Source organism: Oncorhynchus clarkii, chromosome 16 (assembly GCF_045791955.1).
Source record: "Oncorhynchus clarkii lewisi isolate Uvic-CL-2024 chromosome 16, UVic_Ocla_1.0, whole genome shotgun sequence".
NCBI lineage: Eukaryota > Metazoa > Chordata > Actinopteri > Salmoniformes > Salmonidae > Oncorhynchus > Oncorhynchus clarkii.
In genome coordinates, this window is record NC_092162.1 from 11747716 (window position 1) to 12324431 (window position 576716).

Genomic DNA, 576716 nt, shown 5'->3' on the forward strand with positions numbered 1-576716 from the left:
AGAGGGGCTATATGAGTCCTGGGTGGCAGTACCTTAGGGCTTATTCTGACTGATGAGTCTGTGGAGAGATGTCGTAAAGATATTTCTACTTTTCAGTTTAAAGTACAGCTTGGCAACTCAGCATTCTTGCTCGGCAGCAATATTTACAGTAAATATCACAGTAGCCATTAGCATCCTTTAACAAACTATTAATCAACTATGTGAGCAATTTCTCATCTAAACCAAGTTACACTCCTGAATAATGCAACTATTCACAAGTATGTGCAGACAATTGAGGGTTTATTTTCTCAAGACAATAGCACATAAAGCATTGCTGGGCTGGCTAACAACATATGCTTCATCAAGTAGCCTCTCAAAAATGAATGAATACCGCTCATACAAATATAGAAGTTGTTTATTATACAGTGCTAGGTAGAAAGCTAAACAAAGTCATGTATCTTCATCATATCATAAATCATTGGCTACTAGTTAATGATGAGCTACTTTAGTGTATTAAAGTTACCTTAGGACAAACCTGGCATCCGTTGATCAATATCATGCAAATCATTACATGAGCTTAACGTTGTTAGTTCACTGGGGAGTTCCTGATTGCTGTTCCAGCTTTCTGTTTCTGCTTGCTGTTGAATGAGATTCCCATAAAGCTTCGGGCAACAATTTCAGAGTAACCGCCTATTAGATAATCATTAGTGTTGACTTGGCATTAGTAACCATTAAGACTGTAACGGTAGGGAAAGGGCAGAATGTGAGGTTGTTTCTATATGAAGGGTTGTTTAGTTCACTTCTGATTTCCACTGTGTTCATTATATTAATAGTTTATTTCTGTCAAGGTTGAAAAATTAAGTTTAAAGAAAAACTGAGAGCTTTTGCCAGAGCTCAACTCCATTGACACTAAACAAACATATGAACGCAACATGTAAATTGTTGGTCCCATGTTTCATGAGCTGAAATAAAAGATCCCAGAAATGGATGGATTCAAAAAGCTTATTTCGCTCAAATTCTGTACACAAATGTGTTTACGTCCCTGTTATTGAGCATTTCTCCTTTGCCAAGAGAATCCATCCACCTGACAGATGTGGCATATTAAGAAGCTGATTAAACAGCAGGTGCAGCTGGGGATGATAAAAGGCCATTCTAAAATGTGCAGTTTTTTTTGTCATACAACACAATGCACAGTGTGCAATTGGCATGTTGACTGCAGGAATGTTAACCCGAGCTGTTTCCAGAGGAATTGAATGTTAGTTTCTCTACCATAAGCCACCTCTAACGTCATTTTAGAGAATTGGGCAGTGCGTCCAACCGGCCTCACAGACCACGTGTATGGTGTCGTGTGGGCGAGCGGTTTGCTGATGTCAACGTTGTGAACATCGTGCCACATGGTGGCGGTGGGGTTATGGTATGGGTAGGCATAAGCTTAACAAACACAATTGCATTTTATCAATGGCAATTTGAATACACAGAGATACCGTGACGAGATCCTGAGGCCCATTGTTGTGCCAGTCATCTGCCGCCATCGCCTCATGTTTCAGCATGATAATGCACTGCCCCATGTCACAAGGATCTGTACACAATTCATGGAAGCTGAAATTGTCCCAGATTTTCCATGGCCTGCATACTCACCAGAATTGTTGCATTTATACTTTTGTTCAGAGTAGTTGCAAAACCAGTTAAATTAGTATTGAACAATTTAGTTTTTTATTTTATTTTAACCAGGTAGGCCAGTTGAGAACAAGTTCTCATTTACAACTGTGACCTGGTCAAGATAAAGCAAAGCAGTGTGACAAAAAAACATCAGAGTTACACATAAACAGTACAATCAATAACACAGTAGAACAATCTATGTAGTGTGTGCAAATGTAGAAGATTATGGCGGTAAGGCAATATAGAGGTGAAATCATTACAATTTAGCAGTAACACTGGAGTGATAGATGTGCAGATGATGATGTGCAAGTAGAGATACTGGGGTGCAAAAGAGCAAGAGGATAAGTAACAATATGGGGATGAGGTAGTTGGGTGTGCTATTTACAGATGGGCTGTGTACAGGTACAGTGATCGGTAAGCTGCTCTGACAGCTGATGCTTAAAGTTAGAGAGGGAGATATGTCAGACGAGTTGTTTTCCCGTTAATATGGTAATCGCAGGAACACAATGACAATCTCTCCAAGGGTGTTTACCAGGTGTTGACACACCTGCCTGGGCAGCCGAACCAGAGTGGCAGGATTAGAGACTGGAAGGATCATTTAGGTGCATTTGTTATTGCTATTTTATTAGGATCACAATTATCTGTTTCAAAAACAGCAGCTACTCTTCCTGGGGTCCACACAACACATAATATAATAGAGAACCTTTTAATAGACAAAAAACATCTAATCGACAGAACTACCTACTTTTAAAATACTGACAAAATACAGACTATGGGTCTATAGTCAGTCACATCTATCAATTTCATGCTTGCATACATACAGTGCCAGTCACCTACTCTTCAAGGGATTTGCTTTAGTTTGACTATTTTCTACAAGGTAGAATAAAGGTGAATACATCAACTATAAAATAATGCATATGGAATCATGTAGTAACCAAGAAAGTGTTAAACAAATCTAAATATTTGTGAGATTCTTCAATGTAGCCAACCTTTGCCTTGATGACAGCTTTGCACACTCTTGGCATTCTCTCAACCAGCTTCATGAGGTCGTCTCCTGGAATGAATTAATTAAAAGGTGTGCCTTGTTAAAAGTTAATTTCTGGAATTTTCTAAATGTGTTTGAGTCAATCAGTTGTGATGTGATAAGGTAGGGGTAGTATACAGAAGACCAAGTCCATATTATGGCATGAACAGCTCAAATAAGCAAAGAGAAATGACAGTCCATCATTACTTTAAGACATGAAGGTCAGTCAATCCGGAAATTGTCAAGAACTTTGAAAGTTTCTTCAAGTGCATTCTCAAAAACCATCAAGCGCTATGATAAACTGGCTCTTATGAGGATCGCCACAGGAAAGGAAGACCCAGAGTTACCTCTGCTGCAGAGGATAAGTTCATTAGTTACCAGCCTCAGAAATTGCAGCCCAAATAAGTAAGACACATCTCAACATCAACTGTTCAAAGGAGACTGCGTGAATCAGGCCTTCATGGTCGAATTCAAGACAGTTGGAAAAACATTCCAGGTGAAGCTGGTTGTGAGAATGACAAGTGTGCAAAGCTGTCATCAAGGCAAAGGGTGATTTGATGAATCTCAAATATATAAAATATATTTTGATTTAACACTTTTTGGTTATGGCATGATTCCATATGTGTTCATAGTTTTGACATCTTCACTATTATTCTACAATGTAGAAAAGAGTAAAAAATAAAGAAAAACCCTTGAATGAGTAGATGTGTCAACTTTTGACTGGTACTGTACAAGTTATTTAGGTCAGGCGTAGGTTTTAGCTAATTTTGCTGTTTGCCTGGGTATTTGGAGATGGAATGGCATTTTGTCTCATTAGTCTGCCGTGACATTCCAATTCTCCAGTTCCTGTCAGACTGGCTCCACACCTCACAAGGTTAATGTTTATGTGAAGAGTTCAATACCTCATTCAGGTCCATTCTGACGTCTCTCTGTTTGGTCATCACTGACAAATCAATCACACAGGGACAATACCAACACAACGCTATTCTACCATTCCATAATGACTTACAGAAGAGCAAAGACGTCATCTCCAACCCAAGGACCAAAGCATGTCTATAACATTGTAACATACAGGTAACTGCCAAAATAAAGGAAATGCGTATACAGGCCATCAGACTGTTAAATAGTCACCATTAGCGGGACTCCGCCAGTACCCTGAACATAGTCACTTTTACTAGCCGGCTACCACCCAGTATTCTACCCTGCACCTTAGACTCCTTCCCTATGTACATAGTCATTGATCACTGGTCACTTTAACAATGTTTTACCCACTTCATATGTGTGCACTTTATATGCGTACTGTATTCTAGTCCTGCATCATCTTGCTTTCAGAAAGTATTCACACCCCTCGACTTTTTCCTCATTTTTTAATTTTATTTTTACAAATTGGGATTAAAATGGATTTAATTGTCATTGTTTGTCAAAGATATACACAATACTCATGTCAAAGTGGGAGAAAAATCTAACGTTTGTAAAAGAAAAGAAAGTACCCTAAAACAACCCCTGAGTCAATACATGCTAGGTTCACCTTTGGCAGTGATTACAGCTCTGACTCTTTCTGGGTAAGTTTCTAAGAGCTTTCCACACCTGGATTGTGCAACATTTGCCCATTTTTATTATTTAAAAAATGATTCAAGCTCTGTGAAATTAGTTGTTGATCATTGCTAGACAACATTTAAGTCTTGTCATAGATTTTCAAGCAGATTTAAGTCAAAACAGTAATTAATATTCACCCTTCTTGTTAAGCCACTCCAGTGTAGATTTGGCCTTGTGTTTTAGGTTATTGTCCATCTGAAAGGTGAATTAATCTCCCAGTGTCTGGTGGAAAGCAAACTGAACCAGGTTTACCTCTAGTATTTTGCCTGTGTTTAGCTCAATCCACTTTCTTTTTTTTATTCTGAAAAACTCCCCAGTCCTTAACGATCACAAGCATACAGTGGCTTGCGAAAGTATTCACCCCTCATGGCATTTTTCCTATTTTTTTGCCTTACAACCTGGAATTAAAAAAAAAATATATATATATATATATACTCTTTTTTTTTTGGGGGGGGGGGGGGGGCGGGGTTATATCATTGCATTTACACATCATGCCTACCACTGAAGATGCAAAATATTATTTTATTGTCAAACAAACAAGAAATAAGACATGTCTCTATAAGCTTGGCACATCTCTGCTGGTGTACAGAAATCTATAAGTCATTCCTCAGATTCTCAATTGGATTGATGTCTGGGTTTGACTAGGCCATTCCAAGACATTTAAATGTTTCCCCTTAAACCACTAGTGTTGCTTTATAAGTATGCTTAGGTTCATTGTCCTGCTGGAAGGTGAACCTCTGTCCTAGTCTCAAATCTCTGGAAGACTGAAACCGGTTTCCCTCAAGAATTTCCCAGTATTTAGCTCAATCCGTCATTCCTTCTATTCTGACCATTTTCCCAGTCCTTGCTGATGAAAACATCCCCACAGCATGATGCTGCCAGCCTCAGAAACCTTCAATGTGGGGATGGTGTTCTCGGGGTGATGAGAGGTGTTGGGTTTGCACCAGACATAGCCGTTTCCTTGATTTCCAAAAAGCTCAATTTTAGTCTCATCTGATCAGAGTATCTTCTTCTGTATGTTTGGGGAGTCTCCCAAATGCCTTTTGGCAAACACCAAACGTATTTGCTTTTAAAATTTTTTTTAAGCAATGGCTTTTTTCTGGCCACTCTTCCGTAATGCCCAGCTCTGTGGAGTGTATGTCTTAAAGTGGTCCTATGGACAGATACTCCAATCTCTGCTGTGGAGCTTTGCAGCTCCTTCAGGGTTATCTTTGGTCTCTTTGTTGCCTCTGATTAATGCCCTCCTTGCCTGGTCTGTGAGTTTTGGTGGTTGGCCCTCTCTTGGCAGGCTTGTTGTGGTGCCATATTCTTGGGATGGGATGTTCAATGTTTCTGATATTTTTTATAGAACCCAATCCTGGTCTGTACTTCTCCACAACTTTGTCCCTGACCTGTCTGGAGAGCTCCTTGGTCTTCATGGTGCCGCTTGCTTAGTAGTGTTGCAGACTCTGGGGCCTTTCAGAACAGGTGTGTGTGTGTGTGTGTGTGTGTGTGTGTGTATAGATTTTCTTTACTGAGATCATGTGACACTTAGATTGCACACAGGTGGACTTTATTTAACAAATGATGTGACTCCTGAAGGTAATTGTTTGCACCAGATCTTATTTAGGGGCTTCGTAGCAAAGGGGGTGAAAACATACAGTGGGGCAAAAAAGTATTTAGTCAGCCACCAATTGTGCAAGTTCTCCCACTTAAAAAGATGAGAGGCCTGTAATTTTCATCATAGGTACACTTAAACTATGACATACAAAATGAGAAAAAAAATCCAGACAATCACATTGTAGGATTTTTAATGAATTTATTTGCAAATTATGGTGGAAAATAAGTATTTGGTCACCTACAAACAAGCAAGATTTCTGGCTCTCACAGACCTGTAACTTCTTCTTGGAATATAATGTAATCTTGGAATGCTCTGCCACCAGAGGTTACTCAGAGCATTCCAAGACTCAGAGGTTACTCAGGCAAAAAACAAGTTGCTATAAAAAAACAAAAACATTTAAACATCTTGTACCTCTTTGTAAAGATCCAATTTAACTGTATATAAGAATATGTATCAGTCTGTAAAGTATTGTTGTCGTCTGTCTTTCCAATATATGACTCTTATGACCTTTTTTTCATGTTAAAATTATAAATTATAATTTATTGTCCTTGTCTATGACTGTTCTGTACTTTGTCATATGTTTGTATGTTTTATGTGGACCCCAGGAAGAGTAGCTGCTGCATGTGCAGTAGCTAATGGGGATCCTAATGAACTAAACTAGTAAGTGAATAATATCCATTATAAACTGGGTGGTTTGAGCCCTGAATGCTGATTTAGCTGAAAGCCATGGTATCTCAGACCGTATACCATGGGTATGACAAAACATGTATTGTTACTGCTCTAACTATGTTGGTAACCAGTACATAATGGCAATAAGGCACCTCGGGGGCTTGTGGTATATGGCCAATATACCACGGCTAAGGGCTGTATCCAGGCACTCTGTTGTCGTCCTTAAGAACAACCCTTAGCCATGGTATATTGGCCATATACCACACCCCCTCAGGCCTTATTGCTTAATTATAACCTAGGCTTTGTAAGAATGCATCCCTCCTGCAGTACGAGTCATTCACTGACATACTCTGTAGTCAAGGAGCATCTGAGGAGCAGGGTTTGTAGTTTTCCCAGGGGGGGGGGGGGGGGGGGCAAAGGCTTTTTGGCTCGGAGCATGGAAAAATCTGCTTGTCTGCAGTGTGTGACCACAGGGTGATGAGACTCATTACTGATAATGATGTTCCTGATTGCAGTGATAGAGGCAGGAATCCCTCTGGTAAATAGTTCTGCTCCTCTCAGCATGGACATGGAATTAATGTTCCACTCGCGTTGCTATTAATATCACAGAAACAAGTACTGTACATTATGTCACATTACAGTGGGGTCTGGAATTATAGGATCCCTTGATAAAGATGAGCAAAAAGACTAAATACAAATACTGAGCTATATAATATGCTCAAAAACATTTACAATTATTTTATGCTAATACAATTGCTCAGAATAAGAGATTTTATTTCACAAGTAATGCAAAATATATATATACAGTGCCTTGCGAAAGTATTCGGCCCCCTTGAACTTTGCGACCTTTTGCCACATTTCAGGCTTCAAACATAAAGATATAAAACTGTATTTTTTTGTGAAGAATCAACAACAAGTGGGACACAATCATGAAGTGGAACGACATTTATTGGATATTTCAAACTTTTTTAACAAATCAAAAACTGAAAAATTGGGTGTGAAATTATTCAGCCCCTTTACTTTCAGTGCAGTAAACTCTCTCCAGAAGTTCAGTGAGGATCTCTGAATGATCCAATATTGACCTAAACGACTAATGATGATAAATACAATCCACCCGTGTGTAATCAAGTCTCAGTATAAATGCACCTGCACTGTGATAGTCTCAGAGGTCCGTTAAAAGCGCAGAGAGCATCATGAAGAACAAGGAACACACCAGGCAGGTCCGAGATACTGTTGTGAAGAAGTTTAAAGCCGGATTTGGATACAAAAATATTTCCCAAGCTTTAAACATCCCAAGGAGCACTGTGCAAGCGATAATATTGAAATGGAAGGAGTATCAGACCACTGCAAATCTACCAAGACCTGGCCGTCCCTCTAAACTTTCAGCTCATACAAGGAGAAGACTGATCAGAGATGCAGCCAAGAGGCCCATGATCACTCTGGATGAACTGCAGAGATCTACAGCTGAGGTGGGAGACTCTGTCCATAGGACAACAATCAGTCGTATATTGCACAAATCTGGCCTTTATGGAAGAGTGGCAAGAAGAAAGCCATTTCTTAAAGATATCCATAAAAAGTGTCGTTTAAAGTTTGCCACAAGCCACCTGGGAGACACACCAAACATGTGGAAGAAGGTGCTCTGGTCAGATGAAACCAAAATTGAACTTTTTGGCAACAATGCAAAACGTTATGTTTGGCGTAAAAGCAACACAGCTGAACACACCATCCCCACTGTCAAACATGGTGGTGGCAGCATCATGGTTTGGGCCTGCTTTTCTTCAGCAGGGACAGGGAAGATGGTTAAAATTGATGGGAAGATGGATGGAGCCAAATACAGGACCATTCTGGAAGAAAACCTGATGGAGTCTGCAAAAGACCTGAGACTGGGACGGAGATTTGTCTTCCAACAAGACAATGATCCAAAACATAAAGCAAAATCTACAATGGAATGGTTCAAAAATAAACATATCCAGGTGTTAGAATGGCCAAGTCAAAGTCCAGACCTGAATCCAATCGAGAATCTGTGGAAAGAACTGAAAACTGCTGTTCACAAATGCTCTCCATCCAACCTCACTGAGCTCGAGCTGTTTTGCAAGGAGGAATGGGAAAAAATGTCAGTCTCTCGATGTGCAAAACTGATAGAGACATACCCCAAGCGACTTACAGCTGTAATCGCAGCAAAAGGTGGCGCTACAAAGTATTAACTTAAGGGGGCTGAATAATTTTTCACGCCCAATTTTTCAGTTTTTGATTTGTTAAAAAAGTTTGAAATATCCAATAAATGTCGTTCCACTTCATGATTGTGTCCTACTTGTTGTTGATTCTTCACAAAAAAATACAGTTTTATATCTTTATGTTTGAAGCCTGAAATGTGGCAAAAGGTCGCAAAGTTCAAGGGGGCCGAATACCTTCGCAAGGCACTGTATATATATATATATATTTTTTTTTAAATATAGATATATGCAAATGTAGCAAATCCATCAATGATTTTGTTTTTGTAAAAAATATATTTTTTGGCTCATCTTTTTTTTAAGAGATCCAATAATTCCTGCCCCCCTGTATGTGTGTTGTTTTGAGCAGTTTGTGTTTATACATAATTTCTCCAGCAGAGGGCATATTCCACCCGTGATTCTATCATGGAGAGGTCACATTGAGTTGAACGTTTATATAGAGACTCATCTCCTTTCGAAGTTGTGCAGCTTTGCTTTTTAGTGAAAACAGGCCTATGTACTGCATCTGTTTTTTCCCGTTAATGTTAATTCTTCTGTCTTTCTAACCCTCCAGGTGTACAAGGTCAACTCTGACGAATATCACTCGTATGATCAACATTACGGGCGAGGCCTTCTCAAGGACACCATCAAAGATGGTGAGCTCGTAAAACAATAAGACTCCTGTCACAAAATACACATTATATCCTTCTGTCTATATCAATAGGCGGCCCCGCGGGGCAAATTCGGGCACGTGTGTGATTTTGATTTGGGCACTAAGTAAAAATAAAATAAGTATGTATGTGTGTATATTTATATTTTATATATATACACACACAGTACCAGTCAAAAGTTTGGACACACCTACTCAGTCAAGGGGTTTTCTTTATTTTTACTCTTTTCTACATTTTAGAATAAACTATGAAATAACACATATGGAGTCATGTAGTAACCAAAAAAGTTCTAAACAAATCAATATATATTTTAGTAGCCACCCTTTGCCTTGATGACAGCTTGGCATTCTCTCAGCCAGCTTCATGAGGAATGCTTTTCCAACAGAGTTCCCACATGCTGAGCACTTGTCGGCTGCTTTTCCTTCACTCTGCGGTCCAACTCATCCCAAATCATTTGGGTTGAGGTCAGGTGATTTGTGGATGCCAGGTCATCTGACGCAGCACTCAATCACTCTCTCTCTCTTGATTAAATAGCCCTTACACAGCCTGGAGGTATGTTGGGTCATTGTCCTGTTGAAAAACAAATTATAGTCCCACTAAGTGCAAATCAGATGGAATGGTGTGTCACTGCAAAATGCTGTTTTAGCCATGCTGGTTAAGTGTGCCTTGAATTCTAAGTAAATCACTGACAGTGTCACCAGCAAAGCACCATCACACCTCCATCATGCTTCACGGTGGGAACCATACATGTGGCGACCATCCGTTCACCTACTCCGCGTCTCACAAAGACACAGCGGTTGGAACTACAAACTATCAGACCAAAGGACAGATTTCCACCGGTCTAATGTCCATTGGTTGCGTTTCTTGGCACAAGCAAGTCTCTTCTTCTTATTGGTGTCCTGTTGTTGTGGTTTCTTTGCAGCAGTTCGACCATGACGGCCTGATTCATGCATTCTCCTCTGAACAGGGGATGTGTCTGTTACTTGAACTTTGTGAAGCATTTATTTGGGCTGCAATTTCTGAGGCTGGTAACTATAATGAGCTTATCCTCTGCAGCAGAGGTAACTCTGGGTCTTCCTTTCCTGTGGCGATCCTCATGAGAGCCAGTTTATCATAGCGCTTGATGGTTTTTGCGACTGCACTTGAAGAAACTTTCAAAGTTCTTGACAATTTCCAGATTGACTGACCTTCATTTCTTAAAGTAATGATGGACTGTTGTTTCTCTTTGCTTATTTGAGCTGTTCTTGCCATAATATGGACTTGGCCTTTTACCAAATAGGGCTATCTTCTGTATACCACTCCTACCATGTCACAACACAACTGATTGGCTCAAACGCATTAAGAAGGAAAGAAATTCCACAAATTAACTTTTAACAAGGCACACCTGTTAATTGAATTGCATTCCAGGTGACTACTTCATGAAGCTGGTTGAGAGAATGCCAAGTGTGCAAAGCTGTCATCAAGGCAAAGGGTGGTTTGAAGAATATCAAATATATCAAATATATTTTGATTTAACAGTTTTTTTTGTTACTACATGATTCCATATGTCAAAGCTTCTATGTATTCTACAATGTAGAAAATAGTTAAAATAAAGAAAAACCGTTGAATGAGCAGGTGTGTCCAAAGGTTTGACTGGTACTGCATATCATTTTTGTTGTCAGACATAAGACTGTAAAATCACCAGGAAATCAGCTCAGTGATTTTAATTGAGGAAATCTGTTCAAGTATTCCCACACTTAGTTGGAGGCATATGTGATCGTATCCCAGTGTAATCAAGGTTTGTAATGTTTTGTCGAATACTATATCTGTTTGGGATTCTTGCGGTCAATGTGCAGTGTACGATTTATTTTAAAACCATGCTCTGGCCCCCCGATCATCCGCTCAAAAATTGTCCAACAGTTAAATGTAATTGGAGACACCTGGTGTAGGTTGTAGTCACTAGCTAAACTTGCTCTCAATTAAGAAAAAGCTTCAGGCATCGTCTATTTCTTATCAGTAAACATTGGATTCCTCAACAACAACAATTTCCTTTCCCTTTCCTCTCCCAGGTTTATCCAAATTCTTCTCTAATGGGAGGAGTCTGAGAAAAGATGCCATTGCTGCCAGTATCCTGAAGGTCCAGAACATCCTGCGATGGTTCGAGGGCCAGAGCCAGTTAACCTTCTACGCCAGCTCTCTGTTGTTTGTATACGAGGGCCTGCCCCCTCCCAGCCCTGAGGGCCATGTCTTCAGGGCCCCCCCAGAGAAGACTATGTCTGCCGCTGATGCCTGCTGCGAGCCCAACGAAGAAGTGTTGGAATACAACAACAACATCCAGGTTGCCATGCCGCTTGACTACAGCCTGTCCACCATGTATGCCATGTACAAGAAGGGCTGCACCCGGGGTCACCATGGCAATGCCACCGGAGCCATCACGACAGGCCCCAACCCCCAGGAGGACAACAGCACGTGGAAGTGCTCAGGTCTGGTGTCAGCAGAACAACCCAACGGCAACGGTATCAAAGCCCAACTGGAAGAGGCTGGGGAGGGGGAGGGAGGCCGGGGGGAACCGCATCCAGAGCAGAGGGCCAGCGAAGTGGAGGTGAGGATGATTGACTTTGCCCACGTCTTCCCCAGTGAGAGCCAGGACCAAGGCTACATCTATGGCCTGAAACAATTGCTGGAGGTGCTGCAGCAGATCCTCCACCAATAACCTTCCCTCTTCAGTGGTGTCTCTGCCTGTTCATTGGTTAAGTGTACCCATCTGTGTTTTACTGTGTGAATGGAGGAGTTGTAGCGCCCCCAGTCTCTCTTCCCCTCGCCCTGTGATTCTCTGCACTATATGCACTATATCGATGAAGTCATTTCTCCATAACTCTTTGTCCGATGTATGTGCTTCTTGATTTTTAACCACTGTTAACAGGTATCTAACTCAGGTAAATGACTGTAACCTTTACTCACAGGATCATCTCTAAAGAGTACCCTTGATTTGTTGGCTTGCTGATCATGTTTTATATCATTTTGCTCCAGTCTTCTTTTCAGATCTCAGATTTCACATCCTTTTGTCTTAAATTTTCCCAGAACTTTGACAGAATGATGAACATTTTACAGTACAGATTAAGTACTTTTAGCATTGCTGTTCTCTATATATTTTGCTGACAAATTGCCTGTTCTTCTTAAAACCAGTGTCCTTGCAGTGCTACTTTTTAAATTATGTTACCCAGAACAAACAATACAAAACAGAACAAAAATCTTGCATAATTGCATCAGATGGTCATTTAGGTTCTGGGAGGAGATGTTAAGAGAAAGATGATAATGTGACTTGCGAGGTCTCTCTCCCCCCACACACACAAAAAAAAATGGAAACTCTGCAAGTTTCAGGCAAGTCTCAGGCAAGTCTATGGGCCACATGTCCCTTTCCCTTCTGCAATTTGAAAGATGCGAGCACCTGCGAAATGGTGATTTGTCCAAGTGAGAAATCAGTGTACCAGAACAAAGCTCCTCGTTAGTCGCCACATCCCACATCTGTCCACGACAGATTAAGATGACATGGATTGTCCTCCCTCTGCCCACTTGACACTGTGTCGTGGTCTGTTTTAATTGTAAAGAAATGCAATACGCTACTCTGATAATGAACTAACAAACTGACCAGAGAGAGATTAAGTTTGTTGATCTAGTGATTCATGTTAGAATGCCAAAGTAATGGTGGTTTTCGGAGAGAGGGCAAGGTGTGGCTATTGTTCTAAACTTGAAGGCCTGGAAGTGAATTAGATCCTTGTGGTGTTGTCAGTGCCCTGACAGTGTGATCTCCACAGTGTGATCTCCCTATCAAGATGGTGTCTTTTTTTTTTTTTTTTGGTGAAGAGAAATATTTTCCATTTGCTTCTTCTTAACCATGATAGCTATAGAATGTCTATGATTTTATTTTTTTAACAAAGATATGCATATATTTTCAAAGATATGCAGACAATGTTCCATTTCTGTGTTTGATTTGAAACTAATACCAAAAGACACAAAATAATTTGGAATGATACTCTAAACTTGACAATTTAGTACATATTTGAAATGGTAAGGAGGAAGAACCTTTATGAGAAATGTTTACAATCTTTTGAAGATATTTCACAGTTGTTATCACTGACTTGTTTCTTTTTACTCCATGTTAATTTCAGACATTTATCATTCTGGCAGCTTTTACATTGTTACATGTACTCATAATGTCTTTGTTATGGTTCCAACTCCTTAGCAAGCGACCAGCTTCAGCATTTTGCACCCGGGCATTGTTTGTTTTAGCAAAATTCTCTAAATTGTAGATACTGATTCACATTACAGTAACTCTCATCTTCATGAAGTACTCATAAACAACCTATAAGCACTTTAAATTCAACATTTCATAACATATAGGCTTATGCTAATTTCGTGTTTATAGATGTGCTATGAGTGGTCTGTGTATATGGAAGTACAGGAGTGGAAATTGTTCCAGAATAAGGTACCTCTGAGATGGTTGTTTACAGTTGACATCCTCTGCAGCTCCTTTAGACGTTGTGGTTGTGATGCATTTTACTCTGTACAAGGACTGTACATTACATCTTGGTACAGTCAATTATGAGTTCTACAATGATCTGTGATCTTGTTTACATACCAGTTCTATTTTAAGGGTAAACCTGTGTCTTTTGAATAGTTAATGGACAGGAAGTTAACAAATGTTTGTTTTGTATTTGCTTAAGTCTGCTGTTCTTTCTTTTTTTGTTGTTCAATAATGCACTGAAAAACAAATGAATATAGCCAATGTATAAAATCTGTTCCTTTGCTGTGAACTAACCAATGACTTTCCCTGTGTGGAAAAGTTGTGTAAGTTGTTTTCTATAATACCTGATAGAAATGTGGCAAGACTGGATTTTGTCTTTAGACTTCAGCCAATCAGAAGTGAGAATGTTGTTGTCAATTTCTCTGTTTTGCAAACAATTAAACCTTCTTTTTTTTGTTGCAAACTGTAGCTAAGTAATCAAATATTTGATTAGTGGAATCAGATTATTTTCCAGCTTGTAATTATTGTTCTGGACCCTTATTTACAAAGAGTCTCAGTGTGCTGATATTGGATCAGTTTTGCCTAAGATTTGCATAATGAATAACATATGGACGGGGCTGGTCCTAGATCAGCACTCCTACTGAGACACTTTGTAAATACGAGCCCTGGGTTTCATGCTTCTTCCTGTGGTCTGGAATAATATGCATTAGTGTCAGTGCTGTCATAATGTTCTCTATGGAAATACCCCATGTATCCTCTCCTCCTCATTGACTCTGCTGTCTGTCCGTCCTGAGGGAAAGCCGATCAGTTCTGACGTATACAGTAACATGAAATGCAGGGGAAATGATGATGTATCTGCTGTTTCTCTCATATCGGATTGAAATGGATGACTAATTACTACTTTTGTAAATGACCTATATTAATATGTATTATATGTAGATGGATTCAATAATGGCTGTATATTTGGCAGATGAATATTATTACTAATAAAATGTAATCCCAACGAACATCTGGTTGTTTTACCTTGTAGTCTTTGAATCAATGCATTTTCTCCTCACTCCCATTTTCATTTACGTGCAGATGAAATAAAGACATGACTGAAAAAAGTTGTTGACAAGAGCCTCAGGTTTTGTCGCGTCACTAGCTCATCTAGCCCATTTTGATTTACTGATCTCACCTTGTCCTCTCTATAGCTACCATATCATCTCAATGTAGTTACATGAATGAGCCAGTATACAATAGGGCCGTGAATGTGACAGAGGTAGCCTACCGCCTGAGGAGTTGGTGCTACTGAAGGCTTAGTAGTATTGCAGCATGTTGGGGGCCCAGAGGTGTGCCATGTTTCCTTTCAACGGCCTGGTGTCTTTCCACTGGGGGTTAAGGAGAACGACGGGAGGATAGAAGGAGAGACCTTCAACAGCATCTGGCTCTTAGCCCTGGGAGGACAGGAGTGACACACGGCCTGCTTGATGTCACCACAGCCCTGCCACACGGCACGCAACCCCAGAGCAATGACAAGATCTCTCTCTCTCTCTGTTCACTGAGCAGAGATGTACCAGTCCAAGACACATTATGCTTGGAAGTCAGGCGCTGCCAGAACAGACAGCACAGACGTAAGACTGTTTGAGGTAGAATAGTTGAACCCAATGGTTGTAACAGGCAATACTGTGGCTCATAGTCATCAAGACATGATTTGAAATGGATTCTCACAGATGAGTTGGTCTGAAATGCATCAGGAAACACCGGAGAGCTGTGGAGGAGCGGTGTGGTGAGATGACTTGTGTGAACCGAGCCTGTGGCTGCTGCTGCTGCTGCCCATATGGTCACCGTCTGCAGGTTCTGCCTGCCTGCTGAGATTTAGCTATTTATGAGGAGCAGAGATTAAGATTAATATTTCACCTTACCACAGTTTCATTTGGCCTTCGATGCTCCTGGGCACGTCACATTGTATCATGTGTCAAAAACGGACAACGTTGACATATTGAAAACGGATAAGAGTCACATAAGAGTAAGCTAAAATACAGTTGCTATGTAATATTTTTGAATCTGTTTATTGTTCATTCTTGCTGTGTGTACCTTTTGGTGGCGCTGCAATCTACATTTTCCACATGAAGTCAGCTATTGTTCTTTAATTCCCCCGCAAGGTGTTTGATCATTAGATTTACGCATCAAAACATTTCATCAGTTTATGTTGCTGTAGGCGGCCTTGAATGGCATTGCATCATAGGTCTTGTCTTCAAGTTGTTTCCCAGCCCAGACCAGGACGATTACAGTTAGGTACTCGCATTCAGTCAGAAGAAACAACCCTCTGGGCTTCAACACTGGTTGAATCAACATTTTTTACACGTCATTTCAATGAAATGACGTTGATTAGATAGATGTTGATTTGACATCTGTGCCCAGCTTTTAGGGAGAAAACACCATAGTTATACTTAAGCCAATCAACATTCAGGGCGCCAACCACCCAGGTTATACAGACAGTTAACTGCTTCCGCCATTCAGACGAGATGCTATGGCAATGTTAATTGTAGCTTAGTGCAGGAATCATCAATTAGATTCAGCCGTGGACGATTATTTCTTGAGTGGTTGGTCAGGAGGCCGGAACATAATTACAAATAATTTGTAGATGGCAAATTGACCGCAAGAAGTCCAAACAGATTAAAGATAATCATTTCAAACATTGCTTACATTTGTATACGAACACACCTCTCTATTATGCGTGGCATGGGAATACATGGGAACAGATTTCTAAAATGTAAATCACTTGGAGCTGATTTCCTGGGGGGTTTCACAGTCTTTTTCATGTCCAACAATGAAAATTGCAAGCCGCCAGTTGGAGAACCCTTGGCCTCGTGCATTTCCGTTAGACACATTTGTGTATACAAAGTATACACATTGTAAGAGCTCAACAGCTGAATAACACATCTATTCCCACAGGAATATATATATTTCAGTAATTCTAAGTTATGTCTGTATTCAGAGTCCAGACTGGACACATTTTGTTCTTCTGTAAAACAGTTATGATAACGACTGGGTACACGTAGAATGTTTATATGCTGTCTGGAAATGATAAAAATATTCAGATTCGGATAGATATAGTGTCCTGGGGACCCCGTACAGTAGTCCATACCTGCTGTCCATATCTTGAGGCAGGAGTTAGTTGCTCTGTAGAGTGTATTCACTTGATGGCGCCAAAACACCTGAAACCAGAGCAAACATACAGTTACAGAATCAATCACCCCTAAAGTAGTGTATTAGTTTAGTTAGTGCCAGTGGAAGATGTTAATACCCACAATACGTTTTTTAAATGCAGTTGGATGGTGGTGTGCAGTCTCAATGGCCTATTCACAACCTAACTGATAGCACAGACAGGCTTGAAGAATGCACATGTTAGAATCCTAATGCTGTCTCTCTGTAAATAAGATCTGTACTGTTGGGGAATGACTCCATCTACTGCAAGCCTCTGGCTAAAAGGAGAGCAAGGAATGCATATGATATGGGTTAGAATTCCACTGTGGGGGGAATAGACTTTTTTTCCTCTGCTCCTAGTAGGCAAGCCTTTTAATTTACTCAGTGTGCCCTCTGAGCCCCCAAGAATGACATTTGACAAATACGTCTCGCACCGAGCTGACAGCTCTCACGTAGGAATGATTCTGTCAGATTGAATTGAAAGATTCAGAATTATGGAGGCCGTCTGCTACCTGCATCCCTCTCAGACGCGGGTCTCCAGGGGACCATTACTGCCAGTGACTTTGTACAATATCCCGACTCCCTTCCTTCGCCTTCAAAATGTGTTTATAAACAGGCTCAGGAATTGAATTTCTTAAATGTGTATTATGTTGTTTGTGTTTTGTGCGAGACCTTGAATATTCATGGAGGAACAAACGCAGCAGTCCAATTACTGGCTCTGTGTCTGTCTGTGTCTGGAAAGGTAGTGGGGGAGATCTGACAATGTGAACTGAACTGCTGGAGGGGACAGTAGTGTTGTGTTAGCCTAGCTCCATTAAAATTGAAATCCCTAAAACACCCCAACAAAATAATAATAGTGAGTGAATACACATGTTCAATGAGTCTGGGTAGATTAGCATTAAGTAATGGTGTAAAATGTGTAATTAAAGTCATACTTAACATAAAGTCAGTGTTTGGACAGATTGTCCATCCCCATCTACGCGGCTCGTCATTAGTTACAATAACCACAAAGTCATAACCCCCTGCCGATTTCTACAATTTATCTTCTTAAAATGTGATTTTAAACTTAGCCATAACCTTAACCACACTGCTAACCTTATTCATAACCTTAAATTAAGCAAACATTTGTTTTCATTTTCTACAATACAGACAATTTTGACTTTGTGGCTGTGCTTTCTTGTGGAAACCATCTTACCTGCCGATGTTTTGGGAAGGCAACCTCTTGATTTTTACGTGTTTATGATGAAAACCAACATGAAAATCCAGAAGAATCAGTGCTATCAGCCTGGTCTCATAGACAAGACGTAACATAGTAAACTAAATCCGGACACCAAAATTAGTATGATATGTTACACTTGGTATGGTTACATAAGACATTTGGTAACGTAAGGAAAAAACAAAAATATGGTGGTTGGTTGGGCATATAACGCGAACGTCTAGCAACCCAAAGGTTGCGAGTTTGAATCTCATATTTAGCATTTTAGCTAATTAGCAACTTTTCAACTACTTACTACTTTTGAGCTAATTTGCAACTACTTAGCATGTTAGTTAACCCTTCCCCTAACCTCAACCCTTTTAGCTAACCTTCCCCTAATCCTAACCTTAAGCATAACCCATACAAATATGTTGTTCTACCCCTGAGCAAGGCAGTTAACCCACTGTTCCCCAGGCGCCGATGTCCACTCAAGGCGGCCCCCTTGATCGGACAGCGCCCAGCGCACAGACATGACACTGGAACAGAAACAATAACACCTGGGGAAGGAACAAAGGGAGTGACATATACAGGGCAGGTAATCAGGGTGGACGCACAGGTGTGTGTAACGATGGTGACAGGTGTGCGCCATAATGAGCAGCCTGAGAGGGAGCACACGGGATCACTTTAGAAAATAAGGGATTTACATACCTCAGCATTCAAATTTGATCTAATTTGCAGCTCATCATTAATGTGAATTTCATTGCAAAATAGGAAAACAGTAAAAACAAACATCTCAGTAGATGGTCTCCGCTTCATTTACTCTTTATGGGAGAGTTTCGGTTATTAAAATGAATGTCCTGCTCCGTAGTAATTCCCTGTTTTCAATGCTTCCTCTTCCTGCCCCAACTTCATTCTTTAAGGTGAGAAATGTCATTTGGAATGGGAAATGTCCTAGAATTAGCATCTCTATCTTACCACAGCCAAAAAAAGTTTGGAGGGCTCTCTGTACCCAAAATTAAACTCTATTATGGGGCACTTCAGCTGAGGTCACCATTTGGCTTGACTCTTCATCTGATGTGCCTTGGTGGAAAATAGAGGGGACCAAGTCTCACCCAATTAGAATTCAGGACCTTCTGGGATAAAGAAAAAAACGGCCTCATCTTTTATGGGCTTTATTATTTAAAAAAATGCGTTGACTGTTTGGTACCAAATCAATCATTATCTGGGCACAACTGGCCCAGATCCCCCTTTTGGATTAATTATTTTATTTTATTCCCTTTACATTCTCTCCTTGGTCTAAGGAAGGTATTAACATTTTGAGGGATATGTTCAACCTGAAAGGGCTTCGTTCCTTTCGATATCTGAAAGAGTCATATTCTCTCCCTGTTTCTCCCTGTTTCTTTATTTTTAATCTCAGACTCCTTTCAACATGGAGAACCTACAGTGTACAATAGGACACCAAACCAAGCTCCCACTGAAACGACTTTCATGTCCAGTGACTCATAACGGAAATCTGGGAAAAGGACCTACAACGTGCAGGGTTTGAATGGTATTGGACCACGATATGCAACTTGCAATTCTTGCCCATCAAACTATTAATTTCAAAGGTTTTCTTTAACCCCAGAGTGAAGGTTCAAAACGGAGCTTGTGGATAGTGATTTTTGTAATGAATATACCCAATCTGAAGTGGGTAATTATATGCATACTGTATGTTTTGGAGCTGTGTACCACTAAAGCCTCGTTCATGTTGTTAGTCTTTTAAATGATATTCTTGGCAGAAGCCTACCAATTTACCCATCCCTCCTCCTGCTGGGTTGTAGCCCTGTTATCTTATCAAGAGAGGTGGATTGTTATGACTGCATTAACAGCAGGCAACAGAAAAACTATTCTCAGGAGTTGCTTTGAACCGGGTATTGCCCTTTGAAGGTGTTGATTGCGTATGTACTTGGACATTGCGCAGCTGGAAAGATCCACTGCCAGACTTCGTGGGGCCAAGCCCAAAACTCTGGTCAATTGGTCAGATGCTATCTCCCACTTGCAAGAGCTAATTAACAACAATGTGAGATAACAATGCCCACGCTCCATCTTTTTCTCTGTTTCCCTCTGGGATGGTAGCCTTTGAGAAGGAAATTTGAATAGAGGGTTTTAATTTGGAAATACTGAAAACTATTAGTCTTTAATCTGTTTTGTTTAGTCCTTTCTTTATCTCTATTTGTACGGTGTTATTTTATTTGTGTGTTTGGACATTTTGTTTGTTTGTTCTCCCTCTTCTTGGCTCTACGTTTCAAATGATACTGAAGACACATTATCATTGACACATATTTGAGATAAATTGCTTTTCACTGACACCTGTGTCTCAAAAATCAGCTAGGCCCATTGCCACACACACTGCACAAATGGATGGGAAACAGTCCACAGCTTTAAAAGAAGCGTATGATGCTCTGTGGCTTGTTCTCAGGTTGAGCATTTTGAATTCCATTATTGATGTCGAGACAGGAGTCAAATGTATAATTTTGGCAAATTTATTTAAATTGACTTTAGGCTGCAGTGACTACTATTACCGACTCTTGTCCTATGTTTAGGCTACTGATCACATTAGAAATTGTATACACACACAATCAGCCCCCGCCTACTCAAAACATCTTCCCGCAGCTATGCCTGCTTTTGACAACAGATGTATCTAAACAGCCATTCCAGGCCATCCTTTCACTACAAATAACCCTAAAGAGGAAATGTACAGGAAGATCCACCTCCGTGTGGAATATTAGGTGACTGTGTAAACAAGTATCTCTGTTCCTAATGACATAAACAAGTATGTGGCCCCAGTCACCATTCAAATGATTTCTCAAACATACTTGTGGTCACAATTTGCATATAAAAAATATGAAGATTATTTAAGCTTAACGCTTGCTTCCTTTAAGGGTTAAGGTTAGCCTTCAGTTGTACAGCAGGTTAGAGAAACATACAGTGATGTTTTTCAAGTCCTTTCCCAGCAGATCCACTTTTGACACATACACAGGAGACTTTTGAGACATATATTTTCACAAACCAAGCTATATCTTATCAAATAATCATGACAAATGTCGAACCCTGGAGTACTCAAACTCGATTTACTCCTAGAGATTGTTCACAAAAACATAACAAATACATACATTCCCCTGGTTCAGTTATCCCTTATCTCAATAACAGGCGTGATATGACATGGTCTACTGTGTGCCATAAACTGTCCTAGAAGGTTGTGGTGTTATTAAGGTGTTGAAGACCTGGAGGGAGCATGATGCTGTGATAGAGGTCAGAGAGGCAATAGAGGTCAAAGATCAGCCTAGATAAAGCCACGTTGGAGTTCTGGTATGCCTCTTTCTTATAAATCAACGGATGGTGTAGGACAGTGTTCTCCAACTGGCAGACAGCGGACTGAATTCGGCCTTGGTTGATTTCTCAGCTCACTGGTCACCATAGCAGCACCCACTCGTAGCACGCGCTCCAGCCGGTATATCTCACTGGTCAACCCCAAAGCCAATTCCTACTTTGGTTGTCTTTCCTTCCAGTTCTCTGCTGCCAATGACTGAAACGAATTGCAAAAATCTCTGAAGCTGGAGACTCACATCTCCCTCACTAGCTTTAAGCACCAGCTGTCAGAGCAGCTTACAGATCACTGCACCTGTACATAGCCCATCTGTAAACAGCCCATCTACCTACCTCATCCCCATACTGGTATTTATTTATTTATTTATTTTGCTCCTTTGCACCCCAGTATTTCTACCTGCACACTCATCTTCTGCCGATCTACCATTCCAGTGTTTAATTGCTATATTGTAATTACTTCGCCACCATGGCCTATTTATTTCCTTATCTTACCTTATTTGCACTCACTGTATATAGACTTTTTGTTTTCTTTTGTTCTACTGTATTATTGACTGTATGTTTTGTTTATTCCATGTGTAACTCTGTGTTGTTGTATGGGTTGAATTGCTACGCTTTATCTTGGCCAGGTCGCAGTTGCCAATGAGAACTTGTTCTCAACTAGCCTACCTGGTTAAATAAAGGTGAAATAATTGTTTTATTATTTTTAAATCAGCAAAAATAACATTTAACTTTGTTTTTTATAGTTGGACATAAAAACGGTAAAAACCCCAGCAAATCAGATCCATGTGATCTTAATTACCACGCATAATAGAGAGATTTACACTATGTGATCACATAGAAATGTAAGCAAGGTTTTAAATGACTGTGTTAGTGAAATATTATTTGTTTGGGCTTCTTGCGGTCAATTTGCAGACTACAAATGATTTGTAATTGCCTTCCAGCCCCCTGTCCGTCCGCTCGTGATTTTCTTCCTGTGGCTGAATCTAGTTGATGATCCCTGATGTAGGTGATAGACTCTTAGTGACAACACATTATGAGTGTGTTCCTTGCTTGGAAAATCGCAGTCTTCTCTGCTTGAATGAATCTGATTGGTGAGGAAGCCGGCCATATAGTTATGTGTTGCTGATGTGTTGCCCAGCTCGACTGTTGAGCATCATAAGGAGCATCCATGTGTAGCAGCCATCAGCCCTCCTCCTCCTCCTCCCCCTGGCAGTAGGCAGGATGGCAGGGGTGTTGTGGGACTGTCCTGCCAGCTCAGACCTAATCGTGGTGTGGCTTGGTGGCTCTAGTTGTCAAATGCCTCAGCCTCCCTCCACCAGGAAGGAACAATGTGATGAGACAGCAGTGGCGGAGCAATCCTGTGTAATGCGTATCAAGCAAACAAGAGAACTGTCCCTTATTGCCAAGAGGATCAGACCAGGAACAGAATAGAACAGTCATGTGTTTACTAGGTTAGAAAACAATGTTTTAGACATCAATGTGTTTACTGTTGACATATAATGTAAATGTGCTTGAATGTGTTTGATATGATATGATGAAACTGACCTGTGCTGTGGATCAGGTGTGCTTGGCCCTCTGCCAGTGGGGTAAATCCATATGAATTCATTCCCTTTTTGACAGCTTCCCTTTTGACTTAAACGAAACAGACATGTTTGCCCATGAAAGAAGTGGTCATTAAGGGACTTGTTGGACCTGAATGCAAAAACATTCAGGAGACAGAGGTTCTTAAAGTTTACCCATGCTGCATACCCCACCCTACCATGAAACATCCACATCTTTCTCACTGGAATCTACGTTTGAGAATTATATCATTAAAAGCTTAAACAAAACACAGGGTTGTCAAACAATTGTATAATTTCTAGATTTGTGTGTGTGCGCGTGTGTGTGGGGTGGGGTGGGGGTTAGGGTTATGGCGTTTACATTTAACATAAATTATCTAAAAAAACACTTCAACTCCAATTTCTTTTCAGATTCGCACGTGTTGTAGCTTAAACCCTACTTGACATCATGTGAGGTTTTGTGTTGCGCCCACCATTGGTTGAGACACAACCTGCTCTTGAATATGGGGGGGGGGGGGGGGGGGGGGGTCATTTCAATCATAGTAATAGAATCCATAGAATGGACCTGTCTCTTCAGAGGACTGCAATTTAACTGGGACATCATTGACATTTAAATGTCATTTACATTTTTACCTATAATTACCACCACAAAGAGCTACCACCCACCATCGAATGCCAACTTAAATGGTCTCCTATGGATGATTGTGGTACCATTTGAAAGTGGAAATAAATATTTTATTCCCATTTTTGTACATTTATCAAAACCTAATATTATGTAAAATAGGGTCTTAACAGGGGTGGCAGGTTGCCTAGTGGTTAGAGCGTTGGGTCAGTAACTGATAGGTCACCGGATCAAATCCCCGAGCTGAGAAGGTAAAAATCTGTCATTCTACCCCTGAACAAGGTAGTTAACCCACTGTTCTTCGGTTGGTTGTCATTGTAAATAAGACATTGTTCTTAACTAACTCGCCGAGTTAAATATTAAAAAATAACCACCAACCTATGCAAACATGTTTTTCTTTTAGTTTTTACGCATTTTTAAGAATTTATTGACATTAAAGGTTAAATAATGTCATCATTTTTATTATATTTAAAAATATATATTATTAGCAAATACTGTAGTTTGACAACTGTTTGTTTTAAGCTGTAAATTGATATCAAATGCAAACGTTGATCTTTTCCAGTGATAGTCACGGATGTCTCATGGTATGCTGGGATATGCAAAATGGGTCAACTTTGAGTTCCTCTGTCTCCTGAATGTTTTGGGGTTCAGGTCCAAAAAGTCCCTTTCTTACCACTTCTACCCTGGGTAAACAAACATGTACTGTATGGAAGGTTTCGTACAAATCATAAGGAGTGCTGCCAGAAAGTGATTGAATTCAAATGGATTGACCCAGTGACGTGCTCCAGAACTGTCCATTGTATTCCCATAGGCGGTTCTGTTTCTGCTCTACTGTACTGTACTGTAACAATCACAGGAGCCATGAAAAATGCACGTAAGCCAGCTCTCATTCAGTGTGGTGCTGATTTTTTTTAAAACAAGATGTCTTGTTAGGTGGACCCAGGCACACCCCTTGCCTTTCGTCCATAATGACGACTGTCATTCATTCAATGCCGAATTAGGTTGTGTCCTCTAGACAGAGAACCATTTTAACACTGTGAGATGGAATCATAGACTTTCCTATTGTACAGGACTTGGCCTGAGGAAAAACAAGCCATCAACTTTAATATTTATCGATCCTGCCTACTTTCTCTGACATCTCCAATCCATCAAAGCGGTGGTCGTCAATTAGAGAGGTGAGACTGATACACCCGTGCTACGCCTTCCCTCTCCTTTCATCACTTTAATGTCCCCGCTATGGGACCAAAGTGATTCATTATGTCAGAACTTAGTGAATCAGCAAATTCAAACTGTCAGGCTGCCATTTGAATTCAATGTGTCTGCAATATCTCCACCTGCTATTAGGCATCTGACATGTGTTTGTGTTTAGTCTGACTTTGAACACTACTCATATCGCTTTTAGAAGCCAATGCAAACACTGTATTTGACACGTCCAACACATCATGGCTATCGGAACGTTTCTCGTTGTTTCAAGGTTTTTTTGTGTTGCACCACTAGAGCTGAAAAGAGACATATTATCTTTAGACTTTACCTCACATGAAATGGTAGTAGGCCTACATGTTGTCTGACTCCAGGGACAAAGCACAATGAATATACCTTAAACTGACCCATTCATGTAGCTCCAGCCACCTGTCTATAACTCAGCGCCATTATAACAGATGTAAGTTATTATGTGAAATGTAGTTATTCAATTCTGCATTTCACAATATTACATTCAAGCTCTTGTAAATGGCTGCTACACTGAGCCCGTGTCTCTCCCCAAATCTAGATGAAAGTGATAGATGGAGAGAGCTTAAGGTGATGGCTGCTTCCTTCAGGCTGTTCTGTTGAGCCGGGATGAAACGCAAGGTCCTCACCTCATTGATGAGGTGATATGTGATGAGAAATACGGACAACGTTCTAATTCTGTCAGGGGTTTTCATGTTGAACTTCAAATCCCCAGTGAAGTGTCAGAGAGAGAGAGAGAGAGAGAGAGAGAGAGAGAGAGAGAGAGAGAGAGAGAGAGAGAGAGAGAGAGAGAGAGAGAGAGAGAGAGAGAGAGAGAGAGAGAGAGAGAGAGAGAGAGAGAGAGAGAGAGAGAGAGAGAGAGAGAGAGAGAGAGAGAGAGAGAGAGAGAGAGAGAGAGAGAGAGAGAGAGAGAGAGAGAGAGAGAGAGAGAGAGAGAGAGAGAGAGAGAGAGAGAGAGAGAGAGAGAGAGAGAGAGAGAGAGAGAGAGAGAGAGAGAGAGAGAGAGAGAGAGAGAGAGAGAGAGAGAGAGAGAGAGAGAGAGAGAGAGAGAGAGAGAGAGAGAGAGAGAGAGAGAGAGAGAGAGAGAGAGAGAGAGAGAGAGAGAGAGAGAGAGAGAGAGAGAGAGAGAGAGAGAGAGAGAGAGAGAGAGAGAGAGAGAGAGAGAGAGAGAGAGAGAGAGAAGAGAGAGAGAGAGAGAGAGAGAGAGAGAGAGAGAGAGAGAGAGAGAGAGAGAGAGAGAGAGAGAGAGAGAGAGAGAGAGAGAGAGAGAGAGAGAGAGAGAGAGAGAGAGAGAGAGAGAGAGAGAGAGAGAGAGAGAGAGAGAGAGAGAGAGAGAGAGAGAGAGAGAGAGAGACAGAGAGAGAGAGAGAGAGAGAGAGAGAGAGAGAGAGAGAGAGAGAGAGAGAGAGAGAGAGAGAGAGAGAGAGAGAGAGAGAGAGAGAGAGAGAGAGAGAGAGAGAGAGAGAGAGAGAGAGAGAGAGAGAGAGAGAGAGAGAGAGAGAGAGAGAGAGAGAGAGAGAGAGAGAGAGAGAGAGAGAGAGAGAGAGAGAGAGAGAGAGAGAGAGAGAGACAGAGAGAGAAGAGAGAGAGAGAGAGAGAGAGAGGCCTTATTGGGAAACCACAGTCTTTGCTTCCAGGACAAATGTGACAGAAAGTGTGGCAGAGACGTTTACCAGTTTCCCCCCAAGACAGACTGTTGGCTCATGTTCGCATCTGAGATGCTTGTGTGTGTGTGTGTGTGTGTGTGTGTGTGTGTGTGTGTGTGTGTGAACGTCCCTATATGTTTGTTTGTTGTGTGTAAGTGATTTCAATATGTTGTGTCATTTTGTTTTGTTACAGTACATTCATTGGGTGATGAATCGGTTGCGTGACAATGGGGGAATGGCACAGGATTAGTCATCATGGTGATCAAATAAGTGTGTGCCATCACTTTTCAACACATTGAATGGGAATAGAGAGGCGATGAATGAATTTTAATTATTTCTGAAGACGATTGGAATGTAAACACCCATAGGTACAGTAGTATATTCAGCCACAAATAGAAGACAGTAAGCAAGTGTGTGTCCACTGTGGCCTCCCCCCTCATCCAGAGATCCCAGTGAAACTGGGGTCCTACAATGAGAGGTTAATAACATCATTCAGAGAAGGAGTTTCTGAGCAGACAGCTATTCATGCCTCTGGAAATTCTCAACATTCTTCTATTCCCTGGTGGGAAAAGGAACTGATCATGACATTTTGAAATAATGGCACTTGGAATTTCCCCAGATACTTATGGAGCTGATTGTCATTATAAGGATGATGAAAAAATCAATAGGCCATTCTTACATCTGGCATTTTCTATTAAAAAAAATGTGCTGCGTCCTGCAGGGAGTGACAGATGAGGTTCAAGTTTCGCCTCATAGAACATAATCATTACCAAGGCCAGAGACAACTGTGGAAATGACTAAACCCACCAGTCTGGAAACATTCACATCTGTATTTGCACAAGGACAACCGTATGGCCAAATTAAGAAAAAGATAGTTCCAAAAGTGTTCTTCCGCTGTCTTAATAGGAGAACCCTTTTTGGTTCCACGTAAAACTCTCTGTAGAAAGGGTTCCACCTGCAACCAAAAAGGGTTCTTCAAAGATTCTAGATAGCACCTTTTTTTTCTAAGTGTAGCCTCAAACACAAAAGTATTGCCTTAACCGTAGGGGACGAATGCAGTTATGCAAAACCTTACCTTTGTCTGAATAACATGACCTCCTTATCAATGAGTTAAACTCAAAAGGTGCCACAGTTTCAACACTGTGAGGCTTAATAATAAATGGTGATTTACAGCACAAATGATCTAGAGCCCAGATGTCTTCCCACCAGAGAGAAATGCCGGCAAGAGAATTCAAAAACATCTCCCCTGCTCTGCTCCCATGCAGAAGCAGTATTTAGTGTGTCTCAGAAGAGTTTTGAAAGGCGAATAGATTGACAGTTATTGTGCATCCTTTCTTCCTGTCGTTTTCATTGCCGCTCATCCACAAGGGTACTGATAAAACAGTGCAACCAAAACCAGCAACTAAAACAGAAGCTGCAACGCCGCGACACTAATGGCCATAAGTTATATATTGACAGGAACACTCTCCTTTGGCCAGCTTCACATTACGATACAATAGTCAAGCGGGTGATGTGGTGTTTACCAAAGTGAAGAGCGAGACTTTGAGAATAGCTTTTTGAAAGGTACCGATCATGAGAGAAGCAGGCAATGAGAAAAAATATATATAAAAAGACAGAGACAAAGAAAGAGGGAGGGAGTTCTTTTATTGGTGCCTCTCTTTGGACATACTGTCTTGATCTGATGGCTCTCTCGCAGTGCGGTATTTCTTAGCTGCACAGAGGGTTCCGTCATTACCCTCTGCGGGGGCGACTCAGTCGGGTGAGGAGAACAGGGTTAAGGGCACCATCCTGACTGTCACAATCCTGGCAGACAAACTCCTCTCCACCCACCACCAGAGCTAGATCATCTCTGTCACATTGTAAACTCCCATCCAAAATACCCTAACAATGCCCCCAAACTGGCAGGTCTAAAAATCGACATATGAGCTATCTGAGGTACAGTATCGTCAGGTTCTAAATCATCTGACACTGGGGGTGTGTGTGGGTTGTGTTGTGTGGGGTATTGCATTTTCATGGTATAATTTGGGGTTCCTTTAATAGCTGATTGGGATGATGGATTTCGGTCTGTTAGGCTCTGCTGCTTGTCACTGGAGGTCTTGTGAAGTCTGTAGACTCTCTCAGAGAATGATGGATCTCTTTAAATAGGCTCCCCGGAGCCTAGCAAAACATACTCACTGCTATGACTCAAAATATGATTAGGAAGAACACAGGTAAACTCCCTTCGCAGCTCCCCATATTCTGACAGCCAAACCTTTTCAGCAGCTTATCCAATAAGAGCCCAGATAAAAGCTTTTATCACCCGTTTATGCTACTGAGGTTTTAATGGTGAACTTGTAGATGTAGACTTTGCTATTAATTTGGGAGCCACTACTTGGATGACGATGTAATGGACCCGAAATAATGAAGTAAAAACCATAACTTTAAAGTTGAATGATTTAAAAGATTGTAAAGTGACAATGCGAAATTGATAGGCCGCTACCCGCTCCCGCAACGCGGCGAACACGAGTGCAGCACTATGAGCGACTTCATCGAGGCCGCATTCAGCCCCAAAAAGGAAAATGCGATAATTTGCGTTGTATGTGCAACATGGGCCCCGTTCCTCGGCTGTCGCAGACACAATGGATTGGCTTGATGAAGAGTAGTGCGTTTCAGGCCAAAAGACCCGGACACCCGGCAATACGACAGGCTGTTCGGGGTTTACAAATCATAAACCCCGAAGAATATTGCTGTCTTCCTAAAAGACAATATCGGTATAGCTTATTCGTGATTCGATCATGGAGCCTTTTTCCTGTCCCTCCTTCTGTTTACAGGGAGAGGGTATTATTTCACCTGTCCGGCCTTCTGTTTACAGGGAGAGGGCATTATTTCACCTGGCCCTCCTTCTGTTTACAGGGAGAGGGCATTATTTCACCTGTCCCTCCTTCTGTTTACAGGGAGAGGGCATTATTTCACCTGTCCGGCCTTCTGTTTACAGGGAGAGGGCATTATTTCACCTGTCCGGCCTTCTGTTTACAGGGAGAGGGCATTATTTCACCTGTCCCTCCTTCTGTTTACAGGGAGAGGGCATTATTTCACATATCCCTCCTTCTGTTTACAGGGAGAGGGCATTATTTCACCTGTCCGGCCTTCTGTTTACAGGGAGAGGGCATTATTTCACCTATCCCTCCTTCTGTTTACAGGGAGAGGGCATTATTTCCCCTGTCCCTCCTTCTGTTTACAGGGAGAGGGCATTATTTCACCTATCCCTCCTTCTGTTTACAGGGAGAGGGCATTATTTCACCTGTCCCTCCTTCTGTTTACAGGGAGAGGGCATTATTTCACCTATCCCTCCTTCTGTTTACAGGGAGAGGGCATTATTTCACCTGTCCGGCCTTCTGTTTACAGGGAGAGGGCATTATTTCACCTGTCCCTCCTTCTGTTTACAGGGAGAGGGCATTATTTCAACTGTCCTGCCTTCTGTTTACAGGGAGAGGGCATTATTTCACCTGGCCCTCCTTCTGTTTACAGGGAGAGGGCATTATTTCACCTGTCCCTCCTTCTGTTTACAGGGAGAGGGCATTATTTCACCTGTCCGGCCTTCTGTTTACAGGGAGAGGGCATTATTTCACCTATCCCTCCTTCTGTTTACAGGGAGAGGGCATTATTTCACCTATCCCTCCTTCTGTTTCCAGGGAGAGGACATTATTTCACCTGTCCCTCCTTCTGTTTACAGGGAGAGGGCATTATTTCACCTGTCCGTCCTTCAGTTTACAGGGAGAGGGCATTATTTCACCTGTCCCTCCTTCTGTTTACAGGGAGAGGGCATTATTTCACCTGTCCCTCCTTCTGTTTACAGGGAGAGGGCATTATTTCACCTATCCCTCCTTCTGTTTACAGGGAGAGGGCATTATTTCACCTGTCCTTCCTTCTGTTTACAGGGAGAGGGCATTATTTCACCTATCCCTCCTTCTGTTTACAGGGAGAGGGCATTATTTCACCTCTCCTTCCTTCTGTTTACAGGGAGAGGGCATTATTTCACCTGTCCTTCCTTCTGTTTACAGGGAGAGGGCATTATTTTCACCTGTCCCTCCTTATGATTACAGGGAGAGGGCATTATTTCACCTGTCCTTCCTTCTGTTTACAGGGAGAGGGCATTATTTCACCTATCCCTCCTTCTGTTTACAGGGAGAGGGCATTATTTCACCTATCCCTCCTTCTGTTTACAGGGAGAGGGCATTATTTCACCTGTCCGGCCTTCTGTTTACAGGGAGAGGGCATTATTTCCCCTGTCCCTCCTTCTGTTTACAGGGAGAGGGCATTATTTCCCCTGTCCGGCCTTCTGTTTACAGGGAGAGGGCATTATTTCACCTGTCCGGCCTTCTGTTTACAGGGAGAGGGCATTATTTCACCTGTCCGGCCTTCTGTTTACAGGGAGAGGGCATTATTTCACCTGTCCGGCCTTCTGTTTACAGGGAGAGGGCATTATTTCACCTGTCCGGCCTTCTGTTTACAGGGAGAGGGCATTATTTCACCTGTCCGGCCTTCTGTTTACAGGGAGAGGGCATTATTTCACCTGTCCGGCCTTCTGTTTACAGGGAGAGGGCATTATTTCACCTGTCCCTCCTTCTGTTTACAGGGAGAGGGCATTATTTCACCTGTCCGGCCTTCTGTTTACAGGGAGAGGGCATTATTTCACCTGTCCGGCCTTCTGTTTACAGGGAGAGGGCATTATTTCACCTGTCCCTCCTTCTGTTTACAGGGAGAGGGCATTATTTCACCTGTCCCTCCTTCTGTTTACAGGGAGAGGGCATTATTTCACCTGTCCCTCCTGCTGTTTACAGGGAGAGGGCATTATTTCACCTGTCCGGCCTTCTGTTTACAGGGAGAGGGCATTATTTCACCTGTCCGGCCTTCTGTTTACAGGGAGAGGGCATTATTTCACCTGTCCGGCCTTCTGTTTACAGGGAGAGGGCATTATTTCACCTGTCCCTCCTTCTGTTTACAGGGAGAGGGCATTATTTCACCTATCCCTCCTTCTGTTTACAGGGAGAGGGCATTATTTCACCTATCCCTCCTTCTGTTTACAGGGAGAGGGCATTATTTCACCTGTCCCTCCTGCTGTTTACAGGGAGAGGACATTATTTCACCTGTCCGGCCTTCTGTTTACAGGGAGAGGGCATTATTTCACCTGTCCGGCCTTCTGTTTACAGGGAGAGGGCATTATTTCACCTGTCCCTCCTTCTGTTTACAGGGAGAGGGCATTATTTCCCCTGTCCCTCCTTCTGTTTACAGGGAGAGGGCATTATTTCCCCTGTCCGGCCTTCTGTTTACAGGGAGAGGGCATTATTTCACCTGTCCGGCCTTCTGTTTACAGGGAGAGGGCATTATTTCACCTGTCCGGCCTTCTGTTTACAGGGAGAGGGCATTATTTCACCTGTCCGGCCTTCTGTTTACAGGGAGAGGGCATTATTTCACCTGTCCGGCCTTCTGTTAACAGGGAGAGGGCATTATGTCACCTGTCCGGCCTTCTGTTTACAGGGAGAGGGCATTATTTCACCTGTCCGGCCTTCTGTTTACAGGGAGAGGGCATTATTTCACCTGTCCGGCCTTCTGTTTACAGGGAGAGGGCATTATTTCACCTGTCCCTCCTTCTGTTTACAGGGAGAGGGCATTATTTCACCTGTCCGGCCTTCTGTTTACAGGGAGAGGGCATTATTTCACCTGTCCGGCCTTCTGTTTACAGGGAGAGGGCATTATTTCACCTGTCCCTCCTTCTGTTTACAGGGAGAGGGCATTATTTCCCCTGTCCCTCCTTCTGTTTACAGGGAGAGGGCATTATTTCCCCTGTCCGGCCTTCTGTTTACAGGGAGAGGGCATTATTTCACCTGTCCGGCCTTCTGTTTACAGGGAGAGGGCATTATTTCACCTGTCCGGCCTTCTGTTTACAGGGAGAGGGCATTATTTCACCTGTCCGGCCTTCTGTTTACAGGGAGAGGGCATTATTTCACCTGTCCGGCCTTCTGTTAACAGGGAGAGGGCATTATGTCACCTGTCCGGCCTTCTGTTTACAGGGAGAGGGCATTATTTCACCTGTCCGGCCTTCTGTTTACAGGGAGAGGGCATTATTTCACCTGTCCGGCCTTCTGTTTACAGGGAGAGGGCATTATTTCACCTGTCCCTCCTTCTGTTTACAGGGAGAGGGCATTATTTCACCTGTCCGGCCTTCTGTTTACAGGGAGAGGGCATTATTTCACCTGTCCGGCCTTCTGTTTACAGGGAGAGGGCATTATTTCACCTGTCCTTCCTTCTGTTTACAGGGAGAGGGCATTATTTCACCTATCCCTCCTTCTGTTTACAGGGAGAGGGCATTATTTCACCTGTCCGGCCTTCTGTTTACAGGGAGAGGGCATTATTTCACCTGTCCGGCCTTCTGTTTACAGGGAGAGGGCGTTATTTCACCTGTCCTTCCTTCTGTTTACAGGGAGAGGGCATTATTTCACCTATCCCTCCTTCTGTTTACAGGGAGAGGGCATTATTTCACCTGTCCGGCCTTCTGTTTACAGGGAGAGGGCATTATTTCACCTGTCCGGCCTTCTGTTTACAGGGAGAGGGCATTATTTCACCTGTCCCTCCTTCTGTTTACAGGGAGAGGGCATTATTTCACCTGTCCCTCCTTCTGTTTACAGGGAGAGGGCATTATTTCCCCTGTCCCTCCTTCTGTTTACAGGGAGAGGGCATTATTTCACCTGTCCGGCCTTCTGTTTACAGGGAGAGGGCATTATTTCACCTGTCCGGCCTTCTGTTTACAGGGAGAGGGCATTATTTCACCTGTCCGGCCTTCTGTTTACAGGGAGAGGGCATTATTTCACCTGTCCCTCCTTCTGTTTACAGGGAGAGGGCATTATTTCACCTGTCCCTCCTTCTGTTTACAGGGAGAGGGCATTATTTCCCCTGTCCCTCCTTCTGTTTACAGGGAGAGGGCATTATTTTACCTGTCCGGCCTTCTGTTTACAGGGAGAGGGCTTTATTTCACCTGTCCGGCCTTCTGTTTACAGGGAGAGGGCGTTATTTCACCTGTCCGGCCTTCTGTTTACAGGGAGAGGGCATTATTTCACCTGTCCGGCCTTCTGTTTACAGGGAGAGGGCATTATTTCACCTGTCCGGCCTTCTGTTTACAGGGAGAGGGCATTATTTCACCTGTCCGGCCTTCTGTTTACAGGGAGAGGGCATTATTTCAACTGTCCGGCCTTCTGTTTACAGGGAGAGGGCATTATTTCACCTGTCCGGCCTTCTGTTTACAGGGAGAGGGCATTATTTCACCTGTCCGGCCTTCTGTTTACAGGGAGAGGGCATTATTTCACCTGTCCGGCCTTCTGTTTACAGGGAGAGGGCATTATTTCACCTGTCTGGCCTTCTGTTTACAGGGAGAGGGCATTATTTCACCTGTCCCTCCTTCTGTTTACAGGGAGAGGGCATTATTTCACCTGTCCCTCCTTCTGTTTACAGGGAGAGGGCATTATTTCCCCTGTCCCTCCTTCTGTTTACAGGGAGAGGGCATTATTTTACCTGTCCGGCCTTCTGTTTACAGGGAGAGGGCTTTATTTCACCTGTCCGGCCTTCTGTTTACAGGGAGAGGGCATTATTTCCCCTGTCCCTCCTTCTGTTTACAGGGAGAGGGCATTATTTCACCTGTCCGGCCTTCTGTTTACAGGGAGAGGGCATTATTTCCCCTGTCCTGCCTTCTGTTTACAGGGAGAGGGCATTATTTCACCTGTCCCTCCTTCTGTCTACAGGGAGAGGGCATTATTTCACCTGTCCGGCCTTCTGTTTACAGGGAGAGGGCATCATTTCACCTGTCCGGCCTTCTGTTTACAGGGAGAGGGCATTATTTCACCTGGCCCTCCTTCTGTTTACAGGGAGAGGGCATTATTTCACCTGTCCCTCTTTCTGTTTACAGTTAGAGGGCATTATTTCACCTGTCCCTCCTTCTGTTTACAGGGAGAGGGCATTATTTGATTTGATGATAGGCATTGTTGACATCTGGTGATGGGATTGGTATGGAGATGAGTATCAGAGACGGCTGTACGCCTAATATAATTTGCCTCAGATAAACAGATTATGTGGGTGGTCTCCCAGAGCTCATTCAAGAATTCAACGAGTGCTGTTACACGCACACAACAATGGGATTGTTGTGGATAGTTTGATTAAAACGTTTACATGCTTTGCAAGAAAAACGATTTCCTTAATTATCATGTTTACATGGACACATCTGAAATCATGCTACCTGATTGCACTCTGATAAATGTAGAAAAATCACAAATCAAAATAAACGTTCTACCACAAGGACAATGTTATTTTTGTGAAGCATATTTGATTCTGTGTTCCGACATATAAAGTTTGTATGTGAAAACTACTTCTAAAGCCGAAACCACACAGAGAGACGCCAGCGTCAACATTTGCGTGCGAGATTAGAGAGCATCAATTCACAAATTCACATACACTACATAGCGTATGCCAATTTAATTGAAAGGAGAATCCATAATAAACAGTTGCAATTGTTATGTTCGCTATGTAGCCTTGTAAATTATTATTGTGTGTTCCTTTTGACTCCCCTTATACACTACAAAAGTATGTGGACACCAATTCAAATGAGTGGATTCTGCTATTTCAGCCACAACCAGTTGCTGACAGGTGTATAAAATAGAGCACACAGCCGTGCAATCTCCATAAAAAAATACTGGCAGTAGAATGGCCTTACTGAAGGAACTCAGTGACTTTCAACGTGGCACCGTCATAGGATGCCACCTTTCCAACAAATCTAGTTTGTCAAATTTCTGCCCTGCTTGAGCTGCCCCAGTCAACTGTATGTGCTGTTATTGTGAAATGGAAACATCTAGGAACAATGGCTCAGCCGCGAAGTGGTAGGCCACACAAGCTCACAGAATGGGATCACTGAGTACTGAAGCACCTACCACGTAAAAACACTCACTAGCGAGTTCCAAACTGCCTCTAGAAGCAACATCATCACAAAAACGTTTCGTCGGAAGCTTCATGAAATGGGTTTCCGTGGCCGAGCAGCTGCACACAAGCCTAAGATCACCATGCGCAATGCCAAGTGTCGGCTGGAATGGTGTAAAGCTCACTGCCATTGGACATGAATCACATTTCACCATCTGGTAGTCCGACAGACTAATCTGGGATTGGCGGATGCCAGGAGAACACTACCTGCATAGTGCCAACTCTTAAGTTTGGTAGAAGAGAAATAATGGTCTGGGTCTGTTTTTCATGGTTCAGGCTAGGTCCCTTAGTTCCAGTGAAGGGAAATGTTAACACCACAACATACAATGACATTCTGTGCTTCCAACTTTGTGGTAACAGTTTGGGGAAGGCCCTTTCCTGTTTCAGCATGACAATGCCCCATGCACAAAGCGAGGTCCGTACATAAATGGTTTGTCGAGATCGGTGTGGAAGAACTTGACTGGCCTGCACAGAGCCCTGACCTCAACCCCATCGAACACCTTTGGGATGAATTGGAACGCCAACTGCAAGCCAGGTCTAATTGATCAACATCAGTGCCCGACCTCACTAATGCTCTTGTGGCTGAATGGAAGCAAGTCCCCACAGCAATGTTCCAACATCTAGTGGAAAGCCTTCCCAGGACAGTGGAGGCTGTTATAGCAGCAACAGGGGACGAACGTGACTAGAGTTGTAGGCAATAAACCCTAGCAGTTTATAAAGAACTTAGCTAGTCTCATTGTTTCTACATAACAGTATTCTCTCTTTAATGGAGTTCCTGGAGTTTCCCAGCCATAGCCTGCCTTGGCTATATGCCTGTGCTCGAAATCAACAAAGGTAGGCATAAAGTTATTGTTTTCAAACATGTATTATTGGCACTGACAGCTCAACTTATCAACACTAAAGAGACCATTTTTACATATACATGTCACAACTCCCGACGTAAAAATGCACAGTCTATTTTCTGGCAATTTATCAGCTCACTTTATCAGCATTGCTTCACGCAGACTCTATAAAAATAGACTTGCTTTCTAATTTGAAGCGTGTGACGCGTTGACAGTCCATCTGTTTTTTCTCATTCCCTACTGTGCATTCTAATTCCAGCGTGTTGTCACGAACCGGCTCAAAGCCCGTAACAAAAGGGAGACAACGTGGAGATAAGGAGTAACAAAATATATATTTATTAAATAAGTAACTAAGTATAATATACAATGGTGTGTGTAATCAGTAATCAGTAGCGTAAGTGAGTGTTTTGCATGCATGAATGTGATAATGCAGGGTGTTGAAAGATGCTAAAGCAAACAACCAAAAAAACACCAAGAAACACAACAAAATCTATGGGGAAGTGGTGTATTTATCCTGGGAGACACCGGGCCCAGGTGTTTCCCATGTAGCTGACGACCCTCCCAACTCCGCCCACCAGCATCCTAATAAGGAAACAACAAAGAGAGAATACGGCAGACAGAGTGGGAGGGTCGTCACAGTGTACATGATCGTTCACGTGCGTACATTTTTTTTTTGCAGACTAAGACGCTTACATCAGTGGAGGCTGCTGAGGAGAGCAAATGGAATGGCATCAAACACCTGGAAACCATGTGGACACTTGGAAACCATGTGGACACCTGGAAACCATGTGGACACCTGGAAACCATGTGGACACCTGGAAACCATGGGTTTGATGTTCCACTGATTACGCTTCAGTCATTATAATGAGCCCGTTCTTCCTCAACTAAATCTTGTAATGAATATTGTGGTAATTGAGCAAGTTGAGGAGACTAAACTGCTTGGAGTAACCCTGGATTGTAAACGTAAATGGTCCAAAAATATTGATATAACAGTAGCTAGGATGGGGTGAAGTCTGTACACATTAACAGCGCTATCAACAAGGCTGGTCCTACAGGCCCTAGTTTTGTCGCACCTGGACTACTGTTCAGTCATGTGGTCAGGTGCCACAAAGAGGGACTCTTTGGAAAATTGCAATTGGCTCAGAACAGGGCTGCACGACTGGCCCTTGGATGTATACAGAGAGCTAATTAATAATATGCATGTCAATCTCTCCGGTCTCAAAGTGGAGGAGAGATTGACTTCATCACTGCTTTTATTATGAGAGGTATTGACATGTTGAATGCACCGAGCTGTCTGTTTAAACACTATCACACAGCTCAGACAACCATGCATACCCCACAAGACATGCCACCAGAGGTCTCTTCACAGTCCCCAAGTCCAGAACAGACTATGGGAGGTGCACAGTACTACATTGAACTCTATTCCACATCAAGTAACTCATGCAAGCAGTTCAATTAGATTTAAAACACAGATACAAATAAATATACCTTATGGAACAGCAGGGACTGTGAAGCAACACAAACATAGGCACAGACACATGAATACAACACAGGATAACATACGCACTATTTTGTATTGTAGATGATATGTGGTTGTAGAGTAGTGGCCTGAGGGCACTCAATGTGTTGTGAAATCTATTCTGAATGTATTGTAATGTTTTAAAAAATGTATAACTGCCTTTATTTTGCTGGACCCCAGGAAGAGTAGCTGCTGCCTTGGCAAGAACTAATGGGGATCCATAATAAACCCCAGGAAGAGTAGCTGCTGCCTTGGCAAGAGCTAATGGGGATCCATAATAAACCCCAGGAAGAGTAGCTGCTGCCTTGGCAAGAACTAATGGGGATCCATAATAAACCCCAGGAAGAGTAGCTGCTGCCTTGGCAAGAGCTAATGGGGATCCATAATAAACCCCAGGAAGAGTAACTGCTGCCATGGCAAGAGCTAATGGGGATCCATAATAAACCCCAGGAAGAGTAGCTGCTGCCTTGGCAAGAGCTAATGGGGATCCATAATAAACCCCAGGAAGAGTAGCTGCTGCCTTGGCAAGAACTAATGGGGATCCATAATAAACCTCAGGAAGAGTAGCTGCTGCCTTGGCAAGAACTAATGGGGATCCATAATAAACCCCAGGAAGAGTAGCTGCTGCCTTGGCAAGAGCTAATGGGGATCCATAATAAACCCCAGGAAGAGTAGCTGCTGCCTTGGCAAGAACTAATGGGGATCCATAGTAAACCCCAGGAAGAGTAGCTGCTGCCTTGGCAAGAGCTAATGGGGATCCATAATAAACCCCAGGAAGAGTAGCTGCTGCCTTGGCAAGAACTAATGGGGATCCATAATAAACCCCAGGAAGAGTAGCTGCTGCCTTGGCAATAACTAATGGGGATCCATAATAAACCCCAGGAAGAGTAGCTGCTGCCTTGGCAAGAGCTAATGGGGATCCATAATAAACCCCAGGAAGAGTAGCTGCTGCCTTGGCAAGAACTAATGGGGATCCATAATAAACCCCAAGAAGAGTAGCTGCTGCCTTGGCAAGAGCTAATGGGGATCCATAATAAACCCCAGGAAGAGTAGCTGCTGCCTTGGCAAGAACTAATGGGGATCCATAATAAACCCCATGAAGAGTAGCTGCTGCCTTGGCAAGAGCTAATGGGGATCCATAATAAACCCCAGGAAGAGTAGCTGCTGCCTTGGCAAGAGCTAATGGGGATCCATAATAAACCCCAGGAAGAGTAGCTGCTGCCTTGGCAAGAACTAATGGGCATCCATAATAAACCCCAGGAAGAGTAGCTGCTGCCTTGGCAAGAGCTAATGGGGATCCATAATAAACCCCAGGAAGAGTAGCTGCTGCCTTGGCAAGAGCTAATGGGGATCCATAATAAACCACAGGAAGAGTAGCTGCTGCCTTGGCAAGAGCTAATGGGGATCCATAATAAACCCCAGGAAGAGTAGCTGCTGCCTTGGCAAGAGCTAATGGGGATCCATAATAAACGTATGCTTACTTCAATTTTGTCCTTACGCCAATTAAGATAAACACCTTACTCTGCTTACATGACTATTGCATAATCTGCCTACTGCCATAATCAGTTTAAATATCAATGTATTACTGTGCATGTAAACATACTCAATGAGTTAATAAGTCAAACCGACAGGGGCTAGACTGGTTTCCGATTGCAATCAATTTGACCCTTTGACAGATTTTCTAAATTCAACCACCTCCTCATTAGATTGAGGGCCAAATGGATATGTCTCACATATTGTTCAGATTTATATCTCCAGTCTTTAGCTGCAGGCCAACAAAGAAGAAATGTTATTAGGTAAATCAGCTCACTTCATATCCAGAGACTCAAGACCTTTTCATCAAAACACTTCTCTTCTTTTCCATCCACAGGTGTCTCTGTCATTTTAACTCGTTTTGTTATGAGGTGTGACAAATGGAACACGGATGATCATTTGAAATTCCGCCTGTGAGACGGTGACAGTCACCTTTTCATATCATATTATTCTTTCCAACTAACAACTAGTTTCATTGACACTCTGGGAGCAGATTTCCCCTTCAGGGAAAGACTGAGTCAGGGCTCAGGTAATGTAGTTTACTAAATCAGAAAGGCTGATCTGAATGGCTTGTCAGTTTTAATCCATCTAGTAAAAACAATATAATTCACATCACTTCCTGTCTTACCCCATCAGCATAGCAGGTACAGTGCCTTGCAGAATTATTCACTCCCCTTGGTGTTTTTCCTATTTTGTTGCATTACAACCTGTAACTTAAATTGATTTATATTTGGATTTCATGTAATGGACATACAGAAAATAGTCCAAATTGGTGAAGGGAAATTGAAAAAATAAAATACGGAAAAGTGGTGCATGTATATGTATTCACCTCCTTGGCTAAGTGTCACATGATCTGTCACATGATCTGTCACATGATCTCAGTATATACAGTAATTGGCGGTGTCAGAGTAAAGCCCATAATATTGTCAGAGACTCCAGGCACCCACACTTACTCGGTACCGGTACCCCTTGTATATAGCCTCGTTAATGTTATTTTATTGTGTTACTTTTAATTATTTTTTACTTTAGTATATTTGGTAAAGATTTTCTTAACTCTTATTGAACTGCACTGTTGGTTAAGGGCTCATAAGTAATTATTTCTCAGTAAGGTCTACACTTGTTGTATTCGGCGCATGTGACAAATACATTTAGATTTGATTTGATACCTTCTAGTGCCCTGGGATGAGTAATACTGTTTTACAGCAAGGTCATCCTTTTTCCCATCCGCTCCATCTCAGACGTAAAGGAAGTCCGATGAACTTAGAAGAAAAATTAGTTGAAACCATGAGGTCTGACGAGGGAAATCCCACCAGAGGCTTGATCTCCAGTCTTCATTACAGCCATGACAGTGTGTCAAGGCTCAGAGAGCGTCCTGGAAGCAACATCTGGAGCCAAGAGCCCCACGGTGTGCATGAAAGTGTTTAAATATCAGAGTCAGCGATCACTTTAGTACTTTGAGTAATTCTGAACATCTGTTCAGGATGAGCGTAAGGAGGGGTCAATTGATGAGTAATCACTGGCTTCAGGGGAAGGCTGATATTAAACTTAGCTTAACTAAGTACGACTTAGCAAATTGGCTGCTGTGCAAGTCTACATTAAAAAAGCACCAGACGGAAGAAAGATTTGATGGACATCTACAGGTTCAGATGCAATATCAGGAATAAATGACTCAATAAGACAAACAAATACTAAATGACTCAACACCTTTATTCATAACTTTATTGAGTTGCACCCCCTTTTCCCCTCAGAACAGCCTCAATTCATCAAGTTGGCTGGTAGTGGATCTCTACTCCGAATAGCTCGTTCCATCTCATCCCACAGATGCTCAATTGGATTGATATCTGGTGACTAGGCAGGCCACTGCAGTAAGCTGAATTCACTGTCATGTTCGTGGAACCATTCCTGGACAATCCTAGCCTTGTGGCATGGGGCATTATCCTGCTGAAAAAAATAAATTTGCAGATGGATACACTGCTGCCATGAAGGGGTGCACCTGATTGGCAATGATGTTCAGATATCCTGTGGCATTCAGACATTGCTCCACTTTAATCAAGGGGCCCAGTGTGTGCCATGAAAACACACCCCACACTATCACACCACCACCAGCCAGGGCCTTGAATTCAAACAAACAATAGACGAGGCCATTGAAGCGAAACACAGATTGTACAATACTAGAAGGCAATATACACTGAGTAAACAAAACATTAAGGACACCTGCATGACATAAACTGACCAGGTGAATCCAGGTGAAAGCTGTGATCCCTTGCTGATGTGACTTGTTAAATCCATTTCAATTCATGTAAAAGAAGGGATGAGACAGGTTAAATAAAGATGTGCAATCCTTGAGACAATTGAGACATGCATTGTATATGTGTGCCATTCAAAGGGTCAATGGACAAGACAAACTATTTTACTTCTTTTGAATGGGGTATGGTACCAGGCACCCAGGTTTGTGTCAAGAACTGCAACGCTGCTGGGTTTTTCACAGTCAACAATTTCATTGTGTATCAAGAATGGTCCACCACCAAAAGGACATCCAGCCAACATAACAAAACTGTGGGAAGCCTTGGAGTCAACATCGACCAGCTTTTGGATCGCTTTCGACACCTTGTATAGTCCATGCCCTGAAGAACTGAGGATGTTCTGAGGGCAAACAGGGGGGGTCCTTAATGTTTATTTTTTTTGAATTTTACCCCTTTTTCGTAGTATCCAATTGTTGTAGTAGCTACTATCTTGTCTCATCGCTACAACTCCCGTACGGGCTCGGGAGAGACGAAGGTTGAAAGTCATGCGTCCTCCGATACACAACCAACCAAGCCGCTGCTTCTTTAACACAGCGCACATCCAACCCGGAAGCCAGCCGCACCAATGCGCCAGAGGAAACACCGTGCACCTGGCCACCTTGGCTAGCGTACACTGCGCCCAGCCCGCCACAGGAGTCGCTGGTGCGCGATGAGACAAGGACACCCCTACCGACCAAGCCCTCCCTAACCCGGTCGACGCTAGGCCAATTGTGCGTCGCCCCACGGACCTCCCGGTCGCGGCCGGTTACGACAGAGCCTGGGCGCGAACCCAGGACTCTGATGGCACAGCTGGCGCTGCAGTACAGCGCCCTTAACCACTGCGCCACCCGGGAGGCCGGTCCTTAATGTTTTATACACTCATTCGTGAATGATTCGTGAATAATGATGAGTGAGAAAGTTACAGGCGCACATATCTCATGCCCCCCCAAAAATGCTAACCTCCGCCGTTATTGTAATGGTGAGAGGTCAGCATGTCTTGGGGGTATAATATTTGTGTGTCTGTAACTTCCTCACTCATCGTTATTCATGATTCCTTTAGGATGATCTGTAATCATGGCAGCCTCCACATTCATGTAGAAGTGTTTAGAAACGTTAGATTATTTACAATAAAAGTGACTTTTATTTACCATTTATTTCTATTGGGAACAAAATCATCTGAAACACAACCAAAACAAACAGCAAATGCAGTCACAAGCTTGATGTAGTCATTGTGTGTTATTAATATGGGACCAAATACTTAACTTTTAACTTTTTTAATATGTATATAAGTGAATTTGTCCCAATACTTTTGGTTCCATAAAATGGAGGGACTATGTACAAAATATTCAGTCATTTCAAAAATGTCACTCACAATGGATGAAACCCTTCCACTTAAAGCAGACAATCTGCACTTTAAATTCATAGTAATTGTATAATTTCAAATACAAAGTTCTGGAGAACAGAGACAAAACTACAAACAATTTGTCACTGTCCCAATACGTTTGTGGAGCTCACTGTATAAAAACGCAGCAAAAAAAGAAACTTCCCTTTTTCAGGACCCTGTCTTTCAAAGATCATTTGTAAAAATCCAAATAACTTCACAGATCTTCATTGTAAAGTGTTTAAACACTGTTTCCCATGCTTGTTCAATGAACCATAAACAATTAATCAACATGCACCTGTGGAACGGTCGTTAAGACACTAACAGCTTACAGACGGTAGGCAATTAAGGTCACAGTTATGAAAACCTAGGACACTAAAGAGGCCTTTCTATTGACTCTGAAAAACACACAAAAAAACACAGTGCTCATCTGGCATGTGCTCAGTGCTCAGTTGGCATGAGAACTGCAGATGTGGCCAGGGCAATAAATTGCCATGTCCGTACTGTGAGACGCCTACGACAGCGCAACAGGGAGACAGGATGGACAGCTGATCGTCCTCTCAGTGGCAGACCACGTGTAGCAACACCTGCACAGAATCGTTACATCCGAACATCACACCTGCGGGACAGGTACAGGATGGCAACAACAACTGCCCTGGTTACACCAGGAACGCACAATCCCTCCATCAGTGATCAGACTGTCCGCAATAGGCTGAGAGATGCTGGACTGGGGGCTTGTAGGCCTGTTGTAAGGCGGGTCATCACCAGACATCACCGGCAACAACGTCACCTATGGGCACAAACCCACCGTTGCTGGACCAGACAGGACTGGCAAAAAGTGCTCTTCACTGACAAGTCGTGGTTTTGTCTCACCACGGGTGATGGTTGGATTTGTGTTTATCGTCAAAGGAATGAGCGTTACACCAAGGCCTGTACTCTGGAGAGGGATCGATTTGGAGGTGGAGGTTCCATCATGGTCTGGGGGCGATGTGTCACAGCATCATCGGACTGAGCTTGTTGTCATTGCAGGCAATCTCAACGCTGTGCGTTACAGGGAAGACAACCTCCTCCCTCATGTGGTACCCTTCCTGCAGGCTCATCCTGACATAACCCTCCAGCATGACAATGCCACCAGTCATACTGCTCATTCTGTGTGTGATTTCCTGCAAGACAGGAATGTCAGTATTCTGCCATGGCCAGCGAAGAGCCCGGATCTCAATCCCATTGAGCAGGTCTGGGACCTGTTGGATCGGAGGGTGAGGGCTAGGGCCATTCCCCCCAGAAATGTCCGGGAACTTGCAAGTGCCTTGGTGAAAGAATGGGGTAACATCTCACAGCAAGAACTGGCAAATCTGGTGCAGTCCATGAGGAGGAGATGCACTGCAGTAATTAATTCAGCTGGTGGCCACACCAGATACGCACTGTTACTTTTGACCCCCGCATTGTTCAGGGACACATTTTTCAATTTCTGTTAGTCACATGGAATGGTCTGTGGAACTTGTTCAGTTTATGTCTCAGTTGTTGAATCTTGTTATGTTCATAGAAATATTTACACATGTTAAGTTTGCTGAAAATAAACGCAGTTGACAGTGAGAGGATGTTTCTTTTTTTGCTGAGTTTATATTATAGGCCACTAAATAAAATATCCAGTGGCACACTGACTCATCTAATGACGAAGATGACGTCATTGGCTATTACTCACGGTGTAGGCCGTGCATCAAAATGAGCTACTTTTAAAAACAGTGCTGCTGTTCCCAAACAATTGGGAGTTGTTGAAAAAATGTTTTCTATTGGTTCTTCAGACAGATTAGTCTTCTCGTTTAGGCCGTTGGCATTTGCTTTCCAAACTGTATGTTTTTCCAACGATTGTATTTAGAAATTGTATTGCATGAGGCAAACAGACAGCCGCAACCAACCATAAAAATATAATCACTAGATGGCAGTTCCCATTCAATTCAGGACAGGCGGCCATTGCTAGTGTACCTGTAAGGACAGACGCTGGGAGACGAGAAGCGATTCAGGACAGGCGGCCATTGCTAGTGTACCTGTAAGGACAGACGCTGGGAGACGAGAAGCAAGTACATGTAGTGAACATTTTTTTGTTCGTTTTTTGTTTTGTTTTTTCTCCCCAATTTTGTGGTATCCAATTGTTAGTAGCTACTATCTTGTCTCATCGCTACAACTCCCGTACGGGCTCGGGAGAGACGAAGGTTGAAAGTCATGCGTCCTCCGATACACAACCCAACCAAGCCGCACTGCTTCTTAACACAGCGCGCATCCAACCCGGAAGCCAGCCGCACCAATGTGTCGGCGAAACACTGTGCACCTGGCAACCTTGGTTAGCGCGCACTGCACCCGGCCCACCACAGGAGTCGCTGGTGCGCGATGAGACAAGGATATCCCTACCGGCCAAGCCCTCCCTAACCCGGACGACACTAGGCCAATTGTGCATCGCCCCACAGACCTCCCGGTCGCGGCCGGTTACGACAGAGCCTGGGCGCGAACCCAGAATCTGTGGTGGCACAGCTGGCACTGCAGTACAGTGCCCTTAACCACTGCGCCACCCGGGTGGAGGAGTGAACATTTGAAAATAATGGACATGAAACGAAACAAGGACAGTGTCTGGACAAGGGAAACATAACGACAACAATGCAGACATGGTGAAGAAACTGAGGAAGTTACAGGTATAGAGGAGGCAATCAATGAGGTAATAGTCCAGGTTAGTCCCATGAAGCGCGTGACAGGTGTGCGTAATGATGGGCAGCCTGGTACCCTTGAGTGCCAGAGAGTGGGAGCGGGAGAAGTCGTGACAGTACCCCCCTCCTCTAGAGGCACCACCCGGCATCCCACCTGGGCAAGCCTGACGGTACGGCCTGAGGCAGGGGAGCCAGACGAACCGGCCGAGGCGTGGGGGCCCGACGAGCCAGCTGAGGCATGACGTGCGATGGGAGCCTGATTAGCCGACTGAGGTGTGGGAGCCCGACGAGCCGGCTGAGCCATGACATGGGATAGGAGCCTGCCAAGCCAACCGAGGCAAGAAAACCTTTCGAGCCAGCTAAGGCATGGAAACCCGACGAGCCAGCTGAGGCACCCCTGGTTCCTTCAGCAGCGGCACCCGGAACCAACGTCACCAACGCCAACAAAAAACTAAAACAACTCCCTGATGCTTCCAATATTGGTGTCTGCATTATGTGAGAACAGACGCTGGGAGACGAGAAGCAAGTACAGGGAGTGAATATTTAATAAATAACGGACATGAAACAAAACACGTACAGCTTCTGGACACGGGGAAGAAAACAATATTAATGCAGAGATGGGGAATAAACTGAGGAAGAGACAGATATAGGGTAGGCAATCAAAAAGGTAATAGTCCAGGTGAGTCCCATGAAGCGCTGATGCACGTAACAAAGGCGACAGGTGTGCGTAATGATGGGCTGCCTGGCACCCACGAGCACCAGAGAGGGGGAGCGGGAGCAGGCGTGACAGTATCCATGAGTTTAATTGTCAAAATGGCAGCGTAAGAGGTTCCAAAACCTTTCTATGTATTATATGTCTATGGCCACAACACAACAAGCTGTATATTTGATGTGCATGCTGGTCAAATTGTCGCCTTTCCAACTCTAGGCAACCGGTAACTGCCAAAATATAGGAAACACTTGAGTAAATGAGGTATACAAATAGTATGTTATGGTGTGGGGAGCATTTTCCTGACATGGTTTAGGTCCACTTGTAGAATCTATGCCAAGGCGCATTGAAGCTGTTCTGGCAGCTCATGGTAGCCCAACACTGTTTTTAAGACACTATGTTGGTGTTTCCTTTATTTTGGCAGTTACCTGTATGTGCTTGTAATAAAACTTAATCCACAGTTATTTTTTGTTGTTGAAACTATTGATCTTCTGTGGCAAAATGATGCTCTCTAGTGTACTTGGAACATTGAGTGAGGGCTCCTGTGGTTGGATAAAATAATACTAATTTTAAAAAATTAATAATTTAAGTAAAAGTAAGTAATTTAAGTAATTTACATTTTTATTGCGTCTTGGGCCTATCCCCTGACTCACACAATTGACCAGTCACATTTATTTATTATGCAGTTTATTATTATTATTATTATTTTTATAGTCAGTTACCCAATCAAGGCAGGGTCCTCCAGTTACCCAAGTGTGCCCCCTATCGATGATTAGCACAGTGGCAGCAGACAAGACTGTCTGTCTATACTCATTAAGAGCGGGCTCCTGAACCCTCCTGTGATAGGCAGTAATATATATGTGAAGGACCTCGGCGTTACTCTGGACCCTGATCTCTCTTTTGAAGAACATATCAAGACCATTTCAAGAACAGCTTTTTTCCATCTACGTAACATTGCAAAAATCAGAAAGTTTCTGTCCAAAAATGATGCAGAAAAATGTATCCATGCTTTTGTCACTTCTTGGTTAGACTACTGCAATGCTCTACTTTCCGGCTACCTGGATAAAGCACTAAATAAACTTCAGTTAGTGCTAAATACGGCTGCTAGAATCCTGACTAGAACCAAAAAAAATTATCATATTACTCCAGTGCTAGCCTCCCTACACTGGCTTCCTGTCAAAGCAAGGGCTGATTTCAAGGTTTTACTGCTAACCTACAAAGCATTACATGGGCTTGCTCCTACCTATCTCTCTGATTTGGTCCTGCCGTACATACCTACACGTACGCTACGGTCACAAGACGCAGGCCTCCTAATTGTCCCTAGAATTTCTAAGCAAACAGCTGGAGGCAGGGCTTTCTCCTATAGAGCACCATTTTTATGGAACGGTCTGCCTACCCATGTCAGAGACGCAAACTCGGTCTCAACCTTTAAGTCTTTACTGAAGACTCATCTCTTCAGTGGGTCATATGATTGAGTGTAGTCTGGCCCAGGAGTGGGAAGGTGAACGGAAAGGCTCTGGAGCAACGAACCGCCCTTGCTGTATCTCTGTATGGCCGGTTCCCCTAATTCCACTGGGATTCTCTGCCTCAAACCCTATTACAGGGGCTGTCACTGGCTTACTGGGGCTCTCTCATGCCGTCCCTGGAAGGGGTGCGTCACCTGAGTGGGTTGATTCACTGATGTGGTCATCCTGTCTGGGTTGGCGCCCCCCCTTGGGTTGTGCCATGGCGGAGATCTTTGTGGGCTATACTCAGCCTTGTCTCAGGATGGTAAGTTGGTGGTTGAAGATATCCCTCTAGTGGTGTGGGGGCTGTGCTTTGGCAAAGTGGGTGGGGTTATATCCTTCCTGTTTGGCCCTGTCCGGGGGTGTCCTCGGATGGGGCCACAGTGTCTCCTGACCCCTCCTGTCTCAGCCTCCAGTATTTATGCTGCAGTAGTTTATGTGTTGGGGGGCTAGGGTCAGTTTGTTATATCTGGAGTACTTCTCCTGTCCTATTCGGTGTCCTGTGTGAATCTAAGTGTGCGTTCTCTAATTCTCTCCTTCTCTCTTTCTTTCTCTCTCTCGGAGGACCTGAGCCCTAGGACCATGCCCCAGGACTACCTGACATGGTGACTCCTTGCTGTCCCCAGTCCACCTGGCCGTGCTGCTGCTCCAGTTTAAACTGTTCTGCCTTATTATTATTCGACCATGCTGGTCATTTGTGAACATTTGAACATCTTGGCCATGTTCTGTTTTAATCTCCACCCAGCACAGCCAGAAGAGGACTGGCCACCCCACATAGCCTGGTTCCTCTCTAGGTTTCTTCCTAGGTTTTGGCCTTTCTAGGGAGTTTTTCCTAGCCACCGTGCTTCTACACCTGCATTGCCTGCTGTTTGGAGTTTTAGGCTGGGTTTCTGTACAGCACTTTGAGATATCAGCTGATGTACGAAGGGCTATATAAATACATTTGATTTGATTTGATTTGATATATATATATACTGTACAATATATACTGTATATATTTCCTTTATTAATTTATTTACATTTCTGCCCCGGTAAGCCCCTGTATTAAGCCGGCCCTGCCACCAGCCTGCAATGTAGACACAAGGCATGATGGATGCATGTACTCATGGTTTTCTCCATACCCTAGTCCTCCCATCAGAGTGAAGCAGCAGGAACTGGGATTCATCAGACCAGGCTATTTTTACAATTCTCCAGTGTCCAGTGTTTTCGTTTTTTAGCCCACTGCAACCTTAGTTTCTTGTTTTTTGCTGAAAGAAGTGGAACTCTGTAAGGTCCGTCGGCTGCAATACCCCATTCATGCCAAGGTACGACAAGTCGTGCATTCTGTTATGGGTCTTTGGGCACCAATGTTGTAATGTCTGTTGCTCTGCACAATTCATGTCTGCCTCCTTTGTCCTCTTTCATCAATTACCCATTTTCAACCACTGTCCGGCCATTGGCTCGATGTCCTTTGGGTGGTGAACCATTGCTGATAAACACAGGAAACTCTTGAGCGTGAAAAACCCACCAGCGTTGTAGTTCTTGTCACACTTAAACCTTTTGACATAACAAATGGATTCTTCTTGATTTGTACAAAAATATGGTCAATAAAAGCGAATGGGAATTTAATTCTATACAGTGATTATGGATGTAGTTTGTGTTATTTGCCCACCCAATTTGCCAGAGGGTCTCAGTTTGATGCATGTCATAGGCTGCAATCATACTTTTTTAGGTAAAGGTCAAAATGATTGCTTTGTATGCCAACTATCGATTTTCAGCTTAAAAAAGACCCATTTAATTTTTTTAGGGCACTTGAATGGAATAACCATATATTTCTACTTGCCATTGGCCATGATTATTTTACTGTTCATCTTCTTTCTCTGTTTTTGAGTTATCCTTTTACTGCCGTGGGCTTAATCAGGGTCACAATGTTTCTTGATAGTCTTAAACAAATCTACTTTGAAACAAAAGTATACACCTCACACACATGGTTATGGGTTTAAAGAAAGAAGACTCCTGTACCATGTCAGATATGGAGTTGACATGTATTACATTTGGAGTTCACATCGTAATATTACACTTTATATACATCACAGAAGACAGAAATATAACAAAACCGTTTGACATATATAAACATTGGATTTTTGGCAGGTTTGTAAAATAATGTTAATAATGATTAACAATAATTAATCAAGAAAAATATGATTAACATTCCTCCCATGAGGCCACTAAGTAATTTGACTGCAGGAAAGCATTTATGGTAAAATTTATCTAATTTGACTTATTGTAAGACGTCTTGGTAATATGTCTCTAATTTGAGATATAGTAAAATGATTAAGACGTCTCTAATTTGAGTTAAAGTAAGATGTCACTCATTTAAATTATCATCAGATGTCTTGGAAAGATGTCTCTAATTTGAGATATAGTAAGATGTCTTAGTAAATTGTCTCTAATTTAAATTATAGAAAGATGTTTTGGTAAGATGTCTCTAATTTGAGTTATTGTAAGATAGCTGTAATTGGAGTTATAGTAAGATGTCTCTAATTTAAACAATAGTTAGATTTCTTGGTAAGAAGTCTCTAATTTCAGTTACAGTAAGTTGTCTCTATTTTGAGTTATAGTAAAATGTCTGTAATTTGAGTTATAGTAAGATGTCTTAGTAACATGTCTCTACTTTGTGATAGAGTCATTTGTGTTATAGCAAGATGTCTCTATTTTTAGTTATAGTAAGATGTCTCTATTTTGAGTTAAATTAAGATGTATGTAATTTGAGTTATGGTAAAATGTCCGTAATTTGATTTACAATGTAGTAAAATGTCTGTGATTTGAGTTATATTATGATGTCTGTCATTTGAGTTATAGTAAGATGTCTCTATTTTTAGTTATAGTGAGATGTCTCTAATTTGACTTATAGTAAGATCTCTATTTTGAGTTATAGTAAAATGTCTCTATTTTGAGTTATAGTAAAATGTCTCTATTTTGAGTTGCAGTAAAATGTCTCTATTTTGAGCTATAGTAAGATTTCTCTATTTTGAGTTATAGTAAGATGTCTCTATTTTTGAGCTATAGTAAGATGTCTCTATTTTGAGTTTTAGTAAGATGTCTCTATTTTGAGTTTTAGTAATGTGTCTATATTTTGAGTTATAGTAAGATGTCTCTATTTTCAGCTATAGTAAGATGTCTCTATTTTCAGCTATAGTAAGATGTCTTTAATTTAAATTATAGTAAGATGTCTCTAAATTTAGTTCTATTAAGTTGTCAGTAATTTAAGTTATTGTAAATTGTCTGTAAATTGAGATCTAGTAAGATATCTGTAATTTGAGTTATACTAAGATGTCTCTATTTTAAAGTATAGTAAGATGTCTCTATTTTGAGTTTTAGCAAGATGTCTCTATTTTGAGCTATAGTAAGATGTCTCTATTTTGAGTTGTAGTAAAATGTCAGCTTTTTGAGTTATAGTAAGATGTCTCTATTTTGAGTTTTAGCAAGATGTCTCTATTTTGAGCTATAGTAAGATGTCTCTATTTTGAGCTATAGTAAGATGTCTCTATTTTGAGTTGTAGTAAAATGTCAGCTTTTTGAGTTATAGGAAGATGCCTCTATTTTGAGCTATAGTAAGATGTCTCTATTTTGAGTTGTAGTAAAATGTCAGCTTTTTGAGTTATAGTAAGATGTCTCTATTTTGAGTTATAGTAAGATGTCTCTATTTTGAGTTATAGTAAGATGTCTCTATTTTGAGCTATAGTAAGATGTCTCTATTTTGAGTTTTAGTAAGATGTCTCTATTTTGAGCTATAGTAAGATGTCTCTATTTTGAGTTATAGTAAGATGTCTCTATTTTAAAGTATAGTAAGATGTCTCTATTTTGAGTTTTAGCAAGATGTCTCTATTTTGAGTTATAGTAAGATGTCTCTATTTTGAGTTGTAGTAAAATGTCAGCTTTTTGAGTTATAGAAAGATGTCTGTAATTTTATTTATAGTGAGACGTCTCTATTTTGAGTTATAGTAAGATGTCTGTAATTTGAGTTATAGTAATATTTCTTTAATGTGAGATATAGTAAGACTTCTTTATTTTGAGTTATAGTAAGAGTTTTCTAATATGAGTTATAGTAGAATGTCTGTAATTTGAGTTATAGTAAAATGTCTGTAATTTGAGTTATACTAAGATGTCTCTATTTTAAAGTATAGTAAGAGGTATCTAATTTCAATAATAGTAAAATGTCTCTATTTTGAGTTATAGTAAGATCTCTATTTTGAAATATAGTAAGATGTCTTTAATTTAAATTATAGTAAGATGTCTCTAATTTGAGTTAAAGTAAGATGTCACTCATTTAAATTATCATCAGATGTCTTGGAAAGATGTCTCTAATTTGAGATATAGTAAGATGTCTTAGTAAATTGTCTATAATGTAAATTATAGTAAGATGTTTTGGTAAGATGTCTCTAATTTGAGTTATTGTAAGATAGCTGTAATTGGAGTAATAGTAAGATGTCTTAGTAACATGTAACAAACTCTACTTTGAGATAGAGTCATTTGTGTTATAGCAAGATGTATGTAATTTGAGTTATAGTAAGATGTCTCTATTTTTGAGTTATAGTAAGATGTCTCTATTTTGAGTTACAGTAAGATGTCTATTTTTGAGTTATAGTAAGATGTCTCTATTTTTGAGCTACAGTAAGATGTCTCTATTTTGAGTTGTCGTAAAATGTTAGCTTTTTGAGTTATAGAAAGATGTCTGTAAATTTAGTTATAGTAAGACGTCTCTATTTTGAGTTATAGTAAGATTACCGTTTTTGAGTTATAGTAAGATGTCTCTATTTTAAGTTGTGGTAAGGTGTATGTAATTTGAGTTATAGTAAGATGTTTGTATTTTGAGTTATAGTAAGATGTCTCTATTTTAAGTTGTGGTAAGGTGTATGTAATTTGAGTTATAGTAAGATGTTTGTAATTTGAGTTATAGTAAGATGTCTGTAATTGAAGTTATAGTAAATCAAATCAAATTTTATTTGTCACATACACATGGTTAGCAGAAGTGAATGTGAGTGTAGCGAAATGCTTGTGCAATGCAGTAATAACCAACGAGTAATCTAACCTAGCAATTTCACAACAACTACCTTATACACACAAGTGTAAAGGGATGAAGAATATGTACATAAAAATATATGAATGAGTGATGGTACAGAACGGCATAGGAAAGGTGCAGTAGATGGTATAGAGTAATGTATGAGATGAGTCATGTAGGGTATGTAAACATTATATTAAGTGGCTTTGTTTAAAGTGGCTAGTGATACATTTTTACATACATTTTTCCATTATTAAAGTAGCTGGAGTTGAGTCAGTATGTTGGCAGCAGTCACTCAATGTTAGTGGTGGCTGTTTAACAGTCTGATGGCCTTGAGATATAAGCTGTTTTTCAGTCTCTCGGTCCCTGCTTTGATTCACCTGTACTGACTTCGCCTTCTGGATGATAGCAGGGTGAACAGGCAGTGGCTGGGGTGGTTGTTGTCCTTGATGATCTTTATGGCCTTCGTGTGACATCGGGTGGTGTAGGTGTCCTGGAGGGCAGGTAGTTTGCCCCCGGTGATGTGTTGTGCAGACCTCACTACCCTCTGGAGAGCCTTACGGTTGTGGGCGGAGCAGTGGCCGTACCAGGCGGTGATACAGCCCGACAGGATGCTCTCGATTGTGCATCCGTAAAAGTTTGTGAGTGCTTTTGGTGACAAGACAAATTTCTCAGCCTCCTGAGGTTGAAGAGGCGCTGCTGCGCCTTCTTCACCACGCTGTCTGTGTGGGTGGACCAATTCAGTTTGTCCATGATGTGTACGCCGAGGAACTTAAAACTTACTACCCTCTCCACTACTGTCCCGTCGATGTGGATAGGGGGGTGCTCCCTCTGCTGTTTCCTGAAGTCCACGATCATCTACTTTGTTTTGTTGATGTTGAGTGTGAGGTTATTTTCCTGACACCACACTCCGAGGGCCCTCACCTCCTCCCTGTAGGCCGTCTCGTCATTGTTGCAGAGCCTACCACTGTAATGTCGTCTGCAAACTTGATGACTGAGTTGGAGGCGTGCATGGCCATGCAGTCGTGGGTGAACAGGGAGTACAGGAGAGGGCTCAGAACGCACCCTTGTGGGGCCCCAGTGTTGAGGATCAGCGGGGTGGAGATGTTGTTACCTACCCTCACCACCCGGGGATGGCCCGTCAGGAAGTCCAGTACCCAGTTGCACAGGGCAGGGTCGAGACCCTGGGTCTCGAGTTTGATGACGAGTTTGAAGGGGACTATGGTGTTAAATGCTGAGCTGTATTCAATGAACAGCATTCTCACATAGGTATTCCTCTTGCCCAGATGGGTTAGGGCAGTGTGCAGTGTGGTTGCGATTGCGTCGTCTGTGGACCTATTGGGGCGGTAAGCAAATTGAAGTGGGTCTAGGGTGTAAGGTAGGGTGGAGGTGATATTTTTTATTTTTTATTTCACCTTTATTTAACTAGTTGAGAACAAGTTCTCATTTGCAACTGTGACCTGGCCAAGATAAAGCATAGCAGTGTGACACAGACAACAATAGAAAGTTACACATGGAGCAAACAATAAACAAGCCAATAACACAATAAACAAGTCAATGACACAGTACAAAAAAGAAAGTCTATATACAGTGTGTGCAAAAGGCATGAGGAGGTAGGCAATAAATAGGCCATAGGAGCGAATGATTACAATTTAGCAGATTAACACTGGAGTGATAAATGAGCAGATGATGATGTGCAAGTAGAGATACTGGTGTGCAAAATAGCAGAAAAGTAAATAAAATAAAATCAGTATGGTGATGAGGTAGGTAGATTGGGTGGGCTATTTACAGATGGACTATGTACAGCTGCAGCGATCGGTTAGCTGTTCAGATAGTTGATGTATAAAGTTGGTGAGGGAAATAAAAGTCTCCAACTTTAGCAATTTTTGCTATTCATTCCAGTCACTGGCAGCAGAGAACTGGAAGGAAAGGCGGCCAAATGAGGTGTTGGGGATCATCCGTGAGATATACCTGCTGGAACGTGTGCTAAGGGTGGGTGTTGTTATCGTGACCAGTGAACTGAGATAAGGCGGAGCTTTACCTAGCATAGACTTATAGATGACCCGGAGCCAGTGGGTCTGGCGACGAATATGTAGCGAGTGCCAGCTGATTAGAGCATACAGGTCGCAGTGGTGGGTGGTATACGGTGAATTGGTAACAAAACGGATTGCACTGTGATAGACTGCATCCAGTTTGCCGAGTAGAGTATTGGAAGCTATTTTGTAGATGACATCGCCGAAGTCGAGGATCGGTAGGATAGTCAGTTTTACTAGGGTAAGTTTGGCGGCGTGAGTGAAGGAGGCTTTGTTGAGAAATAGAAAGCCAAATCTAGATTTGATTTGAGTAACGCCTGTTGGTGGAAGAAGGTGAGGACCAAAGCGCAGCGTGGTACGTGTTCATGTTATTTATTAAACTGAACACTAAATACAAAAATAACAAAGGGAATAACCGAAACAGTTCTGTCTGGTGCAGACACAAAAACAGAAAACAACTACCCACAAAAACCATGTGGGGAAAAGCTACCTAAGTATGGTTCTCAATCAGAGACAACGATGGACAGCTGCCTGTGATTGAGAACCATACCCGGCCAAACAAAGAAATACAAAACATTGTGGCAAAGAAGGGGGTCGAGTGATAAATGGCAGATATGTGAGAGCAGAACTAATAATTGGGCTCTGCCCGATCACTAAAATGGCCACCCCGATCAGAACTACAGGTCACAAAATGGCCGACCGCCAAAACTACAAGTCCCAGAAGCAAGGGGAACCCTCAGAAGGTGGAGCCGACCCAGAGATAAAGGGTCAAGAAAAACCAGGAAGAGGAAGAGAGAGGGCTGGAAGGATCTATGAATCGTAGAGAAAGAGACAATAGATATTGGCTGGATTTACCGTGTATGGACTGTTCTGTTTTGGACTTACCTGTTGGTGTTTGGACCTGGACCTATCGAGAACCCGATTCGTGTACCGAACCCTGCTATCCTTGACCTTGTCTACGGCCTGGGTGGACCAGGACGGAGAAACAAACACACAGGTACTGTCCTGTTCGAAAGAACGCTCATTCTGGGGTGATTTGGTGACAGTTTCCCACTTAATTTGTGACAAACGCTCATAACTTTGAAGAGGTTTGCCACAACATAGAAAATGAACATAGAATGTCCACCCTAGTCACACAATTTGGGATTGGAGATGTTTAATATGAGTCTGGAAGGAGGGTTTACAGTCTAACCAGACACCTAGGTATTTATAGTTGTCCACATATTCTAGGTCGGAACCATCCAAGGTGGTGATGCTAGTTGGGTGGGTGCGGGCAGCGAACGGTTGAAAAGCATGCATTTGATTTTACTAGCGTTTAAGAGCAGTTGGAGGCCACGGAAGGAGTGTTGTATGGCTTTGAAGCTTATTTGGAGGATAATTAGCACAATGTCCAAGGAAAGGCCAGAAGTATACAGAATGGTGTCGTCTGCGTAGAGGTGGATCAGGGAATCGCCCGCAGCAAGAGCGACATCATTGATATAAACAGAGAAAAGAGTTGGACCGAGAATTGAACTCTGTGGTACCCCCATAGAGACTGCCAGAGGTCCGGACAACATGCCCTCCGATTTGACACACTGAACTCTGTCTGCAAAGTAGTTGGTGAACCATGCGAAGCAGTCATTAGAGAAACCAAGGCTACTGAGTCTGCCGATAAGAATACGGTGATTGACAGAGTCGAAAGCCTTGGCCAGGTTGATGAAGACGGCTGCACAGTAATGTCACTTATTGATGGCGGTTATGATATAATTTAGTACCTTAAGCGTGGCTGGGGTGCACTTGTGACCGGCTCGGAAACCGGACTGCACAGCGAAGAAGGAACGGTGGGATTCGAAATGGTCAGTGATCTGTTTATTAACTTGGCATTCGAAGACTTTAGATAGGCAGGATGGATATAGGTCTGTAGTTTGATCGCGGCAGCTTTCCAATCTTTAAGGATCTCGAACGATAAGAAAGAGAGGTTGAACAGGCTGGTAACAATGGTGGCGGAAAGTTTTAGAAAGAGAGGGTCCAGATTGTCTAGCCCAGCTGATTTGTACGGGTCCAGGTTTTGCAGCTCTTTCAGAACATCTGCTGTCTGGATTTGGGTGAAGGAGAAGCTGGGTAGGCTTGGGCGAGTAGCTGTGGGTGGGGGGTGGAGCTGTTGGCTGGGGTCCTTGACTAGTCTCTCAAAGAACTTCATGATGACGGAAGTGAGTGCTACGGGGCGGTAGTCGTTTAGCTCAGTTACCTTAGCTTTCTTGGGAACAGGAACAATGGTGGCCCTCTTGAAGCATGTGGGAACAGCAGACTGGGATAAGGATTGATTGAATATGTCCGTAAACACACCAGCCAGCTGGTCTGCGCATGCTCTGAGGATGCGACTGGGGATGCTGTCTGGGCCTGCAGCCTTGCGAGGGTTAACACGTTTAAATGTTTTACTCATGTCGGCTGCAGTGAAGGAGAGTCCATAGGTTTTGGTAGCGGGCCGTGTCAGTGGCACTGTATTGTCCTCAAAGCGAGCAAAGAAGTTGTTTAGTCTGTCTGGGAGCAAGACATCCTGGTTCGCGACGGGGCTGGTTTTCTTTTTGTAATCCGTGATTGACTGTAGACCCTGCCACATACCTCGTGCCTGAGCCATTGAGTTGCGACTCTACTTTGTCTCTATACTGACACTTAGCTTGTTTGATTGCCTTGCGGAGGGATTAGCTACACTGTTTGTATTAGGTCATGTTTCTGGTCACCTTGCCCTGGTTAAAAGCAGTGGTTCGCGCTTTCAGTTTTGTGCGAATGCTGCCATCAATCCACGGTTTCTGGTTTGGGATTGTTTTAATAGTTGCTGTGGGTGTGACATCGCCGATGCACTTGCTAATAAACTCGCTCACCGAATCAGCATATTCGTTAATGTTGTTGTTTGACGCAATGCGGAACATATCCCAATCCACGTGATCGAAGCAATCTTGAAGCATGGAATCAGATTGGTCGGACCAGCGTTGAACAGACCTGAGCGCGGGAGCTTCCTGTTTTATTATCTGTCTATAGGCTGGGAGCAACAAAATGGAATCGTGGTCAGCTTTTCCAAAAGGAGGGCGGGGGAGGGCCTTATATGCGTCACAGAAGTTAGAATAACAATGATCCAGGGTTTTACCAGCCCTGGTTGCACAATCGATATGCTGATAGAATTTAGGGAGTCTTGTTTTCAGATTAGCCTTGTTAAAATCCCCAGCTACAATGAATGCTGCCTCAGGATATGTGGTTTCCAGTTTACATAGAGTCAAATAAAGTTAGTTCAGGGCCATCGATGTGTCTGCTTGGGGGGGAATATTTGCGGCTGTGATTATAATCTAAGAGAATTCTCTTGGTAGATAATGCGGTCGAATTTTAAGTGTGAGGAATTGTCAGGTGAACAGAATAACTTGAGTTCCTGTATGTTTTTATGATCACACCACGTCTCGTTAATCATAAGGCATACCCCCCCGCCCCTCTTCTTACCAGAAAGATGCTTGTTTCTGTTGGCGTAATGCGTGAAGAAACCAGCTGGTTGTACCGACTCCGATGGCGTGTCTCGAGTGAGCCATGTTTCCGTGATGCAAAGAACGTTACAGTCTCTTATGTCTCTCTGGAATGCTACCCTTGCTCGGATTTCATCAACCTTGTTGTCAAGAAACTGGACATTGGCGAGTAGTATGCTCAGGAGCGGTGCGCGATGTGCCCGTCTCCGTAGCCTGACCAGAAGACCGCTTTGTCTGCCCCTTTTTACAGGGACGTTGTTTTGGTTCGCCGGCTGGGATCTGTTCCATTGCCCTGGGTGGTGGGCAAAACACAGGATCCGCTTCGGGAAAGTCGTATTCCTGGTCATAATGATGGTGAGTTGATGTTGCTCTTATATCCAGTAGTGCCTCCCGACTGTATGTAATAAAATAAGACGTCTGTAATTTGAGTTATAGTAAGATGTCTTTGATTTAAATTATAGTAAGATGACTTAGTAAGATGTCTCTATTTTGAGTTATAGTAAGATGTTTTTACTCTAATGCATTTGCTTAGCAAAATAACATACTTACGTTGGCATTTCCTTTCAAATAACTTTTTTAGCACTAATATGCACACGTCAATGGAAATCCACAAATCAATGCTAGTCATTAGAAATAAAGCCCTAAAAAGTCCCAATGAAGTTCTAATATACAGGTGCCTTTCATGGTTTGACCACCTGTCAACAATAACAACAGGCTTTCTCCTCAGCATTTGGAAACACAGTGAATCATTGCAGCGTTCTTGACACATCAATAACAAACCCAACTTTGTTTTTATCCAACCCAGCTTAGACAGTAAATCTCTATGAAAAGCTCTGTATCTGAAATCCCACCTGCAGGACAATATTGTGTGTGTGTGTGTGTGTGTGTGTGTGTGTAATGTTGTTTCCCCTGAGCAAGTCTTTCAAAGGAAAGCAGTGGGGTGATCAATAAATAGCATGCTGAACAGCGGGGCACAACAGATATTTTCTACAAAACAATTATATTTGACATTTTATGCTGAAGTACACACTTTACTGTAGCGTTGTTTGCTGAATTCAATAGCAATCTGTCATCAATAGTAAACAACCTTGGTTGAATGTAAGTGTATCAGCAGCAGCACGTGGAAAATAACAGTGTGGGTGAAACAAGAAACAATCTCAGGTTAACAACCCTGAAATTAAGAGGTATGTAGCTCTGCAGTGAACCACAGTGAGACGTGGTTCCTAAAAGCATTACTGCAGCACAGGAGAAGAGCGGAGGACCAACGGTAACATCTGAGGAATGATTCATTGTGCAGCTGTTGGGGAAATGTGTTAAGCTTTTAAATCCCTCCAATCTGTTGAACCTGCTTGCTATTGAGTTTGCCACCCTCCCAGAGAGGGATATAAAATGTCTGTGATTGATCAGGCTCCAGGATTTAATCATTAATGCAGCACCCTCCATGATAATGCAAACTAACCACCTATGCACAATTAATAATTAATTGGTGGTATTGATAGAACATAAAAATACTCGCACTGGGAAACATTTGTCAGTGGGTGACGGGTCAGAATCAAGGCAAAGCACAGTATTTTTTTGTTGTTACAAGAACAGCACTGGCATTTTCCGAATGTTTGGTCACACTATTTGGATAGTTCATCTGTAGATGCTCTGCAGTTGGATCCTCTACAGATGGACTACCCAAATAGTGTGACCAACCATCCATTGTGTCTAAATGGTTGAGGATCAAGCCACTAGTCATATCAGCTACTGTCAGAATGAGACAGCAAACTATGAGTGGCACACCGAGTCTTAGCAGTCTGGAGAGCTCCGTGGCTGGCAGATGGACCTCCTGTACCTGACATGTCAACCTCCATTACGTCTTCCAACATGACCTAATAACTTAATTATGCCCTCATAGCCAACTGGCCATGCATCAGGCATCAGTTCAACCCAGTCTGGAACCAACAACGTAACTTCCAAAAAGAGTGTTATCTCCCAACCCGCAAAATCAATGTAATTGAATGTAATCCTTTTGTGTGGTCTGAAAAAAAAGATTCAACCATAGACTGATTGAGATAGTTTAGCATCAAACCAATAGTCATGTCAGCTAGTGTACCATCTGACAGCAAGTTGTGAGCCTCACAGTGTCTCAGTGGACAGAGGTCCATCTGACAGCAAGTTGTGAGCCCCACAGTGTCTCAGTGAACAGAGGTCCATCTCCTTAGCTGGCAGATTAACCTCCTGCATCCTACATGTAATCCTCCAATTCATTACCTAATACAGGCTTTCTCAATCTCCGTCCTCTGGACCCCAAGGGGTGCCCGTTTTAGTTTTTGGCCTCGCACTACACAGCTGATTTCTAATAACCAACTCATCATCAAGCTTTGATGATTTGAATCAACTGTGTAGTGCTAGGGCAAAAACCAAAACGTGCACCCAGGACCGAGTTTGGGAAACAACATGAAGCCAACTAGCCATGCATCAGGTATCAGCCCAACCTCGTTGGCAACCAGTCCCATCACTCCACCAAAGAATCACTCCAAATGGCGCAAGGTCTTGTGACTATGTCTTTAGACTGTGAATGAGCTAGCATCTAATTCACGTTCTCTTTTTAAAAGAGTATCCTGGATGACCTGTTCTGCTACTAATGAAGGCCTGATTACATACACAGCGGGTTGAATTATTGAATCATCGCTGCTGCCTCTTGGAAAGTACACGTGTTTAGGGGATTCCAGTTCCTCTGCATTGACTTTTCTCTGGCTCTGTTATTAACAAAACCGCATAAAATAGATTGGGTGTCGCAGCCAGGCTGAAATTAAACAACTATCACTTTAATCTGAGGGCTGTTGGCTCCAAGCAGAGGTGATTGCATGAACTGATGTACACATTTCATTACGCAGCTGAGCATCCAAGTGGACCATGACTCTTATTTACTTTATGAGGTTGTTTTAATTCCCCTACTTATAAATATATTTGCGTCAGCTTACTGTTTTTGAATGGGTTGTTTGCTTGGTGGGTCATTGTTAGCTTACTGTTTTTGAATGGGTTGTTTGCTTGGTGGGTCATTGTTAGCTTACTGTTTTTGAATGGGTTGTTTGCTTGGTGGGTCATTGTTAGCTTACTGTTTTTGAATGGGTTGTTTGCTTGGTGGGTCATTGTTAGCTTACTGTTTTTGAATGGGTTGTTTGCTTGGTGGGTCATTGTTAGCTTACTGTTTTTGAATGGGTTGTTTGCTTGGTGGGTCATCGTTAGATTCTGCCTTCTTCTTTTTCCTTCCTGTTTGATATTGCCGTCTGTCATTGTGAGAGTGAAGGGAGTGAGCGAATCTGCTGAGATGAACGTTGCCTTGGATACACCACTTTACCCCATCAACTTGAAGTGTTCCAATTGGTTTGCTCTTTCATGTCTCATACTCTTTGTTTCATGTGTATGCTTTGAAATCCTAAAATTAAAATGTGCTCTTTCTTTCATTGCTTGCGGTAGGCTGTTAGAAAATGTAACGACAGTCTCCAGTATGGGTTGTTGTCTGGCTGGTTCTTTGTGGAACAGTAGCTCTACAGTATGGGTTGTTGTCTGGCTGGTTCTTTATGGAACAGTAGGTCTACAGTATGGGTTGTTGCCTGGCTGGTTCTTTGTGGAACAGTAGATCTACAGTGGGTTGTTTTCTGGCTGTTTTTTTGTGGAACAGTAGGTGAACAGTATGGGTTGTTGCCTGGCTGGTTCTTTGTGGAACAGTAGATCTACAGTGGGTTGTTTTCTGGCTGTTTTTTTTGTGGAACAGTAGGTGAACAGTATGGGTTGTTGCCTGGCTGTTTTTTTGTGGAACAGTAGGTGAACAGTATGGGTTGTTGCCTGGCTGGTTCTTTGTGGAACAGTAGGTGAACAGTATGGGTTGTTGCCTGGCTGGTTCTTTGTGGAACAGAAGGTGAACAGTATGGGTTGTTGCCTGGCTGGTTCTTTGTGGAACAGTAGGTGAACAGTATGGGTTGTTGCCTGGCTGGTTCTTTGTGGAACAGTAGGTGAACAGTAAGGGTTGTTGCCTGGCTGGTTCTTTGTGGAACAGTAGGTGAACAGTATGGGTTGTTGCCTGGCTGGTTCTTTGTGGAACAGTAGGTGAACAGTATGGGTTGTTGCCTGGCTGGTTCTTTGTGGAACAGTAGGTGAACAGTATGGGTTGTTGCCTGGCTGGTTCTTTGTGGAACAGTAGGTGAACAGTATGGGTTGTTGCCTGGCTGGTTCTTTGTGGAACAGTAGGTGAACAGTATGGGTTGTTGCCTGGCTGGTTCTTTGTGGAACAGTAGGTGAACAGTATGGGTTGTTGACTGGCTGGTTCTTTATGGAACAGTAGCTCTACAGTATGGGTTGTTGCCTGGCTGGTTCTTTATGGAACAGTAGCTCTACAGTATGGGTTGTTGCCTGGCTGGTCCCTGAGAAGAAGAAAAAAGGAAATAAAAGTTAATCTGCCAAAATGAAGACTAAATCCTCTACTGACAAACATTATCATTATTTTGATGTAGAACAATTGACATGCAGTTGTTGTCAGCAGCAGCCGAAAGAGAGATCCTCTGCCTTTGATAGTTGGGTTACTGCCACACTGAGCAAAACATAGAGTGTTAAAAGTAATGTAATGATTAACTGGGCTATTGAACCACCAAGACTTACTATACATAACTGATTATAAATCATTTAGATAGGCTACATACCTTCTCACAGTCAGCCCAATCACAATCATTCAACAGAGGTCAGCAACAGTCGTCCAATGGTTTTATGACTCCTCACTGAAATAAAATAAACAATTAGAAAATTGTCAATGTCAGGCTCGGCCTGTAGCTGTATTTGGCATATTTCATGATAAAGTAGGATGTGCTTTTATTAAACACACAATTTCCTCTTGCTTCTAGCTAACATTTAGTTTGAAACATCACAGGTTTGTATGAACCCCAAAGAACCCATTTGTCCCCTACACAGTTTAGCCTACACATTTAAATTGACCTAAAGGTCAGTAATCTAATCTAATAATAATTCTACACTATCTAGTCAGTTGAGGACTTCCAGAGTGAACAAACCATAGTACAAAATTCAAAGTAAGTTCTCATGCCCAAGCCTGTCTCCTGTTTCTGTAGTGTGAGGCAGCTTGATGTACAAGCACATCCCCTGCTAGTCTATCGCCGGGCCCCAATCTATCTCCTTAATAGTGAGTGCCAAGCAGAGACGCATCAGGTCCCATTTTTACAGTCTTTGGTATGACTCAGCTGGGTATTGAACAACCTTTCAATCTAAGCGCAGACACTCTAACCACAAAGTTGGTCAAAACCATAATACAAGTTGTACCATTATTTGATTATCCGATTTTCTGGCGTAGTCATATATATTTTTTATTATTATGGGTTGTAGTTGAACTAAGGAGGAGGAATCTTTCAAGAGATGTATTGTTGGTACAGTCCTGGTAATAACATCATTAATATAATTGACATTCTGAACATTTGAATGAGTGTAGCAGGAAAGAAATAAAGCACCCTATTACCCTGCACAAATACTGTGTGAGGCAGGCACGCCCTGGTTCTGACCTCTCTGGTGCTATTGCTCATTCATATGTCACTACAGTAAGACAAAAGAACGCCTCCTACTAGGAAGAGGGGGTGTGCCGGTCAACACAGACAGATTTAAAGGCCTCTCACATCTCCGGTGGGTAAGAGAAAGCTTTTATCATGCTCTGCGTTGTGTGTTGTGGTCAGATATATCCCACAAAGACGCCTCATTTAAATATATTCAGCCATCCAAACAGGTTATAACAGTTAAAAGGGAGATATTGAATGCCCAGTACATGGTCTGGCCTCACACCAATTAAAGGTGTTCAAGAGGAAGCATTTGGAGGGCAAATGTTTTTTTGTGTGTTCTGATGTTGATGTTGCTCTTGAGGCAATGCGGGTGGATACTTTTGCGTAAGATCCCAGGTTAATGATTAGCAGTTTTATAATATTGCACTACAATCCTCGTCAGTTGCAGATATTATTCCCATCTTAAAAACATAACCAGGCAACCAGTCAGTCCATGTTATCTAATCGAAATCTTAACTGAACGCTTTAGCTGGGGATTACTGATGCCCACAATCCACGCAGTGGAGAATTTAACCTAGAGCTGGGCGATATGGACAAAAATCCATACAGCGATAAATTGCCTGAATTAATGCGATAACGATACGCTTATAACATTAATGTGAACCAATTTTTTTTTTTAAATGATTGTCCTTTAAAGGCCCAGTGCAGTCATAAATGGGATTTTCCTGTGTTTATATATATATATATTTCCACACTATGTGGTTGGAATAATAGGGTGACATTTTTTTTTAATGATGATAATTGCCTTTTAGTGTAAGAGCTGTTTAAAAAGACTCCTGAAATTTCAGTCTATTTTCGTGGGATGGAGTTTTGGCCTGTCTGGTGACATCACCAGGTGGTTAATTGTTATTATTATTATTATTTGATTTTTTAAAGGGGTAGATCAGCTTTAATTGTGCAGATAGATTGTGCCTTCCATCAATGTAATTGTCTGCAACATTTCCAATCTTCCATATATATTTTTTGTGAATATAATATATATATATATATATATATATATATATATATATATATATATATATATATATATATATATATATATATATATATATATATCTAATAGATTCAATATTTTCCTATATTATTTCCCCTAACCCTAGCAACAGGCGGTTAATTAATTAATAGGCCAGTAAGAAAGAGTTCCAAACCTCTCGCCAATAACAGTTTTCAGTTTTCTCCTCCCTACTCAGTGTCACACCCTGGTCTGTTTCACCTGTCCTTGTGCTTTTCTCCACCCCCTCCAAGTGTCACCCATTTCCCCCACTTATCCTCTGGGTACTTATAGCTGTGTTTTCTGTCTGTCTGTGACAGTTTGTCTTGTTTGTCAAGTTTACCAGCGTTTGTCCTGTCAGCGCCTGTCTGTTCCCAGCCTCTCTTTTTCTCGTCCTCCTGGTTTTTGACCCTTGCCTGTCCTGACCCTGTACCCGCCCGCCTGACCACTCTGCCCATCCCTGACCCTGCCTGCCGTCCTGTACCTTCCTGCCGTCCTGTACCTTCCTGCCGTCCTGTACCTTCCTGCCGTCCTGTACCTTCCTGCCGTCCAGTACCTTCCTGCCGTCCAGTACCTTCCTGCCGTCCAGTACCTTCCTGCCGTCCTGTACCTTCCTGCCGTCCTGTACCTTCCTGCCGTCCTGTACCTTCCTGCCGTCCAGTACCTTCCTGCCGTCCTGTACCTTCCTGCCGTCCTGTACCTTCCTGCCGTCCTGTACCTTCCTGCCGTCCTGTACCTTCCTGCCGTCCTGTACCTGCCTGTCGTCCTGTACCTTTGCTCTACCTCTGGATTACTAAACTCTGCCTAACCCTGAGCCTGCCTGCCGTCCTGTACCTTTGCTCCTACTCTAGATTATCGACCCCTGCCTGCCTTGACCTGTCGTTTGCCTGCCCCTGTTGTTACAATAAACATGGTTACTTCACAGTCTGCGCTTGGGTCTTACCTTGATGATTAGCTGATACTCAGACCACTCCCAGACAGTCCTAGCAACAATTTGGCTTGAGAAATTTCTCTTTGCTAAGAAGCTTTTTGTTAATTTGACAATTTTAATTGAAGATAATCACAGTAAGGTACTTAGTTGTTACCCAGAAATTATTTGATATTGAGATAAAAACAGCTGCTGTCACGCATAGAGAGCCTAGAGAACCTTCTTATTAGAGAGCCTTCTTATTCTCTATTTTGGTTAGGTCGGGGTGTGACTAGGGTGGGTAATCTAGGTTAGCCTGGTATGTTTGCCTGTGAGCACTCCATTGTCTTCACATTTCGTAACTTCTTTATTGCTTTGGTGCGTTTTCAGTTAATAAACATGTGGAAACCATATCACGCTGCACCTTGGTTCAATAATTCCTACGACGATCGTGACAGCTGCATTGGGCCTTTTAACTACTAGTAGTTTGATGTTTGTAGCCATCAATTGTCTAATTAAAAAGAAACCATATTAGCAAAATGTATATTTTAAACTTCACATTTCTCTAGTATAGGCTACTTATCATAATGAATGATATCAGCAAAATGCCTGTGATAAGTGATTGGTATGGTCAGTGTAGCTCAATTTAGATTTATCGTCCCAGCTCTAATTGAACCGGCAACCCAGGAACAGATTCATACACATTGTTGAGCTTTGAGGAGTTCAAGTAAAACCCGCCCTTGGGATAGTCAACCATTGGGATTTTGTTCTAGTCCCCCTGTTGCTGTTCAGAATATTTAGAGCTAGTTGAAGTTAAAATCCATACGATATGAAGATTGTAGGTGCAGTGGAGGCACAGTCAGGGTTCTATAGATCTTCATCAGAAACATCTATACGGGACAAAAAAATACACGTTTTGTTTTAAGTCTGTTATTCGAATAGATATTAGAGTTTTTTTAGGGCCTTAATCCACCACTCACTAAATATACAGTAGTGTCTGGTGGAGGAGGGTATTTTTCACTAAATATACAGTAGTGTCTGGTGGAGGAGTGTATTTCTCACTAAATATACAGTAGTGTCTGGTGGAGGAGTGTATTTCTCACTAAATATACAGTAGTGTCTGGTGGAGTGTTTTTCTCACTAAATATACAGTAGTGTCTGGTGGAGGTGGGTATTTTTCACTAAATATACAGTAGTGTCTGGTGGAGGAGTGTTTTTCTCACTAAATATACAGTAGTGTCTGGTGGAGGAGTGTATTTCTCACTAAATATACAGTAGTGTCTGGTGGAGTGTTTTTCTCACTAAATATACAGTAGTGTCTGGTGGAGGAGTGTATTTCTCACTAAATATACAGTAGTGTCTGGTGGAGTGTTTTTCTCACTAAATATACAGTAGTGTCTGGAGTGTTTTTCTCACTAAATATACAGTAGTGTCTGGTGGAGGAGGGTATTTTTCACTAAATATACAGTAGTGTCTGGTGGAGGAGTGTATTTCTCACTAAATATACAGTAGTGTCTGGTGGAGTGTTTTTCTCACTAAATATACAGTAGTGTCTGGTGGAGGAGTGTATTTCTCACTAAATATACAGTAGTGTCTGGTGGAGTGTTTTTCTCACTAAATATACAGTAGTGTCTGGTGGAGTGTTTTTCTCACTAAATATACAGTAGTGTCTGGAGTGTTTTTCTCACTAAATATACAGTAGTGTCTGGTGGAGGAGGGTATTTTCCACTAAATATACAGTAGTGTCTGGTGGAGGAGTGTATTTCTCACTAAATATACAGTAGTGTCTGGTGGAGGAGTGTATTTCTCACTAAATATACAGTAGTGTCTGGTGGAGGAGGGTATTTTTCACTAAATATACAGTAGTGTCTGGTGGAGTGTATTTCTCACTAAATATACAGTAGTGTCTGGTGGAGGAGGGTATTATTCACTAAATATACAGTAGTGTCTGGTGGAGGAGGGTATTTTTCACTAAATATACAGTAGTGTCTGGTGGAGGAGGGTATTTTTCACTAAATATACAGTAGGGTCTGGTGGAGGTGGGTATTTTTCACTAAATATACAGTAGTGTCTGGTGGAGGAGGGTATTTTTCACTAAATATACAGTAGTGTCTGGTGGAGGAGGGTATTTTTCACTAAATATACAGTAGTGTCTGGTGGAGGAGGGTATTTTTCACTAAATATACAGTAGTGTCTGGTGGAGGAGAGTGTGTTCGCCTTTATACACTCCCCTGTCTTTTCAAGCACTGACTTCTTCCCTTTTCTTTCATTGCAAACAACAATTCACGTTTGTAGGTTAAGTATTAAGCTTTTGTTTTTTTTAAAGGATAAAGCAAAGCCAATCTGAAATGAGTCCTAAAGCTTTTTTTTTTTTTTTTAAGGATAAAGCAAAGCCAATCTGAAATGAGTCCTAAAGCTTTTGTTGGTTAGTGCTGAGCAGGGAATGGATTTCTATAGAACTCAGCTGGCACAGCGGGGTCCTCTGAATCCGTAGTTGCAACACTCTCACAACCATTTAATAAGTTACCCAGGATGCAATGTTGGTATCACACTGAGAAGGGGATAGCTCAGGGAAATGTTGAAAAGACATATAAATGTTCGAGTCAATCATTGTTACAGGGCGTTTCATTTTACCCTGCCAAAAAAAGAAAGATCCCGTCCCCTTTCCCCCTCTCCCTCAAAGACCAGAGCAATGAGGTACTTGGTATTAGTGGGACACCTGTTGTGTGTCTGCACAGTGAACATGTTCTGGAGATGCATGTGTAGTGCTGAGCAGAAGAGAGGGAGATCCCCCATCCCACATACCATCTCCCCAATGTATCACTTGCTACTTATTTTCTCAGTACTATTTTTAGCAAATTGTCATCTCAGGACACTGAGGATTTCCCTTGACGCAATTCCTGTGTCAATCACTTCACTTACAACTAATCAACTCCACTTTTGCCATTGCCATTTACCTGGCATTCTCCAGGCACATATGGCTTCCCAGAATCCCAATACTGTGCAGAGAGACAGTGGCCTGACCTGCCTCTCAGTCAACCCACTCTGACCTTTCTCAGTCTGCTGAGGGTTACACACATTTTATTTATCAGATCACTGAGGATTACGTTTCTTTATCAGCTCCAAACGGCCAATACATTTGACCCGTGTCCATGTTGCTTGCCTTTGGATTTGATATTTGTTGCCCCTCAAACTCCTAGCAGAGTTACTGGCCCATTTACACTGAGTTTGGATAGCGCTGATATTCAAATCATAGTCTGTATTCAGTGCATAAAGTCACATGTCAGGCAGCAGGGCATAGCCAAGTTCTGACATGTTGAGGGATGCACTCTGGTGGAATTGCTGTAGCATTTTATGCTAATCTAATCCATAAAATATTATTTGACAAGGCGACCACATTTTCTGCTCTTTGTTTACTTTTAAGTAAAGCATACTGAGTAGGGGTGAAACACAGATCAACTCAGATCAGCTGATATGCCAGTGTGAAAGCTATTTTCACGTATAAACTGGGTGGTTCGAACCCTGAATGCTGATTGGCTGACAGCCGTGGTATATCAGACCATATACCACAGGTATGACAAAACATTTATTTTTACTGCTCTAATTACGTTGGTAACCAGTTTATAATAGCAATAAGGCACCTCCGGGGTTTGTGGTATATGGCCAATATATCACGGCTAAGGGCTGTATCCAGCCAGTCTACATTGGCCATATACCATACCCCCTCGGGCCTTATTGCTTAAAAATATCATCACGTAATGGTGCATAGAAGGTAGCACCTCAAGTATACAGGCAGAATACACCCACACACATTTTGAAATAGCAATGAAGGGGGATTTTAGAGTGAAACAGAATCTATTGAAAAATCTATGAAACAATTGTGTACATTTTCTCTTAGCTCTTTTTTTCATTACTCCACTGTCACTCCAAATGGCTGGGCTAGCACTGCCCTCAGAGAACGGAATATGTAGTGGTTACTAGGGGAGACAAGTAAATAACTCAAATTAGAAACCACTTCGAAAGCTTTTATTCAATGTGCCAATGTTTGGTAAGTGTCTCTACTAGCTTAAGAAGTTTTGTCATCCATTAAAAAAATGTTTTTACAGAAAAGTTTTTTTTAGGCCCTAAAGTAAATACACTGTTGGATTCTGGGTTAAACTTGGAACATTGCTATCCTAGAGACATGATACATCAGAAGTTAGACTATAGTATCTGAGGGGTGATAGAGACTGGTTTTTACATCAGAAGTTAATGGTTATCTGTAGGAGCCAGATGGCTTTGGAATGTGTTGGGTGGACGGGAGGAAGTCACAGGATTGCTATAGGGGATATGAGTGGAGATCTTTGGATTAGGCATCAAGGGGGTTGAGGTTCGGGTCAGATCCCCTTAAGAGAGAAACAATGGTTTATTACCCTATCACTTCGCCTTCCTGTCAAACCATAAAAGAGAGAAGGAGGAGGAGTGCCTAAATGGGAGTATATATACTTGTGGTGGTGGATTTGTTGTTGTCTAATGCAGCTGTATTGATCCTCTGGGCAGAATAAAACTTGGTTTGAGCTTTCATAATGTCTGAGTTTTTTACACTGAGAATTAGAACCTAACACTGTATATCATAATACAGTATCTCATCAAATATACTATGCTATGATCAGCCAAGCAGTCATTTTATACAATTTCATAGGTCAATCTTTTTTTTTTAAAGAGAGTTGGCAAGTGTATTTACTAAGTAATTGACGGATGACGAAACGTCTTAGGCTTGTAGAGACACTAACCGAACATTAGCACATTAAATTTATTTAATTTCTAGTTTGAGTTATTTACTTGTTACAACTGACCCTGTGTTACTTTTGATCTGCTATCTTTATAATCAACTCAATGTTGCCAAATATGATATATTCTGTCATTCGTTAAATGTTGTTTAGCAACTTTGGGCATTTGACTTTTGTTTGACTGCCGTTACGAAATGTAACGCCATAGCCTACTCTGTGAGGTTTGTGTGTCCTGGGTGTGCTCTGTGTAAAGATAGCCTAGGCCAACTGCTGAAATGCATTGAATTAATAGAGGAACATGATAACGTTTGGAATTAATGAATGGCCTGTTTCGCAATTCACAACAATGTCATTTGCGATCAAAGATACTGTCACACCTGCTCCCGCTTTTCCTCCACCTCTCCCAGCCTGCTTGCTCAGCGCCCATGTCTCGGCCGGCTCGCCCGTGGCGCCCCTTGAGGGGGGGGGGGGGGATACTGTCACGCATGTTCTCGCTCTTCCTCCCCCTGGTGCTTGAGGGCACCAGGTTCCCTAGGATTACGCAATCGAGCCAACATCAGAACGCACACCTGCCTTTCCCCGTCACTCGCATCTGCGCTGATTGGACTGAATTCTATTACTTGTGTTATTGCCTTCCTTATATCTGTTTGTTCCCTGGCTCTGTTCCCTGCTTCAGGATTCATGTTTGTCATATGTCCTTGTTTACCCATGTTCTGACACTGTTCCTGTCGTGTTCCATGTCCGTTCCCTATTAAACGTTTGAATCCACGTACCTGCTTCTCCTGTCCAGCGTCGTTTCCTTACGGTTACTAAATATCAGTTTCAACTTGCTGTGAAATCGTTACATACATAGTGGCGCAGCGACAATCTTATTTTGGCATACTGTCCATATCTTGGTTTCAAACGCTTTAAATTGGCACTTACGATTTTATGTAGTATTTCCTAGAACTCTCAGGATAAATATGGATTATTCCTGGTATTGAAACCTGGTAGATTTTCAGGAAAATATGAATCCCTACTACTCGGTATGCTTTACTGAAAAGGAAACAAAGTACAGAAAATGTGGTCCCCGTGTCAAATAATATATAGAGTGCATCTCTCAACATGTCAGAACTTGGTAATGCCCTGCTGTCTGATGTATGAGCCTGTACTCAGTGCATATGCTATGATTCGAATATCAAATCCAAAGGCAAGCAACATGGACACGGGTCAAATGTATTGGCCGTTTGGAGCTGATAAAGAAACGTAATCCTCAGTGATCTGATAAATAAAATGTGTGTAACCCTCAGCAGACTGAGAAAGGTCAGAGTGGGTTGACTGAGAGGCAGGTCAGGCCACTGTCTCTCTGCACAGTATTGAGAAGAGACACACACAAAGGTACAGACACACGCATACGCACACAAACACTAGCACACTCTCTCTACACACAGGTACATTGTAATATTGTTGTATGGTGGTATTATACATGTTTTGTATTATAGATATGTAGTGGCGTAATACTGTAATATGATGTACTGTTTTATCTTTTGTTTTATATGTGATGTAAGTGCCTTAATGTGTTTGGACCCCAGGAAGAGTAGCTGCTGCCTTGGCAACAGCTAATGGGAATCCCTAATAAATACAAACACAAATGTGCAGGGCAAAATGGCAATGGCAAAAGTAGAGTTGATGAGTTGTAAGTGATTGACACAGAATTGCGTAATACATCTACAGTGCCCTGAGATGGACCATTTAGAGAATAGTACTAAGAAAATAAGTAGCATGTGATACATTGGGGAGATGGTATGCCCATGAGAGATCAAAAGAGAATGGCAGAACGTGCAAGCGAACAGGCGGGCCACAAACAGGCAAATAATGGTGAAGTACAACAGTGGTGTGCAGAACACCATCTCGTCGGTCCTTGTCAGACGACTACTCCCTATCAGCTAAAAACAAGAAGAAGCGACTCCAGTGGGCATGCGATCAACAACACTAGAAAATTGAAGAGTGGAAAAACAGCCTGGTCTGACTAATCACGGTTCCTGTTGCATCATGCTGATGGCAGAGTCAGGATTTGGTATAAGCAGCATGAGTCAATGGCTCCATCCTGCCTGGTGTCAACGGTACAGGCTGGTGGCGGTGGCGTAATGTTGTGGGAAATGTATTCCTAGCACACGTTAGGTCACTTGATACCAATTGAGCAATGTTTCCATGCCTCAAAGAATTCAGCCTGTTCTGGAGGCAAAGAGGGATCCGACCCGTTACTAGATGGGTGTACCTAATAAACTGAGTGTAACGGTAGTGTTTATAATGCTACCTCATCAGCTTAGCAGGTATTTATTTACATGGTACTGTTTATAATGTCACCATGTCAGCATAAAAGTACTGTAGTTATATGGTAGTATTATTAATGTGACCTCATTAATGTAGAGTCACAGCTCTCCTTCTTTACTATTAGCAAGCGTGTAGAATGTCATTCACTAATTAACTTCAGCCTATGAGCATGGAACACTTAGGCAATTCCACCACACGTCCTGAATAACCTATGGGCTCACTCGTCCAATAATCACTTTCCATTCTTTCAACCAATGGGCATAAATCTAGGGGCGTATTTATATGCCAACTCGCCACTTGTGTCTTTCATTTGCTCGTCTTCCAACGACGTTATGCTTCCCACGTTGTTTAAGTCATGTCAGACGGCATACCTCCCTGGAGATTGTTCCAGTGATCGATCTACAAACACTCTCAAGTGATTTGGTGATTCCTCCTTGCTTTCCCAGGTGATTTGGTGATTCCTCCTTGCTTTCCAAGGTGATTTGGTGATTCCTCCTTGCTTTCCCAGGCGATTTGGTGATTCCTCCTTGGTTTCCCAGGTGATTGATTTGGTGATTCCTCCTTGGTTTCCCAGGTGATTGATTTGGTGATTCCTCCTTGGTTTCCCAGGTGATTGATTTGGTGATTCCTCCTTGGTTTCCCAGGCGATTTGCATTCCTTTCTCAGGAGAAGAGGTCGGGTTTCCCAGGTGATTTGGTGATTCCTCCTTGGTTTCCCAGGTGATTTGGTGGTTCCTCCTTGGTTTCCCAGGTGATTTGGTGATTCCTCCTTGGTTTCCCAGGTGATTTGGTGGTTCCTCCTTGGTTTCCCAGGTTATTTTGCATTCCTTTCTCAGGAGAAGAGGTCGGGTTTCCCAGAGGGAAATATTCCAGAATCGGCTTTACCTGCGGGGGGATGGGTATTCCAAGACGTGAGGCGATGAGCCAGGCTGCTCCTTCTTCCTCCGCTCCCTAAGACGCGGGCGGCCTCCTCCACCCAGACCTGGTGCTGGCAGCTTTCCACCCGTCTTTTAAACCTCTTATACCTTTTCATCCCAGAGTGGTAGTAGCATCTAGCATTTGCTGTGATGTTTTAACTCCATGTTTTCCCCCAGGAGAAGAGAGTTGATTAATTAGCCGTCATTCTACTTGGATCTATTACGTTATCATTCATTTCAGATCTGGTCAGATTTCTCGAAGCTATTCATGTGGTAAACACTTCCATATGGGTTTCTGTATTCACTGTGCATTCAAATGGCCATCGATAAAATGTAATTGTGGTCATTGTCCATAGCTAATGCCTGCCCATACTATAACCCAACCACCACCATGGGGCACTCTGTTCACAACATTGACATCAGCAAACTGCTCACTCACACGACGCCATATACACTGTCTGCCATCTGCCCGGTACAGTTAAAACCGGGATTCATCTGTGAAGAGCACACTTCTCCAGCATGCTAGTGACCATCAAAGGTGTGCATTTGCTCAAAACGCTGAACTGCAGTCAGGTCAAGCCACTGGTGAGGACTACCAGCGTACAGATGAGCTTCCCTGAGACGGTTTCTGACAGTTTGTGCAGAAATTCTTCGGTTGTGTAAACCCACAGTTTCATCAGCTGTTCGGGTGGATAGTCTCAGATGATCCCACGGGTGAAGAAGCCGGATGTGGAGATTCTGGGTTGGCGTGGTTACAGGTGGTCTGCGTTTGTGAGGCCTCTTAGATATTATCTTAGATATCTTAGATGAGGCAGCTTATGATAGAGAAATTAACATTAAATTATCTGGCAACGGCTCTGGGTGACATTCCTGCAGTCAGCCAGGATTCCAATTGCACACTCAAAACTGCACATTGTCCCCAGCAGAAGGTGCACCTGTGAAATGATCATGCTTCTTATTATGCCACATCTGTCAGGTGGATGGATTATCTCGGCAAAGAAAAAATGCTCACTAACAGGGGCGTAAACAAATTTGTGCACAGAATTTGAGAGAAATAAACTTTGTACAGAATTCCTGGGATCTTTTATTGCAGCTCATGAAACATGGGACCAGCACTTTACATGTTGCGTTTATATTTTTGTTCAGTGTAGAAGCAACAGTCTTTATACTTTGATCTGGTTTCATCCAAATATCATCCAATTTCATTAACAACATGCTTTTGACTGTTCATGACCTTTAAGGCTGTCATTGGAACATATGTCCCCCAGTGGGGGTGGGGTTGTCTTTGTAGTTCATTCTCTTAAGCCTGTACTTGATTGAACTAACATTATTATTTAAATATTATCACAAAGTGGTAACTCTCCCAACATTGGGATATGCGTAGGCACTTGAGGAACTCATACTCTTACTGTGTAAGCCTCATGAAAGCTACAAAAGTGCTCAACCTTAACATGTGCTGACAATACAACAGAACATGAACCGGAATGGCATTTCCTCTCACATGTTGCCAAAAATAACTATTTGAAAGCCTCACCCCTGCTAAGCCACACCCTCCAGTCTTCTGCTCGGACCCAGTGGGCCATAGCTCAATAACCTAGCGTCAATAACCCAACAACTAAGTGGTCCAACTGGCTGGGTCAAAATAACCCAATGTGTTCCAGAGCGGGGATAACTATAGTTTTAACTATGCTTTGTGGAAAGTAACTGTAACGGAGACACTGAGAAGCAGGTGAAACATTTAATAAAACAACAAACATGGACCGAGATGATAACATAACAGTAGCTTCTACACAAACACAGCGTGCCAGATATAGGGAGGGTATTAAGTGAGATAATGAAGTCCAGGTGTGCCTCCTGATGACGTGCAGAAGCGCGTAATGATTGATGCTAGGTGTGCTAATGATGAGTATACCGACCAGGTAGAACGCCGGAGGAGAGGAGTGGGAGTCGACGGGACAGTAACTATTTTTCTGGAGGAACAAATAATTACATTGGAAGTAACAACAACTATTTGAATACAGATCCCCAAAAATGACTACATTTTAAAACTATTTGAATACAAATCTGAAAGCAACTACTTTTTATAAACTACACAATGTGTAATGGCGGATGGTTGCAAATCTGAGTCCATAGAGCTGTGCTCAGGTGTTCCGCAAGGTTCTATTTTGGGCCCACTGTTGTTAAATTTTGTATATCAACAACATTGGGGATCTTATTGAAACAGCAGATGTTCATTTTAATGCAGATGATACTGTTCTTTATTCAAGTGGTAGTAGTTTAGCTTTTGAAAAGCCCAAAGAGCATTAACATCATACAACATAATCTATATGATTTAAAGCTGGTTCTTTATTCAGGTAAAACAAAATGCATGGTATTTTCAAATGCCAGGCATGTTAATAATCATGTCATTGCTACATTGGCTGGACATACTATAGAGCAATTTAAAGTGTACATATATTTGGGTGTGTGGGTTGATAAGCTGAGCTTCACTGTGCATGTAGAGAACTTGATAACGAAGCTCAAACTGAAAATAGATTTTATTACCGGCAAAAGGCTTGTTTTTCTTTTGAAGCCAGGAAAGAGCTGGTACGATGTATATTACTGGCGGTTTTAGATTTTAGTGATGTTATATATATATATATATATATATGCAGGCCTCAACCACTACCATGAGAGCAATTGATTCTGTGTATCATGCAGCCCTCAGGTTCATTACAAATCAAAAACGTCTAACACATCATTGTGATCTCTACAGCACTGTTGGCTGGTCTATATTGACCTTGCGTAGGCTTAAACACTGGCATACACTATTTATAAGGCCATATTGGGTAAAATGTTCTTTTTTAGTCAGATCGGTAAATAAATATAAATTACGGTCCCATTATCATTTGCTTCTAACAGTACCACAAATTAGAACAGGTCATGGTAGAAAGAGTTTTAGTTACTTAGCTCCATGGTCCTGGAATTCTCTCCTGAACATTTAAAAATTTGATGATCTAGTTTCATTGGTAGAATTTAAACACTTGATCGATGTATATATGTACCAGTATAGCTTCCGTCCCTCTCCTCGCCCCGACCTGGGCTCGAACCAGGTACCCTCTGCACACATCTACAACTGCCTTCCACTGTCACGTTCGTCGTATAGAGGAGACCAAGGCGCAGCGTGATGAGAATACATTCTTCCTTTTAATAAACAAAGAACACTTAACAAACCTAACGTGACGCTATGAACAACAACTGCTGACACAGGCAACTACACATAGACAATAGCCCACACACTATCCAAGGCACATGCCTACCTAAATATGGTCCCCAATCAGAGACAACGATAAAAAGATTGGTTCTCAATCAGAGAACCAATCTAGGCAATCATAGACATAAAAACACCTAGACTGGAAAAACCCCATAAACATACAAAAACCCTAGACAGGACAAAAACACATATCACCCTCGTCACACCCTGACCTAACCAAAATAATAAAGAAAACAAAGATAACTAAGGTCAGGGCGTGACACCCATGAAGCATCAATACCCATCGCTCCACAAAAGCTGCGGCCCTTGCAGAGCAATTGGAACAACTACTTCAAGGTCTCAGAGCGAGTGACATCACCAATTGAAATGCTATTAGTGCGCACCCCGCTAGCTAGCTAGGCATTTCACATCAGTTACACTCACCCCCCTTTTGACCTTCTCCGCAGCAACCAGTGATCCGGGTCAACAGCGTCAATGTAACAGTATAGCTTCCATCCCCCTCCTCGCCCCGACCTGAGCTCGAACCAGGGACCCTCTGCACACATCTACAACTGCCTCCCACGAAGCATCAATACTCATCACTCCACAAAAGCCACGGCCCTTGCAGAGCAAGGGGAACAACTACTTCAAGGTCTCAGAGCGAGTGACGTCACCAATTGAAACGCTATTAGCGCGCACCCTGCTAGCTAGCTAGATAGCCATTTCACATCGGTTACATATATCATAGAAGAGTGTAATTGTTTTTAAGGCTGTTTTTAGTCAAGACATTCATGTTTTTAACGTAAAATGTTTTTGTTGTACTGTATGTGTGTTTATAGTTTTGTTTAATGTTGTGTAAGTGTATGCAAGTTGTTTTGTCTGAAACATTGTTCCCCCTGCTGCTATTGGACCAGGTCTCTCTTGGAAAAGAGATATTATCTCAATGAGGAAAAACCTGTATAAATAAAGGTTTAAAAAAATAAAAAAATAATAAGTATTTGAATACAGATCTCAGGAAGTGACAATTTCCTTTTTTACTATCAGATTGGCTTCCTTCAACTAATGGCAGGGCTGTATCTGGAACTGCATGTTGAAGATAGGAGATTGTGTACTCTATTCATTCTATTTCAATTTCTGACAGTCATATTCACCCTTCTATATTGCACACCCTTAAGTTTGTCCCTTTTCATCTCAAACTATTTTTTTTATTTTTTTAAACTTCAATAGCTCCTTGGTCATGTGACCTACTGACTTCAAAAAAGGCTCTGAACGTACTCTGTGGGCCAACATATTGCACACCCTTTAGTTTGTCCATTTTCATCTCACACAATTTTACATAAATTTTTCAAATGTTCACATTTCAATAGTATGTTTATTGTTGTTGAACACAAACTGAAAGCTGTTGAATGCTGAAACCTGAACTAAAGACCTTGGTTTAAAAGCAGACAGTGTTTTTATATACTTTTATTTCGTTTTGAATCCTGCGGCTCTGTTCCTGCTAAATTGCTGTGAGCACTGCTATCTGTCCGGGGATCCTCAAATGGAGGCCGCTATTGAACATTTCCAGCGTTGCAGGAGCTGCGTTTACTTTGCTTTGTTCCGGGACAATGTGGACCGTGCTGACTTTCAATGTAGCAACTGCTAGCAAACCTACATAAGCTACTGGGGAACCCACACCCACCTACTTTTATTTTTCTTCCACTCCAGAAGCCGGACTCCGCTCTGCTCTGGTCTGGCGGAAGTTTCGCCATCGTGTCGGCTCTCCACAGCTGACTGGCCGGTGCTAGGCAGGGTTCCATCCCCAAAGAGGTCGCCCCCTTCCCTGGAGAACGGAGCTGATCTCGACCAAACCAACCAGCCATGGCGGTACGTCACTCGCCGTGGAAGTCAAAGAAGGCATCCTCTGGCAACGGGGGTCTCCATGGAGATGTTGAGCCCGGAACTGACACAGACCAGAAACAGCTGTGCCGCCCTGGATCCAGAGGTTCCGGCGCCTTCATCCTTGGTGGCTTCCCAATCAACATCGGATCCGGTGGTACCTGTGTCTTCGTCCTCGGCTCTGTCTCCCTCTTCGGTGGCTTCTACCTCGGGTTCAGATCCTCTGAGCTCCCAGCCTCAACAGACTGTGAGGCTGCCTGAGAGACCGGCCCAGTAAACATCACCAGCTGTCATTATAGCCAGCTCTATGGTGAGAAAGATCTCGGTCTCCAAGGCAAAAATCCTGTGCTACCTAGAAGTACGAGTAAAGGACATAACCAGGCTGCTTCCGACTGTTCTACCACAGATGCCGCGAGCTGACACTGTCGTAGTCCATGTGGGGTGAAACGACATCAGGAGGGCTAGCTCAGAACATTTGAAAATTAATTTTAAAGAACTGATTTTAGCATTAAAAGACTCCAAAAACGGCCAATAATTTCAGGTCCAGTACCATCGTTGGGCCGCGGGTGTGAGAGATTCATCAGACTGCTGGCTTTACACATCTGGCTAAAAGACTACTGCAGCTCTGCTGGAGTCACTTTTATTGATAACTTTGACACCATCGGGAAACAGACGATACTCTACAGGAATGATGGAGTCCATCCAAGTCATCCTGGCTCCTGGACTCTGTCCACGCATTTCAAGGCTGAGTTGAAACAATGACTGGTAAATGATCCAGGACCAGCTCAGTTAATCCCTACCATTGTGACAATGAGTTGTCATAATGCTGCATCAAATGTACATGATCCTAGGTGCATTGGCAAACACAATGTATGTAATTTGATTTATGTACCCCTAATTGCACCTAATACATCTGTTTATCCTACAGCTATTGTAAGCAGTAATCATGAGCCTATAAACCAGAGTTACACTGTTAGCACTGAGGCGATGTGCAATAGTAGGAAGACCACTTTATGCAGCTCACCCTGCACTATCAGCTCCAATGTAAATAACATGAGTAAGTCTACGTCTGATAAGCTTCCCAGTAAATAATTAAAAACAATCAAGCAACCCAGAAATGTGCTAAAATAGCCCACATTAACATATGTAGGCTAAAAAACAAGATCCATCAAGTCAATAACTGCCTGAACAGGCCTGAACAGGCAGTTAACCCACTGTTCCTAGGCCGTCATTGAAAATAAGAATTTGTTCTTAACTGAGATGCCTAGTTAAATAAAGGTTAAAGTATATATATATAATAATAAAAAAAATAACTTGCTTGTAACAGATTAAATTAATATTCGGACTATCTCTGAAACACACTTACAGTTGAAGTCGGAAGTTTACAGTACATACACTAAGGTTGGAGTCATTATTAAAAGTCATTTTTCAACCACTCCACAAATTTCTTGTTATTTCTTATAATTTTGGAAAGTCGGTTAGGACATCTACTTTGTGCATGACACAAGTAATTTTTCCAACAATCGATTACAGACAGATTATTTCACTTATAATTCATTGTATTCCAGTGGGTCAGAAGTTTACATACACTAAATTGACTGTGCCTTTAAACAGGTTGGAAAATTCCAGAAAATAATGTCATGGCTTTAGAAGCTTCTGATAGGCTAATTGACATAATTTGAGTCAATTGGAGGTCTACCTGTGGATGTATTTCAAGGCCTACCTTCAAACTCAGTGCCTCTTTGCTTGACATCATGGGAAAATCAAAAGAAATCAGCCAAGACCTCAGAAAATAAATTGTAGACCTCCACACATCTAGTTCATCCTTGGGAGCAATTTCCAAATGCCTGAAGGTACCGTTGAGTACAAACAATAGTACGCAGGTATAAACACCATGGGACCACGCAGCTGCCATACCGCTCAGGAAGGAGATGCGTTCTGTCTCCTAGAGATGAACGTACTTTGGTGTGAAAAGTGCAAATCAATCCCAGAACAACAGCAACAGACCTTGTGAAGATGCTGGAGGAAACAGGTACAAAGTATCTATATCCACAGTAAAACGAGTCCTATATCGATATAACCTGAAAGACCTCTCAGCAAAGAAGAAGCCATTGCTCCAAAACCGCCATTAAAAAAAAGCCAGACTACGGTTTGTAACTGCACATGGGGACAAAGATCATACTTTTTGGAGAAATGTCCTCTGGTCTGATGAAACAAAAATAGAACTGTTTGGCCATAATTACCATCTTATGTTTGGAGGGAAAAGGGGGATGCTTGCAAGCTGAAGAACACCATCCCAACCGACCTAGGAAAGGGAATTTCTACTAGGATTAAATGTCAGGAACTGTGAAAAACTGAGTTTAAATGTATTTGGCCAAGGTGTATGTAAACTTCCGACTTCAACTGTATGTATGTACTGTATTCTATACCATCTATTGCATCTTGCCTATGCCGCACGGCCATCGCTCATCCCTTTACATTTGTTACTATAAGGTAGTGCTGTGAATTTGTTAGACTGCTTGTTAGATATTACTACACTGTCGGAACTAGAAGCACAATTATTTTGCTACACTCGCATCAACATCTGCTAACCAGGTGTATGTGACTAATAACATTTGATTAGAATTGAATGCATGTTGCAGGTGAATAAAACTCCATTGGCTGGATATCAACTGATTGGCTCAAATGTATTAATGAAAGAAATTCCACAAATTAACTTTTAACAAGGCACACCTGTTAATTGAAATGCTTTGCAGGTGACTGACTACCTGATGAAGCCGATTGAGAGAATTCCAAGCGTGTGCAAAGCTGTCATCAAGGCAAAGGGTGGCTACTTTGAAGAATATAAAATATATTTAGATGTGTTGAACATTTTATCGCTTCCTACATGATTCCATATGTGTTATTTCATGGTTTGGATGTCTTCACTATTATTCTACAATGTAGAAAATGGTACAAATTAAGAAACCCTTGAATGAGTAGGTGTGTCCACATTTTTGACTGGTACTGCAAGTATTCACACCCCTTTGCTATGACAGTCCAAGTCGAATTAGGTGCATCCAATTTCCTTTGATCATCCTTGAGTTGTCACTACAACTTGTTAAGAGTCCACATGTGGCCAATTCAATTGTTTGGAAAGAAACATACCTTTCTACATAAGGTCCCACAGTTGACAGTGCATGTCAGAGCAGAAACTATATCATCAAGTTCAAGGACCTGGCTGTAAATCTCTGAGATATAATTGTAATGAGGCATATGTCTGGGGAAGGGTGTAAAACCATTTCTAGAGTGTTTAAAGTTTCCAAGACCATAGTGGTCTCCATCATTGGGAAACTGAAAAAATATGGAACTACCCAGACTCTGACTAGAGCTGGCCAGCAGACCAAAGTGAGCAACCGGGCAAGAAGGACCTTGATCAGGGGGGTGACCGAGAACCCAATGGCCACGCCAGAGTTCCTTGGCTGAGATGGGAGAACCTGCCAGATTGACAACAGTCTCTACCGCACGTCCTATCAAGAACCTAATTAAACAGCATGATCATTACACAGGTGCACCTTGTGCTGGGAACAATAAAAGGTCACTCTAAAATGTGCAGTTTTGTCACACAACACAATGCCACAGTTTTGAAGGAGCGTGCAATTGACATGCTGACTGCAAGAATGTCCTCCAAAGCTGTTGCCAGATAAATGTATGTTAAAATCTCTACCATAGGCTGCCTCCAAATTCGTTTTAGAAAATTGGGCAGTACTGTACGTCCAACCGGCCTCACAACCGCAGACCCTTTGTAACTACGCCAGCCCAGGACGTCCACATCCGGCTTTTTTACCTGTAGGATTGGCTGAGACCAACCACCCGGATAGCTGATGAAACTGAGGAGTACTTCTGTCTGTAATAAAACCCTTCTGTTGGGAAAAACTCATTCTGATTGGCTGGGCCTGGCTCCCCAGTTGGTTGGTCTATGTCCTCCCAGGCCCACCCATGACTGCGCCCCTGCCCAATCGTGAAATCCATAGATTAGGGCCCAATGAATTTATTTGAATTGACTGATTTCCTTATATGAACTGTATTTTCATATAAGGAAATTATGTTTTTTCATGTTGCATTTATATTTTTGTTCAGTATATCTTAAAAGAGCTTGAGAAAATATTCAAGGAAGAATGGGAGAAAATCCCCAAATCCAGATGTGAAAAGCTGATACAGATATACCCCAAGATGACTCAAAGCTGTTATCGCTGCCAAAGTTGCTTCTACAAAGTATTAAGTCGAGGGGTATAAATACTTTCTGAAGGCACTGTATATAAAGGATGATCTTACAGGGTGCCACTACAGGGGCAAGTGTTTGTATCCCTTTATGAACAAACCTAAACCTTTAGGTCACATCAGGCCTGTATTTCACATTATGCTATCGTGCAAGAGGATGTGTAAATCAAATTAGAATCCAGCATGTGGGGATATCCAACTTTTAGAGTTTTTTTATCACCCAGTTTTGGGAAGACTAAGCTGCTTCTTTTATTTTGGGGGATTGTGATGTCGGATCGTGTCCAATTTAAGATGAATACACCACCACCTACTCTGGTTGAGTGTGAGACTATTCACGGCCTACCTACATTTAAATTGTTTGATACAATACTATAAAATTGGGGAAAAGGAAAAATTACCCTGCCAACTATTAGCTCTCTCAAAAATAATAAGAAAACACCCCATTACACTATTAACCCTATCTAATCCTACACCCGACAAACGTTCTGGGAGGACAGAACACCACCACTCAACACTTTCCTGCATCTGCTCTGCAGTAAAACCTCACAATCCCAAGTATTTCTCTACCTTTCTCTACCTCTGCCACCACAACCTCTATTTTCTGGGACTTTCCATCCATTTCTGCAGAACAACTGATAACCATAGCTACAAATGCCAAGAAACCTACCTTACTGAAGCACATATTCTTCCCATCACTCTCTATTAGTCTCTGCCTACTCACGGGAATCCTCTCAGGATCCCTCACCCTGTACCCATCTTTCTCTACCACTCTCTTCACTGCTTCAGCATACAACACTTTCTGTACAACTCTGACACCTCCTAGCTCCAGCCCCATGGGCACCCCCACAACTAAACACAGACAACGTTCTCAACCGAAACTACACATTCCTTCGTCTCATGCCCTCCTGTACACTTCTCACATCTAGGACTCTTCCTCCTACATACTGCAGCAACATGCCCATGAATTTGACGCCTAAAACACTTAATTATTTTAAGAATACACACTCTCACAGGATAACTTACTTCCTACCTTAAACTTATCTGGCAAACACTCTACATCAAAACACAACAGACAAAGTATTTTCTATTTGCCCACTAAGTCACACCATAAAGCAAGCATCACTGGTAATCTTCACTTTCAACTGATCTTCCTCAACATGTTATAACACCCCTGTTATTTCTCATTCAACACTGTATTGCTTTAGAGAGCTAAGCACGTGCAAAATTATTAATTGAGACAAGCTAAACAATAACAAATGGAACAAGCATTTCAGTAACGGGTGTAATAAATCCAAGTAATTTATCAGATTAGTAACTTTTTCTTACATTTATATGAGTAGCATAAGATTAATTAATGAATCAATCAATCAACTTGCATGCACAAATGTAGATATTTAAACAAACTATTATAAAAATGTATCCTGTAATAGAGCATGCTGGGAAATATGATAACGATGGGTGTGGTTTTGGTGGTTTTGGTATCTCAATGAGGAAAAACCTGTATAAATAAAGGTTTAAAAAAATAAAAAAATAATAAGTATTTGAATACAGATCTCAGGAAGTGACAATTTCCTTTTTTACTATCAGATTGGCTTCCTTCAACTAATGGCAGGGCTGTATCTGGAACTGCATGTTGAAGATAGGAGATTGTGTACTCTATTCATTCTATTTCAATTTCTGACAGTCATATTCACCCTTCTATATTGCACACCCTTAAGTTTGTCCCTTTTCATCTCAAACTATTTTTTTTATTTTTTTAAACTTCAATAGCTCCTTGGTCATGTGACCTACTGACTTCAAAAAAGGCTCTGAACGTACTCTGTGGGCCAACATATTGCACACCCTTTAGTTTGTCCATTTTCATCTCACACAATTTTACATAAATTTTTCAAATGTTCACATTTCAATAGTATGTTTATTGTTGTTGAACACAAACTGAAAGCTGTTGAATGCTGAAACCTGAACTAAAGACCTTGGTTTAAAAGCAGACAGTGTTTTTATATACTTTTATTTCGTTTTGAATCCTGCGGCTCTGTTCCTGCTAAATTGCTGTGAGCACTGCTATCTGTCCGGGGATCCTCAAATGGAGGCCGCTATTGAACATTTCCAGCGTTGCAGGAGCTGCGTTTACTTTGCTTTGTTCCGGGACAATGTGGACCGTGCTGACTTTCAATGTAGCAACTGCTAGCAAACCTACATAAGCTACTGGGGAACCCACACCCACCTACTTTTATTTTTCTTCCACTCCAGAAGCCGGACTCCGCTCTGCTCTGGTCTGGCGGAAGTTTCGCCATCGTGTCGGCTCTCCACAGCTGACTGGCCGGTGCTAGGCAGGGTTCCATCCCCAAAGAGGTCGCCCCCTTCCCTGGAGAACGGAGCTGATCTCGACCAAACCAACCAGCCATGGCGGTACGTCACTCGCCGTGGAAGTCAAAGAAGGCATCCTCTGGCAACGGGGGTCTCCATGGAGATGTTGAGCCCGGAACTGACACAGACCAGAAACAGCTGTGCCGCCCTGGATCCAGAGGTTCCGGCGCCTTCATCCTTGGTGGCTTCCCAATCAACATCGGATCCGGTGGTACCTGTGTCTTCGTCCTCGGCTCTGTCTCCCTCTTCGGTGGCTTCTACCTCGGGTTCAGATCCTCTGAGCTCCCAGCCTCAACAGACTGTGAGGCTGCCTGAGAGACCGGCCCAGTAAACATCACCAGCTGTCATTATAGCCAGCTCTATGGTGAGAAAGATCTCGGTCTCCAAGGCAAAAATCCTGTGCTACCTAGAAGTACGAGTAAAGGACATAACCAGGCTGCTTCCGACTGTTCTACCACAGATGCCGCGAGCTGACACTGTCGTAGTCCATGTGGGGTGAAACGACATCAGGAGGGCTAGCTCAGAACATTTGAAAATTAATTTTAAAGAACTGATTTTAGCATTAAAAGACTCCAAAAACGGCCAATAATTTCAGGTCCAGTACCATCGTTGGGCCGCGGGTGTGAGAGATTCATCAGACTGCTGGCTTTACACATCTGGCTAAAAGACTACTGCAGCTCTGCTGGAGTCACTTTTATTGATAACTTTGACACCATCGGGAAACAGACGATACTCTACAGGAATGATGGAGTCCATCCAAGTCATCCTGGCTCCTGGACTCTGTCCACGCATTTCAAGGCTGAGTTGAAACAATGACTGGTAAATGATCCAGGACCAGCTCAGTTAATCCCTACCATTGTGACAATGAGTTGTCATAATGCTGCATCAAATGTACATGATCCTAGGTGCATTGGCAAACACAATGTATGTAATTTGATTTATGTACCCCTAATTGCACCTAATACATCTGTTTATCCTACAGCTATTGTAAGCAGTAATCATGAGCCTATAAACCAGAGTTACACTGTTAGCACTGAGGCGATGTGCAATAGTAGGAAGACCACTTTATGCAGCTCACCCTGCACTATCAGCTCCAATGTAAATAACATGAGTAAGTCTACGTCTGATAAGCTTCCCAGTAAATAATTAAAAACAATCAAGCAACCCAGAAATGTGCTAAAATAGCCCACATTAACATATGTAGGCTAAAAAACAAGATCCATCAAGTCAATAACTGCCTGAACAGGCCTGAACAGGCAGTTAACCCACTGTTCCTAGGCCGTCATTGAAAATAAGAATTTGTTCTTAACTGAGATGCCTAGTTAAATAAAGGTTAAAGTATATATATATAATAATAAAAAAAATAACTTGCTTGTAACAGATTAAATTAATATTCGGACTATCTCTGAAACACACTTACAGTTGAAGTCGGAAGTTTACAGTACATACACTAAGGTTGGAGTCATTATTAAAAGTCATTTTTCAACCACTCCACAAATTTCTTGTTATTTCTTATAATTTTGGAAAGTCGGTTAGGACATCTACTTTGTGCATGACACAAGTAATTTTTCCAACAATCGATTACAGACAGATTATTTCACTTATAATTCATTGTATTCCAGTGGGTCAGAAGTTTACATACACTAAATTGACTGTGCCTTTAAACAGCTTGGAAAATTCCAGAAAATAATGTCATGGCTTTAGAAGCTTCTGATAGGCTAATTGACATAATTTGAGTCAATTGGAGGTCTACCTGTGGATGTATTTCAAGGCCTACCTTCAAACTCAGTGCCTCTTTGCTTGACATCATGGGAAAATCAAAAGAAATCAGCCAAGACCTCAGAAAATAAATTGTAGACCTCCACACATCTAGTTCATCCTTGGGAGCAATTTCCAAATGCCTGAAGGTACCGTTGAGTACAAACAATAGTACGCAGGTATAAACACCATGGGACCACGCAGCTGCCATACCGCTCAGGAAGGAGATGCGTTCTGTCTCCTAGAGATGAACGTACTTTGGTGTGAAAAGTGCAAATCAATCCCAGAACAACAGCAACAGACCTTGTGAAGATGCTGGAGGAAACAGGTACAAAGTATCTATATCCACAGTAAAACGAGTCCTATATCGATATAACCTGAAAGACCTCTCAGCAAAGAAGAAGCCATTGCTCCAAAACCGCCATTAAAAAAAAGCCAGACTACGGTTTGTAACTGCACATGGGGACAAAGATCATACTTTTTGGAGAAATGTCCTCTGGTCTGATGAAACAAAAATAGAACTGTTTGGCCATAATTACCATCTTATGTTTGGAGGGAAAAGGGGGATGCTTGCAAGCTGAAGAACACCATCCCAACCGACCTAGGAAAGGGAATTTCTACTAGGATTAAATGTCAGGAACTGTGAAAAACTGAGTTTAAATGTATTTGGCCAAGGTGTATGTAAACTTCCGACTTCAACTGTATGTATGTACTGTATTCTATACCATCTATTGCATCTTGCCTATGCCGCACGGCCATCGCTCATCCCTTTACATTTGTTACTATAAGGTAGTGCTGTGAATTTGTTAGACTGCTTGTTAGATATTACTACACTGTCGGAACTAGAAGCACAATTATTTTGCTACACTCGCATCAACATCTGCTAACCAGGTGTATGTGACTAATAACATTTGATTAGAATTGAATGCATGTTGCAGGTGAATAAAACTCCATTGGCTGGATATCAACTGATTGGCTCAAATGTATTAATGAAAGAAATTCCACAAATTAACTTTTAACAAGGCACACCTGTTAATTGAAATGCTTTGCAGGTGACTGACTACCTGATGAAGCCGATTGAGAGAATTCCAAGCGTGTGCAAAGCTGTCATCAAGGCAAAGGGTGGCTACTTTGAAGAATATAAAATATATTTAGATGTGTTGAACATTTTATCGCTTCCTACATGATTCCATATGTGTTATTTCATGGTTTGGATGTCTTCACTATTATTCTACAATGTAGAAAATGGTACAAATTAAGAAACCCTTGAATGAGTAGGTGTGTCCACATTTTTGACTGGTACTGCAAGTATTCACACCCCTTTGCTATGACAGTCCAAGTCGAATTAGGTGCATCCAATTTCCTTTGATCATCCTTGAGTTGTCACTACAACTTGTTAAGAGTCCACATGTGGCCAATTCAATTGTTTGGAAAGAAACATACCTTTCTACATAAGGTCCCACAGTTGACAGTGCATGTCAGAGCAGAAACTATATCATCAAGTTCAAGGACCTGGCTGTAAATCTCTGAGATATAATTGTAATGAGGCATATGTCTGGGGAAGGGTGTAAAACCATTTCTAGAGTGTTTAAAGTTTCCAAGACCATAGTGGTCTCCATCATTGGGAAACTGAAAAAATATGGAACTACCCAGACTCTGACTAGAGCTGGCCAGCAGACCAAAGTGAGCAACCGGGCAAGAAGGACCTTGATCAGGGGGGTGACCGAGAACCCAATGGCCACGCCAGAGTTCCTTGGCTGAGATGGGAGAACCTGCCAGATTGACAACAGTCTCTACCGCACGTCCTATCAAGAACCTAATTAAACAGCATGATCATTACACAGGTGCACCTTGTGCTGGGAACAATAAAAGGTCACTCTAAAATGTGCAGTTTTGTCACACAACACAATGCCACAGTTTTGAAGGAGCGTGCAATTGACATGCTGACTGCAAGAATGTCCTCCAAAGCTGTTGCCAGATAAATGTATGTTAAAATCTCTACCATAGGCTGCCTCCAAATTCGTTTTAGAAAATTGGGCAGTACTGTACGTCCAACCGGCCTCACAACCGCAGACCCTTTGTAACTACGCCAGCCCAGGACGTCCACATCCGGCTTTTTTACCTGTAGGATTGGCTGAGACCAACCACCCGGATAGCTGATGAAACTGAGGAGTACTTCTGTCTGTAATAAAACCCTTCTGTTGGGAAAAACTCATTCTGATTGGCTGGGCCTGGCTCCCCAGTTGGTTGGTCTATGTCCTCCCAGGCCCACCCATGACTGCGCCCCTGCCCAATCGTGAAATCCATAGATTAGGGCCCAATGAATTTATTTGAATTGACTGATTTCCTTATATGAACTGTATTTTCATATAAGGAAATTATGTTTTTTCATGTTGCATTTATATTTTTGTTCAGTATATCTTAAAAGAGCTTGAGAAAATATTCAAGGAAGAATGGGAGAAAATCCCCAAATCCAGATGTGAAAAGCTGATACAGATATACCCCAAGATGACTCAAAGCTGTTATCGCTGCCAAAGTTGCTTCTACAAAGTATTAAGTCGAGGGGTATAAATACTTTCTGAAGGCACTGTATATAAAGGATGATCTTACAGGGTGCCACTACAGGGGCAAGTGTTTGTATCCCTTTATGAACAAACCTAAACCTTTAGGTCACATCAGGCCTGTATTTCACATTATGCTATCGTGCAAGAGGATGTGTAAATCAAATTAGAATCCAGCATGTGGGGATATCCAACTTTTAGAGTTTTTTTATCACCCAGTTTTGGGAAGACTAAGCTGCTTCTTTTATTTTGGGGGATTGTGATGTCGGATCGTGTACAATTTAAGATGAATACACCACCACCTACTCTGGTTGAGTGTGAGACTATTCACGGCCTACCTACATTTAAATTGTTTGATACAATACTATAAAATTGGGGAAAAGGAAAAATTACCCTGCCAACTATTAGCTCTCTCAAAAATAATAAGAAAACACCCCATTACACGATTAACCCTATCTAATCCTACACCCGACAAACGTTCTGGGAGGACAGAACACCACCACTCAACACTTTCCTGCATCTGCTCTGCAGTAAAACCTCACAATCCCAAGTATTTCTCTACCTTTCTCTACCTCTGCCACCACAACCTCTATTTTCTGGGACTTTCCATCCATTTCTGCAGAACAACTGATAACCATAGCTACAAATGCCAAGAAACCTACCTTACTGAAGCACATATTCTTCCCATCACTCTCTATTAGTCTCTGCCTACTCACGGGAATCCTCTCAGGATCCCTCACCCTGTACCCATCTTTCTCTACCACTCTCTTCACTGCTTCAGCATACAACACTTTCTGTACAACTCTGACACCTCCTAGCTCCAGCCCCATGGGCACCCCCACAACTAAACACAGACAACGTTCTCAACCGAAACTACACATTCCTTCGTCTCATGCCCTCCTGTACACTTCTCACATCTAGGACTCTTCCTCCTACATACTGCAGCAACATGCCCATGAATTTGACGCCTAAAACACTTAATTATTTTAGGAATACACACTCTCACAGGATAACTTACTTCCTACCTTAAACTTATCTGGCAAACACTCTACATCAAAACACAACAGACAAAGTATTTTCTATTTGCCCACTAAGTCACACCATAAAGCAAGCATCACTGGTAATCTTCACTTTCAACTGATCTTCCTCAACATGTTATAACACCCCTGTTATTTCTCATTCAACACTGTATTGCTTTAGAGAGCTAAGCACGTGCAAAATTATTAATTGAGACAAGCTAAACAATAACAAATGGAACAAGCATTTCAGTAACGGGTGTAATAAATCCAAGTAATTTATCAGATTAGTAACTTTTTCTTACATTTATATGAGTAGCATAAGATTAATTAATGAATCAATCAATCAACTTGCATGCACAAATGTAGATACAGTTTTTTATGAATACTTAAACAAACAGTGATTCTAGAGGCACTATCTCTGAAACCATTAACACTTGTAGCCAATGTATTTACCAACAGCGCCAAACTGAATGCACGTTCTCTCATTTACACTCACTTTGTAATTTTATAACTCACTTTTTGCAAAACTGTAAACACAACTCACTGCTTTACACTCAGTTTGCAAGTTAATAACACACTTCTAGCAAAACTGTAAACATTTGTCTCTACATTGCTACACTATTTCGCCAATTGCCTTTCCACATTGACACATGTGAAAACACTTTTAGATAATGAGTTCACTTACAAATCAGAGCTTGAGCACGATAAATAGGTCACAGGTAAACATTTGTTTTGGACAACAATGGAGGCCAATTTTGGACAGAGTAAGAGGTGTGAGAACTAGACGAGGACGAGGACCATGACCTGCTATACTGTTGCAGGTATCATCTGGATATTTTGAAATGAGAACCGGTAAGTAACTGTAAGGGCTGTAGTCTTACTGGTACAGTAATATGTACTGTACTTTCATAATGAGAAGGATCTATCACTAAAACCATTAAAATGCTTTTACAGAACTGCAAATAAAACTGCAGGACCACATCATGGCAGATAACACCATATTCCTAAACGTCAACGAGTGAGTCTCTCTGCACTGTCTCGTCTACTGAAACAGAGTGAGTCTCTCTGCACTGTCTCGTCTACTGAAACAGAGTGAGTCTCTCTGCACTGTCTCGTCTACTGAAACAGAGTGAGTCTCTCTGCACTTTCTCGTCTACTGAAACAGAGTGAGTCTCTCTGCACTGCCTCGTCTACTGAAACGCAATAGAATTAGGATGAAGCAGCTGTACAGAGTCCCTTTCGAAAGTAACTCAGACCATGTAAAACAACTGAGATATGAATATGTGCAGGTAAGCTATACTATCATTGGTACTGGATCTAGAAGTGTATGGTGCTACATCATATTGACTGATCCCTGTCTTTTCATACTGTGCTACATTGTCTTGTCTTGACTCTTTCAGAGAGTCATGGAGCTAGAAGCAGATGCAGTGCATCATGAGCTAATGTATGTAGACGAGGCAGGTTTCAACCTTGCAAAAACAAGGGGCCGCGGCAGAAATATCATCGGACACCGTGCCATCATCAACGTCCCGGGACAACGTGGTGGCAACAATACAATGTGTGCGGCTATTAGTCAAAAAGGCTTCCTTCACCATCATGCAATCCTAGGCCCATACAACACTGCACACATGATCACATTTCTTGACACCCTCCATAACAGACTAATCCCTAATGACCAGGGGCCAGAGCAGCCCAGGTACGTTATCATCTGGGACAATGTTAGTTTCCACCGGGCTGCTGTGGTCCGCAATTGGTTCACAGGTCACCCACTTTTCATCTCACTCAATCTCCCCCATACTCTCCGTTCTTGAATCCTATTGGAGAATTCTTCTCTGCATGTTGGAAGGTGTATGATCACCAGCCCCACCAACACATACCCCTTCTACAGGCAATAGAGGAGGCTTGTGGAGACATGGATCAGGGGTCATGCCAGGTCTGAATACGGCACTCCAGGCGATACTTTCCATGCTGCCCAGCTGAAGACAACATGTGATGTGGATGAAGTCTTATGACCAGACCCACAAAGAAGGTGAGATGGAGCCACATTTGTTTCTGTTCTTTTTTTTCTAGAATAAATGTTTTAGTTTTCTTCTACTGGGCTTTGGTTGTTTGAGGAGAGTTAGAACATATTCCCCTCATTTGTATTGATAGTGTGTTATGTTCGGAAACCTTTGGTTGTTTGAGGAGAGTTAGAACATATTCCCCTCATTTGTATTGATAGTGTGTTATGTTCGGAAACCTTTGGTTGTTTGAGGAGAGTTAGAACATATTCCCCTCATTTGTATTGATAGTGTGTTATGTTCGGAAACCTTTGGTTGTTTGAGGAGAGTTAGAACATATTCCCCTCATTTGTATTGATAGTGTGTTATGTTCGGAAACCTTTGGTTGTTTGAGGAGAGTTAGAACATATTCCCCTCATTTGTATTGATAGTGTGTTATGTTCGGAAACCTTTGGTTGTTTGAGGAGAGTTAGAACATGTTCCCCTCATTTGTATTGATAGTGTGTTATGTTCGGAAACCTTTGGTTGTTTGAGGAGAGTTAGAACATATTCCCCTCATTTGTATTGATAGTGTGTTATGTTCGGAAACCTTTGGTTGTTTGAGGAGAGTTAGAACATATTCCCCTCATTTGTATTGATAGTGTGTTATGTTCGGAAACCTTTGGTTGTTTGAGGAGAGTTAGAACATATTCCCCTCATTTGTATTGATAGTGTGTTATGTTCGGAAACCTTTTGTTGTTTGAGGAGAGTTAGAACATATTCCCCTCATTTGTATTGATAGTGTGTTATGTTCGGAAACCTTTGGTTGTTTGAGGAGAGTTAGAACATATTCCCCTCATTTGTATTGATAGTGTGTTATGTTCGGAAACCTTTGGTTGTTTGAGGAGAGTTAGAACATATTCCCCTCATTTGTATTGATAGTGTGTTATGTTCGGAAACCTTTGGTTGTTTGAGGAGAGTTAGAACATATTCCCCTCATTTGTATTGATAGTGTGTTATGTTCGGAAACCTTTGGTTGTTTGAGGAGAGTTAGAACATATTCCCCTCATTTGTATTGATAGTGTGTTATGTTCGGAAACCTTTGGTTGTTTGAGGAGAGTTAGAACATATTCCCCTCATTTGTATTGATAGTGTGTTATGTTCGGGAATACACATCCATACTTTACACATTTGGATACCTGTGTGTATGTGTGTTTAATACATGTATGACAAAACGTTATTGCAAACTGCCGTGCCCTGCACACAGGAAAAGAAAAAGCCACAAGTGTTTTTCGTTTACACCATCAGTGCCTAGTTGGTGCTTTGTGTGCTTATTCAAATGATAGTTTGTGTGTATGTATTGACGCAAAAACACAATTTTTTAAATAGAGTTTAAGGAGTTTTGCAAGAATTGTTTGCTTTTGCAAGATATGTAAAATATTTAGCTTAGTTTGGTTTAAGGTTTTGTGGTTAGTGTGTATTTTTGCCTAAGCAATCATAAAAAACTCAGGCGTATGCATGCTTCCCATCTCAAACAGTTCGGAGCAGTTCATGTATATATTATGAAGACATTTTGTGATGTTTTGGCCTTTGGGAAGGTTCTGAAGATCTCCTCGGCAAAAACGTAAAAATATATTCTGACTATTTTGAGGAAGTGGCTACAGTGTCTCAAGATGGACAAACAGTACTATTGGTGGGGGGGGTTCTTGTTTTTCAAGCTAAGGTCTTTTCAAGCTAATGTATGCTAGCAATCTCATACGGTTCGCCTCGCCGAGTTCTGCTCCAACCGGACCGAAGCATGCGGAAGCCTCTTGGGTAGGGTTTCTCAAACTCGGTCCTCGGAACCCCAAGGGGTGCACGTTTTAGTTTTTGCCCTAACAATATACAGCTGATTCAAATGATTAAATCTTGATCATTAGTTGATGATTTGAATCAGCTGCTAGGGCAAAAACCAAAATGTGCACCCCTTGGGGGCCCTGAGTTTGGGAAACCCTGCTTTAGGGTAAAACTAGGCCCTCAAAATAAGGCCTTATGCAATACGTATGGTATATTGTTAACACTGTCAGTGTTATTTAAAAAATGTACACTTAAGAATTTTCTCTGTATGTAACAACAATCTTGCTATTATAAAAACCACGGTTACTTCACATGTATAGGAACTTGATATCAAGTTCTACTGCATTACCTTATGTCTCACTCATTATGTATTAGTTCATTTTTAAGCTGCAAAAGTGGTCTACTGTCTAATGTTGAGATGATTCCATGTCCGTCATGTGTTTACAGTTTTTTACAATCGCTTACCCACTAAAGGTGGTACTTGAGGCACACTCAGTGAAACCATTAACTCATGTACCTGATCTTCAGACCAAGTCTGCAAAATGTCAAGGACATTATCTGCTTTACACTCAGTTTGCAAAACACTAAACACAGTTATCTACATTAGACACATCATCCAAAACTAACACGTCTTGTGTTTAATTTGGAAAACACTGGCATTCCAAATGCCACACTCATTTACCGATTACCTACACCCAGTGTTCCATGTGAAAACGCTAATTTCTTCACTTAGAAGACTTAGGTTGGCTTTCTTGGTTTGGACAACAATGGAGGCCAATTTTGGAGAGAGTTAGAAGTGTGAGAGTAAGACGGGGACGAGGAGGAGGACAAGCCTATTTGTTTATCTTCTACTGTGTTTGTTTTGTCTGTTACTGTTCATCCTGAAATCTGGATGAAAATACAATGTTTTGAGAAATAAATACATTTTATTTTTCCCCTCTTGCATTTCTGTTTATAGGGTAAATATATATTGACTATGCATACATACTGTATATATTTGTGCACATACATGTACATGTGAGTGCTATGACAAACTGCCGTGGACTCCACTGAACATGCAAAAGACACAAGATGGTAGTGTTTTACGTTTGTCACATCCGTGTGTAGTTGGCGTGTATAAGAGCTAATCATTTGATGGTTTGTGTAGAGTTTTGATGCAAAAACACAATTTTGAGAAAAGTTCAAATGGTTTTGAATTAAGGGTTTGGTTTTGCAAGATATGTGTGACGTTTTGCATAGAGTCTAGAGAAAAGGAACCATAGTTTCAGAAATCTTGTGTAAGCAATTGTCAAACTAATACTAGCTATAGGCTATACTAAGATTCATATCTGAGAGCCCTCCAATCTTGTGTTAATGATATTTAAATTAGTGTAAATATACTAACTGTTTTAGTTTATTGGTTCTTCAACTATTTGGCAGCCGTTAAATAAATATTTTTGTTTTCAAATAAACTTGCCTATAGTCAAATAACTTAAAGTATTTGGTTTTCTGAGGCGTATTCAGAATACTTTCAAAATGATGTCTTTTTCTGAGACTTTATATAAACTATATTTGACCAGCTTGAGTATTTGAAAAGTTGGTATTTACAAAATACAACTATTTCTGCCCAGATCTGGTTATCCAAATTGGGTTGTAGCCTCTGGATAATATTTCCAATATGTGTGAAATTTTACCCCCTTTTTTGTGGTATCCAATTGTTTTAGTAGCTACTTGAGTAGCTACTATCTTGTCTCATCGCTACATGCGGGCTTGGGAGAGACGAGGTGGTCGTGGCCAGTTATGACAGAGCCTGGGTGTGAACCCAGATTTTAAGTCCTATAATGAACATATATGAGTGTCATACTATATTCCTTGAACATGGTTCAACTTAGCTTTATAATAAGCTAGAATAAACACAAAACATCTGGTCACCCGATAATCATCATTGGTTGTGTCACCTAGGGCTGGGAATTGCCAGGATCTCACGATATGATATAGTCACAGTACTTAGGTGGCGATACAATATCTATTGCGATTCTCATGATTATATATGTATTGCGATTCTCATGATTATATATGTATTGCGATTCTCATGATTATATATGTATTGCGATTCTCATGATTATATATGTATTGCGATTCTCATGATTATATATGTATTGCGATTCTCATGATTATATATGTATTGCGATTCGATACTGTGCTTTTATTTTTGATTCAATGTTCCAAACATATCGCTCACCGTATGTCTGCTGCAGAGGAATGAGAGAGCCATGAGAAAATGAGTTTGATCCGTCATGGAAATAAAAGTGCTGAAAACAAATTGGCTCCCTATTTAAAAAGAAGATGGAGAACAAACTATGAAGGAAGAATACTGGAGTTTTGGTCCAGGTACAGCCGACTAGCGCAAAAATAATAATGCGATTATTGTCAAAATGATACGATATTATATATTGTCAAAAATAATATCCCAATATGTAACAATCAATATTTTTAAAATATTTTTTTTTTGTCACATACACATGGTTAGCGCATATTATTGTGAGTCACCTCTCTCCCCCATCACTAACTTGTGTCAACTCTCTCTCATGGCAGCTGCTTTTCCACATGCCAGCATATTTGCTGATGAGAAAAGGGAAATGGCATACTTAATTAAATAAATCTGTTATGGCATAATATATGCAGGCCATTTCAAAGGTGGAGAAATAATTGGGAGCAGTGGAATTCAAACACATTAGTCACCCCAGTGCATTTACCCATCTCCCTCTGAGCTCGGAGTGAGAGACCAGCTATAATTCAGAGTTGGGGCTGTAATTCAGACCGGCTCCAATTCAGAGTTGGGGCTGTAATTCAGACCGGCTCCAATTCAGAGTTGGGGCTGTAATTCAGACCGGCTCCAATTCAGAGTTGGGGCTGTAATTCAGACTGGCAATTCAGGCCGGCTCTAATTCAGAGTTGGGGCTGTAATTCACACCGGCTCTAATTCAGAGTTGGGGCTGTAATTCACACCGGCTCTAATTCAGAGTTGGGGCTGTAATTCACACCGGCTCTAATTCAGAGTTGGGGCTGTAATTCAGACCGGCTCTAATTCAGAGTTGGGGCTGTAATTCACACCGGCTCTAATTCAGAGTTGGGGCTGTAATTCAGACCGGCTCTAATTCAGAGTTGGGGCTGTAATTCAGACCGGCTCTAAATCAGAGTTGGGGCTGTAATTCAGACCGGCTCTAATTCAGAGTTGGGGCTGTAATTCACACCGGCTCTAAATCAGAGTTGGGGCTGTAATTCACACCGGCTCTAATTCAGAGTTGGGGCTGTAATTCAGACCGGCTCTAATTCAGAGTTGGGGCTGTAATTCAGACCGGCTCTAAATCAGAGTTGGGGCTGTAATTCAGACCGGCTCTAATTCAGAGTTGGGGCTGTAATTCAGACCGGCTCTAAATCAGAGTTGGGGCTGTAATTCAGACCGGCTCTAATTCAGAGTTGGGGCTGTAATTCAGACCGGCTCTAATTCAGAGTTGGGGCTGTAATTCAGACCGGCTCTAAATCAGAGTTGGGGCTGTAATTCAGACTGGCAATTCAGGCCGGCTCTAATTCAGAGTTGGGGCTGTAATTCACACCGGCTCTAATTCAGAGTTGGGGCTGTAATTCACACCGGCTCTAATTCAGAGTTGGGGCTGTAATTCACACCGGCTCTAATTCAGAGTTGGGGCTGTAATTCACACCGGCTCTAATTCAGAGTTGGGGCTGTAATTCAGATGAAACAGAATCAAAAGTATTGTTTCCATACAGGTTCTTCCAGCATTCGATGCATAACCCATAGTAATTAAATCTTCTTCAATGAATCTGCTCCCCCTGTTTGTTATTGTCACCATTGTTGCCTTGAGTCTGTTTTAATCCAAAACATGAATCAGAATCAAGCAAAACATTCAGCATCTGTGCTGCAGCAGGAAAAATTACACCAATGGGTGGAAGAGGACAAATTATGAAATTGCAGAAAACATCTTCAGCAAGTCTCCCTCCTTCTTTTTATTCTGTATTAATTTAAGGTTTTACTCCATTTTCTCCCATTGCTAGTTACATCTTTGTTAATCGCTGCAACTCCTCAATGGACTCAGGAGAGGCGAAGATCGAGACACGCCTGGACGCCTACTTCTTAACACACTGCTCGCTTAACCCGGAAGTCAGCCGCACCAATGTGTCGGTGGAAACACTGTTCAACTGAGAGCCATTGTCAGACCTGCGATGCAGTGCCTTGGACTGCTGCACCACTCGAATCTCCCTCCTTTCAAGTGTAACCTTCTGACATTGCTCAATTAAATTAATTTGCATTTTAAATATTGAAAATGAACTATATTACATATACCTTAATTGATGCTAAATCAGATAATGGATAAGCTTCAGTCCAGGTGGTTCAGTTATATGCTAGGATGAAGGGAAGTTGACTAGTAGCTGGGCCTCAAAATCTCAGCCTAGGTTTGAGGTTTAGAGGTTCAGTAGTGTATCTAGTGGGGGTTTAGAGGCCCTGTAGTGGGTTCATGTGGACCTGTATCTAGTGGGGGTTTAGAGGCCCTGTAGTGGCTTCATGTGGACCTGTATCTAGTGGGGGCTTAGAGGCCCTGTAGTGGCTTAATGTGGACCTGTATCTAGTGGGGGTTTAGAGGCCCAGTAGTGGCTTCATGTGGACCTGTATCTAGTGGGTGTTTAGAGGCCCAGTAGTGGCTTCATGTGGACCTGTATCTAGTGGGGGTTTAGAGGCCCAGTAGTGGCTTCATGTGGACCTGTATCTAGTGGGGGTTTAGAGGCCCAGTAGTGGCTTCATGTGGACCTGTATCTAGTGGGGGTTTAGAGGCCCAGTAGTGGCTTCATGTGGACCTGTATCTAGTGGGGGTTTAGAGGTTCAGTAATGGCTTCATGTGGACCTGTATCTAGTGGGTGTGTCTGGCGCTCCAACTGTTGAATAATAAAGGTGAGGAGGACTCTGTGTCGCCAGCAGACTCTCACAGTGATATTTTCTGCAGGTCTACTCTCATCACTATCATCTACGATTAAGACTGTCCCTCTCAATAGAACAGAACAGGGCCACAGGTGGTCGTCCACATACAGAGATTGACCACTCAGAGGCTATACCAGTCGCTCGATTAATTACTTTCTCACTGCCTCTCCTTGTTCGGGCGGTGCTCGGCGGTCGACGTCACAGGTCTTCTAGCCATCATTGATCCATTTTTCATGTTCCATTGGTTTTGTCTTGTCTTTCTACACACTTGGTTTTAATCCCATTCATTACCTGTTGTGTATTTAACCCTCTGTTTCCCCTCATGTCCTTGTCAGAGATTGTTTGTTGTTCAGTATTCGTGTTTGTATTGGTGCGCTACAGGTCCTCGTACCCACTTTGTTTTATTTTTTTAATGGTTTTAGGAGTTATGTTTGTTTTCAAGTTATTAGACAACTCCATTCCACTAAGTTTGATTCTCCTGCGTCTGACTTCCCTGCCACCTATACACACGACTCTGATACTCTCAGATAGAAACAGTCACACTTTGCCTTCATTGTGTGAAATGAATGACTAAAGAACAATGTCACTAATGACATGATAGGAAAATATTGAAATTACAATACAACTGTAGGCTTATTTATGTACATTGAAAATATTTGCTTTGAAAACTAATTAACAAAAGCTGCATTTCTGTCACAATAAATCATCTCTAGTCAGTCAGTCTTTTCAGTTGTCACTTTTTACAATGCACTGAACTGCCAAAACTTCCCCTACTTCTGGTCAGCTATTCCCTGGACACAACCATAGCAGCAAAGATGGATTTTAATCGGGCTTAGAAAGACACCCAAGATGAAGCCATTAAGGTTAAATTATTCAGATCAGCAAAGGCATGGCCGAGTTCCGGAAGGGCCACAGGGGGGGGCCTGGTGGTCGGCTGCCGGTTTCAATAGCGACACACAGACACACGTGCCGACACACACAAATATTGAGCATGTTCATTCAGACAGGAGGTGTGCTGCTCACTGCGGTCCACCTTCTGTACCTCTTGTAACCATCACCTTCTATAGGTGAACACCTTGTCCTGTCAAAACGTAAGCCAACAAAAAGAGAAACTTGTTAATTGTCTCCTTTGAACATAGTTCTGAATCTTGGTTAAATAAATCTATTCTGGACTCTGTGTCTCTGACTGGTTAGAATGTTTTTAGATTTGACAGAGTTGGCAGAGGAGGTGGTGTTTCTATTTACATAAAGAGCAACTTGAAAGTTTTTGTATCCATCACAACCTTTGTCCCTAAGCAACTTGGATGTCTAGTCCTAAATGTGGGCCTTGGTAATAATGCCCATCTGACGCTACTGGGAATTTATCGGTCTCTCTCTCTGTCTCCATGCGTGCTCTTAGCAAATTGCCTGACCTGCTGTCTAACTATGCTAAATTTGAATTATTAATAGTGGATAATCTTACTTTAGATTGGTTGATTCCAGTTCCTGATGGGCTGAAAGATATTTGTACTGAGCCAAATCTAATTTAGCTGATAACTAAACCAACTCTCCCCAACTTTAAACACCATGAAAATTCTACTCTTTTAGATAAATTATACCAACAAACTCCTCATAAGTTTACAGCCAATGGGATATTTTCTTATGAGTTCAGTGACCATTGACCCTTTGCCTGCACAAGAGATGGTAAACTACCTAAATCTCGCTCTCGCATGATGACAAAGAACATTTGGGGAATTTAATTAGCAATATTTGTTTCTGAGCTAGGGTTGAGTGACTGGTGGGCTGTGTCAACTATCACTGACTCGGATCAGGCCCTTACATTTATTTATTTCCCTGTTTATCTTGAAGGGGAAAGGCAGATCTTATCCTTGGTTCACGCATGAATTGTCAGATAAATTACAGGAAAGAAATGTAGCTTGGGCTAAGGCTAGACTGACTGATTCTGTCTGACTGGCAGTGCTTCAGACATTTTAGAAATAGATGTCTATCCCTGTTTAAAAAAAAAAAGCAAAATCAACATATTTCTTGAATTGTGTATCGGAGAATGGTGATAATCCAGCCAATTTCTTGAAAGTGGTCAAATCTTTGAAACACAACTCCATCCCCTCGTTGCCCCAGCAGGGTCTGAGAGCCTCTGGTCCCATTACAGACAAAATGCACAATTGTGGTGCTTTTAATAACCATTTTGATCAGATGGCCACCTGTTTTAAAAGGATTGTCTCTGAAAATGGTATTCATTACACTAGAGGGAGTCCTTTGGTCACCTCAGAACAGATTGTAGAAAATAGACTAACAGACTTTACTTTCATTTCAACCCTTTGATGTCTATGATTTACTAAGTGCTAAAGATTGATGTAAAAAAATCCATAGCGGCTGATTCACTTGATCCATTCTTACTCTAGCTCAATGCTTCACTAATTGCAGAACCATTTACTATAACGACACAAGGCGAGACCCAGATGCAGACACAGGAGACAGGTGAAACAGATCAGGGTGTGACATTTTACATCTATTTTTTACTTCACAATTGTTTCAGGTGTTATCCCTACGATCTGGAAAGAGGCACACGTCCTCCTCCCACATAAAGTAGGAGATACTTCTGACTTAGATAACTATCATCCATTTTCCAAATGATCTTTCCAATGTTTTATAATCCCTGGCCAACTCTCACTCTATTCTTAATGTGTGCCAGTCCGGTTTTAGACCAGGACATAGTACCGTTTCAGCTGATGTGTTAAATTGCTCAGACCACAAAAATCATTGTGCTGCCTTATTTATAGACCTTTCCAAAGCCTTCGATACTGTTGACCATCACATTCACATTCAAAGGTTGACTGAAATAGACCTGGATCAGGCTTCTTGTAAGTGGTTTGAGAATTTTCTGTCAGACAGGTTTCCTGGATATTACCAAAGGTGTAGTGCAGGGGACGTTATTGGGACATGTTCTCTTTACTATTTATATAAATAATATTGGTCTATCTGTTAAAACTTGTAATATTCATCTGTATGTAGACGACACTGTGATGTATGCCATTGTCCAAACTGTTGGCCAGGCTTTCTTAGAGCTGCAATCTGACCTTGTTACCTTATTGAATGCCCTGGTTGGTTTAAAATGTGTACTTAATTAATGCGGGCAGGCTAAATACACATTCTCTAATTCTCACAAAAATCATTCAGATAGACTACACATTCATCCATTGGATGTTTCTCCCATCGAAGGTGTTACTCCCCCCTTAAATATCTGGGCATTTGGATTGACAAAGATTTAATGTTTCAAAAACATACAGATGAGCTTGTTAAAAAGCTAAGATTTAATGTGTGATAATTTTTTTTATTGATCTTGCTTCTCCCTAAATAGCAGGCAGCAGATTGTACAGTCAGCTTTCCTGCCAGTGCTTGACTATGATGACACCATTTACCAGATTTAAAAAGCCACTACTCTTGAACCTTTGGATGCCGTCTACCATGGCGCCATTCGTTTTATCACAAGTGACATTTTATTTCTTGTATTTTACCCCCCTTTTCTCCCGTATTTGTCTCATCGCTGAAACTCCCCAACGGGCTCGGGAGGTGAAGGTCGAGTCATTCGTCCTCCCGGCCAAACCCTCTAACCCGGACAACGCTGGGCCAATTGTGCACAGTCCTATGGGACTCCTGATCACGGCCGGTTGTGATACAGCCCGGGATCGAACCCGGGTCTGTAGTGATTCCTCTGGCACTGCGATGTTGTGCTTTAGACTGCTGTGGCACTCTGGAGGCGCCACAGGCGACTGTTTTATTACTCACCACTGTATCCTGTATCAAAAGGTTGGCTGGTCCTCATTAAAGTAAACGCAGATCACTTCATTACACCATTTTTGTTTACAAAGCTCTACTATACAAGCTTCTGACTTACCTAACTTTGTTGTTAAAGTATAAAAACATGAGATACCAAACCCGTTCACAGGGTTAGTTAACGTTTGAGGTTCGTCGTGTCTCCACCGGACGAGGTAAATACACTGTTTTAATTCACCACATTGGAACAAACTACAAAATACATTACAATTGGATGTTCTGGTTCTGTTTGGCATTTAAAAATATTGATTGGGGAGATTCGTACTGAGGAATGTAACTGTTTTTCTTGAATATTTATGTTGTGATGTATTTTAGTTTGTTTTACAATAACAGAGATTGTGTCTTATGAATTGCAGGGCTCCCCTGTGAGAGACCCTGGTCTCAATGGTTGTTTAAATAAAGGTACAAAAAAAATATATATATATATATATATATAATATAGAGTTATGGTCAACAAATTGGGTCTATAATTCCATTTTCATATATTTTTAGATTACCAAAAGTTTAACTGTAATTCAATTGACACCTTCTGTCCTTTGGAGATCTCTTAACATGGTGCTCTACACTGTAAAAGTGAGCTACTTGTTTGTCCCCAAAAATCACAGGGCCAGGCCAAAATCTGGTACTCTTAGAGTAGTGTTGAAAAGAATGAGATTGGACAGTCAGAAAATTGTCTCCACAGATTGTGTCCCAGAGAAGGGATGGGTTCCGTGGCTGAACGAAGTTTCCGTTACTTTCTCTGTGTAGCATGAAAGTTGTGCACAGAACAACTGCATCGACTTACTAGACACTTGGAAGCAAGCATTCAGGTGCCATTCAAGTAAGTTCGATTAGGATTATAGAATGACATCCAGAAAAAAAAACATAAATAACCAGGTATGTAGGCCTGTATTGACCTTGGAACTTATATTAAAGGGTTGCTTTGGTGAAAAAGATTTATTCATCACAATCGAATAGAATGATTGTCAACAAACTATGAAAATGGACAGTTGTTAGACTTGTGAGTCATGAAATGCCTTATGAAAGGTTTCAGTAATCATCAACAGCTATCACAGTTATCATCTCGGAAAAGTGTGAAAATGTTCCATCTCGGAATCCAAAGAAAGAAACTACAGAGAAAAAGACAAACATGTTCTCTTTGACTCTGTCAAGAAAGATCACTTGACAATAACCGCAAGATGAGCTTTAAGGCATTTCCAGTGTAAAGAGTGGTTCAATAACAGAGGCCATGGGAACACAAAGCCTGTCTTCTGAAATAGCCTTCCCATCGCTTCCTCCGTCTCAGGGGGCTTGGCCGGAGAACCAGCCTAGCTGTAGTGCCTCTCTGACATGCAGCATCTGATGATCAATTCCCTGTTTCTGGAGCCTGTCCACTACCATACACGCAGGAAGTCACATTGTCCAATGGCAATCACACAGAGGCCAATAAGCCCAATCATGAAGTGACACATTTAGTCATGCCTATATACCCACTTGGATGATGATGGGGCAGTGATGAATTCATCACTGAACTCACACCTGTTGTTGTGTGTAACTTGATATCATTTCATGGCCTATATAAATTCCCATATAAATTCTAATGGAAAAACCACATTAATTTAATGTGATCTTTTGTGATCTAATGTGATCACATGTGATTTAATGTGAAGTAAAAAAAAACATAGCTTTTTGTATTTCACCTTTATTTAACCAGGTAGGCTAGTTGAGAACAAGTTCTCATTTGCAACTGCGACCTGGCCAAGATAAAGCGTAGCAATTCGACCCATACAACACACATGGAATAAACAAAACATACAGTCAATAATACAGTAGAACAAAAGAAAACAAAAAGTCTATAGACAGTGAGTGCAAATGAGGTAAGATAAGGAAATAAATAGGCCATAGTGGCGAAGTAATTACAATATAGCAATTAAACACTGGAATGGTAGATCGGCAGAAGATGAGTGTGCAGGTAGAGATATTGGGGTGCAAAGGAGCAAAATAAATAAATAAATACCAGTATGGGGATGAGGTAGGTAGATGTGAGTACATTGGAGGTAAACCTAGGTATTGAGTAAAGAAGAGAGAGATATAGTCTCTAGAGATGTTTAAACAAGGTGATGTCATCGCATATGTAGGAGGTGGAACAACATGGTTCGTTAAGGCATATTGAGCAGGGCTAGAGGCTCTACAGTAATGGACAAGGCATATTGATATTAGAGAAAGTCATGCGTAGCCAAGTGAACATATGGGTCCAGTGAGTGGTTGGGCTGGCTGGGGACACGGCGATTCAGACAGTTAGCAGGCCGATGCTAACAAGCTAACAGTTAGTAGGCCGGGGCTAAACAAGCTAGGAGCTAGGAGACTGGGGCAAGCTAGCAGTTAGCAGGCCAGGTTAGCAAGCAAGCAGTTAGCATGGGCTAGCAGTTACAGACCGGACAGGTAAGCTAGCAGTTAGCAGGCCGCGGCCGGCAGCTAGCAGTTAGTAGACCGGGGCAAGCTAGCAGTTAGCAGGCCGGGTTAGCAAGCAGTTAGCAAGGGCTAGCAGTTAGCAGACCGGGCAGGCAAGCTAGCAGTTAGCAGACCGGGCCTGGGAAGCTAGCAGTTAGCAGACCGGGTTAGCAAGCAATCAGATAGCAGGGGCTAGAACGTTAGCCTTTGGGGGATGTCGCGATGGGTGTAAGTCTGTTTTTGCCTCTTCGTGCGGTGACGTCGATAGACCAGTCGTGGAATTAGTAGGGTTCCAAGTAGCTCTAGGTAGCTAGCAAGCCTAGCTGGTTAGCATAATGGGCCTTCAGCGGGCATCGCGCCTGAGAGGCCTGTTGGAGTCCTCGGGCAAATTATGTCGGTATTCCATAGGGGATCGGTATTCCATAGGGGATCTGCGGGGTTCCATGCCCCGTAACAGCTGTAGAAGGGGTCCGGATATTGTAGCCCAGGAGTATACTTCGGTGGTAGCACAAGAGCCCTGGCCGGGCTAGCTTCAAGCTAATTGGTGCTTGCTCTGGGATGGAAACGCTAGCCAGGAGTAGTCATCCAGGATTGCGGTTAGCTAGTTGTGAAGATCCAGATGAAAATGTTCAGTTTGCGGTAGGAATCCGGGGATAAAAATAACAGATCCATTATGCTCTGGTTAGAGTCACGTTGTTCGAACTGATGAGAGCTTTCCGAGCTGAATGTTAGCTGATGACCGCTGGCAATGGTTTGCTGACTGATAGCTGGTAGTTAGCTGGCTAGCTTCAGTTGAGGGATTCCAGATCTGAAGTAAATATAAATACTTTAGGAAAAAAAAGCAGATCCACGCCACATTGGGTGAGGCGGGTTGCAGGAGAGTATTTAGATGTTGAGGTTTAGCTAAATATTTTAAAGGATATGCAACGAAAAAGATGTAAAACAATATATACAAGGGACACGACAGGACAAAGACGTCTGACTGCTTCGCCATCTTGGATAATGTGATAACATGTGAAGCAACATGTGATAACATACAACTACACGTGACAACATATGAGTACATGTAAAAACATGATATTGTGAAGAAAAAAAATAGATTAAAAAAATGTAGATTAACATACCATGAAATGACATGTCACAACATTTGAGGACATGTGAAAGCCGAGATGTCAGATGTTACTTAGAATACTTTCCTTTAAAATGGTCACGCCCTGAGCCTTTAAGTGTCTCTATTTGGTTTGGTCAGGGTGTGATTTGGGGTGGGCATTCTATGTTTTGTTATCTATGATTTTTGTATTTATATGTTTTGGCCGGGTATGGTTCTCAATCAGGGACAGATGGCTATTGTTGTCTCTGATTGGGAAGCATACTTAGGTAGCCCTTTTTCCCTCCTTTGTTTGTGGGAAGTTGACTTTGTTTAGGGCACATAGTCTTTAGCTTCATGGTTTGTTTGTAGTGTTTATTGTTTTTGTCGGCGTCATCTTAAATAAAGAATATGTACGCTCACCACGCTGCACCTTGGTCCTCCTCCTTCAACAGCCGTGACAAAAATACATAATTGACATTTGTCATGACTTGTCCTTTTGGGTGATGATCATAGGCACCAGACCCCCCCTCTCTTCCACTGTTTTATGACGGTCGTAAAATACCTGCAGGAACTCTCTCTCTCCCACACAATGAAAGGGAAGTGAAAAATCCCTTTGTTACAGCAGAGAGGAGTTCTGTAGTACTGTGACATCAAAAGGTTGAATAATTAAACAATATTTCTGTAATCCAAACAGTTGGAATGGACCGTGGGTAGTTAAAGAACTATCCTGTCGGATTTGTTACTAATTTGTGATGTGACTAAGGACAGTATAACAACATAGCTGTATCTCTGAATGTGTATATTTCCCAGTTGTCAGGTTCACATCCAGATATTGGGTAACTTATATGACTACATATTAAACTATTTGTGAGAAGATGAAATGTGAACTTAGCCTTCTAAATGAGAAAATGCTTTTCATATGAAGTTTATCCAATCAGTAACCACATCCATGTGAGCACAGACATTATGTCAAACGTCATGGAGCGCCCCTTTTTCCAGACTGCATAAAGCCCCTCGTGAAGAATTAACATATCAGTCCAGAAAACAGATGGATGGGAATCCCCACGTTGAAATGGCTACCACTCTATAGACCAACGAGACCAATAGCGTGAGCTGGAAGGTACAGTATGAAATGGTTAGACACTGAAACTTTCTCGAGTGAAGAAGATGAAGACTACACAAGAACATTCAGTCGGCAGCTGTTTCTGTACTTTAGTCCAGTAAACACGACTGAGAAACACTGGGTGGTACTCTGAAAGATCCATTCTAAAGAACATTTCCTTATCAAACGGCCATTGGTACGTCTGACGTATCCATATTTACAGAGCTACGACTACGAAAGACTTTGATACAAGCCTAAATATGCACATTGCAATTATTTTAGAATGAGTGGCCGTTCATGTGCAAAGTATTAGCATTTCCTTGAGCATAGTTATCAACTGTATGTAGGGGGTCCATTCTGTCTTTCCCACTCTTCTACCAAGCCGTCACATCGGGTTTAGTCCACTAGGGACTTTTCATTGCATTATGTAGTAATCAATGTGTAAGCTATTCTGTTTGTGTGTTTATGTAATTATGTGTGATTATTTAGTTAGTTGGTAAATAAATAAGCCAATTTGTATATCAAATCAAATGTATTTATATAGCCATTCGTACATCAGCTGATATCTCAAAGTGCTGTACAGAAACCCAGCCTTAAACCCCAAACAGCAAGCAATGCAGGTGTAGAAGCATGGTGGCTAGGAAAAACTCCCTAGAAAGGCCGAAACCTAGGAAGAAACCTAGAGAGGAACCAGGCTATGAGGGGTGGCCAGTCCTCTTCTGGCTGTGCAGGGTGGAGATTATAACAGAACATGGCCAAGATGTTCAAATGTTCATAAATGACCAGCATGGTCAAATAATAATAATCACAGTAGTTGTCGAGGGTGCAACAGGTCAGCACCTCAGGAGTAAATGTCAGTTGGCTTTTCATAGCCGATTATTAAGAGTATCTCTACCATCCTGCTGTCCCTAGAGAGTTGAAAACAGCAGGTCTGGGACAGGTAGCACGTCCGGTGAACAGGTCAGGATTCCATAGCCGCAGGCAGAACAGTTGAAACTGGAGCAGCAGCAGGCCAGGTGGACTTAATAAAATAACAATCACATTAATGATAGTCACGACACAACATATTGGAGCCCGTGTGAGGAATCTAAAATAGAAATGAGGCCTTAATGTTGCATTCAGCCTATATGAAATTAAAAAGCAAATTAAATGATACACCCAGATTATGTTATACACCATGGGAGTTGTAGACAGGAATTGGTTGGTTGTGTGTGTTGCCATTTGAACAATACATAGTTTCCTCCGTGTTGTTTCTCTGACATAGTCAGTGTAGGGTCGATTACCGAATTCTACGAGCCAGGCCATACATTTGGGCCTGCGAATCAGGTATTCGGAGAAATAGGGCGTTGGGCCACACATGCTTTTTCTGTCACTCGCGCCTCAGGAGCGAGTAGACTCATTCAGTGTACATTTTTTGAGCCAGACATAATGGGCTGGCAATTAGAGAAATTGAAGTAGATATATTAGCTTAACAAGCGAGTAAGTATCTCTCATCTCTTGCCTTCTAAGGAGCATGAGTAGACAACGGTGTATTACATGTTTCCGCGTGTCCCGATAAAACGAAACATATCGCCGAAAGGGTTTGAACGTAAGATGTTATTAGTAAAACCGTTCCCTTGTTTAAGATCCTATGTTGTGCTTGAAAGTGGACAAATAGGATTAGCCTGCACAAGATGCTAAAGCTAACAAAGAGAGTGCAGCCATTTTTTTCTCTCCCTTCGTTCACATGGCAACACTGTGTGCCTTAGAAAATGGAAGTTGGACACCCGTTTGATTTCAACATTCTGCGATCAGTGACCCCTTGGGTATGAAGAATCGCCAGTATTTCTTACATTTTTACAATTATTTCTATGTAACACCCAACGTTGTCTCACGTTTATAACAAGTGGTTACTTGTATCATATTCAACCAATTCCAACCTGACTGGATATCGTTATCTCATTCAATTTAACTCGGAGGTAAAATTGCCAGACTTACCTTTTTCAAGTGGATCTTTTGAATAAGATCCAAATTGATTGGTTTCTACAAATGAGACAATTTAAACTTTCTACGTTAATCTTGATACGCTTTCAGGTTAATTACAGTTTCACTCCCAAGTAGCCTATACAGGTTTGATTTATCATTAAAATTGATTAATCAATTAAATTTGCTTTTGCAAGCTCATTGAGCCCAACTCCCCAGTACTGATACAGTATTGATGGAAGTCCCGCCTTCGGGGGAATCCCATGTGGTTTCAGCCCTCAGGGATACGCGACCACTGGTGGTAAATAATTGCATTTTTAAATAAAAATTCATTTGAGACCCAACGTTGTCTCACATTTATAACAAGTGGTTACTCTTCTGATATCCAGACGATTTCAATTTGATTGGATATCGATGTCTCGTTCAATTGAACTAAGGGGTAAAATTGCCAGACTTACCTTTTTCAAATGGATCTTTTAAATAATATCCAAATTGATTGGTTTCTACAAATGAGACAATTTTCCACATTAACCTTGATACAGCTACGCTTTCAGGTTAATTAAAGTTTAATTCTCAAATAGCCTTTACAGGTTTGATTTATCATTAACATTGATTAATCATTTAAATGTGCTTTTCCAAATTCATTCACATCCAACTCCCACATTACTGATTCAGTATTGATGGTTCATTAACATCTTTAAATAGATTAAAATCGTTTTTGCAGCTCCACATTTTTAAAGAATGTGCAAGCTATCAGAGGTGGTGGTTCCCAGTCCCCTACTAATTAGTGAACCCTCACCGATAAAATGATTGATCACTGACCTCAGCAGCAATACAAACCCTAACTATGCCATTAGCGGAAAAACATAAATTGCGAAAAATGCTCTCCAAAATCAACCATCGGGCGCATGCATTGTAAAGGTTCTCACCACTTTAGTCCTTATTTATCGCCATCAGAGATTGGCATCGGTCCAGTACCGCAGTGCTCAGCAGAAGCACTTGCAAACCATGGCTGATAAAGGACAGGTGGAGAGAACCAAACAACTAATGATAAAAGCAGCAAATGTAAACATTTTGCTAGCCGAGGACCTGCGTTTGAAAACGGAACAATTAAAATCGAAATAGGACAAATTAGCTAGCAAGTGCAAGCTAACTAGCTAAATTGCCATAAATGTTTAATGATTTTCGACCTGTCCCCAAATTAATGTAATTGGTTCAGAGTTTGTTTTGATATTTTAACCTGTGTGTCATGATCGTGTTTGGTGTAGGGGGATAAAATACATTTATGCACGATGGTGCACAATGGCGCACGCGCGCAGCCAATTTGGGTTCCGTGTAAGTTGATGACAAATCAGCAGAACTCATTGAAGTCGTTGACCAAATGAATGATGAAAGAAATCAGGAGATGAAGTTGATATCTAAGCAAGTGGAGGAAATCTCATCACTGACTCTCTCGCTCCATACTGAAGACCTCTATCTGCAAACCATGACAGATAAGTTTGAGACCGAAAGGAGCAAGTGTGACACCCAAGTGTCCAAAATCAGAACTCTAAGCGCTCAAGTGGGCTCTGCAATGCAGCAGAATACCACCCTTAGGTACCATCTGGAGGAAGTCCAGCGTGACTACCAATCCAAGCAACCGGAGCCCTGTACTCACAGGAGTAAAGACGATAGATTTCAGACTTTGACTCCCTCATGTGTCCCTCAGTCTTCTCCTCTTGGCCTCCTCTTCTCCTCTCGGCACTGAGTAATATGGCGCCTCTTGGCCAACAAAGCTGAAGCTTGGCTCCTCCTCTTGGCCTTTCGGCCCCAATTTCCCCACAGGAGGAAGCCAACCCTCTCCGCCCGCTTGGTGCGGAATACCTTGACAAACTCGTCAAGAATTTACCCACCTTTGACCCCGTTCCAGGTCAGCCAAACGATACTGAGACGTTTCTAGCTGACATAGAGGACGCGTTGGATGGCTACCCGAACGCTACGGGTTCTGACAGGGTTTACCTGTTGAAGCGAACGTCGAATAGACACGTGACGAGGTTAATTTGTCTACAACAGCAACACGTGCTAAATGACTACGCTAAACTTGCCATGGCTTCGAAATTAGAATTCAGTGGTTCTGCGACTCGCAAACACGATAGCTCACTGGCTAACACCGTCAAACAAGCTCGGAACGAACACCCACAAGCTTACTATCATAGGCTTTGTTCAGTTTACTTTGGCCTACTCACTGAAACAGGAATGGAAGAGCTGTTACCATTCAAACAACTGTTTCTGTTGAACATGTATCCCCCTTCATTACCTACTTGGGCCCTGCAGTCCACGTTGGCTTGCCTATCTTACAACTCACAACGCTAAGAGCCCTGACCACACGGTTTTGAAATTTGACCAGGAGCACTCACTCCAGTTAGAGGGTGCATTATCAGGTATTGGAGCGTTGAGAGATGACGTACAACAATGGTTTCTACAACGAAACTATGATTCCAATAACCTCCGCGGTCTAAATAACTGTAAAGTACGTCGCCATCAAAACGACTACCGCTACAATCGACCTATTCGCTACGTTCCTGCACCCAACCCACAAAAAGTGTCAGATTACAAGGGTAACAAAGGGTTGAAGGACGATCAAAATGTAGACCAATGTTCTCCAGAAGTTCCTCTACGGGATGAACTAAAGTGAGAACAATTTGAGAAAAGGGTGAAAGATAAGTCACAAGGACTAGACGGGGAATTACCGGACACCAGGTCCGCAGGAATTAACACCCATAGCAAGGACGTTAAAGTTCAAATTTCTCCCGCTCTCATTCGAGACCATATCCAGGGCCCGCTTGATCAAGAAACAAGCCCCCGGGCTTTGTCTATAGACTCTGATAAAAAGGTTGCGAAGAAAATGTCAAACGCTTCATTAAAGCCAAGCGTACTCAAAATCTGAAAAGTCGATCTGCTTCCACCTTGAACAGAAATGGCACATCACGTCGTTGCGAGCGAACACTCCACTTTGTGGGGAATATGTCCACTAAACACAAATCTAAACGCCCATACCTGGGAACAGTCCTGGAGGGCTGCTTAACTTGTCATGCGCTAATCGATTCGGGCACGACAATATCACTCATCTCTCAAACATTGTTTGATGATCTCAAAAGGGCTTTGAAGCCAACTAAATGTTGGTTAAAAGTGGAACGATGCGACACTACACTTCGAGGGGTCACTCAGACTACCTCGCCTCTCACTTTGAGAGTCATGCTGAAACTACACTTCCAGGACGTATAGCTCGTTCACCCTGTGTATGTTACCAGCCTCGAAACTGTACCCCTGCTACTTGGAGCAGACTTGATGGATTGGTTAATCCCACTGTCTTCCCCTAATGCTAGCTGCAACGCAGTCATTCACAAGGGGTATCTGTCGAAAGCACCAATTGGGAAAGACGTTTAGAAACCTCTTGGTGCAGAATCCGATCCAAGGAGATATTACGATATCTCGACACATTCCATCAGCCAACCTGGTTGACTATTCTTTTCATGATTTCGAGTCAGCTGTCTCTGTGAATAAGCAACTTCCCTCCTCCTTGCAGTCGTGCAATACGGTAGTTGAGATGAACTTCTCTTGCCCTTCGGACACTTCCGCAACACTGCGACTGTCTCAGCAAGAAAAGCATCGATGCGCAGAGTATACTCTGCTTCCGATGCCACACCTTCCGCTTTGTGGGGGGACTGTCACCCCTTACAATGACACTAATGGCGTCAGTCCAGAAACTGACCCGATGACTCCCACTGGTGAAAAACTTTGCGATATCACAGACCGATATCCTCATCTCAGTTCGCAGGTACTGAAGAGGTTTCCACACGCGGGACGCGGTGGTAACTGACAGGCCTCAACAGCCACTGAGCGTTTTGAAGCACAAACACCAGGAGATTTGGTTGAAAGGTTACAACCATTCTCATAACAACGCGGCCGCTGACAACTCGTACATAGGGTCCGACCTTTTCGTTTGCGCCTCGGACACCAACACCACCCGCTGGTGGGGGGGTCCCAAGTCACAAAGGGGGAATAGTAGCCCAGACCCATGATGAGCCTCATCGAGGCCGGTGGGGTGGGGTGGGGTGGGGGGGGTCAAGACTACGGACAACACCGCACGAGGCCGCCAGAGCATAAATCAAATCTAGTTGTAAACTCCCCTATGAGAACAGTGAGGAGCAGACAGGCCCCTAGACGGGGATTATCTTAGAACACATCTAAGATAGTACAGAGTTTTACCACACTGGTCGTAAAGGGAGTCCAGTGGACTTGTCCACCTCCAAAACAAATGGCAACAATAATCAGTCCTTGCCATGTGTAGGTTAAACTACAATGCAACGAGGAAAATGCTCCAATCATGTGTTCCGGTAGTATAATATTTCAGAATAAATCGGTCCCCCTCTGAATAAACCAAAAACGTTAAGTTTTACGGCATACAATACCTCTGCAGGACCGGCTACAAAATACTTTACAACAACTTTATCAGACCAACAACCAACACAGGACATACAAAGAAGCTCTCTTCTGTAACAAAGGAACACTGTCTTTTCAAGCTACAGAAGGAATCTGTAATTATAGACAGCTATATCCAGTAACGAGAGGACGGGGCCAGAGTGCCAATCTGCAATGGGGCCGACTAAATCAGCTGCTTGGAATCCAGGAAGCCATCCTGAAACACACACATACAAACCCACAACAACACAGAAACTGGGGAAAGTAACACTGGGGGTGCATATGAACAGATTTGAATAAGATTTCATGTTGCTAAAATGCTGTCAGTTCCACTTTAAATGCAACAACAGCAAACTCGCTGCAGTAAAAAACACAGAAAAAAACTCACCAGATGATAATTTGAAACTTAATTAACTTCTTGTTGAAAGTAATTATTGAAAAGGGAGAAGCTAACAAATTAGCAACAACATCCTCTTTGATAACACCTGCTGCAGCCGCTGCAAACTCGCCAACAATGAAAGCTAGCTAGACCATGGGAAAACTACTGCTCGCTATTACGCAGTAACCTGTTGGCCTTCAAGAAGGCAGAACTTTCCATATGTTTTTGTCAAAACGGACCCACTCATTAAGACAAAATCTGATTTCTTGACTCCACTGTCACTCAAAAATGTTGCCCTAATACAGTTGAATGGCAAATGCATTTATCCAGCTTTTGATGGCCTAGCTTGATAGATTTATGTCCCCAGAAACCAGCAAAGAAAAACTCTAAATGAAAAAAATGTTCTCTTAACCTTTTCCTTTCCAACAAAAACTGAAGTGATTAATTCTGAATATTGTTGAAATAATAATATAATGATCATTGTTATTATAATAATTATTTAATAAATCCTTAGCCCTTGTAGAGTGTCTCGATTTTCCCTCAGCATGCATTTTTGTCTAAAGAAATATGAACACAAAAATACTGGACATTTAAAACTCTTATTATGGTGGTGATTTGACAAAATTACACACATGGCCTTGAATTGGACTCTCATTTTTCTGGTCTGGGTCTGACCCCCTGTCCCCCTCTCGGTCTCAGTCTTGACTCGGTCATGCCCCCCCCGGAAGGTCTTGGTCTTGACTCGGCCTCGAGTTGCTCCAGTCTTGGTCTAGAATCGGTATCGCTTTAGGTGGTCTCGAACACAACACTGGCATGGTGACATGTCCTTTCCTTTTGCCTCAAAGCTATCAAACTGATCCCGAAGCCCTGCCACAAAATCTCTCAAGGCCACCAGACAAACATCATTAGACAGGTCTAGTTGGACTGCCTGAAGTGCAATGCCTGTATTCTGACAACGCTGGAGTATTGTTTTCCACAAGTTACAAAGAAAAGCAATCTCAAGTTAATTAATTTGGGTATAGAGCGTTAGAGCCTCATTACGCATGGCCAGAGATTGATTTTCATCAACAGATACAGTGACGTCAGAAGTTTACATATACCTTTAAACTCAGTTTTCACAATTCCTGATGTTTAATCCTGGTAAAAATTCCCTGTTTTAGGTCAATTAGGATCACCACTTTATTTTAAAAATGTGAAATGACAGAATAATGGTAGAGAGAATCATTTATTTCAGCTTTAATTTTCATCACATTCCCAGTGGGTCAGAAGTTTACATACACTCAATTAGTATTTGGTAGCATTGCCTTTAAATTGTTTAACTTGGGTAGCCTTCCACAAGCTTCCCACAATAAGTTGGGTGAATTTTGTCCCATTCCTCCTCACAGAGCTGGTGTAACTGAGTCAGGTTGTAGGCCTCCTTGCTCGCACACGCTTTTTCAGTTCTGCCCACAAATTTCTATGGGATTGAGGTCAGGGCTTTGTGGCCACTCCAATACCTTGACTTTGTTGTCCTTAAGCCATTTTGCTACAACTTTGGAAGTATGCTTGGGTCATTGTCCATTTGGAAGACCAATTTGCTAACAAGCTTTAACATTAAGACTGATGTCTTGAGATGTTTCTTCAATATATCAACATCATTTTTCTCCCTCATGATGCCATCAATTTTGTGAAGTGCACCAATCACTCCTGCAGCAAAGCACCCCCACAACATGATGCTGCCACCCCCAAACCGTAGTCTGGCTTCTTTATGGTGGTTTTGGAGCAGTGGCTTCTTCCTTGCAGAGCGGCCTGTCAGGCTATGTCGACATAGGACTTGTTTTACTGTGGATATAGATATCCGCGGCATGGCGGCTGCGTGGTCCCATGGTGTTTATACTTGGGTGCTATTGTTTGTACAGATGAACGTGGTACCTTCAGGTGTTTGGAATTGCTCTCAAGGATGAACCAGACTTGTGGCAGTCTACAATTTTTTTTCTGAGGTCTGATTTCTTTTGATTTTCCCATGTCAAGCAAAGAGGCACTGTGTTTGAAGGTAGGTCTTGAAATACATCCACAAGTACACCTCCAATTGACTCAAATGATGTCAATTAGCCCATCAGAAGCTTCTAAAGCCATGACATCATTTTCTGGAATTTTCCAAGCTGTTTATCTTCTTATGGTATAGGGGACAGATGCGTCCCACTTGGGCAAAAACCAGGGAAAATGCAGCGCGGCAAATAAAATAAAAATATATACAAATCTAACTTTCATTAAATCACACATGTAAGATACTCAATTAAAGCTACACTCGTTGTGAATCCATCCAACATGTCAGATTTTAAAAAGGCTTTTCGGCGAAGCATAAGAAGCTATTTTCTGATGATAGCACAGTAAACAAAAAGCGTAGCATATTTCAACCCTGCAGGCGCTACACAAAACGGAGAAATAAAATATAAAACATGCATTACCTTTGACGAGCTTCTTTTGCTGGCACTCCAATATATCCCATAAACATCACAAATGGTCCTTTTGTTCGATTAATTCCGTCCATATATCCAAATGTCCATTTATTTGACACGTTTGATCCAGAAAAAAACAGCTTCCAAAAAACGCAACGTCACTACAAAATATTTCAAAAGTTGCCTATAAACTTTGCAAAAATATTTTAAACTACTTTTGTAATACAACTTAAGTTTTTTAAAATGTTAATAATCGATCAAATTGTTGGTCGGGTCTATCTGTGTTCAATACAGGAAGACAACAAACCAACGCTACTTTTCACATCTTGCGCACTCTCAACAGTGTTACCCAGTTCCTAGATGGCCTACCTACTACTTGCACAAATTAATAACCTAAACCAAATTCCAAAGACTGGTGACATCCAGTGAAGCGGTAAGACCTGAAAACAGATCCCTTAGGAATATAATTTGCCAATGAGAACTCAGTGATCAGACAGATACCAAAAAAGAAAATTCTGAATGGTTAGTCCTCGGGGTTTTGCCTGCTACATAAGTTCTGTTATACTCACAGACATGATTCAAACAGTTTTAGAAACTTCAGAGTGTTTTCTATCCAAATCTAATAATATGCATATCATGAGTAAAAGGAAGTTGAAATTGGGCACGCTATTTATCCAAAAGTGAAAATGCGGCCCCCTATACCTTAAGAAGTAAAAGGCACAGTCAACTTAGTGTATGTGAACTTCTGACCCACTGGAATTGAGATACAGTTCATTATAAGTGAAATAATCTGTCTGTTAGCAATTGTTGGAAAAATTACTTGTGTCAAGCACAAACTAGATGTCCTAACCGATGTCATGACGTTGGCCTCGGGGTAGGTTTATGACAGTCATAAATACCTCTTCCCCCTTTTTCCTCTCTCTCTACCCTACTGATGTCACATTTGCAAAACCCTTGGTTAACATAGAGATTCTGGGAACATCAGAACGTGGGGGGAAATGAACAATATTCTGGTAATCTGACGAATTGACCATATGCGGTGGTACTTAATGAATATGATGTCAGTTCAGTTGTCATCTGAGACATTCTCATCAATGATAAGATGACATAAACTCTACAGTGGAAAGTCTACACATCAGAGTTATCGGATTCACATGGAATTGTTGTTCAATTTAAATGTTTGAATATTAAATGATTTGTGATGGGATGAAATGTGATTTTAGCTTCTAAAATGTAAGATTTGGGTTTTCATAAGGTAGGGCTCTGCTCAATTAGTGGCCCGCCCCTGTGAAGGGACATGGGCTATGAAACCTTTCAAACACGCCCTTCCCCCCTTCCTATATAAAGCCTTGACAACAATATAACCTCCTGTTCCGAGGACGTGAGGACGACGGTCCGATGTCAGAATGGTTCAGATAATAACTACAGAATGAAGCCAACATCAGCGTGAGCTTTGGTTGCGAATGGTATGAACTTTGAACTCCTATTCACTACAGAAGTGATACCTCCTAGCCGTTGAGTTAGCAACAGCTGCTGCAAACGAGGGTTAGGAAGGAGCAGACAGAGTTTCCCGTCTACCACAAAACGACATTACTACAACATACTCAATTTATCAGCAGAGACATTCTTCAAAGGACAAAGGACTCGGTTGGGCAACACGGTCTTCCATCTACCACCAACCTTCCGAAGCGCACCTCAGAGTAAATATTTATTGCATTTTCTGTTTCCAAATGGGCGGTAATTTAGAATGCATAAGATACTGTATTTACGATAGCACAGCTTCGCCCTTTGTTCCTCAGTCTTCCCGCTCTTTCACTCTAACCCAGACCCATTTCTTTTGTGTAACCAGCTGTCATATCTGTTCCGCCCGTTCGGGACGTTTTCCTTTATGACGTAATTTGTAATCAAGTTATGATTTAATTATGTGTATTTGTAATTCTGTGTGATTAGTTGGGTATTTAGTAAATAAATAATTAAACTCAATTTTGTATTGCTGATTCAAATTGTTAGCCAGGGTTTGTGCAGATAACCAAGAATTTACAACTTTCAGATGAGACTGAATTAAGATGACGATTAATATTGACTGCTATTGATGTAAAATATTACTAGGTCTTTAAGAGTTTAAGAGCTCTTTAAGAGTCTTTAAGAGCTCAATCAGGGAATATTAATATTATTTTATAGAATAGCATGTCATATCACTTAATCCGGCATAGCCAAAGACACGACACCGACTTGCCAAAACTATAGTTTGTTAACAAGAAATTTGTGGAGTGGTTGAAGACCACTTCGTACCGGAAAGAGATTTTAGGGCTTTCAATTAGACTGTTTAGACTGTTTTGACTTGGTTGTACCTGAACCTGATACTGTATAACAATCTGCCATCACCAAGTGGACTTGGAGCAAAAGTGAAAAAACAAATCTGTATAAAGGTAGCAGTTCACACTATTTAACCCAACCAAATGCAGAGTATGTGCAGCGCAAGGCACCCACTCTGCCAATGGGTTGATCTCTCGATTGCAGGCCTCTGGTTGTTGTTGTCCTTTGTGTCTTTGTGTTGCGCAGAAAAATAACCAATCAGTTTGGGTATTATTTGTTTAAGTTCTTGTTCCGGTTTACAGTTTTTTACAATCGCTTACACACCAAAAGTGGTACTTGAGGCACACTCAGTGAAACCATTATCTCATGTACCTAATCCTCAGACCAAGTCTGCAAAACGTCAAGGACATTATCTGCTTTACACTCAGTTTGCAATTGTAAAGCACACTTTCTGCAAAACACTAAACACAGTTCTCTACGTTAGACACATCATTCAAAACTAACACGTCTTGTGTTTCGTTTGGAAAACACTGCTGTTCCAAATGCCACACTCATTTACCCATTACCTACACCCAGTGCATACATTACCTACACCCATTACCTACACCCAGTGCCTACATTACCTACACCCATTACCTACACCCAGTGCTCACGTGTGAAAACATAGCTAATTTCTTCACTTAGAAATCAGAGCTTGAGCACTATAAATAGGCTTCAGGTTGGCTTTCTTGGTTTGGACAACAATGGAGGCCTATTTTGGAGAGAGCGCTAGAGGAAGAGGAGTGAGAGTAAGAGGGGGACGAGGGGGACGAGGAGGACTACTAGGAGGCGGAGGAGGAGGACAGGGATGAAAATGAGGAGGGAGACAAGAAGAGGAGGAAGGAGAACAATCACAGATGATATCAGGGCCACTTTGGTTGACCATTGTTTGAGTTTCAGGGAGGCTGGGCAGAGGATCCAGGCTAACTTGAGCCGCTATACTGCAGCAAGTGTCATCTGGACATTTCGAAATGAGAACAGGTAAGTAAACCTACCCTCTATACCATGTTACTGTACTTACCACACTGCAGCACTTACAGCACTACAGTAACATTTCATTTCATACTGAAATAATTATTGCACTTACCATTCACATCATGTTTTTGCAGAATTGCTAGACGACCCTTCAATGGAGGAAGAAACCGACTGTTCGCAGCAGAGCAGGAACAACACAGTGAATATGGTCATTTCATACAACAGCATACGTTTACGACAACTGCAACACCACATCATCACTGACACCACAGCATTCAGTAACATAAATAGGGTGAGTTTTGACGCACTTGGCCGTCTCCTGAAACGCCATCAGATTTGTATGAAGCAGCTCTAGAGTACCATTTGAGCAAAATTCTGACTGTGAAACAACTGCGCTTTGAATACGTACAAGTAAGCTATACTATCCTGTCATTGGTACTGTATTCCAGTGTATTGCGCTGCATATTGACGGCTGTGTCTATTCATACTGTCATACAATAACGTTTTTTCTTGTCTGTGTCAGAGAGTTCTGGAACTAGATGCTGCTGCAGAGCATCATGATTTCATCTACGTTGATGAGGTCGTCTTTAACCTAGCCAAAACCAGACGCAGGGGAAGAAACCTCATAGGACACCGCGTTAATGACCCTGGACAGCGTGGTGGCAACATCACAATGTGTGCAGCCATTAGTCAGAACGGTGTCTGTCATCATGCCACTCTTGGTCCTTACAATACTGCCCACATTATCCCCTTCCTTGACACCCTGCATAATATCCTCATTTCCAATGGTCAGAGGAATGGGCCAGAGCCGTCCAGGTTTGTTGTCATCTGGGACAATCTTAGTTTCCACCGGGTTGCTCTTGTTCGCAATTGGTTCATTGACCATCCGCATGTTTCGATGTTCAACCTGCCACCATATTCTCCATTTCTAAACCCAATAGAAGAGTATATATTTTTTTGGAAGGTATACGATCGCCAACCCCACCAATGCATACCTCTTCTCCAGGCGATGGAGGAGGCCTGTGGTGACGTAGACGAGGGGGCGTGCCACGGCTGGATACGCCACTCCAGACGCTACTTCCCCTGCTGTTTTACCAGAGAGAACATCGCTTGTGACCCAAATTGGAGACAGGATACACTCTATTTAAAAAATATATATAATAACAAGCCTATTTGTTTATCTTCTACTGTATTTGTTTTGTCTGTTACTGTTCATCCCGAAATCTGGATGAAAATACAATGTTTTGAGAAAGAAGTACATTTTATAATATATACTGAATATGCATACATACTGTATATTTGTGCACGTACGCGTACACTGAACATGCAAAAGACACAAGATGGTAGTGTTTTACATTTGTCACATCCTTGTGTAATTGGTGTGTATAAGAGCTAATCATTTGATGGTTTGTGTAGAGTTTTGATGCAAAAACACAATTTTGAGGAGTTGAAATAGTTTTGAATCAAGTGTTTTGCAAGAGATGTGTGACGTTTTGTGTGTGTGTTTTGGGGTGTGTAGAGTCTAGAGAAAAGGAGCCATAGTTTCAGAAATCATGTGTAAGCAATTGTCAACTGTATTTTCTGTCGTTCTATTTTCTAGGCCCCACTCAGGCCTCTCCCACTCAGGCTACACCTTCTTTTTCTCACAATTTTCAGTAGGTAGGCTAGCTAGCAAGCAACCACTTTACACCACATTAATGTTATATGCCATATTTGGTAAGAGCTTTATGATTTGATTATGAATGACACAAGACTCACACAATTGACCAGTTCCATTTATTATGCATTTTACTTTACTTTTGTATTAATAATCAATTACCCAATCAAGGCAGGGCCCCCCAGTTACCCACGTGGCCCCCAACATCTCCTCACCCATCTGATTAGCAGAGTGACAGCAGAAGGCTGTCTACACTAATTGAGAACAAGCTCCTGAGTCCTCCTGTGGTTGAAGGTTGCCATAAAAAATACTAATATACAGGTAAATATAGCGTATATGCATATATTTCCTATTTCTTTAAACATTTTATTTGTAAAGCAAAAAATTGCTGCCTCTTGTGCCCTCCATGGGCCTGGGCCCAGGGGCTTCAGCCCCGATAAGCCCCTGCATTAATCTGTCCCTGGACCCTACGTTTATTACAGTCAACGCTTATGAACTGTACAGTATATAAGTTAATTTCCATATATCAATGACACTAACAAATAAGTTGAATTGTTCAGCAACATGTGCAATAAACGCTAACACGTCTTTGGCGATGAAAGGTACATAATGCATTTATTGTCATCTCCCTATCAGGCCACCGCATACTGTGACATGGGCCTGAATGGTGACACATCTTCAAGCTGCCTGACTGAATACTGGGGACTTCAGTGGTACCGGAAGCAAGGGACTAAACTGGGAGCACAGCCACAGTCTCTCTCACACAGCCATTCGGTCAACATGTATTGTATGTAACCATTCAAATTCATACAAAGTACCACAGGCAAAAGCACTGACTTATATTCACTTTGTCCATTTGACCCATTCTTCAGTCTTGACTGGGATATACCGTATATTTTAATTGACATGGACATGAGACTTGCTCTGATTTTAGATCTTTTGAATCATAAGCTCTAAGCACTGTCATGATATTGAAGTTACCACAAAAGTAAAAAACTGAAGAACAACGTGCCAAACATGCTGTGAAAAAGTTATTGTTTTGTAATCTAACAATTGAAAATTAAAATGAGTAATTTATACACAACTTTATTGAATTTGGTCATTCCCAAAATGTGTCCATTGAAGTAGTTAGTTAGTTGCATCGTTCCTCAGGGGACTGTCTGCTGACAACAGGGTGGTAGGTTTTTTCATATGCTGACAAGGCTCAACTTGGCATAGGGGAATGGACACATGTTAGTTTTTATAAAAGTCTGGGAGACTTTTACAGGGAGGCGAAAGCATGCGTTTGAGTGAGTACATTAAAACCAATCCAACCAGTGGCCCTGGATAATGTGCTATGCGATCACACAGGCAGAATGCCATAGTGAAGGAGATTTATAGAGTGCATCAAGTATGCTATGATGAGTGGAGCCTAGTCTCTGTGGCACCTGAAGAGAGACAGAGGTAGTGAGTGTGCTTGAAATAGAGCCCTCACCCCTGACCTCCCACTGGCCCAGGGCCTCTTGCCTAACCCTCTAAATTGCAGTCTCTCTGACAGGGAGTTACTACAGGAGTAGACATGTGTATGGCGAATAGGGCTTCTCCACTCATATGAGTGGTGTAATAGTACCCTCGATGCTTTTGCAATAGTATCATGCAATATACAGGAAACAATAATATCATGACTTGCTGCCACGGAGTGCTCCATGGGAGTGCTCCATGTTCCTGCTGTTAGCAAGCCTCGACTTGGATGCAGATAAATGTCCTGCCTTGTAGAATGGCGAAATCTATCTCTACCAGGCTCTAAGAAATCAGATGACAAACCTACAGAGATGAACACAATAAAATGATACCTGTATTTAGGATTCATGTATCAGTTTCCCTATTTCATGTCTGTAAATCATGTCTGTAAATGACAACAATAGCGCTGATAATAAATATAAGTGAATTATATCATGGCACCACGTCTCATCTCACTAACAATTGCTACCTCGATTTTTTCATCACGACAGCATCATGCTCCTCCTTATTTTACTGATGTTAGCTAGCTGTTTACTTAGATGCCTGCGATTGTTGAGTCCTAATTTTGCAGCCAAACTATATCAAAGATGGTGATCTTGTGAAAATGTGTCTGGGTAGCTAGCTAGCTAAGTGACAACCCTGTTAAATATCGACTTTATTCCTTAAGTAGGCTACACCTCCAAGTTACATCTGTAGACTATAGCTAGCTAGCTAATGGGATCTAGTTAACGTGAGAAAGCTACACTTAGAAAAAAGGGTTCCAAAAGGATTCTTTGCAGAGAGATAGGGTTCTACTAAGAACCGTTTTGATCAGAAGAACTCTTTCTGGATAACAAGGGCTCTATCCAGCACCAAAAAGCATTCCCCTATGGTGACAAATCAAAGAACCCTGTATGGTTCTACTTCTACTTCCACCTTTTTTATTAGTGTAGTCAGCATGTATTATTTTTGACACATGCCACGATCCTTCTTGTTTTACTGACATACATAGCTACATAGGTGGCTACATAATGGTTTACAATAATTGCAGTTTAGTTAATTATCTAGCTAGCTACGTGTAAAACTGACAGGCTGTGAAATGTTACTAGTTAGCTAGCTAGTTAATCAATAAGCTAGCTAGCTACTACCAATATTATTAATACAGATTTCTGAGACACATGTCAAAGAGAATAACAACACACTGTTAAAATCATTTTTGCAAATCGACTCCCCCTTCATCATGGCGATCTCAATGCAAAGTTACAGGGTCAGGGAGTTAGAGGGCTAATCCTTTGGGAGAAATCCCGACCGACCAACTCCGCCGTGCTTCACGGTTGGGATGGTGTTCTTCGGCTTGCAAGCATCCCCCGTTTTCCTCTAAACATAATGATGGTCAATATGGCCAAACAGTTCTATTTTTGTTTCATCAGACCAGAGGACATTTCTCCAAAAAGTACGATCTTTGTCCCCATGTGCAGTTGCAAACTGTAGTCTGGATGTTTTTATGGTGGCTTTGGAGCAGTGGCTTCTTCCTTGCCGAGCGGCCTTTCAGGTTATGTCGATTTAGGACTCATTTTACTGTGGATGTAGATACTTTTGTACCTGTTTCCTCCAGCATCCTCACAAGGTCCTTTGCTGTTGTTCTGGGATTGATTTGCACTTTTCGCACCAAAGTACGTTCATCTCTAGGAGACAGAATGCGTCTCCTTCCTGAGCGATATGATGGCTGCGTGGTCCCATGGTGTTTATACTTGCGTGCTATTGTTTGTACAGATGAACGTGGTACCTTCAGGTGTTTGGATTGCTCCCAAGGATGAACCAGACTTGTGGAGGTCTACAAAAGGTCTTGGCTGATTTCTTTTGATTTTCCCAAGATGTCAAACAAAGAGGCACTGAGTTTGAAGGTAGTCCTTGAAATACATCCACAGGTACACCTCCAATTGCCTATCAGAAGCTTCAAAAGCCATGACATCATTTTCTGGAATTTTCCAAGTTGTTTTAAGACACAGTCAACTTAGTGTATGTAAACTTCTGACCCACTGGAATTGTGATACGGTGAATTATATATGAAATAATCTGTCTGTAAACAATTACTTGTGTCATGCACAAAGTAGATGTCCTAACCGACTCGCCAAAACTATAGTTTGTTAACAAGAAATTTGTGGAGTGGCTGAAAAATGACGTTTAATGACTCCAACCTAAGTGTATGTAAACTTCCGACTTCAACTGTACTGTATTTGGACGAGGCAAGTTTCAACCTTGCAAAAACAAGGGGCCGCGGCAGAAACATATTTGGACACCGTGCCATCATCAGCGTCCCGGGACTACCTTCCATGCTGCCTAGCTCAAGACAACAATGTGATGTGGATGAAGTCTTATGACCAGACCCACAAAGAAGACACATTCTTTTCTGTTCTTTTTTTTTCTAGAACAAACGTTTTTTTCTTCTACTGCGCTTTTGTTGTTTGAGGAGTGTTAGAACATATTGAGAAAAAAAAAACCTTGTTCAACTTTTTGTATTGATAGTGTGTTATGTTCGGGAATACACATCCGTACTTTACACATTTGGATACCTGTGTGTATGTGTGTTTACTACATGTATGACAAAACGTTATTGCAAACTGCCGTGCCCTGCACACAGGAAAAGAAAACGCCACAAGTGTTTTTCATTTATACCATCAGTGCGTAGTTGGTGCTTCATGTGTTTACTCAAATGATGGTGTATGATTTTGTGGTTAGTGTGTAGAGTTTTGCAAAAATTGCCTAGAGTTTCAAAGATAGTGCCTATATAAAATACTCAAAAATAATGGTATGGTTAGGGTACAGTGTTCTTCCCTGGGGTACAAAAAGATCAAAGGTGCACTTCACAGATACACATATAAACTCATATTGTACAGTTCGGCACCTTGCTAGTCTGTGAGATTTCTCCACCCAACATTTTGAATATAAGGTACGATCATCACTGTGCTTTAAAATATCAAGAGCTGTGGGGGCAATGTACTGGTTGAGGCTCATTCGCATATTTGGGGCGTGGTTAAATATATGTGTATTTCTGCCAACCGTTAGAGGACGTTTTCATTTCTTAACTGGAAACTACTTGTCAGTAAGTTATTGTGAAAGTCAATAACATCACTGGCAAACAATACCAGTAACCTATTGTGCCTCCACTGATGTTTCTGTTGATAACATTCACATCACTTGCTGATTGGCTGCATATCGTAGCAACGGCATCCTATCAGAAGACTGCCAGATTGTTTTTTTATTTTATTTTTAGGTGTGGCTTTAAGCTACTCATTTTGGTCTCCCATGATAGTGAATGTCATCTCAGTTAAACTTGTCTGTTGTATTAAGGTGAAAACATTGTGCTAATGCAGTGTCAGTTCTGCAGCCTTGTCAAAGGCTTATATAAGAGTGATACTCTATTTCTTTCATTGCTAGTCACCATGCTATTGTAATACTTACCTACTATAGTGTCAGATCACTGTGAATGTGACAGATTAGCTACAGGGAATTTTACATTAGCCAATTTACAAGTAGTTAATGGCAAGTTATTGAAGATTCAATATTAACTTCCTCTGAACCAGCTGCTGTTAAGCTTTTGAAAGAAGCACAGCTCTTGATTTTCACAAGTTCGTACAGAAATTGTAGAACTGTGTCAAAAGAGGTGCTCAACCTTTATCAAAATAACAATAAAACCACTTAAATTGCTACAATGTTTCCACAATATGCTAATGAGCCCCTGCCAGCACATTGCCCCTCACCTACATTTCAAAGTGCAGTAATGATTGTACCTAATCCTGTATTACTAACCAAGTGGGAAGTGTAAATTTCCCACATAAAATCCACTTGAACGGCCCTCCAACTGGTAATTGCCAGTGGGAAATGCATCTATCATCCCTGAGCTCTCCCACATGCTGACCTCTGACATCACCTACTAAGGAAATGACCTCGATAACCGCATATTCAGCAGTTAAATGTAACAACAAAACATTATTTATGAAAAGCAATCTATTAATATGATTTTTGAATTCATGATAGCTGTACTTTCAGTTTATGGTCGATGCAGCTTGTTGGCCATTTAGTCAACTGACGTTTCTCAACTGGTATTTATGACTCCACAACTTGTAAATTCTCACCTCCCACATGGTTACGTCCGCAGCATTATATTGAATATTTTGAGTAGAAAAATGTACCATTATACTAGATTATCAGCACATGTAACCTAAAAGATACCGACCAGTACCATGTGAGATCCTATGTGTAACTCTGAAGGTTCCTTATGTGTACCTTTGACCTTTTTGTACATCAGGGAACAACACTGTAAGTAAGCGTACTTTTATTATTGAGAGTGTGTGGATATATGGTCTTGGTAACAAATAACCATCTGGTAGTACTGCTAAGACATTATTGCACTACAAACTAAAAGGTGGGAAGTTCAAGATCCCAAGGCCATTTATGGAAACTTAGGGCTAGATTCTATCAGATCTGCACCAGCTATGCGGGTGTTGGCAGTTGTGTGTTTACCTGAGCATAGCTACTTTTTAGTTGGTGTTGTCAGTTAACTGCATGATGATTGACTTGATTCCGGGCAACTTTTAGCAAAGTGCAGAAATGTATTATTGTCAATAAATCTGTGGCCGATCTCTGTCATGGCCACAGACCTGGTGGTGATGCAGAACATGCAGGTTACTGGCATTCAAGAGCTTGTGACTTCAAACCCTAGGTGTGGGTGCATCCTAAGTGTGCTAACCAACGTTGAGGTCAGTTCCAGTCAATTTAGAACCCAATTCCAAATGTTACTTAATTGGAATAAGAATTTCTGTGAACTTCCTGATTACAGTTAATGGCCGTGCAGTATATTTACAGTAAAAATACAGTTCAGCTGTAGAAATATGTTAAAAGTTGTTTCCACTATTTTCACTGAATCTTGGTAGCCGGTAATTTATTATAAAATTACAGATGAAAAAAAGACTTTGTGCTATAAGTGCATCTGTCACGAATTACTAAGGTGGGTGGAATCAGGCGCAGAGAGCAGGTTTCAGTTACTTGTCAGTTTATTCTCCGGCGCACAAACGAGGGTCACGCCAACACACAGGGCGAATAAAATACCCAGCCTTAACACAGGACCAAAATAGTCCGGAGAATAAAACACACAAAAAAACACCATATAACAGGATAACAAAAACAATCCCGCACAAAACAGAGGCGGGACAACCTACTATATATAAGGACGCTAATTAAACTAAAATACACACAGGTGAAACTAATAAGACAAAACCAACAGACAAACGAAAAAGGGATCGGTAGTGGCTAGTAGGACGGTGACGACGACCGCCGAGCACTGCCCAAACAGGCAGGGGAGCCAACCTCGGCAGAAGTCGTGACAGCATCTGAACTTGTATCCTATTATTTTAAAACAATTGCAAGTGAGTCGTGCCAAATCCATTTGCAGGATGGGCCAAAACGTACCGAAGTGCATTGCGATACCAAAACACTTCCTGTAGAAATTTACCGTAAAAGGACAAAAATGTACTGCAAAATTAACAGCAATGGCTAACAGTGAAGAGTCATGTAACCACATCATTTCACATATGGAAAATCCCATGATTTCATGTGATATTGTTTTTGGAACACTTCACATGACATTTCACTTCTAAAAATGTGTTTCTGGAACACTTCACATGTGAAAATATGTGTTTTTGAAACTTCACATGTTATCACTTTAGCAATTGCATGTGTTATCACTGTTCAGCTGGGATTTGAACTCACAACCTCTAGTATTTGAGGTGCACTGACCTTTCTGCTCGGCCACAAAAATCCCATTCCTTACCTATACTCTTTTGCACTTAGCAAAGGAGTGGCATCTTCACTGCTATTTTAGTTATCAGTCATTCTGACATTTGAATTGACTTATTTCAGCAATTTAAGGGGTTTCTGTATAGTAGTCTAATGATCGTGGGGCATGTTATTCTGTTTTAATGCTACTCCTGAATCACTGTGATAAATATAGTTGTTTTTCTTCAGTATATTTGTAACAAAGCTGAGTTCTACTTTGAAGTCCAAAGGGTAATAATACAAGTGAAATCGGTTATTGATACAGAAGTGGGAGTGTAGCATCAATATTAGAATGCAGTGAACCAATATGTTGTGAGTTCAAATCTCAGGTAATGCCATGTTGAAATAATAACTACTGTATAAACAAGCAATGTATGTCCAAGTGTGCCAGATATTTAAGTTAAAAGCACTGTCTGTGTTCTGAAGATACATTTTTGTTTGCAGGGCATCCCCCTATGAAATCACGTGAACATTTTTATCCACACGTGAAAGGTTATGTGATATGAACAAAAACACGTTTTCACATGTGAAAATCCAGATCATGACAGGTGAAGTGTTCCAAAAACACATGGTTGAACATGAGATCACATGTGCAAAACGTTATGTGATTTTCCACATGTGAAATCATGTGTTTTTTTACATAAGGGTAGCCACGTTCAATAATAAACTGCACTCTGGATATCTAAGTATAGTCTTCTTTGCCAAGAAAGGATTTGAAACCCATCTGTGCTTTGCTCAGTGAGTGTTGAGGCTTGGGCAAAAACTTTGGAGTGCTGTTTAAGAGGGCAGAGAGTGGGTAGATCTATTTTGACAGACAGACAGACATGCCCTCCAGGACTGACTCACAGAAACCAGGCATTAGTTAGAGAAACCCTGCCCAATATGAGTCTTTGACAACACTCCTTAGTATGTTGCTCGCATGCTACAGTATGCCTCAGCAACAAACAGAATATGATAAAGATCAAAACAGTCATGCAACCAAAATGTACGTGCTGCTTCAATGACTGAGATCACATCCCAACCAGGAAAAAATATGGAAAAATGACTGTTTGTAGTATGTCTTCAATACCTCTCATTCAGTAAATGTGCATTTTTGTTCCTGCCTTAATAAAATTAATTATTTTCTATGTGAAATCAAAGTTAAAAGCAAGATTTCTGTAGCACTAAAGAATTGCACTGGTGGTGGTGGAAGGCCTAATGTTTGGGGGGAACATAAGTGATATAAATTACTTCTCGCATCCCAAGGCAAGGCAATCCATTCCAGGGGAGCAGGTGTTGGGCCTGTGGATTATTAATCATTACTCTACATCAGCTGGCACATGGGTTCATTCCAGTTTGACTCAAGCCTCTTTCTCAGGCACAGAGTGCTTTTAACTCGGACAAATCCACTGGGCTTCTTCTCTCAAAACACCTCCTCTTATATGTCGACACATCTTTGTCAAATACTTCAAATGAGATGTGGTGGTTTTCCAACAGCTGACTGAAGCGCAACTGCTTTCCAACATTTTCCACAAGATCTGTGAAAACGAACAGAAAAGCACAACAAAAAAAAACAAAAATAAATTGTTCCTAAAAAAATCTATTTTGAGGATAGAAATATGAGAAGACGGCTGACTGCAAACATTAGTTGTAAAATGTCTAATTGAGGCTGAATTCTACCATCTTGATAGTTTAGGGATGTATGTTTCCATCTTTGTGTTCCTGGGAGAGCAAGAGTGTTCAAGGCTTTCTTTTAGCATCCTGCCGAGCCTTAAAGAGCACCAGCGTTTCAACAGTCTGCCTTTATATGAGTTCAAATAAGCTCAATATGTTCCTACGTTTAATTAGAAAATAAAATGATGGAAATCATGGCTGGAGTTTTCATACCCCCAGGGGTTGACATTTCCCCACCGTATCATGAGTAAAACAGAAGTGGCAGACTTCATTTCGTCGGAAGGTTTAATCAATGAGGCACATTCCATCATAATGATATCCCCTCATACATCATTAATTAAACTGAAAGAAGCTAGATTGGATTAGACTTCAATTAAACAGCACCGTCAAGGAATTACACTTAAAATGTGACTAGTTGCTATGAGACTCTGTTATACCTGCAGATTTAGCTTCAGGGATATTTTACTAATTAAGGTATTGCTATAATCTCATCTAAAGAAAGTGTTATGCATCAGATGAACAGTACCACACAGCTACGCACAATATTAATTGAACCACATGTAGCATCATGTCATGTATTGAGCATTTACATAAATATTACATTATCTTAATAAATGCATGTATGAAGAAAATGTAGCTCAAGGGAATGAACTCCATAGCAGATTAATATTATCCGTAACCAAGGTCTCAGCTTCAAGGCTATGTTAGTATCTCTTCTCTGAATTTAGCTAGATAAAATATATTATCAATTTGCATCAACTTGAATAGGCAAATGCCCCAAATTACGGAATTTACAATGACGTATTGAATGAGTGATGTAAGTGAAAGGGAGTGAAGATGGCGGTTTGGGGGCTGAGTGTTTCACTGGTATTTCATCATTGTCGCTGTTTCCTCACCCCATCAGTAGGCTCCTGTTGATGCATTCCATAAGAAGCCTACAAAAATTCACAGGAGTGGAGTCAGTCCAGAAAAACACAACGGAATTCATTCTTTCTTTTCCCCCCTGTTTGACTGCCTTTCATGTGTGTGGAGAATGACAATGAGATAAGAAAAGATGTTAACGGATCGTCTTCATCGTCACACAAGGGAAGCAAGGAAGAGCTCTCAATTACAGACAATACACGATACTGTGCTGAGAAAACATTGGGCTTTGTTTAGTAGGTATCTAATACACAGTGACAAAGTTCCATCTATTATTAGGAAGAATAAAATGTCAAATAAATATTAGGGCAGGAGGAACGAGATCTTAAGATACATTGTAAATAAGACATGAGCTTTACCTTAAGACTAGTTCTTTGTCTTTTATTCACATCAAATAACACTTGTGGGAATTGTGTAACTCAGACCAAAACTTCAGTTAAAAAGTAACCAAGTTCCATACCATTTTCACAACACAAATCCAAAATCCCTTTAGCCCTAAAACAGAAATAGAGGAAGTGAAACTGGAGTAAATTGAAAGTGCACACACCTGTCGCTGTGCTTAGCATGTACTTCTTCACCACTAAAGAAAACGGTTTGGAGCAAAAGGGCGTATGGGCCCTTCAGACAGAAAAACGTAAACTTGTAAAAAGCTACATGAGGCTATTTCCTCCCAAACAGCCTCAAGAGAGGTACAATGTAATGCAGTGTTCTCAGACGAATTTAGAGACCTCAGAGTAAATACGTTTTTAGCACTAACAAATCTCTGCTGGAGGAACTTTGCAGTAGTATCTCAATGGAGTGTAGTTGAGAAAGTACAGTAGGTTCAAGAAAGTTAATTGAAGCTCTACAGTGTCTAGAGACCCATACTTTGTTATTTTGTGCATATACAGTATAGTGAAATGGAGCAGCTGTGAAATTTCCCCTTTAAGTTTCTATACTGAAAATGTCAATTTTTCTTCAATATTTTTGCACATGACATATTTAAACACAAAACATTTTTATATAAAAATGTATTTTAATGTAATACATTATTTAAATATTATAACAATGTGGTAACGATCCCAACATTGGGATATACAAGAGCAACTCGCATGTGTAAAGCTCATTAAGCTACACAAGCGCCAGTGTTTAACACGTGTTGACAATACAACAGAACAGATTAACCAGAATGACACTTGCTCTCACAGCTGCCAAAAATAACTATCTGAAAGCCACTACCCTAAGCCATGCCTCCAGTCTTTGGATCTGACCCTGTGGATCATAGCTCAATAACCCAATTAAGTGACCCAAATGGATGGGTATAAAAATGACCCAATGTGTGTTATGTCTATTTGAATTAGTTTTAATTTTTTTTTGAATTGTTCTTAATATCTTTGTTATTGCCAATAGTTACCTTTAGTTGATTCTCTATATTCGACTTCCTCAAGTATTGAAATAAACAACAAAATACAACTATTTTCTGCCCAGGTCTGCAGGGGTGGTACCATTAGTTACAGGTACATATACTCAACAAAAATATAAATGCAACATGTAAAGTGTCGGTCAAATTTTTCATGAGCTGAAATAAAAGATGCCAGAAATGTACAATATGCACCAAAAAAAAAAATTCTCACAAATTTGTGCCACAGATGTCTCAAGTTCTGAGGGAGTGTGCAATTGGCAGAAAATTTAATGTTCCTTTCTCTACCATTAGCCGCTTCCAATGTTCTTTTAGAGAACTTAGCAGTGCATCCAAGTGGCCTCACAACGGCAGATTACGTGAAAACCACGCCAGCCCATGATCTCCACATCAGGCTTATTCACCTGCGGGATCATCTGAGACCAGCCACCTGGACAGCTGATCATATTGTCGGTTTGCACAAACAAAGAATTTCTGCACAAACTGTCGTAAGTTTCCCTGAGACAGTTATCTGCATGATCGTCGTCCTCACCAGGGTCTTGACCTGACTGCAGTTTGGCGTTATAACCAACTTCAGTGGGCAAACGCTCACCTTCAATGGCCACTGGCATGCTGGAGAAGTGTGCTCTTCGTGGATGAATCCCAGTTGAATGCACAGAGATACCGTGATGAGATCCTGAGGCCCATTGTCTTGCCATTCATCTGCCGCCATCACCTCATGTTTCAGCATGATAATGCACAACCCCATGTTGCAAGGATCTGTACACAATTCCTGGAAGCTGAAAATGTCCCAGTTCTTCTATGGCCTGCATACCCACCAGACATGTCACCCATTGAGCAAGTTTGGGATGCCCTGGAATCGACGTGTACGACAGCGTGTTCCAGTTCACGCCAGTATCCAGCAACTTCAGACAATATTTCACAGGCCACAATCAACAGCCTGATCAATTCAAGGCAGATGCGAATGAGATGTGTTGTGCTGCATGAGACAAATGGTGGTCCCACCAGATACTGACTGGTTTTCTGATCCACGTCCCTACCTTTTTTTAAGGTATCTGTGACCAACAGGACACATATCTGTATTCCCAGTCATGTGAAATCCATAGATTAGGGCTTAATTGATTTATTTCAATTGACTGATTTCCTTATATGAACTGTAACTCAGTAAAATCTGAAATTGTTCCATGTTGCGTTTATATTCTTGTTCAGTGTAGTTGTACTCACCTCCATCGTAACTATTTGTTCCGCCTCAACATTTTTTTACTTTCCACAAAGCTTGTTTTAAACTATAGTTATCCTAAGTCTGCACCCCAGTGGTTGTAACTCTTAGGGAACAAATCTAAACCTTTATTTCTCAGAATGTACTGGATCTCTGTATACATGCAATCTATAATCAGTCATTGTGATTAAATGTACTGTCTTCTTGTGACAAACAATCCCGCCGTGTCGGCGGTGGCATGTGTTCCATCCCTACTCCCTGACTCAGCTGTCAGACAGCATCACGTCTAGCAGGCAGAGATCTGTTGGCTCTGAGGCCACTGTGTCAGATAGCCCTCAGCTAAACTGTGCTGACTGGCTGGAGCCTCCTCAAACTGTGGACCATCCAGGCCACCATATGCTAACAAGCTCTCGTCTGCTGCACTCTGGGCTACGAAACCTGTTGCTCCCATTCAAGATAGTGAACTATCCCTGGCTGTCTGTTTTCAGTAGAGGCTGGTGGCTTCATACTTGATCAAAGAAGACACTTGTCTGGTGGGAGTAAGATAAATGAAGATGACATCCGTCTTGAAAAGGAGCAGGTCCTTCCACAGTCTGGAATTACAACAGATTATTACATATGCTTACACAATTTTTTTACCGTTTTATTTGAATAATTCATCTGTATATGCTCTATAGACTATTTACAGACTATCAGTAACATTTCAACGAACTATCTACTAACCCTAACCCTATCTCTAACCCTAACCTGAAGTGCAGAGTTCTGTATTACTATCCAGGTCTGTACCCAAACAATTCTAGCTTCTACTTTTAAAAATCCATCTTCCAGAAACAAGTCTCTCACCGTTGCCGCTTGCTATAGACCACCCTCTGCCCCCAGCTGTGCCCTGGACACCATATGTGAATTGATTGCCCCCCATCTATCTTCTGAGTTAGGAACCAATATACACAGGCAGATAGGAAAGCTAAGGCTAGCTTTTTCAAGCAGAAATGTTCATCCTGTAGCACAAACTCAAAAAGGTTCTGGGACACTGTAAAGTCCATGGAGAATAAGAGCACCTCCTCCCAGCTGCCCACTGCACTGAGGCTAGGAAACACTGTCACCACCGATTAAATACATTATAATTGGGAATTTCAATAAGCATTTTTCTACGGCTGGCAATGCTTTCCACCTGGCAATGCTTTCCACTACTCCTACCCCGATCAACAGCCCTGCACCCCCACAGCAACTCACCCAAGCCTCCCCCATTTCTCCTTCACCCAAATCCAGATAGCTCGAAAGCCAAGTTAACAAACAGATTACCGACCATTTCGAATTCCACCGTACATTCTCCGCTATGCAATCTGGTTTCAGAGCTGGTCATGGGTGCACCTCAGCCATGCTCAAGGTCCTAAACGATATCATAACCGCCATCGATAAGAGACATTACTGTGCAGTCATATTCAATGACCTGGCCAAGGCTTTTGACTCTGTCAATCACCACATTCTTATCGGCAGACTCAACAGCCTTGGTTTCTCAAATGATTTCCACGCCTGGTTCACCAACTACTTCTTTGATAGAGTTCAGTGTGTCAAATCGGAGGGCCTGTTGTCCAGACCACTGGCAGTCTCTATGGGGGTGCCACAGGGTTCAATTCTCGGGCCGACTCTCTTCTCTGTATACATCAATGATGTCGCTCTTGCTGCTGGTGATTCTCTGATGCACCTCTACGCAGACGACACCATTCTGTATGCCTCTGGCCCTTCTTTGGACACTGTGTTAACTAACCTCCAGACGAGCGTCAATGCCATACCACTCTCCTTCCGTGGCCTCCAACTGCTCTTAAATTCTAGTAAAACTAAATGCATGCTATTCAACCAATCGCTGCCCGCACCTGCCCGCCCGTCCAGCATCACTACTCTGGACGGTTCTGACTTAGAATATGTGGACAACTACAAATACCTACTGTAGGTGTCTGGTTAGACTGTCAACTCTCCTTCCAGACTCACATCAAGCATCTCCAATCCAAAATTAAATCTAGAATCGGATTCCTATTTCACAACAAAGCATCCTTCACTCATGCTGCCAAACATACCCTCGTAAAACTGACTATCCTACCGATCCTCGACTTCGGCGTTGTCATTTACAAAATAGCCTCCAACACTCTACTCAACAAATTGGATGCAATCTATCACAAACCCACTGGCTCCAGGTCACCTACAAGTCTCTGCTAGGAAAAGTCCTGCCTTATCTCAGCTCACTGGTCACCATAGCAGCACCCACTCGTAGCACACGCTCCAGCAGGTATATCTCACTGGTCACCCCCAAAGCCAATTCTTCCTTTGGCTGCCTTTCCTTCTAGTTCTCTGCTGCAAGAATCACTGAAGCTGGAGACTCATATCTCCCTCACTAGCTTTAAGCACCATCTGTAAATAACCCATCCAACTACCTCATCCCCATACTGTATTTATTTATCTTTGCCTTTGCACCCCAATATCTCTACTTGCACATTCATCTTCTGCACATCTACCATCCCAGTGTTTATTTGCTATATTGTAATTACTTCGCCACCATGGCCTATTTATTGCCTTACCTCCCTTATCCTACCTCATTTGCACACACTGTATGTATACTTTTTCTACTGTATTATTGACTGTATGTTTTGTTTATTCCATGTGTAACTCTGTGTTGTTGTATGTGTCGAAATGCTTTGCTTTATCTTGGCCAGGTCGCAGTTGTAAATGAGAACTTATTCTCAACTAGCCTACCTGGTTAAATAAAGGTGAGAAAAAAAACGTAACCCCTATCCTAACCCTAAAGGTAACCCTAGTCCTTATTCTAAACCTAAACCTAACTGTAAACTTAGCAAGCAGTTGCTTCTCAACAGATAGTATGATCTTCAAATGGATTGTGACACAGGCATGCGTTCCCATTTGTTACCTTCAGTGAGTTCTTCTTATCCTCGTACCTTGGCTAGTGTAGAGTCAAACCCACCTCATTCCTGGCGAGCACCAACAGCTTTTCTCTGTGCACCTTACTTCCCAAACACAACATGCACAATACTGATGATGCCACATGGAGGTACCATGCTAACAGTGCCATAAAATAGGATGATTTATTGATTCATTTAGTAACACCAAATGTGCTTTTCTTTCAGCTTTACAGAACCCGGCAAAGTATGCAGAAAGCATTTCAAACACTAGTGGAAATTTCTGCAATTTCTGTTAGCACTGGTATAACACAACCCGGCTATCATTAAACACCACATCGAGTTGAGCTATTAATGAGGCATAAAATGTAATCCAAATAGAGTTTTAAGACTAAGTGGAAAGAAAAACAAGAAGAACAAGACCGTCTGGCATGTGGACTGTATGTCAGGCATCCATCTTTATTATGGCTAACGGATGGATCATTTATTTGGTACATATTGAATAGTTTTGACATGTGAAGTTCACCCATGTTTGACTGCTTGATCATAAATCTAGCCGGCGTATGTTTTTGCTTAAATTTTGAGGTCCATATTTCAACTATCCCTCAGTCAGCATTGCTAACTGTAAAAAGGGGTACACTTCTTCATCTTGCTGTGCCACTCACTCAGTTCCACTCCGGTTGACTCCTCAATGTAGTTCCATCAGTTTTCTCCAGAACCAGCAACAATACCCTCTCCACTATACTGAGACCTTATCTACCATTATACAGTGGTGTAAAGTACTTAAGTAAAAATACTTTAAAGTACTACTTAAGTAGTTTTGTTGTGTATCTGTACTTTACTATTTATATATTTGGGGGGATGGGGGGGGGGGGGGGGGGTGTTCCTCAATGCTGGAAGGGTGGCCTGACTGAAAAAAGTGGGAACCCATGCACTACACCACTGATCAAGCTTAAATTTCCCAAGGCCAGTGCTGACATAACCAGTAATCAGTCACATTGATCACATTCTTAACTGCTATTCAAGGTTCGGCGAGGGGTTAAACCTCACTCTGAGTTACATAATTTATTTTATTTTAAATGTATTCCTATTATAATTGCATAGTGATTCCATGCACACTGTGGGATGAGGGCCTGGTGCGCGCACACAAACACAGTCTTACACACACACACTCAATCAATTGCATCAATCTGAAGCTGAACATTTTGGTTTTGATATTACAGGTACAGCAATTAACATTTTTTGGGGTCAATTTCAAATGGCTGTTGGGCTCAGATAAAGGTAGTGGGTTTTGTGGGTATTTTTCTGCTTCAACACAGTACAGTTTTGATACTTAAGTATCTTTGAGATATCTGATAACAGGAATAGTCTGGAAGGAGACTGACCATGTAAGTCTGAACGGAGTCAATACATTCCAAATCTTTCCCATGTAGGATAGGCCTACAGTGCATTCGTAAAGTATTCAGACCCCTTAACTTTTCCACATTTTGTTAAGTTAAAGCTTTGTTCCTAAACTGATCAAATCTACACACAATACCCCATAAGTCCGGGCTCTGGCTGGGCCGCTCAAGGACATTCAGAGACTTGTCCCAAAGCCACGTGTGCGTTGTCTTGGCTGTGTGCTTAGGGTCGTTGTCTTGTTGGAGGTGAACCTTTGCCCCAGTCTAAGGTCCTGAGCACTCTGGAGCAGGTTTTCATCAAGGATCTCTCTGTACCTTGCTCCAATCATCTGTCCCTCAATCCTGACTAGTCTCCCAGTCCCTGCCGCTGAAAAACATCCCGCAGCATAACGCTGCCAGCACCATGCATCACTGTAGGGACGGTGCCAGGTTTCCTCCAGATGTGACGCTTGGCATTCAGGCCAAAGAGTTCAACCTTGGTTTCATCAGACCAGATAATCTTGTTTCTAATGGCCTGAGTCCTCTAGGTGCCTATTGGCAAACTCCAAGCCGGCTGTCATGTGCCTTTTACTAAGGAGTGGATTCCGTCTGGCCACTCTACCATAAAGGCCTGATTGGTGGAGTGCTGCAGAGATGGTTGTCCTTCTGGAATTCTCCCATCTCCACAGAGGCACTATGGAGCTCTGTAAGAGTGAGCATTGTCACCTCCCTGACAAAGGCCCTTCTCCCCGAATCCCCAGTTTGGCCAGGCAGCCAGTTCTGGAAAGAGTCTTGGTGGTTCCAAACTTCTTCCATTTAAGAATGATGGAGGCCACTGTGATCTTGGGGACCTTCAATGCTGCAGAAATGTTTTGGTACCCTTCCCCAGATCTGTGTCTCGACACAATCCTGTCTCTGCACTCTACGGACAATTCCTTCAACCTCATGGCATGGTTTTTGCTCTGACATGCACTGTCAACTGTGGGACCTTATATAGACAGGTGTGTGTCTTTCCAACTCATATCCAATCAATTGAATTTACCACAGGTGGACTCCAATCAATCTCAAGGATGATCAATGGAAACAGGAGGCACCTGAGGTCAATTTCGAGTCTCATAGCAAAGGGTCTGAATACCTCCACTTCCTTCCATTCTGCTAGCAAATGTGCAATCTTAGGAGAATAAAATGTATGACCTACGCGGAAGATTAAACTACTAACAGGACATTCAAAACTGTAATATCTTGTACTTCACGGAGTCGTGGCTGAACGACGACACTCACAATACAGCTGGTTTTACCCTGTACCGGCAGTATAGAACAGCGGTTTCTGGTAAGACAACAGCTGGTGCACGATATCTAAGGAGGTCTCGAGCTATTGCTCGCCTGAGGTAGAGTATCTCATGATAAGCTGTAGACCACACTATCTACCTAGAGAGTTTTCATCTGTATTTGTCGTAGCTGTTTACATACCACCACAGACTGAGTCTGGCACTAAGACTGCACTCAATGAGCTGTATTCCGCCATAAGCAAACAGGAAAACGCTCATCCAGAGGAGGCACTCCTAGTGGCCGGGGACTTTAATGCAATGAAACTTAAATCTGTTTTATCAAATTTCTATCAGCATGTTAAATGTGCAACCAGAGGGGAAAAAACTCCAGGACCACCTATACTCCACACACAGAGACGCATATAAAGCTCTCCCTCGCCCTCCATTTGGCATATCTGACCATAATTCTATCCTCCTGATTCCTGCTTACAAGCAAAAATTAAAGCAGGAAGCACCAGTGACTAGATCAATAAAAAAGTGGTCAGATAAAGCAGATGCTAAGCTACAGGACGGTTTTGCAAGCACAGACTGGAATATGTTCCGGGATGCTTACGATGGCATTGAAGAGTACACCCACAGTGACCGTATGTACATACCCCAACCAGAAGCCATGGAATTACAGGCAACATCCGCACTGAGCTAAAGGCTAGAGCTGCCGCTTTCAAGGAGTGGTACTCTAACCCAGAAGCTTATAAGAAATCCCTCCATGCCCTCCGATGAACAATCAAACAGGCAAAGCGTCAATACAGGACTGAGATCGAATCGTTCTACACTGGCGGCTCTGATGCTCGTCGGATGTGGCAGGCCTTGCAAACCATTACAGCTTACAAAGGGAAGCACAGCCAAGAGCTGCCCAGTGACACGAGCCTATCAGATGAGCTAAACTCCTTCTATGCTCGCTTCGAGGCAAATAACACTGAAACATGCATGAGAGCACTAGCTATTCCGGAAGACTGTGTGATCACGCTCTCCTCAGCCGATGTGAGTAAGACCTTTAAACAGGTCAACATTCACAAGGCCGCAGGGCCAGATGGACTACCAGGACATGTACTGCGAGCATGCGCTGAACAACTGGCACGTGTCTTTACTGACATTTACAACCTCTCCCTGTGCGAGTCTGTAACACCAACATGTTTTAAGTGCCAAAGAACACTAAGGTAACCTGGCTAAATGACTACCGACCTGTAGCACTCACGTCTGTAGCCATGAAGTACTTTGAAAGGCTGGTCATGGCTCACATCAACACCTTTATCCCAGAAACTCTAGACCCACTCCAATTTGCATACCGCCCCAAAAGATCCACAGATGATGGAATCTCTATTGCACTCCACACTGCCCTGTCCCACCTGGACAAAAGGAAGAGCTATGTGAGAATGCTATTAATTGACTACATCTCAGCTTTCAACACCATAGTGCCCTCAAAGCTCATCAATAAGCTAAGAACACTGGGACTAAACACTGGATCCTGGACTTCCTGACGGGCCACCCCCAGGTGGTAAGGGTAGGTTACAACACATCCACCATGCTGATCCTCAACACAGGGGCCCCTCAGGGGTGCGTGCTCAGTCCCCTCCTGTACTCCCTGTTCACTCGTGACTGCACAGCCAGGCACGACTCCAACACCATCATTAAGTTTGCCGATGACACCGACAATCAACAACGTTGAGACAGCCGACAACGTTGGGACAGCCTATAGGGAGGAGGTCAGAGACCTGGCCATGTGGTACCAGGCCAACAACCGCTCCCACAACATGATCAAGACAAAGGAGATGATTGTGGACAACCGGAAAAAGAGGACCAAGCATGCCATTCTCATCAACGGGGCTTTAGTGGAGCAGGTTGAGAGCGTCAAGTTCCTTGGTGTCCACATCACCAACAAACTAACATGGTCAAGCACACCAAGACAGTCATGAAGAGGGCACGGCAAAACCTATTCCCCCTCAGGAGACTGAAAAGATTTGTCATGGGTCCTCAGATCCTCAAAACGTTCTTCAGCTGCACCATCAAGTCACTGTCACGGATCCCTCTGGAACTTTCATTACGCACACCTGTCCCCTATTCCCACTGATTAGTACTTGTATAAGTGTATATTTGGTTTCCTTAAGGGTATATTTGGTTACCATTGGGCTGTCCATTATTGTTACAACATCTGTTGGTGCGTGTGAGTATCTATTCTGTGTGTTTTGGCTTTCGTGCCATTGTGGATTGCGCAGATGATTCCGGGTCTCATCCCGTGTGTTATTCATTGTGCACGTGTGTTATTTATTCAAGGTACTACTCGCTCATTTGTTTGGGGTTCATCCCTGTGTTTTTTTACGTGTTTGTTTGGTCTTTGTCCCCGTGCACTTACACGGTATGCCGTAATTTGGGCTTAATAAAAAAAAACTATTACGCATTCCTGTGCCTGTCCCCCGAATCATTTATACCAACTTGACACTGACTGGTTGCATCACTGCCTGGTAGGGCAACTGCTCGGCCTTCGACCGCAAGCCACTACAGAGGGTAGTGCGAACAGCCAAGCTTCCTGCCATCCAGAACCTCTATACCAGGCGGTGTCAGAGGAAGTTCATAAAAATTGTCAACAACATCAGCTACCCTAGTCATAGACTCTTCTCTCTGCTACCGCACGGCAAGCGGTACTGGAGCGCTAAATCTAGGTCCAAAAGGCTTCTAAAACAGCTTCAACCCCCAAGCCATAAGACTCCTGAATATCTAATCAAATGGCTACCCAGACTATTTGCATTGCCGCCCTCCCGCCCGTCTTTTATACCGCTGCTACTCTCTGTTGTTATCATCTATACATAGTCACTTTAACAACTCTACCTACATGTACATATTACCTCAACTAACCGGTGCCCCCGCACATTGACTCTGTACCGGTAGCCCCCCTGTATATAGTCTCTCTATTGTTATTTTACTGCTGCACTTTAATTACTTGTAACTTTTACTTCTTATTTTTATCCATAATTTTTTAAACTACAGTGTTGGTTTGGGGCTTGTAAGTAAGCATTTCACTGTAAGGTCTACACCGGTTGTATTCTTTGCATGTGACTAATACAATTTGATTGGATTTTGATTTGATTTGTATGCAAATAAGTATAAATAAGTAAAACCTGTTTTCACTTTGTCATTATGGGGTATTGTGTGTAGATTGATAAGGATTTTTTTTAAATACATTTTCGAATAAGGCTGTAACGTAACCAAATGTGGAACCAGTCAAGGGGTCTGAATACTTTCTGCACTGTACTGTTCAGACAACTGTTCAGACAATGATTTCAATTAAAATCTTGACTAATTATTGTCCATGATTTTCAAACGGTACATTATAACTGGCACATTTTTTTAAATCGTCATTACAATTACAAAATCATTCAAAGTGTATATTCTACTCAATATCAAATACACCATTTCCTCCCCATGTAACTACATTTAAATTACTAAAAATCCTATTACGGTGCGTGATTCCAATGCCAAACCAGGGAAGGAACCAGACAGTATTGGATTTGCCATGATGGGGCACAGTGCTTCTCACGTGGGTAGGACATGCTCCAGGAGCAGGGAAATAGACAGTGAAATGGAGGGAGAGGCGCCCCCATACAGGTGCAGAAGCTTGGGAGGTGGATGACTCAGTAGATAGACTGCCAGTGCTCGGGCCGGTTTGAGCCCACTTCCACCCACAGCTCTGCCCAGTGGAGAGGAAACCTGGCAGGCTGGCACGCTGGGTTGATTGGCAGGTCCATGGTTTAGGAGCAGAGGGGCAGAGGGGATACCTACCTTGGTATCATTACATTGAAAATTACACAGAAACCATTACAAATCTAGTAGTAGTTTGGAGATGGAGTTTTCGCACCAGTTATATGCAGTATAAATTGTAGAGACTTGTATGTGCAGGCCAATCAGAGTTCGTTTTAGTTAGTATTGAGTTTCCATGTACAATGGGAAAAAAACATGAATTAATCAATTATGTTGGGGAATTGTCAACAACATATTTGTGAAATAATATAGCGTGTGTTGGGCTTGGATGAACCATGCTGCATAGTAGACTTATGATTACTTTAATAGGAGAGGAAAAGAGAAAAGGTCAAATCGTTGGTGAAAATTATGTGTTGTGATTTTGTTCTGTATTCAATTACATGCACTTTTGTATGGCTGACAAAACATACAGTAATTACACAGAATTGGTCTCCAAAGTCAAGAAAAAGTCATGCTGTTGTGTTTTCTTGGGGAGAAACAGACAGTACAGTCCATTACAATTCAAGGCATACCAAAGCACTGTAAGCATACACAAACAAGCGGAGGTGCATTTGTTTGCCAAAGAACATATGCCTGGACGAAAACCATAGAAGTCTGCTTATACATTGTCTTGAACCCCAGTGGGAATTTAGTGGTCGACACGTTTGTCCATTGTTCTATTGCACCACTGAAGGTGAGCCCATGTGATTTGTGCCACAAAGATTTCACACATGCTTGACTCTGAGGCTGAGGAATTCTGACCATGTTTTCGCCATGATTACTGAGACTAATGAAGATAGACAAGGTCAACTCTATTGTGTGTGTCCATCTCACTGCATGAAATTTGTGTTGCCTGGTTGGGGATTATATACACTGAACAAAGATACAGTATAAACACAACATGTAAACTGTTGGTCCCATTTTTCATAAGCTAAAATAAAAGGTCAGAGAAATGTTCCATACGCAGAGAAAGCTTAATTCTCTCAAATGTTGTGTACAAATGCATTTACATCCCGGTAAGTGAGAATTTATTACTTGCCAAGATAATCCATCCACCTGACAGGTGTGACAAATTAAGAAGCTGATTAAACGGCATGATCATTATACAGGTGCACCTTGTGCTGGGGACAATAAAAGGCCATTCTAAAATGTGCAGTTTCGTCACACAACACAATGCCACAGATGCCTTAAGTTTTGAGGGAGTGTGCAATTCGCATACCGACTACAGCAATGTCCACCAGAGTTGTTGCCAGATAATTTAATGTTAATTTATCTACCATAAGCCGCCTACAACGTCATTTTAGAGAATTTGGCAGAACGTCCAACTAGCCTCACAACCACGCCAGCCCAGGACTTTGAGATCTGGCTTCTTCACCTGTGAGATTGTCTGAGACCAACCACCTGGACAGCTGATGAAACTGAGTATTTCTGTCTGTAATAAAGCCCCTTTGAGGGGAAAAATTCATTCTGATTGGCTGGACCTGGCTTCCCAGTGGGAGGGCCTGGTTCCAAAGTTGGTCGGCCTATGCCCACCCATGGCTGCTCCCCTGCCCAGTCATGTGAAATCCATAGATTAGGGTCTAAGGAATTTAAATTGACTGATTTCCTTATATGAACTGTAACTCAGTAAAATCGTTGAAACTGTTGCATGTTGTGTTTATATTTTTGTTCAGTATACATTACATAACTGTGTCTGTGAGATAGCACGGTCATAACCAGAGAACCTGAACTATGTTCTGATTGGCTCAAGACTGTAGCTGCCCTCCACAGATAGCTACGCTACAGTAACATCATGTAGGAGGACAGTGCTATAGATGAAACCAGGCACATCACAGCAGCACAGAGAATTCTGAATAGTTTTTAGCTCATTTCTTTTCCATGTAGCCCACATATACTGTATCTAAAACCAGGGAAGGTGTGTCTAGACTCTGGTTTAAGTAAATGCCTTAGACTACAGTCAAAATCATATAATGTAAACACTACAAATAAATGGTTCTATATAGTGCCAAATATGGGTTATTTTGCTTGTAACCATAGCGGAATCTTTTTTTGAAGGTTATATAAAGACCCATGCTCATAAGGTTCTAAATGGAACCTGTATGGTGCTATAAAGCCCCCTACTCTAAGGTTCTATGAAGAACTCGTAAAGGTATTGAACAGTCAATTGAAAAGTACTTTTTCTCTCATGGCTAATTACCAGAAAGTTTGAAAAGACAGGCTGAGTGGGAGAGGAGCTTATACTAATAGGCTCACCTTGACTAACAGCACTTTGAAACACCTATGTCAAGCCTCTTGGATGCAGTGAGCAGTCACAGGAAATTCATTTAAAGCTAATTTGGTGATACAAATAGCATTGAAAATGCATCAATTATATATTTTATTTGGTATGTTTCTTTTGAGGCGGTTCAGAGCAGCACTGGCGAATGTGTTGACATGATAACTGCATCAGAGTTCTAAATGACCCTTTATTCCATGCTGAATGAAGACCTAGCTAGACAGTAACTAGCTAACACCAGGCACAGATGAAGACCTAGGTAGACAGTAACTAGCTAACACCAGGCACAGATGAAGACCTAGGTAGACAGTAACTAGCTAACACCAGGCACAGATGAAGACCTAGCTAACCAGTAACTAGCTAACACCAGACACAGATGAAGACCCAGCTAGACAGTAACTAGCTAACACCAGACACAGATAAAGACCCAGCTAGACAGTAACTAGCTAAAACCAGACATGGATGAAGACCCAGCTAGACAGTAACTAGCTAACACCAGACACAGATGAAGACCTAGCTAGACAGTAACTAGCTAAAACCAGACACAGATGAAGACCCAGCTAGACAGTAACTAGCTAAAACCAGACACAGATGAAGACCCAGCTAGACAGTAACTAGCTAACACCAGACACAGATGAAGACCTAGGTAGACAGTAACTAGCTAACACCAGGCACAGATGAAGACCTAGCTAACCAGTAACTAGCTAACACCAGACACAGATGAAGACCCAGCTAGACAGTAACTAGCTAAAACCAGACATGGATGAAGACCTAGCTAGACAGTAACTAGCTAACACCAGACACAGATGAAGACCCAGCTAGACAGTAACTAGCTAACACCAGGCACAGATGAAGACCTAGCTAGACAGTAACTAGCTAAAACCAGACATGGATGAAGACCTAGCTAGACAGTAACTAGCTAACACCAGGCACAGATGAAGACCTAGCTAGACAGTAACTAGCTAACACCAGACACAGATGAAGACCTAGCTAGACAGTAACTAGCTAACACCAGACACAGATGAAGACCCAGCTAGACAGTAACTAGCTAAAACCAGGCACAGATGAAGACCTAGCTAGACAGTAACTAGCTAACACCAGGCACAGATGAAGACCTAGCTAGACAGTAACTAGCTAAAACCAGACACAGATGAAGACCTAGATAGACAGTAACTAGCTAAAACCAGACACAGTTGAAGACCTAGCTAGACAGTAACTAGCTAACACCAGGCACAGATGAAGACCTAGCTAGACAGTAACTAGCTAACACCAGGCACAGATGAAGACCTAGCTAGACAGTAACTAGCTAACACCAGACACAGATGAAAGGGGAAACATATATTTCATCTATTTGCCATAGATGAATAGGGTATCTAGCTATATAAACCACGCCCCTCTGCAAACACGTCTTCTCCAATGTTAGTTACAGGGCGGTACTTATTTAAAGCAGGTAAGAGAATATCATGTTACCATTAGTGTATTAAAATGAGAGTTAATGAATGTCACCTTGTCCCTTAATAATGAATCCAAGTGTTTGACATGATAGAGGGGACAAGTAATTTTAAGATCAAACTTGATCAATGTAGTAGCAACAGTCATTTTTCATACTTTGGTCATCATACTTTGATCTGGTTTTCTTCAAATATTATCACATTTCATGAAAAACATGATTTTGACTGTTCATGACCTTTAAAAAAAGTTTCTATATAGCACCAAAAAAGAAAACCCCCAAAATGTTTTATTTTTGGGGCTGTATAGAAAGAACCCTTTTTAATGACTCTTCATAGAACCATTATGGAAAATGGTTCTATAAAGAACCTTTTTCAATCTAAAAGCTTATTTTTTAGAACCATACATTATTTTTTATTATTGTTTAATGCTGCAATATGTGACTTTTTGGGCAATCTGACCAAAGTAAAATTCAAGTTGTAGATCTGTCATTATCATTGAAAGCACGTCTAAGAAGCAGTATATATGTTCTATGTGTGCTTTTTCTATGCTTCCCTTACTTAAGTTGAGTTTTTGCCTATTTTACTTTTGGTTTTGTACACCAGCTTCAAACAGCTGAAAATACAATGTTTTTGGTTATGGAAAAGATATTACTGACTTAGTCAGCTGTTCTCTATTCACACAAGACCATAATATGCTTCTACATCTGCATTGCTTAATGTTTGGGGTTTTAGACTGGGTTTCTGTATAGCACTTTGTGACATCAGCTGATGTGAAAAGGGCTTTATAAATACATATGATTAACTGATTGAAGAGTCCTTCACAAGACACAGTCACATATAACATGGAATAGCATAACACAACAGATTATATCAACTGGAATGACACTCTCACTTAAGGTTGCTGTGAGAGCTGTGCACAAACCACACCCCCAAAATATTCCAATGAGCCGCTGGCCCCATGTTTTAATTTTCACTAAAAGAGGGGGAAAAAAGGGTTCTTTGGATCAGTATGGTTCTATATAGAACCATCACCCTTCCCATAGAAACCTTGAGGAACCCTCCTTTTTTTGTGTGTAGGCTAAGCATGAACCAAGCTCTTACCCTAACTTTGACCCAGAGATACTTTGTTGTTTAGTAGTCGTTGAAAATAACAATCCTTGATACACTAGCGATATAATTTAACTTTTAGAGTAGGGTTGGCAGGTAGCCTAGTGGTTAGAGCGTTGGGCCAGTAATACAAAGTAAAAATCTGTTATTCTGCCCTTGAACAAGGCAGTTAACCCACTGTTCCAGACCATCATTGTAAATAAGAATATGTTGTTAACTGACTTGCCTGGTTAAATAAAAAATGGGGATTTCCCAAATGACCAGATCTCAAGTACAAATCTCTCCAGTATCTATAGTTAGGAGTTGCGCCCAGGCAATATGAGGCATGCCTCTCCACGGCTTGTTTCTGATTTCCCTCAAGCCCGCTTTTATTTCTCACAGAGTATGAGGAAAACTGGCAAAAGAGAGAGCGAATACTTATTGGTTCCATTTCAAGGCCTGGATTCATGTTGATCAGCCGACATCTGTGTGTTTCGAATCCTGTAGTTTCATGAGTGACTTTGGTGGTGTGTAAGAGTCTAATACCATCTATAATACTTTAGAGTATAATAAAATCAGAAGTGAACGAACGAGACTTATAAAAACATAATTAAGTTGGTGACTGAAAACGCCATGGCCTTTTTGATATTCAATGGCTATCAATAAAATACTGGTAGTGACCATCTGTAGGCCACAATAAAACAAAAACATGTTGTGTCTCTGAATGAGGGGAGTTGCATGCACAGAGGTCAAACTTAGAGGTCAAACAATCACTCATGTCCTTGGCTGGCTGTGCTTTGCTCAGCATATGATATCTGAATCAATCACAAAAACATTGAATCAATTTGTAGGAATGTTACGACTCAAATTTAAGACATTATTTAAAATGTCAGTGACATGAAGAGGCAGTGAAATTAAAAGGAATTGCTTTTCCATAAACAAGTGTGATGTCCGTACTGTTAGAGTGAAGCATGCCAGGGCTGCTTATCCAATTGACTTCTGCTTTCCATCGCAATTCTTCAGGGCCTACACTGAGAGAGAGAAAGGCATGCCAAACACCAAACCATTAAAAGTTAAATCAAATCAATAATCCACCGTTGGAGTTCACTGTGAGTAAGCTACTGAGAAGTGAGTGAAAGAATGCTTGTCCTTGCACTAACGGTCTGAAAGAGGGGCTTAATAATCATGTGCTTCTGAGGTTGGAGGGGATGAAAAATTCAAGAGCAGACAAATTAAGGGCTTAATCATAGGAACCTCATTCCGAATCTTTTATCAGTGTGATGAGGAAGAAATTACATTTAATTAATAAAGTTGCTGTACATTTATTCTTGGTTACATAGGCTGGACTGAGCTCTTACTACAAGGAGGTTGTAATTGCACTTGAAGTTTAAATCTGTATATTAAAGGTCTGCATATCTATTTCTTTCAACTGTAGAATGGTATAAGGTCAAATACATATATCTCCGGGCTTTTAAACTTTGGATTGGCATAGTCATTATTAGCTTGAAAATCATCTTTGTTGATTTCAGTCTCGGGAGCAACAAGGGCACTTTTTGTCCAACAAACTCGACTTAATCTTTGCACGAATAAAATGTTTTAATTGGAAAGGCTAGCGTGACTATAAAAACCACACAACATTTCATGAGTAAGGGAGAGTTATGCAAGACCATGCATCATTTTTTTCCAAAATACAGCTCACCATAAGGTCTTAAAATACAGTACATTCCAAGGATTATTCAAAAGGTATCACTAAAGTCATGGATTAAGATGTTAAATGACTTTAAGATTATACCCAACAAGTATGTGTTGGATAAACTGTATGGGGCCTGTTTCCTGAACCCAGATTAAGCCTACTTCTGGACAAAAAATATCTCCAATGAAAGAGCTTTTCAGTTCAGGAATAGGCTTTATCTGGGTCACACTTGGACACCTCTTCATGGAATTGATTCTGTGTTTTACTGTGCGTGTTTATGTAATGTCTAATAGAAAAAAGCGTCACCCCTCTCTACATCATCATCAGTTTTTACATTCTCTCCCTGAGCTCTGTTGCATCGGTGTCGGTTCTCAATCCTGACATGTGAGTCAGAGCCACAATAGCATTAGCATGATGCCACCCAGACTCAGGCCCAGTCAGAGAACACACTCATGCGTTCTCTGTGTGTTTGATGTGCCTCATCCAAGCCAAGGGCTCTATGGAGACTATCTTTTAATCCATTAGTGGGGGTTGAAAAACCTACTGTAAACTGCCTATTTGGTTGGAAAAAAATGCAATCATATTGGTAGTTTGAGTGGGGACAAAACTGGAAAACAAACAGCAACAATCAATGTCAGAAATGTTGTTCTGCTTTTTATTTTTTAGGCAGTCTCTTTCCAGCTTCAGCAGGTACAGAGGAGCAAGGAGATCACTGTAAGTATTTGAAGCACACTTCCAATTGGGTATGTGTACGAGGTCCTCTTCATTCTCAAAACCATCTATTTCCAATTGTTTCTTTGTGTTTGTATAGTCAGATGAAACAGATGGATTCTTTTCAAAGGCCCATACAATTTGTCAGTAATGTGATCCATGCATTGATTTCTGTTGTCACAAAATAGCTTATTCTCCTCTAGATTGTCTGAAGGGAACTGATTTTCCTTTACTCATTAGAGACGTAGCCACTTCTGTTTTATATCATAAGGTTTGAGTGTTGGAAATGCTTTACTATCAGCATAGGGATTTAGTAAACAAAGGTAAATAAAATGAGAAACAATTTTCTTGACGATTTGTTGAGGGCACATTTTTAAAAGACCTCTATTCTACAGACGTGTTGCTCAACCAGCAACCTAATCTCATGGGATTCCTTATCAATTTCACATTTTACAAGAGCAAAGAAATAGCCTTTTTTATTTTATTTAGTTGTTCAGAAAAACAGTGGCAACAGCAGAAGAGAGAGAGAGAGAGAGAGAAAGAGAGAGAGAGAGAGAGAGAGAGAGAGAGAGAGAGAGAGAGAGAGAGAGAGAGAGAGAGAGAGAGAGAGAGAGAGAGAGAGAGAGAGACAATTGCTTGCTCTATGTTACTAATTGAATTGCTTTCACACTTTCCCTGTATTCGGGATATGCTTTATTTGGTGCCACATCAGCATGTTCTCCCATGACTGAAACAGAGCGAGGTGCTGCCATAATGGAATGAATTATGTGTTCTGCCAGCCAATATGGAAGCGGATCAGACAATGTTGTCACTCACACATCTGCAGTGCCACACATGTCAAATAACTAATCTGCCTCAAACTTCCACTGTGCTACACGTGCACAATCCAAAGCATTGCATGCACATTGTACATTTGCATATAAATAAACAAAATGTGCCAACCAAAGAGCCCATTTCAAAAGCAGAGCATGCACAAAGTAGTTTATAAAAGCTTTAGTTTTTCTTTACACTAAAAGGAATATAGGGTTGTCAATGTGGAGCAAAACTGCCTAGACAAGTAGCTGCAAATGTAACTGCATCCACCTACATTGTGAAATACAGTATCTTTATTTGCATACGTGAATAAGGAAAACGTTGCTTCCACCATATCATCCTTAACATACTGATGATCAGACGATAATTAGCAGGAAGTATTACCGAGCAGGGTTGTGTCATGTAGTTTGAAATCAATACTTCATCTGTGAGACCTTCAAATAAGGAGTCAGCTCTGTGCTGTTTCCCCAGACTTCCATGTGGATGGGGAGAGAAAGATCTCACAGCTCCGTGGCTCTGGCCTTGTGATATCCAAGATGACTGCGGAAGAGGAATATCCAGGGAATCCGCTCATTTAGAACTAGCCATCCATTGCAAATTGATTTCTATATATTGCGCCTTTCACTGTGATGCTGCTGCCGACGGGAGGTCGGCGCTGGAAGTGGCTAGCAGCAGTGTAGTCTCGCCAAAATAAAGAGTATAGGAAGAAAACAGAAAGGAGTTATTTCTAAAATGTGAAAGTCGAGGAGAAATTGGTGGTCAATTTTCTTTGTCTATGACCACCCAGTTCTGCACATCATGATGAAACACTACCTAAAACAACATTAGATTTATTACAAAGAAATATCTGTTTATCTATAACCCCTTGTCTGAGGTCAATGATGAGTGTCTGATTGTGAAATTGTTGCAGGTTGGCATTTATTGTCATGAATCTTGCCTGGAGGCAGCTCCACAGTGGTCACTAGCTGAACAGCCACAAAGTAAATTAAATCTGATTTTAGACCCAACCCAAACCTTAAACACAATGCTAATCCTAATGCCTAACGCTAAGCCCATTTTGGATTTCTAGAATTTTTCCGATATAGCCAATTTTGACTTTGCAGCTGGCCCATCAAGTGGGAATCGCTCAGTTCTGCCTCCAGGGCAAGATTCATGACAATAAACGTCAACCTGCAAAATTGTCAGTGTCAATTGTTGTTAAAGAGTTCACTGCCACCTAATGAACCTGTCTCAATGTGTCAGAGCACTGAGGACTTCATTCAAGTGTTGTCCAATTATCCCACCCCGTCAGATTATTCCAATTCAGTGGTATCTGTTAAATCTAGACACCGGGAATAGATCGATTAAGTGACAACCAGACAGATATGCCACCAGCTGTGACTGTGCGTAGTGTGTTCACTCAGTGAGTTCTGTGTGTAGCAGTGGAGGCTGCTGAGGGGAGGAGGGCTCATAATAATGGCTGGAATGGAGTAAATGGAATGGTATCAAAAACATGGTTTTCATATATTTGATACCATTCCATTCACTCAATTCTACTCCATTCCAGACATTATTTTGAGCCGTCCTCCACTGGTCTGTAGTGTGTTCTGTGTATAGAGTGTTCTGTGTGTAGTGTGTTCTATGTGTAGTGTGTTCTGTGCGTAGTGTGTTCTGTGTATAGTGTTCATTCAGTGTGTTCTGTGTGTAGTGTGTTCTGTGTGTAGTGTTTTCTGTGTGTAGTGTTTTCTGTGTGTTCTGTGTGTAGTATTTTCTGTGCGTGATGTGTTCTGTGCGTGGCATGTTTTGTGTGTAGTGGGTTCTGTGTGTAGTGTTTTCTGTGTGTAGTATTTTCTGTGCGTGATTTGTTCTGTGCGTGGTGTGTTCTGTGCGTGAAGTGTTCTGTGTGTAGTGTTTTCTGTGTGTAGTATTTTCTGTGCGTGGTGTGTTCTGTGTGTGGTGTGTTCTGTGCGTGGAGTGTTCTGTGCGTGGCGTGTTCTGTGTGTAGTGTTTTCTGTGTGTAGTATTTTCTGTGCGTGATGTGTTCTGTGCGTGATGTGTTCTGTGCGTGATGTGTTCTGTGCGTGGTGTGTTCTGTGCGTGCTGTGTTCTGTGCGTGGAGTGTTCTGTGCGTGATGTGTTCTGTGCGTGATGTGTTCTGTGCATGGTGTGTTCTGTGCGTGGTGTGTTCTGTGCGTGCTGTGTTCTGTGCGTGATGTGTTCTGTGCGTGGAGTGTTCTGTGCGTGATGTGTTCTGTGCACCAACCTCCTCTGTTGAGCGCATGTGAAAGCTGAGATGTCAAATGTAATTCAGAATACTTTACTTTAAAAAGCATAATTGACATTAATTCAATTTAAACAGCCATGGTTCCCTGTAGGTTTATTTCTAGCTCTCGGTTTTGTTCCAGAGACGGACCAAGGAAGTGTTTAGGACGTTCTCAGAACATTGTGTCTTGGTCCTTTGGAAGTTTTTGTCTAGTTGTGTTTGTCAGACCATGAGACATCTGTTCAACCATGTATGAAGCTGTTATTCAATGCGTTTATATGGGCTAATAAGCAGTAAGGCCAAATTCTGCCTTTTGCTGAAAGCGGCCCAGAATCAAGTAAATAATTGTACAATTATCACCATCAATGTAACACCAGCAGTGCTCAAGGACACTTAACGTAAAGTATAGTAGACTTATTTTGCTCGGTTGGGAGTGGATCAATGTTTCTGCAGTGCCACCAGGTTCATACTCATTACTTGTATCACACTGTATATTAACACCCTCTCAGAGAATAAGGGTATGGTTAGGATACCGTGTTGTTCCCTGGGTACACATATAACACAGATGCACATGTAAACTCACATGGTACAGCTCGGTACCTTGTAGGAAATTATGTTTCTACACAATATTTTGAATATGATCATCAATGCAATTTAAAATATATGTGGGGGCAATGTACTGTGTGGGGCTCGTTAGCATATTTGAGGCATGGTTAAATATGTGTATTTGTGCCAAGCATCAATGGAAGTCTTGGAGTAGTTTAAGTGTTTCATGGTTATTCCTATTCAAGTTGAGCAACTTTTTTGACACTGTTCTGCAAACTTTACAACAGAATGCAGCAGTAATGAGCTGCGCTGTAAAGAGGTTATTGTGCATTTCCCAGTCATTTAATGGAAGTGTGTTGCTCTGAATTGCTCTGACGTTTCTGTTGACAAGGTGCAACTAGTTCATTGCCAGTCAATGAAAATGAAACATGAACTTCCTGTAAACTAGCTTCCATTAATTAAGCTTGAACAAGAAGCACAGTAACCTCCTAACAGTGCAGAGTTTGAGTGTCACATGTGCTTACAAAGATTCCAAAACTGACAGCGTCAAAAGATGTGCTCGAGGTGTTTTAACGTACCAATAAAACCACTTAAACTGATACAACATTCCCAAATATGCTAATGAGACCCTGCCAGCATATTTCCCCCACTTAAATTTCAAAGTGCAGTAATGATTGCGCCTAATCCTGCATTCACAACCAAGCGGAAGTGTGAATTTAGCACATACAACTGGTAAAAATCTAATTGAACAGCTCCAACTGGTAATTACTAGTGGGGAATTGGTCTATCATTCCTGAGCTCCGACTTCTCCCTCATGCTGACCTCTGACATCAACTATTAAGGAAATTACCTCGATAACAGCATTTTCGGAAGTTAAATGTAATAACAAAACTATCTATAAAAAGCAACTTATTACAGTTTTTATTTTATTTTTTACAATTGCTAACAAGCGTTTACCTATACTTAAGATACTTTTTCTAAACTCTTAACACAGCAACACACCTACATCACACAATTAGCCAAATAGAACATTTTCTGCTCAAAACCACATTTTGTTCATTAATTACCAATTCTACATTTCAAAACGCAAAAAAACCTTTCTCTACATAAACTAACTATCAAAACATGGAAAACCCGACTCAATATCTAATCATTCTGTCAAAACACCAGCACATGTTTTCTATCCAAGACAAACAGCTAGTCAATCATAGCTCCAACGACTTTCAAAATACTAACAGTTGATGGCTTTACAAAACTGCATTACTTGTCATGTTTCTGTTCTACCTGCATCAATAGACAATATGAAATCCATTGTTTTTTATCATTCAGTTTCAGTTTACTGTAAACCACTCTACATTTTTTGGTTGAGTGTCGAAGGTGTGCATTTTTGGCAACATACTATCTAAAAGTGAATGAGTCATCTGTACTTTATAGAATGTACAGTAGAAGAAAATAGTAAGTGACATAATTGCTGCAGTAAAAGCTTTATTAGCAACATGAAATTGCTGCCAGTGATCAATAAAAAATCCAACATACGTGGCCTTTGGTTCAACAACACATCCAACATACATGATCTTTGGTTCAACAACACATCCAACATACATGATCTTTGGTTCAACAACACATCCAACATACATGACCTTTGGTTCAACAACACATCCAACATACATGACCTTTGGTTCAACAACACATCCAACATACATGACCTTTGGTTCAACAACACATCCAACATACATGATCTTTGGTTCAACAACACATCCAACATACATGACCTTTGGTTCAACAACACATCCAACATACATGACCTTTGGTTCAACAACACATCCAACATACATGACCTTTGGTTCAACAACACATCCAACATACATGACCTTTGGTTCAACAACACATCCAACATACATGGCCTTTGGTTCAACAACACATCCAACATACATGACCTTTGGTTCAACAACACATCCAACATACATGGCCTTTGGTTCAACAACACCTCCAACATACATGACCTTTGGTTCAACAACACATCCAACATACATGACCTTTGGTTCAACAACACATCCAACATACATGACCTTTGGTTCAACAACACATCCAACATACATGACCTTTGGTTCCAAATGTGTAAAAATAAAACACAATTACAGTTTAAAAAAAGCACAGAAGGGAAAAACACTAAAATGCCCAGTCCTGTTCTAATCTACACCATCTTCAGCATTAGGCCACATGTTCTCATCCACATCACACCTTATGTCGTCTCTCTTGGATAGAAATGCTTGGCATGTCTTATCCACCCCTGGCAGTCTTCAGCTGAGATATCTCTGCAGCCGGAATCCATTGCATCTAGGAGGGGCATTTGCATCCAGGAGCGACATTTGGTCATGTGACCGATGATCATACACTTTCCACCTCCAGGCAGAAAATAATTCCTCAATGGGTTTGAGGAAAGGTGAGTAGCGGGGGAGGAAAGGTGAGTAGGGGGGAAAGGTGAGTAGCGGGGGAGGAAAGGTGAGTAGGGGGGGAAAGGTGAGTAGGGGGGGAAAGGTGAGTAAGGGGGAGGAAAGGTGAGTAGGGGGGGAAAGGCGAGTAAGGGGGAGGAAAGGTGAGTAGGGGGGGAAAGGTGAGTAGGGGGGGAAAGGTGAGTAGGGGGGAGGAAAGGTGAGTAGGGGGGGAAAGGCGAGTAGGGGGGAGGAAAGGTGAGTAAGGGGGAGGAAAGGTGAGTAAGGGGGATGAAAAGTGAGTAGGGGGGGAGGAAAGGTGAGTAGGGGGAAAGGTGAGTATGGGGAGAAAGGTGAGTAAGGGGGAGGAAAGGTGAGTAGGGGGGGAAAGGCGAGTAAGGGGGAGGAAAGGTGAGTAGGGGGGAGGAAAGGTGAGTAAGGGGGAGGAAAGGTGAGTAGGGGGGGAGGAAAGGTGAATAGGGGGGGAAAGGTGAGTAGCGGGGGAGGAAAGGCAAGTAGCGGGGGAGGACTCTTTCACCAGCCTCTCTCAGTGATAGACCATGGTATTAGGCTGGACTCTTTAACCAGCCTCTCAGTGATAGATGGTTTATCACATGGTCTATGATGGTGGCTCTTATTTCATCAGTGACAACAGCTCTTACTATCCGTTGAACACCACCACACATTCTTACTCCCCTCCTTCTTGCACATGTTGTCCCATCTGCAATTGCATGCGTTATCGCTGTTCAGCTCTAAAGTATGACCCAACCTGGGATTTGAACTCACAACCTCTGGATTTGATTGACCTTTCTGCTGTGTTTGCAGGGCATCACCTGTGAAATCTCATGAGAAAAGGTTTATCCACACGTTATGCAATCCACACGTTATGCAATCACGTGAAAATCCACATGTGAAACTTCATGTGAAATGTGGAAATGTCACATGTGAAATCATTCGTTTTTTCCATACGGGAGCCCATACAGTGTTCATTGTCAACTAATTGTGTGCCTATTAGTAGTGGTGTTACGTTTTATTCCGAAGCTCCGAGGTATGCATCGAAATCGCTAAGCAGTGTACTTTGAAGCAGTGTGATATCAATTTATCAGAAGCACGTGATCAATGACGTCCGAAGCCTCATTTCGTTGAACAACCACCTGACTGTTTTGGTAGAAGACAAAAAGGCTACGCTGCGCACGCACTAAGGGGTGTGGGACGTCACCTATAATGATTTGGCAGCTCTTTTGACCAGCAGGTGTCACTAGTATACACTGTGTTAATCAAAGCCTCGAATAATGAACATATTTGGCACAATTGGCTGGAAAACCACAATGCCTCAGGAAGCTTCGGTTCTCCATCACTACCTATTAGCGTTGTGGGTTACAACACCCTTGATCTTGAGTACATTTCACACCACTCGCATCTCCCACCAACTCTCTCATTGGGCCAAATACAAAGCTTACTGTTCTGTAAGCCCGGACAATGGTCTAACATGTTGAGCTGAGGCAGTGGGCACTGGTTACCAAACAGCCCATAACACAATGACATGTGAGTGTCTGTTCAGTTTCCAAGACATCAAACTGTCCTTTGTGGCCCACATGAAATCACACCTATTTTAGCTCCAAGATTGGCTTTCAGTCTTGCTGCAGGTGACCACAGCCACAGCCTCTCCCTCAGACAGCCTCTCGTCACTCAGATGCTTACCTCAGGGCACAGACAAAGGTACATAATCGGAGCCTGTTCATATCAATGGAAGTGTGATGAACCAAGGTAGCTTCCACTTTTTAATGCTGGCTGTAGGTCCATCTCCAAGGCTGCTTTAAGACCGTTAGCTCTTTTGACCAATCACATCAGATCTTTTTCAGGGTTGATCTGACTGGCCAATTGACTGCAACTGTAAGTTAACAGCATGTATTTTTCATATTCCATTCCATTTCTGTAACTACAATATGGATCGGTGTCTTTAGAGCAACCCACGTCTTTGTAGACAGTAAATTGTTGATAGGGAAGGAATACAGGGTAGAAGGTCTGACAAAGTGACAAAAATCTTCAGTCCTGAATTTGAATGAATGTCTTTTGAATTTGATGTCTGGTATTTCAGTGGATTTTAGGGAAAGTGACATAAAATGTCAAACCTCTTTCAAGCATCTACTACACACACAGTATATATTTGAGGAAATGGGGCGGCTTTGCTTATTGAATGTACAGTACACCCTTGAGTCTTTATTGGTGCTCAGGCAGGTAAGACTAGGCTCTGGGAGTTGAAATTGAAAGTACTGCATATCCCTTCTTTCCCACTGTAATATGTTCCTGAGATGTGTGTACTGTATGTGCGTGTGTCACATCAGATGGTATAGTGACAGGTATCCCCTCATGTCATTGATGGTGAAGGGCTGTCACATATAGGACAGGCTGGCACAATGACACAGTGTAAATCAGACACTAGGTAAACTGAGAAGGATGAATCGGCACTAAAAAGGCTAAACCATTTAGAAATAGAAAAGTGTGGTTTATTTAGTCCCAGACAGCTGAGAGGACAGTGTCAGGACTTTGTGGGCATGACGGGTCAATGTAGGTCCGACGTGTAGCTGTCATTTTGAAGAAGTGAGAAAGAAATGACTGTTGAAGATGTGATTTGGAATTCAGTGGCTGAGACAGAGGGGCATAAAGGTGCAATGTTTAGGAAATGCAATTTTGCTTCAGCTGATTCGTTTTAAACTATCTTCACCGGAATTTAACATTCAATTTGTAAAAAATGTGAAAGATGAAATATCAGACTCTCCAAATTGTCTAGAGAGCAAGGCCCCTCTGTGAGACGGAGGCTGTGGATAATTGAACAATTCCTCTGGGTCCGTATTATTGATCGAAGCTCTCCTCGGCGTCCTTGGTGGTTATACATACATTACCTCATTACATTACAACTCCTCAGTAAGTAGGTCCTTTACATTAAATATTCCATTCTCTGCTTCGATATACAGATCAAGATAAATGTGTCTTCTATAGACGAGTTGATTTCAAAAGCCCTTGGATTTGTGTGTGAATTGTTAATTACCTGTTTAGAACGTCATTGCATTCTAATTTACAATGACACTGATGGAAAAAGATGACAAGACTTGCCCTATAAGTTGGAGGCCTACTGTTCTTGAAGGCTAGTGCGGAACTTGCAAAGCAATGGAATGGTAATGCAATAGAAAAGCAATGGGGGTTTGTGTGAATTTTAGAAGGTGACTGTCGGTTTGGAATTTCTAATATAAGGCTCTTGTATAGTTGTTGAGTAGTGATGGAGTTAATGAATGTCTCCCACAATAGGTTGAGACTGCAGTCATGGGAAATCAAATCTTTGCGCATTACAAATGCCGGACAGTGCATGGCTGAAACCATTTTTAGAAAGACCATATCTCTCTTGATGTCAATCAGCCAACAGAGAATGGACAAAATAGCTTTCCAACTCAGAGCCATACTAAGCACTTAGCGTCAATCTCCATTTTAGAAAACAACAAGTTAAAACAGAATTGTTTGCAGTGGTCATACTAAATGTGTGGTCTTGGATCTAACCATGAGAAAGTAGAGGTTGTGCTCTCTTCCACATATACATTTGTTTAGTAATTTGTAGGCTCATGATAGCAATGAGCACAGTGTGGAAACAAACACCAGAGATTTGGGCACATTATTGTGCATTACAACCCAACTGTCATTTGCTGGGCACTCCATCCCCCCCCCCCCCCCCCCCCCCCCCCCCCTCAAATGACTTTTTATGAATTGCCAAGTAGACTGTTCCTGTTGAATACAAAACCAGCACAATTCCAGCGAGAGGTCTGGTGGATGTGTGTGCACACAGATAACATAGCTTACAATTCATACCCGTTTACTATGAAGTAGCCCACAGAGAAAAGGTTAAGGTTGAATCATCTAAGGCTAAATTATTCCAGGCCTTTCTAGTTTTCTACAAATCCCTCTTTAATCATTGTGCAGTGATGTAAATGTCAGCTCCTCAGTAAACGACGACACCTCTTTCTCCTGCATTGAAACCAGCCTGTACATTGCACACACCACCGTGCTCTGTAGAGTGCCTTTTGTATTCCAGGAAAGAAACACAGAGCTGCTATTAGAACAGCTTTAAGACGGTTTGCTTTCTAAGAAAAGAAAGGACCACACACAGCTTTTGTCAGTATCACTTCAGTTTATTCAGCTTATGTATCGGTCTGTTGGCCTTCGTCAGAGCTTTTTTAGACTGTATCCTATGCATTTAAAAAAAAAAAAAAGTGAAGTGCCCCTGTAGGTAGGTGATGATGCTTTTCATAGATACAGAATCAAAATAGTGTTGCTGACAGTACATTAAATATTTAGGGGGTACGCAGCTCACCTTATTACCAACTCTGCTTCACAATGTCATTCCTGTCCACTGTCACGACCTATAATTGTACCCCATGGCCACTGACGAGAGAGAAAGGAATGAATGGAGATAACCTAACATTATGGTAATTCACGCACAATTTCCAACACCCTCTCAGAGAAAGTGTCCTCCCTTTGTGTGGTATATTGTTCCATTCCACGCATCCATCATCTGTCGCTAGATGTATCCTTTTCTGGCTGTCACCTCCGATTTGCCTCATTTGAGTGACTTCTGCCCGCCACTGCAGCTAGATGGGGACTGAAATAAGCCCATTTCACACTGCACGTCAGCCTGGTCTCATAGACTAGACGTAATAAAGTAAATATGAATCCGCTAAACTCAAATTTGTATGATATGTTACATTTTGTTCGGTTACATGAGACAGAACAGTGGAGGCTGGTAGGAGGAGCTATGATGGGCTCATTATAATGTCTGTAATGGAATCAATGGAACAGAGTCAAACATGTGGTTTCCATGTTTGATGTGTTTGATACCGTTCCATTTATTCCATTCCAGCCATTACAATGAACCCGTCCTCCTATAGCTCCTCCCATCAGCCTCCACTGAGACAGAAGGTTACTTAAGACAAAAACGAAAGGTGGGTGGATGTATAATGTGAACGTCTAGCAACCCCAAGGTTGTGTGTTTGAATCTCATCACAAACAAATGTAAAAAAAAATTAAATAGCAACGTTGCAACTACTTACTACTTTTAAGCTACCTTAACCCCTAACCCTAATGCCTAGCGTAGCTAACATTATCCACCTAGTTAACATTAGCCACCTACCGAATGCTATTGTTAGCCACATAACCTAGCTAACATTAGCGTTAGCCACCTAGTAACCTGGCTAACATTAGCAACAACATATTAGAATTCTTAACATATCATACGTATTGCAAATTCGTAACATATTGTACAAATTGCAATTCGTAACAGGTCATACGAATTGTAATTCGTAACTAACTAATTAATAGGCTACATACAGATGTTGGATCTTAATTTGACCCCTTTCGTCACATGAGGAATAAAATACGTGAAGTATTGCCGCCAGGGGATAGCTGGAAGCAGTGTTTGTATACAATGCAGTACCGTACCTACATTGTACCTTATGTAGGCTATGTGCAGGCTACAGCGCGTCTCGTGTGAATTCTTATGTGAACTATAATACATTGACATATTTATAGGGGTTGTTTTATTATATGTTGAAGACAAGCAATAGGCAGAATAAATGATTGGTTTCCTCAGTGCCTATGTGGTTCAATGGTTACAGCAACTCACCCTAGCACATGTATGACAGAATTGGCATGGGTTTAAAATGTTGCCCAGTGCCTTTTGATTCATGGGTGGATGTCTATCTTTGATGCATTAATTCCACGTGGCTACATGGTTAGTTTCACATGGTTACAGGGTTAAAACAGAAACAACTCAAAGGTGAACACTTTGGGTATTACTTCAGAGAAGTTCATGTGAGGTTTATGGTTTGGGGAAGGCTTAAAACCAAATAATAAAAAACGACGCACCTTCAGTATCATCAGTATTCATAGCATTCTTAGTGCTTGCTAGAGCATTGGGAACTGCCATAGTGCAGTGGTCTAAGCAGCGCGCTCCAAACTGCATGCGTTTGTTGCCAGTGCTGGGAGATATAGTGACCGGCCTGAGCTTACATTAGGCCCAGAAGTGAATTGCATTTATTTCAATGTTTTCAAGAAGTTAAAACGAATAGTCTGATCATTTACATGTCAAAGAAAAGTGTATGAAAATAGTCTTTGGATAGAAATAAACATTTTGACAGCTTCACGAAATATCAAAGCCACACAATGTAGGCTTTCAATCCACACCAAAGACCAGAGCTGTGTTCAAATATTACTACTACCCACACTAACCGTACTATTTGTGAAGTGAATTGAGTATATAGTATGCTTATTGGTCAAAGTATGGATATAGTTAGTATGCCAAATGTCCTGGAATCACATACTAAATTCGCTAAAATACTCAGTATACACGCAAAGGTCAGAATTCTCAAATCAACCCTACTCCTCGGCCCGAGCGACTTTACAAACGGACAATCTGACAACACTCTGAATTTACGAGCGAACTCTGGCACTCCAGATTGAATTTAAGAACACAACCGAAGTCGTAAAATGTCTAACTAGTATTGTGTTATGCTAACTAGCTAGCAAGAGGTTGAATCAACTTCCGGTAAACCGGCAAAGAGCTAGTACTCTCAACTGAAAGGATACTGTTCGTTTACAGTATACTAAAATGAACTAATAGTATATTCTCATTATGTATGTTTTATTTTTATGATTTTTTTTATTTCACCTTTATTTAACCAGGTAGGCTAGTTGAGAACAAGTTCTCATTTGCAACTGCGACCTGGCCAAGGTAAAGCATAGCAATTCGACACTTACAACAACACAGAGTTACACATGGAATAAACAAACATACAGTCAATAATACAGTAGAAATATATATATATACAGTGAGTGCAAATGAGGTAAGATAAGGGAGTTAAAGCAATAAATAGGCCATGGTGGCGAAGTAATTACAATATAGCAATTAAACACTGGAATGGTTGATGTGCAAAAGATGAATGTGCAAGTAGAGATACTGGGGTGCAAAGAAGGAAGATAAATAAATAAATACAGTATGGGGATGAGGTAGATAGATGGGCTGTTTACAGATGGGCTATGTACAGGTGCAGTGATCTGTGAGCTGCTCTGACAGCTGGTGCTTAAAGCTAGTGAGGGAGATATGAGTCTCCAGCTTCAGTGATTTTTGCAGTTAGTTCCAGTCAATTGGCAGCAGAGAACTGGAAGGAAAGGCGACCAAAGGAGGAATTGGCTTTGGGGGTGACCAGTGAGATATACCTGCTGGAGCATGTGCTACGGGTGGGTGCTGCTATGGTGACCAGTGAGCTGAGATAAGGCGGGGCTTTTCCTAACAGAGTCTTGTAGATAACCTGTAGCCAGTGGGTTTGGCGACGAGTATGAAGCGAGGGCCAACCAACGTGAGCGTACAGGTCGCAGTGGTGGGTAGTGGTGTCTGGTATACAAAAGTGTCTGGTATGGTCACTATTTAACAAGATCGGGGGTAAAATATACTTGAACATATTTGAAATGTTTAACTAAATCAAGTCAATTGGGGTGATTTGAGTTATTTCTATCAGAAAGGCATGGGACAAAACTGAACCTACGCTGACACAGTAAGCCTGTATGTTAACTCTGATGGCAGCAGCCCTAACCACTAGATCACTTCAAGCCACGGTTAAGCTACATTTTTGACCTAGTGGAGACCAATATCTATCTTATGTTATTAAGCTATATAAAACGACAGTTGTTGATGTGTATGGTTGCATTTCAGAGAAATATTTGTACATTTGAACGTTGCAGTAATAGGATTTTGGCGTCGAATTTGAGCGAGCGAGAGAGAACATCATTTTGATAGCAAGCCCTGATCCCAATGACTCGACAGACCCCGCATGAAGAGAAAGACAACTGCTCTTTTTCAGGGAATCAAAATGCTAATTTGAATTTCCTGATGCAACAGGAAAATTATCTGAGACAAAAGAGTGATCAAGTTAAGATCCGACATCTGTACCATACAAAATGTAACATACCATACTTAAATGAAGGGAGATTTACATTTACTATGTTACGTCTATCCTTGAGTCCAGGTTGTGCTCTTATCCCAGGGATAACAGGGATAGTACAGACCCTAGCCTAGGGATAGCTGGCCCTGCTCCGGAGCAGGGTTAGCACTGACTTTTTAGGGTTAGCCCCAGAAACAAGGTGTCAAAATAGCCCGTTTGAAACGAGGTCAAGGACAATGCATACAATTTTCACTGTAAAATGACAAAAGCTGCATTTATAGAGAGCTTTGATAAGATAGGGTTCCGTTGTCAAGCTGCCGTAGACTCTCTTCTGAAACGGTCTCTATGGCAGCTAATGGCACGCTACTGTAGCTGCTGACAAGAGCACTTTAGTATTTGTGAAATTCAGAGTTCATCTGCATTCATCTGTTTTTACCCCCACAACAAGATGTGATGCAAACCCTGATTACATACTCTTTCTCTTAAATGCTCAGCATTATATTTGAAACTGCACCTTACATAACATTCAAAATGCCTTCCTGAAGTGGACAATATCTCGATATCTCTCTATGATATATAAAGGGCTTCAAATCCCTTCATCATACATCAAATCAATGTTATTTGTCACATGCCGAATACAACAGGTGTAGACTTTACCGCAAAATGCATTCTTATGAGCCCTTCCCAACAATGCAGTTAAAAATGATAAAAAATACAAATAATATCACAAGAGGAATAAAATACACAAGAATTAAGCTATATACAAGGAGTAAGAGAGTCATCCTTACAATACCTCTATAAAACTGTAGCCCCACTCAGCCATCAATTGGCATGCAACTCATTGATCAGCTGATGACATCTCAATAGCGGTAAAAGCACAGTGACTCACTCACTACTTATGAGAGGGGGACACCATGTACGATCAGACTTCTGTATACAACCGTTGTTGCATCTTTATCTGTGACTTTGTAAGCTGTTAGTCTGATATTGAAATGGAAAGAGCACGCTTGACGGAGGTGTACTTGTTGCATGAAGGACAATATCATTGGTTCAGCTCTTGACACACAGTTGTGAACTGGAAATGGTGGGCCATCTTGTCACCCCATTTGACATGGAGCTAGACAGGATCATGCGTGAGGCCTTCTGTGCCATCCGTTGTGGGAGACAGCCACAGCCTTACAGGGAGGATTATAACAAACTCTTTCCCAATTGGATTTCGGAGGTTTCATTTTCACTTGTCTTGAGTTTAGCTAACATTTGTGACAAGATTGTGGTCATGAAAAAGGAAACAATGACATGTATTTTATATCACTATCATGCACACGCACCCTCACACATAAGGATGGCTCTGTGGCGGAAAGACTGATTCATGTTTGATAGTAGTAGTAGACACCTTTTACACATAAGGATGGCTCTGTGGCGGAAAGACTGATTCATGTTTGATAGTAGTAGTAGGCACCCTCACACATAAGGATGGCTCTGTGGCGGAAAGACTGATTCATGTTTGATAGTAGTAGTAGACACCCTCACACATAAGGATGGCTCTGTGGCGGAAAGACTGATTCATGTTTGATAGTAGTAGTAGACACCCTCACACATAAGGATGGCTCTGTGGCGGAAAGACTGATTCATGTTTGATAGTAGTAGTAGACACCCTCACACATAAGGATGGCTCTGTGGCGGAAAGACTGATTCATGTTTGATAGTAGTAGTAGACACCCTCACACATAAGGATGGCTCTGTGGCGGAAAGACTGATACATGTTTGATAGTAGTAGTAGGCACCCTCACACATAAGGATGGCTCTGTGGCAGAAAGACTGATTCATGTTTGATAGTAGTAGTAGACACCCTCACACATAAGGATGGCTCTGTTGCGGAAAGACTGATACATGTTTGATAGTAGTAGTAGACACCCTCACACATAAGGATGGCTCTGTGGCGGAAAGACTGATTCATGTTTGATAGTAGTAGTAGACACCCTCACGCATAAGGATGGCTCTGTGGCGGAAAGACTGATTCATGTTTGATAGTAGTAGTAGACACCCTCACACATAAGGATGGCTCTGTGGCGGAAAGACTGATACATGTTTGATAGTAGTAGTAGACACCCTCACACATAAGGATGGCTCTGTGGCGGAAAGACTGATTCATGTTTGATAGTAGTAGTAGACACCCTTACACATAAGGATGGCTCTGTTGCGGAAAGACTGATTCATGTTTGATAGTAGTAGTAGGCACCCTTACACATAAGGATGGCTCTGTGGCGGAAAGACTGATTCATGTTTGATAGTAGTAGTAGACACCCTCACACATAAGGATGGCTCTGTGGCGGAAAGACTGATTCATGTTTGATAGTAGTAGTAGGCACCCTCACACATAAGGATGGCTCTGTGGCGGAAAGACTGATTCATGTTTGATAGTAGTAGTAGGCACCCTCACACATAAGGATGGCTCTGTGGCGGAAAGACTGATTCACGTTTGATAGTAGTAGTAGGCACCCTCACACATAAGGATGGCTCTGTGGCGGAAAGACTGATTCATGTTTGATAGTAGTAGTAGGCACCCTCACACATAAGGATGGCTCTGTGGCGGAAAGACTGATTCATGTTTGATAGTAGTAGTAGGCACCCTCACACATAAGGATGGCTCTGTGGCGGAAAGACTGATTCATGTTTGATAGTAGTAGTAGACACCCTCACACATAAGGATGGCTCTGTGGCGGAAAGACTGATTCATGTTTGATAGTAGTAGTAGACACCCTCACACATAAGGATGGCTCTGTGGCGGAAAGACTGATTCATGTTTGATAGTAGTAGTAGACACCCTCACACATAAGGATGGCTCTGTGGCGGAAAGACTGATACATGTTTGATAGTAGTAGTAGGCACCCTCACACATAAGGATGGCTCTGTGGCAGAAAGACTGATTCATGTTTGATAGTAGTAGTAGACACCCTCACACATAAGGATGGCTCTGTTGCGGAAAGACTGATACATGTTTGATAGTAGTAGTAGACACCCTCACACATAAGGATGGCTCTGTGGCGGAAAGACTGATTCATGTTTGATAGTAGTAGTAGACACCCTCACACATAAGGATGGCTCTGTGGCGGAAAGACTGATTCATGTTTGATAGTAGTAGTAGACACCCTCACACATAAGGATGGCTCTGTGGCGGAAAGACTGATACATGTTTGATAGTAGTAGTAGACACCCTCACACATAAGGATGGCTCTGTGGCGGAAAGACTGATTCATGTTTGATAGTAGTAGTAGGCACCCTTACACATAAGGATGGCTCTGTTGCGGAAAGACTGATTAATGTTTGATAGTAGTAGTAGGCACCCTTACACATAAGGATGGCTCTGTGGCGGAAAGACTGATTCATGTTTGATAGTAGTAGTAGACACCCTCACACATAAGGATGGCTCTGTGGCGGAAAGACTGATTCACGTTTGATAGTAGTAGTAGGCACCCTCACACATAAGGATGGCTCTGTGGCGGAAAGACTGATTCACGTTTGATAGTAGTAGTAGGCACCCTCACACATAAGGATGGCTCTGTGGCGGAAAGACTGATTCACGTTTGATAGTAGTAGTAGGCACCCTCACACATAAGGATGGCTCTGTGGCGGAAAGACTGATTCATGTTTGATAGTAGTAGTAGGCACCCTCACACATAAGGATGGCTCTGTGGCGGAAAGACTGATTCATGTTTGATAGTAGTAGTAGACACCCTCACACACAAGGATGGCTCTGTGGCGGAAAGACTGATTCATGTTTGATAGTAGTAGTAGACACCCTCACACATAAGGATGGCTCTGTGGCGGAAAGACTGATTCATGTTTGATAGTAGTAGTAGACACCCTCACACATAAGGATGGCTCTGTGGCGGAAAGACTGATACATGTTTGATAGTAGTAGTAGGCACCCTCACACATAAGGATGGCTCTGTGGCAGAAAGACTGATTCATGTTTGATAGTAGTAGTAGACACCCTCACACATAAGGATGGCTCTGTTGCGGAAAGACTGATACATGTTTGATAGTAGTAGTAGACACCCTCACACATAAGGATGGCTCTGTGGCGGAAAGACTGATTCATGTTTGATAGTAGTAGTAGACACCCTCACACATAAGGATGGCTCTGTGGCGGAAAGACTGATTCATGTTTGATAGTAGTAGTAGACACCCTCACACATAAGGATGGCTCTGTGGCGGAAAGACTGATTCATGTTTGATAGTAGTAGTAGACACCCTCACACATAAGGATGGCTCTGTGGCGGAAAGACTGATTCATGTTTGATAGTAGTAGTAGACACCCTCACACATAAGGATGGCTCTGTGGTGGAAAGACTGATACATGTTTGATAGTAGTAGTAGACACCCTCACACATAAGGATGGCTCTGTGGCGGAAAGACTGATTCATGTTTGATAGTAGTAGTAGACACCCTTACACATAAGGATGGCTCTGTTGCGGAAAGACTGATTAATGTTTGATAGTAGTAGTAGGCACCCTTACACATAAGGATGGCTCTGTGGCGGAAAGACTGATTCATGTTTGATAGTAGTAGTAGACACCCTCACACATAAGGATGGCTCTGTGGCTCTGTGGCGGAAAGACTGATTCACGTTTGATAGTAGTAGTAGGCACCCTCACACATAAGGATGGCTCTGTGGCGGAAAGACTGATTCACGTTTGATAGTAGTAGTAGGCACCCTCACACATAAGGATGGCTCTGTGGCATGTTTGGTAGTAGTAGCACCCTCACACATAAGGATGGCTCTGTGGCGGAAAGACTGATTCATGTTTGATAGTAGTAGTAGGCACCCTCACACATAAGGATGGCTCTGTAGTAGGCACCCTCACACATAAGGATGGCTCTGTGGCGGAAAGACTGATTCATGTTTGATAGTAGTAGTAGGCACCCTCACACATAAGGATGGCTCTGTGGCGGAAAGACTGATTCATGTTTGATAGTAGTAGTAGACACCCTCACACATAAGGATGGCTCTGTGGGGGAAAGACTGATTCATGTTTGATAGTAGTAGTAGACACCCTCACACATAAGGATGGCTCTGTGGCGGAAAGACTGATACATGTTTGATAGTAGTAGTAGGCACCCTCACACATAAGGATGGCTCTGTGGCGGAAAGACTGATACATGTTTGATAGTAGTAGTAGACACCCTCACACATAAGGATGGCTCTGTGGCGGAAAGACTGATTCATGTTTGATAGTAGAAGTAGACACCCTCACACATAAGGATGGCTCTGTTGCGGAAAGACTGATACATGTTTGATAGTAGTAGTAGACACCCTCACACATAAGGATGGCTCTGTGGCGGAAAGACTGATTCATGTTTGATAGTAGTAGTAGACACCCTCACACATAAGGATGGCTCTGTGGCGGAAAGACTGATTCATGTTTGATAGTAGTAGTAGACACCCTCACACATAAGGATGGCTCTGTGGCGGAAAGACTGATACATGTTTGATAGTAGTAGTAGACACCCTCACACATAAGGATGGCTCTGTGGCGGAAAGACTGATTCATGTTTGATAGTAGTAGTAGACACCCTCACACATAAGGATGGCTCTGTTGCGGAAAGACTGATTCATGTTTGATAGTAGTAGTAGGCACCCTTACACATAAGGATGGCTCTGTGGCGGAAAGACTGATTCATGTTTGATAGTAGTAGTAGACACCCTCACACATAAGGATGGCTCTGTGGCGGAAAGACTGATTCATGTTTGATAGTAGTAGTAGGCACCCTCACACATAAGGATGGCTCTGTGGCGGAAAGACTGATTCATGTTTGATAGTAGTAGTAGACACCCTCACACATAAGGATGGCTCTGTGGCGGAAAGACTGATTCATGTTTGATAGTAGTAGTAGGCACCCTCACACATAAGGATGGCTCTGTGGCGGAAAGACTGATACATGTTTGATCGTGTCTTGATGCTGTATTGTTTGTCCTTCATGTTCTAATACTTTAATGTTACCCCTTCCTTGTGTTTAGTTTATTACCCAGCATTTGTGCATTTATACTAAGACATTTTCACTAAGAAATGCCTTTACAAACTGATGGCTCTCTACGTTTGCTCTTACTTGTCTCCATTGATTAGCCATTTGTCTATTGCGCCTTCTTCACCACACTGTCTGTGTGGGTGGACCATTTCATATTGTCAGTGATGTGTACTCCCAAGGAGCTTGAAGCTTTTCACCTTCTCCACTGCGGTCCTGTCACTGTGGATGGGGGCGTGCTCCCTCTGCTGTCTCCTGAAGTCCACGATCAGCTCCTTTGTTTTGTTGACGATTTTGGGAGAGGTTATTGTCTTGTGAAATTTCAGGGTGTGTTGAACTTGATATTGCCAAAAAGATGTTGCTAGGACATTAGGCCTACTAACTAAGATGGTTCATCGTCCTCAGCAGCATCAAAACAAAATAGATGTAGATTGTGAATTGTAAGATGTTTACCCTTCCTGTCTGAGCCAATTTACAGTCTCGGCATCCCACGCACGCGCCCTTCCCTACCATAGCTCACGTTATTAGAAATGCCACCCGCTAATGTCCGACACAACAGATGGAAGGGCTCAGCACCCTTGACATCTAATTCCTCGAGCAGAAGGTTGTCACTGACCAGAAAAACAAACACACCGTTTTGCATGCCATGACATTCACTCACAAGTACTTTCAAGGCTACTTTCCCTCCCTCGGTTTCCTATTAGTGTTATCACGATACCAGCATTTTGACTTTGGTACCAGGTTTAGTATTACAATACTCGATACCATCACGATACTCGATACCAAAATGATAACACAAAAAAAGGCTTTTTAACCAGTTACAGAATGGCACTTGATCCAGACAGATAAACGTATCTACTGCTCTGTTCAATTAATCATTGGGCATCTTTTGAGTTCAATATCATTACATTTGAACATTTTTCTGTTCATTTTTTAAGAGACAGCCATGTATGCATTCATTTAATTAATTATACAATCAATTTGACTTTGTTTTACCAATCTAACTACAAAACAGCAGAATGGTGAACATTTATTTTAATGGTAAATCTCTACTGGTACACTGGTTAAATCAAGATGTAGCCTAGGTCAATTCACAATACAGGTGAATGCGTATTATTCAATAGGAGTGTGTGCATGCATTGAGTTATTGAACTTGTTGTAGCTGACTTCATGGGGCTACAGATGACAACCAATCCTTTCCATGTAGGACTTATGTTTATTGGCAACTACTAATAGAACATATTTTATTGTACAAATTAACAACATTTGCATAGAAGAAGCAATTTCTTCATTTATAAAAATGTGTCTGTCTCTTTAAGAAATGAATAATGTCATTTGCGAGGCAGTTTTTATTGGCAAAGGAGGAAGTGAATTAATAACGTTTTTGGTGACAATCAGCTATGAAATCAGCATATTTTCACAAACAAAATACTTGGGTAGTGAATTCAGCTGTAAGCTAGCCTACAATTAAAGCTGGAAGCTACAAGTATCATCTTGCATTGTAAAAATGTTCTAGCCTATGGACATTGTTTTGCGAACAGTAATGAACAGTTTCAACATGCTGTGTTGCATTATTCAAGTGTGTTAACTTCTGTGCAGCATAAGTGGGGACTGGGGAGCTAATGCAGCACTTGAGAAATGAATGAGTAATTGGAGCAGACTACACACACTATAATGAGGACTGCGCTGATAGACAGACTTGATCCTCTCAATCAAGGGAGACACATGACAGAAGTAGGTCTCCTGAACATAACAAAAAAATGTAGTACCTTAACCGTTAATTTTTTTTATCGAAAATGTACTGAAGTTTCAGTCTACCTTGCAACATTATTTTAGATAATGAGATTGTGGTGTGCAGGGTGAAGTTAGCCTGTTTGATATCATCCCAGATTGTGATATTGAATTATTATTATTATTAAAGATTTTGAATAACATATTTGAAATAGAGCCGTATTTCACAGAATCGCCCCACCTGTTAGGTGTTTATCGGTTGTTTTAATTTTTACTCCGCTTGACTGGTTAAAATCGTTACCGCTGAGGGTGGCGCTGGAGATCAAGGAAAGCATTGGGTGGTAAGATGTAGGTTCTTATGGTCTCTCTCCCTCGCACTCCGTTTCTCGCTTATACCGGCGCATTTACTACAAGCACCGTTCTAAAAATTCGCTCACCTGACAGGAATAGAGAAAAGCATCTGTTGGCATGATGTATCATTCACCGCCACTCTTCCCTGTCTATATGAGGACTGAAACCTGACGTGTAAAAGCAGAGAAGGCGGCCACTGCTCCCTGGGAGACGCAGAGGGGAAACTTCAGCAAGTGCTCTGGAGGAAGCGAGCTTCGCCGGGTGAGCTGGATGGCGTTGATCCGTTCTCCCGCCATAGCGTTCTAAAATATTCTCGGTTGAGCAGCAAAAGTCAAGGAATATCAATCCATTCATGCTTTCCCTAATTTTGCCTGAGTCTGTCACAGACGCTTCGTGGTTTACGGAGGAAACTTATATTCTATTTTGAAGACACTGTATGAAGGTAGGGTCGTTTCTTTTCCTATTTTTTTTTTTTTTGCAAAAAAGGTGTCCATGCAGCCTGTCCGAAATGTTCATTTGTTATTCAGTAGGCTACACGTCATTTGCTGCAATGCATTTTCTTTGATGCATCCCTCAGCTAATAGATTATTTTGATCTCAGTAGGTGGACAATGAGAACTATGTGCACAGAGAAGGCTAATGAATGAGAGGTTGTCATTCCTGATGACGCCTACATATACCTATTAGACTACTGACGTGATTGGCAGTTGTGCAAAGTCTCTTAGGTAGACTAACATATTTCTGTTCTCCCTCCCTTTTTTTTCTCAGTGACATTGCTCATTTCAAGGTCCACTTAAATCTTCAGGTATCTCTCATGTGTAGTGTGTTGTGAAACTCCTATGTCTGAACCCTCATAGTTCTAGCCTGTTCATAGCATGCTTCGCTCTTTTGATGTGGGATGAGCCTTACATTACATTAATACAACCACTCTACAAGTAGCCTTCGGGACTGAAGGATGTCACAACAACTGCTTCCCTGAAATGGCAAGGCCATACCAGCCCAACTGAGACTCTTCAGTGGGTCATTGATTACATTTTTTTTTTTGGTTGAGGGTTCAGATGATTTAGATTCTGAAACACACACACACCCACACACAAACACATGCACACACTGCACCATGTCTTATTTCCCTACCCCATGGATATGTTTGAAAGATCTTTGTCTCTTGAAGAACCTAATTTGAGTTAAAAAAAAGCAACAACCTACATAATATGGAGGTTTGGATCTATTTCCATAGAAATAGATGGCTGTATGGGGATGCTGTGAAATACAGCAATACTTTATGTTAAAGCTGGGGTTTCTCTGGTTTGACCTGAAATATGAATTGAATTGGCTTGTCTCTGCTTCTTATTACGGTTTGGTGAATGAATGGCGAACACAGCCATCTGCATCACAAATACTACAGTACGTTGAGTCCGACCTGGATGGAGGCAAGGCTGATTACAGAGTTCAAAGGCATGGGAGCAAGGCTGATTACAGAGTTCAAAGGCATGGGAGCAAGGCTGATTACAGAGTTCAAAGGCATGGAAGCAAAAGGCTGATTACAGAGTTCAAAGGCATGGGAGCAAGGCTGTCATTGTTGGACACCTACAGTATTGGCAGAGATTCAAGAAGCTAAGGGGGTCTCTTTCATGTCACATCTAACCTTAATGTGAGCAAGTGACATGCTGCATATTTTCAACATAGTTGCTGTGTGTGCCTATGGTGTTAACTTGTATTATATGTTCAACTAATTAAAAAAGTATACAGTATTTTCATGCAAAAGCGCATGTTAGTTCAAAGATAATCTATAAAGGAAATATGTTTTTTTTTAAAATAATCTCACCCATTTTGGAAATATGCTGTGTGTGTGTGTCACTAATCTACTCCCTCTGTGGTGATGTGGGTTTATGTGACTGATTTGCTCTTCAGCCTTGTCTCAAACTAGACGTAACATAGTAAATGTAAATCCGGGACACTCAAATTAGTATATGTTACGTTTGGTATGGTTACATAAGACGGATGTAAGACAATTTAAGTACAGTGGTTGGTCGGGGTGGGTGGTCGTGTAACATGAATGTTTAGCAACCCAAGGGTTGAGAGTTTGAATCTCATCATGGAGAACTCTAGCATTTTAGCTAATTAGCAACTTTTCAACTACTTACTGCTTTTTAGATACTTTGGCAAATACTTATCATGTTAGCTAACCCTTCCCCTAACCTTAACCCTTTAACCTCTAAATTTTAAGCCTAACCTTAATCCTAACCCCTAAATCTAATCCCTAGCCTAAATAACGTTAGCCAGCTAGCTAAGGTTTTGCAAATTCAAAACATTGTACGTTTTGGTAATTCGTAACATATCATATGAAATGTGTGATGGAAATCCACAAATGAATACATACCATACGAAATGTAACATATCAAACTAAATGGTGCGTCTCGGATATACGTACAGAATAATACCAAATGCTCTGAAACCAGGTTGTGATCTTCCACAGTGTAGCAGGACGCAATGCAGAGTGTGTGAAATTTAACATACTGTATATACAATCTGTATATATAATCTAAAACATCTGAAGACTTGTGCATTCAAGCAAATTAATCTTCAAAACCACTCAAATTGTTGTCGTCACTATATCCAGTAAAACATGTCAAAGCTCAGTTTAGGTGACATTTACAATGCAGTGCTTTCATTTAGGTGACATCATAAAGTAAAAAACTGTCCTTTCAATGAAAGTCTAATTCAAGATACACCGATCTTCATTGATCCAGTATCTATGCCCAAACATGTCTATAGCTTAATTTCTGTGTTTAATTTTGGATTTAGAAATTGCTCTGTATTGTAGAAAGCCCTGGAAAACCCATTGCAATATATCTAAGAGTGTGTCTAAATTACACTAGTACTCATGACACAACAATGTAAATGTTGATTGGCTGTTAGAAAAGGTGACTAATAAGAAGCAGCTTTTTCCCCTGCATTTTGTTATTGTCTTCCAATAGTGTTGGCATGGGAGTAGAGGGCTAGAGTATACACAACTGACCAATAGAAAACAAAGGCCAATTAAATACCCCACATCCATATATTTAACTAGGCAAGTCAGTTAAGAACAAATTCTTATTTTCAATGACACCCTAGGAACACTGACTTGTTCAGGGGAAGAACGACAGATTTGTACCATGTCAGCTCGGGGATTTGAACTTGCAACCTTTCGGTTACTACTCTAACCACTAGGCTCCGCTGCCGCCCCATATGGTAGTTGATATAATATGTTGCCCACAGAGTCAACGTTTGTCAGACGTTTTCCTACCCTAAACTGAGTCTGTGGTCCACCCCATCTGTTGAGTGAATCCTATTATATGCTTTCTGCATCTCAATCCCACATGAATTGGGAAAGACTGGCAACATGTGATTGTATCGAATTAGCTTCTGCCAATCTTTCCTGTTCATCTGGGATTGAGGTTCAAATGTCTCAGTTCAACTTTAGACCCCCTTTGGGGTATACTTGAACAGAAGTCAAGACACTTTGATTTGGGATCGACTATCCCCTTAGAGTATCATGGAATGTGTGTCCGTCTAAGTGGTTGATAGGCAAAGACAGAGTACATACTGCATAGAAAAGTGATTCCCTCTGCAAAGCTGACTGAATGTCTCATTAGTTTGGTGAAGTCTAAAATATGGCCCGTTTCGCTCTTCTCACAAGGTATCATGCTGTGTAATCTCTAGTCAAGTTCTGCAAAATCAAGGAACTGTGTTGCACACATTGGATATTTTGAAGCCTTTCATAGACAGGCCACCAATGTGTTCATTACATATACTCTAGCCTAAACATACTCAGACTGTCTCTCTCTCTCTCTCTCTTGCACGCACGCACGCACACACAATACAATGCCTGTTTGTTCTCGTATCAACATGTTTGAATCTACCGAAGCAACATCTGTTGAGGATTTGTAATTTAGATTTTTGTGGATTTTAAATGTAAATATTTTATGAATTTATCTACAGCCAGTGAAAGTCATGTATCTTCTTATAGCAGGCGATGGTTAATGTGTCCAAGGAAAGAGATGAAAGCTGTGATGTATTTCAAAACAAGTTTCCTGTCTATCTCAAACGGCACTCTGTAAGTCCACATGTTGATTTCTGATGTATGATACAGAGATACAGGATTCATAGGGGTTTTATGGGATTGCGAATCTTGTATAGTTTGATGTCTGCATTAGAATTACAATGAAGCACTTAGTGTAACTTAAAATGTCATTCTTGCTGGTGGTAACTTGCTGACTTAAACAATGCTTTATTAGTCTGTGTTATGATCAGCAGTGTAGTGCTATTCTTGTAAGGGCCAAAGTGCTATTTAAAAAAAAATATATTTAAAAAAATAAATGTATGACATATTCTCTCAATCCAAGTTGTACTGACAGGTAGCCTATCAAGTAATATATTATCTCAAAGAAAATGTTTATATTACACTCAAACACCCAAGTTAGGCCCTCGTTTCAAAGTAGGCCAATATCACTGTCAATCTTGATTGATGATTCATCACGTTTTACAGGGGAAACGTCCAAGCTGAATCCGCCTGCCGACCATTTTGATCTCAATCAGTTTCATGGGAATATGCAGCTAGATCTTCCTGAATGATGTCGGCCTACTACTGTTTTGAGCAAATTTTAGAGCAGATGGTATTCATTAGCTTACAGCCTACCTTTTATTTTGTGTCAATCAAAACACATACTCAAGGTCTATTTAGCCTATTTAGGTGTTGTTGTTGTCTAGCAGTAACGTTACACTATGCCATTATATTCGGTATGTTAGGCCTATGTAGAATAACCATTTAAGTGATCTTGCGAGACATTGATTCAGATTTGATCTCAACTTTATTAAACAAGCAACATTCTGAGAAGTGGCTCCGTTGCGTTCCTGCAGCAATACACACCTGTTGATGCGTTATGTCATTACATTATAATGACTTTGTGACTGCCATTATGAGTCAGGGTTTAAGTAAATTGTCACAGAATGTTCAAAAGCATCCCTTTGACAATGTCAGTTTTTCAAGGCATTTACTCTCGCCTTTTGTCTTCCCTTGTCTTAGTAAACTGCACTCAATCATAGATATAAGGATTTGCTACTGTCGTCCTATCTTATCTTGTAGGGTCATAATGGCCCACACCTAACATAGCAAGTGTAAAATATTTGCCTGAGCTGCGTTTCTTTCTTTCTGATCCTGAAAAGAGAAAATATAACTGTCAGGGGGAGGTTCCCTCTTGCACTGTTGAACCAGCTATGAACAAATTCTTATTTTCAATGGCAGCCTAGGAACAGCAGGTTAACTGCCATGTTCAGGGGCAGAATGACAGATTTGTACCTTGTCAGCTCAGGGATTTGAACTTGCAACCTTTCAGTTATGAGCTCAACGCTCTAACCACTAGGCTACCTGCCACCCCATAGATGGGGAGGAGGAGTTAAGGAGTGTTGCCTTGTTAACATCCAAAAGCGGTGCTACCGACCCCGTAGATGGTGCAATGACCTTCATTATGACCATTTGTTAGACATGCATAGGGTGGACATCCCCCTTGAATAGATTATTCTGTGATTATTAAACTTGGCATTAGCTCTTGTTGCTGACAGATTAGTTTTTTTTAGGAATATTTCATTTGAAATATTTGCAGCGATTGAAAGAGGAAGAGGCCATACCCATGTTGTGTCCCACCCTCTGATAGAAATGCATTGCAGTGAGTGGATTAGCCTATCTCGCCAGGTGATACTGTATTAAAGCCCTGCTTCCACCTGGGCTGGGCGCTCTAACCAATCACATTAGCTGTGTTCTTGAGCTTTTTTTGCTGGTCCTCATAGTTGCTCAGAAGTGTTGAATCTCGCTCTCAAGAGCTGGCAGCATCACTTATAACATTTTAAGAGGTGCCCTGTACTTGTAATTTGTTTTTAGGCTTGAACAGAGTTTAATGTCGTTGCATTTGGACTTGCAATTATTTGGATGATTAGAACTTGATGAATGTAAGATAAATAAGGGTTATTTGGCTTGTAACCATAGCAGAACCCGTTTTTTGTTATTTAGAACCTGTTTTTGAAGGTTTATGAAGAACTTTGCTCATAATGTTGTAAAATTGAACCTGTATGGTGCTATAAAGAACCCTTTCCTACGGTTCAGTAAAGAACCATTAAAAATAGGTTAAATATAGCCCCAAAAAAGGGTTCCGCTATGGTTAAAATCCTTTGTAGAACCATACAGGGTTTTTAATCTGGTTTAATAGCCTTATTATATTGTTAATATTCCATAGATTTTATTATTGTGTTTATTAACAAGTTGAATCAGGTGTGCTAGCTCTGAAATAGCTGCAGGCCCTTGAAGAGAGCATAACCACAAGACTATACATTCGTTTTACTGGCTCTAGTCACTTACAACACAACATATTAGATAAACTGGAATGTCACTCTCACTCATGGTTGCGCAAACCACACCCCCAAATATTCGAATGAGACGCAGGCCCCACATTTTAATTATCACTAAAAGAGCAAAGAACCCTTTTGTGACCTATAAAGAACCGTTGAAGATCTCAAAGGGTTCTTTGGGTCAGTATGTTTCCACATACCATCTCCCTTCCCAAAGAACCATTGAGGAATCAACATTTTTTAGTGTGTAGCCTACAGAATGTCACCTTTTATTTGAGGGTATTTTCACATCTGTTTTACCGTTTAGAAATGAAGGCACTTCAGGTGTAATACGCATTTGGACAAATTCACTTAGTGCATAACATTTAGTCAAAGTTTAATATTTGATCCCATATTCCTAGAACAAAATTACTAAACTCAGCAAAAAAAATAAACGTCCTCCCTCTGTCAACTGCGTTTATTTTCAGAAAACTTAACATGTGCAAATACTTGTATGGACATAACAAGACTCAACAACTGAGACATAAACTGAACAAGTTCCACAGACATGTGATTAACATAAATGGAATAATGTGTCCCTGAACAAAGGGGGGGGGGGGGGGGGGTCAAAATCAAAAGTAACTGCAGTGCATCTCCTCCTCATTATAAATAAGAATGTGTTCTTAACTGACATGCCTAGTTAAATAAAGATTAAATAAAGTTGTAAAAAAAAAAAAAAAAAAGATTTCTGATTGTTATGAAAACTTGAAATCAGCCATTCCGATTAATCGGTCTACCTCTAATATGAATGGTTGTTTTTAGACAAGGGTGCACCGAAAAATAGGCTCAATTATCTTGGCTACTTTATCTAGCTCGCTTCTTTACAACAATACGATGCAGTCAAGAACGGCACTACCAGATGGTATGATATATAACCTCTGGTATCAACTTCTTCTTTTTTTTTCTCGCTCTAAGGGTTTTTTTGGCATGGGAAACACATGTTAATATTTAAATATATATTTTTTACCCTTTATTTAACTAAGCAAGTGACTTAAGAACAAATTCTTATTTACAATGACAGATTTTTACCTTGTCAGCCCGAGATTTAATCCAGCAACCTCTTAGTTCCTGGCCCAATACTCTAACCACTAAACTACCTGCCGCCCTAACATTTCCAAAGCAAGTGAAGTAGATACTTTTTATTGTTTATTTCGCTTTTGTTTATTAACAGTAAACATTACACTCACAAAAGTTCCAACATATTAGACATTTCAAATGTCATTTTTGTGCAACTAGTTAAAGTACAAAAGGGAAAATAAATAAACATAAATATGGGTTGTATTTACAGTGGTGTTTGTTCTTCACTGGTTGCCCTTTTCTTGTGTCAACAGGTCACAAATCTTGCTGCTGTGAATGCACACTGTGGTATTTCACCCAGTAGATATGGGAGTTTATCAAAATTGGGTTTGTTTTCAAATTCTTTGTGGCTCTGTGTAATCTGAGGGAAATATGCCACAACACAACGGCCACTGCTCCGATCTCACCCCCCCCCCCCCCCCCCCCCCCCGCGAACCGCATCACCTTCTCATTTCAATTCAATTTAGGGGCTTTATTGGCATTGAAAACATTTCTCTCTCGCGAGCAAGTCTCCATTGAGGTAAGAGAAAAAAAAACAAAAAATCCAACACATTTATTTCAATTATCCAGAAGAAATGTATTATTTGAATAGTGAAATAATTTCCACCACTAATATGTATGAAAACACCTTCAAATAAGATGATACTGTACTGTCACCACGTGCTGGAGTATGGAGTATAGTTAAACGTTTTTAGCTTCACTGTCTGAATAAATGAAGTAGGGAAGTGTATATGTGCATGGCAGATTTTTTTTTTTTCTTATGCACACCGTATTAGAAAGCATTCAATTTCAGGGGTGGTTGTTATTTCAATGTAGATGATCAAGTTATGTAGATGGTGCGTGGGGAAACCGTGGCGTTGGCACTCCATCTCAGAGTGCTTTGATTTATACATTGTGAAATGAAGAAGTGTGTAGTGGTTGGTGGTGCTGGAATATTCTTAGTGTCATACACTGCATTTGGGAAGTATTCAGACCCCTTTTTCCACATGTTGTTACGTTACAGCCTTATTCTAAAATTTATTAAATAGTTTCCCCCCCTCATTAATCTACACACATTACCCCATAATGACAAAGCAGAAACTAGTTTAGAAAATTGTAGCAAATTTATTCCAAATAAACTGAAATATCACATATTCAAACCCTTTACTCAGTACTTTGTTTAAGCACCTTTAGCAGTGATTACAGCCTCCAGTCTTCTTGGGTATGACTCTACAAGCTTGGCACCCCTGTATTTGGGGAGTTTTTCCCATTCTTCTCTGCAGATCCTCTCAAGCTCTGTCAGGTTGGATGCGGAGTGTCGCTGCACAGGTATTGTCAGGTCTCTCCAGAGATGTTCAAGTCCTGGCTCTGGCTGGGCCACTCAAGGACATTCAGAGACTTTTTCCTGAAGCCACACCTGCGTTGTCTTGGCTGTGTGCTTAGGGTCGTTGTCTTGTTGGAAGGTGAACCTTCGCCCTAGTCTGAGCCTCTGAGCGCTCTGGAGCAGGTTTTCATCAAGGATCTCTCTGTACTTTGCTCCATTCATCTTTCCCTCGATCCTGACTAGTCTCGCCAGTCCTTACCGCTGAAAAACATCCCCACGACATGATGCTGCCACCACCATGTTTCACCGTAGGGATGGTGCCAGTTTTCCTCCAGACGTGTGACACTTGTTATTCACGCAAAAGAGTTCAATCTCGGTTTCATTAGACCAGAGAATCTTGTTTCTTGTTTCTTTAGGTGCCTCTTGGCAAACTCCAAGCGGGCTGTCATGTGCCTTTTACTGAGGAGTGGCTTTTGTCTGGCCACTCTACTTCTGGAATGTTATCCCATCTCTACAGAGGATTCTAGAGCTCTGTCAGAGTGATCATCAGGTTCTTGGTCACCTCCCTGACCAAGGCCCTACTCCCCCGATTGCTCAGTTTGGCCGGGCAGCCAGCTCTAGGAAGAGTCTTGGTGGTTACAAACTTCTTCCATTTAAGAATGATGGAGGCCACTGTGTTCTTGGGTACCTTCAATGCTGCAGAAATGTTTTGGTACCCTTCCCAAGATCTGTGCCTCGACACAATCCTGTCTCGGAGCTCTACGGACAACTCCTTCGACCTCATGGCTTGGCTTTTGCTCTGACATGCACTGTCAACTGTTGGACCTTCATATAGACCGGCGTGTGCCTTTCCAAATCATGTCCAACCAATTGAATTTACCACAGGTGAACTCAAATGAAGTTGAGAAACATCTCAAGGATGTATCAATGGAAATATTGCTCTTTCTGGAAGTGTTTTCCATTAACACAGAGTGTTGAAAACATTTAAGTCAAAGGCCTCCCTAGCTTACTGACTCTAGGTACTTCTACTACTACTACCATGGACGTATGGGACAAGAATTCAGCCCTGATATTTTATCCACACCAACACACATTACTGCGTGTGCTGCCAACTCACCATCTGCCTCCCTATTGTGCTGTCTACCAGTCTCAGCATCTTCTCTGCTGTCACTCTGTGCTACTTCTTATTCTTTGTCTCTTGCTGTCTGTCTGTGTGCTTAAGCTACTACTAATAACTTGTTCTCAACTGGCCTACCTGGTTAAATAAAGGTGAAATAAAAAATCCTTATACATTATAAAAGCCAAGCTACTGACTTAGGCTATATTGCAAATTAGTTCCTGTTTTATGTGTTTTTCTGAATCAGCACCTCCCTTAAGTGTTCATTACATTACAGGGCTCCAGACTAACATGTTCCCCTGGTACCACTGGTCCTGCTAACTTTTACAGGTGGTGGCAGCAGTCCACGATTTGGGGCAGATCCACATCATAAGTAATTATCTTATAAAGTCATTCATAGTGCTTTATTAAGAAGTATAATAAATAGACTACTGAAGTATTCAGGAAATACTTTGTTTCATTTGACACATCCAAGCAGGAATGCATGATTCATTATATTTAGACTATAGGTATATTTTACTATAGAGATACTATAGAGATTTTTATAGAGATGAATTACATAGTGCACATAAAGATATCCAAACTAATATCATAGGCTAATTAATTTTGGGTTTAACATCTGAGGAAGTGGAATCTCAAAACACATTAACTGTTATAATCTCCACCTGGCACAGCCAGAAGAGGACTGGCCACCCCTCATAGCCTGGTTCCTCTCTAGGTTTCTTCCTAGGGTTTGGCCTTTCTAGGGAGGTTTTCCTAGCCACCGTGTTTCTACACCTGCATTGCTTGCTGTTTGGGGTTTTAGGCTGGGTTTCTGTACAGCACTTATCAGCTTATCAGCAGATATCAGCTGATGTAAGAAGGGCTATATAAATACATTTGATTTGAACTAGATTGCCCAATGCCGGTAGCCGTCTATTCATCCAGTAGTAAATGTAATGTCCTAAAGCACTTTGAAGTTGTGAGCTACTACCCACGAGACCAATAGGCCTATGCCCTCGCAATGGCCGGTGCGCATTTCACGCGCTATTGTAAAAAGAGTTGCTATTGAGCTGAATATTTTAAATGTTATACAATCAGAATGCATTTTTCTCTTGAGCACATGGCGGGGGGAGAGGAGAGTGGCTCACTCATCACAGCAGTGAGGCTACAGGGGCCAGGTCAGACACCTTCCATACAGGAATCATGAGGATAATGCACCTTACTGATTGACCAAATCCTGGTTTTAGCCGCCCCCAAAAACAGGAGGTTTTTATGAGAGGTGACCAAGTAGAAAGCGATCTTTCTACATTCATAGGTACCCTTTCTATTTTTTACGATCCATGATGTTGTCTGTCTGGCTGAGAATTGGAGCAGGTCTTTTTGCTGATGCTGCATTTGACTTTGAATGTTTCTGTGCATGACCTCAGCTCATCCTATCAGACAACCGTGCCATCCCCTCTTGGCCAACCGTTGCCGCTGATCAGCCAAAGGCTCATTATAGATAAGTATAACAGAGAAATTGCGCAAAAAACAACAACAAAAATGAATCATGGGCCGCCAGCCATGTCACCCTTTTCGGCATTTTATTTTTATCTACAAAATATATTTTTGTGTGTGTCAATTTCCACCAGCCCAGCCCACCCAATTACACGTTTTCCCCCAGAATTGGCCAATCTGTCCAATCCGGCCCTGACGACGACGACGACAATGACTACTACTACCAGTATTACTACTACCATTGCTAATGTTACTTTCAGTACCACAACAGCTACCAGCACTCTTATTAAAACTGATCAGAGCTCACCCGGATGTAACATTAAAGGCGTCAGTCAGACTATTTTAGCACCAGTTGACGAATTCTAGGATTATATGGATGACTGATGACATTTGCGGCTAGCGGTGATTACCAATAATTGATGTCTTCAACATTTCATTCATGATGATTAAGTATTAATAAGTATGAAATCACTTCACAGAAATATCTATTCAGACTCGTCATATCCGTTCTTCAGCCAAGTAAGAGTAAGATAATGTGTGGTAAAAACATATAGCTAGAGGAGTGGTACTCATTGGGCATCCCGCAGGGCGCATTCTCCCCCCAAGTCCTTCATTTGCGGCTTGCGTTGAGTTTCTTATTTTCCATTCAAAATGCATAACAATGACTCAATTTCAATTCAGGCCTGCAGTAATCTTAGGTTTCATTACATACAGTCGGGAAGAACTACTGAATATAAGAGCAACGTCAACTCACCATCATTACGACCAGGAATATGACTTTTGCGAAGCGGATCCTGTGTTCTGCCTTCCACCCAGGACAACGGAATGGATCCCAGCCGGCGACCCAAAACAACGACGTCGTAAAAGAGGCAAACAAAGTGGTTTTCTGGTCAGGCTCCGGAGACGGGCACAACGCGCACCGCTCCCAAGCATACTACTCGCCAATGTCCAGTCTCTTGACAACAGAGACTGTAACGTTCTTTGCTTCACTCGAGAGACGCTATCGGAGTCGGTACAGCCAGCTGGTTTCTTCACGCATTACGCCGACAGAAACAAACATCTTTCTGGTAAGAAGAGGGGCGGCCTTATGATTAACGAGGTGTGATCATAACAACATACAGGAACTCAAGTCCTTCTGTTCACCTGACTTAGAATTCCTCATAATCAAATGTCAACCACATTATCTACCAAGGGAATTCTCTTCGATTATAATCACAGCCGTATATATTCCCCACCCAAGCAGACACATTGATGGCCCTGAACAAACTTTATTTGACTCTTTGCAAACTGGAAACCACATATCCTGAGGCTGCATTCATTGTAGCTGGGGATTTTAACAAGGCTAATCTGAAAACAAGACTCCCTAAATTGTATCAGCATATCGATTGCGCAACCAGGGCTGGTAAAACCCTGGATCATTGCGATTCTAACTTCCGCGACGCATATAAGGCACTCCCCCGCCCTCCTTTCGGAAAAGCTGACCACGACTCCATTTTGTTGCTCCCTGCCTACAGACAGAAACTAAAACAAGAAGCTCCCACGCTCAGGTCTGTTCAACGCTGGTCCGACCAATCTGATTCCACGCTTCAAGACTGCTTCGATCACGTGGATTGGGATATGTTCTGCATTGCTTCCAACAACAACAATACGCTGATTCGGTGAGCGAGTTCATTAGAAAGTGCATTGACGATGTTGTTCCCATAGCAACGATTAAAACATTCCCAAACCAGATACTGTGGATTGATGGCAGCATTCGTGTGAAACTGAAAGCGCAAACCACTGCTTTTAACCAGGGCAAGGTGACCGGAAACATGACCAAATACAAACAGTGTAGCTATTCCCTCCGCAAGGCAATCAAACAAGCTAAGCGTCAGTATAGAGACAAAGTAGAGTCGCAATTCAACAGCTCAGACACGAGATATGTGGCAGGGTCTACAGTCAATCACGGATGACAAAAACAAAACAGCCCCGTCACGGACCAGGATGTCTTGCTCCCAAACAGACTAAATAACTTTTTTGCCCGCTTTGAGGACAATACAGTGCCACTGACACGGCCCGCAACCAAAACCTGCGGACTCTCCTTCACTGCAGCCGTAAAACATTTAAACGTGTTAACCCTCGCAAGGCTGCAGGTCCAGCCGCGTCCTCAGAGCATGCGCAGACCAGCTGGCTGGTGTGTTTACGGACATATTCAATCAATCCGTATCCCAGTCTGCTGTTCCCACATGCTTCAAGAAGGCCACCATTGTTCCTGTTCACAAGAAAGCTAAGGTAACTGAGCTAAACGACTACCGCCCCGTAGCACTCACTTCCGTCATCATGAAGTGCTTTGAGAGACTAGTCAAGGACCATATCACCTCCACCCTACCTGACACCCTAGACCCACTCCAATTTGCTTACCGCCCAAATAGGTCCACAGACGATGCAATTGCAACCACACTGCACACTGCCCAAACCCATCTGGACAAGAGGAATACCTATGTGAGAATGCTGTTCATCGACTACAGCTCAGCATTTAACACCATAGTACCCTCCAAACTCGTCATCAAGCTCGAGACCCTGGGTCTCGACCCCGCCCTGTACAACTGGGTACTGGACTTCCTGACGGGCCGCCCCTGGGTGGTGAGGGTAGGTAACAACATCTCCACTTCGCTGATCCTCAACACTGGGGCCCCACAAGGGTGCGTTCTGAGCCCTCTCCTGGACTCCCTGTTCACCCACGACTGAATGGCCATGCACGGCTCCAACTCAATCATCAAGTTTGCGGACGACACTACAGTGGTAGGCTTGATTACCAACAACGACGAGACGACCTACAGGGAGGAGGTGAGGGCCCTCGGTGTGTGGTGTCGGGAAAATAACCTCACACTCAACGTCAACAAAACAAAGGAGATGATTGTGGACTTCAGGAAACAGCAGAGGGACCACCCCCCTATCCACATCGATGGGACAGTAGTGGAGAGGGTAGTAGGTTTTAAGTTCCTCGGCGTACACATCACGGACAATCTGAATTGGTCCACCCACACAGACAGCGTCATGAAGAAGGCGCAGCAGCGCCTCTTCAACCTCAGGAGGCTGAAGAAATTCGGCTTGTCACCAAAAGCACTCACAAACTTCTACAGATGCACAATCGAGAGCATCCTGTCGGGCTGTTGCCTGGTACGGCAACTGCTCCGCCTCTCCAGAGGGTAGTGAGGTCTGCACAACGCATTACCGGGGACAAACTACCTGCCCTCCAGGACACCTACACCACCCGATGTCACAGGAAGGCCATAAAGATTATCAAGGACAACAACCACCCGAGCCACTGCCTGTTCACCCCGCTATCATCCAGAAGGCGAGGTCAGTACAGGTGCATCAAAGCAGGGACCGAGAGACTGAAAAACAGCTTCTATCTCAAGGCCATCAGACTGTTTAACAGCCACCGCTAACATTGAGTGGCTACTGCCAACACACTGACTCAACTCCAGCCACTTTAATAATGGGAATTGATGGAAATTGATGTAAAATATATCACTAGCCACTTTAAACAATGCTACTTAATATAATGTTTACATACCCTGCATTACTCATCTCATATGTATATACTGTACTCTATCATCTACTGCATCTTGATGTAATACATGCATCACTAGCCACTTTAAACTATGCCACTTTGTTTAGATACCCTACAATACTCATCTCATATGTATATACTGTACTCGATACCATCTACTGCATCTTGCCTATGCCGTTCTGTACCATCACTCATTCATATATCTTTATGTACATATTCTTTATCCCTTTACACTTGTGTGTATAAGGTAGTAGTTTTGGAATTGTTAGGTTAGATTACTCGTTGGTTATTACTGCATTGTCGGAACTAGAAGAACAAGCATTTCGCTACACTCGCATTAACATCTGCTAACCATGTGTATGTGACAAATAAATGTGATTTGATTTATTGTTCCCTGGATGGCAGATAGATGGCAGTATAGCGCAGCTTTTGAACAGAAAGGCCGAAATAGAACGTTTGCCAAAACGCAACTGCTCAGCTACAGCAACTAACACGTATCAGTTTGCTACTAGATAATTTTGCAGTTTGGTCGACATGGATAGATTTCGTTGTAAAAAAGAAATGTAAATCTATTGACAATGAAAATGAGGGGGAAGAGCTGGAGAACAACATGACAGCTATGAAAGAACAACCACCGGAGAATCAGGAATATGGCTGTGGGAAAATGCAGTTAGCTAATGTAGTTAACGTGGCTAACATGGCTCCGGTGGCTAATTCAAGAAGAACACAAAGTTCCAAGAGAAATGGACAGACAAGTATTTATTTTATACTGCATGATGGGACTAGCTCACTTTGTCTTATTTGCCATTAGACAGTCAATTGTTTTCAACAATAACATTTTGTGCGACATTTCAAGTCACACATTGCCCACTTTGACACAACATATCCGCCACAAAGCAACCTCAGAAACAACAAAATAACACAACTCAAAGGACATCTCAAAGGACAACAACAAATGATGGACAGATCTAGCACTGTTGCAGAGAAGACGACAGAGGTAACATGAGATTGCTTGGCTACTCGCAAGAAACAAGAAGACCTTCACAGACGCGGAGATTGTCAAATAATGTTTTTTTGGCCTCAGCCAAAATATTGTATGCTGATTTCCCAAACAAGGAAGCTATTCTAAAGCAAATTAAGGGACTGCGGCTCTCAGTCTCAACCCTAACTAGACGCATAGAAGAATTCGGCGAGGACGTCGGTAAGCAACTGATTACTGTTGGTGCCGTGTTTCATTATTGTGCTTTGACGAAAGCACTAATGTAAGTGACGTTACTCAATTATGTGTTTGGGTCCGCTTCCCTCAAAACGAGTCGTTCAGAGAGGAACTTTTACGTTTACTGCCCCTTCAGGGAGAGGATATTCAGATTTTTTTTTTTGCAGATTTCATAATATTGACTGGTCAATCTGGTGTCTGTGTGCACTGACGGCACCCCAAACATGCAAGGCAAGGAGAAGGGACTCAGGCCTGATGAGAGAGACGATATTCCCGAATGTGTTACCTTTCATTGTATCATTCATCAGGAAACACTTATGGCTAAACTCAGACTGTGACTTGCAGGATGTGATGCAGCAAGTCGTGCGCGTGGTGAACATTATTATTGTGAGGGCACTGAATCACCGGCAGTTCTGCAACTTGCTGGAGGAATACCAGACAGAATACGGCAACTTGCTATTTCACAATGATGTGAGATGGCTGTCTTGTGGCAGAGTTTTAGAAAGATTTCTCTCTCTCCTCCCTCAAATCCGTGAATTTGTTGCAAGCAAGGGGAGGAGCCAGAGCTGGATGATCCACAGTGGATATTAAAGCTGTTTTAACTTACATCACCTACCACCTGAACACGGTGAATCTCCAGCTCCAAGGGAAAGCTACAACTCTGGGCAAAATGCTGCATGTGGTCACAGCATTTCAAAATAAAATCTCACACTGTTCATTTCCCAAAACTCAGAGCAGTCACCACATCCAACCCAGACATACTGCAACATGTTACCTTTGATGCATTTGTGCGTGTGTTGAAAGAGTTGGAGTTTGAGTCAAGATTCAAGGATATCATCAAGTACAAGGAGTTTTTCAACTTCATTGAGAATCCCTTTCATGTGCCAGTGTCATCTCTGACCCCAGTCATAACAGCCCTCTGTCCTGACCGTGCTGGACTAGAGAGTGAGATAGTGGAGCTGCAGGCAAATGACACATTACAAGGTGAACTAAGAGCAGGTGTTACCTATTTCTGGAGCCTTGTCAGACACAGAGTATCCACTTCTGAAGCAGTGTGTGTAAAAGTTGACATCCATTTCTTTTGTCAGGACTTATTCATGTGAAGCAACATTTTCAACAATGAACATTGTGAAACAAAAACAGAGAAACAGACAAACAAATGCACACCTGTATTGCCTCACAAGGATAGCAACAACAGACAATACATTTCAAATTAATTCCGTCAAGGAGCAGAAGGGACATTTTTCGCTCATCCAACTGGTCAAAATATTTAGAACACCTACTCATTCAAGGGTTTTACTTTATTTTTACTATTTTCTACATTGTAGAATAATAGTGAAGACATCAAAACTATGAAATAACACATGGAATCATGTAGTAAGCAAAAAAGTGATAAACAAATCAAAATATTTTTCATATTTGAGATTCTTCAAATAGCCACCCTTTGCCTTGATGACAGCTTTGGACACTCTTGGCATTCTCTCAATGCTTTTCCAACAGTCTTGAAGGAGTTCCCACATATGCTGAGCACTTGTTGGCTGCTTTTCCTTCACTCTGCGGTCTGACTCATCCCAAACCATCTCAATTTGGTTGAGGTTGGGGGATTGTGGAAGCCAGGTCATCTGATGCTGCACTCCATCACTCTCTTTCTTGGTAAAATAGCCCTTACATAGCCTAGAGTTGTGTTGAGTCATTGTCCTGTTGAGAAACAAATGATAGTCCCACTAAGCCCAAACCAGATGGGATAGTGTATCGCTGTGGTAGCCATGCTTGTTAAATAAATCACAGACAGTGTCACCAGCAAAGCACCTCCACACCATAACACCTCCTCCTCTGTGCTTTATGGTGGGAAATACACATGCAGATATCATCTGTTCACCCACACCGCGTCTCACAAAGACTGAGGTTGGAACCAAAAATCTCAAAGTTGGACTCCAGACCAAAGGACAAATTTACACCGGTCTAATGTCCATTGCTCGTGTTTCTTGGCCCAAGCAAGTCTCTTCTTCTTATTGGTGTCCTTTAGTAGTGGTTTCTTTGCAACAATACAACCATGAAGGCCTGATTCACATAGTCTCCTTTAAACAGTTGATGTTGAGATGTCTCAGTGAAGCATTTATTTGGGCTGCAATTTCTGAGGCTGCTTATCCTCTTCAGCAGAGGTAACTCTGGGTCTTCCATTCCTGTGGCAATCCTCATGAGAGCCAGTTTCATCATAGCGCTTGATGGTTTTTGCAACTGCACTTGAAGAAACGTTCACTGTTCTTGAAATGTTCCGTATTGACTGACCTTCATGTCTTAAAGTAATGATGGACTGTTGTTTCTTTTTGCTTATTTGAGCGGTTCTTGCCATAATATGGACTTGGTCTTTTACCAAATAGGGATATCTTCTGTATACCACCCCTACCTTGTCACAACACAACTGATTGGCTCAAATGCAATAAGAAGGAAATAAATTCCACAAATTAACTTTTGAGAATGCACACCTGTTAATTGAAATGCATTCCAGGTGACTACCTCATGAAGCTGGTTGAGAGAATACCAAGAGTGTGCAAATCTGTTATCAAGCCAAGGGGTGGCTATTTGAAGAATCTCAAAAATGTTTGTTACTTTTTTGGTTACTACATTATTCCATGTGTTATTTCATAGTTTTGATGTCTTCACTATTATTCAACAATGTAGAAAATGGTACAAATAAAGAAACAAACTTGAATGAGTAGATGTTCTAAAACTTTTGACCGATAGTGTACATGTGATGTAGCCTATTTGATATGTGTATGTATATATTTGTGATGTGCTGTACATCAAATCAATTGCATGTACTCTAATGCTCTGAATTTGCTCTCAATTGACAATATTGTAAGGAAAAAGTATGACAAATTAAAGATCTGTGCAGCTCTCTGAATGATTGTCTCACCCAAAATGGCCCCTTACAAAAAAATGGAGTAACACTGAGCTAGAGTATAGACCTCTTTCTGTGTTTACAAAACATTGTCGCACGATGGTGATGCACGCAAGTTGGTGGCAGAACAAGGAGTTAATATAGAACACCAGCAAAAAAAAGCCTATATTTACATGCTGCTTATGAATGCATTTCACACTACTTTTGGATTATAATTGGCTCGTATGATTGTCTTGCTTGGCAGTCCAAACATCCAACTGTCACAGGCAGTCCAAACATCCAACTGTCACAGGCAGTCCAAACATCCAACTGTCACAGGCAGTCCAAACATCCAACTGTCAGAGGCAGTCCAAACATCCAACTGTCACAGGCAGTCCAAACATCCAACTGTCAGAGGCAGTCCAAACATCCAACTGTCAGAGGCAGTCCAAACATCCAACTGTCAGAGGCAGTCCAAACATCCAACTGTCAGAGGCAGTCCAAACATCCAACTGTCAGAGGCAGTCCAAACATCCAACTGTCAGAGGCAGTCCAAACATCCAACTGTCAGAGGCAGTCCAAACATCCAACTGTCAGAGGCAGTCCAAACATCCAACTGTCAGAGGCAGTCCAAACATCCAACTGTCAGAGGCAGTCCAAACATCCAACTGTCAGAGGCAGTCCAAACATCCACCTGTCAGAGGCAGTCCAAACATCCAACTGTCAGAGGCAGTCCAAAAAGGCTAGTCTTTTGGACAGTCAATGTATTGTCTTTTAGAACATTAGGAGAACTCCTACAGGTCCTTCAGTCATTTAAAAAAATAAATTGGCTTTATAAAATCCATATGGTATTGGGATACTTCTCTGTGGGCGTACTGTACACTTGAACATATTGTTTCATGGCTTTGGTTGTAGAGTCAAGCTGGGAAATAGACACAGGATTAGTACAAAAAAATGGCCACTCGAAAAGACAATATATTGGCAGTGTGGTAGCAAAAATGACATTAACAACCATTATACCACACAGATACATATTCTCATGGTTGAGACAGGATCAGAGGTGGAGATACATCATTTGGGTTGATTGTTACCAGCAGTCGTTTTACTTCTACTTAATCTCAAAGCAAGAAACATCCAGGAAGAGATGCGATGGGCACTACTAGGCTACATGAGAAAGAGCAGGATGAGAAGGGAGAGCCTCTAATGAGTACAGAGCGTGGGGATGTGAGTGGGGCTTACGGATCCAGCAAAGTCTTGTCAACGCCACTTTGAAGTTAATGGATGACATGCAATTAAAAAGGCTGGCCGAAAAATTCACGCTATTCATTTGAATAGGGAATCTGTGGATGCTGTATGCTTTTAAAAAAAACTCTCTAATGAGAGCATGCCTTTTCCTAAAACTTCACACATGATGGTAGAGTATTAGTGTATATTATTAGTGTATATTTATAGGGCGAAATGCACTCGTTTGACTGCCTTTTCAGGTTAGGTCGTGGATTCTACTTAATTTGAGGACGGTAGCATTCAAAAACCTTCTTCAGAAGGAATTGGCTGTGTTAAATACCTGTACCTGATCATGGATTTAGGACACTCACAACTGCCTGAGGCTCCACAGTGTTTTTTAAATCATTCTGTGTGAACTTGGGGCTAGCTAGAGATACTACATTTGTGGCTAGCGACTGGCTGCATTTGACTGTTAGTGCTAGCTTGGGGTCTGAACTAGCCATCTGCACACTAAAAAATAATGGTTCTAAATAGTACCAGATAGGGGTTATTTGGCTTGTAACCATAGCAGAACCCTTTTTTGAAGGTTTTATAAAGAACCATGCTCATAAGGTTCTAAATGGAACCTTTATTGTGCTATTAAGAACCCTTTGCTAAGGTTCTATAAAGAACAATTAAAACAGGTTCTATATAGCACCAAAAAATGGTTCTGCTATGGTTACAACCCTTTTTGGGGCTATATGCAACCCTTCTTTATGGTTATTTGAAGAACCTTTATGGAGACCCTTTTGTAGAACCATACAGTGTATTTAATTCTGGTCAGCCATATTATATTATTAAACTTGCATAGGTGTTATTATTGTTCTATTGAACAAGTTGAAACAAGTGAGCTACAGTAACTCTGGAACAGAGGAGAGAATTGATAACCACTTACTGATTTAGTCAACTGTTTTTAATTGACACAAGGCCATATAGAAGTCTTTCACAAGACACCATCACTGGCTATAGTCATATATAACATGCAATAGCTAAACACAACATATATTAGATAAACTGGAAGGACACTCTCACTCACAGTTGCACAAAAAGATCTGTGCACAAACCACACCCCAAAATACCCTTAGATGCTTCCCCTATATTTACATGTTCAATAAAGGAGGAAAGAACCCTTTTTTAAATGCAAAGAACCATCAAGAGCTCAAAGGGTTCTTTGAGTCATTATGGTTCCACATAGAACCATCACTCTTCCCAAAGAACTCTTGAGGAACCCTCATTTTTTTTTGTGTGTGGGAGAGTTTCCAGGTTGGGTCCAGACAACCAGTTTACACGTAGGGTGGTGTGGGTGTAGGGATTAGAGGTCGACCGATTATGATTTTTCACTACCGATACCGATTATTGGAGGACCAAAAAAATCAGATACCGATTAATCGGCCAATTTTATATATATATATTTTTTTATGTATTTTTTTATTTGTAACAATGACAATTACAACAATACTGAATTAACACTTATTTTAACATGAATATAATACATCAATAAATCAATTTAGCCTCAAATAAATAATGAAACATGTTCAATTTGGTTTAAATAATGCAAAAACAGTGTTTTTGCATTACTAAAAAAGTGACATCACTAAAAAAGTGTTGGAGAAGAAAGTAAAAGTGCAATATGTGCCATGTAAGAAAGATAACGTTTAAGTTCCTTGCTCAGAACATGAGAACATATGAAAGCTGGTGGTTCCTTTTAACATGAGTCTTCAATATTCCCAGGTAAGAAATTTTAGGTTGTAGTTATTATAGGAATTATAGGACTATTTCTCTCTATACCATTTGTATTTCATATACCTTTGACTATTGGATGTTCTTATTGGCACTTAGTATTGCCAGTGTAACAGTCACAGTATAGCTTCTGTCCCTCTCTTTGCCCCTACCTGGGCTCGAACCAGGAACACATCAACAACAGCCACCCTCGAAGCAGCGTTACCCATGCAGAGCAAGGGGAACAACCACTCCAAGTCTCAGAGCGAGTGACGTTTGAAACGCTATTAGCGCACACCCCGCCTAATCTCGGGAGTTGATAGGCTTGAAGTCATAAACCGCGCAATGCTTGAAGCATTGCGAAGAGCTGCTGGCAAAAAGCATGTAAGTGCTGTTTGAATGAATGCTTACGAGCCTGCTGGTGCCTACCATCGCTCAGTCAGACTGCTCTACCAAATCATAGACTTAGTTATAACATGATAACACACAGAAATACGAGCCTTAGGTCATTAATATGGCCGAATCCGGAAACTATCGTCTCGAAAACAAGATGTTTATTCTTTCAGTAAAATACGGAACCGTTCCGGGTGGCATCCATAGGTCTAGATATTCCTGTTACATTTTACAACCTTCGATGTTATGTCATAATTACGTAAAATTCTGGCAAATTAGGCGGCCCAAACAGTTGCATATACACTGACTCTGCGTGCAATGAAAGCAAGAGAAGTGACACAATTTCACCTGGTTAATATTGCCTGCAAACCTGGATTTCTTTTAGCTAAATATGCAGGTTTAAAAATATATACTTCTGTGTATTGATTTTAAGTAAGGCATTGATGTTTATGGTTAGGTACACATTGGAGCAACGACAGTCCTTTTTCGCGAATACGCACCGCATCGATTATATGCAACGCAGGACACGCTAGATAAACTAGTAATATCATCAACCATGTGTAGTTAACTAGTGATTATGATTGATTGTTTTTTATAAGATAAGCTTAATGCTAGCTAGCAACTTACCTTGGCTTACTGCATTCGTGTAACAGGCGGGCTCCTCATGAGGCAGCTGGTTAGAGCGTTGGACTAGTTAACTGTAAGGTTGCAAGATTGAATCCCTGAGCTGACAAGGTAAAAATATGTTGTTCTGCAGTTAACCCACCGTTTCTAGGCCGTCATTGAAAATAAGTTCTTAACTGACTTGCCTAGTTAATAAAATATTATTTAATGGTGTCATTTTTTTAATTTTATTTTTAAATCAGCCAAATCGGTGTCCAAAAATACAGATTTCCGATTGTTATGAAAACTTGAAATCGGACCTAATTAATCGGCCATTCCGATTAATCGGTTGACCTCTAGTAGGGATGAATGTCTGTTCACAGAGGCGTAAGCAGACCGGTTAGTTCTTTCAACGTTGCCACCCCCCTGCAACAACCTCCTAACACAGGTTTAGATATGGGGTAGAAGGCACTAGCATCTTCCTTAGGACATCTCCCAAACACTTCTCATTGAGACGTGCCTCTGTCTCTACAGAAGTTGCTCTTGCATTGTTCTTCACCAAAGGACATTGGATCCAAGAATCTGTCAACATCCCACTGGTTTATTTAAGATGTGAACATACGGTTGAATTCATCTATAAAGACGTTAACTCCCGCTATTAAATGTTTCATCAGCCTGTGGTACTCCTGGGGCGTGTGGAGGTTACTATTGAACATTATTCGCTTGGTAATTACCCACCATAAACTACTGGGGCTGTGTCCTCCTTCCTTTGTCCTCATTGCATCCCATTTTTTAAAATAATGCCCTCTTTTTATTGCCCTGGGATTGCTGGGCACCATCATTAGTGTGGAGGGAGAAATTCCACCAGCCTCTCTTTTTTTTTGTGATGCTTGAGGGACACCCTCAGCATGGTAATCACTATCACCCCCGTTTTGGCAATGAACCTTCAGAAGAAAGGGAACATTCATATTTAAATTGGTATTTTAAGATTTAGATTTATTTCAAGGTTTTTCCAATTTATTTTATTTCTGTATTGAACATCAGTTGCTAAGAACAATTCAGTCATATATGACAGTACTTGAAAGTGCAAAGAAACAATTATGAGGACTAATAAGCATAGGTGTCACGTCAGCTCTCCTCCGATCTAGGGTGACGTTTCAGTAAAAAAAAAACTAACAGAAAAGCATTGTCTGTCGGTAGTTGATTGTTGATCATTTTTTGGTACTTTTTCTCCCCAATTTCGTGTTATCCAGTTGGTAGTTACATCGCTGCAACTCCCCTACACATTCGGGAGAGGCAAAGGTCGAGAGCCATGCATCCCCAGAAACACGACCCTGCCAAGCCGCACTGCTTCTTGACACACTGATTCGCTTAACCCGGAAGCCAGCCGCACCAATGTGTTGGAGGAAACACTGTCCAACCCTCCCCTAACCCGGAAGACGCTGGGCCAATTGTGCAATGGAGTGCCTTAGACAGCTGCGCCACTTTGGAGGCAAATGAGGATTTAAGCATAATATGCGAAATAGTGGTATAAAGAGCTTGCGCTGAATGGACTGTGTGCATTAATACATTCCATAGGAAAGGTCACCAGCTGATTTATTAAACCTAAATAGGATTGTACATGCTTGTTCGAACACCACAAATGACTTATGAAATGTGTGACAAAAAAAAGCACAAGTTAAACGAATACCAGATTTGTCATTGGGTGGAAATGATGGTGTCGTTCAGTTCAGTGCTCGGAATCTCGCCTGATCTCACAAATTGCTAGCATTTCTACCTCGACAGAGAAGTTGGCTGCGCTAAGTGAGGTGACAGGCTAGCTTGAGGATGTTAGACTGGCTTTGTTTTATAGTCTACTGTGTGTATAGCACTGCTTCTGCAGATCCACTCCTAATCGTCTGACATGAACACACACGGAATTTGATGTTGTGAATTATTATGCTATTTTGGTAGTTGTACAATGCTGGCCTTAATATTCTATTAAAAAAAATCTCTGCAGTCCAGGGATCCAGTTTGTATTGGTTTAATTGAAATGTTGCAATTGTATGAGGTCCTAATGGAAACCAGAGTACTATAGCAGACAATTACATAAATATACATACAGGGTTGCTTTTGTTACAAATCAACTGGCTTAACATTATGTAGATACAACCCACACAATCCATGCACAACAATGCTGATAATGCCCAGGCGTTTGTAAAAATGTTCAAGGCAGTATGTTCATGTTCACTCTTCTAGATGTAACATAAAAATGTTTAAAATTATGACATAAATCCTTTAACCTGTTGTGAATTTACCTCAAGGTTTTTTGTAATTGTTAGGTCTCAAGTTCACTTTTTAATTATTTTAATAGATACACAATTGAGACAATGTTTAAGTGTCTTTGAACGAGTAGTAGGTGCCGGGCGCACTGGTTTGAGAGTCCATGCCCTGACAAATTGAGGCTGTTCTGAGGGCAAAATGGGGTGCAACTCAATATTAAGAAGGTGGTCCTAATGTTTGGTATACTCAGTGTATATACAGTATACAATGTATGTGTCCATTACTGTCCGCACGCGTCTCGGTGTCGACCACTCATCTCTGCCTTGGCAAAATGTCAGTGATCTCATGGAACCACATCGCATATTGAAGCGTATATACCACCAGTTTTCAAGTCCATTCACTCTTGTTTCATGCCTCTGACATGCGGTAATGATAAAAAGTGTTATAATTAATGTGATAGGCTCATGTTTTATGGTACGGCGTTCCCCCACTATTTATTTTTCTGGGACACCGTACCGGACCACACCGGCATACTGTCACCCCCTGGTTTTATTGTCCCACACTGGATAGGGGCAGTGAAATGTATTGTTTTTTTTAGTGTCAGCCGTAGTAGTATGGCGCCCATGGAGCAAATTAGGGTTAGGTGAACTTGCTCATGTTCACATCGACAGATGCCTCTGCCATTGCAACCTGGAGGGAAAGCTGTTATAACACGAAATACGTTTCCATCCACAGTTTTAATGCGAGTAAAGGCATATAAAAAAAAAAAATCATGACAGCAGTGAAGTTTCGGTTACAAGTATAAATGCTTACAGATAATTTGTTCATTTGACATGGTGGGATCTTTTTTGTGTTGGTAAAATTAATTATGTGAGAAATGCCAGTAGAAACGCCTTTCTGCGCAAAAATGTATATAATATCCATCATATCGAATTAAACTTTAAGTCACGTGATGACAATAGTGTGGTCCTCCTACTACGACTTGGGAAAGCATGCAGTTTATTTGGCTACAGATTAATTAAGTTATGATGAACTTCACAGGGTGGTGAAAGTGCAAGGTTTGATGCTCGTTTCCAATAAATATTGAGGATCTTATTCTGGTGACATTATGATTGACTGCCGTTTGACAAATATAAATATGAATAATCTCATCAAGTAAACTAGTCTACCTGCGAGGTGTTGGCTAGAGCAACACGCCAAGAACAGAGTAGGCACATTTGCTATTTAACGCAAAAGTTTTTGACAAAACTATCGGTAGAGATGAAAATGTGATGGAAACTTAAGATTTTTATTCAGTACATGAAAACTTAAGTCTATTTGGTGGAAATACATCACGTACACAATGTATACAAAAGTATGTGGACAGCCCTTCAAATTAGTAGGTTCGGCTATTTCAGACACACCCGTTGCAGCCAGGCAATCTCCATAGACAAACATTGTCAGTAGAATGGCCTTACTGGAGAGCTCAGTGACTTTCAATGTGGCACCGTCATGGGATGCCACCTTTCCATCAAGTCTGTTCGTCAAATTTCTGCCCTGCTAGTGCTGCCCCGGTCAACTGTAAGTCAAATCAAATTTATTTTTATATAGCCCTTCGTACATCAGCTGATATCTCAAAGTGCTGTACAGAAACCCAGCCTAAAACCCCAAACAGCAAGCAATGCAGGTGTGACCACATCAGTGAATCAACCCACTCAGGTGACGCACCCCCTCCAGGGACGGCATGAGAGACGGTGATGAGAGTAAGTGATGTTGTTGTGAAGGGGAAACTTCTAGGAGCAACAACGACTCCGCTGCAAAGTGGTAGGCCAAATAAGCTCACAGAACGGGACTGCTGATCCTTGTTCTCAGTTGCAACACTCACTACCAAGTTCCAAACTGCCACTGGAAGCAACAACAGCACAAGAACGGTTCGTTGGGAGCTTCATGAAATGGGTTTCCATGGCCGAGCAGCCACACACAAGCCTAACATCACCATGTACAATGCCAAGCATCGGCTGGAGTGGTGTATAGCTCGCCGCCATTGGACTCTGGAGCAGTGGAAACGCATTCTCTGCAGTGATGAATCACGCTTCACCATCTGGCAGTCCAACGGACAAATCTGTGTTTGGCAGATGCCAGGAGAACCTGCTCTATCTAATACATAGTGCCAACTGTAAAGTTTGAAGGTGGAATAATGGTCTGGGGCTGTTTTTCATGTTTCAGGCTTGGCCTCTTAGTTCCTGTGAAGGGAAATCTTAACGCTACAGCATACAATGACATTCACCCAAGTCATAGACTGTTCTCTCTGCTACCGCATGGCAAGCGGTACGGAGTGCAAAGTCTGAGACCAAAAGGCTCCGTAACAGCTTCTCCCTCCAAGCCATAAAACTGCTGAACAATTAATCAAATGGCCAACTGGACTATAACCCCCCCCCCCCCCCCCCCCATTTGTTTTACACTGCTGCTACTCGCTGTTTATTATCTATGCGTAGTCACTTTACCCCTATCAACATGTACAAATGACCTCAACTAACCTATACCCCCGCACATTGACTCGGTACCCCCTGTATATTGCCTCATTATTGTTACTTTTTATTATTATTTTTTTTATTATTATTATTTTATTTGGTAAATATTTTATTGACTCTTTCTTGAACTGCATTGTTGATTAAGGGCTTGTAAGTAAGCATTTCACGCTAAAGTTTGATTTGATTAGAAGATACTGTGCTTCCTACTTTGTGGGAACAGTTTGGGGAAGGCCTTTTCCTGTTTCAGCATGACAATGCCCCTGTGCACAAAGCGAGGTCTATACAGAAATGGTTTGTCGAGATCAGTGTGGAAGAACTTGACTGGCCTGCACAGAGCCCTGATCTCAACTCCATCAAACATCTTTGGAATGAATTGGAATGCCGACTGCGAGCCAGGCCTAATCGCCCAACATTAGTGTCCGAACTCACTAATGCTCTTGTGGCTGAATGGAAGCAACTTCCCGCAGCAACATCTAGTGGAAAGCCTTCCCTGAAGAGTGGAGGTTGTTCTAGCAGCAAACGGAGTACCAAATCCATATGAATGCCCATGATTTTGGTAGGAGATGTTCAACGAGCAGGTGTCCATAAACTTTTGGTCATGTAGTGTGTTTTAGAATATTTGCATGAAAATCTGCCACCAATTGGATGGAAACCAAGTTACTGTCAGAATGGACCTACAGATGTAGGATCTTAATTTGAGGAAGTTTGCTACAGCAGAAAATAATTCTGCAGCAACTGGAAATGCGAATAATTATGTGTATTATAATTAATGTACATTTTGGTACTTTTTTATTTGGGAAAATCAAGTCCGAATTTTCTAAATGGAATTTACAAATATTACCTTTTTAAAAACTCAAATACACTACAAGTTTGCATTTCATGCTGTGCAGGAAAATTCTCGGGCAACAAAAGATTGATCAAATTAAGATCCTACATCTGTAGCCTTCGCTGTATTCTTTCAGTCTCCACAGGGAGACAAGTTGTATCCCACATGAACAATGTTGTGACATACATGTCTGGAAAGGTACAAGCATCGGTTGCTATAGGCCGAAATGGAGTAGGAAATTCGTCCCGAACCTTATGCGTTAGTGCCCTGGCGTAAACTTCCTCACCGGACAGAACATTTCTAGCTAGTTAGATGGAGGACTACTTTCTCACGGACTACTTTCACTGAGTGTATATTGCAAGTGAGTCGCTTGTATGCACCATGTCAGCTAACGTTAGCGTTACACGCTTTCCACCACTGACTGGCTGTGGCTATAATTACCCGACTATCTGCGTCCGCATTGTGTTCGCCGCTGTCATGTTTTTAAAGGGATTATTCCCCCATTTTAAGCCTCGCCTAACCAAACTCGTGATTTATATGTCTGAAATTTTTTTTCACCCCTTTCAAAGTTCCTGAGACAATCCCCCCATGTTCCCAAATCCGAGAGTAGTATCCTTGGCCTCCCTGCTTCCATGGAGGATAATACTGTTCTGCCTGGAGTGAAAGTATTCCAATATTCAGCTAAGAAAGACAGGCAGGCATCCACACAAACACTGTCCTCTACTCAATAAAAACAATGCACTGTCAATCAGAGAGAGACAATAAGAGCTGTGTCGATGTTCCACATCTTGCCAGGCTCAGGACCTTGCAGTGGAAATAAACTACTGCCTCCAACATGAGCAGCTGAGAGTCGATATCAGAACCAAGTAGCAGTCTTGCCCTGTCTGGATATTGTTGGATTTGTAAATGGACTTGTGCATGCTTTACAGCAGGGGTAGGTAACCCTGTTCCTGGAGTGCCGCAGGATTTAATTCCAACTAGGGAACACACCTGACCAGCTGAGCTAATGGGTCAGTTCAGTGATTGCCTAACTTCAACATACCTGGTCTTCCAGGCCTGTTAAATCAAAAACGTGAAGTGCCTGCGGCAGTCCAGGACCAGGGTAGATTACCCATGCTTTACAGAATCACCCCTGATCTCTGCAATACTGGTTTCCACTATTTTAAAGCAGGAGGCTATGCCATTTCTAAGTTACATACACTTTTATGGTAAATAGCGCTGTCTGCCTAATTATAGTCAAGTAGCACAATCACCTTCTCAGCAAGAAGAGAAGTATAATCAACCTTGTTTTATTAATGGTTTTTGTCTTCCAGTGATTCTTTAAAACGCTGTTTTTGTTGAAGCGAGGATTCTCTATGCCCGGTGTCATTGTCAACTTAGCTGACTTTTCACCTCGGCAGTGTGTCTGCAAAGCTCCAGTTCAAACATCATGAATGTGGATCACTTGATGAATCATGACCCCTCTCTCAGAATGAAGACATATCCTATCTCAGTGATGTTGTCTTTGCTCGTTTGAAGGGCAGCTTTTAATCCCCCAGTGTGGTGGTGCTACTGCCTTTTATAGCACCCGGTGTGGTGGTGCTACTGCCTTTTTATAGCACCCGGTGTGGTGGTGCTACTGTCTTTATAGCACCCGGTGTGGTGGTGCTACTGTCTTTATAGCACCCGGTGTGGTGGTGCTACTGCCTTTATAGCACCCGGTGTGGTGGTGCTACTGCCTTTATAGCACCCAGTGTGTTGGTGCTACTGTCTTTATAGCACCCAGTGTGGTGGGGCTACTGTCTTTATAGCACCCAGTGTGGTGGTGCTACTGTCTTTATAGCACCCAGTGTGGTGGTGCTACGGTCTTTATAGCACCCAGTGTGGTGGTCCTACGGTTTTTATAGCACCCAGTGTGGTTGTGCTACTGTCTTTATATCATGCAGTGTGGTGGTGCTACGGTCTTTATATCATGCAGTGTGGTGGTGCTACTGTCTTTATATCATGCAGTGTGGTGGTGCTACGGTCTTTATATCATGCAGTGTGGTGGTGCTATGGTTTTTATAGCTCCCAGTGTGGTGGTGCTACTGTCTTTATATCATGCAGTGTGGTGGTGCTACTGTCTTTATATCATGCAGTGTGGTGGTGCTACTGTCTTTATATCATGCAGTGTGGTGGTGCTACGGTCTTTATATCATGCAGTGTGGTGGTGCTACAGTCTTTATATCATGCAGTGTGGTGGTGCTACGGTCTTTATATCATGCAGTGTGGTGGTGCTACGGTCTTTATATCATGCAGTGTGGTGGTGCTACTGTCTTTATATCATGCAGTGTGGTGGTGCTACGGTCTTTATATCATGCAGTGTGGTGGTGCTACGGTCTTTATATCATGCAGTGTGGTGGTGCTACGGTCTTTATATCATGCAGTGTGGTGGTGCTACGGTCTTTATATCATGCAGTGTGGTGGTGCTACGGTCTTTATATCATGCAGTGTGGTGGTGCTACGGTCTTTATATCATGCAGTGTGGTGGTGCTACGGTCTTTATATCATGCAGTGTGGTGGTGCTACGGTCTTTATATCATGCAGTGTGGTGGTGCATGCAACCAAAGAGGTAGAATATTCTAATAGAATCTCTGTCTGAATGTTAAAATGCTTTCATAATGTTCTCAATCAATACATTGTGTCAGAGTATAAAATAGTCTTAATTAGCATTATGTGGTATTACACTCTCAGTGTTGTTGTGCTGTTGGTAACTGCATATATACTGTACAACATTATTTCAGCAAATGTTAAGAAACATAAGATCGGTGTGTTTGAAAACAAGCGAAAAGGGTATTCTTCTGTGCTAATTTCTCTATTCTGAAATGAACGGGGCATTTTCTTATTCTATTCAGTAGGACTTGAACTCATTAAGTTAAAACACGTTTTTCCATAGGAATGTGCACCCCCTCCATATCAGCTGCTTCTCATATAACAAAGGTTCCTCATTATTGACCCTTCTCTGTTTCCCTGCTTTCAGATTAGACCCACAGACAGGTAGCTGTCAATCAGGCTACGTAGATCAGAGCAGCAGCTATGCTAACACCATGTAATTGGTTTTATTAATCAAATATATCTGAGGTCAAGTACTCAGCCGGATGTGAAGGCTTTTTATTGACAGAGAAAGAATCTCCAACGTCCTCCTCCTTTTGATCTGTGAATTTCTGGCAACGCTCGATTTTCCCCCTCATCACAGTGTCTTCTCCTAGTAGACTGGGTGATGTAACAACACTGTCCTCTCTCATCACAGTGTCTTCTCCTAGTAGACTGGGTGATGTAACAACACTGTCCTCTCTCATCACAGTGTCTTCTCCTAGTAGACTGGGTGATGTAACAACACTGTCCTCTCTCATCACAGTGTCTTCTCCTAGTAGACTGGGTGATGTAACAACACTGTCCTCTCTCTTCTCAGTGTCTTCTCCTAGTAGACTGGGTGATGTAACAACACTGTCCTCTCTCTTCTCAGTGTCTTCTCCTAGTAGACTGGGTGATGTAACAACACTGTCCTCTCTCATCACAGTGTCTTCTCCTAGTAGACTGGGTGATGTAACAACACTGTCCTCTCTCTTCTCAGTGTCTTCTCCTAGTAGACTGGGTGATGTAACAACACTGTCCTCTCTCATCACAGTGTCTTCTCCTAGTACACTGGGTAATGTAACAACACTGTCCTCTCTCATCACAGTGTCTTCTCCTAGTACACTGGGTAATGTAACCACACTGTCCTCTCTCTTCACAGTGTCTTCTCCTAGTACACTGGGTGATGTAACAACACTGTCCTCTCTCTTCTCAGTGTCTTCTCCTAGTAGACTGGGTAATGTAACAACACTGTCCGCTCTCATCACAGTGTCTTCTCCTAGTACACTGGGTAATGTAACAACACTGTCCTCTCTCTTCTCAGTGTCTTCTCCTAGTACACTGGGTAATGTAACAACACTGTCCTCTCTCATCACAGTGTCTTCTCCTAGTACACTGGGTAATGTAACAACACTGTCCTCTCTCATCACAGTGTCTTCTCCTAGTACACTGGGTAATGTAACAACACTGTCCGCTCTCATCACAGTGTCTTCTCCTAGTAGACTGGGTAATGTAACAACACTGTCCGCTCTCATCACAGTGTCTTCTGGGTAGTGTAACAGCATGGTTTCCAACCCTAAGCAACGTAGATAGATATAAGCCACCCTGGAATGGAACCACTCTTTTCCTTCACTTCACATGCGCCAAATTCAACAGATGAGGACCTTACAGTGAAGCGCTTACTTACAAGCCCCTAACCAACAATGCAGTTTAAAAAATACGAATAAAAAAGTAACAAGTAGTTAAAGAGCAGCAGTAAAATAACAACAGCGAGACTATATACAGGGGGTACCGGTACAGCGTCAATGTGCAAGGGCACCGGTTAGTTGAAGTAATTGAGGTAATGTGTATATGTAGGTAGAGTTATTAAAGTGACTGCCTAGATAATAACAGAGAGTAGCAATGCAAATAGTCTGGGCAGCCATTTGATTAGATGTTCAGGAGTCTTATGGCTTGGGGGTAGAAACTGTTTAGAAGGCTCTTGGACATAGACTTGGTGCTCCGATACCGCTTGCAGTGCGGTAGCAGAGAGAACGGTCTCTGACTAGGCTGACTGGAGTCATCTTTTCAGTCTCCTGAGGGGGAATAGGTTTTGTCGTGCCATCTTCATGACTGTCTTGGTGTGCTTGGACCATGTTAGTTTGTTGGTGATGTGGACACCAAGGAACTTGAAGCTCTCAACCTGCTCCACTACAGCCCTGTCAATCAGAATGGGGGAGTGCTCGGTCCTCCTTTTCCTGTAGTCCACAATCATCTACTTTGTCTTGATCACGTTGAGGGAGAGGTTGTTATCCTGGCACGGCATGACCAGGTCTCCGACCTCTTCCCTATAGGCTGTCTCGTTGTTGTCAGTGATCATTGGCAAACTTAATGATGGTGTTGGAGTCGTGCCTGGTTGTGCAGTCATGAATGAACAGGGAGAACAGGAGGGGACTGAGCACGGATCCAGTTGCAGATGGAGGTGTTTAGTCCCAGGGTCCTTAGCTTATTGATGAGCTTTGAGGGCACTATGGTGTTGAACACTGAGCTGTAGTGAATGAATAGCTTTCTCACATAGCTGTTCCTTTTGCCCAGGTGGGAAAGGGCAGTGTGAAGTGCAATAGAGATCGCATTATCTGTGGATCGGTTAGGGCAGTATGCCAATTGGAGTGGATCTAGGGTTTCTGGCATAATGGTGTTGATGTTAGACATGACCAGCCTTTCAAAGCACTTATTGGCTACAGACATGAGTACTAAGGGTTAGTAGTAATTTAGGCAGGTTACCTTAATGTTCTTGGGCACAGGGACTATAGTGGTCTGCTTTTAACAAGTTGGTATTACGGACTCAGACAGGGAGAGGTTGAATATGTCAGTGAAGACACTTTCCAGTTGGGCAAGGCATGCTCGCAGTACACGTCCTGGTAATCCGTCTGGCCCTGCGGCCTTGTGAATGCTGACCTTTTTAAAGGTCGTACTCACATTGGCTGCGGAGAGCGTGATTACACAGTCGTCCAGAACAGCTGGTGCTCTCATGCATGTTTGTGTTATTTGCCTCAAAGCGAGCATAGAAGGAGTTTAGCTCATCTGGTAGGCTCCTGTCACTGGGCAGCTCCTCGTCTGTGCTTCCCTTTGTAGTCTGAAATGGTTTGCAAGGCCTGCCACATCCGACGAGCGCCGTAGCCTGTGTAGTACGATTCAATCTTAGTCCTGCATTGACACTTTGCCTGTTTGATGGTTCGTCGGAGGGCATAGCGGGATTTCTTGTAAGCTTCCGGGTTAGAGTCCCGCTCCTCGAAAGCGGCAGCTCTAGCCTTTAGCTCAGTGTGGATATTGCCTGTAATTCATTGCTCCTGGTTGGGGTATGTACATTAGTTCACTGTGGGGACAACATCATCAATGCACATATTGATGAAGCCAATGACTGATGTGGTGTACTCCTCAATGCCATAGCAAGAGTCCCGGAACATATTCCAGTCTGTGCTAGCAAAACAGTCCTGTATCTTAGCATCTGCTTCATCTGACAACTTTTATTATTGATCTAGTCACTGGTGCTTCCTGCTTTAATTTTTGCTTGTATGCAGGAATCAGGAGGATAGAATTATGGTCAGATTTGCAAAGTAGAGGACAAGGGAGAGCTTTGTGCGCGCCTCTGTGTCTGGAGTTTTTATCCCCTCTGGTTGCATATTTAACATGTTGATAGAAATTTGGTAAAACTTATTTAAGTTTCCCTGCAATAAAGTCCCCGGCCACCAGGAGCGCCGCCTCTGGATGAGCGTTTTCCTGTTTCCTTATGGCGGAATACAGCTCATTGAGTGCTGTCTTAGTGCCAGCATCGGTCTGTGGTGGTATGTAGACAGCTACAAAAAATACAGATGAAAACTCTCTAGGTAGATAGTGTGGTCTATAGCTTATCATGAGATACTCTAATTCAGGTGAGCAAAACCTAGAGACCACCTTAGATATCGTGCACCAGCTGTTTACATATGCATAGTTGGCCACTCCATGTCTTACCAGACGCCGCTGTTCTGTCCTGCCTGTACAGCGAATAACCAGCCAGCTGTATATTGATAATATCGTCAATCAGCCACGACTCCATGAAGCATAAGATATTACAGTTTATAATGTCCCGTTGGTAGTTTAATCTTCCCGTAGGTCGTTGATTATCCCCCCCCCCCCAAAGATTGCACGTTAGCTAGTATAACGGAAGGTGGGTGGGGGGGTATTCGATCACCTATGAATTCTTAGAAGGGAGCCCGACCTCTGTCCTCTTTTTCCCGTCGTCTCTTCACGCAAATGACGGGGATTTGGGCCTGTTCCCGGGAAAGCAGTATGTCGGGCTCGTCTTACTCGTCAAAGGAAAAAAAGGCTTCCGCCAGTTCGTGGTGAGTAATCGCTGTTCTGATGTCCAGAAGTTATTTTCTGTCATAAGAGACGGTAGCAGCAACATTATGTACAAAATAAGTTTAAAAAATATGTTACAAACAATGCAAAAAAACAAACATAAAAACACAATCGGTTAGGAGCAGGTAAAACCTCAGCCATCTTCTCCGGCGCCATTGACACAATTAGTTAATTTTGTAGTAAGTGTGGAAATGCACTTTGGAGTCTAAGAATTCACTTAAACTCAGGGCTGGAAAAAGTTGTTTTTAAAATGAAATATTCAACCAGGGAAGGCCAACTGAAACCAGGGTCTCATTTGTAATGGTGCCCTGAGGACATAAAATATAAAATCTACAAGATAGAATAACATGTACATTACATATAACATCACAAACATCACAGTCAATCAATGAAAACAATTGCAGACCTCAGTGAACTCATTCATCATAAGGGTTTTAAACTTCCCTGGTGGCACCAGGGATTCGAAATGTAAGGAGTTTCACAAGTGAAACTTGTTTAAAAAATGTGGAGCGTTTAAACTAAAAGCAGATTTATATAGTTCGGTGGAGACCTGAGGAATCTCAAGAGTTAACCAATCCTGTGAACGGTTTTGGTATCTCATGTTTTTATTCTTTAACAATCAAGTTAGGTAGATTGGAAGCTTGTGTAGTAGAGCTTTGTAATCAAGAGGTAAGTAATGATATGATCTACGGGACTTTAATGAGGCCCAGACAACCATTTTGATACAGGAGCAGTGATGCATATAAAAAATGTCACCTGGGATATCTTCTGATAAATGGTGTCACGGTAGTCAAGAACTGGCATGAAGGTTGACTGGACAATCTTCTTCCTGCTGTTTAGGGAGAGTCTTGAACTATTTATATAAAAGAAGCCTACTTTAAAGCTCAGCCACTTTACTAGCTTATCCATATGTTTTTTAAACGTCCAATTATTCGCAGTCCAGATATTTATAGGCGGGAACCTGCTCGATGAAAGAACCATCTAATGCCTAAATGCCATCTGAAATAATTCTACAAGAATTCAAAAATAGCATGTATTAAGTTTTTCCCGCATTAAGTACCAATTTTAAATCAAGGACTTTCTGCAAGGCAACAAAATCAGATTACAGCTTCAACATAGCCTGATCAGACATTGGGGCAATAATGTCCAACAGTATAATCTGCATACAGATGAATGTTACAGGTTTTTACAGATAGACCAATATTATTTATTTAAATAGTAATGAGGGCAGGTCCTGAAATTGACCCCTGAGGGACACCATTAGTAATATCAAGGTAACTTGACACTATCAAAAAACACACATTGTGTCCTATCTGACAGGTAGTTCCCAAACCACTTGCAAGACACCTGGCCGATGCCTATTTCAGACAACCTTTGAATTAGTAGGGGATGGTCGAGGGTATCAAAGGCCTTGGATAAGTCTATGAATATGGCAACACAGTGATTACTATTATCTAAGCAATTTAATTTACAATTTAAGAAAAGTGTAGTTACTGAAACAGTGCGAGGTCCAGGTCTAATACCAGACTGGTACACATTAGGAATATCATTTTAAGTTAAAGTTTTGCCAGTGATTCTAATATTTTTGCAAGTCAAGATAGTTTAGAAATTGGGCGGTAGTTATCTAGGTCAGAAGGATCCCCACCCTTTGTAAAGGGGGAGGAAATGCGCCACCTTCCAGATTTTAGGGATAGCATCATTGATATAAAATGGTTCAAATGAAAGAAAAAAAGAGGGAGTGCCTGGCAGTGTTTCATTCTCTGCTAATTGTTTAGAGGTGAATAAAGGACTCCCTCTAGTGGAACTTGCAGTATTTTCAGAGAAAGCCAGCAGTGCCTTTAATGGTTATTAAAAGCACCACAAATGTCATTTTTGTCTGTAATGGGACCAGAGGCTGTCAGAACCTGCTGGGGCAATGAGATCTAACTTATCTGAAATAATTAATGAAAGGAACTTAGCTTGGGCTAAGGCTAGATAGACTTATCCTACCTCTGACTTACACTCTGGCTAGAAAAGCAAAGTCATCCTACTTCTTGAATTGTGTATCTGAGAGTGGTGGAAACCCAGCTAAATTCTGGAAAATGCTCAAATCTAAAAATAAAAACATTTTAAAATCTCCACCCCCTGTCTTTTACCCTTAATCTCTTATATGGGGCATGCTTATCTGAAGTAGAGTTAAACAGAGAGGTTAAACATTTAAGGGCCTGATCTGAATCAGAGATAAGGGACACACCTTCCCGATCATACTGTACAACCCCAGGTCACACAGGAAATGTTGCTCATTGACAGTTCTGATATTTCTCACTTTTCTGAGAAAGCTCATCGTTTTGCCATTACACATTTTATTTTCAGTGATGGTAAAATAGCAGTTGGCCCAGGTACCACAGATGGCAGCTTATTTTTAAGGGTTTAAATCCGTATGTAATCTTTACCACACAAACGATACATTTGTCAAATCGTCAGTTGACCTTTGTTTTCAGAAGCCAGCTACTGCCTCTTTATATTTTCCATCTATAGTAACTGCTCATGAAGAACGATGGATTGGTTGATCTGTACAAACGCATAGTGAAACTGCTATTAATAGCCTCAATCTTTGAATGGTCGCCAGGTGATCTAATCCCACAACAAGACTAATTTTAAAGGTTCAATGCAGCTGTTTTTATCTCGAAATCAAATCATTTTGGGGGAACAAGTAAGTACTTTTATTGTGAATGTTTTCAATTAAAATGGTTGAAAAGAAACAAAATTCATTTCTTATGCTAAGAGCAATTGCTTAATCAATAATTTTGCTAGGACTGTCTGGGAGTGGTCTGCGTGGAAGGGGAAAACTGAAAAATAGCTGTGCAGAGAGGTTTGGAACTCTCTTTTTTTATTGGTCATTACTAATTTGCCACTTGGTGATGTCAGCATGGAAGGGCAATATATATTTTTTGCCCTTCCATGGTGACATCGCCAAGTAGCAAATTTAAATTAAACACAGGTGAATAATGTTTTGGACTGCATTGGGCCTTTTAATATAAAAATAAAATGCAGTGAGCTCATGCCTCAGAAGGCTGAATGGCATTTTTGTAGACTATTGTTGGACAGCTCAGTCTTGTTGAGTCATCGAAGGGAGATGGTAGCAGAGTACATTGAAGGGCCCATGGGGCACACTAGATGAATGCCTGCAGTCTCCAGAGTAAGGGGGAGATTGCTGTTGTCTTTTGAAGGATGAGCAAGCTTTTTGCACGCTCAGTTCAATTTTGTTCACTCTCAGTCTAGAAATAGAAATGATCTTTCTAGAAATGGTGAAATGTGAGTTTTGGTGTACGTCTTATAGCTTTTAATATGTTTTTCCCCCAGAAAAGGTGAATATGATGCAAAATGTACATCAGAAAAGTGTAAACAATTGGCTAATCACGGACAGCAACAAGGTGGCATCTTGGAGGACTTGTATAAGGTGACAGCCCATGCATTATCAAAGTTGTTTGTAGAGAATTAGTTTAGACGATTAAAGCACTTTGACTATAAAAGTATTCTATTGGTCCCTGGCATGCTGTAATTATAGCTTGAACGGTTAAGTCTGTGTTGTCCCCAGACTCTGTCAGGTCTCGGTATTAACAGAGAAACATTGATAGGATTATGCCCCTTCAAGAAAGTTAAGAAGGCTTAACCTTTAAAGTGATCATTGATTCCTTTTCGTTTAAGTCGTTATGAGAATGATGTCCTGTTCACTTTTAAACCATATTGCTCATGTCTGCAAATGTCATAGGGGGAAAAGGGTTCATACAAGGTACTTGTGTACTTGAATTTGGCACTCTGAAATGAAAGTACTGGAATACATTGAAAATCAGACATTTTCTGAAGTTGGTAAATCTATTGGTCTTGCGAATTCATTTCTAGGCAGACTACCGAGTTTTATTTCCTCACGTGTTTGGTGCTCTGGTTGGTACAGACCTGACTGATTAGGTGCCGCCAAACTTCACATCGATAGCTAAAATGGCGGGCAAATGTCGATTCAATCCTGCCTGGCAGGATATTGATGTTTATGAGTAGGTTTTGCCAGAACCAACCAGGAATGTAGTGGAGGGTAAACGCTGTTTACACACCTTTTTATTTTGTTACTTATTGTTTACCAATCTATTATTGCGTTCCCAGTGTTGATCAAGGCTCAGAAGGCTTCTTGATCTGAGTTGTAATCCCTGCTACCTCTGCGAATGAGTGAATCATGAATGATTCATGTATGCTCATTATGTTCACCTGCTGCCTTCAGTTTCAAGTGGCAGAGAGACGCCGCTGACAGTGGGATTTAAAAAAAAATGTATCTCTTGACTCCTGAATTGTGACATCCCTCAAACAAACAAAAAACCTGACTTTCAGAGAATGAGTGTATAACTGATACATCGCTGATATTCCAGTCAGATGTCTAGCTAGGTAGCTCAAGGGCTTTGGCTGTTAGCCAGGTAGCTAGCTATGACTAACTGGCTAGAAGGATGAAGTTAGAAGCTAACGTTGAACAGAGCCTGACCTTAGCAGGAGTAGTTCACAAATATTAAGATAACTATAATCAAAAGATGGGCTCCTATAAGTTCTTATAACAAAATAGCTTTTCTTTACAGAGAGTAGTGAGACAGAAAGTGGCGAGTCAAGCTGCAATGATAGGAGATACACAGAGAGAGGAAGCATTGAAGCGAGCGGGAGAGAGGTTAGTGCTACAGTGGTTCCCAAACTTGGGGGTGGAGACCCATATGGGGTCCCCTAAAATGTAAATAGGGTCCCCTGAGATAATATTTAATCTTATCAAACACATTAATAACTTGTTTCTCTTCCAATGGGTAGAGAATACAACATTATAGAGTCAACTAGGGCCTTTTAAACTGTTCATATTCACTTTCATGTCATTATGTGTTGGGACAGCCTGTGGCACCAATTTAAATTATAAAGACAATGTAATATTATTATCATGTACACTGAACAAAAAATATGAATGCAACATACAACAATTTCAAAGATTTAACTGACTTACAGTTCACATAAGAAAATAAGTCAACATCATCAGTACTGACTTACCTGTCCTGTATGAAGTAAATAAGCAGTGAAATACATATTTTTGAGTAGAACTTGTAAGGTAGTGATGAATAGTAAGTTAGTTGTTTTTATTCATGCGGTTGTGGCGATATACTCCCATCTGGTGGCGACTAGAAAAAATTGTATAAAACAAACTATTACAAATTGATGCTCCTGAAAAATAAATATTAGTGCTTGACAAAGTACTTCATAGTTGTTGAATTTGACTGTCCACTGTCTGAATGAACCCTGGAGGGAGTAGTAAAGAGTATCTAATGCTGGTTGTAGTATCTGGATTCCAGTATTGCTTTTTTGGTCTTGTCCCAGAGGCTTGATAATGTCACGAGTGTGCTGGGAGTTGGGAAATTATGGCATGTTAGTACTTGACAAACTTCTATAGGAACATGTGGATGGTTAGATATGAACTTGAAACCTTGACCCCCAAATAACGGTTTTACCAGCTCCTATAATAAAGCCATTTTCTAATGGTCTCTACCATGGTTGTGGTCAATTCCAAAAATGTAATTCTAAATCAAATTCCTGTCTCTATAAATGTTATTTTACAATTCCAATTCAATTTCAATTAAATTGTTTGAAGATTGTTGCACTTCCAATTCAATTCCAAGTACATTCGCCGCTTCTTTCTTGAATTCTATAATTGAATTTGGAATTTGAAATTAAATTAGAATTGACCTCAACCCTGGTCTCTACACACAAAAAAATGTGGGTTCCTCAAGGGTTCTTTTGGAAGGGTGATGGTTCTATGTGGAACCATAATGACTCAAAGAACCGTTTGAGCTCTTCAATGGTTCTTTTCAGTTCACAAAAAATGTATTTACTCTTTAAGTGATAATTAAAATGTAGGGGAGGTGGCTCATCAAATTATTTTAGGGTGTGCTTTACTTACAGCTCAGTCAGTTGTTCTCAATTATATATTTTTATTTATTTCACCTTTATTTAACCAGGTAGGCTAGTTGAGATCAATTTCTCATTTGCAACTGTGACCTGGCCAAGATTAAGCAAATCAGTTCGACACATACAACAACACAGAGTTACACATGGAATAAACAAAAATACAGGCAATAATACAGTAGAAAAAGTCTATATACAGTGTGTGCAAATGAGGTAGGATAAGGGAGGTAAGGCAATAAATAGGCCATGGTGGCAAAGTAATTACAATATAGCAATTAAACACTGGAATGGTAAATGTGCAGAAATTAATGTGCAAGTAGAGATACTGGGGTGCAAAGGAGCAAGATAAATAAATAAATACAGTATGGGGATGAGGTAGTTGGATGGGCTATGTACAGGTGCAGTGATCTGTGAGCTGCTCTGACAGCTGGTGCTTAAAGCTAGTGAGGGCGATATGAGTCTCCAGCTTCAGTGATTTTTGCAGTTTGTTCCAGTCATTGGCAGCAGAGAACTGGAAGGAAAGGCGGCCAAAGGAAGAATTGGATTTGGGGGTGACCAGTGAGATATACCTGCTAGAGCGTGTGCTACGGGTGGGTGCTGCTATGGTGACCAGTGAGCTGAGATAAGGCGGGGCTTTACCTAGCAGAGACTTGTAGATGACCTGGAGCCAGTGATTTTTGGCAACTAGTATGAAGTGAGGGCCAGCCAACGAGAGCGTACAGGTCGCAGTGGTGGGTAGTATGTGGCTTTGGTGACAAAACGGATGGCACTCTGATAGACTGCATCCAATATGTTGAGTAGAGGGTTGGAGGCTATTTTGTAAATGACATCACTGAAGTCGGGGATCGGTAGGATGGTCAATTTTACGAGGGTATATTTGACAGCATGAGTGAAGGATGCTTTGTTGTGAAATAGGAAGCCGATTCTAGATGTCATTTTGGATTGGAGATTCTTAATGTGACTCTGGAAGGAGAGTTTACAGTTTAACCAGACACCTAGGTAGTTGTCCACATATTTAAGTCAGAACCGTCCAGAGTAGTGATGCTGGACGGGTGGGCAGCGATCTGTTGCAGAGCATGCATTTAGTTTTACTTGCATTTAAGAGTAGTTGGAGGCCACGAAAGGAGAGTTGTATGGCATTGAAGCTCGTCTGGAGGTTAGTTAACACAGTTTCCAAAGAAGGGCCAGAGGTATACAGAATGGTGTCGTCTGCGTAGAGGTGAATCAGAGAATCACCAGAAGCAAGAGCGACATCATTGACGTATACAGAGAAGAGAGTCGGCCCGAGAATTGAACCCTGTGGAACCCCCATAGAGTTTGCCAGGCCATCCAATTTGACACACTGAACTCTATCAGAGAAGTACTACTGAAGGCTTTGGCACTTTCACCAAATTGTTCCCGCAAAACGGTTCATTACTCAGAGCTTCGTTATCTGTCCATAATGCACATTAGAGACATCTGCTGGTCAGCATTAAATATGAGCTTGTTTATCAGATATACTTTTTTTTTTCATCACAACTCCGTGGCGCAGCGTTAAATCTTTGGCTTTAGTAGCCTATAATCAGTTGGAATACCAGGTTCTTGCATCATGCTTCCCTTTTTCTCCTTCATGTTTACTATATAAACAAATGGAATCTATGCCATTATTTCGGATGCTTAAGACAGAAGCTTATGCTATACTAAATAAAACAACTGATTTGAACAGTGTTTCACATAAAACCATTTTTGAAATAGTATGTCTCAACAGGATTTGACCTCATACACTCACATCCCTGAATGTTCCATAATCTACCTGCTAAACTACCGATCAGATGAAACATTTGTACAAAATCCTAGTTATATTTGTAAGTATGGTGTCCAGTAGAGGTCTGCGTTTTGTTAGCAGCTTGGAAGAGAAGAAAGCACCGGAACCACGGCGAAATCAGTGGGATCTCATATTTTGCAACACACAGTTTTAAAAAGCACGAGATCAAACAAAGCTTCGGACGTCATTGATGACATACTTCTGATAGTGATACAAGCATCGGCACACTGCTTCGAAGTTCGCTGCATTGTGATGTTGACGCATACCTCAGAGCTCCGGTATCAAACGTAACATCACTACAGTTATCTCCTCAGGGACCACCAGCTGTTCCAGAGGTTGCTCACTAGTTTCAACTTTTCAATGAATACAATAACACCTATAATAGGGTTGACCAGAATAAAAAACCCTGTATGGTTCTACAAAGAACCTTTCAGATTGAGAAAGGTTCTTTATAGAACCATTCTCCATAAAGATTCTGAAAAGAATCATGAAAAAGGGTTCTATATAGCCCCGAAAAGGGTTGTAACCATAGCAGAACCCTTTTTTGTTCCTACGGTATATAGAACCTTTTTTAATGGTTATTTATAGAACCTTAGAACAGGGTTCTTTTATTTTTAGAGCCTTATGAGAATGTTTTCATAAAACCTTCAAAAAAGGGTGTTATAATGCACCAAAAATGGTTCCGCTATATGCCAAAGATCCCCTATCTGGTACTCTTTAGTATCCTAATTATTTAGTGTGTATCAGCATCTTTTGTTTATTGTACAGTAGGAAAATGAGCTCCCAATGAGATCCCAGTGGATTTCTGTGGCTTTCCAAATGGAGTCAGTCAATAAGATGTCTAGCTTATCCCCTCGCCGACTTAATGCTAGAGGAAAACATGTAATAACAAGTAAATACATCTTGCCATTAATATCTACAGTAGATAACCCAACCAAAATGTCTTCTCCGTTAAATGCTCTGTAGATCATTGACTTTTTTTCCGGCTCCTTCTGCCACATATTGACAGGTAATTAAAACTAAAGCAAACATGGGTTTCAGGCTCATATGGCCTATAATTTTTCATTATCTCCCAAAAGCAGGCATTAACCCTGAAGGGGAGGAGAACTTGTTGCCCAATGCCTGTCATTGTCAGCAAGCTTCCCGCTTATTTAGTCTGACATAAAAATGGAGGTGTGACTTTTACGAAACAAATCCAAATTCCAATTTCTAGTCAATTATTGTTTGGGACTGTTAAGCCGGTTGTCATATATGACATTACACTGTAATGTTCAAAACAGCAATGTGTGTCTTCATCTATGGGACTTTGTCTTCACATTCTAGAAAATCTTGGTTGGTCCTCATGCAGAATTTGCCCACGGGAGATCACATTATAGAGAATGCATAAAGAGCTCTTCATCCTGTCTATTTTGGCCTCCTATATGTTTCATTAACAAACACATTCACCAACACTCAGCAAACAATCCTCTAACCAGCAATCGCTAGCACAGAATTTAGAAATGATTTACGAGTTAAAATCATCCGTGACCGTTGTATTAAAATCGACAGAGAACCTTTTGTAATAAAATATTGCTCCTAACCACAACAAACCTATCTCTTGTCGGTGCTAGCATTGTTGCCAAGAGAAAATGTGTTTTTTGATCACAAAGAAACAGCCTTGATAAGTCTTGATCTTCCTTGTTTCTTGTTTTACCAGCTGAATATAATTATTGATGCCAGCCTTTGCCAGGGGTTATGTTCATACCATTGTTTGAATTCATCCAGATGTCTCATTCAAAGGAGGTTGGTGGCACCTTAATTGGGGAGAAAGGGCTTGTGGTAATGGCTGGAGTGGAATGAGTGGAATGGTATCAAATACCATTCAATTGATGTTTGACACCCCTTTTCTAGAATGTTATATGTATTTTGTACCAGATTTTGTAAATCCTCATGTATCTGACCAATGGTGGAACAAGTCCAGAGCCTGAACTCTCTGAATCTGTCTACTAGCTATATGTTAAGACCTCGATTGTCAGCAACAACGGACATCTAGCACCAAGCTGATGTTATCCCTGTGAGAGAAAATGGAGTGATAGACCCATCCCTCATCACAGAGGACAAGTGGCCTTGAATGGTGAGGGCGGGTAGCCGGGAGGGAGACAAGGAGGGTGACAAGTGGACTGGAAGAGGAGTGTGAAGTCAGAGTAGTGTAATATACCACCTCCACTTCTCACTCTGTGCTGGTTTGGAGTGCTCAGAGGGCATTTGCTTGGTCTGTAATTGAATTCTCAAGTGTCACAGAAGCTCCTATAAACAGGGTGTAGTCGTCAGCCTGAAAACCCATGTTCTGGGAAGAAGTACTGTATATCCTCACATCCAGGTATATTTTGAAGACATTAAAAAAAAACATTGAAATTAGCACAGACCAATCACCATGAACTTTAGCTCACCCTTCACAGACCATGAACTCTATCTCACCCTTCACAGGATCAAAAAGCAATAAAAATGTAGACAATAGCTATAGGATTAGTACTGTGCTCTAAGCTTTGCACAGCACCATGTAACACAATGTGATCTGGGCTGGTACACTACATAAAACGATGTAGATACCCCTGTTTTAACAAGCATCAATATTAATGTTGAATTTATCGTCTCTGACATTTAAATTGACTGGGGCCGTGAAGGTGTCTAAGTAAGCAGGTTGTAAATATATTACTCTTAAAAACCCCACAAAATCTGTCAGCTGCCACCACCACATTTATAGAGGTGCTGCCTTGTGATGGAGGACCTTGAGTGTTCTTCCAGTTCACTTATAATTAGTTCTATTAGTGCAAGTTCACTGGAATGGGCCCTGGCCCTGCCTGCCTGCGTTGGTTCTCTTAGGTACCACTGACCGGCAGCACAGGCAGGTGGTAGTAATCTCCAGTAATCACCCTCTCTCACAATTTTCTGTGAACCTCAGTTGTAATGACTTTAAGCTTTTCAAAACTTCTGACCCTCCTTTTTCAGACACTCGTTCCACCGTGACTAAAGTGACTAGTCGTCTGTTTTTTGATGTAGCAGTGCTCTTATCTGAGGATTTCAGGCTGGTTGCATTTTAAAGACACAGTAAATAACATGGATCTTTCCTAATAATATCTCCTGATGAACGGGTTAAGGATCGGGTTTTAAAGATATGCCCCCAACCCTAAGGAGGACGAAACAGGTTAAAGGTAATGAACAGTCAAAATCATGTTTTTCATGACATTTGATGATATTTGAAGGAACCGAATCCAAGTATGATGACTGTGTGGAAAATGACTGTTGCTTCTACATTGATCAAGTTTGATCATAGTTAAGTGCTTCCCGAGTGGCACAGTAGTCTGCATCACAGTGGTCTGCATCGCAGAGATCCTGGTTCGAGTCCAGGCTCTGCTGCACCCATGTGGCGGTGCACAATTGGGATGTGACTCCTGTGGCAGGCCGGGAGCATGGACGCTGACACAGTCACCAGGTGTATGATATTTTCCTTCCTCTGTCACATTGGTGAGGCTGGCTTTCGGGTCAGTGTGGCAAGGTTGGATTGTGTTTTGGAGAATGCACAGCTCTCGACCTTCGCCTCTTCCGAGTCCGTATGGGAGCTGCAGCGATGGGACAAGACTGCAATTACCAATTGGATACCACGAAAAAGGGGTAAAATAAATGTTTAAAAAAGTTTGATCATAAAGTTACTGGTCCCATGTCAAACACTTGGATTCATTATTAAGGGACATGATGACATCACCATAACTCTCATTTTAAATCACATGATATTCTTGTACCAAATTTAAACAAGGACTGCCTTCTAACCAACATCGGAGAAGGCGTGTTTACAGGGGGGCGTGACTTATATAACTAGATAGCTACTCTCCTGGTGCCAAAATTTCAGCAAATATAATTAAAAGTTGAACCTATTCATCTATGGCAAAGATACTGTACTTATATGTTTCCCCTTTCATCTGTGTCTGGTGTTAGCTAGTTACTGTCTAGCTAGGTCTTCATCTGTGTCTGGTGTTAGCTAGTTACTGTCTAGCTAGGTCTTCATCTGTGTCTGGTGTTAGCTAGTTACTGTCTAGCTAGGTCTTCATCTGTGTCTGGTGTTAACTAGTTACTGTCTAGCCAGGTCTTCATCTGTGTCTGGTGTTAGCTAGTTACTGTCTAGCCAGGTCTTCATCTGTGTCTGGTGTTAGCTAGTTACAGATGAAGACCTAGCTAACCAGTAACTAGCTAACACCAGACACAGATGAAGACCTAGCTAACCAGTGTCTGGTGTTAGCTAGTTACTGTCTAGCTAGGTCTTCATCTGTGTCTGGTGTTAGCTAGTTACTGTCTAGCTAGGTCTTCATCTGTGTCTGGTGTTAGCTAGTTACTGTCTAGCTAGGTCTTCATCTGTGTCTGGTGTTAGCTAGTTACTGTCTAGCTGGGTCTTCATCTGTGTCTGGTGTTAGCTAGTTACTGTCTAGCTAGGTCTTCATCTGTGTCTGGTGTTAGCTAGTTACTGTCTAGCTAGGTCTTCATCTGTGTCTGGTGTTAGCTAGTTACTGTCTAGCTAGGTCTTCATCTGTGTCTGGTGTTAGCTAGTTACTGTCTAGCTAGGTCTTCATCTGTGCCTGGTGTTAGCTAGTTGCTGGCTAGCTTGGTCTTCATCTGTGTCTGGTGTTAGCTAGTTACTGTCTAGCTAGGTATTCAGCCAAAAAGGGATATATATATATATATACACACTAATGTTCAAAAGTTTGGACATTTCAATTTTTTTTTGTCCATTAATATAACATCAAATTGATCAGAAATACAGTGTAGACATTGTTAATGTTGTAAATGACTATTGCAGCTGGAAACAGCAGATTTTGTTTTTTAATGGAATATCTACATAGGCGTATAGAGGCCCATTATCAGCAGAGGAACTAGAAGGCCCATTATTTTGTTCCAATGGCACATTGTGTTAGAAAACCCTTTTGCAATTATGTTAGCACAGCTGAAAACGGAGCTTCTTTAGACTAGTTGAGTATCTGGAGCATCAGCATTTGTGGGTTTGATTACAGGCTCAAAATGGACAGAAACAAATAATTTTCTGCTGAAACTCGTCAATCTATTCTTGTTCTGAGAATTGAAGGCGATTGAATGTGAGAAATTGCCAATAAACTGAAGATCTCGTACAACGCTGTGTACTACTCTCTTCACAGAACAGCGCAAACTGGCTCTGAATAGAAAGAGGAGTGTGAGGCCCCGGTGCACAACTAAGCAAGAGGTCAAGTACATTAGTGTCTAGTTTGAGAAACAGATGCCTCTCAAGTCCTCAACTGGCAGCTTCATTAAATAGTACCCGCAAAACACCAGTCTCAACATCAACAGAGAAGAGGCGATTCCGGCATGCTGGCCTTCTAGTTCCTCTGTCCAGTGTCTGTGTTCTTTTGCCCATTTTTGTTGGCCAGTCTGAGATATGGCTTTTTCTTTGGAACTCTGCCTAGAAGGCCAGCATCCTGGAGTCGCCTCTTCACTGTTGCCGTTGAGACTACCTCATGAAGCTGGCTGAGAGAATGCTAAGAGTCTGCCAAGCTGTCATTAAGGCAAAGGGTGGCTACTTTGAAGAAACTCAAATATAAAGTATATTTTCATTTGTTTAACACTTTTTTGGTTACTACATGATTCCATATGTGTTATTTCATAGTGTTGATGTCTTGACTATTATTCTACAATGTAGAACATAGTAAAAATAAAGAAAACTCTGGAATGAGTAGGTGTGTCCAAACTTTTGACTGGTACTGTATATTTAAAAGATAGTATTAAAAGATGCTACAGTTGTTTCAGTTGATTACATCATTACATTTTCCACACATATTTGTCCACCCTCACCTACCCACAGCTACCCTCCCCTACTCACACACCTACTCTCACCTACCCTCACTTACCCACACCTACCCTCATCTACCCATATCTACCATCACCTAACCTACCCTCACCTACACTGACCTTCATATCCAGTGTGACATTTATTTTGTCCCTTGTAACCACTTTATTTTGCTTGGGATTGGCAGCCTCCACTCAGCCTCTGTCTCCAACACATTGTCAGTGGAGACCAAGGCAAAAGTAGGTCAGAACTTACACACACCCCCACAGTAACTTAGCAGTGACATTTGTAAGCTGTGTGTGTGTGTGTGTGTGTGTGTGTGTGTGTGTGTGTGTGTGTGTGTGTGTGTGTGTGTGTGCGTGTGCGTGCGTGCGTGCGTGCGTGCGTGCGTGCGTGCGTGCGTGCGTGCGTGCGTGCGTGCGTGCGTGCGTGCGTGCGCGCGCGCGTGCGTGCGTGCGTGCGCTGTAGCCAGCTCCTTCTCCTAGGGCACCTCACTGCCACCAGAGAAGGTCCAATTGGCCCTCTTATAATGGACCACAGAGCCTGCCTCACAATCTTCCACATGCATCTCTCTCTCTCAGACCTACCCCATCTAAGACACATGTTGAAGCTCAGCGATTGGACACAAAGTGTTACTTGGAAAGTGAAGAAAGAAATGTAGCTAACAAGCAAATCACTTTTGGTGTGTGGGTGAATAGGGTCAGAGTTTGACAGTGAGAGTTGTGAGAGCAGGAATGTGTAGACAGGTTGCCGGGCGACGAGGGGTCAGACCCTGATACCATGGTGGGATTTTAGTCTCCGATCACCAACACCCTTGATGTCTTCGGACCCCTGTGGAAATTCTTAGTCTTAAGTACGGTACTGTATAAAGGTGTTAACTTCACATATGGAGACAGTAGCTGTGTTTGAATACCCATACTAACATACTGTATGCTATGAGTTCATTTTAATATACTGTAAACAAACAGTATCCTTTCAGTTGAGCGTACTAGGACTTTCACCTGTCTACCAGAAGTTGATGCTGTTGTTATGCAACCTCTTGCTAGCTTGTTAGCAAAACAAATGACTAGCTAAAAATTTTACGACTTCAGGTGTGTTTGTAAATTCAATCTGGAGTGCCAGAGTGCGCTCTGGGAGTTCATAAATTCAGAGTGTTATCAGATTGTCCGTTTGTAAATTCAGAGCGTTTCACTCTCGGCAGGTTCAGAGTGCCACTGGACGCTCTGGCCGAGGAGTAGGGTTGATCCGAGCATTCTGACCTCACAACAGCAGTCAAGCACCCAAGGTAACTGGCTAACATTGGCTAACTTGCTAGCTACTTCCAGACACAAATGAGAAAACACCTCACTCTTACCATTTTACCTGCCCTAGCAGAGCTGGTTAGGCTGTTTTCATGTTATCCAGAGTCTTGTTGACTGTCACTGTGCTGCTGGCAACAATTAAATACGCGTTTTTTGCAGACGTTTACTGACACCAGCCATATTCAACGGGTGTTGAGCGTTTGTAAATTCATCAGTTATTCTGCGCAATGACACACTCATAGGAGAGTGCTCTGAAGGAAGAAATAGCCAGAACAAATTTACGAAAGCACCCAAATGAGAACTCACAACAACTATACCACTTAGCTAGGCTAAGAATGGCTGGAATAATCAAGTCAATAAACGTTGGGTAGTTAGTTAATATACTGGCAAGTTCGATGTATTAGTAGCCAATTAACGTTAGGTAGCTAGCTAACATACCGGTACAAACTGCTGTAATGATATGCTATGCGGTTCGTAAGGACAGCGTAGCATGTGTCGGCACTTAACTTGGCGGCTCTCTTTGAGCCGAAGCAGGCACCGTGGAGAGCTCCAACACAACACTCTTTGTTCCTGCCCTGTGGCAGGTCTCAGCTACCAACTTGAGTTGAAAGGCATGGCAGCAGTCACCTGAATGGTTGTTCTGTACAGTAGATCCACCTCTTGAATTGGATTCTGTGTCCATTAAACTTGAGATGGACTAAATCATGTGTGAAACAAAAGGACATTTGATTGAACGACTGCCGTTTTTTGCTGTGGGTCTTTGAGATGGAGATTTATAGGCCCAAACATATCTATATTTCATTAGCCTCAGGCCGTGATAGATAAATCACCTGTGTGATCATAATGAATTAATTCATGTCAGCATTTTACACCTTTTAAGCATGAATGAATAGGCTCTATAAGGGTGGATTTGTTTCTGTGTCCTTTTCGTTTCAGCGTGTACATATGCATCAGGAATGTGTACATGCATCAATTACTTAGAGGGAGATTTACATATTAATTCCACCTATTGCCTTATTAGACTATAATGTGAGGCAACAATGCATCCAAATACCCTGTGTGTGTGTTGGGAACAAAAGGGAAAGCCGTTACAGAGAGGGGCATTACAGCTGGTGCAAATGACCTTTGCCTTTCTCGCTTTCCAAATAATACATGAAATACTTTTGGAACCGCAAACCCAGGCAGTCCAGTTGAAGAAGTCATTGAGGCCTGTATAATTAAAAAAAAAACATGAGAAAAGAGCACATTTAGTCTCTGAATTGGGCTGCCAGTCTATCAAATCGTTATTGCCTGTTTGTCTCTCTCGCTCTGTGTGTTGCTCATTTTGTTGGCACATTGCCATTGTAATGTGTTAAGTTCCTGTAAATAAGACTGGAAGGTTGTTAATGTTGCTTTACTTGACGTTTTCTTGATCTGGATGTGTATGTTATGGTTTCGTAGGGGCTGATGTGCTGTTTCCCCATGTACAGATGTAGGTTCTTAATTTGAAAATAATTCTGCAGCAACAGGATTTTAACGTGAATTTATGTAAATCACGAAGCTCATCAGCATTTCCTGCAGGAACATTCTAAGCAAGAAAAGAGTTATAACATTAAGATCCTACATCTGTAGTAGAGGCACTTGCATTTTAGATTGGAATTACCCTCACAAAACACCTTTCGTTTTGTTAATACTTAAACATCTGAAGTGGTAAATTAATGTTGTCCTGCGTCAAGAGGTAATTTTTAATAAGGAGGTTGATGTTTTTTGTCATGAATCTTGCCATGGAGGCAGAACTGTGCGATTTCCGCTAGATGGGCCAGCTGCAAAGTCAAAATGTATTTATTATATTGTAAAAATTCGGGAAAACTAAGATAAGCTTTTGGTCTTAATTTATAGTTACGGTTAAGCATTAGGGTTAGCAGTGTTGTTAAGGTTAGGGTAAAAAAAAATCTGATTTAATGAATTAGCGGCTGTGCCAGCTAATGACCACTCGGCAGTAGTGCGGCCTCCAGAACAAGATTCATGACAAAAAATGATAACTTGCAAATTTTTGGTCAGAGAGTTGTAAAAAATAAACAGAGTTTGTGAATATAATGGCCCCAAATGTGTACAGTAAATAATTTATCAGGAATAATTAAACAATTACTGGCTGACACTGTCAGAAACTAACATCTGCTTTGTCTTCAACAAAGCGTGGAGCACACCAAATTACAAAAATTATTGTCATTCCATCTGTAATCCAATGAATGCCAACCATGCTTTTTCCTGTCCATCGCTAGCTATGTTTCCATTAACTCGTACAGTAATTTAACTCGTCCAGTAATTTAAATGCGGAACAGTTTCCATTTAACTATCTTAGCTCAACTTAATGACTTCACTCCAGAAAAAAAGCTGTTCAAGAAAAAGGGGGCTTTTATATAATTCTAAATTAATTAATAATAATAATAATTTTGTTTAAAAAATAATGATATTTTGGAGATTATTTCGTTTTCAAATAACAAAGTGAGCAGTTGGTCAAGTTCTGTTGTCAGAAGAGGAATGGAAATATCAGGGTGAACCGACGACCTGACAAACCTGCCACATATGTTGACTCTGCCTGTCGGAGAGCTCACAGGTGTGCCTGGCATGGATTGTGACTCCATCTTGTTCCTCTCCCTCTTGAACGGGTCATTCTCCGCCTGACTCTCCGCCAATGCCGCCTGACTCTCCGCCAAATGACGAGTGACTCTCTGCCAATACCGCCTGGCTCTGGACCAATGCACCAGTTGTCGCCCGTTTCTCTGCCCTCATTATCTACTGTTTCTCTTTCTGCTGGTCTGCCTTCAATGACCCAATCTCGGTCTTCAAAGTTTGAATCTGATCCATGAGCACCTTAATCAGATGGGCAGAATGGTACCGCCCTGAGCCCTCATCGATTACAGTGGCCTATGATAGAAACAGTAGATCAATTAAGAATGAAGTGACTCCAACACACACAAGCTGCGTACACATGTTAAGAATCTAGCAAAACTAACCGCTTTCTTGGCAACCAATGAGCGTTTTTCAGGTGGAGTTTGGGACGTGGTGAGGAGTACTGGAAAGGTGTGAATTTCAGCTTACAATAGGCCATAAGTATACAGCAGATCGCCGATTTGTCCTCACTTTGATTATGCTGTAACAACATACCAGGATCTCTATTAATTTAAGTGAGCAGATTATGGCTTTCAGGAGGAACTAAGAATCTAGTTCAGCCAATAAAGTTTTTTTTTAAGCAATTAGTATATTTGAGTTTAACCACAATACTTGTTGTATTATTTGTTCTGTCTTTTCTGGTGGAAATTGCAACCAACTTTCTCTGGTTTGTTTAAAAAATAACTATTTTGGAGATTAATTTGTTTTCAAATAACCGAAAGTGAGCGATGAAAAAGGCCATTCTTGAACATAGGGTGAGACATTGTAACTAATTTGTAAATAAAGCCAGTTTGTTATTTATAATGATATATTTCTGTTTTTAGAGGGAGAGAAACCAAAAGCCCACCGTCGCCTCAGATCTCCCGGGCCGCGGCCGGCACGGGTATCGAACCAGCATCTGTAGTAACGCGATGCAGTCTTAGACTGTTTCGTCACTCGGGAGACCCCATCCACAAAGTTTTTAATGCTGATGCTGATCAATTGCCTTGCACAAAGTATCAAACTACAGGGAGGTGTTGGCAAGAGTCTATTGTCCTGCTAATAGTCCATAATGGTCTATTATAATACATGGTGCGTCTATTGTCCTGCTTATAGTCCATAATGGTCTATTATAATACATGGTGAGTCTATTGTCCTGCTAATAGTCCATAATGGTCTATTATAATACATGGTGAGTCTATTGTCCTGCTTATAGTCCATAATGGTCTATTATAATACATGGTGCGTCTATTGTCCTGCTTATAGTCCATAATGGTCTATTATAATACATGGTGAGTCTATTGTCCTGCTAATAGTCCATAATGGTCTATTATAATACATGGTGAGTCTATTGTCCTGCTTATAGTCCATAATGGTCTATTATAATACATGGTGCGTCTATTGTCCTGCTTATAGTCCATAATGGTCTATTATAATACATGGTGAGTCTATTGTCCTGCTTATAGTCCATAATGGTCTATTATAATACATGGTGAGTCTATTGTCCTGCTTATAGTCCATAATGGACTATTATATTACATGGTGTCCAGGTCAGGATAACCAAAACATGTATTTATTAAAGACTATCAGAAAGAATGTTGGTAATTATTTTTTTTAAATCCAAAGTAGTAACAAAAAAAGAAGTGTGTTTTTCCAGGTGTGCGCGTGCAGGACAGGGAAATAGCAATTCTTACACTATTGTTCTAAATTCAATCACCTTCATCCTCATCATTCAGTTCATTGAAATTCAATTCTGAAGTTGTGCACAATTATCAGTTTCTATTAGGTTTATGTTCACCATTCATTGTCAGTTAGAGACACGGTAGGACCCAAAAGCATAATCAGTGCTCTAACTCCCTCTTGCGCTGGTCTGGAGCAATGAAGCAGTGACACTGGGTACCGTACTGAACCACAAATGACCCACAGCATAATCTCAAAGCTTTTAGTTGAGCAACCACTGTGCAGTGTGGAATAAAAAGGTTGTGGTTGAAGAGTCTCCATTACCCATTTAGGCAAATAACGCATTTATAAATTGGCGACACCCTGTATGCCTTCCCACCTATCTGTTTCATGTCTCAGGTAGCCTGCGAGTATAATGCAATAATTGACTAATATTTTCCATATTCTAATCATTCCCATGTGCCTGAATGTATCGCCATGGTCCGTGCCATGGTGAAACTTGCACTCCTGTAGATCGCAAATAAGTGGATGGTGAAGCTTGCCAGCCAACCAGAAAAGCAGGGCGAAGCAATTCGGGCATTATTGAAAGTCAGGACAATCCTTGCCCTGTAAAGAAACAATTTGTATAGTTTACATTTTTATTTAGCAAGCAGTAGGCATTTAGAATTAAAAGTGGAGTAGAGCTTTATACATTGAACAAAAATTCAACATGATTCAACATAAATGATCCCAAAATTGTTCCATATGCACAAAAAGCTTATTTCTCTCAAATTTGCTGCACAAATTTGTTTACATGCCTGTTAGTGAGCATTTCTCCTTTGCAAAGTTATGCCACACCTGGCAGGTGGATGGATTATTTAGAAGCCGATTAAACAGCATGTCCTTACACAGGTGCACCTTGTGCTGGGAAAAATAAAAGGCCACTCTAAAATGTGCAGTTTTGGCACACAACACAATGTCACAGATGCAACTGGCATGCTGACTGCAGGAATGTCCACCAGAGCTGTTGCCAGAGAGTTTAATGTTAATTTATTTACCATAAGCCACCTCCAACGTCATTTTAGAGAATTTAAACCGGCTTCGCAACCGCAGACCACATGTAACCACGCTAGCGCAGGACCTCCACATCTGGCTTCTTCACCTGCGGGACCGTCTGAGAACAACCACCTGGACAGCTGATGAAATTATCGGTTTGCACAACCAAAGAATTTCTGCACGAACTGTAAGAAACCGTTTCAGGGAAACTTATCTGCATGCTCGTTGTCCTCACCAGGGTCTTGACCTGACTGCAGTTTGGCATCGTTACCAACTTCAGTGGGCAAATGCTCACCTTCAATGGCCACTGGCACGCTGGAGACGTGTGAATCCCAATTTCAACTGTACTTGGCAGATGGCAGACAGCGTTTATGGCATCGTGTGGGTGAGCGGTTTTCTGATGTCAAAATCGTGAACAGAGTGCCCCGTGGTGGTGGGGTTATGGTATGGGCAGGCAGGCATAAGCTTCGGACAATGAACACAATTTCATTTTATCGATTGCAATTTGAATGCACAGAAATACCGTGATGAGATCCTGAGGCCCATTACCGTGCCATTCATCCACTGTCATCACCTCATGTTTCAGCATGATAATGCACAGCCCCATGTTGCAAAGATCTGTACACAATTCCTGGAGGCTGAAAATGTCTGTTCTTCCTTGGCCTGCATACTCACCAGACATGTCACCCATTGAGCAAGTTTGGGATGCTGTGGATCGACAGTGTGCCAGTTCTCGCCAATATCCTGCAACTTCGCACAGCCATTGAAGAGGAGTGGGACAACATTCAACAGGCCACAATCAACTCTATATGAAGGAGATGTCGCGCTGCATGAGGAAAATCGTGGTCACACCAGATACTGACACCTCTCTTTTTTTAAGGTATCTGTGACCAACAGAGGCATATCTGAACACGCAGTCATGTGAAATCCATAGATTTAAGGCCAAATTAAATTATTTAAATTGACAGATTTTCTTATATGAACTGTAACTCAGTAAACTCTTACACTTTTATTTAACTAGACAAGTCAGTTAAGAACAAATTCTTATTTACAATGACGGCTTACACCGGCCAACGCTGGGCCAATTGTGCGCCGCCCTATAGGACTCCCAATCACAGCCGGTTGTGATAAAACCTGGATTCGAACCAGTGTGTCTGTAGTGACTCCTCTAGCATTGAGATGCTGTGCATTAGACCGCTGCGCCACTCGGGAATTTGTTGCATGTTGTGTTTACATTTCAGTGTTGAAGAACACCGTTTCCATCATCAAAATGAAAATGCACCCTGTTGAAAGGATCAAAATGTTGTTGATCGTTAGAAAATGTATTTTTTTATCAACCGTTTTCATTACACATGTCGTAATGTATTTTTTATCAACCGTTTATTACACATGTCGTAATGTATTTTTTTAATAAATGGAAACCTGCCTAGTAACTCGTGTTACATCATTCACACAAATGGATTACAAATCCTTTTTTATCATTGCTCGACTCTATCACAGTTGATTTGATGACCACTTACTACTAGTCCTTGGCTTTCTGAATACCCTGGCTCAACAGGATTTGATGTAATCCTACTCACTGAACAGATGGACAGAAGGTAAAGCCACTATGCTATAATTGCTCTGCACTCACAAACCTTTTACTATTAGAGGTGGAAACACAATATAACTGTAGACCCATCCTAGTGTGTAAAATGACTTTGAAAATACACATTTTCCAGACCTTGCTGTTAGGTTAATTTTAGGTTCTGAATGAAAGGTGAAAATATATATTTTCTTGACGTTGAAAATACATATTTTCCTGATGTTGATTACAGCTTTGAGTCTTGGGTATGTCTGTATCAGCTTTGCACATCTGGATTTGGGATTTTCTCTTATTCTTCCTTGGAGATTTTCTCAAGCTCTGTTAAATTAGATGGGGAGCGGCGGTGAACAGCAATCTTCAAGTCTTTCCACAGATTTTCAATGAGATTCAAGTCTGGGCTTTGGCTATGCCACTCAAGGACTTTCACATTCTTGTTCTGAAGCCATTCCAGCATTGCTTTGGCTGTATGCTTGGGGTCATTGTCCTGTTAGACTGGGGTGAAGATATCAGCTCTAAGGTCGTTGGCACTCTGAAGCAGGTTCTCATCAAGGATTTGCCTGTATTTGGTTTTCTTTATTATTACCTCTATCCTTACCAGTCTCCAAGTCCCTGCCTCTGAAAAGCATCCCAATAGCATGATTCTACCACCGCCATGCTTCATGGTAGGGATTGTGTTAGACGGGTGATGATTTGTGCCTGGTTTTCTCCAGACATAGAGCTTTGCATTCAGGCCAAAGAGTTAAATGTATCTGTCATCAAACCACAGAAACATTTGCCTTATTCACTTAGTCTTTCAAGTGCCTTTCTACAAACTCCATGCATGCTGTCATGTGCCTTATTCTCAGCAGTGGCTTCCGGCTACTCTCCCATAAAGCCCAGATTGGTGAAGTGCTTTAGAGACGGGGATGTTCTCTCATCTCAGCCAAGGAACTCTGTAGTTCTATCAGGGTTGATATTGGGTTCTTCGTCACCTCCCTGACCAAGGTCCTTCTTGCATGTTTGCTCAGTTTGGTTGGATGGTCAGCACTAGGCAGAGGCTGAGTAGTTCCATATTTTTTCAATTTCACCAATGATGGCGACCACTAGGCTCTTGAAAACTTTCAACACTCCAGAAATTGTTTTATACCTTTCCCCAGGTATATGCCTCATCACAATTATATCTTGGAGCTCTACAGACAGTTCCTTGTACTTCATACTATAGTTTCTGCCCTGACATGCAGTGTCAAATGTGGGACCTTATATAGACAGGTGTGATTATTTCTAAATCATGTCCAAACAATTCAATTGGCCACAGGTGGACACCAATCAAGTTGTAAGGACATTGGGAAGGAAAATTGGATGCACCTGAGCTCAATTTGGAGTTTCATAGTGAATGGGTGTGAATACTTATGTAAATGAGATTTCTGTATTTCATTTTCAATAAATCACATTGTCATTATTTGGGAATTGTGTGTATATGGGTGAGAGAAAAATATATTTTAATACATTTTCAATTCAGTCTTTCAAAATGTTGAATAAATCAAAAGGTATGAATATAATAATATATGCCATCTAGCAAACACTTTTATCCAAAGCGCCTTAAAGTCCTGCATGCATGCTGAATGACGTAAATGTCATGTAAAAACAAAGACTTGCAAAGCATGTTGGGTATTATTCTAATGAAAATCTGAAGCAAACACAGACGTCTATGACTGGTTCAGATTTGGTCCGTTCCGGAACAGACGTCCGTGGACGTTGAAATAAAGGCCGGTCTGGACCGCGCCAAAAAAGGGACCAAAAATAGAAGATGCTGTCGGTCCATGCTTATGTAACTAGTGTGAAATTGCTAGGTAGTTAGCGGTGCGCGCTAGTAGCGTTTCAATCTGTGATGTCACTCACTCTGAGACCTTGATGTAGTTATTTCCCTTGCTCTGCAGTGGTTGTGGATTTTGTGGAGCAACAGGTAACGATGCTTTAAGTGTAACTGTTGTTCGTGTGTGCAGAGGATTCCTGGTTCAAGCCCAGGTTGAGGCGATTAGAGGGACAGAAGCAATACTGTTACACTTAGTAGGATGTTTGATGATGCAATTTTCACTTTATAATTTAAAAAAATTAACATAAATTAAAAGCAATTTGTCCAGAGTCAGTGTAGGCTACAGTACTTGGCATTCCACCATCATGAAACATGTTGAGGAGTCTTTAGTTATTTGAATAGGTTATACAACATTACCTGTCGCTCCACAAAATCCTGCACCATCAAGAGCATTGATCAAACTGCTCGGCCTCTGACCACAAGGTACTACAGAGGGTAGTGCGACTGGCCCAGTACATCACTGGGGCCAAGCTTCCTGCCATCCAGGACCTCTATCCCAGGCAGTGTCCGAGGAAGGCCCTAACAATTGTCAAAGACTCCAGCCACCCTAGTCATAGACGGTTCTTTCTTCTACCGCACAGCAAGCAGTACCGGAACGGCAAGTCTAGGTCCAAGACGCTTCTAAACAGCTTCTACCCCCAAGCCATAATACTCCTGAACACCGAATCAAATAGCTACCCAGACTATTTGCATTGCTCCCCCCCTATCCCCCTCTTTTACACTGCTGCTTCTCATCTATGCATTGTCACTTTTAATAACTCTACCAACATGTACATATTACCTCAACTAACCTGCACATTGACTCCGTACCGGTACCCCCTGTATATAGTCTTGCTATTGTTAATTTACTGCTGCTCTTTAATTACTTGTTACTTTTATTTCTTATTCTTATCCATATTTTTTTTTAACTGCATTGCTGGTTTGGGGCTCGTAAGTAAGCATTTCACTGTGAGGTCTACCTGTTGTATTAGGCGCAAGTGACCAATGCAATTTGATTTGAACACAGCTCATGCTTGGTTGTAGCCTGGTCTCAGATCCATTTGTATTTTTCTCTTTGTAAATCCATCACACTCTATTTAGTATGATATGTTATTTTTCGTATGGTATGTATTCATTTGTGGATATCTCACACATTTTGTATGACGGTTAGGGTTAAGTTTAGGAATTAGGGTTAGGGGAAGGATTAGCTCAAATGGTTAAGGTTTGGGTTATGTGAAGGGTTAGCTAAAGGGTTAAGGCTACGGAAGGGTTAGCTAGCATGCTAAGTAGTTGAAAAGTAGCTCAAAAGAAGTAAATAGTTGAAAAGTTGCTAACTAACTAAAATGCTAACGTAGTCCATGATGAGATTTGAACTCGCAACCTTTGGGTTGTTAGGCGTTTGCATTATACATTCACCCATCCCGACCAACCGCCTCTGTTTTATGTAACCATACCAAACATAACAGACAGTATCATATTAAAATCAAATCAAAATCAAATGTATTTATATAGCCCTTCGTACATCAGCTGATATCTCAAAGTGCTGTACAGAAACCCAGCCTAAAACCCCAAACAGCAAGCAATGCAGGTGTAGAAGCACGGTGGCTAGGAAAAACTCCCTAGAAAGGCCAAAACCTAGGAAGAAACCTAGAGAGGAACCAGGCTATGTACTAATTCGAGTGTCCTGGATTTACGTTTACTATGTTGCTTCTAGTCGATGAGACCAGGCTGGGTCTGCCCATAGTGAGCTATCCGCAGCGGGCACATGAATCTCCCCAATACATCTGAGTTTTACTGTGTCCTATTTAGATTACGGCGATGTAGTGCTGTTGTGAATTCACGGCTTCAATGGACATTTCCTCTCTGAGCAGCGACGCTCTGGTTAATACGTAGAGTACCCAAGGAGACTACTGTTCAGGCGCCCGAGTAGTAGCAGTCATCAATTCAGACGGAGCCTATTCTGATACAAGCAAGTTCCACACTGGCTACTTTGCCACTTATCGCAGGAGGAGTGCGTGTGATTTCTGTTTCTGAATGCCACTTTAGAACGGGAACGGGAAGGCAAAGCAGACAGAGGGCGATAGAGTTCCTGATGTTCAGGGATTCCTCAGGATGCGTTTTTCTCTAAGAAGCACTATCGGGACAGGATTTACATGGCTTTAGAGTTAATGGTAAGTCTTTTTCTGCCCATTACTTGTATTTTTGAGAAGAAAAGAGTGTTTGAAATGTTTTTATGCTAATGATTTTACAGAATGAAGTGCCAGTCTATTGCAGGGTCCTACTAAAGTCAGTGTATCAGACTGGCTGTCACTATTTGTCCGTTTCATAGTATGGCCATCCTGGTTGAACGACTTTTTTTGGATATAATGGCCAAGTTATTATTTGCCGGGAATACTGTATTTACTTGTTATAGAACGCATACAAACGTGTAACCGTAATTTCTCGACATGACACCACAACGTGAAAATCGTTATCCCATACCTACAAAACTATATGGAATTCGTTAATTCTGACCCTTTGCAATAACACTCATGTGAATTAAAGGTTTACAATACTATATTAATACATTTTAAGTGTACAGTTACATTATCCCGTTGTACTTAATGCTGGCATGATTATGCAAAGGGTCATCCAATTAGCGTGAACATTCTCAACAATCTGTTGCCTTGACTTTGTAGATGTAAGGTGAAAGTAGCCTAACTGCAAACGAAAGTGTCCTTTGTTAGGCTTGGGATGTCCCTTCCCATTGAAGTTAACATTTAAAATGTTTAAGCTTAGGGTTCTGTAAGGTTTAGGGTAGGGATGTCCCAAGGATCCCTGAACCAGAATTTAATCCCCAATGTCCCAAACTGATCTGTGAAAAAGAGGGGTAGCCTACCTCGGTTTAATTATCAAGGGTGTTGCATGCATATGCATCATTTGCATAACACACTACAGCTACTGCATACATAATAGAAGCCTTCCTTTCTCGGACACCTGATGACATAATACAAGCCTTCCTTTGTCTGACACCTGATGACAATACAAGCCTTCCTTTCTCTGACACCTGATGACATAATACAAGCCTTCCTTTGTCTGACACCTGATGACATAATACAAGCCTTCCTTTCTCTGACACCTGATGACATAATACAAGCCTTCCTTCTCTGACACCTGATGACAAGCCTTCCTTTCTCTGACACCTGATGACATAATACAAGCCTTCCTTTCTCTGACACCTGAAGGACATAATACAAGCCTTCCTTTCTCTGACACCTGATGACATAATACAAGCCTTCCTTTCTCTGACACCTGATGACATAATTACAAGCCTTCCTTACTCTGACACCTGATGACATAATTACAAGCCTTCCTTTCTCTGACACCTGATGACATAATGCTGTATGCGGAATGTTAATTCAATATCTAAAAGTGTCTTAAAAACATACTGCAATTTGTCAGCCTCCACACACAAGTCAAATGCAGCCCAGAACTAGATCTCATCAATTGATGTTAAATCAATGGCCCATATGCTAAGCTACAAGAGTTCATCCCGTTGCTTAATAAGCATAACCTCTGGGCTGGACGCAATAGTAACCTTCTCCAAGTGTAAGATGAGGATGCAAACATCAAAGTCAATGCTGATGTTTAGCCAGGTCATCGTGTTTACCATTTCGGCTGGGTACACATTGCCGTGGGCTCATCACTGATCTCACTGAGTCAGAAGTCAGGACCCTTCCTGGTTAGGGTCAACAAGCTGCTTCTAGCATTGAACCTTTACTGGATACTCACTGAATTGCATTTCCACTATGTCTACAAGAGGCGTGTCTTGCTCTCATTCAGTTGTCTTGTCTGTTTGTATCCAGTAGTAGAGAGAGGGAATTGTAGAGCAGTTGAGTACTTGGCTGTGTCCATTTTTACATTTAGACATAATTACTATATTTCTAAATGTCTTTCAATGTTGCTCATCAAAGGAGACCAAAACATTTTTGGATCATGCTCCAAATAATCAGTCTGGGTGCCAATAGCTTGTTAAGCTTTCTCCCTCTCATTAAAGACAATGGGTAATTGGATTCAGCCTGCTTTCAGGCACTGCATTTAATGCTCTTTAAGTCTGGAGCCCCCTTATCGAATTAGATTTCTTTAATTAGCTGTCCAGAAATGTTTGTTCCAACCATCCATCATTGCCACCTAGACCAATCTGTAGCCAGCAGCAGTGAACAGAACAGGGAGAAAATAACGAAAGAGGGATTCATTGAATAAGCTTGTCATTTGAAACAAATGCCGTTTGCTGCGTCTGTCCGGTCCATTCTCCCCAAACCTGCATAGAATCAGTTCACTTCCATCCAGAGGACGGAAAAACGGAACACTGATGGAGAGGTTTGGCTTCTGCTATGCATGTTAGACCTTCAAAAAGAGAATGCGAATCAGGGTCTGTGTTTTGGATTAAAGTGCTTGAAAACTCAGTCAACGCTTTCGCCTTTGTCTCCTCTACATTTGAGAATGATGAGTTTGGCTTTGAGTTTATTATTTAGAGCCCTTGAGGCAGTCAGCTGTGAAAGTTATTTTATACAATTGCTGGCTGAAATAATGTTATTTCTCTGCATTCCTCTGCTCAGATCAGAAAAAGTATGCAAGTTGGACACTTATAAATCAAAATATTTGTTTTTAAAGTGCTCAAGCTACCAAACAGCCTTTGTTTGTCCAGCTGACTCTGCCCATGGTACTGAAAATGTAGTGATGGGTGCTGTCCATGGTGCTGAACAGTACTTGTGCTTTTGTGGCTGCTGTCCATGGTGCTGAATAGGCTGGTGCTATTGGGGCTACTGATATTACTGGATCAACACTGAGTATACAAAACAATAGGAATACCTTCATAATATTGAGTTGTACCCCCTTTGCCCTCAGGACAGCCTCAATTCATTGGGGCATGGACTAAAAGGTGTCGAAAGCGTTCCACAGGGTTGCTGGCCCATGTTGACTCCAATGCTTCCCACAGTTGTGTCAAGTTGGCTGGATGTCCTTTGGGTGGTGGACCATTCTTGATACACACAGGAAACTGTTGAGCATGAAAAACCCAGCAGTGTTGCAGTTCTTCACACAAACCAGTGGGCCTGGCACCTACTACCATAGGTGGTACCACGTTTAAAGGCACTGAAGTCTTTTGTCTTTCCCATTCACCCTCTGAATGGCACATACACATTCCATGTCTCAATTGTCTCAAGGCTTTAAAATCCTTCTTTAATCTGTCACCTCCCCTTCATCTACACCGATTTGAAGTGGATTTAACAGGTGACATCAATAAGAGATCATAGCTTTCACCTGGATTCACCTGGTCAGTCTATGTCATGGAAAGAGCAGGTGTTCCTAATGTTTTGTACACTATTGAGGATGCTAGTGCTGTCCATGGTGCTGAACGGTACTGGCGTTATTGGGGCTGCTGTCCATGGTGCTGAATAGTACTGCGATACCTTTAGGCTTGCAATCTTTCGTGCTGCAGCCCTCTGCAGTGCCACATTATGAAGTATAATGATGTCCATTGACATACTTTAGTTCACTTACCGGTGTTGTATTATAAATAGCTAAAGCACAGCGTCGAGGACATTATGCTCAACATCCATTGTGTCATAGTTTTGTTTCATTACGATTAACACAAAAAACACTCTAGTCAGGAGCATTCATTTGTGGCAATCTGGATGATAAAGCACATAATTATATTAATTTATATTAATTATATAATTATATTAATTTGTTCCCCTGATTTAGGTCATTAATCTCTGAACATGAGTCATTCACAGATTCTTTTTAATGAGCGGAAAAACACTCACAAATATACCAAATCTAACCAATTATTAGTCTTTTGATTCCTCTCGTTATTTGCCTTCATTTTGCATTCTTCAATTCATCTTGTTTATCGTGTAGGCTTCAGTAGCTTTAGTAGAGCTTGTAGGGGGGCAATCTGCAGTTGCTACATCCATTGTTAGACTTTTAAATGAATGATATTTACCCATTGATTCATAAACAATTGAACTTATACTGTAGATGTCTCATGAGTTCAGTTCAACTGTGACATCAAATCGGAACCCCAAATATTTAGTTTGCAAACAATGTAAATGTTAGAACTATCATCTTAATACAGATATTTCTGAGGGTTGTAGATATTTCAGAGATGTTTCAGGGAGGCTCTCTTGCATGAGAAAATCAAGGTGCTCTGGTGTTAGTGTTGATGGGCATCAGTGCCATCATTACTCTCCTCTGGCTCCTGCTCCACTACAACCCAGTCCTGCCTGATTACCTTTCACTGTGGATAATGAGGGCTAAATTTCACCAGCTTAATATATATTAAAGTTCTCTGGGAAAGACCATTACACAATGTCCAATGAAGAATACATTAAAGAGATGTAACTTTTTTTTGGCAAGGTATTTTCTTTTCCAAGACAGTAGAGTATTGTAGAGTATTGGACGGATTAATATGTTGTAAAGGTTTATCAAGTTTCTAGTGAAATGTTGCGTTAAAGTTAAGTAAAGATGGCAGTTTTTTTTTACTGATCTACTAATTACCGGTAAGAGTAATCCTTCCTTCAGTGTTATTGCCAGTTCCGAAAACATCACATTCCCTTTCCGCCTCATTATTCCCAATGAATAGTTTCCCGCTAGATAGCTCGCCTGGCTAATGGTGTTTCTCCTCACAGAGTTAGTGAAACACCGGTGACAGAACTGGATTAACAGTGTTAACAAGTTAAATGTGGTCCATTACCTAGCTGCCCTTTGCCTGCTTCTCAGACAATACACATTTATGGCTTCCAAAGTTCCATGTTACTTTCCAGTCTCCTCCATTTCATAGACATTAGATTACAGGAAGAACCAACAGCCTATTCAAGAAAACCTTTCAGAGAAAACATATCGTAGTTTTTCTCTTCTTATGCCAACTTTTTCCACTTTACAAAATATTGGAAATCATTTCTTTCTCCGAAAATATATTAGCTTTCCCTCTCAAAGAATATTAATAAAAGATAGTTGTTGTCAGAGTAGATGTGGAGCCTTTTTGTGAGATTGTGCTGCTGGGAGGTTGAGCCAATGGCACAGGAAGGCAGGTGTTGTCTCTGTTACTCTAAGGGATTAAAGCTGAAGTGAAGGGCTCTGTCTTGGTCCATTAGCTTATTGAGACCTATATCAATACTGGGGAAGATGTTTACCGTGTGGATGTTCGTGCGTGTGTGTGTGCGTGTGTGGGCATACATGCGTGCATGCGTGTGTGGGCGCACGTGCGTGTGTGTGTGTGTGCTCTTGTTTGGTGTGTGTGGATGTATGTTTTTAAAATGTCTCTACAGTCAATTACCTGGGTGGAATAAATGCTCAAAAGCTCTGCTACATGAGAAAACCAGACATATTTTGGCATTAAAGCTTTGAAACCCCAGTGTTCATTTTGCTTTTGAGTCTTGGTTGTCAGAGGTCTCTCTGGTTTCATCTGGGAACAGAACTACAATTGGGGAAAGATATGCATCTGTTCTGACAATGGAGTGTATGAAATTACATTTTCTCTCCAAAGAAGCTCTTGGTTGAGAGGAGCAAAGACAATAATCATCAGTCTACTTACATGACCAGGGGCTCAACTTTCACTGGGGATGGAGGGGGCATGTCCCCCACATTCTGAAATTGCATTTTCGTGCCCCCCCCAGTTTTATCATTGGATTGTGATACAAAACGAGGAAATTGGTGTGCTTTAGGACCATGCAGACGCCTCCAAGCCGTCGGGCAGACTGTTTGGACTGCTTATCTGACTGGATAATTGTTTTAAATAAAAAATAATCCCCCCCACTACTTAAACCAAAGTTGCGCCCCTGTACATGACTGTGTAGCAATGTGCATTTGTAACAGTATAGACTACATCTGTCCCCTCACCCTGACCTGGGCACGAACCAGGGACACTCTGCACACATCAACGGTCACCCTCGAAGCATCGTTACCCATCGCTCCACGGCCGCGGCCCTTGTGGAGCAAGGGAAACCACTACTTCAAGGTCTCAGAGCAAGTGACGTCACCGATTGAAATGCTATTTAGCGCGCACCACCACTAACTAGCTAGCTAGCCATTTCACATCCGTTACACTCACCCCCCTTTTGACCTCCTCCTTTTCCGCAGCAACCAGTGATCCTGGTCAACAGCATCAATGTAACAGTATAACTTCCGTCCCTCTCCTCGCCCCAACCTGGGCTCGAACCAGGGACCCTCTGCACACATCAACAGTCACCCTCAAAGCATCGTTACCCATCGCTCCACAAAAGCCGCTGCCCTTGCAGAGCAAAGGGAACCACTACTTCAAGGTCTCAAAGCGAGTGACGTCACCAATTGAAACGCTATTAGCGCGCACCACCGCTAACTAGTTAGCCATTTCACATCGGTTACACATTGTTCGGAAAGAGCTCGCAAGTTAAGCATTTCACTGTACTGTTTAAATCTGCTGTATACGTGACAATAACACTTGCAACTTGAATCAGTTCAGAAAGAGAAGGGCTTGATGTTATAAGGAATCGGTTAGCTTGATAGCCTACGTCACGATATGTCTCTGTCTGTGTGGTATTTTTCCTTTGCTCAGGACTAAAGCCTTCTACCAATGTATGTACTATTGAAACATAATTTCAACCCATTGCATTTCTCCATTGGTTTTATATTTTAGCTTGAGCGAAATTGCTTTTATTAATTTAACTAGGCAAGTCAGTTAAGAACAAATTCTTATTTGCAATGACGGCCTACCAGGGAACAGTGGGTTAACTGCCTCATTCAGGGGGAGAACAACAGATTTGACCTTGTCAGCTCGGGGACTCGATCCAGCAACCTTTCGGTTACTGGCCCAATGCTCTAACCACTAAGCTTCCTGCCGCCCCAAGTATGACGCAAAACATTGCATTCTGCACCGTCTGTGAGATCCACACAGTCATGAATTCACAGTACCTGCATATCTTAGCGATTGCATGCATTTTTACCCTAGCACTATCCTCTTACAATCCTCTTTCAATACATTTCCCCAAAACATTTTTGGGGGAATATTATCAGTAGTGAAGGGATACATGGAAGAGACCGATTTTCATATAATTAGTTACCAATGAAGACACGAAGGGAACATCAAAGCTATACTTTATTGTGGAGCGTTACTGTAATATCTCTCAGGTGGAAAACACTATAAACTACACTGTCTACTTCAAAGGGAATAGTTGAATGTAGTTCCTCCCTGGTGGTATTACATGAGAGAACCTGCATTTGATAGAAGACCCCCGTAGCCTTCGAAAAAATACTTTCACTAAGGTAAAATTGGGTAGGATATGTCCTTTGAAATGGACTGACTCAGATTCCTTTCCGAATACCTGCAATTCCCCTGTGAGGGTTAGGTTTTCGGGATTCTGGAGATGGAATAGTGGACAATGTAGAGAAAGAGTTAATATGTTAACAAGATACCATGACAGGGAAGATACCATGTCAAAGATACCATGTCAAAGATACCATGTCAATGATACCATGTCAAAGATACCGTGGCATAGCAGTTTGTTTGTTCTGTGTTGTCGGTGTTCATGTTAACATGTGGATGTAAAGATTTCAGCTATTATGACCTGGCTATGAAACTAATTAGACCTAGTGGATAGGGCCAAGAGGAGTTTTTCCTGTTCAAGTCAGGATGGCAGGACAAAACCTGCACTTATTACGACATACACGACAGAAAAGTAATTTTCCTTATCTTTCTTTCTTTCTTTCTTTCTTTCTCTCTCTCTCTCTCTCTCTCTCGCCCTCCAGGTAGGCACGCAGTAACGATTGACAAAAATGCAGAAGAGGTCATGGCACTTCAAATGGTTAGGGATAGGACTTCTGCTGTTAGCTACTTGTTGCCTGTCTCAAGACACAGATGGTAAGTCCTCTATACCTCCTCCTCAGTACCCATATCCTATGCACACTGTACAACTATGTATGTATGTATATGTGTGTGTGTGTCTATGTGTGTATGTATGCATGTATGTATGTATATGTGTATATATGTATGTATATATATATATATATATATATATATATATACATACATACATACATACATACATACATACATACATACATACATACATACATACATACATACATACATACATACATACATACATACAACGACATATATACACTACCGTTCAAAAGTTTGGGGTCACTAAGACATTTCCTTGTTTTTGAAAGAAAAGCTATTTTTTTTGTCCATTAAAATAACACCAAATTGATCAGACATACAGTGTAGACATTGTTAATGTTGTAAATGACTATTGTAGCTGGAAATGGCTGTTTTTTTAATGGAATGTCTACGTAGGCGTACAGAGGCCCATTACCAGTAACCATCACTCCTGTGTTCCAATGGCATGTTGTGTTAACTAATCCAAGTTTATCATCTTAAACGGCTAATTGATCATTAGAAAACCCTTTTGCAATTATGTTAACACAGCCGAAAACTGTTGTTCTGATTAAAGAAGCAATAAAACTGGCCTTCTTTAGACTAGTTGAGTATCTGGATCCTCAGCATTTGTGGGTTCGATTATAGGCTCAAAATGCCTAGAAACAAATAACTTTCTTCTGAAACTCATCAGTCTGTTCTTGTTCTGAGAAATGAAGGCTATTCCATGTGAGAAATTGCCAAGAAACTGAAGATCTGGTACAACGCCTTGTACTACTCCCTTCACAGAACAGCGCAAACTGTCTCTCACCATAGTGGGAGGCCCTGGTGCACAACTGAGCAAGAGGACAAATACAGTGGTTCCTCCTTTAAAAGTTGCGTCATACAGCGGCACACCTCTCTAACCAGAATAGAAAGAGGAGTGGGAGGCCCCACTGCAGAGCAAGAGGACAAGTATATTAGAGAGTCTAGTTTGAGAAACAGACGCCTCACAAGTCTTTTTTTCTTCTTTTTCCTCATCTTATCCGGCTGTTGCCATGCAACCGCAAAAAAGTTTGCTCAGAAGCGCGAGTGCCTTTTTGAATTTTGAATTTTACTTTACAAACAACAAGTGGGCTTAATTGGAGTCTATTTTCTTTGGAGCCTAGACCTATATAAAATAGCCTACCTCAGCCAGTTAAGTTATGAGGTTTAACAGCCAAATAGAAGTAGGATTTTTTTATTAGGCCTACTTACAATTGCAACTGGTCAAACATGTAGCATTCGACATAAAACAATAATTTAAAGAAAGAAGTCTGCACGTTCAAACGAAAACAATGTAACTAAAAAGAAAGCGCATATTTGTAATTCCCAAACTCTAAAAGTAATTGGAAAGGTAGATACAAATGATGTGTGTCATTGTGGTTATTATAAAGAATGTAGCCCATCATGCAAGTTATTTCAATTAGCAAGACAATAGACTTTTTATATAGCCCGACTACTGTTGTGAAATTCATGCAATGTAAAAAAATTGCAATGTATTCGATGCTTAAGTACTCTAATGATATTTTTTTTTACAAATATATATATATATATATATATAAAACATTTCTTACCGAACCGTGATGCCCGCAGGTTGCCTTTGCCGATCGTACATCATCTTCATTCATCAGTGAGTCAATGGCTTGAATAGTCATTGACTCACTCATGCGTTGAAAGGGGCGAGGGACGAAATGGAGTCACAATCCATGCCAGGCACACCTGTGAGCTCTGGAACTCCACCTCCAACAGGCAGAGTCAGGATTTCGTTTCACCCTGACATTTCCATTCCTTTTCTGACAACAGAACTTGACCAACTGCTCACCAGGCACAGCAAGGGCCAGCTGGACCTTTATGCTGTTCTGCTATTCCAAGGATGTGTAACCGAATAGAGATACCATGAGTGGGCACAGAATACATAGCCTTCCTGCTGTGGCCGTCTATTTCAGCACCGTTTCGCGCGGCTCTGAGACAAGCATGGAGAAACGAATATTGTTCAAATATTCCATGATATTCTTAAGATATGTGTTAACTGAATATAAGCAAGTGATGTCTGCTAAATAATCAAGCTAGGTTTCTCCAGAAGTAAATCATTCTAAATGACTTGCTTTATTTACAAATGAGTGAGAATGTCTCACCCCATGTTCAAGAATGGTCTTTTTCTCGCTCACTCTAGGTTAAATGAAAACGAAATCTCTCCAAAATGTTACTTTTTAAACAAAGCAATTATTAATTAATTTACAATTATATAAAAGCCCCTTAGATGTTAATATAGAGTCCTCCAATCCTCTAAATGTAATTATTGGCGGGAAGTCACATCATTGAAAAAAATATTTTTTAGATATACTGTTAAAAATGGTGTAGGTCTTATTTAATTAAAGAGCATCATGAAGTTAGAAGCAAAAGCCTACATCTATTTTAGCACTGTTTCACTCTACTCTGAGACAAGCACGACACAGGGATTCTTTAGCTAAATAGCCCAGTACTGTACTGCCAGACATCACGTTGTACAGCGCCATATTTTCCGTTCCATCCTAACTGAAACCCAGAGGGTTTTTCATGGAATAGAAACACGATAATATTAATCTAATTTAAGCAAGTACCAGTCAAAAGTTTGGACACACCTACTCATTCAAGGATTTTCTATATTTTTACTATTTTCTACATTGTAGAATAACAGTGACGACGTCACAACTGTAGGAGGTGTAGCCCTTCATGCATATGTTTCCTATTAGCAGGACAATATACTTTTTTATAATCCGGCTACTGTTGTGAAAATCCCTCAATTTGCAATGTATCTGATGCTTAAGTACTCGGATGTGTAACATTTCTAACTCAAAACAACAGTACAGTATTTATTCATCAACATCTTTATGCTTTCGTTAATAAAATAGAATAACGAGAAAAAAGGACATTCAATTGTGGATGTTTATATTTCACTTAATCTCCATTTGGGTAATGGTTAGACAATTTGAAAATTAGGTTGCAGAAATGTTATGCTCTTAGTGTAACCTTTATTTAACTTGGCAAGTCAGTTAAGAAAAAAATATTATTTACAAGGACAGCCTACTCCTTCTTAAAGAGTACTGCAGACTGTCATTTTCCGTTCCAGCAAGTACCAGTCAAAAGTTTGGACCCACCTACTCATTCCAGGATATTTCTATATTTTGTACTATTTTTACATTGTAGAATAATAGTGAAGACATCACAACTATGACATAACACACATGGAATCAGTTAAGAACAAAATCCTATTTACAAGGACAGCCTACTCCTTCCTCCCCAATGGGGATTTGAACCCCGGTCTCCTGCATGCCCCTGTAGTACATACATGGCCTGCTCTCCTTTATGTAAGGAATTAGGCACTTTCCCATGTTTACTACAGTATGTATTGTAGACGGCACAGTAGCCTAATAAACAAATAAACACATTTTGTTAATAAAATAATGATAAAAATACTCTTTCAAAATTCAGATGTTGATTTAGTTATGGATCCATAACGAATTACTATGGGAATAAATAATACTGATTTACAGAAATATTGGAACAAAATTGTCTAATGAAGGCAAATGAATCCTCCAATCCTGTAGATTACTACCAACGGTCCTGTTGTACATCTCCATATTTTCCATTCCATCCTAACAGAAACCCTGAGGGTTTCGTTTTTCTCTGAATAGAAACACCGTAATATTAATCTAATTAATTAAGCCACATTTCTTAATCAATCCCATATGCTATGTTATTGCAAAAAAGGTTTTACATTCTCTGGTAATGCCAGTACGGAATGCTCTCTGGTGGGCAAACTAGCAAAAACTTGCTGAGAGAAAAAATTGCTGAGAATGAAATGACGTGTTGCGGCAGCACGCAAGGTGTGCCGCAGTATGACGCAACTTTTAAATGAGGAACCACTGTATTTGTCCTCTTGCTCAGTTGTGCACCAGGGCCTCCCACTATGGTGAGAGACAGTTTGCACTGTTCTGTGAAGGGAGTAGTACAAGGCTTTGTACCAGATCTTCAGTTTCTTGGCAATTTCTCACATGGAATAGCCTTCATTTCTCAGAACAAGAATAGACTGACAACTTTCAGAAGAAAGTTCTTTGTTTCTAGCCATTTTGAGCCTGTAATCGAACCCACAAATGCTGATGTTCCAGATACTCAACTAGTCCAAAGAAGGCCAGTTTTATTGCTTTTTGAATCAGACAACAGTTTTCAGTTGTGTTAACATAATTGCAAAATGGTTTTCTAATGATCAATTAGCCTATTAAAATGATAAACTTGGATTAGCTAACACAACGTGCCATTGGAACACAGGAGTGATGGTTGCTGATGATGGGCCTCTGTACGCCTATGTAGATATTCCATAAAAAATCTGTCGTTTCCAGCTACAATAAACATTTACAACATTAACAATGTCTACACTGTATTTCTGATCAATTTGATGTTATTTTAATGGACAAAAAATGTGCCTTTCTTTCAAAACCAAGGACATTTTGAAGTGACACCAACCTTTTTGAACCGGTAGTGTATGTACAACTACATTCAAGCTAACTGAAATGTTCAGCTTGCCTCAACCCACAGCTAAACTCTGATTCTATACTCCTGCTCAGTTATAGCCTCATGCTCACTTATTCATATTCTACCTGACAGATTCCTCAGGATTTATGTGCCAATATTTGACTCATTTGACCCGTGCCTTAATGGAGTTGTATATTCTGAAATGTACTATTGATTTATCGAAGCTCCTCCGTGCACCTGCCCCCCCAAAAAACATTTTTTTTACAGAAAAGAAAGGTAGAAATGTCTTTGATCCAACTATTTCAAACTGATTTATCGGGTTGGGCCACAAATGTTGGACACTTTAATGAACTGTTCTCACCTTGGTGCGATGTTAATTTCACCTCTGGTTAAGAAATCGGTCCCACTTTCTGATGTACATTTAGACTTAATTAGGGGTCAAGGCTTTGAAGCTGTAGTTGGTATTGCTCTTATATTGACCTACTACCTAGGGAGATCGTCAAGGTGCTGGAGAATAGTTTCTGGTCTGTCTACTCATGTAAAACATCAGACCACTTGACAACCTAGAGCAATGTGGCATGACATCATCATGGTCAAGTGGAATATTTCCTATTTCAGTCGAAGATATCCATTTGTCACTGAAGTAGGTGGATGTTAGAGAGATGAGATGAGTGTGTTGTAGCAAAGCAACTCCAATGCAAAAATAAATGAATGCATCCTCATCCTGTGGTTGCCATGGAGCTACAGATACCGTCTTAAGCCAGTGATCAGTGTCACCCACAGAGACGGTCTTAATTTGAGTTTGTGCCCTCTTCTCTCTCTCAATTCAGTTCAATTCAATACTCTCTATCTCACTCTCCTGTCCCGCTCTCTTCATAGGAGTGATAGATACCAATCAGTGTCACCATGCAGACTCTCTCTCATTCTGTCTCTCTCTCTCTCTCTCTCTCTCTCTCTCTCTCGCGCTCTTTCTCCCCCCTCTCTCTCTCTCTCTCTCTCTCTTTCTCCCCCCCTCTTTCTCTTTTTCTCTCTCTCCATCTCTCTCTCTCCATCTCTCTCTCCATCTCTCTCCAGCGCTCTCTCTCTCTCTCTCTCTCTCTCTCTCTCTCTCTCCATTTCTCTCTCTCTCCCCCTTTCTCGCTCTCTCACTGTCCACCTCTCTCTCTCACTCTTTCTCCCCCTCTCTCTCTCTCTCGCTCTTTCTCCCCTCTCTCTCTCTCTCTCTCTTCCCCCCCCACTCTCTCTCTCTCTCTCGCTCTCTCTCTCTTTCTCGCTCTCTCACTGTCCACCTCTCTCTCTCTCTCTCCCTCCATTTCTCTCTCTCTCTCCCCATTTCTCGCTCTCACTGTCCACCTCTCTCTCTCTCTCTCTCTCTACCTCTCTCCCTCTCTCTCTCTCTCTCTACCTCTCTCTCCCACTCTCTCTCTCCACCTCTCTTTCTATGATCTTTCTCCTCTGTCCCTCTTTCCATTCTTTCTGCAGTTAGACAGTTGAGTTTCCCCTCGTGAGTAACTTTTATTTATTCAGGGGAGCCTAATTGAGACCAGAGTCTAATTTCCAATGGTGACCTCCGGACATAATATAAAGATAAAAATGACAAGATACAAGATAGAATAACAAGTACATTACATAGAACATAGAAAACGTCACAGCTGTCATCAATCGGCTCCCCTCAGGGGAGACCTGAGGAATCTCAGGAGCTAACCAATCCTGTGAATGGGTTTGGTAACTCTTGTTTTTATGCTTCAACAATCAAGTTAGGTAGATTGGAAGCTTGTGTAGTAGAGCTTTGTAATCAAGAGGTAAGTAAGGATATGATCTACGGGACTTTAATGAGACCCAGACATCCTTTTGATACAGGATGCAGTGATGCATATAAAAAAATGTCACCTGGGATAAAGCGAAGGGCGCTATAGTAGACAGCATCCAAAGGTTTAAGAGTAGTGGCTGATGCATTCTGATAAATGGTGTCACCGTAGTCAAGAACTGTCAGGAAGGTTGACTGGACAATCTGCTTCCAGCTGTTTAGGAAGAGTCATGGAAGAGGAAGAGTCTATTTCTATAAAATAAGCCTACTTTAAATCTCCTCTTTACCTGCTCATCAGTATGTTTTTTAAACGTCCAATTATCCTCAATCCAAAGCCCAGATATTTATAGGCGGGATCCTGCTCGATGAAAGAACCATCTAATGCATAAATGACATCTGAAATATTTCTACGAGAATTACATTTCGTTTTTCCACAAAATCAGCAAGGCAACAAAATCAGACTACAACGCCAACATAGTCTGGTCAGATGTAGGGGCAATAGCTTACATAACAGTGTCATCTGCATACAGATGAATGTTACAGGTTTTTGCAGATAGACCAGTATGATTTATATAAATAGGACAGGTCTCAAAATCGACCCCTTCAGGACACCTTTAGTAACATTGAGGTAACTTGACTTGGCACCCTCAGAAAGCACACATCGCGTCGTGTCTGATAGATAGTTTCCAAACCACTTGCAAGACGCCTGGTCGATGCCCATTTCAGACAACCTTTGAATGGATAGAGGATGGTTGACAGTATCAAATCCATCAATCAAATGTATTTGAAAAGCCCTTTTTATATCAGCCGACATCACAAAGTGCTATACAGAAACCTAGCCTAAAACCCCAAACACCAAACAAATGCCTCGGATAGGTCTATAAATATGGCGACACAGTGATTCCTATTACCTTAGCAATTTAATATATACAATAAGACAAGCGTAGTTACTGAAACGGTGCTATGTCCAGGTCTATAACCAGACTCTGCTGGGGAACCAAGGGCTGTACATTGATAGGACTGTAGCTTGGTTCCCCCTGAGCACTGAGCAGCACCAATCCGGTGCTAAGGCAGGCAAAGTGTCCCACTCACACCTACACACTTATCCAGAGAGTTCTCTCTCTGCTATGCGTCACATGCCCCTCTGGGCTATACATATACATATAAGTGTCTAGCTAGCTATACATAATACATCATGATATAGGCCTATTTTAGCTAGTTACATATTTAAGACACTCACTGTGAAAACAAACTAACTTCACAGGAAACTATATCAAGGACATATAGTGTTTTTTCATCAACCTTTTATATGTCTCCCCTTATTTCTGAGCTTTGTGAGTTTAAAGAAAACACATTTCAATTTCTGTATTTTGGTTTGTTTTGAGTTCCAACCAGATTAACCTACAACCCACTTTAATGGTGGAGATGAGAGTATTGACAGAACCTACAACCCACTTTAATGGTGGAGATGATAGTATTGACAGAACCTACAACCCACTTTAATGGTGGAGATGAGAGTATTGACAGAACCTACAACACACTTTAATGGTGGAGATGAGAGTATTGACAGAACCTACAACACACTTTAATGGTGGAGATGAGAGTATTGACAGAACCTACAACACACTTTAATGGTGGAGATGAGAGTATTGACAGAACCTACAACACACTTTAATGGTGGAGATGAGAGTATTGACAGAACCTACAACACACTTTAATGGTGGAGATGAGAGTATTGACAGAACCTACAACCCACTTTAATGGTGGAGATGAGAGTATTGACAGAACCTACAACCCACTTTAATGGTGGAGATGAGAGTATTGACAGAACCTACAACACACTTTGATGGTGGAGATGAGAGTATTGACAGAACCTACAACACACTTTAATGGTGGAGATGAGAGTATTGACAGAACTTACAGCACTCATTTCATTAGGGGGCAGGCATTGCCAGCCTCAGTTTGGCTCAGACCTGCGTGTTTCTCTCATCCATACACCACACTGACTGTGAGCCAGCCAACCACTAACACTTCAGTGTCCTTCCACTGGGTCTGTGACAGGGAGATAGAGAGAGAGACTGAATCTATCCCTCTACCCCCCAGTCTCCTTATTCAACTATGTGGTCCTTAACCTTGACTCACACCCACTCCGCCCTATTTCCTTAACCCTGACTCACACCCACTCAGCCCTATTTCCTTAACCCTGAGTACACACCCACTCAGGCCTATTTCCTTAACCCTGACTACACACCCACTCAGCCCTATTTCCTTAACCCTGATTCACACCCACTCAGGCCTATTTCCTTAACCCTGATTCACACCCACTCAGCCCTATATCCTTAACCCTGACTCACACCCACTCAGGCCGATTTCCTTAACAATGACTCACACCCACTCAGCCCTATTTCCAGTGATCCAAGATGCAAATAAAGCAGTAGGATACATGATGCAAAGTGAATCCCACGCCATCTCATATCTGATGAAAGAGTAGCCGTGATGTTCAGCCACTTGTTTTGACTGAGACTCATCACATTTCTCCCAGTATACACACACAGCAGATATGTCTATTCAGTCAACAGTAAAGCCTCAATAGCTTTCAGCCGCTTATTCTGTCCTCCTTTTTCTATCCCCTTTTTCTATCCCTTTTTCTTTCCCCCACTCATGCAGTTAACCGAGGCACAATTTTAGAATACAATAGAATAGGATTCGGAGTCCCTAAGTTTAAATCAGCAGGTATTCAAAGCCATTCCCTGTAGGCTCATCCATCCGCCTCAGGAGGAGACGGGATCTTTGACCTTGTAAGAGATTGATGTGTCTGGTGAAAACCACCTCAGCCCTTCCCGGGCATTCAAGGATCAGGTCAGTGCAGCTGCAGCATAGCTCTGTCCAAAATAGCCGCAAACTCCATTCTCAAGACTCCCATAGTGGCAATCATATTATAGTATACACAAGCCATCGCTGGGGTAATAAGTAAATATAATATTTTGAGATATATTTTGGGTGGTCAATTTGGATGTAATAGTATGCTGACATCATTCATGTTCCTCAAATGATCTCCTATATTTGAATGACTCGTTGGGTTAAGATGTGTACGAAGTAGAAGGTTGACTGTGATCTTAATTTGGGTGTTGTAAAGATGTCATGAATCATGTGTTTTGGAGTCTGACTCCTGACATTTCTTCAAGATATTTTTTTGGGCCTATATCTATCTGCCTCATTAGAGATGACCAGAAAGGGGGGGGGGGGGGGGGGGGTGTGTGTGTGTGTGTGTGTGTGTGTGTGTGTGTGTGTGTGTGTGTGTGTGTGTGTGTGTAAGACAGATAATGAATACCCATTGCCTTAGAGTTCTCAGGCACTTGTTGTGCTCACTGTGTCTTTGACTTCATAGGGGGGTTTGAGAAAACCCTGTTTTTATCACCATCCAGTTTAATTCAAAGTATAACTTGAACATTAGTGAAAGATGGACTATAGTGGATTCTAGTAGGTGTGATCTGTTCTTAGAAAATCCAACCTGATAGTGTACTATGCTATCATACTACAAAGCAGTTATTCTTTAGAAAAGTTCCCTCTGAAAAAATCGAGTTATTTGAAAACTGTTAGTGATTCAACGGGTGTTTCTAATATCACAACTTATATGTTAGAATTCTTTATTGATTCCACATTCACCTCACATACCCAAAATCACAACGCATTAGTAACCCACTCCCCTTTACATTGTATTTCTCTTGAATGTGCGAAGGAGACATATTGTGATTTAGAATGGCCTCTCGTCTTGGGAGTAACGCTAGCCTCGCTGGCCTGGAGTTTGTTCCGTTAGCTGCCTTATTGCGCGCTATTGATTTCTGCGATGATGACCCTCGATGGCGTTGGTCCAATCTCCTAGCAGCATCTCTCACACAGGTTATCACAGTTAGAGCAGTGCGTACATGCAGGGATTGTCTCTTGACATCAAACGTCCATGATCATTGTCACACGCCGCCACTCCACTTTGGAATCAGCCAATGCCCTGGTGTCATATTAGGACAAGGGGGAGGCGGCATGGAAATAGAATAACAGAGCATTGAGTTAAATGGGGGATATCTGTTCTAGTAGTTATATTTCTATGGGAGGAACGTTGCCCCAGCTGGGTCAAAGAAGCATTTAACTATTTAACCAATCAAAGGGTCAGATGTTAGCCGATGATCTCATCACCCTCATTATTCTGAAATGTAATACTAATCCTAATTGGCCCGAACACCAACCTCAAGTGAAAGCTGGTGCTGCTTCAAATAATGCAGAATCCATCAAATCGAAGACAGGTATATAACCCACTGTTAGACTTAGGTACACTTATCAGTTAATTGGAGATTGCCTTTCGGCTAGAGCAGGTTTCGTGGGCGGTTCCTTTGCCTTTGACAGTGTTGGCATCCAGACAAACTAGTAGATTTGATGTGGGATGATTAGACAGTCAGATAATGTGCTAACTGAATGTCTGCTTATTGAGGCATGATGATGATGTTGCTAGAGCTATACATAGTAAATATACATGCTTTTGAGGAAACTGATATTTTGGTAGTGGTGGGATAAAGTAGCCAATTGTCATACTTGAGTAAAAGTAAAGATGGCTGAACAGAAAATGACTCAAATAAAAGTGAATGTCACCCAGTGAAATACTACTTGAGTAAAAGTCTAAAAATATTTGGTTTTAAACATACTTAAGTATCGAAAATAAAAGTAATTGCTAAAATGTGCTTAAGTATCAAGAGTAAAAGTATAAATCATTTCAAGTTCCTTATATTAAGCAAACCAGACGGCACGTTGTCAAAAATATAAATAGTAAACTAAAGTACAGATACCAAAATAAAAATACTTTAGCAGTACTTTTCACCACTGTATATAAGTTACATTTTCTTTCAAACAGCCCAAATTGGATGCTGTGTCTGTAGGATCTTGTTTATTATTGAACAGTTCCAAACTAATATTCCATCAATATTTCAGCAGAACAGTATCTGTTTGTTCACCCGTAGAGGCATTGCAGTGGCTGTGCAAATACTGTAGCTAGCGTTGATACAAGGGCTACAGTCGCCGGGGCGTTGTTGGGTTACAGCCTTTCTGATGTCATGTGACTCATAACCCTAGTCAGCTATTGGGTAATTAGTCATTTATGATGGCCCGCCCTATAGAGGGCATAAGGACTCTGAATTTATCTCTCGTCTGTTGCTGCCCCATGCTTGTCCATACATCCATTCTCCAGACACAACAAACCAATGTAATCAAGGCTCAATGTTCCAGAGTAAACTCAAGACCCAGACACATTTAGTGCTGTTTATATGGGAGCTGGAGCGTTTTGATATCTTGTCAGGTAGCAGTGGTTTCCGAGCATTTACATACTGACTGCACTGTGCACTCACCGCCCGTCTGCAAACGGCTATTGTGTTAGGAAGAGAAATCTTTTTTTTTTTTTTTTTGAATAAGAAATAATCTAGCAAGTGCACCATCCCTTGAAAAGCCATTTTCTCCATGACCACTTATCTTTCTTTCAGGGGGAACTCAGCAGCGTGTCGACGCGGTGTTATTCATATCGAGCTGTCTGTCTTCTCATAACTACCCATTAATATTTCGTAAAGGTGTGTGTCGGAAGCAGGGAGGTTGGGAGCGATGGGAAACTGACACCCCTCCCCGGTGAACAAATGCAGTCCCTTGAAGCAGCAGATCTCTCCCAGCCTGCCACCCAGGAACAGTGTTCATCAAATCACTCACTCGTGCACTCTACTCAGATGCCTCGCCACCACCACAGCCTCGCCCCACTGCTTTGCGTTAGACTGTTCTTCTACCATAGTGGGTTGTGGGTAATGATCGGCGCAGACTGATCTGCGAAGGGTGGACATTTTAAGGAAGTGAAATATGACTTTTTGAGGTAATAACTGTAAACCAGCAGAGCTTCCTGTTGTAGGAAGTGGAATTTGAAGCAGCGTTAAGGGTAGGAAGTAGCAGGAGGCAGCAGGATCCGGTGCAAAATACTTGCCAGGTGAATGAATAAATCCAATATTTACACAACCTACAAAGCTATTTACGAGATGAACAGATTCTCAAAATACAGGTTTGAATCTAAATCGAAAACGTAAGCCTCAATCAAGCCTGCACTGCCAAACCAACTATATCAGGTTGGGGTATAACAGGCTATGGACAGCTTCCCCACACAGCTAACATACCAAACCAACTATAGCAGGTTGGGGTATAACACGCTATGGACAGCTTCCCCACACAGCTCACATACCAAACCAACTATAGTAGGTTGGGGTATTACAGACTATGGACAGCCTCCCCACACAGCTAACAGGTTGAGGTATAACAGGCTATGGACAGCCTCCCCACACAGCTAACATACCAAACCAACTATAGTAGGTTGGGGTATAACAGGCTATGGACAGCTTCCCCACACAGCTCACATACCAAACCAACTATAGTAGATTGGGGTATAACAGGCTATGGACAGCCTCCCCACACAGCTAACATACCAAACCAACTATAGCAGATTGGGGTATAACAGGCTATGGACAGCTTCCCCACACAGCTAACATACCAAACCAACTATAGCAGGTTGGGGTATAACAGGCTATGGACAGCTTCCCCACACAGTTAACATACCAAACCAACTATAGTAGGTTGGGGTATTACAGACTATGGACAGCCTCCCCACACAGCTAACAGGTTGAGGTATAACAGGCTATGGACAGCCTCCCCACACAGCTAACATACCAAACCAACTATAGTAGGTTGGGGTATAACAGGCTATGGACAGCTTCCCCACACAGCTCACATACCAAACCAACTATAGTAGATTGGGGTATAACAGGCTATGGACAGCCTCCCCACACAGCTAACATACCAAACCAACTATAGCAGATTGGGGTATAACAGGCTATGGACAGCCTCCCCACACAGCTAACAGGTTGAGGTATAACAGGCTATGGACAGCCTCCCTACACAGCTAACAGGTTGAGGTATAACAGGCTATGGACAGCCTCCCTACACAGCTAACAGGTTGAGGTATAACAGGCTATGGACAGCCTCCCCACACAGCTAACATACCAAACCAACTATAGTAGGTTGGGGTATAACAGGATATGGACAGCCTCCCCACACAGCTAACAGGTTGAGGTATAACAGGCTATGGACAGCCTCCCCACACAGCTAACATACCAAACCAACTATAGCAGGTTGAGGTATTACAGGCTATGTACAGCCTCCCCACACAGCTCACATACCAGAGCTAGAACACAACTCCAGCTCACAAGTGCAACAGGTACCTTTATACCTATGGCCCCTCCCTATGGACCAAACCATTAACCATGGATCTCTTTACCCAAATATGGCATATTAAATCATGTAACAGACATCTTCATTTTACACACATTTGCATATTCGTCTAAATAAACATCTTAGCCATTCCTGGCTTATCCTCAAAGCGGGAATACTTTCCATTAATGAATACACATTTCCTAACAATAGTTCTGCAGGCCTACTGTCAGCAAAACGTATTACTTATGGAGCTGCGCATTGAGCTCCGAGATCCGCAAACTTCAAACACGGGATACATTACAATATGGAAATAAACAAACGTCTTTCTCTTCTGTGTAGCAAGTGTTCATGTGCACCTGAACATCGCATCCATTTGGAGGAATGCAAAATGTATTTAATGCAATTTACTGCATTTAAATATGAAACCGAAATGCGTCACAATGAAACTTGACCAAACATTTCCTTGACACATAATTAGCCTTGCGCAGCGTAAATACTCATGACACTGGTAAAAGAGGTAAAGAACAAAGTTCTATGGGCATATCAAAGTTTCAGAGTAGGAGTGTGACAAGCTGACTCGGTAGCTCTCGTCACGAACATGCATTATTTAATTATACTTAGAAATTGTTTAGCTCGTTTATGTTTCCCCATAAATCTAGTAATTCCTTACTTCTAAATGTGTGTATATATATATATATATATACACATTTAGGAGTAAGGAATCACTAGATTTATGGGGAAACATAAACGAGCTAAACAATTTCTAAGTATAATTAAATAATGCATGTTCGTGACGAGAGCTACCGAGTCAGCTTGTCACACTCCTACTCTGAAACTTTGATATGCCCATAGATTATATTATTGTTCAACAATATATTGAAAGATTTGCCAAATAATTGTTTTTATATTTTCAATATTCATGTTGAAAATTGTCATTGAAATCAAAATGCTACTCATATTACAGAGCAAGAGGTTTTGCTTTGTAGCATCTACAGATGAAACATTTCTGGAGTCTGAAAGGAGGCTTGGGCAAGGCCAAAATGCCAGTTGTGCAACTGACTAGGTATCCCCTTTCCCGTCTCAAAATGCCACAGATGTTCTAACTTTATTTATTATTTTTGAATTACACTTTAAGTTACAATTGTCAAATACATGTCAATAATCCTTCCTCCAAAAAGGACCCTTCTATGGATTATATTTCGTGAAAATCACCAAAATCACAGTCCTGTTTTGTTCTAGTTTCACTAGGAATCACCCTATAATGTGAACTTTCGCACCTCTGTTTCAAAGTTTCAGAACTTTTCTTTTGATATGTTCTCTTCCCTCATTTTTATCCTATTTTCTTTTGTTCTCTTTCAAGTGTCTTAAAGATAACTGACTTCCTGCTTGTCCTTTTTCTTTTCCTCTGTCATTCTGTTCTGCTCTCTGGCTGATGTTACTATATTTGACTCCAGACTGGCAGTATGATGGTAAGACCATAGATCTTTCTCTCTGTGAACAGACTGTAGCCCTCTAACCTCCAGTTACAGCCTCATTCTGCTCATAAAGAAGCCTCATACAGCCTCATCTTTCATCCCCACTCTACACTTTGCCCCCATTCTCCTTCTACCCCCCCCCCCCCCATGGCAGTACATCTATGCATCTTAGATTTATACGTTCTAGATCTATACATTCTAGATCGATATATCCTAGATGATACATCTTGGATCGATACATCTTGGATCGATACATCTTAGATCTGCTGTATACATCCTAGATCTACTGTATACACCCTAGATCTATACATCCTAGATGATCCATCTTGGATCTACACATCCTTGATCTATTCCGTGTGTTCTGTCCAGTGTTGCTTCTAGACATAGTATAGCTGTGAACTCTATTGGTGTGTAACAGGAGATTACAGATTCATGTTTTTTCTTCTCGTGTGTCTGTGAATTCCAGAATGCAAACTCTCCAGAACTGGTCCACCCGCCACCATTGTTGCCATAGATGAAGAGAGCCCCAATGGTATGTATTCTCTCCATGCAGCACTGTTGGAATAATGGACCATGCTGAGAAAATCACAAACTCTGGTTGAGTCAAATGGAGTGAAAAGCACTCCAAGCACAGGCTTCAAGCTTGCAGTTCCAGACACACAGCATTTGTATTTTCCAATGTAATAAAACAAAAAGACTAAAGGATGGTTCACTAAATATTTGTTCAGGAGGAGGATTCTGACCACTTAAACTCCACATTCTCTCTGTCCTAATTGTTTTCCTCGGTTGAGGGCTGAGACATTAACAGTTTATGGGTGCATTTAAACGGGCCCACCAGGGAGGGAGGCAGCCATACATAGCGTCTTTAACGCTAATGAGTGGAGCTGCTAATGCTGTTGGTTGTTGGGGCCATATTTGTCTCCCTCCCTTGACCTTCCCCGGTGGCTCCGCGCGGGGCCGGCCCTGCCAGCCACATTACAAATGGTGTTCAGCGTGCTGCACAGCCAGGGACCCTCGCTGTAGTAGATCTCTCTGTTCTCCCCCCCCTCCCCTCCCATCTTTCCCTTCTTTCTCCACTCTGAGTCACTATTGGGTGTGGCGGCTGGGCCGGGCCGGGCTTCGTTGCGTTCTGAGCTGTAATTGCGTTTGAACATTAGTGATGCATTTGACAGGTGTTAGCAGAGGTCAGTGGCTGGCTGTTGTTTCCCTATCGACTGCCCAATGAGCATCAGAGGTTTTCCACACTGCTGCTCCTTGGCAATGGATGTCAGCAGGCAGAACCCTGCACCTTCTCACTAGGGCTGTCTACTGCTCCTCGAGGTGGTGCCTGAACCAGGGTCAGAGTTGATATGTTGGATGGAGGGCAGGTATTTGTTTGAAAGTCTAATTGGGTTGGAGTATTTTCTCCAAACTGACTGTAACTCTTCTGCAGTTCTTTGGCTTATTGTCTCTGTCACATCTCTCTGTAGTTAATTTGACTTGCAGAATGAAGCTGACCAAAGCTAATATAGTGCTAATTTCTATTTGTAGAGCATGTATTTCTTACAATTTTCATGTCTTCGTGTCCAGTATGAAGGAAGTTATAGGTAGTTTTGCGAGCCAACGCTAAGCTAGTAGGCTAATGGTATCCTCTAGTTCATAAGACTCTGGGGCCTCGTTGCCAAAATCCCAAAGTATCCCTTTAATCCAGTATCAAGGAATTGCATAATTATTTTAGGGAGAGAGGTTGTGTGCAGAAGTCAGAATGTGTTTGCATTGAGAGTAAAGCAAATGAGAGAAAAGCCCTTAGTTTGACTCTCTCTTTGCCAAGCTCAGTGATGCCTTCAGGATTTAAGGTAATCAGTTCCTCATGTAACAGTAATTTACCTGTGATTTTCACCCCATACAGCGTGAGAGCGACTTTAATTCCTCATTTAATGGAGGAAACATGCCTCAGCATCATATGAAATGACTTTTTATATAGTTTAAGCCGTGCACTATACTTATCCGAACCAATTGCAGTCGTGAATATATTTTATATCGGCACCACAAAAATTATATTTCTCATACAGTGATTGTGCACGGATCCACAGCCAATTTATTTATTCAATGTAATGGATTTCATGGGTCCCCATTTTCATTTTAAAGAGTTTGCTTTCTAATGCAGGCATAAAAAACTTGTCTGAGCTTTGGAAAAACAGTTGAGAAATGACAGACCAAAGACCAAGAACCGTGCAGGACACAGATTAACATACTGTAGCTATTTAATCATTCTCCTCAAACATGTTCCAAAATTGAATTAAATCCAAATTTTCCAGCCAGAAACAGAGAGGGAGTGTTGTCAAATCAGTGTTTTGTGAGATGATTATGGAGAATAGACCTCTCTGCAGACACCATAAAGATATCACCCCCCAAAATGAAATAAAATCAGGTCAGCTGTAAATTGTGTACCCATTTCCTGAAAAAAATTGACTTGTCTCAGCAAATTCATGATTTATTTTCAGGTGTACTTTACCTCATTCACTTCCAACAGCTAGAAATAAAAAACGAATAAATGTATAGCCCTGGCGACTTTCTATTATAAAGGGGCAGTTTTATGTGTGATTGCCAAGGAGCGGAAACCTAAAGTAAGTGTCATTTGAAGATAGAACTTTGAAAATTGCTCTGCATTTCTCTGCACCTTCAACTGGGCTAAAACAGTAGACTCTGTGACATGGGGATCATTGCTAGATTACCTTCTCATTTGAGTTTTGCACTCGTACGGTATTTTGCTGTGGCGAGTGTCAGGTGTGGATGATGGAATCTGAGGTGTGGGGCTAGTGTAGGTGATGCAGGGGCAGTGGAGGGTCACTCTGGACTGGCCCAGAGAATAGCTGTCAGATTGCTGGGAGGTAGTGAGGTATCCTCTCTCACTCACTCACACATGGACACACAGACACACAGACACTAGGACACACAGACAAAGCTCTGAGCCAGGAGAGAGGAGGTCAGCTGATCAGCAACAGCTGAGACAATTTCAAGGTCCCTTTGAGTGTCACGATAACACAGGAGACAAAGGTGCTGAGAAGGGGGCGGGGCAGGCAACGAGAGGGATAGGAATCATTTGTGACATCATGAGGAAGGATATTGATCGAATAGGACCGTACTGAGTGTGAAAGGAAGCTTCTGAGAGGGACTGAGTCAGAGAGAGGTTGTGTGCAGGAGTCAGAATGTGTTTGCATTGAGAGTAAAGCAAATGAGAGAAAAGCCCTTAGTTTGACTCTCTTCCGCCCAAGCTCAATGATGACTTTTTCATTTACATTTTTTATTTCACCTTTATTTAACCTGGTAGGCCAGTTGAGAGTAAGTTCTCATATGCAACTGCGCGACCTGGCCAAGATAAAGCAAAGCAGTGCGACAAAAACAACAACACAGAAGTTACACATGGAATAAACAAACGTACAGTCAATAACAATAGAAACATCTGTATACAGTGTTTGCAAATGAAGGCAATAAATAGGCCAATAGTGGCGAAGTAAAAACAAATATGGGGATGAGGTAGGTAGTTGGTTGGATGGGCTATTTACAGATGGACTGTGTACAGCTGCAGCGATCGGTATGCCGCTCTGACAGCTGATACTTAAAGTTAGTGAGGGAGATATAAGTCTCCAACTTCAGTGATTTTTGCAATTCGTTCCAGTCATTGTCAGCAGAGAACTGGATGGAAAGGCAGCCAATGGAGCTGTTGGCTTTGGGGATGACCAGTGAAATATACCTGCTGGAGCGTGTGCTACGGGTGGGTGATGCTATGGTGAACAGTGAGCTGAGATAAGGCGGAGCTTTACCTAGCAAAGACTATAGATGACCTGGAGCCAGTGGGTTTGGCGACAAATATGTAGCGAGGACCAGCCAACGAGAGCATACAGGTCGCAGTGGTGGGTAGTGTATGGGGCTTTGGCGACAAAACGGATGGCACTGTGATAGACTGCATCCAATGTGCTGAGTAGAGTGTTGGAGGCTATTTTGTAGGTGACATGGTCGAGGATCGGTAGGATGGTCAGCTTTACGAGGATATGTTTGGCAGCATGAGTGAAGGAGGCTTTGTTGCGAAATAGGAAGCCGATTCTTGATTTAACTTTGGATTGGAGATGCTTAATGTGAGTCTGGAAGGAGAGTTTACAGTCTAACCAGACACCTAGGTATTTGTAGTCAACATATTCTGGACAGTCAGAACTGTCCAGGATTTAAGGTAATCTGTTCCTCATGTAACAGTAATTTACCTGTGATTTTCACCCCATACAGCGTGAGAGTGACTTTAATTCCTCATTTAATGGATGAAACATGCCTCAGCATCATGTGAAATGACTTTTATGTAGTTTAAGCCGTGCACTATACTTATCCGAACCAATTGCAGTCGTGAATATATTTTATGTCGGCACCACAAAAATGATGATATTTCTCATACAGTGACTGTGCACGGATCCACAGTCAATTTATTTATTCAATATAATGGATTTCATGGGTCCTCATTTTAATTTTAAAGAGTTTGCTTTCATCTGCAGACATAAAAAAAACTTGTCTAAGCTTTGGAAAAACATTTGAGAAATGACGGACCAAAGACCAAGAACCGTGTAGGACACAGATTAACATACTGTAGCTATTTAATCATTCTCCTCAAATATGTTCCAAAATTGAATTGAATCCACACTTTCCAGCTAGAAACAGAGAGGGAGTGTTGTCAAATCAGTGTTTTGTGGGATGATTATGGAGAATAGACCTCTCTGAAGACACCATAAAGATATCACCCCCCAAAATGAAAGCAAACCAGGTCAGCTGTAAATTTTGTATCCATTTCCTTAAAACGTTGACTTGTCTCAATTCATGAGTTTTTTTCAAATCAAATCAAATTTTATTGATAAACTCAGTCACCGTATCAGTGGTTTCATCTATGTTGTTCTTGGAGGCTACCTGGGAACATATCCCAGTCTGCGTGATCAAAAAAAATCTTGAAGTGTGGATTATGATTGGTCAGACCAGCGTTGAATAGTCCTTAGCGCGAGTACTTCCTGTTTGAATTTCTGCCTATAGGAGGGAAGGAGAAAAATGAAGTCGTCATCAGATTTGCCGAAGGGTGGGCCTTGTAGGCATCCCGGAAGTTGGAGTAGCAGTGGTCGAGTATTTTAGCTTAGCAATGTGTTGATTGAATGGGTTGATTCGGTAAGGTTTTTCTCAAATTTTCTTTGTAAAATACGCAACTACAATAAATGCAGCCTCGGGATATGTGGTTTCCAGTTTGCATAAAGTCCAGTGAAGTTCTTTGAGGGTTGTAGTGGTATCGGCTTGAGGGAGAATATACACGGCTCTGACTATAACCTAAGAGATTTATCTTGGGAGGTAATACGGTCTGCATTTGATTGTGATGTATTCTAGGTTGGGTGAATATCACACCATGAGTATTTAATCATTAAACACCCCCGCCCTTCTTCTTCCCGAAGAGATATTTATTCCTGTCTGCGCAATGAACTGAGAACCCAACTGGCTGTCCTGACTCAGACGATATATCCCAAGAGAGCCATGTTTCCATGAAACAAAGTATGTGACAATCCCTGATGTCTCTCTGGAAGGAAATCCTCTCCCTGAGCACGTCAACTTTATAATCCAGTGACTGAACATTAGCGATTTAATATAATTGGAAGCACTGGATTGCCTCCTGATTCATTCCTAGTACCTGTTTTCTGCCAGAAAAGGAACAGCCTTCGGAATCAGTTCAATTGCCCTGGGGGGTACGAACAAAGGATCTGATTGGGGAAAGTTGTATTCCTGTCACGGCCGTCGAAAGAATTGGACCAAAGTGCAGCGTGGTGAGCGTACATTTTCCTTTTATTTAAAATGTCGCCAACAAAACAACAAACGAAGAAACAACCGTGAAGCTTCCAGGGCTACCCACACTGAAAGGAGGGAAAACGGGCTACCTAAGTATGATTCCCAATCAGAGACAATGATAGACAGCTGTCCCTGATTGAGAACCTTACCTGGCCAAAACATAAAAATAAAGAAACATAAACCAAAACTGGGGATCGTCGCTGGAGGCTCCGGACTGGGGATCGTCGCTGGAGGCTCCGGACTGGGGACCGTCGCTGGAGGCTCCGGACTGGGGACCGTCGCTGGGGGATCCGGACTGGGGACCGTCGCTGGGGGATCCGGACTGGGGATCGTCGCTGGGGGATCCGGACTGGGGATCGTCGCTGGAGGCTCCGGACTGGGGACCGTCGCTGGGGGATCCGGACTGGGGATCGTCGCTGGGGGATCCGGACTGGGGATCGTCGCTGGAGGATCCGGACTGGGGATCGTCGCTGGAGGCTCCGGACTGGGGATCGTCGCTGGAGGCTCCGGACTGGGGATCGTCGCTGGAAGCTCCGGACTGGGGATCGTCGCTGGAGGCTCCGGTCTGGAGACCGTCGCTGGAGGCTCCGGACTGGAGACCGCGCTGGAGGCTTTGTGCCATGGATCATCACTGGAGGCTTCTTGCCATGGATCATCACTGGAGGATTCTTGCCATGGATCCTCAATGGAGGTTTCGTGCCATGGATCATCACTGGAGGCTTCTTGCCATGGATCGTCGCTGGAGGCTCCGGACTGGGGACCGTCGCTGGAGGCTCCGGACTGGGGACCGTCGCTGGGGGATCCGGACTGGGGACCGTCGCTGGGGGATCCGGACTGGGGATCGTCGCTGGGGGATCCGGACTGGGGATCGTCGCTGGAGGCTCCGGACTGGGGACCGTCGCTGGGGGATCCGGACTGGGGATCGTCGCTGGGGGATCCGGACTGGGGATCGTCGCTGGAGGATCCGGACTGGGGATCGTCGCTGGAGGCTCCGGACTGGGGATCGTCGCTGGAGGCTCCGGACTGGGGATCGTCGCTGGAAGCTCCGGACTGGGGATCGTCGCTGGAGGCTCCGGTCTGGAGACCGTCGCTGGAGGCTCCGGACTGGAGACCGCGCTGGAGGCTTTGTGCCATGGATCATCACTGGAGGCTTCTTGCCATGGATCATCACTGGAGGATTCTTGCCATGGATCCTCAATGGAGGTTTCGTGCCATGGATCATCACTGGAGGCTTCTTGCCATGGATCATCACAGGAGGCTTCGTGCCATGGATCATCACTGGAGGCTTTGTGCCATGGATCATCACTGGAGGCTTTGTGCCATGGATCATCACTGGAGGCTTTGTGCCATGGATCATCACAGGAGGCTTTGTGCCATGGATCATCACTGGAGGCTTCTTGCCATGGATCATCAATGGAGGCTTCGTGCCATGGATCATCACAGGCTGGGGAGACATACAGGAGGCTTGGTTCTGGGCGCAGGCACAGGACTTACCAGGCTGGGGAGACATACTGACTGGGGGCTTGGTTCTTTGCGGAGGCACCGGATACACAGGGCCGTGGAGGCGCACTGGAGATCTCAAGTGCAGAGCCTGCACAACCCGTCCTGGCTGGATGGTTATCTTTGCTTTGCAAATGCGGGGCGCTGGCACAGGACGCACTGGGCTGTGCAGACGCACCGGAGACACAGCCGGCGCAGGATATCCTGGGCCGAAGAGACACATTGGAGACCAGCCGCTCTGAGCCCGCACCATCCGCCCTGGCTGGATGCTCACCCTAGCCCGGCAGATGCGGGGAGCTGGGATGTAGCGCACCGGGCTGTGAAGGCGCACTGGAGTACCACGCTTCTCCCCACGGTAAGCACGAGGAGTTGGCTCAGGTCTCCAACCTGACTCAGCCAAACTCCTCGTGTGCCCCACCAAAACATTTTTTGGGGGGCTGCCTCTCGTGCCTGCTCTGTTGCCGTGACTCCTGACTCCTACTTCAGCCTGTTTCCATGGCAGGGTCTTGTCCCATAGATTGCCCACCCAAATCACACCCTGACCAACCCAAAATAGAGACATAAAAAGCTCTCTAAGGTCAGGGCGTGACAATTTCTGGTCGTAATGCTGGTGAGTTACCGCTGCTCTGATATCCAGAAGTTCTTCCCGGCTGTATTTAATAACACAAACAAATGATTGGGCTAATAATGTAAGAAATAACACATAAAAAAACAAAATACTGCAAAGTTTCCTAAGAGCTAGAAGCACAGCAGCCATATCCGTCTGCGCCGTTTTCATGGATCATTGCTAGATTACCTTCTCATTTGAGTTTTGCTATCCTATGGTCTTTTACTGTTTAGGCACAGTGGCGAGTGTCAGGTGTGGATGATGGAATCTGATGTGTGGGGCTAGTGTGGATGATGGAATCTGAGGTGTGGGGCTAATGTGGAGGATGCAGGGGCAGTGGAGGGTCACTGGACTGGCCAAGAGATTAGGAGTCAGATTGCCGGGAGGTAGTGAGGTATCCTCACACACAAACACACACCACACCACACTACACTACACTACAACCACAAACACATGGGCACACACACACACACACACACACACACACACACACACACACACACACACACACAGAGACAGACAGACAAAGCTCTGAGCCAGGAGATCGGAGGTCAGCTGATCAACAACACCCCTGGACAATTTCAAGGTCCCTTTGAGTGTCCACAATTACGCAGGAGACAAAGGTGTCAAGGAGGGGGCGGGGCAGGCAACGAGAGGGATAGGAATCCTTTGTGACATCACGAGGAAGGATATTGATTGAATAGGACCGTACTGAGAGTTAAAGGAAGCTTCTAAGAGGGACTGAGTCAGGGAGAGGTTGTGTGCAGGAGTCAGAATGTGTTTGCATTGAGAGTAAAGCAAAAAAAAAAAAAAAAAAAAAGCCCTTAGTTTGACTCTCTCTTTGCCAAGCTCAGTGATGCCTTCAGGATTTAAGGGAATCAGTTCCTCATGTAACAGTAATTTACCTGTGATTTTCACCCCATACAGCGTGAGAGCGACTTTAATTCCTCATTTAATGGAGGAAACATGCCTCAGCATCATGTTAAATTTAATCAAATCAAAATGTATTTGTCACATGCGCCGAATACAACAGGTGTACAGTGAAATGCATACTTAAAATACCTTAACCAACAATGCAGTTTTAAGAAAAAAAAGTGTATTGGTTAGGATCCCGTTATTCTCCTCCGGCGCCATCAAACTCTTTTTATGTAGTTTAAGCCGTGCACTATACTTATCCGAACCAATTGCTGTCGTGAATATATTTTATATCGGCACCACAAAAAGGATGATATTTCTCATACAGTGACTGTGCACGGATCCACAGTCAATTTATTTATTCAATATAATGGATTTCATGGGTCCTCATTTTATTTTGAAAGAGTTTGCTTTCTAATGCAGGCATAAAAAACTTGTCTGAGCTTTGGAAAAACATTTGAGAAATGACGGACCAAAGACCAAGAACCGTGTAGGACACAGATTAACATACTGTAGCTATTTAATCTTTCTCCTCAAATATGTTCCAAAATTGAATTCAAATGTCATTTTCCAGCTAGAAACAGAGAGGGAGTGTTGTCAAATCGGTGTTTTGTGAGATGATTATGGAGAATAGACCTCCCTGCAGACAACATAAAGACATCAGGTGTGTACTGAGTGTGAAGGGGAGCTTCTGAGAGGGAGGGAGTCAGATGGGGCAGAGGATTGGTAGCATGCTAACACATCTGTGTGCTTTTTGAAATATATATATTTTTGATGAACTTTTATTTGTACAGCGTGTTTAACCATTGAGGCAAGGATCTTATTTGCAAGGCCTGTGAACGTGAACATACAATAAATAATATCAATACTATAAATACAACTAAATGTATCAAAGCAAAATTCTCACATAATTGCCTCCCTTAAACTCGATCTAAGCTTTCCAATGGAGACCATCGGGTCTAATTTCAAGGTAGCCTGAAGGCTATTCCATGAGCTGGGGGCATAAAACGCAAAGCATTTTCCCCCAGGTCAATGGAGACCCGCGGGACCTCCAGAAGCAGCCAGTCCAGAGAGCTGGTGTGAAAATGTCTCGATCTCCAGTTAGTATGTGAGCTGAAGTAGCGGGGGAGTCTCTGAAGAACTGCTTTATATGCAATAAGTAGCCAATACTGGGCTCTTCTGCTAGTCTGAGACTCCCAGCCAACAGAACTACACAAAATGCAGTGATGTGTACAAAATGTGGCCCCAGTGATAAAACACAGTGCTGAGCGATAGACTGAAACTAAAGGTTTTATTGCAGAGGCTGCTGCATGCATGTAGATTATATCACCATAATTAACTACTGGGAAAAGCGTTGCTTGAACAATCTTCCTTCTACTTTCCAAAGTGAGGCAGGATTTATTTCTATAAAAGAAACCTTTTTTATTTTTTTTATTAGCCCTCCACCCCTTTTGTAGGACACCAATACATATCGTTTTTGTTTTTACAGCTTTTCTGCTACATATGCATACATTTTGCATATACATTTGAAATAAATTGTACTTTTATATATATCAATCAAATAATAATAACACATTACAGAACATAAACTCTTTAATCACATCCCTCAGCCACTCTCAGCCCATCCCATCTATTCATAGAATATGTCCCATGGAATCGGTACATCGGAAATCTCTTCCCATGTATTTTACATTCTTAATTCTCTACGTTTTTTGTCAGTTTTTCAATGCGTGTTTTAAGAGAGCTTACTCTCAATCTGAATAGCCAATCACTTATAATGGGGAACTTGCTCCATTTGGGCTCCATTCAATGTGCAAATATGCAGGTCCTCAGGGTCAAAATAACGAGACCGAGAGAACAACAGAAATGTGATTTTATTAGCATTTAGCACTAGTTGAAGATCAGTAAGCAATTTGTTTTAATTGAGTCAAAATCATGCCGAGGGTCATGAATGGCCTACTGTACTGAGGGGACACTGAGGAGTACAGGTGTGTGCACACACTTCTCCAACATTGTTGTACGTTGGAAAGGTGCAACTCATCACTTAAGGAGTTTCCAATACTCCTCTTTGTATTTTCAGCTTGAAGGAGGACAACATAGTGGAATCATCCTTGGTGACAGTGGGTATGCACAGACCAACTTCTTGTTCACCCTCCACCTCCATGCAATAGGACCTGAGCAACAATGGGTCAACCAAGTTCATATCCAGAAGTGTAGTGGAGCGCATATTTGGTATATGGAAAAGTCGTTTCCAGTGTCTCAGAAACACATTAGGCTTTCAAACAAGAAAATGCTGCATTGTCATAATTGCAACAGCAGTGCTTCACAAAAACCTCAAACAGCATGGCTGCCCAGATCCTGGCATTGAAGATGAGGATGACCCAGATGTTCCCATGGTTGAAGCAGACAGTGACAGAAATGGACAAACCTGCAGAGATGTTTTTACTATGCTCCACTTCTCACCAAAAAAAAGATAGCTTCAGTGATTGAAGAAAACAATAGCCATGGATTGGTAACGAAAAGGTGGTGCTTGTTTGTGAAGAACATTGGTACTGTTACTGCTTCATGTTTGTCTCCTCCTCCTCCAACTCAACATGAATGATTTGCAGCTTCACATCATGATCTTCTTTTACGTACATTGGTTTGCGCACGCACAAAATTCCATGGTAAGTTTCTCATGCATGCTCAGCCTCTTTGTCTTTGTCCTCCGGCCCGGGTCAGTGACACAACCTTCCTTCCTGTCTGCTGCAGATGTAGCGGGCTGACCTTCCTCCGGTCTTATTCTCTCCGAGCTATGGTGATCATCTCCCTCTAGAAAATGATTACATTGCTGCATTAGATGACAGAATTTCTTTAATAGATGAGTTCATTACGTCATTTGCATAATGGGAGTGCAAGAGATGACTGACAACATTACATCTTCCCTGCAATCCGGGAATGGCCCATGTTGAATGGATGTGTCCTAACAAATGAGGATTGGAACCATCTCCCATCTGAACTGTCCAAATGGTCATCATCAGGGATACAATCCAGGGGTTGCTGGCTATCACTGATCCCGGTCAACAAGTCCCCCAGTTTATCTGTCTCTAATCCTACTTGGGGTCCGCCACCAGTCGTGAAACACTCCCTACGAGCAACATCATTTATCTTCTTTAATTTGAATTACATTTTTTTCCACAGGACCTTAAGAAATACGAAAATATTGAAATGAGATGAGTAATTATGGATGATAGTGTTTGTGTTACATTTCTGTCACAAATAAATGTAGGCCCCACTGTTGTTACACAAGAAAACTACCATTTCAAAGTGACTCTTTGTAAAAGTGGGACAACAGTAAATACAATATCTTACCTGAAGTTGTTGTAGCTTCCTTTTGTTTACATTTTCCTTTGAGTTGAATTCATTACAGATGGTTGTCCAGGGCGTTCTTCTTCTTGTTTTCTGTTGATGAATCAATCTGTGTGTTCTCCATAACTGGGTGGTTTGACATAATTCAGTTGAAGAGGGGTTTTTCAAAGTCACAGAAATTCTTTGAATGTTTTCTTTTACCTCTGTCCATTGTTTGGTTTTGGTGACTTGCTCCAATTCCACACAATGCGTATGTATTAGTGTCCCATCCCTAGTTTTTGAAGCATCTTTGGTCAGCACTAAGTGCACATCGTTAATCTAATTTACCTTAGTCTGGGACTCCGTAATCTAGAACTAATTAATCTGAAGTTAAGCAACGTCTCAGAAAGCCATTTTTTTTTAAATCTGGATTAATTTAAGTAGAATTAGCCTAGTCCTGATTTAAATAAAACTCTGTCCGTGAAACCGCCCCATTGTGTCCTGTCCGTTAGTAGCATGATGACTGATCTAGGCCTATTTCACACAACCTTTGAACAAGTAATAAATGGTCAACCATATCAAACGCTTTTGACAGGTCAAGAAATAAGGCAACACAATGACTTGATGGTCTTAACCACATAGCACATCATCTAAGACAAGTGTAGCTACTGAAACAGTGCTATGTCTCGGTCTAAAACCAGATTTGTGCTCATTAAGAATAAAATGAGATGTTAAAAACTTTCTAAACTGGGAGTTAGCCAGGTAAATTTGGCAAGGGAAGATAGCTTGGAAATTGGACGATAGTTATCCAAGTCAGAAGGCTCTCCACCTTACATACAGTACACAACATGCTAAGAGATGCAGAGAAGATAGCCAGGACTGGACCATTGGAATGGGGAAGGAGGAATGGAGGCCAACCAACCCTGGTTTGTGAGATGACTTACTGTACATGCCACTGTTGTTTTACCTCATTAAAAACATGTGGTTTTTACAATGTTTTGCACTTCCTTCGATCACATGTCCTGGTTAATACCTGACTTCTTTACTCCACTGTTATTATCCCTATAACCTGGCAACCTGAAAACCACAAAAATGTGTATTGGAAATAGTTGGTTATGCAATACCAGTTATGCCATTTCGAGCAATAAACATATTTACAGTAATACATTACATAACATGAAAAAGGACCCTAAAACCCTACGTCCCTGTCACCTGCCACTGAGGATAAGCATCTTTACCCAGGACTGTAGTGTTTATGAGAAGTACTCTCATTCAGTGATTGTGCTGTTGCTGACTGCATCCCCTGTCCTCTGCTCAGCCTGCATGGTCGTGTGCATTAGGACTCAGTGCCAGCCACTGCTCTAAATCATCCTGGACTGGCTGGCCGGCCGGCAGAGTGCTCAGTTCTATGAGACCTGGTCAGAGCCCTTGACTTTGTGTCTTGATTAAACGTCTCCTCTAATGGACCAATATAGTCCCAGGCTCATTGCCTGGTAGTGAGCAGGTCCCGCAGGGACTGTACTACTAGTAATAGCAGCAGAGGGTTAACTATTAGGCCATTTTATGAGGACCTTGTCCAATTGTCCTCAGACCAGGGGTCTTGAATGTGAAAAACGGACACTTTAGGCTTCACGGTGGTGGATGCTGCCCCAGAAAACAACTATGTCACCATTAGGAGTCCTGAGTTAGATCATCACCTCATGTACTCTGTCATGTTTGGTTCCACATCCCACAAAGCACCATTCTCTAGAAGCAGCTGGAGCCAAAGCGTTGGAGATGAAGAAGATGAAGAAATCTGTAATGTGTTGTTCACCAGTGGTCACGTCCACTCGCTCACTGTCTAATGCTTATACCAGTACATCCTGCAGCAAATCTGAACTGCTCCCCCCAACCTTCTCCCACATCCACCCCTGCTATGCTCATTTAATTTTACTCGGATCATTTTAATCATGGGAGTCGCTCACTTGTACAGTAATGTCAGGGAAAAATGGAACATGGCAATTTATTATCATTGTCATCAGCCCAAAAATATGTATTTCCTTGGATTAAATGAAATGCAAAATATGTGAAGCGCATTATCTCTCTTCTACACTAGATCAGATTAGAAGTTGAACAGTCACATGTATATGGTTGCAGGTGTAATTACATGGGACAGTGAGATCTTCAACTCCGAGCTCCAACAATGAGAAATAAAAACAATACAAGTAATAACTAAAAATAGAAATGAAATACATATTAACACTGTAACAATGGGGGGAGGAGGACAGGGGGGAGGCTGGCTAGTGGATATTCAGCAGCCTGATGATCTAGTGGTAGAAGCTCTTGGCCAGTCTTCCAGTTTTTGCCATGATGCTCCTGTAATGCTCGCATCTTAGTGATGCAAACGGGGAGAACAAACCATGGCTGTGGTCCCTGATGATCTTCTTGGCATGCCTGGGACGCCTGGTGTTGTAGGTGTCCTGGAGGGCAGGCAGTGTGCACCCACCCTCTGTAGCGCCTTGAGGTCTGCGGCGGTGGAGTTGCCCTGCCAGGCTGTGATGCAGCCCGGTAGTATGCTCTCGATGGTGCTCCTGTAGAACACTGTGAGGGTCCTTGGGGACAGGGCGGATTTCTTCATTATCCTGAGGTTGAAGAGTCGCTGTCGTGCCTTCTTCACCGCGGTGTCCGTATGGTCAGCTGCTCGGAGATACGCAGAGGAACTTTACGTTTTTGACTGTGTTCACAGCAGCCCTGTTGATGAGGATGGATGCATGCCCATGCCCGTGCCCAGTTCCTCCTGAAGTCCACAATTAGCTCCTTTGTTTTTATGACGTTGGGGGAGATGTTGTCTACCTCCTCCCTGTAGGCTATCTCGTCGTTATTGGTAATCAGGACTTCTACTGTCGTGTCGTCATCGAACGTGGGTATACAGGGAGTACAGGAGGGGACTGTCGACGCACCCTTGTTGGACCCCCGTGTTGAGAGTCCGTGTCGAGGAGGTAATGTTGCCTAACTTCACCACTTGGGGAACGGCCTGACAGGAAGTCCAGGACCCAGTTGCATAGGGAGGAGTTCAGACTCAGGGCCGTGAGCTTTGTGGTGAGCTAAAAGGGCACTATGGTATTGAAGGCCGAGCTGTAGTCGATGAACAACATCCTCACATACTGTATGCATTCCCTTTGTCCTTTTGTACATGAAAAATGTACCCATGTAGAAATGTAATATAGAAATATACTTTGTCAGGAGCAGTGCTCATTTCCGGTGCCGGTACTGTTTATATTTGGTTGCAGGAGCTCCACAATACTGTTGAGCTAATATTCTGTAAGAGGAACAGGAGCTCAAGCAGTAGAACATTTGAGGTGTCGGCACTCTGCTCCGGTGAGCTCTGCCCAAGTCAAGCACTGGTCAGGAGACAATTCACAAACTAGCTGCTCACTCCCATAGTCTTGAGATAGACACTGCGTGAAATAAAATGATTTACGTCTCTCCACAATATGCCCAACACCAGTACGCCTACTAACAAAATATGACTGCCTTTGAGAGTACTCTATCTGGGTAATTCCACAAGAGACAATGGACTAAGATCAGCATGTCTCGCTGCCTGTCCTATTGTAAATGCTTGCTCTGCATGGGGTGAATGGGAACAATGATTCATGAGTAAACAGAGCTAGCTGACCCAGCAGCCTTCTCCTCGTATCCAGGAGGCAGGAGCCCAGTATGATCCGACAGGGAGCCAAGCCTCCACTGTCTACCCATCACCAGTCACAGGTACTCTGCCAGCTTGCAGGACCATGCCAGGATGCCATCCCATGTGCCAGCTGCTGAGGGACCTGCATGACTCCGCTCGCTGCTGGTCAAATGTCAGCCCACAGCTGCCGGGAAACAGAGAGGGAAGTGCTGTCTGTGTCTGTACTGTAACTCAAACAGCACCAGCCACTAATGTGTTCTTTCAACCATCAGTGTAGAATAACAACCATCTGGCTGCTGTACGCAAACACAACTGGAGTAGAGCAGGGGATGAGGTAAGATTAGAGTCATAAGGAACAAATGAATAATGTGTAGATGGTATAACACGTGTAACGAATGGAGATGTTCAGGCACAAAGAACTGAGCTTCCGGAAAGCCGGCCTATTTTTCCAATTGATGAATTGATCAGACGAGAGTGACATGTTGTCCGTCTGTCTAACAGCTGAATCACTGTTGTGAATTACAGATCTTTCTGCTTTTTCTGTCCAGCACCTGAAGAAGTGAAATTATCTTTTATCAAATGTTTAAATGATTCACAAGGAAGAAGTCCCTTAGCACATTAGAGAAAAGATGCAGCCAGTGAACCAAGTCTCACTGCAATTCCTCATAGACATTTGGAATATTCACTTGTGTGCAGTCATCTCTCTTGTTTGTTTAGTGAGTGTAAAAACAAACCTAGCAACCTTTTTAAACTCGGCTCTCTCGTTTTCCCTGTAGATATTGGCTTTGTTCCATGTATTGTTCCCACTTCCCAGAGTCCTCTCTGGTAAACTCTTGCTATTGTCTGTGTATATATAGGTGGAGAAGTACATTGTACGTTGTTGCCTTGACAGCAACATACAGCATCATTACAAGGCACAAGCAAAAGGGTGGTGAGCAAAACCCTAAGAGACACTTCCCAACCAAAGTGTGTGTGTGCGTGCGCGTGTGTGTGTCTGCGTTGTCATCTGTTGATTGAACATGCAGATCTCCTTTGCGGATGTGTGTTTTTAATCAGTGCACTTCTGAGTACAGGGACCCTGATTTTCCAATCAGGCAGAAGAAGCATTGTAGTTGGGAATTCAGCTAGGAACAAACTGCAGTAAACAGAAGAAACAGCCATGTGGAATGTAAATGAAATCATTACTGAAGGTGACAGGGTTTTGTAACATGAACACATAACATACACATACTGGTGCTAATTCAAATGTTACATAGCCAGGCATTCTAATCAGCTGTCAGAAACATGCTTCAAACACAGTAAACTGCTTCAAGCACAAGATGAGGCTTTCACATTTCCATATGCTGTCACCATACAGCAACAGTAATCCTCAACTCAAATGGAACTCTATGTTTGCATTGAACTGCACCTCAGTGTCCAAATGGCAAGTTACTTATCAGTCCTTATAGCCTGATGTACCTTGATAGGAAAACTTCAGACTGTATTTCACTCAATCCAAGTCACAGCTGTTTTTCAAGGGCGCCGAGAACAGTCGAACATTCGCAGATAAGGAGAGTCAAGAGGTTGGATGTGTTGAGTACATTTCATGTGTCTTTCTTGCAAAGGTCTGCTAGCTAAGCAGAGGTATCTAGGTTACTCAGCCAGCACTCCTAGAGACTGGAGCCAGCCTGAGGTTAGGTTACTCAGCCAGCTCTCCTAGAGACTGGAGCCAGCCTGAGGTTAGGTTACTCAGCCACACTGCTAGAGACTGGAGCCAGAATGAGGTTAGGTTACTCAGCCAGTGTTGCTAGAGACTGGAGCCAGCCTGAAGTTAGTTTACTCAGCCTGTGTTGCTAGAGACTGGAGCCAGAATGAGGTTAGGTTGCTCAGCCACACTGCTAGAGACTGGAGCCAGAATGAGGTTAGGTTACTCAGCCAGTGTTGCTAGAGACTGGAGCCAGAATGAGGTTAGGTTACTCAGCCAGCTCTCCTAGAGACTGGAGCCAGCCTGAGGTTAGGTTGCTCAGCCAAACTGCTAGAGACTGGAGCCAGAATGAGGTTAGGTTACTCAGCCAGTGTTGCTAGAGACTGGAGCCAGAATGAGGTTAGGTTACTCAGCCAGTGTTGCTAGACACTGGAGACAGAATGAGGTTAGGTTACTCAGCCACACTGCTAGAGACTGGAGCCAGCCTGAGGTTAGGTTACTCAGCCAGCTCTCCTAGAGACTGGAGCTAGAATGAGGTTAGGTTACTCAGCCAGTGTTGCTAGACACTGGAGCCAGAATGAGGTTAGGTTGCTCAGATAGCTCTCCTAGAGACTGGAGCCAGAATGAGGTTAGGTTACTCAGCCAGCTCTCCTAGAGACTGGAGCCAGAATGAGGTTAGGTTACTCAGCCAGCACTGCTAGAGACTGGAGCCAGAATGAGGTTAGGTTACTCAGCCAGCACTGCTAGAGACTGGAGCCAGAATGAGGCTAGGTTACTCCAACCGTCCATGGGCATTAGTGTGAGATGCATCACAGCAGGTGGCCTGGATGACAAGGGAAAAATATGTACATGGGCCTGTCTGCCCTTCTCTTCCCCACCATCTGGCCTGTCTGCCTTTCTCTTCCTCAGCCTCTGGCCTGGCCTGTCTGCCTTTCTCTTTCCCAGCCTCTGGCCTGTCTGCCCTTCTCTTTCCCAGCTTCTGGCCTGTCTGCCCTTCTCTTCCCCAGCCTCTGGCCTGTCTGCCCTTCTCTTCCCCACCATCTGGCCTGTCTGCCTTTCTCTTCCTCAGCCTCTGGCCTGGCCTGTCTGCCTTTCTCTTCCCCAGCCTCTGGCCTGTCTGCCCTTCCCTTCCCCAGCCTCTGGCCTGTCTGCCCTTCCCTTACCCAGCCTCTGGTCTGTCTGCTCTTCCCTTCCCCAGCCTCTGACCTGGCCTAGCTGACCTTCCCTTCCCAGCCTCTGGCCTGGCCTGTCTGCCCTTCCCTTCCCCAGCATCTGGCCTGGCCTGTCTGCCCTTCTCTTCCCCAGCCTCTGGTCTGGCCTGTCTGCCCTTCTCTTCCCCAGCCTCTGGCCTGTCTGCCCTTCTCTTCCCCAGCCTCTGGTCTGGCCTGTCTGCCCTTCTCTTCCCCAGTCTGGCCTGTCTGCCCTTCTCTTCCCCAGCCTCTGGCCTGTCTGCCCTTCTCTTTCCCAGCCTCTGGCCTGTCTGCCCTTCTCTTCCCCAGCCTCTGGCCTGGCCTGTCTGCCCTTCTCTTCCCCAGTCTGGCCTGTCTGCCCTTCTCTTCCCCAGCCTCTGGCCTGTCTGCCCTTCTCTTTCCCAGCCTCTGGCCTGTCTGCCCTTCTCTTTCCCAGCCTCTGGCCTGTCTGCCCTTCTCTTTCCCAGCCTCTGGCCTGGCCTGTCTGCCCTTCTCTTTCCCAGCCTCTGGCCTGTCTGCCCTTCTCTTTCCCAGCCTCTGGCCTGGCCTGTCTGCCCTTCTCTTCCCCAGTCTGGCCTGTCTGCCCTTCTCTTCCCCAGCCTCTGGCCTGTCTGCCCTTCTCTTTCCCAGCCTCTGGCCTGTCTGCCCTTCTCTTTCCCAGCCTCTGGCCTGTCTGCCCTTCTCTTTCCCAGCCTCTGGCCTGGCCTGTCTGCCCTTCTCTTCCCCAGTCTGGCCTGTCTGCCCTTCTCTTTCCCAGCCTCTGGCCTGGCCTGTCTGCCCTTCTCTTCCCCAGTCTGGCCTGTCTGCCCTTCTCTTCCCCAGTCTGGCCTGTCTGCCCTTCTCTTTCCCAGCCTCTGGCCTGGCCTGTCTGCCCTTCTCTTTCCCAGCCTCTGGCCTGGCCTGTCTGCCCTTCTCTTTCCCAGCCTCTGGCCTGGCCTGTCTGCCCTTCTCTTCCCTAGCCTCTTGCCTGGGCTCATACACTCTAAAAAATGTTCTCTGGGAAGGGTGATGGGTCTATGTTGAACCATAATGGCTCAAATAACCCTTTGAGTTCTTCAATGGTTCTTTACAGCTCACAAAATGTATTTTCGCTCTTTTAGTGATAATTAAAATGTAGAGGAGGTGGCTCTGTCACGTTCACTGTCTTCAAACTCCCTATCATAGATGAGCCAAGGCGCAGCGTGAATGTAATTCCACATCTTTAATAAAGTAAAACTTTCACAAAAACCAGGTAAACAGAAACCAACCGTGATGCAACCGTGGAGCACACCAACACACACAGAAAATAAATAGTTACACACCAACACACACAGAAAATAAATAGTTACACACCAACACACACAGAAAATAAATAGTTACACACCAACACACACAGAAAATAAATAGTTACACACCAACACACACAGAAAATAAATAGTTACACACCAACACACACAGAAAATAAACAATTACCCACAAAGGTGGGGGAAAGGCTGCCTAAGTATGATTCCCAATCAGAGACAACGATAGACAGCTGCCTCTGGTTGGGAACCACACGCGGGCAAAAGCAAAGAAATAGAAAACATAGAATGCCCACCCAAATCACACCCTGACCTAACTAAATAGAGAAATAAAACGTCTCTCTAAGGTCAGGACAGGCTCATTATAATATTGTTGGGCATGGCTTGCTCACAGATCGTTTTGTGCAATCGTGAGTGAGCGTGTCATTCCAGTTTATCTCGTGTTATTATTACATATTAAATATGACTGTGGCTAGTGATTGTGTCTTGTGAAAGACTCATGTATGGCCTTGTGTAATTTGAGAACAGTTAACTAAATCATTCAGTGGTTCTCATTTCTCTCCTCAGGGACCCCCAGCTGTTTCAGAGGTAGTCCACTAGATTCAACTTGTCACTTAACACAATAATAACACCTATGGAATTTAAACAATATAATATGGCTGACCAGAATTAAAAACCCTGTATGGTTTTACAAACTGATCTACAAAGAACCTTTGAGATTGGTTCTGTAAAGAATCTTTCTCAATCTCTATAAAGGTTCTATATAGAACCATATAGGGTTGTAACCATAGTGGCATCCTGTTTTTGTGCTATACAGTATATATACAGTACCAGTCAAACGTTTGGACACACCTACTAATTCAAAAGTTTTTCTTTATTTTTACTATTTTATACATTGTAGAATGATAGTGAAGACATCAAAACTATGAAATAACACATATGGAATCATGTAGTAACCTAAAAAGTGTTAAACAAATCAAAATATATTTTATATTTGAGATTCTTCAAAGTAGCCTCCCTTTGCATTGATGACAGCTTTGCACACTCTTGGCAATTTCTCCACCAGCTTCAAGAGGAATGCTTTTCCAACGTTCTTAAAGGAGTTCCCACATATGCTGAGCACTTGTTGGCTGCTTTTACTTCAATCTGCAGTCCAACCCATCCCAAACCATTTTAATTAGGTTGAGATCGGGTGATTGTGGAGACCAGTTCATCTGATGCAGCACTCCATCACTCTCCTTCTTAATCAAATAGCCTTTACACAGCCTGGAGGTGTGTTGGGTCATTGTCCTGTTGAAAAACAAATGATAGTCCCACTAAGTGCAAACCAGGTGGGATGGCGTATCGCTGCAGAATGTTGTGGTAGCCATGCTGGTTAAGTGTGCCTTGAATTCAAAATAAATCTCAGATAGTGCCACCAGCAAAGCACCCCCACACCATCACACCTCCTCCTCCGTGCTTAATGGTGGAAACCACATATGTGGAGATCATCTGTTCACCTACTCTGTGTCTCACAAAGACACAGCGGTTGGAACCAAAAATGTCAAATTTCAACTCATCAGACCAAAGGACGAATTTCCACCGGTCTAATGTCCATTGCTCATGTTTCTTGGCCCAAGCAAGTCTCTTCTTATTATTGGTGTCCTTTAGTAGTGGTTTCTTTGCAGCAATTCAACCATGAAATCCTAGACCCACTTCAATTTTAATTCCACCCCAACAGATCCACAGATGATGCAATCTCTATTGTACTCCACACTGCCCTTTCACACCTGGACAAAAGGAACACCTATGTGAGAATGCTATTCATTGACTACAGCTCAGCGTTCAACACCATAGTACCCTCAAAGCTCATCACTAAGCTAAGGACCCTGGGACTAAACACCTCCCTCTGCAACTGGATCCTGGACTTCCTGATGGGCCAACCCCAGGTGGTGAGGGTAGGTAACAACACATCCGCCATGCTTATCTTCAACACAGGGGCCCCTCAGGGGTGTGTGCTCAGTACCCTCCCGTACTCCCTGTTCACTCATGACTGCACAGCCAGGCACGACTTCAACACCATCATTAAGTTTGCAGATGACACAACAGTAGTAGGCCTGATCACCGACAACAATGAGACAGCTTAGGGCCTCCCGGGTGGCGCAGTGGTTAAGGGCGCTGTACTGCAGTGCCAGCTGTGCCACCAGAGACTCTGGGTTTGCGCCCAGGCTCTGTCGTAACCGGACACGAACCGTGGGGCAACGCACAATTGGGGCGACGCACAATTGGCCTAGCGTCGTCCGGTTTAGGGAGGGCTTGGCCAGTAGGGATATCCTTGTCTCATCGTACACCAGTGACTCTTGTGGCAGGCCGGGCGCAGTGCACGCTAACCAAGGTTGCCAGGTGCACACGGTGTTTCCTCGGACACATTGGTGCGGCTGGCTTCCGGGTCTGTGTTAAGAAGCAGTGCGGCTTGGTTGGGTTGTGTATCGGAGGACGCACTTTCAACCTTCGTCTCTCCCGAGCCCGTACGGGAGTTGTAGCGATGAGACAAGATAGTAGCTACTAACAATGGGATACCATGAAATTGGGGAGAAAAAGGGGTAAAATAAATAAAAAACATTTTTTTTTTTAAACAATGAGACGGCTTAGTCAGAGACCTGGCCGTGTGGTGCAAGGACAACAACCTCACCCTCAACGTGATCAAGACAAAAGAGATGATTGTGGACTACATTGTGGACTACAGGAAAAGGAGGATCGAGCATGCCCCCATTCTTATCGACAGGGCTTGAGTGAAGCAGGTTGTGAGCTTCAAGTTCCTTGGCGTCCACATAACAAACAAAACATGGTCCAAGCACACCAAGACAGTCGTGAAGAGGACACGACAAAATCTATTCCCCCTCAGGCATGGGTCCTCAGATCCTCAAAAGGTTCTACAGCTGCACCATTGAGAGCATCACTGCTCGGCCTCTGACTGCAAGGCACTACAGAGTAGCCTCTGTATTGTTATTTTACAGCTGCTCTTTAATTATTATTATTATTTTTTTAGGTATTTTTCTTAATTAAAACTGCATTGTTGGTTAAGGGCTAATAAATAAATAAATAAATAACATTTGATTTGATTTGAAGACCTGATTTACGCAGTCTCCTCTGAAGAGTTGATGTTGAGATGTGTCTGTTACTTGAACTCTGTGAAGCATTTCTTTGGGCTGCAATCTGAGGTGCAATTAACTCGAATGAACTTATGCTCTGTAGCAGAGGTAACTCTAGGTCTTCCTTTCCTGTGGTGGTCCTCATGAGAGCCAGTTTCATCATAGTGCTTGATGGTTTTTGCGACTGCATTTGAAGAAACTGTAACGGTTGTCGTCTTCCTCTTCTGAGGAGGAGTAGGAAATATCGGACCAATATGCAGCGTGGTAAGTGTTCGTCATATTTATTACACTGAACACAGAAAACAAACGAACAAGAGAATAAAAGAAAACCGAAACAGTCCCGTATGGTGAAAACACTGAAACGGAAAATAACCACCCACAAACAAAAGTGGGAAAACAGGCTACCTAAATATGGTTCTCAGTCAGAGACAACGATTGACAGCTGCCTCTGATTGGGAACCATACCAGGCCAAACACATAGAAATATAAACACAAGAACAAAACATAGAATGCCCACCCCAACTCACGTCCTGACCAACCTAAAATAGAGACATACAAAAGGAACTAAGGTTAGGACGTGACAGAAACGTTCAAAGTTCTTGACATTTTCCGTATTGACTGACCTTCATGTCTTAAAGTAATGATGGACTGTCATTTCTCTTTGCTTATTTGAGCTGTTCTTTCCATAGTATGGACTGGGTCTTTTACCAAATTGGGCTATCTTCAGTATACCATCCCTACCTTGTCACAGCACAAATGATTGGCTCAGTCATTAATAGGAAGGAATTCAATTCCACAAATTAACAAGTAAGAAGGAACACCTGTTTACTGAAATGCATTCCAGGTGACTACCTCATTGAGCTGGTTGAGATAATGTGTGCAAAGCTGTCATCAAGACAAAGGGTGGCTGCTTTGAAGAATCTCAAATATAACATATGTTTTGATTTGTTTAACACTTTTTTGGTTACTACATGATTCCATATGTGTTATTTCATAGTTTTGATGTCTTTACTATTATTCTACAATGTAGAAAATAGTAAAGATAAAGAAAAACCCTTGAATGAGTAGGTGTGTCCAAACTTTTGACTGGTACTGTATAAAAATTGCATTCGGAAAGTATTCATGCTCCTTTACTTTTTCCACATTTGTTACGTTACTGCCTTCTTCATCAAGGTTCTCTCTGTACTTTTCTTCGTTCATCTTCCCCTCAATCCTGACTAGTCTCCCAGTCCCTGCCGCTGAAAAACAACCCCACAGTATGATGCTGCCACTACCATGCTTCACCTTTGGGATGGTCCCAAGATTCCTCCAGTTGTGACAATTGGCATTCAGGCCAAAGAGTTCAATCTTGGTTTCATCAGACCAGAGATTCTTGTTTCTCATGGTCTGAGAATCTTTTTGGTGCCTTTTGATAAATTCCAAGCGTGCTGTCATGTGCCTTTTACTGAGGAGTGGCTTCCGTCTGGTCACTCTACCATAAAAGCCTGATTGGTGGAGTGCTGCAGAGATGGTTGTCCTTGTGGAAGGTTCTCCCATCTCCACAGAGGAACTATGGATCTCTGTCGGAGTGCCCATCGGGTTCTTGGTCATCTCCCTGACCAAGGCCCTTCTCTCCCAATTGCTTAGTTTGGCCAGGCTGTCAGCTCTAGAAAGATTATTGGTGGTTCTAAACTTCTAACATTTAAGAATGATGGAGGCCACTGTGTTCTTGGGGAACTTCAATGCTGCAGAAATGTTTTGGTACCCTTCCTCAAATCTGTGCCTCGGCAAAAACCTGTCTTGGCTCTCTATGGACAATTCCTTTGACCTCATGGCTTGGTTTTTGCTCTGACATGCACTGTCAACTGTGGGACCTTATATAGACAGGTGTGTGCCTTTCCAAATCATGTCCAATCAATTGAATGTATCACAGGTGGACTCCAGTCAAGTTGTAGAAACATCTCAAGGATAATCAATGGAAACAGGATTCACCTGAGCTCAATTTCGAGCCTCAGAGCAAAGGGTCTGAATACTTATGTAAATAAGGTGTTTTTTGTGTTGATTTTTTAAACATTTGCAAAAGTGTATAAAAAACTGTTTTTGCTTTGTCATTATGGGCTATTATGTGTAGAATTATGAGGGAAAACATGTTTTTTATCCATTTTAGAATAAGGCTGTAACGTAACAAAATGTGGAAAAAGTCAAGGGGTCTGAATACTTTCCGAATGCACTGTACATAACTTTATTGAATGGTTCTTTGTCGTATGCACTGTATATAACCTTATTTAATGGTTCTTTATAGAACCTTAGGAAAGGGTTCTATATAGCACCAAAAAGGGTTCCACTATGGTTACAAGCCAAAGAACCCCCATCTGGTAATATTTAGAACCATTATTTGTTGTGTGTACTGGACCTAGGCTAGGTGTGGGTTTGAAGCTTGACAGCCACTCTAACTGCACAACAATTGATGTCAGAAATGTGTGTCCAGAGGGTAGCACTGTGTAATTAACGGGGGCTGAACTGGCTAGTGCTTGCCATAATTGGAATGAACGTACGTGGACGTTAGTACCTTCAGGCTCAGGCACCATCAAAGCCTGATATCTGGCAGGCTATTAGTCCCTGTCTGGACTGCAGCATCAGAGTGTGTGGAAAGCAGGCATGCTTCAGAGAAGATGGTCAAGATGTCAAATGTAATTTTAGCTTGGCCGGCTCCCTGGTTTTCATGAACGTCAATAGCTGACAATTTTCAGAGGTTATGCATCATTCAAATGCTGCTGGACTCAACTAATTGGTCTCCTCTGATTTGAAAACATTTCAGTCTAGCAGTCGTTGAAGTTTTTTTTTCTCCATCAGAACTTTTCATTCTCAGAAAACAAGTAATATGAGTCAGAAGCTTTTGTTGTCCTGGGCTTATTTCTCTCTCTACTTGTGCTTTTCTGAAAGAAAGTAACAATATCTCATAAAAGAGCACTCGAGAAGAGTGAGTTTTACACCACAAGGGAACGTTTACTGCCCAGAGAACCTGCTTGTAGTTTTATCACATCTCTGTCAATCAACTCCTCACTGCATTTCTAAGGAACTTCTTTTCTTTTCTCGTAAAGGAACACTTTTGGTTGAGAATATGCAAATCCAAGGCCGAGTGGAAGACCCAGGCAGAACCATCTCTCTCTCCCTCCGAGACAACTACAACCACTGGGTCATACTGGACCCGGTCAGACAAAGGCTGTACCTCAACAGCACCGGCAGGGCCCTCGACCGAGACGTAAGTCCTCTGACGCTCACTATGACTATCCATATGTTTGTCTGTGGAGAATAGAACTCAAAAGGGTTTGTGGGTTTGGGTTCCTCTAAAGAAAAAACTGTTCACTGCAGGTTAGCTATACATGTACATTCCCTTAAACTACATCCTGAGGTAAAGCGAAGCTCCACAGGATAATGTAGCTTCTTTCTTTTCAGTGTTTTGTTTGTTGTTCATTCTTCTATTGGACATGTATACATTCATAGTGTACTGCACATGTCCACTTTGTACACAGTACAGTGGGTAAAAGCTTCTGCTAAATGGTATATGCTTATGTACCGGTGTTAGAGTAGTTTGTGATAATCACAGAGATTATAAGGTTGACTCTGAGGCATACCTTCCGCTAGATGTTGTACACATCCATATCAGTCCTGTACTTCAGTGTGAACCAGTTTGAAAGGAGACACATGGCCATAGAATTAGGAAAAATAACTCTCAAATGACTCTGTCTCCTCCTGTCCTCGGTTTGTACTGAAACGATACCTATTTAGTCTCTCTAGGCAGACGTTCCCCTAGGTCTGGGATTTCTGAGACTAAAACTTCTTCCTTCCTTTTAGCCCCCGTCCTACATCCATTCCATCGTTGTCCAGGTCCAGTGCACCAATGAGCTGGTCGGGACCGTCATTTTACACGAGGTGCGCATTGTGGTGAGGGATCGCAATGACAACGCACCCCGATTCCAGCAGCCTCGCTACTATGTCGCCATAAATGAGGTGAGGCCCCCAGGACAGCCTAGTTAAATCTTTTATTACAATCCAAGACGATGTGTGAGCAGTATCTCATTACTTAGCATTAAATATTTCAGTCCGTTCAACCTGAATAGGGCCATGCGATTTGAAAAAAAATGCTGTAAAAGTGTGAAATATTAGCCGTTGCTCAGTGACCGTGGACTGGTAGGGACGGGTAATAACTTCAAATCTAATTACATGTATTCAGATGGAGCTTTTTGACTGTTAAAAAAGGGGCTGAGTCTTTGGTCATTAAAATGACTGTAACGGTAATACATGACTGGGTAATATAATGACATACGTATCATGCGTGGACCATGGCCCATTCTGGAGACTTCCTGATTCTCTGTGTGGTTTAACAGTGGTGGCCCATATCCAATTCTGGAGACTTCCTGTCCTGATTCTCTGTGTGGTTTAACAGTGGTGGCCCATATCCCATTCTGGAGACTTCCTGTCCTGATTCTCTGTGTGGTTTAACAGTGGTGGCCCATATCCCATTCTGGAGACTTCCTGATTCTCTGTGTGGTTTAACAGTGGTGGCCCATATCCCATTCTGGAAACTTCCTGTCCTGATTCTCTGTGTGGTTTAACAGTGGTGGCCCATATCCCATTCTGGAGACTTCCTGTCCTGATTCTCTGTGTGGTTTAACAGTGGTGGTCCATATCCCATTCTGGAGACTTCCTGTCCTGATTCTCTGTGTGGTTTAACAGTGGTGGCCCATATCCCATTCTGGAGACTTCCTGTCCTGATTCTCTGTGTGGTTTAACAGTGGTGGCCCATATCCCATTCTGGAGACTTCCTGTCCTGATTCTCTGTGTGGTTTAACAGTGGTGGCCCATATCCCATTCTGGAGACTTCCTGTCCTGATTCTCTGTGTGGTTTAACAGTGGTGGCCCATATCCCATTCTGGAGACTTCCTGTCCTGATTCTCTGTGTGGTTTAACAGTGGTGGCCCATATCCCATTCTGGAGACTTCCTGTCCTGATTCTCTGTGTGGTTTAACAGTGGTGGCCCATATCCCATTCTGGAGACTTCCTGTCCTGATTCTTTGTGTGGTTTAACAGTGGTGGCCCATATCCCATTCTGGAGACTTCCTGTCCTGATTCTCTGTGTGGTTTAACAGTGGTGGCCCATATCCCATTCTGGAGACTTCCTGTCCTGATTCTCTGTGTGGTTTAACAGTGGTGGCCCATATCCCATTCTGGAGACTTCCTGTCCTGATTCTCTGTGTGGTTTAACAGTGGTGGCCCATATCCCATTCTGGAGACTTCCTGTCCTGATTCTCTGTGTGGTTTAACAGTGGTGGCCCATATCCCATTCTGGAGACTTCCTGTCCTGATTCTCTGTGTGGTTTAACAGTGGTGGCCCATATCCCATTCTGGAGACGTCCTGTCCTGATTCTCTGTGTGGTTTAACAGTGGTGGCCCATATCCCATTCTGGAGACTTCCTGTCCTGATTCTCTGTGTGGTTTAACAGTGGTGTCCCAAATCCCATTCTGGAGACTTCCTGTCCTGATTCTCTGTGTGGTTTAACAGTGGTGTCCCATATCCCATTCTGGAGACTTCCTGTCCTGATTCTCTGGGTGGTTTAACAGTGGTGGCCCATATCCCATTCTGGAGACTTCCTGTCCTGATTCTCTGTGTGGTTTAACAGTGGTGGCCCATATCCCATTCTGGAGACTTCCTGTCCTGATTCTCTGTGTGGTTTAACAGTGGTGGCCCATATCCCATTCTGGAGACTTCCTGTCCTGATTCTCTGTGTGGTTTAACAGTGGTGGCCCATATCCCATTCTGGAGACTTCCTGTCCTGATTCTCTGTGTGGTTTAACAGTGGTGGCCCATAACCCATTCTGGAGACTTCCTGTCCTGATTCTCTGTGTGGTTTAACAGTGGTGGCCCATATCCCATTCTGGAGACTTCCTGTCCTGATTCTCTTTGTGGTTTAACAGTGGTGGCCCATATCTCATTCTGGAGACTTCCTGTCCTGATTATCTGTGTGGTTTAACAGTGGTGGCCCATATCCCATTCTGGAGACTTCCTGTCCTGATTCTCTGTGTGGTTTAACAGTGGTGGCCCATATCCCATTCTGGAGACTTCCTGTCCTGATTCTCTGTGTGGTTTAACAGTGGTGGCCCATATCCCATTCTGGAGACTTCCTGTCCTGATTCTCTGTGTGGTTTAACAGTGGTGGCCCATATCCCATTCTGGAGACTTCCTGTCCTGATTCTCTGTGTGGTTTAACAGTGGTGGCCCATATCCCATTCTGGAGACTTCCTGTCCTGATTCTCTGTGTGGTTTAACAGTGGTGGCCCATATCCCATTCTGGAGACTTCCTGTCCTGATTCTCTGTGTGGTTTAACAGTGGTGGCCCATATCCCATTCTGGAGACTTCCTGTCCTGATTCTCTGTGTGGTTTAACAGTGGTGGCCCATATCCCATTCTGGAGACTTCCTGTCCTGATTCTCTGTGTGGTTTAATAGTGGTGGCCCATATCCCATTCTGGAGACTTCCTGAATTTTGATTAGTGCTTTTTGAGGTCGGTGCGGTTTCGGTTCGATTATTCAAAAATAATCAGGCTTTTTCGATTTAGGTTTCACATTTTTTGAGGAACATTAAATGCACTATGCATTATCTGGGTTGAATGCTGTAACAACACTGAATAAAACAATGAATAAAAGTCCCATGATTCTTGTATCTGCCCATTTCGGCTTATCACTTATTAACCATCATTTACTCACATCGCTTTACTTAAAATAAAGTTATGTGTTTTATTTGATTACTTTATTATTTAATTCCAAGTCATCTCATCTCTATAGAGCTGCTGCCTATGCTGTCTGACAAAATCACTATTTTAGCAGTTCTTCAAAGTAAATAAGGCATACTTGTATGACTGCTGAATACCAACTATTAATCACTTAGATAATGTATTTTCAGGCTCGAGAAGCAACGGCTTTCTAACCCTCTCGTTCACTGTGTTCTCTCTTCTCTCTGTCTCCGTGTCTGCTCCACACTGTTCATATTAAAGCTCAGTGCTCCACCCAGACCGGACAAGTTTAAGCGGGCGCGCATTGGATTATGGTCATTGTAGTTAATTGCCACGTTTTCTGCGCTAAACTATGTAGAATATTGGCTTGTTGGAAATTACAACTCCCTACTACATTGACCTCCACGGGTCTCTATCTGGTTTAACAGTGGGACCTCCACGGGTCTCTATCTGGTTTAACAGTGGGACCTCCACGGGTCTCTATCTGGTTTAACAGTGGGACCTCCACGGGTCTCTATCTGGTTTAACCCTTTACACTCGTACCCGTATATACGGGTTGAAAATGGCAGATTTAGACACTGATAAACACCTAAATTGGAACGTAGTGGCTGTACGGTAACATGCTATACTTAAGCAATAAGGCACGAGGGGATGTGGTATATGGCCAATATACCACGGCTAAGGGCTGTTCTCACACACAATGTAATGCGTAGTGACTGGATACAGTTCTTAGCCGTGGTATATTGGCCCTATACCACAAACCTCTGAGGTACCTTTTTGCTATTATAGACTGGTTACCAATGTAATTAGAGCAGTAAAAATAAATGTTTTGTCATACCCGTGGTATACGGTCTAATATACCACGGCTGTCAGCCAATCAGCATTCAGTGCTCGAACCACCCAGTTTATAAATGCCGTTTAACACCAGGCTCTCCGCTTCACGGCTCTGTATGGGTTTAGTCTGTTAGACGATCTGAACATGAGCACCGCCAGCGACAAGAATTTGCCCCATCCCTCCCGCTAATTCAGCAACTTTTGCAAATGTTTTGTTGTCTAAGTGAGGGAAATGCTGTAAATGAAAGAGGACATATACATAAAGAGGACATTCACATAAATAGTCTTGTCAGGTGAACTGTTGTGTACTCACCTCTGGTCTAATCGTGTTCATATTGTCTCCAAACTGTTCCCTTTCAATTGCTACCATGGTTATGCATTTTAGCCCTTTCCACACACTGTAGGCCAATTCCCACGAGTGTAAAGGGTTAACAGTGGGACCCACCAGTGGGACCTTCATGGGTCTCTATGTGGTTTAACTGTGTAGGATCTTAATTTGACCCAGTTTGCTACAGCAGGAAAATAATCCTGCTGTAACAGGAAATGTGAATTATTATGTGGATTGTAATTAATGGGCATGTTTGTTGGGGTCGATCCATTTTTTTTGTAAGGAAAAATCATTAATGATTTCAAAGTGGAAATTACAAACTTCATAAACCTTTAAAAACTTCAAATACATTACAAGTTTAAAATGTCCTGCATTGCAGGAAAGTTATCCTTCAATAGGGTGATCAAATTAAGATCCTACATCTGTAGGCCACTATATGGCCTTCTGGGCATAGAAGGCCATAGAGTGGCTGGTGTGCCACCGTGGTCCAAAATAGTGACATGGGGATTTTGCAGCTTTTCCCTAATTGAAAGAGGTTCCCCTGAGTGTCATCCTAGTCGATTTAGCTCATTAGCAAGCAGCCTTGCAGAGTAGCTGAAGCTGCTGTTCTCAAACGGTTGGGCATGGTTGCTTTCCGTATTCTGCTCTGCAGTGTTTGAAATGTTAAGCTGACACAGAGATACAGAATGCAGTCCCTTGTCCATCAGTCAACATGGAGCGTCTAGTAGTACCTAAGCCCACATAATGGAGTTCTACAGGGCTGTCGAGGCGGAGAGAAAAATAAAATCTCTGTTGAAGACATGATTATTTGAATGTGTTGCAGCTGTATGCTCTTGTCAGACCTCAACACTGTTTATAAATGACATTTTTTAAATATTTAACTGGGCAAGTCAGTTAAGAACAAATTCTTATTTACAATGACTGCCTACTCCGGCCAAACCCAGACGACGATGGGCAAATTGTGCGCCGCCCTATGGGACTCCCAATCACAGCCGGATGTGATGTAGCCTGGATTCAAACCAGGTACTGTAGTGACGCCTCTTGCACTGAGATGCAGTGTCTTAGACCACAGTGCCACTTGGGTGCCATCAACTACATCTTAAAGAGCTGAATCCCTCACACGTGTTAATCAGGCACGTACTAGTCTTCAGGTGTGCAGGCAGCTTTAGATATGCCTTAACCTCCTTACAAGACCTTGTTTATCTCATATGGGGAGAATTGTTGGCCTCTCCTTGTATATCTCAATAAATGTACTACTATGACATGTAACATTCTGCTCAACCCCCTGTTATTATTCGATATCTCCCGTGTCATTTCTTGGTTATTAAAGGCACTGTACACTATTTGTCCTACATTAAAGAATTGATTACGACAGCCTTCATGCATACAGTCTGCTACGCAACGTTTATCATCGAGGCGCTGAAGTGCAGACGGAGGGACGTGGAGGGTTGATGTGCTCCCAGAGGTGTGTCTGTGGCGGGGTGGCGGCGGGGGGGGAGAGCCTTGCATCCCAATGAGGACAGACACCAGGATTCACCCTTTTAATATAGACTCACACGTCGTTAGCTCCTAAATAATGCATGCTTTACGTTGTTGTTTTTTGGCTAACAACACTGCCGAATGGATGGGGTGTATGGCCTTTCCTATTCTGTCGTCAACGACTTGGGATATTTTCAATTTGCACATGGGAAACATGAAATCCTGCCTCTACTTTCATTACAGCATCTCTTTAGAAATGACCTCTGATACCCCTGCTGTGGGCTTTCTATTAGATTTCTCCTATTCTGAGACTTATTTTTTTTTCATTTCAGTACCAGTCAAACCATAGCTGAGATCAGTAGTGTTTCTCTGAACTGTCTCCTGTCTTCCTCTTGTCTCTGACATATTTTTGTGTTCCTGAAAAGTCTTGTCAGATATAAGAGTAGCAGAGGAGCTAAAATAAACATGTTTCCTCTGTGCTGTCAACCGATGCTAGACTATTATCTCCTCTTCTCACAGCTGATAGAGGTCCACTGTGGGGCTCAGGTATGACAGCTGATAGCGGTCCACTGTGGGGCTCAGGTATGACAGCTGATAGCGGTCCACTGTGGGGCTCAGGTATGACAGCTGATAGCGGTCCACTGTGGGGCTCAGGTATGACAGCTGATAGCGGTCCACTGTGGGGCTCAGGTATGACAGCTGATAGAGGTCCACTGTGGGGCTCAGGTATGACAGCTGATAGCGGTCCACTGTGGGGCTCAGGTATGACAGCTGATAGCGGTCCACTGTGGGGCTCAGGTATGACAGCTGATAGCGGTCCACTGTGGGGCTCAGGTATGACAGCTGATAGCGGTCCACTGTGGGGCTCAGGTATGACAGCTGATAGCGGTCCACTGTGGGGCTCAGGTATGACAGCTGATAGCGGTCCACTGTGGGGCTCAGGTATGACAGCTGATAGCGGTCCACTGTGGGGCTCAGGTATGACAGCTGATAGCGGTCCACTGTGGGGCTCAGGTATGACAGCTGATAGCGGTCCACTGTGGGGCTCAGGTATGACAGCTGATAGCGGTCCACTGTGGGGCTCAGGTATGACAGCTGATAGCGGTCCACTGTGGGGCTCAGGTATGACAGCTGATAGCGGTCCACTGTGGGGCTCAGGTATGACAGCTGATAGCGGTCCACTGTGGGGCTCAGGTATGACAGCTGATAGCACTCGTGCGCCTCGCTCCACATCTCAAAGACACTGTCAGTAGAAGGCACTTTCAGAAATCAAAGAACTTTACTTCAGGTTAACTGGTTTTTTTTGTCGTTTTTTGTAGTTTATTTTTCTCCCCAATTTCGTGATTGAGACCTTGTCTCATCGCTGCAACTCCCCAACAGATCAGGAGAGGCGAAGGTTGAGTCATGCATCCTCCGAAACATGACCCGCCCAACCGCTCTTCTTAACACTGACAACCATAGTCAGCCTGCAGGCACCTGACCAGCTACAAGGAGTTGCTAAAGCACAATGAGACTAGTAAAGCCCCCCCCCCCGACCAAACCCTCCCATAACCCGGATGACACTAGGCCTGTTGTGCGCCACCCTATGGGACTCCCGGTTATGGCCGGTTCTGACACAGCCTGGGATCGAACCCAGGTCTGTAGTGACGCCTCAAGCACTGCCTTAGAACATTGTGCCACTCGGGAGGCCCCTTAATCAGGATTTTAGCCGCCCAAAAAATAAAGACTTCTGAGATTTGAAAGAGATAGGATTTGCAACTCACAAGGATGCGACCAATTACATATCCAATTAGCACTGCCAAGTCAAAGGGTCGCAAAATGTGACTAAATGGTCTCATTCTGGAGCCCTGCAGCTTGTTGGTTTAGCTGTGACTGTGTGTCACATTCAGAATCATTGGTGTTGGATCATTAGTGTAGGATCATTAGTGTTCTGAAGAACGTTGTTGTTGACCGAAGGCTTAGCACATGAAAAACTGACACTTGCATATGATTCAAGTGTGTGGGTAATTATTTTTATAGTTTGAATTGTTAGCACTGTCATTAGGTTGTAATAATGTCTTACAGTTGACCCCAGTTGGCACCACCATCTTCTCCGGCTTCACTGGGAATAATGGAGCCCTGGACATTGATGACGGCCCTAACGGACAGATTGAATACATCATCCAGTACAACCCAACTGACCCGGTACGTCACATCTCAACACTTACTGACACATTCTCTTTAAAGCCTTGACTGATGGCAATCACACTTCACAGCCCAAAAAGATTGATAAAGACATTAGAGCAGTACGGTTTTACTCATGTCACTAAGTAGGAGTCAGAAGGACACACACGTTCTGTTGAGGCAATCTCTACCCCCGAGATCTCTGCACCTGCTCTGGCAGACAATGAATTTCTCATGGGAAAAGCTTTCCTAAGTAGAGTCCACTCTTAACCCAGGGCACTGTATCTCTTTGTGTCGCAGACGGCCAACAGGACGTTTGACATCCCTCTCACCCTCTCCGGCTCGGTGGTCCTTAGGGAGAGGCTCAACTACGAGGAAATCACCCGCTACCTGGTTCTCATCCAGGCCAATGTAAGTCTGTCTGTCGGTCGGTCGGTCGGTTGGTATCTATGGTTTCCCGATAGAGATGAAAGTTAGGCTTAAAGGGTTTTAACGACGCGTCGTTACAATGATGGCTGAAGAGGTAACATGCGTTTCCCAAAACAGAGAGAACGTTCGCTACGTGTGTCATTGGGATGACACTGAAAGGGTTGAAAGTAAGACAGCACTGCTCTCAGATCAGCTTTCCATTTTCAAATCTTACCTTAACATAATAATTATTTCACAATACTCACAATGGATCAGCTCCTAAAGATACACTATACCTACAAAAGTATGTGGACACTACATTAAATTAGTGGATTCAGCTATTTCAGCCACATCCGTTACTGACAGGTGTATAAAATAGAGCACACAGCCATGCAATCTCCGTAGACAAACATTGCCAGTAGAATGGCCTTATGGAAGAGCTCAATGACCTTCAACGTGGCACCGTCATAGGATGCCACCCTTCCAACAAGTCAGTTCGTCAAATTTCTGCCCTGCTAGAGCTGCCCCGATCAACTGTAAGTACTACTATTGTGAAGTGGAAATGTCTAGGAGCAACAACGGCTCAGCCACGAAGTGGTAGGCAACACAAGCTCACAGAACGGGATCGCTTAGTGCTGAAGCACGTAGCGGGTAAAAATTGTCTGTCCTCGATTGCAACACTCACTACCAAGTTCCAACCTGCCTCTGGAAGCAAAGTCAGCACAAGAACTGTTCGTCGGGAGCTTCATGTAATGGGTTTCCATGGCCGAGCAGCCGCACACAAACCCAAAATAACCATGTGCAATACCAAGTGTCGGCTGGAGGGGTGTAAAACCTGCCACCAGTGGACTCTGGAGCAGTGGAAACACATTCTCTGTAGTGATGAATCGCGCTTCACCCTCTGGCAGTCCGACGGACAAATCTGGATTTGGCAAATTCCAGGAGAACGCTATCTGCCCAAATGCATAGTGCCAACTGTAAAATTTGGTGGAGGAGGAATTATGGTCTGGAGCTGTTTTTCATGGTTCAGGCTAGGCCCCTTAGTTCCAGTGAATGGGAATCTTAACGCTACAGCATACGATGACATTCTAGACGATTCTGTGCTTCCAACTTTGTGACAACAGTTTGTGGAAGGCCCTTTCCTGTTTCAGCATGACAATGCCTCCGTGCGCAAAGCAATGTTCCAACACCTGGTGGAAAACCTTCCCAGAAGAGTGGAGGCTGTTATAGCAGCAAAGGGGGGGACCATCTCCATATTAAGGATTTTGATTTTGGAATGAAATGTTCGACGAGCAGGTGCCCACATACTTTTGGTCATGTGGTGTATATTGCAACCTGTGGCTGCAAATATTGAGGTGGCTTATTCTACACTGTAAATACTTAACTTGTTTTTACAGTAACTTTACAGTAACTTAATGGCAGCCATTAAGGTACCGTATGTTACCGTAAATTCAAAATGAACTATGGTTTAACAGTACATTACTGTAAATCAATTAGTCTGTCTGGGGAAACCGATGGTCCAACGAAACACTGGAGCACTTTCCTGAGTACAGTTCTGTACAATATGGTTTTTAAATATGGTAGGCTATAACACTACGAAAACCTTGAAGGAAATCGTTGTACCACTTTGTAAATGCAAAAATACCTTTTTGTTGTGTTCCATTATCGTTGCATGACCTTTTGAAATATAATAAGAAAACAAAATCTGTTGAAAAAAGTTAATTTAATACTAATTTGACATTTCCAAATTTGACATTTCCAAGTCAAGAATGGTAAGTACAGATAGGAATAATGTATTATATGATGTCAAGGTCTTCATCTAGAATGGAACAAACACCAAAAACCTAATTCATTTCATTTTACCAAAATGTTTTACAATGCCTTTTGATATTGGAACACTTGAATGAACAGATACCTGATGTGGCATATAGGTTTTGCTGTTTTCAATGCAAGTGCTTTCCAGCCTCAGATTAATACAATACAGAATGTTTTAGGTAACGTGAATGTTTTTGAAAAGACAGAAAGGAAGTTGCACTTAAGATAGAATAGCTCTAGAAGACGGGTAGACGTTCAAAAATGTACTTCAAATCCTCAGCTTGCCACATCCACCCCTGTCATCTCCCCCTGTAGGATCGCGCCCCGTACCCCAACGAACGGCGCACTGCCACCACCACCCTGACTGTAGACGTGCTGGACGGGGATGACCTGGGGCCTATGTTCCTGCCCTGCTCTCTGGTCGACAACACACGTGACTGCAGCCCCCTCACCTACCGGGTCCACATCCTGGAGCTCACTGACCCAGTAAGTGTTACTGCACACCAGCACCGGCTCCAGAGCTCTGAGCTTCAGACCCCCTGCTGAGAAGAAGCCTTTTACATGTTGCTCCGTTCAAACAGGGCTGCTTGACAAGCAGCACACTACTCCCAGTGCTAGGGAGAGAGGTGGCTGAGACACAGCTTCTCTGGCCTCTGTTTTGCATATCAGTGTAAGGGTTCTCGTCCTCCTCTTCTGAGGAGGAGTAGCGAGAAGGATCGGAGGACCAATGCGCAGCGTGGTAAGTGTCCATAATGTTTTTTAATAAAGGCAATAGAACACTTGAACGAAACAACAAACGATGCCGTGAATATACAAAACCGAAAACAGTACCGTGTGGACCAAACACTCACACGGAAAACAAACACCCACAACCCAAAAGTGAAACCCAGGCTACCTAAGTATGATTCTCAATCAGAGACAACAATTGACAGCTGCCTCTGATTGAGAACCATACTAGGCCGAACTCAAAAACCAACATAGAAAAACAAACATAGACTGCCCACCCAACTCACGCCCTGGCCATACTAAAACAAAGATATAATAACAGAAGGTCAGAACGTGACAATCAGCCTCAGGAGTCATCTTCGGCATATTAGTACTAAACACAAGACTGGTTCAGTGTGATTTCTTTGTGTTTAAGATCATTTCAAAGATTTTGGCTTTAAGTACAAAGGGCTATTAGATTTATGCTAAGGATAGGTTTATGCTATTTATGGGTAGTTATATATTACATTTATTGGTCATGCATAACCAGAATGAAGATGAAAATTCACATAAACTTCAGAGACGTGTGCTGTTTATTTTTGTTGTGACACATGGACAAAGAAACGAGACGAGATGGAATGAGACAAAAATGTCCCTTCCGACTCTCCTCCCACAGGGGCTTCCCCAACCCAGAGTTAGATTAGTGTTCACTGGCCTCCCGAGTGGCACAGTGGTCTAAGACACTGCATCGCAGTGCTAGCTGTGCCAATAGAGATTCTGGGTTTGAGTCCAGGCTCTGTCGCAGCCGGCTGCGACCGGAGACCCATGGGGCGGCACACAACTGGTCCAGCGTTGTCCGGCAGGGATGTCCTTGTCCCATCGCGCATTAGCAACTCCTGTGGTGGGCCTGGCGCAGTTCACACTGACACGGTCGCCAGGTGTCTGGTGTTTCCTGTGACACATTGGTGCTCCTGGCTTCCGTGTTAAGTGGGCATTGTGTCAAGAATCAGTGCGGCTTGGTTGGGTCGTGTTTCGGAGGACACATGGCTCTCGACTTTCACCTGTCCCGAGTCCGTACGGGAGTTGCAGCGATGAGACAAGACTGTAACTACCAAATGAACACCACGAAATTGGGGAGAAAAAGGGAAAACATTTAAAGTACTAAACAAAATGTTTACATGAAAAAAGAAGCAGTGCGGCTTGGTTGGATCGTGTTTCGGAGAACACACGGCTCTCGACCTTCGCCTTGGAGGAAGCATGTTGAACTGTCGAAAGTGTGAGAGGATGTGTATCAGAGGAGGCTGGTTGGAGGGGCTATAGGAGGACAGGCTTATTGTAATGGATGGAATGTTTCATTAATTCCACTCCAGCCATTACAATGAGCCCATCCTCTTCTACCTCCTCCCACCAGCCTCCTCTGATGCGTGTGAAAGTAATTTAGACTAGATTAGAATTAGACTCCCAATAGCGGGACACGTGTTTTGTCATGTAGAATGACAATCAGAATTGATACCTCCTTGTCAGTTCCATTGGTTTTTGTTCACTGATCTAGGCAGGACCCTGTTTACAGTTTCTCTTGATCAGAGTCTAACACAAGCAAATGGCAGAGTCAGGGAAGCATGGAAATGCTAGAATTACAAGACAGATTATTGACAGGTAATTAGTTTTACACGTTGGACTCTCGTACCTTGAGTGGAAGCACCGGTTTATTTAAATTGTTACTAATCCAAATGTAAAGTGGATACTCACGGTCAGGGAACTTAGGAACCCCGCAGACACAAGGAAAATAACATTTTCCAGGCGACCACATTTCATTGTCTTGGCGCTTAAGTTCTAGAAATCTAGAAAAGGATGGTTATTATCACTCCTTGAATGCACCTGACGATTGAATCCCAGACTCCACAAAAACAAGATCTTGAGTAGCCCAGCTATTGGCTAACTCTATTGTAGATCTATTCCAACGTATTGTTACATTGAGAGGCTGCCTGGATATTTCATTTCTCAACGTAGACTTTGATCTGAAGCTATTCTTGTGATTATTGTGATTTTGCTATTCATTGTAAATGTTTGTAGGTCCTATGTAGCCAAATTGTATCTATGATCGTATGCTATCATTCATGCTAGCCAGTGCCTCGCCTAAACAGGTGTTCTACTCCGCTAGCCAGCGCCTCACCTAAACAGGTGTTCTACTCCGCTAGCCAACACCTCTACTCCGCTAGCCAGCGCCTCTCCTAAACAGGTGTTCTACTCTGCTAGCCAGCGCCTCACCTAACACGTGTTCTACTCTGTTAGACAGCGCCTCTCCTAAACAGATGTTCTACTCTGCTAGCCAGCGCCTCACCTAAACAGGTGTTCTACTCTGCTAGCCAGCGCCTCGCCTAAAAAGGTGTTCTACTCCGCTAGCCAGCGCCTCGCCTAAACAGGTGTTCTACTCCGCTAGCCAGCGCCTCGCCTAAACAGGTGTTCTACTCTGTTAGACAGCGCCTCACCTAAACAGGTGTTCTACTCCGCTAGCCAGCGCCTCACCTAAACAGGTGTTCTACTCTGTTAGACAGCGCCTCACCTAAACAGGTGTTCTACTCTGTTAGACAGCGCCTCGCATAAACAGGTGTTCTACTCTGTTAGACAGCGCCTCACCTAAACACGTGTTCTACTCTGTTAGAAAGCACCTCGCCTAAACAGGTGTTCTACTCCACTAGCCCGTGTCTCGCCTAAACACGTGTTCTACTCTGTTAGACAGCGCCTCACCTAAACAGGTGTTCTACTCTTTTAGACAGCGCCTCGCCTAAACAGGTGTTCTACTCTGTTAGACAGCGCCTCACCTAAACACGTGTTCTACTCTGTTAGACAGCGCCTCGCCTAAACAGGTGTTCTACTCTGTTAGACAGCGCCTCGCCTAAACAGGTGTTCTACTCTGCTAGCCATCGCCTCGCCTAAACAGGTGTTCTACTCTGTTTGAAAGCGCCTTGCCTAAACAGGTGTTCTACTCCACTAGCCTGTGTCTCGCCTAAACACGTGTTCTACTCCGCTAGCCAGCGCCTTGCCTAAACAGGTGTTCTACTCTGCTAGCCATCGCCTCACCTAAACAGGTGTTCTACTCCGCTAGCCATCGCCTCTCCTAAACAGGTGTTCTACTCTGTTAGACAGCGCCTCGCCTAAACAGGTGTTCTACTCTGTTAGACAGTGCCTCACCTAAACAGGTGTTCTACTCTGCTAGCCAGCACCTCTCCTAAACAGGTGTTCTACTCTGCTAGCCAGCGCCTCACCTAAACAAGTGTTCTACTCCGCTAGCCAACGCCTCACCTAAACAGGTGTTCTACTCTGCTAGCCAGCACCTCACCTAAACAGGTGTTCTACTCCGCTAGCCAACGCCTCTCCTAAACAGGTGTTCTACTCTGCTAGCCAACGCCTCTCCTAAACAGGTGTTCTACTCCGCTAGCCAACGCCACTCCTAAACAGGTGTTCTACTCCACTAGCCCGTGTCTCGCCTAAACACGTGTTCGACTCCGCTAGCCAGCGCCTCACCTAAACAGGTGTTCTACTCCACTAGCCCGTGTCTCGCCTAAACACGTGTTCTACTCTGTTAGACAGCGCCTCGCCTAAACAGGTGTTCTACTCTGCTAGCCATCGCCTCACCTAAACAGGTGTTCTACTCCACTAGCCCGTGTCTCGCCTAAACACGTGTTCTACTCTGTTAGACAGCGCCTCGCCTAAACAGGTGTTCTACTCTGTTAGACAGCGCCTCGCCTAAACAGGTGTTCTACTCTGCTAGCCATCTCCTCGCCTAAACAGGTGTTCTACTCTGTTAGAAAGCGCCTCGCCTAAACAGGTGTTCTACTCCACTAGCCTGTGTCTCGCCTAAACACGTGTTCTACTCCGCTAGCCAGCGCCTTGCCTAAACAGGTGTTCTACTCTGCTAGCCATCGCCTCACCTAAACAGGTGTTCTACTCCGCTAGCCATCGCCTCTCCTAAACATGTGTTCTACTCTGTTAGACAGCGCCTCGCCTAAACAGGTGTTCTACTCTGTTAGACAGTGCCTCGCCTAAACACGTGTTCTACTCTGTTAGACAGCGCCTCGCCTAAACAGGTGTTCTACTCTGCTAGCCAGCGCCTCACCTAAACAGGTGTTCTACTCTGCTAGCCAGCACCTCTCCTAAACAGGTGTTCTACTCTGCTAGCCAGCGCCTCACCTAAACAAGTGTTCTACTCCGCTAGCCAACGCCTCACCTAAACAGGTGTTCTACTCTGCTAGCCAGCACCTCACCTAAACAGGTGTTCTACTCCGCTAGCCAACGCCTCTCCTAAACAGGTGTTCTACTCTGCTAGCCAACGCCTCTCCTAAACAGGTGTTCTACTCCGCTAGCCAACGCCACTCCTAAACAGGTGTTCTACTCCGCTAGCCAACGCCTCACTTAAACAGGTGTTCTACTCCGCTAGCCAACACCTCTACTCCGCTAGCCAGCGCCTCACCTAAACAGGTGTTCTACTCCGCTAGCCAGCGCCTCTCCTAAACAGGTGTTCTACTCCGCTAGCCAACACCTCTACTCCGCTAGCCAGCGCCTCACCTAAACAGGTGTTCTATTCCGCTAGCCAGCGCCTCTCCTAAACAGGTGTTCTACTCCGCTAGCCAACGCCTCACCTAAACAGGTGTTCTACTCTGCTAGCCAGCACCTCACCTAAACAGGTGTTCTACTCCGCTAGCCAACACCTTTACTCCGCTAGCCAGCGCCTCTCCTAAACAGGTGTTCTACTCCGCTAGCCAGCGCCTTTCCTAAACAGGTGTTCTACTCCGCTAGCCAACACCTCTACTCCGCTAGCCAGCGCCTCTCCTAAACAGGTGTTCTACTCCGCTAGCCAACACCTCTACTCCGCTAGCCAGCGCCTCTCCTAAACAGGTGTTCTACTCCGCTAGCCAACACCTCTACTCCGCTAGCCAGCGCCTCACCTAAACAGGTGTTCTACTCCGCTAGCCAGCACCTCACCTAAACAGGTGTTCTACTCCGCTAGCCAGTGCCTCGCCTAAACATGTGTGCGTTTCTTTCGCCTCCAGATCTATTCCATTGACATGATCAAGCAGCGTTTCTGCTGAAAAGTAATAAATGTCATTTTTTGATGACGTTCCACTACATCCTAAGAGAGAGTTACAGAAGGTCAAACTGTGTCCGTGAGAAGGCAGTGGTGCACTAGAGCCATACCAAACACGGAGGACTAAAACGACATTTGCTTACATTGAGAACCTTCCACACTCCGCAGCCAAGTGACAGAACAAAGGAACAGGAGCCTTAAGTCAAGTTTACACCACTGGTTTGGGTGGCTGGTTCCTGTACTTAATGCGAACGCTAGAACGCACTCAAGGACACCTTTTACGAGTGCTGTGACAGGCGGCATTATGTGATTCTGATTATGTATGCCGTGGCGAAGCCAGCATAACCTCTTATCAGGTCTTCAAAACACCCCCACCTCCTCCTGTCATCCCCATCAATCCCATCACTCAGGGGGCTAGTTCAGTTTCACATGTGTAATGATGTACTGTTATATTCCTCTTGTCTCTCTCAGACATCCTCCCTGTCAGGCAGCTCTCCCCGTTATCTCTTTAATGCGCCTCTCATATCTCCTCCGCCGGTGCTCAACGAAACATTTAAATCATGCTTCAACTTATTTATTGAGGCTCAGTACCGCTCAGGTACCTCGCAGCGTATAAAAAGAGTGCTACCTGTGAAACGAAGCTTGTGATTAGAGGGGAGGAGGAGAGGGGTACAGCAGGTCATAGGTCAGATCCCAAAAACTCCTCTTGGTCACGATGTTATCTCAGTGGGTCTCCTTTCACGGCACACTTGGTTTGAAAGACAATATCTCAGGTCAGGATCCAGGAAATAGTGAGACGTTCTAGGGAACAGGAGCCAGGAGCAAGGAGAATGTTCTTGGGGAGAGTGGAGGTGTATTCCCCAAGACAAACTGATCCCTCCTGGCAGCCTCTTTATATCCTTCCATAGCAAAGAGCTAGAGAGCTTCTCCGGAGCAGGAATAACATAAAAGGTCATCCCAAACAAGGCTGAAGTGGGGCTCCAATGCTTTTTCCTCTGTCAATTCTACTATTTTGCTCCCCACCCCCCCATACGCAGCAGTACTCTGGACGTCCTCTGTGGCTATTGTTAATATAATCTAACATACCATCAGAGCTGAGATATCAGATTGAAAATACATCACTGAGAGAACAGTAGGTAGGCAACTGCTAGTGACTGTTGACAATTAACACAGGAGGCTTTGAAAGTATTGTACCCCAGTGTTGAGTGGAGCATAATTGCTTTGTTGGTGACGGGTGTGTATAAAATTCAATGGAGAGTGTAATACATTAATTCACTGGATAATTCGTTTGCTGGCTGAAATTTAAAGTTGGAATAAGATATAGCTAATAATGAAAATGTGAACAGACAAGTCATTCCAAATCGAAGACGAGTAATTGGCCGTTTTGAAAACAGGTGCTGATCATATCATATGCAAAACCGTCAAATTATACCTGATGGAGAGTCTTTTAATTGAAGTTTCTTGTCAGTGTTCACTATATATCATAGAGGAATCTGGAGATGCTCAGCATTCATTTGGAAGGTTGGGTTCATCTGAGTAGACTAGTGTGGAGTAAAGCAGTCCATTGACTTGTCTTCCTGTGGGTTAGTGAAAATAGAGGAGGGGCCAAAGGGCTGCCGTTTACTCGTTACACCATCACAGATCACACCCCACCAGAGAATCCATCCTCGTTAATTACAGTAATAAAATCCTCCCGTGCTTCAACCGGTCCCGCAAGAGACGATCTTCCTCCAGTTCAGCCGTTAAAACGCCCAGCCGACGCTCAGTCAACCATTGATTATGGGCCACGGATGTGGAACGGAGCGGAGGACCCTGGCTGGTCTGCCCGAGAAGGAGTAGTTATGGTTTCATCCAGATCAAAGGAAATACATTCATTTGGCATCATGCCTAGTTGTGTATTTCAGTCACATGAAATATTCATCTGTATCAGTCAGTCTGAGTAGTATTATTTGTAAAGAAAAGGCAAAATCTGGACTTTAAATACAGGCTTCTAAATAATTGAATGTATCACTAAAAATCTATATTCCCTTGCCTTGAATGAGGCGGATTCATTCTGCAAATCAACTTAACACAGACACGTATTGTGATGAATCATCATCATCATCATCATCACGCTATTTCATATAAATGCATTTCCATGTAATCTGGACACCAGTCTTGTCTGCTGCAGTTCCTCAGGAGATAAGGGCTGACTGAGGGAGTATCATCAGAGCTAATCTGTCCACCGAGGACAGGGCCCCGAAGAGTCATTAGATTTACTGCAGTCATACTGGGGCCATTGTAGTTGCAGTGGCTGAGGATTACAATGGGCCCCACGGAGATAAATCTTTGCCAAATTGTGCTCATGATCTATGATGAGGGAGATGTACAGAGCAGAGAGGAGTGGATGGGTGGCAGGTAGCCTAGTGGTTAAGAGCTTTGGGCCAGTACCTGAAAGGTTGCTGGTTTGACTTGGTGAAAAATCTGCCGATGTGCCCTTGAGCAAGGCACTTAAGCCTAAATGCTCCTGTAAGTCACCCTGGATAACAGTGTCTGATAAAATGTAGGCAAAAATGCCTCCATTTTTTTTGCCTCCACTTAACAACTACTCATAGGGCTGTGTGAAGTATGATGATCAAGTAACATGGGGAGGAATGACAGGAGGAAAAGCCTTTTGTTTCATTCAGAGCTTGATTCCAGGTGGCTTTATTACGGTTCTGACTAATGTCTGACCTCCTTGTAGTCTCTGTACTCTGCAAGGTAAACAAACCGAGATATCTGTAATTTATTCCACGCAAACAGCGTCCGTCTTTGCAGCACCTCAGCTCCTCGAGCTTGTCATCAATGTCTGTCACAAATTGTCATTTCCTGCCAACCAGCCCCCGGAGCATATGGTCCTACCGATGTGTGTGTGTTTGTGTGTGTGTTTACAGCAGCTGCTCGAGACTTCTTCCTGGCACACAGAGATCACAATTATGCTGTGGGGTCCCTGTAGGGGTCATGACACACACACACACACACACACACACACACACACACACACACACACACACACACACACACACACACACACACACACACACACACACACACACACACACACACACAGAGAGAAAGACAAGATTCCCAGAGCCTTATTTCAGAGTCAACCAGGCAGCTAACACTGGTTGAAACTCATCTTCACTTTTAGCAGTGTCACTTGGTTTCTCTGAGGAGAGTTGAGTTCGAAATGAGCTGCTTATTTACTGGGACTGAGACGGGGGCCCGCCTGTTGTTTGTAATTCTGCACATCTTTACTCCTCCCCCAAGGCTGGGGCAACTTGGAATGGAGAACCAGTTACTCACTTTCTGTTCTCTCTCTGTCTTTCTGGAGTCTCTCACTTTCACAAACTCTTTCTCTCTCTTGCAAACTTTATTTTTCAGTCTCTCTCTCCCCCACCGTCTCATTCCCTCTTTTCCTGTCTCTCTTTTCCTTCCCTTTTCTCTCTTTTTCTCCCTCTTTCTCTCTCTATCTCTCGTTTTCCCTCCCTCTGTTCCTCTCCCTCTTTTTCACTCTTTTCTCGCTCTCTTTTCCTCTCTCTCTCTCTCGTTTTCCCTCCCTCTGTTCCTCTCCCTCTTTTTCACTCTTTTCTCTCTCTCTTTTCCTCTCTTTCTCTCTCTTTCTCGCTCTCCATTCCTCTCTCTCCCACGCTCTCTCTTGTGCTTTCCACCTCTTAAATGACATAAAGAGGTGTTGTACGGGGGGGAACAACACAAATGTCTGCAGTTCATTGGTCTTTGTGACAGACGCTGTGATAAAGAGGTCCACAAAGAGGTCACACAGTTTATTCACTGTTTTAAGAATACGCCTTTTACTGCAAAGCAAGTCAGCAGAATCTACATGACTTGTGCTTTGCCCATAATGTTTAAGTTAGAGGTACAACTGAAACACTGCAATTATTTTGCTTTTGCTGCTGTGAAATGCCAAGATAACTAATTGAGGAAGATTGTGTCCAACGCCATACATGAATTCTTCATCATTTATTTTCATCCTTTTAGCACAGCAAGAATGAAAGCTCCCGTATCCCACACTGTAGAAATGGCTCATTTTTTTTAGTATTGACAGCCAGATAGAACTAACCATTACTCTTTCATTTCAGAGCAAAGTGAACCCTGTCAACGTGACTCCCGTCATTCAGGCCGTGGACCAGGACAGGAACATCCAGCCTCCGTCACAGAGGCCAGGCATCCTCTACTCCATCCTCATTGGTAGGTCCCTGTTAACACGGCTGTCATCTACAGTGCATTCGGAATGTATCTACACACAGTAACACATAATGACAAAGCGAAAACAGGTTTTTATAAATGTTTGCACATTTATAAAACAGAAATACCTTATTTGCATAAGTATTCAGACCTTTTGCTATGAGACTCACACATGAAAACAGGTGTATCCTGTTTTCATTGACCATCCTTGAGATGTTTACACAACTGTGGTAAACGCAATTCATTGGACATGATTTGGAAAGGCACACACCTGTCTATATAAGGTCCCACAGTTGACCGTGCATGTCAGAGCAAAAACCAAGACATGAGGTCAAAGGAATTGTCCATAGAGTGCCGAGACAGGATTGTGTCGAGGCACAGATCTGGGGAAGGGTACCAAAACAAATCTGCAGCATTGAAGGTCTCCAAGAACACATTGGCCTCCATCATTCTTAAATGGAAGAAGTTTGGAACACTTCCTAGAGCTGCACTCCACCAATCAGGCCTTTATGATAGAGTGGCCAGATGGTAAAAGGTAAAAGGCACATGACAGCTTGAAGTTTGCACCTAAAGGACCTTTGGCCTTAATGCCAAGCGTCACGCCTGGAGCAAACCTGGCACCATCCCTACGGTGAAGCATGGTGGTGGCAGCATCATGCTGTGGGGATGTTTTTCAGCAGCAGGGACTGGGAGACTAGTCAGGATTGAAGGAAAGATGGACGGAACAAAATACAGAGAGATCCTTGATGAAAGACCTGCTCCAGAGCGCTCAGGACCTCAGACTGGGGTGAAGGTTCACCTTCCAACAGGACAACGACCCTGAGCACACAGCCAAGACAATGCAGGAATGGCTTCGGGACAAGTCTCTGAATGTCCTTGAGTGGCCCAGCCAGAGCCCGGACTTGAACCTGATCGAATATCTTTGGAGAGACCTGAAAATAGCTGTGTAGCGCCATACCCCAAAAGAGTTGTCTGTATTCGTTGCCAAAGGTGCTTCAACAAAGTACTGACTAAAGGGTCTAAAAATACTTATGTAAATGTGATACTTATGTTTTCTTTTTTATAAATTTGCTAAAATTTCTAAAACCTGTTTACTTTTTGTTTTTATGTAGTATTGTGTATAGATTGAGGGCAAAAAAACAATTTAATACATTTTAGAATAAGGCAATAACGTAAAAAAAAATCAAGGGTTCAAGGGTTCTGAATACTTTCCAAATGCACTGCTATATACAGTCACCACTGTACCACACATTGCAGAGGGAATAGCTACAGTATCTCCCGGGGCTTCAGAGGGGATAGCTAGCTCCCGGGCCTTCAGAGGGGATAGCTAGCTCCCGGGCCTTCCGAGGGGATAGCTAGCTCCCGGGCCTTCCGAGGGGATAGCTAGCTCCCGGGCCTTCAGAGGGGATAGCTATCTCCCGGGCCTTCAGAGGGGATAGCTATCTCCCGGGCCTTCAGAGGGGATAGCTAGCTCCCGGGCCTTCAGAGGGGATAGCTAGCTACCGGGCCTTCAGAGGGGATAGCTAGCTCCCAGGCCATCAGAGGGGATAGCTAGCTCGCAGACCTGCAGAGGGGATAGCTAGCTCCCAGGCCATCAGAGAGGAGATAGCTAGCTCCCAGGACTTCAGAGGGGATAGCTAGCTCGCGGACCTGCAGAGGGGATAGCTAGCTCCCAGGCCATCAGAGGGGATAGCTAGCTCCCAGGCCATCAGAGAGGAGATAGCTAGCTCCCAGGCCTTCAGAGGGGATAGCTAGCTCGCGGACCTGCAGAGGGGATAGCTATCTCCCAGGCCTGGCCATGCAGAGGGGTGGTGGTTGTGGGGACTCAGCTCAGGCAGCAATAGCCAAAAGGCTGGTGGTGGGAAGGGAGGGAGGATGCACTGGAGAGATGAGTGGGAGGCGGGGTAGGATGAGATGCATTTCTGCCGGCGGCGAAGGGGAGTGGAGGGCCACCTGTGGTGAGCTGAGATGAGCAACGCAGGGCTATTGCAGGGCTGGAGCAGGCAGCAGCACAGCTGTAGTCCCTGCAGGGAATCATGCTGATGTGGAATGCTCCCCTCCTCGCTCCCCGGCTCTCTGGGAGGCCAATAAAGAGATGTCTGGGCGAGAGAGAGAGAGAGACCTGTCGGTCAGAGACAGCGATGGATCCGTCTGTCTGGAAGCAGTTCAAACCCTTCAATCCCTCCGCCTTCTTTACCCCGATCATTTGAAAGCAACCTGGTATTCTCTGACATACACTGACAATAAGCTTTTAATACTTTTCATTATAATTACAGTCATGTATACGTGTAATGACAGGTGCAGTAAAATGTATTAAAAGTAACGATATATAGAAGACCTACAGTATTTTCCTAAAGACTCCATCTTCTCCCCTGACTTTCAGAGTGACGGTTGCTTATTTCCCTGTCTCCCGTCTTAGGCAAGCCTGAGACGTACGTCGACTTCTTCTCCCTGAACAGAACCACCGCCGAGCTGCAGCTCCTCAAACCGCTCCTCAGGGACCTGTACAATAGATTTGACTTGGTAATCAAGGTAATCAGAATAAAGCTCTGTAGCCCAGGATGCTCTCTTCATGACAGGATCATGGTCTTTTATTCTTATTAAGAGGGGAATGATCCGGTAAATCACACCTGGAAAGAGGCAGAGGCTGGGGATGCACTGGCTGTAGGTGTAGGTGTAGGTGTAGGTGTGTGTGTGTGTGTGTGTGTGTGTGTGTGTGTGTGTGTGTGTGTGTGTGTGTGTGTGTGTGTGTGTGTGTGTGTGTGTGTGTGTGTGTTAAACCCCATCAGAATGAGTCAGGTATCTCACACACCATCGCCCAGGAGGCTTGTTGCTTTAAACTCCAGAGGGCGATGATCCGTTAAGTCTCTGCACGCTACAAGGATCCTCCCACTCAGAGGGGAATATGAACATGAGCTTCTGGAGATAGAGCTCCTTTATCAGGCCAGGGGAAACTCCTGTACTACAGAGGGCTCAAAGTCAGGAGCAAAGAGCCCAGTGCTGTGTGTTAAATTACATTTTTTTGTGATTGCTTAGGCATCAACTTTGAAACTATAGACAATTGTTTTGCAAAACTCTACACACCAACCACAAAACCTTACTCCAAACCAGCACAACATTATACATCTCTTGCAAAAGCAAACAATTCTTGCAAAACTCTTCAAACTCTTTTTTTTTTTCATGTGGTTTTGTGTCTACAGTACACACAAACCATCATTTGAATGAGCACACGAAGCACCAACTAGGCACTGATGGTGTAAATGGAAAACACTTGTGGCCTTTTCTTTTTCTGTTTGCAGGGAAAAGCAGTTTGCAATAAAGTTTTGTCATACATGTATTAAACACACATACAGTCGTGGCCAAAAGTTTTGAGAATGACACAAATATTAATTTCCACCAAGTTTGCTGCTTCAGTGTCTTTAGATATTTTTGTCAGATGTTACTATGGAATACTGAAGTATAATTACAAGCATTTCAGAAGTGTCAAAGGCTTTTATTGACAATTACATGAAGTTGATGCAGACTAAATATTTGCAGTGTTGACCCTTATTTTTCAAGACCTCTGCAATCCGCCCTGGCATGCTGTCAATTAACTTCTGGGCCACATCCTGACTGATGGCAGCCCATTCTTGCATAATCAATGCTTGGAGTTTGTCAGAATTTGCGGCTTTTTGTTTGTCCACCTGCATCTTGAGGATTGACCACAAGTTCTCAATGGGATTAAGGTCTGGGGAGTTTCCTGGCCATTGACCCAAAATATCAATGTTTGTTCCCCGAGCCACTTAGTTATCACTTTTGCCTTATGGCAAGGTGCTCCATCATGCTGGAAAAGGCATTGTTCGTCACCAAACTGTACCTGGTTGGTTGGGAGAAGTTGCTCTCGGGAGGATGTGTTTGGTACCATTCTTTATTCACAGCTCTGTTCTTAGGCAATATTGTGAGTGAGCACACTCACTTGGCTGAGAAGCAACCCCACACATGAATGGTCTCAGGATGCTTTACAGTTGGTATGATACAGGAATGATGGTAGCGCTCACCTTGTCTTCTCCGGACAAGCTTTTTTCCGGATGCCCCAAACAATCGGAAAGGGGATTCATCAGAGAAAATGACTTTACCCCAGTCCTCAGCAGTCCAATCCCTGTATGTTTTGCAGAATATCAGTCTATCCCTGATGTTTTTCCTGGAGAGAAGTAGCTTCTTTGCTGCCCTTCTTGACACCAGGCCATCCATCCTCTCCTTGAAGTTCTTGATGATCCGATAAATGGTTGATCTAGGTGCAATCTTACTGGTAGCAATATCCTTGCCTGTGAAGCCCTTTTTGTGCAAAGCAATGATGACTGCACGTGTTTCCTTGCAGGTAACCATGGTTGACCGAGGAAGAACAATGATTCCAAGCACCACCCTCCTTTTGAAGCTTCCAGTCTGTTATTTGAACTCAATCAGCATTACCGAGTGATCTCTAGCCTTGTCCTCGTCAACACTCACACCTGTGTTAACGAGAGAATCACTGACATGATGTCAGCTGGTCCTTTTGTGGCAGGGCTTTAATGCAGTGGAAATGTTTTTTGGGGGATTCAGTTCATTTGCATGGCAAAGAGGGACTTTTTAATTGCAATTCATCTGATCACTCTTCATAATATTCTGGAGTATATGCAAAATGCCATCATACAAACTGAGGCAGCAGCCTTTGTGAAAATTCATATTTGTGTCATTCTCTAAACCTTTGGCCACGACTGTACACACAGGTATGCAAATGTGCAAAGGTTTCCGAACATAACACACTATCAATACAAATGGTCATTAGGGATTAGTCTGTTATGGAGGGTGTCAAGAAATGTGATCATGTGTGCAGTGTTGTATGGGCCTAGGATTGCATGATGGTGAAGGACGCCTTTTTGACTAATAGCCGCACACATTGTATTGTTGCCACCACATTGTCCCGAGACGTTGATGAAGGCACGGTGTCCGATGATATTTCTGCCGCAGCCCCTTGTTTTTGCAAGGTTGAAACCTGCCTCGTCTACATACATTAGCTCATGATACACTGCATCTGCTTCTAGCTCCATGACTCTCTGAAAGAGTCAAGACAAGACAATGTAGCACAGTATGAAAAGACAGGGATCAGTCAATATGATGTAGCACCATACACTTCCAGATCCAGTACCAATGATAGGATAGTATAGCTCACCTGCACATATTCATATCTCACTTGTTTTACACGGTCTGTTAATTTCGAAAGGGACTCTGTATAGCTGCTTCATCCTAAATCTATTGTGTTTCAGTAGACGAGACAGTGCAGAGAGACTCACTCTGTTTCAGTAGACGAGACAGTGCAGAGAGACTCACTCTGTTGACGTTTTGGAATATGGTGTTATCTCATTATGTGGTCCTGCAGTTCTCGGAGTCTGATGCAGTTATTTGCAATGACCATATTTACAATGTGGGTCTCCTGCTCTGGGGTGAACAGTCGACCTCTTCCACCAGATAGTTGTTTTTGCAGTTCTGTAAAACCATTTGAATGGTTTTAGTGATAGATCCTTCTCATTATGTAAGTACAGTACATATTACTGTACCAGTAAGACTACAGCCCTTACAGTTACTTACCGGTTCTCATTTCGAAATATCCAGATGATACCTGTAACAGTTTAGCAGCTCAGATTTGGTTGAACTCGTTGCCCAGCCTCCCTCATGCTCATCCCATGGTTGACAACATGGTCAACCACAGTCGCTCTGATTTCATCAGTTATTGTGTTCCTGATTCCCTGTGCACCAACAGCCAGTATACAAAAGGGTTCTCCAGCTGTCCCCATAAGAATCCCTTTTGGTTCCAGATAGAACCTTTTTTGATTTCAGGTACAACCATCTGCAGAAAGGGTTCTACTTGAAACCAAAAGGGTTCTTCCTGGAACCCAACAAGGGTTCTTCAAATGGTTCTCCTATGGGGACAGCCGAAGTACCCTTTTAGGTTCTTGATAACACCTTTTTATCTAAGACCAGCAATGTGCTTGGGTGATGTTTTCCTTCAGGATTCAGAGTGCCCTCCTCCTCTCTCTTTCCCCTTCAGCTTTCGTCTTTCCATTCCTCCCTTCTCCCTCCCTCCATCCTTCCCTCTCCCTCCATCCCTCTAGTCTGAGAGTGGGAGAGATCAGCACAGCAGTAAACCCATTTACCAGTCTGCCCTGTCCTCTGTCAGTTATAGAGTTCTAATCCTTTGCCTCTTTTTTTACAAGGCAAAAAAACCAAAACAATTATCTTTCCATAAGCATCTGTTGGTGTTGGAAAGTTTATTCGAGGCTTCATTGAGTTGGAACTTGCCAGGCTGCGAATAAATCAGATACTGCCCTGCGGCTGCGTTTAAATATAGACACACAGTATGAATAAATCAGATACTGCCCTGCAGCTGCGTTAAATATAGACACACAGTATGAATAAATCAGATACTGCCCTGCGGCTGCGTTAAATATAGACACACAGTATGAATAAATCAGATACTGCCCTGCGGCTGCGTTTAAATATAGACACACAGTATGAATAAATCAGATACTGCCCTGCGGCTGCGTTAAATATAGACACACAGTATGAATAAATCAGATACTGCCCTGCAGCTGCGTTAAATATAGACACACAGTATGAATAAATCAGATACTGCCCTGCAGCTGCGTTAAATATAGACACACAGTATGAATAAATCAGATACTGCCCTGCGGCTGCGTTTAAATATAGACACACAGTATGAATAAATCAGATACTGCCCTGCAGCTGCGTTAAATATAGACACACAGTATGAATAAATCAGATACTGCCCTGCAGCTGCCTTTAAATATAGACACACAGTATGAACAAATCAGATACTGCCCTGCGGCTGCGTTTAAATATAGACACACAGTATGAATAAATCAGATACTGCCCTGCGTTAAATATAGACACACAGTATGAATAAATCAGATACTGCCCTGCGTCTGCGTTAAATATAGACACACAGTTTGAATAAATCAGATACTGCCCTGCGTCTGAATAAAGCAGATACTGCCCTGCGGCTGCGTTAAATATAGACACACAGTATGACAGAGAAGCATCTGAGAGGAATAGACTAGAATGGAGGGGAGGGTGCAGCTGGGTGTCTGGTGGACAGAGACATATACGTTCCTGATGACTATCATATTTGAACTGGATTTGACTGATACCTTTATGTGATTGACTATCGGAGTGGTTTGAGAGATGTTGATGACATACTTGTTCATCACCCTTAATTGAGTACATGGAGTCGGTCATCCAATGCTTTCTACCACCAGTGGAATTGAATGGAGCTGCAGAGTATGCATTTGGTTATGGACCACTTCTAAGATTTAATAGTTTCAGTAACTGCTTGTTTAAATTCTGTTTGTTTAAATTTGGTTCTCATTCTGTTTGATATGATCGCTGCTCGCGGGTGTCAGTTATAGAATCTGATCTTAGTTGGGGGGGGGGGGGGGAGGAATCGACTTAATATTCCCCCACCAGGGAGGTGTGAAGTGCTTTTGACACAAGACATTGCTATTCATATATACACAGTTACAAACTGTTCTAGCCAGTAATGGAGACCATGCTGTCACTCACTTAACACTTTGGCTTCCATGTTGAGTTCTCACAAGACATGGCCTCAGAGGCGAGGATGGTGTTTGATGCAGTAACCTTGAGATTTATATTGAAAATATAACTGAAAATAATATTTAGTATTCCACAGAAACACAAGTGTTTTGGTTGATTGTGCGTGGGGCATATTATTCAAAACGGACTGCAAAATGATACAGTTGCAGTGCCTCCATAAAGTGGTCACAACAACCCCGGACTTTTTCCGTATTTTGTTGTGTTACAAAGTGGGATTAAAATGGATTTAATTGTCATTGTTAGTCAACGATCTAAATAAAATACCCTGTAATGTCAAAGTAGAAGAAGCATTCTAAAATGTTTTAAAGATTCCTGAAAAATAAAACCCTAATATATATTCATCAGATAAGTATTCAACCCCCTGAGTCAATACGTGTTAGAATCACCTTTGGCTGTGATTACAACTGTGAGTCTTTCTGGAAATTTCTATTTCTCTAAGAGCTTTCCAAACTTGGATTGTGCAACATTACTCTTTAAGAAAATCCTTCAAATTGGTTGTTGATCATTGATCGACAACTATTTCAGGTCTTTCCATAGGAACATGCACTGTCTTCTTGGGAAGCAACTCCAGTGTAGATTTGGCCTTGTGTTTTAGGTTATTGTCCATCTGAAAGGTGAATTCATCTCCCAGTGTCTGGTGGAAAGCAGACTGAGCCAGGTTTTCCTCTAGGATTTTGATTAGCGCCATTCCATTATTATTTTTATATTGAAAAACTTCCAATTCCTTAATTTTTTACAAGCATACCCATAACATGATGCAGTCACCACTTTGCTTGAAAATATGGAGAGTGGTACTCAGTAATGTGTTTTATTGGATTTGCCCTAAACATAACACTGTATTCAGGACAGAAAGTGAATTGCTTTGCCACATTTTTTGCAGTATTACGTTAGTGCCTGTTGGAAACAGGATGCATGTTTTGAGATATATATGCTTCCTCATTTTCACTCCGTCATTCAGGTTAGTATTGTGAAGTAACTACAATGTTGTTGATCCATCCTCAGTTATCTTCTATCACAGCGATTAAACTCTGTAACTGTTTTAAAATCACCATTAGCCTCATGGTGAAATCCCTGAGTGGATTCCTTCCTCTCTGGCAACTGAGTTAGGAAGGATGCCTGTATCTTTGTAGTGACTGGGTGTATTGATACACCATCTGAAGTGTAATTAATCATTTAACCTTGCTCAAAATTATATGCAATGTCTGCTTTTTAAAAATGTGTACCCATCTACCAATTGGTGTCCTTCTTCGTGAGGCATATGAAAACCTCCCTGGTCTTTGTGGTTGACTGAGGGACCTTATAGATGATTGTATGTGTGGGGTGCAGAGGTAGTCATCCAAAACTCATGTTAAACACTATTATTGCACACACAGTCCATGCAACTTATTATGTGACTTGTTAAGCACATTTTTACTCCTGAACTTATTTAAGCTTCCCATAACAAAGGGGTTTAATTATTTTTGACTCAAGACACGTTCTGACCAAAGTTCTGTTATTTATCTTTGTTTTAGTATGGTCAGGGCGTGAGTTGGGTGGGCAGTCTATGTTTGTTTTTCTATGTTGGTTTGAGTTCGGCCTAGTATGGTTCTCAATCAGAGGTAGGTGTCAATTCTTGTCCCTGATTGAGAATCATACTTAGGTAGCCTGGGTTTCAGTTTTGGGTTGTGGGTGTTTGTCTTCCGTGTCAGTCGCCACACGGGACTGTTTCGGTCATTTCACGTTTATTGTTTTGTATTTCGTAGTGTTCAGTTTATGGACAATTAGAGTTAAGTGCCTTGCTCGAGGGCACAGCAACATATTTTTCACCTTGTCGGGCTCCGGTATTCGAACCAGCAGCCTTCGAACCAAACCTCGAGACTACCTGCCACCCGCTATATAAATCACTTTTATCTCAGTCGAAAACATAAAGTTACTATTGTCAGAATGTCAGATTTAATGTCAGATTGTTGTTACACAAAGCTTACCCTGCACATACATATCAAAGTGCAATTAGAAGGCATATTGTTCACTCATTGAAATGATATAATATTCTAATATAATTGTGAGTGACATAGCCCCACGGTAACGCTAGACACTTTGATGCATGGGATTATGAGCATTTCTTTATTTTTGTGTATTTTGTCTGGTAGACCAGTCAGTGAATGGAACGGAAGACAGTTGATTTTGTGGAGCCTCTGAATACAGACAATCATGGAGGTGGAGGGATATTGGCAACACCTTTTGAAGGCTAGGCCTTTTATGGGACATTCAGCTGGTTGATGAAGACATTCATTTCATCACCAGTCAGTGTTTTTTTTATCTAAGAGCTGCAGAAGTCACCCCTCTCCCTCTTTTGTTGTCATGATCAATAATTGCAAGGCGGTTTCATTACTCTATTGACACAACTGTACTGATTGACTGTAGATTGGATCAAAATTACTGATGGAGAGAATAAAACAAACGGGCCTCTACAATGAATGAGTCTCCAGTCTATTTCCATGTTTGTTAGAAAGGAATATAATTACAAAGCAATAAACATCACCCTTTGGTATTCTCAAATGTCATTCCAATTGGTTCATTTCTGTATCCTTGTTGGATTCAATCACGTTATCATTAGAAAGTTCAGTCCATGAACCAAGCTTGTGCAAAACCTCAGTGCTGAGGTTCTCGGTCATGTTAATTAGGGGGTAAATGTTTTTGAAAAAAAGTGAATCTGGGATAGTTTTGTGTCCAATAAGAACACAAAAAAGTCTACACTGTGCCTTAATGAACGTCACCCTGTTCTATATTTTCCAGGCAGAGCAGGACAACGGCCACCCCCTGCCTGCATTTGCTAACCTCCACATCGAGGTTCTGGATGAGAACAACCAGTCACCATTCTTCCTGGAGGCCACATACCAGGGCTTCATCACTGAGTCAGCACCAGTGGGTACCACAGTGTTCACCGACGCCAGCCTCACCACCCCTCTGGGGATCAATGTTCTGGACAACGACATTGAGGAGGTAAGACCTCATAGCTGACCAGTCTCTTCATCAATTCATTCATTTGTTTATTCATTCATTCACCTGTTCTTTCTTTCATTCATTCCTTCACTTGTTCATTCATTCGTTAATTTATACACAATGTTTCTATGGAAGACTGCTATAGATGTTGATGAGAGCGTTTGTGATCATGTTGAGGTCGAGAGCAGATGTTTTTACAGTGCATACTGTAGATTCAAGTGTTTGTCTAGTCATCAAATCAAATGTATTTATATAGCCCTTCTTACTTCAGCTGATATCTCAAAGTGCTATACAGAAACCCAGCCTAAAACCCCAAACAACAAGCAATGCAGGTGTAGAAGCACCGTGGCTAGGAAAAACTCCCTAGAAAGAAACCTAGAGAGGAACCAGGCTATGAGGGGTGGCCAGTCCTCTTCTGGCTGTGCCGGGTGGAGATTATAACAGAACATGGCCAAGATGTTCAAATGTTCATAAATGACCAGCATGTTCAAATAATAATAATCACAGTAGTTGTCAAGGGTGCAAAAGGTCACCACCTCAGGAGTAAATGTCAGTTGGCTTTTCATAGCCGATCATTGAGAGTATCTCTACCGCTCCTGCTGTCTCTAGAGAGTTGAAAACAGCAGGTCTGGTACAGGTAGCACGTCCGGTGAACAGGTCAGGGTTCCATAGCCGCAGGCAGAAGAGTTTAAACTGGAGCAGCAGCACAGCCAGGTGGACTGGGGACAGCAAGGAGTCATCATGCCAGGTAGTCCTGAGGCATGGTCCTGGGGCTCAGGTCCTCCGAGAGAGAGAAAGAGAGAATTAGAGTGCGCATACTTAAATTCACACAGGACACCGGATAAGACAGGAGAAGTACTCCAGATATAACAGACTGACACTAGCCCCTCGACACATAAACTACTGCAGCATAAATACTGGAGGATGAGACAGGAAGGGTCAGGGGACACTGTGGCCCCATCCGATGATACCCCCAGACAGGGCCAAACAGGCAGGATATAACCCCTAGTCTAGATACAGTTCCATGACCGAAGTATGTCAGCTGCAAATAAGGTGTTTGCTCTTTCAAGATGATACTATAGGAATTAATCAGCATAGAAACATACATGTATTTTTAGTTGTGAAGCCATTTTATCACCATCTCTCAGTTGAGAAGGTTGTTCAATCACATCATTTGTTTTGTTCTATTTTTTTTTAGCTCATCCCTGGTGATCAGCCTGTAGATTTTAGCTGATGCAATTGCTCTGCATGATTACTAGTGTGACGTTCTCTTTCTCTGTTTTTCTACTGATCCGCCTCTTTTTAAACTATCCAATTCTCATGTTTGCATGGTTTCTGCTTCACTCGTTTTTTTTTATTGATTGTTGTTTCCATTTTTTGCCAGCTTGGTTATTAGTTTTTGAAGTGATCTGTTTTTCTCTAACATGAGAAGCTTGTAGTAATGTAGGAAAAGGTTCCCCACAGTACATGGATGTGTTTATTACATTGTAGAGCTGGGCAATATGGACAGAAATCCATATTGTGATAAATTGCATGACTTGATGCGATAATGATGAATAGAACATTAATGTGCACCAGTTTTGTTATGATCCTTTAAACTACTACTTATATTCATCAATTGTCCCATTTAACAATCACCTATATATGCAAACCTATTTCATTTCAAATTGCTGCCGCGGCAACAGCTACTCTTCCTGGGGTCCGGCAAAATTAAGGCAATTCTTTGAAACATTACAATACATTCATAACAGATTTCACAACGCACTAAGTGTGTGCCCTCAGGCCCTTACTCCACTACAACATATACAAAATCCATGTGTACGTGTGAGTATAGTGCGTATGTTATCATGTGTGTGTATGCATGTGTCATGTGCCTATGTTTGTGTTGTTTCACAGTCCCTGCTTTTCCATAAGGTGTATTTTTATCTGTTTTTTAAATCTAATTCTACTGCTTGCATCAGTTACCTGATGTAGAATAGAGTTCCATGTAGTCATGGCTGCCAATAATGAACGATATCAGCAAAATGCCTGCAATAAGTGGTCGGTATGGTCAGTGTCGATAATGTTCGGTTTATCGTCCCAGCTCTAGTACATTGATAACACAGAGAATTGAGGGTAGCTCTGTTGTATAGTTGTTATTAGTGCAATATATACTGTATGTACACTACCAGTCATATGTTTGGACACACCTACTCATGTGTTTTTCTTTATTTTATTATTGTCTACATTGTAGAATAATAGTGAAGACATCACAACTATGAAATAACACACATGGAATCATGTAGTAACCAGAAAAGTGTTAAACAAATCAAAATACATTTTAGATTTTAGATTGTTCAAAGTAGCCACCCTTTGCCTTGATGACAGCTTTGCACACTCTTGGCATTCTCTCAACCAGCTTAATGAGGTAGTCACCTGGAATGCATTGTTAATAAAAGTTAATTTGTTGAATTTCTTCTTAATGCGTTTGAGCCAATCAGTAGTGTTGTGACAAGGTAGGGGTTGGTATACAGAAGGTAGGCCTATATGGTAAAATACCAAGTCTATATTATGACAAGAACAGCTCAAATAAGCAAAGAGAAACAACAGTCCATAATTACTTTCAGACATGAAGGTCAGTCAATCCAGAAAATGTCAAGAACTTTGAAAGTTTCTTCAAGTGCAGTCGCAAAAACCATCAAATGCTATGATGAAACAGGCTCTCATGAGGAACGCCACAGGAAAGGAAGACCCAAAGACCCTCTGCTGCAGAAGATAAGTTCATTAGAGTTAACTGCACCTCAGATTGCAGCCCAAATAAATGCTTCACAGAGGTCAAGTAACACACATCTCAACATCCACTGTTCAGAGGAGACTGCGTGAATCAGGTCTTCATGGTCGAATTGCTGCAAAGAAACCACTACTAGAGGACACCAATAAGAAAAAAATACTTGTTTGGGCCAAGAAACACGAGCAATGGACATTACACCGGAGGGAATCTGTCCTTTGGTCTGATGAGTTCAAATTTGAGATTTTTGGTTCCAACCGCGGTGTCTTTGTGTGACGCAGAGTAGGTGAACGGATGATCTCCGCATGTGTGTTTCCCACCGTGAAGCATGGAGGAGGAGGTGTGATGATGTGGGGGTGCTTTACTGGTGACACTGTCTGATTTATTTATAATTCAAGGCACACTTGAACAGCATGGCTATCACAGATTCTGCAGCCATCCCGTCTGGTTTGCGCTTAGTGGGACTACTATTTGTTTTTCAACAGGACAATAACCCAACACACCTCCAGGCTGTGTAAGGGCTATTTGACCAAAAAGGAGAGGGATGTGAAGCATCTGATTACCTGGCCTCCACAGTCACCCGACCTCAACCCATTTGAGATGGTTTGGGATGAGTTGGACTGCAGAGTGAAGGAAAAGCAGCCAACAAGTGCTCTGCATATGTGGGAACTCCTTCAAGACTGTTGGAAAAGCATTCCAGGGGAAGCTGGTTGAGAGAATGCCAAGAGTGTGCAAAGTTGTCATCAAGGCAAAGGCTGGCTACTTTGAAGAATCCAACATATATTTGTTTAACACTTTTTTGGTTACTACATGATTCCCATATGTGTTATTTCATAGTTTTGATGTCTTCATTCTACAATGTAGAAACCCTTGAATGAGTAGGTGTGCCACACTTTTGACTGGTACTGTATATACTCCAGATTTATGGCTCTGGTTGTGAGCATTCTGGGTTTAGTGGTCCCCACAATCATTGGAGTTGTTTCTCACATGCCCATCTGGAGCAGGCCCGTGTGACTTGGATTATTTTGGGGAAACCCCATGCTGATGGAAGCTGTGTCATCTCCCACTGAGAGGGGGCTCTGTACTAACACAGAGCCGTGTGTTAAGTGTCTGGGGTGATTATTATTCAATCCACTTTTATTTGCAGCAGTTTGATTTATTTATGTCTCGCTCTGTCCGGCGTAACTTCGATATCCACTGAAAGCAGCGTCAACAATATCCACAGTGCTGAGGAATGCATATTAGTAATGAAGGCAGTCAAGTCTGTCTGTCACCAGTCTGGTATTAAAAGGACTGGCTGCTTCTCAAATGGCAAGCTATTCACAGTACAGTGAACTACTTTTGACCAGGGACTATAGGGATTCCCATTGGGCTCTGGGTAAATGTAGTGCACAATATATAGTGCTATTTCAGACATATACATTGTGTTATTGCAGGGGTGGGCGGAGGATGAGGCTGAACTCTTCATTTCTAGTCTGTGTTCGTACATGTACTGTGTTGCTCTGTGTGTGAAGAACACAACCGCCGACACAAGGACTACAAAGCCCTGCAGAACTTCAAGTGGATTAGGTAGAGATATGGGGTTTTACATTGTGAAACGCATTTAGATTGGCTCAACAGTCTCCTCAACACAGCTATACAGATGCTGCGGACAGATGGCGCGTTGAACACAAAACAATCCTTAGTATAGGTTGTTACCGCAAATAATATAAAAATATCAACATCAGTGCCATGGCAACACTATGCTATGTAGATAGAGCTGCATAACCATTGTAGATTTACAGTGTCACTCAACACAACCACGGGCAAACAGTTGATTCATATTTCATGTACTTATTTGATAGTCAAGAGTATTTTTTTCCAATGGTTGTGTGTGTTTATCATGCGTTTCCTTCGTCTCTGAAACCTTGATTTGAAACTGACTGACGAGGTTTCATCACCTTGCTTTTATCAATCCAAATCCAGTCAGTCAGTTGTTTGTGGACTTGTGTCATTTTCTTTTCCTTCCCTTGAAGACGAAAGATCCCATGCTGCAGATATCCTTGGACAACTACAACACAATCTTCACAGTGACACCTTCAGGGATTACCCGCTACCTGACACTGCTGAAGTCCGTGGACCGTGAAGAGCAGCACAGCTACACGTTCACAGTAAGGCTGGCTCTAGTTGACACCACACCCCCTCTCTCATCTCTCCTTTCTCTTTTCTCTCTCTCTTCTTTCCTCGCTCTCCTGAAGGGCTTTATTGGCATGGGCAACATATGTTAACATTGTCAAAGCAAGTGAACTAGATAATAAACAAAAGTGAAATAAACAATAACAATTAACAGTAAACATTACACTCACAAATGCCATATTATGTGCAAATAGTTCATGTACAAAACGGAAAATAAATCAACATAAATATGGTTGTATTTACAATGGTGTTTGTTCTTCACTGGTTGCCCTTTTCTTGTGGCAACAGGTCACAAATCTTGCTGCTTATTGTTTTCTCATGACTTGGTTGCGACTAATTGTGATGTTGTCCTGGGGCTCTGTGGGGTCTGTTTGTGTTTGTGAACAGAGCCCCAGGACCAGCTTGCTTTGGGGACTATTCTCCAGTTTCACTCTCTGAAGGTGATGGCTTTGTTATGGGTTTGGGAATCGCTTCCTTTTAGGTGGTTGTAGAATTTAACGGTTCTTTTCTGGATTTTGATAATTAGCGGGTATCGGCCTAATTCTGCTCTGCATACATTATTTGGTGTTTTACGTTGTACATGGAGGATATTTTTGCAGAATTCTGCGTGCAGAGTCTCAGTTTGGTGTTTGTCCCATTTTGTGAATTCTTGGTTGGTGAGCGGACCCCAGACCTCACAACCATAAAGGGCAATGGGCTCTATAACTGCTTCAAGTATTTTGAGCCTGATCCTAATTGGTATGTCAAATGTTATGTTCCTTTTGATGGAATAGAATGCCCATCTTGCTTTGTCTCTCAGATCGTTCACAGCTTTGTGGAAGTTACCTGTGGTGCTGATGTTTAGGCCAAGTTATGTATAGTTTTTTTGTGTGCTCTAGGGCAACGGTGTCTGGATTGAATTTATATTTGTGGTCCTGGCGACTGGACCTTTTTTGAAACACCATTATTTTGGTCTTACTGAGACTTTCAGGGCCCAGGTCTGACAGAATCTGTGCAGAAGATCTAGGTGCTGCTGTGCCCTCCTTGGTTGGTGACAGAAGCACCAGATCATCAGCAAACAGTAGACATTTGACTTCAGATTCTAGTAGGGTGAGGCCGGGTGCTGCAGAATGTTCTAGTGTCCTCGCCAATTTGATGACATATATGTTGAAGTGGGGCTTAAGCTGCATCCCTGTCTCACCCCCCCGGCCCTGTGGAAAGAAATGTGGTTTTTTGCCAGTTTAAAATGTACACTTGTTGTTTGTGTTCATAGATTTTATGATTTTATGTTTTTCCCCCAACACCACTTTCCATCAATTGGTATAGCAGGCCCTCATGCCAAATTGAGTCGAAAGCTTTTTTTAAATCAACAAAGCATGACAATACTTTGCCATTGTTTGTCAATTAGGGTGTCCATGGTGAATATGTGGTCTGTTGTACAATAATTTGGTAAAAAGACAATTTGACATTTGCTCAGTACATTGTTTTCAATTAGAAAATGTACAAATGTCTGCTGTTAATGCAGAGGATTTTCCCAAGGTTGCTGTTGACGCATATCCCACGGTAATTGAGGTCAAATGTGTCTCGACTTTTGTGGATTGGGGTGATGTTAAGGGATTTTTTTTATCAATGACTAATTATGTATACATTTCAATCAGGACTGACTAATCAGAATACTATTATGTTACTGTATAGATGTATGAATTCTTTTAATTCTAGTACTGAATATAATGTGTGTAAATATAATCAAGAATTAGAACAATGACTGTCTGTTCCTTGGTAGAAATGAATGAACTTATCGTCAGACTGACTAGAATGCTTATCTACACAGGAAGACCTTGGCTCGGTCATGAATTAAATTGGTAGGGAGACGATGTGGGAAGGCTTGAGATACTGCCTTTGTACCAGGGTGGGAGAAGAGACGGGACAGTTTGAAAACTAATGACGTAATTTTCAGTTTATAATCTGTGGTAAACTGTATCGTGTTCAGTACTCTCGAGAATAAATGCTACTGATTGATTTTGAGACTGGTCTCTGTCCATTTTATGCAAATTTTATGCCTTACAAATTCTTAGGTGTGGACAGAGTGTTGAATTGAATTAGTTAATTCCTGTAACAGGTGATCTGTCCTTGGTTCCAAATAGTGGGGAAGATGCCAGAGCTAAGAATGTAACATCAGAGTCTAAGTATAGCCAATTGGAATTTGTTGTCTGTATATTTTATAATTTCATTGAGCATACCATCAACACCACAAGCCTTTTTGGGTTTGTTACGTACGCCTCTTGGAGGAGGGAACGCAACACCCTGCTACAACTCAACGTGAAGTGAAAAAGGTATTTGATCGTAGGTGCTGGGGAAGGACGACAGAGGCAGAGAAATGTACAGTGCACAGGGAATTTATTTCCTTAACACGGTAATGTGGGGAAAAGGGGCTGGACGGAACCAAAGAAAGTCAAAGAGCCCCCTCTCCTACCTTACCTACCCACAACTTACCGAATCTTTTAGCACCTCTTGGCATGCTAACCAAAATAAAGGGGGTGGTCTGCCCAGGTCTTACCTAGTCTGCATAGACATTGTAAATACTACGGGTTATGTATGTCCGCTGGCCTCTTGCCTAAACACTCCCAAGGTGCGTTCCCCCCGCGGGAACAAATTAAACAGAATAATTACTAACTTAAAGGGAACAATTTCAATAATCAAAAACACTAAGTCCTATTGGCATACACATACCTCAGGAGTAGCGGCTACAAAAATGTTCATGGACTAACAACCAACACAGGACATCAAAGACGCTCTCCCCTCCTGACAAAGGAACACTGGCTTTTATCCAGCTGTAGAAGGAGGTGGTAATTGAAGACAGCTGTTTCCCCTGACGAGAAGGAGGGTTCAGAGCTCCAATCATCATGGGGGCCAACCAATCAGCTGCTTGAGGAATCCAGGATTGTATTTCCTAAAATACACACACACAAACCCACAACACAGAAACTGCGGAACATAACACGCCCACCCCAAAACCTGCAAACTCCCAGTTTGCAATAACAAAAACCAACACGCATCTCCAGTTACTAAACCTGTGATAGAGCATCAGATCTCACGTTCGCCGAACCCTTCACATAGTGAATCTGTATACTGTATCCCTGTACAATCAGAGCCCACCACATATGGCGGCGGTTCTGATTGTACATTTGCCTAAGAAACACCAACGGATTATGGTCTGTGAAGACCAGTACAGGCAAGGCACTGGAGCCCACATATACCTCAAAAAACTATAAGGCTAGCAATAAAGCCAGCGTCGCTTGTTCAATGGTGGAGTACCTTGACTGACACGAGTTGAACTTACGGGAGAAGAAACTGACAGGCCGATCCACTCCCTCTTCATCTTCCTGTAAGAGAACTGCACCCACCCCCACTATACTAGCATCTACCTCCAACTTAAAAGGTTTGGCAAAGTTGGGGCGGGCAAGCACTGGGGCACTACAAAGCAGCACTTTGGCAGACTCAAAAGCATAGTACATTCCTGGGACCACTTAAATGGTACTTTGGGACTGAGCAGAGATGTAAAGGGAGCTACTACCATTGACAAATTCTTGCAGAACGTACGATAGTACCCCACCATCCCCAGGAATCTGCACAACTGGCGGCGAGTCGTGGGAGCAGGAAAAGCAACAATTGCTTCCACTTTGCCAGTTATTGGGCGCACTTATTTTGTCCTGTAGTTCATTCAAGGTCATTTGATCATCCAGAGGGTAGTCTTTAATAGTTGATTCTAAGATTTGATAGTCTTTAATAGTTAATTCTAAGATTTGATAGTCTTTAATAGTTGATTCTAAGATTTGAATTATATCCCTCTATCTTTCTCTTTCTGTCTCTCTCCCCCTCTATCTCCCTCTCTTTCCCTTTCTTTCTCTCCCTCTATCCCCCTCTCTTTTCCTTTCTCTCTTTCCCTCTCTCTCTCTCTCTCTTTCTCCTTCTATTTCTCTCTCTCCCTCTCTTTCCCTCTCTCCCCCACCATCATGTTAGCCCCTGTCACACAACACAGCATAACAAAACTTGAATCCACAGTCACACTTGTCCCCTGATACCATATTCTAGAATGGCAGTAGCTCCACTAGTACTGTACCATTAAACATAGACACTATTACAGTATATCAGCAAGGATTTCTAGTGAGTAGTTTTCCAATGTTCTTGAAATCCCTCAAGAGTTTTCCTCAATGTCCTATTGTTTGTCCACCCATCTCTTGAGGATTGACCACAAGTTCTCAATGGGATTAAGGTCTGGGGAGTTTCCTGGCCATGGACCTAAAATATCGATGTTTTGTTCCCCGAGCCACTTAGTTATCACCTTTGCCTTATGGCAAGGTGCTCCATCATGCTGGAAAAGGCATTGTTCGTCACCAAACTGTTCCTGGATGGTTGGGAGAAGTTGCTCTCAAGAGGATGTGTTGGTAACATTCTTTATTCAGGGTTGTGTTCTTAGGCAAAATTTTGAGTGAGCCCACTCGCTTGGCTGAGAAGCAACCCCACACATGAATGGTCTCAGGATGCTTTACTGTTGGCATGACACAGGACTGATGGTAATGCTCACCTTGTCTTCTCCAGACAAGCTTTTTTTCCGGATGCCCCAAACAATCAGAAAGGGGATTCATCAGAGAACATGACTTTACCCCAGTCCTCAGCAGTCCAATCCCTGTACCTTTAGCAGAATATCAGTCTGTCCCTGATGTTTTTCCTGGAGAGAAGTGGCTTCTTTGCTGCCCTTCTTGACACCAGGCCATCCTCCAAAAGTTTTCACCTCACTGTGCGTGCAGAAGCACTCACACCTGCCTGCTGCCATTCCTGAGCAAGCTCTGTACTGGTGGTGCCCCGATCCCGCAGCTGAATCAACTTTAGGAGACGGTCCTGGTGCTTGCTGGACTTTCTTTGGCGCCCTGAAGCCTTCTGCAGAAATGCAGTGGAAATATTTTTGGGGGATTCAGTTCATTTGCATGGCAAATAGGGACTTTGCAATTAATTGCAATTCATCTGATCCCTCTTCATAACATTCTGGAGTATATTCAAATTGCCATCATACAAACTGAGGCAGCAGACTTTGTGAAAATTCATATTTGTGTAATTCTCAAAACTTTTGGCCGCGACTGTACATGACTCACCACGTGTGTATTTATATGTGTTTCTCCGGTGTGTTTGCAGCAATTTGTAAGTAAAAAGTGAGAAGGGTTTGTGGTTTTGATTGTCGAGATTAGACAAAGCAATCAGTGTAAAAGCACTTATTGAAAAATGTAATTGTGGCAAAAGATAGATGGTGAATCCCAAATGTAATGTGATGCAGTAGCCTCTCTCATTAGGTATTTTTGCATTCCCCTGAGCCAGAACCTACAACATTTAAATGATGAATCCATGAATCACCAACTACTGAGCTTTCATTCAACAGTAATACTCTCTGTTGCTGGCTGGTGCACTATGTCCAGCTGTAAGACCATGATAAAGCACAGCATCATTCAGAACAGCAAAGCTCAGAACAGCACAGCTCAGAACAGCCCAGAACAGCCCAGTTCAGAACAGCATACTGCTATCCTCAGTCCTGTTCCTCCATATGTTTGTTGATGTATTCTTTACTCAGCTATAACTGCCACTGGGTTATTCGCTGTTCCCTCTAGATCAAATGCACCGTTTATTTGAAGAAATGTCACCTGGCAGGTGTATCACTCAGTCTAAGAACCGTTGTCTTGTCAGGCTTTGAAATTGCCAAGTGCCATGTCATCTGAAACCAGAATTGGATTTTTTCCAAAAAGAACTTCTTGCAGTTCCATTTATCTTGCCCACCTCACCATATCTTTGTTTTAGAATTCAGAGACCTTATCTTTTAACAGAGTCTGTTAAGGCAATGTCTTATTGATGGACTTTGCCAGTCTGGCTATATTCCGATGTAGTTCTTTCAAATAACTTTTTAGGTTTGGATGTCTGTTTGTGATTCAAGGGCCGTATAGCAGATGGGCTCTGTGAAACTCACTCGTCAGCCTGAAGTATCTCCACTTGCGCTGCCGAATAGCTAGCTTTTCAGTGTGCTGCCTAGGCAAGATGCTTCAGAAGGGCAGTCACCTGTGTTAGCAAGGCAGAGGTCGTTCATTCCAGCCTTGGTATGAGCCAAATCAGTAGGAAGTGGTACTTCTAAGCAAGCAGTGCTACGTTTCCCTCCAAAAAAACATCAGAATGTGAAATAATGCCCGGTGCCAAAAGATCCAGACAACATCAGACTTCGCTGAATGTAAACTTTGGCGTGCGGATCCCTCAAGCCATAACTCTGGGGTGCACAGGGCAGTGGAATTAGCATTCCCGAGCACTCGGCTGCCATGTCCTGGCAGTAACTGATTGATTAAAACACTGAGACCAAGCTCGCTTGTCTGGGAAGGCTTCTGAGAGCCGTTCCACCCATGCTGTTAAATGATGGATCCGTCGTGCATACGAACGATACCCAGTCAGTCAGTGCCTCAATATCTGTTTCCCCTCTCCAGCACTACCATGGAGAAATCCACAAGGATGTGTGTCTCTCAGTGTTTTGTGTTCCAATACATATTCGGTCGGAGTATGTCTATTTGAGTTCATTCAGTTGGCTCTGTGGCCACTGAATGTGTTATGCCACCCACTCTGCAAGACACTCTTCCTGCCAGTCAAATTACATCTACAACAACCGCTACCCACCCAATGATGTCAAATGATCATCTTCTCCTCTACCACTTATGTCTTGCCTAGAGGCTTTGTGCTGTGTTATGAAGTTGTGAGCTAGTAGAGGTTTTTATAATGCTAGCTCCTCTGAGTGGGACAGTGCATCGCACCGGAAACTCAGAGAAGGAAACAACATTTGGACATTTTCTCTCCCCACCACCACATCCTGCTGGAGCAGTGGAGGAGCCCGCAGCGCTATCCTGTCAAGACTTTGAAGTGTGGTGTTGCTAAGTACTATGAACATAAAGAAACACTAAAAGGATGTTTCTCGATTCTGGTTTTCGCTAGCACTCACTGCTGTGTTTACCTGTGGGCTTTTTTAGATGCTTCTGTCGTCGTATTTTGGCTGGGAAAGAAGTACAACTCTAAAAGTTAATGGGGAGAGCTTTGAACACGGATGGTATTTTATTTCCTGCTCAACTGAGGATCAAGGTGCTTTTCTTTCTGTTTGACGCTTGTTGCATGCTCTTTTGTTTTTGAAGTTGCTGTTACTCTCGGTTAATTTGTGTGAGCGGTTGTGTTCTATGTGGAAGTTGACAGTCAGATACAACTTCACACACACACACACACACTGTCACACACGCACACACACACACACACACACACACACACACACACACACACACACACACTGTCACACACGCACACACACACACACACACACACACACACACACACACACACACACACACACACACTGTCACACACACACTGTCACACACGCACGCATGCACACACACACACACACACACACACACACACACACACACACACACACACACACACACACACACACACACACACACACACACACTTTCACGCACGCATGCACACACACACACACACACACACACACACACACACACACACACACACACACACACACACACACACACACACACACACACTTTACCTAATGAGATAAACAATAATGGTATGCAATCACAATTTGAGTTATAAGAGCATTGTAGTCTTTATTACTGTACGTTGTTGTTAAGACAATGGGCTTTGTTTAGTCATTGTGATGAATTAATGTCTGTAAAGCCTGTGTAAACAGCTTTCAATAAGGGTATTGCTCTCAATCTTTCATCTTTTGACCACTGGTCCCTTATCTTCCTTTTCTGTCCTGTGACTGTCAGGGACTGTCCCATTGGTTTCTGCATTGGCAGAACATGTCAGGGATATATTGGTTGTGGAGTTCTCTACTGCATACACGTGTGTCCTGAGATTTTCGATCATTTCTCTCTCTCGCTCTTGCTCTCACTTCCCTTCTCTATAGATGGTGGCTTCTGATGGAGTTCAGGAGAGTACTCCAGTGGCCATTAATATCACAGTGATCGATGCCAATGACAACACACCGACCTTTCCGAACACCTCCTACAGTGTCAATGTTTACACAGATATGCAGCCTGGGGAAACAATATTACAGGTAATCAATATGCTGTACTCACTCACTGTTTTCCCAAACCATCCACTTACTTAGAGTAATAGCATTAGTAAACCTGGAGTTATTGTGGTAGCAGACTGTTTGGTTCAGCTCTCAGCAGGCTGCTGCCATAGGCTGTTCCCCTCTGGGCATTGGGAGGATTGTGGGTCATTTGTTAGAACCCCTGTTTCACAGTCAGAGCATGAGCCCAGTCCAGTCAGTCACTCTGATACTTAAAGGAAGCAAAAGACTGCCAGAAAAGGTCAGATTTCGGCAGTTTAATCTCTGTTTTCCCATCGGAGGACTTTCTCTCATAGCAAGCCCGGTTAGGCTGGTTAGGCTGGTTAGCCCGGTTAGGCTGGTTAGGCTGGTTAGCCCGGTTAGCCCGGTTAGGCTGGTTAGCCCGGTTAGACTGGTTAGGCTGGTTAGGCCGGTTAGGCTGGTTAGCCCGTTAGGCTGGTTAGCCCAGTTAGGCTGATTAGCCCGGTTAGGCTGGTTAGCCCGGTTAGGCTGGTTAGCCCGGTTAGGCTGGTTAGGCTGGTTAGGCTGGTTAGGCCGGTTAGGCTGGTTAGGCTGGTTAGCCCGGTTAGGCCGGTTAGGCTGGTTAGCCCGGTTAGGCCGGTTAGCCCGGTTAGGCTGGTTAGCCCGGTTAGGCCGGTTAGGCCGGTTAGCCCCGTTAGCCCCGTTAGGCTGGTTGGCCCGGTTAGGCTGGTTGGCCCGGTTAGGCTGGTTAGCCCGGTTAGGCTGGTTAGGCTGGTTAGCCCAGTTAGGCTGGTTAGCCCAGTTAGGCTGGTTAGCCCAGTTAGGCCGGTTAGGCTGGTGGTGCCCGGTTAGGCTGGTTAGCCTGGTTAGGCTGGTTAGCCCAGTTAGGCTGGTTAGGCTGGTTAGCCCAGTTAGGCTGGTTAGCCCGGTTAGGCTGGTTAGCCCAGTTAGGCTGGTTAGGCTGGTTAGCCCGGTTAGGCCGGTTAGCCCGGTTAGGCTGGTTAGCCCGGTTAGGCCGGTTTGCCCGGTTAGGCTGGTTAGGCCGGTTAGCCTGGTTAGCCTGGTTAGGCTGGTTAGCCCGGTTAGGCTGGTTAGCCCGGTTAGGCTGGTTAGCCCAGTTAGGCTGGTTAGGCTGGTTAGCCCGGTTAGGTCGGTTAGCCCGGTTAGGCCGTTTAGCCCGGTTAGGCTGGTTAGCCCGGTTAGGCTGGTTAGGCTTCAGGAACACGTTAATAATGGCAGGTATGAGTTTCTTTGTCGGTTGAATGACTGTTGATGAGGTGCTTGTGACTGCATTGTCTCATTAGTCAGTCATCTTTGAGTTACAGTATGTAAAGTCTCAGAATGACGTATGGGGAGAATAACACTATACATCCTCTTAGTCACACACTATAGTGTTCTACTACGTAAACACATGAATGTTTAGAGATTTCTATCAAAGTGTGGCCACTTTTCTACACGTTGAATATGAAGTATGTTATAATTGGATTATGTGAATGTTAAAAGGTATTTCTGCATTTGATTATGATATCAGTTTCTACTTCCTTATTTCAAAATCACTGACTGTATTTGCCATAAATGTTTAATAATCCCCCAACGCAAGATATTTAATTTATGCATTTGATATGTGTAGAATATATCAGCGAGGAATCAAACTTTTCCGTATTCCTTGAAATGTGGGGAAAATATTGGGATAGATGGCCTTCCCCTAGTGAAGTCCCTGAGCTTAGGACACCAGAGGACACTGTCGAGTGAGAGACTTCCTCTCTTGTCTCCCTTTCAGCTGACGGCTCTGGATGCTGACGGGGGTCCCAATGGGCTTGTGACCTACAAGATCCTGGCGGGGGATCAAGGACACTTCATCATCAATAACCGCTCGGGAGTGATCACCGTGGTGCCTGGCGTCTCCCTGGCCGTGGGACGTTCCTACACACTGACCGTGAAGGCTGTGGATAGTGGTCCGGGGTCCCAGAGGAGGTGAGGCTAATAGGGAGCCCCAGGGAGCCCCGAGGGGTGGGAGGCTGGAGGGGAGGATGGGTAGGGCTGGGGGTGGGAAGCCCCGAGGGGTGGGAGGCTGGAAGGGAGGATGGGTAGGGCTGGGGGTGGGAAGCCCCGAGGGGTGGGAGGCTGGAGGGGAGGATGGGTAGGGCTGGGGGTGGGAAGCCCCGAGGGGTGGGAGGCTGGAGGGGAGGATGGGTAGAGCTGGGGGTGGGGAGAACGAGCAGGGGAGCTTGAGGATGGAAAGGTGGAGTAGGGCAGTGGAGGCTGGGAACTGGCGTGGCCAATAAAAAGGCTGAGAGACGCAGAGGACAAGTCACTTTCCATTCCGTCTGCAGCAGTCAGACTCTCTCTCTCACTCTCTCTGTCTCCCTCTGCAGCAGTCACAGACTCGCTTCCTTTCTCTCTCTTTCTGCTCTTTCCCTCCCCCTCTCTCTCCCTCTGTCTGTCTGTTCCTCTCTCTCTCTCTCTCTCTCTATCTCTCTCCCTCTGCAGCAGTCACAGACTCGCTTCCTTTCTCTCTCTTTCTGCTCTTTCCCTCCCCCTCTCTCTCCCTCTGTCTGTCTGTCTCTCTCTCTCTCTCTCTCTCTCTCTCTCTCTCTCTCTCTCTCTCTCTCTCTCTCTCTCTCTGTTAAATCTATAGTGTTCTGCAGGGTAACACAATTGTGCTAGGAAAATATCCCTGGAACAATGTGCCGGTAGATGTTACTGGCCCATCTGGCACCCAAAGCGGAAACTAGAGGCTTTTCATAATGATTTGCAATGCCTACCCTCCAACTCAATTCAATCTGTGTTGCCTTTTTGCCCTCTGTAAAGCTTGGTGGCCACAGGATCAATATAGCTCAACAGGCTGAAATATAAAGAGAAATGTAGTGAATTTGGCAGTGACTATTGGCTCAGTTCTATCTGAAGAGGAAAACGTTAGGGCTTTCATCGAATATGCCAGGTAAAAGTTTTGCCGCACAAAGATCCTTGTAAGCCTTTGTCTTGAGTCAAGGACAAACACGCAAGATAAGACTAGGGGTGTGAATACGTATGTGAATACGTATCCAACGACTGGGAACCATGTAATAATCTGGGGCCTCGTTTATCAATCATGCGTAGGAACAAATCGGTGCGTCAACCATGTGTAGGATCATTTCCACGCAAAGTGTGATATTTATCAACATGAACGTTGGGAGTGTGCCCACATTTACACACAGCCATGACCATGAGTACGCACAGTGCCAAGCGGTGGAATAAGAGAACTGCTTGTCAAGCGTAGAATAGAGAAAATATATGTTGAAATTGTGAGAGTAATAATTCAAGTATTTGTAAGATTTTATTGTATTTCCATTGTGAATTCATGCAACATATCTTGACAGGCATATACTTCTATCACATCAGTAAATATGTTATGAGAATAATCCATACAAAGTACAGTAATCTGTTAAATTAAAGGCATGTATGAAAATGAAACCATTGTTGGAATACTATAAACGACTGAGATAATGGGAAAGGGAATGAGAGATCTTGCTCTGTTGGGAGATCTGTCACACGCTGCATTTCGCAGAGAGCACGTTTCTAAAGACAGGTTGTAACGTTCGTCGTCTTCCTCTGATGAGGAGTAAGAGAGCACGTTTCTAGAGACAGGTTGTAACGTTCGTCGTCTTCCTCTGATGAGGAGTAAGAGAGCACGTTTCTAGAGACAGGTTGTAACGTTCGTCGTCTTCCTCTGATGAGGAGTAAGAGAGCACGTTTCTAGAGACAGGTTGTAACGTTTGTCGTCTTCCTCTGATGAGGAGTAAGAGAGCACGTTTTTAGAGACAGGTGAGATTTTTTTGTTGTTGCATGAATTACAGATTGGCCGTTCAGATATCATTTCCCAAAACCAATTTTATAGAATATTTGCAAGGATTTAAGACATACTTTAAAAAGGCAAACACATGCCATTCCGCTGCACATCCAAGTGCTATCGACCCTTGGGTTTTTGGCAACAGGCACTTTCCAGCAGGAGCCTGCTGATCGGCACCTCACAGCCCTTGATGAGCCAATGTTTCGAATGCAATCATCAGCAAAACAAATTCTAACATATAACATTTTGCTATTTTGCTATTTGCCTCATGACTCCTGCATGCTTTGTTGACTATTCCATTTCTTGTTTACCCAACCGTGGGACAGACTACGTTTGTTCCCACACTCGGGACTCTGACTCTCTATTGGTTACACAGACTCTTGGCCTCCGATTTTATTCTAACCACCTCTCGCCGGCTTTGTATTCATGTTGCTTGATGAAATTGCTGTACAATATGATATTGTTGCCATCTAATGCACATTCAAATGTCATAAATCAACACTGCAGAGCTCTCCCTGTCCTCTGCCGTGCCTTGATTCTATTACTGCTGATGATATCTGGAAATGTGCATGTACACCCTGGCCCATCTACTATTGCTATCGCCAATTCTGACTTGTGCTCTGATATCTGCTTCACTGATATCTGCTCTCGTAAAAGCCTAGGTTTTCTGCACGCTAGAAGCTTATTACCTCAAATGGATCAATTGAAAGTCTGGGTTCACAGCTCCAATCCAGATGTGTTGGTCATTACTGAGATGTGGTTATGGAAGAGTGTTTTGAATACTGATGTTAACCTTTCTGGTTATAACCTTTTTCGGGCGAGACAGAGGTGGAGGAGTGGCAATCTTTACCAAGGACCACCTCGGCACATGCATACTCAGTCTGACTGGCTCTCGTTCAGGCAAATGAGAAAAGTGCACTCAGGCTGTCCGGAAGGCCAAAGTTAGTTACTTTGAGGAGCAGTTCTCTCTCTGTGGGTCTAACCCCAAGTAGTTCTGGAAAACAGTTAAAGACCTGGAGAATAAACCCTCCTCCTCACAGCTGCCCATGTCCCTTAATGTTGATGATGTGGTTGTTACTGACAAGAAGCACATGGCTGAGCTCTTCAATCACTACTTCATTAAGTCAGCATTCCTATTTGACAAAGCCATGCCTCCTTACCCATCCAACATTTCCTCATCTCCCACCCCTTGCGACTAGCCCTGATTCTCCTCCCTCTTTGTCCCCTCCCTTTTACAAAGTTTCTCCCTGCAGACAGTCACTGAGTCCGAAGTGCTAAAGGAGCACCTGGATCAGATGGTTTAGATCCTTTCTTCTTTAATGTTGCAGCCCCTATCATCGCCAAGCCTATCTCTGACCTTTATAACCTGTCTCTCCTTTCTGGGGAGGTTCCCATTGCTTGGAAGGCAGCAACAGTGCATCCTTTATTTAAATGGGGAGATCAAGCTGATCCTAACTGTTATAAGCATATTTCTGTTGGAAAAACTTGTCAATAATCAACTGACTGGCTGTCTTGATTTCTATAGTATTCTCTCTGGTATGCAATCTGGTTTCTGCTCAGGTCACTGCAAACTTTAAGGTCCTCATTGGTGTAACCATTGCCCTTGATTATAAGCAATGTTGTGCTGCTTTTTTTAATTTACTTGGTCAAAGCTTTTGATACAGTAGACCATTCCATTCTTGTGGGCTGGCTAAGGAGTATTGGTGTCTCTGAGAGGTCTTTGGCCTGGTTTGTTAACTACCTCTCTCAGAGTGCAGTGTATAAAGTCAGAATATCTGTTGTCTCAGTCACTGCCTGTCACCAAGGGAGTACCCCAAAGCTCGATCCTCGGCCCCACGCTCTTCTCAATTTACATCAACAACATAGCTCAGGCAGTAGGAACCTCTCTCATACTGTCTTAAACTCAGCTGGCCCCTCCCCAGATTTTGTGTTTAACACGCTACAACAAAGCTTTCTTAGTGTCCAACAAGCTTTCTCTGCCCTTAACCTTGTTCTCAACACCTCCAAAACAAAGGTCATGTGGTTTGGTAAGAAGAATGTCCCTCTCCCCACCGGTGTGATTACTACCTCTGAGGGTTTAGAGCTTGAGGTAGTCACAGCATACAAGTACTTGGGAGTATGGCTAGACGGTATACTGTCCTTCTCTCAGCACATATCAAACCTGCAGGCTAAAGTTAAATCTAGACTTGGTTTCCCCTATCTTAATCGCACCTCCTTCACCCCAGCTGCCAAACTAACCCTGATTCAGATTACCTTCCTACCCATGCTAGAGTACGGAAACATAATTTATAGATCGGCAGGTAAGAGTGCTCTCGAGTGCCTAGATGCTCTTTACCATTTGGCCATCAGATTTGCCACCAATGCTCCTTATAGGACACATCACTGCACTTTATACTCCTCTGTAAACTGGTAATCTCTGTATACACGTCGCAAGACCCACTTGTTGATGCTTATTTATAAAACCCTCTTAGGCCTCACGTCCCCCATCTGAGATATTAACTGCAGCCCTCATCCTCCATATACAACACCCGTTCTGCCAGTCACATTCTGTTAAAGGTCCCAAAAGCACACACATCTCTGGGTCGCTCCTCTTTTCAGTTCGCTGCAGCTAGTTTTAAATTTTTTATTTTACCTTTATTTAAGTAGGCAAGTCAGTTAAGAACAAATTCTTACTTTAAATGACGGCCTAGGAACAGTGGGTTATCTCAATCTATTCATTCAAGGACTCAATTATGGACACTCTTACTGACAGTTGTGGCTGCTTTGTGTGATGTATTGTTGTCTCTACCTTCTTGCCCTTTGTGCTGTTGTCCGTGCCCAATAATGTTTGTACCATGTTTTGTGCTGCTACCGTGTTGTCCTGCTGCCATGTTGAGTTGCTACCATGATGTTGTCATGTTGTGTTGCTACCAGGTTGTGTTGTCATATGTTGCTGCCTTGCTATGTTGTTGTCTTAGGTTTCTCTTTATGTAATGTTGTGTTGTCTCTCTTGTCTTGTCGTGTTTTGTCCTAGATTTTTATTAGATTTTTAATCCCAGGTCCCGGTCCCCGCAGGAAGTCTTTTACCTTTTGGTAGGCCGTCATTGTAAATAAGGATTTGTTCATAACTGACTTGCCTAGTTAAATAAAGGTTCAATCAAATTAAAATACATTTTAAAAATAATGCATAAAATACGCTGCTGAATGTGGTGGTAAGGAGGCCAGTTGGTATACACAACTTGTTCATTCTGCAGAACAGCAATGTTGGCCTACACGCCTACAGGATGGAGCTGTTGAGGATGGATGGCTTATTTTGGAGTGTTGCCTACTCAAGTATATTTGCCAGTGCTAAAGCAGCTTGAATGGTCCTAATGGTCCTCTCTTTGTAGCTATGTTTTATTTTTACTGGTCAAGCCACAACTGAGCAGCCAAATAAAACCTTTTGGTTGTACTCCTTCTCTGACATCATCACCTGTATTTTGGTCTCGGGAAAAGTTGTTTGTTTTTTTGGGATTTTTGGGTTGCGACTTCGTATTTCATGGTATGGCGTTGTGTATTCCTCACAGGCTTTACTGGGTGATTTTGGCCATATATGTTTCGTTGGGGGTGTTTTGAAATGCAAAATAGCCAAAGTCGTGCACGAGCACTGAGGCTGAGAACAATAGGTGTTTATCAACGGTTATCGCCTACCTGTGTGCGTTTGACGCTCGTATGATTGTTTGATAAGTTGCTACTTATATTTACAGGGTTCTGTGTGGAGCATGTCCAGGATCAAAACCGTTTGATTCATGTTTATAGTGGCTTTATGAATAAAGCAGCCAGGATTGCCCCGGTGGGAAAAAAGCCTTCAAATAACCAGTCTTAAAGGTCCCTCATGTCTCTCTAAAATTGACTTGCTGTAATCATTCAATTATGTTTATTCTGTTCAGGCCTGACTCAGACACTTGGAGCTTAGTGTTCTGTACACAACTGTGATTTCACTGACCAGGGATTCAGTCTCTAGTGAAGTACTGTACCTTGCTCAAGGTTAGAGGTTGTTTATTTCGGTTTTGATGTACCATTGGATTGATTCTCTCTCAATGCTGCAGGATACAGATTATACCAGATACTGGGAGAGGTTGTATCTAAAAACTAATTTACAGCTGAAATATGTCAAGGGGGAAATCGCGCCACAGTTCGCCACTGCACCTTGGTTATTTATTTTGTTTGGTGGATGAAACGGAGGAGAAGAGCATCCAGCATTGTGGTGAAAGAAAATAGCAGTGTATATAGTGCTGTTCTATAGGTCAGAGTGGAAAACAAAACGCTGTTTGTTGTTTGAAGTAACTTCTTTATTGTTTATTGTAATGTTATTGTAATATTGCAACGGATGTGGCAATTGCACCGACTACGGATTTCAGCTTTAAGGTGGCTAACCTTAACTCTTGTCCAATCTACGTACAGTACCTCCTAGCTTTTTAATCGACAATCATATAGATTTTCAACCCCCCCAACAAACACTGACAACAGAACCCTACATCCCACACAGAAATTCTCATAATGTAAACAAAACCCGTCTACAGTTTCTGTTTTTCAGAAGCTCTTTGTGGAAAGTTGATAAAAGTGCTTTTTTATTGTTAAGATTAAAACCAACACATTTCAGCCCTCAGCCTTCATCAGGGTTTTTTTCCACCCAGAATGAATTCTCCCCATCCTTATCTCCCGTCGCAGGAGCTCCATCACCACCGTGTACATTGAGGTGCTCCCCCCCAACAACCAGAGCCCCCCGCGCTTTCCCCGCTTTCTCTACAGCCTGGAGGTCAGCGAGGCCATGAGGATCGGAGCCACACTCCTCAGCCTGCAGGTGAGCACCGGGACGAGGCTTCTTCACAATGCCAAACTGTTCTGTAGCACACACTGAGCATACTGTACCCTGATCTGTAGCCTGATCTGTAGCCATAGTTTGGTGGCAGTGGTGGGATCTGCTTCAGAATCTTACCTGACTATCATTGTCAGGCCACAAGGGTAGCCTAGTGGTTAGAGCGTTGGACTAGTAACCGGAAGGTTGCAAGTTCAAACCCCCGAGCTGACAAGGTACAAATCTGTCGTTCTGCCCCTGAACAGGCAGTTAACACACTGTTCCTAGGCCGTCATTGTAAATAAGAATTTGTTCTTAACTGACTTGCCTAGTTAAATAAAGGTAAAATAAATAAATAAATCAATTTAAAAAATACAGCTGAATAGCTCCTAACAATGGCCCCTATTCAGTCTGTATGAGAAAGGACTGAGACAGTTACTAATGTTACAGATTAGTCTGTATGAGAAGGGACTGAGACAGTTACTAATGTTACAGATTAGTCTGTATGAGAAGGGACTGAGACAGTGACTAATGTTACAGATTGGTCTGTTTCAGAAGGGACAGAGACAGTTACTAATGTTACAGATTAGTCTGTATGAGAAGGGACTGAGACAGTGACTAATGTTACAGATTGGTCTGTTTCAGAAGGGACTGAGACAGTGACTAATGTTACAGATTAGTCTGTATGAGAAGGGACTGAGACAGTGACTAATGTTACAGATTGGTCTGTTTCAGAAGGGACAGAGACAGTTACTAATGTTACAGATTAGTCTGTATGAGAAGGGACTGAGACAGTTACTAATGTTACAGATTAGTCTGTATGAGAAGGGACTGAGACAGTTAATAATGTTACAGATTAGTCTGTTTCAGAAGGGACTGAGACAGTTACTAATGTTACAGATTAGTCTGTTTCAGAAGGGACTGAGACAGTGACTAATGTTACAGATTAGTCTGTTTCAGAAGGGACTGAGACAGTTACTAATGTTACAGATTAGTCTGTATGAGAAGGGACTGAGACAGTGACTAATGTTACAGATTGGTCTGTTTCAGAAGGGACAGAGACAGTTACTAATGTTACAGATTAGTCTGTATGAGAAGGGACTGAGACAGTTACTAATGTTACAGATTAGTCTGTATGAGAAGGGACTGAGACAGTTACTAATGTTACAGATTAGTCTGTATGAGAAGGGACTGAGACAGTTACTAATGTTACAGATTAGTCTGTATGAGAAGGGACAGAGACAGTTACTAATGTTACAGATTAGTCTGTTTCAGAAGGGATTGAGACAGTTACTAATGTTACAGATTAGTCTCTATGAGAAGGGACTGAGACAGTTACTAATGTTACAGATTAGTCTGTTTCAGAAGGGACAGAGACAGTTACTAATGTTACAGATTAGTCTGTTTCAGAAGGGACTGAGACAGTTACTAATGTTACAGATTAGTCTCTATGAGAAGGGACTGAGACAGTTACTAATGTTACAGATTAGTCTGTTTCAGAAGGGACAGAGACAGTTACTAATGTTACAGATTAGTCTGTTTCAGAAGGGACTGAGACAGTTAATAATGTTACAGGTTAGTCTGTATGAGAAGGGACTGAGACAGTTACTAATGTTACAGATTAGTCTGTTTCAGAAGGGACTGAGACAGTTACTAATGTTACAGATTAGTCTGTATGAGAAGGGACTGAGACAGTTACTAATGTTACAGATTAGTCTGTATGAGAAGGGACAGAGACAGTTACTAATGTTACAGATTAGTCTGTATGAGAAGGGACAGAGACAGTTACTAATGTTACAGATTAGTCTGTATGAGAAGGGACATAGACAGTTACTAATGTTACAGATTAGTCTGTTTCAGAAGGGACTGAGACAGTTACTAATGTTACAGATTAGCCTGTTTCAGAAGGGACTGAGACAGTTACTAATGTTACAGATTAGTCTGTTTCAGAAGGGACTGAGACAGTTACTAATGTTACAGATTAGTCTGTATGAGAAGGCACTGAGACAATTACTATTGTTACAGATTAGTCTGTATGAGAAGGGACAGAGACAGTTACTAATTTTACAGATTTGTCTGTTTCAGAAGGGACTGAGACAGTTACTAATGTTACAGATTAGTCTCTATGAGAAGGGACTGAGACAGTTACTAATGTTACAGATTAGTCTGTTTCAGAAGGGACAGAGACAGTTACTAATGTTACAGATTAGTCTGTTTCAGAAGGGACTGAGACAGTTACTAATGTTACAGATTAGTCTGTATGAGAAGGGACAGAGACAGTTACTAATGTTACAGATTAGTCTGTTTCAGAAGGGACTGAGACAGTTACTAATGTTACAGATTAGTCTGTATGAGAAGGGACTGAGACAGTTACTAATGTTACAGATTAGTCTGTATGAGAAGAGACTGAGACAGCTACTAATGTTACAGATTAGTCTGTATGAGAAGGGACTGAGACAGTTACTAATGTTACAGATTAGTCTGTTTCAGAAGGGACTGAGACAGTTACTAATGTTACATATTAGTCTGTATGAAAAGGGACTGAGACAGTTACTAATGTTACAGATTAGTCTGTATGAGAAGGGACTGAGACAGTTACTAATGTTACAGATTAGTCTGTATGAGAAGGGACTGAGACAGTTACTAATGTTACAGATTAGTCTGTATGAGAAGGGACAGAGACAGTTACTAATGTTACAGATTAGTCTGTATGAGAAGGGACAGAGACAGTTACTAATGTTACAGATTAGTCTGTATGAGAAGGGACATAGACAGTTACTAATGTTACAGATTAGTCTGTTTCAGAAGGGACTGAGACAGTTACTAATGTTACAGATTAGCCTGTTTCAGAAGGGACTGAGACAGTTACTAATGTTACAGATTAGTCTGTTTCAGAAGGGACTGAGACAGTTACTAATGTTACAGATTAGTCTGTATGAGAAGGCACTGAGACAATTACTATTGTTACAGATTAGTCTGTATGAGAAGGGACAGAGACAGTTACTAATGTTACAGATTTGTCTGTTTCAGAAGGGACTGAGACAGTTACTAATGTTACAGATTAGTCTCTATGAGAAGGGACTGAGACAGTTACTAATGTTACAGATTAGTCTGTTTCAGAAGGGACAGAGACAGTTACTAATGTTACAGATTAGTCTGTTTCAGAAGGGACTGAGACAGTTACTAATGTTACAGATTAGTCTGTATGAGAAGGGACAGAGACAGTTACTAATGTTACAGATTAGTCTGTTTCAGAAGGGACTGAGACAGTTACTAATGTTACAGATTAGTCTGTATGAGAAGGGACTGAGACAGTTACTAATGTTACAGATTAGTCTGTATGAGAAGAGACTGAGACAGCTACTAATGTTACAGATTAGTCTGTATGAGAAGGGACTGAGACAGTTACTAATGTTACAGATTAGTCTGTTTCAGAAGGGACTGAGACAGTTACTAATGTTACATATTAGTCTGTATGAAAAGGGACTGAGACAGTTACTAATGTTACAGATTAGTCTGTATGAGAAGGGACTGAGACAGTTACTAATGTTACAGATTAGTCTGTATGAGAAGGGACTGAGACAGTTACTAATGTTACAGATTAGTCTGTATGAGAAGGGACTGAGACAGTTACTAATGTTACAGATTAGTCTGTATGAGAAGGGACTGAGACAGTGACTAATGTTACAGATTAGTCTGTTTCAGAAGGGACTGAGACAGTTACTAATGTTACAGATTAGTCTGTTTCAGAAGGGACTGAGACAGTTACTAATGTTACAGATTAGTCTGTTTCATAAGGGACTGAGACAGTTACTAATGTTACAGATTAGTCTGTATGAGAAGGGACTGAGACAGTTACTAATGTTACAGATTAGTCTGTATGAGAAGGGATGGTCAAGCTGTTTATGTAGACCTCTTAGACTGTACACACAAAGAAAATGATGCTTCCTCAAGGGTTCTTTGGGAAGGCTGATGGTTCTATGTGGAACCACAATGGCTCAATGAACCCTTTGAGCTCTTCAATGGGTCTGTACAGATCACTGTTTTTTTTGTTGCTCTTTTAGTCATAACTAAAGTGTAGGGGAGGTGGCTCATTAGAATATTTTTGGGCGTTGTTTGCGCACAGCTCTTTTTGTAGAACCGTGAGTGAGAGTGTCATTACAGTTTATGTAATCTGTTGTGTTATGATGTTACATGTTATGTAAAATTATGGCCTTTATTAGTGATTTGTGAAAGATTTATGTCTGGCCATTGAGAATGGTTATTAAATCAGTCAGTGTTTCTCATTTCCCTCCTCTATTACAGACATAGCTCACTAGATTCAACTTGTTAATTAACACAATAATAACACATATGGAAGTTTAACAGTATAATATGGCTGACCAGAATTAAATACACTGGAAAATTGGCTCATTGGAATATTTTGGGCGTTGTTTGCGCACAGCTCTTTTTGTACGACTGTGAGTGAGAAAAAAAACTGTATGGTTCTACAAAAGGATCTCCAAAAAACCTTTCAGATTGTGAAAGATTCTTTATAGAACCATTCTCCATAAAGGTTCCATAAAGAACCATAAAAAGGGTTCTATGTAGCCCCAAAAAGGGTTGCAACCATAGTGGCACCCTTTTTTGGTGCTCTTATAAAGGGTTCTTTATAACACCATACAGGTTCCATTTAGAACCTTATGAGAATGGTTCTTTATAGAACCTTCAAAAAAGGGTTCTATATAGCACCAAATAAAGGTTTTACTTTGGTAAAAAAATGTGTGTACCAAACTATTGTTTGTAATGCGTCAAGTAGAATTGGACTGGACACTGTGTGAAGTAATTTAGTCATTGTGAAATTGGGTTTGATCTCGCCACATTACATTTATGGACTGCGCTATGGGTTTAACTTGATGCCTTTTCATTCTGTTGTTTTATTGGAGTCGTTGTGAAAGTAGTGGAATAACAGCAACATGAAGGGGCCTCTCTGTGTCGATACAGGCAACGGACCGTGAAAGAGACGTCATCACCTACAGCATCCAGAACGGGGATCCCCACCACCTCTTTGAGCTCTCGCAGATGTACGTGAGCTCATTTTAGTCATCAACTACATTACCTATCATAGTAGCGAATTTATCCATGAAACTAATATAAATAATATTTCTCTGTTACAGAGGAGTCAATTTGGGAAAATGATAGTGTTTTGCCTGGATAAGTGTCTGGAGCTTTTTTCAATACAGATAGTAAACCAAACTGTTCTCTCTGAAACTCTCCACGAGACACTAGGGACTGGAAATGTAGATAATATTCTCCCTAGCATCTTAAATACATAATTAATAAGTAATAAATGAATAAAAAGCAAAACAATTCTCTCCCAGTTTGAAAACAGTCCACATATCAGATTAGTAGTCTCGAGGTTACCCCTGTGCCTTGGATTGGAGTAAAAAAGGTTTCTTAATTTCAGAGTTGAAATTGAAGCCTGCAATAAGATTTGGTGTGATTGTTTATGGAGCACTTCTGTATGGCTAGCGGCGAAACAACACAGCAAATTCTCGAATGTTAAATCTAACACTGAAAGTACAGACATTGGTTGGAAGACTTATTTCCCAGAGTGCCTTGCATTTTGAGTGAACTGTGTTTGTTAGTGACAGAGACATCATTGTTGCATTCATCTGTTTTCAGTCCTCTGGATTTCACCAGGTGAGATCTTGAGTGAATATCTTATCATTTAAATTGAATTACCTTAATTGCTGGACTATTAAGCGCACCTGAATATAAACCGCACCCACTGAATTATTAAAAAATATATATTTTGTATATAAATAAGCCGCACATGTCTATAAGCCGCAGGTGCCTACCGGTACACTGAAACAAATGAACTTTACACAGCCTTTAAACAAAACACGGCTTGTAACAAAAATTAAACAGTAGCCTACCAAGAAAGTCATTGGTCACTATCTTCCTCCTCCTGTGCACTGAAATCATCTCCTTCAGTGTCGGAGTTGAATAGCCTCAGAACTGCTTCATCCGATGATGGATCGCTGCCCTCTTCAACATGGAGCAGTCCAGCCTTTCGAAACCCGTTGATGATAGTGGATTTTTTTGACAATGCTCCATGCTGTCATCAGCTCTATTTCCTTTTCCAACAGCCAGATCGATCGCCTTCAACTTGAAAGCTGCATCATATGCGTTTCTCCGTGTCTTTGCCATGATGAAGGTGACAACATGAATACCGTAATCAGAATGGGAAGTTTGAGCGCGCTCGATTTACATCACATGTGACGGTGCTCAGTTTTGGCGGCATGAATCTTGTGAAAGCGGGAAAAATCCATAAATTAGCCGCGTCATTGTATAAACCGCGAGGTTCAAAGCGTGGGAAAAAAGTAACGGCTTATTGTCCGGAAATTACGGTATTTAACACAACCCAAAACATTGAGGTCCTAAACTATAAACTTAACAATTAACTCTGTAAATGTTGAATTACCACTCATTGGTGTAAAATAACCCCCAGTGTTGGTATTAATAACCAGAGTTGAACCATAATAACACCCATTATCATATTTAGAGTTAGAGTTATTTTTGGCCACCCATGACAGTAAATGCCAATCCTGTTGATCATATTATAGGGACTTTCAAGAATGTTCAACTCCACCGCCTCCCCCCCAACATCAATATATGAGAAAATGTTTAAAAAATAACCAACTCATAATATAGGGAGCAGGTGAAGCCAAGTGCAGACTCAGACGAGGAGATATGGATAACGTAGCCATGGTATTTATTGAAAAGCAGGGGGAGATGGGGTGCAGGCCAGGAGGAGCTCGGGTGGGTAGCAGAGAACCAGGAACTGAGGCTACGCCTGGGGCAAGGTGTAACGGTTTTCTTCTGGTGAAAGAGAGGCGGACCAAAATGCAGTGTGGTTAGTTTTGTACATCTTTAATAAAGATGAAAATACAACAATCTACAAAACAAGAAACGTGAAAAAACCTGAAACAGTCCTATCTCGTGCCACAAACACAAAGACAGGAACAATCACCCACAAGAGACCTAAAGAATATGGCTGCCTAAATATGTTTCCCAATCAGAGACAACGATAAACTCCTGCCTCTGATTGAGAACCACTCTAGGCAACCATAGACTTACCTAGAGTACTACTCTAACCACAATCCCATAACTACAAACAACCCCAGACAAAACAAACCACATAAATCCCCATGTCTCACCCTGGCCTCACCAAAATAATAACGAAAACACAGAATACTAAGGCCAGGGCGTGACACAAGGGGAGTAGGGGCAGGGAAAGCAGGTCCAGAGTGGAATCCAAGGAAGCAGTAGAGCGGGGGTCCAAGGCGAGACAGGGACCAGAGTCAGTGCGGACAGAATGAGCAGAGGCTACAAACTGGCAGTGTGGAAGTGGCAGGGCTGAGTATTTGTAGAGGTCTTGATTATGGAACAGGTTGCAGCTGGTGGGGGTCTGCTCTGACTCCAGCACACCTGTCTCCACTCACACAATCGGATACACCCACACAGGGAGAGAGAGGGAGAGAGCACTGGGGAAGTGACCGAATGCCTGCAACCCAGCAGTTGGGTCATCCAAATAACCCAGTATTTTTTTGTGTAAGCCCTCAAAATAAAGCCTTATGAAATAACTATTGTGTTAAGTAATAAAATGTTTGAAAATAAAGGAGAGCTGCACACTCTAGGAGCTCAGATGCAAAAATGTAATGTCCAACGCTTCGACAGGCAAGCTGTCTTCACCAGGGTATAAATGTTAACATATTCACTTAGGCTCTCTTATGATGAACTCCATAGGACTGAAAATTGATAAATGTAACAACCATATCTCTGTCACTAACAAATCCAGTAATGGGTGGTAACGCTACAATTAACTTGAAAGGCAATCTGGAAAACATGCAAATAAAGCGTTACACTAAGCAGTGTGTTAATTCAACACTGTTCAGTGTCTATACAGGTCCACACTTTCAGTGTTCATTTGACACTGGGGAATTTGCTGTGAAGCCTAGAGCTATCCCTGTGCTCTCTCTTTTCTCTTTGCTCTCTCAATCTCTCTCTTCCCCCCTCCCTCCCCCTCTCTCTCTCTCTGTTTTGCTCTGCAATAACCAGTACACTGCCATGCAGACATACATACCTATGTTACCAGAGGCCACTTCAATCATAGCGCCAAATTCACATTGTCATCAAGCCTCTCCTGTTGCAGACTGTCAAGCCCAGGACATTGCATACACCACAACTATAGCATTTTAATAAGCCCCGCGTCTCATCAATAAAGAGGCAAATTAGAACAGTAGGGCACACGACTGGGGACTTGGGGGGGGTGCTAAGGCGATCTGGGCGGAGACTGTCTCTTATGGATAGGAGAGGCCCTAGCTCCCCAGTCCCAGAGCAGAAGAGCTCAAATATATCCCCTTGTAAAGCCCCTAGTAATCGATACATCCTAATAGATTCACTTGCCTGTCATAACACGTTGTATCCTCATCGTCATACTACTGAGGTAAAATGTGCATATTGATCAGGTTCATCAGAAGAAAGCTATTTTCATCCAACTGATATAGTGAAAGGAGTTGATTATTTACAAGACAGTTTTACAAGTGACTCATTGGATTGCTTTGTATTAGACTTAAAACATCAGAATGTCCCGACTATTACGTGAGCTGTAGAGGTGGTTGAGATCAGAGACCTGCTGCATCTTGTCGCCAGCTTAGCACCAACAACGGGCAGGCCTTACAGATCAAAATCTGTTGAATAACCTCTTCTCTGTGCGGTCTCTTAGTGGGCTTGAGATGATATCTTCTTTAATGCTCTCCTAGTCATTCAGCACTTCAAAACAACACCCTCGTGAATGATGTTCTCTCCCATGCTTGGTCTGAGCACGCTTGTGTTTCCAGCTGCTAATAATCATGATCATTCATTTCAGCTTTGGCGTTATCATCATCCTGTGATGTTTTAGAATGGGAGGATGCGTGTGCGCGTGTGTGTGTGTGTCGAAGCAATTCTCTCTATGAATAGCTAATACATATATATGAGAGTTGTGGCGGCAGCAATTGAGATGCCGCTTTGCATTTACTTTCAACAGGGTTATATCAGTCCACAGTGGTCCTCACAGAACCCTTCCACCTCTTAAGATGGGTGTAACTGGCCTCTTAGAAGAGGAAGTGCAGATGTTCTCCTGAATACCGAATCATAAATGACTTCTAATTTCTGACTAATGCGTGTCTAAAATGATTGCTAGCGAGTAACCGTTATAAAAGTAGAAGTAGAGGGAAAATCGAGATGCATGACGGTTCCTCAGGTTGCTGTAAATTCCCCTCGAGTTTGGGCCCCATCTCTGAGAGCCGCAGCAGACAAACAGCCGACAGATGTAAAGCTGACAGCAGAGAATCATCCCATAGATTTAAACACTCAGGGATCAGTGTGTCAGAGGGCTGAAACCACTGCTGTATGCATGCCAAGATTAGCCCACACCAAATTACCTTGAACTGTAAATTCTATACACTCCGTGTTTGTGCTAGGCCAGCTTGCCAAAGTGCCGACGTATAGCTGTCCTCTGAGCTTCCATTTTATTCTATTGAACTGGCTGGTCCACACATAATGCATTTCTGCCCCAGTGTTTTAGACGTGCATGTACTTAAATAGCCAGGCTTCTATACCCCCAAGCAAAAAAAAAATGAATATTTTACAAGTACAAAGAATCTGCTTACACTGACAAGGTTGTGATTTTTGAACAGGTGAACCCATCACAATTGTGATTCAATAATTTCAGGTGAAATGTTCACATTTCCAGTGTCTGAATACAGTCTTTGATGCAATCATTTCTGTCTCCTTTACTTCCATGTTGTTGTATGGGTAATGTTTATCTGTACTCTGACAATCTGAAAACGTTTGGCTCAACGGGAAGCAGAGTGAGTGTGTTGGGGAAAAATAACCCCTGTGTCTCTGTCTCTCCTATCCCCAGGTCAGGGCTGTTGGTCCTGAGGAAACCACTGGACAGGGAGACAGAGGATCGCTACACCCTCGTTGTAACTGCCTCAGATGGCCGTCCAGAAGGGGTAAGCCTGCCTCAATTGTCCTTCCATCCATCTATTCATTAATCTAAACCTTCATAAATCCTTTCCTTCATCCATTCATGTGTGCTGTCTCATCATCAATACATTTATTGTGTTCATTCGTCTATTCGATCCATTCAGTTCAGTCTATGGCAGGTTGAATACCTAGCCCTATTCACTGGCCGAAATCTGTCTTGCCTACTACTTACTAATACTACATACTGTGTACTATTTAGAACGTACTGTTTAGTAAAATGATTGCAGTAAGCAACAAATATCAACATTCTAGTCTCCCCCGTACTGAGAATGTATAATCTAATACTAGACTCCCCCATACTGAGAATGTATAATCTAATACTAGACTCCCCCATACTGAGAATGTATAATCTAATCAAATCAAATCAAATTTATTTATATAGCCCTTCGTACATCAGCTGATATCTCAAAGTGCTGTACAGAAACCCAGCCTAAAACCCCAAACAGCAAGCAATGCAGGTGTAGAAGCACGGTGGCTAGGAAAAACTCCCTAGAAAGGCCAAAACCTAGGAAGAAACCTAGAGAGGAACCAGGCTATGTGGGGTGGCCAGTCCTCTTCTGGCTGTGCCGGGTGGAGATTATAACAGAACATGGTCAAGATGTTCAAATGTTCATAAATGACCAGCATGGTCGAATAATAATAAGGCAGAACAGTTGAAACTGGAGCAGCAGCACAGTCAGGTGGACTGGGGACAGCAAGGAGTCATCATGTCAGGTATTCCTGGGGCATGGTCCTAGGGCTCAGGTCCTCCGAGAGAGAGAAAGAAAGAGAGAATTAGAGAGAGCATATGTGGGATGGCCAGTCCTCTTCTGGCTGTGCCGGGTGGAGATTATAACAGAACATGGCCAAGATGTTCAAATGTTCATAAATGACCAGCATGGTCGAATAATAATAAGGCAGAACAGTTGAAAGAAACTGGAGCAGCAGCACGGCCAGGTGGACTGGTGACAGCAAAGAGTCATCATGTCAGGTAGTCCTGGGGCATGGTCCTAGGGCTCAGGTCCTCCGAGAGAGAGAAAGAGAGAATTAGAGAACGCACACTTAGATTCACACAGGACACCGAATAGGACAGGAGAAGTACTCCAGATATAACAAACTGACCCTAGCCCCCCGACACATAAACTACTGCAGCATAAATACTGGAGGCTGAGACAGGAGGGGTCAGGAGACACTGTGGCCCCATCCGAGGACACCCCCGGACAGGGCCAAACAGGAAGGATATAACCCCACCCACTTTGCCAAAGCACAGCCCCCATACCACTAGAGGGATATCTTCAACCACCAACTTACCATCCTGAGACAAGGCTGAGTATAGCCCACAAAGACCTCCGCCACGGCACAACCCAAGGGGTTGTGACTCAACCCACTCAGGTGACGCACCCCCTCCAGGGACGGCATGAGAGACCCCCAGTAAGCCAGTGACTCAGCCCCTGTAATAGGGTTAGAGGCAGAGAATCCCAGTGGAAAGAGGGGAACCGGCCAGGCAGAGACAGCAAGGGCGGTTCGTTGCTCCAGAGCCTTTCCGTTCACCCTCCCACTCCTGGGCCAGACTACACTCAATCATATGACCCACTGAAGAGATGAGTCTTCAGTAGAGACTTAAAGGTTGAGACCGAGTTTGCGTCTCTGACATGGGTAGGCAGACAGTTCCATAAAAATGGAGCTCTATAGGAGAAAGCCCTGCCTCCAGCTGTTTGCTTAGAAATTCTAGGGACAATTAGGAGGCCTGCGTCTTGTGACCGTAGCGTACGTGTAGGTATGTACGGCAGGACCAAATCAGAGAGATAAGTAGGAGCAAGCCCATGTAATGCTTTGTAGGTTAGCAGTAAAACCTTGAAAGCCCTTGCTTTGACAGGAAGCCAGTGTAGAGAGGCTAGCACTGGAGTAATATGATCAAATTTGTTGGTTCTAGTCAGGATTCTAGCAGCCGTATTTAGCACTAACTGAAGTTTATTTAGTGCTTTATCCGGGTAGCCGGAAAGTAGAGCATTGCAGTAGTCTAACCTAGAAGTGACAAAAGCATGGATTAATTTTTCTGCATCATTTTTGGACAGAAAGTTTCTGATTTTTGCAATGTTACGTAGATGGAAAAAAGCTGTCCTTGAAATGGTCTTGATATGTTCTTCAAAAGAGAGATCAGGGTCCAGAGTAACGCCGAGGTCCTTCACAGTTTTATTTGAGATGACTGTACAACCATTAAGATTAATTGTCAGATTCAACAGAAGATCTCTTTGTTTCTTGGGACCTAGAACAAGCATCTCTGTTTTGTCCGAGTTTAAAAGTAGAAAGTTTGCAGCCATCCACTTCCTTATGTCTGAAACACATTCTTCTAGCAAGGGCAATTTTGGGGCTTCACCATGTTTCATTGAAATGTACAACTGTGTGTCATCCGCATAGCAGTGAAAGTTAACATTATGTTTTCGAATAACATCCCCAAGAGGTAAAATATATAGTGAAAACAATAGTGGTCCTAAAATGGAACCTTGAGGAACACCGAAATTTACAGTTGATTTGTCAGAGGACAAACCATTCACAGAGACAAACTGATATCTTTCCGACAGATAAGATCTAAACCAGGCCAGAACTTGTCCATGTAGACCAATTTGGGTTTCCAATCTCTCCAAAAGAATGTGGTGATCGATGGTATCAAAAGCAGCACTAAGGTCTAGGAGCACGAGGACAGATGCAGAGCCTCGGTCCGATGCCATTAAATGTCATTTACCACCTTCACAAGTGCCGTCTCAGTGCTATGATGGGGTCTAAAACCAGACTGAAGCATTTCGTATACATTGTTTGTCTTCAGGAAGGCAGTGAGTTGTTGCGCAACAGCCTTTTCTAAAATTTTTGAGAGGAATGGAAGATTCGATATATGCCGATAGTTTTTTATATTTTCTGGGTCAAGGTTTGGCTTTTTCAAGAGAGGCTTTATTACTGCCACTTTTAGTGAGTTTGGTACACATCCGGTGGATAGAGAGCCGTTTATTATGTTCAACATAGGAGGGCCAAGCACAGGAAGCAGCTCTTTCAGTAGTTTAGTTGGAATAGGGTCCAGTATGCAGCTTGAAGGTTTAGAGGCCATGATTATTTTAATCATTGTGTCAAGAGATATAGTACTAAAACACTTGAGCGTCTCTCTTGATCCTAGGTCCTGGCAGAGTTGTGCAGACTCAGGACAACTGAGCTTTGAAGGAATACGCAGATTTAAGGAGGAGTCTGAAATTTGCTTTCTAATAATCATAATCTTTTCCTCAAAGAAGTTCATGAATTTATCACTGCTAAAGTGAAAGTCATCCTCTCTTGGGGAATGCTGCTTTTTAGTTAGCTTTGCGACAGTATCAAAAAGGAATTTCGGATTGTTCTTATTTTCCTCAATTAAGTTAGAAAAATAGGATGATCGAGCAGCAGTAAGGGCTCTTCGGTACTGCACGGTACTGTCCTTCCAAGCTAGTCGGAAGACTTCCAGTTTGGTGTGGCGCCATTTCCGTTCCAATTTTCTGGAAGCTTGCTTCAGAGCTCGGGTATTTTCTGTGTACCAGGGAGCTAGTTTCTTATGAGAAATGTTTTTTGTTTTTAGGGGTGCAACTGCATCTAGGGTATTGCGCAAGGTTAAATTGAGTTCCTCAGTTAGGTGGTTAACTGATTTTTGTCCTCTGGCGTCCTTGGGTAGACAGAGGGAATCTGGAAGGACATCAAGGAATCTTTGTGCTGTCTGTGAATTTATAGTACGACTTTTGATGATCCTTGGTTGGGGTCTGAGCAGATTATTTGTTGCAATTGCAAACGTAATAAAATGGTGGTCCGATAGTCCAGGATTATGAGGAAAAACATTAAGATCCACAACATTTATTCCATGGGACAAAACTAGGTCCAGCGTATGACTGTGACAGTGAGTGGGTCCAGAGACATGTTGGACAAAACCCACTGAGTCGATGATGGCTCCGAAAGCCTTTTGGAGTGGGTCTGTGGACTTTTCCATGTGAATATTAAAGTCACCAAAGATTAGAATATTATCCGCTATGACTACAAGGTCCGATAGGAATTCAGGGAACTCAGTGAGGAACGCTGTATATGGCCCAGGAGGCCTGTAAACAGTAGCTATAAAAAGTGATTGAGTAGGCTGCATAGATTTCATGACTAGAAGCTCAAAAGACGAAAACGTCATTTTTTTTTTTGTAAATTGAAATTTGCTATCGTAAATGTTAGCAACACCTCCGCCTTTGCGGGATGCACGGGGGATATGGTCACTAGTGTAGCCAGGAGGTGAGGCCTCATTTAACACAGTAAATTCATCAGGCTTAAGCCATGTTTCAGTCAGGCCAATCACATCAAGATTATGATCAGTGATTAGTTCATTGACTATAATTGCCTTTGAAGTAAGGGATCTAACATTAAGTAGCCCTATTTTGAGATGTGAGGTATCCTGATCTCTTTCAATAATGACAGGAATGGAGGTGGTCTTTATCCTAGTGAGATTGCTAAGGCGAACACCGCCATGTTTAGTTTTGCCCAACCTAGGTCGAGGCACAGACACGGTCTCAATGGTGATAGCTGAGCTGACTACACTGACTGTGCTAGTGGCAGACTCCACTATGCTGGCAGGCTGGCTAACAGCCTGCTGCCTGGCCTGCACCCTATTTCATTGTGGAGCTAGAGGAGTTAGAGCCCTGTCTATGTTGGTAGATAAAATGAGAGCACCCCTCCAGCTAGGATGGAGTCCGTCACTCCTCAGCAGGTCAGGCTTGGTCCTGTTTGTGGGTGAGTCCCAGAAAGAGGGCCAATTATCTACAAATTCTATATTTTGGGAGGGGCAGAAAACAGTTTTCAACCAGCGATTGAGTTGTGAGACTCTGCTGTAGAGCTCATCACTCCCCCTAACTGGGAGGGGGCCAGAGACAATTACTCGATGCCGACACATCTTTCTAGCTGATTTACACGCAGAAGCTATGTTGCGCTTGGTGATCTCTGACTGTTTCATCCTAACATCGTTGGTGCCGACGTGGATAACAATATCTCTATACTCTCTACACTCGCCAGTTTTAGCTTTAGCCAGCACCATCTTCAGATTAGCCTTAACGTCGGTAGCCCTGCCCCCCGGTAAACAGTGTATGATCGCTGGATGATTCATTTTAAGTCTAATACTGCGGGTAATGGAGTCGCCAATGACTAGAGTTTTCAATTTGTCAGAGCTAATGGTGGGAAGCTTCGGCGTCTCAGACCCCGTAACGGGAGGAGTAGAGACCAGAGAAGACTCGGCCTCTGACTCCGACCCGCTGCTTAATGGGGAAAACCGGTTGAAAGTTTCTGTCGGCTGAATGAGCGACACCGGTTGAGCGTTCCTACAGCATTTCCTTCCAGAAACCGTTAGAAAGTTGTCCGGCTGCGGGGACTGTGCCAGGGGATTTATACTACTATCTGTACTTACTGGTGGCACAGACGCTGTTTCATCCTTTCCTAGACTCTAATACTAGACTCCCCCGTACTGAGAATGTATAATCTAATACTAGACTCCCCCATACTGAGAATGTATAATCTAATACTAGACTCCCCCATACTGAGAATGTATAATCTAATACTAGACTCACCCATACTGAGAATGTGTAATCTAATACTAGACTCACCCATACTGAGAATGTGTAATCTAATACTAGACTCCCCCATACTGAAAATGTATAATCTAATACTAGACTCACCCATACTGAGAATGTGTAATCTAATACTAGACTCCCCCATACTGAGAATATATAATCTAATACTAGACTCACCCATACTGAGAATGTGTAATCTAATACTAGACTCACCCATACTGAGAATGTGTAATCTAATACTAGACTCCCCCATACTGAGAATGTGTAATCTAATACTAGACTCCCCCATACTGAGAATGTATAATCTAATACTAGACTCCCCCATACTGAGAATGTATAATCTAATACTAGACTCCCCCATACTGAGAATGTATAATCTAATACTAGACTCCCCCATACTGAGAATGTGTAATCTAATACTAGACTCCCCCGTACTGAGAATGTATAATCTAATACTAGACTCCCCCATACTGAGAATGTATAATCTAATACTAGACTCCCCCGTACTGAGAATGTGTAATCTAATACTAGACACCCCCGTACTGAGAATGTGTAATCTAATACTAGACTCACCCGTACTGAGAATGTATAATCTAATACTAGACTCCCCCGTACTGAGAATGTGTAATCTAATACTAGACTCACCCATACTGAGAATGTATAATCTAATACTAGACTCCCCCATACTGAGAATGTATATTCTAATACTAGACTCCCCCATACTGAGAATGTATAATCTAATACTAGACTCCCCCGTACTGAGAATGTATAATCTAATACTAGACTCCCCCATACTGAGAATGTATAATCTAATACTAGACTCCCCCGTACTGAGAATGTGTAATCTAATACTAGACACCCCCGTACTGAGAATGTGTAATCTAATACTAGACTCACCCGTACTGAGAATGTATAATCTAATACTAGACTCCCCCGTACTGAGAATGTGTAATCTAATACTAGACTCACCCATACTGAGAATGTACAATCTAATACTAGACTCCCCCATACTGAGAATGTATATTCTAATACTAGACTCCCCCATACTGAGAATGTATAATCTAATACTAGACTCCCCCATACTGAGAATGTATAATCTAATACTAGACTCCCCCGTATTGAGAATGTATAATCTAATACTAGAATCCCCCATATTTAGAATGTGTAATCTAATACTAGACTCACCCATACTGAGAATGTGTAATCTAATACTAGACTCACCCATACTGAGAATGTGTAATCTAATACTAGACTCCCCCGTACTGAGAATGTATAATCTAATACTAGACTCCCCCGTACTGAGAATGTATAATCTAATACTAGACTCCCCCATACTGAGAATGTATAATCTAATACTAGACTCCCCCATACTGAGAATGTGTAATCTAATACTAGACTCACCCATACTGAGAATGTATAATCTAATACTAGACTCCCCCGTACTGAGAATGTATAATCTAATACTAGACTCCCCCATACTGAGAATGTGTAATCTAATACTAGACTCACCCATACTGAGAATGTATAATCTAATACTAGACTCCCCCGTACTGAGAATGTATAATCTAATACTAGACTCCCCCATACTGAGAATGTGTAATCTAATACTAGACTCCCCCATACTGAGAATGTATAATCTAATACTAGACTCCCCCGTACTAAGAATGTATAATCTAATACTAGACTCCCCCGTACTGAGAATGTGTAATCTAATACTAGACTCCCCCGTACTGAGAATGTATAATCTAATACTAGACTCCCCCATACTGAGAATGTATAATCTAATACTAGACTCCCCCATACTGAGAATGTTTAATCTAATACTAGACTCCCCCATACTGAGAATGTGTAATCTAATACTAGACTCCCCCGTACTGAGAATGTATAATCTAATACTAGACTCCCTCGTACTGAGAATGTGTAATCTAATACTAGACTCCCCCGTACTGAGAATGTATAATCTAATACTAGACTCCCTCGTACTGAGAATGTATAATCTAATACTAGACTCCCCCGTACTAAGAATGTATAATCTAATACTAGACTCCCCCGTACTGAGAATGTGTAATCTAATACTAGACTCCCCCGTACTGAGAATGTATAATCTAATACTAGACTCCCCCATACTGAGAATGTATAATCTAATACTAGACTCCCCCATACTGAGAATGTGTAATCTAATACTAGACTCCCCCATACTGAGAATGTGTAATCTAATACTAGACTCCCCCGTACTGAGAATGTATAATCTAATACTAGACTCCCCCATACTGAGAATGTATAATCTAATACTAGACTCCCCCGTACTGAGAATGTGTAATCTAATACTAGACACCCCCGTACTGAGAATGTGTAATCTAATACTAGACTCACCCGTACTGAGAATGTATAATCTAATACTAGACTCCCCCGTACTGAGAATGTGTAATCTAATACTAGACTCACCCATACTGAGAATGTATAATCTAATACTAGACTCCCCCATACTGAGAATGTATATTCTAATACTAGACTCCCCCATACTGAGAATGTATAATCTAATACTAGACTCCCCCGTACTGAGAATGTATAATCTAATACTAGACTCCCCCATACTGAGAATGTATAATCTAATACTAGACTCCCCCGTACTGAGAATGTGTAATCTAATACTAGACACCCCCGTACTGAGAATGTGTAATCTAATACTAGACTCACCCGTACTGAGAATGTATAATCTAATACTAGACTCCCCCGTACTGAGAATGTGTAATCTAATACTAGACTCACCCATACTGAGAATGTACAATCTAATACTAGACTCCCCCATACTGAGAATGTATATTCTAATACTAGACTCCCCCATACTGAGAATGTATAATCTAATACTAGACTCCCCCATACTGAGAATGTATAATCTAATACTAGACTCCCCCGTATTGAGAATGTATAATCTAATACTAGAATCCCCCATATTTAGAATGTGTAATCTAATACTAGACTCACCCATACTGAGAATGTGTAATCTAATACTAGACTCACCCATACTGAGAATGTGTAATCTAATACTAGACTCCCCCGTACTGAGAATGTATAATCTAATACTAGACTCCCCCGTACTGAGAATGTATAATCTAATACTAGACTCCCCCATACTGAGAATGTATAATCTAATACTAGACTCCCCCATACTGAGAATGTGTAATCTAATACTAGACTCACCCATACTGAGAATGTATAATCTAATACTAGACTCCCCCGTACTGAGAATGTATAATCTAATACTAGACTCCCCCATACTGAGAATGTGTAATCTAATACTAGACTCACCCATACTGAGAATGTATAATCTAATACTAGACTCCCCCGTACTGAGAATGTATAATCTAATACTAGACTCCCCCATACTGAGAATGTGTAATCTAATACTAGACTCCCCCATACTGAGAATGTATAATCTAATACTAGACTCCCCCGTACTAAGAATGTATAATCTAATACTAGACTCCCCCGTACTGAGAATGTGTAATCTAATACTAGACTCCCCCGTACTGAGAATGTATAATCTAATACTAGACTCCCCCATACTGAGAATGTATAATCTAATACTAGACTCCCCCATACTGAGAATGTTTAATCTAATACTAGACTCCCCCATACTGAGAATGTGTAATCTAATACTAGACTCCCCCGTACTGAGAATGTATAATCTAATACTAGACTCCCTCGTACTGAGAATGTGTAATCTAATACTAGACTCCCCCGTACTGAGAATGTATAATCTAATACTAGACTCCCTCGTACTGAGAATGTATAATCTAATACTAGACTCCCCCGTACTAAGAATGTATAATCTAATACTAGACTCCCCCGTACTGAGAATGTGTAATCTAATACTAGACTCCCCCGTACTGAGAATGTATAATCTAATACTAGACTCCCCCATACTGAGAATGTATAATCTAATACTAGACTCCCCCATACTGAGAATGTGTAATCTAATACTAGACTCCCCCGTACTGAGAATGTATAATCTAATACTAGACTCCCTCGTACTGAGAATGTATAATCTAATACTAGACTCCCCCATACTGAGAATGTATAATCTAATACTAGACTCCCCCGTACTGAGAATGTGTAATCTAATACTAGACTCCCCCGTACTGAGAATGTATAATCTAATACTAGACTCCCCCATACTGAGAATGTATAATCTAATACTAGACTCCCCCGTACTGAGAATGTGTAATCTAATACTAGACTCACCCATACTGAGAATGTACAATCTAATACTAGACTCCCCCATACTGAGAATGTATATTCTAATACTAGACTCCCCCATACTGAGAATGTATAATCTAATACTAGACTCCCCCATACTGAGAATGTATAATCTAATACTAGACTCCCCCGTATTGAGAATGTATAATCTAATACTAGAATCCCCCATATTTAGAATGTGTAATCTAATACTAGACTCACCCATACTGAGAATGTGTAATCTAATACTAGACTCACCCATACTGAGAATGTGTAATCTAATACTAGACTCCCCCGTACTGAGAATGTATAATCTAATACTAGACTCCCCCGTACTGAGAATGTATAATCTAATACTAGACTCCCCCATACTGAGAATGTATAATCTAATACTAGACTCCCCCATACTGAGAATGTGTAATCTAATACTAGACTCACCCATACTGAGAATGTATAATCTAATACTAGACTCCCCCGTACTGAGAATGTATAATCTAATACTAGACTCCCCCATACTGAGAATGTGTAATCTAATACTAGACTCACCCATACTGAGAATGTATAATCTAATACTAGACTCCCCCGTACTGAGAATGTATAATCTAATACTAGACTCCCCCATACTGAGAATGTGTAATCTAATACTAGACTCCCCCATACTGAGAATGTATAATCTAATACTAGACTCCCCCGTACTAAGAATGTATAATCTAATACTAGACTCCCCCGTACTGAGAATGTGTAATCTAATACTAGACTCCCCCGTACTGAGAATGTATAATCTAATACTAGACTCCCCCATACTGAGAATGTATAATCTAATACTAGACTCCCCCATACTGAGAATGTTTAATCTAATACTAGACTCCCCCATACTGAGAATGTGTAATCTAATACTAGACTCCCCCGTACTGAGAATGTATAATCTAATACTAGACTCCCTCGTACTGAGAATGTGTAATCTAATACTAGACTCCCCCGTACTGAGAATGTATAATCTAATACTAGACTCCCTCGTACTGAGAATGTATAATCTAATACTAGACTCCCCCGTACTAAGAATGTATAATCTAATACTAGACTCCCCCGTACTGAGAATGTGTAATCTAATACTAGACTCCCCCGTACTGAGAATGTATAATCTAATACTAGACTCCCCCATACTGAGAATGTATAATCTAATACTAGACTCCCCCATACTGAGAATGTGTAATCTAATACTAGACTCCCCCGTACTGAGAATGTATAATCTAATACTAGACTCCCTCGTACTGAGAATGTATAATCTAATACTAGACTCCCCCATACTGAGAATGTATAATCTAATACTAGACTCCCCCGTACTGAGAATGTGTAATCTAATACTAGACTCCCCCGTACTGAGAATGTATAATCTAATACTAGACTCCCCCATACTGAGAATGTATAATCTAATACTAGACTCCCCCGTACTGAGAATGTGTAATCTAATAAGTTGCTTCCCGCCATTTGTTCATTTTGATACAGCTCATCCCCTCATTTGATTATCAGCTGTTGTCAAACACACGTGGGACTTAAAATGCGACTCTCTTCCTCAATAGCATGCAGTGAATTCTACTATATAAAAAGTCACATTTAATTTGACATCCTGACGTTTAAAACATACTACATTTTAAATATTTCACATACTATAAAACTTTAGATTTTTGCATAGCCAAAATTGGCTTGTATTTTAAACAGTGTTTGAGGTCTCCCAGTCCATTGTTTTGATCAGATCCTGGCCAAACAGGAGTAACAGTGATTTATGTATAACAGTACCGGGGGTTATTAGGTGATAATCAGGGTTGATTAAAATGTGCAATAATGGAATATCCGTATTTTGTCCTCAATAATGGGCATTTTAAAGGTTGCATAAGGTGTTAAGAAAATGTGAATAATCGCCAAAACGTGATGCATTCCCCTACTATTATATTTATCTAAAACCTTTCCCTTGTCGTTGCATATCCCCATGTCAAAAATATCTCTCTCCATCTCACACATGTATCGAGGAAGCCAGCGGACAGATTCCTGTGAAATGATTCTCTTTGATACCAGCAGTGTTATATTTAATAATGCAACTGTGACAGGGTACCGAACTGACCTTTGTGAAAATGAATACAAATGCCTCTGTTCTGACACATTCTGATAACTGAAGCACCTCCCCCTAGATGTAATCACTAGCCACCTTAAAGATGCATTCCGGGTTCTTAAACTCAACAAACTGGATTTGTATCATAACATAAACCACAAAATGGATGACGTAGTACACAATTAGACACGTTTTGGCTTGCGGGCACCACTTTCAAAACTACAGGCTGAAATTCTACAAAAGTTTCAGAGTGCATCTTTAATTGGCCAGTAGTCTCAGAGCTTGTCTCTTTCTCCTCTAGTGGAGAGGAGAACTCTCATCCTCTCCTTAAAAGTGTAGTCCTGTTGGTTGTCTCATGCAAGTCGGATAATGCAGGGAAGAAGTAGAGTACCAGTAAAATCCCTCCCCTCTGTGCTCTCCACAATTCAACTTATTCTATAAAACATTGAGCAAAGTTTAAACTGCAGACTTGAGTGGGTAGGGTAGAAGCAGAGACAGAGGTCTTTAAAATGCATTGACCTTTCCAAATCAGCTGGTCATTAGCGACGCTAATAAACAGTCATGTAGGAACTAGGAAGAGCTTTCTAGTTTAGGAGACACACACACACACACACAGAGGGTGTTCCACAAGCATATGGAGTAGCAAGCCAAATAGAAAAAGAAGCCAGCCAGGTTCCCCCGGGCTGGGGGGGGGTTATGACATTTTTGCAGAACAAGCTGGATGTTGTTAGCCTTTTGTATGTTTTAAAGCTAGATTGTATTTTCAACCAGCAACTATCAGGAAATAACACTGATAAAAAAATGTCACACTTTTACAGTGTTAGTTTTATCAGCTGTTGTACAATAGGATATAAAAAAAACTGAAAAATATAATTTTTACAGTAAAGCTTTAAGCTTCCTTTCGAAGTAGCATTTTCTCTGCTATCAGCAATACAGGTACAATTGAAGAATGAAGCAGGTCTTTGCTACACAGAAACACTTTGATTTGTCAACACTTTGATTTAATCAGTAGACCTATATTAATATATTTAAAATACCATATCATTAGCTTTTAAAACAATTCAATCTGTTTTCTTTTATAATATTTTGGACCAGAGTAAGGATATCTCTCCACTAACCTACCCATCGTTCCTGAAGTCAGGAGGATTCACCATCTTCATCAAATGTTTTCATCATTTATCTGCAGAGAATTGCCAAAAAGTCAAGCAGTATGCAAATTATTTAAAAACTTATTTTGTACATAATGTTGCCGCTACCGTCTCTTATGACCGAAAATAACTTCTGGACATCAGAAGCGATTACTCACCACGGACTGGCAGAATGCTTTTTTTCCTTTAAACGAGTCTGACGAGCCCGACTCAAATGATATACTGCTTTCTCGGGAACAGGCCCAGATCCCCGTGATTTGCGTGAAGAGGAGGCGGAGAAAAAGGGGCCAGAGGGCGGGCTGCCTTCTGAGAATTCCTAGGCGATCTAATAAACCTCCAATTCCTTCCATTCAGCTAGTAAACGTGCAATCTTTGGAGAATAAAATAGATGACCTACGCGGAAGATTAAACTACCAACTGGACATACAAAACTGTAATATCTCATGCTTCACGGAGTCGTGGCTGAACAGCTACACTATCAACATACAGCTGGCTGGTTATACGCTGTACCGGCAGGATAGAACAGTGGCATCTGGTAAGACAAGGGGCGGTGGACTATATATTTTTGTAAATAACAGCTGGTGCACAATATCTAAGGAAGTCTCAAGCTATTGCTTGCCTGAGGTAGTATCTTATGATAAGCTGTAGACAACACTATCTACCTAGAGAGTTTTCATCTGCATTTTTCGTAGCTGTTTACATACCACAACAGACTGAGGCTGGCACTAAGACAGCATTAAATGAGCTGTATTCCACCATAAGCAAATAAGAAAACGCTCACCCAGAGGCGGCGCTCCTAGTAGCCGGGGACTTTAATGCAGGGAAACATAAATCCATTTTACCAAATTTCTATCAGCATGTGTGCAACCAGAGGGAAAGTAACTCTGGACCACCTTAACTCCACACACAGAGACGCAAACAAAGCTCTCCCTCGCCCACCATTTGGCAAATCTGACCATAATTCTGTCCTCCTGATTGCTGCTTACAAGCTAAAATTAAAGCAGGAAGCACCAGTGACTAGATCAATAATAAAGTGGTCAGATGAAGCAGATGCTAAGTTACAGGACTGTTTTGCTATCACAGACTGGAACGTGTTCTGGCATTCTTCCGATGGCATTGAGGAGTATACCACATCAGTCATTGGCTTCATCAATAAGTGCATCAATGATGTCGTCCCCACGGTGACCATACGTACATACCCCAACCAGAAGCCATGGACTACAGGCAACATCCGTACTGAGCTAAAGGCTAGATCTGCCGCTTTCATGGAGCGGGACTCTAACCCGGAAGCTTATAAGAAATCCCGCTATGCCCTTCGATGACCCGTCAAAAAGGCAAAGTGTCAATATAGGACCAAGATCAAATCATACTACACTGGCTCTAACGCTCATTGGATGTGGCAGGCCTTGCAAACCATTACAGACTACAAAGGGCAGCACAGTCGAGAGCTGCGTGACACGAGTCTACCAGATGAGCTAAACTACTTCTATGCTCGCTTCGAGGCAAATAACACTGAAACATGCATGAGAGCACCAGCTGTTCCGGAAGACTGTGTGATCACACTCTCCGCAGCCGATGTGAGTAAGACCTTTAAACAGGTCAACATTCACAAGGATGTGGGGCCAGACGGATTACCAAGACGTGTACTGCGAGCATGCGCTGACCAACTGGCAAGTGTCTTCACTGACATTTTCAACCAACCTTTCCCTGTTCAAGTCTGTAATACCAACATGTTTAAAGATGACCACCATAGTGCTTGTGCCCAAGAACACTAAGGTAACCTGCCTAAATGACTACCGAGTCGTAGCACTCACGTCTGTAGACAAGAAGTGCTTTGAAATGATCGTAATGGTTCACATCAACACATCCCACCACCCACTCCAATTTGCATACCGCCCCAACAGATCCACAGATGATGAAATCTCTATTGCACACCACACTGCCCTTTCCCACATGGAAAAAAGGAACATCTATGTGAGAATGCTATTCATTGACTACAGCTCAGCGTTCAACACCATAGTACCCTCAAAGCTCATCACTAAGCTAAGGACCCTGGGACTAAACACCTCCCTCTGCAACTGGATCTTGAACGTCCTGACGGGCCACCCCCAGGTGGTAAAAGTAGGTAACAACACATCCGCCACGCTGATCCTCAACACAGGGGCCCCTCAGGGGTGCGTGCTCAGTCCCCTCCTGTACTCTGTTCACTCATGACTGCACGGCCAAGCACCACTCCAACACCATCATTAAGTTTGCAGATGACACAACAGTGGTAGGCCTGATCACCGACAACGACGAGACAGCCTATAGGGAGGAGGTCAGACACCTCGCTGTGTGGTGCCAGGACAGCAACCTCTCCCTCAACATGATCAAGACAAAGGATATGATTGTGGACTACAGGAAAAAGAGTACCGAGCATGCCCCCATTCTCATCGACGGGGCTGCAGTGGAGCTGGTTGAGCGCTTCAAGTTCCTTGGTGTCCACATCACCAACAAACAAAACATGGTCCAAGCACACCAAGACAGTCGTGAAGAGGGCAGAACAAAACCTATTCCCCCTCAGGAGACTTAAATGATTTGGCATGGGTCCTCAGATCCTCAAAAGGTTCTACAGCTGCACCATCGAGAGCAGGGCACTACAGAGGGTAGTGCGAACATCCCAGTACATCACTGGGGCCTCTATACCAGGCAGTGTCAAAGACTCCAGCCACCCTAGTCATAGACTGTTATCTCTGCTACCACAAAGCAAGCGGTGCCGGAGCTCCAAGTCTAGGTCCAAGAGGCAGCGAAACAGCTTCTACCCCCAAGCCGTAGACTCCTGAACATCTAATCAAATGGCTACCCAGACTATTTGCATTGCCCACGCCCTCCCACTCTTTTTACACCACTGCTATTCTCTGTTGTTATCATCTATGCATAGTTGCTTTAATAACTCTACCTACTTGTACATATTACTTCAACTAACCTGTGCCCCCGCACATTGACTCTGTATCGTTACCCCCCTGTATATAGTCTCGCTATTGTTATTTTACTGCTGCTCTTTAATGACTTGTTATTACTTGTTGCTTTTATTTCTTATTTTTTTTAACTGCATTGTTGGTAGGGGCTCATAAGTAGGCATTTCACTGTAAGGTCTACAACTGTTGTATTCAGCGCATGTGACTAATACAAGTTGATGTGGTTTGAAATTAGGGAGCCAACTGAACAGCTCTCTTACCGATGTAATTTGGTAGGCTACTGACGAGTCACTCACTTTAACGTCACTGTCTGGCAGGTCCTGATGGACTTCATATCAAAAATACAAAGGAGATCTTTAGTTTACTTGTCCCGATGCGATACCATGGACATATAACTTCGTTGTGTGATTTATGAATGGCAGGGATATATGAGATTGACTTTATTCAGTCACCATTTATAAACTAGTCAAGCTTGCTGTTCGTCAATGAAAGCACAGTATAGAGCCTATGCCCCACCACTCCGCGGCCTATGCTCCACCACTCCGCGGCCTATGCTCCACCACTCCACGGCCTATGCCCCACCACTCCGTGGCCTATGCTCCACCACTCTGCGGCCTATGCCCCACCACTCCGTGGCCTATGCTCCACCACTCCGTGGCCTATGCTCCACCACTCCACGGCCTATGCTCCACCACTCCGTGGCCTATGCTCCACCACTCCACGGCCTATGCCCCACCACTCCATGGCCTATGCCCCACCACTCTGTGGCTGCCTATGAAATACACCAGGGCCCAACGTTAACTTTATTTCTCGGTTGACCAAAAATCTACTGTCCCAAACTGAATTTCTACTGGCCCGGACATAGTGTAGTTCTTAAATGCATTAGGGTAATGCAAGGCCTATAGGTTGGCGTGGCTTCTCTCTATATTCAGCTATAAATAGTTATTGTGATGTGTATTAAAAAGCTGTGTAATATAATTTAGCAATGCAAGTCATTATTTTATTCTTTAGAATTGCGTTGTATTAATTGCGTTCATTTTTGTTTCTAAAGTATGTCATTTTGAGAAGATTTGATAATAGGACGCTGACCCTTTAAGACCAACGTTCCAAAAGAGATATTGTCATGGCTACAGTAGGCTAGCCAAGAGGAATGCTAGGTCTCTTTTTGTACCGTTCTTTTTACAGACTATTAACAGTAGCCAGCATATTGCTAGTATGTTTACTATGGAAGGTTTACATTTGAAAATCACTTTCCTGAGAAAAAATAAATCATTGATGGGTGCTTCTTTTTGCTTTGGACAGCTCGCGTGTGCTTTGTGAAGGCATCGGCTGCATTGCAAAGCCCTCGGATCTAAACTCTCAGCCCTTGAATGACGTTTTTCATCGTCACATCCGAGTGTACCTTAAATGTCCCTTGCCAAAGCGAGGTGGAGTGATGGTCGGAGAGGCAACATCCTTGGTGGAAATCTTGAAGTTGATCTTAAAAACAACCAACCTAAGCTACGAATGTACCGAGTAGGCTAACAAATCTAGCTAGCACTCCTGTCAGGTAGCTAGCTACAGTTACCCATAGCTGGCTAGCTAGTTTTATAGTTTGGTCATTTATTCCAATACATTTCAGAATTCCAAAAATATGTTTATGAATCTAGCAACATTTTATAGGCTCCTCACTATGAGACTAAGCCAATTTACCAATGCTAAAATCTATCTATCTATATCTATATATGCACTACCGTTCAAAAGTTTGGGGTCACTTAAAAAATGTACTTGGTTTTGAAAGAAACAGACGCCTCACAAGTCCTCAACTGGCAGCTTCATTAAATAGTACCCGCAAAACAGCAGTCTCAACGTCAACAGTGAAGAGGCGACTCCGGGATGCTGGCCTTCTAGGCAGAGTTCCTCTGTCCATTGTCTGTGTTCTTTTGCCCATCTTAATCTTTTATTTTTATTGAGCAGTGTGAGATATGTTTTTTTCTTTGCAACTCTGCCTAGAAGACCAGCATCCCGGAGTCGCCTCTTCACTGTTCACTTTGAGACTGGTGTTTTGCTAGTACTATTTAATGAATCTGCCAGTTGGGGACTTGTAAGGCGTCTGTTTCTTTCAAAACCAAGTACATTTTTTAAGTGACCCCAAACTTTTGAACGGTAGTTCTTTTTCTCAAACTAGATTAAGATGGGCAAAAGAACACAGACTTGTCCTCTTGCTCTGCAGTGAGGCCTCCCACTCCTCTTTCTATTCTGGTTAGGGCCAGTTTGTGCTGTTCTGTGAAGGGAGTAGTACACATCATTGTATGAAATCTTCACTTTCTTGGCAATTTCTCGCATGGAATAGCCTTCTATTCTCAGAACAAGAATAGACTGACGAGTTTCAGAAGAAAGTTATTTGTTTCTAGCCATTTTGAGCCTGTATCTAACACAACGTGCCACTGGAACACAGGAGATGGTTGCTGATAATGGGCCTCTGTACGCCTATGTAGATATTCCATAAAAAATCAGCCGTTTCCAGCTACAATAGTCATTTACAACATTAACAATGTCTACACTGTATTTCTGATCAATTTGATGTTATTTTAATGGACACAAAATATGCTTTTCTTTCAAAAACAAGAACATTTCTAAGTGACCACAAACTTTTGAGCGCTAGTATATACTTTTTTTCTGACAAGCCTTGTTGATTTAATGTGACACTTCGTTGCCACCAGAGTTTGACATGTGACTACAGTTTGCATTGAATTGTGGGTCATATCAACCCACAAGTGACCAAAGTTGTTCACTCGCTCCGTTGAGCTACATCGAGGGCCAAGGGGGCAACGTTAGTAAATTGGACCTCCACTTAAGATGGCTATCAAACTGCATCCAGTTTCGACGAGGATTCCCCTGAGGGAAAGTGGCTGGCGCAATGGCTGAGGCGGGAATAATAACGTGTTTGGACTGCAGCCATCGTCTCATGTACTGCTTGACTGCTTGAGAAGTTGTGACTCGCAGGAGCGTGGTGGTGGTGGTGGTGGTGGTGGTGGTGGTGCTTGATTGAACGGCCAATCGTATTGCTCAAATACAAATATCATGACATTTACGTTTGGAATCTTCAATGATAGACTGCGACAGAGTAGTTAAATGTTAAACTGGAATGCAAAAATGCGCTGAAAAGTTAGTGACTGACGAGATCTACTGTTTTTACTGGCCGATGGCCAACGTAAATGTCGGATCCTGCACATGAAAGAAAATTAATTAATTTGCCAGAAAAAAATAGGCTAAGTAGATTTTGATTCATCTTTACCACGTTATATGGGTGGTGCAAATTCACTCACATTAGGCTATATGGGACACCTAAAATCATGCTCTCTCTCTCTGTGTAAAGACATTTTTCTGCAGCCGCAACGCACACCCCCAGGTCCCGAGAGGCGAGACAGAAAGCAGACTGTCAAACCAGTAGTGTTTCCTTGTCATCGCTCACTTTGTGACTGACAGACCCCTGTCCTGTCAATTACATTTGCATTTTACATTTTAGTCATTTAGCACAGTGGTTCCCAAACTTTTTCAGTTAATGTACCACCAAGTACCACCTCATGTGCATTTAACCAGGCAGCCTATGTTCTCATGAGTTCTAAAGTACCCTCTGTGGATAGGCCAAGTACCCCTGGTTGGGAAACACTGATTTAGCTGACGCTCTTAACCAGAGCAACTTACAGGAGAAATTAGGGTTAAGTGCCTTGCTCAAGGGCACATCGACAGATTTTTCACCTAGTTGGCTCGGGGATTCGATCCAGCGTTCATTCAGTTTCTGGCCCAACGCTCTTATCTGCTAGAAGATGCATATTGTTCATTCAAGCGGGAGAGGGCTTGGCAGACTTTTCTCTTACTAGCGAATTTAAAAGTAGTTTAGTTAATTTACTGTAAGTGGAAAAAGTACCCGGCTGAAAATGAGTCTGTAATCGGCTATATAGTCGACAGCTGGCGCTAGTGGAAAACACAACACACACACACACACACACACACCTGTATCTGACGCTCCAGAACTGCATGACCTCCCTCCCTGGTGATGTCACCTCCTGGATGGGGTATGTGTTCCTCCAGGCCCCTGCGGGTGTCCCACAGGGGCCTGGAGGGCCCGGGGCCAGCCAATATTATTTGACGAGGTCCAGGGCCATGCCCCACATGAAAGGGAGGGAGACAGTACCCATTATACAGTCAAACCAGAGGTGTTACATAACACTCTGTTATAGCTAATAAATACTGCTTGTACTATTGGTCTTAAAGAGACACTGCAGTTTTAAAACCTGTGTGTTTCTGTGATGAATGGGTTCGTTCATTTTATTACTTGTGCGTATGTGCTAGAGCATGAGGACAGTTGGGAACATGGCTACTTACTATAGCATTACTCTTTCCCTTTTTGATGGTACATGTGCACAGCAACGTGAAGTTCAACGTGCAGTTCAACGTGCAGTTCAACGTGCACAGCAACGTGCAGTTCAACGTGCAGAGCAACGTGCAGAGTAACGTGCAGAGTAACGTGAAGTTCAACGTGCAGAGTAACGTGCAGAGTAACGTGAAGTTCAACGTGCAGAGTAACGTGAAGTTCAACGTGCAGAGCAACGTGCAGAGCAACGTGCAGAGCAACGTGCAGAGCAACGTGCAGAGTAACGTGAAGTTCAACGTGCAGAGTAACGTGAAGTTCAACGTGCAGAGCAACGTGCAGAGCAACGTGCAGAGCAACGTGCAGTTCAACGTGCAGAGCAACGTGCAGAGCAACGTGAAGTTCAACGTGAAGTTCAACGTGAAGTTCAACGTGCAGTTCAACGTGCAGTTCAACGTGAAGTTCAACGTGCAGAGCAACGTGCAGAGCAACGTGAAGTTCAACGTGCAGTTCAACGTGCAGTTCAACGTGCAGTTCAACGTGCAGTTCAACGTGAAGTTCAACGTGCAGAGTAACGTGCAGAGCAACGTGAAGTTCAACGTGCAGTTCAACGTGAAGTTCAACGTGCAGAGTAACGTGCAGAGCAACGTGCAGTTCAACGTGCAGTTCAACGTGAAGTTCAACGTGCAGAGCAACGTGCAGAGCAACGTGCAGAGCAACGTGCAGAGCAACGTGAAGTTCAACGTGCAGTTCAACGTGAAGTTCAACGTGCAGAGCAACGTGAAGTTCAACGTGAAGTTCAACGTGAAGTTCAACGTGCAGTTCAACGTGCAGTTCAACGTGCAGTTCAACGTGCAGTTCAACGTCGTGAAGAATCCCTGCTCCTTTCAAACGCTCCATCTTTCATGCAATACCATTACAAAACCGACACATCCTCATTTTTATTTTGGTTTGGATTCTTCCAAACATTTGCATTTCTCTGGGTGTGCAATAATGGGAAGGAGTGTCTTTGATCTTTGCTCATAGCTAAACGCAGAGAAGAGAATAAGGAAGAGAGACGTTGAGAAGAGATAATGAAAAGGGAAGTGGCTTCCTGCTGCGAGGGCACACCTGGACACGAGGCCTCCTTTGTTTTCTGCTCCGTTCTCTCTCTGAACAGGGAAGCCCTGTGTGCTGGCTAATGACAGTTCAGTACTCCCCATAGGCTAGTGCTCTGATGACTAGCTATACATCTTTAGGATCTTCAGTTGACCATTAATGTTTAGTCCATAATGTTGCTTGATTGGTTGTTAGGCTATTAGCTGGAAGAAAATAGGCTATGTGAAAATTGCAATACTGTTACTATAACCATGTGTTAGTGAGGGTTTTAAGTGCCTTTATGTAAATCACAAAGCTCATCTGCGTTTTCTGCATAGCAGGAAAATTCTCAGCAACAAAATTGTGATCAATTAAGATCCTATATCTGTAGCTTCATTCATAACCTCAGAATGTGTGTCTTTACAGTACAGTACTATCCCAGCTAGCACATAATGTTCTGAGAACCATATGTTTCTTAGAGCTTGGTGAGAGCGTGGTTATTTTGGTTATTTTGCATTACAACCTTTCTACAACTTTCTGGGAATGGTGCAGGATATTTGCTTGGTTTTGGAACATTCTCAGCACATTTAAGGAACTTGACAAACACATGTTGTTTTCTTGGTATTTCATTATTTTAACAGAACGTTTCCTAAAAGTTCAAACATGGTTTGATTTAATTTCAATTTTGGTAATGTTCTAGGAACCTTCTCCAACTGGTTTGACATTGGGAATGTCAAATAGAATTTCAGTACTTCAGCGTAATGTTTCCTACAGGTTTCCTCATGGTTCTATTTAAAGTCATGTTCCCACATTGTTTAGAAAACGTTAAGAAAATGTTCGATAAATAACAGAGAACGTTCTAAGAATATTATTTAAATATGCATTCTGTTCTCAGCATCAACAAAACACTCAATCCTGCATATGAATCAAATTAATTTATTAAACTTTTCTAGCACTTTTCATTACAGACAGAATCTCAGTGCTTGTTAAGCAAAATAAACAGCAGGAATTAATTTACGTTAAAAGAGATATAGGCTACAACAGTAGCTAGATAAGATAGATCAAGTCTGTTTGAGTGCTTCTAGATCAAGTCTGTTTGAGTGCTTCTAGATCAAGTCTGTTTGAGTGCTTCTAGATCAGTGCTCTTCCATCCTGTTCCTGGAGAGCTACCCTCCTGTAGGTTTTTGTTTCAACCCCAGAATCAGGTGCGCTATATTAGGGTTGGAGCGACAACATACAGGACGGTAGCTCTCCAGTAACAGAGTTGGAGAGGCCTATTCTAGATCAAGTCTGTTTGAGTGCTTCTTGAAGCCTCCAGATGGGGAGCTGCTGTCATGAGAGGATCTGGAAGCTCATAGCTAGATGATCAGCAGAGGTGGCGGCAGCTCTATGTCGTCAGGGTGTCTCCACCCTCTGCAGATTCTCTGTATCAATGAAGTTTGAGCTCCCCATATGGTGCAGCCCACTCCTTACTTCCTGTCCTCCTTGGCCCACGGCCAACTCTTGGATCACCGTTGGTGAAAAAGGTTTACATTTATTAGGTCTAGGTTTAATTCAAAAGAAAACAAAATGGCTAGCTAGCATTAGCTAGCTTGTTGAGAACACTGATTTTCATCAATTTATGTGCAGGAATCCAATTCATGATATTAAAACTTGAGCACTCATTTAGCTATTGACAAATAAAAAGTGGTGAAATATTAAATATGTACAGAATTAACACAAGCTCTCTGCCTTCTTTGGGGAAATAGTGTAGAGTACATCACGTGCATTCCATTTCTTTATCAAATTCACATGGTAAATATGGGTCAGGTGCCAACGTCCCGGCTGTCTGACCTTATAGTTAACTTCACCCACCTTCTCAAAGACTTCGAATGGCCCGTTCCATCGGGCCAAAAACATGCATTATGAGATGGGGACCAGCACCAACACTTTGTCTCCTGTCTGAAAGTCCCTTTGTTGTGCCCCTCTGTTGTACACCCGCACTTAGGCCTCCTGGGCCTCCAGCATGTGTTCCCATACCAGGGGCCACAGGGTTGCCATCTGATCGCTCATGTCTCCCAAGTGCACCACCAAGGTTCGGTGGTGCGACAGTTGCTTTTCCCAGGCTTCTTTAGCCACTTCCAGCGGTCCTCAGGGTCATCTCCTGTACAGGATTTTGAAGGGAGAGAATCCTTTTGAAGCAGCTGGTCCCAATTCTTTCCGTTGGCCTCCATCACCTTCTTTATCATCTGCTTCAGGGTACGATTGAATCTTTGGGTTATTTTCATTAGCTTGTGTAGATCCTTCATGATTCATGACATGAACGTGGTGCCCTGGTCAGTCAATATCTCGTCGGGGATGCCTACTCGGGAGAACAGCATGACCAACTCACTTGCGATTCCCTTGGTGGCCATGGTGAGCAGGGTAATGGCTTCCAGGTACCTGGTGGCATAATCCAGAATCACTAGAATGTATTGGTGCCCTCTGTTGCTCTTGGGTAGAGGTCCCAGCAGGTCCATTGTGATCCTGCTGAAAGGGACTGAAATAATGGGTAGGGGAATTAAGGGACTACGATTCCGACAGTCCAGGTCGCAAGGGTAATCTCATAGATATTGTTCTCTCTTCTCCCACTGTTCATAACTCACATTTCTCTCTCCATTCTCTACCCCTTTGTGCAGGCTGCTTCCTCCTTTATCCCCAAGTACTCCCTGGCTTATTGACCCACAGCCTCACCTCGTTGGGGGAGGAAGTCCATATAAGGCTCGGGGCCAGAGCCAGCGGGCTGCAAGATATCTCCCCTCAATAAACACTCCCCTCACCTCTCCCTGCCGTCTGCCACAATATGTTGAGCTCTTTGGCTCTTAGACAAAATACATAAAACCTTTAAAAAAGAAAACATTATGCAGACGTCTGTCTGGCTCTGACAAATACTGTATTATTGTCTCATTCAAAGGACCGTTTTGAGTGAGAAATGGTCCTGTTAGGATGATCTGATGGGTTATTAGCTCAGGAATTGCTTATTTTTACGTTATTAGCTCAGGAATTGTTTTGTGTCATTACATACAGCCGGAAAGAACTATTGGATATTAGAGTGGCGGTAACTCACCAGAACTTGCAGCATTATGATTACGACTTCCCTGGAGCAGATCCTTTGTTTGTTCTTTCCAGAGCAATTTATTCCAGAGGCTGACCCAAAACAATGCCGGCAGAGGAGAGGTACTCGAGGCAGTCTTCTGGTCCGACTTAGGAAGTGTGCACAACACCCACCCCTCCTGAGTATTTTACTCGCTAATGTCCAATCTCCGGATAATAACATTGATGAGCTCAAGGCCAGAGTTTATTTTCAGAGAGACACCAGGGATTGTAACATACTCTGCTTCACGGAATCATGGCACTCTCGAGATATACTGTCTGACTGTAAAGTCAGTTGGGTTCTCAGTACATCGCGCCGACAGGAACAAAAATCTCTCCAGGAAGCAGAAGGGTGGAGGTATATGTTTTCTGATTAACAACTTATGGTGTAACTGTGATAACATACAGGAACTCAAGTCCTTCTGTTCACCCGACGTAGAATATCTCACAATCAAATGCCGACCGTATTATCTCCCGAGAGAATTTCCGTCAATAATAGCCACAGCGGTCTATATCCCGCCCAAGCGAATACCATGACGGCCCTCAAAGAACTTATGAACTGAACTTCACGCAAACTGGAAACCACATATCCTGAGGCTGCATTTATTGTAGCTGGGGATATTAACAAAGCAAATTTTAGGAAAAGGCTCCTGAAATTCTATTAACATATTGATTGTTGTACTTGAGCTGCTAAAACTCTCGACCATTGTTATACTACCTTCCAGAATGCATATAAGTCCCTCCCGTGTCCTCCATTCAGCAAATTGGACCATGATTCCATCTTACTCCTCTTATAGGCAGAAACTCAAATAGGAAGCACCTGTGATAAGGACTATTCAATGCTGTTCTGACCTATTGGAATCCACGCTTCAAGATTGTTTTGATCACGTGGACTGGGATATGTTCAGAGTAGCTTCAGAAAATATATCGACACCAATACCGATACAGTGAATGAGTTTATCAGGATGTGCATAGGAGATGTTGTACCCACTGTGACTACTAAAATCTACCCCAACCAGAAATCGTGGATAGATGGGAGCATTCCCGCAAAACTGAAAGCGAGAACCACCGCATTTAACCAGGGCAAGAAGACTGGGAATTTGGAAGAATACAAACAGTGTAGTTGTTCCCCCACGCAAAGGAATCAAGCATGCTGAACTTCGGTATAGGGACAAAGCTGAGTCCCAGTTCAACGGCTCAGACACCAGATGTATGTGGCAGGGTCTACGGATAATCACAGATTATAAAAGGAAAACCAGCCACGTCGCGGACACCGATGTCTTTCTTACAGACAGGCTGAACACCTTCTTCGCTCGCTTTTGAGGATAATACTCCATTGCTGATGTTAGTAAGACATTTATGTGTGTTAACCCTCACAAGGCAGCTGGCCCAGATGGTCGTCAGAGCATGTGCTAACCCTCACAAGGCAGCCGCGTCGTCCGAGCATGCACAGACCAGCTGGCTGGTGTGTTTAAAGATATATTCAATTTTTCCCTATCCCAGTCTGTTGTCCCCACATGCTTCAAGATGGCCACCATTGTCCCTGTACCTAAGAAAGCAAAGGTAATTTAACTAATTGACTATCACCCCATGTCGTCATGAAGTGCTTTGAGAGATTAGTCAAGCATCATGTCACCTCCAACTTACCTGCCAACCTAGACCCACTTAAATTTGCTTACCGCCTCAATAGATACACAGACGATGAGATCGCCACCATACTGCACACCTATCCCATCTGGACAAGAGGCATACCTATCTAAGAATGCTGTTCATTGACTATAGCTCAGCATTCAACAACATAGTACCATCCAAGCTCATCATCAAGCTCGAGGCCTGTGGAACTGGGTCCTGGACTTCCTGACGGGTCGCCCCCAGGTGGGTAAGGTATGAAACAACATATCCTCTTCACTGATCCTCAACACTGGGGCCCCACAAGGGTGCGTGCTCAGCCCCCTTCTGTACTCTGTTAACCCATGACTACGTGGCCAAGCACGCCTCCAACTCAATCATCAAGTGTACAGATGACACAACAGTAATAGGCTTGATTGCCAACAACGATGAGACAGCCTACAGGGAAGAGGTGAGGGCTCTGGGAGTGTGGTGCCAGAAAAACATCCTCTCACTCAACGTCAACAAAACTAAGGAGATGATGTGGACTTCAGAAAACAGCAGAGGGAGCACCCCCCGTATCCACACATGGGACCGCAGTGGAGAAGGTGGAAAGCATCAAGTTCTTCGGCGTACTCATCACTGGAAAACTGAAATGGTCCACCCATACAGACAGTGTGGTGAAGAAGGCACAACAGTGCCCCTTCAAAAGCAGGAGGCTGAAGAAATGTGGCTTAAAACCTAAAACCCTCACAAACTTTTACAGATGCACAATTGAGAGCATCCTGTTGGGCTGTATCACCGCCTGGTATGGCAACTGCACCACCCACAACCGCAAAGCTCTCCAGAGGAGGGTGCGGTCTGCCCAACGCATCACCAGGGGCAAATTTCCCGCCCTCCTGGACACCTACAGCACCCGATGCCATAGGAAGGCCAAAAAGATCATCAAGGATATCAACCACCCGAGCCACTGCCTGTTCGCCCCGCTATCATCCGGAAGGCGAGGTCAGTACAGGTGCATCAAAGCTGGGACCGATAGACTGAAAAACAGCTTCTGTCTCAAGGCCATCAGACTGCTAAACAGTCATCACTAGCACATCAGAGGTGGCTGCCTATAGATATAGATTAGAAATCACTGGCCACTTTTAGAAATGGATCACTAGCCACTTTAATAATGTTTCCGTATCAAGCATTACTCATCTCATGTGTATAAACTGCACTCCACACTATTCTACGGTACCTTAGTCACTTTAGTTGTTTGTAGATATTGCCTCACCCATCTCATGTGTATATACTGTACTCTATACTATGCCACTGTATCTTAGTCCAATGCTGCTCTGACATGTATGTATATATATATTCTTAATCCATTAAATGGCCTGCTCTGATACTGCCAGTTTAAAAACGACCTAATTAGCTTTTTAGGTGGAGATTCCATCATATTTGTGAAACAGTGAATCAGGACAAACACACCCAGTCCATCTGTAACATTACAAATTACAGACTAAACCTTTAACGGCTGAGATGTTAGATAACCGGCATTGACCGCCTTCCTTCCTCCCACGGTCTGCCAATGGTTCAGGAGCACATTAAGTTCAAGAGAAATGGTCACAGTGATGGGTCATTTGCAGATGAACTCTCCACACTATGATATTGGCTTTTAAATACCAACCTCTATAGCCAGCAGGCTTAAGTACAGTATGACGGAATTAACTGGTACTTGTTGACCTGCTCGTACTTCCTGGATTCTGCTCTTCATTCTGGTAAGAGTGTAGCTAGAAGTGCAAAGGCATTTATTTGATGATACAGTTTTATAAAAGCCTTATTTTCTGTAAGAGACTGCAAGTTGCGTGATGTATACTGGTTTCTGAAGAGATTCAATGCACTATGTCTGTACTAGAGGTCGACCAATTATCATTTTTCAACGCCGATACCGATTATTGGAGGACCAAAAAAGGCGATACCGATTAATCGGCCGTTTTTGTAATTTTATTTTTTATTTGTGATAATGACAATTACAACAATACTGAATGAACACTTATTTTAACTTAATATAATACATCAATAAAATCAATTTAGCCTCAAGTAAATAATGAAACATGTTCAATTTGGTTTGAATAATGCAAAAACAAAGTGTTGGAGAAGAAAGTAAAAGTGCAATATGCGCTATGTAAGAAAGCTAACGTTTCAGTTCCTTGCTCAGAACATGAGAACATATGAAAGCTGGTGGTTCCTTTTAACATGAGTCTTCAATATTCCCAGGTAAGAAGTTTTAGGTTGTAGTTATTATAGGAATTATAGGACTATTTCACTCTATACCATTTGTATTTCATTAACCTTTGACTATCGGATGTTCTAATAGGCACTTTAGTGTTGCCAGTGTAACAGTATAGCTCTCCTCGCTCCTACCTGGGCTTGAACCAGGAACACATCGACAACAGCCACACTTGAAGCAGCGTTACCCATGCAGAGCAAGGGAAACAACCACAGGCTCAGAGTGAGTGATGTTTGAAACGCTATTAGCGCGCGCTAACTAGCTAGCCATTTCACATCAGTTACACTAGCCTCATCTCGGGAGTTAATAGGCTTGAAGTCATAAACAGCGCAATGCTTGACGTACAACAAAGAGCTGCTGGCAAAACGCACGAAAGTGCTGTTTGAATAAATGTTTACGCGCTTGCTTCTGCCTACCACCGCTCAGTCAGATACTTAGATACTTGTATGTTTGTATGCTCAGTCAGATTATATGCAACGCAGGACAAGCTAGATAATATCTAGTAATATCATCAACCATGTGTAGTTAACCAGTGATTATGATTGATTGTTTTTAATAAGATAAGTTTAATGCTAGCTAGGAACTTACCTTGGCTTACTGCATTCGTGTAACAGGCAGGCTCCTCCTTGTGGAGTGCAACGAGAGAGAGGCAGGTCGTTATTGCGTTGGACTAGTTAACTGTAAGGTTGCAAGATTGGATCCCTCGGGCTGACAAGGTGAAAATCTGTCATTCTGCCCCTGAACGAGGCAGTTATCCCACCGTTTCTAGGCCATCATTGAAAATAAGAATGTGTTCTTAACTGACTTGCCTAGTTAAATAAAGGTATAAATAATAATAATAATAATAATAATCAGCAAATCGGTGCCCAAAAATACCGATTTCCGATTGCTTTGAAAACTTGAAATCGGCCCTAATTAATCGGCCATTCCGATTAATCGGGCGACCTCTAAGCTGTACCGCCCAGTAGTTTTGTTAATCAAGCCAACATTTTGACAAGATGCACAGTCTAAGAGAACCTCAAACTAAATGTGTTCCTGCTTTCATATCAAACACTAAGATGCTAATTCACCTAAAGCTGAGGAGATGAGTTATTCATTACATGATGGTGAATGCAAATACAGTATGTCATCATTATTCCAAGGGCTGTAGCATAAGACCATAACCTGAAAAAAATATGGATTCGTATTTATTCACTCACATTCTGATTGGGTTAAGCATGACATACAGAGAAGTCTGCTGTGCTTTTAACTTACTATTTTAGATAGAGAAAGAGCTTTTCTCAGAACGGAGATCAATAATTGTGTCGTTTTTTATTCTGTGCTTCCAGACCTCCACGGCCACTGTGAATATTGTGGTCACTGATGTCAACGATAATGACCCTGTCTTCGATCCGCTCCTGCCCCAAAACCTAACCGTTACAGAGGAGGAGGCCAACTGTTTTGTGGGCCAAGTAAAGGTAAGTCTGCCCTTATGTCCGCCATTCTGTGCACTCACTGTATAATCCACATTACTGAATCATCCATAGACCCTTGTAGAATGAACTCATGTTAAGACACAGTAGATCTGTCTGATGAGTAAGTCAGTGCACTGTGGCTGGTTAGCCGTGTAGAGTAATATTTCTGTGGTACTGAATCTATGAACATATATTGCAGCTTGCATTGGCATAATGTCCAAGGGGCCTTTGACATTGAAAGTCTGTCCCAATGCGGTTTGACTTACATGTACCTGGCTTGCAGCAGTACACCCTACTGTTCCTCTGTGACTCTGGTGTCTGTCTCCCGCTTACTCTCCCTGTCCCGTTTGGCTAATTGTAGTTAGTGGCCCTCAGGGATGTGAGGGTGCCAAGGCCCAACTCTGCGCTTGGCCTGCCGATACCCCCCCGGTCTCCCAGCATGTGTGCCCAGCTGCCAAGAGCCCCAAAGCAGGGAGGCCTGTATCTTTCGGTTATCACTATGGCAACAGCGTCCAGAAACGATAAAAAACACAATATTTACCTCTTACATTTAAAGGGAGGGCTCCCTGCCCGATCCGCTGTTGATAATTTTCCAATTAAATAAATGAAATTTGAATCATTTGTCACGTTCAGGGACATCCCATAATGAGTAGCTTTGTTGGGTTCTGTTAAGCTGCAAGGAGCTGTAATTAGTGGTGTGGATAATAGGGCTGGGGATTGTTTGTGGAATAAGCGGAGGATAATGTAGGCAGACATCTTTGGTGGGACTCTGTGGTTTTTTTCTACAGTACAGCAGACCACTGTGTTGTGAATAATTAGATTGTTTACGTGTGTGTGTGTGTGTGTGTGTGTGTGTGTGTGTGTGGTGGTGGTGCCTGGAGAAGTGGGTATGCCCCCAAAAATTCCACACCGCCCATTCGGTGAAGGAAAGGCACCCTGTGTAAAGAAATTATATGAGATACAGTGATATCCACACTGAATGACCTAAAATGATGAATCCCATATTCGTCTTTCACAGTCAGGCCAACCCAAGCTGTTCTGTGCAGTAGGCTAATAGTAGGGCTACTATTGAAACAGATAAATGAGGCTGTCAACTGAGTCTGAAATTCAAAGTTTTCCATTTTGTCAGGTTTTTGCTCTCAAAGTCCATAACAATGCTTAAATCACATCAGCAGACAACTTTTGAAGTCTGGCAAAAATCCAATACATTTAGTTTTTTTTGTGTAGTTACCCTTTAATTGAAGTGTGCAGGCACCTAGCACTGTTGTTTGATTAGCATTGTTTCTGTAGCACATGAGATGAGGTTTGCAAAATGAATGGCCACTGGATTTATGCAAATAATGCCAGGTAGGCATAGGCTACTTTGTAGCTAATATTTAATATAGAAGGTTTTTGGGAAAGCCTTTCCATCTACCAGAAGACAGTTAGGCCTATCATTACTATCTATATTTTTCCTGTTCCATAATTGTTTGAAATCTGGATGTTTTACTTCATATTATGAGAAATGTCTTACCTTGCTTCAAAGTAGCCTGTAGCCCAAACCCTACCATAGAAAGGTGGAGGCAATTATTTGTATAAAGACTTCCTCATTATGCATTCTCCTGTTCTATTTGTTCTATTCTTTTTTTCCATTGTCTAGCAGCCAATGGGATTATCCTAGTCATATTAGCAACACATGATAGTTGTTGCATCTTTAGATCTCCCCTCTTTGAGCATTTCTAGCAGATATGTCCATCTCTGTCCGCTCACATATGCGGTGCGCATTCTAAAACAGAGTTTTGCCGTGTGTACATTACTGCGCCTAAAATGGGAAGAAATAATAGTTTATCAAAATGTTAAGCTAAACATTCCCATCTGTTCCATCAGCCCTATTAATTGATATGGCGTATACCTCCACTACACTACTTTGATACGCATCAATGGGGATTAAGAAGTGAGTATAGGCAATGCCCACTAAAATATAAATGGGCAAAGAGCGAATACCTGTGTTTACACTCCACTACACCACTGTGTGTGTGTGCGTGTGCGTGTGTGTGTGCATGTGTGCGTGTGTGTGTACGCGTGTGCGTGCGTGGCTAGACTCCCAAACCTGACCCTTAATTTCCTCCAAACTGACAATCATTCCAACCACATAACATTGCCTCCAGTGGAGAGTTTGGGACACGCTCCCAACTCTAACATTCCATGTTTGTCCCCCCCACAGCTAACCTGGAGCAAAACCATGGACCACAAGCCACATTAAAGCTGGCCAGAGGCCCTGAGGTGTGCTATCAGAATATATCTCAGCCAAACATGACCATCAACACTAACTCTCCCGCCAAACTGAAATATTTGATCAAATAAGCTCTCAGATATGATCAATTACTGTAATAACATCTCGGAATGTGCAATTGATCGGCAAGTCGCTCATACTGGCTCAGCCTATGATAAGACAAGTGGGATTTTTGTAGCTACAGAGGCTACAGTATGCACATCGAAATGAGCAAGCCTTTATGGAACACTAAGCACTCAACCATCTGCCCTTCCTCAATCTGCCAACGCATGGATATTACAGTTTTTTCTGATTGCTTAGGCACTATCTTTGAAACTATAGGCTATTTCTGCAAAGCTCTACACACCGACCACAAATCCTTACACCAAACCAGCAAAACATTATACACCTCTTGCAAAAGCAAACAATTCTTGTAAAAACTCTTCAAACACTTTAAAAAATGTTTAATGTCTACAGTACACACAAACCATCATTTGAATGAGCACACTAAGCACCAACTACCCGTTGATGGTACAAATTAAAAACTTTTGGCTTTTGCTTTTTCTGTTTGCAGGGCATAGCAGTTTGCAATAAAGTTTTGTCATACATATTTCTGCCGCAGCCCCTTGTTTTTGCAACGATGAAACCTGTCTCGTCCACATATATTAGCTCATGATACACTGCATCTGCTTCTAGCTCCATGACTCTCTGAAAGAGTCAAGACAAGACAATGTAGCACAGTATGAAAAGACAGGGATCAGTCAATATGATGTAGCACCATACACTTCCAGATCCAGTACCAATGATAGGATAGTATAGCTCACCTGCACATATTCATATCTCACTTGTTTTACACGGTCTGTTAATTTCGAAAGGGACTCTGTACAGCTGCTTCATCCTAAATCTATTGCGTTTCAGTAGATGAGACAGTGCAGAGAGACTCACTCTGTTTCAGTAGACGAGACAGTGCAGAGAGACTCACTCTGTTGACGTTTTGGAATATGGTGTTATCTCATTATGTGGTCCTGCAGTTCTCGGAGTCTGATACAGTTATTTGCAATGACCATATTTACAATGTGGGTCTCCTGCTCTGGGGTGAACAGTCGACCTCCTCCACCAGATAGTTGTTTTTGCAGTTCTGTAAAAGCATTTGAATGGTTTTAGTGATAGATCCTTCTCATTATGTAAGTACAGTACATATTACTGTACCAGTAAGACTACAGCCCTTACAGTTACTTACCGGTTCTCATTTCGAAATATCCGGATGATACCTGTAACAATTTAGCGGCTCAGATTTGGTTGAACCCGTTGCCCAGCCTCCCTCATGCTCATCCCATGATTGACAACATGGTCAACCACAGTCGCTCTGATTTCATCAATTATTGTGTTCCTGACTACCCTTCCACTTCCTCTTCCCCATCATCTCCTTCTCCCACGTCCTCCTCATCCTCTTCCTCCTCCTGTTCCTCTTCTAGTTCTCACCCCTCTTACTCTCTGTCCAATATTGGCCTCCATTGTTGTCCCAACCAAATGTTTACCTGTAGACTATTTATAGTGCTCAAGCACTGATTTGTGTACTCATTATATAAAAGTGTTCTCACATTTGTCAATGTGGAAAGGCAATTGGCGAAATAGTGTAGCATTGTAGAGACCAATGTTTACAGTTTTTCTAGAAGTGTGTTATTACATTGCAAACTGAGTGTAAAGCAGTGAGTTGTGTTTACAGTTTTTCAAAAAGTGTGTTGTAAAATTACACACTGAGCGTAAAGCAGAGAACGTGCATTCAGTTTGCCACACTTGGTAAATGCATTGGCTACAAGTGTTAATGGTTTCAGAGATAGTGCATCAAGAATCACTGTTAGTGTTTAAGCATTCAGAAAAAACTGTAGTACCGATGGTGGGCAACCTTGTGTGGGGTGGTATTATTTATAAACTGGGTGGTTCGAGCCCTGAATGCTGATTGGCTGACAGCCGTGGTATATCAGGGTATGACAAAACATGTATTTTTACTGCTCTAATAACGTTGGTAACCAGTTTATAATAACAATAAGGCACCTCGGGGGTTTGTGGTATAATGTTGATCGAAGTGATCCAAGGTACTGTCTGCAAGACAAATGAGTTTGAATATGTGTCAGCGACGGGATGAAAATCGTTCCCTGATTGGAATTGATGTCTAAGACTTGTCTAGTTTGCTTCTATTATCTCGTTGATAGCACTATCAGCCCATCTCCAATGTTTTACTTGGCACATTCTGCCTGCTACTGAGCGGCATTTTGCTCTGTTTATCAAGCCAGCAAGACCCATTACTGCATTCACTTTACGAGAGAGAGCAAGCAGCAAGACAAGTGAAGCAGAAATCACTGTTCTCTCTCTGGCTCGGCGTGCAGTCTCTTCCTCACTAGATAATGACACTATTCCCAAATTGTGGTATTTACCGGTTGGGTCTGGGGTGATGCACGGTGTTAGACATATCTCTGCTTCTCTTCCATACAGGTTTTAATGAACTTTTAATTGATTTTCTGAGAAAATGTATGCTGTCAATACCAGGCCCTGGTTCCTTTAGAAGGTAATAAAAAGGTATTGAATTAATTCTATCACTGACTGGATACTGTAGCTATCGTCATGCTTTTGGCCTGGCTGTTGTGCTTTCAGACTACAGTCGAGCCAACATGTTCTTTGTTATTTTTCATGGTAGGATGTTGCATACCAGACATTAACAGCAGGAACATCATTTGGGTATTTGTCATGGTAGGATGTTGCACACCAGACATTAACAGCAGGAACATCATTTGGGTATTTGTCATGGTAGGATGTTGCACACCAGACATTAACAGCAGGAACATCATTTGGGTATTTGTCATGGTAGGATGTTGCACACCAGACATTAACAGCAGGAACATCATTTGGGTATTTTTCATGGTAGGATGTTGCACACCAGACATTAACAGCAGGAACATCATTGGGTATTTTTCATGGTAGGATGTTGCACACCAGACATTAACAGCAGGAACATCATTTGGATATTTTTCATGGTAGGATGTTGCACACCAGACATTAACAGCAGGAACATCATTTGGGTATTTTTCATGGTAGGATGTTGCACACCAGACATTAACAGCAGGAACATAATTTGGGTATTTTTCATGGTAGGATGTTGCACACCAGACATTAACAGCAGGAACATCATTTGAGTATTTTTTTCTACTTTTTGCACCCCATTGCAATATGCTTTGAGTGAAGGCAATTTTCGTTTTTATGTGTATGAAAATGTAAATCCAATTCTGTCTCATTATCTCTGGTCGAAAAGAAATGTTCTCTGAAAATAAACCTTTTCCAAAGTAAATTATCACTCATCTTTTAGTAGAATAAGTTTCATTTTCAAGATCGTGTATCTTTTCATCTATCAATGACTTCTAGCTCCCAATCTCAAGGTGAGATGTTATGTCTTGATCCTCCTTTATTCAATGGGATCGTGGCATCTCATTCCTACAAAGACCTCCCAGTACAGATGTAGGATCTTCATTTCATCACCCTGTTGCAGGAGAATGTTCCTGTACATTGGTGGTTTAAAAGGCTTCTGAGATATGTAATTTCTACTTTGCATGAGCTATATGTTCCGTTACCTCATTAGTGGTTTGGAAAACCTCCTCCACTGTTCTCAACCTCGATCAAATCCTGAAGAGAAATGGAGGGATTAATGCGGAATACAATACAAGCCTTACAGTATACAGACAGCGCTGCTTAACTTGCACAATGTTCTTCATTTGCATTACAGAGGACACAGTTTGGAGAGTGTGTTAAACTGTAACACTGTACCTGTTTAAGGCTGTCAGCTTGGGGCCTGTGTACTGCTCTCTCCCTGCTGTTGAAACAGGTGTCTCGTCGTGTGTGTGTTCCTCCCTATTGGTTTATGCATGATGCTTACCATATGGATGGTCTAACTCCCCCTGTGTCTCCCTCATCATCCATCCCTCCATCTATCTATCCATCCATCCATCCCTCCATCTATCCATCCTTCCATATTTCCATCCCTCCATCTATCCATCCCTCCATCCATCCATCCCTCCATCCATCCATCTATCCATCCATCTATCCATCATCTATCTGTCTATCTACCCATCCATTCATCCATCTACTCATCTATCCATCAATCCCTCCATTTATCCATCCATCCCTCCATTTATCCATCTATCTATCCATCCCTCCATCTATCCCTCCATTTATCCATCTATCCATCCCTCCATCTATCCATCCCTCCATCTATCCCTCCATTTTTCCATCTATCTATCCATCCCTCCATCTATCCCTCCATTTATCCATCTATCCATCCCTACATTTATCCCTCCGTTAATCCATCTATCCATCCCTCCATCTATCCATCCCTCCATCTATCCCTCCATTTATCCATCTATCCATCCCTCCATCTATCCCTCCATTTATCCATCTATCCATCCCTCCATTTATCCATCTATCCATCCATCCATCTATCCAGGCCACAGATCCAGACGCAGGGGTTAATGGCCAGGTGTGCTACCGACTGGTGAATCACGCCGACCTCTTCAGGATCAACTCCAACGGCACCATCTCCACCGCAGTGCCTTTGGATCGAGAGGTCAAGGGTCAGTATGACCTCATCGTGGAGGCGGAGGACGGAGCGGTGGAGGACCCCAGGAGGACCACACTGACTCTGTCGGTGACTGTGCTGAATGTGGATGATAACAGTCCGGTGTTCTCACAACCATCCTATACGGTCAATCTGCCGGAGAATAGTCCTAAGAACACAGTCATCCTGCAGTTTACCGTGAGTGTGTGTGTGTGTGTGTGTGTGTGTGTGTCCAAGAGTGCACAGCATGCTCCATACACACTCAGCAGCAGGGGTATATACTACTTCAAACACTCCACAGTCCAAATGCATCCTCTTGTACATCAAAGCACACAAAGCCAGGAGGTACATGGTTAGCCTAGAGCATATTGACAGAGGATATCAAAACCTCAGACATGGCCTCGCTATTCAGTCACATGCTGCCAGGAAAGGGCAAACAGGAGCTTCAGATTCCCGCACAGCGGTCGCTGCCTTTTGTTACATCAAATTACACCAAGTATCTATACCAACCAACCACCCATACAAACAAACAAACAAACAAACAGAACATGACTCTCTGAGTGGAATAGAAACCGAAAAAGACAAACCACCCAATTTTTCCCCCATTATTTTTCAAGATCCTGTTTCTATTTGTGTTTAACAACAACCTTTCCTTTTAGAATTGTAATTATTTGTGTTTTAAATTTGATCCTAAAGTTGAGCCTGGACTAACTAGAATTGTGGTTATTTGTTGTTGGCCAGCCAAAGAGAATACTTTTTTATGAGCCCAGTCATGTCTCCCTTTGTTGGGCTAATCATGGAACATTTCAGGTGGGGTTGGTTGATTGACAGTTGCCATGACAATGCCTGTCTGGTCCAAGTACACTGATCCCTCTGCAGTGACAAACCTATCAACACCTTCCGTCGCTCCCCACGCCACACCGAACCTGCTGATACGCTGATCTTTTGGGCAAATTAGTGGGGCCACTGATGACTGAGCTAGCACGGTAGGGGGTTTATCTGTGTATAGGCCCAAAGATATTCTTCCCCAATACACACTCCATGTTAACACACTCACCTCCACCTGAAAGCACTCCACAGACAGGGATGAATCCATTAATAGTGGCCTCCCTCCTGACAATGGATTTGAGTAGTTATTACTGCAGATCACTGTGATTTGTCTGACGAGTTGCCATTCTGTAGAAACTAGAATTGCTTGTCGCCTGAATAAGGGACTCAGGTTGAAATAAAGGTTGCAAAATGCTGTATAATTCATATCATTTTCTGGCTGTTGAGACCGACTAATACGGGACACTTAACCATTACCGACAGTATTCCTTCCTCCTCCTCCTCCTCCTCCACCTCCACCTCCTCCTTCATACCTCCTTCTCCTCCACCTCCTCCAGGCCAAAGACGCTGACCTGGACTCCAACATCACCTTCCGTATCCGGACGCAGGAGGCCAGACAACTTTTTGCCGTCAACCCAGTGACTGGAGAGCTCTCTGTGCTGCAGACGCTAGACTTTGAGACCCTGGCAGCCTCGGACCATACCTACACCTTCGTGGTGGAAGCCCTGGACAATGAAGAGAGCATGCCCCCAGGCCTGGCCACTGTCACTGTAAAGATAATGGTAAGGAAACAACCTTCCCTCTGCCTACCTCCATAACAGAGCCCTTCAGTTAAGCCACTAGGCTGTTTATCACTCACAAGCCAAAGCCATCATTCAAAGGAGAAAATGCAGAAGTGTGGCAGAAGACATTTTTTTTTTGTTCATAGATACATGCACAGCAAATTCTCCAGTGTTAAAATAATTATAATTGTTCACAAACATAGATATTAAAACTAACAATGAAGGGGACGTGTATGAGTTTCAGGCCTCTCAATTAGGGTAAACATAGGCCCTCAAAATAAGGCCTTATGAAATACATATGGTATTGCGTAATAAAATAAATATATACTGTACAGTTGAAGTCGGAAGTTTACATACACTTGGAGTCATTAAAACTCGTTTTTCATCCACTCCAATTTCTTGTTAACAAACTATAGTTTTGGCAAGTCGGTTAGGACATTTACTTTGTGCATGACACAAGTAATTTTTCCAACAATTGTTTACAGACAGATTATTTCACTTATAATTCACTGTATCACAATTCCAGTGGGTCAGAAGTTTACATACACTAAGTTGACTGTGCCTTTAAACAGCTTGGAAAATTCCAGACAATTATGTCATGGCTTTAGAAGTTTCTGATAGGCTAATAGACATAATTTGAGTAAATTGGAGGTGTACCTGTGGATGTATTTCAAGGCCTACCTTCAAACTCAGTGCCTCTTTGCTTGATATCATGGGAAAATCAAAAGAAATCAGCGAAGACCTCAGAAAAAAAATTGTAGACCTCCACAAGTCTGGTTCATCCTTGGGAGCAATTTTCAAACGCCTGAAGGTACTACGTTCATCTGTACAAACAACAGTACACAAGTATAAACACCATGGGACCACGCAGCTGTCATACCGCTCAGGAAGGAGACGTGTTCTGTCTCCTAGAGATGAACGTAGTTTGGTGTGAAAAGTGCATATCAATCCCAGAACAACAGCAAAGGACCTCGTGACGATGCTGGAGGAAACACGTACAAAAGTAACTATATCCACAGTAAAACGAATCCTATATCGGCATAACCTGAAAGGCCACTCAGCTAGGAAGAAGCCACTGCTCCAAAACCACCGTAAAAAAGCCAGACTACAGTTTACAACTGCACATGGGGACAAAGATCGTACTTTTTGGAGAAATATCCTCTGGTCTGATGAAACAAAAATAGATCTGTTTGACCTCCCGGGTGGCGCAGTGGTCTAAGACACTGCATCGCACACACACTTACACATCGCTAGCTGTGCCACCAGAGACTCTGGGTTCGAGCCCAGGCTCTGTTGCAGCCGGCCGCGACTGGGAGGTCCATGGGGCGACACACAATTGGCCTAGCATCGTCCGGGTTAGGGAGGGTTTGGCCGGTAGGGATATCCTTGTCTCATCGCGCACTAGCGAATCCTGTGGCGGGCTGGAGGCAGTGCACGCTGACCAGGTCGCTAGGGGCACGGTGTTTCCTCCGACACATTGGTGCGGCTGGCTTCCGGGTTGGATGTGCTGTGTTAAGAAGCAGTGCGGCTTGGTTGGGTTGTGTTTCGGAGGACGCGTTTACTCTCAACCTTCGTCTCTCCCGAGCCCGTACGGGAGTTGTAGAGATGAGACAAGATAGTAAATACTAAAAATATTGGATACTACGAAATTGGGGCAAAAAAGGGGGTAACATTTAAAAATAAAAAAATTTAACTGTTTGGCCATAATGACCATTGTTATGTTTGGAGGAAAAAGGGGGAGGCTTGCAAGCCGAAGAACACCATCCCAACCGTGAGTGGCAGCATCATGTTGTGGGGGTTCTTTGCTGCAGGAGGGACTGGTGCACTTCACAAAATAGATGGCAGCATGAGGAAGGAAAATTATGTGGATATATTGAAGCAAGACATCAGTCAGGAAGTTAAATCTTGGTTGCAAATGGGTCTTCCAAATGGACATTGACCCCAGGCATACTTCCTAAGTTGTGGCAAAATGGCTTAAGGACAACAAAGCCCTGACCTCAATCCTATAGAACATTTGTGGGCAGAACTGAAAAAGCATGTGCGAGCAAGGAGACCTACAAACCTGACTCAGTTACACCACCACTGTCAGGAGGAATGGGCCAAAATTCACCCTACTTATTGTGGGAATCTTGTGGAAGGCTACCCGAAACGTTTGACCCAAGTTAAACAATTCAAAGGCAATGCTACCAAATACTAATTGAGTGCATGTAAACTTCTGACCCACTGGGAATGTGATGAAAGAAATAAAAGCTGAAATAAATCATTATCTCTACTATTATTCTGACATTTCACATTCTTAAAATAAAGTGGTGATCCTAACTGACCTAAGACATTTTTACTAGAATGAAATTGTCAGGAATTGTGAAAAACTGAGTTTAAATGTATTTGGCTAAGGTGTGTGTAAACTTCCGACTTCAACTGCATATTGCTAACATATTCACTTAGGATCTCCATAGGACCGAAAATGGATGAATGCAACAACCATGTCTCTGTCACTAACAAATAAAGTCATGGGTGCTAACTCTACAATTTACTCAAAAGGCAAGGCACTCTGGGAAATATTTGAATAGGGCTTTATACTTTACCCAGCAGTGGTGGAAGAAGTCCCCAATTGTCATTCTTGAGTAAACGTATAGATACCTTAATAGAACGATACTGATGTAAAAGTGAAGGTCACCCAGTAAAATAGTACTTGAGTAAAAGTCCAAAAGTATTTGGTTTTACACATACTTAAGTATCAAAGTAAATGTAATTGCTAAAATATACTTAAGTATCAAAAGTAGAAGTAAAAGTATACATTTTCAAATTCCTTATATTAAGCAAAGCAGACAGCACCATTTTCTTGTTTAAAAAATGTATGGATAGCTAGGGGCACACTCCAACAATCAGACATTATTTACAAAAGATGCATTTGTGTTTAGTGATACTGCCAGACCATAGGCAGTAGGGATGACCAGGGATGTTCTCTTGATTAGTGTGTGAATTAGACCATTTTCCAGTCCTGCTGAGCATTCAAAATGTAACAAGTACTTTTGAGTGTCACGGTTAATGTATGGAGTAAAAAGTACAGTGTTTTCTTTGGAATGTAGTGACGTAAAAGTACCACAAAAACTACTTAAGTAAAAATACCTTAAAGTACTACTTAAGTATTTTACACCACTGCTACGCAGTGTGTTAATATAACACTGTTCCGGTTTCTATATGAATCCACAGACTTCACCATGTTGATTTGCCATGTGACTTTTCTCTCTGTCTCGCTCTCTCACTCCCCCATCTTTCTCTCTGGTCTGAAAAAACTAGCCACCCTTTCACCACGGAGCTAAAGAGAGATAAATGATCCTCCAGCTACCTCTCATTTCTCCTGGCCTGACAAAAGACAAGCTGACAGATTGATACTGTAGTACAGTGCTGTGGTATTTTATGTCTTGATGGTCATTAGGTTTTTGAGGGCTCTATTTTGTCAGTGGCCATCTGATTTATTATGTTTCAGAAGATTAACCACCAGACACTTGCTGAATGGAGATTAGCCTGCCGTTGGCCTCGGAATGACGCTCAGTAGTACAGTAGAACAGTAGTACAGTAGAACATTAGTACAGTAGAACAGTAGTACAGTATTATAGTAGAACGGTACAACAGTAGTACAGTAGAACAGTATTATAGTAGTACAGTAGAACAGTATTATAGTAGAACAGTAGAACAGTAGTACAGTAGAACAGTATTATAATGGTACAGTAGAACAGTAGTACAGTATTATAGTAGAACGGTACAACAGTAGTACAGTAGAACAGTATTATAGTAGTACAGTAGAACAGTATTATAGTAGAACAGTAGAACAGTATTATAATGGTACAGTAGAACAGTAGAACAGTATTATAGTAGACCATTATTATGGTAGAACAGTAGTATAGTAGAGCAGTAGAACAGTATTATAGTAGACCAGTAGAACAGTATTATAATGGTACAGTAGAACAGTATTACAGTAGACCATTATTATGGTAGAACAGTACTATAGTAGTACAGTATTAGAGTAGTACAGTAGAACAGTATTATAGTAGTACAGTAGAGCAGTATAACATTATAACAGTATTATAGTAGTACAGTAGAGCAGTAGAACATTAGAACAGTATTATAGTAGTACAGTATACCATTATTATGGTAGTACAGTACTACAGTAGTATAGTAGTACAGTAGAGCAGTAGTACAGTAGTACAGTAGAACAGTATTATAGTAGTAGAACAGTATTATAGTAGTACAGTAGAACAGCATTATAGTAGTACAGTACAACAGTAGAACAGTATTATAGTAGTACAGTAGACCATTGTTATGGTAGTACAGCAGTACAGTATTACAGTAGTACAGTAGTATAGTAGTTCCTTAGAGCAGTATAACAGTATTATAGTAGTACAGTAGACCATTATTATGGTAGTACAGTAGTATAGTAGTACAGTAGAACAGTATTATAGTAGTACAGTAGAGCAGTAGAACAGTAGAACAGTATTATAGTAGTACAGTATACCATTATTATGGTAGTACAGTACTACAGTAGTATAGTAGTACAGTAGAGTAGTACAGTAGAACAGTAGTACAGTATTATAGTAGTACAGTAGACCATTATTATGGTAGTACAGTAGTACAGTAGTACAGTAGAGCAGTATAACAATATTATAATAGTACAGTAGAACATTAGAGCAGCATTGTATTAGAACAGTAAAACAGTAGTACAGTAGTACAGTTCCTCATCTCCCACATCTTCTAATGCGACTAATGATGTCACCATTGTCCTTGATTCTATAAGCAATATTGTGCTGCTATTTTTATTGACTTGGCCAAAGCTTTTGATACAGTAGACCATTCCATTATTGTGGGTCGGCTTAGGAGTATTGGTGTCACTGAGTGGTCTTTGGGCTGGTTTGCTAACTATCTCTCTCAAAGAGTGCAGTGTATAAAGTCAGAAAATCTGCTCTCAGCCACTGCCTGTCACCAAGGGAGTACCCCAAGGCTCGATCCTAGGTCCCACGCTCTTCTCAATTTACAGTGCCTTGCGAAAGTATTCGGCCCCCTAGAACTTTGCGACCTTTTGCCACATTTCAGGCTTCAAACATAAAGATATAAAACTGTATTTTTTTGTGAAGAATAAACAACAAGTGGGACACAATCATGAAGTGGAACAACATTTATTGGATATTTCAAACTTTTTTAACAAATCAAAAACTGAAAAATTGTGTGTGCAAAATTATTCAGCCCCTTTACTTTCAGTGCAGCAAACTCTCTCCAGAAGTTCAGTGAGGATCTCTGAATGATCCAATGTTGACCTAAATGACTAATGATGATAAATACAATCCACCTGTGTGTAATCAAGTCTCCGTATAAATGCACCTGCACTGTGATAGTCTCAGAGGTCTGTTAAAAGCGCAGAGAGCATCATGAAGAACAAGGAACACACCAGGCAGGTCTGAGATACTGTTGTGAAGAAGTTTAAAGCTGGATTTGGATACAAAAAGATTTCCCAAGCTTTAAACATCCCAAGGAGCACTGTGCAAGCGATAATATTGAAATGGAAGGAGTATCAGACCACTGCAAATCTACCAAGACCTGGCCGTCCCTCTAAACTTTCAGCTCATACAAGGAGAAGACTGATCAGAGATGCAGCCAAGAGGCCCATGATCACTCTGGATGAACTGCAGAGATCTACAGCTGAGGTGGGAGACTCTGTCCATAGGACAACAATCAGTCGTGTATTGCACAAATCTGGCCTTTATGGAAGAGTGGCAAGAAGAAAGCCATTAAAAAGTGTTGTTTAAAGTTTGCCACAAGCCACCTGGGAGACACACCAAACATGTGGAAGAAGGTGCTCTGGTCAGATGAAACCAAAATCGAACTTTTTGGCAACAATGCAAAACGTTATGTTTGGCGTAAAAGCAACACAGGTCATCACCCTGAACACACCATCCCCACTGTCAAACATGGTGGTGGCAGCATCATGGTTTGGCCCTGCTTTTCTTCAGCAGGGACAGGGAAGATGGTTAAAATTGATGGGAAGATGGATGGAGCCAAATACAGGACCATTCTGGAAGAAAACCTGATGGAGTCTGCAAAAGACCTGAGACTGGGACGGAGATTTGTCTTCCAACAAGACAATGATCCAAAACATAAAGCAAAATCTACAATGGAATGGTTCAAAAATAAACAATAGATATATGAATAGAATGGCCAAGTCAAAGTCCAGACTTGAATCCAATCGAGAATCTGTGGAAAGAACTGAAAACTGCTGTTCACAAATGCTCTCCATCCAACCTCACTGAGCTCGAGCTGTTTTGCAAGGAGGAATGGGAAAAAAATTCAGTCTCTCGATGTGCAAAACTGATAGAAACATACCCCAAGCGACTTACAGCTGTAATCGCAGCAAAAGGTGGCGCTACAAAGTATTAACTTAAGGGGGCTGAATAATTTTGCACGCCCAATTTTTCAGTTTTTGATTTGTTAAAAAAGTTTGAAATATCCAATAAATGTCGTTCCACTTCATGATTGTGTCCCACTTGTTGTTGATTCTTCACAAAAAAATACAGTTTTATATCTTTATGTTTGAAGCCTGAAATGTGGCAAAAGGTCGCAAAGTTCAAGGGGGCCGAATACTTTCGCAAGGCACTGTACATCAACAACATAGCTCAGGCAGTAGGAAGCTCTCATCTATTGATATGTAGATGATACAGTCTCAGCTGGCCCCTCCCCGGATTTTGTTTTAAATGCTCTACAACAAAGCTTTCTTAGTGTCCAACAAGCTTTCTCTGCCCTTAACCTTGTTCTGAACACTTCCCAAACAAAGTCATGTGGTTTGGTAAGAAGAATGCCCCTCTTCCTACCGGTGTGATTACTACCTCTGAGGGTTTAGAGCTTGAGGTAGTCACCTTATACAAGTACTTGGGAGTATGGCTGGGCAGTGCACTGTCCTTCTCTCAGCACATATTAAAGATGCAGGCTAAAGTTAAATCTAGACTTGGTTTCCTCTATTGCAATCGCTCCTCTTTCACCCAAGCTGCCAAACTAACCCTGATTCAGATTACCTTCCTACCCATGCTAGAGTACGGAAACATAATTTATAGATCGGCAGGTAAGAGTGCTCTCGAGTGGCTAGATGTTCTTTACCATTCGGCCATCAGATTTGCCACCAATGCTCCTTATAGGACACATCACTGCACTCTATACTCCTCTGTAAACTGGTCATCTCAGTATACACATCACAAGACCCACTGGTTGATGCTTATTTATAAAACCCTCATAGGCCTCACTCCCCCCTATCTGAGATATCTACTGGAGCCCTCATCCTCCACATACAACACGCATTATGCCAGTCACATTGTGTTAAAGGTCCCCAAAGCACACATATCCCTGGGTCCCTCCTCTTTTCAGTTCGCTGCAACTAGCGACTGGAACGAGCTGCAAAAAACACTCAAACTGGACAGTTTAATCCCAATCTCTTCTTTCAAAGACTCAATCATGGACACTTACTGACAGTTGTGGCTGCTTTGTGTGATGTATTGTTGTCTCGACCTAATTGCCCTTTGTGTTGTTGTCCTTGCCCAATAATGTTTGTACCATGTTTTGTGCTGCTACCATGTTGTGTTGCCACCGTGCTGTGTTCACATGTGTTTCTGCCTTGCTATGTTGTTGTTTTAGGTCTCCCTTTATGTTCTATTGTGTTGTCTCTATTGTTGTGATGTGTGTTTTGTCCTATATTTATATTGTATTTATTTTTAATCCCAGCCCCGTCCCCGCAGGAGGCCTTTTGGTAGGACGTCATTGTAAATAACAATGTGTTCTTAACTGACTTGTAGAGTTAAATAAAGGTAAAATAAAATGAATAAATAAACAGTAGAACAGTATTATAGTAGAACAGTTGTACAATAGAACAGTACTATAGTAGCACAGTAGTACTATAGTAGCACAGTAGTACAATAGAACAGTATTATAGTAGCACAGTAGAGCTGTATTACAGTAGTGTAGTAGTACAGTAGACCAGTAGTACAGTAGACCAGTATTATAGTACTACAGTAGAACAGTGAACTGCAGAACAGTAGCACAGTGAACAGAACAGTGAACTTCAGAACAGTACTACAGTAGTACAGTATTATAGTAATACAGTAGAGCAGTTTTGTCGTGGAACATTATTATAGTAGTACAGTAGAACAGTATCATAGTAGTACATTAGAACAGTAGAATAGTACTACAGTAGTTGTAACGGTTTTCTAGGTGTGAAGGAGTGTCGGACCAAAATGCAGCGTGTAGATTGCGATCCATGTTTAATGAACAACATAAACACGAATTAACACAAACACTACAAAAACAAAGAACGTAAATAACGAAACGAAAACCGAAACAGCCTATACTTGTGAACACTAACAAAGATAGGAACAAGGACACTAAGGACAATCACCCACGACAAACTCAAAGAATATGGCTGCCTAAATATGGTTCCCAATCAGAGACAACGATAAACACCTGCCTCTGATTGAGAACCACTCCAGACAGCCATAGACTTTGCTAGATCACCCCACTAGCTACAATCCCAATACATACACACCAAAACCCCAAGACAAAACACACCACACTACAAAAACCCCATGCCACACCCTGGCCTGACCCAATACATGAAGATAAACACAAAATACTTCGACCAGGGCGTGGCAGTAGTACGATAGTACTGTAGTACATTATTATAATAGAACAGTAGTACAGTTGTACAGTATAACAGTATTGCAGTAGTACAGTAGAACAGTAGTATAGTAGTACAGTAGAACCGTACTACAGTACTACAGTATTATAGTAGAACAGTAGAACAGTATTGTAGTAGAACAGTAGAACATTATTATAGTAGTACATTTGAACAGTAGAACAGTATTATAATGGTACAGTAGTACAGTATTATAGTAGAACAGTAGAACATTATTACAGTTGTTCAGTGGAACAGTAGAACAGTAGAACAGTATTGTAGTAGAACAGTAGAAAAGTATTATAGTAGTATAGTAGTACAGTAGAACATTATTATAGTAGTACATTTGAACAGTAGAACAGTATTATAATGGTACAGTAGTACAGTATAATGGTAGAACAGTATGACAGTTTTATAGTAGTACATTAGAACAATAGAACAGTATTATAGTAGAACAGTAGAACATTATTACAGTAGTTCAGTGGAACAGTAGAAGATTAGAACAGTATTATCGTAGAAAAGTAGTACAGTAGAACTGTAGTACAGTAGCACAATAGAACAGTATTATAGTAGAACAGTATTATAGTAGTACAGTAGAACAGTAGTACAGTAGAACTGTAGTACAGTAGTACAATAGTATAGTAGCACAGTAGAACTGGAGTACAGTAGTACAATAGTATAGTAGCACAGTATTATAATAGAACAGTAGAACAGTATTATAGTAGTACAGTAGAACAGTACTATAGTAGTACAGTATTATAGTAGTACAGTATTATAGTAGTACAGTAGAACAGTAATACAGTAGAACTGTAGTACAGTAGTACAATAGTATAGTAGCACAGTAGAACAGTATTATAGTAGTACAGTAGAACAGTATTATAGTAATACAGTAGTACAGTAGAACAGTAGAACAGTATTATAGTAGTACATTAGAACAGTATTATCATAGTACAGTAGAACAGTAGTACAGTAGAACTGTAGTACAGTAGTACAATAGTATAGTAGCACAGTAGAACAGTATTATAGTAGAAGAGTAGAACAGTATTATATTAGTACAGTAGAACAGTATTATAGTAGTACAGTAGCACAGTATTATAGTAGTACAGTAGTACAGTAGAACAGTAGTACAGTAGTACAGTATTACAGTAGTACAGTCTAACAGTATTATATTAGTACAGTAGTACAGTAGAACAGTATTATAGTAGTACAGTATTATAGTAGTACAGTAGAACAGTATTATAGTAGTACAGTAGAACAGTATTATAGTAGAACAGTAGTACAGTAGAATAGTAGAACAGTATCATAGTAGAACAGTATCATAGTAGAACAGTAGTACAGTATTATGGTAGAACAGTATCATAGTAGAACAGTAGTACAGTATTATAGTAGAACAGTATCATAGTAGAACAGTAGTACAGTATTATAGTAGAACAGTATCATAGTAGAACAGTATTATAGTAGAACAGTAGAACAGTATCATAGTAGAACAGTATTATAGTAGAACAGTAGCATAGTAGAACAGTACCATAGTAGAACAGTAGAACTGTAGTACAGTAGTACAATAGTATAGTAGCACAGTAGAACAGTATTACAGTAGTACAGTAGACAGTATTATAGTAGAACAGTAATATAGTAGTACAGTAGAACAGTAGTACACTAGTACAGTAGAACAGTATTATAGTAGTACAGTAGAACATTATTATAGTAAAACAGTAGTACAGTAGAACAGTATTATAGTAGAACAGTATCATAGTAGAACAGTAGTACAGTATTTTGGTAGAACAGTAGAACAGTATCATAGTAGAACAGTAGTACAGTATTATAGTAGAACAGTATCATAGTAGAACAGTATAACAGTATTATAGTAGTACAGTAGAACAGTATTATAGTAGTACAGTAGACCAGTAGTACAGTATTATGGTAGAACAGTATAACAGTATTATAGTAGTACTGTAGGACAGTAGAACAGTATTATAGTAGTACTGTAGTACAGTTGAATAGTAGTACATTAGAACAGTAGAACAGTATTAAAGTAGATCAGTATTATAGTAATACAGTAGTGCAGTATAAATGTAGTACAGTAGAACATTCGAACATTAGTACAGTATAACAGTGGAACAGTTGCACAGTGGAACAGTATTATAGTATTACAGTGGTACAGTAGAACAGTACTACAGTATTATAGTTAAACAGTATCATAGTAGAACAGTAGAAAAGTATTACAGTAGTACAGTAGAACAGTAGAACAGTATTATAGTAGTACAGTAGAACAGTAGTACAGTATTATGGTAGAACAGTAGAACAGTATTATAGTAGTACAGTAGGACAGTAGAACAGTATTATAGTTGTACAGTAGAACACTGGAACAGTATTATAGTAGTACAGTAGAACAGTATTATAGTAGTACAGTAGAACAGTAGTACAGTATTATGGTAGAACAGTAGAACAGTATTATAGTAGAACAGTGGAACATTATTATAGTAGTACAGTAGAACAGTAGTACAGTATTATGGTAGAACAGTAGAACAGTATTATATTAGTACATTAGAACAGTAGATCAGTTTTACAGTAGAACAGTATTATAGTAGATCAGTATTATAGTAATACAGTAGTACAATATTACAGTATAGTATTATGGTAGTACAATAGAACAATAGAACAGTAGAACAGTATTATAGTAATACAGTAGTACAATATTACAGTAGAGTATTATGGTAGTACAATAGAACAATAGAACAGTAGAACAGTATTATAGTAGTACAGTAGAACAGTAGTATGGTAGAACAGTAGAACAGTATTATAGTAGTACAGTAGAACAGTATTATAGTAGTACAGTACAACAGTAGAACAGTATTATGGTAGAACAGTAGAACAGTATTATAGTAGTACAGTAGAACAGTGGAACAGTATTATAGTAGATCAGTATTATAGTAGTACAATATTACAGTAGAGTTATGGTAGTACAGTATAACAATAGTACTGTGTAACAGTATTATAGTAAAACAGTAGAACAGTATTTTATTAGAAGAGTAGAACATTATTACAGTAGTTCAGTAGAACATTAGAACAGTATTAGTTGTACAGTATTGTGGTAGAACAGTATTATCGTAGAACAGTAGAACAGTATTACAGTAGTATATCAGTACAGTAGAACTGTATGATTGTAGTACAGTATAATAGTTGTACAGTTGAACAGTATTTTAGTAGTGCAGTAGTACAGTAGAAATGTAGTACCATAGGACAGTAGAAATGTAGTACAGTAGAACATTAGAACTTTAGTCAGTATAACAGTGGAACAGTAGAACAGTATAAATGTAGTACAGTAGAACATTAGAACATTAGTACAGTATAACAGTAGAACAGTATAACAGTATAACTGTAGTACAGTAGAACATTAGAACATTAGTACAGTATAACAGTGGAACAGTAGTACAGTGGAACAGTATTATAGTAGTACAGTAGAACAGTAGTACAGTAGAACAGTACTACAGTAGTACAGTATTGTTGTAGAACAGTACTAGAGTAGTACAGTATTATAGTAGAACAGTAGACCAGTATTATGGTAGTACAGTAGAACAGTATTATAGTAGTACATTAGAACAGTTGAGCAGTAGTATATTAGTACAGTAGAACAGGATCATAGTTAAACAGTAGTACAGTAGAACAGTATTATTGTAGTATAGTTGTACAGTAGTATAATAGAACATTAGTACAGTAACAGTATTATGGTAGAACAGTAGAACATTATTATAGTAGTACAGTATAACAGTTACGGTAGTACAGTATTATTGTAGAACAGTACTACAGTAGTACATTATTATAGTAGAACAGTGTTGTAGTAGTACAGTAGTATAGTAGTACAGTAGAACAGTATACTAGTATTACATTAGAACAGTTGAATAGTAGTACATTAGAAGAGTAGAACAGTTTTACAGTAGAACCGTATTATAGTAGTACAGTAGTACAATATTACAGTAGAGTATTATGGTAGTACAGTAGAACAATAGTATAGTAGTACAATATTATAGTAATACAGTAGAATAGTATTATATTAGAAGATTAGGACATTATTACAGTAGTTCAGTAGAACATTAGAACAGTATTATAGTTGCACAGTAGTACAGTCCTACAGTAGTACAGTATTACAGTAGAACAGTATTATGGTAGAACCGTATTATAGTAGAACAGTATTACAGTACAGTATTGTAGCAGTACAGTAGAACAGGATCATAGTAGTACAGTAGAACAGTATTATAGTAGTATAGTAGTACAGTAGAACAGTTGAGCAGTAGTATATTAGTACAGTAGAACAGTATTGTAGTAGTACAGTAGAACAGGATCATAGTTGTACAGTAGAACAGTATTATAGTAGTACAGTAGTACAGTAGAACAGTTTAACAGTATTATAGTACAACAGTAGAACAGTATTATAGTAGTACAGTATTATAGTAGTACTGTGGTACAGTAGAACGGTAGAACAGTAGAAAAGTAGCCACTAAAATAGATCAGGATGGTGATGTGGTATTACACTGCACTTAAACAAGACTGTAGTACTCAGCCGGTGTCCTTGAGTAGAATTCTTTCGATCTAGCTGCTACATAGATATGTTACTCATGAAAAAAGAATACTGTTAAAGAGGGACACTGGAGGACGACACCTTTGAAGCTGTGAAGCACTGCTGCTTTGTGTTAGGGTTTAGCATTCTCACTCCCTCACTCGTCAATAATAGGATGACCTGTGTGTTTTACCAGCCAAACAACATGGAAAAAGGAATGAAACGTACAAATGAGGTGTATCCATCCTCCTTCCTGTATCTAAAGGGCAGGGAAACAGATAGTGTACCTTTCCGTCTGGCGATGCTAATCGATGATTATTTGCTGTTAAGACAGAACAGTGCGGCGCGGGGTAGGATGGTAATGTAACGTGATGCCTGGTCCGTGGAGACTAGAGGGAGAGCGGAGTGATTAAGCTGTGAGATCGCTTCTATGGGTTGTATAGACTTGATGAGGAAACCATCAATAGAAACACAATAACACAGTTGAGATTCTTTGCCGCAGCATTTTCCACTCTGCCAGAGCAAAACTCACTCAGAGAACCGCTAGGTTTTATTAACAAGCCGAGGTACTGTACCAAGAATGTTTTTGTATAAATTCTGTGAGCACGAGGAGGCCAGGGAAGGATGTGTAATTTGGATACCTGAACTAGCCTGGCCTCATCTTGGACTTTGTGAGGCGACATACTCTACTGAATGCTTTAGAATGTAGCTCTGTCTTAATAATGAATAGTTGAGCAGCCACTGGACAGAATCTAGATGTTTTCTGTTCTGATCCAAGCTATCCAAGTAGCAGCACTCATTATTGGGCCTCTTCAGTCGTCAGACACAGTGTCTTCGGAAAATAAGACTTCTTTAGGAAAATAAAGTACTGATGTCCTCTACCAGTGACTATGGGTTTGGCATAGCTCCACATAAAGCTGTTGCTTTTGTGGTTTACACACACGGTCTAATGATCTCTCCCTAGCCTGAAGTTAAAACAGTCCCTCCGCTGCACGCCCCGCTGTGCCAGCCATAATGAAGTCTCATGGTCTGCTATTGAGTGTACAGCGCCCTCAGAAAGTATTCACACCCCTTGACTTTTTCCACATTTTGTTGTGTTACAGCCTGAATTTAAAGTTGCCTAAATTGAGATTTTGTGTCACTAATCTACACACAATACCCCATAATGTTAAAGTGGAATTTTGTTTGTTGAACATTTTGGAAATGAATAAACATTTTAAAACTGAAATGTCTTGAGTCAATAAGTATTCAACCCTTTTGTTATGGGAAGCCTAAATATGTTCAGGCGTAAAAATGTGCTTAACAAATCGCATAAGTTGCTTGGACTCATTCTGTGTTCAATAAAAACACAATTTTTGAATGACTACACCATCTCTGTACCCCACACATACAATTATATGTAAGGTCACTCAATCAAGAAGTGGATTTGAAGCACAGACTCAGCCACAAAGAACAGGGATGGTTTTTCAATGCCTCGCAAATAAGGGCACAGATTGGTAGATGTGTAAAAAAAACAAAAAAAAAGCAGACCATGACTATCCCTTTGAGCATGGAGAAGTTATTAATTATACTTTGGAAGGTGTATTGATACACCCAGTCACTACAAAGATACAGGTTTCCGTCCTAACTCAGTTGCTGGAGAGGGGGGAAACTGCTCAGGGATTTCACCATCATGCCAATGGTGATTTTAAAACAGTTAATTAGTATATACGTTGTGATGTAAGAAAACTTAAGATGGATCAACAACATTGTGGTTACTCCACAATACTAACCTAAATGGCAGAGTGAAAAAAAGGAAGGCTGTACAGAATACAAATATTCCAAAACATTCATCCTGTTTGCAACAAGGCACTTAAGTAATAGTGGCAAAAATGAACTTTTTGTCCTGAATACAAAGTGTAATGTTTGGGGCAAATCCAACACGACACATCACTGAGGACCACTCTTCATATTTTCATGCATGGTGGTGGCTGCATCATGTTATGGGTATGCTTGTCATCTGCAAGGACTAGGGAGCTTATTATGATAAAAAATAAAGCAATAAGCACAAGCAAAATCCTAGAGGAAAACCTGGTTCAGTCTGCTTTCCAACAGACACTGGGAGACTAATTCACCTTTCAGTAGGACAATAACCTAAAACACAAGGCCAAATCTACACTGGCAAGACCAAATCTACACTGAAATTGCTTACCAAGATTACATTGAATGTTCCTGAGTGGCCTAGTTACAGTTTTGACTTTAATCTGCTTGAAAATGTCTCTCTAGCAATGATCAACAATTAACTTGACAGAGCTTGAAACATGTTTTCTAATAATAATGGGCAAATATTGTACAATCCAGGTGTTCAAAGCGCTTAGAGACTTATCGCCTCCAAATGTGTTTCTACAAAGTATTGACTCAGGGGTGTTAATAATTACGTAAATTAGATATTTCTGTATGACATTTTGGTGCTAATTGTGCTAAGTGCTAATGGGAGACTCTCTAGGCCAGGCTGACAGTTGTGAAGGCCGCCGAACGATGAGCAGGGGGAAATGGTTTGCCATGTCCAGCAGCAGTGACAGTGATGGTGCTAGCTACTTCACTAACTCACAAAAATATTGAAATCAATCCAACACACTGAAGATGCAGCATGTTAATGGAGGGTATCTGTTTACAAACTCATGTATACACAGACATGCTTCATGCTGAGCATCTAACTGTGAGGGGTATCTCTCTTATTGTAGTAGTTCTCATTCTGACAACTGGAAGCATCCACATGTGAGGGGTATCTTTATTATTGTTATTATAGCATAGTAGTAGTAGTAGGAGCGGTATGAGCAGTAGCAATAGTACTAGTAGCAGTAGTAGTAGCAGTAGTATGAGTAGTAGTAGTAGTAATGGTAGCATGGCCTATCTCAAGGCCATCAGACTATTAAATAGCGGCTACCACCGGTTAAACACAACCCTGCACCTTAGAGGCTCCTGCCCTCTGTTCAGAGACCTGGAACACTATTCAGCGGTTACTCAACCCTGCACCTTAGAGGCTGCTGCCCTCTGTTCAGAGACCTGGAACACTATTCACTTTAATAATGTTAACATTCAGTTAACATTCAGTTACTCATTTCAAATGTATATACTGTATTCTACTGTATTTTAGTCAATGCCACTCTGACATGGCTCGTCCCAATATTTATATATTTCTTAATTCCATTCTTTTACTTTTAGATTTGTGTGTATTGTTAGATACTACTGCACTGTTGGAGCTAAGAACACAAGCATTTTGCTAAATTCGCAATAACATCTGGTAAATATGTGTGTGACCAGTAAATTTGATTTTAGCAGTAGTAGTACTTGTAGCAGTAGTAGTAGTAGTCGTACTAGTAGCAGTATTAGTAGTAGTAGCAGTAGCAGTTGTTTCAGTGTTAGTAATAGTAGTAATATTAATGATAGTAATAGTAGCAATAGTAGTACTTGTAGCAACAGTATTTGTAGCATTATCAGTAGTAGTAGTAGTAGCAATAGTAGCAGTAGTAACAGTATTTGGAGTAGTATCAGTATTAGTAGCATTAGTAGTAGTAGCAATAGGAGTAGTAGTCGTAGTGGTAGCAGTAGTAGTCATAGCAGTAGTTTTTAGTAGTAGTACTAGCAGCAGCAGTAGCAGTAGTTGGTAGTAATAGCAGTAGTTTTAGTAGTACTAGTAGTAGTTGTAGTAGCAGTAGTCGTAGCAGTAGTTTGGAGTAGCAGTAGTATAAGTTGTATCGGTATTAGTAGCATTAGCAGTAGAAGTAGTTGGGGTACCAGCAGCAGTAGTAGTAGTTGTTGTAGTAGCAGCAGCAACAGTAGTAGTAGTAATAGCAGCAGTAGTTTATAGTAGTAGTAGCAGTAGTAGAGGTTGTGTCAGTATTAGTAGCAGTAGTAGTAGTTGTAATAGCAGCAGTATTAGTTGTAGTAGCAGCAGTAACAGTAGTTTGTAGTAGTAGTTATAGTGGTAGTAGCAGTGTCAGTAGTTTTTAGTAGCAGTAGTAGAAGTTGTGTCAGTATTAGTAGCATTAGCAGTAGTAGTAGTAGCAGTAGCTATAGTAGCAGTAGCAGTAGTTTGTAGTAATAGTTGCAGTAGTAGTGGTAGTAGCAATAGTCATAGCAGTAGTAGAAGTAGCAGTAGTAGCAGTAAAATCAGTGTTAGTAGCATTATTAGTAGTAGTAGCAGTAGCAGTAGGAGTAGCATCAGTATTAGTAGCATTAGCGGTGGTAGTAGTAGTGGTAGTAGTAGCAGTAGTAGTAGGAGTAGTATCAGTATTAGTAGCATTAGCAGTGGTAGTAGTAGCAATAGTAGTAGTAGTTGCAGTAGTTTGTAGCAGTAGTCTGTAGTAGTAGCAGCAGTTTTTAGTAGTAGCAGTAGTTTGTAGTAGTAGCAATAGTTTGTAGTGGCAGTAGTAGTAGCAGTAGTTTGTAGTTGTAGTAGTAGCAGTAGTTTGTAGTAGCAGCGGTAGTAGTAGTAATAGAAGCAGTAATAGAAGCAGTAGTAGAAGCAGTAGCAGAAATAGCAGTAGTTTGCAGTAGTAGTTGTAGCAGTAGTATTAGCAGTAGTAGTAGCAGATATAGCAGTAGTTTGTAGTAGTTGTAGTAGCAGTAGTTTGTAGTAGCAGCGGTAGTAGTAGTAATAGAAGCAGTAGCAGGAATAGCAGTAGTTTGCAGTAATAGTTGTAGCAGTAGTATTAGCAGTAGTAGTAGCAGATATAGCAGTAGTTTGTAGTAGTCGTTGCAGTAGTAGGTTTTTACAGTCAAAAGAGCTGTTGATTCAGACACTTATCTCACTAATTACATAGTTGTGTTTCTCTTTTTCTTCTCCAGGATATGAATGACTACTCTCCAGTGTTCAGCCAGGTGGTGTACAGGGGCATGGTAGCTCCCAACGCAGTCAAGGGGACCGTGGTCGCCACGGTACAGGCAGAGGACCTAGACCCTCCTGTGAGTAGACGACAATGTGACGGCTCTGTGCTCTGTGCTTGACTGTAACTTTACAACATGGCTGCCAGGTTTCTGCTCCCATGGCGATGCCGGTGAGACAGTGATTGACTCAGCTCTGTCCAAGCCAGCGATTTAGAGGAGAAAAAGTTACTGTGCTTGTTCATTGTAGTTGTGTTTGCATGATGTGTTTCTAATTAATAAGCATGGTCCACAGAGGATGGTGTCCTATTGTTGGAATGCTTATTGATTTAGATACACTACATGCACAAAAGTATGTGGACACCCCTTCAAATTAGTGGATTTAGCTATTTCAGCCACACCTGTTGCTGACAGGTTTATAAAATCTAGCACACAGCCATGGAATCTCTATAGACAAACATTGGCAGTAGAATGGCCCATACTGAAGAGCTCAATGACTTTCAACGTGGCACTATCATAGGATGCTACCTTTCGAAAAAGTAAATCGTCGAATTTCTGTCCTGCTAGATCTGCCCCGGTCAACTGTAATGTCTAGGAGCAACAATGGCTCAGCCGTGAAGTGGTAGGCCACACAAGCTCACAGAATGGGACCGTCGAGTGCTGAATCGCATAGCGCGTACAAATTGTCTGTCCTGGGTTGCAACACTCACTACCGAGTTCCAAACTGCCTCTGGAAGCAACGTCAGCACAAGAACTGTTCGTCTGGAGCTTCATGAAATGGGTTTCCATGGTTGAGCAGCCGTACGCACACAAGCCTAAGATAACCATGCACAATCCCAAGCGTCAGCTGGAGTGGTGTAAAGCTCGCCGCCATTGGACTCTGGAGAAGTGTAAACACATTCTCTGGACTGCTGAATCATGCTTCACCATCTGGCAGTCCAACAGACAAATCTGGGTTGGCAGATGCCAGAAGAATGCTACCTGCCTGAATGCATAGTACCAACTGTAAAGTTTGGTGAAAGAGCTCACGATCAGGCTCCTTAGTTCCTGTGAAGGGAAATCTTAACGCTACAGCATACAATGACATTCTAGAGAATTCTGCACTTCCAACTTTGTGGCAACAGTTTGGGGAAGGCCTTTTCCTGTTTCAGTATGACAATGCCCCCGTGCACAAAGCGAGGTCCATACAGAAAAGGTTTGTCAAGATCGGTGTGGAAGAACTTGACTGGGATGCACAGAGCCCTGACCTGAACCCCATCGAACACCATTGGGATGAATTGGAATGCCTACTGCAATCCAGGCCTAATTGCCCAACATCATCAGTGCCTGACCTCACTATTGTTCTTGTGGCTGAATGGAAGCAAGTCCCCCTCTCAAATGTTCCAACATCTAGTGGAAAGCCTTCCCAGAAGAGCGCAGGCTGTTATAGCAGCGAAGGGGGGTACCAACTCCATGTTAATGCCCATGATTTTGGAATGTTCGACGAGCAGGTGTCCACATACTTCTGGCCAGATAGTGTGCGTCGGTCGGAGTTGGAGTTTTTGCAGTGTGTTTTGGTTATGTTATGCTATTATTTCTGTGGGAGGCAAAGTCTCATCATTTTGGGCTTTCATTTATTTATAATGTCTTGTGTTGGTGGATTTGTTCATTCATACATGAGTTATAGATGGTTATTCATGACAGAGGTTGATATCACTACATGTTCTTACATCTTATAGCCATGGGTGGACCTTCAGGCAGAAAGCAATCTGCCTTCTGCATGTCGTATAGGAGCATATTCCTCATGCTTACTGTGTTGTGGGATTTCATTGGCCTGTGGCCTGAAAAAAAATAATACCAGTGTTACCAAGCCGACGTCTCAAGGCGTAGAGAATTATCCATGCCTCGGCAACAAGCTCCTGAATATACAATGGTATTAAACGCTTGATTTCACAAATTCACCCGTCACATTGGTAGATGACTTACGATCTCTCAGAACAAATAACGCACAGAGCAGATGTTATTCATGAATGATAACAGTCAATTGATATGCTGTGGAAATAGTCTAAGGCATTTCTCAAACGCATAGATAATATTCCATATGTAGCTAGTGCATAGTGGTACAGTAGGACAGAGCTTACTGTATAGAGACAGTTTCCTGTCCTGTTATAGGTCAAGTTATTCTAAAGAATTGTGTTATTGGTCACAGCAGTCGGTAGTAGAGGAGGGAAGAAAACAGGACAGAAAAAGAAAAGAGAGCACAGGAAAGGAAGAGTAGAGAGCCCCATCGGAGGTCCAGGCTTGCCCCGCTGGAGACCACCTCTGCCTGGCAGGCTGGGCAGGCTGAGCTGAGCCCCTGTGATATCTCTCTGCATGGGTGGGAGGCCCTGGCTGGGCTGGGACTGGTGCTGCCAGCGCCCCACTCCGCATCACTTCTCTCTCTCAGTAGTATGTAAAGCAGTTCTGAGATGACAGGAAAGGCAGGTTCTCAAGCTGAGCTGCGAGATGAATCACTGAAAGAGACGGGGAGGGAGATGGAGACGCCACAGAGCCTTCCTGGCACCGAGCCTGACGAGAGCCTCAAAGCAGGCCAGCCCCCCAGTATCACACACAGGTCACTCCTGGTCATGAATTCAGGCGAAGAGACACAGCAGAGAACCTCCCTTCCTCTAGTTTTCACTCTCTCTTTCGACTACTTCCCTTCCTCTCCCCTCTCTCGCTCTTTCTCTACCTCTCTCGCTCTCTTTCTTTCTTTCTCTCCATCCAAGTTTGTTGACAGATAAGCTGTGGAGGGTGGGAGTCTGAGAATGCTGGTCCACAATGCAGATTTTATGTGACGATGTCACTGTTCCCTCCACTATCCTCAGCATCTCAGAGACAATGGTCTGCCTTTTAATATGAGCTTTTGTAGCACAACCTATCCTATGTCCAAGTTGGTCCTCAAAGAGATGATACTTTTTGAAACTCAAGTCAAAGCTGGATGAGACTCAAGTCAAGTCTCTTTGGTTCAGTGAATTCAGTGCGCTGTGCAAGCTGTTCAATGTTTTCTCCCAACTGTTCAGTATTCATGCAGGGAGGGAAGGTTTGGCGTCACAATAGAGAAGATCAGTTGTTAATGAGAGAAAGGTAATCACACTCTGTTGGGCTCCTGATATCAGGAGTTCAATTACTCCTCTCATTTCCCATCTTGTCTAATAATGTTTTATATGCGATACGCAATTAACACGATCCTATGAACAAGCTACACAATCAGCATTCATTATACTGGTATTATTTAATACCCCAACCCAGAGTGAACCCCTCCCCCTTTAATCAATCTGATAAGCAGAGTAGTTGCTTTGTCACTAAATGTTATGATCACACACTGTGAAAGTTGAGGAAGCTAAAGAAAAATCTATTGTTGAAAGTGTAGCTTTCTCTCTATTCAAACAAAGGAAGACACTGCAAGCCTGCTCATGACTGGCTATTGACTGGGAAGACTAATCTCCTTGTTCTTTGCTGCCAGCCAAGCTACTGGGCACAAGCAGAGTCTTAGCATCTCAAGAAGCTATTTTATCATGGAAAATCAACTAGGATAAAAAAAAAAAAAATTGAGAGAGAGAGATATGTTTTCTCCCCCTGGAGGCTCTCATTCCCCCTCACTTCACCGCCCAAAATGATCTAGACACCCAACCGAGTTCCTGCCTTAGAGCTTTGGGTAGATAGTCTTGTCATTGCAGATAAATGAACAGGAGGTGTGTGTTTTCCTGTTCACAGGGCACCCCTGCCAGCCGTGTACGTTACAGACTGGACCTGAATGAGGAACCTTACAGTGGCAGCATATTTGACGTGGATGAAGTCACAGGCAGCGTCATCACACGAGTCAACCTCAATGAAGAGCCCAATCTAGTGTTTAGCGTGAGTACATACCCATGTACAATTACTGATTGGGGGGGGGGCTTTTGAGTGACACCCCATGTTCCACTTCATTTATTCATCAAATTGATTTTATTTCCCTCTTCAGCTGGTTATTGTTGCCTATGACGACGGGGAGCCAATGAAAGTCAACAAGACCCTGGTGGTTATCACTGTCCTGCAACCCTCCATCATACCAGTTTTCACCCAGGAGGAATACAGGTACTCTACATGGACAGGACTGTCATGTAGACTATTATTTTGATCAAAGTGGAGCCGCGGATACTGGTGGACATGTCAAATGATGTAGCCTATGACAGTGCTCTGTGCTTTTATGAGGTCATGGGTCAGAGCACAGGCTTTCCTGTTTTATGAGGTCATATGGTCAGAGCACAGGTTTTTCTCTTTTATGAGGTCATATGGTCAGAGCACAGGCTTTCCTCTTTTATGGGGTCATAGGTCAGAGCACAGGTTTTCCTCTTTTATGAGGTCATATGGTCAGAGCACAGGTTTTCCTCTTTTATGAGGTCATAGGTCAGAGCACAGGTTTTCCTTTTTTATGAGGTCATAGGTCAGAGCACAGGTTTTCCTTTTTTATGAGGTCATATGGTCAGAGCACAGGCTTTCCTCTTTTATGAGGTCATATGGTCAGAGCACAGGCTTTCCTCTTTTATGAGGTCATATGGTCAGAGCACTGTAGAGACTGTATAGAGACTGTATAGATCTCCAGCTTTTTTAGTTACAATGTACAGTAAATTTGAAAAAATACTGAAAAAACATTGTTAAATACTCTTCGTTAATGCCTCTTTTTGGAGATGTTAAGGTATTTAAGAGAATGCTAAACTGTTGATGTATTTTCTGAAGGGGTTAGAGGCGATATAGAAAATGTCAGTTAAGCTTTCATTGCTAGTGTTTAATGAATATTCATTATAGCTCACAGCTAGAGTGTGTAGCGCAGCAAATGTACTGTACCACTACACACTTTTGTTTTCTCAAAGGGTAAAGTGCACTTGCTCTGCATGAATTATAGCACTTTTATTGAATTAAGTATTGTACATATATGACATAAGGGGCTAATTAATTCAGCTCCCCTGGCATTGACTCGAGATGGATCAGCATGCTGGAGCTTTGGCTTACTAAATTGCTATTATTGATTTCCATAAAGAAAAGAAAAAAGATAGTGAGTGCATGCATGCTAAAAACAAGTGGTTCTATATAGTGCCAAATAAGGGTTATTTTGGCTTGTAGCCACAGTTGGCCCCTTTTTGGTGCTATATGGAACCTAGCCCACTTTGAAGTTTTATGAATAACCGTGCTCATAAGGTTCTAGATGGTTCTATAACAGTGGTCACCAACCAGTCGATTTCTGTAGGAAAGCCAATGATAAAGGCTTGTGTTTTTTTGTGTGTGTTGCACTGTTGGTGGTAGGTGCAGTTGATTCAGAAGCTCTGCGTACTCGGCAAAGTGTTCCCATTTTTTTTTTTTATAAATAAAAATCGACCCTTTTTTTTCTCCCCAATTTCGTGGTATCCAATTGGTAGTAGTCACAGTCTTGTCTCATCGCTGCAACTCCCGTACTTACTCGGGAGAGGCGAAGGTCGAGAGCCTTGTGTCCTCCGAAACACAACCCAACCAAGCTGCACTGCTTCTTGACACAATGCCCATCCAACCCGGAAGCCAGCCGTACCAATGAGGAGGAAACACTGTACACCTGGCGACCGTGTCAGCGTGCACTGCGCCCGGGCCACCACAGGAGTCGCTAGTACACAATGAGACAAGGATATCCCTGCCGGCCAAACCCTCCCTAACCCGGACGACGCTGGGCCAATTGTGCGCTGCCCCATGGGCCTGTATGCATTTGTATTATTAATAGTGTTGTGTCTATTTTAATATTGAGGAATATTTCACAATCTCTGATCATAAGAACAACATGAATTGGTGCAAGAGGCAGGTGCGGTGCGACTCGAGTTCCGCCATCAGGTGGAGACAGTGTCCCCTCAGTCTCACGGGAGGAAAGGAAGGAGAGAGCAGGGACCGTGAGGCGGACCCTCTGCTGCTCTCTCCCTCCCTCCGCTGAGACTAATGCCGTGCTCAAAACAACTGGGAACTCAGAAATCTCGACTTCCGACTTCAGTGCGTTCAAGACAACTGGGAACTCGAAAAAAAACGAGTTCCCAATTGCTTTGAACAGTCATCAAACTGTTCAAAGTCGGTCATCAGACTCGGAATCTCTGGCATCTTTCTAGAGCTCCGACTTTCCGACCTGAAGATCACTGACGTCATGATTTCCCAGTTGTCTTCAAAGCACAATGACCAAAAATAAAATTTGCAAATCATTTCAATTTATGCTCAGCTGTGCCTTACACCAACTGATCTATTTTGTTATCAAAGCTCAAGATTTGAAATATAACATGGTCTGAGAAGAGCCATATAGGCATGTCAGGCATATAGCCAATATGCTGTGGAAATGTATTAGGCCTGCCTACTGCACAAACCTCATCCACACAGAACTGTTTTTATTAGCTTCATGTTAAGTCATGTTAAAAAATACATCTGAGCGGTAGATCTCGGATTGCTTTTTGAATGTGAAAGGGATCTTGACTCAGAAAAGGTTAGTGACCACTTTTCTATAAAGAACCATTAAAAAAAGGTTAGATGTAGCACCAAAAAAGAATTCCGCTATGGTCACAACCCTTTCAGGGGCTATATAGAACCTTTATAGAGAATGGTTCTGTAAAGAACATTTCTCAATCTCAAAGGTTCTTTGTGGATCCATACAGGTTTTTATTTGAGTTTAATAGCGTTATTATATTATTACAATTCCACAGGTTTTATTAGCAAGTTGAATCAGTTGTGTTAGCTCTGGAATGGCTGGGGTCCCTGAGTAGAGAACTACTAAGGCCATACATGAGTCTGCCACGAGACACCATCATTGGTCATATTCATATAAAATACGTAATGACATAACACAACACACTAGATAAACTGGAATGACACTCTCCTCACCCACGGTTGCACAAAAAGAGCTGTGAGCAAAACACACCCCAAAATATTCTAATGAGCCACCTCCCCTACATTTGAATTACCACTAAAAAAAAACCATCACTCTTACCAAAGAACCTTGAGGGGCCCTCATTTTTGTGTGTGTGCGAAAGCCATTTGTGCAACAATGATTTTTCACCCCCACCACATCGAATCATTTTCAATACCGAATATCAAGTGTATTTGAGACCCATGAAGTCCATGTAAAGTTCTGAACATCTCGACATGCTTTATATATACAGTATGTTGTGTGCACACTCCCAACCCATGTAGGTCTCTTAACTTAGTCCAGTTCCCTGTTGCCAGGGGAGTAGAGCCGTGTTGTAATCTGGTGGGAGGGATGTGTGTGTAAACCAGCTCTTAACAAGCCTCCCTTATCTGTTGATTGATCAAGGCTACAGAGCCAGAAACATGGCCAATGAAAAGCCTTGGATGGGGGATTAAATGGATGCCATGTCCTACACAGCGGTAGAAGGTCGCCGGTGATATAGGCTCTTTGGCAGGCGGGGGAATAACGGTGGCTCTTGGTAACAGGCCACCAAGCAGGCAGCACTGCCTGGGTCAGATGTTAATTAGAGCCTGTGGAGACATTAGCCAGGTGTTTGGTCTCCCTCCACAGCCAGGTCTCCACAATCTGCTCCCCTAGTCTCTTTCTCTCCATCCATCCCTATATCCCTCCCGCCTTCTACTCCCTTATATAAATCCATTATTGCATGGAACTCTCTTCCATCTTATATTACTCAAATGAACAGCAAAGCTGGTTTCAAAAAACAGAGAAAGCAACACCTCACGGCACAACGCCTCTCCCATATTTCACCTAGATAGTTTGTGTGTATGTATTGATAAACTAAACAAAAAAAGAAACGTCCTCTCACTGTCAACTGCGTTTATTTTCAGCAAACTTAACATGTGTAAATATTTGTATGAACATAAGATTCAACAACTGAGACACATACTGAACAAGTTCCACAGACATGTGACTAACAGAAATGTAATAATGTGTCTCTGGACAAAGGGGGAGTCCAAATAAATCAAAAGTAACAGTCAGTATCTGGTGTGGCCACCAGCTGCATTAAGTACTGTAGTGCATCTCCTTCTCATGGAATGCACCAGATTTGCCCGTTCTTGCTGTGAGATGTTACCCCACTCTTCCACCAAGGCACCTGCAAGTTCCCGGACATTTCTGTGGGGAATGGCCCTAGCCCTCACCCTCCGATCCAACAGGTCCCAGCTCAATGGGATTGAGATCCGGGCTCTTCGCTGGCCTTGGCAGAACACTGACATTCCTGTCTTGCAGGAAATCATGCACAGAACGAGCAGTATGGCTGGTGGCGTTGTCATGCTGGAGGGTCGTGTCAGGATGAGCCTGCAGGAAGGGTACCACATGAGGGAGGAGGATGTCTTCCCTGTAACGCACAGAGTTGAGATTGCCTGCAATGACAACAAGCTCAGTCCGATGATGCTGTGACACACCGCCCCAGACCACGGCGGACCCTCCACCTCCAAATCGATCCCGCTCCAGAGTACAGGCCTCGGTGTAACGCTCATTCCTTCGACGATAAACGCGAATCCGACCATTACCCGTGGTGAGAAAAAAACACGACTCGTCAGTGAAGAGCACTTTTTGCAGTGACAGTAGGCTTGTGCCCATAGGCGACGTGGTTGCCGGTGGTGTCTGGTGAGGACCTGCCTTACAAAAGGCCTACAAGCCCTCAGTCCAGCCTCTCTCAGTCTTTTACGGACAGTCTGAGCACTGATGGAGGGATTGTGCGTTCCTGGTGTAACTCGGGCAGTTGTTGTTGCCATCCTGTACCTGTCCAGCAGGTGTGACATTCGGATGTACCGATCCTGTGCAGGTGTTGTTACACGTGGTCTGCCACTGCGAGGACGATCAGCTGTCCGTTCTGTCTCCCTATAGCGCTGTCTTCGGTGTCTCTCAGTACGAACATTGCAATTTATTTCCCTGGCCACATGTGCAGTCCTCATGCCTCCTTGCAGCATGCCTAAGGCATGTTCACGCAGATGAGCAGGATCCCTGGGCATCTTTCTTTTGGCGTTTTTCAGAGTCAATAGAAAGTGTCCTAAGTTTTCATAACTGTGACCTTAATTGCCTACCGTCTGTGCGCTGTTAGTGTCTTATAAACCTTTCCACAGGTGCATGTTCATTAATTGTTTATGGATCATTGAACAAGCATGGGAAACAGTGTTTAAACCCTTAACAATTAAGATCTGTGAAGTTATTTGGATTTTTACAAATTATCTTTGAAAGACAGGATCCTGAAAAAGGGCCATTTCTTTTTTTGCTGAGTTTATCAGGACTATGTGGGATGTTTTTTTTAAATTGATGTAGTTCTGTTCTTGTCTAGTCATGTTCTGTATTATGTTATGTGTCATGTTTTGTGTGGACCCCAGGAAGAGTAGCTGCTGCTTTCACAACAGCTAATGGGGATCTTAATAAAACGCCACATATACTAGTCAACTTACAGTCCACAGAATAATGCCTCCCCCTCCCTACGTCCCTCCCTACTCCATCTGTGGGCCTCTCAGGAACCAATGACCCATTTAACTCAGTATCAGTGGACTCAAGTCCCTGTGCTATGCCAATCAATCAGTGTACATCAATAATTAATTGTTCTGTTACACTGTCCATTTCAACCAATCTATGTGTTGCAGACATTTTTATGTAATATTCAGCATTTTATCAACTGTTCAGCTTTGAATGTGGCATATAATGTAGCCTAATGACGTCACAATGTACGAGTCTGGAATCCTTGAGCTGGGGTGAAAGGTTATTGGATCACCTGATTGGATAATAGAAACATTTGTCTTGTATCTGAAGCTCCGTCTTTAAACTTCTTAGACAAGAACATTTGGAATCTGAGGAGATTTTAATGTGTATGAGGTGGGTTGATTCTGAACATCAATGACCATAAATTTGCATAGGGCTGATGAAGAGCTTGATATTATAGAGGACATTTATTTAGTGTGCTTAAAGTGACGTGAGGTTGGCTGGCTGGCAGAAGCGCCGTCTGGCAAGTGAAACCAGTGGATTCCCCCTCCGAGTGGAACTAACTGGGAAGATGCCCACCAAAACCTGCCGCCTGTGCGTTTTCCTTCCGCACCGCTTATCTCGTAAAAACACTTAATGAAGCTGCAGTGATTTTCACTAAATCAACCACCAGCGTAACCACATCTGAGTTTGTCATTTTGACGATCACAGCAACCACTGTCTCGTTTTCTGCTTACCTCCGTGGATGTGTGAATTAGCTTTTTTGATCTGCCCCTCCTGAGTAAGACTAGTGCATGAAAAATCATGAGGAAAACGCAGCATCCAAGGCAAGAGGGGCTTTTACACCGTGTCTGTGAAGTATGCAGCCCTGTGCCCTGCAAGCAATTGAAAGCGGAAAAACCCTGCGTTCGATCGTTTATTCGTTATTACACAGTACATACACAAGGCTATTGCATAGAAACAACATGTCAGCCACATGATTACTTTTACCTTTGAGGATAAATGCCTGTTGAAGAAGAGAAGTCTAACAATAGAAATGAGAACAAGAACAGCTGCAGATTTGCATGCCAGTACCTGTCAATCATGATCATCGGATTACCTGTAGAGGTAGACGATTAAAAGATCCTAATAGGATGACTTAACGAACGTGAACATTGTGCCACAGCCTGCCTGCTAAGCAGTGGTCATGCTATGTAAAGGCAATCGCTGTGCTCTGTCCCTGGCATACAGGTTAGTGGAGCAGGGCGGGGAAAAGGAAGGGAGTGTAACTAGGTACTAGATGTGCTGCGATAGTCATGAGGCACAGTTAAATAGTGGGGAAGCTCCATCTTCTCCATGACCCTCATTGGGTTGGAGCAGAGAGCAAGAGGGGAGACAGAGTGCTGCCTGCCTAGCTGTGTGTGTCCCAGGCAGGCATGGATGGAAGGATGGGTTGTACCGGCCTAACCCCCTGGAGCGCATCACAGCCGTGTGATTAGTCTCTCTGTGGAAAAATAATGGGCAAGGCCAGATTAATGAGCCCACCACACACACACATAGAACACACACACACGTGGACACACACATACGTGGACACACTGTAAAATATGTCCTATTGTTTTTACAATAATTACTGGCAGCACAGAAGCCATTGCAATAAAATCACAGCAATTGCTAACAGTGAATAGTAATTATATATTACAGCATACCAATGAATATTTGTAATTCACTTGCACTTCTAGAGGCTTAAACAAAGGCTTCTAAACTGGCAGTGACTACAGGGCAAAAGGACATGGCTAAAAACTCAACCATTAAAGAGTTGAGACTTGCTGCCACTCTGATTTGTCCATGATACACATTCAATTGTTATGGAACTACTGGCACATTTAAGTTAAATTAGTACAGCACTCACTAACAGCAGCAACAAATATAGCCTCTTACAACACACGCCTCAAAATATGTTAATGCGCCAGAAAAAGAAAAAACATGCACCCACTAGTGTTCAAATGCTTTTTGGCACACCAAAAAATACAGTATGGTACTGTATTCTGTGTGGTGGTACTGATTTACAGTAAATTACTGGCAGCACAGTAGCTAGTAAATTACTGTAGATTTAGAGGTAAATGTTTTTAGTTTTCAAAAATACAGTATGGTACTGTATTCTGTTGGGTACAGCATTTTCACTAACAGGTGAAACAAATAAAGCCTCAAAATATGATAAATGAGCCAGAGATTATTTAGCCACCCACAGCATTTTCCCACAATGCACCATAATTCAAATTATGCTGCTGTAAAAAATACAGCAAAACAGGTAATACAGTACCTTACTGTAAAAAAATGTGTCAAATAATTTTACAGCAGAGTGCCCTTAATGCATTGCTCTTTACAGTAGCTAACTGTAAATGTTTCTGTAAATCTACAGTGGCACGCACCACTTTGAAGTCACTCCTGGAGTATTTTGAGTTTGTTGATACTCTGTTTGGCATTGCTTCATTTACCTGGATGAAAAGTGTAACACCCTTAAATATGAGTGTTTAGAGTCGTAGAGAGGCGTGGCCTCGCAGCCACCAGCCTATTTTATGATAAGGAGTGTCTATGCTACAGACGGGGTTGTGCGACGTTACACTGCTGTGGTGCGTTGTTTAAATGTCATCTGTCATGGGTGTGTGCATTCCTAATGGTCAGGTCCAATTAACAAGCTGGCAGAGTCCTGCTGTTTAGTCCACCCTATTATCCTTCTCCTCCTGCACCCACCCTCTCTCTCTATCCACCCACCCTCTCTCTCCACCCTCCTTCCCTACTGCATCTCTCCTCCACCCTCTCTCTCTCTCTCATGATTAGGGAAGTGGACTCCCTGCAGTATTAGCATGCAGCTGTCGGCAGTCACCACGCACCGCTTCCAGCATGGAGGTCAGGCAAACAAACACAATATTAGCATAACATAGTTTATTAACATGTCCTAATGCTAGCAGCTGAGTTAGCCACCGTGCACTGTCAAACAGATGTGGTGTGATGGGCGACGGCCTTGTTAATTAACGTAATTAAGTTTGTTGAAAGCAAGATGAGATGACACTTAACGGAATGTATAGGTGTACTTGCCTCTTCAGAGCCACCAGTTGTTTCATATTGAATGTGACTGCCATCTGGTACATACATGTTAGTTGTTTGCTAAATAGTCCGATGTTTTTTAGTAATAATCCTACACCCGTCTGTCCTCCATACTCAAGTCCCTTTTCTTTTGACTGAATGTTTTTATGACTTTTATGAAGTTTATTATGATGTGACTCAGCTATTAAACTGTTTGCATCCTCTAACAAACACATGACTCACGGAAACTCTAAATTATTAACAATGATATAAATGCGCAGTCGTAAAATGTGCCCGAAAAAAAATATCCCCAGCTATTTACGACCAAGGTTACCATCGCTACTGCATCACGGAGTGCTATAGGCAAAGTTGTGTGTTGATCGCACTGAAATAAATTGTTGTTTTATTTATAGCTGGTGTTAGCAGCCTGGTATCATAGAGGCAACGACACTGAAACAAACATGAAAACCTCGCAACAACAGACATCACGATTAACATTGTGATTTGATACACGTCATTAAGAAGTCACCTGTGTGCATTGCAAACATTGATGGCATATCAATGGGATTATTGGATCATTACTGGGCTCATTAATGTGTGTGTGTGTGTGAGCACATGTGCAGGTGTCTGTCTGTGTATGTGTGCGTGCGAGTTTCCTGTGTCTTTAGTTGGATAGATGGGTTAACAGTTTTGCCGTATCGCCTAAAAATCATTGTTGTTCTCAATAGAATCCCATTACTTTTATCCCACAATGTCTTAATTAAACAGCCCTCATCTGCTCTCTTACAACAAGGGCCCATCGTTTAAATATTGATTGTGCTTTTAAATTATTTATCACGTATCGGTTTATCTTATTTTAAAACTCTCCTGAGCATGGTTGGAAAATGTGAGGCTGCACAATGGGTAAATCATGCAAATGTATTTTGGATGACACAGCCTCTGGGTTTATTGTGTTAGCTACCAGTCTTGGCATTAAGGGATAGACAGCTAGCTAGCATCAAAGGAGAATGTGTAGAAACCATAAAGGTGTTATTTTATGTTTTATGACTAAAAAGTCGATTTAAGGGCAACTTTAAAGGATACTTTAAAGGATACTAAAGGTTTCCTTGATGCTCTTCTCTTTTGCTTCCCGTTTTCTCGTTAGCCATTTTGACTCGCATACTCATTGTATTATTGTATTTCCCAAGTGTTGAACAGAAAGCTGCTCAAATAGTTAGCTACTGAAGTGCTCATGTTAGATTTGTAGCTCACTCTAATATAAGGTGCATTCAGGAAACTATTCAGACCCCCTCCCTTTTTCCACATTTTGTTACGTTACTGCCTTATTCTGAAATTAATTAAATCATTTTTTGGGGGGTCTCATCAATCTACACAATAACAAAGCGAAAACAGGTTTTTATAAAAAAACAGAAATCCCTTATTTACATAAGTGTTCAGACCCTTAGCTATGAGACTCTAAGTTGAACTCAGGTGCATCTTGTTTCCATTGATCATCCTTGAGATGTTTTTACAACTTGATTGGAGTCCATCTGTGGTAAATTTAACTGATTGAACATGATTTGGAAAGGCACACACCTGTCTTTATCAGGTCCCACAGTTGACAGTGCAAAACCCAAGCCATGATTTTGATGGAATTGTCCGTAGAGCTCAGAGACAGGATTGTGTCGAGTCACAGGCTTGGGCAAGGGTACCAAAATATTTCTGCAGCATTGAAGGTCCCCAAGAACACAGCGGCCTCCATCATTCTTAAATGGAAGAAGTTTGGAACCACCAAGACTCTTCCTAATGCTGGCCCCCCAACCAAACTGAGAAATCGGGGGAGAATGGCCTTGGTCAGGGAGGTGATCAAGAACCCGGTGGTCACTCTGACAGAGCTCCAGAGTTCCTCTGTGGAGATGGTAGAACTTTCCAGAAGGACAACCATCTCTGCAGCACTCCACCAATCAGGCCTTTATGGTAGAATGGCCAGACGGAAAACAATCCTCAGTAAAGGCACATGACAGCCTGCTTGAAGTTTGCCAAAAAGGCACTTAAAGGACTGTCAGACCATGAGAAACAATATTCTCTGGTCTGATGAAACCAAGATTGAACTCTTTGGCCTGAATGCCAAGCGTCAGGTCTGGAGGAAACCTAGCACCATCCCTATGGTGAAGCATGGTGGTGGCAGCATCATGGTGTGGGGATGTTTTTCAGCGGCAGGTACTGGGAGACTAGTCAGGATCGAGGGAAATATAAACGGAGCAAAGTACAGAGAGATCCTTGATGTAAACCTGCTTGAGAGCGTTCAGGACCTCAGACTGGGGCGAAGGTTCACCTTCTAACAGGACAACGACCCTAAGCACACAGCCAAGACAATGTATGAGTGACTTCGGCCAAGTCTCTGAATGTCCTTGAGTGGCACAGCCAGAGCCTGAACTTGAACCAGAACTAACATCTCCGACCTGAATATAGCTGTGCAGCAACACTCCCCGTCCAACCTGATAGCGTTTGAGAGGATCTGCAGAGAAGAATGGGAGAAACTCCCCAAATAAAGAAACTCCCCAAACTCCCCAAGCTGGTAGCGTCATACCCAAGAAGAGTTGAGGCTGTAATCGCTGCCAAAGGTGCTTCAACAAAGTACTGTGTAGATTGTTTTATTTTTCTCATCTATTTAATACATTTTAGAATAAGGCTGTAACGTTAAAAAAAGTGGAAAATGTCAAGGGGTCTGAATACAACCTGACGGCAGTGTATCTACTGCTGTACCTATCATTCGTAGTATATATCGTGTAAATTCCCCCTGTGTAGATATGTATAGATTGCATTTTGATACATCTACAGTGCTATTTTGAGTTGTTCATTGAATTCGTCCCACCATTGTTGATTTCTTCCCTTTTTTGGTTTTTTTTTTCTTTACATTTTAGCCGTTTGACGTTTGACTGCATTGTTAGGAGCTAGTAACGTAAGTATTTCGCTGCGTCGCTATATCACCTGCTGAACTGTGTACGCAACCAGTACACTTTGATTTGATTCATTGTCACAACAGGTTTTTAGTTTGCAACATTACACACACACACACACCCATGATCCATTAGGCTTCCTATTGATGTATTCCATCTGGACGGGAAGGAATCACTTTGTTTTCAACGGCTTAAGATAAGTTCACAGGTCTGAGAGTTGACCTTTACCTCTTGTTTGCAAAAGGACAGCCTCCGTATGCCAACTGGTTTCTAACTGCACCGATCCTAATCTTTTTGAAAAGGTCAGTGTCTAATACTCAAGCTAGCAAAACAGTTGCTCCCCCAAAACATCTTAAGGCTCTTTGTCGATTAGGCCCAGTCTGAAAAAAAAGCCAAATAGCCAACATGAATGCTTTTTAAGTTTCACTTGGCGTCGTTGAGAGTACAAAACTTTCAGAGTTAGCTTTTCCCGTTGTGTGCAGTGAAAGAAGCCATAGTGTCTAGTGGCCGAGTCAGCTGTTTTCTGGGAGGCTTGATGCTGTGTATAATCCATATCAGACCGCATGCTTTCCTTAGATCGCACACGGTCTGCTAGAGGGCTCAGCATGGGTAACATGAGCATTTGTCTCTCACTCCAACACAGAACAGAAGCAGGTTTCATGACCTTACACAAACACATAACTCGGATCGAAGTCAATTTGTTTCCCTGCCACTTATAGTAAGTACAACGCTGTATAGTGTTGATTTAAAACAGGATCTCAGCACATTGTTGGCGTTGGCTTTGTTATTATTACAGACTGTGCCAATTTATTTTGTATTCAAGTGAATTATTATGGTTATCCTTAATGACAAGGTGATTATTATGGTTATCCTTAATGACAAGGTGATTATTATGGTTATCCTTAATGACAAGGTGATTATTATGGTTATCCTTAATGACAAGGTGATTATTATGGTTATCCTTAATAACAAGTGGATTATTATGGTTATCCTTAATAACAAGTGGATTATTATGGTTATCCTTAATAACAAGTGGATTATTATGGTTATCCTTAATAACAAGTGGATTATTATGGTTATCCTTAATAACAAGTGGATTATTATGGTAATCCTTAATAACAAGTGGATTATTATGGTAATCCTTAATAACAAGTGGATTATTATGGTTATCCTTAATAACAAGTGGATTATTATGGTTATCCTTAATAACAAGTGGATTATTATGGTTATCCTTAATAACAAGTGGATTATTATGGTAATCCTTAATAACAAGTGGATTATTATGGTTATCCTTAATAACAAGTGGATTATTATGGTTATCCTTAATAACAAGTGGATTATTATGGTTATCCTTAATAACAAGTGACATGCTTTAGTCAAGACCTAGATTAAATGTGGCTCTTATCATTAATTTAATATTTTCTGTGGGTTTTGGCAATTTTTCATATCAGTGTTGCAGACTGCTTCCATCCCTGGCGTTATCTTCCAATTACACTTCAGAAGATGAAAGGATGTGATATAATACGAAGATCAAATGAAGAGATGTGAATTGGATTTCATCGTGAAGTTGAATTGTCATTTAAAAAAAATAAATAATAATATTTGCTGCATTTTTAGAAGAGTCAGTCCCAGTGACATCATGTATGAACCAAAACTAGCCAATTTCTTTTTTCTTTTTTTTTGTGATGCAGATTTTTACTTCACTATTACACATTTCCTAGACTGACTACCAACACTGAGGGGGAAAGGGAAAAAGACAAACATTCCATTACAATTTGTCAGGAAAGATATATACTGTAAATGATACTGTGAGGCTTAGCTATGTTTCCTACAGTTATTACGAGGTGCTGTAACCTGCACTCCATGCTCCAGATTCTAGGTACACCACGGCGATACAGAGAGACATTGCTCGGTAGACATCACTCATCTCTCACACTTAACCGTCTGCTTATGTGGAGCGGCCATTACAGCCGTGTCAGAGCCAGGGGAATGGATGAGCGTCCTCTGTGTTATCCCTGCAAACAGCAGAGCTCGCCACTCACTTGGCAGCGAGGAGGGTCTGATTGGGAAATGTCAGGGGGGATTACTGGGGTAGAATGAGCTACTGAGAGCCCGCTTGGGGTTTGTGCTATGCATGGTCTTGCATGGTGTGTGTGTGTCGTCTAAGTGCAACTCGTTTCGCACACTGCCACCCTAGGAATCCAATTTCCTCATAACGGGAGGAGAAAAGGCATTACAGCTCAACTCTCTGTAATATCCTCCTTCCTTCAGAGAGAGGCTGGGGCTGTGGGGATGATATCCTCCTTCCTTCATTCAGAGAGAGGCTGGGGCTGTGGGGATGATATCCTCCTTCCTTCAGAGAGAGGCTGGGGCTGTGGGGATGATATCCTCCTTCCTTCAGAGAGAGGCTGGGGCTGTGGAGAGGATATCCTTCCTTCAGAGAGAGTGTGGGGCTGTGGGGAGGATATCCTCCTTCCTTCAGAGAGAGTCTGGGGCTGTGGGGAGGATATCCTCCTTCCTTCAGAGAGAGTCTGGGGCTGTGGGGAGGATATCCTCCTTCCTTCAGAGAGAGTCTGGGGCTGTGGGGAGGATATCCTCCCTTCAGAGAGAGTCTGGGGCTGTGGGGATGATATCCTTCCTTCAGAGAGAGGCTGGGGCTGTGGGGATGATATCCTTTATTCAGAGAGAGGCTGGGGCTGTGGGGATGATATCCTTTATTCAGAGAGAGGCTGGGGCTGTGGGGATGATATCCTTTATTAAGAGAGAGGCTGGGGCTGTGGGGATGATATCCTTTATTCAGAGAGAGGCTACCCCTCTGCCTATTGGCATTATTTGCATATTCAAGCCTATCTCAAAATACAACACTGAGTATTCAAAGGCAGCTTGAAATGTAGCCTACACGTTTTGTGCTCTTGTAGGAAGCAGTAACTCCCTATTGATGACTTATACTTATCTATACCTGGGCTAATAACGCGCTAACTAGCAAAGAATATCAGCAACTGTGCACACACACGGCTCTGATCTAAACTGATCTGAAGAGCTCATTCACTCGCAGGTGACCGCTCGTGGGCTACACCTGCCAATATAATTATACTCTGTTACATTCTGGCTCTGCCTACAACAAAATCACAGACTCAATCTTGCAAGGTTAGATTTGTTTTGGTTTGTTTTACTGAAAAGGGGCTGATATATTGTTGATTTGATCACAGACAAAAACGTTGAACTGAATAGTGCAAACTAATGGCAAGAACTCTGTGAAGTTCAATCTCTTGCATCTCTGCATGGCATTTCTTCTCCGCAGCAGTCCTGGAGGAGGTGCGTGGCCGCGCACACAGTTTAGAGGGAACATTGGCTGTGGGGATGATATCCTCCCTTCAGGGAGAGGCTGGGGCTGTGGGGATGATATCCTCCCTTCAGAGAGAGGCTGGGGCTGTGGGGATGATATCCTCCATTCAGGGAGAGGCTGGTGCTGTGGGGATGATATCCTCCCTTCAGAGAGAGGCTGGGGCTGTGGGGATGATATCCTTTATTCAGAGAGATGCTGGGGCTTTGGGGATGATAACCTCCCTTCAGAGAGAGGCTGGGGCTGTGGGGATGATATCCTCCCTTCAGAGAGAGGCTGGGGCTGTGGGTATGATATCCTCCCTTCAGAGAGAGGCTGGGGCTGTGGGGATGATATCCTCCCTTCAGGGAGAGGCTGGGGCTGTGGGGATGATATCCTTCCTTCAGAGAGAGGCTGGGGCTGTGGGGATGATATCCTCCCTTCAGAGAGAGGCTGGGGCTGTGGGGATGATATCCTCCCTTCAGGGAGAGTGTGGGGCTGTGGGGATGATATCCTCCCTTCAGAGAGAGGCTGGGGCTGTGGGGATGATATCCTTCTTTCAGAGAGAGGCTGGGGCTGTGGGGATGTGGTAGGTGGAACACTCTCCCTCCATGCGTGCTGGAAGGTGTGTGTGTGTGCGGAGGATAGAGTTGTGTGTATGTGTGTCATAGGCGTGTGTGTGTGTGTGTGTGTGTGTGTGTGTGTGTGTGTGTGTGTGTGTGTGTGTGTGTGTGTGGAGGATAGAGTTGTGTGTATGTGTGTCATAGGCGTGTGTGTCTAGGGGAGGGTTGGTGTTTGTGACATGCACACCGTGTCATGAAATATGTGGTAGACAGCTCACATGTTGTCGTGGAGACCTTGAGGGAGAGAGGCAGACACAGGAAGGTGTGAGGAAGGGGACAGGTGGGGACTAGAGATGAGGCAGTATAACTGTGAACCTACCGTCAGCTACCAAAGTTAAGAACAACAACCCATCCTCCTCAGAATTACAATCTCAGCTCCTGACTATAGAAAGGTATTGGGTAGCATGCAGGTCAAAGCAATATCATTCAGCCCAGCCGTATTACCATGCCACAGGTGTAGGTGTTCCTCTGGCGCATTGGTACTGTTGGCATGTAGCTCATGGCTAGCAAACAGACCAGAGGAACAGAACATACTTGTTTATGAAGTACTAGATGGCCTAATTGTCACTCTGCCATTGACGAAATTCGCAACCTTGACGACAGTATTCAGATTTAAAGAATAGTAATCTTATTTACCAATAAAGAATGGCATAAATATAGTGACAAACTGTCCTTGTTTTAAGTACTATCTATTAACAAAGCCATATGTTGTTTGGGTCACCAGGCGCTAGGAATGCATAGCATTTTTTCATTTCCATATTCTAATGCCATTTTTGATTTTGCTTGTGAAAAGATTACAGGTTGATGCAAGTCAAACAAATGATGTATGTGTCCTTAGTTCACACCAGTCCCCCTGTAAGACTCTATGTCCCATTTGACTAAATCTCCCAACCGTTTCATATCTAACACACTGCAGGCTCATAGACAACATTATTTCTCATTCCCTGACCGTCTGACAACCCCCAGTGGAGTGCTTCCCTGCATCCCAGCTGTTTCATATTTTACTGATCACCTTATGACTGCGGAATCTGCCACACAGTTGCTTTCAAATAAAATGAAATAAAATCACATTTTATTGGTCGCATACACATATTTAGCAGATGTTATTGTGGTTGTAGCGAAATGCTTGTGTTCCTTGCTAAGAAATATATAAATATTAAGACAACCAATGTTGGAGTCCGGAGTATAAAAATATATACACTGTATATATTCATATGTATATTTGATGGGATGTATAGACATTATGGACAGTATGTGGATAGAATATGTAGTACATCTGTAGAATACATAGAATAGAATAGTATATAGTTGAATAGGATGGCCTTGTCTAGAATACAGTATGTAAATATTGACCAGTGGTTCCATGTCTATGTACATAGGGCAGCAGCCTCTAAGGTGCAGGGTTGAGTGACTGTGACTAAGTTCAGGGCAGGGTACTGGGCGGTAGCCAGCTAGTGGTGACTGTTTAACAGTCTGATGTCCTTGAGGTAGAAGCTGTTTCTCAGTCCCAGCCTTCTGGATGAAAGCGGGGTGAACAGGCCGTGGCATGGTTGGCTAAGGTCCTTTATGATACTTCTGGCCTTCCTGTGCTGTACGTGTCCTGGAGGGCAGGCAGTTTGCCCCCGGTGATGCGTTGGGCTGACCGCACCACCCTCTGGGGAGTTGACGTACCAGGTGGTGATACAGCCCAGCAGAATGATCTTGATGGTGCATCTGTAAAAGTTTGTGAGGGTTTTAGGTGTTGACACATTTCTTCAGCCTCCTGAGGTTGAAGAGGCGCCGTTGCGCCTTCTTCGCCACACTTTGAAGAAATGGTGGACTATTTCATATTGTCAGTGATGTGTACCCTGAGGAACTTGAAGCTTTTCACCTTCTCCACTGCGGCCCCGTCAATGTGGATGGAGGCGTGCTCCCTCTGCTGTCTTCTGATGTCCACGATCAGCTCCTTCGTTGTGTTGACGCTTTGTTGATGTTTTGTTGACTTTGAGGGAGAGGTTATTTCCCTGGCACCACTCCGCCATGGCTCGTCATTGTTGGTAATCAGGCCTATTACTGTTGTGTCATCTACAAACTTGATGGTTGAGTTAGAGGCGTGTATGGCCACGCAGTCATGGGTGAACAGAGAGTACAGGAGGGGCTGAGCACGCACCCTTATGGGGCATCCACATGCTGTTTGTGATTTGATTCACATCAACTGAGCTTTTATGAAATTATGATAACTTACCTGGTTAATTGCCCATGTTTTTGAGGTGAACCAACTGTAATCGGAGACCAAATGAATCGAGTGTATTTAATTAAATGAGGTTTCACTGTGCCAAATAGGAGTTAATCAAGCTATCTGGCATGGCGACTAATGTCTCTCTGCCAGTGTTCCCGTTAACGGTGTAATTTCACCATATCGCACAGAAATGATTTGTATCCAAACAAGGTTGTTCCACAGTCAGTCATATCCTGGGTTAAGAGGACACATCTCTGTGTTAAAATAAGTGGGTAGTTTGTCTGCTTTTCTTCTGTCTATTCTAACTCCTCCGTCTATTCTAACTCCTCAGTCTATTCTAGCTCCTTAGTTGTCAAGCCCTGACCGTAGAGAGCTTTTTATGTTTCTATTTTGGTTTGGTCAGGGTGTGATTTGGGTGGGCATTCTATGTCCTTTTTCTATGTTTTGTGTTTCTTTGTTTTGGCCGAGTATGGTTCTCAATCAGGGACAGCTGTCTATCGTTGTCTCTGATTGGGAACCATACTTAGGTAGATTTTTCCCACATGGGTTTTGTGGGTAGTTATTATCTGTTTAGTGTTTGCACCTTACGGGCCTTTTTCGGTTTCATTTATTCTCTTTAATAAACAAACATGAACACTTACCACACTGCGCTTTGGTCTGACTACTCTTCCTCATCCGACGACGAAAGCAGTTACAGAACTACCCACCACAAACGGACCAAGCAGCGTGGTAACAGGGAGCAGAGGGTTCAGAATTCCTGGACATGGGAGGAGAAATTGGACTGACAGGGACCCTGGAGACAATTTGGGGAATATCGCCGCCCGCAAGAAGAACTGGAGGCAGCTAAAGCTGAGAAGCGGCGATATGAGGCAAGGCAGCGCAGCAGGCACGAGAGGCAGCCCCCCCCCAAAATTGGGGGGGGGGGCACACGGGGGTATTGGCGGAGTCAGGTGAGAGTCCTGAGCTAACTCCCCGTGCTTACCGGAAGCAGCGTAGTACTGGTCAGGAACCGTGTTATGCGGTGAAGCGCACAGTGTCTCCAGTGCGCGCTCATAGCCCGGAGCGCTACATGCCAGCCCCTTGTAAGTGCCATGCGAGAGTGGGCATCCAGCCAGAGTGAATTGTGCTAGCTCAGCGCGTTTGGTCTCCAGTGCGCCGTTTCGGCCCAGGGTATCCTGCGCCGGCATCTGCGTACTGTGTCTCCGGGGCGCTGGGAGGGTTCAGTTCGCCCTAGTGCCGGGCGAAAGTGGGCATTGAGCCTAAGGGAGAGGTGCGAGTGTTAAGCACCAGATCTCCAGTGCTCCCCCACAGCCTGGTTCGACTTGTGCCTGCACTCTGGAGGGGCCGGGCTAAAGTGGGCATTCAGCCTGGAGGAGTGGTGCCAAGGCTGCGCACCAGAGCTCCAGTGCTCCCCCACAGCCTGGTTCATCTGGTGCCTCCTCCACGCACCAGGCCTCCTGTCGGTCTCCCCAGCCTGGTGGGCCCTGTAGCAGCCCCAACCACCAGGCTGTCTCTGCGTCTCCTCCCTCTAGTGTCGCGCTTCAGTCCGGAGCGTCCAGAGGCGCCCTTCAGTCCGGAGCGTCCAGAGGCGCCCTTCAGTCCGGAGCGTCCAGAGGCGCCCTTCAGTCCTGAGCATCCAGAGGCGCCCTTCAGTCCGGAGCGTCCAGAGGCGCTCTTCAGTCCGGAGCGTCCAGAGGCGCCCTTCAGTCCGGAGCGTCCAGAGGCGCCCTTCAGTCCGGAGCGTCCAGAGGCGCCCTTCAGTCCGGAGCGTCCAGAGGCGCCCTTCAGTCCGGAGCGTCCATAGGCGCCCTTCAGTCCGGAGCGTCCAGAGGCGCCCTTCAGTCCGGAGCGTCCAGAGGCGCCCTTCAGTCCGTCTATTATTCTAACTCCCCTTCAGTCCAGAGGCGCCCTTCGGTCCGGAGCTTCCAGCGGCGTCCAGTCCGGGGTCGGCGGCGAGGGTCCCCGCTCTAGAGGCGCTACCTACGTCCCTCACCATAGCCGCCACCGCGGAGAAATGCCCACCCAGACTCTCCCCTACAGATTCAGGTTTTGCGGCCGGAGTTCGCACCTTTGGGAGGGTACTGTCACGCCCTGACCGTAGAGAGCTTTTTATGTCTATATTTTGGTTTGGTCAGGGTGTGATTTGGGTGGGCATTCTATGTCCTTTTTCTATGTTTTGTGTTTCTTTGTTTTGGCCGGGTATGGTTCTCAATCAGGGACAGCTGTCTATTCTTGTCTCTGATTGGGAACCATACTTAGGTCGATTTTTCCCACATGGGTTGTGTGGGTAGTTATTTTCTGTTTAGTGTTTGCACCTGGGACTGTTTTGGTTTCATTTATTCTCTGGTTATTTTGTATTAGTGTTCAGTTCAATAAACAAACATGAACACTTACCACGCTGTGCTTTGGTCCGACTACTCTTCCTCATCCGACGACGAAAGCCGTTACATCAGTCTATTCTAACTCCTCAGTCTATTCTAACTCCCCAGTCTATTCTAACTCCTCAGTCTATTCTAACTCCTCAGTCTATTCTAACTCCCCAGTCTATTCTAACTCCCCAGTCTATTCTAACTCCCCAGTCTATTCTAACTCCCCAGTCTATTCTAACTCCTCAGTCTATTATTCTAACTCCCCAGTCTATTCTAACTCCCCAGTCTATTCTAACTCCCCAGTCTATTCTAACTCCCCAGTCTATTCTAACTCCCCAGTCTATTCTAACTCCCCAGTCTATTCTAACTCCCCAGTCTATTCTAACTCCTCAGTCTATTCTAACTCCCCAGTCTATTATTCTAACTCCCCAGTCTATTATTCTAACTCCCCAGTCTATTATTCTAACTCCCCAGTCTATTATTCTAACTCCCCAGTCTACTATTCTAACTCCCCAGTCTACTATTCTAACTCCCCAGTCTACTATTCTAACTCCCCAGTCTACTATTCTAACTCCCCAGTCTATTCTTCTAACTCCCCAGTCTATTCTTCTAACTCCCCAGTCTATTCTTCTAACTCCCCAGTCTATTCTTCTAACTCCCCAGTCTATTCTTCTAACTCCCCAGTCTATTCTTCTAACTCCCCAGTCTATTCTTCTAACTCCCCAGTCTATTCTTCTAACTCCCCAGTCTATTCTTCTAACTCCCCAGTCTATTCTTCTAACTCCCCAGTCTATTCTTCTAACTCCCCAGTCTATTCTTCTAACTCCCCAGTATACTATTCTAACTCCCCAGTCTATTCTTCTAACTCCCCAGTCTATTCTTCTAACTCCCCAGTCTATTCTTCTAACTCCCCAGTCTATTCTTCTAACTCCCCAGTCTATTCTTCTAACTCCCCAGTCTATTCTTCTAACTCCCCAGTCTATTCTTCTAACTCCCCAGTCTATTCTTCTAACTCCTCAGTCTATTCTAACTCCCCAGTCTATTCTAACTCCCCAGTCTATTCTAACTCCCCAGTCTATTCTAACTCCCCAGTCTATTCTAACTCCCCAGTCTACTATTCTAACTCCCCAGTCTATTCTTCTAACTCCCCAGTCTATTCTTCTAACTCCCCAGTCTATTCTTCTAACTCCCCAGTCTATTCTTCTAACTCCCCAGTCTATTCTTCTAACTCCCCAGTCTATTCTTCTAACTCCCCAGTCTATTCTTCTAACTCCCCAGTCTATTCTTCTAACTCCCCAGTCTACTATTCTAACTCCCCAGTCTACTATTCTAACTCCCCAGTCTATTCTTCTAACTCCCCAGTCTATTCTTCTAACTCCCCAGTCTATTCTTCTAACTCCCCAGTCTATTCTTCTAACTCCCCAGTCTATTCTTCTAACTCCCCAGTCTATTCTAACTCCTCCGTCTATAATTTGGGTGTTTTTTCTTATTTTCTGTTCCAACTACAGTACATCAAATTAAATATTATTGGTTACATTACTCACTTACACATATATCAGATAGCGCTTTAAGTCTGAGAAAAGCATAGTAAAACTCTGTTCCTCAAGGACCACAGTCCTGCTGTTGATTACTCCCCTCTCTCTCTCTGTTGATTCTAATGGTTTTGAATTAGCCAGAAAGTTCACACATCTGTTTTCCCAAGATGAAGCAAGTTGCTGATGAAATGGCAAAATATGAAAACACAGTGTTTGTGGCCCTCAAGGACCTCAAGAGATTGTGCACCCTTTCCCTCTGTGGTATTAGTATGAACAGCACCGTGGTATTGGAATGTGGATTATACTGCAGTCTACATAGAGCTGGGAGAGATCATTAGCTAGCATGTGGCTTGGGAGAATGTGGTAAAACAAAATGTATATTTTGGTGCACCAGTCAGTAGGTCTCCATTAGTGTGTGTGTGTATGTCTCATCTATGTGTCGTGTGTGGGTCTCATCGGTGTGTTTCATATGTGTATCTCATCTACTCTGTGTGTGTGTCTCATCTGTGTATCTCATCTATGTGGCGTGTGTGTGTCTCATCGGTGTGTCTCATCTATGTGTTGTGTGTGTCTCATCGATGTGTCTCATATGTGTCTCTCATCTACTGTGTTGTGTGTGTCTCATCTGTGTGTCTCATATACTGTGTGTGTGTTTTCTTCCAGATTTCCCCCTGTGAGTGAGAAGGCTAAGGTGGGGAAGCTGGTCGGTGTCATATTGGCTGCAGCTGTCAATCAAACGATTGTCTATTCCATAGCGGAGGGCAACGAGGGAGGTGAGTAGTAACAGACTAACCTACACTGTGCCTTTGACCTAGTTCCAGAGGTCATGTTGTAATTCTATACAGTGATAATCCCAGTCTTTTATTCGGACACACTATAAACAACATGAAGTAGTAAGGACCCTCAGAGGTCACTCACAGAGCCATACAAAACAGCTCTATACTGCTCTATATACCTCTATACGCCGCTATACACCTATATGGCTCTATACCTCTATATACCTTTATACGGCTCTATACGCCTCTATATACTTTTATACGGCTCTATACGCCTCTATGTACATTTATACGGCTCTATACGCCTCTATATGCCTCTATACGGCTCTATATACCTCTATATACCTTTATACGCCTCTATACACCTCTATATACCTTTATACGCCTCTATATACAGTGCCTTGCAAAAGTATTCGGCCCCCTTGAACTTTGCGACCTTTTGCCACATTTCAGGCTTCAAACATAAAGATATAAAACTGTATTTTTTTGTGAAGAATCAACAACAAGTGGGACACAATCATGAAGTGGAACGACATTTATTGGATATTTCAAACTTTTTTAACAAATCAAAAACTGAAAAATTGGGCGTGCAAAATTATTCAGCCCCTTTACTTTCAGTGCAGCAAACTCTCTCCAGAAGTTCAGTGAGGATCTCTGAATGATCCAATGTTGACCTAAATGACTAATGATGATAAATACAATCCACCTGTGTGTAATCAAGTCTCCGTATAAATGCACCTGCACTGTGATAGTCTCAGAGGTCCGTTAAAAGCGCAGAGAGCATCATGAAGAACAAGGAACACACCAGGCAGGTCCGAGATACTGTTGTGAAGAAGTTTAAAGCCGGATTTGGATACAAAAAGATTTCCCAAGCTTTAAACATCCCAAGGAGCACTGTGCAAGCGATAATATTGAAATGGAAGGAGTATCAGACCACTGCAAATCTACCAAAACCTGGCCGTCCCTCTAAACTTTCAGCTCATACAAGGAGAAGACTGATCAGAGATGCAGCCAAGAGGCCCATGATCACTCTGGATGAACTGCAGAGATCTACAGCTGAGGTGGGAGACTCTGTCCATAGGACAACAATCAGTCGTAAATTGCACAAATCTGGCCTTTATGGAAGAGTGGCAAGAAGAAAGCCATTTCTTAAAGATATCCATAAAAAGTGTTGTTTAAAGTTTGCCACAAGCCACCTGGGAGACACACCAAACATGTGGAAGAAGGTGCTCTGGTCAGATGAAACCAAAATTGAACTTTTTGGCAACAATGAAAAACGTTATGTTTGGCGTAAAAGCAACACAGCTGAACACACCATCCCCACTGTCAAACATGGTGGTGGCAGCATCATGGTTTGGGCCTGCTTTTCTTCAGCAGGGACAGGGAAGATGGTAAAAATTGATGGGAAGATGGATGGAGCCAAATACAGGACCATTCTGGAAGAAAACCTGATGGAGTCTGCAAAAGACCTGAGACTGGGACGGAGATTTGTCTTCCAACAAGACAATGATCCAAAACATAAAGCAAAATCTACAATGGAATGGTTCAAAAATAAACATATCCAGGTGTTAGAATGGCCAAGTCAAAGTCCAGACCTGAATCCAATCGAGAATCTGTGGAAAGAACTGAAAACGGCTGTTCACAAATGCTCTCCATCCAACCTCACTGAGCTCGAGCTGTTTTGCAAGGAGGAATGGGAAAAAATGTCAGTCTCTCGATGTGCAAAACTGATAGAGACATACCCCAAGCGACTTACAGCTGTAATCGCAGCAAAAGGTGGCGCTACAAAGTATTAACTTAAGGGGGCTGAATAATTTTGCACGCCCAATTTTTCAGTTTTTGATTTGTTAAAAAAGTTTGAAATATCCAATAAATGTCGTTCCACTTCATGATTGTGTCCCACTTGTTGTTGATTCTTCACAAAAAAATACAGTTTTATATCTTTATGTTTGAAGCCTGAAATGTGGCAAAAGGTCGCAAAGTTCAAGGGGGCCGAATACTTTTGCAAGGCACTGTACCTCTATATACATCTATACGGCTCTATATACCTCTATATACATCTATACGCCTCTATACACATCTATATACGGCTCTATACGCCTCTATACGCCTCTATACACATCTATATACGGCTCTATACGCCTCTATATACCTTTATACGGCTCTATATACCTCTATATACCTTTATACGGCTCTATATACCTCTATATACATCTATACGCCTCTATATACCTCTATACGCCTCTATATGGCTCTATACACCTCTATATACATCTATATGGCTCTATACACCTCTATATACATCTATATGGCTCTATACACCTCTATATACATCTATATGGCTCTATACGCCTCTATACACATCTATATACGGCTCTATACACCTCTATATACCTTTATACGGCTCTATATACCTCTATATACCTTTATACGGCTCTATATACCTCTATATACATCTATACGGCTCTATATACCTCTATACGCCTCTATATGGCTCTATACACCTCTATATACATCTATATGGCTCTATACACCTCTATATACATCTATATGGCTCTATACACCTCTATATACATCTATATGGCTCTATACACCTCTATACACCTCTATATACATCTATACGCCTCTATACATCTATATGGCTCTATACACCTCTATATACATCTATATGGCTCTATACACCTCTATATACATCTATATGGCTCTATACACCTCTATATACATCTATATGGCTCTATATACCTCTATATACATCTATACGGCTCTATATACCTCTATATACCTTTATACGGCTCTATATACCTCTATATACATCTATACGCCTATATATACCTCTATACGCCTCTATATGGCTCTATACACCTCTATATACATCTATATGGCTCTATACACCTCTATATACATCTATATGGCTCTATACACCTCTATATACATCTATATGGCTCTATACACCTCTATATACATCTATATGGCTCTATACACCTCTATATACATCTATATGGCTCTATACGCCTCTATACACATCTATATACGGCCTCTATATACCTTTATACGGCTCTATATACCTCTATATACCTTTATACGGCTCTATATACCTCTATATACATCTATACGCCTCTATATACCTCTATACGCCTCTATATGGCTCTATACACCTCTATATACATCTATATGGCTCTATACACCTCTATATACATCTATATGGCTCTATACACCTCTATATACCTCAATTGTTTTATATATATATAATTTGTTTTGACCTTTATTTAACTAGGCAAGTCAGTTAAGAACAAATTCTATTTTCAATGACGGCCTAGGAACAGTGCCTGTTCAGGGGCAGAACGACAGCTCGAACGACCTTGTCAGCTCGAGGGTTTGAACTTGCAACCTTCCGGTTACTAGTCCAACGCTCTAACCATTAGGCTACCCTGCCGCCCCATATACATCTCTATGGCTCTATATACATCTCTATGGCTCTATACGCCTCTATATACCGCTATACGCCTCTATATACATCTATATGGCTCTATACGGCTCTATACGGCTCTATACGCCTCTCTACGGCTCTAAGCAGTTCTATATGGCTATATACGGCTCTGTACAGCTCTATATACCTCTATATGGCTCTAGTCAGTCATCTGCCCACAGAGAGGCAGCACCCAAAGTGTGTGTGTATGTGTGCGTGCCCCCGGTCATGACAGAGTTACTGCCATGTAAAAGCACCCTGAGGGATGATTAGACCCGTCCATCCTCCCATCGTCCCTCACTGTGATTAAAACCTGGGCTCATGCCTCTCAGAGTGTGAAAAGATGAAATTGCATCCCCATACTGAGCCTCGCATTCAACTACATCTGAAGCATTTAGTCATTTGGAAACAAAGGGAATTGGCTTCACTTTTAACTCTCATTAGATTCAATGAAGAAGCACCAGGAAGATTCATTGTTGTTAAATTCAAGGTTCATGGCGTACTGGGAGGACTTAATTGTAGGTCTGAAAATAAAGGGGAGCGAGATGAGTTCTAGCTATGCTCTTCAGTGCATTCCTGCTGTGCATGTGCATCAATTATGCCTTACACAAAATCAATGAGTGACTAAGTGATTCTCCAGTCTAGTGTCATTTCTTTCTGGTGTCGTGCCTCAACACGTGATACCACACACAGTGGGATTTGGGGAGGTGAATAGACTTGTCATTGTACCCAGGGACGGATACAGTATTAAATGACTGTTTTCATCATCTTCTAGGTGTGTTCAGGCTCAACAACAACACCGGGGTGATCTCAACGGCCAAGCCCCTGGACTATGAGGCCAACGGCAGCTACAGCCTCAGAGTGGAGGCTGACTCCATGGGGTTGGCCGAGTCCAATCTCCGAGCGCCCTCCAAGAGTACGCCTGCCTATCATGCTTTTAAAAAATGCTTTTTACAACCTTCATTTGAGAAGGAGTAATTGAAATTAAAATGTTTGTTTCTGCTGTCTCTCTGTTTCTCTCACTGGTAATATAAATGTTTATCTGGCATTTGCCTGTAAATTATTTCCCATCTTAGCTTTTTCCAAAATACTTAAAAGCACGCCTCATCCTTTCACGATATTTAGTTTTCTGGTTAGTCAAATTCATGCTGAGTTGCTGCGGAGGATGATACATTTTGATGTAACAGTTACTGTTAAATGTGACAGATTTTTAAAAAAATAATAGAATAAAATAAAAAACATTCCTTTCTGGACGATCTCATCATGTCTCCGCAATATGCAGAAGCAATCACTCAAATCAATTTGATTACAATCGCGCTGTCATCCACTTATATCTAAATGCCAACTTCGTCGATTCTAGAATAAAAGGCTTGTAGAGATTTGGTCACTGCTGTGTGTTCTGCCCAGATTAGAATTAGATTCAGCATGTTTTTCTCTATTCAACTAGATTGTCTAATATACTGTACCCAGGCCACTCACTGTGTGTCATTCAAGCTGAGAGGGGGCTGCAGCAAACATGACGAAGACACCCACTAGCAATAGATTAAGTCCTCGTTCCATTGAAGCAGGCCCGGCAGCTATATTTGAGATGTGGTGGAAGTTTCATCATGGGGGGGGGGGCTATTGATGTTGTTTGATTCATTCCGCTGGAGGAGGTAGCATGGTAAATGGCTGCAGAGAGTGGATGGGTACTCCCCACTGCGTTTGGCTATGGAGGTGACATCATCACTGTAATAGGAAGACACTTGGTTGAAGTGATTCGAGCCACAGCACTGATTATGCAGGGGGGAGGGGGGCAAGCATGCAAAACATTTATTTTTTTAAAGTAGGCCATTACCTGCTTAAGAATAATACATCTTTTAGACCTTGCCAATGCATTTGCAGTCATATTATTATTACATTGTAAAATATGTGATTTGTGTGTCCATGAAAACTGTTTCACCCCATATGCACGAAATGTTAAGTAGATACACTGCGTTTCTGAGATCTCTACACAAAAAAACTGTCCGACAGCTAGATCCAGGATTCTTACAGGGTTCAAATTCAATGTCTAATTTAACTGATTAATGCTTAATATATGATAGAACACCAACTTACACTGCCATAAATGCAAGGCCAGAAAAGGACATTTTATGTCACATGATTTTGGACAAACCCATCAAGGCACCAACCATGAGAACAGTGGAGGCTGCTGAACAGAGCACATGGGATGGCATCAAACACCTGGAAACCATATGATATATTCCATTCCACTGATTCCGCTCCAGTTATTATCCTCACTGGTATCCTAGTTTATAGAAATACCCAGGTGTGTGTTGCAATGCAGCAGTAAGTACTCTCCTGCTGTTGCTCGTTTAGTGTTGTCATCCGCTGTAACTTTGGACATTCTGGCAGGGAAAAACGAGAAAGGTGCTGACTCTACTGTCGTCCTAGTAGGTCCCCCTGGTCTGTCCCCATGGTCTGTACTCCTGGTCTGTCCCCATGGTCTGTACTCCTGGCCTGTCGCCCTGGTCTGTCCCCATGGTCTGTACTCCTAGTCTGTCCCCCTGGTCTCTCCCCATGGTCTGTACTCCTAGTCTGTCCCCATGGTCTGTACTCCTAGTCTGTCCCCCTGGTTTGTCCCCATGGTCTGTACTCCTAGTCTGTCCCCATGGTCTGTACTCCTAGTCTGTCCCCATGGTCTGTACTCCTAGTCTGTCCCCATGGTCTGTACTCCTAGTCTGTCCCCTTGGTCTGTACTCCTAGTCTCTCCCCATGGTCTGTACTCCTAGTCTGTCCCCATGGTCTGTACTCCTAGTCTGTCCCCATGGTCTGTACTCCTAGTCTGTCCCCTGGTCTGTCCCCATGGTCTGTACTCCTAGTCTCTCCCCATGGTCTGTACTCCTAGTCTGTCCCCATGGTCTGTACTCCTAGTCTGTCCCCCTGGTCTGTACCCATGGTCTGTACTCCTAGTCTCTCCCCATGGTCTGTACTCCTAGTCTGTCCCCATGGTCTGTACTCCTAGTCTGTCCCCATGGTCTGTACTCCTAGTCTGTCCCCATGGTCTGTCCCCATGGTCTGTACTCCTAGTCTGTCCCCATGGTCTGTACTCCTAGTCTGTCCCCATGGTCTGTACTCCTAGTCTGTCCCCATGGTCTGTACTCCTAGTCTGTCCCCATGGTCTGTACTCCTAGTCTCTCCCCATGGTCTGTACTCCTAGTCTGTCCCCCTGGTCTCTCCCCATGGTCTGTACTCCTAGTCTGTCCCCATGGTCTGTACTCCTAGTCTGTCCCCCTGGTCTGTCCCCATGGTCTGTACTCCTAGTCTCTCCCCATGGTCTGTACTCCTAGTCTGTCCCCATGGTCTGTACTCCTAGTCTGTCCCCCTGGTCTGTCCCCATGGTATGTACTCCTAGTCTGTCCCCATGGTCTGTACTCCTAGTCTGTCCCCATGGTCTGTACTCCTAGTCTGTCCCCATGGTCTGTACTCCTAGTCTGTCCCCCTGGTCTGTCCCCATGGTATGTACTCCTAGTCTGTCCCCCTGGTCTGTCCCCATGGTCTGTACTCCTAGTCTGTTCCCATGGTCTGTACTCCTAGTCTGTCCCCCTGGTCTGTCCCCATGGTCTGTACTCCTAGTCTGTCCCCCTGGTCTGTCCCCATGGTCTGTACTCCTGGCCTGTCGCTCTGGTCTGTCTTCCTGGTCTGTCCCAGAGCATTTTGTCAGATGATGTAAGACATGTTATTTGGTGGGTCCCTCTGTGTATTTGTAGCCCTTCAGGAGTGACATTTTACTATGAGAAATGACAAACCGCAATGCAGTGCTGTAGTATTTTAGTCAAACATCTAAATCATTGTATTGACAGGGAAATGAATATGATGCACATTTGACTGTTTTGACTTCTCATTTTCTATTCAATCCAAAAGATATTCAGATTAGCCTTTGGGGTTATTTTTAATTATTTTTTTCTTTCTCCTCTGCAGCCAACACAGCGAGGGTGTTCATTGATGTTCTGGATGAGAATGATCACTCTCCTGTCTTTACCAAACCCTTGTACCTGGGAGGTGTGGCCGAGGACGCCAAGACATTCACTTCCGTACTACAGGTCCAGGTACCCCAAGCTCTTTTCTAACACAAAGTGGACAACTTCTAAATAGTGCAATTGGTGTCGAAAGAGGACAATTCATTATTTTCAAAAAATGTACATTTTCGATCAAACTGCGATCACTCCTCCTCACGATGAAACCAGCCAAAATGTGTCCGGTTGGACGATTATCTGTGTTTGCATTTGAAATGTTGATGATGCATGACCAGCTGGAGGATCAACCATCTCTTTCAGACACCTCTAACAATACTTATAATGCCCAGGCCGTAGAGACTCTCACATAAAATCTCTGACAAAACTTAGAATGCCCAGGCCGTAGAGACTCTCACATAAAATCTCTAACAATACTTAGAATGCCCAAGCCGTAGAGACTCTCTCATAAAATCTCTAACAATACTTAGAATGCCCAGGCCGTAGAGACCCTCACATAAAATCTCTGACAAAACTTAGAATGCCCAGGCCGTAGAGACCCTCACATAAAATCTCTGACAAAACTTAGAATGCCCAGGCCGTAGAGACTCTCACATAAAATCTCTGACAAAACTTAGAATGCCCAGGCCGTAGAGGCTCTCTCATAAAATCTCTGACAATACTTAGAATGCTAAGGCTATAGAGGCTCTCTCATAAAATCTCTGACAATACTTAGAATGCCCAGGCCGTAGAGACTCTCTCATAAAATCTCTGACAATACTTAGAATGCTAAGGCTGTAGAGGCTCTCACATAAAATCTCCACACATCTGTCAATAGCATGCTGCAAAGTCCTGTGTGAAAGGGAATTATCCCCTGTGTGCACCAGGGCGTGTTGTTGTTAGTTTTTCGCACCATTGTTGCTAAAGCCACTGTGACACCTGTTGGGCGTGTGCTCAGACTGAGACTGTGTGTGTGTGTGTGTGTGTGTGTGTGTGTGTGTGTGTGTGTGTGTGTGTGTGTGTGTGTGTGTGTGTCATTTGCATCGTTGTTTCAGAATGATGAGCCGTAGCAAGACTACTTTTTATTCAGATATGCATGCTGTTTTCTCTGGTGTTTGTCTGATGTTTGTGTCTCCCTGCCGGTCTTTCTCCCTGTTTGTCTATATGCCTGTCTCCCTGCCTGTTTCCCTGCTGGTCTTTCTCCCTGTTTGTCTATATGCCTGTCTCCCTGCCTGTTTCCCTGCTGGTCTTTCTCCCTGTTTGTCTATATGCCTGTCTCCCTGCCTGTTTCCCTGCTGGTCTTTCTCCCTGCCTGTCTTTCTCCCTGCTGGTCTGTCTCCCTGCTGGTCTGTCTCCCTGCTGGTCTGTCTCGTGGTCTGTCTACCTGCCTGTATCCTTGTATGTCTCCCTGCTTGCCTGTCTACCTGTCTGTCTACTTGCCTGTCTTCCTGTCTCCCTGTCTGTGTCCTTGTCTGTCTCCCTGCCTGCCTGCCTTCATATTTCCATCTGTCTGCGTCTGAGTATGCACCTACCATGTCTGTGTGCAGGTGAAGTGGGCATCATTTGACATTTGAGTAATTTAGCAGACGCTCTTATCCAGAGCCACTTACAGTTAGTGCATTCATCTTAACATAGCTAGGTGGGACAACCACATATCATAGGTATAGTAAGTACACTTTTCCTCAATAAAGTAGCTATCGAGGGGGGTTGTCAAGTGCAAGTGTTGGTTCAGGAGTGAGGAGGGGGGTTGTTGCTCCCTTTGACTGTTGTCGCTCCATTCAACGGTTTTTGCTCCATTTGACTGTTGTTGCTCCCTTTGACTGTTGTTGCTCCCTTCGACTGTTGTTGCGCCATTCAACTGTTGTTGCGCTATTCGACTGTTGTTTCTCCACTCGACTGTTGTTGCTCCCTTTGACTGTTGTTTCTCCCTTCGACTGTTGTTTCTCCCTTCGACTGTTGTCGCTCCATTCGACTGTTGTTGCTCCATTTGACTGTTGTTGCTCCCTTTGACTGTTGTTGCTCCCTTCGACTGTTGTCGCTCCATTTGACTGTTGTTGCTCCCTTCGACTGTTGTCGCTCCATTTGACTGTTGTTGCTCCCTTCGACTGTTGTTGCGCCATTCAACTGTTGTTTCTCCACTCGACTGTTGTTGCTCCCTTTGACTGTTGTCGATCCATTTGACTGTTGTTGCTCCCTTCGACTGTTGTTGCGCCATTCAACTGTTGTTGCGCTATTCGACTGTTGTTGCGCCATTCGACTGTTGTTGCGCCATTCAACTGTTGTTGCGCTATTCGACTGTTGTTGCTCCCTTCGACTGTTGTTGCGCCATTCAACTGTTGTTGCACTATTCGACTGTTGTTGCGCCATTCGACTGTTGTTTCTCCACTCGACTGTTGTTGCTCCCTTTGACTGTTGTTGCTCCATTTGACTTTTGTTTCTCCCTTCGACTGTTGTCGCTCCATTCAACTGTTTTTGCTTCATTTGACTGTTGTTGCTCCCTTTGACTGTTGTTGCGCTATTCGACTGTTGTTGCGCCATTCAACTGTTGTTTCTCCACTCGACTGTTGTTGCTCCCTTTGACTGTTGTTGCTCCATTTGACTTTTGTTTCTCCCTTCGACTGTTGTCGCTCCATTCGACTGTTTTTGCTCCATTTGACTGTTGTTGCTCCCTTCGACTGTTGTTGCTCCCTTCGACTGTTGTTGCGCTATTCGACTGCTGTTGCGCTATTCGACTGTTGTTGCGCTATTCGACTGTTGTTGCGCTATTCAACTGTTGTTGCGCCATTCGACTGTTGTTTCTCCCTTCGACTGTTGTCACTCCATTTGACTGTTTTTGCTCCATTTGACTGTTGTTACTCCCTTCGACTGTTGTTGCGCTATTCGACTGTTGTTGCGCTATTCGACTGTTGTGCCATTCGACTGTTGCGCTATTCAACTGTTGTTGCGCCATTCGACTGTTGTTGCTCCCTACGACTGTTGTCGCTCCATTTGACTGTTGTTGCGCCCTTCGACTGTTGTTGCGCCATTCGACTGTTGTTTCTCCCTTCGACTGTTGTTGCTCCACTCGGCTGTTGTTGCTCCACTCGGCTGTTGTTGCTCCACTCGACTGTTGTTGCTCCACTCGACTGTTGTTGCTCCACTCGACTGTTGTTGCTCCACTCGGCTGTTGTTGCTCCACTCGGCTGTTGTTGCTCCACTCGGCTGTTGTTGCTCCACTCGACTGTTGTTGCTCCACTCGACTGTTGTTGCTCCACTCGACTGTTGTTGCTCCCTTCGACTATTGTTGCTCCACTCGACTGTTGTTGCTCCACTCGACTGTTGTTGCTCCACTCGACTGTTGTTGCTCCCTTCGGCTGTTGTTGCTCCATTCGACTGTTGTTGCTCCACTCAACTGTTGTGGCTCCACTCGACTGTTGTGGCTCCAATCGACTGTTGTTGCTCCACTCGACTGTTGTGGCTCCACTCGACTGTTGTGGCTCCAATCGACTGTTGTGGCTCCACTCGACTGTTGTGGCTCCAATCGACTGTTGTGGCTCCAATCGACTGTTGTTGCTCCCTTCGACTGTTGTTGCTGGCTAGTGTAGAACACAGTCAGGCTAGTGTAGAACACAGTCACAAACGGGTTTGTCAGGAGCCTCAAAAGAGATCCTTTAGACCAGGAAGTAATGGAATTACTGGGTCAAAGAGTTCCTGAACTGACATACTGTACCCACTGGTTCCAACTCCTAATGGTAACATTCAACCTCCCAGGTGTTTCACACACAGTCAGGGTCAGTATCTTCGTCTTTAGTATTCATACCTATTCCCTGTTGCTTTACTAATAGGACATTCGTAGCAGATCTGAATATGGATCTCTGTAAAAGCTGCTCAGCATCCCCAAGATTAGACTAATCTACTTTTAAATCCTTCTTTAAATAGTTTTGTGAGAAAGAGGGAATTTAAACCCTGATGGAGTGGTGGCCAAACCTGAAGAAAGGGTAGAATGGAGGGAGGGAGGGAGGGACAGAAGTGATGTTTGCTACTCTGTCACACAGGAGCGTTGCCACTGCAGAAATAAATAATAACTTGTCTTCTGAGTGACACACGTTGTCTGTGATTGATCTCATAATTAGTATATTTGAACACAAAACAAGTCACTCTTGACGGAATGTGTTTGTGTTCCTGTACAGATAGGAAAACAAAGAGGAATCTCTGCAAAGAACAAATCCAATTTCGCAGCAAATCAGCCTCAAATCAGAACCACAGTTTCTAACAAGTCAGGGTTGCTTTCATAACACAGTCAAATGCTGTCCTCTCTCTCTGCTTGCTTGGGGCAGTCTTTGTGCCACATTTTCACACTGCATTCATACACTGGTATCTTTTTTCCTGGTCTGGTCTCACCATTAACTAACCCAGGGGGTGGATTATTTTACCAGTGAACCTTTACCTATATAGTATACTGTATAGTATAGTGTGAGATACAAATGAGTTGCAGAATATTGAAAATATCTCATTAGTGTGAATGACTCCAGCTGGGCAGGGCACAGTGCTGTCTCTGCTCCTTAACACTCAGTCTCAGTCGTAAAAAACAAAAGAGGTCTAATAAATCAACTTCACTGCAGAGCAACAAGGCAACCGGTGAAGTCAGCTGTGTCCCTGTTAAAGAGAGAGTGGCTCGCGGCTCGAAGACTCCACCTACAGCAAGAATGGAGAACTACAACCACTTCAAAACAATAAAACAAATATGTGCCCTTTGTATTTTCAATGGATGAGCTGATTGGGATCTTGATGTTGAATTGTTGTTGTGGTTGTTGACGCTGCTGTGTTTGAACCTCTTGAATGCTTTTGTGTGTGTGTGTGCGTGTGCGTGTGCGTGTGTGTGTGTGTGTGTGTGTGTGTGTCTCAGGCCCTGGACAAGGACACAGGGAATTACAGCTCCATGCAGTACAGGCTCGTTATCCCCCCCACCACCAACGGCAAGGACGGCTTTGTCATCGAGCCCTACACCGGTGTCATCAAGACTGCCATTATGTACAGGAACATGCGCCGGTCCTACTTCAAGTTCGAAGTGGTCGCCACTGACAATTACGGCCAGGGGGGACTGAGCAACAAGGCAGAGGTGGTGGTGAGTGTTTGTCCTGTTCCCGTAGAATTAAATGGAGATTCCCATTCTAGTAACTGTAGTTCTATGTGCTGTGCGTTTCCCTCCGTGAAAAGCCATTGGTCTGGTCTCTGAGTCTTTTGTTCAATGCTAAGTTCAAGTTCCATCAGTCCTGCCTAGTTTTTCATACTCCATGCCAGCTATGAACAATTCTGGCTTATGGACCTTTAAGTATGTCAATATCCACAATACTTCCACTCCCCAGGTTTACACTGGCGGTACATACCCCTCCTCTCCTCCCAAAATACACATTCAAAGCTTCCCATAGGAATTGCATTTGTAAAAAGACACAGTAGTGATACTCCAGCTAATCAATGATCTGTGTCTGGTGCCATCCTTGTGGTAGATAGTATAGGCTAGCTATCCCTGAGAGAGTAGATGAATGTGTGTTCCTTCCGTGCTGGCTGCTTCCCAGTTTGTTGCAAATTGAACTGTCCCAGGGCATATGGGGACCATTGATTATACATTACAGCCTTGTGCTGCTTATTCCTCCCTTTGCCCTTAATGAAATAAGGGGCTGGCTGGGTCAGAGTCTTGCCTGAACGAGAGGAGCCACGCTGGGGCTAAATTAATCTCATTCCAACGGGAAGCTTCATTTCATGGGGACTGTATAAAGGGACCTTCCTGCCAAACTACAGAGAGAGTTCCTGTTGTGGTTTAGCCTGCTGTCCAAAATGAAAGCTCATTTTGTAGAAGTTAGGGAGGGGAGGGGAATAGATACTGGTTTTGTGTCTGCCGCATTGATCATCTGATTAAACCCTGTTTCCCAGGTATCCGTGGTGAATCTGCTGGATATGCAGGTGGTGGTGTCCAACGTTGCTCCTACAGTGGTGGAACAGAACAAGGACAAGCTCCTCGGGTAACGTAGAAGATATCTAATCTATTGTAATTCACTTAAGAAGGATATTGCGTCCGTCTTTTAACATTCGAGTCGCGACTGTGCTCATAGTCTCTTAAACTTAATTTGCAAGTGACTCATTTTAGCAACACTTGCATTTGGCCCTTCCCCAGGCGTGCAGGTGTTTGAGGGGGCTGCATGATTCAGAGTTGATTTGATCGTCGCCTTCTACCGAGATGAAAAGGTGTCCCACTGTGTGACGGCTGCTCAAATTAAAGTGTCAGGCTACGCGAGCCTTCCTTCAGTTTCCATTCGAGGCTCTCCCTACCTGCCTCCTCAGGTCTATCGGAGCTCTGTCATACACTTCAGACAGCCACTCCCCAATGGTTCCCTTCTTGTCTTGAGCTTACTTCTTAGCCATTGGCATTGTTATCCTCAGTAGGAGTCTAACTTCTCTCTGAATCTAAATTGCAAAAGAGGAAAAGTGCCAGTGGCTCTATAGCTGTCTCCTGTTTCTCTGAGGTGTGTGTGTGTGTGAATTCCGGCATATGTGTGTGACCTTGCGTGTATTAGCTGTGCTGCTACTATACACCTGTCCGTCACCCAACGTATCCTCCTACTGACAATCAACCAGTATCAGTCCTCCTGATGGACTTCCTCTGACTGGGTGTCATCCTAAGGTCTCTCCACATTCTCTCCCAGAGTTACGGCCCCAGCTGTGGAGCCACCTAATTCCTCAGTGTTTTCCCACTCCCAAGGGGAGAGGCATCCATCTGGTCTCAGTGCTGTCATGCTGCCACCTAGTTCCTCAGTGTTTTCCCAAGGGGAGAGACATCCATCTGGTCTCAGTGCTGTCATGCTGCCACCTAGTTCCTCAGTGTTTTCCCAAGGGGAGAGACATCCATCTGGTCTCAGTGCTGTCATGCTGCCACCTAGTTCCTCAGTGTTTTCCCAAGGGGAGAGACATCCATCTGGTCTCAGTGCTGTCATGCTGCCACCTAGTTCCTCAGTGTTTTCCCAAGGGGAGAGGCATCCATCTGGTCTCAGTGCTTTCATGCTGCCACCTAGTTCCTCAGTGTTTTCCTAAGGGGAGAGACATCCATCTGGTCTCAGTGCTGTCATGCTGCCACCTAGTTCCTCAGTGTTTTCCCAAGGGGAGAGACATCCATCTGGTCTCAGTGCTGTCATGCTGCCACCTAGTTCCTCAGTGTTTTCCCAAGGGGAGAGACATCCATCTGGTCTCAGTGCTGTCATGCTGCCACCTAGTTCCTCAGTGTTTTCCCAAGGGGAGAGGCATCCATCTGGTCTCAGTGCTGTCATGCTGCCACCTAGTTCCTCAGTGTTTTCCCAAAGGGAGAGACATCCATCTGGTCTCAGTGCTGTCATGCTGCCACCTAGTTCCTCAGTGTTTTCCCAAGGGGAGAGACATCCATCTGGTCTCAGTGCTGTCATGCTGCCACCTAGTTCCTCAGTGTTTTCCCACTCCCAAGGGGAGAGACATCCATCTGGTCTCAGTGCTGTCATGCTGCCACCTAGTTCCTCAGTGTTTTCCCAAGGGGAGAGACATCCATCTGGTCTCAGTGCTGTCATGCTGCCACCTAGTTCCTCAGTGTTTTCCCAAGGGGAGAGACATCCATCTGGTCTCAGTGCTGTCATGCTGCCACCTAGTTCCTCAGTGTTTTCCCAAGGGGAGAGACATCCATCTGGTCTCAGTGCTGTCATGCTGCCACCTAGTTCCTCAGTGTTTTCCCACTCCCAAGGGGAGAGACATCCATCTGGTCTCAGTGCTGTCATGCTGCCACCTAGTTCCTCAGTGTTTTCCCACTCCCAAGGGGAGAGACATCCATCTGGTCTCAGTGATGTCATGCTGCCATCTAGTTCCTCAGTGTTTTCCGAAGGGGAGAGACATCCATCTGGTCTCAGTGCTGTCATGCTGCCACCTAGTTCCTCAGTGTTTTCCCAAGGGGAGAGACATCCATCTGGTCTCAGTGCTGTCATGCTGCCACCTAGTTCCTCAGTGTTTTCCCAAGGGGAGAGACATCCATCTGGTCTCAGTGCTGTCATGCTGCCACCTAGTTCCTCAGTGTTTTCCCAAGGGGAGAGACATCCATCTGGTCTCAGTGCTGTCATGCTGCCACCTAGTTCCTCAGTGTTTTCCCACTCCCAAGGGGAGAGACATCCATCTGGTCTCAGTGCTGTCATGCTGCCACCTAGTTCCTCAGTGTTTTCCCACTCCCAAGGGGAGAGGCATCCATCTGGTCTCAGTGCTGTCATGCTGCCACCTAGTTCCTCAGTGTTTTCCCACTCCCAAGGGGAGAGACATCCATCTGGTCTCAGTGCTGTCATGCTGTCACCTAGTTCCTCAGTGTTTTCCCACTCCCAAGGGGAGAGGCATCCATCTGGTCTCAGTGCTGTCATGCTGCCACCTAGTTCCTCAGTGTTTTCCCAAGGGGAGAGACATCCATCTGGTCTCAGTGCTGTCATGCTGCCACCTAGTTCCTCAGTGTTTTCCCACTCCCAAGGGGAGAGACATCCATCTGGTCTCAGTGCTGTCATGCTGCCAGCTAGTTCCTCAGTGTTTTCCCAAGGGGAGAGACATCCATCTGGTCTCAGTGCTGTCATGCCGTCCTCTTTGGCGTTTCCCAGGTAATTGGCTCAACACCTACTGTGTCTTTCCTCAGAGCTCAGAGGGCTGCAGAAGCCCATCGCCAGACGAGGGTTGTGTCTGAAAGGGAACACTATTTCAAATATAGTGCACTACTTTTGACCAGAACCCTATTCGGGTATAGAGCGTGGTGCACTTTATTGTGAACAGGGTACCATTTCAGATGCACACCAGGATATTTTCTTTGAACTGATACTATTGTAGATACTTCGATTTTGGAGACGGAGCACCATGTTTGGCTTTGCATTGCAATCCAAAACCAGTCTTGATACACACACCATTCTTGATACACACTGTTGAGCGTGAAAAACCCAGCAGCGTTGCCGTTCTTGACACACTTAGCCGGTGCGCCTGGAACCTACTACCATACCCCATTCAAAGGCACTTAAATCTTTTGTCTTGTCTATTCACCCTCTGAATGGCACACATACACAATCCATGTCTCAATTGTCTCGAGAATTAGAAATTCTTCTTTAACCTGTCTCCTCCCCTTCATCTACACTGTTTGAAGTAGATTTACTAAGTGACACCAATAAGGGATCATAGCGTTCACCTGGATTCACCTGGTCATTCTATGTCATGGAAAGAGCATAACGTTTTGTACCCAGTGTAAATCACCGTTGAATATTTCCCCCTAGATCCTGCTGTCACCTCGTTTCTCTACAAATCCACTGATGCTTGCTTCCTCTTCCTCTGCAGGGTCCTGGAGCGCTATGTGCAGGACCAGATTCCAGGGGCCAAAGTGGTGGTGGAGTCCATAGGACCGCGGCGGTTTGGCGACGGCTTCGAACAAGAGGACTACTCCAAGTCAGACCTGATGGTGTATGCTGTTGACCCTCTGACCAACAGGGCCATTTCACGGCAAGAGCTGTTCAAGTGAGAAGAAAGTCACTACGGTGGCCCTGAGGGACAAAACAGTTTATAACTAAAGTGATTGCCCCTTAGGGCCACCCTCTGTCGTATCTAGATACGCCATCCCTGTGGAGCAGGTGTTTACCCAGTGACAGACAGAGGGGGGATGTCACCACTCACCAGAGTTGTTTTGTTCCCTGTCACCCTGCAGTCAGGCCCTCATTAGAGAGCCAAACGCATGCCCTCGTACGACAGCAGCCCCGGTTCTGCCATTCAACTGGCTGACAACCGGCTGAGCCACCGCTCTGTACTGCTCCCGACATACTCTGCACAGCAGGCTCAGTGGTCATCTAACCGCCCTCTGCCTCTTTCAGCTCCACAGAGTGACAAATGGACCTAGTGAACAATGGCAACATAATTGTGAAGCAGTGTGTACCCACACCTGTCATTTATGCTTCCGGCCATTACAGGGAGGAGAGTGTTGCACTGTTTGCTCTTAGCTGTAACTGATGGATATATCATGATGATTTTCTCATGCACATAATTGGTATATGACTGGAGACATTTGTTTTTTCCTGAACACTTAACTATAACTAAGGCCTGGTCAGGTGATCAGGAAAAACTCCAGGCCCTCTGACTGATGGTGATGATGATGATGGTGGTGATGATGATGATGGTGGTGATGATGATTATAATGATGATGGTGGTGATGATGATAGTGATGGTGATGATGATGATTATAGTGATGATGATGATGGTGATAGTGATGATGGTGATGGTGGTAATGATAATGATGTGATAGTGATGATGATGATGATGATGATGACCGTGTGTGTGTGTAACTATACTGCATGTAAGCTCTGTCTGTTTCCATCCAAGGTTTCTGGACGGGAAGCTGCTGGACATCAACAAGGAGTTCCAGCCGTACCTGGGCCGAGGAGGGAGGATCCTGGAGATACGCTCCCCTGACGTGGTGACCAGCGTGAAGAAGGCCATGCAGACCGTGGGCTACACAGAGGGGGCGCTGCTCGCCCTCGCCGTCATCATCATCCTCTGCTGCATCCCCGCCATCCTCATCGTCATCATCACCTACAGGCAGTGTGTAGAAAAAACAGTTCAAAGTTCAAATGCTGTATTGGAAGTACATTTTGGGTCAAATGGGAATTGGTCTTGGGGAATGTGAGTATGAATAGGCCACAAGGCACAAGTACTAGTGCAGACAGACACAGGGGTGCAGACAGACACAGAGGTGCAGACAGACACAGGGGTGCAGACAGACACAGGGGTGCAGACAGGCACAGAGGTGTCAGACAGGCACAGAGGTGTCAGACAGGCACAGAGGTGTCAGACAGGCACAGAGGTGCCAGACATGCACAGAGGTGCAGACAGACACAGTGGTGCAGACAGCACGTTACCTGCTTTCCAGCCCTCAGAGGCTATCCCTAATGCCCATCGTTTTAGGAGGAAGCAAGCTTTCTCTCCGCAATTCACCATGGAAACGCCTTTGAGAGCCGGCATAATCGTCTATTTATACAGCGTGAAAGCACATTAATTAATGTCAGAACAGATAAACACTGCAGACTGATTGTTGCGGTTTGGGGGAGATTTTCTCCCTCTGCTCTGAGCCTGCGAACCAAACCGAGCAGCAAATGGCTAGACTGATAGCCATCGCGATTTCAGGGCTAGAGTGACAGCCATCACGATTTCAGGGCTAGAGTGACAGCCATCGCGATTTCAGGGCTAAACTGATAGCCATCGCGATTTCAGGGCTAGACTGACAGCCGTCACGATTTCGGGGCTAGACTGACAGCCGTCACGATTTAGGGGCTAGACTGACAGCCGTCACGATTTCGGGGCTAGACTGACAGCCGTCACGATTTAGGGGCTAGACTGACAGCCGTCACGATTTCAGGGATAGACTGACAGCCGTCACGATTTCAGGGCTAGACTGACAGCCGTCACAATTTCAGGGATACACTGACAGCCGTCACGATTTCAGGGCTAGACTGACAGCCGTCACAATTTCAGGGCTAGACTGACAGCCGTTACGATTTCAGGGCTAGACTGACAGCCGTTACGATTTCAGGGCTAGACTGACAGCCGTCACGATTTCAGGGCTAGACTGACAGCCGTCACGATTTCAGGGCTAGACTGACAGCCGTCACGATTTCAGGGCTAGACTGACAGCCGTCACGATTTCAGGGCTAGACATGAAACAGATGAGAAAAGAATTGTGTGTCATCTTCATCAGTGTCTCAGCTTCAGGAAAGTGGCTTAATCTACAGAGAATTATTTCAATCTTTCTCTTTTTGTATTAAAAGACAATGATTGTAAGAAGCATTGTGTCTGTAATTTGCCCCTCGCTATTACCAACATCCTTCTCTTTCTTTCTCCTCTTTCTTCCATTGTCAACAGGTTCAAAGAGTGAGTATTAAAATCATCAAATCCAATTTTATTGGTCGCATATACATATTTAGCAGATGTTATCGCGGGTGTAGCTAAATGCTAATGTTCCTAGCTGCAACAGTGCAGTAATATCTAACAATACACACAAATCCCAAATATAGAAATATTAGAACGCGCAACCTCCCACACACCCCCGCTGTGCACGCCATGTGTTTCCATGGGCACAAACACTGTTCATGACACAAACTGTTCACTCCCCTCTGGTTGGCAGAGAGAAAATGTTGCAGGTTTTAAAGCTTATTTTTGTGCAATTTTACCCATTTTTCCATGTCTAATGTGTATTCATGTGATATTTGAGTGGCTCGAACATGTTTTCAAAGCCAATGATTGGGATCAGGGAAGTCAACGAAATCTAAAACAAATGAAGAGTGCATAACCGGTTTTTATACACTGCAGTCGGAGACAATAAATAAGACATGTGCCGGCAACAATTGGTTTCTTTGAGTATATTGGGGTGCCACTGTGTGCCAAGATATTTATTTATGTGTGCATTTATAATGTAGCAGTGTCCTCTTCGAATTTGCTGACGCTGTAATTTATCGTAACTTGGTTGAATTTCTCTCCATGGTACTACTAAAGGAGACAGGCGGAGTGTGCTAAAACTGCCCGGATACAAATGACCCTCCCTACTGGCAAATCAGTGGTTGCTGCCACCAACAACCTGTATGAAGAGCTGGGGGACAACACCATGTAAGTTTTATAATATATCCTATCTTATCCCATTATGTGGGTCCTTGCAAATTCTCTGTTTAATTTAGAATTGGAGCAATTTTCCTGGGCGTGATTGGGTTCCTTGGTCAAACATATGCTACTGTAGACATTGTTTTAAGTTTATCTGTGGAGGTTAAATCATGCTGTGCTTCAGTGTAGTTCTTCACTGGGGAAACTGAGCAAAGCTGTTATCACCATTCCATGGCTCAGCAGTTTCCTGCCTTCTAGATATGCTCGCTTCCATAAACTTAATAGAATTTCATATGCAAGGAAAATACCATCTGGAATATGATTCTTATTTTATTCTTTACTGTTCAAGATGGAGTACGATTGACTTCAAATTAGACTGGCCAGCTCTCTGAAAACAAGGAGGAAATTCATGTCAATTGAAGATAATTGAAATACTTATTCATAAGTGCCATGGCAAAAAACAATTTATTTTATCGATAAGGTTGTTGAGTGGCTCAGTCATTGAGCAGTACAGCGTTTGGCTTCATGTGCTGCTGCAAAGCCACAAGATATGCCCTGATCACATAGAGAACAGACCTAGGCTTACTTTAGAATAAACTGGTCAACCGCTCTGCTGATCAAGTAGCCCTCAGTGCTCACTTGTAGCTTCCTCCTTCTCTGATCAAAAACAATGCAATGGTAGAGCGAATCGTTTTTTCAATTGTCAGCCATCAACCAGGCGGTGGACATTCAGAGAATGAAATCTGCCATTACCGGCAGTCAAGTGTGTAGCATTTCTGTGATTCGCCCTGCTTTTCCTGCTATACTCATCTGTCTATCTTATTGCCTCATTTCTCTTCCTTGGCCTCCAGAGTGAAGTGAGTACTTGTGTTGTAGCGCTAGGTTGTAACTGTTGCTCATTAGAGTTTTCCTTTAGTCTCTGCTTCTTGTCTGTTGTTGTTTATTATTCAAGTAGCAGGCCCTTAAATTGTATGTAGATCAGTGGAGGCTGGTGGGAAGAGCTATAGGAGGGCTGGCTCATTGTAATGGCTGGAATGGAATAAATGGAATTGTATCAGACACATCACACATATGGAAACCACACATTTGACTCCCTTCCATTGATTCCATTCCGGCCATTAATATGAGCCCGTTCAGTCTGGCAGTTGCGGTCTTATTTCGCCTTGCAACGTTTTAGGAGAGGAGATAGGTCGCTAAGCTTATTTGGTGGTAGTAAGGTGTAAATGGTAAACTTTTTCTTTGGAAGTTATCTCTCTCATCACAGTTTTCCTCCTTCTATCGTTTCAAGTCTTTTTCTCCTCTGCCGTCTCCATAAAAGCAAAAAAGAGGAGGATAACCGCCAGAGGCTCAAAAGCACACTTGCCACGGGGGCCATCGCTGCACACAAGCTTTCCAGTGCCAAGGGGATCCTCCTCAACAACATGCCCAAGTCCGAGAGTAACATCACGTTATTCTCAGACGAGAACCCCTTAACCACCAAGAACCCCCTGTTTGACGAAGGCACGGGCACTCTCAGCAGCCCAGAGATCCTGGGGCAGCACCAGAGGACGATGGTCCTCCTGGGGACCTATCCCCCTCCCCCCCCTCCACCTCCCCCTCCATTCCTCCTCCCCCTCCATGCCTCCTCCCAATTCACCCTCCACCCTTAACTACGGCAAAAACATTTTCCCTGCCCCTCCTCCGCCTCTCCCTCCTCCCATGTCCCCTCCCCTCAATTGTCCATCTGCGTTTGTGCTCTCCCTCGCCCGCTGTGACCACCCTGAGACCTGTGTCCCTGCATCCTCCCCCGCCGCCCCTCCCCATCGACCCCGAGCTCCCCATGAAGGAGCTGAAGGGGATCCTGAAGAACGTACAGAACATCGCCGACATCGAGAAATCTGTGCAATCAAATAGACAAGAAAAACTATGCTTCCAAGGAGCGTCCTGAAGCCACAAGGGTCTGTGGATTCTGTGGACTCCTTCTATGATGAATTAGACATTGCAGAGACTGTAGTCCCCACCACAGCAGAGGTGCAGGCTGATGCTCCGTTTAGAGAACAGTACAAACAGGTACACGTCCTGCCAAACATCAAAATGAACTCCTTAGTGGAAGAGCTGGAGAAACACTTCCCCTCTCAGTCCACTGCAATGTCTCTTTCTATTTCTGTTTAGTGACTTCTTCTTTTTCTTCTTCATTTTGTGTTCTTTTGCAATTCCATTCTTCATTCATTCTTGTGTTTTCATTTTTTGTCGTTTATTGTTGTCATGTATTTTTTTCAAGGGAGTTGTTTTCAATCTGAAATGTTGATTGATATTTATTTATATATGAATGCATGGCTAGTCTTGTTCCGTGTCATAACTTAGCCTGTAATTGTAAGGTTTTATGGTCACCTAAAGATGAAGATAATCTAGAGAATTTTACCTATCCATTTCATTAAAAGAAAAAACCTATTCATTTCTCTCAAGTAATTTCAACCAAGTTCAATTGTAAAACCGCATAAGAAATTTCAGAGGACCTGAGCCCTAGGACCATGCCTCAGGACTACCTGGCCTGATGACTCCTTGCTGTCCCCAGTCCACCTGCTGCTGCTGCTCCAGTTTCAACTGTTCTGCCTGCGGCTATGAAACCCTGACCGGTTCACAGGACGTGTTACCTTGTCCCGGACCTGCTGTTTTCGACTCTCTCTCTCTCTCTACCGCACCTGCTGTCTCGACCTCTGAATGCTCGGCTATGAAAAGCCAACTGACATTTACTCCTGAGGTGCTGACCTGTTGCACCCACTACAACCACTGTGATTATTATTATTTGACCCTGCTGGTCATCTATGAACGTTTGCTGGTCATCTATGAACGAAGGCCAGCATTCCTGGAAATGCCTCTTCGCTGTTGACGTTGAGACTGATGTTGTGTGGATACTATTTAATGAAGCTGCCAGTTGAGGCGTCTGTTTCTCAAACTAGACACTCTAATGTACTTGTCCTCTTGTTCCGTTGTGCACTGGGGCCTCCCACTCCTCTTTCTATTAGAGCCAGTTAGAGCCAGTTTGCGCTGTTCTGTGAAGGGACTAGTACACAGCGTTGTATGAGATCTTCACTTTCTTGGCAATTTCTCGCATGGAATAGCCTTAATTTCTCAAAACAAGAATAGACTGTCGTGTTTCGGAAGAAAGTTCTTTGTTTCTGGCCATTTTGAGCCTGTAATTGAGCATACAAATACTGACGCTCCAGATACTCAACTAGTCTAAAGAAGGCCAGTTTAATTGCTTCTTTAATCAGAACAGTTTTCAGTTGTGCTAACATAATTGCAAAAGGGTTTTCTAATGATCAATTAGCCTTTTAAAATTATAAACTTGGATTTCCTAACACAACGTGCCATTGGAATACAGGAGTTATGGTTGCTGATAATGCGCCTCTGCACGCCTATGTAGATATTTCCAGCTACAATAGTCATTTACGACATTAACAACGTCTATACTGTATTTCCGATCAATATGATGTTATTTTAATGGACCAAAAATGTGTTTTTCTTTCAAAAACCAGGACATTTCTAGGTGACCCCAAACCTTTGAACGGTAGAGTATGTTTGGTGGAAACATACCACTCGTGGGAAAATGCGCACTATGCGAATTCTAGAGTAGCACACAGTATTGTGCTAACAAGTGTATACTTAAAGAGCGATCTCATTTGAAGGAATATGTTATGAAGGAATTCAACTTGCAAACTTTACAGATGTATCACAGTCACATCCTGTATGTATTCGGAGAGTATTTAGAGCCTTAACATTTTCCACATTTTGTTATGTTACATTATTCTAAAATGTGTGTGTGTGTGTATATATATATATAAATATTTTATCAATCTCCAAACAAAACGCCATAATGACAAAGACAATCAACCAGTATCAGGTTGATAGAAAGTTTTGCAAAAATAAATTAAAAAATGAAATTTCACCTTTACATAAGCATTCAGACCCTTTACTCAGTACTTGGTTGAAGCACATTTGGCAGCGATTACAGCCTCGAGTCTTCTTGGGTATGACACTAAAAGCTTGGCAAATATGTATTTGGGGAGTTTCTCTCATTCTTCTCTGCAAATCCTCTCAAGCTCTGTCAGGTTGGATGGGGAACGTCGCTGCACAGCTCTTTTCAGGTCTCCCCAGAGATGTTTGATCCGGTTCAAGTCCGGGCTCCGGCTGGGACACTCAAGGACATTCAGAGACGTATCCCTAAGCCACTCCTGAGTGGTCTTGGCTGTGTGCTTAGCATTGTTGTCCTGTTGGAAGGTGAACCTTCGACCCACTCTGAAGTCCTGAGCAGGTTTTCATCAAAGATCTCTCTGTACTTTGCTCTGTTCATTGTTCCCTCGATCCTGACTAGTCTTCCAGTCCCTGCCGCTGAATAACATCCCCACAGCATGATGCTGTCACCATCATGTTTCACCGTAGGGATGGTTTCAGGTTTCCTCCAGACGTGACGCTTGGCATTCAGGCCAAAGAGTTCAATCAGACCAGGGAATCTTGGTCTGATTGTGTGTGTGTGTGTGTGTGTGGTGTGTGGTGTGTGGTGTGTGTGTGTGTGTGTGTGAGAGTCAAATCTAAAAAGAACATGAAGAAAATGTACAACAATGACAAATGGTTTGATGAAGAATGCAAAAACCTAAGAAAGATTTTGAGAAACCTGTCCAACCAAAAACATAGAGACCCAGAAAACCTGAGGTTATGCCTTCACTATGGTGAATCACTAAAACAATACAGAAATACACTACGGAAAAAGAAGGAGCAGCACGTCAAAAATCCGCTCAATGTAATTGAAGAATCCATAGACAGAACAAATAATTATCCATCCAAAACAGAGATGTATGGGTAAACCACTTCTCCAATCTTTTTGGCTCTATAACAAAGAACAAACAGCAAAAACATATACATGATCAAATACAAATGTTAGAATCCACTATTGAAGACTTCAACAACCCACTGGATTCTCCAATTACCTTGAATGAACTACAGGACAAAATCAAAACCCTCCAACCCAAAAAGGCCTGTGGTGTTGGTATCCTCAATGAAATGATAAAATATACAGACAACAAATTCCAACTGGCTATACGTAAACTCTTTGACATTTGACTTCAGATTCTAGTAGGGTGAGGCCTGGTGCTGCAGACTGTTCTAGTGTCCTCGCCAATTTGATGATATTTATGTTGAAGAGGGCCCTGTGGAAAGAAATGTGTTTTTGTCAATTTAAACTGTACACTTGTTGTTTGTGTTCATAGATTTTATAATGTCGTATGTTTTTCCCCTAACACCACTTTCCATCAATTTGTATAGCAGGCCCTCATGCCAAATTGAGTCGAAAGCTTTTTTGAAATCAACGAAGCATGAGAAGACTTTGCCTTTGATTTGGTTTCTTTGTTTGTTTGTTTGTCAATTAGGGTCTGCAGGGTGAATACGTGGTCTGTCTTACGGTAATTTGGTAAAAAGCCAATTTGACATTTGCTCAGTACATTGTTTTCATTGAGGAAATGTTTGAGTCTGCTGTTAATGATAATGCAGAGGATTTTCCCAAGGTTGCTGTTGACACATATCCCACGGTAGTTATTGGGGTCAAATCTGTCTCCACTTTTGTTTATTGGGGTGATCAGTCCTTGGTTCCAAATATTGGGGAATATGCCAGAGGATGATGTTAAATAGTTTAAGTATAGCAAATTGGAATTTGTGGTCTGTATATTTTATCATTTCATGTAGGATACCGTCAACACAACAGGCCTTTTTGGGTTGGAGGGTTTGTATTTTGTCCTGTAGTTCATTCAATGTAATTGGAGAATCCAGTGGGTTCTGGGAGTTTTTAATAGTTGATTCTAGGATTTGTATTTGATCATGTACATTTTTTTTGCTGTTTGTTCTTTGTTATAGAGCCAAAAAGATTGGAGATGTGGTTTATCCATACATCTCCATTTTGGATAGATAACTCTTTGTTTTGTTGTTTGTTTAGAGTTTTCCAATTTTCCCAGAAGTGGTTAGATTCTATGGATTATTCAATTTCCCTCTGTTTCCCTCTCTCTCTCTTAGTGAGGGGTAGGGGTAGAATAGATTTAAGAGCACTGAATAATTCATATTATTGCCTTCCAAAAGGAGATGAACAACTGCTTTACAATTGTCATGTACTTGAAACTGAAAAATGAGCAAAGGGAGACCACTCTCTGCTTTTGATTTAAGCAGCCAATTACTGCTACAGTAGGTGAAGCAATCTTTATCTTGACAATCTTTATCTTGACAATCTTTATCTTGACAATCTTTATCTTGACAATCTTTATCTTGACAATCTTTATCTTGACAATCTTTATCTTGACAATCTTTATTTTTGACAATCTTTATCTTGACAATCTTTATCTTGACAATCTTTATTTTTGACAATCTTTATTTTTGACAATCTTTATTTTTGACAATCTTTATTTTTGACAATCTTTATCTTGACAATCTTTATTTTTGACAATCTTTATTTTTGACAATCTTTATCTTGACAATCTTTATTTTTGACAATCTTTATCTTGACAATCTTTATTTTGACAATCTTTATCTTGACAATCTTTATTTTTGACAATCTTTATCTTGACAATCTTTATCTTGACAATCTGGTTTACTGATTTCCACAATGTTTCTTCCTCTACAGGCGCGGGTATGGACATCATGAGGTACGTTGGCGTTTCCATTCCTCTGAAATTGGCGTTGCTGCTTTTGAATGGTGAACCTACTTGTCAGTTTATTTAACATTGTTATCTGTAGACACAGCGTTGATAGAAGTTCCAAAACTAAATATGGAAATAAACTTCCAATGCACCGCCCACCTTATATTTGGGGAGGCGATGTGGTGCACAGATATTGGAAAGGTTTGGCTGATGGCGGAAGCTGTCATCCCTTCGTATTAAATGCCTTGGGTTTTGGTTATGAAATTCTCTTATTATACTTCATTGACACAGGCTGTTTCTTCTGTCTATTTCCCATGAAACTCCCCCTGACCTCGCTTGCTACCCCTTCCCCATCCATATTTGCATTGATCCACTATCTGTTTAATGAAACCTTCCTCTTATCTATTTCCCCTTTGACTGTCTTTTCCTCCTCAACTGTCCACTCTCTCTCCGGCAGCAACAGCAGTTGCTCAGGCCCTCTCTTCTGAGACCGGAGGTACAGAATACTCTCTATCTCTCTCAATTCAATTCAGTTCAATTCAAAGGCGGGCCGGGCGCAGTGCGCGCTAACCAAGGTTGCCAGGTGCACGGTGTTTCCTCCGACACATTGGTGCAGCTGGCTTCTGTGTTGGATGGCGTTGTGTTAAGAAGCAGTGCGGCTTGGTTGGGTTGTGTATCGGAGGACGCATGACTTTCAACCTTTGTCTCTCCCGAGCCCGTACGGGAGTTGTAGCGATGAGACAAGATAGTAGCTACTAAAAACAATTGGATACCACGAAATTGGGGAGAAAAAAGTGTAAAATTCAACAAAAATAAAGAAATAAAAAATAACAGTAAAACATTACACTCACAGACTTTCCTCTTATTATGTCTATATACAGTGTTGTAGCAATGTGCAAATAGTTAAAGTACAAGAGGAAAAATAAATTAACATAAATATGGATTGTATTTACAATGGTGTTTGTTCTTCACTGGTTGCCCTTTTCTTGTAGCAACAGGTCACTAATCTTGCTGCTGTGATGGCACACTGTGGCATTTCACCCAGTGGATATAAGAGTTTATCAAAATGTGGTTTGTTTTCAAATTCTTTGTGGATCTGTGTAATCTGAGGGAAATATGTGTCTCTAATATGGTCATACATTTGGCAGGAGGTTAGGAAGTGCAGCTCAGTTTCCAACTCATTTTGTGGGCAGTGTGCACATAGCTTGTCTTCTCTTGAGAGCCAGGTCTGCCTACGGCGACCTTTCTCATTAGCAAGGCTATGGTCACTGAGTCTGTACATATACAAAGATTTCCTTAATTTTGGGTCAGTCACAGTGGTCAGGTATTCTGCCACTGAATACTCTATGTTTAGGGCTGAAAAGCATTCTAGTTTGCGCTGTTCTTTTTGTAAATTCTTTCCAATATGTCAAGTAGTTATCTTTTAGTTTTCTCATGATTTGGTTGGGTCTAATTGTGTTGCAGTGTTGGGGCTCTGTGGGGTCTGTTTGTGTTTCTGAACAGAGCCCCAGGACAAGCTTGCTTAAGGAGCTCTTCTCCAGGTTAATCTCTCTGTAGGTGATAGCTTTGTTATGGAAGGTTTGGGAATCGCTTCCTTTTAGGTGGCTGTAGAATTTAACGGCTCTTTTCTGGATTAAATATGCATGCTATCATTAGCAGGTATCTGCTCTGCATGCATTATTTGGTGTTTTACGTTGTATACAGAGGATATTTTTGCAGAATTCTGCATGCCGAGTCTCAATTTGGTGTTTGTCCCATTTTGTGAACACTTGGTTGGTGAGCTGACCCCAGACCTCTCAACCATAAAGGGCAATGGGTTCTATAACTGATTCAAGTCTTTTTACCTAGTTACCTGTGGCGCTGATGTTTAGGCCAAGGTACAGTATATATAGTTTTTTTGTGTGCTCATGGGTAACGGTGTCTGGGTGGAATTTGTATTCTTGGTCCTGGCAACTGAACCCTTTTTGAACACCATTACTTATGTCTTACTGAGATTTACTGTCAGGGCCAAGGTCTGACAGAATCTGGGCAGAAGTTCTAGGTGCTGCTCTACGCACTCATTGGTTGGGGAGAGAAGCACCAGATCATTAACAAACAGTAGACATTTTACTTCCGATTCTAGTAGGGTGAGGCCGGGTGCTGAAAACTGTGCTAGTGCCCTCACCAATTTGTTGATATATATGTTGCATCCCTGTCTCACCCCCCGGCCCTGTGGAAAGAAATGTGACTCACCAACTGGATTCTGGAATTTCTGTTTTTTACATCGGATTAAAGTAAAGACTCAGAGCTACAAAATGGTATATCATACACTGCATTTGAGGAAACAATGGGAAAGTAATTCTGTTTCGAAAGTTGATCAACTTGTAAACTCACTTTTGAGAAAACCATCTTTCAGTGTTTTGGTACTACTATTGGAGAGCCCTTCTTTGTCTACACCCATTCAGCATCGTTCACACCCTATTAAGCCGGTTGATCCGAGCGTTCTGTACTAACTTGCCAGCTACTTCCAGACTTCTTAGAGAGAGAGAGAACAGCTCACTGAACATTTTTCACCCTAGCAGAGCTGGTTATGTTATCCAGCGCATTGGTGACCAGATACCAACTGTGCTGTCAGACTGTCCGTTCGTAAATTCAGAGTGTTTCACGTTCAGAGCACACACTGGGCGCTCTGGCCAATAAGTAGGGTTGTTCCGAAAGCTCTGACCTCACAATAACAGTCAAGCACCCAAGCTAACTGGCTAACATTGGCTAGCTACTTCCAGACATATAATGAGAGAACACCCCACCCCACCATTTTACTCCCCCTAGCAGACCTGGTTAGGCAGTTTTCATGTTATCCAAAGCGTTTTTGATTGTAACTGTGCTGCTGGCAACAATTGAATTATGCTTTGTTGCCGACATTTACTGACACCAGACATATTCAACGGGTGTTGAGCGTTAAAAAATGTATCAGTTATTCTGCGCTCTGGCACACTAAGACGAGAATCTTTTGTTAAGAAATGTGGCTAGATAGCTAGCTAGGTAAACAATTAATCTAACGCATGACGTAACATTAGTTAGCCTGCCAGCCAGCTAACGTTAGCTAGCTAGATAACAGTACACTAACTTGAAATGAAAATACTTTGTCAAAATTAGAGTAGTCTTTTGTTAAGACATGTAGCTAGCTAGCTAGCAAAACAATGGACAATAATCACAACTCATTATCTTACTACCCTGCATGAATCTGCAGGTAGGTAACCAACCAGGTTCTATGGCTATAACTAGTCAAGCAAATGTATCTGAGATACGAAGAATAAGATCATACACAACGGTAGCTAATGACCCATCCAGCTAACGTTAGCTAGCTAACAGTACACTTGAAATTAAACCACTTTCTGCTTAAATTTTTCCTTGTAAGCAGGAATCGGGAGGATAGAATTATGGTCAGATTTGCCAAACGGAGGGCGAGGGAGAACTTTGCACCAGTCTCAACGTCAACAGTGAAGAGGCGACTCTGGGATGCTGGCCTTCTAGGCAGAGTTCCTCTGTCCAGTGTCTGTCTTCTTTTGCCCATCTTCATCTTTTATTTTTATTGTCCAGTCTGAGATATGGCTTTTTCTTTGCAACTCTGCTTAGAAGGCCAGTACACTCTAATGTGCTTGTCCTCTTGTTCCATTGTGCACCAGGGCCTCCCACTCCTCTTCTATTCTGGTTAGAGACAGTTTGCGCTGTTCTGTTAAGGGACTAGTACACAGCATTGTACGAGATCTTCAGTTTCTTGGCAATTTCTCCCATGGAATAGCCTTCTTTTCTCAGAACAAGAATATACTGACACGTTTCAGAAGAAAGTTCTTTGTTTCTGGCCATTTTGAGCCTGTAACCGAACCCACAAATACTAACGCTCCAGATACTCAACGAGTCTAAAGTTGTTTTATTGCTTCTTTAATCAGGACAACAGTTTTCATCTATGCTAACATAATTGCAAAAGGGTTTTCTAATGATCAATCAGCCTTTCAAAATGATAAGGTGGTGATATGATATGGATTAGCTAACTAGATATGGATTAGCTAACTAGAGGTTGACCGATGAATCGGTATGGCCGATTAATCAGGGCCGATTTCAAGTTTGCATTTTTGTGTTTGCCAGCAGCTCTTAGCAATGCTTGAATCACAGTGCTGTTTATGACTTCAAGCCTATCAACTCTTGAGATTAGGCTGGCAATACTAAAGTGCCTATAAAACATGCAATAGTCAAATGTATATGAAATACAAATGGTATAGAGAGAAATAGTCAACGTGTCATAATTCCTATAATAACTACATCCTAAAACTTCTTAACTGGGAATATTGAAGAACTGGGAATATTGAACCACCAGCTTTCATATGTTCTGAGCAAGGAACTTAAACGTTAGCTTTTTTACATGGCACATATTGGACTTTTACTTTCTTCTCCAATTGAGCATATTTCATTATTTATTTGAGACTAAATTGATTTTATTTCTGTATTATATTCTTTATTTAGTATTGTTGTAATTGTCATTATTACAAATATATATATATATATATATATATATATATATATATATATATATATATATATATATTGTCTGATTAATCAGTATCGGCTTTTCGTGGTCCTCCAATAATCGGTATCAGTATCGGCGTTGAAAAATCATAATTGGTCGACCTCTATAGCTAACACAACGTGTCATTGGAACACAGGAGTGATGATTGCTGATAATGGGCCTCTGTACGCCTATGTAGATATTCCATTAAAAATCAGCAGTTTCCAGCTACAATAGTTATTTACAACATTAAAATGTCTACACTGTATTTCTGATCAATTTGTTATTTTAATGGATAATTTGCTTTTCTTTCAAAAACAAGGACATTTATACGTGACTATTACAGTGAAACATTTTGTCCAGGAAATTGTCTAGAAGGGATTGAATTTGTTGTTGCCTAAACTTTTTGGGGGAGATTTCCAAAATACTTTCCTTCCATCTATAGCATTTCTTAATATTATTCTGTTCCTTTGACTTTGATGGCTCCTGATTTAGCATAGCTCTGTTCAAATAGAGTGTGATTTTTCTGTGATCTGATAGGGGTATCAGTGGACTGACTGTGAACGCTCTGAGAGACTCTGGGTTCAGGTCAATGATAAAGTAGTCTACAGTACTACTGCCAAGAGATGAGCTATAGGTGTACATACCAAAGAAATCCCCTCGAACCCTACCAGTGACTATGTACATACCCATCATCCAACAGAAGTTGTTGCAGGAGTTGCTGCAGGAGTTGTGACCCATTTCTGTTGGTTATGTTGCCGTAGTTGTTTCTAGGGGGGAATATGGGGGAGGGAATGCTGTCACCTCCAGGTAGGTGTTTGTCCCCTTGTGTGCTGAGGGTGTCAGGTTCTTGTCCAGTTCTGGCATTTAGGTAGCCACAGACTAGTACATGTCCCTGGGCCTGGAAATTGTTGATCTCCCCCTCTAGGATGGAGAAGACGTCATCGTTAAAGTATGGCGATTCTATTGGTGTGATACTGTAGGTAGCACCAATGAGGACATTTTTCTCTGTTGATATCATTTCCTTATTCATTTCTAGCTAGATGTAAAATTGTCCTGTTTTGGCTAATTCAATAGAGTGGGTTAGGTCTGCTCAATACCAAATTAGCATACCCCCTGAGGCTCTTCCCTGTTTCACACCTGGTAGTTTGGTGGATGGGACTACCAGTTCTCTGTAACCTAGAGGGCAACCAGTGGGTCCATCTCCTTTATACCATGGTTCTTGTAGAATGACAATGTCTGTATTTCCAATGTCTTTCATGAAGTCTGGGTTCCTGCTCTTTAGGCCAATGGCAGATGATCTCAGGCCTTTTATATTCCAGGATGAGATAGTAAAAGCTTTGTGTTCCATATTGTCTAGAGTTGTTTTTGTGTGGTTTAGACTCTGTCTGTCTGTCTGTCTGTCTGTCTGTCTGTCTGTCTGTCTGTCTGTCTGTCTGTCTGTCTGTCTGTCTGTCTGTCTGTCTGTCTGTCTGTCTGTCTGTCTGTCTGTCTGTCTGTCTGTCTGTCTGTCTGTCTGTCTGTCTGTCTGTCTGTCTGTCTGTCTGTCTGTCTGTCTGTCTGTCTGTCTGTCTGTCTGTCTCTCTGTCTGTCTCTCTGTCTGTCTCTCTGTCTGTCTGTCTGTCTGTCTCTCTGTCTGTCTGTCTGTCTGTCTGTCTGTCTCTCTGTCTGTCTCTCTGTCTGTCTGTCTGTCTGTCTCTCTGTCTGTCTGTCTGTCTGTCTGTCTGTCTGTCTCTCTGTCTCTCTGTCTCTCTGTCTCTTCTCTCTGTCTCTTCTCTCTCTCTCTTCTCTCTCTCTCTCTTCTCTCTCTCTCTCTGTCTCTCTCTCTTTGCTATCCAAAGTAGTGAAGAATCCTCCTTTAATAAAGCCTGTTTGATGGTCTTCTCTTGTTTTCCTTCAAATTCATTTTCTTTAACTAAAACCTCTACTTTACCCACAACAGGAGCTCTCTATTGAGTCTGGTATCGATCCTGGCCAGGACTATTACACCCAGGATTATTATAATTGTGACCATGGGTAAGGGAATGTGTGTGTGTGTGTGCATGTTTTCTTGCATGCATGGCTGTGCACGGTGTGTCTGTGTACGGTGTGTCTCTGCACAGTGTGTGTTTGTGTGTGTTTTTGTTCCTGAGGCCTCACTGATCCTGTGAGTGCCGACAGTTCACCTCACACCAGGGAAACTCAGTCGGTCTGCAGAGTCCAGAAACTCATTTAGAGTTAAATACCCGTCCATAACAAACAGCTCTCGACACAACAGGCCTCCAGACTGAAAAATCGGAAGTAGTTTCCGAACAGCCTTGAAGTGAAGCGTTCAGGTCAGAATACATAATGATAGCTTCAGACGAAATAATTCAAATTGTCATTTGTTGCCACCTGTGATGAATTCCATAATTTTCATTTTAAGACACTAGAGACCCCATTTAGGTCTCCTGGCACAATGATAGCCAGGCTAATCACTCACTTAGCACGTTACATTGAGCATCGTCCACATGTTATCTAGCAACAGGAGAACAACAAGGAGTGTTGATGCAGATGGAATGTTGTGGAATTAAGCTCTTAAAATGTAGCCCCTCCAGCACCCAAGTGAGAGGATGATAGTTATAGAGCACGTGTGTCAAACTCATTCTACGGATGGCCGAGTGTCTTCAGGTTTTCACACTTCCCCTGTACTTGATTGATGAATTAAGGTTACTAATTAGCAAGGAACTCCCCACACCTGGTTTTCTAGGGCTTAATTGAAAGGAAAAAACTAAAACTTGCAGACACTAGGCCCTCCATGGAATGAGTTTGACACCCCGGATGTAGACGGAACGATTCAGATTTAAATATGCTGTAGCAGCAGATACATTTACCTCTCACTGTCTCTGCGTGTCTCTCTCTACTCTCTCTTTCCTCTCTCTCCTCTCTCTCTCTCTCCTCAATCTCTCTCTCCTCAATCTCTCTCCTCTCTCTTTCTTCTCTCTCCTCTCTCTCCTCAATCTCTCTCCTCTCTCTTTCTTCTCTCTCTCCTCTCTCTCCTCAATCTCTCTCCCTCTCTCTCAATCTCTCTCTCCTCTTTCCCCTCTCTCTCCTCAATCTCTCTCCTCAATCTCTCTCCTCTCTCTTTCTTCTCTCTCTCTCCTCTCTCTCCTCAATCTCTCTCCCTCTCTCTCCTCAATCTCTCTCTCCTCTTTCTCCTCTCTCTCCTCACTCTCTCTCTTCTCTTTCCCCTCTCTCTCCTTTCTCTCCTCACTGTCTCCTCTCTCCTCACTCCCTCTCTCTCCTCTCTCTCCTCAATCTCTCTCCTCTCTCTCCTCACTGTCTCCTCTCTCCTCACTCCCTCTCTCTTCTCTCTCTCTCCTGTCGCTCTTCACTCTCTCTCTCCTGTCTCTCCTCTCTCTCCTCACGCTCTCTCTCTACACGCAGCTTTTCACCTTTTAATTACAACGTCCAGCCTCTGACTTCCGCCATACCGCTGTGTTATTTTTCTCTCTGCTATGTAGCGGGTCTCTCAAAATGCTAATGTTTTGCTTCACACCGACCACTATGAATAAAATTAGAGTTTGGCTCATGTTTGGGTTGAGATGTGGGGAATAGTCTTCTGGCTGGAGGCTTGAGCCTTTTAACCATTTGGCCTCTAATGACACCGTGTACTGTACACTCTTAGAATTAGTGGTGACTCGAGGAAACCTTGGAGATCCTCAAGAAACCCCTGGAGTTCCTCAAGGAACCATTGCTAGTCAATGGTTCATATTTTCATCTTCGATTACTTGAGTGGTTCTTGGAGGAACCTTTATTGGTTCAATGTAGCAACGTGTTCCTGGAGGAATCCTGGAGCAAAGGCGTGGCTTATTAGGGGCGTGGCTTACGGATCAGTATTTTTTTGTGCCACCCATTAAAGTAAATGTCATTCTTGTTCATCTGTTCTGTTGTATTGTCTTCCAATGTTAAGGTTGAACACTGACAGTTTTGTAGAGTCAGTGAGGTGTTTGTAGCTTCAGTTCCCCAAGAGCTTATGTGAATCCTGAAGTTGGAGTACTTAACACTTTATTACAGTATGTCAGTAATGTTCATATTATACTAGAATATGTAATAAGCATAGATATTCATGGAACATTTCAATTGTAGTGTACGAACTTAACGTGATGAACAGTAATGACATTTACGCTAACGGGGGACCAAAAATAACTATCATAAAGCCACACCTCCAATAAGCCACACCTCCAATCTGATAGGCTGCTACCTATAAAAAAGGTTTTAAAAAAGAACCCAATCACAGAAGTGTTCCTGTTTGAACCTTTACACAGAGGTTCCTCAAATACATTTTTCAACTGGAAAGGTTCCGCCTGTGTGGCCACCAAAAAGGTTCTTCCAGACTCCTTTACTTCTTAAGAGTATAAGTTAAAGGTCACCACACCCTGTGTCCAGGCAGCCACAGTCAGCCCTGTTAAGCTGATGGTCTGTTTCTCCCTAGGAGCACTCAGTCTTTAACCTGGGTTCATAGGGAAGTGACTTCTACGCTCTGTAGTGAGTGGGCCCTGGATCTTATTCTATCCCTTTCTGCCCCCCTCTGGCACGAAAGACAGGCTGAACAAAGACAGAGAAGAAAAAAAAGAAATAGCCTGTCTTGGGTAATGACGGTAACATCCCAAAGGAGCCTCCTTTACTGCCCTCCTCTCACTCTTTCTGTTATCCAGGAGCCACTGGAGACCCGGGCCCAATCACATGTTCTGTTTCACACTCGCTTCTGAAAAACGAATGGCAGAATTATACTGATAAATGTGTATGGACAGAGGTTGAATAAATTATGTTATGGCTGCGAGTGTGTGTGTGTGTGTGCACGTGCGTGCGTGTGTGTGTGTGTGTGTGTGTGTTGTCTGTCTGTCTGTGTATGTGTGTCAGTCAGTACAGTGTGTAACTAAACCGTGTCTCCCTACAGGTATGAGCTGCCTCAGTATGGCAGTCGCAGGAAGTTGATATCTTCGACAGGCCTGTATGATGAGTACGGAGAGGTGATTGTGGAAGACGATGGGAGCTACTACTATTGCAGTCCACAGGAGTCGGATGGAGAGGTAGCAGATTTGTATGATTCAAAATGATGCACCTTTTAATTCAATAAAAAGTATGTCCCTGGAGGAACCCCTGCTTGGTTTAGTAATGGGTCAGTAATGGTTAATAGTCAACAGTGGATTTAACGGTAGCTTGGGCATTGTGACTGTAACATAGGTGGCCATGCGTGGTGGGAGGAGGCCATCTAGGTGGGGCAGAGGACCACCCCGAAGCCCCCTCAGTGGCCCCCCCAACAGGTACTTGGAGATCTGCAGTCCCCCCGTCCCAGGCCAGTGCAGGAACCACCACCAGTACTGCTGCCACTGCAGACTCCCTTGGCCCCACCACTCCTCTACGGCTGCTCAGAAACTAAAGACAGTCATGAAACTCTGCAATTTTCTAGTGAGCCCATCTCACTCCACCCTCTGTGTAACAAAGCCAGGATATTCCCCTTGAATTTCTTCTCCAATGATCGGAGGAGATGTTGGGGACATCCCTGAACTAATTAAGGCCTAGTGCTCCGACAGCACGCTGAGGATGAACAGCGATAGATGGTCATAGATGGTAGCTACTTCCAGGCCTGGGACGAGGCCAAGCCCTCGGTGAAACAGTGGTTGGTGAAGGTGCCAAGACGTACAGTTGAAGTTGGAAGTTTAAATACACCTTAGCCAAATACATTTAAACTCCGTTTTTCACAATTCCTGACATTTAATCCTAGTACAAATTTCCTGTCTTAGGTCAGTTAGAATCACCACTTTATTTTAAGAATGTGAAATGTCAGAATAAGAGTAGAGAGAATGATTTATTTCAGCTTTTATTTCTTTCATCACATTCCCAGTGGGTCAGACGTTTACATACACTCAATTAGTACTTGGTAGCATTGCCTTTAAATTGTTTAACTTGGGTCAAACGTTTCGGGTAGCCTTCCACAAGCTTCCCACAATAGGTTGGGTGAATTTTGGTCCATTCCTCCTGACAGAGCTGGTGTAACGAAGTCAGGTTTTGTAGGCCTCCTTGCTCGCACATGCTTTTTCACTTCTGCCCACAAATGTTCTATAGGATTGAGGTGAGGGCTTTGTGATGGCCACTCCAATACCTTGACTTTGTTGTCCTTAAGCCCATTTTGCCACAACTTTGGAAGTATGCATTGTCCATTTGGAAGACTCATTTGCGACCAAGCTTTAACTTCCTGACTGATGTCTTGAGAAGTTGCTTTAATATATCCACATAATTTTCCTCCCTCATGATGCCATCTATTTTGTGAAGTGCACCAGTCCCTCCTGCAGCAAAGCACCCCCACAACATGATGCTGCAACCCCATGCTTCACGGTTGTGATGGTGTTCTTCGGCTTGCAAGCCTCCCCCTTTTTCCTCCAAACATGACGATGGTCATTCTGGCCAAACAGTTCTATTTTTGTTTCATCAGACCAGAGGACATTTCTCCAAAAAGTACGATCTTTGTCCCCATGTGCAGTTGCAAACCGTAGTCTGGCTTTTTTATGGCGGTTTGGGAGCAGTGGCTTCTTCCTTGCTGAGCAGCCTTTCAGGTTATGTCGATATGGGACTCGTTTTACTGTGGATATAGATACTTCAGTACCTGTTTCCTCCAGCATCTTCACAAGGTCCTTTGCTGTTGTTCTGGGATTGATTTTCCCTTTTCGCACCTAAGTGCGTTCATCTCTAGGAGACAGAATGCATCTCCTTCCTGAGCGGTATGACGTCAGCGTGGTCCCTTGGTGTTTATACTTGCGTACTATTGTTTGTACAGATGAACGTGGTACCTTCAAGCGTTTGGAAATTGCTCCTAAGGATGAACCAGACTTGTGGAGGTCTACAATTTTTTTTCTGGGGTCTTGGCTGATTTCTTTTGATTTTCCCATGATATCAAGCAAAGAGGCACTGAGTTTGAAATACATCCACAGGTAAACCTCCAATTGACTCAAATGATGTCAATTAGCCTATCAGAAGCTTCTAAAGCCATGACATAATTTTCTGGAATTTTCTAAGCTGTTTAAAGGCACAGTCAACTTAGTGTATGTAAACTTCTGACCCATTGGAATTGTGATACAGTGAATTATAAGCGAAATAATAATAGTCTGTGAACAATTGTTGGAAAAATGACTTGTGTCATGCACAAAGTAGATGTCCTAACCGACTTGCCAAAACTATAGTTTGTTAACAAGAAATTGTGGAGTGGTTGAAAAACTAGTTTTAATGACTCCAACCTAAGTGTATGTAAACTTCCGACTTCAACTGTATAAACATATCAAGCAGGCTCTTCAAGAGAGGAGGATATATTCAGTGTGAGCTCTGTAGCTGAGCAGAGAATGTATGGTTCCAGGTCCCAATGCTCCAGTGACTCTGAGAGGGAGTAGAGGTGGCAGGCCTCCCTGGCGGGGGACAGTCGTGAACAGGACTGCAGCAGCTCTGAGGCAGGGTCCCAGGGGAGGCCTTCTCAGACAGAAGGAGTATGAGCAGCACTGCTTCACCCTCCACAACGGATTGCAGGGTCTACTCTGGAGGAGACTTGGGAGGAGAGGAGGCCCAGGAAAGGGCTGTGGATTCAGACCCAGAACAGGGGGAGAGCTAGGGAGATTCTGAGGAGGAGAAGAGGAGGTCAAAGTCAGATGGGGATTCTGAGGAGTAGTCTGAGATAGGAGTCCCAGACAGAGAGAGAGGCTGGGGATTCTGAGGAGAAAGAGTCCGATAAAGGTCAGGATCAGAGACTGAGGAACACAAGAGGAGTGTGACGTCTGCAGAGGCGGACACAGAGCCAGGGACACGGTCACAGACGACCGTGTCCAGCAGGAGATCCTCTGTGGTCTCCAGCTGCAGTCAGAGTAGACAGGATACACAGCACAGTGGGACAGAACATAAATCTTCTCTTAGCAGAGTAAGTCTCTGACCCAAGCTCCAGGAGCTTTAGATCCACCTGGATAAGAAGCGCTAGATTCACAACTTCCTCACACACTTTAGGGCCTGAGAACACCATCGAAGAGGAGAGCAAGGAAGAGGAGGAGTCCTCGGGGGAGGAGGAAGAGGAGGCTGAGAGCGGAGAGTCGTCTGAGGAGTGAAGGGTCATCATCCAAGAAGTCCAGTGGGAGCCTTACAATGGTCTCAACAGGAAAGAGACGAGGCTCGACAGAGGTCAGAGGTAGCATCATGGAAGCCTCAGATGACCCTTTCCCCCTACCCCTGAGGAGGATGAGGAGGGAGCCACGACGGCGAGACCGTCCAGCGGTAGTTATGGAAACAGCTTGGAGCATAGCACAGAGGAGGAAGATGAAGCCGTAACATCTTGATTCAATTGAATTCCGATCCCATTAAGTAAGATCTCCGAATGCCTTGATTGCGTTTACAATTATTTGTGTGGAATGTATTATTGTAATAGAAGCCATTTTAGCCAATTACAGAGTCCAAACCGCATGGTCTCTCTTCCCCTCTTCTCTTTCTAGCTGCTGCCTTTTATTTCATGAATAGTGGAAGCAATGTCCTTTTGATGTGATAATCCCATTCCTTCTTCTAAAGCTCTTAGTAAATGGTTAATGATTGCTTCTCATCCGTCTGTGTGAAGAAGCACAAAAGATGGTGGTTAATTCACCTCAGAAGATGTAGTCATTTCCTCCAACAGCTCCTTCTCCAGCGTGACAATGTGCACTGAGTGTCTTTAATAATGTCTTGATGTTAAGCTTCATGTCGCTCATACACTGAGTGTACAAAACATTAAGAACACCTGCTCTTTCAATGATATAGACTGATCAGGTGAATCCAGGTGAAATGGGGGGGGTGTTTAACTCAATATTAGGAAGGTGTTCCTAATGTTTTGTACACTCAGTGTATTTCTGTCTGCTTGTTGTTGTTGTTCAGTACGGGAGGAAGAAGCGGATCAAGCTGGTGGTGGACAGGGAGTATGAGACCAGTTCCACGGGGGAGGACAGTGCTCCGGAGCCCCAAAGGAACCGGCTGTCCAATCTGACCAACCACAGCAACGTCAACGGCAGCGTGTACCTGGCACAGAACGGCTCGGTCATACGCACCCGCCGGGCCGCCCACTCAAACAACATAAAGGTCAACTCCCCAGTGCGCCTGGGCAAGCACTTTAAGAAACTAGACAAACTGGCGGTGACTCACGAGGAGAGACTGCCGCTCAACAGCCCCGTGGCGACCACGTCCTCGGCCGACAAGAACCTAAACACCCATCCCTCCAGCGGCTCCCTGGCCTCCAGCACCACGGGAGCCGAGAGCATTACGTCCAAATCCAACATCGCCAAGGCCAGGAGCGAGAGAACGTGGGACGCGGAGGAGCAGGAGTCAACAGTGGACAATGAGGATGTGAGAGAACCTTTAGAATCTCAGAGCGATCGCACGTATTCCGATGAGGAGGAGCTATGGATGGGGCCCTGGAACAATCTGCACATACCAATGACAAAACTGTGACTTTTGTATTTTCACTTGTGACAAAATGAACTTTTTAGTATTGTCCCCAATGACTTAATTCATGGCATAAATCTCAATTGAATTGCGCTTTATTTCAGCATTATATTTGCATTTATTTATCAGTAACCCACTGGTTTCTTGTTAAGTGTTGCAAAGGAAAGCAACATCGCAATTAATTGGCTTCATCTTAAAAATGGTCTTCTCTCTATTAAGCTACTGTACATTCATCCAAAAGCTTCTGCAACCAGTAAGCTATTAGGTTTCCTTTAAATACAGAATACTAACAATTTTGAGTTTACTTAGGATAAAACATGCTCTTTTCCCAATATTGTCACTTGTAGAATGTTCTTTCCTAAGAGGAATTTATGAAAATGTCTCGGCGACATAGAGGTGTCTTGATCAGGGATGCACTTGCTGTCCACGTAGGCCTTTTCCTGTGTGCCCCAATCATAAAAGTCACTCAGACCCGAATACAGTGTTATTTTTGTCATTTTTATACAGATTGTTACATTTTTGAGGGATATTTGAAATACTATCCTGTTTGCTGCATACTGCATATTTGCCATGTCTTGAAATAACAATTCTGGTTGTGGTCTGGTTTTGAATCAATATTCGTAATGGCCGTGTGATGTTTATAAAGCACATGAAAAACCAATGCAGTAATCTTTGTTCAAGTGCTGCCTTCACAAATATATCAAATATGTCTTCAACCTAATGATGGAAACAGAAATAAACATTTCTCATCAAACTGTTGCTACTTCTATTCATCTAGTCCTTTTTCCCTCTCCGAAATGGTTAAAAATCCCTTTGTTTGCAGAGAGAAGCATGCCAAATCCAAAAACCACAGTCTATGCTATGCCCAGGTCAAATTGACATTAGAGTCAGTTCAATTTCCATGTGTTTGCTTCTGCTCTGAGAATCAGCATTATGATATTGATGAACTTCAGGAGACGGTGTTCATTTTTAATGGATCTAGAAGGAGAACATATCAAACATCCATTGGATTGATTTAACTAAGTTGCCTGATTTATAGTGATTCCAGTGTACACACAGTGAAGTCATTTGGGCTTATTAACCAGAGGATGGAGTTAGCCCAGTTATTTCTGAATACAGAGGGGTGATTGCATGTACGAATATTACATCTTCAGAGGAAAGGAAGGAGGATAATTATAAGAGCTGAGAAGTAGTGTGCTCTGACCCTGGAATCATATCGACATGTCCACAGACTCAAAGCTTATCTACTTGTCAACTTCTAATTTCTTCAAGTCTGCCCAAGGCTCACACTTCTTGTCACAGATCAATAATGCCAACATTTCGAAACATGTTATACAATTTATTTGATTTTGTACCATTGATTCATTTAAAGATAAGTGTAGTCATTAGCTAATAGCGCCACAGAAATATCCAGTCACAGTATTGGTTGAAAGTGGCAAACGTGTGAAATGTGTAGTCTGAATGTACAGCTGCTTTAACTCAATAGTGTGTGATCAGTATCACTGCTCTTTGCTACCGCAGGTGGCTGATGCTCATGAAGCACTTCTCCCGCAAGGCAAAGCTTTCTGGGAGACGGAGTTCTTTTAAAAGAGGGAGAGAAAATAGAGCTGGAAAACCCCCAAAACAATCAGTCTCCCAACAGCTCTTTGCTCTGGCACCACAAGCACTTCTCTCTTTCTCTGGCTAGTTGTCAAAGGAGTTTCCTTTCACAGCCAGAGAGGCTTTCAGAGCCACTCCATTTAAACAGATCATAATTCTCCTGGGCGTGAGAAATGCCTATATAGGAGAGAATCTCAGTTTTCCTGAGTTCACCATAGCTTAGTGGTAAGTATTCTGTTAACACTTTTGTTTGTTCAATACAAGTCACTTTTTACTTTAGGCTTATGTAATATTTATGCAAATGTTTCATAAACTCAATCTATTATGATTTCCTTGAAATATTGTGTTGACACCTAACATGAAACGTCAAACCTGTTATTTTAATGTAAAACCATTGGACAGTTTACACTGTTTAAACTATTTCCGGCTTTGTAAAGAAACAGATGTGCCACTAGATGGCATCTGACACCATATATTTGATCTGTAGTGTGGAGAGAGCCCGGAGAGAGAAAGAACTGATGTGTGGACTTGATTGCTGTAGTAACTACTGTTCATCAGTAGATGGAGGTGATGAAGTTTACATTACATAAACCCCTGGTATCAAATTCAATTGTTTTGATTACAGGCAGTTAAAGTAACTGTCCAGTGTTTCCAGATTTCTATGAAATAAGACCTATAATTAATTACGATATGAGCTAAATATCTTTCCTTACAAAAAATGGTAAATAAGTATGTTAAAACCAGCTTTTCTGTGTTGGAATGGAGTGGGCATACCCCAACAACAGAATGGAGTGGGCGTACCCCAACAACAGAATGGTGTGGGCATACCCCAACAACAGAATGGAGTGGGCGTACCCCAACAACAGAATGGTGTGGGGGTACCCCAACAACAGAATGGTGTGGGCGTACCCCAACAACAGAACGGTGTGGGTGTACCCCAACAACAGAATGGTGTGGCGTACCCAACAACAGAATGGTGTGGGTGTACCCCAACAACAGAATGGTGTGGGTGTACCCCAACAACAGAATGGTGTGGGCGTACCCCAACAACAGAATGGTGTGGGCGTACCCCAACAACAGAACGGTGTGGGTGTACCCCAACAACAGAACGGTGTGGGCGTACCCCAACAACAGAATGGTGTGGGCGTACCCCAACAACAGAACAGTGTGGGCGTACCCCAACAACAGAATGGTGTGGGCGTACCCCAACAACAGAACGGTGTGGGCGTACCCCAACAACAGAACGGTGTGGGCGTACCCCAACAACAGAACGGTGTGGGCGTACCCCAACAACAGAACGGTGTGGGCGTACCCCAACAACAGAATGGTGTGGGCGTACCCCAACAACAGAACGGTGTGGGCGTACTCCAACAACAGAACGGTGTGGGCGTACCCCAACAACAGAATGGTGTGGGTGTACCCCAACAACAGAATGGTGTGGGGGTACCCCAACAACAGAATGGTGTGGGTGTACCCCAACAACAGAATGGTGTGGGTGTATACCAGTCATAAAACATATTAACGCGTATAGACCGCTGATCGGCCAGCTCAGCAAATGAGCCAACATGACATCATGTTTCATGAGAAAATAGCAAGCATTTGAGAAACGGTCTGTTTGAGGTATGGTTTCTGGGAAAAAATTATCCAATTTATGCTTAGGCCACAAATAATATAGATTATTGTATTATTGGAGTCAACAACATTATTTGCGTATGAGTTAACAGAATATGAACTTTCAAATGTGAAATTTTCACTTGACAGTTACTTTAACATGTTTAATTAAGTGCCAATTATATAAATTGTTTTTAATTGCACAAGGTGTATAATGATAGTTACTTGACCTCCAAAACAAACTCTTCACTTCTGCACAGAGATGACTACGGGTAGACCCTTGTTTATGAACCATTTTACTACACAGTCAGAGCACCGTACTGTTCCACGCTTAATAATATATTCTAAACATGTCCAGAGCAACTCTAAGTGGACTTTTCACCAGCAGGCAGCGTCACACCGACAAAGCACTCTAAAGTCAGTGGTTTATCTCCACATTAAGTGGTCATGTTAGTAAACAAGTGAATTACACTGCTCTTGAACACCCGCCAAGAGAGAGAGAGAGATAATAACTTACAAGGAGAGGCACTCTAATTAACAATAAAATAATTACGACAAGATTACCTGTACCTTGTGACCGGGCTGTGATGACATTATCCCCTTTGATCTGCACACGATGGATTCCCATTGAAATATATCAAACAAACATCCAAAATACATAATTAAGTGAATAATTACAAGCCGGCAGGTTTGTTATTATGCCGCAGCAGCCAAGCATCATGGTCCCTTTACATTCTATAGGACCTGAAGCTAATACAGCACAATGCAGAGTAAACACAAAACCCATGCAAGTAAGTGTGTGTGCACACACACGGCACACATACACCACGCAACAGTACCATCAGAGATGTTGACTGCAGGTGGGTAATAACTCTGTGGTCATATTTGTACAGCGTTTAGAGATGGACCACGTCTAACAGAACACAGCCCAGGAATTTTTTTTCCTTAAAGAAACTGAAGTTGACTTTGTCCATTGGACAGTCACTGACTTTCTGACATTGTTTATATATTTTTCAAATTTTATACCAATTTCTGTCACACTGTATAATGGCAGGACTGTGTGAAATGTGAAACCTGCAATACAGCCGTTTTCCTGAACCATGTATAGATTTTTGAAGTATTTCTGGTTTTCTAAACTATATGTTGTAGATTCTGGGTGCTTTATAATTGATGTAGTGTGCATGCAGTCGAAGGTAGCATTTTGAGAGATGTTCTTGATCTCCCTTCACACACAAACATACACAGAGTAAATAATGTTGATGGCATCCCACCCAAGCGTTTTATTATTTCTCAAAACGCAGGGCCTATAGAAAAATAGAAGCTTGGCACAGTCGGGCCCAGTTAATGAGGGGGTGCTTTATACATGTCTCCTGCTCAGACATTAGAAGACATACATTTGCCACCATGGCACCAGAACCAGCTGTAAGAAAACATGAATTGGGTTGCAGGCAGCATGTCATCGTCTCCAGAAGGGGAGTACCTGTATGGTCATGTTGTGGAGATATTCTCCTCAAAATTACACTCATTGGGTCAAATAATGTCATCTTTAAACAAAGTAAGTACTGTTTTATACATATTGTTTTCCACAGGTGAAAATCTTGTAGACTTCCAGACTTCACCACACCCAACAGAGAACAGGAAGTAACAGTCACAGCTACTACAAAATGGGGATCTGTGAGATTTTCAAGCATCTTCCATGGTTAAATTATGAAAATAATGTTGGAGGCAATCATGTCACACATTTTAATTTGGATCATAATTGTATTGCTCTAGGCATGCATGAGGCATCATAATATATAAATCAATCTATTAACCAATCAATCAATCATCGTGAATAAATCATGATATACCATCGACTCACAGCAATGGGTTGCTTCAGACTCAGTACTTCCTCTGATACTTTAGCTGTAGCCAGCAGAGCATTTGGCCAGCCATTCAACAGGTTCCAAATGTGGAATGGAGCCCCAGCGGGGAATCTTGTTAAAACCAAATTAGATGAGACAATCAAAAAATTCCATGGTCTGAGTCTTACTGGTGGACCCGGCACTGAAAAACAGATTTTTAAATGAGAATTTGACCGTCTGTTCTCATTATAACAGCTGTTATGGCTTGATGTGATGCGAGTCCGACCACAGCGTCTGGCATCCTCGATCCACCCAACTCACTGCACACTCAGAGAAACTAAAGATAACTCCCCTGTGCTCGTAGAGACACCGTGGGTGTTGATTTGCCCAAGTGTTTTAGATAAGCAGGATTTCTTTTAGTATCTATGAGAAGCAATGCCAATAACTTCAACTGACTCCCTGAATAGGAGCCATCATTCTATTGTTTTTATTCGGTTCCCCCCATTTACGTTTGGCTCCAGCTGCTGAGTCGTTCTTCATCTAGAAGAGTGTGAGAATGCATTTGACAACAATCCAACAAGCAGAAGATTTGTAACTGCTAAAGATATCGAGGTAGAAGCCTTAAGGACATCGACCTCGATGACTATTCTATTCACAGTGTTGGATTATCGTCCACCTATTGTTCAGTTGTAGCTGAATGTGTTTGAACCCAGTTCCCATTGTTGATAGGCCTACTAGACGATTCAAGCTTGGACCCTGTTATTTAACAGCCTAGCCAGGCATTAGGTTGAGGTTGAGGTTGCTATGGTATCACAAACACAGGATTTGTTTTAGGTCTTTTCTTCAAGTCTTCCCTTTAGTATTTCTACCCAACATCAAACAACACTATGGAACTATAATGACACGTTAGCGTTTTGTATTTTGTCAACTTGTCTAATTTGATGCAATTAAACCCCTGCCTTGAATGACACAATCCCAGTATTGTTATCTTACCAAACACTGCTTGTAAATGGATCTGTATGTTCCCTCCAACCAGGCCTGAACAGAGGTATGCACACACCTCATACTGCTGGTAAATGGATCTGTATGTTCCCTCCAACCAGGCCTGAACGGAGGTATGCACACACCTCATACTGCTGGTCAATTATGTGTTCCCCTATGCACAGTAAGCACAGCTGTATTTGGTGTGCAGCCTCATCATCCCAGAGTCATTAAGTCTGTCACCTCTACGCTACTTACACTAAGAAATAGGACTTGGTATGAAAACAAGTAGCAGTCTAATGGTATGAAAACAAGTAGCAGTCTAATTGTATGAAAACAAGTATCAGTCTAATGGTATGAAAGACAAGTAGTAGTCTAATGGTATGAAAGACAAGTAACAGTCTAATGGTATGAAAACAAGTAGGGGGCTAATGGTATGAAAGACAAACAGTAATCTAATGGTATGAAAGACAAGTAACAGACTAATGGTATGAAAACAAGTAGCATTCTAATGGTATGAAAACAAGTAGCAGTCTAATGGTATGAAAGACAAGTAGTAATCTAATGGTATGAAAGACAAGTAGTAATCTAATGGTATGAAAGACAAGTAACAGTCTAATGGTATGAAAACAAGTAGAAGTCTAATGGTATGAAAACAAGTAGTATTCTAATGGTATGAAAGACAAGTAACAGGCTAATGGTATGAAAACAAGTAGGGGTCTAATGGTATGAAAGACAAGTAGTAATCTAATGGTATGAAAGACAAGTAACAGACTAATGGTTCGAAAACAAGTCACAGTCTAATGGTATGAAAACAAGTAGCAGTCTAATGGTATGAAAGACAAGTAGTAATCTAATAGTATGAAAGACAAGTAACAGTCTAATGGTATGAAAACAAGTAGCAGTCTAATGGTATGAAAACAAGTCACAGTCTAATGGTATGAAAGACAAGTAACAGTCTAATGGTATGAAAACAAGTAACAGTCTAATGGTATGAAAACAAGTAACATTGTAATGGTGTGAAAACAAGTAGGGAACTAATGGTATGAAAGACAAGTATTAATCTAATGGTATGAAAACAAGTCACAGTCTAATGGTATGAAAGACAAGTAACAGTCTAATGGTATGAAAGACAAGTAGTAATCTAATGGTATGAAATACAAGTAGTAATCTAATGGTATGAAAGACAAGTAACAGTCTAATGGTGTGAAAACAAGTAGGGAACTAATGGTATGAAAGACAAGTATTAATCTAATGGTATGAAAACAAGTCACAGTCTAATGGTATGAAAGACAAGTAACAGTCTAATGGTATGAAAGACAAGTAGTAATCTAATGGTATGAAATACAAGTAGTAATCTAATGGTATGAAAGACAAGCAACAGTCTAATGGTATGAAAGACAAGTAACAGACTAATGGTATGAAAACAATTAGCAGTCTAATGGTATGAAAACAAGTCACAGTCTAATGGTATGAAAACAAGTAACAGTCTAATGGTATGAAAGACAAGTATTAATCTAATGGTATGAAAGACAAGTAACAGACAAATGGTATGAAAACAAGTCACAGTCTAATGGTATGAAAGACAAGTAACAGTCTAATGGTATGAAAGACAAGTAATAGTCTAATGGTATGAAAACAAGTAACAATCTAATGGTATGAAAACAAGTAGCAGTCTAATGGTATGAAAGACAAGAAACAGTCTAATGGTATGAAAGACAAGTAACAGTATAATGTTATGAAGACAGAAGTATAGTGGTATGAAAAACAAGTAGAAGTCTAATGGTATGAAGACAAGTAGCAGTCTAATGGTATGAAAGACAAGAAACAGTCTAATGGTATGGAAGACAAGTAACAGTATAATGTTATGAAGACAGAAGTATAGTGGTATGAAAAACAAGTAGAAGTCTAATGGTATGAAAGACAAGTAGAAGTCGAATGGTATGAAAGACAAGTAGAAGTCGAATGGTATGAAAGACAAGTAGCAGATTAATGGTTTGAAAACAACAAGCAGTCTAGTGTCTAGCAGTCTAGTGTCTAGCAGTCTAGTGTCTAGCAGTCTAGTCTAGCAGTCTAGTGTCTAGCAGTCTAGTGTCTAGCAGTCTAGTGTTTATGCAATGAAATCATGACGATCTGGTTGATGGTATGGAGATCTTGTGTTATTAATGTGATTCCTTCAGAATTATACACTCATTTACAGTGGGGCAAAAAAGTATTTAGTCAGCTACCAATTGTGCAAGTTCTCCCACTTAAAAACATGAGAGAGGCCTGTAATCTTCATCATAGGTACACTTCAACTATGACAGACAAAATGAGAAGAAAAAAATCCAGAAAATCACATTGTATGATTTTTAATGAAGTTATTTGCAAATTATGGTGGAAAATAAGTATTTGGTCACCTACAAACAAGATTTCTTGCTCTCACAGACCTGTAACTTCTTCTTTAAGAGGCTCCTCTGTCCTCCACTCGTTACCTGTATTAATGGCACCTGTTTGAACTTGTTATCAGTATAAAAGACACCTGTCCACAACCTCAAACAGTCAAACTCCACTATGGCTAAGACAAAAGAGCTGTCAAAGGACACCAGAAACAAAATTATTGTAATGGCTTTCTTCCTTCGAAGGAGAGGAGGACCAAAATGCAGCGTGGTTAGAGTTCATGGTTTTTAATAAGAGAAACTAAACATGAACACAATTACAAAACAACAAACGTGGCAAAACCCGAAACAGTCCTATCTGGTGCAGAGAACACAAAGACAGGAAACAACCACCCACAAACCCCAACACAAAACAAGCTACCTAAATATGGTTCCCAATCAGAGACAATGACTAACACCTGCCTCTGATTGAGAATCATATCAGGCCATACATAGAAACGGACAAACTAGACACACAACATAGAATGCCCACCCAGCTCACGTCCTGACCAACACTAAAACAAGGAAAACACAAAAGAACTGTGGTCAGAACGTGACAATTGTAGACCTGCACCAGGCTGGGAAGACTGAATCTGCAATAGGCAAGCAGCTTGGTTTGAAGAAATCAACTGTGGGAGCAATTATTAGGAAATGGAAGACATACAAGACCACTGATAATCTCCCTTGATCTGGGGCTCCACGCAAGATCTCACCCCGTGGGGTCAAAATGATCACAAGGACGGTGAGCAAAAATCCTAGAATCACACAGGGGGACCTGATGAATGACCTGCAGAGAGCGGGGACCAAAGTAACAAAGCCTACCATCAGTAACACACTACGCCACCAGGGACTCAAATCCTGCAGTGCCAGACGTGTCCCCTGCTTAAGCCAGGACATGTCCAGGCCCGTCTGAAGTTTGCTAGAGAGCATTTGGATGATCCAGAAGAAGATTGGGAGAATGTCATATGGTCAGATGAAACCAAAATAGAACTTTTTGGTAAAAACTCAACTCGTCGTGTTTGGAGAACAAAGAATGCTGAGATGCATCCAAAGAACACCATACCTACTGTGAAGCATGGGGGTGGAAACATCATGCTTTGGGGCTGTTTTTCTGCAAAGGGACCAGGATGACTGATCCGTGTAAAGGAAAGAATGACTGGGGCCATGTATCGTGAGATTTTGAGTGAAAACCTCCTTCCATCGGCAAGGGCATTGAAGATGAAACGTGGAGGAATGCATGGAGGAATGGAGGCTCCTCTGTCCTCCACTCCAAATACCAGCAACAGTGTGTGAAAACCTTGTGAAGACTTACAGAAAACGTTTGACCTCTGTCATTGCCCAACAAAGGGTATATAACAAAGTATCAAGATAAACTTTTGTTATTGACCAAATACTTATTTTCCACCATAATTTGCAAATAAATTAATAAAACAATACAATGTGATTTTCTGGATATTTTTTTCCTATGATGAAAATTACAGGCCTCTCTCATCTTTTTAAGTGGGAGAACTTGCACAATTGGTGGCTGACTAAATACTGTACATTTTTTGCCCCACTGTAAATGATGCATGAATAGAAGTGAGGAGGATGCACATACAAACCAGCCAAGGAATGTTGTTTTCATTCCCTCACATATCAATGATGTCTTGTGTGGTAAGGGAATAGTGTGAGATGTATCACGTCTACCCATGTGACTATAATAGCATGCTTTTGTCCAGATTCAAATGGCTGCAGACATTCTGTAGACATAGTAATTTACACTATTGATTGGATGACCCCATGTATTTTACCAACCCTGTGGTTTATACAGAATGAATGCCAGGCAACCCCTAGGAAGAAAAAAAACATGTATTTCACATGATCTCGTGTGATGACGTGATTTAATGTGAAGCAACGTGACAACGTGTGATAACGTAGAACTACACGTGACAACATTTGAACATGTGAAAGCCGAGATGTCAAATGTCATTTAGAATTCTTTACGGTATTGATGGTATAAATTGAATTAATGTAAATTATGCCTTTTAAATAATGCAACACTAGTCACTTTAATAATGTTTACATACTGCTTGACTAATTTCATATGTATATACTGTATTCTATTCTACTGTATTTTAGTCAATGCCACTCCAACATTACTCGTCCTGATATTTATATATTTCTTAATTCCATTCTTTTACTTTTAGACTTGTGTAATGTTGTGAATTGTTAGATACTACTACACTGTTGGAGCCAGGAACACAAGCATTTCACTAAACCTGCAATAGCATCAGATAAATAAGTGTATGTGACCAATACAATTTGATTTTCCCCTGCAGGTTTTGTCTAGTTCACGGTTTGTTCCAGGGACATCCCAAAAAATTTTTTAGGACATTCTCAGAACATGGTGTAATCGTCCCCTGGAGTAAAATAAACATTAACTTCCTGTGAACCAGCTGCCCATGAAGATTTTGGATGAGGCATAGTAACTTCTTAACAGGGCCACTCTTAATTACCACACGTTCTTACAAAGATGGCAGAACTGACCATGTCAAAGATATGGTCAACCTTTATCAACATAGATTATCTGCACATGTACCCTAAAAAGTAATGACCAGCAGTGTTGTGTTCAAGACCACCTAAAGCGAGACCGATTCAAGACCAAGACAGGAAAAATGTGAGTCCAATTCAAGACCATGATTGTAATTTTGTCAAATCACCACAATAATAAGAGTTAAAAATGTCCAGTATTTCAGTGTTCTTATTTTTAAACAACATATCGATTCTTTAGACATTCAGAATAGTGAAAAAATGCATGCTGAGGGAAAGTAGAGCCAATAACCCAAACAAGGTGAGGAACAATGGGCCTTCTATGCCTTCAGAGAATGGCTAAGGATTTATAAAATAATTATATTATTATTTTCAATGACATCCTTATTTAATCTCTTCAGTTTGTGTTAGAAAGGAAAGGGTTGACATTGAGCAGGAAAAAAAGATTCAATCAGGATTTTTCTTTGCAGGTCTCTGGGTAGATAAATCTATCTATCTAGGTCAGCCAATTGGCTAGGCCATCAGATGCTATAGTAGATAAAAGCTTCTGCCATTCAACTGTATTAGGGCAACATTTTGGACCATTTTTAAAAAATCTTATGGAAACTTGTGCCTTCTTGTAGGCCAACTGGTCACTGTAGTAGTTTCCCAACGGTCTAGCTAGCTAGCTTTTGTTGTTGGCTAGTTTGCCGCAGGTGTTATCAATGAAGATGATGTCGCTAATTTATTAGCTTCTCCCTTTTCAAGAATTGCTTTCAACGAGAAGTTAAGTTTCAAATGATCATCATCTGGTAAGTGGAATTGTGTTTCTGTATTGCGGCACGCTTGCTGTTGTTGCCATCTCTTTGAAAATAACTTGTGTGTGAAACATTGTTGCATTTAAAGTGGAACTGACAGCATTTTAGAAACATGACATCTTATTCAAATCTCTTCATATGCACCCCCAGGAAGAATATGACACTTAGATGTGGTCATTTTAATGTTTTCATAAATTCTTAGAATGTTTGGGAATGATGTACACAAAGGCCTTTGTGAAAATTCTACAGCAATATAGAGAGGGAAAGCGACAGAGCGTTTGGACAATTAATAGACACTGCAGTAAATAAAACCAAATAAAACCATCTTTCTTGTCCCGAACCGGAGTCTACACAGGCCGATGCGCTATAGCCAATCAGAGCTACAGTAGGCCTTTACAAACAAGCCATTTGCCACATGGGCCTGCCATCATTCACTTTGAACTGGACTGTGTGTTTACAGGCAGTTGCAACAGCACTACTTTCATTAGAATACATTCACCAAAAGCCACAAAATACATGGATTTCTGCAAATATGTCAACACCACGGGAGTCCTCTTACATTTGTGAACTGTACAGTCCTATTTTGAGGGAGCGCGCGATTGGCATGCTGACTGGAGGAATGTCCACCAGAGCTGTTGCCTCCAACGTCGTTTTAGATCATTTGGCAGGACGTCCAACCGGCAGACCACGTGTTACCACGCCAGCCACGCAGACGTCTGAGTATCTGTCTATAATAAAGCCCTTTTGTGGGGAAAAACTCATTCTGATTGGCTGGGCCTTGCTCCCCAGTGGGTGGGCCTATGCCCTCCCAGGCCCACCCATGGCTGCGCCACTGCCAAGTCATCTGAAATCCATAGATTAGGGCCTAATGAATTAATTTCAATTGACTGATTTCCTTATGAACTGTAACTCAGTAAAATCGTTGAAATTGTTGCAAGTTGCATTTATATGTTTGTTATATACACTGCTCAAAAAAATAAAGGGAACACTAAAATAACACATCCTAGATCTGAATGAATGAAATATTCTTATTAAATACTTTTTTCTTTACATAGTTGAATGTGCTGACAACAAAATCACACAAAAATGATCAATGGAAATCAAATTTATCAACCCATGGAGGTCTGGATTTGGAATCACACTCAAAATTAAAGTGGAAAACCACACTACAGGCTGATCCAACTTTAATGTAATGTCCTTTAAACAAGTCAAAATGAGGCTCAATAGTGTGTGTGGACTCCACGTGCCTGTATGACCTCCCTACAATGCCTGGGCATGTTCCTGATGAGGTGGCGGATGGTCTCCTGTGGGATCTCCTCCCAGACCTGGACTAAAGCATCCTCCAACTCCTGGACATTCTGTGGTGCAACGTGGCGTTGGTGGATGGAGCGAAACATGATGTCCCAGATGTGCTCAATTGGATTCAGGTCTGGGGAACGGGCGGGCCAGTCCATAGCATCAATGCCTTCCTCTTGCAGGAACTGCTGACACACTCCAGCCACATGAGGTCTAGCATTGTCTTGCATTAGGAGGAATCCAGGGCCAACCGCACAAGCATAAGGGGTCTGAGGATCTCATCTCGGTCCCTAATGGCAGTCAGGCTACCTTTGGCGAGCACATGGAGGTGTGGCCCCCCCAAAGAAATGCCACCCCACACCATGACTGACCCACCGCCAAATCGGTCATGCTGGAGGATGTTGCAGGCAGCAGAACGTTCTCCACGGCGTCTCCAGACTCTGTCACGTCTGTCACATGTGCTCAGTGTGAACCTGCTTTCATCTGTAAAGAGCACAGAGCGCCAGTGGCGAATTTGCCAATCTTGGTGTTCTCTGGCAAATGCCAAACATCCTGCACGGTGTTGGGCTGTAAGCATAACCCCCACCTGTGGACGTCGGGCCCTCATACCACCCTCATGGAGTCTGTTTCTGACCGTTTGATCAGACACATGCACATTTGTGGCCTGTTGGAGGTCATTTTGCAGGGCTCTGGCAGTGCTCCTCCTGCTCCTCCTTGCACAAAGGAGGAGGTAGCGATCCTGCCGCTGGATTGTTGCCCTTCTACGGCCTCCTCCACGTCTCCTGATGTACTGGCTTGTCTCCTGGTAGCGCCTCCATGCTCTGAACACTACGCTGGCAGACACAGCAAACCTTCTTGCCACAGCTCACATTGATGTGCCATCCTGGATGAGCTGCACTACCTGAGCCACTTGTGTGGGTTGTAGACTCCGTCTCATGCTACCACTAGAGTGAAAGCACCGCCAGCATTCAAAAGTGATCAAAACATCAGCCAGGAAGCATAGGAACTGAGAAGTGGTCTGTGGTCACCACCTGCAGAACCACTCCTTTATTGGGGGTGTCTTGCTAATTGCCTATAATTTCCACCTGTTGTCTATTCCATTTGCACAACAGCATGTGAAATTTATTGTCAATCAGTGTTGCTTCCTAAGTGGACAGTTTGATTTCACAGAAGTGTGATTGACTTGGAGTTACATTGTGTTGTTTAAGTGTTCCCTTTATTTTTTTGAGCAGTGTATATATATACACCAGTTGTATTCGGCGCATGTGATAAATACAATTAGATGTTTATTTGATGTTTTTCCTGGTAAGAGTCAGCCGTGTGACTTCAGAGGAATCTCTTCTTGCCATTTGTGTTGATGACTGTAACACTTGTTAATTCCACTCTGATTCCAAGATACTGAACCATGAATGAGTGCCAATATTCCCTCTATTTCCCATGCATCAATCTGAATTGACTCAATCAAACACCTTCAGAGTAGGTGTGGACTTTTATATATAAGTGGGCCTCTTTCAGAGCAGGTGTCACAGAAAAGTCAAGAAAATCATCAAGGACCTCAGCCACCCGAGCCACAGCCTGTTCACCCCGCTACCATCTAGATGGAGGAGACAGTACAGATGCATCAAAGCTGGGACCGAGAGACTTCAGCTTCTATCTCCAGGCCATCAGACTGTTAAATAGTCACCACTAGCCGGCCTCCGCATAGTACCCTGCCTTGAACTTAGTCACTGTTAGTGCAGTAGTCGGCTACCACACGGTACTCTACCCTGCTCCTTAGAGACTGCTGCCCTATGCACATAGCCATTGAGCACTAGTCACTAATGTTTACACACTGTTTTACTCACTTTATATGTACAGTGCCTTCAAAAGGTAGTCATACTCCTCCCGTTCTTGGTCACCTCCCTGACCAAGGTCCTTCAATACATGGCCTCATGGGCTTTTTAACCAAGACAGTGTCTAGGGTTTACCCAGAATAGTGCCACAAACAAACATCCAATCACCTGCAGTCCTGTGGGTGAAAACAGCTCATTGATGAGAGGTCGAAGGAGAATGGCAAGAATCGTACAAGCTAACCGGCAAATAATGGCGCTGTACAATAGTGGTGTGCAGAGTGGCATCTCGGAATGCACAACTTGTCGGTTCTTTTCACAGATGGGCTATTGCAGCAGACGACCACACCGGGTTCCACTCCTATCAGCTAAAAACTAGAAGAAGCGGCTCCAATGGGCATGCACTAAGACTGGACAATTGAGGCTAGGAAAAACTCCCTAGAAAGGCCAAAACCTAGGAAGAAACCTAGAGAGGAACCAGGCTATGTGGGGTGGCCAGTCCTCTTCTGGCTGTGCCGGGTGGAGATTATAACAGAACATGGTCAAGATGTTCAAATGTTCATAAATGACCAGCATGGTCGAATAATAATAAGGCAGAACAGTAGAAACTGGAGCAGCAGCACGGCCAGGTGGACTGGTGACAGCAAGGAGTCATCATGTCAGGTAGTCCTGGGGCATGGTCCTAGGGCTCAGGTCCTCCGAGAGAGAGAAAGAGAGAATTAGAGAATGCACACTTAAATTCACACAGGACACCGAATAGGACAGGAGAAGTACTCCAGATATAACAAACTGACCCTAGCCCCCCGACACATAAACTACTGCAGCATAAATACTGGAGGCTGAGACAGGAGGGGTCAGGAGACACTGTGGCCCCATCCGAGGACACCCCCGGACAGGGCCAAACAGGAAGGATATAACCCCACCCACTTTGCCAAAGCACAGCCCCCACACCACTAGAGGAATATCTTCAACCACCAACTTACCATCCTGAGACAAGGCTAGCCAACAAAGACCTCCGCCACGGCACAACCCAAGGGGGGGGGAATCAACCCACTCAGGTGACGCACCCCCTCCAGGGACAGCATGAGAGAGCCCCAGTAAGCCAGTGACTCAGCCCCTGTAATAGGGTTAGAGGCAGAGAATCCCAGTGGAAAGAGGGGAACCGGCCAGGCAGAGACAGCAAGGGCGGTTCGTTGCTCCAGAGCCTTTCCGTTCACCTTCCCACTCCTGGGCCAGACTACACTCAATCATATGACCCATTGAAGAGATGAGTCTTCAGTAGAGACTTAAAGGTTGAGACCGAGTTTGCGTCTCTGACATGGGTAGGCAGACAGTTCCATAAAAATGGAGCTCTATAGGAGAAAGCCCTGCCTCCAGCTGTTTGCTTAGAAATTCTGGGGACAATTAGGAGGCCTGCGTCTTGTGACCGTAGCGTACGTGTAGGTATGTACGGCAGGACCAAATCAGAGAGATAGGTAGGAGCAAGCCCATGTAATGCTTTGTAGGTTAGCAGTAAAACCTTGAAATCAGCCCTTGCTTTGACAGGAAGCCAGTGTAGAGAGGCTAGCACTGGAGTAATATGATCAAATTTTTTGGTTCTAGTCAGGATTCTAGCAGCCGTATTTAGCACTAACTGAAGTTTATTTAGTGCTTTATCCGGGTAGCCGGAAAGTAGAGCATTGCAGTAGTCTAACCTAGAAGTGACAAAAGCATGGATTAATTTTTCTGCATCATTTTTGGACAGAAAGTTTCTGATTTTTGCAATGTTATGTAAATGGAAAAAAGCTGTCCTTGAAATGGTCTTGATATGTTCTTCAAAAGAGAGATCAGGGTCCAGAGTAACGCTGAGGTCCTTCACAGTTTTATTTGAGACGACTGTACAACCATTAAGATTAATTGTCAGATTCAACAGAAGATCTCTTTGTTTCTTGGGACCTAGAACAAGCATCTCTGTTTTGTCCGAGTTTAAAAGTAGAAAGTTTGCAGCCATCCACTTCCTTATGTCTGAAACACATTCTTCTAGCAAGGGCAATTTTGGGGCTTCACCATGTTTCATTGAAATGTACAGCTGTGTGTCATCCGCATAGCAGTGAAAGTTAACATTATGTTTTCGAATAACATCCCCAAGAGGTAAAATATATAGTGAAAACAATAGTGGTCCTAAAACGGAACCTTGAGGAACACCGAAATTTACAGTTGATTTGTCAGAGGACAAACCATTCACAGAGACAAACTGATATCTTTCCGACAGATAAGATCTAAACCAGGCCAGAACTTGTCCATGTAGACCAATTTGGGTTTCCAATCTCTCCAAAAGAATGTGGTGATCGATGGTATCAAAAGCAGCACTAAGGTCTAGGATCACGAGGACAGATGCAGAGCCTCGGTCCGATGCCATTAAAATGTCATTTACCACCTTCACAAGTGCCGTCTCAGTGCTATGATGGGGTCTAAAACCAGACTGAAGCATTTTGTATACATTGTTTGTCTTCTGGAAGGCAGTGAGTTGTTGCGCAACAGCCTTTTCTAAAATTTTTGAGAGGAATGGAAGATTCGATATAGGCCGATAGTTTTTTATATTTTCTGGGTCAAGGTTTGGCTTTTTCAAGAGGCTTTATTACTGCCACTTTTAGTGAGTTTGGTACACATCCGGTGGATAGAGAGCTGTTTATTATGTTCAACATAGGAGGGCCAAGCACAGGAAGCAGCTCTTTCAGTAGTTTAGTTGGAATAGGGTCCAGTATGCAGCTTGAAGGTTTAGAGGCCATGATTATTTTCATCATTGTGTCAAGAGATATAGTACTAAAACACTTGAGCGTCTCTCTTGATCCTAGGTCCTGGCAGAGTTGTGCAAACTCAGGACAACTGAGCTTTGAAGGAATACGCAGATTTAAGGAGGAGTCCGAAATTTGCTTTCTAATAATCATAATCTTTTCCTCAAAGAAGTTCATTAATTTATCACTGCTAAAGTGAAAGTCATCCTCTCTTGGGGAATGCTGCTTTTTAGTTAGCTTTGCGACAGTATCAAAAAGGAATTTCGGATTGTTCTTATTTTCCTCAATTAAGTTGGAAAATAGGATGACCGAGCAGCAGTAAGGGCTCTTCGGTACTGCACGGTACTGTCTTTCCAAGCTAGTCGGAAGACTTCCAGTTTGGTGTGGCGCCATTTCCGTTCCAATTTTCTGGAAGCTTGCTTCAGAGCTCTGGTATTTTCTGTGTACCAGGGAGCTAGTTTCTTATGAGAAATGTTTTTTGTTTTTAGGGGTGCAACTGCATCTAGGGTATTGCGCAAGGTTAAATTGAGTTCCTCAGTTAGGTGGTTAACTGATTTTTGTCCTCTGGCGTCCTTGGGTAGACAGAGGGAATCTGGAAGGACATCAAGGAATCTTTGTGCTGTCTGTGAATTTATAGTACGACTTTTGATGATCCTTGGTTGGGGTCTGAGCAGATTATTTGTTGCAATTGCAAACGTAATTAAATGGTGGTCCGATAGTCCAGGATTATGAGGAAAAACATTAAGATCCACAACATTTATTCCATGGGACAAAACTAGGTCCAGCGTATGACTGTGACAGTGAGTGGGTCCAGAGACATGTTGGACAAAACCCACTGAGTCGATGATGGCTCCGAAAGCCTTTTGGAGTGGGTCTGTGGACTTTTCCATGTGAATATTAAAGTCACCAAAGATTAGAATATTATCCGCTATGACTACAAGGTTCGATAGGAATTCAGGGAACTCAGTGAGGAACGCTGTATATGGCCCAGGAGGCCTGTAAACAGTAGCTATAAAAAGTGATTGAGTAGGCTGCATAGATTTCATGACTAGAAGCTCAAAAGACGAAAACGTCATTTTTTTTTTTGTAAATTGAAATTTGCTATCGTAAATGTTAGCAACACCTCCGCCTTTGCGTGATGCACGGGGGATATGGTCACTAGTGTAGCCAGGAGGTGAGGCCTCATTTAACACAGTAAATTCATCAGGCTTAAGCCATGTTTCAGTCAGGCCAATCACATCAAGATTATGATCAGTGATTAGTTCATTGACTATAATTGCCTTTGAAGTAAGGGATCTAACATTAAGTAGCCCTATTTTGAGATGTGAGGTATCCAGATCTCTTTCAATAATGACAGGAATGGAGGTGGTCTTTATCCTAGTGAGATTGCTAAGGCGAACACCGCCATGTTTAGTTTTGCCCAACCTAGGTCGAGGCACAGACACGGTCTCAATGGTGATAGCTGAGCTGACTACACTGACTGTGCTAGTGGCAGACTCCACTATGCTGGCAGGCTGGCTAACAGCCTGCTGCCTGGCCTGCACCCTATTTCATTGTGGAGCTAGAGGAGTTAGAGCCCTGTCTATGTTGGTATATAAAATGAGAGCACCCCTCCAGCTAGGATGGAGTCCGTCACTCCTCAGCAGGTCAGGCTTGGTCCTGTTTGTGGGTGAGTCCCAGAAAGAGGGCCAATTATCTACAAATTCTATCTTTTGGGAGGGGCAGAAAACAGTTTTCAACCAGCGATTGAGTTGTGAGACTCTGCTGTAGAGCTCATCACTCCCCCTAACTGGGAGGGGGCCAGAGACAATTACTCGATGCCGACACATCTTTCTAGCTGATTTACACGCAGAAGCTATGTTGCGCTTGGTGATCTCTGACTGTTTCATCCTAACATCGTTGGTGCCGACGTGGATAACAATATCTCTATACTCTCTACACTCGCCAGTTTTAGCTTTAGCCAGCACCATCTTCAGATTAGCCTTAACGTCGGTATCCCTCCCCCCCGGTAAACAGTGTATGATCGCTGGATGATTCGTTTTAAGTCTAATACTGCGGGTAATGTAGTCGCCAATGACTAGAGTTTTCAATTTTAGAGCTAATGGTGGGAAGCTTCGGCGTCTCAGACCCCGTAACGGGAGGAGTAGAGACCAGAGAAGACTCGGCCTCTGACTCTGACCCGCTGCTTAATGGGGAAAACCGGTTGAAAGTTTCTGTCTGCTGAATGAGCGACACCGGTTGAGCGTTCCTACAGCATTTCCTTCCAGAAACCGTGAGAAAGTTGTCCGGCTGCGGGGACTGTGCCAGGGGATTTATACTACTATCTGTACTTACTGGTGGCACAGACGCTGTTTCATCCTTTCCTACACTGAAATTACTCTTGCCTAGCGATTGCGTCTGAAGCTGGGCTTGCAGCACAGCTATCCTCGCCGTAAGGCGAGTACAGCGACTGCAATTAGAAGGCATCATGTTAATGTTACTACTTAGCTTCGGCTGTTGGAGGTCCTGACGAACCGTGTCCAGATAAAGCGTCCGGAGTGAAAAAGTTGAGGAGGAAAAAACAAAAATATAAACGGTAATTAAAAAGTAAAAACCGTAAATTTGTCAGGTAGCAAAACAGGTTGGCAACAAAACGCACAGCAAATCGAAAACAAGTCTGCAAGTCGTGACCGGAAATGACGTTGTTAACCGACATTGATTGTTTAACGTGGGTCAAACGTTTTGGGTAGCCTTCCACAAGCTTCCCACAATAGGTTGGGTGAATTTTGGCCCAATCCTCCTGACAGAGCTGGTGTAACTGAGTCAGGTTTGTAGGCCTCCTTGCTCGCACACACTTTTTCAGTTCTGTCCACACATTTTCTATGGGATTGAGGTCAGGGCTTTGTGATGGCCACTCCAGTACCTTGACTTTGTTGTCCTTAAGCCATTTTGTCACAACTTTGGAAGTATGCTTGGGGTCATTGTCCACTTGGAAGACCCATTTGCGACCAAGCTTTAACTTCTTGACTGATGTCTTGAGATGTTGCTTCAATATATCCACATAATTTTCCTGCCTCATGCTGCCATCTATTTTGTGAAGTGCACCAGTCCCTCCTGCAGCAAAGCACCCCCACAACATGATGCTGCCACTAACGTGCTTCACGGTTGGGATGGTGTTCTTCGGCTTGCAAGCCTCCCCCCTATTCCTCCAAACATAACGATGGTCATTATGGCCAACAGTTGTATATTTGTTTCATCAGTACAGAGAAAACTTTTCCAAAAAGTACAGTCTTTGTCCCCATGTGCAGTTGCAAACCATAGTCCGGCTTTTTTATGGCGGTTTGGGAGCAGTGGCTTCTTCCTTGCTTAGCGGCCTTTCAGGTTATGTCAATATAGGACTTTTACTGTGGATATAGATACTTTTGCACGTGTTTCCTCCAGCATCTTCACAAGGTCCTTTGCTGTTGTTCTGGGATTGATTTACACTTTCGCACCAAAGTACGTTCATCTCTAGGAGACAGAACGTGTCTCCTTCCTGAGCGGTTTGATGGCTGCATAGAACCATGGTGTTTCTACTTGTGTGCTATTGTTTGTACAGATGAACGTGGTACCTTCAGGCCTTTGGAAATTGTTCCAAAGGATGAACCAGACTTGTGGAGGACCACCATTTTTTTTCTGAGGTCTTGGCTGATTTCTTTTGATTTTCGAATGATGTCAAGCAAAGAGGCACTGAGTTTGAAGGTAGGCCTTGAAATACATCCACAGGTACACCTCCAATTGACTCAAATTATGTCAATTAGCCTATCAGAAGCTTCTAAAGCCATGACGTAATTTCCCAAACAGTTTAAAGGCACAGTCAACTTAGTGTATGTAAACTTCTGATCCACTGGAATTGTGACACAGGGAGATATAAGTGAAGTAATCTGTCTGAAAACAATTGTTGGAAAAATTGCTTGTGTCATGCACGAAGTAGATGTCCTAACTGACTTGCCAAGTGGTTGAAAAACGAGTTTTAATTACTCACCATAAGCGTATGTAAACTTCCGACTTCAACTGCAGGCATTTAGCTCCACCTGTGATAACATCTGCAAAATATTTATATGCGACCAATAACATTTGATTTGATTTAGATGCAATACACTGTACACAATATAAGCCTACTATATATGGCCCTGGTCAGTTTCACCCATATACTACAGTATTACAGTACTCCACCCTCTGGTCAGCGCTCCCTCTGGCCAGCGCTCCCTCTGGCCAGCTCCACTGTCTGGGCTCAGACACAGGTCGGCATGGCGACAGCAGGAGATTGGCAGACCTTAGCGGTCTGTCTTTCATGTGTGTATAGTGGCTCTGCATACTCTCTCTCTCTCTCTGTTTGTCTGCCTCTCTCTCTCCCTCTCTTTCTTTCTCTTTCTCTCTGTTTGTCTCTCTTTCCCTCTCTTTCTCTCTCTTTCTCTTTCATCTTTTTCCCTCTCACTGTTTGTCTGTCTCTCTCTTTCTCTCTCTCTCTGTATCTGTTTGTCTATTTCTCTCTCTGTTTAATCTCTTTCCCTCTCTCTGTTTGTCTGTCCGTCTGCCCCCCCTATCTCCCAGTCCACTGCAGTTCAATGCAGTGCGGGCGGTTTGACAGGCCAAGCTGGGCCAGGCTGGGTCCGGGCGGCTGGGGCTGTTCCCAGGGCTGCAGACAGACTGCAGAGGTGAGGGTGTCTGTGAGATCAAACAGGTGGCTCTGACAGTGGTGAGAAGCCAGGAAAATTGGGAGAGAGCTGGGCAGATCTATTACTAGAGAGAGGCAAGACAGCGTGTAGAGTGTCTGCTGCCTGCCTGCCTCCCTCCCTGCCTCCCTGCCTCCCTCCCTGCCTCCCTGCCTCCCTGCCTCCCTGCCTCCCTGCCCGCTTGCCTGCTGCAACAACAACAAAAAGAAAAGGAAGACTGCCTTTTAACTCCACTGACTGAGGCCAGGATAAGTAACCTTGTTTTGGTGTGTTGGCTCGGGCTTGGTGCTATATAGAACCTTTATTAATGGTTCTTTGTAGAACCTTAGGAATATGTTCTTTATACCACCATGACGATTCCATTCAGAACCTTATGAGCATGTTTCTTTATAAATCCTTCAAATAAGGGTTCTATATAGCACCAAAAAGGAATGCACCGTGGTTACAAGCCAAAAAACCCTTATTGGGCACTATATAGACCCTTTTTGTGGTGTGTAGGCCTTGACTACTGAGAGGAACCCTCAACTACTGAGAGGAGTCCTTAAACCAGGGGAAATAAGAATACACAATTGAGGGTCCTGGTTGGCTCCACTGATGAAACAGTAATTTAACCTATTCTTTGATGTTTTCTTCATTCATTACCTTGGCCATAGTTGAACTGACTGACTGAAGGATCTGAGGCCATATTTTTGTGTTGTTGTCTAATTAACTGTAGTTGCTTATTTTGTACCCGGGCTTGTATGCACTGCATCGCCTTGTAATAAGATAAATTGTATGGATGGTCTGAGGACTAGTGACGCCAGGGAGAAGACACTCCCGCTGTCACTCCCAACCATAGAGTGTACATCTGCCGGCAGGAGCCTTGTTATTACACCCTCAGCTCATTACTGGGAGACCCGCTCCCTTTGAGGAAGATGAAGTCATTTTACAGGAAGGAATTTGGTCTCCACGCTGTCAGGCTGAAAAATTTCAGAATTGTTTTGTTGACATGTTTGCTATGTAGACTACAGTTTGCTTTGAGGTTCTTGGTCCTGGTAATAATAAGGTTTCTTCATACAGTTATACGTTTAAACACAGTCTTGACATATATTTTTGATAAAGGTTGGATTTAATGTTAATATTCATAACTTACCATATCCTGAGTGACACAGTGTGTATCACACTGATGGTAAAGCTTTAGTTGACGTCATGGTTTAACACATTTCTTTCTCCAGTGACTTACCTCAGAGGTTACCATTCCATCACCATGAAATATTTCAACCTTTAACCATCCAACGTATTCTCCTGGAATTCCTTGAATGGCCCTCTGTCAGACACCTCAGTGGGTTGTGGTGGATGGCAAAGAGCCTCTGACGCAGGGCCAAAGACAGATCTCTCTGGGAGAGGAGAGTAAATTACAGACCACTGCAGGCCCTAATGAGGCCCGGGGAGACTGGGTGACCCCCAGCCAGGCTTAAGGTGTATCGCTAGTACTCCATCTTCTGCCAGGGCCGTGCAACACAGCGCCGCTCTGCTGGGTAATTCATCATACAGCTGATCTGGAGTCAGCCACTCTAATGACAGGCCTCCCCTCCAGCGCTGTTAGCATCTTCTCTCTCCACGCTGCCTGGTGCCAGTAGGTCTACACCTCTGAACACTGGCTCCGGATCAGGTTTCAGCCCAATGGGAGACACATACTGACACTGCTACTGTAACCTGAGACTGGTAGTCCACCACAGACTGATCAATATGGGACACTACTAAGGGACCTATAAAGGCATTTTGTTTGGGATGCAGTAGGGAGTCCGTACATAATAACTGAAACTGTGTTGGTCAGATGAAAGATGAAGTATTGGCTGCCATGGTACTCTATTCTATGTATAATGCACTACTTTTGACCAAAGCCCTATGGCCCTTAGTCAGGATAACACATAAACTAACATACCATTCTGATTCGGTCACGCTATTTCAGTCCAACTGACAGTTACTTATAACCTCTCAGATGTATTATGAGAAAAGTTACTTTCCATGTAATATTTCAAGTTGCACATACACCAATCATTTTGTCCAAAAAGTGGCCTAAATTGTATATGTATTAGTGAAGCCCTAATCCTCTTGTCCAGAGCCATGTCATTATCTAGCAATGAATCTCCATCTTGTCTCCTCAAACACTTGAGGATGTCTGCTCTGCTTCCAACATTCCTGGAGTGGCTACTGCAGTAAAGAGTCATCGAATTACTCCACAAAGGTGGCTGTATTTCAGTATGGCTGGATTGTCGAAGATAACACACACCTTAGATTTCCATGGAACTTGGACGGTCATTTCACCACTGTCAAACTGACAGGATCTCTTGAATGTGGATGACTTGACCTAAATATGAATACAAATGTTACTTTACATATAACAAATGTTACTCTATAAAGGCCTATGGGTCCGACTCAATTAAAGTGTCCTGTCAAGTCCCTAGACGGACCAGGGTTTGGGGCCAGTCTGAGCCGCCTTAGAGAGGATTAAAAGAAAGCCTCACCTTGTTGTATTTCCCCTCTCCAGTCCTCCTCAGGATTCCTCTTGTATTCATCAGAAGAGGGCTTGAGAAACCCTGGCTTTACAGGCAGCCAAGAGTGGAGCCAGCAGGCCTAGTCTGCTGAGGTCACATCCACACTAAGCTTCATGACATTTCATTAGTTGTCCCATCCACACATCCTAATCCCCATTTATCAGAGAGGTTCTCCGGAGCTGAGCGGAGAACCCTGCAAATTAGCAAGAGGCACCAACGAGGAAGTGCACTGGCAGACTGGAGGTCCAGCCTGGTCTCATAGACTAGACGTAACATAGTAAATATAAATCCAGGACACTCAAATTAGTATGATATGTTAAGTTTGGTATGGTTACATAAGAGATGAAAACGAAAGTAGGTTGGTTGGTCGGTGTGGAAGAGTAGGCATATAACTCAAACGTGTTTGAATCTCATCACTGACAACTTTAGCATTATAGCTAATTAGAAACTTTGCAACTACTTCCTACTTTTTAGCTACTTTGAAACTACTTAACATGTTAGCTAACCCTTCCCCTAACCTTAACCCTTGAACCAAACTCACAACCCAACCTTAACCCTTAACCCCTAGCCTAGCTAACTTTAGCCTCCTAGCTAAGGTTAGCGTTAGCGTTGACGACAACGTATTGTAATTCATAACATATCATACAAATTGTAATTTGTAACATATCATACAAAATGGATGATAGATGTCCACAAATTAATACATACCAATACGAAAGATAACATATCATATTAATTGGAGTGTCCCAGATTTACATTTACTATCCTGGATTTCCATCTACCCCTGAGTTCAGGTTGGGAGGTCAGGAGACTAACATATGGATTCTTTCCTCTAAGCTCCTGTCTTTGTCCTCTGATAGGGGAACATGTGATATCAATTATCATTACCATTGTAGGGGTTTTTGTCGGGAGCCCTGTTTTAGATCCTTACATTATCATCCTCTTGCTGTGTCTTTTAAGTATCACAGATTGCCTCCTCGGCTATCAGACGTGCAGTCATTGTTATCTTTCAAAGGAAGAGCTTTTCTCCTCTGAGTGAATCCAGTTGTCTCTCGCAGCAGTATTACTGCTAGTGTAGACTAGGAGGTTCATTGAAGGTTTAAAGGCATCAGTGACTTCCTCTTCGCAATCCTTTAAAAGGCCATTGAAGGCCAATTTTTACCCCTTTTTTTTCCTGAAAGTATTTTTTTTTGCCTCGTCCTACATATCAAGCTGCTCCAAACATGGTTATATGACTGGTCATGAACAATTTGTTAAGATGAACTTTCTTCCTCAAATTCTGCTTTGCACTTCGGTTTTAGAACAAGAGTGCATTTTGTTTCATTTTGTACCAATTTGAAAATAATTGGCATTTTATTAGCATGAATTTTTTTTTGTCATCGGCTGCATGTGAGTCAGCATTTGTTGTACTCAAATATGTGAACAGAAGTTCACTGGGGGAATGGGGGGGTGTTGTAATGTTGTAATGAAGGAATAGTCTGGAGACCTTGGTCAACAGGGTCCAGTGCCCAGTTGAAAACCTCATTTAGATGTCAGGTTTAATAAACAAACAGAAATGTTCGCACTAAATGAATGTCAGAATGTACGTTTACACAGGTGGATGTTTGATGAAAACTGACAACCAGCCATTTTTACATGAGTGTTTTCAGCTTAGGGGTAACAAAGAACAGCCTTCATCTCTGCTGCTGAGGACACTGCGCCAATTCAAATCAATCCACCTTTATTTAAACAGGTACGGTAAAACACACACACACACACACACACACACACACACACACACACACACACACACACACACACACACACACACACACAAACATACAAACACTGACAGACTGCCAGTAGATGCCATAGTGACCACAAGCTGCTGAGTAAGTGTGCAAATATCATTGGTTGGGTGGCTTTGTGGTCTGTGGATGGTGTGTTCTCCCTGTGGCTGGTGTGATCCTCCCCTCTTCTAGTCCTCCCAAGAGTCTCTGAAACCTCTCTATGGCCCTCTTATTGCCACTTAAGCACTATTCTTTTATTACCCAGAGGCTTGTATACTGGACAGATGATGAAGTGATGATGGGGGATGGCTCAAACCAGAGGGAATGTGTCTAGAGTTTCCTTGGCACGCCGTGCATGGAAAGTTGAGGTGATTTGTTTGAGAAACCTCTTCATCAATCACGTTTATAATGACCCATTGCAATCCAAGTGTGAAGACGTGGTGAAAAAAAACTCAAGGTGTTTATGTCATGTGTTTAACTTTAGGTGACTTCAAAGCTTTTTTGCTTCTATAATGTGAATCCCTTTTAAGCCAAGTGGCTCATTGCTGGAGCCTGGACTACTGATGTGCCTGGAATTACATTGTCAGTCAGCCATGGAAACAGGTACGGCTCAGAAGGTATTGTATAGAAAGGCGCTCCACTCCAGGCATTGGTTTAGTCACTGTGCTATACAGGATGGTAGAGAATACTTAGCAAAGTGGTACATCTTTTAACCATCTGAATCCCGGAATGCTAACAGTAGTCAGTATATCAGTTGGCGAACGATGTCCCACACTTATCGCTCTCTCTGGATAAAATAGCAAACAAAATGCTGATGTTTGAGGTCTTCAACTCAGAATAATTGCTGTAGATAGCTTTGGTATTTGTAATTGTCTGTCTTTGGACTGTAGAAATGTCTGTGTAAAAGAAATGGCCCAATTACTAACTTGGCTCTGCACTGTTGTTCACAATGGACATTTCTGGTGTTTCTTGTCTTCATCCCTCTGTAAGTAAGAAACCTCTTAGTAAACATGTTTGTTTGAATGGGGCCATGGATGGCGATTAGGAGCCGTCTCAGACTCCAAAGGCGGTTGTTTTTACCTGATAGGTAAATGCTCTGTGTTTTTAAGAGGGCTACCTTCACCTGCACGCAGGCTCCACTCAACATGTCAACACCGCACAGCGCGGCTAGCCATTCCTGTCAAGTTAATCAGTAGGGTCTACTCTACTTTCCAAGGGTTGTCATTGACACGGTCTAGCGCTGCACCTCTTACCATAGAGGCTGGGGGGACAAAACAACACACAAAACATTCTTCCACACATTCTTTTACTGAACACATTATTTGGTTTCTGCCCTCTCTGTGAAAATATGTGTATGTGTGCCCTATCAAAATAAATAACGTATGGTTGTGTGCTATGCGTGGTTTTCAACAAAATCGCTCTCATGCTTTTGGTGAACTTTCTGAGCTGTGGCAAACCACACGTCTAAGGCTAAGCTCCCACAAGCGGAGCTGAAACCAAGGTATTGGCAGGAGAGCATATTTGTAATTGCGCAAAGAAAAAAAGACTGTCACTTAGCGTCACAGCAGTTAGGCTTTTTTTGGCGTATATCATCAGTGACAGTAAGGGTTGCGGCTCATGACTCCTTCAGAGTTGTATTTCTATATTGCCTTTGCAATGTAATGAGTCTTGTATGAGGAGACCACAGGCACAGTTTGTCCGGTTTTTATAGGCAGGAAGAACATACATCTTACTCGGCAGTTGTGTGTCTGCGGTAGTAATGTCACTATTTATCCCTATTAAGGTGTCATCTTTATGCAACTTCAATGAATTAAGACAGTCAGCTCCAGGATACATGGTTATTTGATTATTTACACAAGGCTTCTGTCTTTATATCCAGCTCCACCATATAGTGGTCAAATGTAGCTCAGTTGGTAGAGCATTTGTCGGTGCTTACAAGGTCACGATAGTGGGTTTGATTCCCGGGACCACCCACGGATAGAAGTGTCTGCTATATGGAATATTATTGCATATTAGAGCCTCTGACTGCATTTGTGACCGAGGTTACTTCTTCGTAATACTGACAAGTTCACGTCTGTCTGACAAGTGTTTCCATATGAAGAGTTGAAACAGCCAAATTACCGTGAGAATGAAAGCCACTTCTTTAATCTCTGAGATTTAATCAATACACGATCAGGCAGATCGCACCAGAATCAGTCACTTATCAAATACACAGTAGTCTCTGGTCAAGTTGTCCTGTTTTTTTCCTAGAAAATCATTTATATATTTGGAACTTTGGCCAGAATTTGAAGTCATTGTTATTTTACAGTTGATACAGTAAAAGTGTCTATATTACAAAAGAGAGACATTTTAAATGTCTTCATTATTTTGGAACTGTTGTGAGTGTAATGTTTCCTGTTCATTTTTTACATTTTATTTAACTAGGCAAGTCAGTTAAGAACAAATTCTTATTTGCAATAACAGCCTACCCTGGGCCAATTGTGCACCGTCCTATAGGGCTCCCAAACATAGCCAGATGTGATTCAGCCTGGATTTGAACCAGGGACTGTAGTGTCACCTCTTGCACTAAGATGCAGTGCCTTAGACTGCTGGGAGCCCTTTGCTCTAGTAATGTAAACATATGTTTCCCATGCCAATAAAGCCCCTTGAATTGAGAGAGAGAGAGAGAGAGAGAGAGAGAGAGAGAGAGAGAGAGAGAGAGAGAGAGAGAGAGAGAGAGAGAGAGAGAGAGAGAGAGAGAGAGAGAGAGAGAGAGAGAGAGAGAGAGAGAGAGAAACACTGCAGAGTAATATGTTTTCAGGATAAGTGTGTGTGTGGGTCGATGTGTCTTAATTATGGCCTTGGTGTCAGGCAGATATCCCAAGGAGATGTGAAGCTGCAGCTGAGAGTGTTTTCACAGCCCACAGAACGACCGTGTTGAATCAGCAGCACCCTCTTGGCCTGCACCCTGCAGCTAGTTTGATGTCAAAGAGGGATTTGCTGAACCTTTTCTGATGAAGGCAACAGCCACATAGGGCCAAAGATGATCATTAACTTTCCAAGGAGAACACGGTAGAATACCCAAGCTGATGGGTGTTTGGAAACGTTGGCAAACAATGCATTTTCACGACTAAACATCTCCTGTAAATCTTACTGGCAGTAATTGACCAGTAAGTTACTGTAAGTTTACAGTACAGCTACTGTAATCCATTTTACAGTAATCCAGTAGTCTCTGGTCAACCTAAAAAAAATCATTTATATATTTGGAACTTTGTCCAGAATTCGAAATCATTGTTATTTTGCAGTTGATAAAGAAAAATAGGCTTATATTACAAAAATATCAGAGAGAGAGAGAGAGAGTGAGAGAGGGGACTCCCCCAGAAGAAGTTGTCTCCACTGTTTCAATTTAATTTCCTAGAGATGAAATGCACGTTTAGGTTCCACCTATGAAGAATGGCGAAGGCTACTTATACATATTGGGTGTGGGAATTTCCACGTAGAGATTATTAATATGAACAAATAGGGCACTGCTGTCAGTGTAGCTAGCTAGCTATCTTGATAACATTAGCTAACTAGATAAGGTTATCTGTTGTTGCAGTTTTTCTTTAACTACACCGTATTTAAAAGATTAGCCAGCTGGCTCTATGGCTGGTTCTGGAGCTGGATTTATCATAAACATTGATTTAGGGAAAACTTCGCCACAGATGGAAACCACATATCTTTGCCATCTATTGCTATATCCAAAGTTTTGGCATTTTCCATAAATTGCGGCCGCAAATCTGTCATAGAAATAGTTAGCAAGAATAATGTGTAACTTGGGTAATATGGATAACTATTGAAAGATAGCTGATATGCGTTTCTCTACTTTGTAATGGACACGGTGCAACCTTTGGTGTGCTGCTGGCAGGATTTCTTACTTCAAGCCTTAAATCATTGGGTAACATCATGGGTAAGCTCTGGCCATAGTCTTTCAACAACAAAAAAACAGTGGATTTCTACTTGTGTGGGTGTTCAGAACTTGTAGTATATTTGAGGTTTCAAAATGCTTCTGGAGTTTGTAATTTCATTTCATTTTCTCTTACAAAAAAAATGTATCAACCCCTCCCAAAATGTCCATTAAATATAATCACATAATAATTCACATTTCCTGTTCCTGCAGGATTATTTTCCTGCTGTAGCAAACTGGCTCAAATTAAGATCCTACATCTGTATCTGATGAAAAGGGAGGATCAAAACGTTACAAGGCGGAACAATCAACGTGTTGGTGAGGACACTGTGAAAGGAAAGATCTTTCAACTTAATTAATGGAGGCAATGAAACCTCATTTTACTTCTGGGCGGCAGGTAGCCTAGTGGTCACAAGCATTGGGACAGTAACCAAAAGGTTCCTGATTTGAATCCCTGAGTCGATTAGGTGAAAAATACATCGATGTGCCGTTGAGCAAGGCACTTAACCATAGTTTCTCTGGATAAGTGTGTCTACTAAAACATTTGGATCTATAACGGTTTTCTTATTCACATCTGTAGTATTCTTTTTCTAGTTTGACAGAGAATTAGAGGCAATCATTGATGAAAACATTGGACTATTTAGATTTCTGATGTAATTCAAATGCTAAACCTTGAGGTTGTGACTGTTTTTACAGCAGGCCCTGTGCTTTCTGTGTTAATAGTATCTTATCATTAGAGCTGCTGTGTGAAAGTGAGTATTTTCTCACAGCTTACCAGACTGTAAAACTGGGGGTTAATTGATATTGCCTTTGGGTGAAAGGGTCACTTCAAAACATATCCTTTTTGGCAGTTTCAAGTTCTCAGAGATTTGTTTTCTCTTTTAGAGGAAACGGGTAAGTATCCTCAGGTAACGGTGAATGATTTTGCCCCAAGTCTTTTCACATGAATAGGCACCTTGAACATAACCACACTACCTTAGCTGTTGGGGCAGAGACACTCTTTGAAGTCTTGTAATGTGCACCAACCCCTCCCTCTTTGCTTTATTTATGGTATTTGTTTCAAGCACAGATGAGAAGGAACCCCCATTTTTTTTAGTTCATTCATATTTTGAGAGACAGTGATTGTAAAGAAAAAACATTTGTATTTGTCAAAAGGGTAAAGAAATGGCTGAACTGAGCTGGGCGTAGGAAGTATAGAGCTTTTCTCTCAGCTCTTCCAGTCCTTTCTTCCGTTCCCCATCTTGTTCGTCTTTGTCACTAGACACCAAAGTGCTAAATGTTGTTTGTCTTCAGATAGTGGCGGACCTGGGAAGGCCCTCCTTTTTGAAGTGTGTCATCAAACTTTAAAGGCTACCTACTGTTCCTGTTGGCAGACGAAGATCATCTCAGAGCATCTGCTTTAGTTCTACCCATTGACACATATTGTATTCCCCGTTTTAAACACCTTGTGCAAATGAGCCGACACAGAGATAGTCATGTGGAAGTACTGTGCCTCTATTAGATCCAACGTTGTATTCCCCAACTGCTCACACCACCGGACAACAGCCACTGACAACAGAAAACCCAACACATTTACACCTCTGTGAGATCAAAGATTTCCCCTCTTTTCTTGTGAATGTGATCACTTAAGCAAATGAGATTGCTTGTAGCCCTCTCTTTGTCTAGTGTAAGTCAGTCTTTTGTGTAAAACAAATGGGGGCATTATGTATTTCACGGTGGAAGAGGTGGTATCAAAGGTCAGCGGCCCCAATCCTATTAAGCCCTTTAAACTGTACAAGGCACAATGGAGACAATTGAAAACACACAGTAAATAGGCTTCGGTCGCTTTGGCGGCTTCCCTCCATAGAGCCATGAGGAGAAATAGATGTGACATAATTGGCCTTAATATTGAACATCAGATGATTGAGTGATCCGGAGGAATGGCATTGTCCCTTTCATTCTCGGGGCAGGAGATAGAGAAAGGGCTTTTGTACCAAAGTATTTGCTTAACCTCCAGAACTATTTTGAGACATAGGGCTACAGTATGCGATGTTATCTCACTTCAACTCCCTTTGACCTTCATGGGTTCAAACCAAGAGAAATACTGTCAGCGGGCCTCTTGCAATGCAATGTTGACAGAATTGACCATCTTCACTCAAAGACATGCTAACAAATTATTCAATTAGCTTGAAATGAATTTATGACTTGAAGTGAGAAATGTATGGCCCATTACACATTGGCTGAATTAATGTGAGAGTCTTACGGAGAGAAATTGCTGAATTTGTGTTTCTTTCCACTTTCTAAGAAGCATCAGATTAATATACTCCAAAGATGTGCAGTGTGGTCACTTGGAAAGGGCCCTTAAAATTGTCTTGATTAAGATACATTCACTTTTTCAGTGTCAAATACACAGTGAATCATATTTCACTCATATTTTGTTTGTTAGTGTGAGTCAGCAGAGCGATTTAAGTGATACATGTTGTATACATGTGATTAATGTGGAATGCAAAACAAAATGCTCTTGACAGAGTTTCAAGAATTAAAGACTTTTCAAAGAGAAATGAGACCAAAATTTCTTCCCAAAGAAAATCTGGGCCAATCTGAAATGCAGCCCAAGGGGATTTATTTATCTTGTTTCATTTTGTCTGGCATTAAAGCTAGACATAACGTTGTGTTGTTTTTTAGTGTGTGCTCAGCAACTGAAAGAATCTATCTAGAAAGGCTGGTATGTCGGGGTGTCCAGAAGGCCCAGTCTGAAGCATAGCCTGTCTGGAACACTCATTTATAGTCTTTGAAATAGGCCTATAACAGAAATTAATGAAATCTAATGCTAGCCTAATCAGTGTTTCCCAAACTTGGTCCTCATTTAGATTTTTTCCCCGAGTACAACCCTGCTGATTCAAATAATCAACCAATCATAAAGCTTTGATCATTTGAATCAGATGTGTAGTGTTGGGGCAAAAAACAAAACAGAGTTTGGGAAACGTGATTGGTGAAATTTAGTGTACGATTATGCCAGGTTGTGTGGTTCTTTGCAACCAGCAAGCATACAGAGGTAGGGCTAAAGTAGTTGGAGGTATGCAAGTTGTTAGGCTTCATAATGACCTGTTTTGTATAAAATAATTTACAAAATGTGTCAAAACCCTTTGGCGACACCGACTTTGGCAGTTTGTTACATTATAAATCATATTTTTTTATGGGGCTTGTAAAAAAGCCTGCGGACATATTCTTGTTGTTTCTGGACATGAGGAATATGCAAATTATGTTGGAGTCTTGTTGATGTTGTTGAAAAAGGTTGGCAGTCGAAGAGGACCGTGGACTCTTTTTCTAACTTTTTACTCAGTCAAACAAATAATGCTATATATAAAAATATGGTTTGTTTAGACTCTAGGTTGCATTAATATTTGCCATTGTAGGTAAAGTTGAGATCACATTTCTAGTAGTTGACTTGAGGCTACACCAAACCATGTTTGTAAACCACATTAGATTGAGACACTGCAATTTGTTGAATCTCTAATTTGCCACAACTTTTACCTGAGGGCTTCATCTGGACACAACTTTAAGGTGGTTGTGTGTTTGCTTGGATAGCAGACTACCGCTAGTTGAAATTGACAGGATATGTCTGCACATATGAATTTCCACCAGACATTAAATCATTATAGCGAAAGTACTTTCCATTCTTTAATTTATTTAATATAATCTGTTTCAGTGACACAAGCGTCACATGAAGTCCTGCTGTCATGTTAAATCAACATGTGTCTGAGACAAGCAGAGATTCACCATATCAACGGACTATCTCTGTGACTGACTGGCAGAAGTAAACCTGTAGTTAATGCTAGGATAATATTTTGGAAGATACAGTATCACAATCCTGTGTTTGTGTGAATCATCCTCGCTTTCAAGCCAGCAAAACACAGTGTCGCGTTTTAGTGTGAAGAGTCTGAATCAAAGCATCTATTTACCTTCTCTGGGTTACGAGGCTGTAGTTTAGGTTAGGTTAGCTGTGGTTTCTACCCCAGCACACAGACACACGCACACACAAGCACACACACACAGCTGGTTACAGTCCTGTGCAGCAGGCTGACCTTGTTTTCCCTTTCCCCAGACCACTTTACTGTAACTCAGAGGCTGCATTTACGACAGGGGGCCAGTCACGTATTCCCTCATCACTTTCCTCTCTCTCTCGCTCTCTCTCTCTTTCTATCTCTCTCTCTCGCTCTCTCTCTCTCTTTCTTTCTTTCTCTCTCTCTCTCTCTTTCTCTCTGTCTCTCTTTCTAACTATCTCTCTCTTTCTATCTCTCTCTCTCTCTCTCTTTCTCTCTGTCTCTCTTTCTAACTATCTCTCTCTTTCTATCTCTCTCTCTCCTTCTCTGTCTCTCTCTGTCTCTCTCTCTCTCTCTCTGTCTCTGTCTCTCTCTGTCTCTCTCTGTCTCTCTCTGTCTCTCTCTGTCTCTCTCTCTCTCTCTCTCTCTGTCTCTGTCTCTCTCTGTCTCTCTGTCTTTCTTTCTCTCTCTCTCTCTACCAGATCTCTCTCTCCAGTATGTTACTATAGGGTATTCAGCAGGACAGCTATTGCCTTTTCATGTCCACCTTATTCTTTTTTGTGTGTTGGAACACCAGGGCTGCCTCGTAACCTTATGACAGTCATTTCCTCGGCACAGAGAGATTCCACCTGCCTGATGCAGATGTAGCCTGGAGACATCATCCTGCAGGAAAACCTTTTGGATGAAGGGCTTTATTCAAGCCGCATGGTGGGAAGTTCAGAGTTACAGCGTGATTGAGAAATGTATAGGCAATTTTCACGTGTTAGCGGAGACCGCATTCACGGTAAACGCTGCATAATGTTCCATCAGAAATTCCCTTTACATTTCTATTGCAGAGTCTGTAACTCTTCAGGAATCCAGATTGAATAGAGCCTGAAGCTCTATTGGAATACATTGGAAAGGATTGGAAGGAGGGAGTAGAAGCGGACAGAGTGTATTGATACAGACAGCATACTGAGTATCCTTGTCATTAAGGATGTGGCCAGCTTCATAGAGCCAGATGACAAATCCATCGCATATTTGTGGTTGGCTATATCAATGTCTGTCTGGCAGAGAAGCAGAAGTCCAACAATGATGCAAAATGTTATGCTTTTGGCAGAGATAAAGACCTTTGGTTGGATAATACAGAGGTAAATGTGAATATAGTCTGTCTATAATATACCAAACAAAAATATAAACGCAACATGAAAAGTGCTCGCCCCATGTTTCAGGAGCTGAAATAAAAGATCCCAGAATGTCTCCACATGCACAAAAAGCTTATTTCTCTCAAATGTTGTGCACAAATGTGTTTGCACCCCTGTTAGTGAACATTTCTACCGTGTCAAGATAATCCATCCACCTGACATGTGTGGCATATCAAGAAGCTGATTAAACAGCATGATCATTACACAGGTGCACATTGTGCAGTGTAATGCCACAAATGTCGGAAGTTTTGAGGGAGCATGCAATTGGCATGCTGACTGCAGGAATGTCCACCATAGCTGTTGCCAGAGAATGGAATGTTCATATCTCTACCATAAGCCGCCTCCAACGTCGTTTTAGACAACATGGCAGTAACTGGCCTCACAACAGCAGACCACGTGTAACCACACCAGCCCAGGACCTCCACATCTGGCTTCTTCACCTGCAGGATCGTCTGAGACCAGCCACCTGGACAGCTGATGAAACCGAGGATTATTTCTGTCTGTAATTAAAGCCCTTTTGTGGAGAAAAACTCATTCCAATTGGCTGGGCCTGGCTCTCCAGTGGGTTGGCCTATGCCCTCCCAGGCTTTCCCATGGCTGCGCCCCTATACAGTCATGTGAAATCCATAGATTAATGCCTAATGAATTTATTTCAATTGATACATTTCCTTATATGAACTGTAACTCAGTAAAAAAAAATGAAATTGTTGCATGTTGCATTTATATTTTTGTTCAGTATACGGTACATCTGCAGGTCCCAGGCAATGTGGTAAACCGTCTTGTGAGCAATGTCTTGGTAATGAACACAATCATTACTCCATATAAATTGCAATAGATACTGATGCTTAAGGTAATGCCTTCAGCTAGCTTTTACTTGAAGATGTACATTTACATGTTAGTCATTAAGCAGACGTTCTTATCCAGAGCAATTTACAGGAGCAATTAGGGTTAAGTGCCTTGCTCAAGGGCACATAAACAGATTTTTCACCTAAATCCTTTATGTCTCTGACGGTCAGAGTCTGACCTGTAAGTCTTTGGGTAAACCTGTGACGTTAAAGGTGTTTGACTGTTCCTTTCTGTTTGTGTACTGACCCACCAGACAAGCGCCTGCTCTTTAGAAGTTCGCTTCTCTGTGAGCTCCTATGTGTGACGCCTGACATCATTACTGTTGGAATTTCATGTCTGTAATATTCAAACATGGCAGTCAGGCTGCTAGTAAAAAGTACAGCCGTTAGTACTGGGTCATCTATCTTAGTGCTAAGAAACAGCTTTTGCTGTGTCACTGACCCCCCAAAAAACAAAACAATTAAAATTGTTATGAACTTATTGTACACTCTTAGAAAAAAAGGTGCTATCTAAAACCTAACATGGTTATTCGGCTGTCCCCATAGGAGTACGCTTTGAAGAACCCCTTTGGTTCCAGGTAGAACCCCTTTGGTTCCAGGTAGAACCCTTTTGGGTTCCATGTAAAACCATTCCTGCAGAGTATTCTACAAGGAACCAAAAAGGGTTCTGCCTGGATCCAAAAATGTTTTTCCTATGGGAACAGCCGAAACCCCCTTTTGGACCCCATTTTTTCTAATAGTGTACAGTATGTGTCAAAATCATGCTTTTTTTATCATACTTATCAACTTCTTACATGATGCTTACGTTGTGAAGTCACACAACCAAAATCTTGTTCGAGCAAAACCAAAGACTTGTAGAAGTGACAACTCCTGGAAGTCACCACAGTTAATTTGCATCTTCTTAAAACATGTCAGGGCACATTTATTGGTAGATCCGATTCGGTCATATCAAGGAGAGTCAAGAGGAAGTTGTTGTGCCACTCCTTGTCCAATAAGGTTATAGCCTCCAGATCTGCACTGTAGTGTTCACAGGAAGGATAACATAATTATTGTCACCCACACTAATGGGCAGTGGGGAGGCGGAAGGGCAGGTTTAATTACTAATCACCTGTATCCTGTTTTCCCATCAAACCAGCATCGTTAGTCCTTTGATGCCGACATCAGAGGGCCATAGATAGCAGTGCATCCACAGGTTGTGGGCAACAATCTCCCTTCCTCGCCTCACCAGTTATTATCTTCATCGTTTAAATGAAAGAGATCCACGGTGACGTCCCTATTCATGCAGTCGGTTATATTACATCCACTTATATTTACTTACAGTTCTTAGAAAATAACAGCCCACCAACATCCTCATTCAGATATGAATATACAGTATTAGAGTAAACTCTGACCCTAATATCTATTTTACAGCTGCTTTGGGTGCAATCAACTGGAGTAATTATAGACTGCGGGGCTCACTTAAAGAGATGTGGGATCCAGTTCAACATGAAAAACATTAGAAGAAGACCAAAGGTTTCATCAGGAAGAAGGGTTATAGGTTAGCAGGTGGACTCTGCTGATGGTTATCGTTATGTTTCGTAGATGTTTAAAGATCTGTATTACAGTTGCCTGTGTGTGCGATCACAGATCCAAAATTAGCTTTGTGATTTAACATTATGACGATCTTCTGATTGGTTCTCTTTTCTTTTTCTCAAATTCATTTTAAAGCCTACATTTACATTTTTAGCAGAATCAAATTGCTTAAATACATGAATAAAATAATGACACCAAAATGTAGGGCTCTATTCAATCTTTAAAGCTGAAAGCTGAAGTGTGACGGATTCCACGCGATAGAAATGTAAAGGTAATTTCTGTTTAAGCCGACACATGCGGGCGTTCACCGTGAACACAGTCTCCGCTAAAGTGGGAATGTTGCCTTTACCTTTCAAACCCGCTGTATAGCTGAACTTCCGCGATGCGGATTGAACAGAGCCCTTAATGAAGAAAAAACACACAGTACACAGTATATAGGACAAATAGTCTTGACCTCTACATCCAGGTTTGAACGTGTGTGTTTATTAGCACATACTTGACCAAACACAATGCCCATTTCACATGAATGTGTTTGAGTTTTTCTAACTCTGTTTGTTTGCAAGTCTCTAGTTACACAACTACTCACAACTTCAAAGATGAGGGGGCTTTGAGGTACTCTGTAAAACATTCACACTGCCCTGTTCAGTAGAGGTGAATTGCTGTTTTATAGTATCGGACAGCAAAGAGGGGATCCATTATTTTACACCGAATGTTGGCTGATTATTAATGAATGAGTACCAGGCAGCAACCTGTACTTAATTAAAAGAGTACCCTTTCCCTTGAAGGGTGTAGATAAAAAAGCACGATCCTTGCTTTGGAGTTTTAAAGATATCCACTCTTTTCCTCAAATAATTAGCTCTATGTCTAGTTGGTCGCTTACGGTTTCCTCCTCGCCATTGTACTGAGATTCCATCCACATATGTTTCGGGTCCACCCCGCTGCCAAAAGAAAGCTGGGGGAAGCACATGTATGGGTAGAGGACAACTGAAAACTGTATATGCCGTGCTTTGAAATGCCTACTCCCACTGCTTTGTCTCGCTTGACAGCTTGATGTAAAGACGAACTCTTCAGTTTCTCGTTAAGCCGGGGGAAAGCAAAGGAAGTTGAAGTTGTTATTGTGCCCACGGTACGCTAGTGATCTCAAATCCAATCAAACTTTATTTGTCACATGCGCCGAATACAACAAGTGTAGACTTTACTGTGAAATGCTTTACTTACAAGCCCTTAAGCACGATCTGGGACAAGCATGACGACACTATCGCCACGCAGCATTCATACCTCCCTGCAAGTTCAGAGTTCAACATCGGAGTTCACTTTGTTATCTGAGTAAACTGGGAGTTACCATCATGCCTCTATATCGTCGCTGTCTGATGAAAACTGATCTCTAAATATGAACTTTTCAGGAAATTGAAAAAAAAGACAATTTTCTTCCCCATTAACGAACATACAATTATGAAACTTCAGAAGCTATGCTGAATATGTTTAGCTGGTCCTAGAGTCATGAAATGCTCAGAGTACATTGAGGAGAGTTTTCAATAAATTAAAAAAAGATATATATATAAAAAAAAAAGTATGGCATAATGGACTTACAAGGTTTTTCATAATTGAATGATGATATTTTAGTTAGACCCTATGGTTCTTCTGCTCAGGATTAACAGGTCAGAGGGAGTGTGGTGAGCCACTAGCTCCCCTATAAGTCACCGTAAAACAGCCATATGGATGGCGGCAGTAACAGAGGGAAAGGTCCTACCTACACTGTGCATCACATTAAATCAGCAGTAGATGTTTCAGGTTAGGATTGCTGCAATAGAGGGAAGTAATCACAGTGATTCTTATAGCCTAATAGGATATTACCATAATAAGTGGAGTTTTGAAATCAAATCAAACTTTATTTGTCACATGTGCTGAATACAACAAGTGTAGACGTTACCGTGAAATGCTTTACTTACAAGCCCTTAACCAACAGTGCAGTTCAAGAAGAAGAAAATATTTACCAAGTAGACTAAAATAAAAATGAACACAATAAAAATAACAATAACAAGGCTATATACAGGGGGTACCGGTACCGAGTCAGTGTGCAGGGGTACAGGCTAGTTGAGGTAATCTGTACATGTAGGTGGGGGTGAAGTGACTATGCATAGGTAGCAAACAAACAGCGAGTAGCAGCAGTGTACAAAAGGGAGGGGGGGTCAATGTAAATTTGATTAGTTGTTCAGCAGTCTTATGGCTTGGGGGTAGAAGCTGTTAAGGAGCCTTTTGGTCCTAGACTTGGTGCTCCGGCATCGGTGTCGTGCGGTAGCAGAGAAAACAGTCTATAACCTGGGTGACTGGAGTCTCTGACAATTTTATGGTCTTTCTCTGACACCACCTATTGTATAGGTCCTGGATGGCAGGAAGCTTGGCACCAGTGATGTACTGGGCCGTTCGCACTACCCTCTGTAGCGCCTTACAGTCAGATGCCGAGCAGTTGCCATACCAGGCGGTGATGCATCCGGTCAGGATGTTTTAGAACTGAAGCAGCGTACATCAATAGTTATAATGGTTGTATACCTTGTAATAAATAGGTAATGTTTGGAATTGGTCGGACTAATTGAACAGCCAATATCACTCCTTTGACGGCATCAATTAATTTCCCCTTTCCCTTGGTAGTTCTCTAAACAAGTGAATTATTACATGCAGTAATGTGCAAATTATTTCGTAAGACGGTTAAATATCGTCACACTCTTTATTTCAAATAAAAAATATAGACATTTATATCAGAATCTATATAAACTCGTATAAATCAGAGTTGGTACATGTAAATAGAGCACCTTCTTCGAATAGTTGTGACTAAAAATAATTAAGTGCCATCATCTATCTATATGTTATGTACAATACAGTAATTTACTGTAATAATCCTATCTCAAGTTCCATAGAGAAACAATCACAACTACTCTTGTCATTTTTGAAGAACAAAATCTGAAAAACCACACGAAAACAGTCCCAATAGAAAACTCCTTCCTCTCCACTTCGCTTGTCGGAAATCACACCCGTCCTTTAGTTTTTGAATTTCCGAAAAGCTACGGAAATCCGTGGATTGCTGCTGACAGTTCGTTGATTCAATGTCTTTGGCAAGTGTGCAGACTTCGAGATGCCTTGCTGTTGTGCTCCCCTCTCTGTGTTCTGCAGGACAAACCGTCTCCACAGTCACACCGTTGAAATATCTCCAAGCCGTGTGTGCCTTTCCTTTGGTGTTTGGTGCAGACCTGACCTTCTTGCACCACTGGCTTGCAGATCTTGGACCAGAAATGGCGCGCACAGCAAAGTCCCTCTGTGCAATCCGAAGACCTCAGGCAGTTCTCACCTTCCAGACCTGAACAAATAAGTTACATGAGTATATTGTAGGCTTTGTTTATAATAAGACATCGATCGCCCTGAGTCCATTTTCAATAGTACATTTCATAGCTGATTCGGTACATACCTTTTGGGGTTTGTGAAAGATCTTGTGTGGGCAACTTGGAGTGTAGTTCCACTGTAGAGTTCTCCTCGTGTGTATTGAAGATTGGCATTCCGATGTGCTGAACGATCTCAGGATTGCTGGGCAAACACAGGCCTAGGAAGAAAACAAGAAGATCAAACGAGATGATGTGCTTGAAATTACACTAGCTCCTTCAAAAAAGTGTGTAGAATTACTCAAATTCAACTACACTTCTCTTCAAAAGATCAAAGCAGTGGGGAATGGCATTAGACAACATATTCTAAATGCACGTTAAACATATTAGATTGTGTCATTTAACATGAACGTGTTGGGACTTGTCGGGAAAATCACCATTACTGCACTGGTTGCCAGGGCAGCACACAGCGTCCCGGATACAGCGCTTCCTGCGCTTCTTGCATGGGAGACAGGCACCTCGGGACTCCAAGCAGAAACCATGGTCACCGCACTCCTCATCGGCAGAGCAACTCAAAGACTGAAAGAAGAAAGTCAGATGATTCATTTTATGAATTCAACTTTTTAGAATACTTGCCAATTTAAATAGTAGGCTATGTATATTGCTGATGGTAAACTGCTCAATGTAACTATGAGGGAAACTACGGTCCATTTTAAAACCTCCAAATTAAACACAATGGATAGGCTACTTTGATCAATATAAAATTGCCCAGTCTTATGATTTATGGGATGCTGAGCTTACCTGTACGGTATCAATTGCCAGGTTTTGGGTCCCGCTGTCAAATGTAAATTCGTCAGGGTTTGCGCTGACGGGGTGACTCGGACCCGCCACTCCAGGTATGTTCTTGATGGCATTTGAGTTGAGAAACACTGATCCAGCGCATGCAGAATGAAAGTATCCGACCATCATGTAAAAGGCAGCGGAAAAAACGAATGGCAGGATAATTGTCATTGTAGAAATGGTTATTTTGGGGAGAAATGGTTCCAATTTCAATAAGCAATAGTAGCCTATATAGATCGAGGGCAGGTAGGAGCGCACTAGTAAAGCGGAGTAGGGCTACCTCTGTAATCCGATGATTCCTGATGTGCGATTTATACATGTGGAGTTGTTTGCATTCCCGCCCCCAGCTATGTGTAACAAAGGAGTGGATGACATTTCAAAGGGTTCGAGCTCATGACGCATCCCACAGCAAGTAAAGCTACCCACCCATTGGCCGGGAATCCTAATCCAAAACGTCTCGCAATGTTTGTGTCCAATTATCAATGACTCTTCGCGAGATGACATCAAACAGACACCGACACATTCTTTTCTTGGACACGTTACCAGCATTTGAAGCGAGATAATATAAATAGGCATATCACCAAGACGCAGCTACAATGTATGAACGATGGAATAGGATAGGCCTACATTTTACTCATCATTTTTGGCAGTTTATCAACATTTATTGAGAAATGTGCAGCCTATTTTATCCCACAAAGGTGCCACTTGTACTTCTAGTCAAATATTTCGATAGGGTGAAAATACTAACGGGGTGTATGGTACATCGTTTTTCGTTGTAAACCTAGCCTACTGTTTATAAATCAGTACTAACTGTATAACTATAGTTGCTTTCGTTGACCACAGACGACGCATTGGGTGATTATTCAAGACATTTTCTCCCCATTATGAACAGCATTTGATCGGTAATTGTAAGGAGAGAACTTTGAAATGCACTTGATTAAACAAGGCGGCGAGGATCAAAGGGATATATGCAAATCTCAGAGTGAAAAGTTTACCGAATAAATTACCATTCAGGCTAACTGCTTAAAAAATATGAGTTGATGATTAGCACCCCGCGATAAAGAATTCACATCGGTCTCTCTGAACCTTAATCTGTAGCCTGTAAAACAATTAGACACACAAGTATTCCCTTCCCCTCAGATAAAGATAAAGCCTAACCTCTAAAGCACCTCTTGTGTTGATGTAGTCTGTTGTGCCAATTCCAACAATACTGAGAAAGTAGAGGCATAGGCCTGCTAACCAATAGGTCTATGACAGCTATTTGACAATCAAAAGTTTAAATCAATAATTATTGTAATAATTCTAGAGAGAATTCTAACTGTTGCTTAATATCAGGTTATGAAAGACAGTCTGTCTGGTTGGAAAAACATGTCGGGTCTTAAATCAGGAATAGTGGTTTAAGAAAAGGGTATATAAAAAAAGGTTAGCCTATAAAATAGAAATACAAACCCAAAACATCTAATTTGAGAAGTTTAAAAAGTGGAAAATGGATAAAATATTTAAAAGACTATAGGGAATTGAATCATTTCTGAATAAAATACAAAAAAAGAACAGTTATATTTTAAAGTGATTAAAATATTTTCCAAATCTGAACCATAGCCTAAATAACTGAACCAGCTCCTTGAGAGAAGTATGCAGGAACAAAATACGATTTAACAGTTTCAAAGTGCACCTCTGCCAAATACTTTGGGAAAGCCTTCCTAATAAAGGGCTTTGATGTTGTTGACAGAGGTTAGTTAGGCTATACACTTCATTAAACGTGAATTGGCCGCCTTCATCCCAATTCTTTGGTCTGTAGGCTTTGTTTTAATTGTACATCCAAAGCCTACAGTGGTGTAAAATGAAGCTTGTGTAAAGGCCCCTTTGATGAGGACAGATCAAACAGCCCTGAACCCCCATGCCTTAATCAGACTACAGCAGCCATGGCGTTTTTACAAACAGTCCGTTTGCTCGGCTTTTAGCGGGTTTTACCAGACATTGTACTCAGCCAATTCATTTGGTTGGATGCCAGGTAATCCTGTTTTGAAATGCCTGGTTGCGGCCTAATCCATTCATCCTACAATAGACCCTCCCTAAAGTGTTAAATAAACATACAATCAGTTTATGTTGGATTGAAATAATAAAGCGGCAGACAATTCACTTCCTAGTTTAGCAAGATAATAAGGCTATCTATCGCCCGGAGGGTCAGGTGTTCAGAAAGCTCCCTCCCGTGGTGAGAAAGAGTGACCATCAGACGAAGTAATAACAGTTTACTTATCATGTAATTCGCTCAAATGCGCTGCCTTGTAGTTACAGGCCCAGTACAAAAGACCAGTAAAGATCAGGGAGTAGCCAGAGAACAGCTTCACCAAACAAAAAAAGCAGCATCTCCATTCATATTGATTGAAAGTAACATTTTATTGTAAGAAAAAAGGCATACAAATAGCTGGACTATAAAAAAGCAACGAGCCAAATAACGACGACAGTTTAAGTTGTCTGACCTTGTCATGCAGCATTAAAACAAATATTGAAGATATATTTTGGATGCCATCGAGTTAAGGCACTTTCAATAATGCCAACAAGCCATGTAATGATGCTCAGTACTGGGGTGAGCGACTTCACAGTCAGACTTCACAGTCATTCAGTGGATGATGGCGATAACATGAAAAGATAATTCAAGTTTGAGGAAATATGTCACGATATTTCACTTGACAAAACATTCAAACACAAATATTCAAATTAAATAATGATTTTCATAAGTATATCCTACTCATATACATGTCACAAAAATATCAGCACTACATATTTATGTACAGAAATATTTACTTCTGGTCCTACGATAAATAATATTCATAGTGTTTTCAAAGTCAGTATAAACATTTGAAATTATGATAATGTATTTGGGGCCTGTAGAATGGCAGTCATCTTGTCATTCATTTATAAATTATCATATTGTAAAGGTTCATGTTGATGGGAAATGAATAATGTTAATTGTAGAATAATCTCTATATGACAGACTGACTGTATTTTGCCATGTATCAAAGTCCACTTGCTATCGCCCAAAATTCCCAGTGTTTGACATCACCTCCTGTGTCCCTCTGGTAAGCCTGTTTTTGTATCAGTACCAATTTGCCCTCTAGTGGCAAACAATGTTCTTGGCTGTTTCTCCACTCGATGGCTCGATCATCCCTTTACTTAATAATAAATAACGAAATGGTAATACACTGAAAGTCAAATATGTCCTTGCAACTCAATTTGGCAAAATAGTTTTATCAATCAAACAACTTTGCTATAAACAGTGTAATTACACGTGTTCAATTGTGTGTATGCTTGTGTGCGTTTTCGAATGGAATACAGTACGCATGATACACAATATATAATCTTTATGTGCAGTCATCGTAAGTGTAATATGATACAAAGGAACTTGTAAAAAATAAAATTTCGATTATTGATGACAAGCGTTTAGAAGAGTGTCAACTCCCCTGTTGGAATCGTGGTCCTGAAGACGCTACAACAGACAGCTGGAATCTCCCTCTCAGTCCCACTCGACTCAGTATCACAAGTAATCACTGAAAACACTGGTAAGTGCTAACAGCCACAACATAAACCTAAATATACAAATATGTGACAACAACAAAAAACTCTCCATGAGGCGATCCATGGTTGATGGTGATGTTGGGAGACTGAAGGGGACTTCTGTCAGCTAGAGTGGAGCAACATCGGCGAAGGCATCTCGGTGACCCAGAGCGGTACGACTGCCCCCTTCACTGTCACTGTCGGTTCACAGCATCATCAACTGTCTGTCTTGTCTATCTGTGCTCTGCAGCCAAACCCTTGAAGGGCTTCCCCAGGAAAGGGGGAGTGGCCAGAGAGGCTACTACACAAGGATTTAAAAATCTGTGTCCCAGCCAGACATGTCATCTGGAGGAGGGTCATCGTTGTCCTCTGGGAAACTGTCAAAGTTGCTTGTGTCAGTTGACGACGAGACCTGATGGAGAAGAGGAGGAGGGGCTGGATTAATGGCATGTCACGCTATAATATTGAAAATTAAGCCTACACTGGCCTGCTATTTTAAAACTATGCATATTTTGACTTACATCAGGGATGATTGGAGGAGTCAGGGTTCCTTTCCTCAACCCCTCCCAGTTAAAGCCTTCAAACCATCTGAGATTCAAATAGAAAAAAAACTGTTATCTTAGCTGTTGTTTTTTTGGTCTGCAGTGCAATCATGGCCATTAGCTTACTTGACTTACTTGTGCTTTTGGATATCTTTGACTCCATTTTTCAAGTTTCCAAGTCTTTCCGAAGGATTGTCCCTGCATAGTTTCTTTATCAAATTGGCAGCATTTTTGGTGATCTTCTTTGGAAATTCAATCATGTCGATTCCTCTCAGGATAATATTATATGTCTTCATTGGATCTGGCCCTGAAAATGGCGGGCTGAAAAAGAAACAGGAGCATTCATTTAAAAACAAATAGGTGGTCACAGGTATGGGAGACAGTGCAGGCATTCCTTCTGATCCCAGGCACCTATTCTATAGAAGATATACAATAAGATAACCTATGGACAGCCATATCCACAATCGTCCTCCTTACCTTCCAGTCAGGAGTTCGTACATGAGGATCCCCAACGACCAGTAGTCTGCGGAGATGTCATGCCCCTTGTTCAGGATGATCTCAGGTGCCACGTACTCCGGGGTCCCGCAGAAAGTCCATGTCTTCTTCCCAAACCCAATCTTCTTGGCAAAGCCAAAGTCCACCTGTGAAAAGACAGAAGAGCCAATGAGATCAATTGAATGGACACCCTTTCCAGCAGGTCCTTTGGGTCTTGAGCCATATTCTTATACTTCAGGTGTGGAGGTGTCTTCAGGACTCTGTCCACTCACCAGCTTGGCATAGCCTCTGTGATCCAGGATGAGGTTCTCTGGTTTGAGATCTCTGTAGATGATCCCTTTGGAATGCAGGTAAGCGAAGGCCTCCACCACGCAGGCTGTGTAGAACCGTGTGGTGGAGTCTTCAAATGAACCTCTGCAATGATGAAAACAGTGTTCATACATATTAAATGAACCTCTGCAATGATGAAAACAGTGTTCATACATATTAAATGAACCTCTGCAATGATGAAAACAGTGTTCATACATATTAAATTAACCTCTGCAATGATGAAAACAGTGTTCATACATATTAAAGTGATGGGGCCAGGGGGAAAGCAAGGCGACATGGTGTCATTTGAAAGTGAGTGGGTTGAGTTTTATTTTCCATACCTGTCCCTAAGTATGGTCCAGAGCTCTCCCCCAAGGCAAGCCTCCATCAACATGTAGAGATACTTGGCATCTTTGAATGTCCTATATAGCCTGAAACATGAAGAATGTGTAAAAGAAAAAAACGTGTAAACTGTAAATGACATCCTTTTCTTGAGGATAATGAACAATGGTGTAAAGTACTAAGTAACATACTTTAAAGTACTTCTTAAGTATTGGGGGGTTATCTGTACTTTCCTATTTATATTTTTGGCAACTTTTACTTCATATGTACTTTTTATTACATACATTTTCCCTGACACTCAAAAGTACTCATTACATTTTGAATGCTTAGCAGGACAGGAAAATGGTCCAATTCACACACGTATCAAGAGAACATCCCTGCTCATCCCTACTGCCTCTGATCTGGCGGACTTACTAAACACAAATTCTTTGTTTGTAAATTATGTCTGAGGGTTGGAGTGTGCCCAACAAAAAAAACATCTAAAATTGGGCCATCTGGTTTGCTTAATATCAGGAATTTGAAACTATTTATACTTTTACTTTCGATACTTAAGCACATTTTAACAATTCCATTTACTTTTGACAATTAAGTATATTTAAAACCAAATACTTTTATACTTTTACTCAAGTAGTATTTTACAGGGTGACTTTCACTTTTACTTTAGTAATTTTCTATTAAGGTATCTTTACTTTTACTCAAGTATAACAATTTAGTACTTTTTCCACCACTGTTAATGAAGCAGTCTATGGGTAAAGATACCAGGAGAGATACCTGGCTGAGATTGCGCAACCTCTCTACATCTAGCTAGTATCTGACTGTATCTATAGTGACCTGACAATGAAGTCCGAGTGGGCCTCCTGCATGATCTGCTTCTCGGAGCGGATGTGCTCCTGTTGCCGCGTGTCCACGATGTGCCTCTTCTTCAGGATCTTCATCGCAAACGTTTTGATCTCATCACTTTTGAGCTGCACCTGTAGAAGGACACAGACGGTGCAAGGTAATTGAGCATCTCAAGGTCAACGACCACTAAAAGCAAATTGAACAACATCTGCGTTGTAAACAAGTACTGGCTGTGAAGAGCAAGTCTTAGTTCAGCCATTTTAACACTTGTTCTATAGGGGCCCAGTAATAGCAGATGCGTCATGGGTCTATTTGTGACGCCTGACGACTTGGAAATAGTTTAACCGGGAACAGACATTCTTCACATTGCGTATCTCAGGGAGCACCTACATGTCCGAGATCATTCAATACCCGGGCTGTCATTCAATCCCAGGGCAGTGAACACGATGCCTGGGGGCAGGAGAAAGGCCACTTGATTTTACTGAGGTTGCCGCATTGCCTAAAATAGGGCAGGGGATTCCTCTTTAGGAAAAGCTGGGCTTTTCCTTTGCCTTAACTCTCTGAGACCCCGCTGGTCCACATTGCGCCATGCTAGCGCTCACCTGATCTCTCCCTCTCAACTTTTCTCTGTCTGTTTACATGCTTTCATGTGTATGGTTTAAAATCTGATTTTATTACTGTGGCTGTGTCAGCTGTTTAAGTTTATTTACATTTTTACTGACAAAATGATGATTGTGCATTGCATTCAAAATATGTTAATATATATAATATAATTTGTGTGTAATTATAAACTGGGTAGTTCGAGCCCTGATTGCTGATTGTCTGACAGCCATGGTATATTGGCCATATACCACACCTCCTCGGGGCTTATTGCTTAATTATAAGCCAATCAATGTTATAACTAGACATAATTGATGTCTTGGCCCACATTTGGTGTTAGTAAACATCACAAATATATTATGCCTATACTACATATTCAAGCAGGATGAAGTTGGAATGTTTCTGAGAACTCATTTGCTATGTGACACTTTGGGTCATGCAGATTGGCATTTATTGGGATGATTCTTGTTCTGGAGGCAGACCTGAGCGATTTCCACTAATGTGCAAGCTGCAAAGTCAAAATTGTCTGAATTGTAAAAATGCATAAAAATAAAATGTGCTTTTTGGTCTTAATTTAAGGTTAGAGTTAGGCATAAGGTTAACCCTGTAGTTAAGGTTAAGGTTAGAGTTGGGTTTACAATCAGAATTTATGACTTTGTGGCTGTGCCAGCTAGTGACTACCCTGCAGAGCTGCCTCCAGTACATGAGTCATCCCAATAAATGCCATCCTGCGTGGGTCACAAGGCAGGGCTCCATTACCTATTCTGCCCTTATAGTGGAAAGTTACTTTGAATAGACATTCTGGACCTGAGCTGGCTGAGACTGCTCCATTATAGAACAAGAAGACCCACTGGTCCTTCCTATGCTATCTGATGTCACTCAATTACATTCAAACTTCCCTCTTTATTCCCTGCCAATGGTTTAAAATGAAATAGGACATGTGCCTCAGGCACGGTCTGGAAATGTAGAGCTCCACAAATCAGGCCTTCGCTAGATTCAACAAGGTGTCTGCACCGAATGACGTTCCCTTGAAATTAAATCATTGGCAGTAATCGTGTTTACCCTTCAGAACATCCTAGCAGTTTTACCATCGTGGAAAAAGTAACATTATCATCGATGAGCAACCGTGTCTATTCAGTCTACCCAGTTGACACTGTAGGACAAGACATTGGAAGTGTAACAGCATACAAAGAGAGAAAGGGAGGGAGAGAGAGAGAGAGAGAGAGAGAGAGAGAGACATTATAGACAATACATACTTTATTTAAACATCCTACCAGCTCCACGCGTCCGAAACCTCCGACCCCCAACGTGTCAATGATGTTGAAGTCCACCAGCTTCAGGTTACAGAAGAAGGCGTTCTCCGCTTCGTATCTGCATTTTTTGAAGTGGAAAAAGGGAAACTTCTTAGAAGTCTGGATGGAGTAGGAGGTGATTGGGAATGACAGTGGCGGGGATGGAGCCGGGAGACTGTTCTGGCGCTCCCTCTCTTTCCGCACTGGGAAAGGTATCACCAACTCACGCATCTTGTCCTCACTTTGGTCTGACCAAGTAAAGTACTGAAAAACAATCAATTGGACCCCTCTGACAAAAGTCAATGATATGGTCAATAGAAAGAAATGATCTGCCTTGCAGGACAAAGATGTTATGTTGCTTCACGAACACGTTCTACACAGCATCTGTAAGAGTTCTTTCTCGAAAGTGGAGTTAAGGTGCCATTTCCAGTTCACATTTCGAGGGTTGGAATATAGCTTTATCTGTATGTGGAAGATTGGTGTATTGGCCAGGTCTTCAGATTCTGTCTGCATGTATCTCAGTCTGTCCAGGCTTCCTCAGTCCTCTGGGTGTTGATTTCAGAGTCCAACAATTACAACCTTCAAGGTAGACATCCGTACTTTGAAGTAACAACCAGGAGTATTGCAAACAAAACAAAGGAAATAGACAGACATAGACTTCTGGTAGAGGTATCCCTCTAAAAGTTCAATCCAAGAAAGTTGAATCCAACACTGATAAAACGTGTGCTCTGCAGACGGCAATGAACGTTACAGTACACCTTCTTAGACCACAAGTTAAGAAGAGACTAAAGCCTTGAAACCAGACTGCAGGACAGCGAGCGACTAAGGTGTGTGTCCATGCCAAAACAAAAAGCCAAATGTTCTCAGCTCCAAGTACCAGTGACTACTAATACTGCCTGGCTGATCCCACTGGTATTTTTAGCACGTGGACATTGCTTGAGGTTTGCCCAGTTACCAAGGCTCTCACACCTTTCCCTGCTGCCAAACTGAGCCTCCATCATCTGCAAGGCCTTACACCTCACTGATAAACTTCAGCTGCTGATCACATCTCCATAGAAAACCACTATGGACAGGATTTGGTCCCTCACTGTGCTGATGTGGAGAGAGTAATTTTCCTGATTTCCCGATTAGTTTGAACCAACTTGGTTGTTAATGACAATCATGAAGGACGGTCTTCAATTCAGCTAATTGGTGAATGAGTGAATAATCAATTATTCACTCCTACACTCTTAGTAAAAAAAGGTGCTATCTAGAACCTAAAATGGTTCTTTGGCTGTCCACATAGGAGTTCCCTTTGAATAACCCTATTTGGTTCCAGGTAAAATCCTTTTGGGTTCCATGTAGAACCCTTTCCACAGAGGGAACATGGAACCCAAAAGGGTTCTACCTGGAACTCCTATGGGGATAGCCGAATAACCCTTTGGGAATCCTTTTTCCTAATAGTGTATAATAATCTTGTGTGGTTGTATGGAAAATCTACCAGATATACATGCCTGGAAGAAGGCCTGAAAATATCCTGTGAACAGGGGCGATCAGGTTGTTTCCCTGCAGTGAACAGACATCTGAGCTCCTGAGTGATCCCCAGGATCTGTTGGGAATGTGACTAAGTGTCGGCTTCAACTGTCCCATTTTATGCTGGGAATTATCTCCCATCTTCAATGTGAGTTTGAAGTGATCAAAACAGGGAGGACCCATGTCATTTTAGTAGTATAACCTCAACACACACCCACTGTATCACATGATGCTGGTGGGAAGTGAGTCCCAAGAGACAGGGGAAGAGTGGAGTGGTTACTGGCTACTAGCCACTTCTGTGACAAGCTTCTAGGAAAGTGATGACATCTTCGCACTCCCTGGCAGTGTGTAGAACCTGACACCAGCCAATAAGAGAGGAACATGATGGGGGCCTGGGAGGGGGCAAACGACTACATCGAGGGATGAATCACACCATCCACACACCAACACATCAACCTGGGTTGGCCCTCAGTCTTCACACAACAAGTGCCACTGGCTTTTTATGAGCTATTGGAATCAGAAATGGAAAAAGTCTTGCATCTCAACACGGGTTGGGTGCCTTGCCAGATGTAAGCCGTTACTGAGGCCAATGTCAACCAAACGCACATGGGCTGACCGCTCATCGGAATGGTGACCCACTACTGAAACACTACTCTTTATGCCGAACAATAGGTTCAGGGCTTATAGGTCGACTCTCAACTGAGGCTGTGTAGACGGTATAAAGGCCTTACCGAAGGCCACCCAATAATTTCAAACTTTTACAGGACCAAATATCTAGTCAATGTCTAATTAAATGCTCAACTCATGCAAATTGTATTTTTAGAGTTCTAATAGAATGTGTCGTATTTCAAATCTGTGTGAATCCTAGGGTTTTTGTTTTCTGTTTATATAGTAACAGTTTTTTTTACCCCCCCAAATGTGGGCACCTGACTTGTTGTGGAGTCTATTCCGCCACTCAACTCTCTCGAGGCCTTAAGTGGTAAAAGGTTACGGGTGGGGTGTCACATGATGTAATTGGTGGGCTGCTGACAGAAGCTATGCTGAGTGATGTCTTCAGTGGACAGGACTGAGAGGGGACTCAGCGGTGTGGTGATTCTCCACAACGTCGTCAGTCAGTCCCATTCTTCTGTCCCAGGGTAAGCCCATGACTTTGATAAAGCTGCGACGAGGTTTAGGTTAACAGGGATCTTCTCTTAAATCAAGACGGTGAATGTAGACACAAGATTGAATTCTAGACTCTCAAACCATATGGATATTTTTTCACTGCCCTTATTTTGAAGCCTACTGACCTAAGATGACCCTTTACACAACGCCATATAGCCTACAATCCTTTCCGGGTGCTAGAAAAGACATGTCTTCAAACCACAACATTTCATCATATGGATACTAAAGCCACACAATGTCCTGTTATGAGACACGAATACTTAAAAAAATGTTTTTATCCAATTCAATTTATCTATGCTACTGCCCCCTTGCCCCTCAAAATACCTGACCTGCTGCTGAAAAGTGTGATCACAACACAACAGTCGCATTCCTCCATTCTGACATGTTCACTACACTATTGCTGCCGTGGCAGCTGTCAAAATATACGCTAAGTCCGAAACTGTGGCTGGATGAGGCCGCTCACCTCAGGGGTCAATGCACAACTAAGACCGACCCATAGGGGTTTGACCCCCACATGGTTCACAATAAAGCGACCACATGGGCAGAGACAACAAAAAAAAACATCCTTATTGAAACCAGCTGCCAGGTGTGAACGTACAATGCAGCATTTTGACCCGATTACGCCCCCTTGATCTGCGGACCTGACAACTCAAGCCTGGGTCAGTTCAACACGGTGTTATCCTTGTCACATTGTGTTTCGTTCATTCAGGCTACCTTGTATCTTGTATTGTAAGTAATGCACGTGTTGATCAATCGTGCAGCCTTTGATGTTGTTGACTTTTGATGATCTCAAACTATTTGACTCCCACCATGTATTCGTAATTGTAGCTTGAATTGAATTTAGCTACTGCCCTATTTTCTATTAAACTTCTATTGAACTGTTGGTTGAATACACTAGTACAGCTGCTATACAGCTCCATATTTGTGCAGCTGTGTTGTGATCGTGTAGCCGTAAATGTCATGGCCTTGTATTTGGGATGTTCCTGGTTCCTGACTCCATTCTCAGAGCCAAGCACGAGGTCTAACAATCAAACAGAAATGCTTTACTACAGCGCTGAGCTGCCATGGCTTATGACACCTGGTGATCTACCCTAACCTTAACCTTTACCCTAACCCTAACCTTAACCCTTACCTAACCCTAACGCTACACTCTTAGGGAAAAAAGGTGCTATCTAAAGTGGAAAATGGTTAAGGTAAGGGTTAAGGTTACACTCTGAGAAAAAAAGGTGCTATCTAAAGTGGAAAATGGTTAAGGTAAGGGTTAAGGTTACACTCTGAGGAAAAAAGGGTTCCAAAAAAGGGTTCTTTGGCTGGCCCCATAGGAGAACCCTTTAAAGAATCCTTTTTGGTTCCAGGTAGAACTCTTTTGGTTCTAGGTAGAGCCCTTTTGGGTTCTATGTAGAACCCTTTCCACAGAGGGGCACAGCCTATGGGCACAGCTGAATAACCCTTTTTCCTAAGACTGTAGCTTTAACCCTTACCTTAACTATTTTTTTAACTTTAAATAGGGTTGGGACGTACCAAGGATCCCAGACAGCAAGGATCGTGATCTATGTGAGGGATCGCCTCACATAACTCATGTCCACAAAAACAGGGGTTACATTCAAGTCTGAGTTACCCATAATATCTCATGTCAGGATTTTACCACATGACTCCACTGCACTGGCACTATTCAAAGAGACATTGCCTAGGCTGGGACTAAAGGCCAAATACAAAAATAAACTCCTCTTTCATAAGTGTCTTTCAAGATTCTCTCAAGATTTCAAGATTGTATTTCAGTAGTAAACAAGTAACACGCTCCCTTGATTTACCAATAGCATTACAGATAATGTCAATGAGTTGATCAAGAATTTGAAATGTAACTTTTTGAAGATAAATTAAATCAACTTTTATTCGTCACGTGCACCGAATACAACAGGTGTAGTAGACCTTACAGTGAAATGTTTACTTACAGTCCCTAACCAACAGTGCAATTTTTAAGTACCTCTCTCTTAAATAATGTGATTATGAAATAAGTTGAGCCTAACTGAAAAAGTTCAGTTAGGCTCATAAACATTAAGAGACAGTAGAAAAGACCTCTATAACAAAACGGGGAGACTGAATTGAGTTCAAGAGCTCTCTATCACACACGTGAAAACCGCAAGGTCAGAAAACCGCAAGGTCAGCGCTTCTGGCCGGGCTTCCCTGTTGCCACATATAGAAGCTGTTTATACCCCTACCACTGAATCGCCTCAGAAAACCAATACGTGTTTAGAACACAGGTGGCTGGTGACACCTTAATCTGGGAGGACGGGCTTATAGTAATGCTGCAACGAAGTAAATAGAATGGTATCAAACACATCAAACACATGGTTTCCATGTGTTTGATACCATTCCATTCACTCCATTGCAGAAATTATTATAAGCCTGTCCTCCCCTCACCAGCCTCCAGTACTTTAGAGGAACCGAGTTGAAACAGCTGTCCCGCACCCTCTAATGTTTACAAATATAGAACCTGTTCCACCTGGGGAGGCAGAAAAAGGAGAGCCTGGGGAGGGTACAGCCAGGGAACATGGGAACATAGGGAACCTTAGGGACACAGAGGAGGGAGGTAGGGGGGCAGAATATACCAGCCTGAACCCCGCAAGCTTTTCCAGACCCCCCTGCCACCGTGTGCTGTCACCTTTGGCGTGAGAGACCCTTATGGTGGTGGACGCAACCTGCCCTCTGCACAGAGCAGGCCCTTCTGGCTAAGGGTCAAGAGAGAGAGAGAGAGAGAGAGAGAGAGAGAGAAAGCCAGGGACACAGAGCCAGCAGAAGGCTTGGGACCCTGATCAACAGGCTGATTGATGGGAGAAAGCCAGGGACACAGAGCAAGCAGAAGGCTTGGGACCCTGATCAACGGGCTGATTGGTGGGAGAAAGCCAGGGACACAGAGCCAGCAGAAGGCTTGGGACCCGGATCAACGGGCTGATTAATGGGAGAAAGCCAGGGATACAGAGCAAGCAGAAGGCTTGGGACCCTGATCAACGGGCTGATTGATGAGAGAAAGCCAGGGACACAGAGCCAGCAGAAGGCTTGGGACCCTGATCAACGGACTGATTGATGGGAGAAAGCCAGGGACACAGAGCCAGCAGAAGGCTTGGGACCCTGATCAACGGACTGATTGATGGGAGAAAGCCAGGGACACAGAGCCAGCAGAAGGCCGACTGTATTACTATACATGGGAACTACGTTTGCGTATTTACAATTTTACTGTAGTTGTTGATGTTACCAAGAAAATGTAACACATTTTATTTTTAAATTTTTTATTTCACCTTTATTTAACCAGGTAGGCAAGTTGAGAACAAGTTCTCATTTACAATTGTGACCTGGCCAAGATAAAGCAAAGCAGTTCGACACATATAACAACACAGAGTTACACATGGAGTAAAACAAACATACAGTCAATAATACAGTAGAAAAATAAGTCTATATACAATGTGAGCAAATGAGGTGAGATAAGGGAGGTAAAGTTCATAAATAGGCCATGGTGGCGAATTAAATACAATATATCAATTAAAACACTGGAATGGAAGATTTGACAGTAGATGATTGTGCAAAGTAGAAATACTGGGGTGCAAAGGAGCAAAATAAATAAATAAATACAGTAGGGGATGGGGTAGTTGTTTGGGCTATTTATAGATGGGCTATGTACAGGTGCAGTGATCTGTGAGCTGCTCTGACAGCTGGTGCTTAAAGCTAGTGAGAGAGATAAGTGTTTCCAGTTTCAGAGATTTTTGTAGTTCGTTCCAGTCATTGGCAGTAGAGAACTGGAAGGAGAGGCGGCAAAATTGGCTTTGGGGGTGACAAGTGAGATATACCTGCTGGAACGCGTGCTACGAGTGGGTGCAGCTATGGTGACCAGCGAGCAGAGATAAGGCGGGACTTTACCTAGCAGGGTCTTTTAGTATGACCTGGAGCCAGTGGGTTTGGCGGCGAGTGTGAAGCGAGGGCCAGCCAACGAGAGCGTACAGGTCGCAGTGGTGGGTAGTATATAGGGGTTTGGTGACAAAACGGATGGCACTGTGATAGACTGCATCCAATTTGTTGAGTAGGGTGTTGGAGGCTATTTTGTAAATGACATCGCCAAAGTCGAGGATCGGTAGGATGGTCAGTTTTACGAGGGTATGTTTGGCAGCATGAGTGAAGGATGCTTTGTTTTGCGAAATAGGAAGCCAATTCTAGACTTAACTTTTGGATTGGAGAGGTTTTATACGAGTCTGGAAGGAGAGTTTACAGTCTAACCAGACACCTAGGTATTCGTAGTTGTCCACATATTCTAAGTCAGAACCGTCCAGAGTAATGATGCTGGATGGGCGAGCAGGTGCAGGCAGTGATCGGTTCAAGAGCATGCATTTAGTTTTACTTGTATTTAAGAGCAGTTGGAGGCTACGGAAGGAGAGTGGTATGGCATTGAAGCTCGTCTGGAGGGTTGTTAATTAACACAGTGTCCAAAGAAGGGCCAGAAGTATACAGAATGGTGTCGTCTGCGTAGAGGTGAATCAGAGACTCACCAGCAGCAAGATTAATAGCATCATTAATATATACAGAGAAGAGAGTCGGCCCAAGAATTTAACCATGTGGCACCCCCATAGAGACTGTCAGAGGTCCAGACAACAGGCCCTCAGATTTAGAACACTGAACTCTGTTGGAGAAGTAGTTGGTGAACCAGGCGAGGCAGTCATTTGAGAAACCAAGGCTGTTGAGTCTGCCGCTGAGGATGTGGTGATTGACAGAGTCGAAAGCCTTGGCCAGGTCAATGAATACGGCTGCACAGTATTGTTTCTTATCGATGGCGGTTAAGATATTGTTTAGAACCTTGAGCGTGGCTGGGGTACACCCATGACCAGCTCTGAAACCAGATTCATAGCGGAGAAGGTACGGTGGGATTCGAAATGGTCGGTGATCTGTTTGTTGACTTGGCTTTCGAAGACCTTAGAAAGGCAGGGTAGGATAGATATAGGTCTGTAGCAGTTTGGGTCAAGAGTGTGTCCCCCTTTGAAGAGGGGGATGACCGCAGCTGCTTTCCAATCTTTGGGAATCTCAGACGACACGAAAGAGAGGTTGAACAGGCTAGTAAATAGGGGTTGCAACAATTTCGGCAGATCATTTTAGAAAGAAAGGGTCCAGATTGTCTAGCCCGGCTGATTTGTGGGGGTCCAGATTTTGCCGCTCTTTCAGAACATCAGCTGACTGGATTTGGGAGTAGGAGAAATGGGGAATTATTAAGAATTAAGAATTGGGCTAATTCAACATGGGAAATACTAGCTAGCACCACTGCAAATTGGATATATTTGTGGAAATAAATCATAACTTTATTTCCAAAAAGAGTGACAATTATAGATTTCCTTTCCTGTTTGTATTTCCTTTCAGATAATGCTTAGTTTTTCACGTGTAGATCAGAAAACCTAAAATAGAGTTTGTTTTCCCAGAAACACCACAAAGCCCATTTTAACAACTAGGCCTACAGGTATCTCACTAACTAATGAATGTTATTAGACTCCATGGACACAAATTGAGTCTGGTCTGTTTACTTAGTCATTGCAGACACCTTATTGTGGGTGCTGTATATTTAATTGACCCAACCGCATACTCAAATGATGTGTTCTCTATACTCCATCCCATGACTGATGAAGTTATGAGAGTCCTGTCGGTCTCTATAGAGCTCGCCAGCTTGTAGTCCTAAAAATGAATGGGGAAAGAATGGGGTTTTGGGACAAACGCTGAAAATAAGGTCTGTGGTAAACAAAGGCTTATGAGATCTGATACGTTTTGTTCTTTAAGATAATACCAGTGGCCTTTATGTGGCCTTTATGTGTTTTATGTACATGATTACATACAGTGCTTTCGGAAAGTATTAAAACCCCTTGACTTTTCCCACATTTTGTTATGTTACAGCCTTATTCTAAAATGGATTCAATAAAACAATTTACTCATCAATCTACTACACACAATACTCAATAATGACAAAGCGCAAACAGGTTTTTAGAAATTTTTGCTAAATTATTTTAAACAAAAACCAGAAATACCTTATTTACATAAGTATTCAGACCCTTTGCTATGAGACTCGAAATTAAGCTCAGGTACATCCTGTTTCCATTGATCATCCTTGAGAGTCCACCTGTGGTAAATTAAATTGATTGGACATGATTTGGAAAGGCACAAGCCTGTCTATATAAGGTCCCACAGTAGACAGTGCATGTCAGAGCAAAATCCAAGCCATGAGGTCGAAGGAATTGTCAGTAGAGCTCCAAGACAGGATTGTGTCAAGGCACAGATCTGCGAAGGGTACCAAAACATTTTTGCAGCATTGAAGGTCCCCAAGAACACAGTGGCCTCCATCATTCTTAAATGAAAGACGTTTGGAACCACCAAGACTCTTCATAGAGCTGGCTGCTGGCCAAATTGAGCAATCGGGGGAGAAGGGTCTATGTCAAGGAGGTGAACAAGAACCCAATGGTCACTCTGGCAGAGCTCCAGAGTTCCTCTGGGGAGATGGGATAACTTTCCAGAAGGACAACCATCTTTGCAGCATTCCACCAATCAGGCCTTTATGGTAGAATGGCCAGGCGCAAGTCACTCCTCAGTAAAAGGTACATGACAGCCCGCTTGGAGTTTGCCAAAAGGCACCTAAAGACTCTCAGACCATGAGAAACAAGATTCCCTGGTCTGATGAAGCCAAGATTAAACTATTTTTGGCCTGAATGCCAAGCGTCACATTCTGGAGGAAACCTGGCTCCATCCCCATGGTGAAGCATGGTAGGGGCAACATCATGCTTGGGGGTGTTATTCAGCGGCAGTGACTGGGAGACTAATCAGGATCGAGGCAAAGATGAACGGAGCAAAGTACAGAGAGATCCTTGATGAAAACCTGCTCCAGAGCACTCAGAGCCTCAGACTGGGGCGAAGGTTCACCTACCAACAGGACAATGACCCTAAGCACACAGCCAAGACAACGCAGGAGTGGCTTCGGGACAAGTCTCTGAATGTCCTTGAGTGGACTAGCCAGAGCCCGGACTTGAAGCCGATCGAACATCTGTGCAGCAACCTGACAGAGCTTGAGAGGATCTGCAGAAAAGAGTCTGAAAAACTCCCCAAATACAGGTGTCCCAAGCTTGTAGCGTCATACCCAAGAAGACTCTAGGCTGTAATTGCTGCCAAAGGTGCTTGAACAAAGTACTGAGTAAAGGGTCTGAATACTTATGTAAATGTGATTTTTTTAAATATCAATTAGCAAAAATGTATAAAAAATAACGTTTTTGAATTTGTTATTATGGGGTATTGTGTGGGTATAGAGTGATAAGGGGAGAAACACAATTGAATACATTTTAGAATAAGGCTTTAACATAACAAAATGTGGAACAATTCAAGAGGGTCTGAATACTTTCCGAAGGCACTGTAAATGCTTAAAAATTCACCAGAATTAATGTAATCTGATGAAGATTATCTCATAGAACAAAACCTAGAAGACCTAAACCTGTGTTTACCACAGACCTTATTTCCGGTGTTCATCCAAACCCCCCCCCCCCCCATGCATTTCCTCATAGGCTTTGGCACAACACTTACCATGATACCATGATACCATGACAACAACAGTTGTTAGAGATGATGGAGGAACCACAAAAGTATCTTGAGGGGTGAGCACACAGGTCTACGGCCTGTTTCATTACCAATAATAATATATCTCAATTTAGGACTTGGCCATTTGTGACTGTGAACAGCTGTCTTTGAAGTCAATTAATCAGCTCCTGTACTAAGGATCACTGACCACTAGAGGGGGTACTTGCATCATTTTCAAATGATATAAAGTAGTATTGAAAGAGCTTCACAATGCCAAATGAAATGCTATCTGAGGCACACACACCAGGCCCCCTAACAATGAAGGACACTGCTGCATATATGGCTAGTGACAGATGGGCTCCTCATGGCTCTAGGGACAGATGTCCTCTTCATGGCTCTTCATGGCTCTAGGGACAGATGTCCTCTTCATGGCTCTAGGCTAGGGACAGATGTCCTCCTCATGGCTCTAGGGACATATGTCCTCCTCATGGGTCTAGGGACAGATGGGCTTCCTCATGACTCTAGGGACAGATGGCCTTTCCTCATGGCTCTAGTGACAGATGAACTTCCTCATGGCTCATGGGACAGATTGGCTCCTCATGGCTCTAGGGACAGATTGACTTCCCATGGCTCTAGGGACAGATTGGCTCCTCATGGCTCTAGGGACAGATTGGCTCCTCATGGCTCTAGGGACAGATTGGCTCCTCATGGCTCTAGGGATAGATGGACTCCCCATGGCTCTAGGGACAGATTGGCTCCTCATGGCTCTAGGGACAGATGGGCTCCCCATGGCTCTAGGGACAGATTGGCTCCTCATGGCTCTATGGACAGATGGGCTCCCCATGGCTCTAGGGACAGATGGGCTTCCCATGGCTCTAGGGACCGATTGGCTCCCCATGGCTCTAGGGACAGATGGGCTCCCCATGGCTCTAGGGACAGATGGGCTCCCCATGGCTCTAGGGACAGATGGGCTCCCCATGGCTCTAGGGGCCAGACGACCGACTACTCTGTCACCATGATGTGTTATCTGGGCTGTACGTTTGTGAGTGAGCCCCCTCATACAGACAGTTATTACCCACGTCAATGACAAACATGGGATTTAATTGCACGCCATTTAACATAGGAGTTGTTCAATACCTATCTGCTTTGAGTTGATGAAAACAATGGTTAATATTATCTCAAAGAACATGCAGTTTGTTGCTTGACATACTTCAGCAGCAAAAACAGGAGAGCGGAATGTTTCCAAACTCTGTTATGAGAACAATATGTGCCCGTGACACAAATCAGTTTTCAAGAGCAGCATGTATCGTTAGCCTGCTTACTAACCAACTACAATATGTTCTAAGTTCAGCGAAATACAAACCCAATGTGTCTTCTCTAATTAAAATGACAAGCTGAAGACAAGACCACTATAACTGAATCACTATTATCGGTTGGATTCCTCATATTCCTCATTTTCCCACTAATCAGGAAATCAAGAAAGCATTCTAAACTCCAGAGCTCAACAATTGTAGCAGGGACTGGGATTCACATGTAACTAAAGCCGTTGGGCTGGATGAAGTTTCTCTTTATGGAAAGCCGTTGCAGCAGAGATAATTATATCCAGGAAGAGGTCAGAGGAACGGCAAGACAGATGAAACAAGACTAATTAACTCCAAGCATCGACTACAACCTCATCTGGTTTTGCAATGGCTAGGGGAGTTTAGTGTTAATGAGGTGTGTGTTGTGGGCTGAAGGGTATTGTTGTAATGAGGTGTGCTTGAGGGGTGTTAGTTACATGTATATATGTATACAGTATCTAGTGTATATGTATGTGTGGGTGTATAAGGAAACGGGAATATGTGTGACGCTAATGATGCCCTGTATGTAGACGATGCACAATTTTGGACATCGGATGCATGTAGGGAACTGTATGTGAAGAGTGAGATACTTACTTGGCTTTGGCCCCTGCATCCTCATAGCCTTTGTTTGAGACATCCTCGAGGCCCCCGATCAAGTGCTTAAATGAACTGAAAGTGAAGACAGAGTCACATTAATCATTGACTACCTAAAACACCTAGGTTACAATAACTTATGGTTGTATCTCAACGATCTCTCCTAAAACACCTAGGTTACAGTAACTTATGGTTGTATCTCAATGATCTCTCCTAAAACACCTAGGTTACATTAACATATGGTTGTATCCCAATGATCTCTCCTAAAACACAAATGACGGAAAACAGCCCATGCCTACGCCAATCCAATGCTTTTCCATTTGTGGGGAGTAGTCAACGAGTGCACACTTCAGGAGAAAGGAGAGATTATTGGGACGTAGCCATGCTGCTATTGTTACAAATGTTCACTGAGTTCAGCATTATTAATACATGAGACACAGGAGGGCAGCAAATCACCACTAATCTGTCACAAAAATCAATCTCGGAAAAAAGCTTTGAGCAGAGTGAGACAATTTGATGAATTTGAGACAATGTTTGAATAACAGCAAACATAATCCCCTGTTAATTTTGTGCTGGTTGAGCCACAGCATTGTAATTGAGCAAAGCAAAAGCGTGGTATCTCCCATTTTGGTTCCAAATGAATCACACTAAGTAGGTTTTCTGTAACATGTTAAAAATAGGTTAAAAGATGGCTTCCGCTACTGGGACAAAACTGTCTTTGAATAGTACTTTCCCTTCCCCAAACGTTAACGTGACATCCATCTCAGAGTACTCACTCTATAGAATAGATTGTTATTATTATGAATCTATACATAGTCTATTTATGCTTTAGAGGATTGAATTATTCTGATTAAATCTCTCACAATAGTGAGACGCATGGGAGGAGAGCAGACATGCTTGTCTCAGTTTGACGGAGGAAATGCTTTAGAACAATCAAAAGATCTGAGGTTTATATCTGTTCTTTTGGAAGTCAACAATATAAAGTCTGCCGGCCCACAGTTTGAACATTCAAAAGGCAATCTTCAGTTTTCTGTTACAGACAAGATATGATAGATGTTAGCTGTTCCGAAGGGTATATATACTTATCAATGATACTGTCAAGGTAAACAAGGATGACTGGATGTCTGAAATGTAATTTATTTACCTGACAAGGCATGGTAAATCATAGTGTTTATTTTTTTTTAAAGATGCAATCTTCCATGGTTTCCTTGAGTTAGTATTTAAACCCTACACTTAATTACACTTTATCAGGGAGTTGGCAACTGTCAAAATGTCATAATATAATACATTTAAAGATGAAAGAAATAATAAATGACTGACAGCTAAACCTTGAAATCCTATCTCAGGCCTCCTCTTATCTCACAGTAGTAGACAAATATCTGGATAGAAAAAAATAACCAGATTATGATGACTAATCATTATTTCCCTTAAAATGTGTAATCTTTCCTTTTTAGGGTGAGCAGGTTTTTATCATTAAGTGTCCTTCTGTGCTGTTTTTAGCCATCTGTTTCCGAAGTGCCTGAAACCATCCGAGGGGTGAAGAGGGGTCTGATTACCACACAGCATTTCAGTTAGAGGTGGCAGGTTGGAAGACCGGACATTTAAATGTGACACATCTGAGCCCTATATGAGGAGTGATGAATCTGGGGCTTTTTCCTCCCAGCAGGCAACAGTGCTGAAAAGCATTTGTCTGGGCCATTTGGGTGCTGAGATGAGGTGAGGCGGACTAGTATTCCAAAACAGAATACTCACTCTCCCATGTGCCCCCCATTTCCTGTCCACTGCCCTCCCTTTCTACCACACAACTCATTACCTTCCCTTCCAGCTCCTACCAGTAATTCAACATTATATTGATGGTGAAATATCGACTCATTGCTGGTAAATGTTTCACCAGAGCATGACTTGGCATCCTTTGACTCTCCTAACAGTCATTCATGTGAACCCATGGTTATGAGGCCATGGCTAAAATCGCCACAGATATAGATAGACAGTTATGTCTGAAGTTTATGAGTCTGCTCTCACAAGTGTTAGATTCAAGTGTCAGACCGTTAAGAATTTTGACAAGGATCTTTAAAAAAAATAGTTTTGAGAAATAGTAATCACACAATCAACATTACTTAAGGTATGTGTGAGAGAATATCTGATCTCGAATGAGGTTAGGCTAGAACTGTCACATCTCCCTGACAGTTATGAACTCATTATGTGAAATTTATGTCTAGACTGTAGGAGTTTATTATCATTTCCTGACTTGGCCGCTGCAAAAAGATTCCGATATCATCCAGGAATAATGACCCATGATAGGCAATAAAGGGTATTTGAAGTGTGAACTGCTTTGCTCTAAATATAGACCCACATGCTGACCCATTTAAAGTTGTATTCTTAGTGTGCCTCTTCTATAAAAGCCCATATACAAGCTGTCCACTCCCACTGGATAAGGTCGAGTTGCCATATAAATGAGATTGATATTAGTGATGCACAAGACTTCAGAAGTTCATAGCCCAGAGCAGGGCTGCCCAAACTCGGCTCAACTCAGCTTATATATTATTGCTATATCTTCCTGACCACACTGTTCGTCTCCCTGTCCGAGCGTATGTTTGGTACCAAGTCTACACCAAAATGGCACTCTATTCCCTATATAGTGCACTACCCCATGGACCCTGGTCAAAAGTAATGCACTATATAGGGATTTATTTTATTAGGATCCCCATTAGCAGACGCCAATGGCGATAGCAAGTCTAACTGGGGTCCGAAACATAACAAAGAAGACGTTACAGACAAAATACTTTACAACTGACATACATTTAAAAACCTGAACATGTAGTGTGTGCATCTATCAGTTACACACATACTGTACATTCCAGTACACCATCACAACAAGAAGGTCACATGGGGGAGAGGTGTTATGCCGTGAAGTGTTGCTTTATTTGTTTATTGAACCAGGTTTGCTGTTCCCTAGTGCTATATGAGGTGGAAGGGGGTGCCATGCAATCATGGCTAGGGCTGTGGTGGTCATGGCATTTTTTCAGCCGGTGATTGTCAAGCAAATAACTGCCGGTCTCAATTGACTGTTAATTCACATGAACACATTTAGCATCTCTTGGCTTCCACACATCGATGCAGACCTTTGGAACATCTACATTTTAAAAAGTAGAATAAATCCATGTAATATAGTCTACGTCATGACAATAAAGCCATTATTTATTTTATACAGGTCTAAAGAAACATGTAGTCTATTTCAGAAGAACAAAATATTATACTCTGAGTTGTCCTTGATAGGCCCTGATCTGACTATGCAATATGGCAGGCAAGATTTAGCAGACAAGATTTAACAGACACGATTCGCTTAGAATTCCATGGCATTATTTGATATTATTTTCTAGTTTGAATAATACAATTGACCATAGCTGAATAAAATAGAAAGGATATTTTCTCCAAACGGTTTGAGAGATTGGGCACATCCTGTGTTGAGCGGTTAACAAAGAAACAGGTATTTTATCCTTTCTCAAATCAAATCAAATCAAATTTTATTTGTCACATACACATGGTTAGCAGATGTTAATGCGAGTGTAGCGAAATGCTTGTGCTTCTAGTTCCGACAATGCAGTAATAACCAACAAGTAATCTAACTAACAATTCCAAAACTACTGTCTTATACACACAAGTGTAAGGGGATAAAGAATATGTACATAAAGATATATGAATGAGTGATGGTACAGAGCGGCATAGGCAAGATACGATAAGTAGATGGTATCGAGTACAGTATATACATATGAGATGAGTATGTAAACAAAGTGGCATAGTTAAAGTACACTAGTGATACATGTATTACATAAAGATGCAGTAGATGATATAGAGTACAGTATATACGTAGACTTATGAGATGAATAATGTAGGGTGTGTAAACATTATATTAGGTAGCATTGTTTAAAGTGGCTAGTGATATATTTTACATCATTTCCCATCAATTCCCATTATTAAAGTGGCTGGAGTCGAGTCAGTGTGTTGGCAGCAGCCACTCAATGTTAGTGGTGGCTGTTTAACAGTCTGATGGCCTTGAGATAGAAGCTGTTTTTCAGTCTCTCGGTCCCAGCTTTGATGCACCTGTACTGACCTCGCCTTCTGGATGATAGCGGGGTGAACAGGCAGTGGATCGGGTGGTTGTTGTCCTTGATGATCTTTATGGCCTTCCTGTAACATCGGGTGGTGTAGGTGTCCTGGAGGGCAGGTAGTTTGCCCCCGGTGATGCGTTGTGCAGACCTCACTACCCTCTGGAGAGCCTTACGGTTGTGGGCGGAGCAGTTGCCGTACCAGGCGGTGATACAGCCCGCCAGGATGCTCTCGATTGTGCATCTGTAGAAGTTTGTGAGTGCTTTTGGTGACAAGCCGAATTTCTTCAGCCTCCTGAGGTTGAAGAGGCGCTGCTGCACCTTCTTCTCGATGCTGTCTGTGTGGGTGGACCAATTCAGTTTGTCTGTGATGTGTATGCCGAGGAACTTAAAACTTGCTACCCTCTCCACTACTGTTCCATCGATGTGGATAGGGGGGTGTTCCCTCTGCTGTTTCCGGAAGTCCACAATCATCTCCTTAGTTTTGTTGACGTTGAGTGTGAGGTTATTTTCCTGACACCACACTCCGAGGGCCCTCACCTCCTCCCTGTAGGCCGTCTCGTCGTTGTTGGTAATCAAGCCTACCACTGTTGTGTCGTCCGCAAACTTGATGATTGAGTTGGAGGCGTGCGTGGCCACGCAGTCGTGGGTGAACAGGAAGTACAGGAGAGGGCTCAGAACGCACCCTTGTGGGGCCACAGTGTTGAGGATCAGCGGGGTGGAGATGTTGTTGCCTACCCTCACCACCTGGGGGCGGCCCGTCAGGAAGTCCAGTACCCAGTTGCACAGGGCGGGGTCGAGACCCAGGGTCTCGAGCTTGATGACGAGCTTGGAGGGTACTATGGTGTTAAATGCCGAGCTGTAGTCGATGAACAGCATTCTCACATAGGTATTCCTCTTGTCCAGATGGGTTAGGGCAGTGTGGTTGAGATTGCATCGTCTGTGGACCTATTTGGGCGGTAAGCAAATTGGAGTGGGTCTAGGGTGTCAGGTAGGGTGGAGGTGATATGGTCCTTGACTAGTCTCTCAAAGCACTTCATGATGACGGAAGTGAGTGCTACCGTAGCCGTTTACCTCAGTTACCTTAGCTTTCTTGGGAACAGGAACAATGGTTGCCCTCTTGAAGCATGTGGGAACAGCAGACTGGGATAGGGATTGATTGAATATGTCCGTAAACACACCAGCCAGCTGGTCTGCGCATGCTCTGAGGGCGCGGCTGGGGATGCCGTCTTTTTTTCTAGGGCAGGCATTCCGCTAGCGGAACCCCTCGACAACATTCCGCTGAAAAGGCAGCGCGAGAAATTCAAAAATATTTTTTGGAAATATGTAACTTTCACACATTAACAAGTCCAAAACAGCAAATGAAAGATAAACTTCCTGTTAATCTACCTATCGTGTCCAATTTCAAACATTCATTACAGCGAAAGCACAACATATGATTATGTTAGAGCCAAGTCAAAAAAACACAGCCATTTTTCCATCCAAAGATAGGAGTCACTAACCTTTGATGATCTTGATCAGATTACACTCATAAGACATCCTGTTACACAATACATGTTTGTTTTGTTCGATAATGTACATATTTATATTCAAAAATCTCAGTTTACATTGGCGCGTTACGTGCAGTAATGTTTGGATTCCAAAATACTCATAATAAACATTGATAAAATACACAATTTTTATTCACAGCATTAAAGATAGACTTCTCCTTAATGCAACCGCTGTGTCAGATTTCAAAAAAATTCATGGAAAAAGCATAATCTGAGAACGACGCTCAGAGCCCAATCCAGCCAGAGAAATATCCGCCATTTTGGAGTCAACAGAAGTTAGAAATAACACCATAAAGGAAGACTGAATCTGCAATAGGTAAGCAGCTTGGTTTGAAGAAATCAACTGTGGGAGCAATTATTAGGAAATGGAATACATACAAGACCACTGATAATCTCCCTCGATCTGGGGCTCCACGAAAGATCTCACCCCGTGGGGACAAAATGATCACAAGAACGGTGAGCAAAAATCCCAGAACCACACGGGGGGACCTAGTGAATGACCTGCAGAGAGCTGGGACCAAAGTAAAAAAGCCTACCATCAGTAACACACTACGCCGCCAGGGACTCAAATCCTGCAGTGCCAGACGTGTCCCCCTGCTTAAGCCAGTACATGTCCAGGCCCGTCTGAAGTTTGCTAGAGAGCATTTTAATGATCCAGAAGAAGATTGGGAGAATGTCATATGGTCAGATGAAACCAAAATATAACTTTTTGGTAAAAACTCAACTCGTCGTGTTTGGAGGACAAAGAATGCTGAGTTGCATCCAAAGAACACCATACCTACTGTGAAGCATGTGGGTGGAAACATCATGCTTTGGGGCTGTTTTTCTGCAAAGGGACCAGGACGACTGATCCGTGTAAAGGAAAGAATGAGGGCCATGTATCATGAGAATGGGGCCATGTATCGTGAGATTTTGAGTGAAAACCTCCTTCCATCAGCAAGGGCATTGAAGATGAAAAGTGGCTGGGTCTTTCAGCATGACAATGATCCCAAACACACTGCCCGGGCAACGAAGGAGTGGCTTCGTAAGAAGCATTTCAAGGTCCTGGAGTGGCCTAGCTGGTCTCCAGATCTCAACCCCATAGAAAATCTTTGGAGGGAGTTGAAAGTACGTGTTGCCCAGCAACAGCCCCAAAACATCACTGATCTAGAGGAGATCTGCATGGAGGAATGGGCCAAAATACCAGCAACAGTGTGTGAAAACCTTGCGAAGACTTACAGAAAACGTTTGACCTCTGTCATTGCCAACAAAGGGTATATAACAAAGTATTGAGATAAACTTTTGTTATTGACCAAATACTTATGTTCCACCATAATTTGCAAATAAATTCATTAAAAATCCTACAATGTGATTTTCTGGATTTTTTTTTCTCATTTTGTCTGTCATAGTTGAAGTGTACCTATGATGAAAATTACAGGCCTCTCTCATCTTTTGAAGTGGGAGAACTTGCACAATTGGTGGCTGACTAAATACTTTTTTGCCCCACTGTATTAGCATTTGGAACAGAGTAGGAGGCAGTTCACTCTGGGCACGCTATTCACCCAAAAGTGATAATGCTGCCCCCTATCCCAAAAGAGTTTTAATTAAGCTTAAGTTATTTATGTAACTTTAGTTCTGATACAAATGTTGGGCTATATGTTTTGATTTTTAATACATTCTAAGGCTGCATGATGATCTGAAAAAAGTTGCATGAAAGGCATGAGCTCTGCTTAGTTTGTTTTTGTTTAGGCTGTACACACTTCATCAGTCTCTCATTCACAATTTGACAAGCACTTGATAATGCCTTGAATTTCCCAGCTGCATCCCGTGAGTGTGGCCGTAATGCCCCCTAAAAAAATCCATGCCTTTAGCGGACAATGGCTGCAATAATTATAATCCCCTTTTCCCGGCTGCGTGCTGAAGCATCTCTTACTCACATGGCTCTCCATCAGGTGATCAGGTCTTTTCTCACAGGCTACAAGTGAAGACAGACACATCAGGGACGCAACTGCGAGAGTCTGTATCCAATTCCGAGGCGCATATTGAAGATATTGGAATAAATGTCCACATTTACTTTTCGTTAGCCAACAAGATGAGCAGGCCTAACGAACAGCAAAAGCACTAGCATATGTCAATCTACTATCCCCCATAGTACAAAGGTTGACCTATTCTATTCTGTGCAATAATTACATATTACAAACATAGTCTGGGACAGTTATGGGATGCGATAGATCCCAAATTAATACAACCACTAGCATTAAAAAAATCTGTTTTAAGCAATGAGGCTGACACAACAAATGAGAATGTTTAACTTAAAATGTTAATAAACTATTAGGTTATTTCTTCACATTATAAACGCAGCAATGCGCACAATGTTAGTAGGCTACAGTGCCTTGCGAAAGTATTCGGCCCCCTTGAACTTTGCGACCTTTTGCCACATTTCAGGCTTCAAACATAAAGATATAAAACTGTATTTTTTTGTGAAGAATCAACAACAAGTGGGACACAATCATGAAGTGGAACGACATTTATTGGATATTTCAAACTTTTTTAACAAATCAAAAACTGAAAAATTGGGCGTGCAAAATCATTCAGCCCCCTTAAGTTAATACTTTGTAGCGCCACCTTTTGCTGTGATTACAGCTGTAAGTCGCTTGGGGTATGTCTCTATCAGTTTTGCACATCGAGAGACTGAATTTTTTTCCCATTCCTCCTTGCAAATCAGCTCGAGCTCAGTGAGGTTGGATGGAGAGCATTTGTGAACAGCAGTTTTCAGTTCTTTCCACAGATTCTCGATTGGATTCAGGTCTGGACTTTGACTTGGCCATTCTAACACATGGATATGTTTATGTTTGAACCATTCCATTGTAGATTACTGTACATTTCCTTGAATTTGTTCTCGACTTGGGGACTGTGAAAGACCCTTGGTGGCATGTCTGGTGGAGAAAGTGTGTGTGTCAGTGCTGTGTTTAAGTTGACTATGCAAACAATTTGGAATTTCCAACACATTAATGTTTCTTATAAAAACAAGAAGAGATGCGGTCCGTCTTTCCTCAACTCTTAGCCAAGAGAGACTGGCATGCATATTATTGATATTTGCCCTCTCATTACAATGAAGAGCAACATGTGGAGCACTGTTCTGGGCCAACTGCAGCGTAACTAGGTCCTTCTTTGCAGAACTTGACCATATGACAGGACAATAATCAAGATAAACTAGAGCCTGCAAGACTTGCTTTGTGGAGTGTGGTGTCAAAAAAGCAGAGGATCTCTTTATCACGGCCAGACCTCTCCCTATCTTTACAACCATTTAATCAATATGTTTTGACTATGAAGGTTTACAATCTAAGGTTAAACTAAGTAATTTAGTCTCCTCAACTTATCCAACAGCCACACCATTAATTACCAGATTCAGCTGAGGTCTAGAACTTAGGGAGATTTGTACCAAATACATTGCTCTTAGTTGTAGAGAGTATAGGACCAGTTTATTATTGGTCACCCATTATAAAACTGACTGCAACTATTTGTTTAGGGTTGCAGTGATTTCACTAGCTGTGGTTGCTGACACTTATTGGGTGTTGAATCATCAGTATACATGGACACATAGGCTTGGTAAAAAAAAAGGTGACAGGTCATTGGTAAAAATAGAAAAGAGTAGAGGGCCAAGAGAGCTGCCCTGCAGTACACCACACTTCACATGTTTAACATTAGAGAATCTTCCATTAAAGAAAACCCTCTGTGTTCTATTGGATAGATTGCCGTATCATGGATTCAGAGCTGAGGTTGAAAAGCTACAAGACATACGTTTTTTCAACAACAGGTTATGGTCAATAAAATCAAAGGCAGCACTGAAATCTAACACTACAGGTACCGCAATCTTGTTATTATCAATTTATTTCAACCAATCATCAGTAATGTGTGTCAGTTGACTGCCCTTCTCGATAAGCATGCTGAAAGTCTGTTGTTAATTTGTGTACAGAGAAATAACATTGTATTTGGTCAAACACAATTTCTTCCAACAGTTTGCGAAGACCTGGCAGCGAGCTGATAGGTCAGCTGTTAGAACCAGTAAAGGCCGCTTCAACATTCTTGGGTAGCAGAATGACTTTGGCTTTCCTCCACGCCTGAAGAAAAAAACTTTCCTCTATACTCATATTAAAGATATGACATACAGTATAGGATAGGGTTTTTAGACTAAGAGTCTACCCTCCTCACTAGCTTTCCATGTAAGTTGTCAACGCCAGGAGGTTTGTCATTATTGATTGATAACAATACTTGTCCACCTCTTTTTACAAAATTCAAACTTCAATGCTTTTCTTTCATTATTTTTCATGGTTTTATGCATGAGATGGCTCACTGTTCGTTGCTGGCATGTCCTGCCTAAGTTTGCCCACTAATCATTAAAATAATTGGCAACATGAAATGGTTAAGTGAAGAATAAGCCATCTGATTGGATGAAATACGGAGTTGAATTGGTCTTTCTGCCCATCATTTCATATGAAGTACTATTTCCATCGTTCTGTCCATCATTGATCTTGGCTTCATAATACAATTCCTTCTTTTTTTGGAATAGGGTGTTATTTCAGACACGCTCCAGGAATCCCACCACACCACAGCGATCACATCATTATGTGCACGACAACGGCATGACGACAGAGGGAGCACAGTGTGGCAGCCAAAACAAGCCCTTTCTAATGGCCTTGGCCATAAAGCTTTCAGCCGTCCAACGTGATAAAATTATTGGTGGCTTTCCTGCAGAGAGAAAGGTGAATGGTCCACTCTTTTCTCCAGTGCTTGTCTGCTGTGCTGGGATTGCCTTTTTTTAGCCTTGCCTCTGGCTCTGAGCTACACAGACCAAGACAGAGACACACAGAGACCCAGACCACACACAGCGAGTGCTGCTGGGTCTGTGAGGAGGTACAGGCTCAGGCTACCATGCTGTGCACAGCACTCTATCCCCAGTCCCACTGTTTTACAAAGCTGGGTGTCATTCAAAACAGGAACCTTTTCAGTGTCCTTTATATGATGCTTTAATTGTATAGGTGAAGCCACCTTTTCAATGTGGTGAAGGTATTTGTTCTGATTAGGAATAACTGGCATAGTATTAATCAGTGATTAATTATCTATAACCAATGATATGGATCAATAATCACGCTACTGTTAACCATTAATCAGTATGATGAGGTAATGCTCTGCAATACATTGTTTATTTCATGGCAGTAAAGGGTTAATCAACAACCCGCGCACAGGCTACTACTCTACTGTCTACTACCCTACGGGCTTCTACTCTACAGGCTCCTACTCTACAGGCTACTACCCTACGGGCTCCTACTCTACAGGCTCCTACTCTACAGTCTCCTACTCTACAGGCTCCTACTCTACAGGCTACTATCCTACAGGCTACTAGTCTTTGGGCTACTACTACTACCATTTAGGCTACTCCTACTACCCTACAGGCTACTACCCTAAAGGCTACTACTCTACAGGCTACTACCCTACAGGCTACTACTCTACAGGCTGCTACCCTACAGGCTACTACTACTACCCTACAGAAAAACCCTATCATAAGATCCAAGATGGCAGCATGTCAAGTTGTTTGTCTGTGACTAGTAGATTTTAACCGACTAATAACCTACTCATTTATGGTGGAGCAAATCCACAATTTCCTTGCTGTGTAGTACAAACAATTTTGTTTTGCTGGTGTAAAGATCGTGGGTCTCCCTCAACTCGGGCACATATTTTTTCCGCTATTTGCACTTCTTTACTTGAAGTTTACCAAAGTAACCCTCTCTCTGGATGGCCTGGGTTCTATCCTCAGCTCTCCGCCTGGCTGTCAGAGGCAGCTCAACAATCCCCAACACGTTCTCTCAATCGACCCCCACACCCAATCTACTCACACGTGCACACACTCATACATTCACACAGTCCTGCTCTCCCCTTACCTTTCCTTGGCCTCTATTTCTTACATCTCTCAGAGAAAATGTCCATTTTCGTGGTATTGCTTTGTTCACTGACTTTACTGAACTCTGGAGAAAATGAACATTGTCCGATGTACTCACACAGCCACAGCGACAATGTGCTCTCCCATCTATTAGACATTTTGTCTGCGGTACCTCGCTCTTTTCCACACAGTCCACTTGTCCAAGTGCGGATGCATTTGTGATTTTATTTATCCTTTATTTAACTAGGCAAGTCAGTTAAGAACAAATTCTTATTTACAATGACGGCCTACCGGGGAACAGGTGGGTTAACTGCCTTGTTCAGGGGCAGAATGACAGAATTGTACCTTGTCAGATCAGGGATTCGATCCACTAGGCTACCTGCCGCCCCAGATCTATGATGATGTGTACAGTACGAACTTGTGTCACTAACAAAGTCTAATGGTTTCAAATGACTGTTTTGTATTGTCTGGAAACTCACTTGTAGAATTCGCTTGCAGTAGGTCTCTAAAAAAAGAGAAGCCGTGCAAGGTCATTAAACAGAGGTACCTACTTATTCTTCTATTGTTGATATTTTTTATTTGTTATTTAACCTTTAATTTAATGTTGATATCATGGTAAAGTGCAACCTAAAACCCTGGCCCTTATGTGCAATGTCTCCAACCCCCCTCTGATTTTAAATCTAGATCTGGTTTTAGTAAGTAGCCTGTTGTCAAAAATTGATGGGGTTAGGACTTGGGCTAAATACACTGATGCTGATGTAATTGTGTTTTCTGAAACCTGACTCCGCAAGTCTGTTCTTGATAAGAATATTTGTATAAATGGTTACAATGTGTATCGCACTGATCGAGTTAAGAAAGATGGGGGTGTGGCTATATATGTAAAGACTAAATTCCTTGTAAGTGTGGCAAAGTCTGTAACTATTTGTAAACAGTTGAAATGTTTTGCTTTGAATCTTGAGGTTTCAAAGGGCCTCTCTATAACTGTGATAGGCTGTTATAGACCCCCCTCTGCTCTCTGTATCTGTGATTGGCTGTTAATCCCCCTTTGTCTCTCGGTGATGCATTTTCTTCTCTGATGAACCTTATGTCTAAACTTCTTTACAGTGAAATGATCTTCATTGGTGAACTCAACTGGTGTTGGTTGAAGCCGGTGTCTGATGATTTTAAAATGTTTTGTAATTCTATGAATCTTACCCAGTTGATTAACTCACCCTCTCGCCCAAATCTTAAATGTCCAGAGAAATCTACCCTGATTGAATTTATATTGACAAATGTATCACATAAATATTCTGGTGTTTTTTGTAATGATTTAAGTGACCATTGTGCTGTTGTTGCTGTTAGAAATACTAAGGTTCCTAAGACAAACCCACGCTTTCTTCATAAGAGGAATTTTAAGAGTTTTAATGAGCAGGCTTTCTTTCATGATTTGTTTTATTTTGACTGGAGCAGATTGAGTTTATTCCTGATGTGGAAACTGCCAGGAAATTCTTTCATTATGTTTTTTTCCAAACAGTAAACAAACATGCCCCATTCCACAGGTTCAGAGTTAAAGGGAGAGATAATCCATGGTTTTCGTCTGAGCTGTTTTGTATTATTCACAAACGTAGTCTAGCCTGGGCTAAAGCAAGAAAATTATGTTTTGATACTGATTGGCTTCTTTTTTAGGCAGTTCCGAAAACAAGTGTTATTCTTTTCTCAGGAAGACCAAGTCTGAATATTTTATGTCTGTTACCACTGATAACCTGAATGACCATAGAATGTTTTGAAGGCTATTAAGTCTATGTCTGGTAACAGTAATGTTAATGAATTACCGTCATGTGTATTGAAGGACTCTGTTGCTGTATATGACAAAACTGAAATGCTGAATTGTTTCAATGAGCACTTTGTATCATCTGGTAGGCTGTTTGAGTCAGTGTCCTCTGTCTCTGTACAGCCCTGTGTGGATGAACCAGTGAGAGCTGGTCAAACATGTAGCTTTTTGTCATTCTCAGTGCAGGCGGTACATAAAGCCCTGAAATCCTTAGATCAGAGAAAGCCTGCAGGTCCTGATCTTCTTGATCCCTGCTTTTTAAAACTGTCAGCTGATTTCATAGCTGAACCACTTACATATCTGTTCAATCTAACCCTGGAATGTAATGAAATTCCAAAGATCTGGAAATCAGCATTTGTCTTACCACTTTTAAAAGGGCACTTTGAAAAGGGGGAGATCCAACTCTTTTAAATAATTATAGGCCAATCTCAAAGCTGTCACCCCTGGCGAAAATACTTGAAACTCTTGTTAGTGAACAGCTAAAAGAGTTTTATATAGTAACTCTTTTTTCAATGTACCAATCAAACTTCAGGAAGAAGCATAGCACAATTACAGCAGCCATGAAGGTTTTAACTGATATCACGGAATCCCTTGACAAAAAACAGCACTGTGTCTCACTTTTTATTGATCTCTCTAAATCTTTTGATACATTTGATCATGCTATACTGAGGCAGAGATTGTCGAGCGTAGGTCTTTCAGAGTATGCAGTTGCATGGTTTTCTAACTATCTGTCGGATAGAACTCACGGCACTCAATTTGATGGGCTCGTGTCTGTTAAATTGTCTGTCTGTAATGGTGTGCCCCAGGGCTCTGTACTTGGTCCCATCTTATTCACTATTTATATTAATAATTTAGACAAAAATGTGCAAAATGTACAACTTCACTTTCATGTTGATGATACGTTTTTTTATTGTTGTGTCTCGTCTCTCACAAAAGCTTTCCAGAACATGCAAACTGCTTTTTATACTGTTCAACATACCTTGTGTCAATGGAAGCTTAACCTCAATACTGATTAAACTAAAATAATGGTGTTTTCTAAAGCAAGAAATAGACCTCTGAACCTTTCACCTATTACTACCCGTCAGGGCAATGAGATTGACACTGTAATCTCATATAAATATCTTGGAATTTTAATTGATGACAACCTCTCTTTTAAATTGCATATTCAACAATTTACAAAAAAATTGAAGCTGAAATTGGGATTTTATTTTAGGAATAAGGCCTGTTTTTCTTTTGAAGCCAGAAGGAGGCTAGTGTCAGCTACATTTATGCCTTTACTAGACTATGAGATCAATTGACACCCTTTACCATGGAGCATTGACATGTATTTTAAACTGCAAAACCCTTAAGCATCACTGGACTTTATATACCTGGGTTGTCTGGTAAATAAAGTGCACTTGTAGGCTCAGTCACTGGGATTCTTCTATTTACAATGCCATTTTGTGTTTACTACCATTTTTGGGGGGCATTTTTATTGTTCAGAAATGTGGTGGGTACTCTCTTCATTTGCAGGACTTTATCCTGCTAACTGAATTTGACGAAAGGGCTTTATTGTACTCTGCGTCATCGGCTTGGAACACCTTACAAAATAATTTTAAACTGGAAGAACTTGTCACGATTTGTGTTTTTAAATCATTGATGAAGGATTTTAAGGCTGATTCCCTGACCTTTCAATGTTTTTAATTAGCTGTTTTAGGATTTTGTTATACTCTTGTGAATTCTCTGTTTTTTTATTAGATTGCCTGTAGTTTTTAATCTTGTCTGTCTATAATTGTGTAATGACTTGGTGCAGACTATCTTGACCAGGAAGCTCGAGAAAAACAGATTTCAAATCTCAATGAGCCCTTCCTGGTTAAATGAGGGGAAATAAAATAAAAAATTCAGGCCACTACCCTACAGGCTACTACTACTACACAACAGATACAACTACTACCCTACAGGATCCTAATCCACAGGCTACTACTCTACAAGCTACTACTACTACTCTACAGGCTACTACTCTGCTAGCTACTTCAACTAACCTGCAGGCTACTACTCTACAGGCTACTACTCCACAGGCTTCTACTACTACGCTACAGGCTACTAATACTACTCTACAGGCTACTACCCTACAGGAAACAGCTCTACAGACTACAACTCTACAGGCCACTACTACTACCATACAGGCTACTACTCTACAGGCTTCTACTACTACGCTACAGGCTACTAATACTACTCTACAGGCTACTACCCTACAGGAAACAGCTCTACAGACTACAACTCTACAGGCCACTACTACTACCATACAGGCTACAACTCTACAGGCTACTACTACTACCCTACAGGCTACCACTACTACCCCAAAGGCTACAACTCTACAAGATAATACAACTACTCTACAAGCTACTGCTCTAATGGCTACTACTCAACAGAATACTACTACTACTCTACAGGTCACTACTACGACCATAAAGGATACAACTCCACAGGCTACTAACCTACAGGCTACAACTCTACAGACTACTACTCTACAGGCCACTACTACGACCATAAAGGATACAACTCTACAGGCTACTACCCTGACAGGCTACAACTCTACAGACTACTACTCTACTACTCCATAAGCTACTACCCTACAGGCAACCACTCCACATGCTACTACCATACAGGCCCTAGGGTACCCTAAAGGCTACTGCTACTACCATAGAGGCTACAACCCTAACGGCTACTACTCTGCAGGCTACTACTTTACAAGCTACTACCCTACAGGCAACTACTCTACAGGCTACTACCCTACAGGCTAACACTAATACCCTACAGGCTACTACTACTAACATATAGGCTACTACTGTACAGGCTACTACACTACAGGGTACTACTACCACTCTACAGGCTACAACTATACTACTACTCTACAGGCAATGACTCTGCAGGCTACTACTTTACAGGCTACTACCCTACAGGCAACTACTCTACAGGCTACTACCCTACAGGCTAACACTAATATCCTACAGGCTAACACTAATACCCTACAGGCTAACACTAATACCCTACAGGCTAACACTAATACCCTACAGGCTAACACTAATACCCTACAGGCTAACACTAATACCCTACAGGCTAACTCTAATACCCTACAGGCTAACACTAATACCCTACAGGCTAACACTAATACCCTACAGGCTAACACTAATACCCTACAGGCTAACACTAATACCCTACAGGCTAACACTAATACCCTACAGGCTAACACTAATACCCTACAGGCTAACACTAATACCCTACAGGCTAGCACTAATACCCTACAGGCTAACACTAATACCCTACAGGCTAACACTAATACCCTACAGGCTAACACTAATACCCTACAGGCTAACACTAATACCCTACAGGCTAACACTAATACCCTACAGGCTAACACTAATACCCTACAGGATAACACTAATACCCTACAGGCTAACACTAATACCCTACAGGCTAACACTAATACCCTACAGGCTAACACTAATACCCTACAGGCTAACACTAATACCCTACAGGCTAACACTAATACCCTACAGGCTAACACTAATACCCTACAGGCTAACACTAATACCCTACAGGCTAAAACTAATACCCTACAGGCTAACACTAAAACCCTACAGGCTACTACTACTACTCTACAGTCTAATATTACTACCCGACAGACTACTACACCACAGTCTGCTATTACTAGTCTACAAGCTACTACTACTACTAATCTACAGGCTAATACTCTACAGAATACAACTACTACTCTACTACTCCATAAGCTACAACTCTACAGGCTACTACTCTACAGGTCACTACTACGACCATAAAGGATACAACTCTACAGGCTACTACCCTACAGTCTAATATTACTACTCTACTACTCCATAAGCTACAACTCTACAGACTACTACTCTACAGGCTACTACCCTACAGTCTAATATTACTACTCTACTACTCCATAAGCTACAACTCTACAGACTACTACTCTACAGGCTACTACCCTACAGGCTACTACCCTACAGGCTACTACCATACAGGCTACCACTCTACAGGCTACTACTACTACCATACAGGCTACTACTCTACAGGCTACTACTACTATTTCACAGGCTACTACCATACAGGCGACTACTACTATTCTACAGGCTACTACTCTACCCTACAGGCTACAACTCTACAGTCAATTACTACTCTACAGGCTTCTACCACTATTCTATAGGCTACTACTACTACTACTCTACAAGCTACTACTACTACCCTACAGGCTACTACGCTACAGGCTACTACGTTACATGCTACTGCTTTACAGGCTACTACTACTACTCTACAGGCTACTACTACTACCCTAAAAGCTACTACTCTACAGGCTACTACTGCTACTATACTGCTACTATACAGTATAGTAGCAGTAGCAGCAGGCTACTACTGCTACTATACTGCTACTATACAGGCTACAACTCTGCAGGCTACTACTCCACCGGAGCCTTATTAATGAAAAAGATAATCTAAGATACCAAAATGCTGGTAGTTTTTGGTAATCTTTACTTGTAAAGTTTCCAGTAACAACCCTCCCTTTACGACCCTACTGTTGGGAAGGGCATGCAAGTTAAGCGGTTCACTTTACTTGTGTGTGTGTAACAAATAAATCTTGAAACTACTTACTCTCTGTCAATGACCAGGCAGGTGACAGCTTCAGCAGCGATCACATTAGCCGTCCTGATGTCCTCGCTGTGGGGAGACAAAGTGACAACACATCAGTCAAAAGTATACCCACATTCCTCACTCTTGGACGTAAGTCACTGTTCATTCAAAAAGTAATATTCATGTTAAATTCTAGTTAGATTTAGCCTTAAGGGAATAATGTTGTCGAAAAATGTGAATACGGAATTACAAACATAGCATTCAACACATCCTATAAATTGTAAATTGTCATGATCGTAATCTCTACAGTTATCTATGCTGTCATTGGAATCCCCTTCACCGTAACCTGAAGAAGTCTTCCCCAATCACTTTAATCTGTGTCAGTGGTATCTATAATGACCTGCGATCCACCTGTGAAAACGTCCACACACTCTCTTAAACGCACACACACACACACACACACACACACACACACACACACACACACACACACACACACACCAGTCTGGCACTAGCTCAACTGATATTAGTCTGAGGGAGAGAGAGGGTCTTCTCCTAAATGATGCTTGTGAAAGGTCACATCCAGCAGCTGTGCAGCATGATAATTACAGTGAGGTGAAAGGGTTAATAACACACTGTCCATCAACACAGAGGGGATGGTACTTTAGAGCTACAACACATTGCTGAAAGAGGCTATCTATTGTAGGTTTTCCTGAGCCTAGAGTACCAGTAAATTGTTATCCCTAAAGAGCATCAACTGCAAGATATCAGTAAGAGACAAATACAGTGCCTTGCGAAAGTATTCGGCCCCTTTGAACTTTGCGACCTTTTGCCACATTTCAGGCTTCAAACATAAAGATATAAAACTGTATTTTTTTGTGAAGAATCAACTACAAGTGGGACACAATCATGAAGTGGAACGACATTTATTGGATATTTCAAACTTTTTTAACAAATCAAAAACGGAAAAATTGGGAGTGCAAAATTATTCAGCCCCCTTAAGTTAATACTTTGTAGCGCCACCTTTTGCTGCGATTACAGCTGTAAGTCGCTTGGGGTATGTCTCTATCAGTTTTGCACATCGAGAGACTGACATTTTTTCCCATTCCTCCTTGCAAAACAGCTCGAGCTCAGTGAGGTTGGATGGAGAGCATTTGTGAACAGCAGTTTTCAGTTCTTTCCACAGATTCTCGATTGGATTCAGGTCTGGACTTTGACTTGGCCATTCTAACACCTGGATATGTTTATTTTTGAACCATTCCATTGTAGATTTTGCTTTATGTTTTGGATCATTGTCTTGTTGGAAGACAAATCTCCGTCCCAGTCTCAGGTCTTTTGCAGACTCCATCAGGTTTTCTTCCAGAATGGTCCTGTATTTGGCTCCATCCATCTTCCCATCAATTTTAACCATCTTCCCTGTCCCTGCTGAAGAAAAGCAGGCCGAAACCATGATGCTGCCACAACCATGTTTGACAGTGGGGATGGTGTGTTCAGCTGTGTTGCTTTTACGCCAAACATAACGTTTTGCATTGTTGCCAAAAAGTTCAATTTTGGTTTCATCTGACCAGAGCACCTTTTCCACATGTTTGGTGTGTCTCCCAGGTGGCTTGTGGCAAACTTTAAACAACACTTTTTATGGATATCTTTAAGAAATGGCTTTCTTCTTGCCACTCTTCCATAAAGGCCAGATTTGTGCAATATACGACTGATTGTTGTCCTATGGACAGAGTCTCCCACCTCAGCTGTAGATCTCTGCAGTTCATCCAGAGTGATCATGGGCCTCTTGGCTGCATCTCTGATCAGTCTTCTCCTTGTATGAGCTGAAAGTTTAGAGGGACGGCCAGGTCTTGGTAGATTTGCAGTGGTCTGATACTCCTTCCATTTCAATATTATCGCTTGCACAGTGCTCCTTGGGATGTTTAAAGCTTGGGAAATCTTTTTGTATCCAAATCCGGCTTTAAACTTCTTCACAACAGTATCTCGGACCTGCCTGGTGTGTTCCTTGTTCTTCATGATGCTCTCTGCGCTTTTAACGGACCTCTGAGACTATCACAGTGCAGGTGCATTTATACAGAGACTTGATTACACACAGGTGGATTGTATTTATCATCATTAGTCATTTAGGTCAACATTGGATCATTCAGAGATCCTCACTGAACTTCTGGAGAGAGTTTGCTGCACTGAAAGTAAAGGGGCTGAATAATTTTGCACGCCCAATTTTTCAGTTTTTGATTTGTTAAAAAAGTTTGAAATATCCAATAAATGTCGCTCCACTTCATGATTGTGTCCCACTTGTTATTGATTCTTCACAAAAAAATACAGTTTTATATCTTTATGTTTGAAGCCTGAAATGTGGCAAAAGGTCGCAAAGTTCAAAGGGGCCGAATACTTTCGCAAGGCACTGTATACCATGAGACCACTTCCGAAGACTATTAGACTAAGTTCTTATTGGTGGATGCAAGTAACTGCATGTAGTGTATATCGCATCACTGAATGGGGGATGCCCAGATGATTTCATAACGAACCAAAAATAACAGAACGGTGGCCGAGCGAACACCTTGCTAGTAATACCATACAGCATACAACATTAATTGACATGAATTCAATATGGTTATGTATACCATGGCATTGTTGAATACTTGCTTGTGATTGGCTTGAGTGGCATTCTAGAGCATGCATTATGAACACATTTCTAATGGCAAATGAACACATTTCTAGCAGCAAATCTGTTAAATTATAGACATGGAAGAAACATTCCTCCATGTGTCATAGGATACCGAGACACCCCCATCTGATACCCCATCTTCCATGCAATCAGCTGGCTGCCCTGAGCTGTCCAGTCCAGACTGTCTCCATGGACCATACCAGTGAGACCAGGTGTATTCTTCTAGGGGATTTGACAGAACTATCTGGTGACAGAGGGGAAAAGGGAGACGGAGAGAGGGAAGAATGAGAGGGGAATATCCAGCCCAGTGTAACAAATGAGCCCTCTAATAGACAGACCAGGGAGAACAGCTGTGATTTCCCCCACTGCTCATGGACGAGGCAACAATTCCCTGGACTTCACAAGAACATGCTGGGATTCAAAAGGCTTAGGCTGAGGTGGCCATTTCACACAGAATACGTCACAGTTGTTGCTAGCCGACCACCCACCTAGCCTTACACATTCATTTCAATGCTTCGGTACACAGCTGATATGTGTAAGGCGCTACCTCCCAACGAGGGAGCAGGATGCCATTCTTCAAGCCAATTAGCACGTATCATGGCAGGGAGATGGAAACATCTAGAGTACACTATAGACCACAGCTGCTATATCACCAGATACCTCCCAGTGAAATGAGAGGAGAGCTTTCTAGAGATAGGATGTCATATCATGGCAGGGAGAGAGAAGCATATCCCACATCAAACATTTTATAACTACTATGAGCTTCGAGGGAGGGTACTAGACAGGGAAATATATGTTTATTTAACATCGGCAAGTCAGTTAAGAACAAATTCTTATTTACAATGACGGTCTACACCGAGCAAACCCGGACGACGCTGGGCCAATTGCCCTATGGGACTCCTGATCATGGCTGGTTGTGATACAGCCTGGAATTGAACAAGGGTGTCTGTCGGAAGCCTCTAGCACTGAGATGCATTGCCTTAGAGAGAGACAGAGAGACAGAGAGAGAGAGACAGAGAGAGAGAGAGAAACATAGACAGAGGCAGTGAAAGTGGGCATTGATGCCGGCTAGATTGAGCCAGGCACAGCCACGCTCCAGAGATCAATTTGAGCCTTAGTAGACCGTGCCTTCACCGACGCCAATCAACAACCAGTGAGAGAGCAGCCCGGAGGAAAGGTTATGGTTGTCAATCTCACCGGAAATGTCTGCACAGAACAAAGACTAGGGGGAAATATAAATGCCATAGGCATTTAAGGCCTCAGTTTATCACAACCCAGCCAAGAAATTCCACAGATTAGGAGAGATGCCAGGAAAAACAAAGGCTTTGTAAAGTAGCTTAGAGCTGGTCAGACTGCTCATGCCAACTGCCAAACTAGCTCCGGCGAAATTAGACATTCACTCTGCTGACCAGTCTGCTCTCTTTGGCTCAGTAGCTGGAAGGCTCTGGCGATGAATTGAGCACTGATTGGTGCTAAAGATTCTTGGGCAAAGTCCAGGCAGGTACTGTATGTGTACCCATGTGTGGCTGAGAAGGAAAAAAAAAGATGCGTGTGTTTGTGTTTGAGAGAGAGAGAGAGAGAGAGAGAGGAGTCCTGACATCTCCCGTATAACCAATAATTAGCCTTAATGTGAGGGACATGGTGTTTTGTTTAAAGCAGATATGAAAGTCCACTTAGCAAACAACCTCCTCCACATCAAAGCCTGTAATCCACTTAAAACCATTTAACCACAAGGACTATAGTGCTGTCCTGTCTGTAGTCAACTCCTCACGAATCACTCCCCTCCTCCCCCAAAGCTGCTCTAGCATGCACATATCGCTAAAGATCAATGTCAGCGTCTTGGGTAAACAGCACGGCCCCTTTCTCAAGCACTGATTGATTTGCTAAACACAGTAATAATGGAGAAGACTGTGTGCTAATTAAGACAAAGGAGAGATCAAAGGGAGAGAGGCCGATTTGGAGATATAGCGTCTTTCAAAGTCTAACTAATACACCACCATAGCTCATTATGTCCTAGCTGTTCAGGGCTGTGACTGCTACTCTGGTGAACATCGAAGCAGCGTATAACAATATATCCTTGTCTTTGTTTGTTGTGGGAAAAAAACAAGAATTGTAATGCTATTAACTATCCAGAGGAAACCCCAGTGAGATACAATACATTTATTGCGTTTTCCAATTATATGGACAAAATTTAAATGGTGTTTTCAGTCTAGCAACAAAACACATACAAAGGTTACATACACTTATGTTGGAGTCATTAAAACTCGTTTTTCAACCACTCCTCAAATTTCTTGTTAATTAACAAACTATGGTTTTGGCAAGTTGGTTAGGACATCTACTTTGTGCATGACAAGTAATTTTTCCAACAATTGTTAACAGACAGATTATTTCATTTAAATTCACTGTATCACAATTCCAGTGGGGCAGAAGTTTACATACACTAAGTTGACTGTGCCTTTAAACAGCTTGGAAAATTCCAGATAATGATGTCATGGCTTTAGAAGCTTCTGATAGGCTAATTGACATCAGTTGAGTCAATTGGAGGTGTACCTGTGGATGTACTTCAAGGCCTACCTTCAAACTCATTGCCTCTTTGCTTGACATCATGGGAAAATCAAAGAAATCAGCCAAGACTTCAGAAAATACATTGTAGACCTCCACAAGTCTGGTTCATCCTTGGGAGCAATTTCCAAACGCCTGAAGGTACCACGTTCATCTGTACAAACAATAGTACGCAAGTAAAAACACCATTGGACCACGCAGCCGCCATACCACTCAGGAAGGAGACGCGTTCTGTCTCCTATAGATGAACGTACTTTGGTGAGAAAAGTGCAAATGAATCCCAGAACAACATCAAAGGACCTTGTGAGGATGCTGGAGGAAACAGGTACAAAAGTATCTATATCCACAGTAAAACAAGTCCTATATCGACATAACCTGAAAGGCCGCTTTTTGGAGAAATGTCCTCTGGTCTGATGAAACAAAAATAGATGTAACAATCGTCGCCGGGAGAAGAGGACCAAAGTGCAGCGTATTCATAATCATTTTAATAAAGATGAATACTGAACAAAAACAACAAACCGACAAACGAACAGTTCTGTAAGGTGCAACAAAAACACTAAACAGAAAATAACTACCCACAACCCATAGTGGAAAAACAGGTATGGTTCTCGATCAGAGACAACGATTGACAGCTGCCTCTGATTGGGAACCATACAAGTCCAAACATCGAAATACAACAATATAGAATGCCCACCCCAACTCACGCCCTGACCAAACTAAAATAGAGACATAAAAAGGTCAGGACATGACAATAGAACTGTTTGGCCATAATGACCATCATTATGTTTGGAGGAAAAACGGCTTGCAAGCTGAAGAACACCATCCCAACCGTGAAGCACGGGGTGGCAGCATCATGTTTTGGGAGTGCTTTGTTGTAGGAGGGACTGGTGCACTTCACAAAATAGATGGCATCATGAGGAAGGAAAATTATGTGGATATATTGAAGCTACATCTAAAGACATCAGTCAGGAAGTTAAAGCTTGGTTGCAGATGGGTCTTCCAAATGGACAATGACCCCAAGCATACTTCCAAAGTTGTGGCAAAATGGCTTAAGGACAACAAAGTCAAGGTATTGGAGTGGCCATCATAAAGCCCTGACCTCAATCCTATAGAAAATTTGTATGCAGAACTGAAAAAGCTGAACCAGCTCTGTCAGGAGGAATGGGCCAAAATTCACCCAACTTATTGTGGGAAGCTTGTGGAAGGCTACACGAAACGTTTGACCCAAGTTAAACAATTTAAAGGCATTGCTACCAAATACTAATTGAGTGTATGTAGACTTCTGACCTCCTACGAATGTGAAGCTGAAATAAATAATTCTCTCTACTATTATTCTGACATTTCACATTCTTAAAATGAAGTGTTGATCCTAACTGACCTAAGACAGGGAATTTTTACTAAATGTCAGGAATTGTGAAAAACGGAGTTTAAATGTACTTGGCTAAGGTGTATGTAAACTTCCGACGAAATTCTGTTCTCATTCTTATGCCTTAATGTGATTCATAATTGTATTATCTACATTATTCAGTAGAAAGATAATCAACTGTCTGTTTACACCTTCAGGTTTTACTTGATCTGTTCAAGCTTTCATGTACCATTCTTTCTGAAAGAGAACAGAAGCAATTTAAACTTTTAAGTTGCAGCTCTTTGAAAATGTCTACATTGGTCAGTACAAAATTGCTTTTTAATTCTGTTATGGAATTAATTGTATTTCCTATTACCACATCATTTACGGTTTCTATGCCTTTAGTTTTCCATGTGGGACAATTTATTGGTGAATTCTGAAAAGCCAAGGATTGTTCCATAGGGGTGTGTTTTTAGAGAGTGGTATTGGTTCTTGTAGGATCCGTTTCATTTTCTTCCATGTTATAGTGTTCTTAACTATGAAGTTGTTATAGTGTTCTTAACTATGAAGTTGTTATAGTGTTCTTAACTATGAAGTTGTTATAGTGTTCTTAACTATGAAGTTGTTATAGTGTTCTTAACTATGAAGTTGTTATAGTGTTCTTAACTATGAAGTTGCTATAGTGTTCTTAAACACGAAGTTGCTATAGTGTTCTTAAACATGAAGTTGTTATAGTGTTCTTAACTATGAAGTTGCTATAGTGTTCTTAACTATGAAGTTGTTATAGTGTTCTTAACTATGAAGTTATTATAGTGTTCTTAACTATGAAGTTGTTATAGTGTTCTTAACTATGAAGTTGCTATAGTGTTCTTAAACACGAAGTTGTTATAGTGTTCTTAAACATGAAGTTGTTATAGTGTTCTTAACTATGAAGTTGTTATAGTGTTCTTAACTAGGAAGTTGCTATAGTGTTCTTAAACACGAAGTTGCTATAGTGTTCTTAAACATGAAGTTGTTATAGTGTTCTTAACTATGAAGTTGCTATAGTGTTCTTAAACACGAAGTTGCTATAGTGTTCTTAAACATGAAGTTGTTATAGTGTTCTTAACTATGAAGTTGCTATAGTGTTCTTAAACACGAAGTTGCTATAGTGTTCTTAAACATGAAGTTGTTATAGTGTTCTTAACTATGAAGTTGTTATAGTGTTCTTAAACATGAAGTTGTTATAGTGTTCTTAACTATGAAGTTGCTATAGTGTTCTTAAACATGAAGTTGCTATAGTGTTCTTAACTATGAAGTTGCTATAGTGTTCTTAAACATGAAGTTGTTATAGTGTTCTTAACTATGAAGTTGCTATAGTGTTCTTAAACACGAAGTTGCTATAGTGTTCTTAAACATGAAGTTGTTATAGTGTTCTTAACTATGAAGTTGCTATAGTGTTCTTAACTATGAAGTTGTTATAGTGTTCTTAACTATGAAGTTATTATAGTGTTCTTAACTATGAAGTTGTTATAGTGTTCTTAACTATGAAGTTGCTATAGTGTTCTTAAACACGAAGTTGCTATAGTGTTCTTAAACATGAAGTTGTTATAGTGTTCTTAACTATGAAGTTGTTATAGTGTTCTTAACTAGGAAGTTGCTATAGTGTTCTTAAACACGAAGTTGCTATAGTGTTCTTAAACATGAAGTTGTTATAGTGTTCTTAACTATGAAGTTGCTATAGTGTTCTTAAACACGAAGTTGCTATAGTGTTCTTAAACATGAAGTTGTTATAGTGTTCTTAACTATGAAGTTGCTATAGTGTTCTTAAACACGAAGTTGCTATAGTGTTCTTAAACATGAAGTTGTTATAGTGTTCTTAACTATGAAGTTGTTATAGTGTTCTTAAACATGAAGTTGTTATAGTGTTCTTAACTATGAAGTTGCTATAGTGTTCTTAAACATGAAGTTGCTATAGTGTTCTTAACTATGAAGTTGCTATAGTGTTCTTAAACATGAAGTTGCTATAGTGTTCTTAACTATGAAGTTGCTATAGTGTTCTTAAACATGAAGTTGCTATAGTGTTCTTAACTATGAAGTTGCTAGTGTTCTTAAACATGAAGTTGTTATAGTGTTCTTAACTATGAAGTTGCTATAGTGTTCTTAAACATGAAGTTGTTATAGTGTTCTTAACTATGAAGTTGCTATAGTGTTCTTAACTATGAAGTTGCTATAGTGTTCTTAAATACAAAGTTGCTATAGTGTTCTTAAACATGAAGTTGTTATAGTGTTCTTAACTATGAAGTTGCTACAGTGTTCTTAAACACGAAGTTGCTATAGTGTTCTTAAACATGAAGTTGTTATAGTGTTCTTAACTATGAAGTTGTTATAGTGTTCTTAACTATGAAGTTGTTATAGTGTTCTTAACTATGAAGTTGTTATAGTGTTCTTAACTATGAAGTTGTTATAGTGTTCTTAACTGTGAAGTTGTTATAGTGTTCTTAACTATGAAGTTGTTATAGTGTTCTTAAACATGAAGTTGTTATAGTGTTCTTAACTATGAAGTTGCTATAGTGTTCTTAAACATGAAGTTGCTATAGTGTTCTTAACTATGAAGTTGCTATAGTGTTCTTAAACATGAAGTTGTTATAGTGTTCTTAACTATGAAGTTGCTATAGTGTTCTTAAACATGAAGTTGCTATAGTGTTCTTAACTATGAAGTTGTTATAGTGTTCTTAACTATGAAGTTGTTATAGTGTTCTTAACTATGAAGTTGCTACATTGTTCTTAAACACGAAGTTGCTATTGTGTTCTTAACTATGAAGTTGCTATAGTGTTCTTAAACATGAAGTTGTTATAGTGTTCTTAACTATGAAGTTGCTATAGTGTTCTTAAACATGAAGTTGCTATAGTGTTCTTAACTATGAAGTTGCTAGTGTTCTTAAACATGAAGTTGCTATAGTGTTCTTAACTATGAAGTTGTTATAGTGTTCTTAACTATGAAGTTGTTATAGTGTTCTTAACTATGAAGTTGTTATAGTGTTCTTAACTATGAAGTTGTAATAGTGTTCTTAACTATGAAGTTGCTATAGTGTTCTTAACTATGAAGTTGCTAGTGTTCTTAAACATGAAGTTGCTATAGTGTTCTTAACTATGAAGTTGTTATAGTGTTCTTAACTATGAAGTTGTTATAGTGTTCTTAACTATGAAGTTGTTATAGTGTTCTTAAATCTGAAGTTGTTATAGTGTTCTTAACTATGAAGTTGTTATAGTGTTCTTAACTATGAAGTTGTTAATGTGCTTCGCTCCATCCTTTGAAAACAGACACGTGAAAAAATTCTGGGGATGAGCATGCACATCTTCAATATGAACCCATTCTTCCTCTTCAGTGCATTTAACTATACGTTGTAAGTAAAAGCCTTGGGTTGTGAGTTAATACAACTCCAAATCTGGGAGGTTAAAACCACAGATTTAGGGACATGTACAACTTAATTTATTCTATGAGTTTTATTTCCCCATATAAAGTCTGTTATGGCCGAGTATATATTTTTTTTAAGAATGTATTTTACCAAATGTCGATCTAAAATCTTTTGGACATCAGAGCAATGTGGAGGGAATTCTATTTGAGTCAGAAAAAGGATATGATATGGTAGGTAAGATATACAAAACCTTGCAGAAAGTCTATCCAAATGACAATCTCTATTTAAACTATTGGAACCAAGACTTAAAAAGAACTGATATTGGCACAAGATGGAGTGAGTGTTGGAACATAACCAACGAATATAAATGTTAAATTGTCCATTGTTCTTGTCAATGTATGTTTTATATTTGTAAATACATTATTTTTTAAATTGACCAAACTTCAAACTGTTGCAAATGTTAGCTTGGCCCATTGACTGTCCACCACTGAAGCCACCATAGCCACCTGAGGGCTGACATAGCTCGAGGGAACACCAGGAGGCACTGTCTCTTTCAATCACAGTTTGACACTGGATATAATAATCCCTCCCTGATACTTTCACCTCTCTCTCCTCTCTCTCGTCTCCTCGCTTCTAATCCGAGCTGGGAGCAGGTCACTGTGCCACAAAACCACTGTGCCTATCTCTCACTGCCTCCAGTCAGCCAATCAAAACAGCCTGTAGACTCCTAACGGACTACTGAATGATATAATGCGTGGTTAAGGACTACTTCTCGGCTTTATGTCAAAAACAAATTACCATTCTAAGCACTCGCTTTCAGGAAAATAGTTTAATGTCAAATGAGGTGACAAGAAAAGATTTGGTTTGAATATGTTTACTTCCCCTTTGTACTTATTCTACATGAAATATCTGAATGCATATTCTGCTGCAGCATTAAAACATCCTTTTCAAAAGTGATCAGGTTAACCTCATGTCAGAGTTTGAGCCTTCTCTTGCCCAGGAGATGATTAAAAGGCGAGAGGTGAGCTTTTCTAAATCTCACCGTTCACTTTCTACTGGCCTGAGGAGAACTTCCGTCCGTCATGCCTGTGTGAGCTTCCAGTCCATTTCCTCTCTAATAAAGACAGCTTAACCTGCCTTAACCCTGACTACTTCCTTTGTTAACACTTCTCTCCCCACTGGTCGTCACGACTCCTGGAATCAATAAAGCTCCTTCAGCGGTCGTGGCCTCCTGTAAACCCATCATATAGTTGAATCCCTCCTTTATAACGGTCCTCACACCACACTGACTCAAAGACGGTCTGTCTGACTGTGTGAAAGAGGGAGCCCCAGGTCTTCATTCATTGACTTTACCAGTCAGTGTGATAGCTGCTCCTTTCTACACCTCAGGACCAATGACCTGAATAACATTGTTCCACAGCTATACCAGGACAGAGAAGAATGGCTGAACTTCAGGTAGCTATCATGTCAGAGCTTTTGTTAGGTTAACACAGTGACATGAAACCATTAAAAACAAAGAGTATTGATGTAATTGGAGCCGATTTGCAGAAAACCTTTTTTCTGTCACATTCACTTTTATCATTCATCTGTACTGTACTGCACATAAAGTAGGCTTGCTTGTATAACTTTACATTGTAATGCAGTACTTCATCATACACCCCACCTGATCTTCAGATTGGACTCTTCTACAATACTACCTCTCTTCTACAATACTACCTCTCTTCCACAATACTACCTCTCTTCCACTATACAACCTCTCTTCCACAATACTACCTCTCTTCCACAATACTACCTCTCTTCCACAATACAACCTCTCTTCCACAATACTACCTCTCTTCCACAATACTACCTCTCTTCCACAATACTACCTCTCTTCCATGACAGAACCTATCTTCCACGGTACAACCTCTCTTCCACGATACAACCTCTCTTCCACGACAGAACCGATCTTCCACGATACTACCTCTCTTCCACAACATAACCTCTCTTCCACGACAGAACCTCTCTTCCACGACAGAACCTCTCTTCCACGATACTACCTCTCTTCCACGACAGAACCTCTCTTCCACGACAGAACCTCTCTTCCACGATACAATCTTCTTGCGCAATAGTGCCTCTTTTCTACCAGGTCAACAACATACAGCAGCGGGAGGAATTGGAATATGTGAACAGCTGAACTTTAGGATGACTTTGCCTTAAGTGGTATGCAGTGATGAGAGGGATCTGAGAGAGGCTGCTGACTGTTCTGACATGGTGGGGCAATTCAGACACACACTGAGGTGGCCTAAAGAGAGCACGTTTCCATCAGAGAAATACACCTGTTCACTCTCCCTCTATCACCCTATCTTTACCTCTCTATTTTCCTCTCAGTCCTGGTGAAGTGATATTGGTGTATCATACTAATCATGTTACATATTCCCCAACTTTCATACTCTTCTATTGGAGGAGATTAGAAAGAAGTCGTTTCCCCTTCAGTATTGCAAATCTTCATATTATGGACCTTTCCACAGACAAGACTAACCAACTTACCCTTGCAGGGCTTTCTCCCCAAACCAGTCTCCTTTGCCCAGGCCTCGCAGGTACACAGGCATGTCATTGGAAGAATCCTCCCTGGTGACGTTCACCTGTAAGGAAAGGGATCAGCAGTCATTCATTGCTCTAATATTGGAGCCTCCCTCCGACCCCCCCCCCCCCGTGGCAGGGGAAAGGTCGCTAGACCAGTAAGCCTGTTATAAAATGACGCTATAACAGCAAGGAGTTCCATCACAAATTGATGGTATACCCTCAGGAGGATGAGGTTACCACTTTCTGACATTGAGCTAACCCCTACCGTAATCACCATAGTAGACAGGCCTTGGCTAGCCCCACTGACGCCGTGCACCATTAATACGTGCACCTCTATTATCAAAAGGTTGGTCACCTTTCCCTTGCTGATGATGAAGAAGGTGTCCCCTCTGGCTCCCTGTCTGATGATGTACTCCCCGTCCCCGTAGTGCGTCTGAAGAGAGAGGAAGAGAAGTGTCACTCAACACTGTCATGAACGGTCCGAAGAGACCTGTCAAGAGTCCTCAGCGTCAGGCATGCAACCACCATGTTGAATCTACACCAGTCCCCCGACGTAGAACGGCCTTTAGGAAAATAGGACCACTGTGTGCACAGACCATGTACTGTCAGACATCAGTTGCGATGTTGAAAATGATACATTCTATTTTTTCTGAGTGAAACATCCTGCATTTAGTCAGATTGTGACCATCACTCAGTGAGGGAAGAGAGTGAGAGAGTAGGGGCGTGTGAGCGGGATGGGAGGGGGGACAGAGAAATAGGGCTGCTGCTGCTTCATGTCCATCCTTGGCAGCAGGGATCAATATGTGAAGTGTTTCCAATAATTACCGCAATAATGATCCCATTTTTTACTAATACTGTAGAACTTTGTTCTAAAGCTGTATCGGTACCCATTGGGCGCAGTGATCGCAATATATTGGCTATATCCAGGAAAGCCAAAGTTCCAAAAGCAGGGCCTAAAATAGTGTATAAGCGATCATACAAAAGATTTAGCTGTGACTCCTATGTGGAGGATGTTAAAAATATTTGTTGGTCTGATGTGATTAATAAGTCGCATCCAGACATTGCATTTGATACATTTATGAAATTGCTTCTTCCAATTATTGACAGACTGTTAAGAAACTGACTGTTGGAACTGTTAAGGCTCCATGGATTGATGAGGAATTGAACAACTGTATGGTTGAAGGAGATGGGGTAAAAGGAGTGGCTAATAAGTCTGTCTGCACATCTTACTGCAAATTGAGAAATTATATAACTAAACTCAACAAAAAGAAGAAACCGTTTTTAAAAATGTATTTAACCTTTATTTAACTAGGCAAGTCAGTTAAGAACAAATGTTTATTAACAATGACGGCCTACCCTGGTCAAACACTAACCCAGATGATGCTGGGCCAATTGTGTGCCGCCCTATGGGAATCAAACCAGGGTCTGTAGTGAGATGCAGTGCCTTAGACCACTGTGCCACTCGGGAGCCAAGATCAATGATTTATAGAATGATGGAGAAAAAAAAACTTTGGAGTACTTTAAATGAAATTATGGGCAGAAAGACACATTAAATGACATATATCATCAAATCAGATGGCTTATTCATCATAAAACCATCTGATGTTGCCAATTATGTTAATGATTACTTCATTGGCAAAGTAGGAAAACTTAGGCAGGAAATGCCAGTAATGAACAGTGAGCCACCGTACTCATGCATAAAAAAACAATAATGAAAGAAAAGCATTGTAAGTTTGAATTTTGCAAAGATAGTGTGGGAGAGGTGGAACAATTATTGTTATCGATCAAAAATGACAAACCTCCTGGAATTGACAACTTAGAGGGAACGCTACTGAGAATGGTAGCTGACCCTAGGGCTGCCGCCACACCGGCAGTCATGAGTCATTACCTCAGTAAAATTCCATGTGACCGTTGAGTCACAGTAACCCCCTTTTATGCACTCTGGACATGGCTTTGTAGTACCCAATTTGCTAACTACCATCGGGTCCCGATGGCCTGCTACTCATGGCTCTATTGTCCCTCTGACCACTCTGACATCAATGTCAATGAAATCGAAAATGACATCAAAATCACAGTAGTTCTAAATCTCACCTCACTGTGATGCTCAATCTGAAGAAAGAAGTTCAACAGCAGGTTGAGACAGTGCAAAACATGGTTGTTGTGGATGTTGATTCAAAGCCTAACATCAAATCAAATTTTATTTGGCACATACACATGGTTAGCAGATGTTAATGCGAGTGTAGCGAAATGCTTGTGCTTCTAGTTCCGAAAATGCAGTAATAACCAACGAGTAATCTAACTAACAATTCCAAAACTACTACCTTATACCCACAAGTGTAAAGGGATAAAGAATATGTACATAAAGATATGTGAATGAGTGATGGTACAGAACGGCATAGGCAAGATGCAGTAGATGGTATCGAGTACAGTATATACATATGAGATGAGTATGTAAACAAAATGGCATAGTTTAAAGTGGCTAGTGATACATGTATTACATAAAGATGTAGTAGATGATATAGAGTACAGTATATACGTAGACATATGAGATTAATAATGTAGGGTATGTAAACATTATATTAAGTAGCATTGTTTAAAGTGGCTAGTGATATATTTGACATCAATTCCCATTATTAAAGTGGCTGGAGTAAATAAATGTATGCCAGTGTGTTGGCAGCAGCCACTCAATGTTAGTGGTGGCTGTTTAACAGTCTGATGGCCTTGAGATAGAAGCTGTGGCAGGCCAGGCCATTAACCAAGGTTGCCAGGTGCACGGTGTTTCCTTCGACACATTGGTACGGCTGGCTTCCGGGTTGGATGCGCGTTGTGTTAAGAAGCAGTGCGGCTTGGTTGGGTTGTGTATCGGAGGATGCATGACTTTCAACCTTTGTCTCTCCCGAGCCCGTACGGGAGTTGTAGCAATGAGACAAAAACATTTTTAAATGCACTTTCAGTTGTGCCAAGCTTATAGTAGCGTCACAGCCAAGAAGACTCGAGGCTGTGATTGCTGTCAAAGGTGCTTCAACAATGTACTGAGTAAAGGGTCTAAATGTGTTATTTCTGTTTTTTATTTGTATTATATTTTCAAAAATAAAAAACAGTTTGTCATTATGGGGTATTGTGTGTAGAAAAAAGGGAAAGAGGGAAAAAAAACTATTTAGAATAAGGCAAAATAACGTAACAAAATGTGGAAAAAGTCAAGGGGTCTGAATACTTTCTGAATGCACTGTATCTAATAGAACTCAGAGGGTTTTCTTAAATGGAAGCATCTCTAATGTCATGTATGTAAAGTGCGGTGTACCGCAGGGCAGTTCTCTAGGCCCTCTACTCTTTTCTATTTTTACCAATGACCTACCACTGGCATTAAACATAGCATGTGTGTCCATGTATGCTGATGACTATATACGCATCAGCAACCACAGCTAATGAAGTCACTGAAACCCTTAACAAAGAGTTGCAGTCTGTTTTGGAATGGGTAGCTAATAATAAATTGGTCCTGAACATCTCTAAAACTAAGAGCATTGTATTTGGTACAAATCATTCCCTAAGTTCTAGACCTGAGCTGAATCTGGTAATGGATGGTGTGGCTGTTGACCAAGTTGAGGAGACTAAATTACTTGGTGCTACCTTAGATTGTAAACTGTCATGGTCAAAACATATAGATTCAATGGTTGTAAAGATGGGGAGAGGTCTGTCTATATTAAAGAGATGCTCTTTTTTTTGAAACCACACTCCACAAAGCAAGTCCTGCAGGCTCTAGTTTGATCTTATCTTGATTATTGTCCAGTCATATGGTCAAGTGCTGCAAAGAAAGACCTAGTTAAGCTGCAGCTGGCCCAGCATGTCTTGCTCTTCATTGTAATCAGAGGGCTAATATTAATACTATGCATGCCAGTCTCTCTTGGCTAAGAGTTGAGGAAAGACTGACTGCGTCACTTTTTTTTAATAAGAAACATTGTGTTGGAAATTCCAAATGGTTTGCATAGTCAACTTACACACAGCACTAACACGCACACTTCCCCCACCAGACATGCCACCAGGGGTCTTTTCACTGTCCCCAGGTCCAGAACAAACTCAAGGAAACAGTATTATACAGAGCCAGGAGTTCATGGAACTCCCTTCCATCTTATATAGTGCAAGTGAACAACAAACCTGGTTTCAATAAACAAATTAAATAATACCCTTTACAGCACAACGCCTCTCCCTCATGTGACCTTCTTGTTGTGTGTGTGTACTGACACGTATGTGTAACTCACACCCTACATGTTCATGTTTTTAAATGTATGGAAATTGTAAAGTCTTTTGTCTGTAATGTATTTTTCGTTTTGTGTCAGACCCCAGTAAGACTAGATGTCGCTAATGGCGATCTTAATAAATCAAATCATATCCCTCCCTCCAACTGCTCAGATGTGGTCAGAGAGAAAAAGGGCGAGCGATTTTGACATCTGATGCTGGGGAATGAGTAAATAAACTTGAAGCCTTTTAATTTCATTATGTGCTAATTTAATAATAATATAATATTACTATATTACATATTCTACATGTCATTTATGTTGTCATTCATTCTCCCCTGACCGCTACCCCCTATTGTGTAGCAGTGAGCTGTTCTAAAGGACCAATCAGGGACGACCCTCACAGGTTCCCATCCTGCCACTTCACTGAGCAGCAGCAGCCCAGGGTCTGGTCCGTCAGGTTTCAGTGTTCCAGCCACAACGTATCAAATGACCTGCTTTTATTCCCCACTGTTTGGTTTTCAGAGTGGCAGGAAGGCAACTGAACCTCTGTGCAGGCAGCACTACATTAACTTGGACTTTGTATTTATTATGGATCCCCATTAGCTCCACCAAACTTGGACATTGGTGGAGGGAGTAATGAAACACAGTAGGGATGTTTTTTAAATTGATGATAAATAGGTCTGATGTAAAAGTAGATGTATATAATACGTCACAGATCAATAGTACCAGGTTTTTATTGATTGATGGCAGCTGACAGCTTTGAATTTCATGTCAAAGGTTAGGTACATCAAGAAGACAGAGATCAACATGATCTGGAAGCCTGGCCCCCAGATTCATTTAAAATAGACAGCAGAACCATTTCAATAAAGATGGAGCGAAGCAGAGGGTCATGAATCGGAAATGAGATTCCATGGTATAATGGGCAGGCTTATCAAGGGGAAATTACGGCCTGTACTGTACTCTATGTAGCATCGCTATGCATCAAATCATAAATAAATAAATAGTAGTCAAAGAGTAAATCCTATTTCTAATAATCTACAATCACCGATGATTGACAGGTTGCAGGGAAATTTTCATTTTTCATTCCTCTCACTCTCTCAGCCTGAGACTATCGATTGGTAATAGCTGCTTAATTCTCCTCCTTCTTCTTCCATATTTGAGGACACAGCAGATTGTGAGGATCACAGAACACGACGGGAGTCGAGACAAGTCGTCCCACACATTAACGCAACCCTCACACATCAGCTGGAAAACAGTGAACTCTTGACATGCTCTGCTCTGCTCCGTATGGGCCAGAACAGACAGTGTGGGAACGGGGAACGTCTGGAATTAAAAATAAACCTCTACTCCCAAACCAACCACTGCCTGCCTAGTCACACATCCATAGTAGGATCTTGTAGGTTTGATACCACCATGATTAATACCGGCAATGCTTACATTCTTTATTCTTTACCAGGACTGTGTGTTCCTCCTGCTCTGGAATGACTGTAAGTGACACTAAACAAACACAGCTCAGCGATTGACTTTTAGAGAGTAAAGAGTGTTTATGCGAGTCAGTATATATTTACCTCACAGGCTGGTCAGGGAGGAACAGTCATCATCAGTAACTAAGGTGAGCTATCTTTCAACAGCTCTTTCAAAGTTTCTTCCTGTGCTTTAGTTTATTTTTAGGCCTGGGAGAAAATGTCACCGTTATTCATTGAAGCTGCATGGGAAAAGAAATCCATTAAGATGGAGAAGAAAGAAAGAAATGGCTAGTTTAAAGGGAAAATGACATTTTGGGCTGACACAGACTTAGTTTTGTCTTTCTCCCAAATTGAAACATACCACCTGTGTCATGAGCGGTTTCTGCCAAGGAATGAGCTTTACAATGAGTAGAAGACAGATATGTGTCCCTATAAACTACACAGCATGAATAGTGAATATAACTGCATTTAACATCATAACACCTTTTTAATCTCACTTTAAAAGATGAATTGAGCATTGATGAAAGTGAACTTATCAGACAATTCTTATGTTCATTATGAAAGGTGGCTAGAACTTCAAACAGTAATCTTGGAGGTGTAATGGGTATTTCTCACGATGTATTTGGCAAATCAGTAAAGGAAAGGGAAGGCATGGTTGAAGTACGATGATGAAAAGGTGCCCTCACAGACGCAGAAAATTCTGCTACACAACACTGAATTACTTCTTTACTTCGTGGCATTACTTATCTACCACTTTGTTTTACACTAATCAGTTCCTTTCTTACATGGGGCACCCCTATCTCCTTTGGTTTCCATGTGGAAAGAGAACCCAAGACCTACTCTTCAGTTCTGTTATACAGAGACTGTTAGCTGATATGGGTGGTGAGTTTGGTACCCTGCCCAGCAGTGCTTGACTTGGGAAGGAGCACACTGGAGTAGAGTACCAGCACCTCAGATGTTCTACTGCTTGAGTTCCTGGACCTCTAATAGGACGTACACTGTATTCAGAAAGTATTCAGACCAATTGACTATTTCCACATTTTGTAGCCTTATTCTAAAATGGATAATCTCATCAATCTACACACAATACCCCACAATGACAAAACAAAAACAGTTTTTTTAATGTTTGCAAATGTATACATTTTTTTTATATACAGTATATATATATATATATATATATATATATACATATACATACATACATACATAAGTATTCAGACCCTTTACTCAGTACTTTTGTTGAAGCACCTTTGGCAGCAATTACAGCATCAAGTCTTCTTGGGTATGACGCTACAAGCTTTTCACACCTGTATCTGTGGAGTTTCTCCCATTCTTCTCTGCAGATCCTCTCAAGCTCTGTCAGGTTGGATGGGGAGTGTCACTGCACAGCTATTTTCACATCTCTCCAGAGATGTTTGATCGGGTTCAAGTTCGGGCTCTGGCTGGTTTGTTACTATGGGATATTGTGCGTAGATTAATAAGGAATTGTTTTTATTTAATCCATTTTAGAATAAGGCTGTAACGTAACAAAATGTGGAAAAAGTCTGCATACTTACCGAATGCACTGTACATAAACATAAAAAAGTACGGTGGAGCTCCTGTATCTAAATATAAACACCACCGACAACCAAAATGAGTACCGGCACCTATTTCAGTCCAAGTCAAACTGATGCCCAGTCATCCGTTGCCATAGAAACCACGCCGCAGGGTTCTGTCAAAGTTTTTTTTTTATTGTGTCTGTCACCGCACTATGCTGTTATTTTACACTGACTGAAGCGGGAAGACAAAGTAAGTAACAAAATGATGCCATTTGAAAAAAATCTATATGTGAGCATAGACTGGCCAGAAACCACACCGTAATAATAATTATAATGCTACATGGGACTTATATAGCGCTTTTCAAGTCACTTTACAATTGTAGAAACGAAACAAACAGATGAAAACAAGACCACAACAGGAAGAAACACAACATGAAACAAACAGATGAAAACAAGACCACAACAGGAAGAAACACAACATGAAACAAACAGATGAAAACAAGACCACAACAGGAAGAAACACAACATGAAACAAACAGATGAAAACAAGACCACAACAGGAAGAAACACAACATGAAACAAACAGATGAAAACAAGACCACAACAGGAAGAAACACAACATGAAACAAAGGAACGGGGAGGGACTTAAGAAGGTAAAAGAGTGGGATGTTCTAGTGTATGAATCAGCAAGCAGGTGTGTGTGGGTGTGTGTGTGAGAGAGAGAGAGAGAGAGAGAGAGTGTGTGTGTGTGTGTGTGAGAGAGAGAGTGTGTGTGGGAGAGAGGGTGTGTGTGTGTGGGGGGGGGGGCTCCAGAACTTTGGAGGAATACCATGAGACTCCTGTGTTTTAAAGTAGATTCTCCTGTAATCATGGAGGAAAGCCTGAGTGTTCTCCCTATAGATATCTCACAGGAGTCCTTATCCCACACTGCAAGGCTGTAGAAGATTGTTCCATAATCCAGCCACTTGAGAAGCCTCCATGGCACGTCTTTCGAGGAAAACATTACTACTTGAATGCATAAGTATTAGTCTAAGTATGCACCGACTACACACACACAGTCCTTTGTATGCAAACATCTTCACTGCTTTTTACCTGACATGATGACTGACAGTAGTAATGAGATAAATCTTTCTGAGGTTTAAACGAAATGCCATGCGTCATAGATGTTGTTGTAACGTTGGGTTTTGCTGAGGTTCCTAATGTTCTCGTCCGTAACCTGCACTACTGGGTTTCCTCATTTAAATCATTTTAGTGCAGTAATTGTTTATTATTTTAGGGTACACTGAAGCTAAACACTACTGTAGTTAGTCAGAGGCAAAAAACACAGCACATACTGTACCCAGAGAGGATTGTGTTAACACTGAGATGCAACACCTTAACGTTGAGAACTATGCAATTAACTATATGACATTTTTTAAATCATACTTTCACATCTAGGCAAATCACCATGACAGCAAACTATTTGCAAGAAACTAAAGTTTCCAATTCCTCGTCATTACCTTAACTGTATGTTTCACTGCTGCTCAAATTCAATCAGTGCTGCTACGCAATTATCAACAGTAGATCTGTCTGATACATTTTCTCTATCATGTGAACAACAATATGAAGCACAGACAGAAAATCACTGCACAGTTACAAATGGTAATTAATGGACTAATGGCTATTTGTGAGAAAGGGGTGACATTTGGGTGAGGAGATTGTCCGTGTTGTGTCGTTCCATGGTGAGGCTGCATAAAGTCTGATAGATTCCAGCGTCTTCTGGCGATGTATACAGGTACACACATAATCACACACACGCACGAATGCACGCACACACAACACACGCGAACAACATGCAAAGACACATCGGCAGTGATCTCACCTACACCACACTGAATAGCAGCATATTTATCACCAGCCCCCTTTGGAGCACCCTTCAACTGTTTGAACATTCTGTGTTTTCCCTCATGTTTTATTTCAGTCATTCAGCGAACAGATCCAGACTGATAGTGTCTTGGTAGTCAGTGGGGCATTCTGGGTCTGAAGATGGAAATAAAACATGAGTTCTAGTTTTATTCATCTGAAACTATACGGCACTATGGATTGGATTTGGTGTGATGTGACCAAATACTGTTTAATCAGATGAATCATAAGTAAGACGTATGTTTTCCCTTTGCATGTCATTCTATTATTGCTCTGTAAGGGGCTGAAGAAGTCAGGTTGACTCAGAAGCAGCAGTTGGAGCCAATGAAAACTGAGGCCAACGCATTAAAAAACAAAACATGGTTTGATATATAGGCTGGTTGAGGAATAAGGATGTGTGTCCTTAAAAATGGAGCTAATCCTCTATTGATCCAATAGATTAAAATAACCATGAAATAATGTATTTGATTCCTTTGTGATTTTTTTGTGGTCATACTTAACCGCAAATTATATTGTTCTCGTTTTAATGACCAAATGTTCTTTGGAAACCAGTTATACTGGAGGTCAAGTCATCTAATTAACTTGGAACAGCAGAGAGATTCTTGCTGTAAATAAACAAGCATAAAGATTTAGGAGGTGAAGGACTGTAGAGACTTGATGTAATATGTCCGCGTTTCTCAAGTGATCCTAAGGACCCCCGTACCACCGTTTTGGGAAACATCTGCATGCCAATGAATAGTAAGATGATTAGTCCATCTGCTCTGAGGATGGGATTACACCTGGAATTGCTCCCTCTCACTCATGAACCACAAAGTAGACACTGTTTATTATAATATTCTGATCAGGACCAGAATGGTTTTTCTGACCATGTGACGAGACTAGGAATACTTCTGGGCGCTGGTTATAGTCTAGTTTACAGTTATTCTCGGTCATGTCATGTGGTCATGAAAATCTCTTGAGTCTTGCCTCGGAGGCAGAACTGAGAGATTTCCGCTAGATCGGCCAACTGCAAAGTCAAAATTGGCTATAAAATGTATGGACTTAATTTAAGGTTAGGGTTAGGCATTAGGGTTAGCAATGTTGTTAAGGTTATGGTTAGGTTTAAAATCAGATTGTATGACTTTGTGGCTGTGCCAGATAGTGACCACTCTGCAGAGCTGCCTTCAGAACACGATGCATGACGAAAAAAACGCCAATTCTGAGACTGTATTGCAGGCAGAGTTAGCTCAGACGTTGTCGCAGTGAGTTTTACCTCAGGTTGTGTCTGGTGAGTTATTGATTACAGATAAGAACTCAAATCAATTCAAAGGGCTCTGTCAGACCAGGACAGGAGACCTGAAATGCACTTCCACTACTATGAAGACTGCAATGACTACAAATTGCAGCTTAGTTACATTTCCAGAGAAACCTATTTTAAAATGTGAATACCCACAGTATAATAATCATTACGATTTATCGAGGCAATCAACTCTTCATCATGTAATGATATGGTTCATAATTTAGGGAAATGTAAAAGTCATTGAAACAGACGTAAACTCATCAGCACCCATTGCCACAACCCTTTTAAATCGAGGTAACTTCGCAAAGTTCCCCAAGGACACTTAGGAAACTCACCTCTTCCATCACGTCAGCAAGCTTGCTTAGTATTTCTTCTGAAAGGCCTTGGAATGTTGGAACACTGTTGGGGAGAGGTAGAGAGTGAGAGTTAGTTGTTTTGGAGCCTTCAGACACCAATGTGAAGCCAACAGTTCATGCTGTTCCTGGCTGGTTGACAGTACTAGGTGCTGTGGAGCTTCATGACTTGCAAAGCATCGCCCACCACAGCGATAAACACCGTTTATTCACATAAATCACACATCGTCAATATTCTCTCTGTTTTCTGTCGTTCTGTTATCTATCTCAGTAAGTAAGCCAAAATACACAATGCACTAGCAGAGCAGGTATGCAGCATTTATGTAAAAAACAGCACAGCACGTTGCATGACAGAGTGGAGTCTGTATGACTGATTACAGGGAGGGAGAAAAAAAACACCAGGGAAAACCACATAATGTACGTGCATAGACACAGCTGTGGCAGCACCCTTATGGAAAAAGCACATCCCATTTCATGTGATCACATATGATCTTGTGTGATCACATGTGATCACGTAACAACATATACAGCAACATGTGAAGGAACATGTGCCAACATAAAACTCCACATATGATTACATGTGAGAGCACATGTGAGAACATGATCTCATGTGAAATTAATGTGAAATAAAAATGACAACATGGGGATGCAACATTTCAACACGTGATAACATGAAATTACATTTGAGCACATGTGAAAGCCGAGTTATAAAATGTTGTTTAGAATACTTTACTTTAAAAAGCAACTATTTACATTAATTCAATTTAAACAGTCATGGTCCCCTTCAGGTTTTGTTTACTTCCCAGTTGGTTCCAGGGACATTTTTAGTTGTTCTCAGAACACAGTAAATCTACAACTAACTACTGTATTTTTACAGCTAAACAAAGGTGTTAATGGACAACATGCTGAATACTTTGGATTCAACCTCAATTGGGATTTGAACTCATAACCTCTTAATTTCTAGCAACCTGAACTTCTTGCTGAACCACCAGGTCTATGGACATTGTGGAGATTGGCTATATATTTATTGTCAAGAACACATTTCTACACTTTGCCTAAAGTGGCAGTAAAAATCAGGTGAATATATACAACAACTTGAAGGTGTTATTTCTATAAAATGACAGTATGCTGCTGTATTCTGATTTCAATTACGGTAAAATCTTGTATAGTAAATAACATTTTGATGGGATTGAACTAATAACCCCTTGCTCACTACCAACCTGTAATGTCCTGTTACAGCGCAGCTACACCAACAGATCCGTGAGTAGAAAAGATATATGGCCACAGACTTATTGGCAAGAGCGGATCTGCACTTTGGTCAAAGCTGCCCGGAATCAAGTAAATAACTGTACAATTGTCACCACCAATGTAACAACGTAAAACTAGCAGTGCCCAAAGACACTTGATTTAAAGTATACAATAATTCTTTGGGGTTAGAATTTGCAACCACTTGGTTGGGAGAGCATCAATGTTGCTGCAACGCTTCCAGGTTCAAACGAATTACTTGGAACTATACTGAACAAAACTATAAATGCAACAACTTCAAAACTGTAACCGAGTTATAGTTCATATGGGGCCGGTTGAACGTACTGAAATGAATACTCAAGAGCTGCACTGTTTAGATGCCAATTCCAAGCTCCCTTAAAACTTGAGA

At 42.3% G+C, this 576716-nt stretch overlaps 4 protein-coding genes and 1 pseudogene across 6 annotated transcripts in view; 3 read left to right on the forward strand and 2 right to left on the reverse strand.

The window, feature by feature from the left end:
- LOC139367961 (inositol polyphosphate multikinase-like) overlaps window positions 1-14919 on the forward strand; it is a 19702-nt gene extending 4783 nt beyond the window's left edge. Inside the window, exons 5-6 of the mRNA XM_071106386.1 lie at window positions 9312-9393; window positions 11457-14919. Of these exons, the coding sequence (XP_070962487.1) occupies window positions 9312-9393; window positions 11457-12100 (726 nt within the window). The 3' untranslated portion in view covers window positions 12101-14919. The remainder of the gene's footprint in view (window positions 1-9311; window positions 9394-11456) is intronic.
- A 228116-nt stretch (window positions 14920-243035) lies between these two features.
- Window positions 243036-448512, forward strand: LOC139367968 (protocadherin-15-like). Its single transcript, XM_071106395.1, has 30 exons — window positions 243036-243120; window positions 258217-258231; window positions 258704-258769; window positions 284460-284620; window positions 285214-285369; window positions 292855-292974; window positions 293254-293364; window positions 295492-295662; window positions 305086-305194; window positions 307611-307723; window positions 315614-315820; window positions 320603-320737; window positions 328744-328893; window positions 330653-330846; window positions 337391-337523; window positions 342501-342580; window positions 347470-347563; window positions 377387-377515; window positions 384256-384564; window positions 385752-385976; window positions 404069-404185; window positions 407840-407980; window positions 408087-408199; window positions 430264-430373; window positions 434618-434758; window positions 437803-437930; window positions 442720-442938; window positions 443745-443833; window positions 447177-447353; window positions 448209-448512. Exons 1-30 carry the CDS (start codon window positions 243036-243038, stop codon window positions 448510-448512), a joined length of 4302 nt encoding a protein of 1433 aa, XP_070962496.1.
- Window positions 448513-467257: 18745 nt separating this feature from the next.
- On the forward strand, window positions 467258-471143 carry LOC139367845 (uncharacterized; annotated as a pseudogene).
- Window positions 471144-511227: 40084 nt separating this feature from the next.
- On the reverse strand, window positions 511228-513928 carry LOC139367450 (dickkopf-related protein 1-like). The gene is made up of 4 exons (XM_071105663.1): window positions 513535-513928; window positions 513171-513312; window positions 512823-512954; window positions 511228-512714 (listed from the first exon to the last, which is right to left on the reverse strand). The coding sequence occupies exons 1-4, from the start codon at window positions 513742-513744 to the stop codon at window positions 512461-512463; spliced, it is 738 nt and encodes a 245-aa protein (XP_070961764.1). The 5' UTR covers window positions 513745-513928; the 3' UTR covers window positions 511228-512460.
- A 2023-nt stretch (window positions 513929-515951) lies between these two features.
- Window positions 515952-576716, reverse strand: part of LOC139367969 (cGMP-dependent protein kinase 1) — a 182253-nt gene continuing 121488 nt past the window's right edge. For 2 of the 3 annotated variants that reach the window (XM_071106398.1, XM_071106397.1), the window contains exons 5-17: window positions 575045-575108; window positions 564645-564722; window positions 564254-564348; window positions 551776-551841; window positions 533740-533814; window positions 521531-521627; window positions 519648-519787; window positions 518816-518905; window positions 518438-518579; window positions 518148-518311; window positions 517806-517991; window positions 517650-517716; window positions 515952-517540 (exon numbers count right to left, since the gene is read on the reverse strand). In XM_071106398.1, the coding sequence (XP_070962499.1) occupies window positions 517442-517540; window positions 517650-517716; window positions 517806-517991; window positions 518148-518311; window positions 518438-518579; window positions 518816-518905; window positions 519648-519787; window positions 521531-521627; window positions 533740-533814; window positions 551776-551841; window positions 564254-564348; window positions 564645-564722; window positions 575045-575108 (1363 nt within the window). In that variant the 3' untranslated portion in view covers window positions 515952-517441. Of the gene's footprint in view, window positions 517541-517649; window positions 517717-517805; window positions 517992-518147; window positions 518312-518437; window positions 518580-518815; window positions 518906-519647; window positions 519788-521512; window positions 521628-533739; window positions 533815-551775; window positions 551842-564253; window positions 564349-564644; window positions 564723-575044; window positions 575109-576716 lie in introns of all 3 variants that reach the window. The other variant, XM_071106396.1, reaches the window with a different exon arrangement.

What these genes read in the sequence shown, in the direction of transcription:
- LOC139367968 (XM_071106395.1), top strand. Translation starts at nt 243,036, where the DNA reads ATGCAGAAGAGGTCATGGCACTTCAAATGGTTAGGGATAGGACTTCTG. An exon ending in TCCTGGAGCTCACTGACCCA is followed by an intron (nt 295,663 to 305,085) that starts GTAAGTGTTACT and finishes CTTTCATTTCAG; the next exon opens with AGCAAAGTGAACCCTGTCAA. An exon ending in GCAACAAGGCAGAGGTGGTG is followed by an intron (nt 442,939 to 443,744) that starts GTGAGTGTTTGT and finishes CCTGTTTCCCAG; the next exon opens with GTATCCGTGGTGAATCTGCT.
- LOC139367450 (XM_071105663.1), bottom strand. Translation starts at nt 513,744, where the DNA reads ATGACAATTATCCTGCCATTCGTTTTTTCCGCTGCCTTTTACATGATG. An exon ending in TGGCAATTGATACCGTACAG is followed by an intron (nt 513,313 to 513,534) that starts GTAAGCTCAGCA and finishes TTCTTCTTTCAG; the next exon opens with TCTTTGAGTTGCTCTGCCGA. An exon ending in TGGCAACCAGTGCAGTAATG is followed by an intron (nt 512,955 to 513,170) that starts GTGATTTTCCCG and finishes TTTTCTTCCTAG; the next exon opens with GCCTGTGTTTGCCCAGCAAT.